The 450,274-nt window shown below is 41.8% G+C and overlaps 4 protein-coding genes across 7 annotated transcripts in view; all 4 read right to left on the bottom strand.

The window, feature by feature from the left end:
* Window positions 1-25,289, bottom strand: part of LOC126338913 (E3 ubiquitin-protein ligase RNF25) — a 52,881-nt gene extending 27,592 nt beyond the window's left edge. Inside the window, exons 1-2 of the mRNA XM_050001589.1 lie at window positions 25,129-25,289; window positions 24,946-25,014 (exon numbers count right to left, since the gene is read on the bottom strand). Coding sequence (XP_049857546.1) covers window positions 24,946-25,014; window positions 25,129-25,151 — 92 coding nt within the window. The 5' untranslated portion in view covers window positions 25,152-25,289. The remainder of the gene's footprint in view (window positions 1-24,945; window positions 25,015-25,128) is intronic.
* A 78,029-nt stretch (window positions 25,290-103,318) lies between these two features.
* Window positions 103,319-131,942, bottom strand: LOC126338887 (exonuclease 3'-5' domain-containing protein 2). Of its 2 annotated transcripts, XM_050001586.1 has the most exons (8): window positions 131,516-131,927; window positions 131,292-131,448; window positions 128,279-128,871; window positions 128,002-128,157; window positions 119,551-119,753; window positions 113,771-113,913; window positions 113,402-113,592; window positions 103,319-104,317 (listed from the first exon to the last, which is right to left on the bottom strand). In XM_050001586.1, the coding sequence occupies exons 1-8, from the start codon at window positions 131,707-131,709 to the stop codon at window positions 104,032-104,034; spliced, it is 1,923 nt and encodes a 640-aa protein (XP_049857543.1). In that variant the 5' UTR covers window positions 131,710-131,927; the 3' UTR covers window positions 103,319-104,031. The 2 variants fall into 2 exon arrangements, with proteins under 2 accessions (XP_049857543.1, XP_049857544.1); XM_050001587.1 differs by lacking the exon at window positions 128,002-128,157 and having other exon boundaries at window positions 131,516-131,942.
* A 51,203-nt stretch (window positions 131,943-183,145) lies between these two features.
* LOC126338861 (elongin-B) lies at window positions 183,146-220,496 on the bottom strand. 2 transcript variants are annotated; one of them, XM_050001585.1, is made up of 4 exons: window positions 220,150-220,496; window positions 219,800-219,893; window positions 189,761-189,905; window positions 183,146-183,931 (listed from the first exon to the last, which is right to left on the bottom strand). In XM_050001585.1, the coding sequence occupies exons 1-4, from the start codon at window positions 220,150-220,152 to the stop codon at window positions 183,820-183,822; spliced, it is 354 nt and encodes a 117-aa protein (XP_049857542.1). In that variant the 5' UTR covers window positions 220,153-220,496; the 3' UTR covers window positions 183,146-183,819. The 2 variants fall into 2 exon arrangements, with proteins under 2 accessions (XP_049857542.1, XP_049857541.1); XM_050001584.1 differs by having other exon boundaries at window positions 220,127-220,460.
* A 5,222-nt stretch (window positions 220,497-225,718) lies between these two features.
* Window positions 225,719-449,898, bottom strand: LOC126338779 (uncharacterized). Of its 2 annotated transcripts, XM_050001583.1 has the most exons (13): window positions 449,555-449,897; window positions 398,016-398,223; window positions 374,080-374,401; window positions 365,108-365,280; window positions 357,729-357,935; window positions 348,657-348,869; window positions 333,461-333,635; window positions 323,512-323,685; window positions 309,408-309,659; window positions 290,695-291,018; window positions 286,169-286,383; window positions 282,408-282,602; window positions 225,719-226,001 (listed from the first exon to the last, which is right to left on the bottom strand). In XM_050001583.1, the coding sequence occupies exons 1-11, from the start codon at window positions 449,700-449,702 to the stop codon at window positions 286,225-286,227; spliced, it is 2,355 nt and encodes a 784-aa protein (XP_049857540.1). In that variant the 5' UTR covers window positions 449,703-449,897; the 3' UTR covers window positions 225,719-226,001; window positions 282,408-282,602; window positions 286,169-286,224. The 2 variants fall into 2 exon arrangements, with proteins under 2 accessions (XP_049857540.1, XP_049857539.1); XM_050001582.1 differs by lacking the exon at window positions 225,719-226,001 and having other exon boundaries at window positions 282,264-282,602; window positions 449,555-449,898.
* Window positions 449,899-450,274: the final 376 nt, after the last annotated feature.

The raw sequence follows: 450,274 nt of genomic DNA, 5'->3' as shown, positions 1-450,274 counted from the left end.
TTGAATAGGTCCTGAACGTGAGTTTTCCACGACATTTTATATCTATCTGAATACCTAGAAATTAGAACTGTTCAGTTTCACGAATCATATGCCCAGTCTGTGAAATTAAAATGTCGGGTTTTGTTGAATTGTGTGTTAAAAACTGTAAAAACTGAGTCTTACTTTGATTTAGCTTTAGTTTATTTTGTACAAGCCATGAACTTATGACATGAACTGCACTATCTGAAACAGAGCCAATGTTGCACATAACATCCTTTACTACCACGCAAGTGTCATCAGCAAACAGAAATATTTTACAATTACATATAATACTAGAGGATATCGCACGTGTGCGCACGTTCTGAATATGCTTGATATCTGAACTTTCAAACATGAATTACATCTCCCATTCCACTCTGTACCCTAAACCATTTGTTCATGACCCTGTCTCCACTCTCGATTCTAAACATACATCGCTCCGTTGTTAGCTGAATGACCCTTTACTTTTGAATGTGAATTTGGCATAAAAAATGATATGTAATTGCCATATTGCAACTTTCTGTAAAGACACAGAGGAAATTTAAAAAAAAAATCTGGTTCAGAAAAACCACTCCAGGGCCATTTTCGGTATTGTGTTATTTCTTTTACTGTCTATCCAGTGTTCCATTCAACTGCTCTAAAAGGAAACACTCATCAAATGGTTCTATAACTTTTCTGTCTGTGCATTGTTTTTAAAATTTTAATATGTTGATTATGTTTTATTCTAGTGTAATTATAACTGATTTCCAGAACTACTTTCAAATTTCTTTTATTAAGTTCTTCCATTCAGAACAAACATTCATCTACACTTGAGGCAAATATTAAAAACAAAGATTCAAGAATCTTTGTTTTTAATATATTTTTCCCATGTGGAAGTTTCTTTCTGTTATATATATATATTAAAAATAAAGATTCCAAGACTTACCAAGCGGGAAAGCGCCGGCAGACAGGCACATGAACAAAACACACAAACACACACACAAAATTACGAGCTTTCGCAACTGGCAGTTGCTTCGTCAGGAAGGAAGGAAGGAGAGGGAAAAATGAAAGGGTGTGGGTTTTAAGGGAGAGGGTAAGGAGTCATTCCAATCCCGGGAGCGGAAAGACTTCCCTTAGGGGAAAAAAAAAGGACAGGTGTACACTCGCACACACACACACACACATATCCATCCGCACATACACAGCTATATGTGCGGATGGATATGTGTGTGTGTGTGTGTGCGCGAGTGTACACCTGTCCTTTTTTTTTCCCCTAAGGGAAGTCTTTCCGCTCCCGGGATTGGAATGACTCCTTACCCTCTCCCTTAAAACCCACACCCTTTCATTTTTCCCTCTCCTTCCTTCCTTCCTGACGAAGCAACTGCCAGTTGCGAAAGCTCGTAATTTTGTGTGTGTGTTTGTGTGTTTTGTTCATGTGCCTGTCTGCCGGCGCTTTCCCGCTTGGTAAGTCTTGGAATCTTTATTTTTAATATATTTTTCCCATGTGGAAGTTTCTTTCTGTTTTATATATATATATATATATATATATATATATATATATATATATATATATATATATAGAAAGAAACTTCCACATGGGAAAAATATATTAAAAATAAAGATTCCAAGACTTACCAAGCGGGAAAGCGCCGGCAGACAGGCACATGAACAAAACACACAAACACACACACAGAATTACAAGCTTTCGCAACTGGCAGTTGCTTCGTCAGGAAGGAAGGAAGGAGAGGGAAAAATGAAAGGGTGTGGGTTTTAAGGGAGAGGGTAAGGAGTCATTCCAATCCCGGGAGCGGAAAGACTTCCCTTAGGGGAAAAAAAAAGGACAGGTGTACACTCGCACACACACATATCCATCCGCACATACACAGACACAAGCAGACATATTTAAAGGCAAAGAGTTAAGGGCAGAGATGTCAGTCGAGGCGGAAGTACAGAGGCAAAGAAGTTGTTGAAAGACAGGTGAGGTATGAGCGGCGGCAACTTGAAATTAGCGGAGGTTGAGGCCTGGCGGATATCGAGAAGAGAGGATATACTGAAGGGCGAGTTCCCATCTCCGGAGTTCGGATAGGTTGGTGTTGGTGGGAAGTATCCAGATAACTCGGACGGTGTAACACTGTGCCAAGATGTGCTGGCCGTGCATCAAGGCATGTTTAGCCACAGGGTGATCCTCATTACCAACAAACACTGTCTGCCTGTGTCCATTCATGCGAATGGACAGTTTGTTGCTGGTCATTCCCACATAGAAAGCATCACAGTGCAGGCAGGTCAGTTGGTAAATCACATGGGTGCTTTCACATGTGGCTCTCCCTTTGATTGTGTACACCTTCCGGGTTACAGGACTGGAGTAGGTGGTGGTGGGAGGGTGCATAGGACAGGTTTTACACCGGGGGCGGTTGCAAGGGTAGGAGCCAGAGGGTAGGGGAGGTGGTTTGGGGATTTCATAGGGATGAACCAAGAGGTTACGAAGGTTAGGTGGACGGCGGAAAGACACTCTTGGTGGAGTGGGGAGGATTTCATGAAGGATGGATCTCATTTCGGGGCAGGATTTTAGGAAGTCGTATCCCTGCTGGAGAGCCACATTCAAGGTCTGATCCAGTCCTGGGAAGTATTCTGTTACAAGTGGGGCACTTTTGGGGTTCTTCTGTGAGAGGTTCTGGGTTTGAGGGGATGAGGAAGTGGCTCTGGTTATCTGCTTCTGTACCAGGTTGGGAGGGTAGTTGCGGGATGCGAAAGCTGTTTTCAGGTTGTTGGTGTAATGGTCGAGGGATTCAGGACTGGAGCAGATTCGTTTGCCACGAAGGCCTAGGCTGTAGGGAAGGGACCGTTTGATATGGAATGGGTGGCAGCTGTCATAATGGAGGTACTGTTGCTTGTTGGTGGGTTTGATGTGGACGGATGTGTGCAGCTGGCCATTGGACAGATGGAGGTCAACATCTAGGAAAGTGGCATGGGATTTGGAGTAGGACCAGGTGAATCTGATGGAACCAAAGGAGTTGAGGTTGGAGAGGAAATTCTGGAGTTGTTCTTCACTGTGAGTCCAGATCATGAAGATGTCATCAATAAATCTGTACCAAACTTTGGGTTGGCAGGCTTGGGTAACCAAGAAGGCTTCCTCTAAGCGACCCATAAATAGGTTGGCATACGAGGGGGCCATCCTGGTACCCATGGCTGTTCCCTTTGATTGTTGGTATGTCTGGCCTTCAAAAGTGAAGAAGTTGTGGGTCAGGATGAAGCTGGCTAAGGTGACGAGGAAAGAGGTTTTAGGTAGGGTGGCAGGTGATCGGCGTGAAAGGAAGTGCTCCATTGCAGCGAGGCCCTGGACGTGCGGGATATTTGTGTATAGGGAAGTGGCATCAATGGTTACCAGGATGGTTTCTGGGGGTAACAGACTGGGTACGGATTCCAGGCGTTCGAGAAAGTGGTTGGTGTCTTTGATGAAGGATGGGAGACTGCATGTAATGGGTTGAAGGTGTTGATCTACGTAGGCAGAGATGCGTTCTGTGGGGGCTTGGTAACCAGCTACAATGGGGCGGCCAGGATGTTTGGGTTTGTGAATTTTAGGAAGTAGGTAGAAGGTAGGAGTGCGAGGTGACGGTGGGGTGAGGAGTTTGATGGAGTCAGGTGAAAGGTTTTGTAGGGGGCCTAAGGTTCTGAGGATTCCTTGAAGCTCCGCCTGGACATCAGGAATGGGATTACTTCGGCAAACTTTGTATGTAGAGTTGTCTGAAAGCTGACGCAGTCCCTCAGCCACATACTCCCGACGATCAAGTACCACAGTAGTGGAACCCTTGTCAGCCGGAAGAATGATGATGGATCGGTCAGCTTTCAGATCACGGATAGCCTGGGATTCGGCTGTGGTGATGTTGGGAGTAGGATTAAGGTTTTTCAAGAAAGATTGAGAGGCAAGGCTGGAAGTGAGAAATTCCTGGAAGGTTTGGAGAGGGTGATTTTGAGGAAGAGGAGGTGGGTCCCGCTGTGATGGAGGACGGAACTGTTGCAGGCAGGGTTCAATTTGGATAGTGTCTTGGGGAGTTGGATCATTAGGAGTGGGATCAGGATTGTTTTTCTTCGTGGCAAAGTGATATTTCCAGCAGAGACTACGAGTGTAGGACAGTAAATCCTTGACAAGGGCAGTTTGGTTGAACCTGGGAGTGGGGCTGAAGGTGAGGCCTTTGGATAGGACAGAGGTTTCGGATTGGGAGAGGGGTTTGGAGGAAAGGTTAACTACTGAATTGGGGTGTTGTGGTTCCAGATTGTGTTGACTAGAATTTTGAGGTGTTGGGGGGAGTGGAGCTGGAAGTGGGAGATTGAGTAGATGGGAGAGACTGGGTCTGTGTGCAATGAGAGGAGGTTGAGGTTTGTTGGAAAGGTTGTGGAGGGTGAGTGAGTTGCCTTTCCGGAGGTGGGAAACCAGGAGATTGGATAGTTTTTTGAGGTGGAGGGTGGCATGTTGTTCTAATTTGCGGTTGGCCTGTAGGAGGATGCTATGTACAGCCGGTGTGGATGCGGGAGAGGAAAGATTGAGGACTTTGATTTGGGATAGGAGTTGACGGGTGTGTTCATTGGCCGAGTCGATGTATAGGTGAAGGATTAGGCGGGTGAGGGCTGTAACCCGGAAGGTGTACACAATCAAAGGGAGAGCCACATGTGAAAGCACCCATGTGATTTACCAACTGACCTGCCTGCACTGTGATGCTTTCTATGTGGGAATGACCAGCAACAAACTGTCCATTCGCATGAATGGACACAGGCAGACAGTGTTTGTTGGTAATGAGGATCACCCTGTGGCTAAACATGCCTTGATGCACGGCCAGCACATCTTGGCACAGTGTTACACCGTCCGAGTTATCTGGATACTTCCCACCAACACCAACCTATCCGAACTCCGGAGATGGGAACTCGCCCTTCAGTATATCCTCTCTTCTCGATATCCGCCAGGCCTCAACCTCCGCTAATTTCAAGTTGCCGCCGCTCATACCTCACCTGTCTTTCAACAACTTCTTTGCCTCTGTACTTCCGCCTCGACTGACATCTCTGCCCTTAACTCTTTGCCTTTAAATATGTCTGCTTGTGTCTGTGTATGTGCGGATGGATATGTGTGTGTGCGAGTGTACACCTGTCCTTTTTTTTCCCCTAAGGGAAGTCTTTCCGCTCCCGGGATTGGAATGACTCCTTACCCTCTCCCTTAAAACCCACACCCTTTCATTTTTCCCTCTCCTTCCTTCCTTCCTGACGAAGCAACTGCCAGTTGCGAAAGCTTGTAATTCTGTGTGTGTGTTTGTGTGTTTTGTTCATGTGCCTGTCTGCCGGCGCTTTCCCGCTTGGTAAGTCTTGGAATCTTTATTTTTAATATATTTTTCCCATGTGGAAGTTTCTTTCTGTTTTATTTACATCGTCATTAATTTGAACCCAACAATTACGTTTGTTATTGTCTCTGTTGCATTTCGAAATCTTCTCTATCGTCTTACTTTCTCTTTTCGTTTGTACAAGAAGTTCCACTTTGTATTCATCTTCCATTTTTCCGTAATCTACCATACATTTTATCCTGCCTAATTATACTCAATAATACGTAATTTACTTCCAAACCATAACCTAAAATTTTCAACGCTTTCAACATAACCGCTGCTATAAAATCCATTGTTCCAAGTTTACAAACATTTCGTGTAAACTCGTGAATACTATTTCACAGCTTCAGTTCCTTTCACCCATTACACAACCATCTCAGTTTTTTTCAACAACTTTCGTTTTATTTCCATTCCCGTTTCTCCCACAAAACCGATCATTTTCTAGCAGCTTCCCACAGGTTTACACGTTATTATTTCTTCATCAAACAATTGTTAGCCTCATTATCATAACCTGCCAGTACATAACCAGTCCTTTGAATACATTTACACACATATTCTTCGAGATTTTATTCAAAAATTTTTTTCGAATTTTATTTTTTCGCAAATCTTTTTTTCGAAACTTTTTTCGAAAAAATTTTTTGTCGAAATTTTCTTGAATTTCTCGAAATTTTCTTGAATTTCCCCACCCTTTAACGTGATCTGGAGACAAAATAACTACCCAACCTTTGCACCCATTGTTGTTCACCAACCTAAGTTCAGCACATGATCAACATAGCTCATCTCAAACCAACACTTTTTCGACTTTTTTCACACCTTTATCTCTCCCTATATAAATCTCTCTTTACTTTCACTTTAACCTCATATTACCCTTTCCACCTACCAATACCATGTCAACCTCACAACATCCCTACAACGACCCCATTAAATTTTATTTACATTCCCTCCGCAAACATGCCTTCACCCTAGCCAGATTACGCTCCCATATTTTATTTACTCAGGCTTGTCTGACATTTGGCATTACTCCCAAAGGCCTCACACTTAAAGTTCCCATCTCTGGCTGCAATCCTTCTTTCCATCAGTCCTTATACCAGTTCCAAACAGCACAATCCATAGCCCTCACCCGCCTAATCCTTCACCTATACATCGACTCGGCCAATGAACACACCCGTCAACTCCTATCCCAAATCAAAGTCCTCAATCTTTCCTCTCCCGCATCCACACCGGCTGTACATAGCATCCTCCTACAGGCCAACCGCAAATTAGAACAACATGCCACCCTCCACCTCAAAAAACTATCCAATCTCCTGGTTTCCCACCTCCGGAAAGGCAACTCACTCACCCTCCACAACCTTTCCAACAAACCTCAACCTCCTCTCATTGCACACAGACCCAGTCTCTCCCATCTACTCAATCTCCCACTTCCAGCTCCACTCCCCCCAACACCTCAAAATTCTAGTCAACACAATCTGGAACCACAACACCCCAATTCAGTAGTTAACCTTTCCTCCAAACCCCTCTCCCAATCCGAAACCTCTGTCCTATCCAAAGGCCTCACCTTCAGCCCCACTCCCAGGTTCAACCAAACTGCCCTTGTCAAGGATTTACTGTCCTACACTCGTAGTCTCTGCTGGAAATATCACTTTGCCACGAAGAAAAACAATCCTGATCCCACTCCTAATGATCCAACTCCCCAAGACACTATCCAAATTGAACCCTGCCTGCAACAGTTCCGTCCTCCATCACAGCGGGACCCACCTCCTCTTCCTCAAAATCACCCTCTCCAAACCTTCCAGGAATTTCTCACTTCCAGCCTTGCCTCTCAATCTTTCTTGAAAAACCTTAATCCTACTCCCAACATCACCACAGCCGAATCCCAGGCTATCCGTGATCTGAAAGCTGACCGATCCATCATCATTCTTCCGGCTGACAAGGGTTCCACTACTGTGGTACTTGATCGTCGGGAGTATGTGGCTGAGGGACTGCGTCAGCTTTCAGACAACTCTACATACAAAGTTTGCCGAAGTAATCCCATTCCTGATGTCCAGGCGGAGCTTCAAGGAATCCTCAGAACCTTAGGCCCCCTACAAAACCTTTCACCTGACTCCATCAAACTCCTCACCCCACCGTCACCTCGCACTCCTACCTTCTACCTACTTCCTAAAATTCACAAACCCAAACATCCTGGCCGCCCCATTGTAGCTGGTTACCAAGCCCCCACAGAACGCATCTCTGCCTACGTAGATCAACACCTTCAACCCATTACATGCAGTCTCCCATCCTTCATCAAAGACACCAACCACTTTCTCGAACGCCTGGAATCCGTACCCAGTCTGTTACCCCCAGAAACCATCCTGGTAACCATTGATGCCACTTCCCTATACACAAATATCCCGCACGTCCAGGGCCTCGCTGCAATGGAGCACTTCCTTTCACGCCGATCACCTGCCACCCTACCTAAAACCTCTTTCCTCGTCACCTTAGCCAGCTTCATCCTGACCCACAACTTCTTCACTTTTGAAGGCCAGACATACCAACAATCAAAGGGAACAGCCATGGGTACCAGGATGGCCCCCTCGTATGCCAACCTATTTATGGGTCGCTTAGAGGAAGCCTTCTTGGTTACCCAAGCCTGCCAACCCAAAGTTTGGTACAGATTTATTGATGACATCTTCATGATCTGGACTCACAGTGAAGAACAACTCCAGAATTTCCTCTCCAACCTCAACTCCTTTGGTTCCATCAGATTCACCTGGTCCTACTCCAAATCCCATGCCACTTTCCTAGATGTTGACCTCCATCTGTCCAATGGCCAGCTGCACACATCCGTCCACATCAAACCCACCAACAAGCAACAGTACCTCCATTATGACAGCTGCCACCCATTCCATATCAAACGGTCCCTTCCCTACAGCCTAGGCCTTCGTGGCAAACGAATCTGCTCCAGTCCTGAATCCCTCGACCATTACACCAACAACCTGAAAACAGCTTTCGCATCCCGCAACTACCCTCCCAACCTGGTACAGAAGCAGATAACCAGAGCCACTTCCTCATCCCCTCAAACCCAGAACCTCTCACAGAAGAACCCCAAAAGTGCCCCACTTGTAACAGAATACTTCCCAGGACTGGATCAGACCTTGAATGTGGCTCTCCAGCAGGGATACGACTTCCTAAAATCCTGCCCCGAAATGAGATCCATCCTTCATGAAATCCTCCCCACTCCACCAAGAGTGTCTTTCCGCCGTCCACCTAACCTTCGTAACCTCTTGGTTCATCCCTATGAAATCCCCAAACCACCTCCCCTACCCTCTGGCTCCTACCCTTGCAACCGCCCCCGGTGTAAAACCTGTCCTATGCACCCTCCCACCACCACCTACTCCAGTCCTGTAACCCGGAAGGTGTACACAATCAAAGGGAGAGCCACATGTGAAAGCACCCATGTGATTTACCAACTGACCTGCCTGCACTGTGATGCTTTCTATGTGGGAATGACCAGCAACAAACTGTCCATTCGCATGAATGGACACAGGCAGACAGTGTTTGTTGGTAATGAGGATCACCCTGTGGCTAAACATGCCTTGATGCACGGCCAGCACATCTTGGCACAGTGTTACACCGTCCGAGTTATCTGGATACTTCCCACCAACACCAACCTATCCGAACTCCGGAGATGGGAACTCGCCCTTCAGTATATCCTCTCTTCTCGATATCCGCCAGGCCTCAACCTCCGCTAATTTCAAGTTGCCGCCGCTCATACCTCACCTGTCTTTCAACAACTTCTTTGCCTCTGTACTTCCGCCTCGACTGACATCTCTGCCCTTAACTCTTTGCCTTTAAATATGTCTGCTTGTGTCTGTGTATGTGCGGATGGATATGTGTGTGTGCGAGTGTACACCTGTCCTTTTTTTTTCCCCTAAGGGAAGTCTTTCCGCTCCCGGGATTGGAATGACTCCTTACCCTCTCCCTTAAAACCCACACCCTTTCATTTTTCCCTCTCCTTCCTTCCTTCCTGACGAAGCAACTGCCAGTTGCGAAAGCTTGTAATTCTGTGTGTGTGTTTGTGTGTTTTGTTCATGTGCCTGTCTGCCGGCGCTTTCCCGCTTGGTAAGTCTTGGAATCTTTATTTTTAATATATTTTTCCCATGTGGAAGTTTCTTTCTGTTTTATTTACATCGTCATTAATTTGAACCCAACAATTACGTTTGTTATTGTCTCTGTTGCATTTCGAAATCTTCTCTATCGTCTTACTTTCTCTTTTCGTTTGTACAAGAAGTTCCACTTTGTATTCATCTTCCATTTTTCCGTAATCTACCATACATTTTATCCTGCCTAATTATACTCAATAATACGTAATTTACTTCCAAACCATAACCTAAAATTTTCAACGCTTTCAACATAACCGCTGCTATAAAATCCATTGTTCCAAGTTTACAAACATTTCGTGTAAACTCGTGAATACTATTTCACAGCTTCAGTTCCTTTCACCCATTACACAACCATCTCAGTTTTTTTCAACAACTTTCGTTTTATTTCCATTCCCGTTTCTCCCACAAAACCGATCATTTTCTAGCAGCTTCCCACAGGTTTACACGTTATTATTTCTTCATCAAACAATTGTTAGCCTCATTATCATAACCTGCCAGTACATAACCAGTCCTTTGAATACATTTACACACATATTCTTCGAGATTTTATTCAAAAATTTTTTTCGAATTTTATTTTTTCGCAAATCTTTTTTTCGAAACTTTTTTCGAAAAAATTTTTTGTCGAAATTTTCTTGAATTTCTCGAAATTTTCTTGAATTTCCCCACCCTTTAACGTGATCTGGAGACAAAATAACTACCCAACCTTTGCACCCATTGTTGTTCACCAACCTAAGTTCAGCACATGATCAACATAGCTCATCTCAAACCAACACTTTTTCGACTTTTTTCACACCTTTATCTCTCCCTATATAAATCTCTCTTTACTTTCACTTTAACCTCATATTACCCTTTCCACCTACCAATACCATGTCAACCTCACAACATCCCTACAACGACCCCATTAAATTTTATTTACATTCCCTCCGCAAACATGCCTTCACCCTAGCCAGATTACGCTCCCATATTTTATTTACTCAGGCTTGTCTGACATTTGGCATTACTCCCAAAGGCCTCACACTTAAAGTTCCCATCTCTGGCTGCAATCCTTCTTTCCATCAGTCCTTATACCAGTTCCAAACAGCACAATCCATAGCCCTCACCCGCCTAATCCTTCACCTATACATCGACTCGGCCAATGAACACACCCGTCAACTCCTATCCCAAATCAAAGTCCTCAATCTTTCCTCTCCCGCATCCACACCGGCTGTACATAGCATCCTCCTACAGGCCAACCGCAAATTAGAACAACATGCCACCCTCCACCTCAAAAAACTATCCAATCTCCTGGTTTCCCACCTCCGGAAAGGCAACTCACTCACCCTCCACAACCTTTCCAACAAACCTCAACCTCCTCTCATTGCACACAGACCCAGTCTCTCCCATCTACTCAATCTCCCACTTCCAGCTCCACTCCCCCCAACACCTCAAAATTCTAGTCAACACAATCTGGAACCACAACACCCCAATTCAGTAGTTAACCTTTCCTCCAAACCCCTCTCCCAATCCGAAACCTCTGTCCTATCCAAAGGCCTCACCTTCAGCCCCACTCCCAGGTTCAACCAAACTGCCCTTGTCAAGGATTTACTGTCCTACACTCGTAGTCTCTGCTGGAAATATCACTTTGCCACGAAGAAAAACAATCCTGATCCCACTCCTAATGATCCAACTCCCCAAGACACTATCCAAATTGAACCCTGCCTGCAACAGTTCCGTCCTCCATCACAGCGGGACCCACCTCCTCTTCCTCAAAATCACCCTCTCCAAACCTTCCAGGAATTTCTCACTTCCAGCCTTGCCTCTCAATCTTTCTTGAAAAACCTTAATCCTACTCCCAACATCACCACAGCCGAATCCCAGGCTATCCGTGATCTGAAAGCTGACCGATCCATCATCATTCTTCCGGCTGACAAGGGTTCCACTACTGTGGTACTTGATCGTCGGGAGTATGTGGCTGAGGGACTGCGTCAGCTTTCAGACAACTCTACATACAAAGTTTGCCGAAGTAATCCCATTCCTGATGTCCAGGCGGAGCTTCAAGGAATCCTCAGAACCTTAGGCCCCCTACAAAACCTTTCACCTGACTCCATCAAACTCCTCACCCCACCGTCACCTCGCACTCCTACCTTCTACCTACTTCCTAAAATTCACAAACCCAAACATCCTGGCCGCCCCATTGTAGCTGGTTACCAAGCCCCCACAGAACGCATCTCTGCCTACGTAGATCAACACCTTCAACCCATTACATGCAGTCTCCCATCCTTCATCAAAGACACCAACCACTTTCTCGAACGCCTGGAATCCGTACCCAGTCTGTTACCCCCAGAAACCATCCTGGTAACCATTGATGCCACTTCCCTATACACAAATATCCCGCACGTCCAGGGCCTCGCTGCAATGGAGCACTTCCTTTCACGCCGATCACCTGCCACCCTACCTAAAACCTCTTTCCTCGTCACCTTAGCCAGCTTCATCCTGACCCACAACTTCTTCACTTTTGAAGGCCAGACATACCAACAATCAAAGGGAACAGCCATGGGTACCAGGATGGCCCCCTCGTATGCCAACCTATTTATGGGTCGCTTAGAGGAAGCCTTCTTGGTTACCCAAGCCTGCCAACCCAAAGTTTGGTACAGATTTATTGATGACATCTTCATGATCTGGACTCACAGTGAAGAACAACTCCAGAATTTCCTCTCCAACCTCAACTCCTTTGGTTCCATCAGATTCACCTGGTCCTACTCCAAATCCCATGCCACTTTCCTAGATGTTGACCTCCATCTGTCCAATGGCCAGCTGCACACATCCGTCCACATCAAACCCACCAACAAGCAACAGTACCTCCATTATGACAGCTGCCACCCATTCCATATCAAACGGTCCCTTCCCTACAGCCTAGGCCTTCGTGGCAAACGAATCTGCTCCAGTCCTGAATCCCTCGACCATTACACCAACAATCTGAAAACAGCTTTCGCATCCCGCAACTACCCTCCCAACCTGGTACAGAAGCAGATAACCAGAGCCACTTCCTCATCCCCTCAAACCCAGAACCTCTCACAGAAGAACCCCAAAAGTGCCCCACTTGTAACAGAATACTTCCCAGGACTGGATCAGACCTTGAATGTGGCTCTCCAGCAGGGATACGACTTCCTAAAATCCTGCCCCGAAATGAGATCCATCCTTCATGAAATCCTCCCCACTCCACCAAGAGTGTCTTTCCGCCGTCCACCTAACCTTCGTAACCTCTTGGTTCATCCCTATGAAATCCCCAAACCACCTCCCCTACCCTCTGGCTCCTACCCTTGCAACCGCCCCCGGTGTAAAACCTGTCCTATGCACCCTCCCACCACCACCTACTCCAGTCCTGTAACCCGGAAGGTGTACACAATCAAAGGGAGAGCCACATGTGAAAGCACCCATGTGATTTACCAACTGACCTGCCTGCACTGTGATGCTTTCTATGTGGGAATGACCAGCAACAAACTGTCCATTCGCATGAATGGACACAGGCAGACAGTGTTTGTTGGTAATGAGGATCACCCTGTGGCTAAACATGCCTTGATGCACGGCCAGCACATCTTGGCACAGTGTTACACCGTCCGAGTTATCTGGATACTTCCCACCAACACCAACCTATCCGAACTCCGGAGATGGGAACTCGCCCTTCAGTATATCCTCTCTTCTCGATATCCGCCAGGCCTCAACCTCCGCTAATTTCAAGTTGCCGCCGCTCATACCTCACCTGTCTTTCAACAACTTCTTTGCCTCTGTACTTCCGCCTCGACTGACATCTCTGCCCTTAACTCTTTGCCTTTAAATATGTCTGCTTGTGTCTGTGTATGTGCGGATGGATATGTGTGTGTGCGAGTGTACACCTGTCCTTTTTTTTCCCCTAAGGGAAGTCTTTCCGCTCCCGGGATTGGAATGACTCCTTACCCTCTCCCTTAAAACCCACACCCTTTCATTTTTCCCTCTCCTTCCTTCCTTCCTGACGAAGCAACTGCCAGTTGCGAAAGCTTGTAATTCTGTGTGTGTGTTTGTGTGTTTTGTTCATGTGCCTGTCTGCCGGCGCTTTCCCGCTTGGTAAGTCTTGGAATCTTTATTTTTAATATATATATATATATATATATATATATAGCACATTATATGCTAACAATCACAAACTACTGATCTAGGTTGTGACTTAATAAACAACATAACAAAATATCATTGCAGGTCATGAAGTCTTCATTTTTAAAATTGTGTCATATTTTACTTATCAGTACCATACCAGAAAAACAAAGGTGGCTCAAAAATATGCCATTTTAACTTGTACGGCATCTTCAGTTCTGGTAGGTCTGCTGAGACTAGTTTTGTGCTATGAACTCATCACCTAAATCTTCTTTAAATTCTGCATTTTATTTAAGTCTAAATGAAGCTGTAGCACTGATGTATATATATTTCTCAGTATACTAACATGGGGAAGAGCTTTTAATAGGAATTTAACTGAAACTGGCAAAGCTGTTTTCATACTCTATTAATTCCCAACAAAGTAGTAATTTATATTCACTGCTCTCTTTTATGAGTTTCATTATGATTTTCAAATCGACTATTTCCCTTCACCCACTTAAAAACTAATGAGTCTTCTATGCTGTTGGTGATAATTTTAGTGAATACCATCTCCTTTCTTCTGAAGTAGAATATTTATATTACAGTTTCCCTTTTGCGGGTGTGGGAGGAATTTTCTTCCTTTACTGCAGGTTCTGTGCAAATGATTCATAAGTTTGTAATTTTTCTGGCAGTTTTAATTATTTCCATTATAACATCATCATCTGCAGGTGTTATTCATTCCTTCATATCTCAAATAGCATTATATACACCCAAAACATATGTTTTTCATATTAAGTGCACTAGGCTGCCAACTACTGCCAGGTCTCCATATCAGTGACCTCAGTAGTTATTATACATCATGAGAGAGCAGAATGGGGTGCTCCGTGGAACTCACGGACATCGAAAGTGATCAGGTGATTAGGTGTCACTAGTGACATACATCTGTGCATGAGATTTCCACACTCCTAAACATACCTAGGTCCACTATTTCTGATGTGATAGTGAAATGGAATTGTGAAGGGACACATACAGCACAAAAGCGTACAGGCTGACCTCGTTTATTGACTGACAGAGACTATCGACAGGTGAAGAGGGTTGTAATGTGTAATAGGCAGACATCTATCCAGACCATCAGACAGGAATTCTAAACTGCATCAGGATCCACTACAAGTACTAAGACAGTTAGGCGGGAGGTGAGAAAACTAGGATTCCATGGTCGAGCGGCTGCTCATAAACCACACATCACGCTGTTAAATGCCAAACGATGCCTTGCTTGTTGTAAGGGGTGTAAACATTGGATTATTGAACAGTGGAAAAAACATCGTGTGGCGTGACAAATCACGATACACAATGTGGCAATCCGATGGCAGGGTGTGGATATTTTCAATGCCCAGTGAATGTCATCTGCTAGCGTGTGTAATGGCAACAGTAAAATTCGGAGGCGATGGTGTTATGGTTTGGTCGTGTTTTTCATGGAGGTGACTTGCACTCTTTGTTGTTTTGCGTGGCACTATCACAGCGCAGGCCTACTTTTCGCTTCCCACAGTTGAAGAGCAATTCGGGGATGGCGATTGCATCTTTCAACATGATGAGGCACCTGTTCATAATGCACGGAGCGTGGTGGAGTGGTTACATTCCAACAACATCCCTATAACGAGTCGGCTTGCACAGAGTCCTGACCTGAACACCTTTGGGATGTTTTGGAATGCTGACTTCGTATCAGGCCTCACTGACCTACATCGATACCTCTCCTCAGAGCAGAAATCCATGAAGAATGGGCTTCCATTCCCCAAGAGACCTTCCAGCATCTCATTGAATGTATGCCTGCGAGAGTCATCAAGGCTAAGGAGGGGCCAAAACCATACTGAACTCCAGCATTACCGATGGAGGGTGCTGTGAACTTTTAAGTCATTTTCAGCCAGGTGTCTGGATACTTCTGATCACATAGTGTACCTCTTCTGTCATTATTTCCACAATGTCACTATTTTTTATTAATAGCTTCCTGATTCCGACCAATCTAAAGATAACTAGAAAAACATGCACATAAATCTTGAAATGTTTGCACAATGGTCCTCCACTGTGCTCTCTCTGGTTTTCTTAGTGTGACTGATTAATGTTGTCACTTACTGAGCCATATACCATCTTGATGAAATGTGGTCTATATCCAATATATGTTTTAGTTATGTCTTCATCTTACAAGAACTGTTTTCAAACAATGGAAAACCAGGGATGGAACAGCAAAATATGAATTAGGATAGATTGCTACTCATGACATAGAGGAGGCACTGAGTGCCAGATAGGCACATAAATGTATAGCAAAACCCACTGAAGCAAAAACACGAACACTGCAGCTAATTACAAAACTAAATGAATTAATTTATGTTGTAGCAAAGAGGTGCATAATACAACAACATGTAACTATTCACAGAAAATAAGACAAATATCAGTTTGTCTTTATCATTTACAGCAATATGACAGTGCCTATTGGTGTTCTCAATTTGTCAAAGTCTTGTTCTAAGGTCCTTTTCGACAATTTTGTGAGAAAGCATTGAGAAATTCTTGAGTTTGTCAACATATTTACTCTTATTTCCCATCCTTTGCTATTACTGTGTTTTGCTGCTTGCTAGACCAATCTTACAACCATCCCCGTCATGCCCGTAAAGCAGTTACAGCTGTTTCATTAATCAAATGTCTTGGTTACAATTTTGCGTGTGATGACTTTTAGCCAATTACAACCTTCAAAAAATATAAATAACATGTTTATGGCTATGAAGCCACCAGCAACCACAGCCAAGTCTCAAACCTGGCATCATGTGCCTGCTGGTGACCAAGTGTTCCACTCTGTTTAGTACAATACATAACAGTACTGTGCACTAATTTGTATTTCTTGATTGAATTGATGCTGGCATACAGAAAATCAGGTAGAATATCTTGTTACATGTTGAATCTTGCCTTTTTTAATTATTTTACTTTTAACTGAGTTTTTATTACTAATTCTTACAAAATCTCAATGTTGTTCCACATTCATTTCAAAGGTGACCATTAAATTTATATTTTGGTATGTACAGTGAGTTTTGTTACATCGTATAATATGAGTATGAATGATTGAAGCTCAAATGGACTCTGCCCTGCCAATCAGTGGTGTGGCACGACACTGTAAATGCCGAAAAAGGCTTGTTTACTGGTAAAGAGGAACCAATGTTGGAAGAATTAGATTTTGATGTTGATAGTGCAGCGTTATCGAAATTTTCTGATAAAGTAGATGCCTCTGTGAACATCAGACAGCAATGACAATGATCGCATTTTTAATAGTGATGGCAATGCACTGCAAGAAATCTACACCAAGTAGAACTGTCAGAAGAAACTCCTGTGACCGAAACTAAACTGGTAATACCTTATCAAATAGAATAAAAAATCCACTTCAGTTACCAGCAATGTCTTACTTATTGCATGACTGGTTTCGACGCCCAAAGCTTCACTTTCAGGTGCACCCAATATTTATTTATGGAAACATAAATGTGTAGCAATTGTGCCAGTCACTCATGGGGGAGAGACACAGAGGGGGGGTGGGGGGGGGGGGGGGGGGTCCCACTCACTCATATCAAACAACCACCTGTGAGAATATGAGAATAGGACCAGCAGCTGCCTCACCTGCCTTAACAGTGGTACACAGAAGTGACTAGTCGTGACCAGTCCCATGGCAGTAAGTGTGTGAAAGGAGCAGATGGCTGAATTAGTAATCAGTAATCTCTTTTAGGCAACTACAACCACCATAATGCTTTAGGGAAAAATTTAAACCTTACAGGATGTAAGGGAATTTTTCACACCAAGTTTATCAAATACAGATATATGGACTTTAACAACGCACAATCTCTATTCCATGGCTTTTAACCACTAATAATATGTTGCTATGCACACAAGATCCTAGATCTTCTACTGCAGAATTTTCTTCTCCTCATTAGTGAAACTCTAATGCTGACTGAATGTTATTCCATTTGTTCACCAGGCCGCCTTTGTTTCAGTTTTTCGAGATGTGTACACCACCAGGTTTTATTGCAACTCTCTTCAATTATCATGTGGAACAACAGTGAACGGAGAAAATCTCTCTCAAGTTTCAGGAATATTACATTCAGAAGGTGGTAAATTCACTGCCAGATAGGCTTTCCCTGACGTCTGTATAAAAATCTGTAAACCTGTTTCTTTCGAAACACAGTATGTGCAGTTAAATTTATTCCTTGTCTACTTAAACTGAGCTGACATGTTCTAGCATCCCGAATGCATGGTTTGGTATGTCCACTTCTGCTATAATTAAACAAGAGAAGGTAAAAAATGTATTTTCACACTACTCTGATCAACCATTACCTATGTTTAATACAACAAAATTATTACTTTCATGTTTTACTATATGAAGCAAACAATGGTATTTTGTTTTGGGTTGTCGGGTCATAAGAACTAGACAAGAAACTGTTTAATGAAAACAAAGGTGTTGCCACATTAACATGTAAGTTGTACACCTGCAGTAGAGAAGAAAGTAAGATTATGTTGTTTCAATTCAGAAACTCTTGATATTAATTTGTTTCTATATCTGCTGTACAGTAAAATTTAATGCAGTACAATTTATATTGCATGACTTGCTAGTGCTGATTCTGTATACTTATAGATGGAACAACATTTCCTACAATCTCTACGAATGCAAAAATAAGCTTCTAAAATCATTACCACTTTGCACTACATTAGGACAAACATTTCAATCTACGAACGTCTAGTGTTTTGTTTTTTGTACGTCACATATGTTATGCACTCTCTCTTCTGTATAAAATTGTCGAATTTTATCACTGACAAAATATTTCTCATCGTTTCTTTTTGCTATATGCTGTACTTCCAGCTGAGAATTCCGCATTCTCCAATTTTAATTTAAACCTGCTGTGACTTAATACATAGTAATTGCTGTAACATTCACTCTTTTTGACAGCATGTGTCAGTGCTTGTAACACATCCTATCACTATTTCTTGATTTAAAAAAAAATCACACTATCATTCTGGTGGACCTTCAATAGTTAACAAAAATTACTGGTAGCGTTGTTTCCCTGCTGGTGGATACAATCCTTAGCTTTTGTAAAGGAACACTGAGGAACGTCGCCATGAAATCAACATTGCCATGAATTTGAGTTCAGTTTTATTCCATAAATTCAATGAATTTCTTTTTTTTAATAGTTTGTGTATAAATGACAGAGTTACCTTGACACATATAGAAGCATTAGGTACAAGCAACAAAGCAATGACTTTATATAAGATGAAAGTACATTACTAACATAATTTTGAAAATTGAAATTCAGATATGTAGTTTTGCTAGAAGGAAATCAAATCACAAAACATAAATTACATGGGGAGGGGTGTGAGATACAAAGTATGATGTGATGCAGTTTACTGTGTCAATAAGTAAGCACTGAATAGAGCACTTTGCTATGAACCAGACATTGTTAATGAACTTTGCAAGCAAGTTGACATTTAAAAACAATCTTTCAGGATCATAACTTTTTTGCTAAAAGTAAAATAAATAAATAAAAATGTTTTACAGGGCATAACGGGCCACACAATTTTTGATGAAGTACTGCAAAAGAATGGAGCATGTGAAGATTGAAACATACTACCATAAACCACTTTCATGGAGCTACTTGATGACACAAGGCTTCCACATAGCATTGATTTCCCTATCACAGTGGATCACAATCCCCTGCAACTAAATTTGAAGTAGTCAAGGAAGTTCCCAGATTATAACCGATCTGGATCAGACAGTAATTTATCACATACTCCACAGTATTTTCCACACAGTTACAGCAACTACTAACATGTACTGCTCTTTCTCTCTAGTATAGTGGAGGAGGGCGTAAAACTGGCTCCATCTACAAATTAAAAAAAAAAAAAAAAAAAAAACAAAAAAAAAAAAACTGATTGTGTTTAAAAAAGATAAAGTAATTTCTTAGGGCTCAATCTTAAGTTCTGCAAAATTGTGCAGCATGTAATTTATTATCTGCATGAAAGTTCTCTAACAAAAGAAGTGATTTCGGGAATGCAAAATGAGAGTAATGGGAGCCCAGACATCAATTCTTCCTCAGGTGGATAGACAATGGTACCTCAACATGAGCATTGATAGAATTTGCATTGTTACAGCAACATTTTAAATATTTGACATGGATGTGACAGGTGTAGAATGGTATGTACCTTTTCCAAAATAAAGTGCAACTCTCTCCCCCAAATACTTGCATTCCACTGTAGTATGGGAGCACCTTTTTCTTCTGTCAGTTGCTTTTGGACAGATGTGGTGGAGTGCTATACAATAGAAAGTACAAACAAAGGTTTGGTATGGCACTAATACATATATGGGTTTAACCATACTCATCATAAGGTGAATATAGAAATATATCAGTATGCGTCCATTACTTCATAACACTTTTGAAACCAAATTCACAAGTTTTTCTATAGTTAATCTATTCTCTTTTCCTGTAACTGATAATTTAGCTCAATGAAAAGAAATAAACATTAATTTTACCTACCTATTTCAACATTATTTTGTTTCTCTGTTACAGTCTACTTATTTAATATGACAAACTCAAGCTCATGAAACAACAGGTGTCTCTGAGGAGGAAAAAAAATGATATCGAAAGAAGGTGTAAATGAGGAGTGCAGTACTGTATCATACCTTTTTTCTCTCTTTTATGAATAGTTTCATTTGACTCGCATCTCCTTTAAAAAAAAAAAAAAAAACTGCCCTCTATATATTATGTTAGAAGTATATCACTTTTATGCCACTTTAAAAGCATTGTTACATTATAAAAAGTTAGAAAGTTACATTTGGCAATTTGTCCATAGCCAATTCCAGAGTGGGTGAAAGAGAGTCACAGTCTGCAGAAATGTGACAGGGAAACATAGAAAAAAAGAAAGATTGCTTCTGAATTCTCTCAAATACAAGAGACTATAAAATCACAAGCATCTCCCTGTAATTAGCTGTTCACAGAAACACCCTGTGTGCATAATTCTAACATTTTTGTTAGCTTTCATACATGTTTCTAGGAGAAATCAGTGAAAAACTGGTGGTGGTGGGTGAATGACTCAAAATATGGAATAGACAAACCCTTTGAGTGAACAACAAAAGCTGTGATGTAGCACTTATTGTTGTGTAACAGATCCATTAGACTGCCTGTGTAATGGAAGTGATGTAAATGCACCATGACTTATGACAGAAGTTAAAAGTTTTGTATAATAGCTTAAGAAGCATTTTTTTAACAGTAAATCAAATTAAGTACTAGTGTGTGTTGTACCAAAACTTTACAGGCAGTACTAACTTAGGTGGAAGTGTATTGTTTATTATACTGCATGAAGTTTCTTGGTAAGTGCAAATCTATGTTTAAGCCTGTGGCAAGCTGCTGTAATCCTAACAAAGGAAAGAAGTAAGATGGTCACAGCACGAGCTATCCATTGCCAGAGGGTCAAGGGGCACAATAAAAGGGAAGTGGCCTACTGACCTGTGTGATTGTGCAATGCGAGTCAGCAAAGCCTAACAGCAATAGTCATGAGCCTCAGTCATTGTCAGTTTGATAAGTGGGCCAATATCAATAGAAGCATAGCATGTAATCTTACTAAGTACAAGAGTCCATGTCACTAATTCATAAACACAGTCCATTCCATGCATTATAGCCAATTCAACTCTTCAGTAGTGTGTGAGGATCATAAATCATGTACCAAACCAGTTACCTTTATGTAGCATCATTATTGTGCATCAACTGTTTTATAATCCACACAGATTCTATTTCTAGAAAGAAATTGTATACGGCTTATTTCAATAAATGAAGACAACAAACCAGAATAAATTATACTGTCTATTGAAAGTACACACAGGAAAACTGTGAAAAAAACTTTAAATAATATCAAACCCCCCTCAAAAATCACAGCACACTGGCGATATTCAGAGTATCATACATCAATTGTACAAATGATAAGGGGATATTCTAATATTCATACCACCAGGGAAACATTAGATCAAGATTTAGAGAGACCATATAGATATGTACATAGAGTGAGTAAAATACACAACTAAGAGAGAGAGAGAGAGAGAGAGAGAGAGAGAGAGAGAGAGAGAGAGAGAGACTGTTTCTGCAAACAACTCTAACATTTACTCGACTACAAAAATAATTATCAAAGAATAACAGTTGCCTACACTACATAAGAAATGTTTACATTTGTCATTATTAATTGTTGAGCTGTTTGCAGAAATCTTCAATGCTTTACTCTTCGATAATCATATTATTTCTACATCTACATTTTTACTCCGCAAGCCACCCAACGGTGTGTGGCGGAGGGCACTTTACATGCCACTGTCATTACCTCCCTTTCCTGTTCCAGTCACGTATGGTTCGCGGGAAGAATGACTGCCGGAAAGCCTCTGGGCGCGCTCGAATCTCTTTAATTTTACATTAGTGATCTCCTCAGGAGGTATAAGTAGGGGGAAGCAATATACTCGATACCTCATCGAGAAAAGCACCCTCTCGAAACCTAGACAGCACGCTACACTGCAATGCATAGAGCCTCTCTTGCAGAGTCCGCCACTTAAGTTTGCTAAACATTGCCGTAATGCTATCACGCTTACCAAATAACCCAGTGACTAAACGCGCCGCTCTTCTTTGGATCTTCTCTATCTCCTCTGTCAATCTGACCTGGTACGGATCCCTCACTGATGAGCAATAGGTCTACTCAAGTATAGGTCAAACAAGTGTTTTGTAAGCCACCTCCTTTGTTGATGAACTACATTTTTCTAAGGACTCTCCCAATGAATCTCAACCTGGCACCCGCCTTACCAACAACTAATTTTATATGATCATTCCACTTCAAATCATTCTGTACGCACACTCCCAGATATTTTACAGAAGTAACTGCTACCAGTGTTTGTTCTGCTATCATATAATCATACAATAAAGGATCCTTCTTTCTACGTATTCGCAATACATTACATTTGTCTATGTTAAAGGTCAGTTGCAACTCCCTGCACCAAGTGCCTATCCGCTGCAGATCTTCCTGCATTTCGCTGCAATTTTCTTAAGCTGCAACTTCTCTGTATACCTGTGGGAGTATCTAACACGATAGGCTTAAATTATATCTTAAATTTTCAAGGATTTTCAATTTATCCATAAGCCCTTATCATTCCAAAAATCTTCTACTGTCCATTGTCAAGTACTAACATTATTCTGCAGTTACCTAAAACTAAAAGTAATTTCTTCACAAATCTCCAATAAAGTAGGCCAACCCTTAGAATTGAAAATGAATTGGAACTGAGGAGAGTTTAAATAAAAGCAAGTAGTGATACCCCCATAATTCAAAGCCATGGTGATTTCTTCTATTTTTCATGCAATGTTGTTGTTTTATTCCTCTCACAAGCTCCATTCAGTTGCCACTTTATGTTCTTGGCTCTTATCCTCTGATTAAAATTACTTTGTGATTGGCAGATTGCAACGGCAGTAGTCAGTGTTGGCAATCGGTAGCTAGTCACCCTTCACAATGCACAGTGAAAGAGGCTGTGGAACTTGACACAGAACTAAGACTGGATGGTGCCTAGCCCCTACCACTTGACTCCCTGAAGTGTCCATCACAACGCAATTTTAAACTGAGTATAACTACGAGTTGCACTTTTATTAATGGTCTAATCTCAGTTTTGTTAATCATAGCTTTAATGTTTGTTAATTTACACTTACATATGCCATGGGCCAGTCACCGCATGTCCATAATCTTATGTTTTATGATTTTAATGTCTGTGGATCTCTGGATTTGTTACAATAGAAATATTAATTCACTATTTGTAAAGAAAAGCAACTATTGTTATTTACCTTACAAACAACACACTAAAATAATTAAGACTATTACACAAAAACTTTTCTGCATAATGCCAGATTGTATAGTGGGTCCCCCTTACATTCTTCGTAATTTATGCATGATAGATGTACATAACATACATAAAACACTTGGCGGAGACTTGTCTGTTGGCTAATATATGCAGCAGTTCAAGTTCTTATTATGAAAGATGAGTTAGGTATGTTGTTACATAAATGTTAGGCTATGTTAAATTTCAATCCATTACCAAATCTTTATTTGAAATCCAAATTCATTGGCTTCGCCTACTTGCAACCATGTTATCTTCCAAACTAACCAAGAACTTGGGCTACGTTACAGATCAGTTTGCCACTACAACGAAGATTTCAAGGAAGGTGCATAACATTCTAACCTGAGATAGAAGGAAGTGGCAAACAAAATATTTCGCTATCAACATCATTAAGACAATTATGATGACAATGGAGTTTTAACCACGCGTCTTTAGTGTCCATGTTCACGTTTCGGGTAATAGTGAAGAACATGATAGTAAAATTTTTGTTCATAATACGTTGAAGGTAAATATGCTTCACACATCGAAATCTTTTTTATTATTGATATGAATATGTACAGGAATCACATACAGAACATTATCTCACTACATTTACTGCCACAGTGCAACGTTAACATCAAGGCATTAAAGATTGTCTTCAGGTTTGTTCATCTGTCCCTGTGAATATGCAAAAGTGATCTGTCACTACCAAATGACGGCCACTGCATCTCAAAACTAACCATAACTCCTGTAGCTCAGTAACCGTAATTCTGTCGATTCAATTAAAATTAGAGAAAACTGCATAAATGACAAAAATGGTACAATTATAGTCAGTAGTGACTGAAAACATTAATATTGTTTTAACCTGAAGTGCATTACGAACTATGGATAAGTCTATCCGCTGATCGGAACACAAAGTTAACCTCTCCTTGCAACTTAATACTTTAAATGTTTGGCGCCTTATGTTTCAGATTGCACCCAATTACTAAACCGTAGCCGATATCATAGTACAACAGGCTCAAGACTAATACGCAGCACGACTGAACGAGTGCGAAAAGATGTGATTTCGCCGCCCTGCCCCCTTCCGATGAATTTCAATACGGATGGAATCAATTCTTCCGATGAATTCCAATACGGATGGAATCAACTGATCTCTTGTGTCATCTGCTAAGCACACATCGACTATAACACGACTTTCCTATACATTCGGCACTGTGTTTCAAGGCAAACTACGACGTCGCACTATTTTTTCCACTACAAAAAAGATTGCAAAGTGAAACAACAATGTATTTGTACATTGTTTTATTAATAACACAGCTATGAAATATAACAAAACAAACCCACAAAGCGAAAGATCACGTTAAATGTGTTTCATTACTTGTCACGAACGCCAACGCAAATGAGCGAACAGAAATGAGGATCAATAACTAATAAATACACACACTCTTACCTTTCATTAGTTTTCACTGTTACCTCGTCCATCAGTATAGCCTGCAAGGCTTCCAATTCATCCAAGACTCTAAAATAAATGTTCCAGTGGCAATTTAAAAATGACAAAACTTCATTTTGCTTTTTTCACATAGTAATGATATTTCTTAAACAACCAATATAAAAATTAGTTTGTTTAGTTTACCTCTCATCTAATTCACTTGACATCTTCGCTTTACAAACTTCACGCCTTTTCAGCAAACACAAAACCGAAAAATTATGTGGCGATGCAGCGAGTGCAATTGTCCAGACTCCGACGTTGCAGCGTCAATCCAAACTACTTCCCAACATCTGATTTGCAGAGATCTTATAATACTTGAGATGACAGTATTACCCGCCGTTTGCAAATAGCCCTTGGCATTGACGTATTTTAACGTTAGTAGTGATAGTCCCGTGCACAAATAGCGCTCACTGAAAATGTGATTTAAATTATTTCGTGCTGAACCAAGAGCACTCAATACCCGGTAATTTACGAAAGTATCATCTTCACTGTGCGAAGTGCGTGCGCTAATAATAGAAATTAAAAACAGGCTTATATTTATGTTAGCTGATTGTTTTTGGGGAAGGGAACCAAACAGCGAGGTCATCGGTCCCACCATAGTAGGGATTCGGTGAGGTAGTCGGGCGCGCCCTTTCAGAGGAACCATCCTGGCATTTCCCTGAAGCGATTTAGGGCATGAACGGGAAAACATAAATCAGGATAGCCGGACGCAGGCTTGAACCGTCGGCCTCCCGAATGCGACTCCAGTGTCCTAACTACTGCGCCACCTCGTTCGGTGCTTATATGTGTGTGAAGTTTAAGAAGTGAATTACGGGAACTTACTTAATGTTGGTGTAGCAGATGTCAAATCTTCTTCACAGAGGTACAATGCCATGACATGTCCAAAAATGTACGTATCGTATGTAATAATTCTTACTATGGATTGATAAATTACAGTACATATATGCCTTTTATGTTTATGCTCCTTTGAAGAAGATATTGACATCTGCTAAACCAACATTAACGAAGCTTTTGTAATGCGCTTCTTATACTTTATATAAAGTTCCTGTTTTGTAGCTTTCGAAAGATGACAGATTAATCTGTCGAAGCAGGTAAAGTAAAATAAAAATCACATGCAACTGACGGTTGAATTTTATTCTGAAATATGTGCCATACTACAGTTGCTGAAAAAATAACAGCTACAAATAACATAATAAATTGATAAAAATGATTCTTTGATTCCACTCAGCCCCATGCGAGGTATAATACAGCGGCTACTAAATACTATATTGTTTGGTTGCTCGGTCATTCACAGAAATTTATACCTGCCCCTTGGTTGTGAGTAAAGTGGAAAGACTGATCCAGACATGTAGAAGGTTATGGAACAAGCAGGCTGCAGCCACCTGGAAATGAGCCATAGGGCTGACAAGTGTGCATTTCTCACCAGTGGCACAGCAGTTCACTAGACCAGGGGCTCCCTAACTTTTCCTTTGACAGAACACTTTGAGAATGCTGATACATACTTTGTTGGCGTACTTTGTTTATTTTGAAGGTTAATAAAATTTTAAAAATTAGAAAAACTTATTTTATTCAATTATTACTTCAGTTTTAAATCATAACTAAGAACAAAAAAATCACACTAAAATTTTCAAAATAATTAATATCTTCAAAAAGTCAAGGATAAATTCCTATGTTATTAGCAGCTTCTTGTGGAGCACTTATTCAGTTCCTGCAGAATAAGAACACAGTCTGGGAAAGATTGCACTAGACATCACAGGCTCCTTTGTATGGAATGCATACAGCTCCCTTTCTTTCGTTTTTTCATAAAGCGACTTTCCAACCACTCCAGAGACCTGTAGGAGGTCTCGAATTTTTAGTGTAATATTGAAGAAAATTTTCCCCACTGACGAAACTATTAAAATCCTAGTGATCCACTGTCAAAGCATCAAAACAAAGCGTGAGAGTTTGAAACACATCTAAAATTAATGGGATTCACACAGGTACATAAAGTTGGATAAAATCCGAAATTGATAGTAGTAAGGTTTTTGTGGTAAAGGTAAGTGTGTATCGAGAGGCTAGGCTAATGGAAAACGGAGTAACATGTTTGTCATAGTAGATAAAAAACTTATATCCAATGACATAGAAATAGAGGTTGCATATCCAATTGTTTGGGCAAGGCTCAATATTAAGGGCGGGCATGAACTTAAAATGGGATCTTTCTATCGATCACCACACACACACCCAGATATTAATGAAAACTTTCGAAAAAATCTCAGTTATTTAGTAAATAACTATGCACCTCTGCTGTAAATCCGATAATGTAGCTGCACGTAGTAACGCCGTTGTGTTGGGCAGCGTGGATGTGGTTTTTACACTATTTCCCCACATCCCACTAGGTGAATACTGGATTAGTTCACGTGTTACACCTCAGATACATGCTAAACAAATACTTAGATCACTTTCTCACACTTGCACACACAATTTACACACAGAGACACTGTGTACATTGCTTTTGTCGTTGGGGGCTGAATAGGAGACTGATGACCTTAGCTATTTGGTGTCCTTAAACATTCACTTACCATCAGCAAATTCCCCAGTCATTCTGTCACGATTGGAGGAGATGTGAGCCCTTCAGCAATTGCATGATGTAACTACAGTTTTGTACATAATGTGCATGATAAAACGTCATACAAAAAATCCTTTACATGAAAACTACTTAGTTCAGATAGTTTAGACTTCGTTTAGACTCGTGACTTAAATACACTCTAATAAAAAGTAATAAATAAATAAAAAAAGACACACCACAAAAGAATTATCTGAATGGGATGGAATTCGGCAAATGTGATGCACATGCACAGACAAACAAATGATTACAGTTTCAGATACATTGGATGATTTATTCAAGAGAATGAGCTTCAGAAATTGAGCAAGCCAGTAACATGTTGGTCCACAGGTAGGGTTCAGCAAGTAAGAAGACAAGCAGCAGAAGCTCTTGCTGTGTGCGGGTCCGCATTATCTTACTGAAATGTAAGCACTGGATAGTTTGCCTTGAAGGGCAACAAAACAGCGCTTGTAATATCGTTTCCATGGTGCCATAGTGCCGCAGATGATCACCAAAGGTGCCCTTCTAAGAAATCAAGTGACATCCCCAACCATCACTCCTGGTTTTCGAACCATATGGCGGGCAACAGTCAGATTGGTATCCCACCACTGTCCAGATACGTCTTCACTGGTCTTTGGGGCCCCGTTTAAGGCAGTACTCATCGCTAAAGACAATTCGATTCCAGCCAGTGATGTTACAGGCAGAATGTGTTAAATACCACTGCAAACAGGCTTGTTGGTGTACAGAGATCAACGATAGTCAGCACAATGGGCACTGTGAGTTCAGGCCCCTTTCTGCAAGCAGCCTATAACTGTTCCTTGGGGCTATTGAGGCACCGTTGCCACAACAGAACGATGATTAATCCAGGCTCTGAATGCCTCTCTGGCGATTGCTCGGTCCTCACGTTTTATTGTCTCTCTAGGTGAACCATTTCCTTGTGGTTCACCCGTTCCTGCCAACATTGTTGAATAGTGGCATTGTTCCTATTCAATTGTTGACTGATGTGCAGATTACTTCAACTGGTTTCTTTGAGCCCAACCACATATCTTCTCTCAAATGCTGACAACTGCATATACTGTTCACGCACCTGTCTGCGATACATAGTTACTGTCCAGCTGAGTACACGGAATGAAATTAGCAAAGACTTTAGGCCCTGGTGTTGAGATGTCACCTATTTACCATCCTTGCCAGCTGTGTGGTGAAACTATGCTGCGATGTTACACATTCATCCACTGATCGCCAAAGTTTACAGTTATTTTGTATTTTCCACCGATATCTGTATGAAAATCAATTTGTGTCCGATTTCCATAATTCTGTCATGGTGTGTCGTTTTTGTTCCTTTTTTGTCTTAGAGTGTATATTAGGTCTAATAGCAATAAAAAGACCTAACCTCTTTCAGGAGGTCCACATGAAACTGGCATCAGTGACTGTAAGACACTTTAAGCAGTAACGATTGCTAAAGTGTGAAGGGCAACTAAAATATGTTTAAAAACTTATTTGTTCAGTAAATTAGACACGGAGGCAGTTGTGTCATATCTCAAGAGAAAATCTAAGTACTTACTGTGAGTGGAACTGTATAGAGGAATAGTAGCTCTTGTTTAGAAGAACAGTTCAGCAAGAGCTGGATATGTGTCTCATATAACAGCTCGTGATGGGAGGAGCCCTACATGGTACACAGTCTCTGTAAGAAAACTGATAAGAAAACATTGACTACTGCACAACAGGTGGAAAAAGACATAGGACTAAAGGCAGAGAGATGCTCAGTGAGACACACTTGGCTGTCAAAAGGTAATGCTTGAACATTCCAGTGACTACTGTAGTATAATCTCATTGAAAGATCTCTCACAAAATCGCGAATGATTCTGGTCATATGTAAACACTGTTAGTGGCACCTCATTTAGTGCACAAACAATCATTGGTGACACGCTAATTATAACTGAGGGTGGCAAAGCACGAGCAAAAATATTGAACTCTGCTATAAAATATTCCTTTGCGAAGGAGGATCCACAAGTACAGCGACAGTTTAATTCCCACACTACTGCAAAGATAAATGATATAGATATTCATCTAAACAGCGTTTAGAAACAATTAAAGTCGCTGAAGTTGAACAAGGTCCTTGTATAACTATAATATGCCAAAAATCCGTTAGACAAAAAACCTTGCCCAACAGTTGGAATACAGCTCAGGTCACACCTCTGTACAAGAAGAGAGCATTAGGTGTACAAAATTACCATCCAAAATCTTTGACATCCAAAACATCGGTTCTGCGATACTAGAGCTTTCCGCACATGACCTACTGAAAGCTCTGGATCAAGGCAAAGAGGTAGATACAGTACTGCTTGACTTCCAGAAAGCATTTAGGGATTAAATGGGGATGTTTAAACGCATGCACAGACAGAGATATGGTATCAGGCAGGCCTACATTTGACCCATAGGAAAGTGCAAGGAAAGTGTAAGAAACCGGCGTTGGCAGAAGATTGAAGACAGAGACCGACTATCCTGTGAAAGCATACTTTAAAAGTTTCAGTAGTGACTAAGGAATATATTACGACGCTCTACATATGGTACTCCATACATGCATGGAATGTGATGAAACTCTAAAACATTGTCTATAGGAGGTACCCTTTGCCATCGCCTTCGCAGTGGTTTGCAGAGTACTGATGTACGAGGCGTGTTTTTTAAGTAAAGTCCGTTTTGTTGTAGACACTAGTAGTTCGCGCACATACCGCAAAGAGGTCGTGCGTCGTGTATCGGCATGCCTCGGGAACAACTGTGCTCAGTTTCAGCTCTGTAGTTAACCTGTACGGTTCTGTTCTGTGCTTTCAAAATGTTTAAGACTATCAACCCGCCTGCCACGTGTAAGGTTCGCTCAGTGATACGGTTTTTGTCACCAAGGAACCTGTCTGCTGCAGAAATTCGCCGACAGTTTTGTGAAGTGTACGGTGATACTGTTATGAGTGAAATCAAAGTGTGTAAATGGTTACGAGAATTCAAAGGTGGCCGTGACAACGTCCATGATTAGGACCTCTCCAGTCGCCCTTCTTTGATTACAGACGATTTGGTGGCTTCAGTTGAAGTGAGGATTCGTGAGAACAGGCGTTTCACAACAACAGGTCTCTCAAACGAATTTCCTGACGTGTCTAGATCAGTGCTTTACAACATTGTTTCTGAACACCTAAAGTTTAGCAAACTGTGCTTCTGTTGGGTCCCGAAACTCCTAACAGAGGACCACAAAAACCAAAGATTTGAGTGTGCGATGAAGTACTTGATTCGTTACCACGAAGAAAGTGACGGCTTCTTGAGTAAGTTCGTAACTGCAGACGAAACATGGGTTTCGCATATCACGCCCGAATAGACGAAACAGAGCTAGGAATGGAGACACACACACTCACCTGCAAAGGAGAAGGCCAAACAGACTCTGTCCCAGCGCAAAATCATGACGTCGGTGTTTTGGGATAGGCATGGTGTTTTGTAGCTCGACTACTTGCATCGAGGAACCACTATCAATGCAGAAGCATACTGCCAAACCCTGAGAAAGATGCGGCATGCTGACAGAGGGAATTGTCCTTCTCCATAAGAATGCAAGACCTCACGCTGCAGGTCAGACCCGCTATTTATTGAACAGTTTTAGCTGGGAAGCTTTAGACCACCCACCCTACAGTCCTGATCTTGTGCCGACCGGTTACCATCTGTTCCTCCACCTCAAACAACACATTAGTGGCAACCGTTACAAAGATGACGACGACGTGAAAACGGCAGTGAACTCTTGGTTATCGGAGCAGGCAGCAAATTTTTCTGAAGAGGGTATTTTAAAATTGGTTGAACGGTATGATACGTGTCTGAACAAACTTGGAAACTATGCGAAAAATAGAGAGAAGTATGTACTTTCTGAAAATAAATTTACTTTTTTGAAATAACCTTTCATTGTGTACTTATGTTCAAACGGACCTTACTTAAAAAAAAACACGTCTCATAGATTCAGGACTACTCGGAGCAACCACTTTCTGCAGTACATACAGCAGATGGACGAAATGGAAGTGAATCAGCCAGATCCTTACAGACAGCCAAACATAGCTTGAGTCACGCCGTCTGCAGTGCTGCCCACAGCTGTTGATAGGAATGTACAAGGGTTGGACAAAAACATGGAAACGCCGCAATAAATGAGTGCTTTGACATAAATGCAGATGCTAGCCGAGACTGCAGATCAAAAATGGTTCAAATGGCTCTGAGCACTATGGGACTTAACATCTTAGGTCATCAGTCCCCTAGAACTTAGAACTAACCTAACTAACCTAAGGACATCCCACACATCCATGCCCGAGGGAGGATTCGCACCTGCGACCGTAACATTCCCGCGGTTCCGGACTGCAGTGCCTAGAGCCGCACGGCCACCGCGGCCGGCGACTGCAGATCACACTGTTGCATATGACTATGAACAACACCCATATAATGTCCTCAATATGTTGCAAATGTCAGACATAGTCAGAAGAATGTCACATGTAGTTGTAAGGGCATTATGTCAGAGGTAAGTCATCCAGCATAGGAAAATTGTTGATGCTCATATAGTGTATGCTTCCAAAACAAAGTGTACGGAGATGCTTGGTGTATCAAGGGGCACTGTATCGAAGATTTATACCGCATACAGGGAAAGTCAAAAATAAGTCACAATGTCGACGAAAATGTGTGTTGAGTGGTCGAGACATACGGTCATTGAAGACGAGCGTGGCAAAAAAGAAGAGAACGACAGCTGCAAAAGACACTGCACAATTGAATGTCACACTCGCGAAACCTGTCAACAATAAAACAACATGAGGCGAGCTCCACAAGCAGGGAATTACATTGCGAACTGAGATTGCAACACCACTCGTCTGTGATGCAAGTGCCCATAACAGGAGACTGTGATGCCAAAGCCATAAATCCTGGACTGTGGAGCAATGGAAGAAAGTCATTTGATCGGGTGAGCCTTGTTTCGCACTGATTCTAACTTCTGGCCGAGTTTATGTGCCAAAAGTGAAACACGGCAGGAGCTTGGTGATGATTTGGGCAGCCTATCGTGGAATTCCTTGGGTCCTATGGTTAATCTGCAAGGTTGTATTACCATCACATACCTGTAAATGACTGGTATTTCGGTGGGAAGCATGCACGCACACACGCACACACACACACACACACACACACACACACACACACACACACACACACCATTTCAAATCATGGATTTGAACCATGTGACAATTCATTCCATGGTACAACATTTATTTCTCAGTGGCAGTGCTGTGTTCCAAAATGACATGGTCCCTGCCAGCCGGAATGGCCGTGTAGTTCTAGACGTTACAGTCTGGAGCCGAGCGACCGCTACGGTCGCAAGTTCGAATCCTGCCTCGGGCATAGATGTGTGTGATGTCCTTAGGTTAGTTAGGTTTAATTAGTTCTACGTTGTAGGCGACTGATGACCTCAGAAGTTAAGTCGCATAGTGCTCAGAGCCATTTGAACCGTTTGAACATGGTCCCTGTTCATGCAGCTTGCATCGTCCACGACTGATATTGTGAGCACAAGGATGTTTTGTCACATCTCCTCTGGCCGCCACTGTCACCAGACATCAGTATTGTTGAGACTCTGTGGTCTACTTTGAAGGTAAGGGTGCTTGATCGCTATGAACCTCCATGATCATTACCTGAATTTGCCACTATTTTGCAGGAAGAATGGTGTAATATTCCTTTGAAAACCATACAGGACCTGTAGTTAGTTATTCCCTCTGAGATGAATGGAAGCTGTTTTGACTACCAACAGCTTTCTTACACTCTATTATGCACGGCAAAGTTTAGTATTTCCATGTTGTGTTTCCATGTTTTTCTCCAACACCTGTACATGGCTGGGCTTTCGTTGGAGAGCGTGCATGCATTGACGCACACACGCACACGCACGCACATTCACAAACACACACACACACACATACATACATACACATTCGCATACGTGCGCGCGCGCACACGCACACATACACGCACACACACACACACACACACACACACACACACACGCACGCCGTTTCAAATCACCGTTACACACCGTTTCAAATCATGGATTTGAAACCAAATAGCCTCTAGGTCTTTCATGTGGCTTAATGGTCCAATATAATATGACTACATTCTGTAGACCATAACACTTCGCCCATTGTCATTGTGTTCTGCAAATAATGGTTCTCATATGTTAAGCCGCGCAGGGTAGTCGCGTGGTCTAGGGCGTCCTGTCACGGTTCACGCGGCTTCCCCCGTCGGAGGTTCGAGTCCTACCTCGGTCATGGATGTGTCTGTTGTCCTTAGCGTACGGTAGTTTAATTTAGATTAAGTAGTACCTCAGCCGTTTGGTGCCATAAGATCGTACTACAAATTTCCAAATTTTCGTATGTGTTTTTTTCTCTTCGTGTTTCTTACTTAAAATACTCAAGTCCCTACGTTCTATGAAGCATAAAAATGCTACACTTCAGAAAAAGTTTTGTCCAGCATGTAGAACGTTATGCTTCAGCGTATAAACTGAAGTAATTTATCAGAAACAAGCTACACCATCAGTTGCAGATGGTTTCCAATCAGCAATAATGGGCATTCAGTATCTATACTATGAAGCAGATTTGGGTCTCTTTTTTGATGTTCTATTATTGGCAAGAATTCAGAAATCGTTACCAAACGAAAGGGTGCTGTAACATATGAAAATTGAGTTATTCAAGCTTCCCACCCCTTCATATTTTAAATTTCCTGCCACTGGGATAGAGGAGAGTGCGTGGAAGGCATTGATCTCTTTTAACTTGTGATATCACTAAGTACTGTTAGCTAATAGTGTAGCCATAACCAGCGCTCAATATATGCTGATGAATTTAGTTTGTACTAAACTGACGAAAATAGTTTTGTACCACCCTCAGGACATGTATAATTTGTGTGTTTTTTCTCTTTTCTTTGTTGGAAACCTCTTTCTCCATACTATTTTGACCAGAGACAGTCATCTGTGCAGTGGAGCTAAAAGTAAACCACTAAACTCAGTGTAGTTGAGTAAAATGCGCTGTGTCTCCAGTAGCGAATGGGACAATACGGCGTGAGTACACTACTCAGCCTGATAACCCGGCTCAAAAGGCTACTTCGAGCTTACAACATGTCCACTCTGTGCTGGAGTGACCGCTGATTTGAAATTTCCTGGCAGATTAAAACTGTGTGCTGGAAGGGCACTCGAATCTGGAAACTTTGCATTTTACGCGCAAGTGCTCTACCAACTTTCTTTATTTTTTTTCTTTCGTTCTGTTTCTTCGTCGTTTTTCTTCTGCTGTTCTGTGATGATTTCAAATGACACTTCTCAAATGTAAAGTGAGAACTTTACACAGCTTTTTTTCTATTAGAGAGGATGGCCAGTCCCACGATTGAACGAACATTCTGAGCTATAGCGCCGACTGGAACCGAGCTATCCAAGCACGACTCACTATGCATATTCACAGCTTTACTTCTGCCACTACCTCATATCCTATCGTCCAAATTTTACAGAAGTTTCCCTGCGTACTTTGTACACTACCACTACAAGAAGAAAGGTGTTGAGGTGCGAGCATACTTCCTCATTGGGATGGGGGCATCCGAAATACACATAAAACTGGAGTCTACATAGATAAAAGTGGCGCATATTCTGCAACCAGAAATACAGTAGAGTGAGTCCAGGAGGTGGTGAGCGTGCCACCACGGTAGTCAATCAGTGGTGGCACAAAGTTCGAAAAATCATTGGAGAGAAGAGGGAAGGAAGAGATGCTTTGCTAAGCCAGAAGCCGAGACCAGAGAGGGTGATCGTCTCTCTACCGATGCTCTAGGCGCGTCCTTTGGCAATCACACGATTCCTTCCCGTGCTGGAAAGGTAGACAAGGTATGGGGAAATTGTTGTCTGTCAACATCCTTAACTAGAATAACCTGCCTTTTTTTGGGTTCATGGCTGGATCCGGCACATAGGCTAAGAGACATAATACCAGCTGTGAATTTAAGTGTGAAGAAATATTTTCAACGTTAGTAAAATAGATCTTGTACCCCCTATATTGGTGGTCGCGTACACAAAGGATATTGCAGAGACATGTGTTAGGCTTGGGGTTGATTCCAGGAAGAATTTTCGCTTAGCAGTGGAGTGTGCACTGATTTGAAAGTGAGCCAGAATGGGAGCTGAACTTGAGAGCATTGCCTTTCATAGGCAAATACCCCAACGACTGAACTATCCAAACACAACTCACGTCCTGTTCTCATACCTCTACTTTTGCCATTATCTCATCACCTGCCTTCACAGTTCTCCTGAATGCCTTGTGGTATGTTTGGAAGGTCGGAGATAAGGTATTGGCAGATGTAAGGCTAAGAGGGCAGACGGTGAGTCGCCCCTGTATAGCTCAATCAGTAGAGCACTTGCCCACTAAAGGCAAATGTTCCAGGTTAGAGTCCCAGTGCAGCACAAAGCTTTCATCTACGAGGAAGTTTCAACTGGAGAGGTGTGTCGAAGCAGATAGTACGTGATTACACCGATGAAAAAGAAATTGCAACACCAAGAAGGAGTTGTGCGACATAAACGATAGTTGACAGGCGTGATTCTACATCTGAAAGATGATGCCTATTAAAATTTTGCGCCAGTCACATAAGAGTGACGCTAGTAGCGCCACTAAGAGGATGCAAATCCAGTTTCTTTAAGTGCTGTAACGGTCGTGAACGTGAGTTACCGTTGAGATTGGACGTGCCAGCCGCGGTGACCGAGCGGTTCTAGGCGCTTCAGTCTGGAACCGCGCGACTGCTACGGTCGCAGGTTCGAATCCTGACTTGGGCATAGATGTGTGTGATGTCCTTAGGTTAGTTAGGTTTAATTAGTTTTAAGTTCTAGGGGACTGATGACCTCAGATGTTAAGTCCCATAGTGCTCAGAGTTATTTGAACCATTTTTGAGATTGGACGTGTTGAGCTGAGATTAGTCAAGAATGCCTTTTAAGTATCAAAGGCGCCATTATCAAAACCTCATTTAGTTTGAACGAGGTCGTGTTATAGGGCTACAAGAAGCTGGATGTTGCTTATGCGATAGTGTTGAAAGACATGGTAGGAATGTAGCCAATGTGCATGACTGCTGGCAGAGAATGTACGGTTGCAAGAAGACTGGGCTCCAGATTTTCATGTGACACTACCGAGAAGGAAGACCATCTGTTCAGTGTGTGGTTCTGACACATCGTAGTGCATCTGTAGCAACAATTTGAGAAGCAGTTGGCACCACAGGGATACAATGAGCTGTTACAAATCGGTTACTTCAAGGGCAGCCCTGAACCAGAAACCCTGTAGCATGCATTTCACTTCAGTGGTGTCAAATGAGAGCTCATGGGAGAGCAGAGTGGAGGTCTGTTGTGTTTTCTGATGAAAGCTGGTTGTCTGAGTTCTAGTGATGGCTGTGTGTTGGTCACAAGGAGACCAGCTGAGGGCTTACAACCAACTTGCTTGTGTGCTAGACACACTGGACCTACACCTGGAATTATGATCTGGGGTGTGATTTTGTTTGACAGAAGGAGCATTTTCGTAGTTACCCCATGCACACTGAATTCAAATTTATACGTCAATCTGCTAATTGGACCTGCTGTGCTACCGTTCATGAACAACATTCCAGGGATTGTTTTCCAACAGGATAACGCTTACCCACATATCGCTGTTGTAACCCAACATGCTCTACGGAGTGTCAACATGTTGTTTTGACCTGCTTGATCACCAGCTCTGCGTCTAATGGAGCATATATGGGAAATCAGACGCTACGGTCGCAGGTTCGAATCCTGCCTCTGGCATGGATGTGTGTGATGTCCTTAGGTTAGTTACGTTTAAGTAGTTCTAAGTTCCAGGGGATTGGTGACCTCAGCAGTTAAGTCCCATAGTGCTCAGAGCCATTTGAACCATTTTTTGGGACATCAGATGACAACTCCAGGGTCATCTACAGCCAGCATTAACTGCCCCTGTATTGACCAACCAACAGGTATGGAATTCCATCCCACAAACTGACATCTGGCGCCTGTACAACATAATGAATTTACGTTTTCATGCTTTCATTCAACATACTGGTGGTAGCACCGCTTATTAACGAACCAGCATTTCTCATTTGCAATGGCTTATCTTGCACTTCTATTAACCTGTGACCTTGCAATGTTAATCACTTAAATTTTTGGCCTGGACAAATGTGTTTCCGAAATTTCATTGCTCTACGTTAGTTATTTTTTGGTGTTGTGATTTTTCCCCCTGAATGTATATCCAAAGGACCACTTTGGATTCTGAGCACAAGTTGGTTAGCAGTCCCAATTCAGGAATATTCCATTCTTATCAGTTGTAAGATAAGGGGATCTCACGTTACACACTTGCTGTCAGGTCACACACTTGGGCTCCTTGGTGCCTGCACTCCCTCTCCGCTGTGGAACCGCAAGGAATTGGTCAAGGTCACTCACAGGAAGCCCCAGATCCTCCCCTCCTCCCCATCTACACTTATTCTTCTCTCCCATTTCCTCTAGACCAATGAGAATCAAACACTCCTTCCATACCTTCTTCTTTTGTAACTGGGGCACTTGAGTGGATAGACTTCACCCAGGAGCTGAGCAGTGTAGGGGAAGGTTATAGGCTATGTCTATTTGTTTAGCAGTAGGGCAAAGATGGTACTGGCGCTTTTTGTTCGTGGGAGTTGCATACATTCAGAAGCAAGCATACATTCAGGAGCACACATACATTCAAGGGCAAACCAATTGTTCTGTTAATTGATCTGTGAGTCCTGAGGGTTGATTTATAACCCCCTGAGGATAATCCGCCCTCTGAGAAACCCTACCACTCCTCCTTCCCCCTCTACCTACTCTATCTTTGTGGGACATCCCAACCCCTCCACCTCCTCCTCACTGATACAAGCACTCTTTTGATATCAAATTAACTGACAAATTAATTAGATTGAACAGTTAACTCCCTCTTTGAAATCCCCCAAGCTCTCCTCTCCCTCATCCCCCTCCCCTTTTCCCTATCTGGAAATTAGCAGGAATAAGACTGTCTGTGCTGGAGAGGAATGATCCCACAATACAAAATTCAAATCATTGACAATAATACACTCCTGGAAATGGAAAAAAGAACACATTGACACCGGTGTGTCAGACTCACCATACTTGCTCCGGACACTGTGAGAGGGCTGTACAAGCAATGATCACACGCACGGCACAGCGGACACACCAGGAACCGCGGTGTTGGCCGTCGAATGGCGCTAGCTGCACAGCATTTGTGCACCGCCGCCGTCAGTGTTAGCCAGTTTGCCATGGCATACGGAGCTCCATCGCAGTCTTTAACACTGGTAGCATGCCGCGACAGCGTGGACGTGAACCGTATGTGCAGTTGACGGACTTTGAGCGAGGGGACCGCACCGCCACTTCCCAGCAAATTCGGGACACTGTTGCTCCTGGGGTATCGGCGAGAACCCATTCGCAACCGTCTCCATGAAGCTGGGCTACGGTCCCGCACACCGTTAGGCCGTCTTCCACTCACTCCCCAACATCGTGCAGCCCGCCTCCAGTGGTGTCGCGACAGGCGTGAATGGAGGGACGAATGGAGACGTGTCGTCTTCAGCGATGAGAGTCGCTTCTGCCTTGGTGCCAATGATGGTCGTATGCGTGTTTGGCGCCGTGCAGGTGAGCGCCACAATCAGGACTGCATACGACCGGGGCACACAGGGCCAACACCCGGCATCATGGTGTGGGGAGCGATCTCCTACACTGGCCGTACACCTCTGGTGATCGTCGAGGGGACACTGAATAGTGCACTGTACATCCAAACCGTCATCGAACCCATCGTTCTACCATTCCTAGACCGGCAAGGGAACTTGCTGTTCCAACAGGACAATGCACGTCCGCATGTATCCCGTGCCACCCAACGTGCTCTAGAAGGTGTAAATCAAGTACCCTGGCCAGCAAGATCTCCGGATCTGTCCCCCATTGAGCATGTTTGGGACTGGATGAAGTGTCGTCTCACACGGTCTGCACGTCCAGCACGAACGCTGGTCCAACTGAGGCGCCAGGTGGAAATGGCATGGCAAGCCGTTCCACAGGACTACATCCAGCATCTCTACGGTCGTCTCCATGGGAGAATAGCAGCCTGCATTGCTGCGAAAGGTGGATATACACTGTACTAGTGGCGACATTGTGCATGCTCTGTTGCCTGTGTCTATGTGCCTGTGGTTCTGTCAGTGTGATCATGTGATGTATCTGACCCCAGGAATGTGTCAATAAAGTTTCCCCTTCCTGGGACAATGAATTCACGGTGTTCTTATTTAATTTCCAGGAGTGTAGTGATACATGGATGCATATTCTTTATTTAATCAGTTTGCAGGAGTCATGGCTCCACCATGTCATAGAGCTCATGTCTGCCCCCCACTTCCCTTGACTTAACTGCTGTAAGCGCCAAGGAATGGAATGAAGTGTGGTATATTAACTACTTGTTGGGATCGCCCACACATATGTCTGTCGTCTGGTCACTGGATGTGCTCATATGCAAGCTGCAATGTTCGTGTCCCTATTGAGGCTCTAGTTCTATGTGTCGCCAGCAAGTGGCAACAGCATTCCAGTTGGATCCCACCCCTAAATTGGTCTGTATTGAACAGTTAGACAGGAAGTACTCATTATAGAGTGCTCATGTGATGATGAGGGGAATTAGAGATGTGGTATAGTATGCTTTTTGTTGGATATTTTAGCTCTGTCTAGAACCGTGTTTCCTCCTGGGAAGGTACTGTCATATGTGTTCATTTGAGGAGATAGTATCGGTCAGAGAGAAGTTTAATAAGTGAATTACCTGTAAGCCTACAACGGAGGACTGCGTCCATAGCCTCCTACATGACGAATGATAGGAGACAAGAATGGATGAACATGGGGTGAATACTTTTCAGAAAATAATGGCGATGCAGTGCGATGGGCTGAAGATGCATTTCGCAACTCATAGAGACTAGTGCCAGTGCTGGAGCTATTTGTGTTTTTTGAAATGGTCTGTCAGTCCACAGTGCGGGAGACAATTTTGTTGTATTCCACTACCCCAGATAGAATGTACCAGAGATGTTCACCTCGATGTTGGGCTTTGACTGAGGTAGTTCACAAAACTGCCACAGAGGACACTTGAGGCGCATTTTTTGTCCTCAGTCACTTCCCTCTTGAACCAACAGGAACACAGCATTCATCTGAAAATTGGTGGGAGCTAATACGAATGTGGAAGTATTACATCCGGTCAAATGATGGTGATGTTGTAGGATATAAACAGATGCCCTCTCAGTCACTGTCAAACAGTGGAAGAACTTATGAACAGTCGACAGCAGCCAAGATCCTCATCTGCCTTGGATTGCAAAAGAAGCTTAATAGTAAATACTCAGTACAAGTTTTTGCTACTATTACCGCATGTAGCGATTCCTCGTCTTATTTGTCAAGCCTCATTATTTTGCTCAACTCTATTTCTTTGTCTGTGAATGCTTATTGTTTCTTCTTCTTTGTTCAGCGACCGTCAGCAGGTCTCGACCAGCAGAAGCCAGTTTATCAGGACCTGCAGCGAACTCCGGCCTGTCGGGACCAGCAGTCACAGCAGCACTGTGGGATCCTGTAGCGCGCCTGACCAGCATGTTGGAGCAGCACATTGAGGTGCTATTGTCCATCTTGCTCATTGATTTGTTTAATGAAGACACCCAGCAAGTCCCTGACTCTCAGAAGAACTATGCTGGGGACCCCACACCAAAAGGTGCAGGTCCCCAACATATATACCATCCTAGAACATTCTGATGTTACTGCAAGGACAGTGTGTCGATGTGGTGTTTGAGAAAGTAGCGATGCCTCCCAGTGCTCTGCTGATTTTCATTTCAACTTATAAGTTAACAGCTAGCAATTAAAAGCGTTTAGTTATTGACATAGAGGCATCAGTGGACAGTGACTGGCGTGCTGTGTTAGATATTGAAAATGCATTGAAAAGTGTTTAAGTGTGGTTTACAGAGCTGGAATGGGATGAACTATGTCATTTAGAGCCTTACATCAACCAACAGATGACCTCTGAGTATTCTCCACCTCCAGACATTTACTGTGCTGGCCTGAAGCTATCTGTAAAATCACTGTTCGATGGTGTGATACTCATAGTGAGATCTGGAGGTCGATCTATTTATTTGCAACACTCCACCATTAAAAACTTCTTCAGCCTATAGATGGTGCTATCCCTTATGTTGGAAAGACTGAACCATGGGCTGCCATGTGTACAAACTGTGTATAAAGACATTGTGAACCATCTCTATACGTGTAGCGCGCTTGCAGACAATTTAGAACGTTGCAGCAATATGGTGCCAAAAGAAGATGCTGAAGGAATACCCATCAGTTTGAGAGTAATACACGCTGAATTTCGTGCATACAAGAAACCTTTATCTGCAAAATACTGTACTGTTGTGAAGAATGAATCAGTGAATTCTTTCTTATGCCTACCACTGATTTGGTGGAGTTAAAAAAAAATACTATCGCAAATCTTTGTTGTTTTTCTTATTTAACTATCCCATCGTTATATAATGTAAGTTGTAACCATTGTAGCTCAGTCAGTAAGATGATTGCACTGTAGTGGCTACATATATTATTAATATTAGAAGCATTCATTTTTCTATAAAAGCCCTTGCTCATCAAAATTCTGATAGAGTTGTTATCATGGCAGGGTGGTTGAATCATCAGAACTTCGTCGTAAGTGACTGGTCCTAAGCTGGTGCTTAAGAAGAATAGAAGAAGAAGAAGAATAGGATACACCTACCCAGTAATATACAAGCAATAATTGCAGGTCTATCTAACTGCGCCAAGACAAATGTTCTCATGCCGCTACTAATACACCCAGATGGAGTCTGCTTTGAGAATGCATGTGTATCTTCGAAAACACTGTTTCAACCCAAGTACCAGTTATTACAAAAGATTCTGCTTGGAGTAGATGGTATAACATACACAACATTCAGTCAAAGCACTCAAATCCCCCCACCAGAAAAAGTAAAGTCAAACACAATATTCATATTTGACGATATTTCAGTTTTAGTCATCATATGAGTGTTAACGTATTTTATTTGACTCAGACATATTGCAAAATCCTGAAACAGTCGATGTGGCATAATGCAAATTTCATTATAGCTCCAAACAAGACAATCTGAATTTAAGACACATTTAGCAAGCTCATGTAGGAACCAATATGTCATTCAATGATTTTGTAAACACACGTGCATATTGCTGGAATCACACACAGTACGGGTTTTGCGTTCTTGATAAAGCACATTGAATGGCAGTAGGTATAGATGGAACTTCCAGGAGTTTCTTTATATATAGCCATGAAAAAAGTGATGAATAAGTTAATATACACTGAACCATAAACAAGTTCGCGCGTACGTCAGGCACTCAGCCCAAGAGGATAGGTGTACGTAGACAGAGAATGCGTCTGTACATAGATGGAAAATTTCATTCTCCAAAATGTAAAGTTAAGGAGTTAGAGATGTATGACCAGACTCTTCTAATACTGATCAACGAATAAGGTGCTAGAGTTAAAGAACTAGAGATGCACACCTGCATTGTTCTGTGAAGGAAGGTAGATGACTTAGCTGCAAGGGTTGAGCGAACTGAAAGGAAAGTACGTGACTTAACTGTAAAGGTTGAACGAAACGTATACAGGGTGGCCCATTGATCGTGACCGGGCCAAATATATCACGAAATAAGCATCAAACGAAAAAACTGCAAAGAACGAAACTTATCTAGCTTGAAGGGGGAAACCAGATGGCGCTATGGTTGGCCTGCTAGATGCCGCTGCCATAGGTCAAACGGACATCACCTGCATTTTTTTAAGTAGGGACCCCCATTTTTTATTACATATTTGTGTAGTACATAAAGAAATATGAATGTTATAGTTGGACCATTTTTTTCGCTTTGTGACAGATGGCGCTGTAATAGTCACAAACATATGGCTCACAATTTTAGACGAACAGTTGGTAACAGATAGACTTTTAAATCAAAATACAGAACGTAGGTACGTTTGAACATTTTATTTTGGTTGTTCCAATGTGATACATGTACCTTTGTGAACTTATCAATTCTGAGAACGCATGCTGTTACAGCGTGATTACCTGTAAATACCACATTAATGCAATAAATGCTCAAAATGATGTCCGTCAACCTCAATGCATATGGCAATACGTGTAACGACTATCCTCTCAACAGCGAGTAGGTCGCCTTCCGTAATGTTCGCAAAGCATTGACAATGCACTGAAGCATGTTGTCAAGCACTGTCAGTGGATCACGATAGCAAATATCGTTCAACTTTCCCCAGAGAAAGAAATCCAGGGACGTTAGATCCGGTGATCTTGCGGGCCATGGTATGGTGCTTCGACGACCAATCCACCTGTCATGAAATATGCTATTCAATACCGCTTCAACCATACGCGAACTATATGCCGGACATCCATCAAGTTGGAAGTACATCGCCATTCTGTCATGCAGTGAAACATCTTGTAGTAACATCGGTAGAACATTACGTAGGAAATCAGCATACATTGCATCATTTAGATTGCTATCGATAAAATGGGGGCCAATTATATTTTCTCCCATAATGCCGCACCATACATTAATCCGTCAAGGTCGCTGATGTTCCACTTGTCGCAGCCATCGTGGATTTTCCGTTGCCCAATAGTGCATATTATGACGGATTACATTACCGCTGTTGGTGAATCACGCTTCGTCGCTAAATAGAACTTGCGCAAAAAATCTGTCATCATCCCGTAATTTGTCTTGTGCCCAGTGGCAGAACTGTACACGACGTTCAAAGTCGTCGCCATCCAATTCCTGGTGCATAGAAATACGGTACGGGTGCAATCGATGTTGATGTAGCATTCTCAACACTGACGTTTTTGAGATTCCCGATTCTCGCGCAATTTGTCTGCTACTGATGTGCGGTTTAGCCGCGACAGCAGCTAAACACCTACTTGGGAATCATCATTTGTTGCAGGTCGTGGTTGACGTTTCACATGTGGCTGATCACTTCCTGTTTCCTTAAATAACGTAACTATCCGCCGAACGGTCCGGACACTGGGATGATGTCCAGGATACCGAGCAGCATACATAGCACACGCCTGTTGGGCATTTTGATCAAAACAGCCATACATCAATACGATATCGACCTTTTCTGCAATTGGTAAAAGGTCCATTTTAACATAGGTATTGTATCACAAAGCAAATACCATCAGCACTGGAGGAATGTTACGTGATACCACGTACTTATACGTTTGTGACTATTACAGCGCCATCTATCACAAAGCGAAAAAAGTGGTCCAACTAAAACATTCATATTTCTTTACGTACTACACGAATATGTACTAAAATTGGGGGTTCCTATTTTTAAAAACACAGTTGATACCCGTTTGACTATGGCGGCGCCATCTAGCGAGCCAGCCATAGCCAAATCTGGTTTCCCCCTTCAAGCTAGACGAGTTTCGTTCTTTGTTGTTTTTTCGTTTGATGCTTATTTCTTGAAATATTTGGCCCGGTCACTAACAATGGACCACACTGTATAAGGTGCAGCCTTTGAAGCAGCCCACTTAGTATATAGAAAGATGTCATTTAAGCCTAAGGTTATCGCTGCACGATAGGCTGCTCGAGAGAAGTTATAGCTACTAAGGTAGGAGATTTGGATCGAGAGCAGGCACTGAGAGAAACTCTTAAACCAGTTACTGAATCTCTCAATGAACTCTCAGCGAAATTACACAGTGACGACGATGATACTATTGCTAGTTTCATTAACTGGGACAGCAATGCTAGGATAGACAAAACGTTCCGTGTCAGAGGTGAAAAACCATACATATTGGACATGCGAACTATAAGTTTAAACGAAAAAACAATACAGATAGGTGATATGGAATTACACAGAAATCCAGGTCTATTGAACCTCGTTTTCCCAAAAACCACAAAAACAGTAAAATTTTCATCCAAAGATCTGGAATTGTATGGCGAAATACAACAACTGACCGGTGGACACAGGAAAGCAGGAAACCAACGCGGTGTGAAATAGAGAGACATTATAAAACTATTATTAGAGGTCGACATAGCAGTGGTGAAGGTATTGACATTCAGCATAAGAGCGTCAGCCATCAATCCCCTCGGTATACACTCCTGGAAATTAATTAAGAACACCGTGAATTCATTGTCCCAGGAAGGGGAAACTTTATTGACACATTCCTGGGGTCAGATACATTACATGATCACACTGACAGAACCACAGGCACATAGACACAGGCAACAGAGCATGCACAATGTCGCCACTAGTACAGTGTATATCCACCTTTCGCAGCAATGCAGGCTGCTATTCTCCCATGGAGACGATCGTAGAGATTCTGGATGTAGTCCTGTGGAACGGCTTGCCATGCCATTTCCACCTGGCGCCTCAGTTGGACCAGCGTTCGCGCTGGACGTGCAGACCGCGTGAGACGACGCTTCATCCAGTCCCAAACATGCTCAATTGGGGACAGATCCGGAGATCTTGCTGGCCAGGGTACTTGACTTACACCTTCTAGAGCACGTTGGGTGGCACGGGATACATGCGGACGTGCATTGTCCTGTTGGAACAGCAAGTTCCCTTGCCGGTCTAGGAATGGTAGAACGATGGGTTCGATGACGGTTTGGATGTACAGTGCACTATTCAGTGTCCCCTCGACGATCACCAGAGGTGTATGGCCAGTGTAGGAGATCGCTCCCCACACCATGATGCCGGGTGTTGGCCCTGTGTGCCTCGGTCGTATGCAGTCCTGATTGTGGCGCTCACCTGCACGGCGCCAAACACGCATACGACCATCATTGGCACCAAGGCAGAAGCGACTCTCATCGCTGAAGACGACACGTCTCCATTCGTCCCTCCATTCACGCCTGTCGCGACACCACTGGAGGCGGGCTGCACGATGTTGGGGAGTGAGTGGAAGACGGCCTAACGGTGTGCGGGACCGTAGCCCAGCTTCATGGAGACGGTTGCGAATGGTCCTCGCCGATACCCCAGGAGCAACAGTGTTCCTGATTTGCTGGGAAGTGGCGGTGCGGTCCCCTACGGCACTGCGTAGGATCCTACGGTCTTGGCGTGCATCCGTGCGTCGCTGTGGTCCGGTCCCAGATCTACGGGCACGTGCACCTTCCGCCGACCACTGGCGACAACATCGATGTACTGTGGAGACCTCATGCCCCATGTGTTGAGCAATTCGGCGGTACGTCCACCCGGCCTCCCGCATGCCCACTATACGCCCTCGCTCAAAGTCCGTCAACTGCACATACGGTTCACGTCCACGCTGTCGCGGCATGCTACCAGTGTTAAAGACTGCGATGGAGCTCCGTATGCCACGGCAAACTGGCTGACACTGACGGCGGTGGTGCACAAATGCTGCGCAGCTAGCGCCATTCGACGGTCAACACCACGGTTCCTGGTGTGTCCACTGTGCCGTGCGTGTGATCATTGCTTGTACAGCCCTCTCGCAGTGTCCGGAGCAAGTATGGTGGGTCTGACACACCGGTGTCAATGTGTTCTTTTTTCCACATCCAGGAGTGTATATACTATGACGACCCTAATGAGATAATAGACCAACTACAACTGCTCATGTCATCTCCTGTTACAGACAATGCCGCTCATTTGGATGAGGTAGACTCAGTAATTTCAGACCTTAGAGAGAGATGTATATCCGAGTGAATATGGAGATGGTAGTTTGAGAATTGCACAAACCAGCACACAAAAATACTCTCGTAGGAATGTTATGATTAATGGTTTGGATGACTTATGGCAGCCTGATCTTGTAGATATGAGGGAATATTCACATTAGAATAATGGCTACAAATATATTTTAATGGTTATTGATACATACTCCAAATTTTCCTGTCATTACCCATTAAAACAAAAATGGGGAGAGCCGTTGCAGAGGTGTTTGAATGTCTGCTGCAGACAGGGATGAATCGACGCTCTGATAATCTCCAAATCAATCACAATTGAGAGTTTTACAATAGATATTTCAAGACCGTGATGCAGTGGTATCGAATACATCACTACTCAACAAGCACCCACCTTAAAGCGAGTATTATGGAACATCTGGATAGAACAATAAAAAGTCAAATGTGGATGTGTTTTAATTTTGGCAGCTCATCCAAATGGACCAGTATCCTCCCAGAAATTATTTCATAGTATAATCGAACCAAACATAGCGCAATAAAAATGAGACAAATCGGTGTTCATGATAATGGACTCATGCTGGATCCACATAATCAGAAATTTAATGTGGTTGATTTGGTATGCATCTCAAAACACAAGACATCATCTGAGATGTCATACCAACCAAAATGGCCGAGTGAGATATTTACAGTTTCCAATGCACAGAGAACAAATTCCAGAAATTACATCTTAAAGGTTAGAAGTGGCACTGAAATTTCAGAACGCTTTTACACTGTGGAAATGCACAAGAGCTCAGAACCACACATGTTTCTCATATAGCAAGTGATAAGATGTCGAGGGAATAGAGCATTAGTTAAATGGTTCTGTTTTCCTGCAACATAAAACAGCTGGATTGACACTGACGGTTTGCTATATAATGTGGGGCACGAGCGCAACCAACACAGTAGCATAGCACAGGTGGTAGAAGGTGCATTATAGAAGGTGGCGGTATTCTCGACAGACCTCCCGAAGAATTGCACATTCCAGGATATAATTACTGTGGACTTGGTACAAAGCTTCATAAATGTTTCGCTCATGGTGATAATGGGATTAACCTGCTTGATGAGACTGTTTGGAATACGACACTGTATATGCAAAACATAAAGATCTTCCATGATGTCACACTCCAGATCAAATATTAGCTGATAAAGCTAGGGCAATATGTGTGAGAAAGGATATTTGTGTAGGACGGTGCATTGCAGAATTTGTAGTTTCAAGCAAGTTAGGAACACTGCATGTCGTGCACTGAATAATAATAAGAAGATAAAGATGAAGAAGAAGTAGCCAGGGCATGGGTGTTTAAAAAACTTTTTCCTGACATCTATGTATGCAGCTAAAAGTACCCTCATGCATAAAGGACCTGTTAAAGCACTCAGGATTCTGCCGATACCCAAGACATCTGGTAGAATTATCCCCTTCCTCATTCCCGCCCTCGCAGGTCTCTCAGCGATGGGGTCACTGACTGGTGGTGCTGTGTCTATTGCCAGAACAGTCAAGAACGTACAGAACTCACAGGAGCAGCCAGAGGGAGCAAGAAGACATAAGCGCATGGTGGAAGCATCACCATCGAAAAAGAACTCTGCCTGAAACCATACAAGGAAGGCCAAGGTCGCTTCATAAATAAAGAAGAAGTTAATTGCTGAACTTCTGGATAGACCGCTTGCAAATACAGATCTGCTCGAGTTTGTTAGGAAAAAGTTCAGCATTCCAAGATTCCGTGCTGTGTTGGTGTGGGATACATTACCAAAGACTATGTGGAAATCTGGAGAATGTGGAACTGTGAATTTATATGTTGCTGGGGGACCATGAGCTCACAGGGTGGCCTATGTTAAGAAATATACAAATAACGCCTCTTAGTTCGACTAATTGAATACTTGCAGCCACCGGAAGAGTTACAACGATAATTCACCGACAGAAGGCGTGTGTTCTACAATTATCATCGCTACCAAGACATTAATAAGTACTTATGTGGACATCTGTGAATCATATCCCTCCTAACGTTTACAAAGAAGCATATATTAAGGAAAAGCATTAAGCATCAACCCGTCTGTTAAGATTCAGATGCAGTTCGTATATTCTGAGTTCCAAAGAGCGATTGTCAGTATTACAAGCGAATTACTTCCCACCGATTGATTTAAGCAACGGAGAGTGGAGTATTGCACTGACTGGACTGGAGACATACAACAGCATTCCAAATATCACAGGGGCTAACAATGAAATTCATCTGAATAGTGGGAAAGAAATTGTGGGAATAGAACCGGGTGCACGCAATACTGATGATTCAAACGAAGTTTTAAAATGGTCTGGACAAGGGATTGTGCTACGTGCAAATATCAAAACACTTAAATCTGAAATAAAGAGAATAAGTGCAACGACAGACTAACCAGAAAGGATCTCAATAGGAGCGCTACTGGATTTCACAAAAGGACAGATTTTAAAAAAAGGATCGTAATAAATGCTACAGGTCCGACTAGACAGTAGATATAATTCCTGTCAGTGCAATCTTTGTCAAGTGTAATATTGCAACGAACTCCTATCTAAACAACAGATTGTTTCATACAATTTACAGATTTTTCCCATCAGTGGGAACAGGGTATAACATCTTTGAGACCGCTACCAATATTATTTACCTCCCAGTGATAGTTCAGGCATTGGAATATCGCGAGCTACGTATTGTGGAACAGGATAATCAACTTGTCGATTTTCGCGGCGAGGAAATCATTGTACGGTTACATCTAAAGTGGAACCAGCAGCGACCTTCATTGTACAGAGATCCAGAAATGGCGCCAGCGGCCTTCAGCCAAATGGTACCTGTTGGAGGCAGAAGCAATGACCTTTAATTTGCTAGACCAGAAGCATGTGCGGCGAGTTTCAAACAGTCGGGATCACAGCATTCCACAGAATGAACGTTTAGGTCTAAAACCAAAATACACAATGCACAGCGTGCTACTTCACAACAGAACAGCAAGGTATTAACAGCTACAAGTTTCTTAAATCAGTAGGTCTGAAGTCGCGCAATGACGTCGTTTGATATAACTAGCCCAGTGGAATATGACGAGTGTTTTATATGCCAGGAATACTCATCTCATAAACCTTATGCATAAACCGCATTTAACACTAATGATGATTTTTACCTTCCTTGTATTTTTTTATGATTTCACCCTGCTCACACCCTTTGATAGTTATATAGTAAGCAACTTTGCCCATATACTATCAGTGTGGTTTTCTCCAGGTACTGGTGATGTAATTTTAGACGTGTTTCCTATGTGTCTTTGGAAGTGGACATGGTCATGTGCCACCTGCTCTCATAGCCCAATACATGCAGCATGATATGCAAAATACCATGCCACCATTTTGTGTATTTTGTTACCTTCCATGTTAAATTTTACCTTCATCTTCAAAACTAATGTTATTTGTGTCCTGCACTACTTTTATGTATACAAATGGGATAAGTTTTTTGTAAATAACAACAAAAAGAGATATGCTTCGAAATCTGAACACACAGTGATTTGATAATGCAAAACTTTTTTACGAAAATATACACCACGAAAACCGATATCATGCTATGAAATTAAATATGTCCTTATCTGATAGCTCCAATTCCTGCCGTATTGCCGCTTTTGCTGCCTGATGCCACTAAACGGTTCATGTTAAATCAGAGACAAAGTAAATTAGCCATTAATTCACACACGAGCGAGAACAATACAATAGAGCTGCCTCTGCCATGGATGATTGCAGAATGAGGAAGGGAGTGGAAGGGTTAGGGTTTATATATCTTCACTGATTCAGCATTAGCCAATAGGAATGCAGTATTTTGAGGAAGGATGAAAACCTCTGTCTGCATGTTTGGGCACATTTTTTCATGCACAAACAGGAAGCAGCCACTTGAGAGAGAACGGAGGCAGTTTTCCAGCTATCAAATACCAAAATGGGAGCTGACTTCTACTCTGGGGTGGCTGGATTGTACACGTGGTGACTGTCGATGCTCAAGGAGACCCCTGGATGGGTGAATAGTGAACTACTGATCAGTATGTATTTGGCTGCCTTTGTGACTGTGTGGGTTGTGGGTAATACGTGGAGGAAGATGCTTGTGTTCTCATACGTCTCTGGACACAAGACTGCTGAGATAGGACGAGTATTCTTGAAATTTAAAACTTGATTTGATTTCGACTGTCTGTACACATTAGGATGGACCATGTCACTCTTTGTGATGTGATCACCAGTCAGCAGTTCCCATCGATGTCACTTGGGGGCCACTGGATCACTCTCTATTTGTCCACGGGCCTGAGAACAAGGCAGTGGACACCATGGGAAGCAGACGTATTGTCGTGAAGGTCCCAGTGAAGTGAGTAAGGGAATTATTCTTCTAGCACCGTGCATTTGCTCGAAGCTGTTAGTGAGTGTGTGTTTGCGCGCGGTATTAGCCGAGCGGTCTGGGGCGCCGCAGTCATGGACTGTGTGGCTGATCCCGGAGGAGGTTCGAGTCCTCCCTCGGACATGGGTGTGTGTTTTTGTCCTTAGGATATTTTAGGTTAAGTAGTGTGTAAGCTTAGGGACTGATGACCTTAGCAGTTAAGTCCCATAAGATTTCACACACATTTGACCATTTGATTTTTGGTGTGTGTTTTATCGTCTGTTTGTAGTACACATGTTAGGTGAAGTTTTTTTCACAATCATTGTGGAATGTTTGCGTTTTCATTAGCGACGTTAGTTATGATATGTATTCCCACCAATAATCTGTAGCACTGTAATCAGAGCAGGACATCATGTCTGATGTTTGTGGCAGCTGAAAGCTAGTGCTCTCTACCTCATCTCACCTGTTGGCATAACTGCACAAATGGTTGCTGTAACCTGATACTTTGTTTGGGAATTATCATTACTTCCAGTCTGTGTGCCGTGTGAGCCAGCATTATGTGCATGTTTCTCTCCACACCCCCACATGTGGGCTTACACGAGGGGGGTAGCACATGTGACCTGCTGTTGGTGTGAAGATATGACCAGAGAAATTTTAATAGTGTTATTACGTGCAGTGAGTTGTGTTGACGTCGATTTCATGTCGGTATTCCTCATGCTATTAGAAAAAAACTATTTACATCCCAAAAACGATCTACTTATGTGTTTAATTACTTCTTTTCGAAGTATTTTAGATGACTTACATATTCCAAAATTAAATAAGTAACAGAGAACCACAAACTTTTCCCACTAAATAAGAGATCCAACCTTTCAAAATTGAATTTTATAAATAAACAATATATCTTCTGCTCTGTAACTGACTTTGATTTCAATTTTGTATAATGGATTCCTTACTCTCCACCCCAGTCTGAGTGTTTTTCCCGCCATTTTCCATATAGGAAATAGAAGGGGAAAATGTGGGAGGGCGGAGGGAGAGCTGAGGGATTTCCCAGAGGGAGAGGGATAAATTAATTGATCAATGTAATGAATTAATTAATTAATCTGAAATAAAATTTTGCTTGTATTGGCGAGGGGGAGGGGTTGGGGATTTCTCAGAGGCGTTGGGAGATGGAGAAGGAGGGGGTTTCTCAGAAGAATGGATTATCCTCAAGGGGTTATAAATCAACCCCCGAGGAACATAAATCAGTTAAGAGAACAATAGGTTTGCCCCTGAATGTGTGCATGCCACTGAGAGTATGCAACCCATACAAAGAAAATTCGCACTGCCATTGTCCTACTGCTTTTGTCAATAGCAAATTATGTAAAGTTACATCATTTGAGGTCTATTTGTTAACAACAATTTATTGTTACGTGGCACTAGCAGAGACCACACCCAGGCAGGTATGTAAGTACTCCCACTCTTCCACAATTTTATGTATTTTTCCATATTTTTCGTTTTTCCCCAATTTTATGTATTTCTCGGTCATTTTCGAGCTTTTACCAGGCTTTTCAAAAATTTTAAGTGTTTTGTCCAGTTAGGTAAAATCTACCCCACCATTCCCAAAGTCGTACCTATATCATGTTGCTCTCAGGCAATCGCAGTGTAGTATGTGCTCAAATTAGTTATCTCTGATGTTGAAGCACATCTCCTGAACCCCTTCTTTTTATCACTGGGGCATTCTGGAGCTGGGCAGCATAGGTAGAAGTTGCAGGTTTGTTTAATTGTTAATAACACATTATGTTAAGCCACATCACTTGAGGCCTATTCTTTAATAACAATTTAATATTTCGTCATTTGAGACACAAGCACACAGTACACCCAGACAGATATGTAAGTAGCTCGTTTTGCCATATTTTCCACAATTGTATGCATTTTACCCAATTATGTGAGTTATGGTCAACTTCCTGTCAACATCATATCATGTTGCATCATGATATACTGACATGATGTCGTATTGTTGCACCGCTTAAACGACAAATTACGTCATGTCGACATCATGATATTCTCGGCCAATCACAGTTAAATATTGATGGCAATTTATTTATTGTTTCTAGGCCAGCACTTCAGTACTAGTTTGTGTGTGTGTGTGTGTGTGTGTGTGTGTGTGATCATGGTGTATGTGTTAGAAATAAATACTTTGCTAGAAATAATGACATCACATCGTATAACTGATGTCATAGAGAATTCTACGAGCACTACCGATTTCTAACCAAAGACACTGTATGCATATGAAATACCACACCACAATAAATAAACCCTGCTAAATCACCATTACATTACTACATTGTGTCATTTTCTACTAAATTCTGATGCATCTAACCACAGGTATTTTTTTTATTTTTGACACAGTCACTTGTTTATGATACAATCATAACTGAGTTCAGCCTTCAAAGGCCATCTTCGATGCTACGGGTGGTATCTAATGAACAAGTGTTCATAAGTTGACAACACATGAAAACTTGTTCATCAAATGCCACCCATAGCATCTGAAGCTGGCCTTCAAAGGCCAAAACCGGTTATGATTGTAACATAAGAAAGTTATTACACGAAAATTAAAAAAATATATTATAATACATCAATCAACATCTCTACAAATGGAATGTATATGTAGCACAGTGCTACAAAATATGCACACAGAGACAAACAGTAACTGCAATCACCCTCTACAAAAAATCATGAGAGCCCACCTTTTGAACTGAGATGTGTAAGGTGTATCTGAAAACACCATGTTAGCAATGGTCAGAAAAGATATGTAATTATGTATGTAAACATTTCCGGTATGGTAGCTGACACTGCTGCTACATCAGTTCTAGCCAAGGAATCTCCAGCCCATGATAATAACAGCAAACACATCCCAACACCAGTAGAAATATCAACACCATAAACACACACAAAGATTATGATGAACTCCCCACTGCATTTGCTGGACAATGTAGGTATGGTACGGGACACCTCGGTTTCTGGTGGCCATCGGAGATCCCAGGTTGTGCAAGAGAGCTCCACATCCCTGCCCAACACTATACCAGACCATCTCCCCAAACATGGTAGACAAAGTTGCATAATTATAGGTGTAGTCGTTTATAGCCTAATGGCAGGCACAAAAGACATTCAGTCATTTACAGAGAGGGCATAACACCTACGCAAACCAGCAGTGACTCACAGACACCTACATGCTCAACAGAGGAAATTTATGAGTGTCTTTGCAGATGAACATTCCTGCCAGTTTAAGCACCAAACACTTCCCTCCCCTCGAACCCCTCTCTATGGACCAGTCAGAAACATGCTCTCCCCCCCCCCCCCCAAGCGTCATGCTCATGCTTTTAAAACGAGCATGGGCGAAGTGATCAAATTTTCATTAAGACTACACTCCTAGGTGCAATGAAGACACACAATAATAAGCACTATATAAACGAAATAAAACTTGTAATATTATTAGTATATGTGACATTATTAAACACTTATCAGCCAGAACATCGTGACCACCACCCTACTGCCGATATAAAGTCCTTCCAGGCGATAGCGGCATCATGTGGCGAGGAATTACTGCTAGTCAGACACATGCACAGTGCATGTACTATCAGTGAACATGCTGTCCTTGTGTAGAATGGAGAAGGTGCATGATCTATCTGAACTGACAGTGGGCAGGCTGTGATGGGCCAGAGGCTCAGTACAAGCTTTCGAAAACTGCCCAACTTGTCAGGTGTTCGAGGAGCACTGTGGTGAGTGTCTTCAGTACATGGCAAAACCAAGGACAAACCACAATCAGATGTCGTAGGTTTGGTGTCCCCTGTCATTATGGATGTCAGACACTGTAGGCTGGACAGACTGGTAAAACAGGACAGGCAGTGAACTGTGGCAGAACATCAGATGTTAATGCTGGGCAGAGTACAAGTGTGTCTGAACACACAATGCGTCAAACACTCCTAATGGTGGGCCTCTGCAGCCAACGACCCATGCATGTGCCAATGTTAACACCACGACATTCGCAACTACAACTGAAGTGGGCACATGACCATTGGCATTGGACATGGCGCAGTGGCAGAGTGTAGCATGGTCTCATGAATTCCGATACCTTCTTCCAAAGGGACATCTCCTTGACACATGTGTTGGGTAATGGAGTCAAACTGGTGGCAGCTGTATTATGCTCTAGAAAGTATTTATGAGGGCATCCGTGGTTCTAGTGGAACTTATGCAAGGCACTATGATGGCCAAGGAGTATCGTACACTGGTTGCAGACCACGTACACCCCTTCATGACAATCTTGTTTTCCAATAGCAGTATCATTTTTCCACAAGATAATGCGCCATGTCACAAGGCCGGTAGTGTGCTGAAGTATTTTGAGGAACACAGTGGCGAGTTTCAGTTGACATGCTGGTCCCCCAGATCGCCAGATCTGAAATCAGTCAAACACATCTTGGATGTGATTGAATGTGGCATCAGAATTCATCGCCCCTCTCCAGAATTAGTGGAAATTAGGGGACTTGTGTGTGTGTAGATGTGGTGCCAACTCCCTCCAGCAACCTACCAAAGTCTCTGTAATAAAAAAAACTGAGTGAATGGATCGATGATGAACCTGAATGGCTGGCATGCGAGGTCCACCCCAATCAAATGCAACGAACAAAATGAGTGCATAAAGAAAAAGGCGTCATTGCTTCCATGCCAGAATATGTCGCCGCTGTTATCCGTACCGAAGGTGGACACTCTGGCTATTAGGTAGGTGGTCATGATGTTCTGGCTGGTCAGTGTAAGTCTCGTATAATTAGTTAACGTAAAATCGAATGATCCATAGAATACCGAAGACACAGGCTGGACGACTAGCACACTGCAGTATACAACGATCCTATCAGACTTGTAGATAGATGCAGAAATAAGCCAAAGTACACATGTCCTCGCCACACACAGACGAGACTGAGCAATGGCCACAGTACAGAAAAAATGAACTCTTCATACATACAAAGTCATGGACTCACAGAAGTCATGATACCAGTCTTGCTATATGATAAAAGATGCGACCTTAGAGATCGACCACCATCTCTGTTGGCCTTGTGACAACGGTGGTGTACGGGATACCAACATTGGCACTACTAGCCTGCAGATAGCCCTGGGAATAGTGACCAGACTTTGGCCGTGTAACACCTTTATCGCTACTCCTGGGAAAGAGCCATCTCATAAGCAGCAAATAACCACAGAGAATAAAGCTTTCGCAAACCGATACCACGCCCTATGTGCCTGCCTAGTAGTCCTTCCAACGAATAGAAACACATGTGAACACCTTTGCTTGATAACTTGCGACACCTCTTAAGACAGTCACTCTGCAACCATTATGAAACGATATCTCACCAGCGCCGACACTACGACGGCATCTGTAATTGTCAGAAGTCATTGGTAAGGCTGTCATCATGCTACGTGAAGTAGCTGGAGGAACTTGAACGAATGAAAACATTCTAATATTATTTTCATTACACGTCTGTGAGCTGCTGGATTTAAATATACAGTCTTATTATTAACAAAAACGTATTATTTAGTAGCAAAAACACGCCCTTCTTGTACTGGTTACAACAATATCATCAGGTGTATAGTGTTGGATTTTACTGCAGATCCAGCTATAGGGGATTTGGCAGTTTTCTGGAAATTGTCTTAAATAATTAATTGTGTTATTTTATACTTCTAACATGCTTTTCTTCCTCTTGAATTTCAGTATTGTTTTATAAAAACGGAAATGAAATTCAAATAATTTGAAAGCTCTCTAAAACGCTTCTTCGTCATAAGGCGCCTATGACTTCACTGCCTAGCTCAGTGCTCCTACCATCGTCATTCTAATTCACAGTGATGTCTTGTTTTGGAATTTACGTTTCGGAAGCTGGGTTACAAATGGTGTGCAGTACCACACTGTACAAATACATCCATAAAAACTCGTGAAAAGTTGTTTTTGAGTGTTCCAAAGAATGAGAAGTTGCGTAAAATGTGGTTGCTTTGTACAGGCAAATTGCCACTACATCGACGCACCAGTTCACTAACCTACTTAAAAATATTTTGCTCTTCGAAGTTAACATTAATTTACCTCTGAGATATGCTTTCCCACTTTTACAAGGAAAGACAGCATCATTCAACGAAATTGAACTCTCAGTGAAACTGTCGCTATTCCCGACGTTAGATGAATTTTTGGTAGCTCAGTTGGTAGAGCGGTAAACGGTCGAATTTTAGAAATGATGTCTATACATCGCTGGTTCGAATACAATCCAAAGAAACATTTTAATTTATTTGTTAAACGACTTGACAGTCTTCTTCTATGAAAACCAAGCAACAATTACAATGCTTCACCACATTGATCAGAACTGAGTACTATTGTGTTTGCCTTGATGTTTACATGTGATTACATTTGCAATTGCTGTTCACACGTGTCACGCTCAAAAACATATATTTTAGTTAATGTGACCAGAAATGTTTTACTTTATTAGAAACCATGTCTTTTTTCCTCGTACTTTCCAGCTAGGATCCTTATTGTTTAAACTTTTGACGTTTTATCATCTTATACAAAGACGAATTAAGTCTGCTTTAGACACTGACGTTAGTTTACACTCACAAACGTAACAGTCCTTAGTTTGTGTTACCTGTGTGTTGTACGTGCTTTACATCTCTCCATATAGAAAACTTCATCGTCCTATAAATCGTTGTCGCGAGTATGGTGATATCTTTACTATTAGCAATGACTTCCAAAAAAGTGAGTTGTCTGTTCACAAAATAAATGCATTTATCCTCTGTTGTCCGTTTATCAGGTTAAGAGTAATGTGAAGCTATATGTAATGCATCCCACCGTCGAAACAACTGCTAGTCAGTTCTTGCTAACTGCATTTTCTTATTTCGTGTGATACTTTCAGAAGTTGTAACACTGCCAAGATACAAACATGTGACGTTTTTATCCGTAGTCACAGGCGCTATCCGCTGCGCCACCAAGGGCCTGATTAGAGCAGGTTTAATGATGTTTAGGGCCCGGATTTTAATGACAAGTCATATTTTTTTCTCAACTATTGAGTGAATTTTAGAACAATTTATACACAAATCTAGGCATTTTAGTGTCGAAAATGTATTTTGACTGTGCATATAAAGTCATATTTCAACAAATTTTAGTAATAACTCGTATAGTGGCTAACTTTTAATATAGTAGGTCTTATTTCCGTCAACTTTTGCCAAAAATGCATATACAGTTTTTCTCGTAACTTACGGGACACACGAATAAGAAAATGAATATGTTGCTCACGAGACAATATTTAACATGCTATTGTGACAGATAAACAGATAAATTAGTACACAGCTTTATTTCTCAGGACTGTAGCAGAAAATCGGTGTACCACAACAGTCGTTTCGTGAACATAAAACATTGTTGCGCAGAGTCGACAATACGCTATCAGAGCCAACAAAGGCGGCATCTACCGTAATAATCATCGCAGTCACACAGGTGTTCTCAGTAACCACTTTGAATACAGCCTTTGCCTTGTTCAGCATGCCTAAAGCAAAGTGCTCTGACAGCATGAAGCCGCGGGGATATGTTCGAGAATTTGGAGATAAGTTCTTCAGTACTGACGGGAAAATATTTTGTAAACTGTGTGAAGTTAAAGTTAGTGCAGAAAAGCGCTTTAATGTGCAACAACACTGTAATGCCGCTAAACACAGCAGCTGCGTGAAACGAAGTGCTGAAAATAATAGCAGGCAAACGCTGTTATTTGAACAGACACGTCAATCGTCAACAGTGCAATCAGTCTGCCAGGATTTGTGTGAGATGATGGTGTCCTGCAACATCCCATTGGAAAACCTGAAGAATCCACTCTTCAGACGGTTCTTGGAGAAGTATACAACACATCCAGTTCCAGATGAATCTACACTGAGAAAGAACAGATTTAATCTTAGACAAAGAACTAACTAATGGAGGAATTAAGAAAATTGGAGAAGGAGATATATACAAGTTACAAAACGAGTTAACCAGAACTTTATGCAACCAATTGGGTATGAAGAAGAATTTACTCTAGACGATACTAAAAAAATTGAGCAACTACTGGAATTTAAATAAATGTTGTATGTACTGAAATTTTTCAATTCTATTTGGTCCTAAGAACACAATAAAAATATATGTGTATAAAATTGGAATCTTTTTTTGTAGTTAACACTATCTCAACATTCTTAGGATCATCATATTTCTGTGATAAATGTAGCAAAACATATAACAACGACACCAAACATAAATGTAAGAAAACAGAAAAATACGTATATTATACAATGGTACACAACACAGTACTGTGGAAAATAATACATATTAGTGAAAACTGTAATAGATACTCTTATAAAAAAGAATGCTTAAACAATCACCAACAAGTTGTGATATAGGTTGCAAATGTGAAGAATGTAAATGGATTGTTTGAAATCTAAAGTATATAACTGGGGCTCTGAAAGATGTAGAAACTGTGACTGAGATGTAAAAACTAAAAATCATAAATTTTGCCTGTAATACAAAATACAAAAATGTGGTGTACATGACACAAGGCGAAGGACGCAGATTTACCGGAGGGTGACGCTAAGAAATTGTTACCCCAAGGTCCGGTACCGCCTAGACTATATGGACTCCCGAAGGTTCACAAAGAGGGGGTACCATTACGCCACATTGTCAGCAACATCAGGGCACCTACATATTTGTTGGCCAAATACCTGACGGGAATATTAAGTCCTTATGTGGGTAAATGCCCTCATCACATCCGTAATTCCGTGGATTTTGTTAAACGCCTTGATAGCTTCAGGTTGGATGAGTCAGATTTCATGGTGAATTTTGACGTCGTTTCCTTATTTACGAGAGTACCCCTGCGAGAGTCGCTAGAGTTGATTGGTTAGAGGTTTGACGAGAATACCACTGAACTTTTTAGGCATGTCTTGACTTCCACGTATTTTCTTTTTAATGGAGAATACTACGAACAAACGGAGGGACTCGCCATGGGTAGCCCACTCTCACCGGTGGTAGCGAATTTGTACATGGAGAACTTCGAGGAGGAAGCCCTGTCGTCATCCGAATGGAAATCTACTTGCTTTTTCCGTTACGTGGACGACACGTTCGTCATCTGGCCACATGGTTTGGATAAACTCCTTGACTTCCTTACACATCTAAACTCCATACACCCCAACATCAAATTCACTATGGAGACTGAAACGGAGGGTAAATTACCTTTCCTTGACGTCTTGGTCAGGAGAAGGGCTGACGGCACCCTAGGTCATGGGGTGTATCGAAAGACAACACACACTGATCTGTATTTGCACGCAGACAGCTGCCACCACACTTCACAGAGGAATGGGGTACTTAAAACTCTAGTACATAGGGCGCGGACTATCTCTGACACAGAGAGTCTACCCCAGGAATTGGAACATCTGAGACTGTGTTTCGAAAAAATGGGTACTCAGAGTGGCAGATCCAACGTGCTCTCCGCCCAACCACTGCAGCACAACCTGTTGAGATGGATGAAGTCACGAGGGAGGAGGTAGGCACTGCATTTATTCCATACACAGGCGCACTCTCGGGGAAAATCTCCCGCATTCTGAAGAAACACCGGGTCGGAACTGTGTTTTGTCCTCCGAATAAAACTCGTGCACTGGTGGGGAGCGCCAAAGATGACCTCAGTTCGAGGAAGGCCGACGTGTACCAGATTCCGTGTCAATGTGGCAAGTCGTATATTGGTCAGACGATGCATACCGTCGAGGATCGATGCCGTGAACACCAGAGGCACACTCGACTGATGTATCCGAGCAAGTCGGCGGTCGCTGAACATTGTTTGTCGGAAAATCACGCTATGGAATATGATTCTGGTACAGACGTCGAGATACTGGGACAGCGTTGTTAGAGAGGCCATCGAAATTCGCACCAATGACGACCTCATAAACCGTGACTGTGGCTATAATCTTAGCAAGGCTTGGGAACCAGCGATTGGGTTAATCAAGAATAAATCGAGCAAACGCATAGTTGTGACGACCACGGCGGACAGAGTCATCACACCGACGTCATCTCAGACGCCGTCGCAATCTGTTCCACCGCGCTACCGTGGCGCGGGGCGCGCACGGCGGAGGGAGCGCACCGCGGGCGGAAGGTATTTAAATCGGCCGCCGCCGCGACCGAACCCAGTTCCCCCTGAGCAGCCGTAGCGTACGGATCTCCGTGCCGGCACGTTCACAGGAGCTCAGTCCGTCAGTTCACCTGATGATGGCGACATGTTTGATCGCCGAAATATTGTGCCCGTTGGACACTATAGACCGTCAGTACACCCGTGGATATTTTAATATACAGGGTGGTCCATTGATAGTGACCAGGCCAAATATCTAATGAAAGTAGCAACAAACGAAAATATAAGAAGAACAAATCTGTTTGAGTGTGATGGGGGAAACAGATGGCGCTATGGAAGGCCCACCAGATGGTGCTGCCATATGTCAGATTGATAGAAACATTTTTAAAAAAATAGGTACCCCCTTTTTTATTACATAATGATATAGTACATAAATAAATATGAATGTTTGATTTCCAACATTTGTTTCACTTTGTGATGGATGGTGCTGTAATATTCCAACACTTACAACATGCCTCACCCACTTAGATGATCAGCTGGTAACAATTTTTTTAAAAATTAAAACACAAAAGTAATTACGTTTGGACTTTATTTCTGTTGTTCCAATGCGATAAATTTACTTTTGTGACCTTATCATAAATTTTGGGAATGCATGCTGTCACTGAATGAGCAATCGTAATAACCTCATTAATGTAATAAAAGCTCAAAATGGTGTCCTTCAACTTCAATGCATTTGCCAATAAGAACAACGAAATTCCTCTCAACAGTGAGCAGATCACCTGCAGCAATTGTTGCAAATGTATTGACAATGCACTGACGCATGTTTTCAGGCGTTGTCGGTGGATCATGATAACAAATACCTTTCAATTTTTCCTAAAGTAATAATTCCAGAGATTTAAGGTCCAGTGAATGTGCAGGCCATGATATTGCACGTCTACAGCCAATCCATCTGTCCTTAAATATTCTATTTAATATAGCTTCGACTACACGTTTGCTATGTGCCAGACATCCTCCATGTTGAAAGTACATCGCGATTCCATCATGAAGTGAACATCTTGTAGTGGAGTCGGTGAAACATTAATTAAGAAATTGGCGTACATTGCAACATTTAAATTGCCATCGATAAAATAAGGGCCAATAAGATATCCTACCATAATTCCACAACATACAATAACCCACCAGGGTCGCTGATGTTCCACTTGTCGCGACCATCGTTAATTTTCCGTTGGTCAATAGTGCATACTATGCCGGTTTACAGTACCTCTGTTTGTGAATGATGCTTCTTCACTTAATAGAACTCTTGAAAAAAAAAACTTGTTATTGTTTCGTAATTGATTTTGTGCCCAGTGACAAAAATGTACACAACGTTCGATATCATCGCTATGCAATTCCTGGTGCATAGAAATATAGTAAGGGTGAAATGTATGATGATGTAGAATTCTCAAAACTAAGTTTCTGAAATTCCCGATTCCTGCTCAATTTCTCTGCTACTGATGTGCGGATTAGCCTCGTCTGCAGCTAAAACACATATTTGGGCATCTTCATTTGTTGCATTGCTTGGTTGTTTTTTTCTTTGGTTGAACACTTCCGGTTTCTTTAAATACATAAACTATCTAACGAAAGGTTTGGGCACTTGAATGCTGTCTGCCAGGAAAATGAACAACATACATAGCACAAGCATGTTGGGCATTTTGATCACAATAGCCAAAAATAAATACCATATCTAGCTTTTCTGTGACTTAAACGTTATATTTTAATACGATTATGTCTTCCATGTAATTATTATGACTGGACTATCGTATTGTCATACCTAATTTGAGTATTTAATTGCACACAATGCTGTTGGGTGCATGGCTAAATGTGTGAGAATAGTACAGCGCCATCCATCACAAAGTGAAACAAACAAATGTTCCAAATCAAACATTTATATATTTATTTATATACTTACGAATAAGTAATTAAAATGAGCGTACCCATTATAAAAAGCAGTTTCCATCAATTTGACCTATGCCAGCGCCATCTAGTGGGCCATCCATAGCACCATCTGGTTTCCCCCCTCATGCTTGAACAGATTTGTTCTTCTTATTTTTTCGTTTGATGCTGACTTCGTGACGTATTTGGCCTGGTCACTAGCAATGAACCACCCTGTATAGTCAAAGGTTGTCAGAATAGAGTAAAATGGTGTTGGGTTAATGCAGAAGGTAAAAGTTATTACTGAATGTTCTAAATGCAATAATATGATGCAGGAAAACAGTAAGTGTAGTAAGGAAGGATCCCCAAAGAGAATTCCTTATACCTATTCAGAAAAATACATGTGGTTTGATATGAAGCTCAACAAGAAACAGGACTACATATTCCAAATCTCATAATAGTTCACAATTTTAATGGTTATTATATTTACAGATTTAAAAAATGATGGATTCTGTAGGTGGATGATAGCTAATAAACATAATGATTATATATATATATGGCTCATTACGCTAAAGATTATGATTCACAATTCATTCTGAAGTATTGTGTTGAAAATACAATAAAGCCATATACTATCTACACAGGAACTAAGTTAATTATTGGAGATAAAACAATTAGGCAAAAAATTATAGGTAACAGCAACTTTGTACAAGGGAAACTTAGTAAATTTCGAGAAACATTTGATTTGAAAAGAATTAGAGCATTTTTACTTCTCACATTGGTTCAATACATGGAAAAATGAAAATTATATAGAACCAATTAGTGATATCAAATATTATCATGCCAGTTTTATGAAATTGAAAGATAGGGGAATATTATATATGTCATAGTCAATAGTTAAGGAAAATGATGTCTTAAATACAAAGAAAAAAATTAATGATAACTGTAATTCTGATGTAGATATATTAAGAAGAGGTTGTTCAGAAATAAGAATTCTGTTCCTAGAAATAGCTAATATAGATCCAGTCCATTATTTAACAACTCCTAGAGTTGGTTTACCAATATACAGATCTAAATAATTACCTAGTAAAATAATTGCTGTATTGGATGAAGAACAAAAGGAAAATTATAGTAAAGAATCTATAGCTTGGTTAAATAGTTTAAATTGTAATAATGTTCAACATGCTCTTAATGGTGCCAATGGCCTTGTCGCAGTCGTAAAACTGGTGCCCATCACATCACCAAAGTTAAGCACTGTCAGGCTGGGCTAAACCTTGGACGGGTGACCATCTGGTCTGCCGAGCACTGTTGGCAAGCGGGGCACACTCAGCCCTTGTGAGGCAAACTGTGGCGCTACTATTTGATTGAGAACTAGTGGCTCCGGTCTTGTACACTAGCATACGGCTGGGAAAGTGGTGTGCTGAACATGTGCCCCTCCATGTCCGCATTTAGTGACACATGTGGAATGAGGATGATAAGGCGGCCATTGGGACTTCCATGGCCTGTACAGATGGAGTTCTTAATGGTGATGAAGTAAATATAGCTGGAGTTAAATTAGATGGCTTCGATAAAGAAGCCAATACTCTTTATCATTACCATGGCAGTTTTTGAATGGTTCTAAAATAGTTTTAAAATTGAGATGATTAACAACAAAAATTGAGAAGCAATGGATGATTTACATTAAAACACATTAACAAGAAATACAGATAAACGATATTCAGGCTATAATAATGTAGCAGAGACATAGGAGTGTAATTGAATTAACTAGGCAATGTATAAAAAACTTCATAAGTTGAAACAGTGTCCTGAAATTGACAAACCCCTAAATCCAAGAGGTGCTTTTTATGAAGACCATAGAAAAACAATAAAATTCAGTTGAAACAGATAATGTTAACACAAAAATGAATTATATCATTGTATGTACTCTTTATATAAAAGTGCAGTACTATGATTAGGTCATCCGACAAAAATATATAAGCCAAGATGTTATTCTAAAAGTGACATGCTTTTGTAAAAGGTAAAGTAGCGTCACTTAGAGGATTGTATCATCCTGTTTCACATGTCCAAATGGCGACTGGTAAAAATGAAAAACTGTTGTTTCCTGTTGTGTGAAATTTTAGAAATAAAAGCTACATGTTTTTCAAAAAGTATATGAAAGACTTTACGAAAATTAAATTAGAAACCAGGCCCCATAAGTCTGAAATAAGTAAGGTCTACATAAAATAAATAAAAGAAAATATGTGTTGACTTAGGCTCTAATAAGATAAAAGAAAATCCAGGAAAAATAGCTGTTGATAAGATATGTCTATATTCATTATGGGGTAAATTTGGACAATGACAATGACAAAATATGAGAAAAATTTCATCAGGTCTTACTGGATGATCTATTAAATAATACAGATATACATTTTCTTAATGGCATTACAGTTCAGATGAAGTACAGTTTCAAGGATTATTATGTGGAAAATAACATAGTTATAAATATTTTTATAGCAGCATTCACCATGTCAAATGCAAGACTCTTGTGATATGTTAGATAAGCTAGGGAAAGCTGTTATATATTTTTATACCGAAAATATAAATTATATTGGTAATTGTGAAAATACTGTGTAGACATGTATGTTAGGTGAATGGATGATGAAACAAGAAATAATTGGATTACAAACTGGGCTTCACTCAGTCTTAAAAGTTATTATTCTGAGAATAACGCTAAAAATATATAGGTTAAAATAAAAGGATTCACTTGAAATTATAAGATTATTCCAAACCTGAATGATAAATCTATGACAACATTAACTGAGGATGAAGTGAAAGAAAAGAAACAATTAGAGTACAACCAAATAACTAGGGACATAAATACTGAAATTTTAATCGACAAGCAAGTTAAGAAAAAATTCTAATTTCAGTGTGGTAAAAGAGTAGTTATAGAAAATTATAATGAATATGGACTTTGAAAATTATTAATGAATTTTTATTCTATATAAATAGAAGACTTACTGAAGAAGCTCAACAAAACTACCAATACTAAGTTGTTTAAAAATATTAGTGAGCTACAAGTAAATTTTTATATAACATATTGCTGCAGATATTTGAAAACTAGACATGGATATAAAATATACTTGGAACTGAACAATGATTTTGCTAGACAGATATTTGAAATTAATTGGTGTGTGGGATTTTCAATTTTTTGAATCGGGGCTATTAAAATGAGATATAAGGGAATGAAGCAACTTAAATATAATGATAATGAATTTCATGATCAGGTATTCAATAAGTAAATTCCTTGAGTATTTGGTAGATGTGCAATCCACAATTTTTGCTTTAAAACCTCTGATTTTTTCATAGTAATCTAATGGGAGATGGCCATACTCCATGACATTTGGTACAACATAATGGATAAAATTCAAGATATTAACGATAACCAAATATTAATAAAACAAGGGCCTGAATTAATATCAGACTTTAATTTCATTTTTAATATGTATAATTAAAAATAAATAATTAATTTAAATGTATTAATTATTTTAATTTACGATATTTCTGTGTTCGATGGCCATACAACACATTTAATGCACCAAAATTTAAAATATGAATGACAGCTTAATCTCTGTTTCATTACATATGTTAAATGTGTTTTATTTTTACAATTGATATTTAATTGTTTTTGTTTTCAGTTTAGTGTTACATGGTCATGTAACAATGGATTATATACACCAAAATGGTTTCAGTGCACCCAGAATGCCCATTACTTTCAACTAAAATATTATTTCATTCCATATGGATTTTAATTTTTTAGTGCACTCAAAATTGGCTTGGATTTTTATAAATAGTACTAAATGGGTATGTTGAGTGCATTAGGGATGTTTCTCATGCACAACTTTTTACAAACTAATTAAATTCATTATATTGTATTCTACATAATATATAATAAAATGTATATGATTTAATTAATTTGTATAATGTAATATAATATACCAGGTGATCAAAAAGTCAGTATAAATTTGAAAACTTAATAAGCCACGGAATAATAGAGAGGTAAAAATTGACACACATGCTTGGAATGACATGGGGTTTTATTAGAAGCAAAAAAAGAAACAAAGTTCACAAAATGTCCGACAGATGGCGCTGGACACCAAAACGTCAGTGACTGAGCTTGACAATTGTGCATAAAAGGAGCTGTAATGCGAGAGAGAATCCACCTTCGTGTTCAGTAAGGTCTTCGAAGCCATCCTCTCTCGCTGTATTCACCGCCACCTTAACCAGCACCGCCTCCTTCCTCTTACCCAATGTGGCTTCCGGCCTTCCTTCTCCACCGACGACCAGCTCCTTAACCTTACCAATCTTCTTTCCCTCCAACTTAACTCCTGTCACTCCGCTATCTTTGTTTCCCTTGATCTCCAGAACGCCTATGACCGTGTCTGGCATCCCGGGCTCCTCTTCAAACTTCAGACATATGCTCTCCCCATCAACTTCGTCCGTCTCGTTTCTTCCTTCCTCTCCTATCGTCCCTCCTATGTGACTATCCACAATTCCAGCTCCCGTACTTTCTACCCTTCTGCCAGCGTGCCCCAGGGTTCTGTCCTTTCCCCTCTCCTCTATCTCCTGTACACTGATGATATGCCCAAACCTCCCCCTCCTCTTCATCTTCTCCAGTTCGCTGATGACACCGCCTTCCTAGCCCTTTATCCTACCCTTCAACGTTCCCAGCGTACCCTCCAAACCCATCTTGACCAATTCACCACTTGGTGCAACTAGTGGTTCCTCCGTGTTAATCCCTCCAAGACTCAGGCGATCATCATAGGCCGCACCACCCACTCCTTCCGCCTCCATGATTTCTACCTCACCATTTACGGCCGTCTTATCCACCTCACTCCTACCCTCAAATACCTTGGCCTCACACTCGACCGCCACCTCACCTGGACTCCCCATCTCCTTACCATCCAAAACAAAGCTCACAACCGTCTCCACCTCCTGAAACTCCTGTCCGGCCGGACTTGGTGACTGCATCCTTCCACCATCCTTCACACCTACAAATCCTTGATCCGCCCCATCCTCTGTTATGCGAGCGTCACTTGGATTTCCGCCCCTCCCCAGTTCTACCAAGCCCTCCAAATCCTCGAACGCCATGCACTCCACCTCGCCTTCTGCATCCACCTTCCATCCCCGACGCGCATCCTCTACGACCTCATCCCCTCCCCCCACCTTCTCCTTTTCCTTGAACACATCCGCACACTCTATATTGTCCGCCGCCTTGATCCACCTCACCCCCTGGTTTCTCCCATCCTCTCAACCCCCAACCAGTTGCCGCGCCTTTACCGTTGTGTCCTACCCTCTCTCCATCTCCACACCCTCCATCTCCTTTCCCAACACAACTTTCACTGTCTACCCCTCCCGGATGATGAGCTTTGCCCTGACATCTACCCTTCCTACCAACTCTAACCCCTTCTTCCTCTGGGATCCCTTTCCACCCCCTCCCTTCTCCTGAGCGGCTTCCCCCTACTACTCCTCATCCATCTCTTGTGCCTCCTTCCAGTGTCTCTGCGCTCCCTCCTGCCCTGTGTTCCCTCTTCCTCTGCCGCCCCACGTGTCTCCTGCCTCTTCGTGAACCCATTGATGCCCCTCCTCTCTTCATCCCGCCGCTTCCCCAGCTGCCCCTTGCTCTACCCTCCTTTTCCATACTCTCTGACCTTTCCCCTCGGTAGGCCCCACCTGGCAGTTTTATTGTTCGTCGTGTGTGCTCCAAGTGGGTTTTAAGTGTGTTGTTCCGGAGTGTTTTTACTACTGTGACCGAATTTTAACCTGTGCCTGCGCATTCAGTGTCTTCTGTGTTTTAAGAATCGCCAATTGTGTTTTTTAACTTTCTGGTGATTTGTTTTAACTGTCCCCCATGAACGTCTCCATATCAGTGTATATTTTACCTCCATTTTCTCCCCTTAATCTGGCTTATGTTCCCCTTTTTTTATCTCCTTATGTATGTATCATTTTATTCTTGTTTTAGTTGTAGTGTCACTCGGCAGAAGAGCGGCGGATTGCGCCGCTGACAGCCCTCCCCTGCCCATACGGGGCAGGGGGATGAAATCACAATAAAGAAAAAGAGAGAGAGAGAGAGAGAGAGAGAGAGAGAGAGAGAGAGAGAGAGAGAGAGAGAGAATGAGAGAATCACATGTGCCAACAGTCGCAGCATGTTGACGTTACCTCAAAAGGCGCTTTTAGTGAAGCTGTATTATCAGAATTGGTAATGTGCTAGTTCAGCATTATGATCCTATCGCCATAGGAAGAGAGTTCGAATGGGTAAAGTTCCATTGACAAATGCAGCTGTGGCGAGAATGATTTCGAAGTTCGAAGACATGTGAAAGATCTCTTGCGCGCGTCGTTTGGTGATGATCGCGTGGTCAGCCGCCACTTTCCATTCTTGGCTCCCAGGTCCTCAGGCCTCAGTCCGTGCGATTATTGGCTTTGGGGTTACCTGAAGTCGCAAGTGTATCGTGATCGTCCGACATCTCTAGGGCTGCTGAAAGACAACATCCGACGCCAATGCCTCACCATAACTCCGGACATGCTTTAAAGTTCTGTTCACAACATTATTCCTCGACTACAGCTATTTTAAGGAATGACAGTGGACATATTGAGCATTTCCTGTAAAGAACATCATATTTGCTTTGTCTTACTTTGTTATGCTAAGTATTGCTATTCTGATCAGATGAAGCGCCATCTGTCGGACATTTTTCGAACTTTTGTATTTTTTTTGGCTCCAATAAAACCCCATGTAATTCCAAGCATGTGTGTCAATTTGTACCTCTCTATCTACATTATTCCGTGATGTATTCAGTGGTAGTCGGAGTGGCCATGAGGTTCTAGGTGCTACAGTCTGGAGCCGAGCGAGCGCTACGGTTGCAGGTTCGAATCCTGCCTTGGGCATGGATGTGTGTGATGTCCTTAGGTTAGTTAGGTTAGTTAGTTCTAAGTTCTAGGTGACTAATGACCTCAGAAGTTAAGTCACATAGTGCCCAGAACCAATTGAACCATTTGTTCAGTTTTCAAATTTATACTGACGTTGTGATTACCTGGTACTTAAAGAATTGATAAGAAAGTTGTGCATTAAAAACTTGCTTGTGCACTCAATGTACCCACATACCACTCATTTCGTATCACGGGCTGGAAAGATATTTGGTCAAAACTGACAGTGAATAAACAATCTAAAAATCATTTCTGTAAGATTAAAAACCCTGAAAAAATACCAGACGTAAGACAATAATAACAATAAACCGAGGATAAATGTGTAAAAGTAAAAGAAACTTCTTTGTTAAATGATTGAAGTAACAGAGAATTACCTTGGAAATTGCGAACACCACTGAGCAAAGTGCAGTGTAGAGTAGCACATACATCACAGAAACTTGAAAATCTGTTAAGTGAACCGTCTACAAGCCGGCCAAATAACAACTAGAGTGAAAAATAAACACATGTGAGCTGCAATAATAGAGTGGAAGACCACAGAGGGCGCAACAGTCGAAAAATCTTCGAGTAAGCCAGGCATAAAACTATAGAAGAAAGTATATAAAACTTAGAAGAAAACCTCATTAAAAACATATCATAAAACGACAAATATGCAAAAGCGCAAAAGACAAGTGCAATATGTGAATATAGAGCACCATCTCAAGAGCTAAATAGTAGCACCTAAGTTAAAAACGGCGAAATACTGAGTACCAAATGTTATGCAGCATAAATTGGACAAACAGACAAGATTCCACAAACATTTATTGAACAAAAAAGGTCATGTCATGCATCACTTGCCAACTCCACTTGTCATTTCCTGAACGTCTGAAAACTAGCCACCTTCATCCTCTGACCATAAGTAACCTGAAAATATTTCATGTTGAAAAAGGAGAAAAAATTCAACTTAACTGAAGAGATCGAACTTATTTTACATGAACTAGTAATAATGGAAGGCTTCTAAAAGATCATTTGGGCAGTAAGAATCAAATTTCTTATGGTCTCACGTCACTGTTACAAAATTGATCTTACAAGTTACTATCTGGTTCCCTACCTTATTTTTATACTCTGCTCTTCTGCCACTTTATTCCATATCCCTTTTTTGATTACATTTGTACATGTACATACAGTTTGTAACCTTTTATGAGCTTTACTCTTCTGTTTCTAAACCTTCATTTGTTTTGTCATATCTGTTAATTTCAACATTTTTTAATACTTAATACTCCACTGTTTTCATCTTTGGCGATTTATTATCTTCAAATGTTTCTGTCTATTCACATTTTGTCTATTTGTCTTTTGCTCTTTTTGCAGATTTGTCGTTTTATGATAATATGTTTTTAATGAACTTTGCCTCTTACTTTTAGCCACTTTCTTCTATAATTGTATGCCTAGCCTACAGTCAAATTCCCAGATGATGGCAGTTCGCGCAGTTCGAGGCATTGATGGCGATCGCATTGACGCCAGTTCCAAGTGACAGTTATGGTACAGATATACAGGTGCTTCGCGCTTTAAGACAGTGTGTACCCTGCATATTATGTCTCTCGCTAGCCTATGTAGAATGCCCTTGCTTTTCTTTTTTGTTTGGATAAAATCTGATGAAGCCTAACCAGGCAAAAAGCGTTACTAGTAATAAAAATAACTTTGCAGCTCAGACTGTTTCTTTATTCAGTCATGAAAAATTGTTTCTGTACCAATCAGCCAACCATGGATCGCAGTAACCTTTCTGAAAGGATATTTTATGATCACATTGCCTTAACTTGGTAGTGAACGTAACAATAAGGCTTTCACTGAGGTTGCAATTGCTGAAAAACTCTAACTCTAGACTTCATGATAAACTTAGTTCAGCTACACTTGGAATATAACTAGGAGTTACCTGTCTGTCCTGGAGTAATCTTATATAGTGCTGTGATGTTCAGATGCTCCAAATTTATCTTCCTATTACATTCCGAGGGAGGTGGCGCAGTGGAAAGGCACATGCCTTTTATTCGGGAAGCAGGTTGTTCAAGTCCCTGTCTGGCCATCCAGATGTAGGTTTATCACATTTGCCTTAAATCCATTGAGGGGAATTGTGCAGCAGGGAACTGTGACAACAGACACCAGTGTTAATGTGGGAGAAACCAAGAGGTGAAACCAGAAACGCGAACTGATACAGATGATCAAACAGGAGAAATGTAAGTGCTCTGTATGTGGTTTCTAGGATGCCAGAGGATCACTTTATGTTCTTGCGTAAGTGTTGCTGACATCAGCATTAGCATTCCTAGAATTCTGATGTCACATCCAGACAATTCCATAAAGGCCATGATATTATCATCTCAATAACGCCCTCTGAAGCCCACACCAACCCTGCCCCCCCCCCCCCCCCCCCAGCATATCGCGAGAGGACTCTAATTACTTGGCATGTTGAACTGTTTAAATAATTTACCGCGATTTGCGGTGCTACGTATCGGCGTCAATGTCAACATGCTCTCTGCCAACTATGCTGGGACTGCGGGCACCAATGGCATACAAGCTCAGCCCTCCCCAGCCCTCAAGTAATTTTAGTTTTTATAATTCAAGTCATTTCCTTTGCCCAGTATGAACAATCACTATTCGTCAATTCCGTTCTTATTATAACAATATCGTTAATATTGACAGAAACCATCAATTTACGTGTGCATATCACAGCAGCCCAATGTGGCATGAGGGCAGCAGCTAACACTGTACTGCTTCCATGTATGGCTTCGAAAACTATTACATATGTATTTTACAATGAGCTAACTTAAGGTGATAAGTTAATAATGTCATGGCATTCTCTGTATGTACTATATATTTAATGTGCTTATACTTAGGTTTTGTCATTTTTGTTACACACTCTGATTTGTTGCTGGATCAAGACATGGATGTGTTCTGTGACATGCTATGACTCAGCAGCAGCAGCTGCAGCAGGTATTGTCCACAGGATGTATTCATGACCTATTAGATCTGTTGTTGTTCAACTATGCAGTGGCACATCTGCAGCAGCAACCATCTACAGTCCAAAGGGCCCCTAATCCAATTCCAGCAGAACTACTGGACCAGGAAATAGAAATGTGCTGGCAGCTGACGTCAACAGCAGATTCTCGTAACTATCAGCTGTATCAAATGTGTTAAATTGGTAGTATTGGTTGCACAATTGGAAAACTGACGGCGAAACAAACTGGAAATTTGGTAGGACACCAAATTTGGAAATTGGTCAAGTTTCTGTATAATTTGTAAATTCACTTTGTGACACTGTACATATGCCATACACACCGCAGTTGCTGTGCAATTACCCAACATATGCCAAAAATTACGCCACAATTGTGCCACATACACGCCTCAGTTTCACTACAAATTCACCATGTATACATCATACATACACCACACATACACTGTACATACGTCGCAAATATGCTGTAGTACGATACTTTGACACTTTAAAATAATGTAAAAATGTTAGTCAAGTGACATCAAAGCTTGAAACTGGTAAAACTGGAAATTTGGTAGAATTCCAAATTGGAAATTGGTAAAATTGATAGAATAGACCAAAATGCAAATGTACCAAGAAAAAGAGATTTGGCAGATGTGTAAATGCGCCCATTCTTTCAGATGCACATTTACATTTAAATATTCGAATGGTGTGCATTAATTACTGCTGAACTGCTGAAACTGTATGTTAAAGTATTTGTTTGGCACATATGTAAAAAACGCGCTTACATTTTTGCTGTCTCTACGTACATTCATTTCTACTGAGTCAGTGATTGCTAAAAGTATTGACAAGGTACTTTTCCAAGCACCAGCTTGCCAGGACACCCAGTCTCTCTATTACGATGAGTAAACCAGTGCCTGTGCAATTATGCAAATGTTATATTGATGAAGAATGAGACACATATTTTTATCACAATACCGCCAAGTAGTGCTTTTTGTATATGTTAGCAAAAAAACTAATGTCTTAGACACTAACTATTTTCTACCTACTTACATACATGTCTGAAGAACAGACAATGTTGACAAGCTATAGCAGTACAATATGATTTTGAAAATAATTTGCTGACTGCAAATTCCTTGACATCAACTATATCAGGTGCAGATCTTCTACCCAATTGCGATGAATAAACATTTGTGCCAGACCAGAACCCAAATAGATTTCCCATTTATGATGACTGGTCGTTTTAACCACTTTAGCTACCAGTGCACATATCCCGGACCAACCCAAACTTCCATATGTCAAACTGTCTACATCCATCTTTCGTAGACTACTAAATTCATCACCTATTCCAACATTACTTGGATTCCCACAACAGGCAGAATGAAACGACAAGGAATTGAGACTAATGCTGTTATCATCATTTGCCAACCTAGGCCTGTAATATAAGTAGTATTGTATGCCAAGACAATCATGCTGGATATCCACATAATAACATAACATTTTAGAAACTGCCTGATGAAAGCTTTTAGTATGACCATTTGCTTGTGGATAGCAAGGACTAGTGTGAAGTTTTTGGATATGAAGGAAATGACACAACTAGTTGAAGAGACAGGACATATCCTTTGTACCATGACCTGTAATTATAGTATCAGGAATGCCAATAGTTAGTGTCCAACTATTAATCATCGCATTTGTGATTGTGCTCGCTCACTGGTCCAGAATCACAGTAATTGCTACAAACTGGGCAAAATAATCCATTATTGTTACAATACACGAATTTCAAGCTAATGTCATGTTAAGGAGTACAAGAATATCCAAACCAACCATTTCGAAAGGTTTTGTCACTTAGCAAGGGTTTACATTGGTGACTAAAATCTGCTCTTTACACACATGGCACAAAGCCTCATACTCACTATTCAACATGTTGCTTTCGGGTTTTCCACCAAACATTTTTGGCTGCTTATCTATCTGTCATTCTACATCCTTCATGACCCACAAACAGGTGATCATATGCCTGTTGTATTACTTCACGTCTGAATGATGCAGGAACCACAATGCAGTCTTCACTTTGTATTTCTGCACAGTAAGCCATCATGTCTCAAACTATGGCTGTGGCCTAAGAGCCAGACAGTCGATGTCTGCTGCTTGTTCCTTCTGCCACTGTGCCATGTTTTCGTCTAATGATTGTATAGCTCCAATTATCCTGCTTGGTGTGTCTGTGTTAGTGAACATCTTCCCAGGTTTATGCTCCAATTCATAATGAAATTCACTTAGCTGCAATGTCCACTGTGTTATTCTATTGGAAGGATCTTTCAATCCCAATAGCCAGTTATGGAACACATGATAACGACCTCAAATGTTCACCTGTGTAAATAACAACAAAACTAGGTAACGCCTTAATAAAAGCTATTATTTATTTTTCCATTGTTGAATAATTGCATTCTGTCACGTTCAATAGTCTCAGTTCATAATGACGTTCGTTATTATCCACATTTTGGTTCAAAACACAAACAACTGCCATCACTCACATCACAAGACAGGATGAACTCTTGTTTGAAGTTAGAAATAGCAACCTAAGAATCAGTACCAAAGCATGTTTCAGTTTCTTGAATGTGGCTTGACACTCTGCTGAACACTCGAACTCTGTTCCTTTTCTTAATAAACTATTCAATGGTTTGGCAATTTGTACAAAATCCCTCACAAATTTCCTATATGAATTAACAGGTCTAAAAACTATTGTAACGCTTTTTAGTCTCTGGCAGCACAAAATCATGAACTGCTGATATAAGACAAGGATCAGTTCTTTCTTGTTCCTGGCTAATAACATGCCCAGATAGTTTATTTCTGTTTTCGGTGAAATGTCTCTTATCAGCACTGGTGTTAGACGTGCTGCTTGTAGTCATTTAAAAACTTCTTCCAATTGTTTCACATTTTCTTACATATGCACTTATAATCAGCCTCAGATATCTGCATACCCCTGTTGTTAGTTGTTGAGATGGCATGTAGACAAAAAGCCCGACAGTGTCACTAATGACGGTCCAAGGAGTGATCCCAGTGTATAGCCAGTACCAGGAGGGGCTTCACTGGAGCCCTGCTAGCATTATCAACAGCATGCAGATGGGCAGATTGGTTCTTCATTCATGAAAGATCTGCCAGGCTCTCATCTTCCTTCAGTCACCACAGTGACCGGCAGGACTGGTGCTTGCAGAGTCCAAGTTCCCTCCACAGCCAGATGGCTGTGGACTCATAGCAGTGGACTCATAGCAGTGGACTCATAGCAGTGGCGGCTGTAGACACTTCGTTGTACGCATTAGAACGTCCTGCACCTACACTGGTGTCCAAAATTAAAGCAACAAACCGCTATTTCTCTGTCCTGTGTCTAATTCATATATAATCAAACAAACTGTAAACCAGATATCTGTATGATCGCGTTCTACACGGAAGGTGGCATTCCAGCCAATGGGCAACCATGCCAATGATGATGTCAGAGTATGTGTGATATGAGGTAGTGTTTGCTGGGTATTCCCACATCCATAATCGCTGAGTACAGAGTCTCAGATGGTGCAGTATGGCACAGAAAAGATAACTACCATATTCTCTACAATGGAGGGCCATAGAAATAAAGGAAGCAGGACAGTCGCAAATTGATTTGGTCTGATGGCTTAATGTGAATCGTTCTGTTCTTATGGGATGTGGCGACAGTTTTTAGAGAACAAAATGTATCCTGAAGACTATCCCAAAGACCACGGCAGGGTCAACTACATGTGACTTCAGAAAAGAGGACCGTTTTTTGGCTGTAAGGGCACGACAGTACTGCCTTAGTACTGCACAACAACTGGCATATGAGCTCACAGCATCCACTGGACGTGTCGTATCGAGGCAAACGGTGTGCTGAAGGCTTCGGCAGAGTGGCCTTTATTGTCAGAGACCTGCTGTCTGTCTACCTCTGATGCGTCTTCACAGACGAGAACGTCTAGAGTGAAGTCATCAACACGCCGCCTGTACGGTCGAACAGTCGGCCAGTGTTGTTTTCACATATGAGTCCCGATTAGTCTGGACGGATTCCCATCTGGAAGGGATGTGGAACATGATTTCGGGATCCAAACATTGTGGAAGGAGACTGCTATTGAAGAAGATCCCTGAGAGTGTGGCAAGGAATTATAGTTACCATTCACACCCTCTTCATGAAACTGTATGGGTTAATCGGCAAGGTTTAACTGCTGTCAGGTATAGTGACGAGATCTTGGGATGATCTGCTGTTGTTGCAAAGTGCTGTCAGCTTGACTTCATGTTGAAGGACGAAAATCCTCGACCTCATACAGGACAGGTGGTTGAACTTTTCTTGGGAATGGGAGGTATTGCATACATGGCGTGGCCTGCTCGTTCTCCCAATTTGAATCCCATAGAGCATGTCTGGAATGCATCATGTTAATATCCACCAACCACTCTCCAAGACTCCAGGAAGAATGGGCGTTATTACCTGAACGTGAGACTGATGACATCATTCATCCCATGCCCCATCGTTGTCTGGCCTACATTGCTGCCAGAGTTTCTCACACCCCAGTTGGAATGCATGTGCAAATCTGTTAAGTTGGAGAAAATGAAGAATGTTTCTGTCTACCGTTATGCATGTTGCAGTCGTTTATGACCTGTCTTCTTTACATTGTTTCTACTTCACTATCAACTGTTTATAATGTTTTGTGGCAAAATAAACGCAACCTTGCAAGATTTCCGTCTGTTGCTTTAATTTTGAACACCAGTGTAGTAAACCCAAACTTCAGTATCCATGATGCAGATGGAATGGTTTAACTCTGAGAATGAGTGACTGGAATGTGAGAGTCTTATAGCAGTGTTCCAAATGTGCTCTCATTCTATGACAGCATTCCTTATGCCAAGTTTGCATCCTGAATGGCGTTCTAGGCTCATCCCTAGGTGAAGAGGAGCACTGTGTCTTCCCCGGACTGCCGTCTAAAAAGGGAAACTCTCCATCACATCTTCCTCAGATTTATTGGTAATACGGCCTAGCGGATAGCCCATCAGAAACTGAGTACAGATCAAGCATGAAACCAAGAAGGTGCACTGAACTGTGGAAAAAGAAGCAAAACAGAAGCCGCGTACGGTACAAACTCAAGATGTGCAACATCGGGCGACTGACAAGAACCATGGCGTCCTGGTTGTGTGGTCACGGTGTTGAACTGCAAAGCAGGAGATCTGTGTTCAAATCTCCCTCATGCCCAACTTTTTTTTTCACAAATTTATGAACCGTCCATCCGGTCATTGACGTGTCTGTTATCGTACTGTATTGTAGGCAATTGTCATACTATACAATGGTTCTAGAATATGAGTCATGTTGTAACAATATATTACCATCACAAGCAAATGTGATGAAGAGTGAGACCAGGCGATATCCCTCATAAACTTCTCAGAGAAATGAAAACATCAAATAAATGGTTGTGAACTATGTTATAACGAAGGAATTCGAGAGTCAAAACTTCCAAAACGGAACGCAAGAGGCATAACATGTGGTACTTGAGTAGTACAAGGTCCATACACTATGTGATCAAAAGTATCTGGACACGTGGCTGAAAATGACAAGTTCGTGGCGCCCTCCATCGGTAATGCTGGAATTCATTATGGTGTTGGCCCACCCTTAGCCTTGATGACAGCATCCACTCTCGCAGGCATACGTTCAATCAGCTGCTGGAATGTTCACTGAGGAATGGCAACTCATTCTTCACGGAGGGCTGCATCAAGGAGAGGTATCGATGTCGCTCGTGAAACCTGGGACAAAGTCGGTGTTCCAAAACATCCCAAACGTGTTCGGTAGGATTCAGGTCAGGATTCCGTGCACGCCAGTCCATTGCAGGGATGTTATAGTCATGAACCACTCCACCACAGGCCATGCATTATGAACAGGTGCTTGATCAGGGTGAAAGATGCAATCGCCATTCCTGAATTCCTCTTCAACAGCGGGAAGCAAGAAGGTGGTTAAAACATCAATATAAGCCTGTGCTGCGATGGTGCCACGCAAAACAACAAGGGGTGCAAGCCCCTCCATGGAAAAGACGAAAACACCAGAACACCACCACCTCCGAATTTTACTGTTGGCACTATACACACTGGCAGATGATATTTACCAGGCATTCGCCATGCTCACATCCTGCTGTCTGATTGCCACATTGTGTACCATGATTTGTCACTCCACACAACGTTTTTCCACTGTTCAATCGTCCAATGTTTACGCTCATTACACCAAGCGAGGCGTCGTTTGGCATTTATCGGTGTGATGTGTGGCTTATGAGCAGCTGCTAGACCATGAAATTCAAGTTTCCTCACCTACCGCCTCACTGTCATAGTACTTGCAGTGGATTCTGATGGCAGTTTGGAATTCCTGTGTTATGGTCTGGATAGATGTCTGCCTATTACACATTACAACCCTCTTCAACTGTCAGTCAACAGATGAGGTCGGCCTGTACACTTTTGTGCTGTATGTGTCTCTTCAGGTTTCCACTTCACTATGACATTGGAAACAGTGGACCTAGGGTTGTTTAGGAGTGTGGAAATCTAGCATACAGACGTATGACACAAGTGAAAACCAATTCATCTGACCACATTCGAAGTTCGTAAGTTCTGCAGAGCGCCCTATTCTGATCTTTTACGATGTATAATGACTACTGAGGTCGCTGATATGGAGTACGTGGCAGTAGATGGCAGCAAAATGCACCTAATATGAAAATCATATGTTTTTGGTGGTGTCCGGATACTTTTGATCACATAGTGCATGCCTGGAGGTTCCTTCATTATCCATCACTGTTGCAAACAGACGTTACACCACAATACAGGTACAAATTTATATACAGCAAATAGACACATCAATAACTGGAAGGACAGTTATAAATTTTTTGAAAAATAAAAAAGTGGAGCATGATTGAGATTTGAACCCAGATCTCCCCCTTCACAGTGCAACACCGTGACCACATGACCGCAAATAGCTCTATGTTGCTAATAATAGACCATTCACTGTTTTTATATTGCTTCTTTTTTCCACAGTCCAGTACACCTTCTTCCTGTTTTCATGCTTGATCTGTATTCATGATGGGCTATCCAATGGACCATCTTATCACTAAATCTAACAGGGATGTAATGGGAATTTTCCCTTGTAAGTGCTGAATTCGATGTTACTGATTTGTGACCTCCTCTCTTGCACACTATGAAGAATTAGCTCTCTGTTTGTTTTATTTCGGTTTTCCCGAGTGTTGACATTGGTTACGCACTGATGTAGCTGGCAGAGATCTTCCACACCATGTCATCTCAGTTGATTCTAATAAAATTTTATTTCTACACTCAATCACTATTCTGCTGTGCCAAAATAGGATATGGGTAGGCAATATTACGTTATCTACGTTCTTCATAACTTGATGGACTGGTTTTATGCCCCGATCGGAGTGGTCACCTTGGACTTATCCCTCTGTCAGACCACCAAACAGCCATGTGGTAACTATTCCAGGTGAAAATTAAGTGTGTGATGGGGCTCAACACAAATAGAGTGTCCATGGAATACTGTACTGTTTCGGGGCCTGAAAGACACTGTCTGTCTCGAGTAGCAAGGTCCCATTTTATAAGTGGGAGAATGAATCACTGTGCCTGCAATTGTGTCCAGTCCTTGCTGAATGATGATGGGGTTTAGTTTAATAAACCTGTTGGCATATCGCAGGAGTCATCAGGTGCCACTATCACCCTGCAACACACCTCTACCAGGGGGGCTGCATCTAGCGTAGGCCCTGTGGCTCAATGACTGAATAGTCCAATGAGACAAGAAATTTGCTGCAAGACCTGCAGAGGGCCTTCGCATATACCAGACATGATAACAGGTGGTACACAAACCCGTAACAAGGCTTGCTCCTGCTGCAGACCTTTTTGCTGCACAGCCGTTTCATGTGCGGTCAACTGAATGCAAGTATACTTCTGCCATGCGAGTGTTTAGGATCGTACCGGCCACAGCCCAAGTAGTTTCATCACAGCCAGTCAATGCATGCCTACAGCTATGGACCCACCACTAGTTACATATTTCTGACCACACACCACCTTTGCCTCCAGTGTACAGTGCTATGTTCAGCGATGTGCTTGTGGGAACGGATGGTATCATTTGTTACTGTCAGATTCTTCCGGTGGGGCTGAAGGGACTTTGAAATTATTCCAGTCTCATCAGAACCGTAAGTTTCATTCTGTTCAGGCTTACGCCTCCCAGTGGGCATCTGAACTTAGAGATTTCTGAGTGTTCATTCTAGTGGGAGGACTGTATCATATCATGGAGAATATTTTCGGGGTGTTTCAGTAACAGAATAATTGTGTTATCAAGCATTTAGTGAACTTACCATTTAATCTAAGATTTACTTCCATGTTATAGACACTTTTGCACATTGTGTGCATTGAGCTTCAATATCAATGATCATTTGTGTTGAAGAAAACAATTTTGTTAATAAATGGAGGCAGAACTTCATTCTTATATTTTCCTGTAGGAGTGTTCTGAGCAAGGATTACTTCAGAATGTGACAAGCATTTAAACAAACTTTACAAGCAATTGTCACACGGAGTGCCTCCATGTACATACATTTTCAGCCATGGCAATGGCTGTGGATCATGTAGACTTAACTCATCTGATGCTCCTTCTCTTGCAGAGAATGCACTGCACCAACAAACTCCTCGTGGAGAGGTTCGCAATGATCACCTGGTTGACACCAGATCTTGCTGGACACCTAGCATAGCTTGATTCTTCAGTCCTCAAAATCCTGCTGCCACCAATCCAAGAATTAAACCACAAGATGGAACCTTGGCCATGCTACATTGCACAGATGGAACAACTTTTCTCGTGCACGACATAACTTATGGGACACAGCAACGTGCTTTCCTCCTGGCCAACGCTGACCCTTCAGTATATCAGTTGATTCAGCAGCTTCACTGTGAAAAGGGACTCCTGCCTCCCTTACAAAAATGGCTATGACCACTATGGGACTTAACATCTGAGGTCATCAGTCCCTCCCTTACATCACATTAAAATATAACCTTCTTGATTAGTTTGATTCTCAGGTGGACATGGTCACAGCATGTCGCAAATTTTTTAGTTATTGTAAACCATCTTTTGAGTCTTACAGGGAATGGACAGCCCACAACCAGGGGCTCCCTACGGAGGATCGTTTTCACTGGGCTGACTCCAGTTGTAAACTTCCTATGACTCTTCACCCGCTTCGGACATGGTCCTTCTTCAGTCCCCAGATGAAGCATTACATCACGATCTCCTGAAACTTACAGACCCATCTCTGGAGACGTGTCTGCCTATCATTCCCGCTTTTGAGCAATCTTTAGACTCTTCGGCGGCCTTGCAAGATCTGATTTATGTGCCTGCCTCAGAGGAACCCTTCTCCATCTGCACACTGCAAGGAGTTGGTGTCAATCTCTGTCCTAATCAATGGAGTTCTTGTGGACCTGCAAATAGACACTGGTTGCTCCACCAACGTTATTGACTGGACTATGGATCAGAGGGTGGGGGCACTCCCATTCAACCATTTGACACCCCCTCTTTTGTTTTAGTAACGATCTCATCTCCATCCCTGTTGCATTTTCGGCCCAGCTTCAGTAAGATTCCACAACACTTATAGGTCATATTCTGGTGGTGGCCACTCCTGACACTTCTAACCTCCTTTAGAGATTCACAGCCACAACCTACCCTAAGTGTCATGGTGAGTGATCCTTGGAGATCAGAGCTTTTTTGGCAAATATCCATTAGTGTTTTCAGCGCTTTCCTCTGGGCTTGCTAATTTCAAAGCTCACATCATCTTATTGCCCAAGGCAGTACTGAAGTTCTATAAAGCCTCCACTGTCCAGTTAACCCTATGTGACAGGCTTGACCAGGAACTGCAGCAGCTTCAAGATGAGGTAATTTTCATGCCAGTCTCCAGCAGTAGGTGACCCACTCCCGTAATGGTTGTGCAAAAACTGAATTGCGCTCTCAGCATGTGTGATGATTTTAGTGACAGTTAACTCTCAGTCAGTGATAGACTAGCCCACAATTTCCAAAGTGAAAGACATTCTAAGTCCAGGGGTGGTAAAGTGTTCATTGGGACTGATCTCAGGGACACCTATCTACAACTGTCACTGGACGCAGCTTCTCAGGAAGTGTTCATTATCAATACTTGTTGCAGTACAAACGGCTGCCTTTAGGCAATGCTGGTCAACGTGTCATTTTTAGAGATATCTCGGACAGTTGCTCTGTGATGTCCCTGGAATGGCTAGTTACTTAGACGATATCTTGGTGGCCAGCAAGTATGCTGAGGGCCCTGCATGAAACTTGAACACTCTCTTTGCCATTTTCGATCACGTTCGGTTGCGCTACAACAAGGACGAGTGTGGTCTCTTCATTTGACAAGTAGAATGCTTGGAACATTTTTAAGTGCTTCCAGAATTTGCTCTACCCATCCTCAGTACGTTGAGGCTATTTAAATGTCGGTGCCCAAAGGAACAGCTCAATTGAAATCAGTACTTCGACAACTCAGTTATTACCAGTGATTCATCCCACAAGCCATGGCGCTAGCTGAACCTTTACACCATCTGCTCAGCAACAACATCCCATAGACTTGGTCACAACACAACAACTGAGCGTTTTGAGTCCAAAGGGACGCACTCCTGCACCCCACCTGCGTGATTGCTGATGAGCCTCCCAAGCTTCTAGGCTTGGCAGCTGATGCATCAGACTTTGGTGTGGGAGCAGTTCTCTCCTACATTGTGGATGGCGTGGAAAAACCACTGCCTTTTGTTTCTATGACCTTGAATGCCTCATAGTGCAGCTACAGTCAAATAAAGGAGGAGGCCATGGTTATCATCTTTGAAATTAAAAAGTTCCACAAGTAAGTCTACAGGTGTCATTTCACCCTTCTCACCAACTATAAGCCACTGTTACCACAGCTCAAGCCGACTGCCCCCATCCCACCGAGATGGCGCATCACCTGCAATGCTGAGTTCTCTTCCTCTTCAGTTACACATGTGAGATCCAATTCTGCTCCACAGCACATCACACTAATGTCGACTTCCTTTCCAGACTGCCCATAGGATAAGATCCAACCTTCAGTGACAACTAGGAGGTCTGTTTCCACATGAATACAGAGGCAAAGGACACAGTAGCCTAGCTTCCCCTTCGTGTGGACCTAGTTTGGCATCATATGACCAGCAATCCCATCATCCACGATGTCCTACAGCACATCCACCAGGGTTGGCCCTCCAACTCAAAGACACTGCCACATCATGAACTTCGGGGTTTTGGGCACATTGGCAGAATCTTTCTACAATGCAAGGCATGAGCTTCATCCAGGTCAAAGATGGCTAGACACGCGTTGTCATCGCACGTGCCCTCCATGACCGGATCCTTCAGCTTCTCCACAAGGGTCACTGGAAAGTGGTCCTGACTAAGCAGTTAGCATGGCAAGTAAGCCATTCCAAATTGTATTGAGCAGATGGATGTGTTCAGGTATGGAGACACTCTCATGAATCCATGGTCCCTGCATGTCACAGGGAACTGTTCAACAAGGTGGAGGCTCTGTAATGGTGTGGGGCTTGTGCAGTTGGAGTGATATCGATTCCTGATACGTCTCTGACAGATGACACATACGTAAGCATCTTGTCTGATCACCTGCATCCATTCATGTCCATTGTGCATTCCAGCAGACTAGGGCAATTCCAGTAGGACAATGCAACACCCCACACAACCAAAATTGCTGCAGAGTGGCTCCAGAAACACTCTTCCGAGTTTAAACACTTCTGCAGACCACCAAACTCCCCAGACATGAACGTTATTGAGCATATCTGGGATGCCTCGCAACATGGTGTTCAGAAAATATTTCCAACCCGTCGTACTCTTATGGATTTATGGACAGCTCTACAGGATTCATGGTGTCAATTCCCTCCAGCACTGCTTCAGACAATAGTCGAGTCCATGCCACGGCGTACTGCAGTACTTCTGCATGCTCGCAGGGGGGTGGGGGGGTGGGGGGAGCTACACGGTATTAGGCAGGTAGGTGTACCAGTTTCTTCGGCTCTTCAGTGTATACGCATAAATGTTTTTCGTCTATTTTTATCCATTCATTTGCCTAAGTCGTTTAGAGCAAAGATTAAAACGCGGTATGTACGCAGCAATCAAGCCTGTGGAGTTAGTGAGAAAAAGTGAAGAACATTAGTTTTCTTATGTCTGTAAAGAAAAGAAGAAAACTATTGGATGATTCATCGATGTTTCACTGTCTGTTTTTTTTTCTTTTTTTCGTTTCCAGAGGACGTGGATTTCTGTTTAGTTCACTAATAATGTGAAATACGTTACTTCTTATAGCACGAAATCAACTTCATTTAGCAGTTTGTTATTTCATCTGATCAATCTATTTGCGTTACCATTATCTGTACTAATTCGGAGAAGCAAGTCATGTAAGCAAAGCAAGCTGGACGCCGTACCATTGTGTTCAAACAAGAAGAGGTGGTAAATAACATCACAGCTCGAAGAACTGTCATCTAATAATCCAATGTTGTGTGTTACAGTTTTTTCGCGTGTACGAAACATCATAAGCCCGACTGTCTACAGTGTGTGTCGCTGGCTGTAAATCAGCTGAGAGACAATTTCCCGAGCGAATTTCCTATTGTTGTCCCTCTTATGCACCGCCAGCAAATTTCCATTGTAATTACTATTCTCAAAATTATTATTTAATCAGTAGAACTGGTGCCTGTTCCCTGGACGGTGCCAAATACATTTGACAGGTGCAATAATGAAATGAAACAAAACATGTAGTGTAGCATTCTATTGTCCTAATTATTTTTTATTTATTTTGTTTCGTGACAGGAATAACATTGCCGAGACAAAACCAAGGGCAAACAGCATATGGTACACGTAAATTACAAATGGTTAACCAGAGGAATTCTACCAACAATATACGGCAGGAAGAACTCTATAACTTATCTCGCCTCGCAATGACTGCACTTTGTAACGCCACGATCAAAGTAATTTTTAAAGCAATTGAGATTTGGATTAACATTATTTTGATTTTTTGGAATATGGATATAAAAACTGCAAATGGCAACAAGGTGCAATACTAGTGTAGGACACAACATGTACCGATCAGGAAAATCCTCACAATCACTTTTAATACTAAAATTCAGTTTCATTTCATATCTATAACTTCAAAAAAGATTTACAAAATGTAACCAGTTAAAAAAGTTTATGTCGACTAACGATGATAGTGTAGAGACGCAAAATGTTGCCACAGTGGGAGGATGGTAAATGATAGTGACACCGCAAATGTCGATCAAATCGACAACAGCCCGTATGATGCTACCATTCTCTCGGTAGACGAGACTAATTCCCAAATCTCATCAGTGAAAGACGCGCTGCAGAATCTGTAAATATCAGTTTCTCCGGGTCACGAGAACTTGTTTCAAATGTAACAGAACGAGAGAAAGTAGGTAGACAAAACGCTAATGCGTCATCAATGCAGCATAAAGGCCTCGCTGACCTAATGAAGAAATTATTTAATAATTTTCGTACACAATAAACAAAAACTGATGAAAAAGTTCGTGATTTTTAAAAATGAACAAACAACATTTGAAGGTTTTAAGAATGACCCATCACAGACGTTCGATCATTTAAATCAAAATTCACGTCTCTAATGAGTTAACATGCAAATATGGGGAACAAATTAGAGGTGGAATTATTCACTGATTCGTCTCAGGGATAAGCAGCCTTCATTAAAAAGTGTCATGTATAGACGAGGCACTAGAGGAAATGGCAGGTAAGCTAAAGATCCTGACTAAGTGGCTAGCACGGCAACAGTCTACTAGATGGGCACAGACGCTGCAGTAGCCAACATCATCACTGCCTGCTCCACTTGCCAGAGCAAACAACCTACCCCAACCTGAAGCAATTTTCCATAGCTCACTCCTTGGTCCTGCATCCTTCTCAATTCTGCTGCTCCATTCCTTGGTGCCTCCTGGCACTTAACTATTGATGCCAGAATGGGCTTCCCATGCCATCCATTACTCAGCCCAGACCATCAAATGCTTAGTCATATTTTAGCTCTGGAAGGCCTCCCTGAATCACTCGCATTCGGGAGGACAATGGTTCAATCCCGCGTCTGGCCATCCTGATTTAGGTTTTCAGTGATTTCCCTAAATAGCTCCAGGCAAATGCCGGGATAGTTCCTTTCAAAGGGCACGGCCGACTTCCTTCCCTAATCCGATGACCTCGCTGTCTGGTCTCCTTCCCCAAAACAACGAACCAACCTCCCTGAATCCACTATCACCAACAATGGATCTCAATTCACCTCCCCCAAATTTTCTTCCTTTTGTGCCACAAATAGCATCTCTTTTATTCATATGGAGACATTCCATCCAGAATCACCAATCTGTTTGTCCACGCTTTCAAGACACATACGAAAAAGCCATGTCACCACTAACCCCTGGATGAAACGTCCACACTTTTTGGTATCCAACCATGCCACTTCACAGGATGGCTCATTTCCTGTGGAACAGTTGCTGCATGGATCCTCCTTTCCATCCTTCATCCTCAGGAAAAACGAGACCACTCTCCACAGCCCCACCAGTATTATTTCCAATTGGAGGATCCCATGTAGGAAACGAATTTTGCCCATGGGTAGATCCACTGGCTACAGGCCACAGTGTCATGCTTCCTCAGCTGCACCATGCTGGAGGTCACCCTACAGGGCAGCACACATTGTCACAAACACATTCATCAGATTCAATTGTGATGTGGTTCAATTCCCATGCCTTAAAATCTCACTCAGTTTTCTGTTCCAGACATGTGGAGGTCCCCTGGTGATGCCGATCTGGCCACTCCTCCACAGAGTGACATGGAATGTTGGCCATCACAGCACGACACCGCAATGGATGTCGATCCTACTCTTACCTTTCACTTCCTGTACAGGCAAGGTAGACAACAGTGACATAGTCAAAGATCCAGACACTTGTCTCCACCATTCCTCAGTCACTTTGGGGGAGGGGGTTGGGGACAGTGGCAAGAGGAATAGGTGGGGCTGTAGGAGGCACAGACCCAGAAACTCAACAAGTACACAGTCCAGCAAAACAATATTTTTGCAGCTTGATGTGCAGAGGGCTTTTGAGTACACAAGACACGAAAACAGGTGGCACGCACAACGTTGACAGGGGTCGCTCCTATTGTGAACCATTTTGCTGTATCAACCGTGTCATAAACTAGTAACAAAATGCAAGTATATCTATACCATACGGGTATTAGGACCACACTGGCCCAAATCCAGGTGGTTCCATCACAGCCAGTCAACAGATACCCTATGGTAGGCCCCAATCCAGGCAGCTCCACCACAGCCAGTCAACAGATGCCATCTGGTATGGACCCAACACAGTTTCTGACCACAAGCCACCTTTGCCTCCAGTCGACAGCACTAAGTTCAGCGACTTGCTTGTGGGAAATGTTGGTATCATTTTTTACTGTTACACTCTTCAAAACAAGATTGAAGGGACTTTGAAATTATTCTGCTCTTGTTTGTACCTTAAGTTTAGTTCTACTATTCAGACTTACACCTCCCAGTGGGAGCATGAATGTAAATGTAATGTGTTCAGTCTAGGGGAGAGGACTGTGTCATATCATCAAGAATATTTTTGGGGTGTTCCAGTAATAGAAAAACTGTGTTATCAGCCATTCAGTGAAATTTCCATTTAATCTATTATTTACTTCTAGTTATAGACACTTTTGCACATTGTGTTGAGCTTCAGTATCAATCCAACGAGACTGTTTGTGTCACGCTGCTGAAAATAATTTTCTGAGCCCAGAATACTTCACCTACAACCCCCTTCCGTGCATGATACTACTAGTTAGCAAGGTGCAGTTGGAAGTTTTATTAATTCGATAACTTTGTTTCATTTCTGTTTGTTGGCTGGAGATTGAATCTGTCAGTTTGGTGTATTAATTGGAGTTTGATCACCCAAGATTACCAGCATCTCTGATGGCATGCTCCCTTCTCCTGGGGAATCCCCCTAGTAAGGTACTAGCCCATCTTAGTTGACTGTTCACACCTCTTGAAGTCCAGACTTAGTGATCATCAATTATTGACTGGCAAGGAACCAGCTCTTTTCTGGACTTTGTCTTTACAAAAGAAATACATGTGAGCCCTACTTGTAAACCTAGGTGCTGGGAATTATGTTACTGAATCATCCTTTATGTATAAAGTGTGTGAGCCATCCTTTGGGAATGCACAGGGAGCAAGAGATGAAAAGGATGACGATGAATGCCAAAGAAGACAATGAACATAAGAAGACAGTGAACTGCAGATTTAGATTGTGTGTCGCAGTGTTTGAAGTGAGCACAAAGGACCTAATGGCATAGATAAAGACAGACAATAGGGTAAGACACAATGAAGAGGAAGCAATGGTAGTACTCAGTGAGTGCCAGCCACTTGCTCGGCACACATTAGCCCAATAGGGGCAGCAGGGAAGCATGGAAAAAACATTGGTACTGTAGGATTGGAGTCCCATGTTTCCAGGACTACACTGCCTGTTCACAAATGCAATGGAATGACCTGTCATTCTTTCAGTTGTTTTTTTTTATCACCAAGTACATAAAACACCGTCCCCATTACCTGACAATACATGCATATTAAGGCAGAGCAATGCAAAACTAGATGCATGGGCAGTGGAATGTGAGAAATAAAATGTTACATTCATAATGGGGCCAGATGCAAGTACTTCTGTGCAATGTACATTAAATTACTTACTGACTGTCTTTATTTTATTTTATTTTTATGAGAACAGCTTGTAGATGGCCAAGAATTTGCTGTGTTACATGGTGAGTCATGCATACCCAAAGGTCAAGTAATGTCAAACCATTCAAAATGCTTCCTTTTCATCAAAGTATGAATGTACAGTTTTCTTCTCTGCTTAATAATTTGGATATTACATGAAACACAATGCATTATGGTTCTGCCAACATCTTCCTAACAGAATTCCTGTTCCCTTTGAAACAGTTTCCAGAGTTTATAGCTTAATTCTAACAGCCATGTGGCTTTTCATTATTTGTATTTCTGTAAATCTGTGGCTGCAAGGAGCAATACATGAGTTGGTTGGTATGGGAAGTAAACAGACCAAACTACAGGTCATCAGTCCCTTTCTGCTGCTGTCTTCTGCTCCTAGTTATTTCAAAAGCACAAATGAATTTACTTTGTTATTTAGCACAACTTCAGCCACTACAGCCAATTTCTATCTGACAAAAGGGGTTATGTATATTGATAATAGAATCCATTAACCAAAAATGTATATTTTCAGCCAGTTCTGCTTGAACGGGGAAAGTGGAGCAAGTTGTGCATTTTGGAAGGAGGAGATGAAAAGAATCTGTATCCTAAGTGCACATGGCTCATTGATCTATAAAACATAGTGCATTGATGTGACAATTGTAGAGTTTTATAAATTTCTTAAGCTATGAAAGAAATGAGCTTAAGAAATTTATAAAAGTCTTAGGTTACGAGAGAAACTGCTCTCCCAGTGGGCACTGCCCTAATGTAGTTCTGTCCGTGCTAGCATGAAAGTTTGCATGTTCCAATGAAGCTCAGAGCTATATTAGTGGTAGCATAGGTACTGGCTGGTTCTACTTAGCCAGGAAGGTCTCAGCAAAGTAGCCACAAAAAGCATGCCTCCCTAAAATCCAACTTGCCTATTATTACATTCCTTACATAATCTGTATGTGTCTACTCCATAGGGCAGTTAGAGTTCTTGAGATGTAGGGAAAACTATCCTCCTGGGAAAGAAAACCCTGAGAACAAATCTTGCTAGCTTACAAGCAGGAAAGTGGCAGCCCCACTACTGGGCTAACCCTGTGAAATGCCTGTAATATGGCCAGATGACATTTATCATTAACAAAAACCTTATAAGTGTGCTGAAGAATGGAACACTGTAAGATGAAAAAGAGCAGATGGATTGGTTTATGAGTTGACACATGGAATACAGACCAGGAGTTGCCAAAATCATAGTGTCAGAGAAGTACAAAGTAGATGCCACTGCATTGCACGAAACTAGGTGGTGTGTGGAGAAAGGATTTTACACATGAATAAATCAGTTATCTTTTATGGAGACTGTGAAGAACATGGAAGGCATGAACATGGAGCAAGATTTGGTAAGGCAAGTGAAGGGCTTCAATGCAAACAACAAGAGGATATCATGTCTCACTATAAGGTGTAAGTATGGAGATGCAACATTTGTTAATGCTTATGCACAAACGGATGTAACTGACGAGGAGGAGAAAAGTGTGTTTTATGAAGAACTAGAAAGAACCACAGATATTATGGTAATTTTGAGAGGTTTTAGTGTCAAAGTTGGACAGGAAGGAACATGTAGGACAACAATTGGGAAAGAAAATGTAGATGCGAAAACAAATGACAATGGACTGCATCTCATTAGTTTTGTGCTCAGCCAGAACCTTATGGTGAGCTTGACCACATCCCCCCACAAACAGATACACAAATGTATGTGGACTTTCCTAGATAGTAATACAATTGATCAGATTGATGATATATTGTTAGATGCAAGGTACAAGAAGTATATGGCAGACATGAGATCTTACAGAGGGGCTGATGCGGACACAGACTTTTACCTAGTAATTGGCAAACTGCAACTAAAGTTTGATATTGAGAAGCTTAATGATATAGAGTTGTGTCACTAGTATGTCAGAGTGCTTAAAAAATCTGAAGACCTGTCATCAGGTTGCAGTGATGAAAGAAGTGTTAATGATCAATGGGAAGACATAAAGACTGCTACAACTGAGGCAACAAAGGGAATAGCAGGAGAAAAAAGCCGAACCAAGAAGAAACAGTTCAATGACAAATGTGAACAAGCTGTGAAGGCCAGGAGGAAAGCTAAGAAAAACTCTCATGCCGGAGAAAAATTGTGCAGAAAAGTAGGAAGCAGTCAAAAACAGAAACAAACAGGGTCCTGAGGACAGAGCAAATAAAATTAATGACCCAAGTGATTCACGAAATAGAGAGGGAAAATACGATATCAGACAGCAGAAAAATGTTTCAGAGAAACAGTCAAAGAAATGAGGCATGATTTATTAATGGTAAGAATGGAAATGGAAATGAGCTTTTGGCACCATTGGCCGGAAGACCCCTTAAGGGCAGGTCCGGCCGCTTTGGTGCAGGTCTTATTACATTCGACGCCACATTGGGCGACCTGCGCACTGGATGGAGATGAAATGATGATGAAGACAACACAACACCCAGTCCCTGAGCCAAGAAAATCCCCGACCCAGCCGGGAATCGAACCCAGGCCCGTAGGACAGCAATCTGTCACGCTGAGCACTCAGCTATTGGGGCAGGCATGGTAAGAATGGAAATAAGCTAACAGACAAGCAAATAATTCTGAATGGGTGGAGAGAATATTTTGAGCAGTTGTTCAATATCCTGAAAATGTCTTTCCAGAAGGAAGAATTTTAGACAGTGTAGAGCAAGAAGAATTTGAAGTAACTCAACAGACTGCAGATGGAGCAATTAAGAAACTGAAGAAAAATAAGGCACCAGGAGATGATAGGATAATGGCAAAGATGTTGAAGGCAGGAGGTGGAGCATTTCTGAAAGAGATATACAGTCTTATAAGTGAAGTATGGACAAAGGAGATCCCAACATAGTGGAAGTCAGCTACCATTGTTTCTCTAAGTGTACCATATAAAGTGCTTTCATTAATAATTCTTGAAAAGCTGAAACCTTTTGCTGAAAATATTGTTGGAAAGTACCAGACATGTTTTCGGTTAGGAAGATCAACCATGGATCAAATTTTCACCATGTGACAAATCTGAGAGAAGTACTTGAAATTCAACCATCGGTTCCTGGACATTTGCAGATTTCTCAAATGCGTATGATAGTATACACAGATTATGTATGTACAACATTTTCAGGGAGTTTGGCATATCAAGGAAATTCATTAACTTGGTGGAGATGTGTACAGCAGAGACAAAAGGAAAAGTGAAATACCAGGGGTAGCGATTCAAAAATTTCAACATCAGAACAGGTATGAGACAAGGTGATGATATTTCACCATTGCTTTTCAATTTGGTCCTGGAGAAAGTAACTCAAAAAATGAAAGGAGAAGGCAAACTGGTGAAGCTAAATGGAAGAACACAGCTACGTGAATATGCATATGACATTGCGCCCGTAACAGAGTCAAAGGAAGAGATGCAGAAACTGTAGAGGACTTTGCAAAAAAATGCCAATGTGACTGGATTGAGGATTAATACAAAGACGACTGATATGGTAGAAGTATCCAGAAATGTCCCTAACAATCCCCCATTACAACTGGAATATGGAATAGAACCAGAGAGGAAAATTTTAAATACCTTGATGCCTAGTTCAACACACATAACAATCTAAAACAAGACATTAATCCACATACTGTCAATGGGTCTAAAACTTATTTCAGTCTGAAGCAGATAATGACATCAAAAAATCTGTCAGTTAAGACCAAATTTGAAGCCTACAAGGCAGTAGCAGTACTGGTGTTGTTACTTGGGGCAGAAACATTAAGCGCCACAAAAAAGATACAGAGGAACTGCAGATCATTGAACACAAAATCATGAGAAAGTTCTCTGGACCAATCCATGAAGAGAACACATGGAGACACAGAAAGAACCAGGAACTGTATCATCTAATCAAACAACCGAACACAGTACAAAAAATAAAAGCGCAGAGAATAAGACTGGCAGGGCACACTGCCGGGAGGACAGAAACGTGTCATGTTAAAGCTGTGCTTATGGGAAAACCTGATGGAACTTGTCCAATTGGAAGACCAATGAAGCAATAGAAGGATGAATTGCAGAAGGAATTTCTCAGTTGGATATCTGTGAGAACTGGATCTAAAGTGCACAAGAACACCATCTGCGGGAGGATATTGTAAAGTAATCGCATGATCTTCAGGGTCCATGATTGCCAATATGTACGTGTGTGTAATGGGAGGACATATTCACAGTTCTATATGTAACATTTTTTATGTTCCAAGAAAACCTAAGTCATGGATAGCATGAACTCCAACTGTCGCCCTAATCATCATCCTCACAGCATTTAAACAATGGAAAATCCAGAGTGAGATAATATGAGTTGGACAGATTGTTGTCACCACACTGAGTTGAGTGGCAGACAGCTACAACTAAAAGTAGGCTTTTGGAACGAAAACATCAGCTTTCCCACTAGTCCTTCATCAAATCTCTCTCTCTCTCTCTCTCTCTCTCTCACACACACACACACACACACACACACACACACAACACACACACACACGGTCATCTCAGGGCACTATGGCACCAATGTAGAGAATAGGGGATACAGAAGATGAAATAGTGCTGCCTTTAAGATGTGTAGAGAAGTAGCAGGGTCAGAATGGTGGGTTGCAAAGTGCAGTATCTGGAGAGCTGTGCTGTGGGAGAAAAAGAAAACCAAAGAAAAGGAAACAACTTTGCAGTTGAACTGCACAGTTGGGGGAGGCAGGGTGGGGGGTGACGGAAGATGTCAGTGACAGTAGTGGGAGCAGCAAAGTGGACACAGGTAGGTGGGGGCAGCGACCAGTGAAGATGAGATCAGGGGTTATGGGAGTGAAGGATATATTGAAAGCAGCATTTCAATCTACGTGTGCAGTTCAGAAAAGCTGCTGTTGACGGAAAGAATTCACATAGCCTGGACTGTGAAGCAGTCACTGAAGTCAAGCACATCACACTGCATGGCATGCTCAGAAACAGGGTCATTCAGCTGCCTCTTGGCCACTGTTTGGCAGGAGTCATACATGTGGACAGACAACTAGTTAGTAGTCATGACCACTAGCCCTCCACCTCCCTCTACACAACATTCCAAATGCCTATAGCCTTGCCACCATTGAATACTATGTTTCTCAATTCCAAACTGATTCCAAAGGTTTCAACTTCCTTCTTGATCAGCATGACCAACCATATCCTTGCTCACTTCTCCTTCTGATGGCACCACCTACCTACAAACAAATCCACAATATGGTGCCAGACAAAGCCAACCCATTCATGGGCCATCTAGAGGAATCCTTCTCAGCTACCCAGAATCCCAGTTCCCTCACCTTATTCACTAATGACATCTTCAGGACCCTGACCAAGCATGGCAACACCCTTTTCATGTTCCTCCAGATGTCTAAACCTTCTCCTCTATTCACTTCTCTTGATCCTCATCAGCTCAACAAGTTGCTTGAGTCGGCCTCCAACTCAGATGCAAATACTGTATAGCATCGTACGTGGGCATAGCCACTAACAACCTGTCGTCCATTTTATTTATTTATTTACACGTCACGATCCATGCAAACAAATTGAGGAGCAAATTGCCATGGTCACAGAACGTGTCAGTATGTGAAATTACAACATAAAAGTGATAACAGGTAAAAATAAAATGTTCATGAACCCAAAAAAGTCAATCCATATGTTTATGTAAACACAATCAACAATATAACAAGAATCAGCTTAATTTTTCCAAGAACTCCTCGACAGTATAGAAGGAGTGACCCATGATGAAACTCTGGATTCATGGATTACTGCTAAGATTTTTGAATTTGAGTGGCAGATTATTGAAAATGGATGCAGCAGTATACTACGTTCCTTTCTGCATAAGAGTTAAGGAAGTCCAATCCAAAGGCTGGTTTGGTTTCTGCCAAGTATTAACTGAGTGAAAGTGGCTTATTCTTAGGGATAAGCTAATATGGTTAACACGAAATGACAGTAATGAGAGGCCAATATCAAAATACCCAGACTCATGAACAGGGGTCAACAAGAGGTCTGTGAACTTTCACCACTTATTGCCCGAACTGCCCATTTCTGAGCCAAAAATATCCTTTTAGAATGGGAAAAGTTACCCCAAAATGTAATACCATACAGCATAAGTGAATGAAAATAAACAAAGTAGACTAATTTTCGTGTCAAACGATCACTCACTTCAGATACCTTTCGAATAGGAAAAATGGCAGCATTAAGTCTTTGAACAAGATCCTGAAGGTGGGGCTTTCTATGACAGTTTACTATTTATCTGAACACCTAGAAATTTGAACTGTTCAGTTTCACAAATCATATGCTCATTCTGTGAAATTAAAACGTCAGGTTTTGTTGAATTGTGTGTTACAAACTAAGAACAGAGTCTTCCTGTGATTTAGCATTAGTTTATTTTCTACAAGCCATGCCATGAACTTATGTCATGAACTGCACTGTTTGAAATCGAGCCAATGTTGCACACAACACCCTTTACTACCAAGCTAGTGTTCTCAGTAAACAGAAATATTTTAGAGTAACCCGGAATACTAGAGGGCATATCGTTTATATAAATAAGGAACAGGGGTGACCCAAACAAAGATCCCTTGGGCATCCCCCACTTGACAATGCCCCACTCAGACCCCACATCACAGCTATTCTCAATATTGTGAATAATGACCTTTTGCTCACTGCTGCTAAAGTTAGAGGTGAACCAACTGTGAGCTACTCAAATCAAAAAGCTAGTTAAATCAAAAAAATATGCCTAGCATTTGAAACCTTTTGTTTAACCCATCCAGTGCCTAACAAAGAAACAAGAATATAGCATTTTCAGTTGTTAAATAACTTCTGAAGCCGAACAGTACATCTGAAAGCAAATCGTGCGATATAAAATAATCAATTATCCTTACATATACAGCCTTTTCAATAACCTTAGCAAACACTGATGGCATAGAAATAGGTCTACAATTGTCTACATTATCCCTTTCTCCCTTTTTATACAGCAGCTTTACTACTGAGTACTTTAATCTTTCAGGAAACTGACCACTCCTAAAGGAAAAATTACAAATATGGCTAAATACAGGGTTAACATGTGCACACAGTACATTAATATTCTGCTAGGCACTCCATGAGAGTCCTTAGACTTCAGAGATGTAATTGCTGACTCAGTCTCCCCTTGTCTGCGACACAGAGGAGTATTTCAGACATCAATCTCGGAAAGGCATTTGTCAAGGAAGTTACATGATTCCCAGTAGAAACTAAATTTTTATTTAATTCACCACCAACACCCAGAAAATGATTGTTAAATACTGTACATAAATCTGATTTATCAGTATCAGAAATATTTTTACTATGAACTGACTTTATATTGTAGACCTTCTGCTGCTGACCAGACACTTCCTTCACAACTGACCAAATCGTTTTAATTTTATCCTATGAATTAGCTATTTTATTTGGATACCACATACTCTTTGCCTTCCTAATAACATTTTTAGCACCTTATAATACTGTTTGTAATGGACAACTGTAGCTTGATTACGACTACTTCTAACATTTCGATATAATTCCCACTTTTTTCTATATGATATCCTCATCCCACTAGTCAGCCACCCAGGCTGCCTATTACTGCTAGTACCCCATTTACAGCGTGCTAATGGAAAGCAACTTTCAAAGAGCACGAGGAATGTGTAATGAAAGCATTATAGGTAACGTCTATGCTATTGGCACTGTCACTCTTGTTCCTTAGCAATGTTTAAAAACCTCTCTATTGCTGTTGGATTAACTTTCCTACATAGTTTAGTGATAAAATTTTGTGCATCAAGGTCTGAAAGGCCATTCACCCTTTTACTAACAGAATGCCCCTCTAGTAATGAAGAATGAATAAAAATATTGTCTACGCCTGTGCTACTGTTCCCCTGCACCCTAGTAGGATAAAACACTGTCTGCATCAGATCACATGAATTTAGGAGATCTACCAACACCCTTTTCTTGCATCATCATATATAAAATTTATATTGAAGTCGTCACACACAATTAATTTCTGCTACTTCCTACAAAGTGAATCTAGAACCCTCTCTAGCTTGAGCAGAAATGCTCTGAAGTCAGAGTTAGGGGACCTATAAACAACAACAATTAGAAGTTTAGTTTCACTAAATTCAACTGCCCCCGCACAACATTCAAATACCTCTTCAGTGCACTGCTGCGATAAATCTTTTTACTCATATGGAATACTGTTTTTTTTTACGTACAAAGTCACTCCCCCACCACACGAGGAACTCCTTGAAAAACAGCCAGCTAATCTGTATGATGCCTATGAAACCTGATCAACTGATAGACCTAGCTGGCACCACTGAAATGTGATCCATGCCCTCTCTTATCAGTGCCCTCTCCAGCCCCACATTAACGCGTGTAACAGCTGCATTAAGATGAGGACGATCGTGATGCTGAAACAGTTGCACGAAATGAACATTAGTGCCAACAGTTTGAGTAGCCATCTTTACCAGGTCACCACCTACATCACATTCCCTGTCCCTATCAAGTCTGTTCCCTGCTCCACCCACTATCACTACCTGTTCCTCCTTCGTAAAATTCCTACTTAACTCCCCTATGTTGCCAGTCACCTGAGTCACCCCTGCACTAGGCTTCACAATGCTGGTGACCTTGTACTCACTCCCCAACACTTCCTGCAATTGCTGGCCCACACCCCTACCTAGCAGCAGTATCTTCTTGTTTCTATTAGACTTTGCAACTGACCTAGGCCTCCTAAATGGTGAACATTGCTGCAAGTTCCCTACAACTACAGCTACAAGAAGCTCCTCTCTATTCACACAGTTGACAGTCAGTCAAATATATTGCATATCTGCAAGTGTAACTTTCTGAATACCACCTCCTCCTCCTAGATGCCTTTTTGCTAACTGCCAGTTCCCAGTTCCCAACCCCCATCACCCTTCACCCTCCTCAACATATCTAGTTCCTCATTTGCACATTGTAACTGCATCTCGCTGGAATGCCCACTGGTTTACTGGTTGCCTCACTGCATTCCCCCCCCCCCCCCCCCCCCCCAATGAAAATTCTTTGTAGACAAATCCCACACCATAACCCACTACTCACAAACCTATGAACGAGCCCACACTTCTCACTCATGGTAAAATATTACAGTTACTGAAAAAAACTACATCTACATTACCCAAGTTCAGTTACACCAGTAGGACTATTTATAGGACTAAAAATAGCAGTCTTGAAATTCTCTGCGTACTAAGAAAGCAACTACTTGTGTTAATACTACTACACCACAATTAATACCATTACCTACATAACTTCACAAAATTATTAGCTAACACCAAAAATTCAAGCGGCCACTGGAACACTCAACAAAGTTAAAACACTGAATGAAAGATTTCACTAGAAACAATAAGAAACATCAGCTGAAAACTAAAGCATGAAATTTACAAAACAACTTCAATGCACAGAAAACTCTAAACAACACAGTGAGCGAACGTTTCCAAACTATTATTGAATTGTTATTTTGCCACAAACAGCACGAAACACCACTGAAAACTATTAAACTTAATAACTATCTAACAGTGCACAAGTGACTTTGTCAGTACTTAGATTTCTAACTGCTACAGCTGCACGCTGCAAAATGTAAACACACTACTGAGGAGCGTGGCTTGGACGAACGACGTAAGCACACTCACGAATAACAGACCACTCGACTCAATAACACAGGAAGAAATGTTGAGGTTAATGGAAATCCACTAATAAGTTGTAACTATTAACACAAATAAACTTTAAAAATAAGTAACTGAAGACTAAAACTTCATAAAATATTGACGAGCAATTTCAACAGCAGTCCAGCACACGTAACATCGCACCAAAGTGATGAACTGAATGCCCCCTTTCAAACCATGGCCAAGAGATTGCTGGACCATCTTGATGCTGAGGATGTCATGCTACACATCATGCTTGACTTCAATGACAGCTTCACAGCCTAAGCTATCTGGATTCTTCCCATCACCACTAGCTTTTCTCAACTGCCCAAGTGGGAACCCTCCCTGCAACATATCCCTCATCCCTGAAATGCCTCCAATATCAACTCTCACTAATCACTGCACCCTAATTGCCTCTATCCCCTTCTCCCACTATGGCCCCACACAATGCTCCCCCCCTCAAGCTCCTGTGCCTAGTTCTTCCCCACCCAGCACAGATACCCTGATGCTGAACCTAGCAGCCCCCACTCCAGTTAAAATTGGCACTCACTGTAGTGTCTGAAGACAACTCTGTCACAGACGCCTTCTGCCTCCCCCTCCCCCCCCCCCCCCCTCCTCCTCCTCATCTTTCTGCAGCTCAGCTGTTTCCTTTTCTCTGATTCTCTTTTTCTCCCACAGCACATATCTCCACATGCTGCTCTTTCCGTGTGTGTGTGTGGGGGGGGGGGGGGGGGGGGGGGGGTAAATGGTGTTCTTGCACACTTTAGATCCAGTTCTCATGGACATCCAACTGATGAAAGTCCTTGTACAGTTCATCCTTCCATTGCTTCATTGGTCTTCCAACTGGACAAGTTAAATAAAGATTTCCTGTAAGCACAGCTTTAGCCGTTTCTGTCCTCCTGGTATTATGCGTCCTTATTCTCTGTGCTTTAATTTTCTGTAGTATGTGCACTTGTTGATTAGATGGTACAGTTCCTGGTTCTTTCTATGTCTTCATGTGTTCTCTTTGTGGATTGGTCCAAAGATCTTTCTCATGATTTTTCTGTTCAATGATTTGCAGTTTTTCACCTTTTTTGTGATGCATGCATGCGCACGCGCACGCACACACTTACATGTGTATTTGAGCTCTGGGGAAGCAATTTGTCCAATAGCTGATTTTTCCAGGTCTGCTTCTAAATGTGCCTGTCTGCCGCTGAATGCCTCCTCTGTGTGGTAAAGCAGCAGTGTATCCAACTTTTATGTACAGCATTTTGTAGCTAACTCAGTTTTATAGCTGTGGCTTACTGGGAGTGTTCTGTAACATTCACTAACTCACTCAATCTCTCTTACCTTTTATCAAGGCACTACCGTGAAGTGTAGCTACTACTTCGTCTTTTGCCTGGCCTTACCCATATCTTCATGGGGCTGGCATATCCTTTTTCCCCTGGAACAAAATTTGTGTACCCAGTCTCTCTACATCTAGTATTGTCCATGTAAAACTGTGAGAAAGTTTTCGAAATATTTGAGAATAGTATAGCTGACATGGGACATGAGTACCAGATGTGGGAAACTACCTAAAAACCACATATAGGCTCGTCAGCATATTGGCCTTCATCATTAATCCACTGAGTGCATTCAATCTGGGGCTGCCTCACCTCCCCAAATCTTAGAAGTGGAGTGCTAATGTGTGCAGCTATCCAGGCAGGTACCATGAGGTGTAACTGAAAGAGGGAAATTTAATGATGGTAGCAAAAACACCTAAGTCTATTTTCACGGTGACATAATTCCAAGAATAATGGAAAACAGAGACTTCAATATGAAGACCTCGGATGTAAATGAAGGTAAGGGGCAGTCAATGAGAAACAAAGTTATTGTACGTTTAACATGGAAAATGATGTGCTTTAGTCATATTAGCAGATAGTTCCACGAAAGCTTTATCTCAAATTCCAGATTCTTGCTAAAGGCAACTTAGTTGTCGTTTTGTGGACATGTAAACAGTGGTGAAGGTCAAAAACATGGCTGCCAAGAGTAGTAACACATGTGGTGTTCATGCCAGTAATGTGTTTTTCGGAGATGATTTGTTGAAACTGAGAGTAGATAACTATGACTCAGATAAAAATCATGAATATGTTCCTGAGGGTAAACGTGTTACAAAAGTCGGTTCTAATAAGGTAAATATGAATATTTATTTAAGCAAGTATACAATATAGTGTTCCTTACCATATTTTGTGTGTATTTATGTGACAGGCAGATGGTAGAGATGTTAAATGCCATCTTTTGCTACAATTAATTTTATGTCGTGCTAAATCGTAGGGTTATCTTCTGAAGTTTCCCAACTTTATTACTGCAAAAACTGCTAATGAAAAGCTTAGTAAGTAATAGTGAAACAATTTTGAGCTCCTAAATTTGTATTTTTGGGAGATTTGCAATAATGTTTCATTAATATGTTCAGTACGTAAACAACGGTAATTCATTGCTGACCCATGTTAAGAAATGCATTCAGTTTGTAAGTAAAAAATGTTAAGTATCCATTAAAGGGTTTTTAAGAATAAAATTTTGGGTAGAATTTACTATTTTAGAAATATATTGTTACAGTATATGTATACTGAAACAATGACTTACCTGAATTTAAAAAAAATCAACGTTGCCTGTACCTCAAATGTCTTATTTATGAGATTTTATAGAAAGTCTCCCACGTAATTTCTCAAAACAAGCTACTTGTCCCTTACCATTGCTTACAACTGAGGAACTCCATACTTCAAAATTATACAATTATACAATTCCATTCATTATACAATTCCATTCATAAAATGAAGTTTCACTTCAAAATAATATTTTTAGTGGTTACTGAGATTTTCTTTTCTGTCATAGCTGTTTTACCTCTTAATTTGAAGTGTGCACAGCAGGAAATCATCTTCAAGGTTATAGATAAAAAATTATTGCTTTAATAAACACAGCAAAGTTAAGTTCAAGAAGCTTCTCTTAGCTTAGATTTGCAGGCAATGTGGAGTTCTACGTTTATGTTATTTGATATTCATCAATAATGACATTAAAAAGGTTGAGTGAAGTTATAAAATACAAATTAATTTTCTTTACAATCTTTAAATTGTTCACCATTATTTTCTTGTGAGATAAGTGTCGACATTTTTAATATGTTTAAAACTTTGTCCTCAAGTGGAAGAAAATAATAACTTTTGTAAATATGAGACACTCAGATATGTAGCTTTATTTCAGATTCATATTTACTTTATTGTAGAGTGTCATTCTAACCTCCTTAACATTGGATTGTTAATTAAGTGGCAATTAAATAGCAATGTTTTATACAAAAGCCTGTATTCCTTTGAAATATTTTGATTTGTATGAAGACTAGTTTCCTATTTAAAAGGAACAGGTGTAGATGGATAACCACAATGGAATTTATGCAAAAATTTAAAACAAAAAATATGGTAATTTCCTGTTCTCCACTCACATTCTTCTGAACTGTTTGCACAATCACAATTTCAGTACTTGGATGTTGTTTCTTAGTATGACATTGCAATTTTGATCTCCAACATATAGAACTAACAACTGAAGGTAATGGACTTCACTATCAATCTGCATTTCCCACTTACGAACATTCCTTCACCACTCAGCATTTCTTCTGCACTGTACAATTTTTCTTCATAAAGGCATAATAAACTCATGACATTCCCTTACAAACCCATAAGAAACTGTACATTAGGCAGAAACAAAATTTTAACAATGTAGTCTGAGGTAAACAGTCAAATAAACATCACATTACCATAACAGCAAAAATTAAGTAAATATCTGGAAGGAAAAATAAATATGTATATATTTGTCTTCTTACAAAATAACAAAACAAATAATTAACAGAATAAATGCTTTAGTGCATTCAGTGAAAACATCAAATAAAGTCAACCACTTGGATCTTCACATCTCTTCTGTGAATCTTTGATTGTAATGTGTCCAAGACCAGCAATATCTAACTCATGAGGTAAAACCCTGTTCTGTTCAGCTCGCTGGGCTAATCGGTGATGATTGTGTGACACAGACCACAATGGTGGTAGGTACTTGGGTTGCATTGTTTCAAGAAAGTGTTCTCGCCACATTCTTTCTAACTGCACCAAGCCGCCCATACCATCTTGTTTAAAAAATTCAACCACTTTCTGTCCATGTGGCTGGTAGTCTTGGTTAAGTACACTGAAATTAATATAATGTAATTACCATAACATTTTCAAGAGTATGTCTACAAATGGAAATGTGTTAACGTAATGAGTTTTTTTAATTCATGACATCAATCTAAAAAAGGAAGTTACTATGTAATTTGGTATAATAAACCATTGTTAAGTGGAAAATACAGGATGGAATAACGACAATATCATGAAAAAGAAAGATTGCTTCACACCATATAGCAGACATATTGAGTCGCAGATAGGCACAACAAAAAGACTGCCAGACACATAAGTTTTTGGCCGAAAGTCCTTCATTGGAATTACACAACATACACACATACTTGCACAAATGCAACCCACATACGTGTGTGTGTGTGTGTGTGTGTGTGTGTGTGTGTGTGTGTGTGTGTGTGGAGGGGGCTCTAATTCCAATGAAGGCCTTTCTGGCTGAAAGCTTGTGTGTTTGACATTCTTTTTGTTGTGCCTATCTGCGACTTAACATCTCCACTACATGGTGTGTTACAATCTATCCTTTTTGTAACATTGTTATTCTTAACCAGAATAACAATTAATATGTTACAACAGAATAATTAAGTAATATTTTTCCCAGATATATCTCAGTTAACAGAGAAATCTGTGACCAATTCATGCAATGGACGTGAAGAACGAAAAACTGCCACAATCATAATACTGAAAACATTAAATAGGACCTGTTCCGCTTGGATGTGGTTAGATTTTTAACCTTAGAACAAAACAATGAGAACAAACAAACATACACAGATTGCGATGTAATTGAGAGATGTTCCAAGACAACAACAAATTATATATATAATCATAAACTTACTACACAACTACGTAATACAATTACAGGTTGATGTTTGAAATGCGCAACAGCTTGTTGCTGTCTGGGATATCCCAAAATTATGCACCTATGAGTGTGTTTGTGTTTCCTATAGTTCCATTGCTTTGTTCTAAATGATAAATACTATGCAAGTTTGCAAGCCAACGTGATGCATAAATTACTAGAGAAGAGACGACAACTGTAGGAAAAAGAGTCTTTCATTGGGACAAAGCATTCTTTAGCTATGGGGAAAAATAAGGGATTCAAATTATGAATTATTTTGAAAAATTTATCATACCTGATTGTTGTACCTTCTTTTGTTAAACTTATTTACTCATTAACGCTGCAGGAAAAGACACATTAAATTGCAGACAGGCACAATTAAAGACACTTACACAAAGCTTCAACCTTCATCAGCAAAAGAGAAGCATGCCATTCATGCACACAAGCAGGCCCTGGCCTGAGCTGCAGGAGTTGGTGGTCATGTGCGCATGAGGTGTGCTCGCTTGTATGTAAGAATGGTGTGTGTTTCCCTGATTTTCTTTTGCCAATGAAGGCTGTGGCTGTGGGCTTTGTGTAAGTGTATTTTAATTGTGCCTGTCTGCAACTTAATGTGTCTTCTTTACAGTAAGTAGCACTTTATCTCTTCCTACATTGTGGAGTTTCCATTGTTTTATTTACACATCAGTATCAAATTGTATACTTATCTCATACATTTCCATAAATGATTTTTTTTTCTCTTATGGAGGTGTAACACAATTTTCTTGGGCTCCAACAGAAAGCATTACTGAGAGAGTGAGGCACTGAGAAACTAAACAAGATTCCAGGGTATGATGAGGTCCCTGTCAGAACCCACACAAAATCTCAAACTATGGTAGCTCCCATTTTAACCACAATATAAGATAACAACACATTTTTGTCTTCCATAATTATGTGAATGTATCTTAATTCATTTGAGAGCTCCCAGCCACAGAAATTTGTTTTGTTTTCATCTGACATGAGCGCTATAAGTGAAGGGAGAACAGCAAAATTACGAAACGTAAACATGGGTCACATGGCAGTGTTGCTAACAGTGAAATGTGATTTACCACTAAAAAGCTTATTCCGAACCAATAGGGACCACTAGATTTTTTTGGTGCATTTAACAGAGTCATTAGATGATAATCTTTTTGAGCACTGAGTATGTTGAGTAAACAAAAATATGAAACAATCCAATTTTTTCTTTGCATTTAAAACTAGAATTGTATTACGAACTACGTCACGGTGAAGTTATGTAAGAGAAAATAACAGCTCAGATCATCAACGTCTTCCTCGACAAAAGGTTCACCGCCAAAGGCAGAAATAGTAACGGATGAAGTACATTCAAATGCTTTATAAGCGTAACAGTTCCGATTTGCTTCAGCAATTCTTTTGGCAGTTCATAACTGTGGCAACATTGTTTCTTCCTTCCCATTCCTGCTCGAATTCAATAACTCTGATTTCACTCCATTTCTAACTTTAATTTTAATAATGTTCATCTGACTAAAAACTCCTTCCACTTCAACCACAGTAACACTAGCCATACATACTTCATAAGAATCAATATCAGAATGTCTTTTTTCAAAATTTAATGGACACCATTGATAACACCAACCATTACATTCACATTGTGTAGGCCTATACCCTGCAGCTTGTTTTAGATGTAATTTTAATTCTCCAAGCATCTCTCTAATTGCTGTTACAATAGACTGTGCATTACAATGCTCAAGGTCACCTAATTTAAGAAAAAAAGTTGAAATGATTGTATTGGTTGCTGCCTTGTAATGTACTACTGTTATTCCTAAACATTTTGTCACACTAATGTCTGTTAATTCATCAGTTCGAATGTTGTACATGCTGTCACCAATATCATGACACAAATTCCCACAAAGCAAGACATTAGTACATAATGAGATTTTCACTCTGCATCGGAGTGTGCGCTAATATGAAACTTCCTGGCACATTAAAACTGTGTACCGGACCAAGACTCGAACTCGGGACCTTTGTCTTTTGTGGGCAAGTGCTCTACCAACTGAGCTACCCAAGCACAACTCACGCCCCGTGAGTCGTGCTTGGGTAGCTCAATTGGTAGAGCACTTGCCCGCAGAGGCAAAGGTCCTGAGTCGAGTCTTGGCCCGGCACACAGTTTTAATCTGCCAGGAAGTTTCAAGACATTAGTACATGTTTCATAGCTCCCCTATACATTGCTCTATGTAGTTGAAGTTTTCTGTCAATGTCTGTGAATTTACTTTTTCACAAATCACTTTAGTGATAACCTGATGTGATCCCACAAGGGCTGGAAACAAATAATGCAAGGGAACCTTCGGCTTAATTCCCTTCTAAAGATTCTTTCACATTTTTGAAAGGTAGTTCTGTCTCACACTAGAAAATGGTACTGCAGCGCTCTCTCTCTCTCTCTCTCTCTCTCTCTCTCTCTCTCTCTCTCTCTCTCTCTGTGTGTGTGTGTGTGTGTGTGTGTGTGTGTGTGTGTGTGTGTGTGCCACTGTAGCTTAATATACTAACAGCCTTGCCACAGTGATAACACTGTCTCCATCAAACCACCAACTGCTGTCGACCTTGGATGGGTCACCTACCGTGTCTGTCAAGTGCCGTTGACAGGCATGTTGCACTCAGCTCCTGTGAGACCAACTGAGGAGCTACTTGATTAAGAAGTGGTAGTGCTGCTCATGAAAACAGACAATTGTTGGGAAAGCGATATGCTGATCACATGCCCCTCCGTATTCTCATCAGTGATGCCTAAGGGATGAGGATGATACAGTGGCTGGTTAGTACTGTTGGGCTTTCAAGGCCTGTTCGGGTGGTGTTTGTTAGTTTTTTGTGGCTTAACATGTCGGCATAACACGCTAACCAAATACTACAACAAAATTTACAATATGCTCGTGTGCCATTGCCTTGAATTCTTTCTAGCCAGTCAGCAAATTTACTGCTGCGTAGCCATTCAGCATGAAATTTCCTGTTGTACTGCGCCTTTACTTTTCAGATATTCAGCACTAAAACAATATCCAATGATATAAAAAACACCACATTATCACTGCCACTACAGGTATGCACTATGCATGCAGTCGCAGATTCATTAATACTAGAGCACATAACAATACGGAAAAGAGAACATAATCCATGTATTAAAAAATGTTTATATGGTAAACATTTAAGAGCTGCTAAATGTCAGCAAATAAAACTATTTCCTGTATACTGAATAGATCAAGTGATGTTGCCACTTACGTGATGACAATGTCACATGGAGACTACTCCCCATTACAACTCTGACTGCCCTGCACATGCATGAATCTGGCAGCATGGGCGCACCAGAAAATTTTTTTCAGATAGCATCTGGGTGCTTGCAGCTATTGCTTATACATCTAACAGCCATACATCGAGTAGGTAAGAATCAGGAGAAGGCATTGCTCATGCGCAACTTCAGCTACGTGCTTGAGCCTGCTGGCAACAGCTCAAATGAACATAATTTAAACAGTTGTGACGCCATGCTCTTCGAAAGCAGTCTGTTGTTACGAAGTATTACATAGTCTTCATCCTAAAGCCTTAGACACATTTTGCTGTTGGCAGACTCTTGCGTGTGCACTGTGTTTTGTTGCTGTAAATGGCACATTTTCTTTGCAACTACAGTTTTATGTTGGTGTTGTTGGTGTTTTTCTCACATTTCTGTTTTATTGCTTCACTATTATTCTGTAGTATCAAACTAAAGTAAAATATGTCAGTTCTTAACAGTCAAAATAGTAATGTCAGTTCTTAACAGTCAAAATAGTAAAATTTTAACTCAAAACTAAAGCAATGAAAAATTCCCAGAATTCTAAAAAATTCCTGGGTTTTTCCCAGTATTCTTCCAGATGAAAAAATTCCTGGGTTTTCCCAGATTTTCCAGTGCTTATACACCATGCTGGGGGAAAGGACACTACAACAATTTTACTCCCACCCCTGATACTGAGACCTGCCCAAATAATCTCCCATGATGCAGCTTCAAGTTCTATTTCGGTAGTTTTAAGGGTACATGGTACTTATAAATGGTGGAGAAATCAAAAATTTTTTATGACTTTATTAAATTCTATAGTCTTTCCTGATTACACTGATATAAGAGGGAAACATCCTACGTGCGAAAAATATATCTAAAAACAAAGATGCTGTAACTTACCAAACGAAAGCGTTGGTATGTTGATACAGACCAAAAACACACAAACACACACACAAATTTCACGCTTTTGCAACCCATGGTTGCTTCATCAGGAAAGACGGAAGGAGAGGGAAAGACGAAAGGATGTGGGTTTTAGGGGAGAGGGTAAGGAGTCTTTCCAATCCTGGGAGCGGAAAGACTTACCTTAGGGGGAAAAAAGGATAGGGATACACACACACGCGCACACACGCGCACACACACACACACACACACACACACACACACACACACACACACACACACACACACACACACACACACATATCCATCTTTGCCTTTAAATATGTCTGCTTGTGTCTGTGTATGTGCGGATGGATATGTGTGTGTGTGTGTGTGTGTGTGTGTGTGTGTGTGTGTGTGTGTGTGTGCGCGCGCAAGTGTACACCTGTCCTTTTTTTCCCCTAAGGGAAGTCTTTCCGCTCCCGGGATTGGAATGACTCCTTACCCTCTCCCTTAAAACCCACATCCTTTCATTTTTCCCTCTTTCCTGACGAAGCAACTGCCAGTTGCGAAAGCTCGTAATTCTGTGTGTGTGTTTGTGTGTTTTGTTCATGTGCCTGTCTGCCGGCGCTTTCCCGCTTGGTAAGTCTTGGAATCTTTGTTTTTAATATATTTTTCCCATGTGGAAGTTTCTTTCTATTATATATATATATATATATATATATATATATATATATATATATATATATATATATATATACAAGCAGACATATTTAAAGGCAAAGAGTTTGGGCAGACATATCCATCCGCACATATACAGACACAGGTAGACATATGTAAAGACAAAGAGGATGGGCAGAGATGTCAGTCGAGGCGGAAGTACAGAGGCAAAGATGTTGAATGACAAGTGATGTACGAGGGACGGCAACTTGAAATTAGTGGAGGTTGAGACCTGGTGGGTAATGGGCAGAGAGAATATATTGAAGGGCAAGTTCCCATCTCCGGAGTTCTGACAGGTTGGTGTTAGTGGTAAGTATCCAGATAACCCGGATGGTGTAACACTGTGCCAAGATGTGCTGGCTGTGCACCAAGGCATGTTTAGCCACAGAGTGATCCTCATTACCAACAAACACTGTCTGCCTGTGTCCATTCATGCGAATGGACAGTTTGTTGCTGGTCATTCCCACATAGAAAGCTTTACAGTGTATTCAGGTCAGTTGGTAAATCACATGGGTGCTTTCACACGTGGCTCTGCCTTTGATCGTGTACCCTAAGGTAAGGTAAGGTGTTCCCTAAGGTAAGTCTTTCCACTCCTGGAATTGGAATAACTCCTTACACTCTCCCTTAAAACCTACATCCTTTCGTCTTTCTCTCCTTCCCTCTTTCCTGATGAAGCAACCGTTGGTTATGAAATCTTATATAGACACACACACACACACACACACACACCAAATTTTAGTTATGCCGCCACACCCCTTTTATTTCTGTTATAGAGACCAGTATTATCTCGAAAAGGGCTGTTAACTTTCTGTTTCCAGCGATAATACTTATGATACATAGTATATGTTGGTAACAGTGCAGCCTTCTAGTGTCTATAAATGATTACCTTTGCTAGTATTTAATTTAATAAAAGGATATTCCCTGGTAACCAGTTCACGAACAAAGCAAGCCACCCTGTTGAAAGTAACCCACGTATCAGTTCTTCAGGGAAGAAACTCCCACATGGCACGGCTCCTTGTGATTCAAATTTTTGTGTTAATGTTGACACTGTTTGTAGTGGAAATGTTGTTGTTGTTGTTGATGATGTGGGAACCTTCTTTGATAAAAGAAGTGGCAAAATGTAATCAAAGTGATCTAGGCTATCTGGAAATAATTGAACAACAAAGTAGCAGGAAGGGTTTAGCGTCATAATTAGTTAGATCCTGAAATAAATCTACCTCGAAAATGATTTCGAACATTGTGCATCATTCATATGATGTGAATTTGAAGTTGGTGTATGCAATGCGTGCAATAGGAAAAGGAAAAAAGGCTGCTCAAATGTTTTGTGGTTTGATGGACCTTCTTCCTCCTCCTCCTCCTCCTCCTCCCAGTAGGTTCAGCAAGTACATAAAAATACTTCTAGGTGCCTCCATAGTTGTGTCTAAAGGATCTATGAAATGTGTGGAAGGAAAAACTGTAAATATTAGTGGAACCATGGACATTGCCGTTGCACTGGAATGGATGGAGAGTTGCCTTATCTAAAGAAAAAACCTTGTGTGCACTCCACACACAGTCAGGTACCTGGGTAGCAGTCTCTGATGTGTAGTGCACATCTGACAAATTTAGAACCCTACAGTTCTCAACCTACAGTGCAAGTCCAGGAAGTCACAGTCTAGCGTGGCTGCAAACTGTGAGTTTTTTTCAAAATCTGCACACAAGGCCAGTCTTCTCAACCTTCTCTGCTAGTCACTGGAATGACCCAAGCATGGCCTCAGAGCCCAGATGACAGGCACTGTTTGTTCTGACGTGCATCACAATCTGCAGGTGGTTGCAGCCTGCTCCCTCATTGACTGCTAGAACAGCCTCTTCTACCTGTTGAATGAGGCCTCCTGGAACATACACTGAGGGCACCCTGTGTTTTTTCCTGTCCCTTGCTGCCATTTCCCTCAGGGATACCATTGTTCCCATACATTCAAATTGGTGAGGATTAATAGACTGCTATCCCTCTGCATTTGACTCCAATAGACACAGGACAAAACAGATTTCCCCAAAACTGATTAAGTGTGTCCCACTGGCTCAGTTTCAGTGAAAGACAGCTCCTCGAACTTGTCGGTTAGTGGGATTGGTTTAACACCATGAGTCCTCCCCGGTCCCCACCTACCCCGTACAGGACGCCTACATCTATCATTGACATGCCACTCAAACTAAAATGGACGAGTAACAACACATCTCATACTTCCTGCAGAAGAGGTGGCAGGATCCACAAGAGAAGATAGTATTGACTTTCAGGAGCTCTCCAAACTCACTGATTCGCAGCAGCTGCCAATCATATGACATTAGTCAGGCAGAGTTCCAGCTGCTTATCACATGTCAACCAACTCATCCAGTGTTCGATAAGAGTATTTGCAGTGGACCTGCATTGTGGCTGGTGTAATGTATTACAGGACAGTGAAAAAATAACTTTAAACTAAGCATGCTTCCACTGGGTTACCTGAGCCTTAGTTTTGATGTCATACTTATAAACTCTTGTTTCATCACCTATCTTGACATGTTTCAGTCAGCTAGCAACTCCTGAGCACCTCACGTTCACCGTTGTTTTTGTTTGAAATTGTTATTGTTGTGGTCTTCAGTCCTGAGACTGGTTTGATGCAACTCTCCATGCTACTCTATCCTGTGCAAGCTTCTTCATCTCCCAGTACCTACTGCAACCTACATCCTTCTGAATCTGCTTGGTGTATTCATCTCTTGGCCTCCCTCTAAGATTTTTACCCTCCATGCTGCCCTCCAATACTACAATTACATTTTAGAATTAGCATACCAAAAAAAATTTGTGGCATGAGGCAACTGATACTTCATCTTCATCTTCATCTTCATCATCATCATCATCATCATCATCATCATCATCATCAGAGACTTATCCAATTAAAATTTGGTGAGCATTCATAATCATTTCTTTTCTTTTATATTTTCATGATTTCATTGGCTGATGATGTGATGGGGCATCCAGGTACTCGTGACTTTTCAGAATATTCACAACCTTCTTTGAAACACTTGTATAACTCATAAACCTTGTTTTTACACCAAGCAGAGTCACCAAAAGGAATATTTAACATTATTAAAATTGTGCTGCACATTTAACACAAATTCTCTGATCCACGTATATAAAATAAGTAATCACCGTGTCTACCACATCAATCTAACCTTTTTGACAGCTGGAAACAGATTAAACATCTGATATGGCTGACACAGTACACACAGTTTTCAGACGCCTTCATCAATACAACAATGAAAAAATCATGCAAATCAGACAAATTCAATACGTTAAGTTACAAAATTCTAGTTACTTTTTGAATACACCTCATATAAAATGAACAAAGTACTAATTAATAACTGAAGTATATAGTTACCAAGTTTCAACAACAGATGCCTCCTCCAACATTTCTGGAGTCAGTTCCACATTATTTTCTCCTCTCTCTTGAAAATAGTTTAAAATTTTCTTCTTAATCTCTTCTTTGCGTGCAGGCGGAATTTTATCTCCATTTCTCAGCAGAGCTACTGCTGCAGAACGAACTTCTTTCAATCCAGGAATATTATAGGTCTATAAAAAAATGATATCCTTTACTTTTTGGACTCATTTCAGATTTCTCTTTCAGCACTGTCCCATTCATAAACAAGTGAAGTCAAAAATATAGTTTTTACCACTTTTGATATGGATACTTGTACATAGTTATTCTCTCAAAAATAGTGCTAATTTTATACATCTTATAGGTGTTTACCTTCAAGTTCTCTTTTGTCCCTATTGGGGCATCACATTTTTTTGCAAGTGTTGTTCTAAGGGACAAGTCATGCCAATTGCTGAGTTGATGGCACTCCCAACAGAGCAATAAAACATCATGTGATGTGTGATCTTTCATTACAGCTGCAAAGAAAACATCAGATGAAATACGGTCATACATTCTAGTTGCAAAAACAAACAAAAGACTTGGGTACATGGTATTAAACATATGGAAGTGGCCTGGATTATATCTCTAAAAAATACTTTGTATTGATTCGATGTCAACTGCTTGTTTCAGCTGTGACCATGATGTGGTAGATATATTTTCCTTTGTGTCCACATTCCAACTGTCTACAAATAAGTATCCATCAACTGCCTTTCCTACTGTAAAAAGTAAATAAAATTATAATTTTTTACATTGTCTCCACAGCAGAGCATTAGCTGTACTGAAGATAGAAAAATGGACATGTTCATGTTGTGAAGACAATGTTTCATAATCACTAAAAGTACACAAATAAGCTGAGGTGTTAAAAAACTTATCAGCCATTGACCATGAAGGAAGAACAGTACGACCATCAACTTACAACATTTAGTGTATTCTTGGATCTGAAGGGGGGTATGGATTGGGGACTCGGGGTTCCTCGTAACAACTCACAACTGGTTCCTTAGAAGTCGTCGTCTCTCCTCATCCACGCACCCCCACTTTCTGCCTATTTCCCAAAATATAAAAAAATAACTATCCTGGCCATTCCAAAGTAGCTCCACAGAGTGCATCTCAGCCCTGGCTGACCAGCACCTCCAATCTGTCACACAGTGCCTCCTATGCTGCATAAGCAATATCAATCACTTCCTGGAATGTCTCCAATCCATTGCCACCCTTCTCCCACTGGAAATTCTCCTTTTCACAACTGAAGCAACCTCACTCTACACAACCATCCCAAATACTCACGGCCTCTGTGCCCTAGAATTCATCCTTACCCATACCTACCTTACCTTTGAGTGATAGACCTACAAACAAGTCAGAAGGGGGCTGGGGGACAAGAGCGGGGAGTTATATATTAAAAACAAAGATTCTAAGACTTACCAAGTGGTAAAGTGCCGGTAGACAGGCACAATAAAATAACACACAAACACACACACAAAATTTCTAGCTTTCGCAACCAACAGTTGCTTCTTCAGGAAAGAGGGAAGGAGAGGGAAAGACGAAAGGATGGGGGTTTTAAGGGAGAGGGTAAGGGGTCATTCCAATCCCGGGAGCGGAAAGACTTACCTTAGGGGGAAAAAAGGATAGGTATATACTCTCGCGCGCACGCGCACACACACACACACACACACACACACACACACACACACACACACACACACACATATATATACACAGACACAAGCAGACATATTTAAAGGCAAAGAGTTTGGGCAGACATATCCATCCGCACATATACAGACACAGGCAGACATATGTAAAGACAAAGAGGATGGGCAGAGATGTCAGTCGAGGCGGAAGTACAGAGGCAAAGATGTTGTTGAATGACAAGTGATGTACGAGGGACGGCAACTTGAAATTAGCGGAGGTTGAGGCCTGGTGGGTAATGGGTAGAGAGAATATACTGAAGGGCAAGTTCCCATCTCCGGAGTTCTGACAGGTTGGTGTTAGTGGGAAGTATCCAGATAACCCGGATGGTGTAACACTGAGCTAAGATGTGCTGGCTGTGCACCAAGGCATGTTTAGCCACAGAGTGATCCTCATTACCAACAAACACTGTCTGCCTGTGTCCATTCATGCGAATGGACAGTTTGTTGCTGGTCATTCCCACATAGAAAGCGTCACAGTGTAGGCAGGTCAGTTGGTAAATCACGTGGGTGCTTTCACACGTGGCTCTGCCTTTGATTGTGTACACCTTGCGGGTTACAGGACTGGAGTAGGTGGTGGTGGGAGGGTGCATAGACAGGTTTTACACCGGGAGCAGTTGCAAGGGTAGGAGCCAGAGGGTAGGGAAGGTGGTTTGGGGATTTCATACGTATGAACCAAGAGGTTACGAAGGTTAGGTGGACGGCGGAAAGACACTCTTGGTGGAGTGGGGAGGATTTCATGAAGGATGGATCTCATTTCGGAGCAGGATTTTAGGAAGTCGTATCCATGCTGGAGAGCCACATTCAGAGTCTTATCCAGTCCCGGGAAGTATCCTGTCACAAGTGGGGCACTTTTGGGGTTCTTCTGTGAGAAGTTCTGGGTTTGAGGGGATGAGGAAGTGGCTCTGGTTATCTGCTTCTGTACCAGGTCGGGAGGGTAGTTGCGGGATGTGAAAGCTGTTTTCAGGTTGTGGTGTAATGGTCCAGGGATTCAGGACTGGAGCAGATTCGTTTGCCACGAAGGCCTAGGCTGTAGGGAAGGAACCGTTTGATGTGGAATTGGTGGCAGCTGTCATAATGGAGGTACTGTTGCTTGTTGGTGGGTTTGATGTGGACGGATGTGTGAAGCTGGCCATTGGACAGATGGAGGTCAACGTCAAGGAAAGTGGCATGGGATTTGGAGTAGGAATAGGTGAATCTGATGGAACCAAAGGAGTTGAAGTTGGAGAGGAAATTCTGGAGTTGTTCTTCACCGTGAGTCCAGATCATGAAGATGTCATCAATAAATCTGTACCAAACTTTGGGTTGGCAGGCTTGGGTAACCAAGAAGGCTTCCTCTAAGCGACCCATAAATAGGTTGGCATACGAGGGGGCCATCCTGGTACCCATGGCTGTTCCCTTTAAATGTTGGTATGTCTGGCCTTCAAAAGTGAAGAAGTTGTGGGTCAGGATGAAGCTGGCTAAGGTGACGAGGAAAGAGGTTTTAGGTAGGGTGGCAGGTGATCGGCGTGAAAGGAAGTGCTCCATTGCAGCGAGGCCCTGGACGTGCGGGATATTTGTGTATAGAGAAGTGGCATCAATGGTTACAAGGATGGTTTCCGGGGGTAACAGTCTGGGTACGGATTCCAGGCGTTCGAGAAAGTGGTTTGTGTCTTTGATGAAGGATGGGAGACTGCATGTAATGGGTTGAAGGTGTTGATCTACGTAGGCAGAGATACGTTCTGTGGGGGCTTGGTAACCAGCTACAATGGGGCGGCCAGGATGTTTGGGTTTGTGAATTTTAGGAAGTAGGTAGAAGGTAGGAGTGCGAGGTGTCGGTGGGGTCAGGAGTTTGATGGAGTCAGGTGAAAGGTTTTGTAGGGGGCCTAAGGTTCTGAGGATTCCTTGAAGCTCCGCCTGGGCATCAGGAATGGGATTACCTTGGCAAACTTTGTATATAGAGTTGTCTGAAAGCCGACGCAGTCCCTCAGCCACATACTCCCGATGATCAAGTACCATGGTCGTGGAACCCTTGTCAGCCGGAAGAATGATGATGGATCGGTCAGCTTTCAGATCACGGATAGCCTGGGCTTCGGCTGTGGTGATGTTGGGAGTAGGATTAAGGTTTTTCAAGAAAGATTGAGAGGCAAGGTTGGAAGTGAGAAATTCCTGGAAGGTTTGGAGAGGGTGATTTTGAGGAAGAGGAGGTGGGTCCCGCTGTGATGGAGGATGGAACTGTTCCAGGCAGGGTGCTGCCCTCAACACAGGAGCAATATCTACTTTTTGACAGTCATCACAGTTCCGACATCAAGACATTTCCTACCCTACAGCTTAGGCATCCACAGTGAAAGTATCTTGTTCCATTACCAAAACCCTAATACCTGTATGAATGACCCCCTCCACCCAAACTACTCCACAGATCTTATTCACAAACAAACAAATATCATAGGTTGTATTGTTCTATCATTTTCTGATTACCATAGCTCCCACTTCCAAAAAGCTAAGAAGCAGCTCCCCACCCCCTCCCATTATAAAGTACTATTACCACTCAGGCCTTGAATGACTCAACACACTACATTGCTCCACCAAGGATATGACTTTCTCTAGTCTACCAATGAAATGAGATTCTCTCTCTCTAATATCATCCTACTCAATCACTGTCATGTTTTCCTGCCCTCCCAACCTCGTTGTACAGCCATACGATATTCCCAGACCAACACTCCTTCCTATAGGTTCTTCCCAAAGCGAAACCTGCCCCACACACCCACTCACTATCATCCACTCCAACCCCACCACCAATGACCACTGTAATTTCAAGGGATGCGCAATTTGTGACACCACACGATTTGCAACTAATACATGTTCACTTTCATGGGATGGGAAATTTGCAACACCACACTAACATGTGTTCAGTGCAAAGTGTTTTAAACTGGATGAGCACATGGATGGCATAAAGCAACTGTCTGCCCTGGGGCCACCCAGTTGCTGAACATTCTCTATACCATGACTCAAAAGATTTGAATCTGCTACATTACAAGGGCTATCTGGAACTTCCCACCAAATACCAGTTTGCCTGAATTCTGGAGATGGGGACTGGCCCTACAACATATCCTCACATCCCCTTTCAACATATCCTGCCATCGCAACTCCCTCCTGGACTAGAACACCCTCTCTTCTCCATTATCACTTTCTTTTAACATTCATTTTTATTATTAGATTTTTAATGTCTTACTTATTGCATCTTATTTAATTACTTTGTTGATTGCTTTTAACTTCTTCACCTTCATTCTGCCCCCCCCCCCCCTCCCCAATTGATATTTTCTGCCACCTCCCTGTCCTTTTAGTTCTTAATTGCACTCTTCATTCAATTTCTCTTCCTCTTAACATATTCTTACTCGTCACACTTGTCATTATCTGTGGACTGAAGCTGAAACTGTGGTAACAAACATACTACCTTTGACTCTCTGATAGCTCCCCTTTACCTTTGCTTCCCTCATCCCACAACAGGTGGGGTCCTATCATAATCAGATCAGGGTAAGCAACTTTTATTTTTTTAACTTTCCCTGGCCTATTCCTCTTTTCTTCCTGAGTGAGAAACTAATTTTTCCATTTTGTGTACTTTTATATGTGCATTCATCATCATCAGCAATGCTAAAAACTTTGCCTCCTAAACATAAGTACTGACCAATGATACTGTCTCATATTTTTACAGTTTTTTGAGTTAATGTTTCCTGTGACAGAATGGATGAACACACTCAGTAAATTTACCATTAATTCAAATACAGGAAATATGGTCACAGATAAAGGAGGTTATACTATTCACTGTACTTGCCCTCCACCAGTTTCCGATTTCCAATGTCATTTTATCAACGATTTTCATTTCCTGATTTTTACTGGAAATTTTTGTTTTATATGTTTTACAAGGTCTTTTTTTCTATTTCTGTTCCCAATAATCTTGTCAACAGGTATCACACACACTGAGAATTTCCTCTTCATGTCCTCTCCTTAACTAAAACAATGCCAACTGGCAAAGCTGGCAATCAGCAACACAATATGACACATTTAAAATGCTCTTCAGTAATTGTAATGGGAAAATAAATTGTGCACTTTGCATGATCTATCCTTTTCACTTTAACCATCATAGTTAGAAAATGATTGGCAACATCTGCAACCCTCTTTTTGTTACTATCTGCAGTTTTTTTGTCACAGATCTTGTATTTCAGCAGGAACTAGCATGCAAGACATCTGATCTTTCATAACACTGCAGTTGAATCCAGTTTAGGAAATATCCAGGGTGAATTTAAGGCCTGCGACAATCAAACACTAAAGCAGCTATTACACAGGAAAAATACAATGAAAAGCAGAGTACCAAGTGGATGACGTTCCAGTTCAGTGGTGCACTGGAGACAATGTATAATTTTAAAAGTATACAAATGAATTAAGTGCACTTACCTGGGAAGTATTTCCTGTATTCACGAGGAATAATATTTTTTCGCAAGTATGACTCTGTACGACCACAAACAACACAACAGTTGTCTTTTACTTGGGTGTAGTAACTTCCCACTTCTCCCACGGCTCTGCCTGAAGGTTCAAATCGCAACCTTACAGTGAATGGGTCCTCAGTAATCAGGTCACCAAGATTGTTCTGTATGTACCTTAAAGGGAAAAAATTGTTTAGAATGTTAGATTTATCAGGAGATTAACTCACAATTATCTTCTGCAACTTTCATAATATTACATATTCTACCAAAAATTTTGAACCATCCGAGATTTGATTTCTCAAGTATTGCACAATATTTCACGCAAACAGTGCCATCTAGAATCTCTACTCTCCAATGTGTTGCAGGTACATTGTTATTTGCAAAAAGTAATTCTAATTTTTGAGTGAGTGAACAAAATACATTCAGAGTATCTGCTGAATCACCATACTGGATGTGCATACAGTATAAAGTATTAAAGACAAGTGCTAATCATTTTTCTTCTGGAAGAAAGCAGTACATCTACTTTATTATCAAGTTAAGAGTATTAACAAAGATGGACAAACCTGTGTAGATGTGGTTATTTGCTTCAAGAAACTGCAGTATATATGGCATAAAATGACACTATAATTGAGGGCATGAGATACACTGTGTCCAAAGAGAACTGAATTAGTTACTTACATCTGACATCTGCACAGAAATGCTCAGGTGTTGGTGCAACACTGGAACACCACTAAGCATCCACTGCATGATAGATAGCACACAGAACTTTTTTGTGCAGTTCTCCAAGAGTACACTCCAGTCAAAATTGTCAGATGCTTTCTTTAAATCTACAAATGCTAAAAAGAAAAGTTTCACTGCCTTCAATCTTTCTTCAAAGAAAAATCAGAAGGTTGGTACTGCCTTGCGCATTTCTGCATTTCTCTACAACTCAAACAGACCATTCTCAAGAAGACTGCCATTAGTCGTCCTATTCTCTTGCAAATAGTTTGTGGCAGTATTTTGCATTTGTGTCTAATTAAACCAATGGCTCAGTAACATTCACACTTGTCAGCAACTATCTTCTTTGGCACTAGAATTATTACATTCTTCTTGAAGTCTGAGGGTGTTCTGTCTTTTTCATATATCTTGAACATAAACATGAATAGTTTTGTCATGGTACATTCTCCTAAGGATTCTGAGGAAAATGTCATCTACTCCAGATACCTTGCATTTTTAGTGCTTTGTAAAATATTTGCTCACTATCACAGAGTCAATCCCTCATCGTCTAATTCGTCCTTCCTTTACAGAACTTGATGTTTGGGTTTGTTCCCTTTGCACAGCCCTCTGATTTATTGCTTCCATCTTTTAGCATTCTCTTCTTTGCTTAGTACTGAGTTTTCATCTGAGCTATGAATATTCAAACAGCTGTTTCCCTCTCTTGTAAAGTCCGTTTAATTTTCATGCAGATGGTATCTACCTTTCCCATAATCATGCATTCTTTACAGCTTTGGATTTTCCCCCTAGTCATTACTGCTTCTCATTTTGCTACTTTTATCAGTCTCGCATTTTAGATGTCTGCGTCAGTTGCTAAGTTTTTGAATTTCTTCTTTTGTCAACTATGTTCAATATCTTACGTGTTTTCCAAGGATTTCTATGAGCCTTATGTCTTTGGCTAGTTGCTCCTCTGCTGCCTTTCACTACACCACTTTTGAAGCTGAACTTCGTATTATATTGTGTTACATCAATTCATCAAAAACATTCTGCTTTCATAAACTGTCAGAAATCAATTTACTTTTATTGTTTTAATTTTTTTATTATTTGTCTTTAACTAATAGCTCATTTTAAGCATTAACTATTTCATTTTCCAATTCACATCATCTACTTTTCTATACAGCCACATTTCAAAAAGCTATTCACTATTCTTCACATCTTTTGGGTGATGATGTTTCACCTGCTAATTTGTGGATTCAGTGAATATTTTCTTTTGTCCATTAAAAAATGCCTTTGTCATTGCCATTTTCGTTTTTACTTCTTAATTGCAACTCAATGCACTTTTTATTGTCTCCCAAATGTGAGGGGTATTTCATAAATAATGCACATGGTGGTATTACTGTGGACTGTTTGCTGCATCATCAAAGAAAATTACATCAGATATAGTTGGGAAATCGAGTAAGAAGCACTTGTCTCTGTTTTTTTGCTGTGTATCTAAGATGGAACGGACAATAGTTACAAATGCACCTTGCAGGAGTCTCTGGTATTGTGACTGTTGAAGGCCAGAGGTGGTACATCAAGAGCAAAACTTGACATGGCAAAAACCCAGCAGAAATCTACAGAGCGTTAAGTGAAATTTGTGGTGAGTTTATAGTGTACCGTAGTACAGTTTCACATTGGGTTAATCATTTTTGTGGTTGTCATTTAAGTCATATAAGCATAGACGATAATCCAAGACCAGGAAGGTCAAAAACATGAATAGATAAACAAAGTGTGAAACTTTTGGTGGTGTGTTGGGGCTTATGGGCACTCAACATCGAGGTCATCAGCGCCCTGACACACATTAAAAGGAACGAACGTGGACAGACCTAAGAAAACTAAAGCACACACTCAAAGAAAGCACGAAAAGAAGGAAAATGTTACATAAGAAAGTAAAACCTAAGGAAAGGGGAAACATAGCAACAAGAATGTCACAGGAAATTGTTATTGGCTGCCCACTTACATAAAATATGGGCTAGCTTGTCACACAGCGAGCAAATTAAAATCCTCTCCCTAAAATCTTTGTAAAAACATTTGACATGTCACAGAACTTTAAAACTTTAGCCACATTCGTCCGAGTGTTGCCTAAAAGAGATGGCAGGTCCGTTGGCAAGTCAGCTGCGGCCCGCTGGTCAGAAAATAAAATGCAATCCAATAAAACGCGACGCACAGTGACCTGGATGCCGCAAGCACCACATATTGGATGGTCCTCTCGCCGGAGCAGGTAGCCATGCGTCATAGGGCTGTGGCCTATTCGAAGCCGAGTGAGGAGAACCTCATCCGTCGATGGGGCTGAAAGGAAGTACACCACACACACGTTGTGGGCTTGACTATACGGAGCTTATTGTCAGTCACTTCCAGCCACTCATCCTCCCACCGACGCATAACCCGTGAGCTCAACAGCGAGGTGAGTGCGTGCAAGGGGATAGCACACTGAGATACTTGTGGGGCGAGACACGCCTCCTTGGCTGCGAGATCTGCCCTTTCATTCCCAGCAATGCCGACATGCCCCAGAACCCAGCAGAAAGCTACAACCTTCCCCAGTCGCTGTAGTCAGAGGAGGGCGTCCTGGATGGTCTGGACAGTTTTATCTGCCGGATACAAACGTTGCAATAAGTGAAGGGCACTGAGTGAATCGGAACAGACAAGAAATTTAGCAGAGGAAGAATGTCTCATGTGCTTCAGTGCCCCCAAGATCGCAGACAATTCTGCATCAATGACAGCGAAAGTCTGAGGCAGGTAGACCTTGAAGACATGATCTGGAAAGCAACTGAGCACCCAACAGAATCCCCTTGTTTCGACCCATCCGTAAAAACAGCTACATAGTCGTGGTGCTCAGATAAAATGGCAGAAAATGCTGCATTAAAAACGGTGGCAGGAGTGCAATCTCTCTTGTACTGCAATAAATCTAAAATCACTCCGGGTCTCTTCAGTAACGTGTGAAACTTGTGGTCCATGCTGTTGGAGAAGATCAAAGTGTGACTTGCAAAAAAACTCTCTGAAGCCAGGAGAATTCTCAGTATTCTGTATTCTGACAAATGATTTGAAGAAGAGAAAAATTTCTACGAGATGGGTCCCGCACTGTTCTGACTGCTCAAGAGAATCAGAAATGACTGGACATTGCAACCTTCCTCAGACAATAATTTGACCACGAAGATCAAGTATTCTTGTGTTGAACTGTTGCTATTGATGAAATTTGATCAGAGACTCTGAAGTAGAGTTTCATTCATAGTCCAGTGAGAGGAGAGTTTCAGATTCTCCACATCCCAAAAAATTTTAACACAATCAATCAAAGCTCAAGTAAATGATGATTTCTGCTTGCAAATCACCAAGGAATCATCATTACAGACAGAGTCCCATGTGGAACAAGTATCACAGCAGTGTATTATCATAACTTCATGCAAAACATGTGCAGAAAAATGTACAAAACCCGAACTCAGTTGTTCAAGGCTGGGCCACTCATTTCCTATGACAATTATTACCCATGTATGTGCAATGTTTCTCAAAAACTGCACAAAAATGAATGGGAAGTGCTGTTCTTCCTCCTACAGCCTGGACATGAGTCCACTAGACTTCGACTTGTTCCCGAAGCTGGATAACTCCATGTGTGGATATCGTTATTTTTCTGTTGAAGAGCTGTGTACCACTGTTACCTGAGCCATTTGACAGATGAACAGAAGTCGAAACAGAAATGGTGTCCTGCATGGAATAACAGAGCTTCCGAGACATTGGGATTCAGTCATAGAGAAGTAGGTACACTATATTGAAGAACTGTAGAGATATTGAAATAAAATAAACGTGTAAGTAAAAAAAATAAAGTGCATTATTTGTGAACTGTCCCTCATACTTAAAATTGCTTTCCTGTAGCACCCTCTCTTCCTCTATTCTCATGTCCATCAGTGTCACATCCCCTTTTTGCCAAAGACAGTCATTTACTACTTCTTCTAAATATATGTTGAATTGGATAAATGCAAAACCAGCAATTATTTCTCTCTGCCCTCCTACTCATAATTTGACATAATGCTTCTTCACTAATTTTTAATTCCATTTGTTGCCCCCCCCCCACACACACACACACACACACACACACACACACACACACACACACACACACACACACACACACACACACACAGAGAGAGAGAGAGAGAGAGAGAGAGAGAGAGAGAGAGAGAGAAGGGGGGGGGGGCAGCGGCAAATATTCCTGCAAGAGGCAGTATTGGTCAAAACTAGAATAAAAGTTCCCACAATTATATGTGCAAATTCTGATATCTGTTGACATGTGGGTTATTTTCTTGCAATAAGTAATACGTAATATTACAGATGGTGCAGGGTTCTAAGCAACCACAATACATACATGTTGGCAGATGCAAATCCTCAAGTAATCACAGGGAATACGAACACTTCAGTACCTATGCATGGACAGGAACTGTTGATGATAGGCTTGTAGGACCACACACTTTACCAAACATACCAACAAAAAGTACTGCAGAATGTTGCCCTTGCAGAAAGATGGCTGTCGTTTATGCACAACAGAGCACCACCATGTTTCCTACATATTGTGTGACAGCACCTAACCACAGTGTTTTGTGGGTGATGGAGTGGTCAAGGAGGTCCTACAGCATAGCCTTCCCCTTCACCAGACATGAATCCTTTGGGTTTATGGCTGAAGGAGCATTTAAAGACATTTGTGTATGTTCAACCTGTTGATGATGTGCTTGTGACCAATGTGTGGAGTGACATGAAAAGGGCCATCTTTCTTGGGTTGCAGTAGATCAGCCAAAAGGAATTCCACATTAAATTCAATTATTTCTGATGAAAATATTTCATATGTTCATTATATGCCAAACATTGGCTACTGATATCTAACATATGAACCATTCAACTGTTTCTTACTGGGGATCCGTATCACTTTATTATAAACTATTTGCATTTCTTCTACTCATTAACAGCTAGCTACCCTCGTGAACTGTGTCAAGTGTGACAGTATCCTGTGTGAGTAAACTTTTCACAAGTAAAGAAAATGGCCACTATTCAGTATAAAGCAGAAAACTTAAATTATTCCATGGAAAAACAAAATTGCCATATTTTTGTACGTTGTCCATATATACCGAAAATCTATAACATTTTACAACTACTTTAGGATAACATAAAGTTTTGCAATACAGCACAAATTATTTGACGTTTAAAATAATTTCAGCTGATCTCAAACCATATTATAATCCTCTGAAATCCGTTAAGTGAAAATAAGTACACCCAAAGTACAATGGCAGATCTGTTATATGAGACAGGCTGATCAAGATAAAAAAAGGCCGGAACAATTACTTTGTGGCACAGGAAATCCTCCTCCTTCACAAGCAGTTACACAAATACATATCTCATAGACAGGTACTCATGATGTTTGGTAAAGACAGATACAAATGAGGTATGGTAGGTTTCCCAGAAGTTACCAGCTAAACTGTTGAGTCCATCAGCACATATCAAACATTTGACACTGAGAATTCATTGCGTTTTTTCCAGCCAATTTACCTACTCCCACAATGCACAAATTTTCACCACTTTGCTGCTGTGGATATAGGTGACTAGCAGTGCACATCAGCCACCAGTTTGGGAATGCTGGGCTCAACAAAATCAGTTCCCAGCCAGAAGTATTCCCAAGTACCGTGAGGTGTTCACTATTTAGCATGAGCATGGATCATCCCCCACCCTATTGCTCCTATCTGCATAATTGGGAAAAAACTAGATCTCTGTTTCCAAAGGGGAAAAGAATTTCTACTTAAACTAAGGAACTTCATAGAAGTACTACAGTAAATTCCGCTCATCCATCATGGACCCACTTTACCATGTATGCTAAAATTGCTTATCATATTATACCAACAAATTATTGTATTGATGAGAAACAAAACATTCAAATATTGAACACATTGTACTTACATTATTACCACAAATAAGATGTTTGAAATTATTAAAACTGGTGATGGGAATTGAAGCTGTTAGCAAACACATATTCAGAAGCAATAACAATTTGAGTTTGTACTCAAATGTCTGCTTTTGTCGGAAAGCAGGCTTGCTTCACCAGATAAGCTGCATGCTACAACGGTGGCCTAACTCATAGTTCTTTGTTTATGTCACGTTTACAATTAACATGATATAGAAGCTCACTCCAGAATTCGTTGTTACTATAAAATTATTAGAATCATTTAAGGGACTAAATACACGAATAAAAAGTTTAAAATGGCATATTATGCTATCTCTTTAAATAACAATATGTTGAATGTTTCACAGCCTTGTTTTATCTTCTCCGCACTTCCAGTTGGTAATGGTCATTCTGGTTATAATATTGAGAGTATGTATACAGATTTTGTATCTTGCATTTTTATTGACTTTGTTAAGAAACCACAAGCTGTACTTCCAACAAACTTCAGGTCAGCTACTTGGATCCCCATGTTTTCTCCTCACAGTCCATGTTTCAGATCCACAGGTAAAAACTGGGATCCCCATGTTTTCTCCTCGCAGTCCATGTTTCAGATCCATAGGTAAAAAAACTGGGATGTATGATGTGATAAGGTATAATTGAAACAATGACAGAATTTTTAAGAGGTAAATCTGTACTCATTTTTCAATGTAGTCTGCATTTTGGTCAATGCACTGCCCCCCCCCCCCCCCCATTTTTTTTACAGCGTGTATATACTGGAAGGATTGGTAAGTACTCACTCACAGTTGCCATAACTTTGTCACTGGACTCAGAAAATTATTGAGCCACAAACTTCTTAATCACAGGAATATATGGAAATCAGAATGTGTCAAAGGAAGTGAATAATGTTGACAAGCCATTCAATCAATTTTCAAACCCCACCATCAAAGCACTTTCCTAGGAAAGTGTATTGTCAAGTACTGTTCTTAACTGCAGATAGAACCTACTTTGTCTATCTGGTACACCCACTGCTTCAATTACTGTTTCATTTCTGGGATTAAATGATGGATCGAAACCAATTCATGGTACCAAACATGTGCAAGAAAGATACCGCTACAATTCTATGTAAGATAATCCATATATCACTGAGTAATTAATTTTCTTATCTGGCTTGACTGCTTTAAACAAATGTGGCGCCAATGTCGCGCAAAGATTTCTCATAGTTCTTCATGTAGATACGTAGCATATTCTTTAAATGAATATACCTATATTGTTTTATGTCGCACCATTAATTGTAGATTATATCATATTGTACATTTAATCGATGTTTCCATCCTTGGATGCACTTTTGGGTTTTGATTTACAGGGATCATTTAAAGAAGAAAAGGCACATTTAAGTCAAACATGAAGGAGCATTTACAGCCTTCAATGTACAGAGATAAATGGCAGTAAACCACACAAAATCAAGAATAATTTAAAACTTCACAATGTTATTTGGCTTTCAAAACAAGTAACTTCTTTATAAAGTTTCATTATCAATACATGAGAATTACTGAGATGCTTTGTGAATTCAGAGCGGATTTCCCCTGGTGTGTGTGTGGGGGAAGGGGGGGGGGGATATGACAGTCTTTCCACAATACAGTGGCAAGAAAAATTCGAGCAGTAGAGCAGTAGTCTTTGAAAGATATTGCAGAACAACCCTACTGCCACCAACATACATTTCAAGTAAGAACTGTAAAGAAAAGAGAAATTATGGTACAAGGTATCCCAGCCACGTACCATATGGTGATTTGTGGAATATGCATATAGATGCAGGTTAGAGGGACTGACTGAGGGCAACCCCATCTCAAATGTAAATACTTTTCTTGTCTTGTATTCTTCAACAACATACTTTTTTTTCCTCCGTGTCTAATGACATGGCATATACAGAAATACCTGTAAATTTTACATACATTAAATATACAAAGAAAACAAAATAAATTAAAAGAAAACTATTTTCCTTCTAAATATTACTATAAATTTCAGACTTCATTGTATCAATGTGAAAATTAATTACCATTTGGCCTTGCTATTATCACAGGTGCAAAGAATTTCTCCATCTGGTGCTTGTAAGTAACAGTTATCATACAGAGGTCGACTTCGAGTATAATGTGCTCTAGATGACTGCTTAAATTTCTTGACCTCTTTAACAGCACAAAAAGCTCCATTAACACCAGCATCTTTCTCCACTGCTGTACCGTGCTTTCTACTCTTGTATTTGATATCTAAGTAACGCTGACACGATTCAGTTATCTTTGAAACATTATCAGCATCAGGTCCACTCTGAAACCATCCTGATGGTCTGGCAATATCAATGAAAATTTCATATGCAGCTAAAGCATCAAGTGCTGCATATTCACATTGTTCTTGAGTAAGGTGATCACGCTCCCAATCACTGCAACGAATTTTCCAGTCTTTATTCAAGTGAACACCCAGTATGTTCTCTGCCAGGCCTGCAAGGCCACCTGATATTGTAAGGCCCTTTGCTGCAAGCAAATGCCTCAAGTCCAAACAGCCCCGCACTGACACTCCATAGTCTCGAAAGAGGTATTTTGCATCATCAGTAGGAGCTACGCCTACTTTCAAAATGCGGCTGTCTTCGAGTATGACCTGGGAAAAGAAAAGTGCTTTGTAAGCTGCAGACATCTAAAGTTAAGAACAGTATCGGTCTTAAACTAGTATGAAATACATTCACCCATAGCACATGAAACAATGCTGGGTTGAAAGGAATGACAAGTATTGATTTTGCTAGGTCCTAAGTGATCCATTCACAGACGAAAAGAAGAATAAGGTCACTGTATCAGAGGCTTTAGACACGGTTTGAGAGAGAACCAGAAGGTCAATAATCCTTTATAAATATACAAAAAGATTTCCGTAAATCATGAACATAGTATTACTTGTATGACTATCTGGAAATGAGAATAAAAACAAACTTTATTTGCCAATGTTGCTGGAGAGAAGTGCATTATCTGCATTATGTCAGAAAATCACTGCTGAAAGTACATAACTTTTTTGTTCTGACAGGGATCCAAATGCAAGGAAGAAAACTATATTACAAATAGTGTTGGAAAAAAGATCAAAGAACAAATTCCACAAATTCACCACTCAAACATTTTTATTAATCAAACAAAAGCTTGAACTTGCAAAATATTTTAAAGCAATATTTTATTATAACAATAGTCATTTCTGGAGATCACAGTCATAAATTAGTTATTAGCATCTACCAAAACTCTGCTGCAAAAAATGATTTTATTTTTGGGAAGAAAAGGAAGTTACTAATGAACAATACAGCTGCCATAAAAAATTCACATTTCTCTACTGTTAAAAAAATATCTTATTCATAGATAATCTTATTTCTCTACTTTATTGGAATTTTTCTTATTTGGTTGGAGCTGTTATTATGCAAGGTGAAACACCTAAGTTACTAACACAAAATGTATCTGTAGCAAGGAATGTGCAATACTGAAAATCCTGATTCTGCCCGTCTGTTTTGATGTGTGATATCATCAAGATAGTAGGTACCCCTATTTCCAGCATGTGCAATATGGTGGGGGCCAACCATGGGGAACAGGGAGTTTGGGGTGGAGGAAAACCAAATGTGCTACAATACCAATGACAGCACAATCCCAAAACAAAAGTCAAGCACAAAAGGTGCTCAACATTCAACACAATGCTACAAAAACGAAAACCCTAGGAACTTTACATTTTGCTTGACCTATATAACTCAAACTAAGTCCTCAATACCAAAAAAATCCACACGCACAACTCAAAAACATGGTACCACACTTTTTTCACTCGACCTTATAGAAGTGGCCAGAATTCTTATCTACAAAGTATCAATAAGTGTTTATATCAGACATTAAACAAGTTTGATGAATAGTCAACAACATGAATGATAGTGATGTTCTTTCATTTCTCGCGCAGCAATAGTTTCCATGCAGTTAGGAGCTCCTGGTGCTTTAACTCCAGATATTTTGGGGAGGAGTGTATGAATGGAAACCTGTTACGTGATGTAACCATTTAAAGGTACATTTTAAATATGCTTGTACTGAGGAAACCTTATTGGCTCAAATAATCATGGGTTTCATGCTGTACCTTGTGAATAAAATTTGTCACCTAGAGTTCTACGTTAGAAACATATTGCTAATATCATTAATGAGACCAACAGTACCAACTGGCATGAGGAGCTCTGTCGTCAGTACCTGCAATGAATGGTACCTGCATCACAAAAATGGTTTTTCAAAAACATCACAGAAAATCGGCGCTCGAAGAAATTCGTGCACATCGTCATTCAACTTAACTGCATAACATAGAGAAATCATATTTATACTGAGTGAATATCGAGACTGTTCTGTATTTTTACATTTGTATGTCAGTTTTGTTAATCTACAATTTTCTTTTGTCACTGTCGCTGTCTCTCATAGTGGGATACGTTATTTGCGAAGAATGGGAACGACAGTGAGCGCCACCCCCTCTGTCAATAGCTCTTCATTAAGAATTTTTTCTTAACACGATTTAATTATTGATACAAACTCGGTAGACGTAATGCCCAAGTCCTATACAAGTTATGTGATGGCAATTTTATTCTTTCAGAAATACTATTTTAACTATGGTACTATGAACCATGGATTTTAATGTATAATACACGCAGGAATTCGTTCAGTGTACTAGTTTGAAAGCACAACCTCCGACTCGCTCTGCAGCAAAATGACATTACGAATTCTTTAATACGTAGGGCCAACACAAAGAATTGACACTGATAGACAGTACTTCAAACATGTAGCGTAACTGCTTAACACCGGAAAGAAACCTAAATACATAATGAGCATAAAAACATTGCTCCAATAGTGCAACGTTTGGAAACAGTTACTGTGTATAAAAATTTATTCAGTTTATCGTGCTGAGCAAATCAATGAAGCAAGAAAGCACAAACAGCAATAAAGCTAAGCTGCACGACACGCATTTCAAGGAAAGACTTTTTTTTCTTATTAATCTTATGAAGTACACATTGCATGTAACCAGTTGCCTACCTTTAAGTCGTCTGGAACACATTTAATTTTGCAAAGCCTGAACAGAGCACAAAACCCGTCCGACGATGCTAACTGAAGCAGCGCTACTGGATGTGACCTTTTCTCGCTTGTTACCCACTCACAATCAAACCCAAGAACTTTAATGGTCTGGCATTTCCTGGAAGGTCGATCAGTTACAATGAGGAACACTTTACAATGTACTATCCCCAACATCTTGTACTTACTCTTTTATGCTGTCAATAACCGGCGCACATCTTTCTAAAGAGTCCACTACAATGATTTTCTTTTTCCATTGCTGACTGTGGAGTATATTTGTTTTTAATCTCCGGTATCTTAATCTCCTAAACGCAAAAATTACGCTTACTCCTACAGTGGCACAAACAATGCCAGAAATCAAATATTTATTGCGATCAGTCATTCTGACAAAGAGAGATCTCTTCGCGTCTCGTGCAAACAAATTAATTTAGGGTCTGGGATTTCTTTTTCAATGCATGCCCATTGGCGCACTTAACCCTTTGATAATAGCATTGCTACCATAAATATACATACATCCCTATTATTATTATTGTACATCAGAACCCAAACACCAAACAATAACGCTGGGCTGTCACAGATTTTCTTTTACCCTTATCCACGTGTATCCGTGCTTTTCTCAAAGAATTTTAAAAGAAAGAAAAACCTACAAATATGTACAATAGTTCCAGGAGTTCGAAAATTATATATTATCCTCATAAAATGATAGATCAGTTATTTAACAGATAACATTAATTTTGCACTGCATAAAACTAAAAGCAGAACGAGAGTAAACAACTGTAAACAAGTTGAGTGCGACAAAAATACTTTCTATATAGCCTGCGAGAGGTTCGCCATTCATTAACGCGAAGTGGATCAGCGACTTCGGCATATCAGCCCTCCTCCCCCCGCCACGTCACCGTTCCATTCCACTTTTTAAGCCAGATGCCCACAGCACACGGGGAATTTGCATATGATTTGTCTGTCAGTTCTCGGGGAAAGGGGTGATGCCGGACAGGCTTGAATCATAGTATAGAACTTCGGATATGTTTTCACTGCCTGAGGGCAGAGGCGGCAACGTACGTGGCTAGAGGCTACACGCAGATTATTTTGGACCGCGTCCCGACCTGCGCGACATCGGCCTCCAAATTCAGATGACCATAATTACACACATATCCGCCGTCACAATATACCACTTTCAGTAAATATAGCACACTTCTTCTTCTGTATAATAACAAAACATGCAGCCAGATTAACCGGCGGATTACGAGATAACGCCAACTGAACATCGTAGAAATACGTGAAGGGTGCTTTCGTCGGCTGAATTCCGAGGTCACTCTAAATGTTGGCCATCGCAATAGATCACTTGCAGCATCCATACTACACTCCCTCTTTAGTTAAATAATAAAACATGAAGGCAGATTAACTGTCCACTTAGGTGATATGGGCAGCAGAATATGGCAGAAAATACGTGCTTTTCGCCCTTGGTGCTAACTTTGGAGATCAAAAACTCAATAAATATCTGGCATTGCAAAATGTTACTTGTAGCATCCAGAGAGCACTAATTCTTTCGTTCAATAGCGAAACATGATGCCAGATTAACGTTCCGATTGCGAGATACCTGCAGCTGGATGCGGCAGAAAATACATGATTTAAGCCCTCTGCCTCTGAGTTCAAACAGACTGATTCTCCTAGGGTGAGGTATATACATGTCATTTATTATGCTGTGGTAAGATAAATATAAAATAAAAGGGGGAAAAATACCCTGAGCAGAACTAATGAATCAATATTTAACATTTACATTTGTTAGCAATTTGAAATGTTAAATATTTCACATACTCGGTAGTGCAAACGACAATTGTAACTTTTGCTGTAGGTCCATAAGATAGAAGACATATGTTTCTTAAATTTTCTACAAAAGTGATTTATTGAGAAATAAAAGCTGATATTTCTTAACACGAAACACATACACTGAGAAAAATAAAATTGTCACCACTCGTGATAAAACAATACTACATTAACACAGGGAAGCTACACCCTTCTTGGTTACTGATAACGTTCATTTCACCGCACTGCATTAGGATGGTTTGGGAAAAGCACTTGTTGAAACGAAACTCAAATCCATTTCAAGTAATTAAATCTCGATGATGAGTTATTTCTGTGTTCTGTTGCCTTCAGCTGCTTGTGTGCAATCTTAGCAAGCCTCAAGAAGGGAAGAGCTTCAGGCTTGCATACAGCAGTCTCATGCATAAACCCACATAAGATGCTATCTCAGAATGCTGATGAACTACTTATGTCTGTACAGCAGGACACTGGCCACAGAATGCCACCACAGTTAGTCGCTGTCCTTCTGCACATAGAGTACTTGTCTTTCTGAGCTCACAACGGCGGATCTCCATAGGTCTGTAATTATACAGTGCTAGGTTGACAGACACAGTGATGATGGGTCCAATGCCCGTCTTTTCTGACAAATAATATATGGTGCCCTCATTTGGGCTAGAGGTCCTCTACACACTGTCTATACATTTTGTGCACCTGCGTTTTTCCTCTGTTCTAATCCTGTGATTAATCTCAGACTGTTTGGCTGTGCTTAATATGAATGTGGATTCTCATGGGTGATAGATATTTGTAATCTGCTAGAACAGTTTTTTGAACTTAGAGATATAACCTGCACCATGTAAAACATTAATGTTTTGTTTACTATGTGAGGTCATACTGTATATACCTATAAGTAAGAAACTATTCTGGATAGGTCCGTCATATAAAAGGTATCTATTTTATTCTAAAAGGTTAAATACAGTGTAAGAAAAAAGTGACATACCACAAAGGAATGGAATGGAAATCGGCACATATGATGAACATGTATAAACAAATCATTACACTTTCAGAAAAATTGGAAGATTTATTCAAGAGACAGGCTCGAGAAATGGAGTACATCAATAATATGTTGGTCCACCTCTGGCCATTGTGCATGCAGTTACTCGGGTTGGCGTTGATTGATATAGTAGTTAGATGTTCTCCTGAGAGATATTGTGCCAAATTCTGTCCAATAGGTGGGTTACATCATCAAATTCCCGAGCTGACTGGAGGGCCCTGACCAAAAAGATCCAAGTGTTCTCAATTGGGGGCCAAGGTACGATCTGACAAGAATGAATATAAGCAGTAGAAACTCTCGCCGAGAGCGGGCGAGCAGTATCTTACTGAAATGTAAGCCCAGAATGACTTTCCATGAAGGGTAACAAAGTGGGGCATAGAATATCACCAACTCGTTGACATTCCAATGTGCTGCAAAAGTGCTGCAGATGATAAGCTGAGGAGACCCTGCTATGAAATGAAATGGCACCCTCGACTATCACTCCTGGTTGACAGGACGTATGGCGGGCAACAATCGGCTTGGTATACCACCACTGTCTGAGGCGTCTCCAAATACGTATTCGGTGATCATTGGGGCTCATTTTGAACCAGAACTCATCACTGAAGACAATAATAATCCAGTCAATGAGACTTCAGGCCGAATAGGTGTCTTGAGACGGCCTGGGCAGCAGTGGGATAGCAACCTGACTGTGGCCCACCATACTGATCGACAACGAGGAGTGCCACTCCTTTTCACAGTATGACCCCTTAGGCTGTCATCCACACCATCTTTACAGTACAGCCGTTTGTCGACGAAATTCTATGCCCTATTTTGTTGCCCTCCATTGCAAACCGTCCTAGACTTACATTTCAGGAAAATAATGCGCCCGCCCCCTCCCCCCCCCCCCCCCCCCCCGCCACACAACAGTTTCTACTGCTAGTCTTCATGTTTGCCAAACACTATCTTGGCCTACAATTTCGACAGATCTCTCTCCAGTTGAGAACTTTTGGTGCTTTATAGGCAGGGCCCGCCAACTGGCTCGGATTTTTGACGATTTAACGCGCCAAGTGGACAAAATTTGTCACGATAGCTCTCAGGAGGATATCCAAAGCCGAATAACTGCTTGCATAAGGATAAGATGTGGACCATCGCTTTACTGACTTGTGCAGTTCGTGATGCTCTTTCTCTTGAATAAATCATCCAGTTTTTCTGAAATTGTAATCATTTATTTCTCTGTACATGTACAGTGATTAAGACTGAAGAAACTGCAATAAGATGGGAATTTAAGGAGATGGGACTGTGTGAAATCATCAGATGAAATTGTGACTCTGTGGCTAGTGTTGCAGATTCTTAATTTTGTGCCGTTTGTTCGAACCCCCTATTATTGTTTTTATTTATGTTGATAAAAGATTCTTATCACATTAAGGGATACAAAGGCCTTATATAAATTGTAAAATTAAAAGTGGATTTCACAATAAAGGACACACATATATTATATAATAAATTATTTGTGAATGGTATGCTCAAGGGTTATAATCTTTTTCAATTCTGACATTTCTTCCTAATAAAAGTTCATTTATAATTCTTACATTTTATTCACATATTTATTCTGGAGGAAGATTTGGGATGTTTCTTTGGATGATACTGATCACAGAAAGATTCAAAACACAGATGTTATGAAACCATGATCATCATGCGAAGGCAGATTTGTCATAGTGACATATCTTCATGTGTAACTCACTCGGGAAAAAATGTTCTTAACATTGGTGAAGATTTTGTGCATTGGCAATATTTCAGCAGCAAATCACATATAACAGATCACTATTCCAAAAACTGGTGCTTACAACTGATTATGAATGAAAATACACTACAGGAATTTCACTGAAAAAATTTCAAATAATTTTCTCATTTTTTAAAAATTCATTCATCTGACATACAATTACCACAAGAATAAGGACAACTTTATGTTAATATACACTGGAAAACATTCATGTAATAATCTTCTACAGACACAGTGTAATGTCTGTGCATTGTAAACTCTGGCGCATGAGACGATATGTGGACGTTGGCAGCTGCAACACGGCGAACGGAAACCCTGCTGCACTAGCTGCGCGTTGCCCTCTGTGGTTGCCATACGCGGTCGCCATACCTTTCCAGCACGTTCATCCATCACGTTCCCAGTCCATTGAAATTTTTCAAACAGATCCTTTATTGTATCGCTTTTCGGTCCTTTGGTTACATTAAACCTCCGTTGAAAACTTCGTCTTGTTGCAACAACACTGTGTTGTAGGCAGTGGAATTCAAACACCAGAAAAATCCTCTGTTCTAAGGAATAAACCGTGTTGTCCACAGCACACTTGCACGTTGTGAACAGCACACGCTTACAGCAGAAAGACGACGTACAGAATGGCGCACCCACAGACTGCGTTGTCTTCTATATCTTTCACATCACTTGCAGCGCCATCTGTTGTTGAAAATTGTAACTACTGTAATTTCGAAAGTTTGTCCGCCTGAAAATGTGCTGTTGTCACAAGCATATTGCAACAAACGGTGTATTTCTATCGCTGCTCGTTTAGGTTTTATTGCCGTTTCAAATATACCGGTCATTTTTGAAACACCCTGTATGTACTTTCTTTTTCAGCAATAATTGTGCATTATTGTGCATCTATATTAATTATAAGAACTGTGTGTGACATATTTCACGATTCACTGTTGAGGACTAAGAGTTACGAAAATCATTTTTTTCTGTGTGACATGACTGATCCTAAGTGTCAGGCAATTAATCTTCCATCAGCATAAGTCGTTATCTCTGTTTCATAAGTGATTTTGTAACGAGTTAGATTCGTTGGTGAGAAATTACTTTTTGTCAGACTTTTCTGATTATTACTAACGATAGCTCACAACACGAGATCCGCTAGCCTCGTTAGGAATCTCTGGGAACTTCCAAATGTAGACACCACTAATGACGAGATTATCTCTCCATAACATTCCCAGCCTTCAGAGACTGAAGCGGAAAATGTTCGCACAGATAATGAGACACAATTGTCTACTGCCTCATTACAAAGGTCAAACAATGTAACAGATGACCGCAGTGGTAGTGCAGAAGGCACTGCCGAATTAACAAATAGTGAAGTATCACAGCACAGTGACACATCATGACAAATCTGTACAGAGTTTTGTAAGTCATTCTGAGGTACAAGCAACACACCAGGCAGCTTCACATAACAGCAATGTTCAATTTGGTACGAATGACTCTTGCAAGCTCTGTTACAAACCATGTTTAACAAGTCTAAACAGGACACAAAAACAAATGACAAAATGCACATGCACACCTGATGTCAGCAACAATGATGTCACTTTCAATGATGGTAGCAACCAAGATTGTCTGTCATAATGAAGGATTTCTGCAATAAATACCTGTTCTTGAGTGGCAACCACTGACCAATATTGAGCTTTGCCTTCAAGAGCCACAATTACACAGAGTTTTCTTAGTGAAAGGAGACTGGCATTACAAGCCGCTGTGTCAAAAATGGTGAGGTTCGCCTTCGAGAGCCACAATTATCCAGAGCTATCTCAGTGAAAGGACACTGACAATACAAGCCGCTGTGTCACCAAAATGCAGTTTCTCCAAGTAAGGTGTCAATGAGATACACACTGTAGAAACCACTACATGATTCTACTACACTCTACGTTTCTACATCCAAGTGACAGAGATATAGACACTAAATACACCTCTACACACAGTTCATGACATTGCTTCTCCTCTCGTATTTCTGCAAGTGCGCAAAGTGCAAAACAATACAAAACTCCCTGTGCAGTAAACATTCTCTTTTTATAAAACAATAACACTCTACATGTTTTATTTTTCTAAACTTTACAGCATGAAAATTTCATGTATAGAAATGTGCCTAATTACTTATTTTAAAAGGCTCACAAAATAGTCACAAGATAATTGAGCCAGTAATGAACAATCATTCTGACATTAATAGAACCTCCATGTCTTTAGGTATTTTGTTTAAATATTTGAACCTTTTTAGTAAGCAAGAACTGCTTCAATGCACTCTTTGTAAAACCAATATTTACTGCCTAAGCTATATGTTTATCTACACATATGTTTCATAGTTAAGAATTTTTAGATCCTTTTGACCTATTTGTACATAAGGCCCATTCAGATTCTTAAAGAAGCAACAGGAAGGCCACATAAGGAACATGTCAAAACACTCCATTACATCAAACAATATATCCAAATTAACACTATTCTTTGCATTGTGTAAGCACTCACATATCGTTAGTAACAATCTGAAGGTGAAACATGATAGCCTGATTCTAATCATTGCTGTGAGATAAGGTCTGTCTGTGACAGTGGAAGTAGTAGTGTCGGTCGAGAGCTCGGAGACAGAAGATGTGTCATCATGCCAGTGTTAGCAGATCTTACCACACTCAAGACCTGATTTCATTTATTCAGCCAGTAGAAATTTAGATGGATTAACTACTATGTAAGATGGAATTCCATTTAAAATTCGTAAGTGTATGGTTTATGATGATTCTGAAGTTTAAAATATTCTTAATTTATGAAATCCGTCCTCACTAGTTATTTAGTTGGTGACAGGACCCAAACAAACTACTTTTTATTAAATTCATTCTTAGTAACAATAAGCTTTAGCCAGTGCTGCTGCTGCTGCGAATTGCTGTAAACCACATGGAAAAAGGCAGCCATCTAAAGAGGTGAGTGCAAAACTTAGAGCGAAAACAAAGATACTGAAACACCACAACATGTCATGTACTCTAATCCAGTAAATTCCGTTGCACAAGTCAGATTCTGCATCACTTGTAAATTCTTGTGCAAGAACGCAGTCAGCTAGCTTAGGTATTTGTTGTTACAAGTTCATTTGTTCCTGTAGTTTTTCAGATGCAAATACGCAGTCAGATAGCTTATCGATATGCTAGTTTTAGCTTTTCATGTAACGATCTGTTGAGGGCTTAAATGACAGTGAAACTGACACTCACACAATACACAAACAATGTTATGCACGTTAGATTCCGTTTACTGATAGTTCACACACAAACATAGGCAATGTTGGCTGTAACTACGTTACATATTGGTTGCATATACGTTACAATATTTGGCAGCAGCAACACTGTGAATTAATTGTACATACGTTACAAAGGGTATACAAAGAAAAACAAAATATAAGTAATAATTGGATTTCGAACACAGGAGGAAAAATTTAGAAGCTGGGTTACTAATCACTGTACCATCATTTAGCAGAATTATATCGGGTGGTAAAAAGCACATAAAGTACCTCGAAAGTTCCTTTAAAACTTTGATCGCTGTTTTTTTCAGAAAGAGTGAAGTACCTACAGAGTATCCAAGATACATGATTCTACCATCCTGGGTTAAATCTGACTTTGGCACAGAAAGGAGTGAATTATGCTTCTCAAAAATCTTTGGTCATTTAACAAACAGTGTTTAAGGTTTGACAGAAAGCCAACTAACATTTCAAAAAAATTAAAAGAATTTCTGAATCACAATTACCTTTAGTCAATAGATTAATTATTAGATGTGAATCAGTAACAATAAAAAAGTAATTATGTTGTGTAATGAAAACTCATGTTAAACTGACATGTTCCACATCATTACGAAATGTACTAATGTAATGTGATGTACTGCTTTTGACTTCTCACTGATCACTGAGGGAAATTACTGGAAAATCGGGTGATGGTACTTGTCGTTTTGTCCTCGTATGTTGCCCAGCATATATTTCTAAAACGTGATACACTGATACATATATGAAGGATAGAATGTGATTCATCAAGTCATTTTCAAATTGCCTCAGACAGCTGAGTATAGGCAACTGGAAAACATTTTCCGCTTTTCTTCATGAACAGAAAAGGCTCAGATCTAAGCACTTAAAACTTGGTGTACAAAGTCACAAAGGATTTGAAAAGGAAGTTCGAATATTCACACACTAGGGCCTACACAAACCCATTAACGTAAAATATACTTGAACTTCGTTTCTACTCCCATCAGAGTGCATTAACTTCCTCCAGGTTCTTCAATTACACATCTGCATACAATGCAGTCATTGAGTTTAACGAAGACTACAGATGCAAGTTGTGGCAGATGTAGTCTGGTAATTTTTTCTAATGGAATTTTTACTTTCAATAGAACTCTCTCGTTTGAGAAGACCAAAGGAGCAATCTGTTTTAGTTGTTAAAAGCATTCAGTATCCAAGATTGCATACATATTTCTTTATTAAAACAATAATGTAAAATGAATGTTTCATAAAAAAAGATTTAATGAGAGCTGAAGATGACAGCAAAGTCTGTCAAAACAGATTATTTTAAATGAAGAAAAATATATTATATTTTGGTCGTTGAATTTTTTTGCTTTATTTTTGAATAGCAAATAATGAAATTCTAGTGCAGAAGGCTGCATACACCCACTTTCAAAACTAAACCTATGACTGGCTCCTCTCAAAATCACAATTGTATTGAAAACCAGCTGAAAAACCCTCCGGCTGGTGCACAAAAAAGGCGAATATGCTCCTCTTTAAAAGACTGAGAGAAAGTAGGGAACAAGCAGAATCAGTCTTCATTCCACCTTACTCAGCAAAAATTTTGGCATGGTAACATAGCTGTGCTTTTTTAAAATACAAATTCTAAATCCTTTTACCCAAGTTTGTCTTTGTGTTGAACCCTCATATTCATCATCACCCTCTCTTTGCCATTTTGTATAAACGCTTTTCTCCCACTGGCTCCCATTTTCTAACATTGGCACTTCCTCCTACCTGTCTCTCCCACTGTCACACTCTTCATCCCTTTCTTTCGCCCTTCCTTACTACTGGCTCCTTCTCTGCCAGTTTTGGTCTCATTGTGTTTGTCCCATTCTTTTTCTGTCCCACTGCATCTCTCTGTTTTGTTTCGCTTACAGTCTGCTGTCTTATTCTTCACTCCAAATATGACCCAGGGGATAGTTTGTCTGGGGTTTAGACCCCTAGACTGAGAAACATCAACATGTGAATATAGGGAGTAGATGAATAATGGCAGCTCTGGCCAGGCCTGGACTACCAGCAATATCCATCTACTCCCGACAATCCCCAGCCGCTCTCATAACTCAATTTAATTTTTTCAGTAGTATTAGCCAAACCTAAAGACTGAAAAAAATTAGAAGAATGATATATTTTAGGTGATTACAAAAGTAAAATACACTCCTGGAAATTGAAATAAGAACACCGTGAATTCATTGTCCCAGGAAGGGGAAACTTTATTGACACATTCCTGGGGTCAGATACATCACACGATCACACTGACAGAACCACAGGCACATAAACACAGGCAACAGAGCATGCACAATGTCGGCACTAGTACAGTGTATATCCACCTTTCGCAGCAATGCAGGCTGCTATTCTTCTATGGAGACGATCGTAGAGATGCAGGATGTAGTCCTGTGGAACGGCTTGTCATGCCATTTCCACCTGGCGCCTCAGTTGGACCAGCGTTCGTGCTGGACGTGCAGACCGCGTGAGACGACGCTTCATCCAGTCCCAAACATGCTCTATGGGGGACAGATCCGGAGATCTTGCTGGCCAGGGTAGTTGACTTACACCTTCTAGAGCACATTGGGTGGCACGGGATTCATGCGGACGTGCATTGTCCTGTTGGAACAGCAAGTTCCCTTGCCGGTCTAGGAATGGTAGAACGATGGGTTTGATGACGGTTTGGATGTACCGTACACTATTCAGTGTCCCCTCGACGATCACCAGAGGTGTACGGCCAGTGTAGGAGATCGCTCCCCACACCATGATGTTGGGTGTTGGCCCTGTGTGCCTCGGTCGGATGCAGTCCTGATTGTGGCGCTCACCTGCACGGCGCCAAACATGCATACGACCATCATTGGCACCAAGGCAGAAGCGACTCTCATCGCTGAAGACGACACGTCTCCATTCGTCCCTCCATTCACGCCTGTCGCGACACCACTGGAGGCGGGCTGCACGGTGTTGGGGCGTGAGCGGAAGACGGCCTAACGGTGTGCGGGACCGTAGCCCAGCTTCATGGAGACGGTTGCGAATGGTCCTCGCCGATACCCCAGGAGCAACAGTGTCCCTAATTTGCTGGGAAGTGGCGGTGCGGTCCCCTACAGCACTGCGTAGGATCCTACGGTCTTGGCGTGCATCCGTGAGTCGCTGCTTTCCGGTCCCAGGTCGATGGGCACGTGCACCTTGAGACGACCACTGGCGACAACATTGATGTACTGTGGAGACCTCATGCCCCACGTGTTGAGCAATTCGGCGGTACGTCCACCCGGCCTCCCGCATGCCCACTATACGCCCTCACTCAAAGTCCATCAACTGCACATACGGTTCACGTCCACGCTGTCGCGGCATGCTACCAGTGTTAAAGACTGCGATGGAGCTCCGTATGCCACGGCAAACTGGCTGACACTGACGGCGGCGGTGCACAAATGCTGCGCAGCTAGCGCCATTCGACGGCCAACACCGCGGTTCCTGGTGTGTCCGCTGTGCTGTGCGTGTGATCATTGGTTGTTCAGCCCTCTCGCAGTGTCCAGAGCAAGTATGGTGGGTCTGACACACCGGTGTCAATGTGTTCTTTTTTCCATTTCCAGGAGTGTATATCAATCACGAAAAAAATTGGATTCGAGACTACAGGGATAAAAACTGTATTCTCCAAAATCTCGTTTTACCATACAAATCTTTCTTATTAAAAAATCTAAAGTTTTTAACCTTCTAAATGAGAATGCAAATAAAAAGCTTGAATAATCTCTGAGAATATTTTAAAAGAAACTCCTCTATGGTTGACTTTTGAGAATATTGTAAATTAAATGATTTGAAAGGATATTACAAAATAACAAAAGGTAATTTGATTATATCAATAATTAAATATTAATAAAAAGTAAAGGCAAAAATATTTGGAAACGATTTCCTTATTTTAAAACGGATAATAGCAATGATGCTTTAAAAAGTAATGAGGACAAACCATTGAAAGAAATATTTCAATTTTCTATGAATGCATTTGGGAAATGAAAAGATAATGAAGATAATCCATTTAAATTCATATTTTAAACAAATGTTTCCATTTTCTACCAAATTGTTTGGGAAAGATAGATTTAGAAAAACAGTTAATCAATATTTAATGATACAGCACTATAAAAAAATACAAACTAAAACATTTGAAAATAATGCAGGTTGTTTGATTGAAGACATACCTTAACTCCAATGAAAAAAAATTATAAAATTAGTTGAAGAATATCTTATTTATCAGTTTCAAAAAAAATTGTAATTTACAGAAAGGAGACAAAAATAAAATGATAGAATATGACCATCAAATGCACTGTAGGTTCCTATAGGAAAACGATGAAATTAAAAAATTTATGAATGGGAAAACGGATATTTCAACAACAATCTTTAATTCTCAAATACGGGGATCAGGATGGACATTAAATAGAATTATTGGTTTACAATTAGCAATTAATATATATGTTCCATTAAGAGGTTCGTTTTACATTGAATTACCTGAAAAATAAAAGAAAAAAGCTTGTGTTAATGTAAGAAATTATGATAAAAAATGGTTCCACTAGGCAGTAGCTTCCGCATTAACACAAGTAGATAGACAGAAATGTAAAAATCTCATCAGAAAGTGTCATTATAAAGATTCATTAAAGAACTAGAAGAAAGAGTAATTGATATATCTTTCCCTCCGGAAATAAATCATATCCCAAAAAAGGCTAAAGTCAATGAATCTATCAATGTTTATTTCTTCAATGCAAAAATTCCCTATGATAAAAAATATTATAATGGATAACTATTAAAATAATAAGATTTAAAAGCTAACATATTAATTTATAATATTTTAAGAAAGAAAATACACTATTGTTCGATAAAACATTTATCTCGACTTGAAAGAATAATTATTATATTTTAAAAAATAAAATAACTCACATTATTGTTGGAAGAAAGATTTATCTCGACTTATATGAATAAAAATAAGTAACAACATTTTATTTGTGATTTGTATTTATTACATTTTAATAAGAAATCAAAATTAGGCTATCACACAAAATTTCTGTAGTTAATAAACCAGTAAAATTAAAGGCATACAATTCAAAAAATTAAGTTTACACAAATGGTTTCTTTTGTTGTTTATGTAGATTCTGAGAGTTTTTACTGAAAGTGGATAACTGTCAGGTCGATCCAGAAAATGCTTTTACTACTAAGGATCAACAACATGAACCAAGTGGATTTTGTTATTATATTAACTATGCAAATGGATAATATAAAAATACAGTTGTTCATAGAGGACCGAACTACGAGGGGGGGGACCCAAAAATAACTGGAATTTCTTTCTAGATAACATATACTTTATTGTTTTCAAATACTACCTTAATCTCCTTCGAAGTACTCTACATTAGCATTAATACACTTGTCCAAACGTCCGTTCCTGTGTTCAAAGCACCTTTTAAATTCGTCCTCTTTGATACCTGCTAGCTCTCTCATGACATTGCGTTTTACGTCTCCGCAAAACGCTTCCCTCTGAAGTCTCTTTTCATCCTCAGGAATAGGAAGAAGTCTGAGGGTGCCAAATCCAGTGAATAGGGTGCATGGGTCAAGGTAGTCATCTTCATTGAGGCCAAAAACTGTCGAACGCAGAGAGCCGTGTGTGCGGGAACGTTGTCGTGATGCAGGAACCACACGTCATAATCCCACAAAGCCGGACATTTTCGCGACAAACCACTGCGAAGCCATTTCATAACATCCAAATAGAATTGTTAGTTTACTATCTGGTTTTCAGGGAAATTTCAGAGTGTACGATCCCTTTTATGTAAAAAAAAAATCAATATCGTTTTCACATTCGATTTCACTTGTCGAGCTTTTTTGGTCGAGGTGAGCCAGGTGACTTCCATTGTGATGACTGTTGTTTACTTTCTGGATCGTGGGCGTAGCACCGTGACTCATCACCTGTAATGATTTTGTTGAAAAAAATGGATCATCTTTGAACGCGTCCTTCATTTCGAGGCAGGCTTGAACGTGACTATCCCTTTGATCTCTGGTAAGAAGCTCCGCCACGAATTTTGCTGCCATTCTTTGCATCCCCAAATAGAAGTTCAAGATGCGCTGAATTGAGCTCAAGGGCAACCCAGACAAGTTCTCGAGTTGGTCGATTGTCCTGTGTAGATCTTCACTGATGAGACCACGGATTTTGTCGATGTTGTCTTTGCTTCGAGCAGTTGAAGGTGGACCAGAAAGGGGATGATCTTCAACCACCATTTCTCCCTTTTTAAACCGAGAAAACCATTTGTACACTGCGTTTTAGTAAGAGCATGGTCTTTGTAGGCTGTCTGAATCATTGCAACAGTTTCTGATGCATTCTTGCCAAGCAAGACACAAAACTTCACTGCCGCGCATTGTTTGTGAGAACTAGTGATTTCCTTGTGTCATGGCTGCACTGCACGCACACTGAAAGAACTGCTAAAGAAACCACACTTCTCACTGTTTGGTGACGCCGTATGGCACAATGAGTCAGCAGAGCTCCTACTACAACCTTCTGGTGGCGCAACCTGCTGCTACAAGTACAGGATGTGCAGCATTACGATTCTGGTTACTTTTGGGTCCCCCCTCATATATAAAATTTTTTAGAACATATAAAAAAGAAGTTGAAGAAATTGGTGAAATTTATTCTGGACTCGAAGAAATTAAACTGAGCTATTTAACTAATTCTTTGGGAATATTTCCTCCAAATAAATCAAAAGCAAATTTTTATCATCATTCTTATAATAACGAATCGAATAAGTGCTCATACTATCAGAAATATCTAAATTTAATTTTCCAAAATGAATTTCTTTGGTTTGTTAGGTGATTCATTAATCACAAACTTACCACAAAAGTATTTGATTTTTAGTTGTTTAGCAAAATTTTCTACAACAAAATTTGATGACGGTTTATAATATTTTTTGATTATTTTTTGGAAATTCTTTTTGTTGCAGCATCTTTCTTCTCGATTGCTAACTTATGCCTTTTTTGTTCTTTTAATATTTTGTCACCTTTTTTCTTGTCTATTACTGTTTTTGCAATACCAGCTGCTACACCTAATTACGAACTGAGAGTATCTAAACATGCTAATGCAGCCAATAATAATGGAAGAAATCTTCTTTCATGTGCTGTTAATCCTTTGCCTTCTTTATTTTTTGTTAGATACTCAATAATTTTTTGACAACAGTTTTTAGATTAGAAGGACTCGGGAAAGTACGGGGTGGGCTGCAATCTCGAAGGGTGCATGGCAAAAACAGGACGTGCTTGGATCAAGAAACAGTCGGAATTGTAGTTGTAAATTGTTGTAGTTGTGCTGGCAAAGTCCCTGAGCTTCAAGCTCTAATAGAAAGCACAGAAGCTGAAATCGTTATAGGTACAGAAACCTGGCTAAAGCCTGAAATAAGTTCTGCAGAAATTTTTACGAAGTCTCAGACGGTGTTCAGGAAAGATAGATTAGGCATAATTGGTGGTGGAGTGTTTGTGTCTGTCAGTAATGGTTTATCTTGTAGTGAAGTCGAAGTAGATACTCTGTGCGAATTGGTATGGGTGGAGGTTATACTTAACAGCCGAACTAAGTTAATAATTGGCTCCTTCTACTGACCCCCAGACTCCGATGATATAGTTGCTGAACAGTTGTGAGAAAATTTGAGTCTCGTAACAAATAAACACCCCACTCATTCGGTTATAGTTGGTGAGGACTTCAAGCATCCCTTGATATGTTGTCAAAAATACTTGTTCAAAACCGGTGGTAGACAGAGAACATCTTCCAAGATTGTCCTAAATGCTTTCTCCGAAAATTATTTCGAGCAGTTAGTCCACAAACCCAAGCGAATTGTAAATGGTTGCGAAAACACACTTGACCTCTTAACCACAAAAAATCCAGAGCTAATAGAGAGCATCATGACTGATACAGGGATTAGTGATCACAAGGTCGTTGTAGCTAGGCTCAATACCATTCCTTTCAAATCCACCAGAAACAAACGCAAAATAATTTTATTTAAAAAAGCGGATAAAGTGTCACTAGGAGCCTTCCTAAGAGACAATCTCCATTCCTTCCGAACTGACTATGCAAATGTAGACGAGATGTGGCTCAAATTCAAAGATATAGTAGCAACAGCAATTGAGAGATTCATACCTCATAAATTGGTAAGAGATGGAACTGATCCCCCATGGTACACAAAACAGGTCCGAAAGCTGTTGCAGAGGCAACGAAAAAAGCATGTGAAGTTCAGAAGAACGCGAGATCCCGAAGATTGGCTAAAATTTACTGACGCGCGAAATTTGGCACGGACTTCAATGCGAGACGCCTTTAATAGGTTCCACATCGAATCATTGTCTCGAAATTTGGTAGAAAATCCGAAGAAATTCTGGTCGTATGTAAAGTACACAAGCGGCAATATGCAGTCAATACCTTCGCCGCACAGTGCCGATGGTACTGTTACCAACGACTGTGCCGCTAAAGCGGAGTTATTGAACGCAGTTTTCCGAAATTCCTTCACCAGGGAAGACGAATGGAATGTTCCAGAATTTGAAACACGAACAGCTGCTAGCATGAAATTCTTAGAAGTACATACCTTAGGGGTTGCGAAGCAACTCAACTCGCTTGATATCGGCAAGTCGTCAGGTCCAGTTTGTATACCGAATAGGTTCCTTTCAGATTACGCTGATACAATAGCTCAGTACTTAGCAAACATATACAACTGGTCGCTCATCGATAGATCTGTACCTACAGATTGGAAAATTGCGCAGGTCGCATTAGTGTTTAAGAAGGATAGTAAAAGTAATCCATCGATTTATATCATTGACGACGGTTTGCAGTAGGGTTTTGGAGCATATACTGTATTCAAACATTATGAATCACCTCGAAGGGAACGATCTATTGATACGTAATCAGCATGGTTTCAGAAAACATCGTTCTTGTGCAACGCAGCTAGCTCTTTATTCAGACGAAGTAATGGCCGTTATCAACAGGGGATCTCAAGTTGATTCCGTATTTCTAGGTTTCCGGAAAGCTTTTGGCACCGTTCCTCACAAGCGACTTCTAATCAAGCTGTGGGCCTATGGGGTATCGTCTCAGTTGTGCGACTGGATTCGTGATTTCCTGTCAGGAAGGTCGCAGTTCATAGCAATAGACGGTAAATCATCGAGTAAAAATGAAGTGATATCAGGTGTTCCCCAGGAAAGCGTCCTGGGACCTCTGCTCTTCCAGATCTATATAAATGACCTGGGTGACAATCTGAGCAGTTCTCTTAGGTTGTTCGCAGATGATGCTGTAATTTACCATCTAGTAAGGTCATCCAGAGACCAGTATCAGTTGCAAAGGGATTTAGAAAAGATTGCTGTATGGTGTGGCAGGTGGCAGTTGACACTAAATAACGAAAAGTGTGAGGTGATCCACATGAGTTCCAAAAGAAATCCGTTGGAAATAGATTACTTGATAACTAGGACAATTCTCAAGGCTGTTAATTCAACTAAGTACATGGGTGTTAAAATTACGAACAACTTCAGTTGGAAAGACCACATTGTGGGGAAGGCGAGCCAAAGGTTGCGTTTCATTGGCAGGACACTTAGAAGATACAAGCCCACTAAAGAGACAGCTTACACTACACTCCTTCGTCCTCTGTTAGAATATTGCTGCGCAGTGTGGGATCGTTACGGAGTGGGATTGATGGAGGACATCGAAAGGGTGCAAAAAAGGGCAGCTCGTTTTTTATTATCACTTAATAGGGGAGAGAGTGTGGCAGGTATAATACGCGAGTTGGGATGGAAGGCATTAAAGCAACAATGTTTTTCGCCGCGGCGAGATCTATTTAGGAAATTTCAGTCACCAACTTTCTCTTCCAAATGCAAAAATATTTTGTTGAGCTCAACCTACATAGGTAGGAATGATCATCAAAATAAAATAAGAGAAATCAGAGCTCGAACAGAAAGCTTTAGGTGTTCGTTTTTAGCGCGTGCTTTTCAGGAATGGAATGGTAGAGATAGTATGATTGTGGTTCGATGAACCCTCTGCCAAGCACTTAAATGTGAATTGCAGAGTAATCATGTAGATGTAGATGTAGATGTAGAATACCTAGTGTTAAAAGCAAATTTCCTCTGATTTTATTTTCTCATTTTCTTTTTTGTGCATCAGATAAAAAATTACCAGTACTGTGTTGATGATCATTATTTAGTTTAATTTTAATGTCTCTTGGTTTAGTCTTGGAACTAGGTTGGCAAAGAATATTCGCTACTAAAATTATTATTTTACATAGTTAAAAATTATAACATTTAAAATTGATAAAGATCTCAAAGTCTATAATACCTAACCAGCAGCATCATGGTCCATGCTAATTTTCTCTTTTCGTGCATTATTCCTCTAACAGCAGCTGCAGCTAATTTTTCACCAAGTGATGCTCAGAAGAATGCATTCTCTTTTATGTAGCTAACTGAAATTCTTTATCTGCTTTGTGTCTTTTTTTCTAAATCTTTATTATCTCTTTACATAACATCTTTTGCAAGCTTCACCTATTTTATTTATTTGTTGATGGCATCTAGCTAAATTTTCTTCTAATTGTGTTCCTGGGCCACAATAATTATAACCTGGACGATTCATTTGGAATTGTAATTTTTTAATTAGAGTATTAACTAATCGTTTTAATTTTTCGTTTTTCCAAAATGTGTATGGCAAGTTTTTCAAACCTCCAATTAGATATGGTAGTCTTTTTGGGTTATTGATAAGGAAAGCACTAAATTTATTCGTGAACATTTGTGTTATTCCAACTTTGTCATAATGATAATTTTTATTTCCAGCCAGTGCTTCTCTATGAATTTATGCTAATCTATCATTAAATCTCTAGCATCATTCATCCAAACATATCCAATTGGTTTTTCTGTATGATTTGTATTAATCCTTCACCTAACAAATCTGAACTGGAAAGTGGTTGTCTTAATTTTGTAAAATAATCTTCAGCATTTTTTTATGAAGCTATTGTATTTAGCATCTTTACTTGACTCATTTAATTTGGTTTATTATCAGAATGTAATGCTCCTTGCTTCAATAATATATCTGTAATTTTACAGATGAACAACATGAATTTTTTTACCCATATCACTCACACTAATGTGTTTTTACTTAAAGATTCATTAACCCATCTATACCTTCAAATTGTTTTTCTCCAGTGTTTAATTTATCTGGTAATTTATGAATGAATTTCAATTTACCAACAGGTCTCAACCAAAACCTTTATCTACATGTCGTTAATATATTCTAGCATTCTTACACTAGTGTTTATTTTATAGTGGTTGATTCTCTCCTATTTTTCTATATTTCATCTCTTGTTCACAGTTCTTCAATAAATCTTGTATTTTTGATTTGCTTGATATATAATCTCTTTTACCCTTCAAAATATTCATAAGGAACCCACTGCTTTTCAACTCCTCTGTTTTCTACTACAGCTTCCAGGACATCATTGCCTACATCTCTGATTCCTTGTTTTATTTTTTCGATTGCATCAGTGACACACTGATCTTCTTTTTTGTATTTTTTGTATTCTGTTCTGTCTTGTTTCTTCCATTTTTAAAATTCGTCATTGTATTGCTCTATTTTCCTTTCTATTTCTTTTAACCTTTTTAACAACTTGTAGGTCATACACTGAATGCACTCTCAGTGGTTTCCAATGATCATATTTTGCAAATATTTAAGGATACAAGGTACTTTTCTGGCCCAATATTATGTAAAAATCAAGACCTATTTCTTTCAGGCACTGTCTATAATGTATTTCTTTTAAAGATTTGCTGTTGTTATCAGGTAATGCAGCACACTTTCTAAACAAATTAAAAGTATTTTGAATATTTTTGAGCCTGTTTAAGATTATTAAGAAAATTTACAAAGAAATTCAGGCAATTTTTTTTCCCAAAATGCTTCCTCAAATTTAGGTACTATTTATCCAATGTTATACATGTGAAGGAAACCAAATTTTTACCAGATACAAATGAAATGATGGCTGAGGTACTACACCTATTTAATTCCAACTATTATTTTTATTGATGATGATGATGAGTCCCATACTCCGTTTACCGAGCGTAGGGGAGCGACGCGGGAGACCCGCGCCGCCATACTAGGCAAGGTCCTAGTGGAGGTGGTTTGCCATTGCCTTCCTCCGACCGTAATGGGGATGATTGATGATGATGATGAAGACGACACAAACACCCAGTCATCACGAGGCAGGTGAAAAATCCCTGACCCCGCCGGGAATCGAACCCGGGACCCCGTGCTCGGGAAGCGAGAACGCTACCGCGAGACCACGAGCTATTTTTATTACAAGGATAAAAATTTCGCATCTCATATATTAATTTTTATGACGTTTTTACTAATAAAAATGTTATTCTTTCTATAATTTAGTTGATTTTGCGATAAAGTTTAGGTCTACTACATTAGTATGGACCATTGCAAAGTTACAGAAAAAAATTAGAGCAATGATTTATAAACTTTGGGAACTATTTGTACCTGACTTATGAAAAATACAACTTGCAGGAAATTGTGAATAAAGGTGTGAGTCCAATTAAACCGTGCCTCACAACATTCCTGAAGCATAGTCTTCCCCCTGCGGAGCTTCTTAAACTTCAAGCTTCTTCTTGGCATTCCTTTTAGCGCTTCTTGCTTCTTTGGTAACTTGAAGAGCGAATCTTTCAGCTTCATAGACATGTTGTCAGTGACATGCAAGCAATTGATCTTCCATATTAGAGCCATATTTGTTGCCTAAATTTCTCAGGACTGCATCTAGTACACCAACTTTTAATGCATTTAGTCCTACAAAAACATTCTTAGGTAATCTTTCCCATATGAAATGGTTGAAACTATCATTTGTATTCTGAGTGCCCCCACAAAGACATTTTCTATGCAAAACAAGGGCACTATGGTCTCTAAAAATTGATTTTATTTCATTCATTACAGGCTTAGGAAGAGAAGACTTATGATTGTATATTTGACCACTTACTTTTGCTTTTTGGTAATCACATCAAGAATCTGCTCCTTTAGGGTAAAGTCTGTGAACATTGTGGTCATCTGTGGACAATGTATGAAAGTACATGGCCCATACAGTTTTTCTCATTGCTGTAACATCATTCAGAGGTCCAGATCGTCCATAATAACTCTGAAGAAGGTCTACTTCAGTTTCTATCAATCTGCCTCAGCCAGACAGAGATTTTCCATCAGATAGAAACTTTCCATCCATTTCTCTTCGTAGCACCCATCTTCTTTTGCACATGTCCACAACACTCCAGTTTTGTTAGCAAGTTATCACCACAAACATTGAACTCATTAATTTTATTGAAAACTTCATAGACTCCATCGGCTAGGTACTTCGTATATCTAATGCTATAAATGGGCACGGCCTCAGAAATATTTTTAGAGCTCCATCACGCTCCAAACTTCCACTGTAAGCATTATAATTCTTAGAACACTGATGCTCGATTTGTCCTTTACCGTTACCAATGCAGGTGTGGCTGTACTTAGATAAGCAGTCAACATCAACAACTTTTCCATTCTCCAGAGAAGTAGCACTCACTACACCATTCAAGGAACAATGTCGTCGACATTGTCATGCCCCATCAAGTGCAATAGCAATGGTCCTGGTTCCACTAATATTTCCAGCTTCTTCCACTGCACATTTCATAGATGCTTTAGACACAACCGTCAAGGCACTTAAAAGTACTTTTATGTACTTTCTGAACCTACTGGGAGGAGGAGGAAAGTCCATCAAACCACACCACGTTCGAGCAGCCTTTTTTGCATGCACTGAATACACTAACTTCAAATTCACATCATATGACTTATGCACAATGTTTGAAGTAATTTCTGATGTTTATTTATTGTAGAATCTACACAGAACAACTAATTTTGACGCTAAACACTTCCTGCTACTTTGTTGTTCAGTTATTTCCAGGCAGTCTACACCACCACATTGTTTACATTTCGCCACTTCCTTTATCAAAGAAGATAAGATGCCCACATCAACAAATACACATCCACTACAAACAGCGTCATTGTTAGCACAAAAATTTGAATCACCAGGAGGGGTACCATGTGAGAGTTTCTATCCTGAAGAACTGATACATAAGTTACTTTCAACAGTTCGGGTGGTGTGGCGCACAACACGTTACACACTACACGTTGTAAACACGTTCAACTGTGGACAAGCAAATAGAAAGCTAAACTGAAACAATGGACGTGCGAAGAAAAGCTTGCCTAGTTTAATTGCCGACGCATATGGTATGACAGCGGAGGGTCCGGCTGATGTGGCCGAGTGATTCTAGGTGCTTCAGTCTGGAACCTGCCTCGGGAATGGATGTGTGTGATGTCCTTAGGTTAGCTAGGTTTAAGTAGTTCTAAGTTCTAGGGGACTGATGACCTCAGATGTTAAGTCCCATAGTGCTCAGAGCCATTTGATCAGCAGATGGGATTAACCCAGAGCATGGGAGCACTGACTCTGTCTGCCTGTTCCTGTTCTGTAATGATTTCGCTAGGCAGTGGTCTCTTGGTTAGCCATTGCGCGCAGTTCTAGGTCTCGGTTAATCTGTGAGACATCAAAATAAGATCGTGCTAGAGACCATCCGTCAAAAGCTTTAAATTATTGTAAACATAGACGATCATCATTAGTTTTTAGTTAAAATATGCAATAACCGATGAAAAGGAGCCAATTTGCAAATGCACATTCAACATGCAAATGCATATAATCCGGTCTCTAGTTATTACTAAAGTTATTTTTAAAAAATCGCAATCATCGATAATTCATCGCTTATCTAAAAGACATAAGCTAATCATTTTCTAGTGATGAAGTTGTATTGCTGTAGTGGATGTCAGTGTTTTGTTTGTTTCCCAATACCATTTATGCAATCCATTGGGTTAAGCTGGCACAACATGCACGTTCACACTTCAAGCACTCTCACACCATGCGACACAAACACTATGTGGTCAAAAGTATCTGGATACCCCCGAAGATATTCGTTTTACATATTAGTTGCATTGTGCTGCCACCTACTGCCAGGTACTCCATATCGGCGACTGCAGTAGTCAAACATCGCGAGAGAGCAGAATGGGGCACTCTGCGGAACTCACGGACTCCGAATGTGGTCAGGTGATTGGGTGTCACTTATGTGATACGTCTGTACGCGAGATTTCCACATTCCTAAACATCCCTAGGTCCACTGTTTCCGATGTGATAGTGAAGTGGGAACCTGAAGAGACACATACAGCACAAAAGTGTACAGGCCGACCTCATCTGTTGACTGACAGGGAATGCCGACAGTTGAAGAGGATTGTAATGTGTAATAGGCAGACATCTATTCAGACCATCATTCAGGATTTCCAAACTGCCATCAGGTTCCACTGCAAGTACTATGACAGATAGGCGGGAGGTGAAAAAACTTGAAATTCATGGTCTAGCAGCTGCTCATAAGCCAGAGATGACGGCCGGCCGCGGTGGTCTCGCGGTTCTAGGCGCGCAGTCCGGAACCGTGCGACTGCTGCGGTCGCAGGTTCGAATCCTGCCTCGGGCATGGATGTGTGTGATGTCCTTAGGTTAGTTAGGTTTAAATAGTTCTAAGTTCTAGGGGACTGATGACCACAGCAGTTGAGTCCCATAGTGCTCAGAGCCATTTGAACCATTTGAACCAGAGATGACGCCGGTAAATGCCAAACTACGCTTTGCTTTATGTAAGGACTGTAAACATTGAAGAGTGGAAAATCATTGTGTGGAGTGAAGAATCACGATACACAATGTGGCGATTAGATATCAGGGTGTGGGTATGGCGAATGCGTGGTGAACGTCATCTGAGAGCGTGTGTAGGGCCAGCAGTAAAATTCGGAGGTGGTAGTGTTATGGTGTGGTCGTGTTTTTCATGGTACTATACAGCACAGGCCTACATTGATGTTTTAAGCATTTTCTTGCTTCCCACCCTCGAAGACCAATTCAGAGGTGGCGATTGCATCTTTCAACAGGTTCAAGCACCTTTTCATAACAAACGGCCTGTGGCGGAGTAGTTACACGACAATAATATCCCTGTAATGGACTGGCGTGCTCAGAGTCCTGAGCTGAAACCTATAGAACACCTTTGGGATATTTTGGAACTCCGACTTCTTGCCAGGCCTCACCGAACGACATTGATGCCTCTCCTGTTAGTCATTTTCAGCCAGGTGTCCAGAAACTTTTGATCACATAGTGAACTTCTAATTACATTCTACGCATTATTAAGTGTTGCTACCTCTAACCCTTTCTACTTTACGCTAATCTGGACTTTTATACTTCTCCTATAGCCAGCTTGTTGGGTGGTGACGCTGGTGTAGATATCTGACGCAGAATGTGGGTCGAATAGCGGTCACTGCCATCTGCACATACCTCATTGCGTTGTCAGGGTATCGGGATAGATCACACATCAACACGAATTCACTTTTCCTTCTAAAACTGACCAATAACTCTCAAAAATCGACTTACAGATATCTTTTTTTTTTGTCTGGTCCCATTCGCCATTTCCTTCCTATTCATCTGGAAACCTACTACCGTGACTCACTCCACATGCTCACGCTACGTAATACAAAACTTCGCCAATGACTCGCCTCTGGCGCTGGTGATCCACAACTGAAATACCACGACGGAAACATCATGGCACTACTGGCGATAATCCATAAGCGATAACCACAGACGAAAAATTACCACCAGCGAAAAATATTGCACAATTGGTCGGTAATCCATAAGTGTAGCCACACTCGAAAACCACGAACGAGAACACATCGCTCCAATGGCGATAATCCTAATCGAACTCCAGCGAGGAAAAAAACTGTCCTCAAACGTCACCTGCCTCTGCGGAGGATAGCCGATGTCCATCTCGCAAGATACCCCCATCGGTATCGGTGGCACGATCAAAACAACGCCAAGATCCACTATCGGATGGTTAGTCAATGCTCCGAACGGCATACGCCCCACTGATAACGCGCGCAATATCAACGGAACAAACCAAACCATTACTACATTCCAAGATGAATTCTGAGAAGAGTTGTGTCTCCAAGACTTGTGCAATTACATCAAAACCAAACATACAATTTTCACGTTGTTCTAACACATACCCTTGCTGTAGCGTGACAAGCCACTAATACAGCAATGCTCAAGTTTTAAACCGACCAGTTTTATTATAAACTCAAGAGGTTTCCGACGAGAAATCGGCACATTCCTATCCACGAAATAAATTTCTGTCTGTGAAACATGAGACTATACCAGTACATCTCAAAAGTGGGGTAAATTACCAAATTGCAAATGCTGTGCAGAAAACTACAAACGTCTGAGTCATTGATGATTGTAAACACTAACTTAATGATATAACGGGACCGCAGCGGCCGACTGTCAATTCCTTCGCAGACTTTTGCTGCGGTTTCTGTTTGAGGGGTTACATGGTCTGATATGCGCTATGACACTCTGGTGGTCATGTTGCGGACTTTGCCTATCAATCCATTCATTATTCCTTGTTTGCCCTGAGTTCCAGAACGGCTGCATGAAGTGGATAGAATTTTGCATTTCCCTCCTATAGTTATTTCTATTTTCTTGAAAATTACCACCCTACGTCACCCGTCTGCTTCTTAAAGATTATTAAATCTTTGATATTGATAATGGTTTCTTGTCACCCTGTTTCTATTTGTATATTGCCCGTCATTATAGCCACTAGATGCACCTTTGCCGGCCAGAGTGGCCGTGCGGTTCTAGGCGCTACAGTCTGGAGCCGAGCGACCGCTACGGTCGCAGGTTCGAATCCTGCCTCGGGCATGGATGTGTGTGATATCCTTAGGTTATTTAGGTTTAATTAGTTCTAAGTTCTAGGCGACTGATGACCCCAGAAGTTAAGTCGCATAGTGCTCAGAGCCATTTGAACCGTGCACCTTTCAAATTTCGTGCATTATGTCTCATTCAGTGCCTCGCGTTTTGTACTTCCTTGAAAGTCTAACTCTCGTAGAGCGCTCTTGAATGACTCTATAGTGTCTTTAGATTTGGCAATGAACAGTTCCTGGTACCTCAATGGCAGTTTCGTGCAGCCATGTCGCATTGTCTCGTCGCTGTACGGTTGGTCCAGATAATGGTTCTTGTTGACAAATGTCTCACAAAACTTTACCAGACTGCAGCAACAAGATGCTTCATAATCCTTCCCTAACACAATCTCCTGTTCAATCCTTCTTCGAGTGTTCTGTGACTAGTCGGCATTTAGGAAAGCCTCTCTGAATCCGCCGTCACTGCGGCCATTTGCTGCATCGCTTCGTTTGTGCTCTGCTATTGGACTTCCCAAGTATCCACAGACAGATTCCAATTTGTATGCTAGTGGCCATTACTTGGATAGTACCCTATCATACTGAGCAATTCATGACTTGGGATGTAATAAATTGTGGTTCTCCCTCTGTAAACGTGAAAATTTTAAATTGAGAGAAAATATTTTAAGTCAAAATGTTCGTAATTTTGCGCCTCTAGACCTTCGCCAACTTCTGGCACCTGTGCGACCAAGATGTCATGGCCGACCGATCCCTGACTGCTGTTGTACCCTTGTCTCATGTCATCAAAGTCTAGGGTGACCAGACGCAATTGTTTAAAAAGGAGGACAAACAGCTTCAAAAAGGACATAGGAAGAAAAACAGAGGACACATCAAACGGGTCAACTGCAGATGAGGATACCACTCGTCAGCTTTGGACAAGTCACGTGACTGCCGGGAATTACAGGTGAAACTAGTAGTCAATTGTTACTGGTGGTCAGGTGGTGATTCCCAGAGTAATTTTTTTTATTTTAAATTAAAAACATTGATTGTGGTGACAGTGTGGCATCAATTGTTTTTATATTTACGTCCACAACAGGAAGCCAAGCCAATACAAAACGAAGATACGAAACAAAATTTTAAATAATCAACATTTTCATTCGCTTATAGGTCGATCAACGATAATATCGACGATCCTGGTGCCACCTACTAACACCGCCTTCGTGCGTGTTTATCACGAAGGCTGTGCCAATAGTTCAAGTATTTAAGAAAAGAGCAATAGAACGGGACGAATTGTAAATTTAACTGTATTACCCTCTACTTTGTGAAAAAGCCGGACACTGTAAAAATCGCCGGGACTCCGGACAAAGAGCTAAAAAGGAGGACATGTCCGGATTAATCCGGACGTCTGGTCACTCTATCGAAGTCATGTAATAATGTTTCCATACGGCACTGCGCGCGCTCACCCGAGCGCCGTACCCCGTTACGCGGGCGTTCCTGCCGTATATCGGCCTGTGATGAGGATGTGGCTACGGGTTGCGTTGCAGAATTTTACCTTTGACATTACTGGTGACCAACGAACTCACGGCGACGTGCTGTTGCTTCTGGCTGAATTTCTATACGAGCGACGCATTCGCACATTTGTCTCATCTCATCCGCCAGCTCATTCTGCTGGGTAGTGAGACGTGTTTGCTCGTCTTTGATTTCTAATATTTCTTCGAGGGTCTTTCCAGATACTCTCTGTCTCTGTTTTTTAAGGGCAGAAATAGTGTTCTTGGTTGCGCTCACTTCGACCTAAGCCAACGCTGCCTGATCTCGTGCAATTTCGGCATTTTTTCGCCCATCTTGTGCTACTAATCTGGCTGTCCTAGCTTCATGTTTTTACACCCTTAACTTCATTCTTGACCTGACTTACGTTTTCGACAAACTTATCATCTCTTCTTTGGATGTCCTTAATTTCTTTCATGACTTCCTCCTTGTCTGGTCGCTTCTGAATTTCCCTAATTTCATTAATGTGGATCTCCTGTCTTTGATCTTCTTCCTGTCGTCTCTTTTCTTCCCTTTCCTGTTGTCTCTTCCCTGCCTCTTGCACAAACTGAATGATCGCTTCTAATTGCGCACTTCCAGTAATGTACCCAGGACTAAACGCACGCAACTCACCAGCTCTATGATGCCTTGCCCGCAAAATCGGACTGGTCCTTTCGCTTACTGAACCTCTTTCCGTATTTACAGAACCTATGTAACCTTCCGCCTTGGCATCCTTTCCACTTTCATTTCCTGAGTGAACTGATCCCTCAGCATTGGACTACTCTGCATTTGACATTTGCACCCTATTTGCAAACTGATTTAAATGAACTCCTTGTGCCTTTCTGTCTTGTTCTGCATCAGTGGCAGACTCGTGTTCCCTTTTGATCGATACTAGTGTGCGGCATTTTTCACTAAACACACGAGCTTTTCTTCTCGTAATCATTCAGATCGACTCCTACTTCCACAAGCTTCCGATTCTAAAGCATCACGCGTCATAACTCTACTCTGAACTTATTTTAAATAATGTACGCATTTACGCCTAGGCTCATGAAACAAAGCCTCTTCTAAAATATCGTACACATCCGTTTAATCAAATTCGTGTCGACAAAAGCTTGCCTAATCCGGTTAGCAACGACGCAGCATCAAACAAGAAGTGGCGCAGAAGTTACTGAAAAGAGACAGTGGGAAACAAGCAAACAAAAACGAGAAATCGGTGACACAAACAATACATACACTGATGCAAAACGACTAGGACATACTACAACTAACTCAAACACAACACCCAGCGCCAAACAGGAGTCTAAACGTTCTCAGTGCACCATAGCCTCTTTGGAAAAAAACAAACAAAAAACACGTGCCTGTTCCGCAAGATAACGCACTAACTACGTCACAAAATTGCAAAGACTCGAGATCCTGGCCAAGGGACACCAGTTGCAAGCCGTCGCTTGCTTCAGTCATAAATATATGTCTGACTGATGCTAAAAGTTATTATTTTTGCACAAAGAAAACTATAATCTCAGTAGCCTTAGAATTGTGAGCTACACCCTTACTTTGTATATATGAGTGAACGAATTTACTGATAACAATTCTGTAGCCTACGCCTGAGGTCACTTTCAGAACTCAAATTAATAAATTAAATAATTTAATAAGAGTGAACCTTAAATTGTTGGTGTACCGATGAATCACCACAGTAAAATAATAGCCGTGAATAGTTGAATATGTATGAATGAGAACAGTGGACTATTTAAATTTACGAAATAATGACAAGTTTTATTAAGGCCTTTTGTAACCAGAACTAGCTGATAAATATTACACTCAGAAAAAGAATGTGTTTGATTGGCAAACATTGGTGTGGAAGCTATACAAATTTTCCCCTGAATTAATCCCTTTTACATTGCAATCGCACTTGGTTTACAGGAATCCACTGTGAGGCCCAACTCTACTCTGCGGCGGCTGTAATGTTCTGACGCGTCCACGAAAATTTACAAACTACGCGGTCTGACGTTCTGATTATCAGAACGCGGGATACTTCCCTATCAGATGCCTGAAATCCTGGAAAATTTCAGTGTGAAGTTCACACATTCACTGGTCTAGCCAAACCAATTTGATTCACAGGCATGACGATGTGTGCTGAAATTGTCAAACGTCAGACAGACAACTCAGGACGAGTATGTTCATCCTCGTGACACACGATATATCCGAGATGATATGCAGTTCCACAGTCGGTGCAGTTGGAAACTGCCACTGACTCTTAGTCCACCACAAGATGCAGATCACAAGTCTCGCCCACTAGAGAAACATCTGTAGTACTCCACCAGGGAGGACCAGAAGACGAAGAAGGCAAAAAAATCATAACCACTTTTCACCAATCCTTGGTACTGGAGCCGAACTGGGAAAAACAAAACCTCCCCACATTGCACAAACCAATTGAACTATCCTAAACGCACTGAATCTCCCTCCTGACTGTTCTGTTGGCCTGAAAGCCAATCCAGACACAGCAACCAGATAACTCTTTAAAAGTTTGTGTTGCTTACCGAGATTTTAAGCGTGTCACACAATTAGACATTGATGTCAATGTAAATCCATTCAGTTTTATTGAAAATTATCCTATTTTTGTCGTAAATATGTCTAGGGGAAAGAATGTGTTAGACACACAAAAAACTGCTATGGAATTATGTGGCACATTCAATGATGAAATTCCTAATGACACTACTGTTTATATAATAATGTATGGCAATAAAAAATTTAACATTCGACATGCAACACAGAATATTAACTGAAAATTTAAAAACAGATTTTTTAACTTTTATATCTTTCATTCATAATCATAATCGTCATCATTATCACGATTAGGGATCTCTCCAGTTTCAAAAATGATAAAAATTTGTACTCTGTATCAATTCTGTATCTAAATTCTTTTTTAAAAATTCAGATAAATTTTTATTTTTAGATATTTCACAGCATTTTAAATTACCTTATAAAATTTTCTGATAATTTTTGCCTTATAGACATGTAAGACCAACTTACTTTATTTTAAATTCTCTAATAAAATTTACTGATAATTTTTGCTCTTCATAAATTCTTCTTTATCTTTAAATTCTCTAACAAAATATAAGAGCAATTCACTTTATCTTTACATTATCTAATAAAATTTTCTGATAATTCCTGGCTCATAGAAATCCAAAACGAATTTGCTTTATCTTTAAAATCTCTAATAGAACCCTCTGATAATTTATAGAAAAAACAAATTGTATTCATCTTCAGATGTTTTTTTTCTTTTAATGTAATCAACAACACAAATTTTACGTGCCACATTTGTTTAATATAATTGTATAAGTCTTTAAATTCTAAATTTGTATATATTTTTCATATAAAGGATGATTATTAAAAACTAATAAAATATTGTTATTGTTTTGATTAATGATTTTTTATTCTTCATTTATAAGCAAAAAAAATTATTAGATTTTTAACAATCTTATTAAAATTTTTTCTACATAAATGGAAACCTTACTGAAGAATCTCAATATGTTAACAATTTTAATTTGTTTACAAAGATTAGTAAGCACCAGCTAAATATTTTATATAACATTACAGTCTGTGTATCTCTAAATACTAGATATGGGGAGAAAATACGAATGGAGCTCAATAACGAGTTTAAAATTATTTTGCCAGAAAGATATTTGGAAATACTGAGTCAAAAAAGACTGGAAATCAATTTTCGCGGTTTTATGCATAAGTACAGTAATTCTGGACCTCTGGAACTTGATAACAGATAATGATATCAAAAAAGTTTCTAAGTTCCACGAGAACGTCATCTTAAGAACATTTGATAAAAATGTTAACGACTTGCCATGAGTAGAAATTATAGAAGTAGCCGTTTCCCATATTGGTAGTTTAGGTACCCAAAAATTATTTTTTTTTAGGGTTTCCTCATAAACTGTCCATGCCTGGCTGAAGAAAGTGTGTATTGTTTCAGTTTTCAGCCTGCACTGTAGGATAGGTACAGTACACCGGTTCTTCTGACAGGTATACAAATGATCATCACGCCAATTGCCATCAAGAACGGTTTACCTCGTACCTCTGTGATTACTAGAAACTGATATATGATCCCCTGATAAATCACATTTCCACACACAGCTTTCTGGAACAATACTGGTACTGTGCACAATCGTGCAGGGTCCGATGAGAACATCAGACAAACGAAAACACTGCTTCCAAGGAAAACCAAAAGAACAACATGAAAAGTAGAGGAAAAAATTAACTAGAACCACACATACAATTCAGTGATGGCTTGTGCAAAGTTTTACCAATGTGGTGACCTGTACGAATTTGACTTATCACAGTAATAATCCAAACTATACATGAAGTTTGCTTATATAAACTGCACTGTTTAAACATATCTAAATTTTGTAATCAGTCACATAACATTCAGAGCGAAATGTATAGTGTGATGTAGCACATGACTACATGATCACCGGGCACCACTAGCTGTTACGAATGTATAAGAGTCTGTCACATCATATGTCCTTATATGTATAAGGGTTCCCACCTTCGATTCCCAGCTGGGTTGGGGATTTTTTCTGCTCATAGACTGGGTGTTGTGTTGCCCTCATCATCATTTCATCCTCATCACTGACACACAAGTTCCCCAACATGGCGTCGACTGCAATAAGACTTGCACTAGGCGGCTGAACTTCCCCAGATGGGGCCTCCTGGCCAACAATGCCATACACTCATTTCATTTTTAATCGATTTTATACTTGAAGGATTGAATCTACCATCACGCTTCTTTGCTGCAGCACAGTGGCAACGCTGACGGGGATGCCCAGCTCACAGTGGCACTATATACAGAGTGTTTCAAAAAGATTTTACAAATTTAAAAATTCATATAAATTGATTGAAAGAAGATATTGATCTGGGTTTGGTGTTATTTTGTAGGAAAACACAACAAGTGTTTTTTTACCTTAAACTAAAGATGTTGCATGTGACTTCTGTTGATTATCCTGCACACATCACATCAGAAGTCAGTTTCTTCCCAAACTTGTTGTAGCATTGCAGGTGTAACTTGCTCAGTGATGGCATAAATTCTTGCTCTAAGTTCAGGTAGAGAAGCCAGCACAGGAGGTACAAACACGATATCCTTGATGCAACCCCATAAAAAAATCGAATGGTGTCAGGTCTGGGGAAGGTGCGGGATAGGCAGTTGGTGCATCACAGCCAATCTATTGACCTGGAAAGCAGTCGCTGAGAAAACCTTGGACGTCAGCCAGGTAGTGGGGTGGTGCACTATCTTCCATGAAGTAAACATTTCGTTATTGGTCATCCTCATCACACACCGTGTCGATGTCAGAGGGCTGTTGACAAAACGTTGTCTCACTCGTTCAACAAGGTCGTCAGACGTGCTTGGATGACCTGATGATTTCCCATCTTTTACCGAGCACCATGTTTCTACAAAACATTTAGGCCACTCATAAATTGTAGGCCTACTAGGAGGATCTTTGGCGTACTTTGTACGGAAATTACACTGAACTGTTGTCGCCGGCTTTGATTTTTCAAGCCAAAACACACAGCTACCACACTCGGGCACAGTGAAGGCAGGCATCTTTAACGCAATCGCCGCTAGCACTCCTTACAGTGGCGAACTATGCGAGACAGACCTTGATGTATTTTCTCTACAAATTGACACTATGCTCACCTCTTCAGGGACTATGAATTAACTTATATGAATTTTCAAAGTTGCTTTTTGAAACACCATGTATATTTGGGTGAGTCACGTAAGACGTAAATATCCTTTTCATTATGTGAAGGGTTGCACATATTAAAACATAGATTTCGGCAAATGTTAGATATTAAAGCAAGAATGGAACCATATAACTGCATTCAGTGGCTCTTGAGAAGACAATTACAGTGATATAGCGGTTGTTAAAGTAGACATTGAAACCTGTCGTAAAAAATTCGTGAAATGTTCTAGAATTTGAGAGCATGGTGGTTGAGTCGGCCATTGCAATGCAGACACTGCCAAGCAGAGCTCTCGTGCAATGCTGTGTCAGAATGTCAACACATTTGCCTGTGTACTTGTCTGCATGCAGACATGTACACCAACGAGGAGAAGCTTGATATATTACTTTTATATGGTGAATGAAAAGTAATGCCACAAAAACAATACAGCGGTATAAAACTATCTTCGTTTACTAACCACACTAATCTAAATTTGCGTAACGTGCGCTACTGGACAGCAGAAAATGCACACTGGCTTCGTTAAGTACAATCAAAGGTCTTGGAGCATAAATGTATGGTGTGGCGTCACAGGAAATTACATTGTGAGACCTTAGTTCGTCTCAGGCGTTCTAAGTTGACATTCGTATGCACTCGTTCTGACAAACATTCTGCCGGTTCTTCTATAATTCGTCAGTCTAGTCTGCAGCTCGTGGTCTAGTGGCAAGCGGTGCTACCTCTGGATCATGGGGTCACAGGTTCGATTCCCGGCTGGGTTGGAGATTTTCTCTGCCCGGGGGCTGGGTGTTTGTGTTGTCCTCATCATTTTATCATCATTCGTTACTGCGGCTAGATTGGAGTGTGAAAATAATTGGACTATGAAAAAATTGGGACTTTTTACGGGCACTGATGACCGCGCAGTTGAGCGCCCGACAAACCAAACATCATCATCAATTTCGACAGTGTATGTGGCTTAAACACTACACTTGCCAACTCACTCGCCTTGTGATGCAACACAGATACTGAATTAGAACGTTCCTCGACGGTGGTCAGGGCGAAATTCTATTGTCAAATGGCCTGCAAGCTCTCCCGATTTGAGTCCTCTCGATTTATTTTTTTGTGGAGCACTCAAAGATGCAGTCTATGACAAAGCCCCAGCTACACCAGAAGATATGTGTCGTCGAATCGCCAATGCATGCTCTATCGTGTCATCCACTGTAATTTCGTCAGTTCATCGTTCTTTCCAATGGCGATTGCAAATGTGTCTTTCAGTCCATGTTATACGGTTTGAACACATGCTTAAATAAAATCATTTGATTTGGATGGTTACCAAATAATTGTTAGTAAACTGTTTATTTCATTTACATGCCTACGAAAATGCATTGCAATGTCAAATAAGTCGTAGCTAAGGATGGTGGGGGAGGGGGGGGGGGGGAGAAGTGGGCAGGATGCACCTGTATGGAGGTGACCCGAGTAGAAGTAATTATTTTCTGTAACTAAACATTGTTGCTTCTTTCTTTTCATTAAAATTCTATTCGTGACCTCGAGACTAGGTAGAATATTGACACAAGTATATTGTCTGTGTATCTATAATAAGTTCACCCCACGCAAGTTTGCGGAAAGAGGGAAAAGACTACTTCCAGGCGATGATTGGTGGTGTGGGGTGCGTCTCGTACAGTATTGACAACTCAGTTTTCGTGCTGATTATCTGTTATAGTAGAAATAGCTCATGTAAAGAACTCTCACGTTTAAATTGTGCTACAATATGGCTGCAACAAGACGCACAGTTCATATAATGCACCGTGTCACAGCTATTGGAGTGCAGTGCAGTGGCAGTGCATGGCGTTGTTGCATTGTTGCACAACTCCCAATAATTTTACACTTTGGAAATTTTCTTCAAAAACGCAACTGGGCTCAAAGCAAACTCAAGGGGCTTGCTGTCCTACGGCGTCTCTTTGGCGCACTGCGCGGCCCATTTGACTTGGAACAGGGCCGAGAACAGACTGATGTTGCTGGCTCTGCGATGACTTCATTGCGTGTTAGGGTAATCTAGAAACAGTTCCAAATGCTCCACAAGATAGCATCCCTCTATGAGGAACACGTCTCCACGCATTCAGTCCTCCCACGATGTTAATTTTGTAGCTGCTAGGGTACACCACTCATAACATAATCAGTATTGATATTTCCGATGCAATCATAACAGTTTTGCTTCTTTCACATCATTCTCAAGTTACTCATTGTAGTTTCAAGAGTGTGTTATAAAAGAGCCGAAAAGATATACTGCAAGAAACTAAAACCAAGATAAGTGGATAGGATAGTTTGATAATTTATAACAAAATATATCAGTACTGAACACATGATTACTGTTGCTCCAGGGACTGTGATATAATTCAGGCTGAAAAATCAGCCACCAGTAGCATTTGAAAAGATTTTTGATTTGTTTTGGCTATCAGTTTTCAAAAACTGTATCAGAAATATTTATTACATGTCTGTGTATTTGCAGCATGTCACTTATGTAAGTCATAACAAAAGTGGTTACAATCGCTGTCAATTACCATAGCATGGTCAGCTTATTCATGCTGTCAGTACCACCACAGTCTCGATTTTGTTGCCTACTGCGCCAGCAGCTCGACATGTTGCCAGTAAGTTTAGTTTGGTGCGACGATGAAAGTGAAAGCGAATAGTGGTTGTTTATGTTGGTGTGTAGAATGGTTTTTACAAATGGTAGCTTAGCGTAGTGCAATAAATGGCAGCGACAACAACAAGAAGAGACCACATATGTCTTTTTCTTAGGTTTCCTAAGAACCCTGAAAGGTATATACCATCATGTCGTCAAGATTCGTTTGCAAATTATATTTATATTGATGATTAATGTTTCGTTTTAAGAGTACAAAATGGCTAATGAATAGCAGACGAGAAGGTCTTATGAGAAAAGACCCTGTTTACCTTTATACTAACAAGTTTTGTCCGCTACATAGTGAACAAAATCATTTCATGAATGGAGACAATAATAAACTCGTGTGGAATGCAGATAAGCACATTATTTTATGTATCAAATACGCAACATCAACTGATGAAGAGGAGACTGTCACAAAGGTTCGACAATCCGTCTAAAGCTGTAAAAGACTCATGGTACAAAAGCAGCCAACTCCCCATATATCAGTGCCACATTCATCTGAATCCTCTAGACTTTGTGCGAAACTGTTATGGGGCAAGAAAAGTATCCATCATTTTAAATACAGACAGCATCAGAAACTGTATCAGAAGGATCAAGTGAAGAAGGACAAACAAATTTTGAACACTATAGGATCCCAATGTTTAAAAAAAGATGCCCTTGGCTTGTTGTTAAACCAGATTAGCATGCCATCTGCAAGATGGAAAGACAAAACTAAACTGTTTGCTCTAAATTTATTACATTACAGCACTCAGGCATACAGATTTTGTCAGAATGTTTTATGTTTCCATCTGTGTGTACATTACAGAGGTATGTGGAAGGCATACAAATAAAATGTGGGATAAATGACATTTTGTTCCACCTTTTAAAGCAGAAGGTACACCATTTCTCCGATACTGATAAACTAGTTCATATGTCATTGGATGAGTCTCTAATGGCAAATTTAACATATGTCAGCACTTCTGATAGTGTTATTGGCTTTGAGGACTTGGTGTTTACACTCACAGTATATTTCTCCAACTATTTGGTAGTCGCTCCTTCCATTTAGAATAATACAAAGGTGAAGGTGGTACTTGTGGCAACAGGCGACAATGACTAAAACACAGAAGGCCTATGGAACGACAAATGGGGCATCGATCCCTTTTGCATGTAGAGGTACATGTATGTGCTTCTTATGTGTGAATCTTTGTATTTATATTCCGTTGATATCAACATTGTAAGCTGCAGTTCTATGCAACGTCACAAATGTTTCTTCATGAATGTATTGTAGCTCGCCACTGGATTCATGAGTTTTATCCCTACTTGTACTTATTGCAGAATCATTTTTAGAAACATCTATGTCTTATGATATTTCACAAACTCTTGGAGGCAAAAATATAATTCAAATATTTCGTAAATCACTTAGGAAATGGATGCAAAACAAACACTACGCTCACGACACACCTGGAGTTCTCTCTCGCCGCTTGGAACGCTAGTGCTGCTCCAGCTGTCAAACGGTAACAACTTTTACAGTAGTGACTCAGTGAGTGTCGCGATTCGCGACTGTTACGTTAGATTGTGGTTCCACTTCAGCTAAGGTTTATGTATACATCTTATGATACCTAAGCACAAATAGGTCATAAATTATCTCACATAACTTTAGAAAATGGATGGTTTATGCTAACCGAAGCAGGTTGTCACGTTGCTGTATTATTTTTAGTATGTAATGTACGCTGGACTAAGTACAGTACAGCACCGGTTACTTGAACTAATTAGAGGTAATGGGTGTTCAGAAAACTAGCGTATGTGGACAGTCGAACATTCTTGAAAGGAGATGATAAAGAAATCTACATTTAAGATTAACATTAAAAAAGGAAACTTCCTAATATATTCGTATTAACTTTAACTGTATGCAAATGAAAGAGATATTCACAGCACAGCAGTAAACAGGCAGTTCTCGGGAGAGACCTTTGTCTAGCAGTTAGGAAGTTTTAATGATGCACCATGCTAATATTATTCTTGAAACGTTCAAATATTAAATAGATGTTGTCCGGAAAGTAGGGACGAATATTAAAGTACTATAGAATATACAAAATTTATTGAAAATGTAATTATTTTTTTACAAACACATAAAGTAACCTCTCCCATTTATGTATGGAAAAATTGTATCCTCCTTATGACCAACCAAGGCCACGCGCACTGAGCAGTGCGTTCGCTGAAGTTCTTGATGACTTGTTCACAAATATCTGATGGGAAGCCGTTAATAACCCTTTTCTTTTCATGCTGCGATTGGTATCTTGTTTTTTATTTGTTCATGTACACTTTTGATTTCACAAATCCCCACTAAGGCGTAAGATCGCATGATCTGGTAGGCCATTCCTGATTGCCACACAAAGCGATAATTTTTTGGGGAGATTTTCATTCAGCAGAGCAATAGTTTCATGGGACATGTGACATGCCGCACCATCTAGTTCACACTAAAAATCTTCACTTTCATCAATAAGAGGGAAAAACCAAACAGAAAGTCATTCACAGTGACGGCAGCTCCGACATCATTTTCAAAAAAGTACGAGCTGATCACTCCTCCTGCCCAGAACCCACACCACAAAGTCGTGCGTTGTAGATGCATATCATCTTCTACAGTCATTCGCGGATTTTCGTTACCTCAAATTCTGCAGTTCTGCTTATTGATGTACCCACTGAGGTGGACGTGTCCCACATTTGAGAAAAGTATTCTTTGAGTGAAATTCTAGTTCTCCGCTTGTTGAGCCAAGACCCATTGAGCAAACCGAGGTCTCTTGCCGCGTTCTGCGGGCTTCAGCTCTCGTCTAAGTTGAATCTTGTACGCACGCATTTTAGGATCTTTTGAAAGGATATCATGCAGTGAACTTGGTGAACAGAACGCTTCGGCCAGAGTGGCCGAGCGGTTCTAGGCGCTTCAGTCTGGAACCGCGCGACTGCTACGTACGCAGGTTCGAATCTTGCCTTGTGCATGGATGTGTGTGATGTCCTTAGGATAGTTAGATTTAAGTAGTTCTAAGTCTAGTGGACTGATGACCTCAGCAGTTAAGTCCCATAGTGCTCAGAGCCATTTGAACCATTTTTGGTCGCAGACAACAAACAAGCTAGATTAGATTAGAGATTAGATTAGATTAATACTTGTTGCATAGATCATGAATACGACACTTCGTAATGATGTAGAACGTGTCAGGTTAATAAAAGATGTCTGTACAAGAAATTACATTAAACAAAATATTGCATGACACTAATGATTCAGTTTTTTTTTTTTACTTAGTTTATATCTAAAAATTCAGCCAATGAGTAGAAGGAGTTGTCATCTAGAAATTCTTTTAATTTATTTTTAAATGTTAGTTGGCTATCTGTCAGGCTTTTGATGCTGTTTGGTAGGTGCCCAAAGACTTTTGTGGCAGCATAATTTACCCCTTTCTGTTCGAAAGTCAGATTTAACCCTGCATAGTGAAGATCATCCTTTCTCCTGGTGTTATAGGTATGCACACTGCTATTACTTTTGAATTGGGTTGGATTATTATCAACAAATTTCATAAGGGAATATATATACTGTGAGGTTACTGTGAGGATCCCTAGATCCTTAAATAGATGTCTGCAGGATGACCGTGGGTGGGCTCCAGCAATTATTCTGATTACACGTTTTTGTGCAATGAATACTTTTCTACTCAATGATGAATTACCCCAGAATATGATGCCATACAAAAGCAGTGAATGAAAGTAGGCATAGTAAGCTAATTTACTGAGATTCTTATCACCAAAATTTGCAATAACCCTAATAGCATACGTAGCTGAACTCAGACGTTTCAGCAGACCATCAATGTGTTGCTTCCAGTTTAACCTCTCATCAATGGACACACTTAAAAATTTTGAAAATTCTACCTTAGCTACAGACTTCTGTTCAAATTCTATATTTATTACTGGAGTTGTGCCATTTACTGTACGGAACTGTATATACTGTGTTTTATCAAAATTTAAAGAGAGTCCGTTTGCTGAGAACCACTTAATAATTTTGTGAAAAACATCACTTACAATTACATCACTTAGTTCTTGGTTTTTGGATGTTATTACTATACTTGTATCATCAGCAAAAAGAACTAACTTTGCATCTTCATCAATGTGGAATGGTAAGTCATTAATGTATATCAAGAACAGTAAAGGACCTAAGACCGAACCCTGTGGGACCACGTGCTTGATAGCACCCCAGTTTGAGGAATCAGCTGTTGTTTTAACATTACACGAACCACTTATTTCAACTTTCTGCATTCTTCCAGTTAAGTATGAATTAAACCATTTGTGCACTGCCCCACTCAAACCATAATGATTTAGCTTATCTAAAAGAATTCCATGCCAACCGTCATATGACAAGATTCAAATTCACATTCGTCCTTACCTCCCGGACACCCTTTGGTATCGGTCTCTCACTGCCTTGCAGCACGTTTTTCTGCAAAGTAACATATATAAAGGTCGGCTACACTAATTGAAAATACTCTTTTTCGGTTTATGTACTAGACATCAAATAAAATATATGCGCCTCGAGAAATTCCTACATTTAACGGAAAAAGTGGATTTCAGCAGAGAAAAGCAAAACAGGCTAAAACTGATGCACTTTACAGCATGTCTGGCGCCATCCTCGAATATGTTACAAAAACTGATGACAGCCGAAGTTCATTAAAAGAAACTGAGTCTCACATTGGCGCAAGGAATGATTCAGATAATATCGGTTCATCTTCAGAAGACGACAGCGACAATACACATACGGTGATGAGCCTGAAGAAGACGAATTAGAAAAAAAAATACTGGAAACGACTGAGATAATACTGATAATGTTATTACTATCAGAGACTGTAATAACATAAATGAATCACTGCAGGACTTGAGAGATGTCTTTCATTGGAGCATAACTGTTACTGATAACGTACGCACTGCGTTCGTAAAAAAAGGAAGTGAACATTTGCAAAACAGAGAAGGGCCATTTGGCACTGTATCTAGGCACAGATCAAAACAAAAGGTTTTGTGCGGGATGGTTTTAGAAAGTGATGTCTACTGGCGAAAAAATTCAGCAGCCTCGAAAGGTTTACTCTCCAACAACACAAGTGCACTACTGCTACTGCTGTCGTTTGTTGGTTGTCACCAGTAGTATGAATGCAAGATCTACATTTGTGACTCGACTTCAGAAGTGCTGGAAACTGAATCCTACAGTGGCCAACCATAAAACTACAAATGAACATCTGGAAAACCTTGAAAAGTGGAAAATTTTGAAAATGAAACTAAAATTGCTTAAAGCAACACATGGCGCAGCTTTGAGATTGATGGAGACTGAAAAGCTGAAGTGGAAGCATTTTTTATCAAGGTTACTGGATATAACTTTGTTTCTGCCTAAATAAAACCTAGCATTTCGTAGGCTTGATGAAAGACAACGCTCTACAAATAAAGGCAATTTCTAAGCTCTAGGGAAACGGCTGTCAAAGTATGATGTAGTGTTGAAAGAATACAACATGAACTTAGAACATGGTAAATCTCAAAAAGTATCTTATTTGCTGTCAGAAGTACAGAATGAATTTATAAATGTTTTAACAAACCTCGCAAAATCCAAGCATTTCAACAAAATTAAATCGTCTAAATGTTTAGGTATTGCGTTTGGTAGCACAACTGAAGTGATCCGTTTCGTGAAAACTGATAATAGTAAGGTGGAACTAAAAGTAGTATTGCTTGGATTTTTCCCTCAGAAAAGGAAAAAAACGTCGTTCATCTTTTTTGTAAGTGACGAAATTCTTAAGAAACTTGAAAATGACAGTTCAGACGTTCCAGAGGTTATGACAATGCAGTTATTATGAGTGGTGTATATAGAGGAGTAAAAGCCATTATTAAAGCAAAAAACATTAAAGCTGTCTTTGTTGGATGTATTGATCACTCAATTAATTTATATGGGCAACATTCCTTTGCACAGAATGTAGGCTATCTTGTGTAACATTTTTCGAAACAGGAGAGACCATTTTTACATTTTTTTTTCCGCTTCCACTAGCCGCTGGGATGTTCTTATTAAACACAGTAAAGCATCTGCTAAAAGACTGAGCAATGCGTTGGAGTGCTCATTACGCTGCAGTAAAAGCACTGGCAGAAAATTTTGGTGGGGTTGTCGCTGCAATTGAAGAATTATGAGACCAACAACAAAATTTGGTCACCAGAGGTGCTATACAAAATCTTAGGCTGCTATAAAGCTAATGTAAGACAAGTGTCTAGCGCTTTTGTTAGATCAGTTACTGCTGCTACAATGGCAGGTTATCAAGATTAGAGAGAATTTCAACATGGTGCTATAGTCACAGCATCTCCAAGATACTGGTAGCAATGAAATGGGGATTTTCCTGTATGACCACTTCACAAATGTATTGTGAAGATCAGGAATCCAGTAAAACATCAGATCTCCATTATCGCTGCAGCCGGAAATAGATCCTGCAAAAACGGTGCCAACAACGCCTGAAGAGCATTGTTCAACGTGACAGACGTACAACCCTTCCGCAAATTGCTGCAGATCTCATTGCTCGGCCATCAACAAGTGTCAGCATGCGTATCATTCAACGAAACATCATTGACATGGGCTTTCGGAGCCAAAGGCCCACTCGTGTACCTTAATGACTGCACAACAGAAAGCTTTGCACCTCACATGGGCACATCAACACCGACATTGGAATATTGATGACTGGAAACACATTACCTAGTCGGACAAGTCTTGTTTCAAATGGTATCAAGTGGATGGATGTGTACAGGGGTATGGAGACAAACCCATGAATCTGTGGACACTGCAGGTCACTTGGTGACTTTCAAGCTGGTGGAGGCTCTATAATGGTGCGGAACATGTGCAGTTGGAGTGATATAAGGCCCCTGATATGTCTAGATAGGACTCTGACAGGTGACACAAATGTAATCATCCTGTCTGATCACCGGTATCCATTCATGCCCATTGGGCAATTCCAGCAGGACAATGAGATACCCCACACGTCCAGAATGGTTAAAAAATGGCTGCAGGAACACTTTTCACTGAGCATATCTGGGATGCCTCACAATGTGCTATTCAGAAGAGATTTCCACCACCTTGCACTCTTACAGATTTATGGACAGCCCTGCAGGGTTCATGGTGTCAATTCCCTCCAGCACTGTTTCAGACATTAGTCAAGTCCATGCCATGTCCTATTACAGCACATGCTCGCAGTGCCCCTACGCGATATTAGGCAGGTGAACCAGTTTCTTTGGCTCTTCAGTGTATAATTTCACATTTCATTGCTATAATAATAGAAATAAATAGAATAATATAAAAACAATAATAAATATAATGTAATGTTCAATATAATAATAATAAATGTAACAATAAAAATAATAAATAGAATAATATAATAAATAAAAAATAAACAGAATAATAATAGAAATAGTAAAGGCTTAAGTCTCGATCAGTTATAAAAATAGAGGCACTTTATCTTTATAATGAGCAGAAACGAAGTCATATTAAAGAAGAGGTAATAAATTTTCCTGTAAAAACTCGGGAGAATACAGCATTCCAATAGAGAGCAGAATTCGTCGTAAAAAGTGAATGGCTGGTGAACTGGCTACCAATACAGGAATCACACTGAGGGTAGAGTGTCAAAAGGATATGTTGAAATGTCTTGACCGATTCAGTGTTGAACTCCTAACCATGTCAAAGTCAATTCAAGAAGTCGCGCCATTGTTTGAGGTTATGCAACCAAGTGCTTTGATTTTGACCAACACGGAGGAGTTGAAATCAGCTATAACAAAATTCGCTGGTTTTCATGATAATGTATCAGAAGGAGAACTCCTCTACGAGTTTCCAAGACTGAGAAGGCATTTAAAAGGGGCAAATGTTACAGCTTCAGATTAGGCATGTCTTCACTTCTTGAAATTTATAGCGGAATGGGATTTTTAAGTTTCTTTTCCAAAACTTATGCCTACTCGAAAGACAATTTGTGTATCAGTTGGTTCATGTGAGAGGAGCTTTACTAAATTGAAAGTAATTAAAAGTTACTTACGATTAACAATGAGCAACACGAAGCTAAATAGTCCTGCCATGTTAACAACTGAACATGAGGCAACACAAAATATTACTTTTGATTATGTAATATCAGAGTTGTCTGTTAAGCCTAGAAAGAAAATTCTGGTATTTGTGTCTGGCTTTATCAAATAGTTTTGTGAAGAATGTATATAAATGTATAGAGTATAATATGATATACAAATTTAGTGTACAATACTGTATGCTAATGTATAATGCATAATAAAAGTGGCAGTGTTGTTGTGGTCTTCAGTCCTGGGACTGGTTTGACACAGCTCTCCATCTACTCTACTGTGCAAGCCTCTTCATCTCTGAATAACTACTGCAACCTACGTCCTTCTGAATATACTTAGTTTATTCATCTCTTGGTCTCTCTGTACGATTTTTACCCTCCATGCATCTCTCAGATACTAAATTGGTGATCCCTGGATGCATCAGAATGTGTCCTACCGACCGAACTCTTTTTCTAGTCAAGTTGTGCCACAAATTCCTCTTCTCACCAATTACTTTAAATACCTCCTCATTAGTTACGTGACCTACTCATCTAATCTTTAGCATTCTTCTGTAGCACCACATTTCGAAAGCTTCTATTCTCTTCTTGCCTACACAATTTATCGTCCATATTTCACTTAAATGCATGGTTACTCTCTATACAAATACTTTTAGAAAAGACTTCCTGATATTTAAATCGATACTCGATTTTAAAAAATTTCCCTTCTTCAGAAACTCTTTCCTTGCCAAAGCCAGTCCACATTTTATATCCTCCGTACTTCGACCATCATCAGCTATTTTTCTCCCCATTTACTACTTTAAGTGTCTCATTTGCTAGTCTAATTCCCTCAGCATCACTTGATTTAATTCAACTACATTCCATTATCCTCGTTTTGCTTTTGTTGATCTTCATCTTATATCCTCCTTTTAAGACATTGTCCATTCTGTTCAACTGCTCTTCTCGGTCCTTTGCCGTGTCTCATAGAATTACATCATTATCGGCAAACTTCAAAATTTTTATTTCTTCTCCATGGATTTAAATTCCTACTCAAAATTTTTCTTTTGTTTCCTTTACTGCTTGCTCAGTTATGCAGACTGAATAACATCAGGGAGAGGCAACAACACTGTCTCGCTCCTTTCCCAATCACTGCTTCCATTTCATGCCACTCGGCTCTTTATAAGTGCCATCTGGTTTCTGTACAAATTGTAAATAACCTTTCACTCCCTGTATTTTACACCTGCCACCTTCAGAATTTGAAAGAGAGTATTCCAGTCAATATTGTCAAAAGCTTTTTCTAAGTCTACAAATGCTAGAAACGTAGGTTTGCCTTTCCTTAACCTATCCTCCAACATAAGTCGTAGGGTCAGTATTGCCTCACGTGTTCCAACAGTTCTACGGAATCCAAACTCATCTTCCCCGAGGTCGACTTCTACCAGTTTTTCCATTCATGTGTAAAGAATTCATGTTAGTTTTTTGCAGCCATGATTTATGAAGCTGATATGGTGATTTTCACACCTGGAAACTCCTGCTTTCTTTTGGATTGGAATTATTATATTCTTCCTGAAGTCTGACGATATTTTGCCTGTCTCATACATCTCGCTCACCAGATGGAAGGACAGGTGTACACTCGCACATACACAGACACAAGCAGACATATTTAAAGGCAAAGAGTTAAGGGCAGAGATCTCTGCCCTTAACTCTTTGCCTTTAAATATGTCTGCTTGTGTCTGTGTATGTGCGGATGGATATGTGTGTGTGTGTGCGCGAGTGTACACCTGTCCTTTTTTTCCCCTAAGGGAAGTCTTTCCGCTCCCGGGATTGGAATGACTCCTTACCCTCTCCCTTAAAACCCACATCCTTTCATTTTTCCCTCTCCTTCCCTCTTTCCTGACGAAGCAACTGCCAGTTGCGAAAGCTCGTAATTCTGTGTGTGTGTTTGTGTGTTTTGTTCATGTGCCTGTCTGCCGGCGCTTTCCCGCTTGGTAAGTCTTGGAATCTTTGTTTTTAATATATTTTCCCATGTGGAAGTTTCTTTCTGTTTTTATATATATATATATATATATATATATATATATATATATATATATATATATATATATATATATATATATATATATACAGACACAAGCAGACATATTTAAGGCAAAGAGTAGGGGCAGAGATGGAAGTCGAGGCGGAAGTGTGGAGGCAAAGATGATGTTGAATGACAGGTGAGGTATGAGTGGCGGCAACTTGAAATTAGCGGAGATTGAGGCCTGGTGGATAGCGAGAAGAGAGGATATATTGAAGGGCAAGTTCCCATTTCTGGAGTTTGGATAGGTTGGTGTTGGTGGGAAGTATCCAGATAACCCGGACGGTGTAACACTGTGCCAAGATGTGCTGGCCGTGCACCAAGGCATGTTTAGCCACAGGGTGATCCTCATTACCAACAAACACTGTCTGCCTGTGTCCATTCATACGAATGGAACTGACCTATCCCAATCTCTGTCTTCCTCTACAGTTTTTGCCCTCTACAGCTCCCTCTAGTACCATGGAAGTCATTCCCTCATGTCTTAGCAGATGTCCTATCATTCTGTCCCTTCTCCTTATCAGTGTTTTCCACATATTCCTTTCCTCTCCAATTCTGTGTAGAACCTCCTCATTCCTTATCTTATCAGTCCACCTAATTTTCAACATTCGTCTATAGCACCACATCTCAGATGCTTCGATTCTCTTCTGTTCCGATTTTCCCACAGTCAATGTTTCACACCATACAATGCTGTACTCCAGACGTACATCCACAGAAATTTCTTCCTCAAATTAAGGCCGGTATTTGATATTAGTAGACTTCTCTTGGCCAGAAATGCCTTTTTTGCCATAGCAAGTCTGCTTTTGACGTCTTCCTTCCTCCGTCCGTCATTGGTTATTTTACTGCCTAGGTAGCGGAATTCCTTAACTTCATTGACTTCGTGACCATCAATCCTGATGTTAAGTTTCTCGCTGTTCTCATTTCTACTACTTCTCTTTACCTTCGTCTTTCTCCGATTTACTCTCAAACCATACTGTGTACTCATTAGACTGTTCATTCCGTTCAGCAGATCATTTTTCTTCTTCACTTTCACTCAGGATAGCAATGTCATCAGCGAATCGTATCATTTATATACTTTCACCTTGTATTTTAATTCCACTCCTGAACCTTTCTTTTATTTCCATCATTGCTTCCTCGATGTACAGATTGAAGAGTAGGGGCGAAAGGCTACAGCCTTGTCTTACACCCTTCTTAATACGAGCACTTCGTTCTTGATCGTCCGCTCTTATTATTCCCTCTTGGTTGTTGTACATGACCCGTCTCTCCCTATAGCTTACCCCTACTTTTTTCAGTATCTCGAACAGCTTGCATCATTTTATATTGTCGAACGCTTTTTCCAGGTCGACAAATCCTATGAATGTGTCTTGATTTTTCTTTAGCCTTGCTTCCATTATTAGCTGTAACGTCAGAATTGCCTCTCTCGTGCCTTTACTTTTCCTAAAGCCAAACTGATCGTCACCTAGCGCATTCTCAATTTTCTTTTCCATTCTTCTGTATATTATTCTTGTAAGCAGCTTCGATGCATGAGCTGTTAAGCTGATTGTGCGATAATTCTCGCACTTGTCAGCTCTTGCCGTCTTTGGAATTGTGTGGACGATGCTTTTCCGAAAGTCAGATGGTATGTCGCCAAACTCATATATTCTACACACCAATGTGAATAGTCGTTTTGTTGCCACTTCCCCTAATGATTTTAGAAATTCTGGTGGAATGTTAACTATCCCTTCTGCCTTATTTGACCGTAAGTCCTCCAAAGCTCTTTTAAATTCCGATTCTAATACTGGATCCCCTATCTCTTCTAAATTGACTCCCGTTTTCTTCTTCTATCACATCAGACAAATCTTCACCCTCATAGAGGCTTTCAAATGTATTCTTTCCATCTATCTGCTCTCTCCTCTGCATTTAACAGTGGAATTCCCGTTGCACTCTTAATGTTACCACTGTTGCTTTTAATGTCACCAAACGTTGTTTTGACTTTCCTGTATGCCGAGTCTGTCCTTCCGACAATCATATCTTTTTCAATGTCTTCACATTTTTCCTGCAGCCATTTCGTCTGAGCTTCCCTGCACTTCCTATTTATTTCATTCCTCAGCGACTTTTATTTCTGTATTCCTGATTTTCCCGGAACATGTTTATACTTCCTTCTTTCATCAATCAACTGAAGTATTTCTTCTGTTACCCATGGTTTCTTTGCGGCTACCTTCTTTGTACCTATGTTTTCCTTCCCAACTTCTGAGATGGCCCTTTTTAGAGATGTCCATTCCTCTTCAACTGTACTGCCTACTGCGCTGTTCCTTATTGCTGTATCTATAGCGTTAGAGAACTTCAAACGTATCTCGTCATTCCTTAGAACTTCTGTATCCCACTTCTTTGCGTATTGATTCTTCCTGACTAATGTCTTGAACTTCAGCCTACTCTTCATCACTACTATATTGTGATCTGAGTCTATATCTGCTCCTGGGTACGCCTTACAATCCAATATCTGATTTCGGAATCTCTGTCTGACCATGATGTAATCTAATTGAAATCTTCCCGTATCTCCCGGCCTTTTCCAAGTATATCTCCTCCTCTTGTGATTCTTGAATAGGGTATTCGCTATTACTAGCTGAAAATTGTTACAGAACTCAATTAGTCTTTCTCCTCTTTCATTCCTTGTCCCAAGCCCATGTTCTCCTGTAATCTTTTCTTCTACTCCTTCCACTACAACTGCATTCCAGTCGCCCATGACTATTAGATTTTCGTTCCCCTTTACATACTGCATTACCCTTTCAATATCCTCACACACTCTCTCTATCTGTTCATCTTCAGCTTGCGACGTCGGCATGTATACCTGAACTATCGTTGTCGGTGTTGGTCTGCTGTCGATTCTGATTAGAACAACCCGGTCACTGAACTGTTCACAGTAACACACCCTCTGCCCTACCTTCCTATTCATAACGAATCCTACTCCTGTTGTACCATTTTCTGCTGCTGTTGATATTACCAGATACTCATCTGACCAGAAATCCTTGTCTTCCTTCCACTTCACTTCACTGACCCCAACTATATCTAGATCGAGCCTTTGCATTTCCCTTTTCAGATTATCTAGTTTCCCTACCACGTTCAAGCTTCTGACATTCCACGCCCCGACTCGCAGAATGTTATCCTTTCGTTGATTATTCAATCTTTTTCTCACGGTAACCTCCCCCTTGGCAGTCCCCTCCCGGAGATCCGAATGGGGGACTATTCCGGTATCTTCTGCCAATGGAGAGATCATCATGACACTTCTTCAACCACAGGCCACATGTCCTGTGGATACACGTTACCTGTCTTTAATGCAGTGGTTTCCATTGCCTTCTACATCCTCATGTCGTTGATCATTGATGATTCTTCAGCCTTTAGGGGCAATTTCCCACCCCTAAGAGAGTGCCCTGAACCTCTATCTGCTCCTCCGCCCTCTTTGACAAGGCCGTTGGCAGAATGAGGCTGACTTCTTATGCCAGAAGTCTTCGGCCGCCAATGCTGATTATATATAAAAATTTAGGCAGTGTATACTACTGTATAAAAACATGATGTTTTTTAATATTGTTACCAACAATCTCGAAAAGTTATTGACCGACTAACTTCAAAGTTTTGCACAATAGTCTAATAAACATTCTATCAGATATGGGCTATACAGGGTGGTCATAAACAGTCCGAAAAGCTTGTAAAGGTGTTGCACGGTAGGTTGCACTGAGAAATAACTATTAAGAAAAAATCTTATATGTTGCACCATTTCTGAATTACTCGGGATTGAAGTTAGCCAATCAGGCCATTGTGCACATGGACTCAAGCACCCTGCCAGATAAAATTGGTGTCTGTCGTTCTCATAGTGTGCATGATAGTGCATGAGAGTGCTCAGGCTTTGGATCCGGTTTGATCCTTACTATTGTCCCATGTCCAATTTTTGTATCTCTTTTGTTTGGTTTTAGGAAACCAAATGAAGAACATGTTCGGTGACACCGTCTCTGGCAGGTTGTTGGAATTTGCGCATGCAACAGCCTGACTGGGCAACTTCAATGCTAATTAACTCAGAAACAGTGCAACATATCAATTTCTTATCAATTATTTCTCAGCACAACCCATCATGCAACATCCTTGCAATCTTTTCAGACTGTTTCTGATCACCCTCTATATATTTTTAAAAGACAATGTACAGGTTTTCAGTTAAAATTGATAAAGGACAAAAAAATGCTGTGCTGTGAAAATGTCTGGTTTCATTTACTTTATTGTAATCAGTTTTAACTATAATATCGGGGGATTTAAAAAATTAGACAGGTGGTTTCTTCTATGTATATTCTTTCACCTACATACAATTTTAAACAAAAATTATATATACAACAGTGTGCTGGATTGTTGGTTTGGGAAGTAAAGGGGCCAAACGATGGTGTCATCAGTCCCACAATGTGCTGTTTTGCTTTCTTTTTCACATTTTGTTTTAACAGAAAACACAGGAAGCTGTATTTATGCCTTATGATTAGACTATGTCTACAGAATATGAATTGTCCAAAACTTTGTAATCCAACTCCAACACTAATTAAAGCTATGTGAAGTACTGTCATTGATACTTCTATCCTCACACATCTAGCACATGGTGAGGTCTCTCTCATATCCCATGTACCAATGATCCCAACTGATTCACCCATTCATTTTAAGCGACTTCAGTTCCCAATGAAGGTTTTGTTTGCAATGCCAGTAAACAAGGTTCAAGATCAGAGAGAGGGGGAGGAGAGGAAATGAATATAGAGAGGGAGAAGGAGAAGGTTTGACAGAGAAAGGGGGGGGGGGGGGAGGAGGTGGAGTGGATGGGGGAGGAGATGGTCAGAGAGAGGAGGGAAGAGGTGATGGACAGAGTGAGGGGGAAGTTGTGATTAGGACATAAATCCAATTGCCATACATATTAAGCAATTGCAAAGCTTTGCCAAGTTATTAGTTCAGTCTATAAAATGCTGCATCATTATGCAATTCTTCATGCAGCCACCTGCAAGATGATGACGGGGTGGTAGTCATCGTATATCTGAATTATGAAGAGAAGTGTTGACACAGATGGTCAGAGAGAGGGGGGAAGAGGTGATGGACAGAATGAGGAGGAAGTTGTGATTAGGACATAAATCCAGTTGCCATACATATTAAGCAATTGCAACGCTTTGCCAAGTTATTAGTTGAGTCTACAAAATGATGCATCATTATGCAATTCTTCATGCAGCCACCTGCAAGATGATGACGGGGTGGTGGTCATCGTATATCTGAATTATGAAGAGAAGTGTTGACACAGTGATAGCTGAACAACGTAAACTGAAATATACCAAAAGTCAGCAATGACAAAGTATACAGCTACACTCTCCAATTTGAGCATTAGATATGAAGTGTAGAAATATACCGCAGTTCGGAGTACTGTAAATGTAGCCGCTCTTATTCTTTACCTTTTCTGATTTATTATTCCAACATAATATACAAACAAATAATGGAAATTTGAAGAAGGAATAACACCAGTATGGAAAAGATAATTGCTACTCATCACATAGAGCAGGCAGGCACAATGAAAAAGGCTGCTAAAAATATTTTAGCTTTTGGACAAAGTCCATAAAGCAGGAAAAAACATATACAATCACACAGCAACCCCACATATGGCTACTTTCTCCAACCACTAAGGATGGAGCTGGGTCTTAGCACCCAAAGACAGTGGCCATGTGTTTTCTACTGCTGAAGAAGGATTTTGCCAAAAAACTGTAACGTTTCTAGCAGTCTTTCTCATTGTGCCTATCTGCGACTCAATGCCTCCTCTATGTGGTGAGTTGCAATCCAACCTTTCTGCATTGTTAAATTGCAAATATTTATTTAATATGAAGGACAATTTTAAAGCTGAAAAAAAATCATTAAGTTTTTTGATATTTACAAATAGTGTTTATTCAAAGAAAAGTAACAAATTCTGCTTAAATCGGTTTGTTAACAGCCTTCTGAAATAAAAGCACAACCATGAATAATTTTCAGCTAAAATTTAATAAATATCTTTAGCTTGGATTATCTGAATCCACTATAGATAATTTGTAATAAATGTAAACTTGAAAACAGGAGTGTTTTTAAAATGACTGAAAACTGTATTGTAATAAGAGACTGGCCTATTATGTAACTCATTTTATTTAAATGCATTAGTAACTTCATAGGCACACACAATGCAAAGTCACCTTTTTTCATCTCAAATGTCATTCATGGGAATTTGTTTTCTAATAATTTTGGTTTTACAATTGCAAAAGTTCTAATTTTTGAAAGGGTGCTACGTTGTCTTACAAAACAATTAAAAAACTTACTCTCAGTCACATTGTGCATGTTGTTATTCACGAAAGATACCTGAGGTCCATGATAACAGTACTATCAGTGTGTTACAAAATTACAGTATCAACTGAGATGTCATTCCAGTAATGCAGTAGTTTGGTTTTCAATGGGTCCCGGGCGGGAAAAAAACAAAAAGAACAATAAAGATAGCTAAGTTTTACATATTAAGTTCACTTATCTGTAACGGAGTGATACCAATTTTAAATGCGTATTAGCACTTACACAGTAAAATTGTATGAGGTACTACTTAACTTATTACTGAGGTCATAATTCTCTGACAGGAAAAAATAAATATTAAAGTCATACAAACAACAATAAATTAACACATTCTGTCCTATATGAATAAATCACTTTTGCAGTGATTTGTATTGGCTACATTTGAATCCCTGTCTTTGGTGATTTATTAGAGAGATTACAGAGGCCTTCATCTTAAATAAACAGATGTAATCAATCTTTTGTGTTCATGATGTTTGTTCCTGGCCATTGCTTTCTTGTGATTTCATTACATCAGGAAGATCTGGAGGCGATGAAAATGGCGTAATTTCTAGTGGTTCAAAATCACCAGTTTCCTGCCTGTAATAAAGAGAAATTATTTTTCGTCAGACCATTTCACTTATCAAAGCATTTTTCTTTGCACATATTACAGTAAAGTTTAGCAAGAAAATAAGTGTAACAGAAGGTTATACACAGGGCAGAGGTAGAATGATGCATAGAACATACTCAGCACAAAACATTAACAAGTTGATGAACATCCACCAATAAAAAGTGAGTTTCACAAACTTGTCATTATACATTGTTTTCTTGACAGTGAAAGGAAAAGGAAAACAGTAAAAAATGTGGGAATAAATAAAAAGATGCATTTAATTAAGGATTTCTGCTGGGGAAGAGACTCTAGTATAAGCAATGAGGAGGAGAAAAGGTAACTGTGATTAACTAAGTGCATTCAAATGCTACAGAAGCCAAACTAAGTACATTAAAATGCTACAGAAGTCAATATTTGATGAGAGAAGGCAATCGGATAATTACACAGATACCTCAGTTCTTCTCATTAATCTTTGTTTCTGAATGCAAACTGGAAGGCGATGCTTTTATCAGAGATAACAGTCACATGAAATGTCAAAAAATAATAATACACTTCATAAATTGAACTGTGTAACCTTAGGAGTGCAAAGAGGAAGATATACACTCCAATAAAGAAATATAGTTCCATATTAAGGAGCTTAAACCATGTCTTTCACACATAACAAGAACTACCTATGTTTTTGATTACAGACAGCACTGGATTAATAAATATTGCCCAAAAGAAAACATTTCTAGGGCAAAAATCTTTAGAAGGAAGGTTTAATAAATATAGTTATGTCACACAAAGCGACTGTCAGCATTTCAGAGGCATTAATGCAGCTCAGTAAAGTCACAACCAGGTCAGTTATCTTGAAGTGCTCTAAGCAAGTGACTTGAGCATGGCTACTACCTTGTCTGCCACAACGGTGAGATTTAGTGCAGTCTACCACATGAAACAATTCGTTTCATGCCACTGGATCACCAGTTTAGCAAACCACAGTTTTCTACTGTCTGTTTTTGGTGCTGCCTTTTGGTTTCATTTATTCTAATATTTGTGTTGGTCAATAAGTGGACAGGGACTAGAAAAGGCTGAGGAGGGGTGGGTGGGAACAAAGGGTATTTTCCTATGTTGCAGGGAGAGTTCCCACTTGTGCGATTCACAAAAGCTTGTGTTGGCAGGGAGAATGAAAATTGCATGGGCTGTGAAGTAGCCATTGAAGTTATGTGCACTGTGCTTTGTGGCTAGCTCGGCAACTGGCTGGTCTGTCCCCTGTCCACAGTTTGGAAGTAGTCATTCATGAGGACAGACAGCTTGTTGGTGGTCGTGCCCACATAGACTGCTCATTGCAGCTGAACTGGTAAACTACATGGTTGCTTTCATAGGTGTAAACCTTGTCTCTGATTATGTAGGAAATGCCTATAACAGGACTGGAGTAGGTGGCAGTGAGAGACAGGCAGGTTTTTTACAAGAACATGGACCATGAGGCAATGGGATGGGAGCATGGTGGAATAGATATGGACAACAATACTGTGTTGACTAGATGGTGAAAAACACAACGCCACCCAGCCTAGGATGTTGGGCCAAGAGAAACAAAATCTGGCCGAAAAATTTTTTGTGTCCTGAAGGGAATCAGCAAGAAATTATTTTTTTTTTTTAAAATCCACCCACTAAGGTGGTAAAAGGGAGTTCAAAGCTAATTGCCCAACTGAGATCAGCCTCAACCATTTGTACTAGATACATACATTTTGGTAGCAATATGTATTATTCACTGTAAGGTCCTAACGAGAAATGATTTTGTATAACCCAGACCCTAGGAACTGCAATAGGCATTAATATAATTTCAGGGGTTGCAATGCCATACAATCTAAGAACCTATGTCCTAAACCATTGGTTCTAGATACATGCACTTTGGGGGAGGGGGGACATGTGATGTACATAGCTACCAAGAAAGGAATTTTCTAAAATTGACCCAGAATGCAATAAAAGGAGAGTTCAACATTTAGTCGGCACATTGCTGATCAGTTTCAACTATTGGTCATAAAAATGTGAAATTTTGAGGGAAGATATGTTACGTGATGTGGTCACTCATCATGAAAGCATTTTTGAAAATGAAACCTCCATGTGGGTAATTTAGGTATGAAACACACATTAAAAATTCTGTTCCTCTGCTTACACAATGAAGAACTATATGAAGAACTAATCCACAATGCACGTTGCACTGCAGCTTCCTCAAGACAAAAATAATTTACAAGTAGTGGGATTTGTGCAAGCCTCGTACTTAGTGATTACGGCTCTAAGCACATGGGACTACATCTGAGGTCATCAGTCCCCTAGACTTAGAACTACTTAAAACTAACTAAGCTAAGAACATCACTCACATCCATGCCCAAGACAGGATTTGAACCTGCGACCGTAGCAGCAGCGCGGTTCCAGACTGAAGTGCCTAGAACTGCTTGGTCACAGCAGCCGGCAGTGATTATGGCAAATTGTCCTATTACAATATGACATGTAATATTTTCACAGAGAAGGAAACATGTCTAGTGTTCTTCTGTCATCTCGTCATGAAAAATTTGGTGGATGCTGAAACTTTAGATGGCTGCAGAAATTATAAACATCAAAAGGGAATTGCTGTGCCATACGAGGTGTGTGAGAAAAAAGTAATAAGTCTGAGTTTTTATCTACCAAGTTGTTATTTTTTTCCAACGATTATATTGTCCTTTTCAGAGTAGTTCCTTAGCTATACACTGGTGGAGTCATTCCCAGTCCTGGTAGCAACACTGAAAGGGTGGTAGGGTCTTTAACACATTGGTCACATTCCTCTAAATGTTCTCCAGAGTTTCAAAATGACATCCTTTTAAACATTTTTGATTTTTGGGTAAGAAAAATGTCACAAGGACACAGATCAGATGAGCAGGGGGCTACAGAACAATAGGAATTCCTTTCAAGGGAGGGAAGTGGCCATGTGACATGGGGCGCCGTCATGCTGCAGCATTCACATGTCCCTTTACCTGAGCCTTTCTAGGACACATTTGTAAAACACTTGGTTGGAATTGTTACGTGTTGGTCTGATTTCACTGAAGCATGCAGACGTTTTGTGTTTCTGTAAGTTTTTGAAGTTGAAAATATCCCTGACAAACGTTCATCTTCAATGTGTCTTCAGCCTTCCAAAAATGATTTCTGCCAGTGAAAAACTCGTGCTTTTGATAAGGAAGTTTCCCATAGGCCTGCTTCATCTTTCCACAGGTCACTCTCATTGATTTCTCAAGTTTAACTAAAAAATTGATGGCATACCATTCCTCTAAATTCTGTTGTACCAACTGCACGACATACACAACAAGAACACATCTTCACAGGGGGTGGTCTCAAAAATCATGTTATGACTGTACTCAGCGGAGACTCAGACTAACCACGTGGAAGGGATGAACACACTGGTCTACACAAGCAGAACAACATAGCGTTGCCAGATTGCTCGCAGTGTTGTCAGTCTCATTACTTTTCTCACAGACTGTGTATAACTGGACTAATCATGCCACTCAGAGCCAAACCAACTAACTCCATGTTTAATAACTTTTCTACTTTTCATTTTAAAAAAAACTTCACAAACATGTATGTTTGCAGTGGCCAAAATATTTAACTCTATTGGTTAATTCTTGCACCAATACACGAGAACTCTTTGTAAGACAACTGAAAACTTCGTTACAGCTTTTGGAGGTCAAAGTGAGTGACTGACTAACTCCAATTTTCTTGTTTGTATTTTCATAGCATTTGTTTCTGCGTATATAATCCAAGTATTCCATTCGCCCTCCTTACTACTGATTTTACTTGACTGACCTATTTCATATCGCTTCTTTGTAATACCTCTAAATACTTACATGTAGAGTTGACATCATTAAATGTGTATTATAAATGATGTATACAATATTGGCTGTCACAATTTCAATAACAACAAAGGGTTTATGTCTGTATGTAGGGCCTGAAACAGCACATAACAAACAATGCAAAAGACCACAATCATATTCAGATTTACTCAGATTCATGCACAGCTCAGATTTGAAACAAAATAACAATGATGAAGCTTCTGCAATCAATGCAGATAATATTGATTTAAAATTTTTAATACCTGGACACAGCTATGAGCCAAATGATTATGCCCTTGGGCATATTTGATTTATAGTGCGAAAGACATGTAAATCATCATCTCACCAGAAGCCTGGGGCCATCTAATTTGTAACTGCAAAATAAAGGGCTACATTCTAGTAGGTGCAATGAATCACAATAAATTTTTGTCTACAAAGACTGTTGAAGATACCATGACAAGCCGGAAGATGATAGTCGACGGCTTACCGGTAAACCGGCTTGACTTACTATGGATTCAATTGGAGAAGTTACTACCTTACACTATACTGTGCAAGACGACGTTTTATGAAAATTATGAAATCTACAACAGTTTGACAATCTGAATTTGCAACTATAAACCAGGATACCCTATACTCTCAAGTATTTATATAAAGATAGTAACTGTTCTCGAAAGAACAGATACCATTGATGACCATGCAGCTTCTCTAGAATAAATGATAATTAATTGAAACCCTCAGCTGACGACAGGTGTTATTGATATACCTCGATGGGGAGAGCTGAAAATGTGTGCCCCGACCAGGACCCGAACCCGGGATCTCCTGCTTACGTGGCAGACGCTCTATCCATCTAAGCCACCAATGACACAGTCGTCTGCAGGGACTTATCCCTTGCACACTTCCCGTGAGACCCACATTCCAAACTGTCCACAATCTACATACGTAATGTACCTAATAGGTATTTGCCCATCCACTCATTACTCACACACACTAATGTGAATCATCACCTTACTGTGTGTGAGTAATGTGTGGATGGGCAAATACCTATTAGGTACATTACGTATGTAGATGGTGGACAGTTTGGAATGTGGGTCTCACGGGAAGTGTGCAAGGGATAAGTCCCTGCAGTCATGTTATTCATCTGTGTCATTGGTGGCTCAGATGGATAGAGCATCTGCCATGTAAGCAGGAGATCCGGGTTTCCAGTCCCGGTCGGGGCACATATTTTACACCTGTCCCCATAGAGGTATATCAATAACATCTGTTGGCAGCGGAGGGTTTCAATTAAGTACCAACTATAGTATTTGTCCCATTAGCAAGGGAAAGAGGGCAGATCTAATGTCCTGTGGACCATGAATACTACAAGAAGCTAGTGACCACTTGTCAGGAACACAACAGTCAAGTGTCGGGGAAGTGTGAGATCATTTATTAAGATAATTAGAAACACTGGGAGTAAAAGTGAAATGAAAAGTGAACTTTTTCAGCTGACAGTATGACTAACTCATGAAAAAATACAAATGTTACAGTGTTCTATGTTTCAGTGGTAATATGTGTTGTTTTTCCATAAAATTTATGCATCACACAAAATTATAATTAGCATAGTAACATTATGAGGGAAATAAATTCGAGTTAAAGCTGAATTTTCAATCTGCATTTTAATTTAATCTTTTTTTTCAGTTTCTATTGCGCTTGAGTTAGTCAGTTTGGCCTCTAAATGGCACAATTATTGCTGACAGAGCCTACCTGTTTCAGTATATTACCTATTAAATGTTTCCCAAACACAAAATGCTTGGAACTGTGAGTTATTAAACTGCCAGTTTAGCCTTCGATATGTGGTGAACTGCGTGAGTTGATCAGAGCAAGCAGAAAAAAAAAGCAACAGTATGCCTAGGCACTGAAAGTACAGGATTACAGCTAGTTACAGTTAAAGGGTAACAATGCTGACTTTCAACCTTCAAAGACACAGAGTTTAATTTTGCAACTCACCTCAGAGCTAGTCCCACAGCTGCTGGACTCTGAGCTTTCGCTACACTTGAAGTAAGACCATAATCTTGTAACATTTTATCATCTTCCATTATTTGATTATCTTTATTAAATAACTGTTGATTACCAGGTGGTACTTTAATAATTCCTGGAACAAAGAAAATGTCACAATGTTTGCAAAACTTATATCTACAAAACACTAATGTTAACAGCTCAGGTGATTGTGGTGTAGCAAAAATTACTCCTCTGTTGCCATGAAACTGCTGCAGTATGTGCAGTTTGCAGAAGTATCAGACAAAATGGAATATGATGATACACGGAAGACATGAAGTACAGGAACATATTTTCTACATATAAATTATTAATAATTTAACTCTTTATACCCAATTAACGTGAATTGCAGCACATCATTATTTGAGTACTGGTGTGGCTCTGAAGTGACCATCTGTGTCTATTAAATTAAAATTCATTGTATTTAAGGCTATTATCATGCCAGGTTTACTATATCTGATTTAATTTCTCAGGGATTTATTCTTTTCCATTTTTAGCAAACTCAGATGATAATTTACCAATTCAGTTGTTTTGCAATGCCACTGTAATTGGCCTTGCGTTGCCACATAACCAATTATTTTTTTAATAGAATCTCAAACTGTATTGCTAAAAGTAATATAAATGTATTTATTTTTAAGTAAAAGATGAAATTTACTCTCGTGAGTCAAATTTCTTTTGGGCGCACTAAGGTGTCAGTGGCATATCAGGTCACATTCAGCAGTGGGTGGCCATGGACGCGCTAGTGCGTCTCGTTAATTTTTCCTGAAAATTGTGAAAGTTTAGAGTACTACATTTTTATTTTATATTAAAAAATAAAACAAAACATCTTACTGACAAACGACATATTTATTGAACAAAAAATATAATAGAAACAGCATTCAAAAACAAACACAAGATTTTGAAGAAACTTCTGAAATACAAGGTATGTCAAATCTCAGAAAAAGACAACCAAAAACTTTACCGATTACACTCAAACAAATAAAATAAATACAAATTTCAAGAATAGTACGTACATATAACTGTCGAAAAATGAAAGAACAACAAAAGTGCTATCTGCCATTAGAGGTGGTGAATAACACAACAATTCAAACAATACCCTGCTCTATTTGGCCAATCTGGGCACTCTTAAATTGTGTCTATTCGTTGTCCTTGGCTGGCGCATAATCTGGACTTTTTTCTCAGTGTTTTTGATTTACCAGTTGATTCTCATTTTACCACAACATGTTCGGGATTTCTGACTGGCTGTTCTAGCTGCTTTTGTGGCAATAGTGCTCTTATAATACTGAGTCTGGATTCTTGGAGGGGCATTTTAGTGCCAGAATATTTATTGTGTAGGGCATGTGCGTTTGTCAGCATCATTTACATAAAGTGGATAAAAAGTTTCTTGTACCAGCGTATTTCATTCCGAGAGGTAATATGATAACATCTGATTGTGCCAATCAACTCCCAACATAAATTTATTGTAGTTTACAACGGCCCTTGGTTTAGATTTCTTCTCCTTTCTTTTGTTTTCAACCTCAACATTAGATTTTTAATGCATTAGAAATGTACCAAACCTCCCTATTATCACGCCACTTACCTATCATAGCTCCTTCTGCAAATCTGGCAACGGCTTCACCTTTTCTTAATTTTGCCTTCTGTATTCCTTGGGTGTATCCTTCCTATTCGCCCTCGGAGTTCCCGTGCAGTGAGTCTTCTTATCCAAGAGCAACTTTGCCAATGCAAAGCTATTATACTAATTGTCCATGTACAAGTGGTGACCAGCATTCAACTTTTCACCCATTAAATGAAGAACAATTTCTTGCGCATGGCCTCTTCCTCCTAAATCGTCCAGCATGCCAGTGTATACCGCACATTTTAGGACCATTCCAGTGGGAGTTGTCAAAATATATAGCTTTATGCCATATTTGTGCTTTTTATTTTTGATGTATTGGCAGAAAAGTAATCTTCCAAGCCAAAGGATCATTGATTCGTCCAGTTACCATCCATGGTAGTACATTTGGCACATCCTTTCACTGAAAAACAACCTGTCGGATGGTTTTAGTTTGTCCTGTTTGGATTTTCAGAAAAATGCAATGCACATAGTATTAGAAGAAAACGATTTCGTGAAATACCATCGGCAATTCCTTTCATGTGAAATAAAGGGTTCTTTTTCCAATAGTCCTGCAACTTCCTCATCTTTACATTTCCCATGTGCAGGAAAACTCCCAAGAACACTAACACTTCACCAATAGTCACATCTTTCCAACAATTTATGCGTCATTGTTCTTTGGTTCCCACAAAAAGGAATAATTCAATCGCGTTTCAATTTGTTCCTTCTACAACTTTCAATAGAAATTCGTTCATCAGCAAAAGATGAAAATAATCTAAGGGAGTGTTTCCTGTTGGTTGAATTAGCAGTCCCTCATTTTTTATAAAATTTACCAGTTGGAATTTACCATTCCAACTGGCTTACTTTCCCATGCAACACTTGTATCAGCTATGTTACCGCTTGTTACCACTTCTTCTGCCCTTTCCCTGTCACTTGGATTTACAGCCATTTCTACAGTCTCATCTAAAGCAAACTCGGCTCTGTCGGACTATTCAATGGATTCCCACCCATCCTCTTTTCCTGTCGCTTGGATTTACAGCCATTTCTACAGTCTCATCTAAAGCAAACTCGGCTCTGTCAGATTCTTCACTGGATTCCCACCTATCCTCTCCACTGGCCAATACTGTTTCCGAATTGCTTTCTCCTAATATTCGTAATAATTCCGCATCCATTAGTTTTTGTACGTTTATTGTGTCCCTTATTTTACATTTCATGGGTTCTGAAGGGCCCGCCGTGTCACGATTGTTTTCCATTTTCAGTCTCACAACAGAGAAATACTGTAGGGAAAAAATGCTAACTGCATCTTTAAAAATTGTGCCTGCACAATAAAATACACCCCACGGCTGTACCTGACTAAACCGTGATGCCTCGCAACATCTGATTCTCTCGCCGCGCCAGCGCATCCACGGCATGTGCACCAGTATCGGCTGGGTGCGCTGGTGCGCCGAGGGCAGCGAACGTGCAAATAAATTACAGTAAGTTACTATGCAATGCAAATATTCACGTCACTCATTGTAGTGAAGCCTGATCACTGCTTTGTATTTTGATCACTGCTTAGTATTCTGATATTTTCCCCATTTTGGCGTGTTTGAGTGAAATTCCCTAATTCTAGAGGAGCAACAAAATATTTTAAATAAGAGTAACCTCATGTTTCTCTAATACCATTTGGGAACACAAAGTCTCTTTATTTCCCTCAATAATGGAATTGTGTCTGCTTTTAACTTGGATTATCATGTGTGGAATTTTTGTTCAATTATTTTCACTTGTTATTTTTTCCTCCTCCTCTCAATGCAAGCATAGCTGCATTTACAAATTCATCATAACAAGGTCTTTAAGGATTGCCAGTTCAAACATAGGAAATCAATTTCTTGCATCGTTTTTGCTGCATACAGACAGAAAAGAAATGAAAGTCTGAAGTATTACACATATGAACAACCACGCAAAATTGAAGCAAATTTCTCTTCCCTCCACCTTGATTCAATAGCAAAATTCTTGAACTTGGAACTGTTGTAAAGCACTGGCTATACTCTCTGGTAACTTCCCTTATTTTCTTCTGAGTCTGTCATCTCATTTTGAACTCCTTTGGACAATACTAACTGAAAAAAATTAAGACTTCACAACAATTTTATAATTTTTAAATTGGTACCTTGCTATTTAATTACAGAGAAAGAATATTTCTCCTGGAAAACCTCACTATGAGTGCCATTGCCCATCAATGTACTGTGATTTTTAGCTGAACAGCCATTTCAAATACACCATATTACTCTCTAGCATGCACCATTTAGCCCAGCCAAATAAGAACAGTGAAGAGTGACTAGGGGGGAAAAATCATGCAGTTACAATTTTTTGCACAGTTCTATGCGAGTGTGCCCTGAACAACATACTAAAAAATCCTTACTGGTGGGGTGTGAGTGCTGGGGTGAATTTGAAAATCACTTTTTAATATTTTTCTTGCATAACTCTAAAACCACAGCTTCTTTGAAAATGTACCATAGTACAAAATTAAACTACATTAAATTTCCAACAAAAAATGGTCCTATTAATTTTTTCTCTAGGAATAATAGTTTCCATGTTCATGGGATGGAAACATCATGGATTATTAAAAATATTTCCTAACAGTATAAAATTAAATGAAGTGGGTTAAAAACAAATATTAAATATGTGTACCACTTCTAAGTGCAGTAGAGCCATATTAACAGGTTAATTGTGCTTTGGTGGAGTAACACATTGGAGGAAGGAGACTGGGTTGAAGAATGAGGGAAGGGATATCACCAGATTGTTCTCATGCACTTTCCTCCTCCATAGATCTGCTAACTGAAATTTCAGCAGATGATTCCCAGCTCTATGTACTCCACTGTGTCCCAAGAAGCAGCTATAGAATATTATACGGGGCCTCTACAGCTCACCTTACGAATCACTGGCAACACAGTGTGCAGACTTGCTCAGGGAGAGAGTATTTTCCACAGAATGTGTTAAAGCTGCAAGGTGGTGGTGGTTAGTGTTTAACGTCCCGTCGACAACGAGGTCATTAGAGATGGGGCGCAAGCTCGGGTTAGGGAAGGATTGGGAAGGAAATCGGCCGTGCCCTTTTCAAAGGAACCATCCCGGCATTTGCCTGAAACGATTTAGGGAAATCACGGAAAACCTAAATCAGGATGGCCGGAGACGGGATTGAACCGTCGTCCTCCCGAATGTGAGTCCAGTGTGCTAACCACTGCGCCACCTTGCTCGGTAATGCTGCAAGGAATCTATATATGAGTTACTAATGCATATGAACAGAATCTACACAAATCTCTGCACATTGTTCTACACTGCTAGAGCAGAAATTGATTCTTAGTCATCCTGTACAGCAGCTGTGGTGGTGTTCTGGCAAAGGCAACTTTCCATACCGTGAGTGCTGCTCACTTTTTCAGTTTAGACAGACTTTGTCTTCCTAGCACTTCCTGTCTAGTTCTCTTATGCAAGCAGACAAAATAACTTGTGTTTATATAGTGAAGTTATTTTCAGTTTATCAAGTGAGTATTTATTTGCAGTTTTTAAGTGAGCCACTGTGTACAATGTGTTTCTGTATGTTTACTTTGTACATGTGATGTCAGTCATCTATGTTGTGTTGCTGGGAAAGAGACTGGAGGGTGAATGTGACACCCTGCTGTCTATTGTTGACAGCATATTATAAGGCCATGTAAATGTGTTGTAATCACTTGATGGTGAATTAATGAATGTCCAAAAAGTTACTGCATTTATCTCACCATTAACTGTGTTACTGGTAGACTGAATAAATCTTTTCCATTCAGAAATTTACAGAGTGGACTGTACCGAGTAAAACCACTTACCGTATATCCACAGTATATCTTCCAGGATGGGTGTGAATATGTCTGATGGAATGGGACTGATCATGTTCAAGTCTAGTACAGTAATCTGCTGTAATGCACTGCTTGACTTATGTTGAACTATCTGAACTTCTATAACACCTAGGTAACCCACTTCTGTTACAGAGGGAGACCTCTTTGGAATCTGTGAAAGCTGAGGTTGGGGTGACGTATTTGACACCTCTCATGCTGTGAAAAGTATTCCAGACACGGATAGTGGAAGTAATGAAAATGACATTGTTGAATACATATTGACAGTAAGGTTTATTTGGAAAAGGCTTTTCAGTGTTGTACACAGCTGACAGTTTGAGCTTTTCTGCATAACAGTTCACTTAACAACTGCAATTAAGTACTCACTTATTAATCTCAGTACAAACTCAGTGAAGTTATTTCATCTTGTCACATAAGTGAACTGAACAGGAAATGCTGGGGAGGTGTAGTCTGCATGTAAACTAAAAAGCTAGCAGAGCTTGTGGTAGATGAAGCTGCCTTTCCCAGAGGAACACTAAAGTTGCTGTACAGGATGACTAGGAATCAATTTCTTCTCTAACAGTGCAGAACAGTGTAAAGAGATTTAGAGAGATTCTGTCCATATGCTTACCTGTGTCGGTGCCATTAGCAGCTCATACCTACATTCCACATAGTGTTAACATATTCTGCGCAAAATAAATGCAACACAGGCATATGTGTGCACTTTGTCACCAGCGATTGGTGCACTATGGAGGGCCCATATAACTTTGTGAAACATTCTCTAGTTGCTTCTTGTGATACAGTGGGGTACACAGACTGTGGAATCACCTGTTCAAATTTCAGTTTGCGACCTATGGAGGGAAGTGCATGACCACACTCTGGCGGCCAATCTTCCCTCATTCTTCAAGCCCACACACCCCCTACCCCCAATGTTTTGTTTAGCACACCCAGAACACAATTCACCCCTTTATGTGCCTTTACTGCACTTGGAGGTGGTATACACATTTGTTTTTAACCTACTTAATTTAAAAACAAACATTGATTTTATGCTGTTAGAGTAATATTTCTAATAACCTGTGATTTCTCCCTTCCCTGAACATGGAAATTATGAGTGCTAGAGGAAAAACGAATAGGACTTTCTATGTACTAATTTAATGCAGTTTAGTTTCGCACTGGACAACATATTCACTAGAAGCTGTGGTTTTTAAGTTATTCAAGAAAATTATAAAAAAAGTTACCTATAAACCCACTTCCAACGCAATGCTCGCACCCTGGCAGTCAGAAATTTCAATATGCTATTCATGATACACTCTCCTAACAATGTGCAAAAAGTTGCTATTTAATGCCCCCCCCCCCCCTCCCCCAATTTTCCTTAATTGGCTGGATGAATATGCTAGCCACAAAACAAGCAACCAGAAGATTCTCACTTGAAATAAAGGTGTTATAGGTTTTGTCAAGACCTGCCATATATTAAATAAGTCCCAGAAAATTAAACACAGTTAAATCTACTCTATATCCTTTTGTTAACATAAAATTTTGATACAAGCACGATTTTAGTGTCAAATATAAAGTATGTCACACTGGAATTGAAGATCTTAATGTCAGACTGAAACTGAAGATCTTACATTCATAACATTAAATCACATGTACAGGACTAACAAGTCACACCTAACTTTTGGGACCGCATTCCTCACACACAGAATATTATTATTATTATTATTATTATTATTATTAATCATAAGACAATTACATGGAAACTATTTAGAAATATAAATAAAATATTACATAATTTACACATTTACTGCCATATTACTTATATAATTCATCACGTCTACTTTAGTGTCCAAGTTACCAAGGTACACATTTTGAGGGCTCTCTTCAATAATATGTCTGACTGTCTGTCTTCGAAAGCCACACTTACACTCTGGAGTCATAGCCTTTTCCTATGAGTCTTAGAATGTCATCTCCACTGGTTATTCCAGATCCAGCTGAGTGTACTCCAGGTCCTCCAGGCCAGATCAAGCTCTCTTGGTTGGTTGTTGACTTGAAGGAAGTTATGGAGCTCTAGTGGAGTGACATTATACCACTGTTGCATCCAAACTTCATGGAGATTGAAGTTATTGTCCACTGCATTGGTAGCTGTGCTCTGTGCTGAGTAGGGGATGTCTAGAATGCAATCTGTGTATTAAGATTGCTGGTATGTCCTCATGAATTGGCAGCTGCTGTTTCTTGCAGGTTTTCTTCTACCCCTCAGAATGGTAGTCTTCCTTCTCAAGTTAGATGGTAGAATGTGGCTCACAGCAGGAACTGAATACTGGAGTGGTTTTAATTGTACCAGTAACAATCCACATTGATTGATTGATTTAGTTGTGTATCTACCACCTTTGTGCGGCTGCTGTTTACCCAGATAGGGCTGCAATATTCTGCTGCTAAACAGACAAGGCAAATGGCAGATGATCATAAGATTGCAGATTAGAGCCCCACATTGTACCACAAAAATTTTGCAGAATATTATTTCTTGGCCTCAATTTAACTGCAGTTTTTGCCATGTGCTGTTCTGTCAAGTACGTATAACTCCGAGCTACCATGGATATTTGTTACAAGCCAAGCAATTACACTCAAAAAATGTGTTCAGTTTATGGTTCGCTACAAAATAAAAATGGAAAAGAAACCACACAGCAAGGAGGCAATTCTGAGGTAGAAGAGTAGAAAGGGAGCAGAAGCAAGGCAGGAATCAGTGGCATTTATGTCCGGAGATATGACAGCCCCCCCCCCCCCCCCCCCCCACACACATGATCTGTTGAAGAAACAGTTCTCATCTGTGGTGTTCAGATAAGCCAGATATAGGATTGGAGGGAAACGGTTCCGATTGCAAAACAGATGTTAAATTCATAATTTTCTGATGACCTGCAAGTTCTGTAACTGGGTGACACTTATACACGTCACATTTTGGCAGTTATCATCTGGTGAACACCTGGTTGATTGCCTTGTCCAAAAGAATTTCATAATCTTTGCAATGGAAACAATAGGAAAATCAAGTATTCTTAAAGGTATCTGTATCCTTAGTAGGGTGAAAGGTACCTTGTCACAGAGCTGTAGTACGAAGTGATAGATTGGTGCATAGAGTACATTTTACCCTTAGGTATACACACAGACACAACCCATAGGGCAAAGGTTATAGAGAAAAAATAGTGTAAGTGTCTAAGGGAAACATGTGGTTGGCATGTTCAAGTCTATCATCCACTACAAGAACTTCGCTACTTTGGCATCACACTGAAATGAAAATTATCATATGTAAGGACAACTGAAATCAGTTTTTAAGCTGTCTTACCATGGGTGGTAAATATAGGATTCACCATTATGATCCAGACACGAAAGGGTGAGGAACAATAATGCACAATATTTCAAAATAGTACGAGAAAGCGATATAAAGGAACCGAGATGAAGAGCACGAAAATTATTGCAGTGGGACCTATTCCACTTTAATGTAAAATGTGTCACATCATATTGCAAAACTGTGGTAATATATGTTTTATGTGGAGGAGCTGTTGCCCCAATGGTATGATTGAGAATTCACTAATGCCACTGTCCATTTATAGATAGAACTACAGAAACTGTATATTTTATTCTCAGTCAGCATCAGTGATAATTAAAATGCATCCCTCCTCTCACGCATTTAAGGGTGGTATTTTAACCTACAGGAAAATTAGAGAAATCTTTGGAGAAAAGAGAAGCAGTTATATGAATATTGAGAGCTCAAATAGCAAGCTAACACTAAGAAAATAAGGGAAGGCTGAAAGATGGAAAGTACATAAACAAGGACTATACAAAGGAAACAAACTTCATGACAATATCATGGAAATGGAAGACGAAATGGGAGAAGATGAAGAGGCAGAAGTGACATTGTGAGAAGAATTTGACAGAATACCGAAAGACCTAGGCTGAAACAAGGTACCTCACTTGGAGTATATGAGAACACATCAGAATTATTGATAGGGTGAAGAGGGGAGGACAAAATGAGAAACACAGCAGAAACTGAGACTAGAACAGGGTTGACTTCGTAAACTGTTTTGCAATCAGGGCCCTCTGTTGATTTCCCTTATTAGCACTAGCTAAGTAGAACTAAGTGGTTGGAAATGCTGTCTGCTACGTACCCTATGTAGTTACCCTCCACCAAATGCTTCTCTTTGGGTCTCTGTCAATTGACCAGACAGTCTGTGATAAAGGAAAGCGTCCCTTGTGGGTGAGCTTCATTTGTACATAACACCTACATGAAACCTTCTGTCCACAGTAATGGCAGACAAATGTTGTATTCTTTGTAGAGTTCACAACAGCAGTTATTGGAAATTTGTATGTGTTGTATCTAATATCATACTTAACTATCTGACTGTCAATTCTACTGTCAGAAATTTGCTTTCATAGAATTTTGTTTTGCTTTCAAGTCTGAAGCCTCATTTGATGCAGCTCTCCAAACTAGTCTATCCTGTGCAAGACCCTTCATCTCCATGAAACCACTGCAACCTTCATCCAGAAGAACATGGTTACTGCAGTCAAGCCATGAGCTCCCTCTACAATTTTAACCACCATACTTCTCTCCATTACCAGGTGGAAGAGTTCTCAACACCTCAGGATGTATCCTATCAGGCAATTTCTCCATTAAGTCAAATTGTGCCAGACACTTTTAATAACATCAATTTGATTCAGAACCTTTTCTTTAGCTTTCTGATATGTCCACATAACCTTCAGCATTTTTCTGTACCATAACATTTCAAAAGCTTCTATGCCCCTTTTGACTATTTATCATCCACATTTCAAATCTATACAAGGCATACTTCAAACAAATACCTTCAGAAAAATTTCCTGAACATTTATATTAAATGTTGAGAATTTTTTCTTGCTATTTTCAGCCTTATTTATATCATCTCTACTTTGCTCATCATCAGTTATTTTGCTACTATTCACTACTTTGGATGACTCATTTCTTAACATATCCTCAGCATTGTCTGATTTAATGTGACTACAATCCGTTACCTTTTTTTATGTTCATATTATAACCTCTTTTCAAGACAACTGATCTCCCAAGTAATTTGCTGTGTTTAACAGAATTACAATGCCACCTGCAAACACCAAAGTTTTAAAGACTAAACAGTACATGGGTGAATGGCCAAATATCATTGGCCAGTGAGCACAATATGGAACAAGTAAACATATTGCCAGGTGTGTTGGTGAATGACTGCTTAGGAACTGGAGCAGCACTCTCCCCCCCCCCCCCCCCCCCCCCCCGCCCTCCGTGCTGCTGTTCTGTTGCTGTGTCTGCCATTTAAGTTGATTCGTTTTAGCATCTCCCCTTCTTCTTCTAAATCAAACCAAATGCAGGTCCCCAGGCCTTACTAAGGGCGTAGCCACTATCATGACTGATCAGAGGTTCCCATACTTTTATCTCAATAGATTCCTTAATGATAATTCCAGAAGATAGACGTTTTTGTCAGAACCTTTGTATGGTTGCAATCCATTCTGTGTAATTCCAATGGCAATGTTCTGTGACTGTTTACTTGTTAGGCTACTGCAGTCTGCTGTGCTGCTGATGTACTCTGCAATGATCTGACCTATGTATGTCAAACAACATTAGTAGGGTATCTGACAGACCCCCAGATTACCACAGTCCAAGGTTGTCCTTGACATTACCAGTGTGTGTGTTTTCACTGGAGTGCAGAAGACTGTCTTCACTTAATGTTTCTGGAGAATAAATACAATGGTCACATCCTCCTGCGGTTCTGTTTATGCTGGCTGCACAGTCAGTGTAGAATGTAGAGTTCTCCGAATTTGCCACTCCATCTAGTCATTCTTCTGGAAGACCATTCTCGGAAGTTCAAGTCCTTGGCTGACTCATTGTCAGAGAGGATGCAATGTTTTCAGCACCTTATACCTCTGTGCTGGGTGGTGGCAGCTGTGTGCGTCCAAGTACAGGTCAATGTGCATCTTCTTACAGTACAAGCTGTATCCCACAGTGCTGTCAACTCTTCCCTCCACAGGCACATCCAGGAAGGGGAGCATGCCGTCCTCCTCAACTTCCATAGTAAAACTGAAGTTTGGTGTACGGAATTCATAATGTATCTGGAAATTACTGTATTCAGCTTGACACTTCCATGTGGGTATAAGACGAAGTATGTGGATGCCAAGACATACCTGAAAAGGTTCACCAGTTGTTGCGAACATATATATGGAATGTTTTGAGGAGGCGGCCCTGGAATCAGCCCAATGGAATCCTACCTGTTTTTTCCCCCATTATGTAGATGACACACTCATATTATAGCCACATGGAAGAGAGAAGCTGAATGATTTCCTCATATGCCTCAATTCCATACATAAGAACAGCAAATTTACCGTGGAAGTTGAAATGGATGATGTGCTCCCCTCTCTGGATGTCGTAGTAAAGAGAAGAGCAGACAGCATGCTGGACCACAGAATTTACTGTAAGAAGATGCATAACGCCTATATGTATATGTATATAGTTACAACCACCTAAGGCAGAGGAATGGGGTGCTCAAAACATTGGTACGTAGGGATTGCATTCTCTCCGACAATATGAGTCTCAACCAAGAACTTGAACTTCTGAGGTTGGTGTTCCAGAAGAATGACTACAAGGAGTGGCAAATGCACAGACATTTACAACCTACACTGACTGTACAACTGGAGGAGAAAAATAAAATGAATCTAAGCAGGATGTGGTCATTAAGTTTGTTCCATTCTGTACTGCATTTATCCGAAAGGATCGAATGAATTCTCCAGAAACACAATGTGAAGGCAGTCTACTACTCACTAGTCAAAACATGGCCATTGCCTGATAGTTTCAAGGACAACTTCGGACTACGGAAACTTGGAGTCTATCGGATATCCTGCCAATGTGGCATGACATATACAGGTTATAAGACATGTACTGCTGAACACTGCTGCCAAGAACATCACTGGCCCCTAATAAGTTGACAGTTGCTGAATATTGTCCATCAGATTTACAGAGAATGGATTACGGCCTAACTAAGGTTCTGACACAGTCACTTAATTTCTGGGACTGTATCACTAAATAACCTACTGAGATACTAGAAAGGGAACTGGTGCTCAATCATGATAATGGCTACATCTTTACTATAACCTGGGAAGCCATGCTTGGTCTAATGAACCTTCTGCATACCAAGTGGGGTACTGCAAGGTCCCAACGTAACTATTTTATTATTTGTAGCTGTTTCAAATAGTTTGCGATGTTGTTTAACTGTCCCCACTAAACACTAGCAATGTTGAATTTTTTAAAATATATTTATCTATATAATAAATAATAATGAAAATGTTGACTGGGGTCCTGTTGTGTGCCACTAGGGATTCTGTGTGAAGGAAACAAACAAATATAAATGCACATTGTACAAATTATGGAGCTTCAAAGGCCAGAGACAGCTTAACCTACCAGCACAAATTGAATGATATGATGATCAATGTACAAACTACCAAGCAGTTGTTAGAAACAGGAGTTTTGTCTAAATTCAGCATTTCACAATGATTTCCAGAAGTCTGTCTTCAACTATGGAGATAATCATTGTGCTTTACGCCTAAAACAGTGAACAAAGTTATAAAATGCACAAACCAAAGATCAGAGAGTTTACAGAATGTAACTCACCCTTCACCCAAACATAAATTGTTCCAAATAAATACTGCAGAACAGTTCAGTTTCATAGTGCTTCTCGTGACAATGACACACTGAAAGCTGAAAGAGAACCACTTTTTGTGTTGTGGTCCATGGACACCATGTACCAAAGAAAAATATTAATAGCTTAATTTTTGATAAAAAGATTTTCTGAACTTCTTTTACATCAGATTCGATGGCATGATTACTGGAGAGCAACAGAGACAAATTTTCTGCATTTAGAGAAATATCCACAACTTCTGGACATGAATGCTGTGTACACTATTATTCAAGCAGTCATTTGACAGAGGACGACTAACTGGTAGCTTTTCGTGGAAATGCCCATTTAGGGTTTACATGACGTCCAAATCAGTTAGATATCAAATAAAAAATTCGGCCCATTACAATGTTGAATCTTCATATGCTTTCAATCTGTAGCTATAGCAAAAGAACGATCAATGGAAAAGAATCAAGGTGCTAGAGTTGTAATGGACCTTGCATCTCCTTTAGGATGTGGATATGGTATTACAACTGAAAGCTTTTTTATGGATGCTTCATTTGCATAGGAGCTTTTGAAAAAAGGGCTAACGCTGACTGGTGCTCTTAGAAAAAAGAACCTCAAAATCCCATCTGAACTTTGACCAATACCACTAAAAACACATTTTCATCTATGTTTGCATTCAAAGAAAATCTAACCATAGTATCATATGTACCTAAAAAGCAGAAGGCAGTAATCCTCTGAGTTCTGAACATTATGATGACAACTGAGGCACAGAAAAGGGACAGTTCAGACCCGATATTATTCTACACTACAATACAAAACCAACGGTTCTGTTGATGCATTGAACTAAATGATAAATGAATATACATGTAATAGGAATAGCAAGTGATGGCCATTTTTGCTATTCTTGAACACAGCTGATACAGCAGTCATAAACACGTACGTTATTTGGACGAAAAAAAAAAAAAATCCCGACTGGAAGGCTCTTACACAGAACTGAAAGAGAAAATGTTTGTTAGACCTAGGACAGAACTTCTAAATCCTCATGTGGAGCAAAGAATGCAGAAGCAGAATGGAATGCTCACAAACACATGAACAATAATGAAGGAATTTTTGTTTGGTGAAGATGAGCCCAGAGACTGCCAGTGTTGGGCATTGTAAACTGTGTCCTAGGAAATAAGACCAGAAGTGTAAAACAAAATGTGGTGAGTGTTATTCTTTTGTGAAGAATGAACATGCAGTTATGAAAACAGAAAAAGTATGCAGAAATTGTGTTGATTCGAACTCAAATATCTGTAATTACCAATAGATACACATTTGGAAAAAGAAAGAAAATATTAATAATTAACATGATTAGTGACCACAATGAGATTTTCACTCTGCAGCAGAGTGTGCGCTGATATGAAACTTCCTGGCAGATTAAAACTGTGTGCCCGACCGAGTCGAACTCAGGACCTTTGCCTTTCACGGGCCAGTGCTCTACCATCTGAGCTACCGAAGCACGACTCACGCCCGGTCCTCACAGCTTTACTTCTGCCAGTATCACGCCTCCTACCTTCCAAACTTTACAGCAGCTCTCCTGCGAGTCCCGAGTTCGAGTCTCGGTCGGGCACACAGTTTTAATCTGCCAGGAAGTTTCTTAACATGATTAGTTACCAACACACTTGAACGATTTATTTATTTTTTTGCCATTACGTTCTTATAGTAGAAGACTATTCTTCTTCTATTACTGTGTTATTGTACATGATTACATTTTGGTTTGGGGTAGTCTGGTGCCCCTCTAGGTATACATGTTATTTGCTTAGCTCAGTATGAAGAGAAGATTAAAAAATATAAGGCAATATCCCACTATGAGCAGACTTTGGGGGGCTGGTGGGCAGGTTGGGGGGGGGGGGGGGGGGCGCAGCAGGCACACTAACAGCGGAGATGTCATATCAGTGGGAGGTGGAGGGGAGAATGGATGCCTGCCCATGCCAGATTTCTCTTTGGTTTTCTACAAAGTTTGCTGAATGTACAGACTGGTCACCTCAGGTATAGGCTAAAATACTTTTTTTAGTCCCTTCTCAATTATTGCTTACTTTTCATGTCATCCAACACTTCTAATTGCAGTATGATTGCTGTATGAGTTCAGACAAGCTTTTATTTCCAACATTTTATCCATGCTATATGTATAATTTCAAAGAATGGAGTCCAGTCAACACTATCAAAAGCTTTCTCTAAATCTTCTGTCACTGTAAACATAGAATTGACTTTCTTCAATCTCCCTTTGAGGATAAGTTGTAGGGTTAATACTGCCTCATGTGTTTCTAAATTTCTTGGAAGTCCAAATTGATCTTCCCTGAGGTTGATTTACATAAGTTTTTCCATTCTTCTGCACATAAATTGTGTCAGTATTTTGGAATCATGACTTATTAAAGTGTTGGTTCAGAAGTACTCATATCTTTCAGACTTGCCTTTTTCTGGAATTTGAATTCTTACATACTTATTTTACTCATAGCTGTCATTTCAAGCAACATATTTCAGAATAAAATTCAGTCATCAGTAACAAATATATTTTTATTTCATTTTACAATTTTTGATAAATTAATCTGACATCTTCAGAAGTTTAGTACTGCTTTAGCAGGTGTCAATACCTTCTTCATAGGAGCATAATGCCATGATATGTCCAAAAGTGTACATCTAGCACAAGAAAAATCTGCTCACAAAGCAGTGGCAGAACACACACATTAAAGAGCGTTGTAATTAGGAAAGCTTTTGGAGCCAATGGCTCCTTCTTCAGGCAGAAGAGCTGAAGGAGAAGGACGAGGGGTGAAGGAAAATGACTGGAGAGATCTAGGAAAAGGGGTAGATTTTGGGAAAGTCACCCAGAATTGTAGGTCAGGGAAGACTTGCTGCACAGGATGAGAAGGAAAGCCTGACTGCTGGGGACTGCATCGGACAAGATTTGAAAACCTGAGAGCTTAATGGTGGAAGGCAGGGTAATATGCAAGACAGAGATTACTGCTCAAACATCTTGCATGAGTTACTAAGAGTGAAAAACTAAGTGCTTTGTATGCAACAAAGGTGGGAGGGGGTGGTGAAAATAGACAGGTAAAGCAATGAAAGAGTGAAGAAAAGGGTAGTTACTGTGAAGAAATTATGAGACAGAAGAAATTAATGTAAATTAAGGCCAGGTGAGTGGCGAGAACCAAGGAAATGATGGGGTGCTAGTTCCCACCTGTGGAGTTCTAAGAAGCTGTTGTCTGGGGGAAGAATCCAGATGGCACGTGTGGTGAGTATACATCATCTGCCCATGCCCTTTCATCCTAATTGATAATTTGGTGGTAGTCATGCAGATGTAAAAGGCCAAACAGTGTTCACATAACAGCTGGTATATGACGTGTTGTCTCACAGGTGGCTCTCCCTTTGATAGTATATGTTTTGCCAGTCACAGGGCTGCTATAGGTGTTGTTGGAGGATGCATAGGGCAAGTCTTGCAGTGGGGATGATCACGGCGGTAGGAGCCATAGGGTAGGGAAATGGGTGCAAAAGGAGTGTAGAGTCTGTCAAGAATATTGTGGAGATTCTGCCTGAAGAAGGAGCCACTGGCTCTGAAAGCTTGCCTGATTACAACCCTCTTTTATGTGTGTGTTCTGCCACCGCTCGGCGAGTAGATTTTTTATACATCCAATCAAATTATTTTCCAAAAATTGATTGTTTTCATTGTTACATCTTGCACATGATTTGACAATTTACTCTAACTAAATCACATCTATGTACATATCGAGCTGTCGTGCTAGGAGCAAAGGGCATACAAAAAAGCATTCTCCTTGAAGACAGAGGGTATTTCGTCTGTCTCACCCATCTTGCATAACAAGTGGAAAAATTTTTTCAGGGCTTGTTCTTCAAGGACTGCAATATTTCTGTGTGACTACCATCTACTCCAGTGGCACTGTTTTTAATTAGGCAGGCTTTCAGTGTTCTTCAAATTATTCTTGCAGTCTTGTATCTCTGATTTCCTTGTCAACTATTTAATTTTCCTTTTCCATGATACTGTTTTCAGGTTTGTTTCTCTTGTATTGGTCTCTTATGTATTCCTTCCACTTTTAAGCCTTCTCTCTTTTATTTATTGCTAGCTTGTCATAGGAGCTGGTGATATTCATACAGTTTTTTTTTTCTTTTCAAAAGTCTAATTTACTCTTCTACATCCATGGATTTGTCCTCTAGCCATTCCCGCTTTGCCATTTTGCACTTAATTTTTTGAGGTTTCTTTATTTAATTCAGCCCGCTTCATTTTTAGATTTTCTCCTTTCATAAATTTAATTCAATATCTTGTACCTTGTACAGGATTCCTGCCATACATTGGGTTCTTGCCTATGTGATCCTCATGTCACTTTATTATTTCACCTCACAAACTTAGCCATTCATCTTCTATTGTGTTGTTTTACCATTTCAGTAAATTTCTGCCTAATAGCCCCTTTGCAACTCTCAAAAACTTCTGGTTCTTTCAGTTTCTTCTAGCTCCTATTCCCTATCTTTCTGCAGTTTCTACAGTTTTAATCTGCTGTTCATAACCAAGAAATTGTAGTCAGTCCACACTGCCCAAGAAAATGTTTAGCAGTTTAAAATCTGGTTTCAATATATTTGTCTTATTATTATGTAATCTACCTTAAACCTGGAATATCTGGAATGGAATGTGCTACTCACTATATTGTGGAGATGCTGAGTCGCAGATAGGCACAACAAAAAAACTGTCAGAAAGTAGCTTTCGGCCAACAAGGTCTTTCTGACAGTCTTTTTGTTGTGTCTATCTGCAACTCAGTACCTCTGCTATAATGTGAGTAGCAACTATCCTTTTCATAATACTACCTTAAACCTTATGTCTTGAGGTCTCTCCCGCAAATAAAATAATCTTTCATGACTCTTAAACCAAGTATTAGCAATGTTTACATGGTGCTCACTGCAAAATTCTAACAGAAAGCTTCCACTTTCATTCCATTTCAAGAATTCAAGTTTTTCTATTATTTTTATTTGTAGTACTATCAAATTCCAGTCCATCATCATAATTAAATTTGCATCTCTCTTAACTATTTGAGTAATTCCTTTCTTCTAACTCTTCACTATCTACAAAGTTAGTGGACTATTGAAATTTTAACTCTTTGGTGGATGTTGACTTTGTATCTAGCTTGGCTACAATAATGCAATCACTACAGTGTTCATAGTATTACCTACTTTCATATTTTCTTAGTCATTTATATACTTACTCTTGCATTACCACTATTACATTTCATAGTGACAATTCTGCACTCATTTGACTAGATACCTAGTAGTTCCTGCTACTGCTCTTCACAATTTCTGCTATATTCAACTTCAACTTACCCATTTCCCTTTTTAAATTCTCTAATTTATCAGCACCATTAAGGGATGGACAATTCCATGTTCCAGCTCACAGAATGCCTGTTTTGTTTTTCTTGTTGATATCCTATCAAGTAGTCCCTGCTTAGAGATACAAATGGCGGAAGTATTTCATGTCCAGAATCTTCTCCCCATGAGAATGGTATCATTAAACAATACAGTAGAGCTATATGTTCTCAGGAAATATATAATAGTTACAGTTTCCACTTGCTGTCAGCTGTTCACAGTACCAACACAGCAAGGCAGTTTTGGTTGGTGTTACAAGGCCCTGGGAATCTTCCAGAAATTTGTCCCTGCAACTACTGAGAAGGCTGCACCTCTTCAGGAACCACTATGTTAGTCTGTTCTCTCCATAGATACTCTTCTGACGTGGTTACATCTATGGTTTACCTGTATCAGTGAAGCATGCATCCACCCCACACCCAATGGCCACAGTTTGTGATCTGATGTTCTTATGCCCCAAGGTAGTAGTTTACATGTTCTTCAGAATTCAAAAATAAAAACAAAATTCCTTTTCAGAAGAGAAGCTCACATGTTAGGCATTTCCCTAGCAGAGAACTGTATGTCCTGATTAGCTAATAAAAATAATTTAGGGTTTTCCTAGATGAAGACATTTCGCTACCTGACTGAGACCAATCGAACAGTTACTGTATATGCAAGAGCAACCTGTCCATTATCTCAAAGGGTTGCTCAGGAACAGAAAGCTTTCCAAGCCATGAATTTGACCTGACAAGGAATCTAGTGCAAGTTCATGACTGATATGTAAAAGGGACTATGTGCTGTTCAGTTCTCTTAACTGGAAAAGGAAATCATACATGAGGATAATAAGATGTATATAATGGCAGGTCAGACGTATATATGGACTACACAACTACTACATGAAAATATGCCATCCCCAGTTTACTCAGACTTAATCTCTGCCACAACACTCCAACAATGGCATGCAAGTAGGATAGCATGTTGCGTCAAGTTCCTCAATTGTCAATTAGTTATTTCTTTGCCATGGAATCCACATGGGATGACATGCAGCAGAACATGTATTTTTATTTGTTAGATGGAGGAGATCTCCTTAATATGTAAATCCCTGTGGTCTACAACACTGTGCTACTTAAAATTAGTTTTGTAATATCTATGAGACGACTATACTCATTATGGAATAGCTTTCTGGGATAAAACTAATACTCGATTAAATTAAACACAGAAAATTGCCATTCAAATCGTGTCCCACAACTTTACAAGGGATCACTGGAAGTCCCTATTTCTACATCCACATGGATACTCTGCAAATCACACTTAAGTGCATGGCAGAGGATTCATTGAACCACCTTCACAATAATTCTCTATTACTCCAATCTCGAACAGAGCACAGAAAAAACAAACACACATATCTTTCTGTGCAAGCTCTGATTTCCCTTATTTTAAGATGATAATCGTTTTTCCCTACATATGTCAGTGTCAACAAAATGTTTTTGCAATTGGAGGAGAAAGTTGGTGACTGAAACTTCATGCGAAGATCCCGTCACAAGAAACAGCTTTGCTTTAATGATGTCCAACCCGAATCCTGTATCGTTTCCATAACATTCCCTTCCCTATTTCTCGATAATACAAAACATTCTGCTCTTCTTTGAACTTTCTCGACTTTTTCAATGTACTCTGTTAATCCTATCTGGTATGGATCCCACATCACGCAGCAGTGCTCGAAAAGAGGACAGAGAAGCATAGCGTAGGCAGTCTCTTTAGTAGATCTGTTGCATCTTCTAAGTGTTCTGCCAATAAAATGCAGTCTTTGGTTCGTCTTCCACACAATATTTTTTATATGTTCTTCCAATTTAAGTAACTCATAATTGTAATTCCTATGTATTCAGTTGAATTTATGACCTTTAGATTTAAATGATTTATTGTGTAACCGAAGTTTAATGAGTTAAAAAAGTTGTGTGACCTTACATTATAGCACTACACATATATAAATGAGAGTTAATGACAAGAGATAATCTTGAGGACCTGCAAATTAATAGCAATTATCATAGCTACAACACAAACACACCGTGTGTATCGCCATTTTGAGTCAGTGAAAACAACCCACAGTCCAAGACGGGTGAGCCACTTTGGTGTCATTCCAAGATGCCCTGGGACTCTAAAAAAATTCTCTGTGTTTTCCTGGTTTCCCTGGCCATTTTTTTTTTTTCAGGATCATATTGTGGGTTTTTTCCTTATCTATTTTGATTGATTTTGTGACAAAATTTGCAAAAATGCTTAAAATGAAGCCTCATCTACTTCAGTAAAAAATACATTTTTCACAAAAAGATCCACAGAGACTACAGGATAAAATTCAAATACAATTTTACAAAACAATTATGGAAGGACTAATTTGATAAGAACGCATACAAGAACATTAATTGGAGTCACAAGCGCATAGTTTTTTGCGATAGAACTACTACTTCAACCTGAGAAATCTCTGTCAACGTTTTTCATGGGTTCTGTTTTTTTTAATTATTATTTTGTAGGTCTATTAGCTTTCCTCAACTCTCTTTCATCCTTTTATCACTTGCTATTGAGGATTTCTAAGATGCACTTTTCTGTGCTACTTTTTCACTGTAACTACCACATGTTTCTAGAAGCTGTGTATTAACTGTATAGTGAAGGTTACAGATCAGACACCTTCAGCAACACTGACTGTACTGTGAACAGTATGAAGTACAATGTGAAAATTTTTGACTGGGATGGTCAGAAAAACCTCTTTTCAAGGCTGACATTGGCATGGGAGACAATGTAAGCAGCATGTTTGATAAATTTCTTCACAAGTGCTCTTATCCCAAGCCCAGTGACCATCCTCCAGAACTGATTGATGGGATCACGATCCCATCAAGGATTTCCTTAACTGGCCTGATCTCTGAAAGATTTAGGAACTTATGGGCAATGGCATCAGCCTCATGACCACCAACGCGATTTAAGGTAGTGAGAAGAATATGGTAGAATTTTGGATACTGTTCATAAATGTGAGGCACTCATTCCGGGCTGCCAGGATATCTTTCTTTGATATGTCACACTGAACCACAACGTTTTTTGATTATATACTCATTATCTCCTATCTATGGTGGCAACAGGTTTATGCTGTCATTCAGATCTATTTTGAAACTAGTTTGTTTCAACAAAACTTTGGATTTTAAAAGATCTCATTCATTCACTGACATAGACTGAAGGGAAATATGGACGAAAGGAGCTAAGGGGCAACTGATGGAAATGTAGTCAGAAATGGATCAACCTGAACAGCCAAAGTCTCAAAAAAGGCGAGATGTGCTTTCAGCATCTTGACACTTAAACACTCACGCACTTCTTGGTTGCTAAGACTCTTAGAAATTCCAATAGTGATCCTAGGTTTTGGTTTTAACACCTCCTTTTTCCTTTCCACTTTCTTCACACTTTTTCAAGCCATTAACATTTACTTGGCCTAGACTGCCACCACTTTATTTTCCACCTACCAAATAATGGTGCAAAACTTCTGAGGAAAAACAGAGGTGTCTGTAATAGTGAAGCAATCAGCTCAGTGAGAAGGAACATTTTTAAACAGATTATATACAGCTCTCAAAACCGGAGTAAGATTCCAGCCGATGCTAATATGGCCAGTTTTAAAGGCAAAACTGTATGTAAACCACGAGTCCCAAAGCACCGAGTACTCTGGATTACCTTTTCCATTAAGCTTCTTTTTCAGTCTCTTATTAAAAACAGGACCTTGCTATGTCAGACTTACCATAGAGTGGGCTGCACTTGCCTCAAATCCTTCAATTAAATCTTCTGCAGCGCTTTGACCCAAAAACACTGACAGAAGATGCCTGCTCAAAACCTGGTCCAATGCACTATCCCAAACATGTACAAGCAGATCCATCTGCTGGTTTTGGCTAACCTTATTCAAAGCCACATCAAATCCAATCATGACCGCGTCACAGGCAGTAATGGTATGCTGTACTTGTTGAGTGAAAAACGGCACCAGTCCAAACTTAGAGCTATCATTTACTTTTGACTTTTGAGGCTGCACTTTGGAGGCAATGTCACTTCCTGGGAGCATATCCAGTAAGTGATTAACAAGACTGCAAGCCAAAATGAGATTTTCACTCTGCAGCGGAATGTGCGCTGATATGAAACTTCCTGGCAGATTAAAACTGTGTGCCAGACCGAGACTCAAACTCGGGACCTTTGCCTTTCACGGGCAAGTGCTCTACCAACTGAGGTTTGGAAGGTAGGAGATGAGGTACTGGCAAAATAAAGCTGTGAGGACGGGGCGTGAGTCGTGCTTGGGTAGCTCAGTTGGTAGAGCAACTGCCCGCGAAAGGCAAAGGTCCTGATTTCGAGTCTCAGTCCGGCACACAGTTTTAATCTGCCAGGAAGTTTCAAGACTGCAAGCATCCAAAGAAGACTGGTTTCTCGAAGTAGATAACAGACACCAGTGGACCTCTGCCTTCATCACAGTACCCTTCTGTGTGTAATCTAACATTGCTGCTTGTCATCTAGACATTCCTGCAACACGAGCTCGAAGCAGCTGCCTTGTGCTAGGACATGTCATGACTGCATGATGTCCTCCTTGCCTGCTCACATCACACTAAATATACATGGAGACTAATTAGAAATATGACTTTTCTTTACTGGAATTGGTAATTTTATTTTCCAGTGCAATTACGAGTCTAAGACACCGCCACGTGTGTCCTTCCTGTTGTCAGAATTGACGATCTACTGAATGTGTCTAGCAGTGGTAGGTGCACTGCGACTACTATACCTGAGGCAGTACCATAGAAGCTAAAGCTGTCCGCACCAGATATCAACACTGTAACATTCCTAGCAGCCTCTTGCCCAGTGTTTTCTCTCCCCTTGTGTGACTGCACAAGGATTGCTGAGGAAGAAGTTCATTTTACAGAGCATGCACCGAATACTGAGTATTTCAGATGTGTGCTCTGCAACCCATCAAAATTCAGGATCCTCAGTCCAGTGACGGTTGAATGCACATTAACAATCCTTCAAGTGAACCCTGAATTTTAGACAGGATCACAACTGAACAATACAATGGGACATGTCACATGTTCATGAAGACATAAAGTCACTAACATCTAGCCACTCAGGCTACTTTCTTTCCTACAAGTCATCTCCAGGCATCTCCACCCCCCCCCCCTCCCCCACCTACGTCCCATCGTGACCGAGTGCAAGGGGAGGCACTAATATCTTCCTTGTGTGCATGTAACTGAAAACAGATTGTGGCTACCAAGACTCGTATTACCATCCGAAAAGTTTGCCAATGATGAGAAAAATGATGTGAAGAGTCATCCCTACTGCCTAGCATCCTACTCATACAGTCCCCATTAGCTCTCCAGTCACCTGTGTCACACTGTTCCCATTGCAGCAATTAGCCCAAAGTTCATTCAAACAACCACCACATCCGACAGTTCAAATGGCCCTGAGCAACTATGGGACTTAACATCTCAGGTCATCAGTCCCCTAGAACTTAGAACTACTTAAACCTAACTAAACTAAGGACATCATGCACATCCACACTCGAAGCACGATTCGAACCTGCGGTCGCGCGGTTCCAGACTGAAGCGGCTACAACCACTCGGCCAACAGCGGCCGGCCATCCGACAGTCGGAGACATGCCTGTTAGTGTTCTACTGACACTATTTTATGTCTACCATTGAAGTTATATAATTATCTTATTCATATACAACAGCAATCAGATCAAAACCTGCTGGCATGCTACAATAGCAATTTTTTGGTATACATACAAAACAAAGTATTGTATGCAAACCTATCAAGCACTAGCATTCCTGGATCAAAATAAATGGATTTGAATTGGCCTTGAGCTCCCCTAAAATGGCTTGTCATGTTAGTAAATGAAGCAATAACTACATATGATCAGATGTAAATTTAAACTAAACAAGATAACCTTCACAGTTCTTTGCTTGTCAAATTCATCATAACAACAAATCTACTGTACAACAACAAACCTAAGAGAAAGGTGACCAAGCTGCAGCAACCGGAGTTCATACCATTCCATGTCGACAACAACAAACCTCGGTATGAGCCTGTTGATTCAGACTTGCTGATCTGCATTCTGGCAGCGAACATGGCCAACTATAGTGTGATCAAGAGCACTGTTGGCACCTATAAGGTTGACGCGCCAGCAGCATGTGAGAAAATGTCTTCCCCCCCCCGAAGAATGAAGATGACCAAGGCACACCTAAGGGACCTGCCTTGGTGCTGTGACGAGAAGGGCTCTTACGAGCCAGTTTTGGCAATGAAGCCCAAATGCTGCAAGTGCCAGGACAATGGCCATGACACGAAGTACTGCTGCAACACAGCAAGGTGCATCAAGTGCTCTGGTGAGCACGACAGCCGTGCCTGCTACCATGGCAGGGAATTGCTATTGACTTGCGCACGTTGAGGTGGACCGCATGTCACCCGCTAGCAGGGCTGCCCTGCTTTTCAAGATGGAGGCGGACGTGGCCAATAGAGAAGAAGATGACAGCGACAACAGGCACTGACCAGCCCAGGTCAGCTGAGAGACAGTGCACATGCAGCTGTACCTGCCAGCTGTGGGGACGACCACCCAGATGCTGACACGCAGAATGTAGCTTATGCCCTTGAGAAAAACAAGACTGGTAGACTTCCAAACCGCCATGGAGGAAGCCACAGTTGCCCTCAAAGCTGTCACAGTGGCAGAGGGGGGCGACCTTCGCAGCCATCCTGGCTGCAGAAATGAGGGGGCCTTGAGGCAACTGCATGCAGTCCTTGTCCAAAGCCTACAACCAGCAGAAGGGGTGCAAACTCCGACAAGTGTTCCTGCACCACACAGAAGGGTGTAAGGGTGCCGGCCCCTGGGACCACCCCAGCAGCGCCACAGGGGAAAGGCACCAGGAAGACATTCATTGCCCAACAGCAATGGCAGTAATGCTGAAAGCCACAGGCTTGACCAACGTGAATGCAGAAGACAAGAAGGCAGCATGCATCACCAAAGCACGAGAGAATGACCTGCAGCTCTCCGACAAATCAGCTGGGGAGTTTGCCGAGCAAGCACAGCTACTCGAGGAGCAGCTGCGGAAAAACTGCACCATGCATTAAATAAGAGACACGAACCAAACAGCAGACTGTTGCCGTTCAACTTCAGCCTGATGATGCTGTGCCAAGACACTAACGACATGGTTCAGCTGATGTCTCAAGGCAGAGCACTGTGTTGCTGCACCATACTCCTCGCACTATAACAATCTATGGCTCTGACATGGTATTGATGCATGATACCCACTACTAACAAAACCTACCACTGCATGACGTGTCGCAGGCAGCAGAAAATCTGCTACTGCTCTCACTACCCAACCCTCCTATCGCAGAGGCTTTTTTCCCTTGGCTCTTGGCACTTTTTGCCTCTAACATTCAAATCGCTACACTTCATTAAATTTTTTACCCAATCTATCCCCAAATGAATGCGTACTAACCTTAACCAGACATACGCAAACATTGCAGACCTCACTTAATGAACACTAACACTTATGCAGAAATGGCAGTAGACTTTTTGTGTTGGCCATCATGCTGATGTGGATGGACCCCAGCGCTCTCTCTCTCTCTCTCTCTCTCTCTCTCTCTCTCTCTCTCTCTCTCTTTTAAGTCCCCCCCTCCCCCCCCCCCCCCTCCCAGCTCATTATTAGACAAAAGCAATAAAGTGCCAGGTATATTCTGCACTCTTACAAAGGCATTTGATTCAGTGACTCACTCCATGCTGCTTCATAAACCAAGACAGGTATGGGATCAGACAAAATACTCTGCAGTAGCTCAGGTCTTATCTGACAAACAGGAAGTAAAGGGTAATCATAAAATCTAATACCATAAATTATATATCTCAATGAGATACAATTTCACAAAGGAGTCCCTCAAGACTTAATCTAACAGCCAATATTGTTTCTCTTTAAAGAAAAAATTCACCTCTTAATTTTGCTGCCTGATCAGCATGTTTTCTGATGACTCTTATGTACTTATTTGGGAGGGGGGGGGGGGGGGAGTTAGAGAAATTCTAGACAGTGTAATAAACACACTAAACAAACTAGATGCATGGTTTCAATAAAATGGTCTTAAACTTAGTATTTCAAAGACATTGTTTACTCAATTTAAAACCAAACAAACAAAAATCAGTGACATGAACAACCCACATAAAAATTCTTGGGACTAAACTTGAACAAAAATCTAAGCAAGGAACCAGATATAGATTATTTGGTTACTAAATTAGACAGCCTGGCTTTTGCAATGGATGTGCTATTTGGTGCAATGGACAAACAGCAAAAATGGCTCTGAGCACTATGGGACTTAACATCTGTGGTCATCAGTCCCCTAGAACTTAGAACTACTTAAACCTAACTAACCTAAGGACATCACATATATCCATGCTCGAGGCAGGATTCGAACCTGCGACCGTAGCGGTCATGCGATTCCAGACTGAAGCGCCTAGCACCGCACGGCCACATCGGCCGGCTCAACAGACAAACAGCAGGAAAGTGTTATATCATTGTTAAGTTGAATCCACAATTAGATGCAGTTTAATTTTTGGGGGGAATCCAAGCCATTCCATGAATCCTGCTATTTCAAAAAAATATTGTTAGAAAAATGAGTGCTGCCATTCCAAGAACAACCTGTCGTTCGCTATTCAAGAATCTAAAAGTATTACCTATTGCTGCATTGTACATATTTGAGATTATCATCTTCTTACACAGTAATCCAGAGCTAACTGAAGAAAACATATTTACAGCACTAGACACAAAGAAAATTTCATGCTTCCAATAAATCACTTAAAACTCATCAACAAACAGCCAAGCACATGGGAATAAAAATCTACAATAAACTCACGTGTAGAGACATAATGAGCACTGGGGGAGGCTCACTGAATTGGAAATTACATATCTCCTAGTGAAAAAATGCTACAACTCGACTAAGGAATTTAAGAATGATCACATTACCATTTGAACTATGTGACTATTTAATATTCTAGTGTTATGTATAATATTGTGTGTATAAAATAATGCCTGGAAATTTTAGACACTAAGTACTGGTACATCACGAGGAAAACAATATAATAACATTATTGTATTCAACATAAACTATTCTGGTAAAATTAGTATCAGAAAATTACATAACTATGTACATTGTAATCAAAAAATTGACATGTCTCCTGTAGAATACAAACAGATGACACACTAAAATATATGTTAGGAGACAAATAAAATAAAATACACTTGCTCAACAGAAAGAAATATATGTTGGTGATTGCACTCAGAAACAGAGCACTCTTACGATGAATTTTCTAATAAACCACGGGAACTCTAATTTCAATGGTCACACAAGTATTCAAAGCATGGTAATTACAATCATGGGGCTGATAGTTCACTGATGTATAACTTTTCTATGCTCATTAGAATCAACTAAAATTTCTTAATGGGAGATGTCTGTATAAAGTAATAAACATTCTTGTCATCACAAGATGTAACTCTGAGAGTAGATTTTGTGTTGATGTGTGTATTAAATGACATAATTCTTGTTACTTGCTGAAAGATACACACATGAAACTACTGGTACAAAAAGCAGCAAATATATTTTATGCCCAACATACTGGCTTTTCCGCACCATCTGTGACACTGGTATGAACAAAAAGAAATAATGATAAAATCTCTCTACTGTCTTCACAATAACTTTGCAAATCGCATCACCTTCAGTGTAAATAATATGACTATGAAACATCACATGCAAGAAAGAATCAGCATTTAATTAGTTTCATGTTCCACACATCGTTTTGCACAATAAATTGAAACGGTACAAAATGAGTCATTTTACATTCACATTGCAAATTAATTTATAAATATGGCTACATGAAAATAGACAGATGTGAGTTAGCAATTCCTGTTCACCACCTTTTGCATACTGCAATAATTGAAATTCTTCTACGAAACAAAAAGAGTTGTCAATGAGGAACATTTCAGTTTGTTTTCAAATTTTACTTTGCAGTCTGTCAGACATTTTATAGCATTGGGCAAGTGATCAACTGCTGTAGGATTGTGCATCCCTTTTGTGCTAAAGACAACCTTAATGCAGAGTAATGAAGTCTTTTTCTTCTGGTATTGTAATTATGTACATCATTGTTGTTTTGAAACTGCAGTGGATTGTTTACAACAAACTTCATGAGGAAATAAATATGCTATGAAGCAGTAGTCAGAATGTCCACCTCCTTAAACAGATGTCTACAAGATAATTGTGTGCGAGCACCACATATTATTCTTACAACATGTTGTTGAACAACGAAGACGTTCATTCTTAATGATAAGTTACCCCAGAATATTATTCCATATGACATTACTGAATGAAAATATACATTATATGTCAACTTACTGATTTGTCCCTCACCAAGATTTTCAATGATTCTAAGTTCAAGTCTGGCGGAACTAAGTTATTTTACACGTTACAAAATGTGCTGTTTCCAGTTCGGATTCTGTCAATATGGAAACTTAAGAATTTTGAAGTCTCCACCCTATTCATAATTTCCTCATCACAACTTACACTTATCATTTATGTAGTGCCCCTAGATGTGCAGAACTGAATATATCGTTACTTTTTAAAGTTGAGGGTGAGACCATTTGGGGAAAACCAGTCAATGATAATTTTAAGATCTAGTTTTCCATTTCTTCTGTTTCTGTATATGCACTTAGATTGATCACAATACTAATGTCATATGGCACAAAAAAACTAATTCTGTTAGTTGTATATTAGACGGAAGATCATTTACATATACGAGCAACAATAGTGAGCCTAAGATTGAGACTTCAGGAAACCCCAACCGTGATTTCTGCCAAGTCAGAATTATGTTTCCAGACTATATTTGCAGCATTATTAAGTACAACTTTCTGCATTTTTGTTTGTTTGTTAGATATGACATTATCAAATGGTTGGCTATACCATCAGTACCAGGTACATATTTGTACCATGTTGACTCACAAATACAGATCATTCGATAGTCAGTTTACGACTAAAAGATAAAGCTCTGCTTTAAAATGTGCAATAGCTAATAAAATAAACTATTGCAAATACAGTAGACAGATTTTATCATTACTCTGGAATATGCATAGCAAAAAAATCCTTTTCATAATATTGTCAAAAAAATTAGAGTGAGTAATGTAGTTGTTACCCTGCTACGCATTCCATATTAAACATCACAAACGGAAAGACTAAAAAAACACATCCCTGTAAAAATTTTGTAGTCTTTTCCTATAGAAAAGGAAGATCGTCAATACTGATCTTTAGTTCTTTCTCCTTGATTTTATGATTCCTGCACGATATACGGTAGTTTCTTCCTTTTATAAATAGAGGTATAACACAAATCAGCCAACAACGTTTGAGTGGCTTGTTATCTGGGAGCGTCTAATACAACTTTAAAGTAATCGAGACAAGTAACATGTACAAGATGATTAGATCTGTAACTTACCTTCAATTATTTTCTTAAGTTCGTGAACTGACGTTGTATCCTTTGCATCTGTAAAAATTGTGAGCTTTTTTCTCCTGATCATTAAAAATACATCCTGAAATAGAAATATTTTCTACTGCAGAAACACGGCGAAAAATTTTATCTTTTACACAAAAAAGTTTGTAAAAACATGATAAATAAGTAAGGGTGCAGCAAAAAGCTATACCGAACTATCAATGGCAGTTGTCAATATTTTTCCGCCCGCAATCTTCACCCTTTAATAATAGCACATGATTCAGTAATTTACACTAACCTACAAAATATAAACTAATGTATACTGTTTCTTACGATTATATTTCCTAAAATCATACCATTATGGGATGGGCTTTATGTATTTACACAGCACTAGACGATCGAAAGAAATATTTTGGTTCTTTTGTCAAAATTTTCCTACTGTTTACGTACAGCTCCGCGGTGAAAGGTCTAGATAGCGCATAAACTACAGTCCCAGGTCAGCCAACATACAAGGAATGCTACTCTCTTTGTCAGTCAAACTAATAAAAGGTATAGACGCTATAGTCAATTAAACTTTCGTATTTTGTCCAGGTTTAAAAGACTTTCCTGTCCTAAAATAGTAAATCTACTGTTACAGATTAGGGTATCTCTCGCGCGCCCGATGTCCGAGTTGTTTTATTGTTCTGCATGAAATGATAAATATCTTTGGTGGTGGGAGGTTGTGTACAAGGTTAGAATCCGCGGGAGTTTGGAAATGCATTTTTTGGAATTAGTTGAAGATAAAGGCACTAGTATATTTAATTTGACCCTGTTTTGAAACCATATTTCGATACCCTTCATCGTGTTGGGAGCCGTTTGAGATAATTTGGAAGCCAAGGTACGGGACACACCTTTTATTCTGTCCTAAGCCAGCTTCAGGAAATATTTGACAGCTGCTCAAAATCAGTTCCTACTGTACTGCGTGTGGCCCCGCAATTTTTAAAATTGTATATTGTCGGATTTTCTGTGTTTTATTTGATAACGGCGAGGAACTGGCATGAATTACACAGTTTAAACGCGAAACTGGTTGCCCTGTAGTAACAATTATTGCTTTTCACATAGTGCTCTTAACGTACTATTTCGGTAATTGGGAGTTTCTCCAGAAGAGATTGATTCAAGATACTTCGTTGGAAATCGAGCCACCAACCTGTTGAAAATAGGTTAAGGGTCAAAGTTACTGGAGATGCATCAAACTTAGTAATTATGAAATCAAAGTATCAAGAGAATTATAGAACGTCGCCACAGAGGTGGGATGGAGTGAACTGTCTCTTGGGTTTGGAGGAATGGAAACAGAAGAACTGTTTCGAAGACACCTTACGGTAACTCTTTCTATACTTGGTTGTATCCATGGCAACATCATCTGCTAAAACTGATATCACCAACGTATCGAGAAGCAGTGTGAAGATTTATAAAGTGTCATTGTTGTTTCAACCAGTTTAGTGACCGATGAACTCGCTGTTTGGTCCCCTCCTCCAAATCAGCTAACCAGTTTAAAGATCGATGTATCATCGCGCAAACTAATAACGCCTTGAATAGGAATATTTTTTTTCTTGTCTGGCAAGCAACATGGAAACGTCGAACTATGAAGCGTTAGCAGAAATGACGTGCACAGTTGTCAGTTCTGTTGCAGCGTATTTTAGTGATAAAACCCGAATTTTTCATTTACGATAGGTTAAACGAAGCTGGGTATATTTAAGAGCCAATACTGGACATCCGACATTTGCCTATGTACTAGTACTAGTGAAAATAAAACTAAGTGGCGAATACCAATTGCCAGCCACTGGCATTCAACAGCAATGAATCTTATCTCGGCCATATACGGTCCAGTTGTCGATGAAAAGGAATTAAAATTGGCGTTGCCTGATGCATCACGAGGCAGCTGAATGACACTAGGATAAGTAAAATTTGTGTATGACGAAATGGAATCAAAAGTTGTGCCCTTTATTATTTGTGGTTAGGAAAAACTCGGTGGAGATTCCGTAATTGTTTTGTGGTCGAATCGCATATTTACCCTGCTGAAGCGATATCGCGATTGATCTGTTAGTGTCTTGTGAACTAGTTCTCTGATGCAGTCAGCTGAAAGCATGAATTTCTGCAAGCGATGAGCTACTGCTGGAAAAACTGTAATACGAACGTAATATTAGATTCCCGAACGCAAGATGGCACTAACCTAGACAACCAATCAGAACAAAACGACGTAAAAAAAGTTATTGCATGGTGGCAAGTGGCGCTTCGTTTAAGCGTGTGGCGCTTATTTGAATTATATCTCAATTTGTTAAAATCACTAGCAGCACTTCTGCGGCTTCTATGGAAAACAATATGCCGACACCATGGGTCCCATGCTGTAATCGCCGCCAACTCATAGGCAATATCGTGTACAAGAATCACTTACGTGATTTTTTTTTTTTTTTCTTTTTCCCAGAACGCGCTAAGATCACCAGCGCATCACATGACAGCTCTAATAAAATGCTGCAAAAGTAAATACTGTCACTACCACTCCAAGTCTATCCCCCATTGGCTATGTGGAACACACTTTTGTGTAAATAAGCCTTTAAGTAAACTTGAATCCCAGAAATATTATTCACATAAGACTGACAGCAGTTTTTCTTGTCCACAATTAAGATTTGAGATGTGGACCACACATTCCCCCCCCCCCCCCTCCCCTGGTCCCATCTCCATGCACATCTCGTAGTTGATGTACACAATATGCACCAAAATACTGTATTGTCATGTACTATTACTTTATTACTGTATCTTCGTCGTTTATCGGCCATGGCCGGACAGACTGCGCACAAATACAATGTCAACTAACATTTATACAACACCATATACAAAATGTATATTACAAATAAAAGAAAATATTTATGCAGTGCACAAAAACACATAGAACATAGAGAAAATGAAATATAATGAAACAGGAAAGTAAAACTTCATAGCAGCAAATGAAAATAACATAAAGCAAAATGTTTACAAAACCATGTAGATCACACACATAAAGTTTCGTTTTGGCAAAATATGTACTTTAAGTAAATCACAAAATTAAATGTGCAGTTAACTGAGAACATACAAAGAAGATTAAATTTAGGCAAAATTATATATAAAACATAACAATATTTATTATTTTGTCCATTCACTAGAACCACTGTTGAAAAACTCTTCCAAGGAATATAGTGGATGTTGTTTCAAGTCCCGAGCAATTTTTTTCCGAAATAATTCAGGTGGCAGGGATTTCACTTCTGGAGGCAGTTGATTGTACATTTTTAGGGCGACTGTTGGAAAGCTGTCTTGTGTGCTTGATAGGCGACACCTTGGTACTTCAATGTTCCTCGTACAGTGAGTGTCATGATTATGTATTTCTTGTGTTATGCTCAAATTCCTTTGATTTTCTTTCATATAAATGAGGCAGAAAAACACATACTGGTTAAAAACAGTCATTATGCCTAGCCTGGTGAAAATAGGCTTACAGTGGTGCAGTCTTTTGCTAGAGGATATGATCCTGATGGCTTGTTTTGTAATAGCAACACATCTTTGCAGCCTGAGGAGTGTCCCCACAATAACAGTCCATAGCTAATGTGGCTGTGGAAGAGTACATGGTAGACTATTGTGAGAAACTGGTCAGATATTACCCTCTTCAGCTTCCTCAGGAGGTATATCACACAAGAAAGTTTGGTGCATACATATGCAGTGTGACCATTCATGGAGAGTTTGCTGTCAATCTTGAACCTCAGTAGTCTGACAGTCTACGCGTTTTCTTGCTCTTCAATGTTGGTTAGACTGCATATCAAATGTTGGTTTTTTCTTCATTGATCTTCATTTTATTTATATTGAACCATTCTTTTATTTCTTCAAACATCAAATTTGATGCACCAAGAGCTTCTGCGGCTGTATGTCCTTTGGCAGTAAGGGTAGTGTCATCTGCAAACTGCAACATTTGACTATTACAGCTCGCATCATTGACATATATGAGGAATAGGAGAGGTTCTAAGACTCATCCTTGGGGCACTCCATGTTCCAGTTTTTGTTCAAGAAAAGTTGCTCCGTGCACTGATACTACCTGCTTTCGGTTTTCCAAATAAGATTGGAGTGTTGACAGAACAACACCCCCAACACCATAGCATCTTAACTTGGCCATTAGTGTTGTGTGTGAGATGTAGTCAGAGGCTTTGCTGAGGTCACAGAGTGTCAGTGCCACACACTCTCTCGCTTAAAAACTCTGCCGAATCATTTTTAATAAGTCCAGTGTGGCTGTCACTGTACATCTCCCTTTGTGGAATACTCATATGTGATACAGATTTACTGAATTTACCCTGCACTTCAAACTGAAGTTTTCTCTCTGCAGCAGTGTGTTTGCCAATGTGAAACTTCAAGGCAGGTTAAAACTGCTTTAATCTTAAAGGAAGTTTCATACTTCTCAATTTTTTTACCTACACTTAAAATTGCATTGAGTATGTAACAAATGTACACATTGGTCTACGTTACAGATTGATCTGTTACAACTGTTATGATGTATTCACACTCATTGGTTACACTAACTCACAACCACATTGTACCACCTTCCAACATAACAGATCTTGGACTGCATTACAGGTAAATTTGTCACCATAACCAAGATTTTGGGATGAGATGCTGTCCCCTACACACTAACCCATATAGGCATTATGGGAATTAATTATGTGGATAATGTTGAAAGCTGTTATCTAACTTGTGTCCATTTATCAAGACTTTTATTGTCTTCATAATGAGCAGGAATTTGATTCATGTGTAAGTTTTCTAACAGTGGCAGTTATATAGCTGTAAGGAAAGAGAATATAAATGTACTGGAGATGGGAGTCTTTTGTAAAACTGCCCAGGTTCACAATATCTGTCTCGTAACACCGTAACTCCCCTGTATTTCAGTATTCAGATAGGCTAATAGACAGCTATGCAAGCAAAGCCATTGGCATAATGCACACAGAGTTGTATTGCTTTGGATTTCTTATTGGCTCAGGAAAAAGGAAAAGGAAGATTGGGGTTTATTGTCCCTTTGACAATGTGGTCATTAGAGATGGATCATGTGCTTGGATTAAGAAAGGATGGGAAAGGAAATTAGCCGTACTCTTCTAGAGGAATCATCCTGGCAATTGCCTCATGCGATTAAGAAAAATCACAGAAAACCTAAATCTGTGACAGCAGAATAAGGATTTGAACTGTTGTCCTCCCAAATGCAAGTCCAATATGCTAAATTCTGTGCCACCTCTGTGTGTTAGCAGCAGCTTCTGCAGAATTTTCGCTTCGTGTGTGTATAGCCTAAGATACTTTTTGAGGATGTTGATGCACCCTTGTTTTAATCATCTGAAGTTCCCACCACCATTCCTACCTTAGGCTGTGTAGGATTGCTTACAGATGTCTTTTGCCTGCTTGGTAGAATTATGTTGTCCATCACTAAAGGTTTAATAAATGTTCTCAGTCCAGAGGCTATCTGTGCTGTTTTTGTCTTGTTGAAATCTGGTGCTAGTTTATTCATCAGGTTCCTTGGGGCTTTATGAGCCAAAGCTACGTTGTCATGAAGCAATATTACATAATTCACTCAAAGCTCTTAAATATTTAAAAACCTAAAGAAGGTTATGAAAATGGAAAATATGTATAGCTGTATATACCATTAATAATGTTATTGGCACGAAGCTCTAAACTACTGAAAGAAGCACCTGTACAAAATGAAGTGTACCACACTGAAGTCTTCGAACATAGATTTGCAAATCTGATGATTATTACACCAGCTTCTTAATTCTGCTGGAAATCCATTGAAAATGAAACCTGCAGAACAATGCAAGACTTTCTGCACAATTGTTAAAGAACTTATATTGAAGTGCAAATTGTTTTCCGCTCATTGAGTAACTGTGGCTGCTCTGTTTCAGCTAATCATTTTATTAACCATGAATGATATGATAGTGTGTGTGTACAAGGATGAGATAGGTAGAATTTTACAAAATATTAAACATGTCAAATTATGCAGAATGTATAAACATGTTAGAAACATAGTTTCACTAGAGTTATATTAGAGTGCCATTCACTCTCTACCCATACACATAAAGTTTCATGCTGCCTCATTCCCATCACTTCATGCTCACAAAAGTCCTTTCCTGACAAGGCCTGCTTGATCAGTCTACTGTGTACTGGCAAGTAACTGAAACTAATGAAAGATTTTTAATTATAAACTGGTTGTGAAAATAGAGAATACACTAAATACAGATGAAAAAAACAACTGTGATATGCTCCATACAAATATAAATTATACCATTATAACAAAGACAGGCACATTGAATGTAGACTATTGGATATTAATAAGCACACGGACACGTGCGTGCGCACACACACACACACACACACACACACACACACACACACACACACACAGAGAGAGAGAGAGAGAGAGAGAGAGAAGAGTCATCTGCGCCTCTATTTAGTTAGCCCTGTTCACACATTAAGTTGTGAGTTAATCAACCAATTATGTGGTAGTGGTAGACTACACACGTCCCAACCAAGTTACATTGCTGCCCTTGTGCCTTGTTGTATTTTGCTTGTGTACGTTCACTGAAGTCATGTTCTTCTAGATTATGCTTTGTTTTACAAGCAGAAAAAAACTTCATTTTCCTGTGGCTATTTTAGAGATAACAAGGCCAAAAAATTAGCTGTGCACAAAGAGCTGAATAATGCAAAGAAAGAGATTCACCCATGCTGTGTAACTTGAGTTGGGAGCTAATGATTTCCATAATTATCTAAAAGTGGATGAAAGGTCCATTTCAGAGCTGCTGTACATCATCAAGCCACTCTTAATGAAAAAAGAATACAGTCATGTGAGAGGCTTTAAGCTGTGAAGAGGGGCTGTTAGCTACATTATGGTTTCTGGCCATTGGAAGAATGTAAGAGAACCTAAATTCAGTGCAGTTGTGTTCCCACAGTTATTATCTAAAATGATCCCTGACACATGAAATGTGATTTATGGTTATCTGAGGAGATGCATCATGGGAAAGCAAAATAAGTAAAATGAAAGATATTCATGTAAACTTATGTAAGTAACATAAAAGAAAGTGTAAGAATTCACTTCAGATTGGAAGAACAAAGGCAACAAATGGTGGTGGCACACATAATCTGATAAATACAACAACAGATACACAAGAAATGAAGCATTTAGCAAGTGTAAGAATTGTTTTAAAAATTCCTACTTTGCTCTTCACAGCAGAAGGCTTGGATATAAGATCAATTTTCTTCACATTTTTAACAATGATGCAAGTATATTTTAAGAACAGAAGTTCATTGAGTGTTGTCTATATTTTGGTTTTTAGATTTTACTTCCGATACCAGTACACATCAGAAACGATCTGCTCTGCCTGTATTTTGGTTTTTAGTTCTATTTCCGATATGTATTGCAAATAAAACCTAAAACTCAAAATACGGGGAGTCAACAGAATTTTATCATAAAATTTATACTTTTTGCTCTCTGTGCCCCCCAGTGGGCTCACTTCACTTTTCTGAGTCTGAGTACGTACTTGGCCACAACGAGGACCAGCCCTTGCAGCATTAATCCCTTTCCATGCTGCAAGTTTCTTCACAGCTCTTTTATCCCATCTTCACATATGATTTTGTACACATGTGTAGTCCGTCCCTGACCCCTCCCCCCCCCCCCCCCCCCCCTCCAACTTATAACTATCTAAGAGTGGATGAAAGGTGCACACACCTGCACACCACTTGATACAGCTGCTCACCCTTCACTATGTGAAGTCCACGTTAGATAATTCATATTAAAGTCTTACTGCAATTTAGTGCTTCAAACATGTCTTGCAGTAGTTGTGATGTTGTTCTAAACCAAGTCACTATATTTGTACTTAACATGCAGTTGGCATCAACTTGCAAGAGTAGCTGATGAAATCAAGTATTGTCCAGGTTGCTCTCTGAAAAAAACTGAAGATTCCAGATTCTTGGTATTAACACTTCTTATTTTTACTTCACTCTTCACAAATAACATTTTCACATAACAAAAAATTTTCATATCTGCTATGCCGTACTGTTCAGACAAAGACTAATTGCACAGTACTTCATTGTTCTAGCAGCCTAAAAGCAGAGACTGTCCTGAAGTGATCCACTGAGCCAATGCAGTGCAAGTGACGAAGTGGTCCCTTTGTCACCAATTTCATAGTATATATAAATTACAGTTCCTTCTAGAAACATCCATAACATACAGCCATGGGAGAAATATTGCTCGAGTGATGAGAGAAAAGTATCTACAAGACATCACTAGTACAATTAAGCCAAATGCTTGTTTCCAGGATGTGGCAGCAAGAAACGCTGAAGTGGATGATCTGGATTCTGAATGTGTTGCAGTGTTCCTGGCTGGCACAAACAATGTGGCTAGGAATGAAACAAGAAGACTTCAGCTTTCCCTTAATGAAACATTACATTGTTTAAGAAACACTAATGTCCTAGTTTTCTCAGTGCCTCACCGCCATGATCTACCCATGTGGTCTTGCGTCAATTTAGAAGTAAGAAAAGCAAATGGAATTGTGTTTAATATTTGTAAGAAATATACAAATGTATTATTTGTGGACATCAGTAGATTAGGAAGAAGATTTCATATATTACATGGACTTCACCTGAACAGTCTTGGTAAAAAATATGTTAGTGAAAGAATTCTTGAATTTTCCAAAAAAGTAGTATTAGACTTTGACACTAAATTAAGTGAGAGTAGTTCTACATCAATCCAATATAGTAAAATGAAAGCAGGTTTAAAGAACCAGGGAAATGTGACTCACTGACCAAGCCTAGTCCAGACCAGACTTGGTCACTTCCTGTTGACCAGGGCCTAACCCATATTAAAAAACAGCAAATAAATAGTTCAGCAGGCAGTATCTCCGAATATAATAACATTATACCTAACTATACTGCTAAGATTATGTTTCTTAACATACAGGGCTTATTAGATAAAAGGGGAATTATGACCTCAGATGTTAAGCCCCATAGAGCTCAGAGCCAATTATTAGATAAAACAGATGCATTGCATATTCTGAGCAAGGAAAAGCAAATAGAAATCCTTGGTTTAGTTGAACATTGGATGAACCCTGATGGCATTAACTTGACAGGCATTCCAGATTTTAAAGTAGCCTCTTACTTTTGTCGTAAAGATAAGAAATGAGGTGGCTCTGCCATTTTAATTAAGAACCACCTTGTTTTTGAACCACTACCTAGTGTAACAAATTTATCTGTGGAGGAAACTTTTGAAATATCTGCCTGTTACATTGAGGCTTATGGAACAGCCTTTATCTGTATTTACAGAAACCCAGCATTGGAAAATAAGAGAGAATGTTTTGAAAGGTTGGACATCTTATTAAACACATTGTTTTTAATGAAAGTTAATGTAATTATAATGGCTGATTTTAATATTAATTTCAGCTCCAGTACTTCTGACAACTTGGAAATAAATAGCTTATTTAAAAGCAATGGGATGAATATCATGCTGAAGAAAGTAATCACCAGACGTGGTAGTGGAAACATAGGTACTTGTATAGACAATATTGTTACAACTTTTCATTCTTCAAAAATACATTACAAATATGATTGACACTCTTCTATCTGATCATCATGGAATTATTATTCATGTAAACATGGATGCAATGATTTTTAATGTCACCAAGCCGTCTGTGATTTATAAGACACGACTTACAATTAGTGACTGTAATATACCTGTTTTTCTAAAATATCTCAGAGAAATTTATTGGTTGTGTGTGTATGGTAAAACTGGAGCAGAAAACCAGTTCAACAAATTTCTTGAATTATTCATGTTGGCAGTTAACATTAGCCTGCCACTAAAGAACAAATGTGTTAAAATGAGCAGCAGGGTATTCACTATCAATAAAAATAAGTGGCACACACAGGGACTAGCAAAGAATTAATCTTGTCTGCATGCCAAAGTAAGATATAAAGAACGCAAATATCAGTACAGAATGGGTATTAAGAAAGCTAAATTAGAATATAATTGCAAATTGGTTGCACAAGCTATTAATAAACCAAAAAAAATGTGGAAAATCATTAATGAGAATCTAGCATCGGGTAGAAAAGAATTTGTATCTAGATCCAAAATTAGTGCTGATAGTTTTAATAATTATTTTGTATACAGTGTAGATAGTGTAGTTACTAAGATACCTGGTAGTAAACATGAACCTAGCTACTGTCTGAATGTTGCCTATAAAAACCAAAATGCTATGGAAAATGTGTTTTATTTTGAACACATTTGTGTAGAACATGTACACTCTGTCATTCTTTCTCTTAGCAAAAGTGAGTCACTGGTTATTTACAATATCAGCTCTAAAATATTGAAACTTAGTAGTCATAATATAGCAGGGGTCCTCTCTCACATTATAAGCTACTGCCTTGATGAAAGATGTTTCCCTAAAAAATTAAAAGTAGCTAAAGTAATCCCAGTCCACAAAAAAGGTGACAATAATTTGCCTAGCAATTATAGGCCAGTTTCTCTTGTACCGCTTTTATCCAAGGTCATTGAGAAACTAATGAGTATTCAAATAATCAATTTTCTAGATTCTCACCAATTACTTTCAAATAGCAAGTTTGGGTTTAGAAAAAATCTATCAACATGTGATGCTGTTATGAGTTATATATGTAACTTTCTCGAAGCAAAAGAAGAAAAATTTATTATAAGTACAAAGTGTTTTGATTTATCAAAAGCGTTTGACACTGTGTGCCACAACACTCTGCTGCTGAAATTAAAAACTGTAGGTTTCTCAGTCTCTGCGGTTAAAATTATTCAGTCATACTTATCTAATAGATCTCTAACTGTTAACTTCAATAACCAATATTCTAGTTTCTTACCCGTTAACCATGGTGTTCCTCAAGGGTCAATCTTGGGCCCTCCCATGTTCGTATTATATATGAATGACCTACCTAGCAATGTAATAGATGATATTACAAACTGATATTTGTATGCAGATGATATCATTTTAAGTGTTACAGTGCCTACGAACAATAACATAAGTAACTCTACCTCACTCAAGGTAGATATACTTTCTGACTGGTGCAATGCCAACAGCCTGTCGATGAACATAAATAAAACACAGGAATTAAACATTTCTTATAACAATAGAATCACATTAGACACAGCTCCTGTAAAGTTTCTTGGCATTGTTTTGCAAAATAATTTAAGCTGGCAGGCACATGTGAATTACTTAACACCACATATTTATAAAAGAATATTTATGCTCAGAAAACTACAAGCAACAGTAGACGAGAAAATTTTGCTTTCTGTCTATTATAGTTATATTCACTCTCATTTGACGTATGGGACAATCTTGTGGGGAAATAATTGCTACTCAAAATGCTTATTTACAGCCCAGAAAAAACTGTCAGACTGATATGTAAAGTACCACCTAGAACTCACTGTAGAGAATTATTTACTAAACTTAGTATTATGACCTTGCCATGTATATACATATTGCAATGTCTCTTGTACATTAAAAAGAACTTGTCTAGTTTTGATTTGAATTCTGATGTACATAGTTATAACACGCAACACTGTAATGATGTAAGAAAAGACTACTGCTCATATACCAAAAATCTAAACAGTTTCAAACACACATCTGTAAAGCTATGTAATAAACTACCAGTCAGTTAAGAGTCGGGAGCTGAAAATATTTAAGATATTTGTAAGAACTTTATTAATTCAAAATTGTTTTTATACAATGGAAGATTTCTGTGAGCATAATTTCTAACATAGATTAATTATTTGTGTATTTATTGTCATTGATGTTTGTACATTTATTGACATTGCCTATACAAGCTTTATATCCCTGTAAATGTTTTGTTTTTTGGGCAATAAAAACCAATCAATCAATCATCACAAGATCATTTCCACTTTTCAGAATGAAGACAGATTTGAAAAAAAATTATACTTTTTCTGAATGGAAAACTATTAGAAGCGTAACAGAAACAGAAGATATTTATGTGAATATGAATATAAATGACTTGTTTTTCTGAAATATGCCGTGTCACAAGATTTACATAATGAAAGTTTGTAAATTTATCAACTGTAAGTGGTATATGTTTTGAATGATCTTGAATCATTTAATTTATTACACAGAATAAAAGTCGTTATATTTTGTACTTGGTCGTAACATTTATAGGACTTTTTTTTAGCATAACACAAAAGTATCTAAAATTATTATTACATGTTGGACCAACTTTGAACAATAAATAACTTCGCCAGAGGGCTGATACAGTGTGTAATTATGCTAAACCATTAATCAGATACTTGTACCCAAAAATCTGTATGACTATAGCTGAAAATAAAGCAGAAGTTGAAGTTTCCATAATTTGAAGAAGTTCCCTTAAATCTCGGATTGTTGTAGCTGTTGGTCCCCATTGTCAGGTTTGACCTACCATTCCTCTTCCAAATTTTACAAAAGTGCTGATTGCGTAGCAAAGTTCACTCAACATGGTATACATTCCACTTTTCATGGCAATCTATGTGTGCACACTTCATTTCTGGCAAAAGTAATAAACCGAAAACACAACATGGTTTGGGATGGGGCACAGGTCATCAAGTACCTGTACAGTGGTAGACCCTGACCATGCAGGGATCACACTATTGGTGCCTGAACTAGAAACTCTCAATGTATGCTAATGAGTATGTGCCCATCAAGGCTGGGGCACGATGTCTCTGGGCAACAGCTAACTGGCCAGATTGCCTTTGCTGTGGCTGGGTGGTGCCTGCAGGAACAGCCTGTGTATGGAGTGGGAGGCACCAAGGCACACAAATGAAGTGGCTTAAACTTTCTCTTGCTGGTGGCTGCACAGTCCCAGCAGTCTTTTCTAAAGGAAAGGTTACTACAAGGTGGAGAGATATGACTCCACAATGTGTTTTCTTTTCTGGCTAAATCCTGGGAGGAATTTAGGGCTAAGAGATGAGGGGAGAAATACTCTCCACAATACTTAGTTTGTTCTACAGCCAACAGGGATTCCTTTTTGGCCACAAAATCATTCCCTTTGTTGAATACCTTGAGAACAAATTTAAGGAAGTAGCAGTGGTTCTGAAAATGAAAAGTGGTTAAGTTCTGATTAAAAAGGTATCCACTGTTCATTCATGGATGCTGCTTGCCTGTAACAAGCTGGGTGACATTCCTGGAGCTATCGTCCCCCATAAAAATCTCAATATGGTGCAAGGTATGATCATCCACCACGAGCTCCTTTTACAGACTGAACTACTGCAAAAAGCAAAGAGTGCTTCACTGCAAATTTAAATTCAGCCAAAATCTCTCAGACAAACAGAAGCTAAATGATGCCAAAGTTAGCATAAGGAGGGCTATGTGTGAAGCGTTCAGTGAATTCAAAAGTAAAATTCTATGTACCGACTTAACAGAAAATCCTAGGAAGTTCTGGTCTTTTGTTAAATCAGTAAGTGGATCAAAACAGCATATCCAGACACTCTGGGATGATAACAGCATTGAAACAGAGGATGACACACGTAAAGCTGAAATACTAAACACCTTTTTCCAAAGCTGTTTCACAGAGTTCACTGCAGTTCCTTCTCTAAAACCTCGCACGAACGAGAAAATGGCTGGCATTGAAATAAGTGTCCAAGGAATAGAAAAGCAACTGGAATCACTCAACAGAGGAAAGTCCACTGGACCTGATGGGATACCAATACGATTCTACACAGAGTACGTTAAAGAACTTGCCCCTCTTCTAACAGCCACGTACCGCAAGTCTCTAGAGGAACAGAAGGTTCCAAATGATTGGAAAAGAGCACAGGTAGTTCCAGTTTTCAAGAAGGATCGACGAACAGCTGCGCTAAACTATAGGCCTATATCTCTGACATCGATCTGTTGTAGAATTTTAGAACATGTTTTTTGCTCACGTATCATGTCATTTCTGGAAACCCAGAGTCTACTCTGTAGGGATCTACATGGATTCCAGAAACAGCGAACGTGTGAGACCCAAGTCACTTTATTTGTTCATGAGACCCAGAAAATATTAATACAGGCTCCCAGGTAGATGCCATTTTCCTTGACTTCCGGAAGGTGTTTGATACAGTTCTGCACTGTCGCCTGATAAACAAAGTAAGAGCCTACAAAATATCAGACCAGCTGTGTGGCTGGATTGAAGAGTTTTTAGCAAACAGAACACAGCATGTTGTTCTCAATGGAGATGCGTCTATAGCCGTTAAAGTAACCTCTGGAGTGCCACAGGGGAGTGTTATGGGACCATTGCTTTTCACAATATATATAAATGACCTAGTAGATAGTGTTGGAAGCTCCATGCGGCTTTTCGCTGATGATGCTGTAGTATACAGAGAAGTTGCAGCATTAGAAAACTGCAGTGAAGTGCAGGAAGATCTGCAGTGGTGCAGGAAGATATGCAGTGGATAGGCACTTGGTGAAGGGAGTGGCAACTGACCCTTAACATAGACAGATGTAATGTATTGCCAATACATAGACAGAAGGATCCTTTATTGTATGATTATATGATAGTGGAACAAACACTGGTAGCAGTTACTTCTGTAAAATATCTGGGAGTATGCGTACAGAACAATTTGAAGTTGAATGATCATATAAAATTAATTGTTGATAAGGCGGGTGCCAGGTTGAGATTCATTGGGAGAGTCCTTAGAAGATGTATTCCATCAACAAAGGAGGTGGCTTACAAAACACTCATTCGAACTATACTTGAGTATTGCTCATCAGTGTGGGATCCGTACCAGGTCAGGTTGACAGAGGAGATAGAGAAGATCCAAAGAAGAGCGGCGCATTTCGTCACAGGGTTATATTGTAAGCGTGATAGCGTTACGGAGATGTTCAGCAAACTCAAGTGGCAGACTTTGCAAGAGAGGCACTCTGCATTGCAGTGTAGCTTGCTGTCCAGGTTTCGAGAGGGTGCATTTCTGGATGAGGTATCGAATATATTGCTTTCCCCTACTTATACCTCCCAAGGAGATCACGAATGTAAAATCAGATAGATTCAAGTGCACACAGAGGCTTTCCGGCAGTCGTTCTTCCCACAAACCATACGCAACTGGAACGCGAAAGGGAGGTAATACAGAGGCACGTAAAGTGCCCTCTGCCACACACCGTTGGGTGGCTTACGGAGTATAAATGTAGATGTAGATGTATTGAGCCATATCCTCACAAATGATGGCAGCAGGTGAGTCTAGAGCATGATCTCTCTAATTCGTTTACCAACAAAAATTGCCAAACAGCTCTTCACACCCCTAAATGACAACTGATAGTGTGATCCTCCAGTGGAACTGTATCAGTTTTCTCCACAATTTGGCTGAGCTGTGTCATCTCTTATGCATTTCCCATGCTTTCTGCATTGTCCTCCAGGAAACTTGGTTCTCAGCATTGCAAACCTCCTGCCTTCCTTGGCTATTGGGGCTATTTAAAGAATTGAGTTGATTATGGCAGAGCATTGGGTGGAGTTTGCACATATGTTCTGGACTCTGTCTACAGCAAATGTTTGCAACTCGATATGACTTTGGTGGCTGTGGCTGTTTGTGTGAGGATGTCTCTGGATTTTACAGTCTGTAATACACTCCTGGAAATTGAAATAAGAACACCGTGAATTCATTGTCCCAGGAAGGGGAAACTTTATTGACACATTTCTGGGGTCAGATACATCACATGATCACACTGACAGAACTACAGGCACATAGACACAGGCAACAGAGCATGCACAATGTCGGCACTAGTACAGTGTATATCCACCTTTCGCAGCAATGCAGGCTGCCATTCTCCCATGGAGACGATCGTAGAGATGCTGAATGTAGTCCTGTGGAACGGCTTGCCATGCCATTTCCACCTGGCGCCTCAGTTGGACCAGCGTTCGTGCTGGACGTGCAGACCGCGTGAGATGACGCTTCATCCAGTCCCAAACATGCTCAATGGGGGACAGATCCGGAGATCTTGCTGGCCAGGGTAGTTGACTTACACCTTCTAGAGCACGTTGGGTGGCACGGGATACATGCAGACGTGCATTGTCCTGTTGGAACAGCAAGTTCCCTTGCCGGTCTAGGAATGGTAGAACGATGGGTTCGATGACGGTTTGGATGTACCGTGCACTATTCAGTGTCCCCTCGATGATCACCAGAGGTGTACGGCCAGTGTAGGAGATTGCTCCCCACAAAATGATGCCGGGTGTTGGCCCTGTGTGCCTCGGTCGTATGCAGTCCTGATTGTGGCGCTCACCTGCACGGCGCCAAACACGCATACGACCATCATTGGCACCAAGGCAGAAGCGACTCTCATCGCTGAAGATGACACGTCTCCATTCGTCCCTCCATTCACGCCTGTCGCGACACCACTGGAGGCGGGCTGCACGATGTTGGGGCGTGAGCGGAAGACGGCCTAATGATGTGCGGGACCGTAGCCCAGCTTCATGGAGACGGTTGCGAATGGTCCTCGCCAATACTCCAGGAGCAACAGTGTCCCTAATTTGCTGGGAAGTGGCGATGCGGTCCCCTACGGCACTGCGTAGGATCCTACGGTCTTGGCGTGCATCCGTGCGTCGCTGCGGTCCGGTCCCAGGTCGACGGGCACGTGCACCTTCCTCCGACCACTGGCGACAACATCGATGTACTGTGGAGACCTCACGCTCCACGTGTTGAGCAATTCCGCGGTACGTCCACCCGGCCTCCCACATGCCCACTATACACCCTTGCTCAAAGTCCGTCAACTGCACATACGGTTCACGTCCACACTGTCGCGGCATGCTACCAGTGTTAAAGACTGCGATGGAGCTCCGTATGCCATGGCAAACTGGCTGACACTGACGGCGGCGGTGCACAAATGCTGCGCAGCTAGCGCCATTCGACGGCCAACACCCGGTTCCTGGTGTGTCCGCTGTGCCGTGCGTGTGATCATTGTTTGTACAGCCCTCTCGCAGTGTCCGGAGCAAGTATGGTGGGTCTGACACACCGGTGTCAATGTGTTCTTTTTTCCATTTCCAGGAGTGTATGTGTCTGCCTACCAATGGTGAAGTGGCTCAGAACATGTTGTCTGCATTGATTTGTCTCTTTATTTTGGGTGTCATCAATACCAGCAAGCCTTTGTGGAGTGGTACTACGACCACTGGCAGTGGGCATGGCAGTGAAACTTTGTACGCAGAGCTCAGTCTTTGTCTCTTGAATACCGGTGGCCCAAACACTTCAGTGTGGCATGTGGATCATATTCCCATTTTTAGCCCTGGTCTTCTCACCTCCAACCTTTGGAGAGTCCTTGATTATCTGTGTGACAATGATCACTTCCTGATCGTCCTGTCCCTCCTTCAGCATCACTAAACAGAGTGTCCTCCCAGATGAGCTCTTAACTACACTGACTGGGTTGTCTTTGCCCCTGCCATTGCCCTTAGCACCCCACCATTGCAGCAGACTTAGTGATTCTCTATTCCTCAGGATCTAACCCCCCCCCCCCCCTTTCCCCTTGGGCAGTACCTTGGTGGAATTCATCATAGTGGCAAGCAGTGATTGCAAGCATGCTCTCTGATGCCATAAGTGACAGCCATTGATGGAACACCTCATTGCCTTTAAACATCTCCATGACCTGGTCCACTATCTAATAAAACAACACAAATAAGAACACTGGGAATGTATGTTACTACCATTGGACTGCATACCCCTCTTTTGCAAGTTTGGACAAAGGTTTAGCACATCTATGGATGCCAGTCCTCCACAAGTGTATATGGTGTCTCCATGAATACTGTCGCTGAAGATTTTGCTCTGTTTTATGCTCAAACCTCTGTGTCTGAGCATTAGCAGCTTGCATTTCATGTCTTCAAGCAGTGGCTTTAGTGAATTCACTTACCTTTCACCACAGATCATATAGAGCCATATTAGTTGTTTGGTGAGTTTGATTTCCTTAGTGCTCCAGCCCTTTGCCTTAACACAGCTCCAGGGCCAGAACACGTCCATAGGCAATACTCAAAATACCTATCCGTGGAGTGCCAAAATCATGTCCCTGCCATTTTCAACCATATTTAGAAAACGTGATCGTCCTCATACTGGAACTGGGTAAACACCCCAATTAGTCTCACTAATGTTCTCTGCAAGTTGCTCAAATGTATGGCGAGTTGGGCAGCTGTGTTTGTACCTCGAATCTTGGGGTCTTTTGGCACTGTCCCTAGGTGGTTTTTGCCAAGGCCGTACTGTTGCTCACAATTTAATGTGCCTGAAGCCTGCTACTGGTCAGCGTTTATGCTTCGTTACCACCATATTGCTGTCTTCTTCGAATTGCAAAATGCCTATGACACTACATGACATCATCACATCCTCATTAACCTACATCAGTGGGCTCTCCAAGGCTGGCTCCTGATTTTTGCTGAAATCCTTGTCACACCAAGTTTAAGTTGGTGCTTCCCACAGTACCTCACATATACAAGAGAATGGGGTACCACTGGGCTCAGTATTGAGTGTGGCTGTCAATGGTCTGGCTGCAGCTATGGGTTCACAGTGTCATCCTCCCTGTGTGCTGACAATTGTAGCATTTTCTATTGCTTCTCTGCTCTGGATGTTGCTAAACATTGACTGCAGTGTGCCATATGTAATGCACAGTACCAAGGTGTCACCTGTGGCTTCCAGTTTTCAGCTGCCGAGACATGACTCACACATTTCTGTCACCTTCATATTGCCAGTGCACAACCAGATCTCTACCTCGATGACCAGCTGCTCGATATAGTGGAGTATTATCACTTTTTGCAACTGGTTTTAAATGCACCAATCTTTGCCAATTAACTCTTTGGAGACCAAGCCTGAGCATAGCTTGGGCCACAACTTTGTGTTTAAAAGAATGCTCCCGACTATATGTCGGGCCATGATTTTCTTGACGTGCATGTCATCTGTCTCTCAAAAACTGGACTCATTTCATATGGGAACAATGTTTGGACATCTCGCAACCTGCCTTGGCTGGTGCTGCCTCTTGTTGTGCATTTCAATAGTTATTTCAAAAGAAACATTAGTAAACTTAATAGCTGTTGTCATGAATGGCTGAGCCACCATGATCCCATTGACATAATTTCAAGTGTGTGCTCATTAGGTTTAACAGCTTGCTGTAATTCTGCTACAAATACATCACGTTTGTTGAGTGAGCAAGAAATTTTGGAAACTTATGAGGAAGAAATTTCTCATCTCACCTCGCACTTCTTTTCTTGGGAGGATAATTATACTTTCTGTCATAATTATTTTAAAATTTTTATTCTATCACAGAAATAAAGTAAATATGGCAAATAAATCTTGAAGTGTGGCCACTTTTTAGTATGTCTTATTGTTGAAGATACATCAGTTACATATGTGCCTGTAACGCTTTCAAGAATGGCATAAATGGCTTGTTTGTTAGGTACAGTATTGTTCTAAGTGGCTAGTCAGCAAAGTGTTAAGTGAATGGGCTGGTCACACTTAATACTCTTTGTTGCCCCAGTAACAGCAGATGGGGTACAGACTGATCAACAATTTTGTGGCACTACAAAGCTGTGATCCTTTCCTGTCTTGACTGGGAGTATGGCATATGGCTCAGAACTGCCTTCAGGATTGTGGGTACTGGACCCGATACACCATTGTGGAGTCCAACTTGTGACAGGTGCATTTTGAACCAGCTCTGAGAACAGCCTACTCCTGGAGGCTTGGGTCCCTTTACTATATATCAGATGCCAACAATTGTTGCTCAACTATGCTGTATACCTTCACTGCTCCCCTGAGCATCTGAACTAGCATGGGCTTTTTCCTGCTAGGGAGATCCATCTCCCATGACAGAGACCCAGGATGAAGTCATGCTCGCAGTTCACATACAGTGTCTCTGCCTTAAACTCCAGTTTCCCCCACTGTTGCCTCTTGTAGGGGGCACTTCCATATGCACCCATGGTTGTACTCTGTCCTCATACCTGTGTTGGCCTATTATTTGGACCGAAATACTCTGTTCCTGTGGCCGTCCTTGATGCACTAACAGTTCGGAAATGGTACACTCTGATGGCTTTATGGTTGATGAACAAAATGATTTTGCCTTCACACCCATGTTAGGTACAGTTAACTACGCTTGCTGCCAACCGGTAGCAGTGTATTCACTGCAGAATTGGTGGCCATCACTTGAGCCTTCAGTTTCATTTGTTCTCCCACTGGTGAGAAATTCTTAATAAACTGGTCTTTAGGCTATCAGCTGGTGCTACCCTCAAGACGCATTGGTTGTGACTATCCAGGATCGCTTTTCTGACTTCCATCAAGCTGGATGGTCATCTTCGGATCCCAAGTTGGGCTGGGATCCCAAGGAATGAAGGTACTGACTGGTTAGCCAGTTGGGTTACCAGGATGCTGAGTTTGGAGATGGGGGTACTGGAACCGAACTTTCAGTCAACTCTACATCATCAATTGTTGGGGACTTAGAACATGGATTGGTGTGCACCCACCTTTTGAAATCTCACAAGTCGAGCATACGGTGACTACTTACTCTGACATTGCTGAATCTCACCTTCAGTGATCACTGCGTGTCGATTCCCGTCTTCTGCTAATAGTGACATCCTCACCACTGACTTTTACAAATATTCCAACTGCTACCAAGTTCACCAGGTAACTTTGCATTGTGTAACACCTAGTCACTGGTCGCTTCCTTGCTGCCAGTATTTTTATTGATATGCGCAACCATGGATTATCTTTAAATGCGAACATTTTAGGTTAGGCTTTACTGTGATTGTACATCCATCTGCGTATTTTCAGGTATTAACCAATATATTACCCCAACGTTTTTCAACCTTTCTGAATATGCGAGCCCTTTCCAAGTAAAAATATTCTGGTGACCCCCAGATCCATAATAAAAGTGTGTCAGAGTTTTCAAAGGCAACATATTTAATTTTCTTTCTATTGATACTATACTGATAGAGAAATCAAGTGCAATGTGAAAAGAGGTTGCAGTGCTTTGTGAGCAGAGGTATAATTATATTCTTTGCCGCAGTAGAGGCGTGGGGATGAGAAGGAGTCAGCAGGAGCATAGTCGCACTTTTTCGCTCACTACAATCAGTTGTCCGAGTATGCCACCAAGTTCAGACGTGATTATTGTCTTTGCACTTCGTTCTAAGTGTGCATAAAATGGACAAGTTTCTTCTGCTTTCTCCTATGGCCGCAAACCCCTGAGTGAGGCTTTGCGACCTCCCAGGGGGTCACAACCCACAGGTTGAAAAACACTGTGTTACCCCAACCTTTAGGCAGTTATTATATGTAACAGACATAATCTTAAGACCCCCTGCTTTTTAAAGTTTGCTCTCATACAATCACTCCTTCCACCCTCACTCCCCCTCTCAATTTCTCTTTCTTTTCCTCTCCCTCTGCCTCCAGCCTTCCATATCTGTCTATGAATCCCAACCAAAATCATTATTTGTGTATAATATTTTTTACCACTGTAGCCAACATAATTGTTGTACTTAAAGTTTGTAACATGTCACCTGATTGTATAAACGAGTATGAAGTTGTTTAAGCTATATCAACTTGTCAAAATTGGATTTATATACCACCCAAAATATTTATTCCACCACATGTATTTACCATCTCAAAGCAAACATCTCCAAAATCCTTTAAAATTTATTCTTTAATAATGTTATTACAATGTATATTCTTTGTACTTTGTTATAATGTTTTCTCTTCTGCTATACAATCCTTGCACCTAATAGTTTCCAGACATATTTGATCACAAAGTGTGACAGTATACATGGGACATGTTACGACAGTGAAAGGATCCTGTGATCACTGGAGATACTCTGTTGTACATATTTTATTTTTATTGTTAAATATACATTTAGATGTTTGTCAAAAGAAACCCAAAACCATGTTCTGAAATAGTGTTTTGTTTCTCCATTTTACAGTGCCACAAGTTTCTCCAAAAAATCATAACACAAAACACACACAAAAGTCATACTAACAAATGTAAATCCACCTGATGGTGGAGGTATAAGCCTTTGAAATGCATTGTGGCAATAATCAAATAGTGAATGGTAACAACAAATTTCTTGTTTGATTTAATAATTAACATGCATTATCTGTTGTTACGCGTGCCATAGCACCATTGTAGTAGAAATGCAAGTTCTGGCTAACTGGCTCTGTTACTGACTGCAATTCTGACAGTAATTATCCTCACACCTATCTCAACCCCTGTAGGTAATGCTGAGGTGACAGCAAGGTCAGACTTAACTGTCCATGTAGTGCTTAATGATATAATGTAATACATTATTATTATTATTATTATTATTATTTCTTTCTTTGTCTGTCTCTATAAGTGGTAGCAGGTGGATGTGTGACAAGCTCCACCACATTGGTATTGTTCAGAAGTGTGTATTCCAGTTGTGCATTAGAAAGTATTTAAGCAAGTTATCGAGATAGCAAAGTTTATTCGTACATTCACGGTGACGATACTCATCTGTTCATCTCTCTGTGACATGCTGAGAATCCTGCATCAAAAGGATCGAAGCAGACAAGAATAATTTGCGTGAGCAGAAGAGGGGCGATCTGGAACCAGTATTGTCATACTGAACTCTATGCACAATGGCGGTAACAAGAAAAAGAAGAACGTAAATTTAAATTTGAATAAATGTATTGAATGTTGAAGGTCTGTTTATATTAGTGCCAGTAAAAGTTCACTCAGGATATGTGTACCTTTCAATTTTTTAAAATCATTCCTTCTATATTTTCCTTTTAATTATTTAAGCAGCAAATTTTTATTCAGTTTTCCAATCCAATATAGATAACATTTTATACCCCCCTCCCCCCTGGTTTATGGTTTGGTGGCACCCTAAGTGTTGCGTGTACTTGACCCAGTGCACCATTATGGCGTTTACCTAGCATCGGGAGCTTTTAGAATGAGTCCGGTGGCCAGGGTTCTGGTGGGACCCGGAGTCTCTCCATTGCAGATGCGACGTGCACAACGGCTTGCCAGTTATGTTGCACACATTCGTAGTTCTCCTGAGCATCCATATTACCATCTCCTTTTCCACCTGCTGCAGTTCATCTCCCGCATTGGCGCCAGGTCAGGACTAACAATTGCTGTTCACGTGCAATCCCTTCTGTCTGAACTGTAGTCCTTCTCTTTACCACCTCCCATCCAGGTCCATCCACATACACCTCTATGGTGTACACCTAGGCCTCAGATTCGTCTGGACCTTTCGCGTGACCCTAAGGACTCAGTTACTCCTTCCACTCTCTGTTGTCACTTCATCTAGATTCTTGACGTGTTCTGGGCCTCTGAAGTGGTTTACACTGACGGCTCAATGGCTGATGGTCATGTTGACTTTGCCTATGTCCACAGAGGGCATTTTGAGCAGCATTCCTTCTCCAATGGCTGCAGTGTATTCATTGCAGAGGTGGTGGCCATCTCTCGTTAACTTCAGTACATCCGTTCGTGCCCCAGGGAACCGTTTCTTCTGTGTACTGACTCCTTGGACAGTCTACAAGCTATCGACTGGTGCTACCCTCATGCCATCCTTTGGTAGCATCCATCCAGGAGTCCATCTATGCCCTGGACTGGTCCCATCATTCAGTGGTGTTTGTGTGGACCCCAGGATACATTGGCATCCTAGGCAATGAACTTGCCAACAGGTTGGCCAAACAGGTTAAACAGAAACCGCTTCTGGAGATGGTGCAAATCTGAATCTGACCTACGTTCTGACTTACGCTGTAGGGTTTTCTAGCTTTGGGAGATAGAATGGCATAACAGTGCACACAACAAACTGCGTGTCATTAAGGAGACTACGAATGTGTGGAAGACTTCCGTTTGGGTCTCTCACAGGCAACCAGTTGTCCTCTGCCAGCTCCGCAGTGCCTATGCTTGGGTGACCCAAGGTTACCTCGTGAACTGTGAAGACCCACCTGAGTGTCGGAGCGGTGCCCAGTTGACAGTGGCCCATATCCTGGTGCACTGTCCCACTTTGGCTGCACTATGATGAAGTCTACATCTACATCTACATCTACATGACTACTCTGCAATTCACATTTAAGTGCTTGGCAGAGGGTTCATCGAACCACAATCATACTATCTCTCTACTATTCCACTCCCGAACAGCGAGCGGGAAAAACGAACACCTAAACCTTTCTGTTCGAGCTCTGATTTCTCTTATTTTATTTTGATGATCATTCCTACCTATGTAGGTTGGGCTCAACAAAATATTTTCGCATTCGGAAGAGAAAGTTGGTGACTGAAATTTCGTAAAAAGGTCTCGCCGCGACGAAAAACGTCTATGCTGTAATGACTTCCATCCCAACTCACGTATCATATCTGCCACACTCTCTCCCCTATAACGTGATAATACAAAACGAGCTGCCCTTTTTTGCACCCTTTCGATGTCCTCCGTCAATCCCACCTGGTAATGATCCCACACCGCGCAGCAATATTCTAACAGAGGACGAACGAGTGTAGTGTAAGCTGTCTCTTTAGTGGACTTGTTGCATCTTTTAAGTGTCCTGCCAATGAAACGCAACCTTTGGCTCGCCTTCCTGACAATATTATCTATGTGGTCCTTCCAAATGAAGTTGTTCGTAATTTTAACACCCAGGTACTTAGTTGAATTGACAGCCTTGAGAATTGTACTATTTATGGAGTAATCGAATTCCAACGGATTTCTTTTGGAACTCATGTGGATCATCTCACCCTTTTCGTTATTTAGCGTCAACTGCCACCTGACACACCATACAGCAATCTTTTCTAAATCGCTTTGCAACTGATACTGGTCTTCGGATGACCTTACTAGACGGTAAATTACAGCATCATCTGCGAACAGTCTAAGAGAACTGCTCAGATTGTCACCCAGGTCATTTATATAGATCAGGAACAGTAGAGGTGCCAGGACGCTTCCCTGGGGAACACCTGATATCACTTCAGTTTTACTCGATGATTTGCCGTCTATTACTACGAATTGCGACCTTCCTGACAGGAAATCACGAATCCAGTCGCACAACTGAGACGATACCCCATAGCTCCGCAGCTTGATTAGAAGTCGCTTATGAGGAACGGTGTCAAAAGCTTTCCGGAAATCTAGAAATACGGAATCAACTTGAGATCCCCTGTCGATAGCGGCCATTACTTCGTGCGAATAAAGAGCTAGCTGCGTTGCACAAGAGCGATGTCTTCTGAAGCCATGCTGATTACGTGTCAATAGATCGTTCCCTTCGAGGTGATTCATAATGTTTGAATACAGTATATGCTCCAAAACCCTACTGCAAACCGACGTCAATGATATAGGTCTGTAGTTAAATGGATTACTCCTACTACCCTTCTTGAACACTGGTGCGACCTGCGCAATTTTCCAATCAGTAGGTACAGATCTATCGGTGAGCGAGCGGTTGTATATGAGTGCTAAGTAGGTAGCTATAGTATCAGCGTAATCTGAAAGGAACCTAATCGGTATACAATCTGGACCTGAAGATTTGCCTGTATCAAGCGATTTGAGTTGCTTCGCAACCCCTAAGGTATCTACATCTAAGAAACTCATGCTAGCAGATGTTCGTGTTTCAAATTCTGGAATATTCCATTCGTCTTCCCTGGTGAAGGAATTTTGGAAAACCGTGTTCAATAACTCCGCTTTAGCGGCACAGTCGTCGATAACAGTACCATCGGCACTGCGCAGCGAAGGTATTGACTGCGTCTTGCTGCTTGTGTACTTTACATACGACCAGAATTTCTTCGGATTTTCTACCAAATTTCGAGACAATGTTTCGTTGTGGTACCTATTAAAGGCATCTTGCATCGAAGTACGTGCCAAATTTCGTGCGTCTGTAAATTTTAGCCCATCTTCGTGATTTCGCGTTCTTCTGAACTTCGCATGCTTTTTCCGTTGCCTCTGCAACAGCGTTCGGACCTTTTTTGTGTACCACGGGGGATCCGTTCCATCTCTTACCAATTTATGAGGTATGAATATCTCAATTGCTGTTGCTACTATATCTTTGAATTTGAGCCACATCTTGTCAACATTCGCATAGTCAGTTCGGAAGGAATGGAAATTGTCTTTTAGGAAGGCTTCTCGTGGCACTTTATCCGCTTTTTTAAATAAAATTATTTTGCGTTTGTTTCTGATGGATTTGGAAGAAATGGTATTGAGCCTAGCTACAATGACCTTGTGATCACTAATCCCTGTATCAGTCATGATGCTCTCTATCAGCTCTGGATTGTTTGTGGCTAAGAGGTCAAGTGTGTTTTCGCAACCATTTACAATTCGCGTGGGTTCGTGGACTAACTGCTCGAAATAATTTTCGGAGAATGCATTTAAGACAATCTTGGAAGATGTTCTCTGTCTACCACCGGTTTTGAACAAGTATTTTTGACAACATATCAAGGGATGCTTGAAGTCCTCACCAACTATAACCGAATGAGTGGGGTGTTTATTTGTTACGAGACTCAAATTTTCTCACAACTGTTCAGCAACTATATCATCGCAGTCTGGGGGTCAGTAGAAGGAGCCAATTATTAACTTAGTTCGGCTGTTAAGTATAACCTCCACCCATACCAATTCACACGGAGTATCTACTTCAACTTCACTACAAGATAAACCACTACTGACAGACACAAACACTCCACCACCAATTCTGCCTAATCTATCTTTCCTGAACACCATCTGAGACTTCGTAAAAATTTCTGCAGAACTTATTTCAGGCTTTAGCCAGCTTTCTGTACCTATAACGATATCAGCTTCTGTGCTTTCTATTAGCGCTTGAAGCTCAGGGACTTTTCCAGTGCAACTACAACAATTTACAACTATAATTCCGACTGTTCCTTGATCCAAGCACGTCCTGTAATTGCCAAGCACCCTTTGACATTGCAGCCCATCCTGCACTTTCCCGAGGCCTTCTAACCTAAAAAACCGCCCAGTCCACGCCACACAGCCTCCGCTACCCGTGTAGCCGCCAGCTGAGTGTAGTGAACTCCTGACCTATTCAGCGGAACCCGAAACCCCACCACCCTATGGCGCAAGTCAAGGAATCTGCAGCCAATACGGTCGCAAAACCGTCTGAGCCTCTGATTCAGACCCTCCACCCGGCTCTGCACCAAAGGTCCGCAGTCGGTTCTGTCAACGATGCTGCAGATGGTGAGCTCTGCCTTCATCTCGTAAGCAAGACCAGCAGCCTTCACCAAATCAGATAGCCGCTGGAATCCAGAGAGAATTTCCTCAGATCCAAAGCGACACACGTCATTAGTGCCGACATGTGCTACCACCTGCAGCTGGCTGCACCCTGTGCTCTTCATGGCATCCGGAAGGACCCTTTCCACATCAGGAATGACTCCTCCCGGAATGCACACGGAGTGCACACTGGATTTCTTCCCCTCCTTAGCCGCCGTATCCCTAAGGGGCCCCATTACGCGCCTAACATTGGAGCTCCCAACTACCAGTAAGCCCACCCTCTGCGATTGCCCGGACCTTGAAGGCTGAGAATGATCCTCTGAAACAGGGCAGGCAGCTGCATCTGGCTCAGCCAGAGACAGTGCCTGAAATCGGTTTGTCAGACGCACCGGGGAGGCTTTCTGATCAGCCTCCGGGGACGCCTTTCGCTGCCTGCCACACCTTGGAACGACCTCCCAATCAACCACAGGTGAGGGCTCAGCCCCACTGCGGGCAGCAACCGGGGCAACCACAGCGGCAGATCGATCTGGGGACAGACGGGACGAGGTTGACATCCCCGTGATACCCAAGTCCGGCTCCCAACAGTGGTGCCCATTGGCAACAGCCTCAAGCTGTGCGACCGAAGTCAGCGCCGATTGCAGCCGTGAGCGAAGGGATGCCAAGTCAGCCCTCATCCGAACACAGCAATCGCAGTCCCTGTCCATTCTGATCGATGTTGAACAACAGTTAGCGAAACACGAGTCCGTGCCTAGATAACGCAAGCGAAACAAGCAAAGAATGTATCAACTAACCTGTACAAATGCCTAACGACTGCGCTACAATCTGCTGAATTTACGATTACAGTAACTAAAACTCGAAATTGCACCTCCTATACGAAACTCACACGCAATTTAAATAAGAATCTACGAAGTAAACACTAAAGCGCGATGCTACAACTGTCAAATACTATAATACGCCCGAAATATATGAATTAAACAATGCAAGTACCCAAAAACACGCAAAGAAATTAATTAAGCTATCTAACAAACAAGTAAGTTAGGGTTATACGACTTGCTGCTGCAGCTGCTTATCCAACGGCGGCAGGGAGCACCGGACTCGTTGCCGCTAATTTTATCTGACAGTGCCTCATCGGCTGATTTAATTTTATGTTTTATTCATGAGGGTGGGTTATATCATTTGATCTAAGTTTTTGCACATGTCCTTTGTCCCTCTGTATCCTCCACCCTAGTGCTTCTAGTGTGGAGGTTTTAATGTGTTGCAGAGTGGTTGGCTTATTCTTTTTTATTCTCATGGTCAGCCAGCCATGGTAATCTGCTTTGTTGTTTTAATTGTTTCATTCCGTTTCTTGCATTTCTGTGGTTTTCTTGTCCCCTTTTGTCCATTTACATGTTTGTTGCCCTTCATCGTTCTTGTGATTTCTCCCTTCATTCCGTTTTGAGTTGTCAGTCTCTGTTTTATTCTCACACTTGTGGCATTGTTTTATTCAGAACAAGGGACTGATAACCTTATAGTATGGTCCCTTTCCCCCTCTTTTAATCCAACTAACCAATCCAGTAAGTATGCTGATGGGCTAAACAGGGAAAATAAGTGCTTATGGTCAGTAATTAAACAAAATTTTGTGTTGTGAAGAACACATGAATCTTTTTAAGGCATAGAAAGTTTTAAGAGCTTTTTTCATCTAAAAATAATATTTCTGAGCCAAGTTGAATCTTTTTGACGCAGAATCAATAAGCCCATTAGGAGCCATCTGAAAAGCAGTGGGCCAGGAACGCATCAGACTTAAACCAACTATAACTAACCCAACTCGTATAACCACTACTTCTGCAACAACCATAGATCAGGTTTTCATAAATACAGATAAATATATCTGCAACACACAGACTGCAAACATTGGTTTTAGTGATCACAATGCCAAAATACTAACAATTGCCATTCCAGAATTCACAAAAGCCCAGAAAACTAGAGCTATTGTCAGGAAGTTTAATAACGAAAACATAGATTACTTTGGTTCTCTCTTGAGAAGAGAAATCTGGACTGATGTTTACAGTTCAAACAACACAGATGAGAAGTTTGATAAATTTATGGCCAAGTACAAACATTTTTTTGAAATAGCCTTTCCTAAAGAAATGTCACTTACAAATTCTGTACGCATACCAAATAAATGGATCACAATAGGAATAAAAATATCATGCCAGAATAAAAGGAACTTATATGAATACTCAAAGCAAACCACAAATCCTGCAGTTATCAACTACTTTAAACAATATAAACAAATAAAATAGAAAGAAACTTCCACATGGGAAAAATATATTAAAAACAAAGATTCCTAAACTTACCAAGCAGGAAAGCGCTAGTAGACAGGCACAATAAAATAACACACAAACACACACACAAAATTTCTAGCTTTCGCAACCAACGGTTGCTTCTTCAGGAAAGAGGGAAGGAGAGGGAAAGACGAAAGGATGTGGGTTTTAAGGGAGAGGGTAAGGAGTCATTCCAATCCCGGGAGCGGAAAGACTTACCTTAGGGGGTAAAAAAGGATAGGTATATACTCGCACACACACACACACACGTTCATCCATACATATACAGACACAAGCAGACATATTTGAAGGCAAAGAGTTTGGGCAGAGATGTCAGTCGAGGTGGAAGTGCAGAGGCAAAGATGATGTTGAATGACAGGTGAGGTATGAGTGGCAGCAACTTGAAATTAGCAGAGATTGAGGCCTGGTGGATAACGAGAAGAGAGGATATATTGAAGGGCAAGTTCCCATCTCCGGAGTTTGGATAGGTTGGTGTTGGTGGGAAGTATCCAGATAACCCGGGCGGTGTAACACTGTGCCAATATGTGCTGGCCGTGCACCAAGGCATGTTTAGCCACAGGGTGATCCTCATTACCAACAAACACCGTCTGCCTGTGTCCATTCATGCGAATACAAATACTTAGACAAGCAATAACAAAGGCAAAGAAAATGGAAAATGACAAATAAAAAATTCCAGGAATAAGACTAAAGCAATCTGGAGTATCATAAAAAGAGAAACAGGTACTACATCATTAGCCCACAAAAATATAGAACTTCATGAAAACAACAATAAAATAATCAACTCCACAGTAGTGGCTAACAAATTTAACGACTACTTTTCTAACATAGCACACCACCTGATTACACCACTGTACAAGAAAAGGGACATACAACGAGCTGCAAACTATAGACCTGTATCAGTATTGTCAGGCTTTGGCAAAATTCTTGAAAAACCATTACTTAGAAGGCTGACAGCCTTTAAGCAACATGTGTCTGGCACATTTCTTGACCTTAGTAAAGCCTTCGATGTAATTGATCATAATACTCTGTTGCAGAAGCTATGTAATTATGGGATACAAGGCCTGACAAACAAGTGGATACATTCCTACCTTCATGACCATCAACAGATCACTTAAATAAAATACAATGACTTAAAACCACAAAAAATTGTAATTTCTACAGTAATGCACAAAACATTACATGTGGAGTTCCTCAAGGGTCAGTCCTTGGGCCAATTCTTTTCATTCTTTACGTTAATGATTTGTCAGAAAAAATAACTAAAGGGACAACAGTACTTTTTGCAGATGACACAAATATCCTAATCAAATCATGTGATGAGGAAAGCCTACAAAAAACATCTACAGGTATAATACAAAATTTAACTCAATGGTTCTGAACAAACAAATGAATAATGAGAAAACAGTGACAGTCAATTTTATTAATCTCTGCATTACTTTTTCTGATGTATTTAGATTTACAGTCTGTAAATTTCAACTTGGTACCAGGGTTAGATTCCAGAAAAAGCAAGCTCTGCCCACCACTCAACAGCTACAGCAAGAGGAATATAGTGGATGTGGGCATGGGGATGCATGTAGCATCAGTGAGGGTGCTGTCTGTGCATAGAATGGGGAAGATGCACAAGGTATCTGAATTTGACCGATAGTAAGCTGTGGTGGCATGGAGGATCAGCATAATCATTTCAGAAACTGCATTACTTGTCAGGTGTTCAAGAAGTGCTGTGGTGAGTGTTTTCAACAAATGGTGAAACAAAGGTGAAACCATATCCAGTCGTTAAGGGGTTGGCCGACCACCCCTCATTACAGATATCAGGCATCATGGGCAGGACAGATTGCTAAAGCAAGACAGGTGGCATCTACATCTACATCTACATTCATACTCCGCAAGCCACCTGACGGTGTGTGGCGCAGGGTACCTTGAGTAGCTCTATTGGTTCTCGCTACTATTCCAGTCTCGTATTCTTCGTGGAAAGAACGATTGTCAGTATGCCTCTGTGTCGGCTCTAATCTCTCTCATTTTATCCTCGTGGTGTCTTCCCGAGATGTAAGTAGGAGGGAGCAATACACTTCTTGACTCCTCGGTGAAGGCATGTTCTCGAAACTTCAACAAAAGCCCGTACCGAGCTACTGAGCGTCTCTCTTGCAGAGTCTTCCACTGGAGTTTATCTATCATCTCCGTAACGCTTTCGCGATTACTAAATGATCCTGTAACGAAGCACACTGCCCTCCATTGAATCTTCTCTATCTCTTCTATCAACCCTATCTGGTACGGATCCCACACTGTTGAGCAGTATTCAAGCAGTGGGCGAACAAACGTACTGTAACCTACTTCCTTTGTTTTCAGATTGCATTTCCTTAGGATTCTTCCAATGAATCTCAGTCTGGCATCTGCTTTACCGATGATCAACTTTATATGATCATTCCATTTTAAATCACTCCTAATGCGTACTCCCAGATAATTTATGGAATTAACTGCTTCCAGTCGCTGACCTTCTATTTTGTAGCTAAATGATAAGGGGTCTATCTTTCTACGTATTCGCAGCATATTACGCTTGTCTACATTGAGATTCAATTGCCATTCCCTGCACCATGCCTCAATTCACTGCAAATCCTCCTGCATTTCAGTACAATTTTTCATTGTTGCAACCTCTCAATACACCACAGCATCATCTGCAAAAAGCCTCAGTGAACTTCCGATGTCATCCACCAGGTCATTTATGTATATTGTGAATAGCAACGGTCCTATGACACTCCCCTGCGGCACACCTGAAATCACTCTTACTTCGGACGACTTCTCTCCTTTGAGAATGACATGCTGCGTACTGTTATCTAGGAACTCCTCAATCCAATCACACAATTGGTCTGATAGTCCGTATGCTATTACTTTGTTCATTAAACAACTGTGGGGAACTGTGTCAAAAGCCTTGCGGAAGTCAAGAAACACAGCATCTACCTGTGAACCCATGTCTATGGCCCTCTTGAGTCTCGTGGACGAATAGCGCGAGCTGGGTTTCACACGACCGTCTTTTTTGAAACCCATGCTGACTCCTACAGAGTACATTTCTAGTCTCCAGAAAAGTCATTATACTCGAACATAATACGTGTTCCAAAATTCTACAACTGATCGACGTTAGAGATATAGGTCTATAGTTGTGCACATCTGTTCGACGTCCCTTCTTGAAAATGGGGATGACCTGTGCCCTTTTCCAGTCCTTTGGAACGCTTCGCTCTTCTAGAGACGTACGGTACACCGCTGCAAGAAGGGGGGTAAGTTCCTTCGCGTACTCTGTGTAAAATCTAACTGGTATCCCATCAGGTCCAGCGGCCTTTCCTCTTTTGAGCAATTTTAATTGTTTCTCTATCCCTCTGTCATCTATTTCGATATCTACCATTTTGTCATCTGTGTGACAATCTAGAGAAGGAACTACAGTGCAGTCTTCCTCTGTGAAACAGCTTTGGAAGAAGACATTTAGTATTTCAGCCTTTAGTCTGTCATCCTCTGTTTCAGTACCATTTGGGTCACAGAGTGTCTGGACATTTTGTTTTGATCCACCTACCGCTTTGACATAGGACCAAAATTTCTTAGGCTATTCTGCCAAGTCAGTACATAGAACTTTACTTTCGAATTCATTGAACGCCTCTCGCATAGCCCTCCTCACACTACATTTCGCTTCGCATAATTTTTGTTTGTCTGCAAGGCTTTGGCTATGTTTATGTTTGCTGTGAAGTTCCATTTGCTTCTGCAGCAGTTTTCTAACTCGGTTGTTGTACCACGGTGGCTCTTTTCCATCTCTTACGATCTTGCTTGGCACAGACTCATCTAATGCATATTGTACGATGGTTTTGAACTTTGTCCACTGATCCTCAACACTATCTGTACTTGAGACAAAACTTTTGTGTTGAGCCATCAAGTACTCTGAAATCTGCTTTTTGTCACTTTTGCTAAACAGAAAAATCTTCCTACCTTTTTTAATATTTGTATTTACAGCTGAAATCATCGATGCAGTAACCGCTTTATGATCGCTGATTACCTGTTCTACGTTAACTGATTCAAATAGTTCGGGTCTGTTTGTCACCGGAAGGTCTAATATGTTATCGCCACGAGTCGGTTCTCTGTTTAACTGCTCAAGGTAGTTTTCAGATAAAGCACTTAAAAAAAATTCAATGGATTCTTTTTCCCTGCCACCAGTTATGAACGTTTGAGTCTCCCAGTCTATATCTGGCAAATTAAAATCTCCACCCACAACTATAACATGGTGGGGAAATCTACCCGAAATATTTTCCAAATTATTCTTCAGGTGCTCAGCCACAACAGCTGCTGAGCCCAGGGGCCTATAGAGACATCCAATTACCATGTCTGAGCCTGCTTTAACCTTGACCTTCACGCAAATCATTTCACAATTCGGATCTCCATGAATTTCCTTCGATACTATTGCACTTTTTATCGCTATAAACATGCCTCCCCCTTCACTGTCCAGCCTGTCTCTGCGGTATACATTCCAATCTGAGTTTAGGATTTCATTACTGTTTAAGTCTGGTTTCAGCCAACTTTCTGTCCCTAGTACTATATGGACATTGTGACCGTTTATTAATGAGAGCAGTTCTGGGACCTTTCTATAGACGCTCCTGTAGTTTACTATTAGCACATTAATATTGTTATTCCCTGGTGCATTTTGCCTACTCCTGCCTTGCCGCATCTCAGGAGGCGTCTTGTCGGGCCTAGGGAGGGAATTCACTAACCTAAAAAACCCCCATGTGCACTCCACATGTACTCCGCTACCCTTGTAGCCGCTTCCGGCGTGTAGTGCACGCCTGACCTATTCAGGGGGACCCTACATTTCTCCACCCGATAGCGGAGGTCGAGAAATTTGCACCCCAGCTCTCCGCATAATCGCCTGAGCCTCTGGTTTGAGCCTTCCACTCAACTCCAAACCAGAGGACCGCGATCGGTTCTGGGAACGATACCACAAATAGTTAGCTCTGATTCCACCCCATGAGAGAGGCTTTCCGCCTTCACCAATTCCGCCAACCACCTGCACGAACTGAGGATGACCTCTGAACCCAGACGGCAGGAGTCATTGGTGCCGACATGAGCAACAATTTGCAGTCGGGTGCACCCAGTGCCTCCACATCTCGGATGAGACCCCCCGGCAAGCAGACAGAGTGAACACTGGCCTTCTTCCCTGACCTCTCCGCTATTTCCCTAAGGGGCTCCATCACCCGCCTAACGTTGGAGCTCCCAATAACTAATAAACCCCTCGCCCCGTGTGCCTGCTCGGACCTTGCTGAAGGAGCAGCCACATGTCCACTCACAGGCAGAGTGGGCGATGCCACACGGCCAGCCTCCACATTTACCCTCCACCTTGTGCGCCGTGAACGCCGCTGAACCCGCCATTCCCCTTGGGGAGAGGGTGGCCCAACCGCACCCGGTACCCGTGAAGATGTCTCAACAGTAGGGACAGTGGGTGAAGCATGTTACACCTGGGGTGTACCTTGCGACACACCAGACTCCCCACTGCAGCTACACTCTGATGCAGCAGCCTGATGACGGCTGACAGTGGCCATCAACACGCTCAGCTGTTCGCGAAGAGTGGCCAGCTCCTCCTGCGTCCGTACACAGCAGTCACACATCCTATCCATCTTAAGGAATCAATTTACTGAAGAGACTTAATCAACTTTTAACTAGACTGCTAATTCACTAAAGGCGGCTGATTATTGACTAAACTGTGATTGCTAACCAATTCTTGTAGAAAACAATGAAAATAGCACTACCTGTCTCTGGACTGTATTCAAAACAAACACTAGCACTACTGGCACTAGCACTATGGCTGACTAAAGGGACTCTCTCTGACTGTATTCAAAACAAACACGAAATCTATGGAACACTATTACTAGCACTCGACAAATAAAGCTTCCTAAAAGCAAACACACACGGAAGAAGAAGTGACAAATAAGAAAAATACAGTTAATACTTAAATTAAGGTAGCTTGCTGCACAGCAGACGTGAAGCAGACGGCGGTTAGGGCGACACTGACTGGCAAATGGTGGCAGGACTAAAACCTGATTTTAAAGCTGGGCAGAGTACACAAGTGTCCCTGAACGCACAGCACACCAAACACTCCTAGTGATGGGCCTCCACAGCTGATTACCCGTGCATATGCCTACATTAGCGCCATGACATCGGCGACTACAGCTGAAATGCGCAAGTGGCCATTGGCTCTGGATGTTGGTGCAGTGGCAGAGTGTTGCATGGTCTGATGAATCCCAATACCTTCTCCACCATGTCCATGGAAGGGTACAAATCTGTCTTCTTCCAGGGGAGCAGCTCCTTGATAACTGTATGCAGGATGGAGATGAGATTGTTTGTGGCTCTATTATGTTCTGGGGAACAACATGTGGGCATCCATGGGTCCACTGGAGCTCGTGCAAGGCACCATGCTGGCAAGGAGTATCATAAACTGTTTGCAGACTACATTCACCCCTTCGTGATGATCATCTTTCCTGATGGCAGTAGCAATTTTCAACAAGATAATCCATCATGTCACAAGGCCAGAAGTGTGATGGAGTGGTTCAAAGAGTACAGTGATGAGTTCCAATTGATGTGCCGGGTACCCATCTCACGAGGTCTGAACCCTATCAAACAAATCTGGGATGTGATTGAATGTGCCATCAGAGCCTATCAGCCCCCTCCCTGGAATTTATAGGAATTAGGTGACTTGTGTGAGCAGATGTGGTCCCAGCTTCCTCCAGCAACCTCCCAAGGCCTCATTGTTTCCATGCCACAATATCTCACCTCTTACCCGTACCAAAGGTGAACACACCACAATTTGGTAGGTGGTCATATTGTTTTTGCTGAAAGTGTATACGTGTTTCCACATGACAGTTGCTCTTGCATGCTTTCAGCCAGGTGTTGATGCTTCTTTTACAATTTTCTTGTAGGAGCAGATCCAAGAGGGGGAGGGGGAGATGGCACTCTCATCAAAAAGCAAAAGCACTGTACTAACTACTATTGTAAACAAATCATTATGATTATATTAAAATATTTTACATATTTTATCATTATTGTTATTGAACTTTGGCACTTTTCTGACTCATTAAATAAGGTATTGATGAAATATTGTATTTCTTTTTAACTGTGACCCTTCCCAGAACTGACCTCTGCTTCCTTGACAGTTAAAGCACTGTGTGAATACCTTGTCTTCTTGGCATTCTGTTGATGTGATCTGTGACTATTTTTATGAACTGGAGGAAAACTTTCCATTCAGATGGTTCTTTTTTATCAGAAGTTCAAGATCTTTTATGATGTAGTACCCTATTTATCTGTCAGAGTAGCCATTTATCCTGAAAATAATTCTTAAAAACTTGAACTCCTTCTCCTAGTATAGATTCATCAAGCTCATTTCACCAATGACTCAATATTCCTCTTTTCTGCAATACAAGCCCCATAATGCAAGCTGGCACAACTCTCGAATCTCTGGCAGTGATCAGATGATGTAACTACCCAATTGTTGTGTGGTTCCAAACAAACAGATCAGTTTCCTAAACTTCTTTAAAATAAAAAAAATAATTTATCAAGCATTTGGAGATTTATTTATTTATTTATTTATTTAGTCCTTCAAATCCTATATGTATAGAATATATACAAGGATATTGGACATGGTTAGGTATTTACAAGATAAAAATACAGTTTGTATTGCAATGCTAAGGACTAGATAGTCAGGTAATTTAGCACAGATTCTTAAATACAACAAACACCACAGGATATTGGACATGGTTAGGAATATACAAGATAAAAATACAGTTTGTATTGCAATGCTAAGGACTAGATAGTCAGGTTATTTAGCACAGATTCTTAAATACAACAAACATCACAGGCAACATACAAAGTAGAATATTAGTAATGCATCTTTATTTTTGTTGTTTGGCTTTTATATATTCTGTCAGACTGTAAAAGCAATGATCAATCAAATATGCCTTTACTTCAGCCTTAAAACTACAGAGTTTACCTATTGATTTAATATGTTTAGGTAGATTATTGAAAATCTTTATCCCAGTATGTAGTGTGCCTTTTTGGCACAATGATGTTCTCACCTGTTTCACATGAAGGTCAGATTTTTGCCTTGTATTGTGTGCATGTATATCTTCATTTTTTAATAAGATATCTGCGTGTCTATCAATATATTGTTTGATGAAAACTGATGTTTCGTAGATAAAAATGCAGGGAAGAGGAAGAACTGACAGTTTTTTGAATATGGGTCTGCACGATTTTGTATTGTTTACCCCTTCAATAATTCTTAGTATTCTCTTTTGCATCCTGAAAAGTTTAATATTTGTTGTTGTATTACCCCAGAAGATTATGCCATATGTAATTACAGAATGAACATAGGAGTAGTATACATTTAATAGGCTGGCTTTGCTGCAACAAGTTTTTAAGATCCGTATCATGTAACAGGTTTTGCTTAGTTTTCTTTGCAAATATTCAATATGTACCTCCCATTTTGTGTTGTTCTGGAGCCAGAGTCCCAGAAATTTAGTGCTGTTAACACTTTCAAGAACTCTGTCCCTAAGTTCTATTTCTATGTTTGGGTGGTGTCTTCCTTTTACATTATAGAAGTTCAGTGCTACTGTCTTTTCTTTGTTTATAATTAGCTTGTTGTATCTGAACCACTGTTCTACACTGTTCATTGTTTGTATAGCGGAGTCTTTTAGTTTTTCTTCTGTTTTAGCACTAATAAGGAAGCTTGTATCGTCTGCAAATTGGAGGGTAGTTTGGCAATATTTGTTGTACATAAGATCATTGACATAGAGGAGAAACAGGATGGGTCCTAATACTGATCCTTGAGGGACACCATATTTCACATTTTCAAATCCTGAATAGAAGTAGCTGATTTTGTTATGGTCAGTATATTGCACTTCAACCACCTGTTTGCGACCACATAGGTATGTCTTGAGCCACTCATTGGATATACTTCTAATTCCTAACTGGTCAAGCTTCTGCAGTAGGGCATTATGGTCAATGACGTCAAAAGCTTTAGATAAATCAAGACATGTGCCTGTCACATACTCACTTGCATCCAGTTTAGCATAGATTTCATTAAGAAATTCAAATATTGCACTTTCAGTTGAATAGCCTTTCCTGAAGCCATGTTGTGAAGGAGATAGAATTTTACTTATATTTAGGAAATCAGACAATCTCTTATAAAAAACTTTTTCTAAAATTTTTGAAAATACAGGCAGTAGGGCTATTGGTCCATAATTTGAAACACATTCTGGATTTCCTTTTTTGAACAGTGGTTTCAGCTTTGCTGTTTTCAAGCATGAGGGGAAGGTTCCTGATGCCAGTGAGCTGTTGCACAAATGTGTCAAGGGTTCAGCTAAGGCAAGACAGCATTTTTTAATAATTGCATCTGGTATTCCATCAATTCCACATGAGTACCCTGTTTTCAAGGTTTTTATAACTGATAAAATTTCTTCAGAATTTGTGGGTGAAAGGAACAAAGATGTAGACACATTTCTCACACTATTGCATGGTGGAGGTGATATTTTGTTGTGTTCTTCCAGTCCACTCACCAACTGTTCACTTACGTTTGCAAAATATTTGTTGAAGGTCCCTGCAAGTTCTGTTGGGCAAGAAATCATTTGTCCTTCATAACATAAGTTCATATTTTTATATTGTTTAGTTTCACTTGTTGTTTGAATTTTTATAACTTCCCATATAGCTTTAGATTTGTTTTTTGAATTTTCAATGTATTTGTCATTTGCCATTGTTTTAGCTTTTCTTACAACATTTTTGAGGATCCTCTTGTAATTATTCAGGTACAAATGAAATTCAGGAGGCATGTTCTGTGTCTTTGCTATAGTGTGTAATCTTCTTTTCTCTGCACAAGATATTCTAATACCTGTTGTAATCCATTTGTTCTTTTTGAAGTTAGGTTGACATTTTTGCCTTTTTAATTGAAATGCAGCTTCAAAGTATGACATGAAGATTTCCATGAATTTTTCAAACTTTTTGTTAGTATTTTCACAAGTATACACTTCATACCAAGTTTCTTCACTTAGTCTCAGTACAAAAATGTTTGTTTGTTAGTGAATTTCCTTGCTTCTTTTACAAGATCTTCTTTCTCAGTTGTTTCACTTGGGGTGTGCAAAGCAATAAACTGTGCATAGTGATCATTGAAGCCAGTATTAAGATTTCCGGCCCAGAAATTGTTATTTACATTTGTGTTTATTAATATCTGATCAATTGTTGTACTAGTTGTTGGTGTAACTCTTGTAGGAGAGTCAATGGTGGTTTTTATGTTATATGTTTCCAGTAGGGTCATCAAGCTTTGCTGGTCTTTTGAGATTTCTTGAAAATCTATATTAAAATCTCCACATATGATCACTGTTTTGTTGAAGTTTTTTATAGTGTTTAAAGCTGCTTCTAGTTGGTGACAGAAATCATTTAAGTTCCCATCAGGGCTCCTATATACACAGATGATTATTAATTTTAATGCAGAGAGCTCAACTGCGGATACTTCAAAAATTTTCTCTTCAGCTAACAGTTCAATGGGTTTTATGTTAAAATAATCAATGCCACTTTTAACAAATATACATGACCCTCCATGACTGGATGTAATTCTACAAAATGATGAAGAAAGATTGAAGTCTGCAAGTTTTGTGACTGACATTGCATCTTTAGGCAGCCAGTGTTCAGTTATACACACTACAGAAATGTTTTTTAGCTCATCAGTACATAAAATTTCAACTTCACTTAATTTGTTTAGCAATGATTGGACATTTTGATGAATCAGCATGAAATTAAAGGGTTTGTTAGGCTTTGGCATATTTAATTGATCACTTACCTTTACCTTGTCAATAAAAAATCATTCAGGTGTGCTGGAAGTACTGCTTTTCTTTTCCCGACTGCATATATTCTTCTATTATCATCTGCAGCAGAATTTTCTTCTGTGTCTGGCTCCCCTGGTAGTTGTTCAGCTGTTGGTCTTACTGTTGATAATATTGCTGCTGGTGATAGAGTTGGGTCTGCAATTGGTAGAGCTGTTACTGCATTCACTGTGCCTGGATATTGGAGGCACCTAGTTCCTTCTTTTGTTGTTGATGTTGGTGAGTGAGGTTTTGCTGCCGTTGTTTCCTTCGAATATTTGGGGGGCCAATCCAGGATGATTTTTCTTTTGAGTGTTTGATGCCTCTTGGTGATAATTTCTTTGATTTTTCCGACGAGCAGTTTTTTACCCATGTTGTTAACGTGCAATCCATGTAATGTGTGGAATCTGCGCCCAATATTATTAACATTTACGAGTTCTACATTTCTGAAATGTTTGCAAAGTAATGAAATTTGTTGGTTGGCATTGATTATTTCTTTATTTACGCATGACCAAGAAGGTAAGTCATGCCGATGTGGAATGTTCAGCACTAAAACATTTGTGTGTGTCAACTGTCCTAAGCACCTTTTTAGTTCTTGTTTTGCTTTGTGGGTTTCGTTTTTATATACGTCATTTGACCCACCAATTAGCACAACAAAGTCTTCAGAGGATAAGTCAGTAACGTCTGTGGATCGCACATGATTGCAAACTTCCGACATAGAAGCACCAGGCTTTATGTAAGCGATTGTTTGTAAACTGGACTGACCGCTCAGAAGGCGAGCAAATCCACGACCATGACTGTCTGCCATCAAAACTACTTTTCTTCGTTTAGGGATCTCTGCCTGTTTAGAGGGTCTGCCGTCGTTATGGCCAAACAATTTAGTATCAGCACTGGACAAATACTTGATATTTATGTCACGCAAGTGTTCCGGTCTTTCAGTTTCATTTCCTTTCATAACTGCAGTTGTGTTGTTAGGCATTCTTTTGGATGTATCACTCCGCGTATTTGTATTTTCTTATTCAGCTCGGAAGTTAGTTTTATCACATGCACAATGTTTCTTACCTTGCACGGTTGATTGCGCATTGAATCTGCTGGTGAACGCGCTATTATGCTCATACAATAACCTTTGTTGAGAATGAGGCACTTTGTTTTTCACTTTGCCTGGAATTTCGTGGTTACTGTGAGGCAAGTTTGACGTAGGTTCACACTTTCCGGCGGTGAGTTTTTTTAGTTCGCTCATCAGAGTGTTAATGGTTAGTTGCACACTACTTAAACGATCATTTAACTTTCTGATTTCATCACTACAATTCGTGCACACGCTGTTTTTATCAGTGTAATTTTCACTTTTTTCCACACGAACACTATGTATATCAACACTAGCCGCCATCTTCCTTTAATTCTGTTGTATTAGAACACAACATGTTGGCACAGAAACATGCCTTAGGCCACAGTTATAGAACTAAAAGTGCTAAGGATGTAAATGCCAGCCATTAAAGACTGTTCCTTACTCTGAAGGTAAATTTTCATTGAGGTTCTTGAATTACTTGTCAATTATGGTTCAGTACTGAAGGAATTATAGCAGAAATGCCTGACTCTGTCAAGTACCAAAGTACTACTACTACTAGTAGTAGTAGTATTTATCTGTAGATCTGTTATACAGGGATATTGAGCTGGTCTTGGTATTAAAATTTAAGAACATCAGAAATAAAGTAATTCGCATATACATTTACAGATTTACAGGTCTAAAATGACAAGGATGGTAGAAGTGGTCAGCTGTAGTCTTATGGCAGGAACAATCCTGGTATTTGCCTGAAATAATTTAGGGAGTGCACAGAAAACCAAACAGAATGGCTGGATGAAAACTGGAGTCTTCACCCTCTCAAATACAAAGCCATTCTGTTTAAAACAATGCTGCCTCATTCAGCTTAACCGTAGTGTACAATACTGTTTCACAGGTAAGTTATTTAATAGTGACACAAGGCTAATGTCACACTGTTCATTCATTTCTCACTCCCAGTCACTGCACATACTACACACATATTGTTTCATAACGCAACACACTATCCACTGATATCAAGACCATTTTGTGCATTGCAGCTTTCCATTTACTAGCCTGAAAAACTGAGTCAGCTCCACCTAATAAAGAGTGAGGTATTAAGCTCAGATAGTGGATAAGATGTTAGTATTATACGTTTTATACCACTGAGACAAAGTTTTTTCCAACCCAGGAAAAAAAAAGGAAAAAATATAGTGTGGAAGGGATATGTGGAATGTTTGGTGTCTTTTATTACCACCACCACCATCATCTTGATTATTATTATTATTAATAGTGTTACAATTTTTATCAAACCCATAATCTGTGTTATCTAAGGAATCCTTCAATGTAGAGAATGTTTGAGTTAACAGGTACTGTGTGTCGAAGATGGTAAATTTGGGAGGCAGTCTGACCTTGAGGACATGATCTGGGAAAACAACCGGGCAACCAATGGAGTCACCCTTTTTTAGACCCATCCATAAAAACAGCTACATGGTTGTGGTGCTCAGATAAAATGGCAGAAAATACTGCAGTAAAAACAGAAGCAGGAGTGCTATCTCTCCTGTATCCCATCAAATCTAAGGGTGGCAGGCAGTTAGAACCCTGGATTTGGGGTTGGACTGGTGCCATACCAAGTGACTCCAGAACACGCTTCATGTGGATCCCAAACGGCATCATGACTTGTGGATGGTTGTAAGAAAGACGCTCCAGATGTGGATGAACAACAATGTGGTGTGCGGGTGAAGTAGGAGCTGTGAGGATCTTACACACTTGGCTCACCAGGAGTAGCTGGTGCCAGATGGTAAGTGTTGGTTCTCCCACCTCAGCTCAAAGGCTGGGTATGGGATTGCTCTGATAAGCACCTGTGGCCAGCTGAATCCCCTCATGGTGGACCGCGTCAATGCTCTGCAAGTAAGAGGACCTCGCTGACCCATACACTGTGCACCCGTAGTCCAGCTATGAACACACAAAAGCCCAATAAAACTGGAGGAGGTGGGCTCTGTCTGCTCTCCAAGACCTGTGGCTAAGGGACTTGATGATGTTCAGCACCTTCAGGGTTCTGGCTTTTATCTCTAACTGCTGCACTGTGAGATGCAACTGATGGCTCACCAATGCAACAATGGAGGAGGAGCAGAAAACAACAAAATTGTCCACAAATATGGAGCACTGTACAGTACTTCTTACCTTGGATGTAATACTGTTGATGGCTATGGCAAAGAGGGTAACACTTAAAACACTGCCCTGAGGAACACTATTCTCCTGCTCAAATCGATCAGAGATCGTGCCACCAACTCTGGTTCAACAATAACTGCTGAGATCAAATGAAAATGGGGAGGTGGCCACAAAAGGCCCACTGATGCAGTTGCAGGAGTATACAGTGTTTCCAAGTAGTATTGTATGCCTCACTTATATAGAAAAAAATGCCAGTACAGTGGTGCTGACGGGGGAAAGCCTGTTGAATAGCCGCCTCTCTCTTAGTCAGGTTGTCTATATTGGACTGATATTGGCAGAATTCACACTGAGAACAGCTAAAGAGTTACCTGGTCTCTAACAACCAGACCAGATGACAATTAACCATTTGCTCCATGGTCTTTCCTATACAGCTCGTTAGGGCAATGCTCTGATAACTACCTGGACATGTGTGGTCCTTTCCTGGTTTGAGGAGAGGGATCAGAATTGCCTCCCTCCATGAGCTGGTGAAATCTTCTATATGCTATGTTAGATTAAAACATTTGAGGAGGATTTCCTGGGATGCTGCTGGCAAATGTCAAAGCATGCAGTAGCGAATGTGGTTGTGATTGGGTGCAGTGTCATGACTCTCAGCCAGTGCTGATTCGAACTCCCACATGAAGAAAGGGGAATTGTAGGCCTGAGAACAGTTGTTCCTGAAGTCCAACTTTTCCCTCTCCATGGTAGTGATGAAACACTGGATCCTGGCTTACATTGGCAGTAGTTTGTGCAAAATGCTCGGTCAGCATCTGAGCAATGTCTCTGGGGGTCGTTTGGAGGCACCCCTGTTTCAGTATTGTTTTTATCGGTAAACGGCTGCTTGTAACGGAAATTCTCTGATGGCTTCCCCTACTTTTGTGGAACAAGTGGAATGGTTGATGGAATAAAGGAACTCTTGCACTGACCTTTTTTGCTCTCTTTAATGACACAATGGGTCTTGGTTCTCGCGATTCGAAAGACTGTGAGATTGTCCGCTGTTGGGCAGCATTTAAACATTCAAAGAGCTGCACACCTGTCCAGGATGGCTGAACGGCACTCTTCCGTCCACCAAGGTACAGGTCACCAATTAAGAGGGCCGAGAGACTTTGGTATGGACATGTGTGATGTGATCCACATATTCCTGGATGCTGTTACGGCATTGAAGGACAACCAGCCGACTGAACAGCGGCCAGTTAGCCCTGCCAATCATCCATGTTGGCAGCTTCTGTTCCAGCAACACACCATCCAGGAGGTTAATGTGGATGGGGATGTGATCATTGGAATGAAGGTCGTCAATGACCTCCCAGTGAACAGAGTCGGAGAGGGCTGGAGAGCAGCAGCAGGAGATATGGTCAGGGGAGTTGTTCCATAAGATCTGTGAGGTCCTCAAAGGCTACTGCATCCAGAGAAGGTAAATAAAGGGAGCAAACTGTAAGCCACTGATGTGAATGAATTTAAACTGCAACTGCTTGCAGGTTAGTATCCGGAGGAGAGCAGAGGAGTGGTACCCATTATTGACAAACACAGCAATCCCTCCTTTGGCTCTTTCCCCAGTCAGGTCATCCTTGCAATATAGTGTATAGCCCTGCAAGTGCAGGGGCATCAGATGCTTTGAAAGGTGTTTCCTGCAAACACAAGCACAGACTGCATTGCTGTGCTATGACTTTCAGTTCCTCCATGTGCGTCCTGAATCCATTCATGTTCCACTGTATAATGGAAGCCATCTATCAGAGGGGGTAGTACTTTCATCCTGACTTTCTGATGGGTAGGGGAGCCTACAATGTGTGGAGGCTCAGCGAGATGGTTGCCCCAGTCTGACAGCAAGCTCCATAGCCTCTAAAGAAGAATTGAGAGAGACATCAGAGAGGATGATATCGATATTGTCAGGCTGTTTTCTGCCCGATTCCACCAGTGTTGGACATTTTGCCTTGGATTTTTTTCTCCTGGGTAGACTTTGCAGCCACAACTGTGGTTGAAGGTGTCGCAACATTGGACAATGTACCAGACGGAACCTTTGGAGGGGAAGGGAGCTCCACAATGTCAGCAACCACTTCTTTTTTTGAAGTTCTTGGGGGAGGGACAGGCTTAGGAACAACTGCAGCAGCACAAGTGCAGCGACACACTCAGATACTAGTGTCGACACTAGCAGCCTCCGTTTGTGTTGCATCGTCAGCTTTCTGCATGTGCTGTTTAACAACTGAAGTGAAGGAGGTAGCTGTATACAGTGGTGGCTGTATACAGTTGTTTTTCCTTAGTATAGGGGATAAACTTCATAGTTTTAAGCTCCTGTTTCTTCCATTCTTCCAGATACATGCTGCAGTCCTGACTCCAGATGGGGTGAGGTCCAGAGCAATTTACACACTTCGATGGAGATGAACAATAGACACTGTCATGGGCAGCCTGACTGCACTTGACACAAATAGCTTCTCCACAACACCCAATAGTAGTATGCCTAAAGTGCTGGCATTTGAAACACCACATTGGGTTGGGTACATAATGCCACATACTTAAGTGAAGGAAACCTGCCTTAATATGCTCAGGGAGCTTCGTGCTATTAAACGTCAGGATAAAGCAGTCAGGCTTAACAAGAACCCAATCCACCCTCTTCATGATATTTTGCATGTCAACTATTCCTGCTGGATCCCACTCATCTTTCAGTTCCTCTTTGGGAATGACCACCAGATCCCTGCATGTCACAACACCTTTACTGTAGTTCAAGGTGGTGTGCAGCTGTTTCAATGGCATATTCCCCAAGGGATTGCACGTTCTGTAGATTCTTAGCTTGTTGGGAAGCAGCAGTTTCCAACAACAGTGTCCCATTATGCAATCGCTTAAAAGATTTCAAACTGCCAGCAATGCCCTCGAGTCCTTTCTGAATATAGAAAGGTGAAACTTCTCATAGCTGCCCTCTTTTCTTTTAACAATTAAAAACACATTCTGACTCCCAGCATGTGTTCTTTCCATTGGGAGGAGGCAAAGAAGATTTCAAAGGATCCATCTTGGTCCCAGCTAGGGAACTAGAAGTCCACCTAGACAGAGCCCCGCGTGCATGGGTAATCCTTATAGAACTGAGGTGAGGCAGGTTCCCCAGAGGTTGCCCGCTAATGACTGTTCTACCTCAACAGCCACGCATCTCATCAGCATGCAGCACACATTGAGACTGAGGGGTTTTGTATAGAGGTTTATTCCATCCTCGCAACCTGGGCGGACAAGCCAAGATCCGCATTCCCTGAGACACACAACGTTCCACTGCTGTGCTGCATGGTGGTTGCCTGAATCATGCCCAGAGCTTATGGTGACAGGAGAGAGCTTATGGTGACAGTCCCCAGCTCAGGAACCCTGGTATCACCAAACCCATACCCAGCAAACAAATGCTGAGCCCCTGAGGGCAATGTGATTGGAGCAAAAGAAAATAACTTCTACTCATACCACAAAAAGAACATCCACTGCTTTCCTTTTACGAACATATATTTCCTTGAGTGGGTGTATAGATCATTAGTATGACTCACAAATTTGACTAGAACACAACTTTTCATACTACATACACCTTGAAGGCTCAGCATGACATTCCAAATTAGAATACATTTCATTTGTCATGAAATCATCTTGTCTTTTGTTTTCATTCTTTGAGAGTGTGGTTGCTTTTTGACAGTCAAGCCAAAACGTCATTTTCTTGTATTCCACATCCTCTCATGTAATGCCTGCACATACAGAAACAAACACCTGCACACAGTATATGTTCTGTGACTTACTCTCTACTTAACATTATTCAGTCATGATCATCTTTCTTTGTACTACACAAGGAGTGTGGAATGATGGCTGGGTGTTGTGTGATGTCCTTAGGTTAGTTAGGTTTAAATAGTTCTAAGTTCTAGGGGACTGATGACTATAGTGCTCAGAGCCATTTTTTGAACCATTTTGGGAGGGATGGGAAGGATCTTGGGAAGGAAGTCCCACTTTTCAGGTCACGATGATAGTAATCAAAGCCCTGCCAAAGGATGTTCTTCAGTTGGTCCAATCCAGGGTGGTGTTGGGTGACGAAGAGGGAACTCCTTTAAGCTGGTTCTTTGGGGATTTGGTGGGAGAATTTGGGGGGGGGGGGGAGAGGGGGAGGAGGGGGGGCAGTAGAGAGAAAACTGCACAGGAGATCTGTTTGTGCATTAGATATGTAGGATAGTGCCTCCCTGTGAAGGTGATACCCTCAGCAAGCTGGGCAAGGGAGTCCTTGTCACTGCAGATACACTGTACCTGGATGGCCAGGCTCTATGGTTAGGAATTTTTGGTGACAAAGGAATGACAGGTGTCAAAATGCAGTTACTGTTGGTGGATGGTGGGTTTAATGTGGACAGAGGTGCAGATGGAGTCATCAGAGAGGAGGACGTCAACTTCTAGGAAGGTGGTATGCTGGGTTGAGGAGGACCAGGTGAAGCAGATGGCAGAGAAGATGTTGATATAAATATAGGGTGCCTTAACCCTGAGTCCAACTCATGAGGATACACTGAAGCACCAAAGAAACTGGTAATAGGCATGCATTTTCAAATACAGAGTGATGTAAATAGGCAGATTACGATGCTGCGGTTGGCAACGTCTATATAGGACAGCAAGTGTCTGACGCAATTGTTATATTGGTTACTGCTGCTACAATGGCAGGTTATCAAAATTTAAGTGAGTTTGAATATGGTGTTATAGTCAGTTTATGAGTGATGGGACACGGCATATCAGAGGTAGCGATGAAGTGGGGATTTTCCCATATGACCATTTCATGAGTGTACTGTGAACATCACGAATGCCATAAAACATCAAATCTCTGACATCGCTGCAGCTGGAAAAAGATTCTGCAAGAACAGGACCTACGCAGACTGAAGAGAATCATTCAACATTACAGAATTGCAACCCTTGCGCAAATTGCTGCAGATTTCAGTGTTGCGCCATCAAGTGTCAGATTGTGAACCATTCATCGATATGGGCTTTTGGAGCCTGAGGCCCACTTGTGTGCTCTAGATGACTGCACAACACAAAGCTTTATGCCCTACCTGGCCCCATCAACACTGACATTGGACTGTTGATGACTGGAAACATGTTGCCTGGTGGGACAAGTCATGTTTTATATTCTATCGAGCAGATGGATGTGTATAGGTATGGAGGCAACCTCATGAATTCAAGGACCCTGCATGTCAGCAGGGGACTGTTCAGGCTGGTGGAGGCTCTGTAATGGTGTGGGGCATGTGCTGTTGGAGTGATAAAGAGACCCCTGGTATGTCTAGATATGACTCTGACAGGTGACACATATGTAAGCATCCTGTCTGATCACCTGCATCCATTCATGTCCAATGTGCATTCTGACGGACTTGCGACATCCCACAAATCCAGAATTGCTACAGAGTGGCTCCAGCAACTATTCTCAGAGTTTAAACACTTCCGCTGGCCACCAAACTCCCCAGACATGAATATTATTGAGCATATCTGGGATGCCTGGCAATATGCTGTTCAGAAGAGATCTTTATCCTTTCGTACTCTTACGGATTTATGGACAGCCCTGCAGGATTCATGGTGTCAATTCCCTCCAGCACTAATTCAGGCATTAATCAAGTCAATATCACATCATGCTGCAGCACTTCTGTGTTCTTGTGGGGGCCCTACATGATATTAGGCAGGTGTACCACTTTCTTTGGCTCTTCAGTGTATCATCAATGAACCTGAAGCAAAGTAGAGGTATGGCATTTTGGGAGGCTAGATGGCCCATAAACAGTTTGGTATAGGAGGGTGCCATGTGGGTACCTAGGGCTGAACTGCATATTTGTTTGTATATCTTCCCTAAAAAGGAGAAGTAGGAGTTGGCAGTCGGGTGTGTGTGAGATGTGCCTACTTGTATGAAGGAATGGTGTGTGTTGCTCTTTCTTTTTATGGTGAAGACTGCGGCCTAAAGCTTACATGTAAGTGTCTTTTAATTGTGCTTGTCTGCAATTTAAAGTGCCATCCTTTTTATAGTAAGCAGCAATCTCTCTTTTTTCCTACATTACTGAAAGTCTAAATACAAGTATGTATTTTCACTTCGGCTTTAAAGTTGTCATTGAAGACTGTTTTACGGAGTCTTTGTGTCCATAACTTTTATCTTTGATTACAGCTCTAACAATTTCTTAATTTGTGGGCGCACACCACATATTATGCTCCATCTGTTGTCCATGTGGTTCAACATAAATACCTCAAGCTTCCTCTTCCTCACAAATGTTGAAAACACAGTGGTATTTACTGCTGCCACAGAATGGTATTGGGTTTACACTTTTTTCATTTTTGTTTATTTCATATTAATATTATTTTCTCAATTTTCTGGTGTGTTTTGATGTGGTAATTTTCCAGGTGTCATCATGTGTACATTTCCTTTATTCATGTCTAATCCTGTGGACTGCTGTCTGTAATTTTATCCTTATTGGCCGAAAAGTCACGAGAAGAATGAGTCGCTCCTCCATCCAGCCGTCATATCTGCAGCAACATGTAGAGTCATGAAGGTGCTGGAACTGTTCTTGAGAAATATTTACCCAAGCATCTTAAAAGTGCTACCCACAGTTGTTTTGGAGTTGATGGTGGGTTCGTCAAGTATATATTACGCATACTCTTGATCGAGGAACCAAATCTTGGTTGTGATATTCACTAGAGTATTAGTGAGAACACCCATATGCAACTGAAAAGAGGGTACATGTTGCATTGCCCTGTTGAAAAATGGCTCTCATAAGGGTACTCTAATAGCAGAATGATGTGTAGATGACCTGGAAGAATGTCCATGTACCATGCATCTGTCATGGGCCCTGTAACCCAAGGGGCCTAATTTAAACCCTGGGAACACAGCCCATACCATAAGTGATCCACATCCTTAATGGACTTAACTTTATTGGCATGTAGGATTGATACATTCACGGGCCTTATTTCACACTCTTATGAACCCATCAGCTTGAGGCAACCGAAATCAGGATTCATCAGCCCATGCTACACATCGGCACTGTTCCATAGACTAGCAAAGATGTTCATGGGCCTGTACCAAGTTTTTGGGGACATGAATTGATCATCAGCTGCTGAAGACTACCCAGTGTATTTGCCTCCACAAGTTCTTGATAGGAAGATGTTTCTGACACCCAAAATTTAACTTGGGACCATACTCCATTGATCACCTCTTAAAGCTCTGCATATGCAGTGTGGTGTTCATTCATCAAAAACTTATGGTCATTTGTTGTGGCAGTTAATGCATGTGGAAACAGTATCTCTTTGATATTGAAATTCTACCCTAGACACTATCAGCCTTGGAAAGCTGAATTCTTGTGTAATGGCCAATATGCAATGCCTATGCATCTTGCACTGATTACTATCCCACAATCAAAGTCAATTAAATTAGGATGTGCCACCATCTTCGCTACACATCTATTCATAACATACTGCTTGATATCATGTCTGCACTCAGACCACAAGCTTCAACATTGGAGCATTATACACAGCACATCTTCAAATGGACCAACCCTTCCTTTGGCTTTTGGCCTCTTTGTTTATATAGCTGCTGTTCTGTTGCTGTCATTACTCATAAAGAAATTCTGGTTCAGTACACCATAATCCAACATTATGTCCATGTACACATTATGGTTTAACACTGACCCTTAGTGCTACCATTTGTAAATCCGAATTTGCCATACCTAGTTCTGATGCCAAAATTTTATCTGCAGCCACACCTATTCCCACGTCGAGTGGTTTTGTACTAGCTATACTAGGTTCACAATTAATAAAATGTTCTGGGCTATTATGCTGTGGTCGAATCAATTTCACCTTGAAATCCAATGTTTCAACCTCATTTGCAGAGGACATTTTTGAGGGGGATCTTAGCTTCTTTGAATGTCTGATTCACACCCTAGCCTGCTTGCTACTGACTACAGCAAAATTACACCTCCACGTGCTTCCATGCAGTGATGTGATGTCACATGTTTTGAACACACAAATGCTATCGACGATTGTCGACTGCTGTCATTCACTGTAGCTATCACCCCATGGTGGAAGACTAATACAGATATTCTTCAGCACCAGAATCCAGACATCATTCAAGTTCATGCTGTAAAGAATGAGCCAGACTGTAGGGGATTTTACTTTATTATATGAGCTTTCGAATAGTAATGCCATTTTTCCATTATGGCCAAGCCACTGCCAGCAGTGTTAGCTGCCTGTAAATTCTTTCATCCCACGGTCTAGTAACAGGAAGTCAGCACTGAGGAAGGGCACCTTGATCATGCACCTCCCTCATGTGCCTAAGAGGTAACGCCACCCCAGGCATTGCTTAGCAAGCTGCTCTCTGGAAAGTTCCATTGCTGCCCCCATGGGTTTCTCAGTCCTGACCAATCAGGGTGGAGGAAGCTGTGTGGTGGGTCGAATATACCTGGCCACCCATCGCCGGGCCCACCCTCTTGCTTTCTTGGACGCGCACCCTGTAGCAGTGAACATCTCCCGGTGCTGCGACACTGAGGACTTAGTTTTCGCAGCTGGCATGCCACTCAGACTGGCCTGATTGGCTGACACCAACTTTCATTAGCTTCACAAACTATGTTTCGCCAAACTCTATGCTCTGGCTCACCCTCACCTCCCTAGGCCTGGCTATGTGACCCACTTTTTAACATGCTTTCACCAATAAATTGCCTTTGTCTGAATATTATCCTAATCATTCCATAATTCCCACCACCTTCTGATATGCCCATCCTGTACAACTGGTGTCCGAAGTGTGGATCTGTTCCTGTAGTGACTTTGTCGCTACACTAAATTCTTTCCAGCAAGACGCCGTGCACTTTGCACATGGAATGCGCCAACCGGTCTCCACATTTGCTCCATGCAGGCCATGGCCGCGACAGTAAACATGCACAGGGCATGCGCTGCAGTGAGGCAGCCCACGCTAGTGAGCCACATGAGCCAGACACCGCCGCGCTGCCCATTGCCAGAGTTCGAGGGGGCTGCGCTATGCCACTGGCTGGGCCGCTGTCATCAATTGCTGTGCCAGCTGCCGCCACACCATCCACCGTCACCCGCTGCTGTCACTGACGCGCCTGGGGTTTGCCACCATCGCGAACCAGCCAAACCAGCACCGTCAGCCGCCACCACTCCACCACGTCACCTGCCGCCGCCATTCCACCACGTCGTTGCCGCCACCGTTGCGTCGCACTGACTCCACTACTATGTAAGTTGCCACGATGCTTCCAACATTTACTTTGTCAATTGTCCACTGCTGGATTAGGCAACTTTGTGGCCGTCCTTTTTTGTAAAAATTATTATTTTTTGGTCAGAAGCATTCCTTAAATTTGTAAACATGCCAATGGGTACACGAGCGATGGAACAGGGTACTCCCGCAGAGGCAACAGTGTCGCAAGGCCCACTCGAAGCCATAAATGCACAAATGCACCAATTGTTTGCACAAAATCAGGAGGTACTTGAACAAAACTGCTTCTTGAAACAGATGCTGGAAGCCCAAACAGTGGCAATTAACACTAATCCTGTCTCTAATGCAAATGCCACAATTGTTGCTAAATAGTGACTGTGAGAAATTTTCCTGCGGCTGATTTCATTCCCACCTTCTCTGGGAAGACCCGCGAAAATGTGGCCATGTTTCTACAGAATATTCATGATGTGGGTCACATGTGTGCCTGGCCAGATGATCTATTGGTCAATGTAGCCAGACTGTTGGCCATACCAATAAGGTTTGCCCCACAAAGTCACTATTTTCTCACCAAATGCGCAGCACTGCCGCTAGATCCAACATGACATGTAATTGACTGGAAAAGTCTTGAGTGAAGTAAGAGAATTAAGTGATAGGAAGCTGCCATCATTGCTACATATTCATTTAAGTTGTGCATGTTAGTTATAAGTAGACATAAGAATTGGCAACCCTTGGTAATAGAATTTATGATATCACATGTTAATGGAAGTGATTGAAGTTTTGTAATAATTTTGACTTGTGTCATTTAACATCTCCAGTAATGTTATCATAGCAGTTGAGAAATAAAAACACAAATATTCCTTAATCATGGAATTAAGGGGGAAATTGTCCTTGTTAAAAGAACACGCAGAGATAAGAATCAGTTAATCTTGTATATGTCAAAGGGATTCGACTTCACCTGTTGATTTAGCGGATAGTGCGCAAACACAGCAGTTAAAACTTTACCATAAAAAAAAAGATAGTAACATGCCTTCATAACTGCCAGTAGATCAGTGATTACATGCTGCCATCTACCCGCCATTTGAAATACGCTCCATTACATGTATGTTTTTGCTAAATGATCACACAACAATAATAACAAGAACATGTATTTCCTAGTTAAACAACAAATACGTTACTCTAAAGTAAAAGGAGTCTTCCTCAAGTGCTAATTTATTGTTTTCATAATGCAATGTTGAACAGACAACAAGGTAAGTTTTATATGGTATCACGTATTTCTTTATATTAAATGCTACAGAAGGACTCATGTTAATACCGCTGCTGTTGTCTACAGCTGTTCAAATGTGGTGAGTTCCCCTCCTCCCTGCCAGCTGGCAGTGCATCCCCCTTCCTTTTCCTCCCTTCTGCCCCTGGTCCCATCTCAGCCGTTGGTGTGGGCAGCATCTGCACCTTTCCCCTTGACCCTCCTCACCACCCTCTCATTGCCCTGCAGGCTACGTACCTCAGCCATGCTACACCTTCGTACATTCATACGTTGCATTTCAAACAGCAAACCTAAAGGGATAGTTATAGAAATAAATTCACCAGCTTAATATTGTCCTACAGATTTTACTAGTCTTATCTAAAGATGGGAACCTATTTGTGTTGCCTAGTTCAGCTTTCAGTAAGGAACAAAATTGTGAGAGAGAAGAAGTTTTTCCTTGTGTGCATTGTCTAAACCATCAGGATCAGAAAACGCTGGAATTTCAGATTGATCTCCGGCTATGTTATATTACCACCACGGTTAATAAATGGATCTATATGGCATCAAGGAAGCTGGACCTTGCAGTGATATTTGTCCTGTAAATGTCTGCTGTGTGGGAAACGTGTTAGCCAAGGAGTTGGGTTTGGAATGCCATCACAAAATACAGTTTATTTAGAAGCATAAAACCTACCAGTTACAAAATCTTAGAACAGGGTATCAAATGAATAAATGAGTCATGATAATTTTGTGAATGTGAACAATTGATTTATCTGAGTTCCTTGAAAACATCCTCCATGAATAACTGTCATGAACAACATAAGCTAACTCTGGAAGGAAATTTTGTGACTGTACCGAGGAACTAAACTCCACGTGTAGCAAGAACATGAATGCCAGTATTACCACCTAGCCAGTTGAAACCGGACACAGCCGTACTGTCAGCTGTGCTGTCAGCAACTTACAATCTCACGAGCGCGACACATATCGCACCTTAGCGCCTCAAGCTGCACTGAATCTCAACACAAAACTCTTAACCATTACATAACGAACACTTTGAATAACTTTACGTACATTTTTCAGTACTAAGGAGCTTACTTTCCTTCCTATAACACTTTACACATGACAACTGGACTCTAATTTTATTAAAAACAAAATCACTGACAGGTAAGTCATATTGACGTCTTTGAGATGCAACTAGCTTTGTCAAGCCGGCAATAATGATTATACGGAATCAGGTAGGTGAGAGAATTAACAAAAGGAACAACAATCATACACTTGAATGATTGATTGGGAGACTGATAATCACCAATATTTGCAAATACAAATCAACACAGGATCACATGTTTAATAATCAGTAGACTGTTCATTGAAGAAGACATAAAACCACTTTTCATCAGAATCTTGTTAAATGAAGTATTAACATAACATTACATTATTCCACAGCATTACTCATAACGTTGACATAACTCAACAACAGCTTTCCTGTCGGTAGATGTATCAAAGCCATGTCAATCTGTATGGAAGTATAAACAAGAGCATAAGGAAATAACAGAGGATACTTACACTTATTTTGCAATGAAATGTAACTGTATAATAAGGGAGTATTGTATAAAGGAAATAATATTTTGAACTTTTGCTTTTGTTGCGGTTTTGCCACTGCTTGTATCTCTATGATGAGTTGCCAATTACTTATGTCTAATTACTTGTGCCCAATTGATGCAATATTTTTACTATTGTTCATTTTGTCCATGTCTCATTTATGCTATAATCAAATGTGTAGAGAATTTTACTGAAGTTTTACCAGCACCAGTAATTTAGTATTTGCATCAACCTAGTGTTTCCATGTGTCACTGTGTTACTAGAATGATGAGGATTATTATTTTTGTGGGATTTCAAGTATGCTAGAATAAGTTCCCAAGTATTGCTAATTATTTGAGTGTTTAGTAAAAATTATGCCCTATGTAAGAAATTATTTTGGAAGGGTAATTTAAGAGATAACCATGTTTTATTTCATTTGTATTTGAATGTTTATCCGGAGGGACATACCACATGCCTACCCCCATGATAGGTAATGTAAACAGAGAGCAAGCTTTGGCATTATAACTAGTCTACTGGATGGACAAGAGAACCATACCCGCAGGGGCACGTACCTTACATGACGCGAATGGTGATCATGTGGAACCCTAGCCATCTGTGCCGTTCTTCAATTTTTAATTTCGCAGCGTAGTCCATCCTTCCTGCTTTCATCTGTCAACTTTCAACAGAACAATGCCTTTGCAAGTTTATTATCCAGGTGTATCCTAACACAAAATTATTCAACCCATGTGTACTAACACAGTTAGACTTTAATCTTTCATGTCGAGGAAGGGTCCAAGAGGACAGTGTTCCGTGCTCCCTGACAACAGCTGATCAGGCACCATCAGACTGAACCCTGTCTAGCCTGCAGCTAAACTGCCAGCTAGTGGAAATCTCTGTTCAAAACTTGAGCCTTCTTTGACACTGTTTTTCCATTGTATTTTCTGAAGGAGTACCGACTACTGAAGTAGTAGCACTTAATTGTATGACGTGTCTCAGGACACTGCGATATAACCAAGGATAGATGGAGTTTTCAGCAACTGGCTGGGCCCAATGAGGCCACCACTATGGATTTATAGAGACGGCGAGTTTAGTCGCAAAATGTTCAGAGGGTAAGGACGGGGTGAATTTGGACGCACAGTAAAACTTTTTAGGCGATGCCGTCATGTCAATGATGCGGCGCACACTATACCTCCATAAAGGAAAAGTCCTTCAGAAATTATGCTCAAATTAGTATTTTCTAATCCTTATGCTTTCTGTTTCCACTATGGAAATCTCTAGATTCTCGTTTTGTTGTTCTCCTCTCATTAGCAACAGTGTTGACATCCAACGACACAATCTATGCCACATCTGCATAAAACTGGTGTCATTTTTCTTTGTCAATTTCACTTTATGGTGTTTAGCAAATATATTGATGCATGAGAAATTTCTTCTCACGATGAAAACAATATTACACTTAGATGGTCAGCCCAAAGAGGCTTTTAAACTTGTTTACTTATTGATATAGCATATGCAGCAATTTAATAAGATACTTGTGTACCTTTTTACTATGTTTATGTATATTTACATATGTTTATGTAATTTTAACCAGAACCCACTGTAACCATGCATATAGCGTGAAGTTACGCAAATCTGAATTCTATTTTGCAGGTCATCATTGAATAAACCAAATCAATTATGCATATCTATTCCCCTTTATTCACTAATGTATATCCTTTTTGTGACATTTATATTCATCAGTGCTCATTCTGAATCCCATAACTCTCTACTCCAATCCAAAAGTTTTTGTGCAGCATTGTGTTGTGCTTTCTGCACAGTGCACATGCATCCTGCATGTGGCATTTGACAGTTGTAGCAGCCTTGGCTTCGCTTCTCAGCGGCCGTGTGCAGCTCTGATGCCGTGCTGGCCTTGGAAGTTATCTGCCATGCACCGTTCTGACCTATGGCACCACTCTCAGGTTGCCACCCCATATGGCTTTTGTTGCTTATGCCTTAAACTGGCGCTGCACACAGTTTTCAAAATTTGAAGTTGTGCTTCAGTGCTATTCACTTTTAGTTGGTGCACAATCACCACTGCTAATGTTTGCTACCTGGGAGTTATTGGTCCAAAGTTATCAGAATACTTGTTTGTGAACTCAAATTTTCAACTTTATTTATTGCTACAGAAAGATTCATACATCAGGAGAAAATTATGGTATTATATTGATCGGTATGTTTTTTTCTGCAGTACATATTTAAACATGCTATACTTCTTTGAAAAGTTGTTTCTTATTATTTTGTAGCATTAACATAGTACATCCTGAATAAAGTAATGTTCAAATTATCCCAGTTAACCACCCATTGTTGTTTTATATATATTCTCCTTTCTTTTAAAACCAAAGTTCATCAAATCCTAAACATGTTGTTGTAACTTGGCTATTCAAAAATTACCCAAAGCATGGTAAGAGAAAACGTGGCCTATTAGTCATGCAGAATCAACATTTAACTAAACTAAATTCCTCCTGAGCAGGACATGAAGGCCCAATGGTACTGACCGACTGCCATGTCATCCTCAGTTCATATGTTTCACTGGATATGGATATGGAGGGGCATGTGGTCAGCACACCACTCTCCCAGCCATATAGAATCAACATTTGGAGAATTTGGGCAATCTGTTACAATAATTCCCTGCCTGCCTGTCTCAATACATCAGATGGGACCAAAGGCATTATTTGGAATTGTAACTCTGAAAAAATTACACTTGATATCCCACATTTTCTTTGAATGTAAGCTGCTTGGAGAAAGGTACGGAAAGAGTGGATGAAAACAACCACTGGAATACAATGTAAACGTGCTAAAAAACCAGTGCTGAAGTTGCTGTAGGATATCCTGGACATCATGTAAACAATGTATCAGTAGATTATGCAAGTTGGAGTTATCATACTGACAGACTGGCGGTTCTGAACTAATTGCTTTTTAAGATTATGGGTTTATCTTTTTCCTCCATCATTGGGGACACTTAGAAACCATTATGAAGTAACGAGAATAAGCAACCAAAGCCATTGTCAGACTACCAGAAAGACAAAGCTGAATATATGGATCAACTTAAAGTAGAAACAGTGTTTGAACCCCAACCATTGACACTGGAGATTGTGTAACCAGAACTGTCAATACTGCAGAAAAAAAAAAAAAAAAAAAAAAAAAAAAAAAAAAAAAAAAAAAAAAAAAAAGACAATGGCAGCAATTACAGGACACTAGTGACAGCTTGTCCTTTAAATAAAGATTCATAGGCTTTTATATTGACACTACTTCCTCCAAAATATGCCTACAACTTGAAAATAGCAGTCCAATCTGGTTATATGAATGAACTTAATCCTAAGTAAATAACCATGATGAGGAAAAAAGACTAAAAGTTACATTATTGTCGCACAGAATGAAATAGCTCTGATCAGCCATCCCACACAACTTGGCCATCTGGCTATTTAGAGTGAAAATTATTTATAAAGAAATTAATCTCATCATTATTAAAATTAGCTACCACTGTAATTTTCAAAAGTATTTTTTTGTGTTAATGTCAAGTTGATTACCCACAGAGAAAAACCATACTGCATTTAGTGTTATAGTTTATTCTTGTTTCATACATTCATAAATAGAGTACTGACAGAGGGTAATGGAACAAATTGTTTTCTTGAAGTTTGAGAAAGCACCATTGGTACTGTTTTCTTGTTTTCCAACAGAGTAGATAAGACTGGGACAACTAGAGACCCTCCACACCAGACAGCCCAACTGTGGCAGCCGAGTGACACTGACAGGGGATGTGGGGTAAACAAGCAAATGTTTTGTAGCTGCCTCATAGTCTCCACATACTTGTCGTAGCAACCAAACAATTTTGTCATCCAGATGAAAATTCAGGAGAAATTTCATTCATTCATAAAATAAATCCCTACAAAATCCTGTGCACTGCCCACCTCTACTTGTCGGATTGCGTGACACATACGGTGTCTTTGAATCTATAGCCATTCTTTCTTGCACTTAATTTTGTATATTACAACATTCTTTTAATAAATCAATTTCAAATATTGTTGGACATACATTAGGCAGTGAAAAAACTGGGCCAGAAAAATCTTTCATCTGCCTTGAAATAGGCTGCCCAACTTTACATTATTTGTGTCATGCATAGATAATGTAAATTGGGTTGTTTTATTTTGCTCACCCTGTATAAACTGCCTCCCTCAAGACAATCATTAGTTATAGATTTTTTATATTTTGTGTTTTGTTGGTTAAAATCCATCTTTCATAAGAATGCATTAACTTTTCAAATAAACCAAAAATCTCATCTATGACAATTCCATCTATACTTCACTGACTCTGAGTGCTGTTCTTAAAGTAGAGGATGAAGTTATCGTCTTCTTTTACTTTGAATTTTTTATGTGGTTGAAGGTAAACAATTATAATACCTTCCACGTCCATCTCATACCACTTGCTTTTCACTCATTGTCGTGACAGGTCATCAGTTGGCTGCTTAGAAGCTGCTGCTAAAATTTTTGTTTCTGAAAGCTGGGCTATCTAATGCATGGGGACCCATAGTGTTTTGGCAGCCCAGTTGGCACTGCCAGGTTGCATAAACTGAAATTTTGAGCAGCCAGTTCCAAGTAGCCAGCTGACAGCCAGTTGTGACCATGTGTCTGAAACCAGCATGTTGAGATGAACTCGGAAAGTGTTACGAGTGTTTGTCTTGTAAAAAACAAAAAGCAGTAGACATGCAATACACCAAGTACTTCTGGGGCAATACTCAGAGGTCATACTTAAAACTTATTTCAAAGCTCTTCAAAACTACTGTGTATGTTTTTTTTTTAACTACAGAAGAATTTATCAAAAAAGTTAATGCATTCTTATGAAGGAAGAACATTAACTAATGACAAATTAATCTGTAACTACTGATTGTCTTGACCTAGGCAATTTATACAGGGTTAGCAATAACCTATTGTGAAAAATAAAACACTTAATTATTGGTAGAAATACTCAGATGTGTGCTTATATAACTCTTATCAATATCTTTTTGATTTTGAGAAAGGTTGAATCATTGACAAGAGGGACATGGGAACATCAAAATATCATGCATACATTTGGCTGTAGTGCAATGAGTGCAGAGTGGGTGGTGATGAGGTGAACTCAGGACAATAATGTGGCAAGAAGAGTCAGCATGGATCCTTCCAGAAGGACTATACCATGAGAATATTTTAGAATTGTATAACTGACTCTGATGAACAGATGTATGATAACATTCAAAATTCAAGCAAAGGTTACAGGCAATGCGTCACCACAAATTTCCAAGAATAGCTTACTAGGAGCTGTATAAATGCCTTGAGTTACCATGTGTACCACAAACAACAGAGACCTGCCTGATGCAGAGCCAGAGTCAAATAGTACATCGAATGTCATTCTGTGATGCTCAACACTGGGTCTCACCTTTGTTGTGTGGAAGTTAGATTAAGGTTGACATGTCTGTAGATGACATGGTGAATGGACACAGGAAGCAGAAATTCTCATGACCCATACATGTAGTTCATACCACAAACAACTTAGGAATGTGTGGTTCCTTGACTGACTTGCCAGGTTCTCCTGATTTGTCATATGTAAAACACATCTGGTGTGTGATGGCAAAAATATACTTTCATACTAGTCTCCAGCCATCAAGTGACATAAGATGTGTTTCAGGCACAGTAAGATAGTCCTCAAGATTACATTCAGAGATACTGTATGCTTCCTTGCCACAACAAATATGTGGGTGTATTCATGACCTTGGAGGTCACAGCTCATACTAATGTTGAACATGGACACCATTTCTGAATGAAATGAAAGTTTTATCATATAGTATCTGTATATATGATGAACATCTCTGCTAAGTATTATAAATATCAGATTTGTGCTCCATGTGTTGAAAGTTATCACTAATATCCATCTGGAAGGCAAAATATACATGGCTGCTATGACAAGTTGTGGAGACAGGCAGCCACAGCACATTTGCTTTTGTCTTGTTGTCACTATGTGCAGCCAGTTGGCTGCTATGCAGTTGCCTAAGTTGTAATGGCTGCTGTCATCTAGAATCCTTGGCTGCCTGTGGGTGGTCACTTATGAGCTGTCAGTGTTGAACTGGCAGTTGTACCTAGGCTGCCCAGAGTGCCAGGGACCTCAAAGAAAAATCACATCCATATTTGAAACATACTCTCAGCAAATTTGACAGAAGGTTGAAAACACAACATTAAAAGAAGGAATATGTACTAAATTTCACCATGGAAGATACTATATGAAATACGAAAAGCAAATAAATTATTCTGCAACTAATTTCAACATTAAAGTCGTCACCTAACAGCCACATTTCTAAAATATTTAATATATTTATATATAAATTTAATACAATTATTTAGCTTTGTGAATGTAGGTGACCGTAGGGTATGGCATGACATCTTTGAGCTCAGAACACAGTCTCTCATTTAAATCTATTCCAAAATTAAATGAGCACTTTTCAGACAGTTTTTACACCACACACACACACACACACACACACACACACACACACACATACACACACACCTCTAAGTATCAAGCAGAGCAAAGAGAACAACATTGCATCTATGTTGTACAATATGTATTATTTAATGCATCATGCTAATGGAAACTAATAGATACAGCATTTTATGTGTGAAGTGATAATACTAATCATCTCAAATGTAATACTGAATTGTTTAAGCAAATGAAACATATCGGATGTGGTATGTTGACCACAGTGAGTTTTGTGTGAAGTGAAGAGCAAGTTAATATATTAAGAAATTAAAATATATCTGTTCAGGTGCGGAATCACAAAATAACTGTGATGCAAATATGGAGATTTTCTTGAAATAATTGCGAAATTACAAACTGCAAAAATTTGATGTACATTAGAATGAACCGGCTTTTGCAGGTGTCTTTATTAACATAATAAAAACATGTTGTCATACAAAGATCTAAATAAGTAATTTACATGTGGTCAGAAAGGCATTATAACTGAAGCTGGGTTCTGTTCATACAAACCAAAGCCTTCTGGTCTCAAACAATGACTGTAAATGAGAATGACAATCAACAGTGCACTGTTTCTTCTGCATTCTTTATGTAAAGTAAATTGTAGATGGAATGTCATAATAAAAACACACCAAATCCTTCTGGTCTCAAATGATGTTTGTAAATGAGAATAACAATCAACAATGTATTGCTTCTTCTGCATTTTTCCTGTAAAGTAAATTGCAGATGGAGTGTCATAATATAAATTGGTTATCACACAGTGAAAATAAATCATATTATATTTCGAGTTGTACTATAAGCTAATTAAACCATGAAATATATCTTTCATTGCCAATACTGCTAAAGAAATTTCGTTCTATTTTAAAAATACCTAACAGTCCAAAGTGTGTCAAAGCAAAATTTAATTGAGAAAATTAATAAATTATGAGATTGAATTGGTGGTCAGTATTTAAAACAAGGAAGAAAAATGTATAGTACTGATGACAGAAAAATGTAAACATGACACACTATATGGCTTTTGGAACTAGCTGAAGGAGGGAGAGAGAGAGAGAGAGAGAGAAAGAGAGAGAGAGAGAGGTAGTGGGTTGAGAAAGGTTAAAAAGGAAGTGCAAGTTATGCAGTCCTCAGGCCGCATTGTTAGTAAATATAGCATACAGCGCATGCGTAGGAGAGCCACTCTGTGATTTCCGGCAGAGGTCATTTGAGTATGCTAGAAAGCTGCTCCAAGGAAATATTGTTGAATTTGCACAACAAGATCCAGTGGCACACCTGTGAAGACTATTTACAACATATCCTAAAGGAAAGCTTGAAGAGTCACATATTTTGTTCTACACTCATCCTCATAAATTAAGGATAATTGCAGAATGTAGTGCCACACAACGTGACACTACACAAAACTGGTGCTAATAGCATAGGCACATAGGGAACACACATGACATAGATCTGTAAGTCCACGGTATTGTTGATAAGTTGAGAAAACCACCCCGAAACACATGTTACAAAATGATTCTGTTTCCTGCACTTGTACCCCGACATCAATATGGGATATAATCACCATGCACATGCACACAGGCCGCACAATGGGTTGGCATACTCTGGATCAGGTGGTCGAGCAGCTGCTGGGGTGTAGCCTCCCACTCTTGCACCAGTGCCTGTCGGAGCTCCTGAAGTGTCCTAGAGGTTTGAAGATGTGCAGTGATACATCGACCGAGAGCACCCCAGACGTGCTCGGTGGGATTTAGGTCTGGAGAGCAGGCAGGCCACTCCATTCGCCTGATACTTTCTGTTTCAAGGTACTCCTCCATGATGGCAGCCCGGTGGGGCGATGTGTTATCATCCATCAGGAGGAAGGTGGAACCCACTACACCCCTGAAAATGTGGACATATTGGTGCAAAATGACATTCCGATACACCTGACCTGTTACAGTTCCTCTGCCAAAGACATGATAGGGTGTACATGCGCCAATCATAATCCCACGCCACACCATCAAACCATGACCTCCATACAGGTTCCTTTCAACTACATTAAGGGGTTGGTATCTGGTTCCCGGTTCACGCCAGATGAAAACCCGGCGAGAATCACTGTTCAGACTGTACTTGCACTAATCTGTGAACATGGCCATGTACTGTGTTCTTGACACGAGGCTTTACGGGCTTTCCTGTGTCCAGGGGTCAGTGGAATGAACCTGGCAGATATCTGCATGAATAAACCATATCTGTTCAGTCATCTGTAGACTGTGTGTCTGGCGAAAACTGTTCCAGTGGCTGTGGTAAGGTCCCAAGCAAGGCTACCTGCAGGACTCCATGGCCATCTGCGAGCACTGATAGTGAGATATCAGTCTTCTTGTGGTGTTGTACACTGTGGACGTCCAGTACTGTAGCGCCTAGACATGTTTCCTGTCTGCTGGAATCGTTGCCATAATCTTGAGATCACACTCTGTTGCACACACAGGGCCCGTGCTATGACCTGCTGTGTTTGACTAGCCTCCAGTTGCCTTAGTATTCTACCCTCATAACGTCATCAATATGTGTTCCTTGAGCCATTTTCAACACACAGTCACCATTAGCATGTCTGAAAATGTCTGCACACTCACTCGCTGCACCATACTCTAAAGTGCACCAACACACCTCTGTGTATGTGCTGCCAGCACCACCATGCGATGACCACAGATCAAATACACCGCATGGTCATATGCCATGGTGATTTAAATCCACAAACCAGCCACTAGAGTATTTTTTCACCATGTATCAGCATTATCCTTAATTTTGAGCATGAGTGTATCTGACGAGCCAAAATTTCATCTGAATGAGTAGTCGATAAACAAAACTTCCAATATTACTTGGACATTAACTCATAACTCATTCATAAAATAGCCTATGATAGCCCAAATTTTATTGTCTAGTGTTGACCATGCACTGGAATCAATGGCCATATTTTTTTTGCAGAAAACAACAATCGGCCTGTGAGTGTCAATATCAGGTGCTATGCTGCCCTGATTAACAATTTTTTCCTTCCACCTTTGCAGTGACATTGCTGCCTATATCAAAATTTCAGTAATCTGGCGGTTACAGCATATAAGTTCCCTAGTTCAATGACAAATCTGAGATGCTGCTTTCCACATCAATTTGTCTCACGACCTTGTAATATCCTATGGCTGGTGAGATCACGTGGTCTTTTAGTCTCTGATTCTCTGTGGGATCATCTCAAGACCAAAGTACTTTCATGGTGACTCAGCGATACCAAAGAGATGAAAGCCGCAATCCTGGAAGACATAGAGACCATTCCTCAAGAAATGATTGAGAATGTGAAAGGAACGTCTGTGAACATCTTCTGCAATGTATCGCCAGTGAGGGCAGCCATTTGTGTGATGTACTTTAAACTTGTGTTTGGGTTTTTGGTGATGGCAATGAATGGACAACAGGCATCTATCATCTATATTGGTATAAATGTTCACTAACCCTCTCATAAGCAAATGAAAATGAACTACTTCCCATGGCCCTTCCTGTACATCTTGATGGTCCATCACCTACTTAAATAATGCTTTTTATACATTACATTTTGCAACATATTATACAAAAACAAAGTGGTACACATTTTTGTTACCATTTGTTGGTAGAGTACCTAATATATAGGGTGTAAACTATTACTATTTACAGTGTAAAAACATGGAAGTCGAGGCAAAAAATTTGATAAAAGATTAAAATGCAAGTATTAAGGGTATCGATGACCACTGGTGTAAACTATTACTATTTACAGTGTGCAAACATGGAAGTAGAGGTGAACAATTTAATAAAAGATTAGAGCACAAGTATTAAGGGTATTGATGACTACTAAGTTATCGAAACAAGTAATCATTTGTTTCTATTTGCAACTAAGAGTGTTGAAATAATACTGTAGAGATGTTTCACTTTATTACACAAATACGCGAAAGAGGCTACATGTACTAGATGTTTTTTAGTAACCTTAAGCAGTTTCTGTGGCTAGGTTACTGCACGCCCAATTTCTTTTTCACACTAGAGTTACGAGCCTCGTTGATTCGAAAGCTAGTCAATGGTCTACTGAAATATATCCCATCTCATCACCTGTATGGAAAGCAAGGTATTGAGGATCCAGCTCCCTTTCAGGATCTTGGAAGAGGAAAGCAACATAAAACTGCACTGACACAAATGATACTGTTACATGTTCCAGGGCTGATTGTCCATGTAGTGGAGTTGGGAGCTCAGGTGTAATATTGTCAACAGATAAATATGACAACAAAGTGCTGCTCTCTTACCTTGATGCTTACAGGATGAGTACGTCCAGCAGTTACGCAGAGAAGGCACTAGGTTGTCAGAGAGCAGCGGCCTTTTTCTCGCCTTTTTTCTTCTTACCCTTATTGTCACTACTTTTACGTAATGAAGGGTTTGGACCGTAACACTGTACCTCTCGTGTACGCAACTGGGGCGGTCCCCGTGGAGGTGGGAAATTGCATGGAGCGAGGAACTCGACCTGCAAACAAAACCACATCTCGTCTGAGATGACATACAGCAATTTTTCTACTCGTTAGCTCCTCACAGCATACTTAACACATAAGGTCTCTTGCAGAAATCCAGTGGTATGCTCTTCATGCAACCACTCTTAAATGCAGCTATTTATTGGACTAATTCAAATGTACATACATACCACAGTCATACTTTATCGTTCACATTTAGGTGAAGTGATAGGTTCAGCAAAAAATCATTGTAAAATATATTCATGCAATGACAAAATAGATACTTTTAACATAATGCCTTTGATCCATTGAGATTCATTGTCTTTTCTATTTCCTCAGAAAAATATTGTTACCAATTCTGCAAAATACTTGTTTAAAGGGCATATAACTATTGTGCCCTTGAAATTTGCTTCCCTTCGAGCCATTGAAGGCAGGAAATAGAAAGGTTCAAATGGAAGAATTTTTTGGTGTTTGAGCTATTTCGAAGCCCAGTTTGTGTATTTTTGCAATCACAGCGACTGATAGCTGAGTAGATGAGCAAGGGCATTGTTCTATAGCGCAATTCATGTAAGAAGATGGGTTTGGGGCAATACACACTGACAATGGGTTCTTTAGGGTATGCATAGAAAATTTAGCATTGACTTTCATATTAGGTAAGTATGGTGAGTGTACTTGGCCGCTTTAGTTTTCAATACAGATGGCAACAAGCAAACACGATGAGTATGATCTTAAGAAGTCACATCAATAGTTTTATAAGCATTTAAATTGTTTTAGTGAGAGAAGTAGAAACAGTGGCCCATTTTGGTGGTTATCCTAGTGTTGCCACTCGTGGTATACAACGGCTGGAGTAAAGGTGTGAGTCAAAGGTAGAAACCATGTTGTAAAGTATTCACTGTTCCTGTCTGTACAGAAGGCAGCACACACCCGCCTTCTTACTTGTACACTACACTCACAAAATATCATGTTTTGCATGCTAGTGTTAGTCACTTCTGCTTCCACTGAGCAATCCGAGTACTGGTGTGTGGAACCCTTATTGTTGAAAAATCTCTTTCCTCCCACCTGTTCTTTTAGGGTGCCAGAAAGATGGAAATCGCACTCTGTTTCCTTCAAAGAGAATTGTTTTACATTTTTCTCTCCTTGCTGAATAATTTCATTAATACTGTTTGCTAAGACAACCAGTTTGCCATGGTTCAGACTGTCTATATCTGCAGCCTTCTGCGTATTTAATATGAGAAAAGCGGAAAATTAGGCTATCATTATCAGTGTCTAATGAACTAAGAAGCCAAAGAAGTGGTAGCAGATGACATTTTCTGATGTAGGCAAGAAACCAAGCAGAAATTACCTCAAGCAAAAACCAACCAATTGTTAACGAACTGTTTTTTGATCTTAAAAACAAATCAGATTGTAAATATTTGTCATTATAGACATCTAAGTCAAAACAAGACCCCGGGAATAGACAACATTCCATTAGAACTACTGACAGCCTTGGGAGAACCAGTCCTGACAAAACTCTACCATCTGGTGTGCAAGATGTATGAGGCAGGCGAAATACCCTCTGACTTCAAGAAGAATATAATACTTCGAATCCCAAAGAAAGCAGGTGTTGACAGCTGAGAAAATTACTGAACTATCAGTTTAATAAGTCACAGCTGCAAAATGCTAACGCGAATTCTTTACAGATGAATGGAAAAACTGGTAGAAGCCGACCTCGGGGAAGATCAGTTTGGATTCCGTAGAAATGTTGGAACACTTGAGGCAATACTGACCCTACGACATATCTAAGAAGAAAGGTTAAGGAAAGGCAAACCTACGTTTCTAGCATTTGTAGACTTAGAGAAAGCTTTTGACAATGTTGACTGGAATACTCTCTTTCAAATTCTAAAGGTGGCAGGGGTAAAATACAGGGAGCAAAAGGCTATTTACAATCTGTACAGAAACCAGATGGCAGTTATAAGAGTCGAGGGACATGAAAGGGAAGCAGTGTTTGGGAAGGGAGTGAGACAGGGTTGTAGCCTCTCCCCGATGCTATTCAATCTGTATACTGAGCAAGAAGTAAAGGAAAGAAAAGAAAAGTTCTGAGTAGTCATTAAAATACATGGAGAAGAAATAAAAACATTGAGGTTTGCCGATGACATTGTAATTGTGTCAGAGATAGCAAAGAACTTGCAAGAGCAGCTGAACGGAATGGACAGTGTCTTGAAAGGAGGATATAAGATGAACATCAAGAAAATCAAAACAAGGATAATGGAATGTAGTCGAATTAAATTGGGTGGCGCTGAGGGAATTGGATTAGGAATTGAGACACTTAAAGTAGTAAAGCAGTATTGCTATTTGGAGAGCAAAATAACTGATGATGGTTGATGTAGAGAGGATATAAAATGTAGACTGCCAATGGCAAGGAAAGCGTTTCTGAAGAAGAGAAATTTGTTAACATCGAGTATAGATTTAAGTGTCAGGAAGTCGTTTCTGAAAGTATTTGTATGGAGTGTAGCCATGTATGGGAGTGAAATATGGATGATAAATAGTTTGGGCAAGAAGAGAATAGAAGCTTTCGAAATGTGGTGCTACAGAAGAATGCTGAAGATTAGATGGGTAAATCACATAACTAATGAGGAGGTACTGAACAGGGCTGGGGAGAAGGGGAGTTTAGGCCTCAACTTGGCTAGAAGAAGGGACCGGTTGGTAGAGCATGTTCTGAGGCATCAAGGGATCACCAATTTAGTATTGGAGGGCAGCGTGGAGGGTAAAAATCATAGAGGGAGACCACGAGATGAATACACTAAGCAGATTCAGAAGGACGTATGCTGCAGTAGATACTGGGAGATGAAGAAGCTTGCACGGAACAGAGTAGCATGGTGAGCTGCATCAAACCAGTCTCAGGACTGAAGACCACAACAACTACAACAGACGGCTGATGATGCTTTACATCAATAAAGCGAAACGCCTCTGGTTAGAGAAATACACATTTTCTTGTAGTTGTAACGGTGGAACAAAAAGAATCTCAGAAATTTCTGAATAGTGTTCACTGAACGGAAAGTCGCCTTCCCTCCAGGTATTCCCATTTGAGTCCCCAAGCGTCTCTGTAACATTTGCATGTGGTTCGAATCTACCAGTAATAAATCTACCCCCCCCCCCCCCCCCCCCCAATTGGTTTGCTGTCTTCCTTTAATCTGGTCTGCCTGAGAAAGCTGACGTTTCAGGCACTGTTATATGAAGAAAATGGACGAGGGGAAGTTCGGAATGAAGTCTTGTGAGGCCAGAACTGGTGAATTTAATGAACAAAGTAAGAGCATATGGACTATCAGATCAATTGTGTGATTGGATTGAAGTGTTCCTAGATAACAGAACGCAGGATGTCATTTTCAATGGAGAGAAGTCTTCCGAAGTATGAGTGATTTAAGGTGTGCTGCAGGGGACTGTCATAGGACAGTTGCTATTCACAATATACATTAATGACCTGGTGGATGACATCGGAAGTTCACTGAGGCTTTTTGCGGATGACGGTGCGGTATATCAAGAGGTTGTAACAATGGAAAATTGTACTGAAATGCAGGAGGATCTGCAGCGAATTGACGCATGAAGCAGGAAATGGCAACTGAATCTCAATGAAGACAAGTGTAATGTGCTGCGAATACATAGAAAGAAAGATCCCCTATCATTTAGCTACAATATAGCAGGTCAGCAAATGCAAGCAATTAATTCCGTAAATTATCTGGGAGTACGGATTAGGAGTCATTTAAAATGGAATGATCATATAAAGTTGATCGTTGGTAAAGCAGATGCCAGACTGAGATTCATTGGAAGAATCCCAAGGAAATGTAATCCTAAAACAAAGGAAGTAGGCTACAGTACACTTGTTCGCCCACTGCTTGAATACTGCTCAGCAGTGTGGGATCCGTACCAGATAGGGTCGATAGAAGAGACAGAGAAGATTCAACGGAGAGCAGCACGCTTCGTTACAGGATCATTTAGTAATCGCGAAAGCGTTACGGAGATGATAGATAAACTCCAGTGGAAGACTCTGCAGGAGAGACGCCCAGTAGCTCGGTACGGGCTTTTGTTGAAGTTTCGAGAACATGCCTTCACCGAGGAGTCAAGCAGTGTATTGCTCCCTCCTACTTACATCTCGGGAAGAGACCACGAGGATAAAATGAGAGAGATTAGACCCCACACAGAGGCATACCGACAGTCGTTCTTTCCGCGAACAATACGAGACTGGAATAGTAGGGAGAACCGATAGAGGTACTCAGGGTACCCTGCGCCACACACCGTCAGGTGGCTTGCGGAGTATGGATGTAGAACAGAAGAAGACGCGTTGATGCGGTTACCTCGAGCCCAGAGGAGCTGCTGGTTTCGAGCGTGTATCTGGAGGAAGAGGAGGACGAGGGCCGCGGCACGGTGAACTGCAGCGGCTCGTTGACGGTCTCCCCGTGGCCGGCGCGCGCCGGCTTGACGGCGACCGTGTACTGGCGGCCGCGCCGGCCCAGCACCAACGTCGGCCCCAGGGGGCCCAGGTCGGCGGGCGCGCCCATCTGGCCGCGCCGGTGCGTGCGCGTCGCCGTGCTGTGCGCCTGCTGCGGGGTCGCGCTGTGCAGGCGCAGGATGCGGCTCACCGACCGCGTCACCGCGCCCGGCTTCCAGTTGGGCCGCGCCTGCAAGCGCCGTCGCTACCTTCACAACTTGCTCCAGCCGAAAGTTCCGTTTTTGCTATCCTATTGGGCCTGGGCTGGTTTTGATTGCCCGAGTCTACACTGAGGCGACAAAGCTTACGGGAAAGCGACATGCGCATCCACAAGATATAAAAGGGCAGTGCCTTGGCAGAGCTGTCGTTTGTACTGTTTCCGACATCATTAGGCTGCCCGATGAGAATTACCATACTTTGTACGCAGGATGGTGGTTCGAACTAGACGCATGGGACATTCCTTTTCACGAATCGTTAGGCAATTCGATATTCCAAGATTCGCTGTGACAGCAGTGTACCAAGAATACACTACTGGCCATTAATCTTGCTACACCAAGAAGAAATGCAGATGATAAACAGGTATTCATTGAACAAATATATTATACTAGAACTGACATGTGATTATATTTTCACGCAATTTGGGTGCATAGATCCTGAGAAATCAGTACCCAGAACAACCACCTCCGGCCGTAATAACGGCATTGATATCCCTGGGCATTGAGTCATACAGAGCTTTGATGGAGTGTACGGGTACAGCTGCTCATGCAGCTTCAACACGATACCACAGTTCATCAAGAGTAGTGACTGGCGTAGTCTGACGAGCCGTTGCTCGGCCACCATTGACCAGACGTTTTCAATTGGTGAAAGATCTGGAGAATATGCTGGCCAGGGCAGCAGTCGAACGTTTTTTGTATCCAGAAAGGCCCGTAAGGACCTGCAACATGCGGTCGTGCATTATGTTGCTGAAATGTAGGGTTTCGCAGGGATCGAATGAAGGGTGGAGCCACGGGTCGTAACACATCTGAAACCTAACGTCCACTGTTCAAACTGCCGTCAATGCGAACAAGAGGCGACTGAGACGTGTAACCAGTGGCACCCCATACCATCACGCCAGGTTCGTTCAACGCATTGTCACCAAACACGGATGCTACCATCATGATGCTGTAAACAGAACCTTGATTCATCCTAAAAAATGACGTTCTGCCATTCGTGCACCCAGGTTCGCCGTCGAGTACACCCTCGCAGGCGCTCCTGTCTGTGATGCAGCGTCAAGGGTAACCGCAGCCAAGGTCTCCGAGCTGATAGTCCATGCTGCTGCAATCGCCGTCGAACTGTTCGTGCAGATGGTCTCCATCTGTTGACTCAGGGATCGAGACGTGGCTGCACGATGAGGATTAGATGCCTGTCATCTCGACTACTAGTGATACGAGGCCGTTGTGATCCAGCACGGCGTTTGTATTACCCTCCTGAAACCATTTATTCCATATTCTGCTAACAGTTATTGGATCTGGACCAACACAAGCATCAACGTCGCGATATGATAAACCGCAATCGCGATAGGCTACAATCCGACCTTTATCAAAGTCGGAAACGTGATGGTACGCATTTCTCCTCCTTACACGAGGCATCACAACAACGTTTCACCAGGCAACGCCGGTCAACTGCTGTTTGTGTATAAGAAATCCGTTGGAAACTTTCCTCAAGTCACCACGTTGTAGGTGTCGCCACCGGCGCCAACCTAGTGTGAATGTTCTGAAAAGCTAATCATTTGCATATCACAGCATCTTCTTCCTGTCAGTTAAATTTCGCGTCTGTGGCACGTCATCTTCGTGGTGTAGCAATTTTAATGGCCAGTAGTGTACAAAACTTCAGCCATTATCTCTCGGCACAAGCAATGTAGTGGCTAACGGCCTCCACTTAACGACCGAAAGCAACGGCGTTTTCGTAGAGGTGTCAGTGCTAATAGACAAGCAACACTGCTTGAAATAAACACAGAAATCAATGCGAGACACACATCAAACATATCCGTTAGGACAGTGGGGCAAAATATGGCGTTAACTGGCTGCGGCAGCAGACGACTGTACCAACTCTCCTGGGCTGGTGCCCATGTCACTACCACTTGAAATATGTGACCTGGTCAGATGAGTCCCAATTTCAGAAGGTAAGAGCTGATGGTAGGGATCCAGTGTGGCTGAGACCACTCTAAGCCATGGGCCCAAGTAGTCAGCCACCACTGTGCAAGCTGGTTGTGGCTCTGTAATGGTGTGGTCTGTACTTACATGGAATGGACTGGGTCCTCTGGTCCAGCTGAACTGATCATTGGCTGGAAGTGGTTATATTCGGCTACTTGGAGCCCATTGGCAGTTATTCATGGACTTGATGCTCCCAAACAACAATGAAGTTTTTATGGGAAACAATGTGCCATACACAGGACGCAATTGTTCGTGACTGGCCTGAAGAACATTCGGGACAATTCGAGGGAATTATTTAAATAACGATAAAGATCGACATGAATCCCATCGAGAATTTTTGGGACATAGTCGAGAGGTCAGTTCGTGCACAAACCCTGCACCAGAAACTCTTTCGCAGCTATAGAGGCAGCATGGACGGTTGTAGAGGCAGCATGGCTCACTGTTTATGCAGGGGACTTCCAACGACTTGTTGAGTCCATGCAACACTGAGATACTACATTACACCAGGCTAAGGTGGTCTGACACGATGTTGGAGGTATCCCGTGACTTTCGTTACCTCAGTGTATTTTCAGATGGCGGAATAAGGCAGGCAAAAAATAGACATCTGTTAGAATTCGAGAATATAATAGGGGCAGTCAAATGAAAACCGAACACTCGTCACAACTTGACCACGGAAAGCTTCCATTCGAAAGTAATCGCCACACGTATTAAGAAATTTATCCCACTGTGAAATGAGACGATCAATTCCTGTTTCATAGAACGTGGTCGGCCACTGATGGATTCACAACCCCACCCATTCCTGAACTTTCTCATCTGACTGAAACCGACATCCATGCATGTCTTTCTTCAGGTCACCAAAGATGTGAAAACAACATGGTGAATGATCCGGGCTGTACAGACGATGTTGCAGTGTTTCTTAACGAAATCGCTGAAGCATAACCTTCGTCCTGTTGGCAGTGTGGGTGCCAACGAGATATGATATCGCGCATTGTCACGTTGAATTTGAATCAGCTTTCTGCTGTATCTTCCTCCCAATGCCTTATATCAGCTTCTGCTGTATAGCACTCGGTGTTGGCTGTGTACCGGCAGTTCAGAAAATCAAGGAAAATGACGCCCTCGTATTCCTAGAAACAGTGATAATCTATCTTGTCTGATCATTGACTCTTAAAAGTTATTGGATCTAGTAGAATCGGCATGATATCATTCCATGGATTCTTTCTTCATTCCTGTATCATCAACGTCCGTCTTTTTGTGTTCCGTCAACAGACGTGCCTTTATTGACTTCCATCACTTCAGACAGATAAGAGCGCATTTCCACACTTGTCTCCAACAAATCAAATGTCAACTGCCGAGGCATCCACTTCATGCCTATATACTCTAAACTTTCCAAATTTTCTGTGTGGAATATGAATATAGCCCAGTCGTACAGAAATATCTCGTATCGTTACATATATGTCTACACAAATCAACTTGACTGCTCATTGATGATTCTTGAAAATGGTTGCAGTGATCGTCTGTGATTGCTCGTTTGGTCTTTAATACTGATTTCCATTTTTGTCCGCTTTTCTACAGGGATGAGGAGTTTTCTTTTCTCAATGCTGTCAGTATCGTACACGTTGCGTAGCCATCCTTTGTAGCTGGGTAGCTTCCATCCTGTATTTTCCAAGAACCCAATGACAGTACTTCACCTCTTGGGATACTTTACCTGCAAGGGTGTGGTGACCTGAGTGAATCCACAAATGCAGAACAAGATTCCCTGGTAGTAATAAAACAAAACACTTTTCTCGAGCAATACGTAAATGAAAGGATTCACAAACAACATTCTCAGGAACCCAAGGTAATTAAATATGATAACACCCTTAATAATAATCTTTTTGTGATTAATTCGTTGGCAGAGAACAACAACACTTACAATTTAACTAAGTCCGGTCAGAGGTTAGTCACTGCTGACAGATGATTGGAACAATTCTATGTCTGGTCGGACGCATATCACTGACGATAGTTACTCGATAAGATCCAAGACAGCTGTTGTATTCCATTCCAGGAGCATAGTGCATGAATGAGGCTAAGGTCAGAGGAGGCGAGGGTCCCAGCTGGCTGCTGTGGTGAACCTCCGTGATTGTTTCTGAGGTTGGATCTGTCTGCTCCTTGGCTGGACTGCTACTGAAGTACAAGTTCAACGGAATGATATATGCTCATTGTACCTATGGGCATGTGGTTGGCAGAAGAAAGTAGCGCCACTTGTGGCGAAGCAGGAACCGCCCATCTCTAGGGTGTCTGCTAGAGTTTGGGGTGTATTTCGTCTTCTTTTCCTGCTGTTGCATATTTTGCAAGATTTGTGGTGGGTCTTATACCAGTACTAGCGTGAAGTTGCGTCCCTGGCCGTCCCTTACCGTCTAGTAAGGTCATCCGAAGACCAGTATCAGTTGCAAAGCGATTTAGAAAAGATTGCTGTATGGTGTGTCAGGTGGCAGTTGACGCTAAATAACGAAAAGTGTGAGATGATCCACATGAGTTCCAAAAGAAATCCATTGGAATTCGATTACTCGATAAATAGTACAATTCTCAAGGCTGTACCTGGGTGTTAAAATTACGAACAACTTCAGTTGGAAGGACCACATAGATAATATCGTCGGGAAGGCGAGCCAAAGGTTGCGTTTCATTGGCAGGACACTTAGAAGATGCAACAAGTCCACTAAAGAGACAGCTTACACTACACTCGTTCGTCCTCTGTTAGAATATTGCTGCGCGGTGTGGGATCCTTACCAGGTGGGATTGACGGAGGACATCGAAAGGGTGCAAAAAAGGGCAGCTCGTTTTGTATTATCACGTTATAGGGGAGAGAGTGTGGCAGATATGATACACGAGTTGGGATGGAAGTCATTACAGCATAGACGTTCTTCGTCGCGGTGAGACCTTTTTACGAAATTTCAGTCACCAACTTTCTCTTCCGAATGCGAAAATATTTTGTTGAGCCCAACCTACATAGGTAGGAATGATCATCAAAATAAAATAAGAGAAATCAGAGCTCGAACAGAAAGGTTTAGGTGTTCGTTTTTCCCGCTCGCTGTTCGGGAGTGGAATAGCAGTGAGATAGTATGATTGTGGTTCGATGAACCCTCTGCCAAGCACTTAAATATGAATTACAGAGTAGTCATGTAGATGTAGATAACAGGGCAACATTTTGCCGACCCCAATACACCGCCAGACGAAAGTAGTATTACCTTTATTCTCTCTTCTCAGAGTAGTTTTTTGGTGGTCCGGGTCCTTCGGTGCCACCTCCCTGTCGATCCAACTGCGGTGAAGATTCCTAGAATGCTTCCGCAAGTTCTTTCTATTGCGCTACTAAATAAATAGCCACACTTCTCACAAACGGGGGTATATTTTGCCCAACATTTTCACTATTACTTTTCACAACGTAACTAACAATTGGTACGGTAATACCACTCTCTTGAGTACATTCAAAAGTCCGACATGTTTTCTGTAGGACCTGAGAGAAAAACTAGATGATCAACTATCGCTCTTCAATTGTTCATTACGCCATTGTTGGTGCGTCGTTTACTCAATGGCTCTCGGATTCAGGCACTTGCTGCACCATGGCACAAATGACTCCTGGACGACCAGTAGTTTTAATACCAATTTTTCTGTTCTCCTTCTCGCCGGCTCCACCACTGCTCCACATTCACTGCATACAAGAAAGGAAAACACACAGTTTCCCTTTCCCACTACCATTATCCTTATTTAATTTACTCACGAGCATCTTTGGTCGACGGCTTTCCAGTGGTATGTTGAGAGATGTTTACATATATCCCGACTACAAGTTCCACTCGAAAACAATCAGTGTACTGTTCACATGCAATCTTGCCAAGGTGTTAGCACGTGGACGCTTCGGTTGGCTTACGGTGAGTTTTTTTCCCCCACCAGAACACGACAAACCACTGTATAGTATATGCACAACTGTCATGAAATCATTCACAGTGTGATGCGTTTTCCTTAGTCACCACTGCACTGTGAGGATTTTTAATGCAACATCACCGCGTGTTTTTAGTACTCGTGCCAAAAACGCTATTTTTTTTCTAAACGCTTACCCAGCTGGAGCTCCCACTTTTGTCATTTAAATTTTAAGCCCTGCATATACACTCCTGGAAATTGAAATAAGAACACCATGAATTCATTGTCCCAGGAAGGGGAAACTTTATTGACACATTCCTGGGGTCAGATACATCACATGATCACTTTGACAGAACCACAGGCACATAGACACAGGCAACAGAGCATGCACAATGTCGGCACTAGTACAGTGTATATCCATCTTTCGCAGCAATGCAGGCTGCTATTCTCTCATGGAGACGATCGTAGAGATGCTGGATGTAGTCCTGTGGAACGGCTTGCCATGCCATTTCCACCTGGCGACTTAGTTGGACCAGCGTTCGTGCTGGACGTGCAGATCGCGTGAGACGACGCTTCATGCAGTCCCAAACATGCTCAATGGGGGACAGATCCGGATATCTTGCTGGCCAGGGTAGTTGACTTACACCTTCTAGAGCACGTTGGGTGGCACGGGATACTTGCGGACGTGCATTGTCCTGTTGGAACAGCAAATTCCCTTGCCGGTCTAGGAATGGTAGAACGATGGGTTCGATGACGGTTTGGATGTACCGTGCACTATTCAGTGGCCCCTCGACGATCACCAGAGGTGTACGGCCAGTGTAGGAGATCGCTCCCCACACCATGATGCCGGGTGTTGGCCCTGTGTGCCTCGGTCGTATGCAGTCCTGATTGTGGCGCTCACCTGCACGGCGCCAAACACGCATACGACCATCATTGGCACCTAGGCAGAAGCGACTCTCATCGCTGAAGACGACACGTCTCCATTCGTCCCTCCATTCACGCCTGTCGCGACACCACTGGAGGCGGGCTGCACGATGTTGGGGCGTCAGCGGATGACGGCCTAACGGTGTGCGAGACCGTAGCCCAGCTTCATGGAGACGGTTGCGAATGGTCCTCGCCGATACCCCAGGAGCAACAGTGTCCCTAATTTGCTGGGAAGTGGCGGTGCGGTCCCCTACGGCACTGCGTACGATCCTACGGTCTTGGCGTGCATCCGTGCGTCGCTGCGGTCCGGTCCCAGGTCGACGGGCACGTGCACCTTCCGCCGACCACTGGCGACAACATCGATGTACTGTGGAGACCTCACGCCCCACGTGTTGAGCAATTCGGCGGTACGTCCACCCGGCCTCCCGCATGCCCACTATACGCCCTCGCTCAAAGTCCGTCAACTGCACATACGGTTCACGTCCACGCTGTCGCGGCATGCTACCAGTGTTAAAGACTGCGATGGAGCTCCGTATGCCACGGCAAACTGGCTGACACTGACGGCGGCGGTGCACAAATGCTGCGAAGCTAGCGCCATTCGACGGCCAACACCGCGGTTCCTGGTGTGTCCGCTGTGCCGTGCGTGTGATCATTGCTTGTACAGCCCTCTCGCAGTGTCCGGAGCAAGTATGGTGGGTCTGACACACCGGTGTGAATGTGTTCTTTTTTCCATTTCCAGGAGTGTATCATAAATTTGGACGAAATCGATGACGACGAGTAGGCGCGGTAACGTTGTCAGTTATAATGGGCCCAAGTAATTTACACACAAAATACCGAAAAGAAAATTTTATTAATTAACAATGAAATCATAAAACCAACTGGCGAGTTTTTGTATCTAGGAGAGTTGAAGACAACGATTGGGAACGCAGAAAGAAATAAACAGAAAGAGCGCGATTCACGAGAGTGAAACCTGCACTTCTAATGCGAAAATCATACAAAACCTGAGGGTCTCTGCGCGAAAAATGGGAAAAGGCGTATTGGGCATAGTAGGAGAGGCAGGAACCCAATCTAATGGAACAGCGGCAGGAACCCAATCTAATGGAACAGCGATTAAACTGGCGTGAAAGATTAATGACAAAGAAATGGATGTGAATGACATATGCAGTGCGGCTAAGTTCGTTGTGGCACTTTTGTTAGTGTGGGTTGCCTACATCAGGGGCAGGTATGCACTCAGGTACAAACCTATTGTTCTCCTTTGATTGGCAGGTACTTAACCTATTGTTCTCCTTTGATTGACAGGTCCTTACTCCATTGTTCTGCTAAAAGGATCCTTCCTTTTGATTGACAAGGAACTTAACCTATTGTCCCCCCACCCCCTCCCACTCCCCTCCCCCCTTAGAAAACCTCCCTCTTGCTTGCTACAGGTACACTTTCAGGTCTGAGTTATTGGAATACCTCCTCTAACTCTTATCAATTTGATTGACTACTTAATTGAATTGATCAGTTAATTAACCTCTCACTCACTGGTAAACCCCCTCCCCTCTCCTCCCCAGAAAATGGTGGGAAGTTCAAATGCCACCAGGAAAATGCAGTACACCTCCACTAACCTAAGAAAATGGCGAGGAAAAAGGGAACTTTGACTACCTCCACTTAGCTGTCATCCGAATGCCACCTCTTCCTAGGAATTGGCTGGAAAAGGACTCAGCCTGTGCTGGATATGATGGACATAAGTTTTTATTTTCAGTCTTTATTTAAACAATTAGAGGCAGTAACGCCATCAAGTGTGTTCACCTTGTGGTCCAGAGTCGAACTGACCTAGTACACAGGACCGCCACCAGTGGGCGCTGTCGTCCCTTCTGTGACGTAATCCAGTTTGGCGGTCTGGTGGTGGAGGGGATTGATCTCAAAACAGGAAACTCAATGCTATATTTTTTATTTATAAAAAAAATCAGTTTTTAGTGTTTGGATTTCTCTTGTTCATCATTCTCTGCTGTTTGGAAACATGTAGGTTTTGTAAGAAGTAATCACATGGAGCAAACATGTTGCATAACCTAATGTTCAGCACTGTACTCTGCGTTCTTAACCCTTTGTCAGCACTTAATCTATTGTTCTGTTAAGTGGGGGTCCATGTCACCCCCATTACCTTAAACTATTGTACCGCCTTTGACACCAAATTAAGTAATTAGTTATGTCCTCCCACCATTTTCTGGTACACTTTTCGAATTTCACATGCTTTTGAACGCCATTTATGGCGCATTCTTCTTTGACACCCACCCCCTTAAACTATTGTACTATGTTGTACATAAAAATAATGCAACTTAATGTAGTGCTCTGCACTTAATCCACTGTTCTGCTCCATGTTACCCACTCACGCACCCCCCTTCCCCTTAACTAATATACCACTAACACCATGCTGACATAAAATATTTATGCAAATTAATTAAATCTATATCCTTCACATGTATCGGGTACTTTATTTTTTGTTTTAATTCGCAACATCCTATTGGCTAGTCAGATCTATGGAATATAGTTTAAACAAAAGATAGCTAATAAAAAACACATCCAACCACTCGACACCCGACGTCAGCACCGCTGACTCCGCACACGTCCCCTGGAGTCAGGATGCACTGGCGGTCCCCCCAAAGTGAAGACGTGGTCATCAGATGCCAAACGACGCATTGGCGTCAGTTTGAGTCCTGCAAGGATGAGGTGGTGGCATCTCTTTCATACTTGACATCTGAGAAATTCCTGTCGAACTACGTGTTCACCTAGGCACCGTGACGCATAGAAGCGGTGTGGGTCCAGCACTGAGAGAGATGTTCCAATGCTTCCCAGAATAGCACAGGGTGCATTGTTCCTAGCGATCGTAACAGGACAGCCCGTTCGTCACCGAATTTACCTGTCAAACTGACGCTGCTGCTTGGTGGGAGCATCGTAGACCATTATTTTCTGCAGACGAGACTTTCAGCGGCAAAATTATTTCTCACAGATCGCTAAATTGCACTGACAGTTAAGACCCGCAGAAGTTGTCTACAGACAGGACTCACAAGAATATTGGGAGCCAGGAACATATTTACCAATGTAACTACAATTAAATATTACGATTGCTAAAACTTCACCTCCTTAATAGCACTCATCTTCAGCAAAACTATTTTCATTTGAGACATGCATGACCTTTATGTACATATACATACATAATGCTAGAAGGGATAGGGTTTTTTGTAAATAAGAAAAAGGATGTATGGTGAATAATTTTTTTCTTAGTTTAGTCATTTCAAATAAATACAATATAGTTCTTGATGTACAATATTATTCTTAAGGTAGAATATAATTCTTGACGTATAAATTAACTCGGTTATTCCAATGCGGAAATACTTTTAACTTTCACTTTACAACAGTAACATTGGTAGGAATATGTTTTTTATAAATCTACTCTAAAAACTAATGCGGAGTTACTTTCTTTACTACTACAATTAAATTCGACGATTGATTTTCTAATCATGTTGCTGAAAAATCTTGAGCTGAGAGAAAAAGAAAGAGAGAAACGCGAAAAAGAGGAGCGTTACGAAAAACGAAAAGGCTCTAATAGCTCAAATGAAGGGGATATTAGAAGCAGAACGTTCAGAGACGGAGGAACGAGAAAAAGCAGAACGCTTGGAAAGACAAAAGAAGGAAGGGGAACGTGACGAACCGATCGACTAAACCAGATTTTAGATGAACGGGATAAAGTCATCGTAGCACATCTTAGGGGAGAAATAGATGGTCTGCGGGTACAAGTTTCAGGATTTATAACACAAACAAGGTCTTCCAACGAAAGACCAGAAACTTGACGAGTGCCGTGGGACCAGAGTTACCAATTTAGAAAAGGCGACTTTTGCCTTCCTGTTATCGTCGATAGCGTATCGATCTATAATTCTTCAACTTTTGAACTCCCTTTATTTTTCGAATTGACAAAAAACTACGTAATATTAAGTATAATAAAATACATTTCTCTCCAGCAACCTCTACTTTTTCGAAATGTTAAGTCGCAGTTAAATTACTACCACATGCACAGTGGTAACGCAAGAACAATTCGGTGGGGGCATCTCATACATTATTACTTGTTAAACAATGAACAATAAGACTGATATCGAGTTACCGAGTGAGTTGATTGTTTCATGACCTCTAGTTCGCCTGAGTTTTAATGTATTTTCAGTGATTATAAATTGGTGAAACTTATGCTGTGGCTTACATAATGGATTTACCGCAGAAGAAGAAGAAGCAGTACGCTCAAAAATATCGGGATGCGTGGGAAGCAGAACCTGAATTCAATGGGTGGCTGAAACCAGTCGTTGGAGACTTATCCAAGGCAAGATGTCTAGTATGTGCAACAGAGTTTTATGCTAAATTGTATGATATTAGAAAGCATTCGAAAACTATTAAGCATAAACAAAAAACTTACCTATGAAAATTGTTCCGAAAACTACAGTTAGAATAGCAAGCAGAGCGGAAGGCGCCCTTTCTTTATTTATTGCTGAACATTGTTCTATTTTAGCTGTAGATCATTTAGGAATACTGTGCAAGAAGGAGTTTTACGGTGATGAGGGCGCTAAAAACATGCAATTATATCGTACAAAGTGTACTAACATTATAACTGAAGTTTTGCTCCATATTTTACACAATTATTGATTGAAGATATAGGTAACCAAAAATACAGTGTACTAATAGATGAATCTACAGATGTATCAATATCTAAAATGCTAGGTAAGGTTATACGGTACTATAGTGTAAACAACCAAGCCAGTAGATCAGCAATTCTCAAACTCGCTGTAGTAGAACCTGCAGATGCAAGAAATCTGGCTGCTGTTCTTGTGAGTTCTTTGAAAGATCTCAAACTTCCAATCGCTAATATGGTAGGAATTGGCACAGATAATGCTTCTGCAATGGTTGGAATAAACAATGGGCTTTTCGAACAACTCAAGAGAGAATATGGTTTGAAGCATTTGGTATTGATCCGTTGCATTTGTCACTCTCTTCAGCTTGCAGTTTCGCACGCCTCAGTGAATACCATACATAGAAACATAGAATTTCTTGTACGGGAAGCCTACAATTGGTTCTCCATTTCACCCAAAAGACAAGAGGAATATAAAAAGGTTTATGAGACAATAAATTGTGGAAAACAGGCACTAAAAATTTTGAAGGTCTGTGCAACACGTTGGCTTTCAATTGAACCAGCAATACAAAGAATTCTGGAGCAGTGGTAAGACCTAAAGCTACATTATTCACTTGCCATGGTTCAAGACAATTGTTACACTGCCGATCTTTTGTACAAGATGTATTGTGACGACTCAAATCATCTTTACATGTTTTACCTTAAAAATGCTTTAAAAGACGAACAAATAGCAATAAAAGCTTTTGAAGGAGAAGACAATGACCCCACTAAATTACTTGATACACTTGTATTTCTCATGCAATCACTCGGACAAAACATAGTTTTTCCAACTGTTGATTTGTTGACGACACCAGTTCCAAGAGAATCTATGTACGCAAATCCGAACCTTGGCTTTATGTCTGAACAGAAATTGTCTGAGTCAAGTTTGTCCTGAAGAAAATAAAGTTTATTTGAAGACGAGATGCATTCAGTTTAGTCTGAAACTCATAAAAGAATTCAACAAAGACTGCCAAGTATCGTTACGATCCTGAAAAAAAGTCAATGCTGAATGTTGAAGAAACAGTAAAAGTGAATAAAAATAATGCTGTAGCGGATGTAGCCAAAGAATTGGGTTTTAGTGGCTATTTCATAGACGGTATGCTGCAAGAATGGCATAATTTCAACTTCATTAGGGGGAATAACACTGCTAACACTGTTCGATTTTGAAGTGAGGTTTTGCAGTATAAAATGCCGCAGGGGAGAATCTTTTTTCTTTGATTTCACAGCTAGTAATGACTGTTCTATGCCTACCGCATTCAAATGCAGAAGTGGAAAGAATATTCAGTTTTATGAAATTTATAAAAACTAAACAACGTAACAGATAATCGTTAAAGACAATTAATGCTTTGATCATATTGAGAGACCAGCTGAAGAAAGAAAATAAAGATTGTGCATCTTTTGACATACCGTCAGACGTATTGGAGCTTATTGGAACGAACGAAAGTTACTCTTTTGCGACAAAACAAGTCGAACTGCAACATCATCTTTTGAGCGACGTTCAACCCTCTACATCAACTACAGTTCTGTCAGAGCAGGAAACAGAAGAGTTATTCGATCTTCTGAGTGACGACGATGAATAGCGCGGTATGTATATATTTTGTAACCTAATTTGAGTTCTTGCTTTCTTTTGTTACAAATATAGTTGTATATTTCTAGTATATTTGACTACTGTGATTGATACAACAATATATGTGTTGCGTCAATTATGATGACATGTTTAATTAAACGTTAGCGTATTTTATATGTATGTTGTTGCAAGCGATGCGTCATTTAATTAAGATTGGATTGGATTGTTTGGGGGAAGAGACCAAACTGCGAGGTCATCCGTGTCATCGGATTAGGGAAGGACGGGGAAGGAAGCCGGCCGTGTCCTTTCAAAGGAAACATCCCGGCATTTGTCTGGAGCGATTTAGGGAAATCACTGAAAACCTGAATCAGGATGGCCAGACGCGGGATTGAACGTTTAACTAAGACAATATAGCAATTACGTATGAGACAATTTTTATTAATATATTAATATTTTATTTCTCCCCCCACCCCCCTGCCGCACTGGCTTATTGCACCATTCAAAGCACGAAATTTTCAGTACACCCCTAGTAACATCAGTTTCTAGCGACTTTTGATAATGAATCTAGCGACTCGCGTTTTTAGAGTTAGCAATACTGCTTGGGACAATGCCTATGTGATCTCATCTTACCGATTATTGCCTCAGAAAGTGCTCTGTGTTAACTAAGGTTTGACGTTCGCTAGTTCTGGTCTGAAAGCATTTTTTTAAATTTTCTTCCTGCTGTGCGTGTGTGCATTTACCATCATCGTGAAAACCATGTATTAATCCCCAGAAAAAAATGCGTGGAGGTTTTGCACAACGAAGACCTGAAGAGCACTAGAATTGCGGAAGGATTAAACTATTCGACGTCAGCTGTTAGTCGAAGTCTGCAAAAGTTGATGGCCAAGGGAAATATATAAATTCACAATGGAGCAGGCACCGACTCTTCTTCACCCTGGGAGAACAGAATACTTCGTCAACTAAGCCGGAAAACAGAAATGCTATTCCAGTTGAACAGGCAAAAGTATGGAAAGAAGCAACCGAAGGTTCATTCCAGCTCATCAGTTGTTAGGAAAAGACTCTTTGTAATAGGAATGAAGGCTAGAGTTGTCAAGAAGAAGCCATTTGTAACTGTTGCAATGAGGAAATAGAGGCTGGCACGGGCCACACTGCACGTAAACTCGACAAAAGGCAGTGAGGAATTGTGGTAGTTTCAGATGAAAGCCCCTGCGGAGGTTCGAGTCCTACCTCGGGCATGGGTGTGTGTGTGTTTGTCCTTAGGATAATTTAGGTTAAGTAGTGTGTAAGCTTAGGGACTGATGACCTTAGCAGTTAAGTCCCATAAGATTTCACACAGATTATATCAGTTGAAAGCTTATATTCCATGATGGGTGACAGGTGTAAACCCAACTAAAGGATAGACCCTGACTGCCTTGTGCGAACCACGAAACAGGCTCCATCGGCATGCCGTAGGGAGCAATGACATACCGAGGTGTTAGAAGCCTGTACTTCGGTCAGGGAACAATGACAAGAGGTCACTGCAAAGTTGTAATTCGGTGCTCTTTGATGTTCACTGCAAAAGATGCTTTCCCAGATGCGCAGTGGATTTTCAAATAGAATCTGGCTCCATGCCACACATTAAAAAGGGTGAGTTTGGGTTATTTTATCTTTGTAATACAATTTCCAAGGTTATTGCTGTTACATATCGTCCAAATCTACCATATCAGCCGGCCGAAGTGGGCGAGCGGTTCTAGGCGCTACAGTCTGGAGCCGCACGTGTGCTACGGTCGCAGGTTCGAATCCTGACTCGGGCTTGGATGTGTGTGATGTCCTTAGGTTAGTTAGGTTTAAGTAGTTCTAAGTTCTAGAGGACTGATGACCTCAGCAGTTAAGTCCCATGGTGCTCAGAGCCATATGAACCTATCATATCAGATTCGTTCTGTCATGACTGAATCGGGTATCAGAGAATTTCTGTGGCCTTTAAATTCGCCAGACCTTAATCCAGTTGAGAATTTGCGGCGACTGGTTGGGAAAGGGGCTCAGAAGAAGAAGCCAGCAACAAAACAGGAGCTGCTGGAGGTGATTATGGAAGTGTGGCACCATGACATTGACATTAGTACCTTTAGAAAACTGATCGACTCCATGCCTGACGATCGCGTGGCTGTTGTAAGAACAAGGGGGTCCAGCAAAATATTAAAATCATTTAAAGTGTGGCTACTGAATTATACATTTGTGATATACAGTATTTTACTCTACTTGCGAATGAAATAAAAATTTCTTCAAAATATTTAGCTTAATACACTATTGGCCATTAAAATTGCTACACCATGAAGATGACGTGCTACAGACACGAAATTTAACCGACAGGAAGAAGATGCTGTGATATGCAAATGATTAGCTTTTCAGAGCATTCACACAAGGTTGGAGCCGGTGGCGACACATACAACGTGCTGACATGAGGAAAGTTTCTAACCGATTTCTCATACACAAACAGCAGTTGACCGGCGTTGCCTGGTGATACGTTCTGTGATGCCTCCTGTAAGGAGGAGAAATGCGTACCATCGCGTTTCCGACGTTGATAAAGGCCGGATTGTGTAGCCCATCGCGGTTGCGGTTTATCGTATCGCGACAATGCTGTTCACGTTGGTCGAGGTCCAACGACTGTTAGCAGAATATGAAATCGGTGGGTTCAGGAGGGCAATACGGAACTCCGTGCTGGATCCCAACAGCCTCGTATCACTAGCAGTCGAGATGGCAGGCATCTTATCCGCATGGCTGTAACGGATCGTGCAGCCACGTCTCGATCCCTGAGTCAACAGATGGGGATATTTGCAAGACAACAACCATCCACACGAACAGTCCGATGACGTTTGCAGCAGCATGGACTATCAGCTCGGAGACCATGGCTGCGGTTAACATTGATGCTGCATCACAGACAGGAGCCCCTGCGACGGTGTACTCAACGACGAACCTGGGTGCACGAATGGCAAAACCTCATTTTTTGGGATGAATCAAGGCTCTGTTTACAGCATCATGATGGTCGCATCCGCGTTTGGCGACATCGCGGTGAACGCACATTGGAAGCCTGTATTCGCCATCGCCATACTCGCGTATCACCCGGCGTGATGGTATGGGGTGCCATTTGGTTACACGTCTCGGTCGCCTCTTGTTCGCATTGACGGCACTTTGAACAGTGGACGTTACTTTCAGATGTGTTACGACCTGTGGCTCTACCCTTAATTCGATCCCTGCGTAACCCTGCATTTCAGTAGGATAATGCACGACCACATGTTGCAGATCCTGAACCGGACTTTCTGGATACAGAAAATGTTGGACTGCTGCCCTGGCCAGCACATTCTCCAGATCTCTCACCAATTGAAAACGCCTGGTCAATGGTGGCCGAGCAACTGGCTCGTCACAATACGCCAGTCACTACTCTTGATGAACTGTGGTATCGTGTTGAAGCTGCATGGGTAGCTGTACCTGTACACGCCATCCAACCTCTGTTTGACTCAATGCCCAGGGCTATCAAGGCCGTTAATACGGCCAGAGGAGGTTTTTGTGGGTACTGATTTCTCTGGATCTATGCACCAAAATTGCGTGAAAATGAAATCACATGCCAGTTCTAGTATAATATATCTGTCCAATGAATACCCGTTTATCATCTGCATTTCTTCTTGGTGTAGTAATTTTAATGGCCAGTAGTGTATTTAACTTCGATATCATCAGTGACATGTTATTGTACAGACAGGTGCGTACTGTTGACATACACTCCTGGAAATTGAAATAAGAACACCGTAAATTCATTGTCCCAGGAAGGGAAAACTTTATTGTTGACACATTCCTGGGGTCAGATACATCACATGATCACACTGACAGAACCACAGGCACATAGACACAGGCAACAGAGCATGCACAATGTCGGCACTAGTACAGTGTATATCCACCTTTCGCAGCAATTCAGGCTGCTATTCTCCCATGGAGACGATCGTAGAGATGCTGGATGTAGTCCTGTGGAACGGCTTGCCATGCCATTTCCACCTGGAGCCTCAGTTGGACCAGCGTTCGTGCTGGACGTGCAGACCGCGTGAGACGACGCTTCATCCAGTCCCAAACATGCTCAATGGGGGACAGATCCGGAGATCTTGCTGGCCAGCGTAGTTGACTTACACCTTCTAGAGCACGTTGGGTGGCACGGGATACATGCGGACGTGCATTGTCCTGTTGGAACAGCAAGTTCCCTTGCCAGTCTAGGAATGGTAGAACGATTGGTTCGATGACGGTTTGGATGTACCGTGCACTATTCAGTGTCCCCTCGACAATCACCAGAGGTGTACGGCCAGTGTAGGAGATCGCTCTCCACACCATGATGCCGGGTGTTGGCCCTGTGTGCCTCGGTCGTATGCAGTCCTGACTGTGGCGCTCACCTGCACGGCGCCAAACACGCATACGACCATCATTGGCACCAAGGCAGAAGCGACTCTCATCGCTGAAGACGACACGTCTCCATTCGTCCCTCCATTCACGCCTGTCGCGACACCACTGGAGGCGGGCTGCACGATGTTGGGGCGTGAGCGGAAGACGGCCTAACGGTGTGCGGGACCGTAGGCCAGCTTCATGGAGACGGTTGCGAATGGTCCTCGCCGATACCCCAGGAGCAACAGTGTCCCTAATTTGCTGGGAAGTGGCGGTGCGGTCCCCTACGGCACTGCGTACGATCCTACGGTCTTGGCGTGCATCCGTGTGTCGCTGCGGTCCGGTCCCAGGTCTACGGGCACGTGCACCTTCCGCCGACCACTGGCGACAACATCGATGTACTGTGGAGACCTCACGCCCCACGTGTTGAGCAATTCGGCGGTACGTCCACCCGGCCTCCCGCATGCCCACTATATGCCCTCGCTCAAAGTCCGTCAACTGCACATACGGTTCACGTCCACGCTGTCGCGGCATGCTACCAATGTTAAAGACTGCGATGGAGCTCCGTATGCCACGGCAAACTGGCTGACACTGACGGCGGCGGTGCACAAATGCTGCGCAGCTAGCGCCATTCGACGGCCAACACCGCGGTTCCTGGTGTGTCCGCTGTGCCGTGCGTGTGATCATTGTTTGTACAGCCCTCTCGCAGTGTCCGGAGCAAGTATGGTGGGTCTGACACACCGGTGTCAATGTGTTCTTTTTTCCATTTCCAGGAGTGTATTTCCTTGAATTAAAATATTAGAAACAATCTTGTCCTTCATTATATTGTTCGGTCTGGGTTTTTAGAAGTTCTGTACCAAAATTCTCAAAATTATGTAGGGACATGCGATACTTTAGAACAGCAGAGTAGATGTTCGCACCCTGAGGTTGTCGCCCAGGTCGTTGAGGTTCCACAGCCAGCCCATACGGTGCGGCACATGCGGCCGCGCGTCGATGCACACCGTATGGACGGTTTGCTCGATGGGGTAGGTGAGCTCTCGGAGGTGCTTGGCCGAGATGCCGCGCGCCTTGGGTTCCTTCTCGCGCCGCTTCCGCCGCTTACCCCTGCGGCTCACCTTCCGTTGGTGCGACAGCCGTTTCAGTAGCTCCACCGCCGCCTCCGTGTCCGCCGGCTGTAACATCGCAACAACACACACTCGGCGACGCTCTGCCCCTCATAGTGATGCTTCGAGAGGAAATAACTTACATTATAAGACTGTTAGAAACACTGAAAGAAAAGTATTGTGTTAACATATCACAACTCGACGAGAACAATGACAGAACTCAAAAATGGAATACTTGAGAAAACTCTACTTAAAAATTAACTCTGCAAAACTTATATTGAAATAGTACATTGAGGTTACAGAAGTCATGGGATAGCGATATGCACATATACAGAAGCCGATAGTATCGCATATACAGGATGGTCCATTGATCGTGACGGGGCCAAATATCTCACGAAATAAGCGTCAAACGAAAAACACTACAAAGAACGAAACTGGTCTAGCTTGAAGGGGGTAACCAGATGGCGCTATGGTTGGCCCGCTAGATTGCGCTGCCATAGGTCAAACGGATATCAACTGCGTTTTTTAAAATAGGAACCCCCATTTTTATTACATATTCTTGTAGTACGTGAAGAAATATGACTGTTTTAGTTGGACCACTTTTTTCACTTTGTGATAGATGGCGCTTTAATAGCCACAAACATATGGCTCACAATTTTAGACGAACAGTTCGTAACAGGTAGGTTTTTTAAATTAAAATACAGAATGTAGGTGCGTTTGTATATTTTATTTCGGTTGTTCCAATGTGATATATGTAGGCCTACCTTCGTGAACTTATCATTTCTGAGAACTCATGCTGTTACAGCGTCATTACTTGTAAATAGCACATTAATGCAATAAATGCTCAAAATGATGTCCGTCAACGTCAATGCATTTGGCAATACGTGTAACGACATTCCTCTCAGCAGCGAGTAGTTCGCCTTCCGTAATGTTCGCACATGCGTTGACAATGCGCTGGCGCATGTTGTCAGGCGTCGTCGGTGGATCACGATAGCAAATATCCTTCAACTTTCCCCACAGAAAGAAATCCGGGGACGCCAGATCCGGTGAACGTGAGGGCCATGGTATGGTGGTGCTTCGACGAACAATCCACCTGTCAGGAAACATGCTATTCAATACCGCTTCAATCGCACGCGAGCTATGTGCCGGACATCCATCATGTTGGAAGTACATCGCCATTCTGTCATGCAATGAAACATCTTGTAGTAACATCGGTAGAACATGACGTAGGAAATCAGCATACTTTGCACCATTTAGATTGCCATCGATAAAATGGGGTCCAATTATCCTTCCTCCCATAATGCCGCACCATACAGTAACCCGCCAAGGTCGCTGATGTTCCACTTGTCGCAGCCATCGTGGATTTTCCGTTGCCCAATAGTGCATATTATGCCAGTTTACGTTACCGTTGGCGGTGAATGACGCTTCGTCGCTAAACAGAACGCCTGCAAAAAATCTGTCACCGTCCCGTAATTTCTCTTGTGCCCAGTTGCAGAACTGTACACGAAGTTCAGAGTCGTCGCCATGCAATTCCTGGTGCACAGAAATATGGTACGGGTGCAATCGATGTTGATGCAGCATTTTCAACACCGACGTTTTTGAGATTCCCGATTGTCGCGCAATTTATCTGCTACTGATGTGCGGATTTGCCGCGACAGCACCTACTTGGGCATCATCATTTGTTGCAGGTCGTGGTTGACGTTTCACATGTGGCTGAAAACGTCCTGTTTCCTTAAATAACGTAACTATCCGGCGAACGATCCGGACACATGGATGATGTCGTCCAGGATACCGAGCAGCATACATAGCACACGCCCGTTGGGCATTTTGATCACAATAGCCATTCATCAACACGATATCGACCTTCTCCGCAATTGGTAAATGGTCCATTTTTAACACGGGTAATGTATCACGAAGCAAATACCGTCGGCGCTGGCGGAATATTACGTGATACCACATACTTATACGTTTGTGACTACAGCGCCATCTATCACAAAGCGAAAAAAGTGGTCCAACTAAAACATTCATATTTCCTTACATTTACACGAATATGTGGTAAAAAATGGTGGTTCCTATTTTAAAAAACGCACTTGATATCCGTTTGACCTAAGACAGTGCCATGTAGCGGGCCAACCATAGCGCCATCTGGTTTCCTCCTTCAAGCTAGACGGGTTTCGTTCTTTGTAGTTTTTTTCGTTTGATGCTCATTTCGTGAGATATTTGGCCCGGTCACTATCAATGGCACCCTGTATATGGTATAAAATTCCATTGCATTAGTGGATATGTCATCTGTACGCACGTGATTCATGTGGAAAGATTTCCTACTTGAATATGGCTGGCACCCTGTATATGGTATAAAACTCCATTGCATTAGTGGATATGTCATCTGTACTCACGTGATTCATGTAGAAAGATTTCCTACTTGAATATGGCCGCACAACGGGAATTAACACACTGTGAACGCGGAGTGGTGGATGGAGCTAGAGGCATGGGACATTTCATTTCGGAAACCGTTAGGAAATGGTTCTTCTGTTCTAAAGATGTGTTACAGTTGCTGTACCAGTACCACTGCGGAGCTGTAGAGTGGAGTGATATTAATAACACATTGACACGCCTGGGGCCGGCCGGTGTGGCCGAGCGGTTCTAGGCGCTTCAATTTGGAACCGCGCGACCCCTACGGTAGCAGGTTCCAATCCTGCCACGGGCATGGGTGTGTGTGATGTCCTTAGGTTAGTTAGGTTTAAGTAGTTCTAAGATCTAGGGGACTGATGACCTCAGTTGTAAAGTCCCATAGTGCTCAGAACAATTTGTACCATTTTTTTTTTTTTTTTTTTTTTTTTTTGCACGCCTGGGATTAAGTTAAACAGAGCTTGGATGGCGTGTACAAGTACAGCTGCCCATGCAGCTTCAACACGATACCACAGTTCATCAAGAGTAGTGACGGGCGTATTGTGGTGAGCCAGTTGCTCGGCCACCGTTGACCAGATGTTTTCAATTGGTGAGAGATCTGGAGAATGTGCTGGCCAGGGTAGCAGTTGAACATTTTCTGTATCCATAAAGGCCCGTACAGGACCTGCAACATGCGGTCGTGCATTATCCTGCTGACATGTAGGTTTCGCAGGGATCGAATGAAGGGTACGATCATTAGCTTTCACACCAAGGGTTGAATAATTTCCGAAACGTAAGTTTGTGAACTACACTGACGCAAGAAACATCGCAGCACCAAAAAATAAATAACGTAATGAAACTTCGGGAATACATTTTTTTGGGTAATATATGTAACTGACTAACTTTGCAAGATCACCCGTTAACGTAAGCACTCGATAAGCCGCTGCAAGTGTGAAATTCCGGACCATTAATAACCTGTGTAATTTCCAGAATGTCGAATCCGAGCATGCAAATGTGCATGCATTATGTTACACAGGTGCCGGATATGTTTCTTGGATGGAGTTCCGTACCTGTTGCATTTGGTCGGTCGATAAAGGGATGGTTAATGTTGTTTCTGGATGACGCTGGAGTTGTCCTCCGATGATGTCCCAAATGTGCTTTATTGGGGATAGATCTGGTGATCGTGCAGGCCGAGACAATGTCGGGTTACAAAGGCGGTATGTGGGCGAGTGACATATTGTAAGAAAACATCAACTGGATTGCTATTCATGAATGGCAGCACAACAAGCCGAAACACCAGATTGACGCACAATTTTGCAGTTAGGGAGAACAGGATAACCACGAGAGGCTGCAGCTGTCTTACATAATCGCATCCAAGACCATAACTCCAGGTGTAGGTCTAGTGTGCGTAACATACAGAGAGGTTGGCTGCAGGTACTCAACTGGCCTCTTTGTAATCAACACATGGCTATCACTAGAACCCAGGCAGAACCAGTTTTCATCAGAAAACACAACAGACCGGTCTTGCCCCCCAATGAGCTCTCGCTTGACGCCACTGAAGTCGCAGTTGGCAGTGGTTTGGGATCTGTGGAATGCTAGCTACAGGACGTGTGGCTTGGAGCTGTCCTTAAAGTAGCCGATTTGTAACATTTCGTTGTGCCACTGTGGTGCCAACTGTTACTCAAATTGATGCTGCAGATGCAGTACGATGCGCCAGAGTCTTACTTCCTCTCGGTAGTACCACATGGCAGTCCGGAGCCCGGTCTTCTTGTGACCGTACATTTTCGGGACACCACTGCCAGCATTCATGTACAGTGGCCACATTCCTGCCAAGTATTTCTGCAAACTCATAGACGGAACATCCAGTTTTTCGTAGGGCTATTACACGACCTTGTCCAAACTCCGTAATAAAGGTGTTAATAACGTTGTCTTTGTAGCCTTAAAGGCGTTCTTCAGTGTCGAATCTGGAAGGTAATAACGCTCATGACCGTTACAGCGTTATATAAAGCAAGCCTGATTTGTATCATCGTAGTGGTGCTACTAGAAGCACACCTACGCGTCTTGCGTGAAATCTGAATAAGATGTCATCTCTCAGATGTAGAAACACACCAACCAGCTTTTGCTTATGTCGCAAATCTCCAAGCCGTTTCGCGACTTGTGACTATTCTTGCCGGGGTGCAAGTTGTAGTATAGAGTCAGAATTCTCAAGTCACTGGATGATGTTTCAGGATTTCTGTCAGAAAAGAGAAATATTGAGGTTATTGTCGCCAGTCGCCCACTAATACGTTTCAATAACACGTCCAGTCACATTAACGTGACCACTGCCTATGTTCGACGTCGACGTGCAATAAGCATTCACAGGCGGCAGGTGGTAGCGCTAGAAGTGGAGAGTGTATAAAGTGTGTCGAGGTTCCGCGGAAAATAGTTCAATCGTCGTCGTAATGCGTAAACTGAGCGTTGTACCTGACGTCCAAAAGGCACGATCAACGGCTTTCAGCTCAAGGTTGGATGCATTTCGGAAACGACTAAGCATTTCAGAAGCGACAAAGCTTGGAAACTACTCGCGTGCCGCAGTGGTTGACGTATGGCGCGAATGGCAAAATGACGATAAAAATGACGCCGTGGTAACTGTCGGGTACCCCGATCCCTAGATGGCAGCAGTGAATTATGGCTGCAGAGACGTGTCACGGGTAGACGGGCGATTGTTGGGAACAACTGACCGCGCAGATGAGCCAAGCGGCTACCAACTGTGTCTCCTCGACGACCTTTCGCCCAACGTTGCTGCATATAGGCTTCCGCTGCAGGCACATGGTTCATGCACCCATATTGACTCTGTTCATGGTTACGAAGGTTGAGTGGTGAATGTGACCTTGTCAAGCGAATAACGTTTTATGCTCCATGGGAGCGTGTAAGCTGCGGAACGTCTGAAAGGAAACACTCTACAATCGAGACGGAGAGTTATCGTCTGGGTCAATGTTTTCGTGCCATTCCCTAGTTAATCTCATCACTCTGAAATGCCCAGCGGATCAACACAAGTGTCTGTCTATCGCTGGGGACTATGTCCATCCCTCACACAGTTTGTTTTTCCTCGGCACAGTGGCATCTACCAGCAGGACAACGCAATGTGGTCGCAAAGCTCGCAGTGTTCCTAAGTGATTCGAAGAGCACCAGGATGAGTTTACCGAACTCCACTGGCCACCAGACTCCTCGGGTTTAAACACAGTCGCGAATCTGTGGGAACTCCTCGACCGGGCTATTCACTCTAAGGATTCTCAACCAAGAAACCAAGCGCAGCTGCCCACGGCAGTGGAGCCAGCATGGATCCAAATCTCTTTTAGTACCTTCCAGAACCTCACTGACTGTCTTCCTGCACGTCTCGCGCTGAATATTCCCGTGAATATTAAAAGTGACATTGTGTTTTTGGACAAACTTAAAAATCTTATTATAGTGTTTTCCAGATTTTTTGGGTTGAGGTCGTGTCAGCTTTTCGTGAAAGTCTCATTTTTGGGGTATCTCTGGTCTAACCTATCGGAAGTATTGTTCACTAGTTCAGTAAAATTACTTTCATTTTCCTTTGTCAGCACATATTTCGTCTGACGTTAAAGTAAACATGTAGCCAATCTCACATTTTGGCAAGTAAGGTTCGTAAGGAGCAGAATTGTCTCTGAAATATGATATGCAATGTAAAGATAGTGTTTCTGAGATACCTCCTCATTGGCTTAAATATTCCTTTTTCAGGTTTAATTAATTTTGTAACTCTTTTAAAACCCTATTACTACTAATATATTGCTTTGTCTGTTTTTGAAGCGTTGAACGACTGATGGGACACCATATGCTATGACCTTAGGTGAGTATTGTCTCTGTAGTGCTCTTCCACTCTGCATCTCTGCTGAGCTATACGAGGCGCTCACAAACAGTCTGAAAAACTTGTAAGGCTGTCGCAGGACAGGTTGCGTTGAGAATAATTGTAAGAAAAAATTTGATACTGTGCTTCATTTCCGAGTTAATTAGCATTGAAGTATGCCAATCAGGCCGATGCTTTTTATACGTATTTCCCTGATCTCTGTTTCTCCACCATCCTCGTTCACACTCGTTATATGCACAGACCCCCACTAACACACACGAGAAAAACGAACTGACAGTGCATCTGGAGATACATCATCGCAAGGCCGAAAACGGTATGGCTGTCATGAAGCAGGACCAGAACGAACCCCAGAAACCTGGTAGTAGAGTCTGTGCAGATGTGCAGACGGTAGGCCACACCTCGGGAGAGCGGTAGTGGTGGAGGCTGCGGGCAGGCGCTGTAGGGGAAATGCTGAGCACTGGAAGGGAAGGACTGCTTTAAACTGAAGCCTACACTCACATTTTTTGTAAGTATTGAGTAGGGCCCCGCCATGCTCACACTTGCGTAGTGACCATTCAAAAAGATCTGTCACCTCTGCTTTGACTAGCTTCTAAAAAGAATTTCGCCGGAAACGCAGCGATTTATTTTCGAGTGGTTTGTTAACTAATTGTAGCTTTCAGAAAAGTGTCACGAGTGGCGAATTTAGAATAAAACCTACATATTTCTTTTGTACCACGCCTGGATAGGCGGCTCGTGGATATGCACCTGTGAACTGCTTCTGCAAAATAGGCCGAGAGTGAACAACGCGAGTAGGAGCAGGAAAAGGTGAAGTACTTTGGTACTGCCTGTAGATTTTACAAGTTTACTATAAGCAAAAATATGAGTACATAAATGGTTACTTAACTTTGGCTGAGACGAGCACGTAGGTGCGAAGCCGTACAAGTATCAAAGCTAACAGCTACCGGAAGTTACAAAGGCAAAATCTGTAGTGGAATGAGATTTTCACTCTGCAACGGGGTGTGCGCTGATACGAAACTTCCTGGCAGATTAAAACTGTGTGCCGGACCGAGACTCGAACTCGGGACCTTTGCCTTTCGCGGGCAAGTGCTCTACCAACTAAGCTACCCAAGCACGACTCACACCCCGTCCTCATAGCTTTACTTCCGCCAGTACCTCGCATCCTACCGTTCCAAACTTTACAGAAGCTCTCCTGCGAACCTTGCCCGCGAAAGGCAAAGGTCCCGAGTTCCAGTCTCGGTCCGGCACATAGTTTTAATCTGCCAGGAAGTTTCAAAATATGTAGTGGCTCGCCCACTATGAGATAGAAACAATGTTACTAGGTCGTCTCCTCGTAATCAAATGTGCTGAATGTAGAGCGGCGCTCGTCGAGCTTCACAGCGTCGGCTAGAGGGCGCTGTGGTCGGCGTTGTTCGTCTGTTCTCGTAGTACCAACGTACGAGAGCGCACCCACGTTTGGCATCGTAGCTACCCATATCACAATTTCTCTTGATGCATGTTAAAATTTGTTTCTTTTGCCAGAACACAGTGGAGTTTACACAGCCTCACCTCACTAACATGTTGTGCGGAGAGAATTGCGAGAGAATTCTGGAACAGCGGTTTATTAAGTGAGGAAATGGAGAAAAGTAAGCACAGTATCTTACAGAAAAGCACATCCTCGGTACAAAATAAACGTGTAATGCTTTCAATTATGTTGTTCCAAAACCTATAGCATTTCTCACTTCACCAGCTATCGATGACCCTCAAATACTATATTCTTTTATCGAAAAAGTCTGTAGTTAGTGGAATAACACGGTAGATAATGAAGTTTTGCATAATAATCATATGGTAAAATATTCTCCTCTTTCGGTGCTATGATTTGCTAAAATTTCATTTCGATACCTCAAACCATTTATGGAATTTGAGAAATGTTGTGAATATTTCACTCTGACTTTATAGCTGGCGTGGCGCGATCGCATGAGTGTGCTATATCAGATCAATTTTCTCGAGATTTGTGACAGATATAGACCTCCATTCACTCTAAAGAAAAATTCAGTATGTCAGCTAAATTTCCTACACGGCAACATATTATGCAATGTGCGTCAAACGCAAAAATCATAGTGACCCGTATGTTTCACTGGAAACTTTTTCGAATTTCGCGCAGTGTATTACTTCCATGTAAATATCACAATATTGTCGGCCTCCCCTTTCGAACAAACGAATGAACTCTCCCAGTGCTTTGGACGAAAACTGATCACTGCGCATCGGTTACCGTATCCTGCCTGGGTGGACTCGATTATCTGTCCAGCATCAACTGATTTGAAGCAAGGATGTTCGTTTCAACTTCGACACATAGTGAAATATTTTACCTCGGATGGCTTGAGTTTATAACTTCGGTTTGCACTTTTCTGATAATAATGATTTCTACATATCTCTTTAAAACATTCGCAACTGACACACTTTTAAAGAAAAACCGATACTCTGGAGTGACACTACTGTGGCCAAAACAAAAACAGTCATTCTCTTTCTCTGGATGTATGTCGTTACAACCGGTGTTTCTGAAGAAACAAACCACAGGTTACTTGTATAAGGTCGCTACTACTGAAGCTGCGAAAAGGATTTCCCCTTATTGAGAAAAGACAAAGCTTTACCAAGATATTGTTCCAGAAGATGTAAAGGACATGACACAGGAAACACAAATAAAGGCATTTATCATAAGGAATATGAATGCATCTCACTTCTTAAGATTTCAAGAAAGCGGCAAATTGCAATACAAACAGGACAAAATCAAACATTTACAAAGTACTGGAGCTACTGTTGGACAAACAATAAGCCTCCAAGTCAAGAGCGGGAGAAACTAAAATTAAATTGAGGCCTGGAAAGCTATAAATATTTTAAAGAAAGTTGTACAAGTAAAGAACATCAAGAACATACAACTACCTACACTGGATGTTACAAGGCCCTCTGACGAGAAGAAGAAAGATTTGACTGAATTGATGCAGTACCTCCCAAACGATGACCACAAAAAAGTTGTACGAAGTGTTGCAGAAAGTACCTTTCGTATATGCACAAAACAAATTTTTGTTTCATACATTTTCTTCTCTTTACTGTCTTTTTGCTGAGTATTGAACTATGGAACATAGATCCTTCTATTGAATATCCACTTTCAGTAAGTTTTTCATACTATTACAATATAGTGCTTGTTAGTTCCTTTGGATAGTAGATCCATACTATGTTTAACTTTCAAGTAGAACACATTAATACTGAAATTATGACTATTAATTACCTAGTATACTTAAACTCATTTTCAAAAATGGTTCAAATGGCTCTGAGCACTATGGGACTTAACATCTATGGTCATCAGTCCCGTAGAACTTAGAACTACTTAAACCTAACTAACCTAAGGACATCACACAACACCCAGCCATCACGAGGCAGAGAAAATCCCTGACCCTGCCGGGAATCGAACCCGGGAACCCGGGCGTGGGGAGCAAGAACGGTGCCGCAACGACCACGAGATGCGGGTAAACTCATTTCCCTCAAATTTATGAATATGGCACGTAGAGCCTTTTTTATTTCAAATCTTCAATTATTCAGCTAATTTAAAACGCTGTCATAATCTACTCATTAAGAGGTATAATCTTGCGTTATAGTTAGAAACTGTATATATGACTTGACGCACTGGAGGTCATGGCATGCAAATTGCCAAAACTGCTTTCATCCAGTATTTGTGAGTGAGAGCAGTTGACGACTTCCAAGAATCTTTATACATAATTTCAATTTTTTTCGAAACTTTTTTTCGATGACACTCCCCGCCCCCTCTCCGACAAAATAATTAAAGAAAATAGATTATCTCTTGCTGGCTTTTCAATGTTCATGCAGTAAAATTTAAGTTTAAATTTATTATTTCTTTATTGTTAACGCTATTCGCAACGTGTTTTGCGGGTAGTACCCCACATATACCACAGAATGTACTTGCTACTTTAATAGTTCAAGAGATGCGACATCATAAACACTGAGATCTGTGAAAAACTAGTTTTTCTTAAAATGTAGGGCAAATTACTCAGACTATACTCACACAGTGTTTGATGGAGAACACTTTAGGAATTTAAAACTAACTACAGACGTAATTTCAAATATTTCTACATCTACATTTATACTCCGCAAGCCACCCAACGATGTGTGGCGGAGGGCACTTTACGTGCCACTGTCATTACCTCCTGTAAGGTGTCAGGCAAATCCAACACCTTCCATGAAAACCCTGACATGATAAGCAAATCCAGTAGTATGTCACATAGCTTCGAATAAATCGTGACATTAAATTAACCAAAGTAATACGAGTAACGAGTGAGCAAATGGAATACCACAGACTAGCACAAGAATGCCTAAATGCATGTCGTACCTTCCTACCGTGAGACCGACGCAGTTCCGAGGGGACGTTTTATCGCTTACAGCCCCACAAAATAATGAAAGAAACATTTTACACGTTATTTCATTTGTTAAGTAATTAGACGTTTGAAGCTGTTTTATAGGTTGATCAGCCATAACATTATGACAACCTACCTAAGAGTCAATACGTCCATCTTTGGCTCGGTTAACAGCAGCGACGCGTGGTGGCATGGAAACAATGAGGCCTTGGTAGGTCGCTAGGGGGAGTTGACACCCCATCTTCTTGCACGGAACACCTAATTCCCTTACATTACAGGGAGGGGGACATGAGTTCTAATGCCACTTCAGATCTGGCGAGTGGGAAGGGGGGGGGGGGGCAGCACATCAATTCGAACTCACTACTGTGGCCCTCGAATCACTATATCACACTCCGCGCCTTGTGAAACGGCGCATTATCTTGTTGTACAATGTAACTGTCGTTGGGAAACACGATTGTCATGAATGGGTGTATGTAGTCTGCAACCTGGGTACGATGCTCTACGACCATCATGCTGCCTTATACTACATTCACAGGACCCATTGATGCCACTTGATTGTCCCCCAGAGCATAAAGGAGCCGCCGCCAGCTTCTCTCCGTCCCGCAATACAGGTGTCAAGAAGCTGTTCCCCTAAAAGACGACGGTTTACCGTCCTCCCCTTGGGATGGTGGAGAAGGTATCGGGATTCATCAGACATGCAACGCTGTGCTACTGCGCCGTCATGTGCCCATTTTAGTCCTAGCTGATGATGACGTGGTGTTAACATTGGCACATGCACGGGTCGTTACCTGCGGAGGTCCATCGTTAGGAGTGTTCGGGTGCACTGCACGTCCACCGTGCGATTCTAGGCGCTACAGTCTGGAACCTAGCGACCGCTACGGTCCCTGGTTCGAATCCTACCTCGGGAATGGATGTGTGTGATGTCCTTAGGTTAGGTATAAGTAGTTCTAAGTTCTAGGGGACTGACGACCTCAGAAGTTAAGTCCCATAGTGCTCAGAGCCATTTGAACAATTTGAACTGCACGTCCACACACTTGTACTCTGGCCAACATTAAAGCTGATGTTAGTTCCACCAAAGTTCGCAACTTGTCATGTTTTACCAGTCTGTCCAGCCTACGATGTCCGACATCTAATGAGGTGTGGTCTCCCCACCCCATGACGTCTGAACGTGGTGGCACCTCGGTTTCGCCACGTGTAGAAGACACTCACCACAGCACACCTCAAACCCTGACCAGTCGTGCAGTTTCCGAAATGCTTGTGCCGAGTCTCCAGGCCATCCCAATCTGCCCTCAGCCAAACTCAGGTCGATCGCGCGCCTTCCCCATTCTACCCACGGACACAGCCTCACTGATACTACATGCATCGTGCTTGTGTCTGACTAGCTCTAACGCTTTTCCTTAGTCAGTGACTTCTCATCAGTTTCCTGAAAGCGTCTGTGACTCCTGCACATGTCTTTCTTCTATGCCTAAAGCTGTAACTTGTAGACCACGATAATTTATTTGACGAAAGGACTATATGATTTTTTCAAGTTCTTGTTGTACTGGTCTTCAGTCCAGAGACTGGTTTGATGCAGCCCTCCATGCTACTCTATCCTGTGCAAGCTTCTTCATCTCCCAGTACTTATTGCAACCTACATGCTTTTGAATCTGCTTGGTGTATTCATCTCTTGGTCTCCCTCTACGATTTTTACCCTCCACGCTGCCCTCCAATGCTAAATTTGTGATCGGCTGATGCCTCAGAACATGTCCTACCAACCGGTCCCTTCTTCTTGTCAAGTTGTTCCATAAGCTCCTCTTCTCCCCAATTCTATTCAATACTCCTCATTAGTTATGTGATCTACCCATCTAATCTTCAGCATTCTTCTGTAGCACCACATTTCGAAAGCTTCTATTCTCTTCTCGTCCAAACTATTTATCGTCCATGTTTCACTTCCATATACAGGGTGTTAGAAAAAGGTACGGCCAAACTTTCGGGAAACTTTGCTCACATCCAAAGAAAGAAAATGTCATGTGGACATGTGTCCAGAAACGCTTACTTTCCATATTAGAGCTCATTTTATTACTTCTCTTCAAATCACATTAATCATGGAATGGAAACAGAACGTACCTGCGTGACTTCAAACACTTTGTTACAGGACATGTTCAATATGTCCTCCGTTAGCGAGGATACATGCATCCATCCTCCGTAGCATGGAATCCCTGATGCGCTGGTGCAGCCCTGGAGAATGGCGTATTGCATCACAGCCGTCCACAACACGAGCGAGAAGAGTCTCTACATTTGGTACCGGGGTTGCGTAGACAAGAGCTGTCAAATGCCCCCACAAATGAAAGTCAAGAGGGTTGAGGTCAGGAGAGCGTGGAGGTCACGGAATTGGTCCGCCTCTACCAATCCATCGGTCACCGAATCTGTTGTTGAGAAGCATACGAACACTTCGACTGAAATGTGCAGCAGCTACATCGTGCATGAACCACATGTTGTGTCGTACTTGTAAAGGCACATGTTCTAGCACCACAGGTAGAGTATCCCGTATGAAATCATGATAACGTGCTTCATTGAGCGTAGGTGGAAGAAACTAAAATGAGCTCTAACATGGAAATTAAGCGTTTCCGGACACATGTCCACATAACATCTTTTCAGTATTTGTGTGTGAGGAATGTTTCCTGAAAGTTTGGCCTTTGTAACACCCTGTATGGCTACACTCCATACAAATACTTTCAGAAACGACTTCCTGACAAATCTATAATCGATGTTAACAAATTTCTCTTCTTCAGAAATGCTTTCCTTGCCATTGCCAGTCTACATTTTATATCCACTCTACTTCGACCATCATCAGTTATTTTGCTCTCCAAATAGCAAAACTCCTTTACTACTTTAAGTGTCTCATTTCCTAGTCTAATTCCCTCAGCATCACCCGACTGCATTCGACTACATTCCATTACCCTCGTTTTGCTTTTGTTGATGTTCATCTTATATCCTCCTTTCAAGACACTGTCCATTCCGTTCAACTCCTCTTCCAAGTCCATTGCTGTCTGACAGAATTACAATTTTCAAGTTAACGGTAGATTAATCCTTCGAATTTTAGACACTGTCGTTGTAAGTTGGTAGCTAGGTGACTCTGCTGTCGCCTGGACGGGTTTACATCGATAATAGGTCGGTGTTCATAATGTTCTGGCTGATCAGTGTCCTTAGGGATTCGATTCTCTAAGGAATAGTATGTTACGGGGGGGGGGGGGGCGCTTACTGGTATATACATAGAATCCGTTACCTCAGTCTGCAGCGGGTCCACCCAGTCCGAGTCGCCGGACTCTGGCCGTTGCGACGGCATGGGCGAGGTGGGAGCCTGTTCCGTCTGCTGCGACGGCGACGTGCGTCGCGGCCGAGAACGCTTCTTGGGTTTCTGGTCTCCCGTCATAGTAGACGGTGAAGTCCTCGTGTCCCTCTGCACACAAGCAGGACAGCCACAGTCTTCTCAGCCGTAAACAAACTACAACATGAGTCAAGATGGTGAACTGACTAATACCTAAATTTATATGTGTAATGTCTGTTCTTTCAAAAATGTCTGAAAGAAAGTTTACCAGTTATATACATACATGACGAAAGAGAAATTCCGATATGACCTGCAATAAATCCAATAGCGATCAGGACTCGAACACGGATTGCCTGTTTACCGCGAGCGGACGCTTTAAGGGGAGCCGGAGGTGCCTATGCTGCCCATGTTAAAATCACTAAGTTTGAGGAACATTTATGAATAAACTACCAAGTAGAAAATTTGAATTTTTTTTACATATAGAGTGGTTTAGTTTGCAGTTATGACAGAAGGATTTTGGAGTATCTTTTCTAGTTTCCTTCCAATTATTTTTTTATTAATGACTCAAATTTTTTTACAAATAATTGCTATATAATTAAACTGAAATGAAACTACTTAACATATTGCCAAATGGCTGTGTTACAATGTAAGTTTGACCACTAGGAGCGCTGTTTAAATTTTCATCTGTCTAGCTTGAGTGGATTTTGAGAAAATGTTCCTTATATTCGAAAAATTGTAATTTACGAGAAATGGCTATCAAAGTTTATCAATACATTCCTGCACTGTTGTTGTTGTGGTCTTCAGTCCTGAGACTGGTTTGATGCAGCTCTCCATGCTACTCTATCCTGTGCAAGCTTCTTCATCTCCCAGTACCTACTGCAACCTACATCCTTCTGAATCTGCTTAGTGTACTCATTTCTCGGTCTCCCTCTACGATTTTTACCCTCCACGCTGCCCTCCAATGCTAAATTTCTGATCCCTTGATGCCTCAAAACATGCCCTACCAACCGATCCCTTCTTCTAGTCAAGTTGTGCCACAAACTTCTCTTCTCCCCAATCCTACTCAATACCTCCTCATTAGTTACGTGATCTATCGACCTTATCTTCAGTATTCTTCTGTAGCACCACATTTCGAAAGCTTCTATTCTCTTCTTGTCCAAACTATTTATCGTCAATGTTTCACTTCCATACATGGCTACACTCCAAACAAATACTTTCAGAAACGACTTCCTGATACATAAATCTATATTCGATGTAAACAAATTTCTCTTCTTCAGAAACGCTTTCCTTGCCATTGCCAGTCTACATTTTATATCCTCTCTACTTCGACCATCATCAGTTATTTTACTTCCTAAATAGCAAAACTCCTTTACTACTTTAAGTGTCTCATTTCCTAATCTAATTCCCTCAGCATCACCCGATTTAATTTGACTACATTCCATTATCCTCGCTTTGCTTTTGTTAATGTTCATCACATATCCTCCTTTCAAGACACTGTCCATTCCGTTCAACTGCTCTTCCAAGTCCTTTGCCGTCTCTGACAGAATTACAATGTCATCGGCGAACCTCAAAGTTTTTACTTCGTCTCCATGAATTTTAATACCTACTCCAAATTTTTCTTTTGTTTCCTTTACTGCTTGCTCAATATACAGATTGAATAACATCGGGGAGAGGCTACAACCCTGTCTCACTCCTTTCCCAACCACTGCTTCCCTTTCATGCCCCTCGACTCTTATGACTGCCATCTGGTTTCTGTACAAATTATAAATAGCCTTTCGCTCCCTGTATTTTACCCCTGCCACCTTTAGAATTTGAAAAAGAGTATTCCCGTCAACATTGTCAAAAGCTTTCTCTAAGTCTACAAATGCTAGAAACGTAGTTTTGCCTTTTCTTAATCTTTCTTCTAAGATAAGTCGTAAGGTCGGTATTGCCTCACGTGTTCCAACATTTCGACGGAATCCAAACTGATCCTCCCCGAGGTCTGCATCTACCAGTTTTTCCATTCGTCTGTAAAGAATTCGCGTTAGTATTTTGCAGCCGTGGCTTATTAAACTGATAGTTCGGTAATTTTCACATCTGTCAGCACCTGCTTTCTTTGGGATTGGAATTATTATATTCTTCTTGAAGTCTGAGGGTATTTCGCCTGCCTCATACATCTTGCTCACCAGCTGGTAGAGTTTTGTCAGGACTGGTTCTCCCAAGGCCGTCAGTAGTTCTAATGGAATGTTGTCTACTCCGGGGGCCTTGTTTCGACTCAGGTCTTTCAGTGCTCTGTCAAACTCTTCACGCAGTATCGTATCTCCCATTTCGTCTTCATCTACATCCCCTTCCATTTCCATAATATTGTCCTCAAGTACATCGCCCTTGTATAAACCTTCTATATACTCCTTCCACCTTTCTGCCTTCCCTTCTTTGCATAGAACTGGGCTGCCATCTGAGCTCTTGATATGGATTATCAGGGTCTTCTTCTTCATCCTCCAAAAGCTTCCTCTTCTGTTATCTTTTCTGGCCTGTTGTTCCATCATACTTCATATGCCTTTCTCTTCTTTCTGCTCCTCTTATCCTTTCTCTGTCAATATTTCTTAGTGCTTGTACAGTGTTAACCTCAGCTGAAAATCCTAATGCCTTCAGAACTTCACACTGTTCCCTTGGTTGTAGGTTGCTATTGCATCATAAATGCCAAAGTGCAGTGTATTTATGCTTACAAACACCCTTTTAGGAATCACTTTCCAAATCAAATTGTTTACGCTCTCATTAGGATTCTGCGTCTTTCAGTCTAGACATTTGTGTAACAATTCTGGCTGTGCTAAGTCATGAAGGCGCAACACTGAACTAATTCGAAACGGTAAACAGCAAAGAGACGATGTTCCGCGCTCTTATTCATTGTAGTATCGCAACTTGGTATTAGTGTTAATTTTCCTTTCCCTACGTTCTTCCTCTTCTTATATACACGGTTACTAAAACGTGGCATCGTAACCAGAACAAAAGTGTTCAATTTAAATGGAGCAAGATGTTCAAAATTCTGAGGAAAATAGGAGTAAGCTGTAAGGAAATACGGGTAATATTTGTCACAGAAAACAATGTAGCCAACCCTTGCACACTCGCTGTATGCGTAACATAAGGCGCTGTATGCGTAACAGACCGACAAAATCCCAAGCAGCTCGCCAGGAAGTCACGAGAGGGTGTTAGATGCATTCAGCGGCTGCCCATTTTCTCTGCAGGCGTGGGGGAAAATGGTAATAACTCCACTTCTAGGGCGAGTAGAACAATAATTCAAAGTTTACATTAAAGAGAAATGTTTCAATTAATTTTCGGTAGCAAAAAAAAAATCGTAATTTTTTGGATTTGTCCACCTCCGGCTCCCCGTAACCGCTTCACCTATCTGAGTATGCTTCCCATGCAATCCAAATTTCCTTATTTTACACACTACATACCTAGTGTCTACTGTCCATTACCCTCACTGCTCGCAACCTCGCCTGATTCCTGCAACATATAGAATGAAGAGTGCATCCGCACTGAAGGTATCATTATTTGCTGTCAAGGTGCATATATTTATATGCGCGATGTCTGTCCTTCCGGACATATCTTGTGAAAATTTGCCTTGACGGCAAATAATGATACCTTCAGTGCGGATGCACTCTTCGTTCGACCTCTTGAGGGAATAAGGTGTGGCTGCGAGTAATGGGAATAATGGACAGGGGATAATAGATACGTAGTGTGTGACATATGGGAGATTAGGCTGGATGGGAAGCATGCTCGTGTAGCCAAAGTTGTTAAGGCGACGACTTGCAATAAGCGGGAAATCCGTGTTCGAATCCGGCTCCGTTATTTATTTCAGTGCCCAATTGCAGATGATGTCGAGGTTTCTCTCTCGTCATAATACCGAAATGCAACGAGTGTTAGAAAAGCATTGAGGGTAGCCTCACAAATTTTTATTGCAATTTACTCGCCATTAGAAACTTATTTATACAACCGCCGTTCAAGATGTTGACTTTTTGATTGATATCTCTTCATATGCTACAACAATGCACTGTTTTAAATCCTCTTGAGTTGTAGGAACGTGTGCATTGACGTCATCTTTGAGTTTACCCCAGAGAAAAATGTCAATTAGCATTAGATCAGGAGTACGAGCAGGCCAGAAAAGAGCTAGGTGAAGAACTTCCTATTGTAATGGAACTGGCCTGTGGATATGTTTTTTCACCACGTATTGGAGAATTCGATACAAATTAGTTCACAACACGATCCAGTTAGACTGAAACTGTAATTCGCGTTTAGATGTCATAAGCAAAATGATTATTTATACGTTTTATAAACAGAAATAAAGCATGAAGCTAACAAAAGATTAATTATTTTATGAGAAACGTAATTATTTTTGTATTTTCGATATATTTCAGTCATATTCGTATTTGAAGTCATGAGTATTTAAAATTCGAATTTGATCATAATTCTATAATTATATTTATATTAATTCTATAATTATTATTCTGAAAGATAAATAGATATCTGCTTTTCTCTATAAAATATTAATAACATGTAGCTCTTAGGTTATATCGATTGTATACACACACACATCTCTGTCCTTGTCAAAATGCTGTGTGTGTAACGGTTGGGCGCGACAGTCGTCAGTTGTAGTAGTGAGTTGGGAGGATTGTGAAGTGTTGAAAACTGCAATATGGAATTTACCAGATAGTGAATAAACGTATTTTGAAGAGAATAAACAATTCTGCAATTACTCACAATTTACTTAATGTATGATGGTAGAAAATGGAAATGAGCGTTTGGCGTCATTGGCCGGGAGGCCCCTTGCGGGGCAGGTCCGGCCGCCTTGGTGCAGGTCTTACTACATTAGACGCTCATTTTCAGATTAATGCTTAACAAAGCTGAACATTTCACAGTCCAACATAAACACGTTATTTGTGTACCTTGGAATAACTGACCTTAATAACAGTATTCGAACATCCATTAAATAGTTTAATGGGTATGAGGGGTAAGACTATCCACAAGCAAGTAGTGAGCCAGGCACCCATCATGCTACTACCACATACCAGAGGTATTTCAAGTGATACTTCCTGCAGGAGAGCCAGTAACACTTCGGTAAAAAATCAACCTACCTCGGCCAGTTCTGATTCTCAGCGGTCCGGTAATGCATATTTCTTGTGTTCAGCTTTCCATCATTTGTAAAGACAACTTCATCAGTACATAGAATTCTTTCAATAAACAACACAGAGTACTAATGTCGCAATAGAACCGAGCGACAGTATCCCATGTGTCTTCTGCAATCCCGCTGGTTAATATGCACACACAAACGGATGGAAGCAAAATGCGAATAGCTCTTGGCTGACGTACTGTCGAGGCACACTCAGTTTCTCTGGAGCTACCCTGTGGATTATGAGCAACAGTTGCCAAAACATCAATAATTCGTTCGCTCCGCTTGTAGCAGACTTGCTTCTTGCCCTCTGTATAGTACTCCAGCACACTTCCAATAATATATTTTTTATTTTTTTATTTTTTATTTATTTTTTATTTTATTTTATTTTATTTTTTGCTTGGTCGCTGGTTTGTCATTCTTGATGGGCATCGTTTGTCAGGATATCTTTGTGCGTGCAGCTCAACTATTCTCTTCGCGCTCCTTTTGCAATCTGCGTAAATAACTAGCATATCTAGCTTCTCTTGCTATGTGAAAGACATTAGTTTTTTTTTTAACCAGGACTCGACAAACGTGAACGACACAGATAGAATGAAAGCTAAATTTCCTCTGTGAAATCTTGAACGTCCGCAAAAGACAGCAACTACTCTCATGCTCATAAATTAAGGATAATGCTGATACATGCTAAAACAACGCTCTGGTGGGTGGTTTGCGGGCTTAAATCACCTCGGGGTATGACCATGCGGTGCATTTGACCTGCGGTCGTCGCACGGTGGCGCTGGCAGCAAAGGTATACTGGTGAGCGTCAGAGTACGGTGCAGCGAGTAAGTGTGTAGACGTTTTCAGACGTGCAAATGGTGACTGTATGTTGAAAATGGCTCAAAGAAGACATATGATGTTATGAGAGATAGAATACTAGGACGACTGGAGGCTGGTCAAACACAGCAAGTCGCAGCACGGGCCCTCGGTGTGCCACAAAGTGTCATCTCAAGATTATGGCAAAGATTCCAGCAGACAGGAAACGTGTCCAGGCGCTACAGTACGGGACGTCCACAGTGTACAACACCACAAGAAGACCGATATCTCACCATCAGTGCCCACAGACGGCGACGGAGTACTGCAGGTAGCCACGCTCGGGACCTTACCGCAGCAACTGGAACAGCTGTCTCCAGACACACAGTCTACAGACGATTGAACAGACATGGTTTATTCGCCCAGAGACCTGCGAGATACATTCCACTGACCCCTGGTCACAGGAGAGCCCGTAAAGCCTGGTGTGAAGAACACAGTACATGGTCATTGGGACAGTGGTCCAAGGTCATGTTCGCGGACGAGGGCAGGTATAGTCTGAACAGTGATTCTTTCCGGGTTTTCATCTGGCGTGAACCACGAACCAGAATTAAACCCCTTAATGTCCTTAAAAGGGACATGTATGGAGGTGGTGGTTTGATGGTGTGGGGTGGGATTATGATTGGTGCCATACAACCCTGCACGTCTGTGACAGAGAAATTTTAACAGGTCAGGTGTATCGGGACTTCTTTTTGCACCAGTATGTTCGCCTTTTCAGGGGTGCAGTGGGTCCCACCTTCCTCCTGAGGGATGATAACGCACGGCCCACCGAGGTGCAATCGTGGAGGAGTACCTTGAAGCAGAAGATATATGAGATTTTCTCGGTCGACGTGTCGCTGCACGTCTTCAATACCCCTACGACACTTCACGAGCTCCGACAGGCACTTGTGGAAGAATGGGAGGCTATACCCCAGCAGCTGCTCGACCACCTGATCCAGAGTACGCCAACCAGTTGCGCGGCCTGTATACGTGTGCATGCTGATCGAATCCCATACTGATGTCGGGCTACATGCGCAGGAAACAGTGGTGTTTTGTAGCACATGTGTTTCGTGACGGTTTTCTCAACTTATCACCAATACCGTGGACTTACCGATCTGTGTCGTGTGTGTTCCCTATGTGCCTATGCTATTAGCGCCAGTTTTGTGTAGTGCCACGTTGTGTGGCACCACATTCTGCAATTATCCTTAATTTATGAGCATGAGTGTATTTTTAAGTCCAAAATACACTGACAGAAAAAATCGCAATAGCAAAGAAAAATTAATGTCGAGTAACGAAATTTCGAGAATACATTTCTCTAGGTAACATATTTAAGTAATAAACATTGCAAGATCACAGATTAATGTAAGCGGGAGATAATCTACTGCAAATGTAAAAAGCTGTTACATCAGTAACCAGCGTAACCGCCAGAGTGTTTGGTTGTCGATGACACTGGGTTTGTAACCCGATGATGTCTGAACACAGTTCTGGTGGTCGAGCAGGCCAAGGCAACAAGTCGACACCCTGTAGAGCATGTTGCGTCACAACAGCGGTATGTGGACGAGCATTGTCCTATTGGAAACACTTCCAGTGTAATGCTGTTCATGAATGGCAGCAGAACAGGTCGAATCACCAGACTGACGTACAAATTTGCGGTCACGGCGAGTAGGGTAACCACGAGAGTGCACCTGCTGTCGTACGGAATAGCACCCAGACCATAACTCCAGATGTAGATCCAGTGTGTGTAGGGCACTCACAGGTTGGCTGCAGGCGCCCACCTGGCCTGTTCCTAACCAACACACAGCCATCACAGGCACCGAGCCAGAACCAGCCTTAATCAGATAACACAACAGACCTCTACCCTCCAACGAGCTCTCGCTTGACGCTGAAGTTACAAATGGCGTTGGTTTGGGGTCAGTGGAATGCACGCTACAGAGTATTTGGCTCGGAGCTGTCCTTAAAGTAACCAATTTGTTGTGACACTATGGTGCCAGCTGCTGCTCAAATTGCCGCTACAGATGCATTACCATGCGCCAGAGCCATACGCTGAACACGATGGCATTCCCTTTCGATAGTCCCATGTGGCCGTCCGGAGTCCGGTCTTCCTCCGCTGTGCATTATCATGAGCACCACTGCAAGGAGTCGTGTACAGTAGCGACACTGCCAAGTCTTTCTGCAATATCGCAGAAGGAAAATCCAGCTTCCCGTAACGCTACAACGCGACCTCGTTCAAACGCAGCGAGGTTTTGATAATGATGTTTCTTTCCCTTAAAGGCATTCTTGACTAACATCAACTCATCACGTCCAGCCTCAAAGGTAATAATAATGAACGTATGGAATTGGTGGCCGGGAGACCCCTCACAGGACGGTTCGGCCGCCGTCCCACAAGTTCTTTAACGCCACTACGGCGACTTGCGAGTGAATGAGGATGAAATGATGATGAAAGACATACAACACCCAGTCATCTCGAGGCAGAGAAAATCCCTGACCCCTCACGCTGGACTCGCATTCGGGGGGACGACGGTTCATCCAGATTTAGGTTTTCCGTGATTTCCCTAAATCGCTCCAGGCAAATGCCGGGATGGTTCCTTTGAAAGGGCACAGCCGACAACCTTCCCCAATCCGATGAGGCTGATGACCTCGCAGATTGGTCTCTTCCCCCAAACAACCCAACCCAACCCAACCCTGAACCCGCCGGGAATCGAATCCGGGACCCCGTGCGCGCGAAACGAGAACACTAACGCAAGACCACGAGCCGCGGACGCCTCAAAGGTTACTAACGCTCACGGTCGTTACAGTGTGTACTAAAGCAAACCAGATTTGCATTCTCTAGTGGCCCTTCTAGCGCCAGTCCCATGTGGCTGACGCGAAATTTGAATATACATTACCTTTTAGATTTGTAACCACGCCTACCAACATTAGATTATGTCGCACAACTCCTTGATGTTGCGATTTTTGCCGTCAGTGTAGATAAAGCCTAAGATCAAAATATTGTAATACCTCTGAGACCGGTAATCTAATTCTGAATAGTGAAACGTCATTGAATTCTTGCCTTTTAGAAATACGAGTTCGATATAGGAGCAGAAATTAATATAGCTCCGTTTGGAAAAAACGAAATTGATACTGATATCTCTGTAATTAATGCAGCTATGAAAAGAGGTTAATGTTGTTTCTCATAATTCATTTGGGTGAAAACAGAATTACGGTACCTGAAAAGGTTCCGGAAATATCTGGAATGAACAGATTGTCTTAAACAGGCTGTATGTTGTTTCCAGTTTCTTTTTCTTCTTTTTATTACATTCAGTAGTTGTCTATGACCTCTTATTCTTCGTAGTACGTCCCTATTTTCAACCATATTCCTCCAACTGTTTTTCCATCCTTTGCCACGAGCAAATTTCAAAATCCTCCAGCTTGCTCTGTCTCACTTCCTCAATGCTATGTTTCTGCACTCTGTCCATAGATAAACTGCTTGTATGTAAGGGAAAAAAAGCCTGTCAGTCGACAACATGGCGGATAACGCAGTGCGCCTGTGTAAAATAGTGACAAAAAGTGTTTGTGCTGTTACAAACAAGAAGAAAAGCCAAGAAAAAACAAAGAGAGGAGAATGTAAGTAAAATCAACAACTGATAGTTCGTAACTTTAAACTCGCGAAATTGAAGTAAATGATTGGAATCGTTGCTTTTGCACAGGCCAGCTGCAGCATCCAAACTGCTGTCGATATTGTAGCACTGTAGAAACTGAAGATACATGTAATTTGCCAGCTGAAGATGGGTGCAAACCCGAAATGCATATTGGCATAAATAAAAACACATTAAAAAAAGTGGCTGGTCGCTGTATTTTTATAGTAAAATGTTGTTATTGTATCGTATGGACCTAGAAACGACGGAATACACTTAGTAACAGCGCAGTGTGCTACTGAGGCAGCAGCGGGCCTACCTGCTGGAAGCGACCTGCGTCTCCCGCCTCGTTGACAAGCTGGTCGGCCTGCGCGAACTTGGTCTGCTCGCGGACCGCCGGCTCCTCGGCCTGCATTAACACCTGTTCGCCGCCCTCGTCGTCGGATTCCTCCGGCGCCACGTAGGCGGGCGACAGCAGACCCGTCGTATCGTACCTGCGCCAAAATACTGCCCTCTAGTCTACAAACATTGTAACCACATCAGTCTCATATTAGCTACAGCTACACTCTGCAAGACATCTCTTGGTGTGGGCCAGTTGGCACTGTTCCTTGACCCCTTTTTTTATGGCCGCCCGGGCGTGGCAACCATAATTTGGATATGGAGTAGGACGTGACCAGGTTGCGACTAAAATCTGGTGGCAGGAAAACGATTAGTGACAAATAAGCGCCAGCTAGTATAAAACAGTTACTTAGGTTTATTGACAGCGAAGAGTGTGCCGTAGATACAGTTCCAATTAGTGTCCAAAGAATATTCCTGATTCATGGCCGAAGTCGTTATACAATACTGAATCACACAGCGAGCTAGCTAACCAAACAACGAAGGATGGCACTGACGACTGCTACGAGCTGTCTGCAAGACTCCCTGCCTCGTTTTTTTTCATATATTGTGATTTCATTCCCCTGCCCCATATGGGCAGGGAGGGCTGTCAGCAGCACAGTCCGCCGCTATTCAGCCGAGTGGCATGACAACGTAAAAGAAGAATAAAATGTTACATAAGGCGATAAAGGGGAACTTAAAACAGAATAACGGGTGAAAATGGAGGTAAAAAATATAGACTAACACGGAGACGTTCATGGAGGACAGTTAAATAAAAAAAAGTCACCAGAAAGTTAAAAAACACAGTTGGCGATTCTTCAAAACTGAATGGACATGCACACATTAAAATTCGGCCACAGTAGTAAAAACACTCCGGAACAACACACTTAAAAACCGCTTGGAGCACGCACGACGAAGAATAAAACTGCCAGGCGGGACCTGCCGAGGGAAAGGGCAGAGAGGATGGAAAAGGGGCAGCAGCAGAAGCGGCGGGATGAAGAGAGGAGGGGCATCAGTGGGTACACGAAGAGGTGGGAGACACGTGGGGCAGGAGATGAAGAGGAAAGACAGGGCAGGAGGGAGTGCAGAGACAATGAAAGGAGGCACAAGAGATGGAGGGGCAGTAGGAGCGGGAAACCGCTCAGGAGGAGGGACGGGGAGGAGCGGAAGCGCTGAGGAGGAGGCAGGAAGATGGGATTAGAGTTTGTAGGAAGGGTAGATGTCAGGGCGAAGCTCATCATCCGGGAGGGGTAGACGGTGGAAGTTGCATTGGGAAAGGAGATGAAGGGTGTGGAGGTAGAGAGAGGGTGGGACACAACGGTAAAGGCGCGGCAACTGGTGGGGGGTGGAGAGGAAGGCAGACACCAGGGGCTGAGGGGGATCAGGGCGGTGGACAATATATAGTGTGCAGATGTGTTCAAGGAAAAGGAGACGGTGGGGGAAGGGGAAGAGGTTGTAGAGGATGCGCGTGGGGGACGGAAAGGCAGATGCGGAAGGCGAGACGGAGTGCATGGCGTTCGAGGATTTGGAAGGCTTTATAGAACCGGGGACGGGCGGAAATCCAAGCTACACTGGCATAACAGAGGATGGGGCGGATCAAGGATTTGTAGGTGTGAAAGATGGTGGAAGGATGCAGGCCCCACGTCCGGCCGAACAGGAGTTTCAGGAGGCAGAGGCGGTTGTGAGCTTTGTTTTGGATGGTAAGGAGACGGGGAGTCCAGGTGAGGTGGCGGTCGAGGTATTTGAGGGTAGGAGTGAGGTTGTAAGGTGTCAGGTAAATCCAACACCTTCCATGAAAACCCTGACATAATAAGCAAATCTACTAGTATGTCACATAGCTCCGAATAAATCGTGACATTAAATTAACCAAAGTAATACAAGTAACGAGTGAGCAAATGGAATGCCACAGACTAACACAAGAATGCCTAAATGCGTGTCGTACCTTCCCACCGTGAGGCAGACGCAGTTCCGAGGGGAGAAACGAGGACAGAAGCCGAGAGCAGAACCATGTTAAGCTAGAAGGCCCTACGATAAGGGAAGGTCTGGACACCTACGGCGCCAGCTAATCAGTAGGGCCACACAACCCGCACGTTTTAGTGTGAGACTTTTTCGCGTCACAGGTACGTCAAGGACCAACCCCCAGCCCATGTTAAAAGCTAGAGCCCTCCAGAAAAACAGTATAGATCTTTCGATAACACAAAAAGGGCCACTACCACCCGCAAGTTTTAGCGTGAGACTTTTTCGCGTCTCAGGTACGTCAAGGACCACCCTCCAGCCCATGTTAAAAGATAGAGACCTCCAGAAGAACAGTATAGATCTTACGATAACGCTAAAAGGACCACACCAACTGCAGGTTTTAGCGTGAGACTTTTTAGCGTCTCTGTTACGTTGCAAACTTTAAAAACATTGCCTCACCACGAAAAGTATAACGTTTCTTATTGGATAGACAGAATTTTTGTAGGCGGAGCTTAAGGTTAACATCGAGACCCTGATTGGTCAGATGAAAACATAGCCAGATAGTTTTTTTTAAACTAACTTCGGTAAATTGTAGTAAGGAGAAGTTAGAGGACAGTTGGTTCCGAGACGGCGAGCTGGATGGCTGGTGCGCCGGCCGCTGTCGCCCTGACGCTGCCTAAACACCGACAAGGTAATGAACGCACGCGATGCCGCATTTTTGAGCGCATAAGGCTTCACTCAGAACTGCAGAAGTCTCATCTGTTACACCCCTTTTTTGCGTAATACTAGTGTCGATCGTTAATTAAAACTCATGGTGTTCACATTTGCCACTTGAAGAACAGATCTGAAACGCGATGATTTTTCTTTTATATAGTTATTGAGAAGTTACATCAGCCACTGTAATTTACGACAAGTTAGATAAGTAATTAAAGATAATTGAGGATCACTGTAGACCATTTTGATAGTTTTCTCTTCTGTGAAACTTAAATTAAATATAGATTATAGATGTGATATGGCATAGGTCATCCTTCGATCGATTGTAGAACTTGGAAACCCATTCAGGGAATATTCGTTCACATTTTTGTTGAACGCAATTGGTTTTTACCATCCTGTATTAAAACATTTCCTTTTATCAATAGTGCAATGGTAAAACTATTACAGGTGCATATTATTCATCGCTATTGGGCCGTTTGAAAACCTAGCTGCAAGAAAAACGCCGGCGATTGGACCGCAAAAGAGTTCTTTTCCATCATGACAATGCACGAGCACACACCTCAGCAGTTGTGGTCGCAAAATTATTGGAAATAGGATTCCAACACGTTTCACATTTCCCCTATTCTCCAGACTTGGTTCCCTCGGACTACTATTTGTTCCCCAATTTGTAGAAATGGCTGGTGGGACAAAGACTTTATTCAAATAACGAGATGATTGCAGCAACTAATACCTAATTTGCAGACTTGGACAATTCCTATTATTCCGAAGGGATCAACAAACTAGAACAGCGTTGGACGAAGTGTATAAGTCTAAAAGGAGACAATGTCGAAAAATAAAAAAGTTTTACCCGAAACATGTAAGTAGTTTTTATTCTTGCACAGACTTTTCAAACGCCCCTCGTACATGTGCTGGAAGTCAGTTTGTGGGCATTTCCCAGCCTGTTGCCTTTGGTCGGTCAGTATAGGGACGCCTTATGCTGTTTATGGATGACATTGCATTTGTCCTCCAATGTCGTTCCATGCATACTCGACTGGGGACAGATCTGGTGACTGAGCAGCCCTAGGCAACATGTCGACGCTCTGTAGAGCATGTTGGGTTACAACAGCGATTTGTGGGTGAGGGTTATCCTGTTGGAAATAGCCCCCTTGAATACTGCCCATAAATGGCACACGAAACGCAGTTGTAGGTGTAGTGTGTCTAGCACGCAGAAAGGTTTGTTTCCAGGCCATCAAGTACCCTCCTTCTAACCAACACACAGCCATCACTGGCATCGAGGCAGAATCAGCTTTCATCGGAAAACACAAGAAACCCCCACCCTGTCCTCCAAGGCGCTCTCGCTTGACACCATTGAAGTCACAGGTAACGGTGGTTTGTGGTCAGTGGAAAGCACGCTACAGGGCGTCTGGGTCGGAGCTGTCTTTGAAGTAACCGGTCTGTAACAGTTCGTTATGCCACTGTGGTGCCATCTGCGGCTCCTATTCCTGCTGCAGACGCAGTACGATGCGCCAGAGCCATACACTGAAAACGATGGTCTACCCACTCGGTAATGCCACGTGGCCGTCCAGCACCCGGTCTTCTTGCGACCGCACGTTCTGATGACCACCGCTGCCAGATATATACAATGGCTACATCCCTCCCAAATCTTTCTGCAATATCGCATAAGGAACATGCAGCTTCCCACAGTCCGATACATGATTTCGTTCACACTCAATAAGATGTTGATAATGGCGTCACTTTAAGGCATTCTTGACTAATCTCAAAGTTAACTACCGCTCACGGCCACTACAGCGCGTATTTAAAGCAAACCAGATTTGCATGCTCATAGTGGCGCTACTGGTGCCTCTCTTATGCGACTGGTACGAAATTCGAATAGACATTATCCTTCCGATGTAGAAACACACTTATTAACTTCCGTTTATGTCGCACAACTCCTTCTTGGTGTTGTGATTTTTTTCCGTCTGTGTAGATACTTACGGTTTGCAGCATCGGCTAAAGCAACTTCAAAATTTTGTGTGTATTTTTTCTATACCATTCATCATTGTTTCAAATAGTAAATAATTACCATAAGTGACTATTCCTCAAGAGAGAGCCCAATGCTTGGTGTGGTATTCGGAAACAAAATCACCCACTGTTGTCCAAAGAAATTTTCGACGTGAATTGTGAAGAGTGCCACCAGACGTTGAGACGATTAAGGCTTGGGATGACAAATTTCTGGCCGATGGGAGTTCAAACAGGCTCAGGTTGTCGCAGTAACGCACGTCTGATGAAATGGTAGAAGAGAGCAGAGAGATCTTTCAAAGAAGCCTATCAAAGTCAGTTGGCCGAGTACTACGAGCGTTAAACATCCCTCGCTCAACAAATGCGCAAGGTTGCGACATAAACGACTTCGCTTGCACTCTTGCAAAATTCAAATGTGCAACCATTGAAGTGAAACGACTTGAAGTTTCATCAAGATGTTGAACGAGATGGAGCAACATTGCAACTATCTAGTAAATGTCGTTTTCCCTGTCGAAGAAGCCTTCCACACAGGTCGGAAGGTCAATCGGCCCAACATACGCATCTGGAATTCGGAAAACCACCACAGTTTTTTGGAATATACCCAGCGAAAAGGTATGTTTGTCTTGTGTGCTGATGGAAGACAGCATAGTTAGACGATTTTTCTTCATAAAGCAAACATAAACAGGCACAATTTATCTGGACATACTAGAGCAATTTGCCATGTAAAATTCTTTCCCTTCATTTAAATGCGATCTTCCAGCTGGATGTTACACCATCACATTGGAGTTAACATATTCGTGACTTTCTGGAGCGAACAACAGTGATAGATAGTACGTACGGCCCAACCAAGTGACCACTGGACATAACCACTTTGAAGTTCTTATTGCGGTTTTGTGTGAAAGACATTGTGAATGCCTTTCCTATATGTGAACTTGGCAATTACTTCCTCCAATTCATTCATGCTTGTGAGCACGTGGCTTGAGATGAAGTATTGTCTAGACATTTTACGGGTTATGAAAGCAGCCAATGTGAAATGTATTGATTTTTTGTACGAGACTTCACATGATGCCGCAAACTGCAAGTATTTATGTCTAATAGTTTTTTATTGCAAAAATCAAACAATGGAAAGTCCAGGATGAAATGTAGAGATACCAGAAAAGGAAAGTTGCTACTCACCATTTAGTGGAGATGCTGAGGCGCGAACGCACAAAAAAAAGATTCACACAATTATAGATTTCGGCCATTAAGGCCTTTGTGAGCAGTAGACACACATAAACACACACGCACACACACACTCGCGCAAACGCAACTCTCACACATGTCTCCAGTCTCAGAGAACTGAAACCACACTGTGAGCAGCAGCACCAGTGCCTAATGGGAGAGGCGAGTGGGTGGGGGAAAGGATGAGCCTGGGGTGGGGAGGGGGAGGGATAGTATGGTAGGAGTGGCAGACAGTGAAGTGTTGCAGTTTAGACGGAGGGCAGGAGAGAAGGTGCAGAGGGGGAAGGGTTAGTAGCGGAAAGAAGAGAAATGAAAAGAAATTAAAAGACTGGGTGAGGCGGTGAAATGACGGCTGTATAGTGCTGAAATGGGAACAAGAAGGGGGCTGGATGGGTGAGGACAGACATTAATAAAGGCTGAGACCAGGAGGGTTATGGGAACATATGATGTATTGCAGGGAAATTTCCCACCTGTGCAATTCAGAAAAGCTGGTGATGGTGGGAAGGATCCATATGGTACAGGCTGTGAAGCAGTCATTGAGATGAGGGATATCATGTTTGGTAGTGTGTTCAGCAACGGGGTGGTCGACTTGTTTATTGGCCACAGTTTGTTGGTGGTCATTCATGTGGACAGACAGCTTGTTGGTTGTCATGCCTACATAGAATGCAGCACAATGGTTGCAGCTTAGCTTGTAAATCACATGACTGGTTTCACAGGTAGCCCTGCCTTTGATGGGATAGGTGATGTTAGTGACCGCACTGGAGAAGCTGGTGATAGAAGGATGTATTGGATAGGTCTTGCATCTAGTTCTATTACAGGGGTATTAGCTCTGAGGTAAGAGACTGGGAGCAGGAGTTGTGTAAGGATGGACGAGTATATTGTGTAGGTTCGGTGAATGGCGGAATATCACGGTAGGAGGGGTGGGAAGGATAGTGAGTAGGACATTTCTCATTTCAGGGCACAATGAGAGGTAATCGAAACCCTGGCGGAGAGTGTAATTTAGTTGCTCCAATCCCAGATGGTACTGAGTTACGAGGGGAATTCTCTTCTGTGGCCAGACTGTGGGACTTTGGCAGGTGGAAGAAGGTCTTACTGAGCTCAATAGTGTGCTGTGAGAGGTATACTTTTGGATGATGGTTATTCAAAAATTCCAGTGCTAGGACTGCACAGTACCCCTTAGTGATGTGGGGCAATACTTCCATATATTCCCGAAAATTTCTTACTCCAATACAGATACTGAACAATGTTGACCACAAAAATGCCACATTATTGTCCCCTACTTCATGTAGCCTATACGCTGTGGAGAATTTAGCCCAGACTAGTTACCATCACATAAGCTCTTGTGTCCATTAACACTTGTGATCCTTCCTGTTCATCATGCCCACCAAGCAACACATTGCCTTGCATATCCCTTTTTTTTTAATACTATACAATCCTGTGCCTGATACCCTACCACCCTGCACTCACAGCACTGCAGTTGGTGGCATTGTTTCTGAATGTAGCTCGCACATCCACACCTTTAGCACTTTACTTCTGAGGAAAAAAACATTACATTTATCCTACACCTGTGTCTCTGTATCTACTTCCTCCAGCTGTGTAGTGATCTTAATGGCAGCAGCCATAACCTTTGGATTCTACATCCACACCCCCGTTGCCATATTGGCTGGTAGTTCTCTTAAAAACACATCTAGCTGCTGGACGTTCTACCTATTGCAGAATAATTTTCTCAACTTCCTCATACTGTATTAATTCATACATTTGCACAATGATTTCCCTAATTCTATCCGAGAATGTTTCCACAGACGCGTTTCGCCTCTGGGACATTCATTAAGTTGAAAACTGAGGAATCTAGCACTGTCCTACTTGAGGTAGCACTGGTAGAGTATTCTTGAGATTTTGGAATGTGTGCGCCTTATCTCATGACACATAATGTACGTTTTCACCTCGCCAACCAACCGTAATTTGGCCATGAGTAAACGTACATCAGCTGGTCAGCCATCCTGGACATCAACAGCTTCCAGATTGTCGCTAAATACTGATATGTGCTTAGTCGCTTTACCCATAAAAGGAGCAAGAAGACTAACTGCAGTTGCATCCATTAATTAAAACATAGAAGGCCAGTAGTTCACCACCATGGTCAGTGTACCAGTGAAGTGGTGAGTGGTTGCCTGGTAGATGTCTGATGTACCATGCTGTTGAATTGCACGTTGCAGCTGGAGATGTGGTCCTGGCTCCAGCCGCAGATGTCAGTAACATCTCCATATACCACTTATAGAAGCTGGCCTCTACAATGGGTGGTGGAACTAGGTTGGCAGTGGCCAGGAAGCCAGGAATTCACCATCTTGGGCAGAGTACCAGTGATGCAGTGAATGGATATCTGACGTATTGTCATGAAAACATCACTGTTAAAACTTTTAATAATTGCTCAACAAACTGTTCTAGTTGTGACAATATTCATAGAACCCAGTACTTCCATGATGTAAGCTCTAAGCAGCCTGCAAAGAGGTGTGCCCTCAAGAGCATCGCTGGGCATGTGGCCAGTGGGGTAACGATGGAAGTGACTCAGCAGGGATTCTGACTACAGCTTGCCTGCACGGGCAGTGGTGGCTGAGCAGCTGAACAGGTCCGGGCCAGGTATGCCACAGCTGGCCCACCAGATGGAGGGTGCATAGCCCACAACATTCGACTCAGCATGAAGAGCAGGGTCACAACAACAAGCAGCAGAGTCTTGAGATGGTGACTTGTTAGTCCATGAAGATTCATAGACTCTTAGAGCATTGTAGATCCCCCCATTGGAGCTGGTGGCTGGCGGACAGTAATGCCTCTGTCTGGAAATGAGAAACAGTTGTTTGGACGTGACCCTTGGAGGCAAGTTGCTCTGTCTTTCTGTTGCAGCTATGTTATTATGCCTCTGGTGCCTCTGCTAGGCTGTAGCATGTGGTAACCTCCTCAATGCCTCAGAGGCAATATTGCCATATCAGCAGTTAGCCCCCAATGTAACTTCACCTGGACAGTCTGAACCAATCCGCTTCCACAGCCTCTTGCATTAGCCTTCGATGTTGTCTTACTTCTACCCAGCTGTGCCTCATTTGTATCTGCATTAGTACTTCTTCTGGTACTGCTAACTGATCCCCCCGCCCTCCTCCAATCCCTATTACATTCGGGATGGCGCATGGGAAGAATGACTGTCGATAAATCTCTGAATTAGTTATAATTTCTTTAAGTTTCTCGTTGTGGTCTTTTTGCGAAACATATGTTGGAGGAAGTTGTCTGATTCTTCCCAGAAAGTACTTTCTTGAAATTTCAGTAGTAAACCTCTCCATGATGCACAATGTCTCTTTTGTAGCAACTGCCACAGGAGTTTGTTGAGTTTCACTGTACTGCTCTCGCGCCGACCTTTCGATCCCATGATGGAACGCGCTCCTCTTTATTGGATCTTCTCTATCTCTTTTGTCAGTCTTAATTGGTAAGAATCCCAGAATGATAAACAACACTCAAGAAGACATAGGACAAGCGTCTTGTAAGCCACTTCTTTAGTGGATTAATTAAATTCCTTTAGGAGACTTCCTATGAATCATAATCTCGCATCTACTTTTCCTACTAAATATTTTATGTTATTATTCCACTAAAGGGTTTCAGATTGATATTCCTAGTATTTTACAGAGGTTACTGTTTCCAGCAATTTGTCATCAACAATTTAGTGGAACAGTAGTGGATTTCTTTTCCTATGGATGCACAAATAGTTTCATTTATTTCCGTTCAGGATCAACTACTATTCGCTGTACCATTCATCTCTCCTCTGTAGATCCATCTGCAAGCCGTTACTGTGTTCTTATGGACAACCATATCATCTTGAACAGCCTTGAATATTTCCAGCGCATTCTACTACGTCATTCACATACATTCTAAGTAGCTTATCAATGCGGGTTCTGGCTGTAATAATGATATTATATCATGGTTACTGCTAAATACTTCTGGTGTCAGGTTACACACTTGGACGACTTATATTCATGGTCACTTCGCACTTCCCTCCTCCCAGGGAACCACCAGCAACTGATCAAGGTAATCCAAAGGAAACCCCACCCACTGCCCTCTATTCTGCACATACCTGATAACAACTGAATCACCACCACGTCTTTGTAAGTCCTGCGAGCATGTCAAGTGAATGCTACCATCTCTGTGAGAAGCGCCTCATATCTGTGATTTGAGTATGAGTATGTGGAGCCAGTAGCCCAGGGGAGTACGAGATTCCCCTCCCCACCCTCCAATGACGAATCTCCATTACAACATCCCAACCAGAGAGGCTGCTCTGCGACCAGTAATGAAACTTTATCTGTTATCTCTGTAGGGCCCATACATGGGTGGCATTGTAATGGTAGGAAGGTGGTGTTTGATTAGACAGTCAAGGTGTCACCTGTTTAAGATTCCATGCAGTCGGTGGATGCAGGCACCCATAAAACATTCTAAAATTATTTTGTTACATGGATGATGTATTCTGTTGAACGCGTCTGTGAACTGCTGGATTTATTGTTCCTTGTGCTATAACTCCAGTACAATAAAATCATCTTACATCTTAAAGACAAACGAATCAGCCTTTCTCTTTTGGAAGGGATGCGCTTACGACTGCAGTAATGTTTGAAAACCCGAAACGTTTTATGAAAGTGATAAACAGCTATAGATTAGACTGAGAATAACAGGGAATGTGATGAAGAGCAAGGTTACGCATCCATCATTAGAAATTAACTGTCTGATACACAAACAGCATGTACCTCGAACTAGGAGTGATGTTTCACCTGATGTTGACCAGCCACGGTCGACTTAATCTATAGTTATTTATCACTTGCATACCGTGTTTTGGGGATTTTCAGTTGCTCTGGTGAAGGACGGACAACAGATAACCATTTACTAACCATAAGTTTAATTATTCTCAAGAAGGGGTGTGACGGATTTAGTGATTCTCATTGTATGGTGGAAGAGAAATTCACTGGGAGAGTGAAATTCAAGAAGCTTACGGGGACAAAGGAGAACGAGTTGCTAGATTGCAAACTAGCGCTTGCAACTATATCCCCAACCTCACAAACTGCTATGTGTGTATTATAAGTTGACCATGACTTCACTTCCACTCATGACTCCAAAACAAAATTAGTATCTCTGTTGACATTATGGTTAAAAAATCGTGTAATGTGGTGATATGGTACGTGATGTTTCGATTTGTGTGTGTGTGTGTGTGTGTGTGTGTGTTTATGTGTGTGTGTGTGTGAGAGAGAGAGAGAGAGAGAGAGGGAGAGAGAGAGAGAGAGAGAGAGAGAGAGAGAGAGAGAGAGAGAGAGTGTTCCTCTACCGCTACCATAGATAATTTATATCTGGGAGCGTGTCACAGCTCTACAATGTCACGCGAATGTCAGTCTTCTGTTACAAAATACCCATGATTATCCACTATGACCAATCTAATCTATAATTATTTATCACTTACAAATCACAGTTTGGGAAATGATTCGATGTGTTTTTCGATGTGTGTTGTATCAAAAGATACGCCAGGTTACATGATCTACTCGTCAGCCTGATGCTCATACCAAATTGTATATAGATTTGGTGTCCTCCTCCGTAGTTGAGTGGTCAGCACAGCAGAACGCCACGCGAGGGGCCCGGGGTCGATTCCCAACTGGGTCGGAGATTTTCTACACTCAGAGACTGGGTGTTGGGTTGCCCTCATAATCATTTCATTCTCATCGACACACAGGTCATCGAAGTAGTGTCAGCTAAAAAGACTTACACCAGGCAACCGGTCTGCCCAACGGGAGTCCCCAGCCACACGCACATTTCACAATAAATTTGGTGTATAATTATCTTAAACGTATGTTCCCTAGACAAATTACCCTCCAGAGTGCTAGCTATAAGATGAAATCATCATGCAAGGATTATGGGCACTTTCCAAACGAACTGTCGCATTTAACACCACAGAAGAGAATGAAAAAAACCCTAGTAGTATCCTTTCTACAGACGTGTTCTCTCAACAGCATTAGACTCTGAATTTGATTAATATTAGACAAATTTGTGCTTTGTCTTCAATGATAACGTGGTAGACAGGACACTGTCGGGGCTCTGACGATAGCTGAGATCCAGAAAGACAAGTATTCCCGGTAAAATCTTAACGCCCAATAATTTACACCTGCTGGTTTTACTGTATCGAGTACATGCTGGAATGTATATGTTACTAAATACGGCATTCTTTTGAACACAGGTTATCAACGTATTTTTGTTAATAAGCCTGTATGGGTAAGTCGAGCAGCTCACAGACGTGCTCAACGATCTACATCAGCAATGTAATAAAACTTTTTTTAGTACATTTTATGGGTTCATGCGAATGCTGGTTGCCTTGCGTCTTTGGCAGGTGAGTCATTGCCCATCTATTCAAGCACCGTCTTCCTGTGATTACGGACAATGGCCCTGCGTGGCACCTACGGAACCCCGATGAGCAGTAAAGACGTGTCTGGAGGTGCCCAGAACAATAGTGGGATACACACTGACTGTCGCCCGCCATTCCACCCCACAACTAGGGAGTGACGTTCTGGTGTGTTATTTCTTTTCATAGCAGGACCCCTTTGGTTGTCATCCGCGCCACGGTTACAGCACGCGGTACGTCGACGATATTCCCCTGTCTTGTTGCGGCTCCATGGCAAATCAATCTGGGTTTACATTATACTGCTTGTTTCGTGCTTTCCAAACCCTAACTTGGCCAGAAAGGTCGCCGGATCTTTCCCCAACTCAGAACTTTTGGAACACTATGGGCAAGGTCCTCCAAGTACATCGGGATTTTGAAGATCTAACACGTCAATAGAACATAATTTGACACGACATGCCTAAAGAGGACACCCAATAGTCAATGCCAAGTCGAAAAACTGCTTGCATAGCGGCCACATATGGACCAATGCATAATTGACTTGCTCAATTTATGAATCTATTTCTAATAAATCATTCAATTTTTCTGAAATTTTAATAATTTGTTTGTATGGGTGCATCGCATCTCCCGATTTCCGTCCCTTTATTATAATTCCTTCGTGGTCAGTCTTTTTTTCTCTTAGTGTATTTTCTATTAATCTAGAAAAGTTATAAAATCCAGTTTTTGAAGAATGGTAATGTGGTCGCCGCCACCTAGCCCTCAGCAGGAGCAACGTAACCAACTGGTGCATAAGAAAAAATGTAATCTGTGTCAAATGTAGAACTGTTTGAGGAAGTTTAACGACTTCACGAAAGCTGCCCTATGTTTAACTTTCTCATTAAGTGCGTGAATAATACACTACTGGCCATTTAAATTGCTACACCAAGAAGAAATGCAGATGATAAACGGGTATTCATAGGACAAATATATTATACTAGAACTGACATGTGATTATATTTTCACGCAATTTGGGTGCATAGATCATGAGAAATCAGTACCCAGAACAACCACATCTGGTCGTAATAACGGCCTTGATACGCCTGGGCATTGAGTCAAACAGAACTTGGATGGTGTGTACAGGTACAGCTGCCCATGCAGCTTCAACCCTATACCACAATTCATCAAGAGTAGTGACTGGCCTATTGTGACGAGCCAGTTGCTCGGCCACCATTGACCAGACGTTTTCAATTGGCGAGAGATCTGGTGAATATGCTGGCCAAGGCAGCAGTTGAACATTTTCTGTATCCAGAGAGGCCCGTATAGGACCTGCAACATGCGGTCGTGCATTATCCTGCTGAAATGTAAGTTTTCGCAGGGATCGAACGAAGGGTAGAGCCACGGGTCGTAACACATCTGAAATGTAACGTCCACTGTTCAAAGCGCCGTCATTGCGAACAAGACGGTTGGGTTGTTTTGGGGGGAAGAGACCACAAACAGCGAGGTCATCGATCTGATCGGATTAGGGAAAGACGGGGAAGGAAGGCGGCCGTGCCCTTTCAAAGGAACCATCGCGGCATTTGCCTGAAGCGATTTAGGAAAATCACGGAAAACCTAAATCAGGATGGCCGGACGCGGGATTGAACCGTCGTCCTCCCGAATGCGAGTTCAGTGTGCGAACAAGAGGTGACCGAGACGTGTAACTAGTGGCACCCCATACCACCACGCCGGGTGATACGCCAGTATGGCGATGACGAATACACGCTTCCAATGTGCGTTCACCGCGATGTCGCCAAACACGGATGCGACCATGATGATGCTGTAACAGAACTTGGATTCATCTGAAAAAATGACGTTTTGCCATTCGTGCACCCAGGTTCATCGTTGAGTACACCATCGCAGGCGCTCCTGTCTGTGATGCAGCGTCGAGAGTAACCGCAGCCATGGTCTCCGAGCTGATAGTCCATGCTGCTGGAAACGTAGTCGAACTGTTCGTGCAGATGGTTGTTGTCTTGCAAACGCCCCCATCTGTTGACTCAGGGATCGGGACGTGGCTGCACGATCCGTTACGGCCATGCGGATAAGATGCCTGTCTGCTAGTGATACGAGGCCGTTGGGATCCAGCACAGCGTTCCGTATTAACCTCCTGAAGCCACCGATTCCATATTCTGCTTACAGTCATTAGATCTAGACCAACGTGAGCAGCAATGTCGCTATACGATAAACCGCAATCGCGATAGGCTACAATCCGATCTTTATCAAAGATGGAAACGTGATGGTACGCATTTCTCCTCCTTACAGGAGGCATCACAAAACGTATCACCAGGCAACGCCGGTCAACTGCTGTTTGTATATGAGTAATTGGTTGGAAACTTTCCTCGTGATAGCACGTTGTAGGTGTCGCCACCGTCGCCAACCTTGTGTGAATGCTCTGAAAAGCTAATCATTTGCACATCACAGCATCTTCTTCCTGTCGGTTAAATTTCGCGTTTGTAGCACGTCATCTTCGTGGTGTAGCAATTTTAATGGCCGGTAGTGTATAATTATCGTGATTACAAGAGGCAGTGACGAATTATCAGGCATCGCCTCTAAAAAATGTCGTTGTGTATTTAGTGTTTTGTTTGTTCTCAGGTAAATGTCCTGGTACACATTTAAATACCCGCGCTACAGTGCCGCAGCAGATCGCAACAGGAGCTGCAATACCGTAGGGTAGGAATATCTATGTGCATCAGGACCACAGAAATGTACCTGCGAACTGACAAAATTGATTGCGTAACTTTATATTATCGAAGTGATAATTAAGACTTTATGACTACACCTGGAACACATGGGTGAGCACGACTAGATTACATAGATCGAGCTGTAGTTTTGGTACCTGACGGGTGGCCAAGGAGTCGCCACTGCCTCCGCCACTTCCTCCTCTTCTTCTTCATTCTCGCTCTCTTCTTCGCGAAGAGGTGTCGGAGGCACGTACTCGGGAGGCGACGTGGTGGCGGTCTGGAAGGCGGGCGACATGCAGCTCGTCGTGTCGCAGCGGATGGCCACCCTGTCCATGCACCACGGCGACAGCCTGCCTGTCGTGTCGTACCTAAGGCAGCACGAAAATCCCGCAGTCTCGTCGTCAGCAGCTGGACACATCCAACAATGCCATGATGCTATCATTAACACGGAAAAGCTATTAGGATCCTACAGGTTATCCTGAAACGTCTTTCCCAGAGAAACTGACGTCGTTTGGAACTGGTGACGAGCACCCGTGTCCCAAACATCTGTGACGTTTGATTTTTTCATCGTATTTAACTATCTTATCCAGAGTCATCCTGGCTACGGTGAGAGACCAATTATCGATGTTGTTTTTGTTTTGGTCTTCAGTCCTGAGACTGGTTTGATGCAGCTCACCATGCTAGTCTATCCTGTGCAAGCTTCATCATCTCCCAGTATTTACTGCAACCTACATCCTTCTGAATCTGCTTAGTGTATTCATCTTTTGGTCTCCCTCTATGATTTTTACCCTCCACGCTGCCCTCCAGTACTAAATTGGTGATCCGTTGATGTCTCAGAACATCTCCTACCAACGGATCCCTTCTTCTAGTCAAGTTGTGCCACAAACGACTCTTCTCCCCAATTCTATTCAATACCTGCTCATTAGTTATGTGATCTATCCATCTAATCTTCAGAATTCTTCTGTAGCACCACATTTCGAAAGCTTCTATTCTCTTCTTGTCCAAACTATGTATCGTCCATGTTTCACTTCCATACATGGCTACACTCCATACAAATACTTTCAGAAACGACTTCCTGACACCAAAATCTATACTCGATGTTAACAAATATCTCCTCTTCAGAAACGCTTTCCTTGCCATTGGCAGTCGACATTTTATATCCTCTCTACTTCGACCATCATCAGTTATTTTGATCCCCAAATAGCAAAACTCCTTTACTACTTTAAGTGTCTCATTTCCTAATCTAATTCCCTCAGCATCACCCGACTTAATTCGACTATATTCCATTATCCTCGTTTTGCTTTTGTTGATGGTCATCTTATACCCTCCTTTCAAGACAGTGTCCATTCCTTACAACTGCTCTTCCAAGTCCTTTGCTGTCTCTGACAGAATTACAATGTTATCGGCGAAACTCAAAGTATTTGTTTCTTCTCCATGGGTTTTAATACCTATTCCGAATTTTTCTTTTGTTTTCTTTACTGCTTGCTCAATATACAGATTGAATAGCATTTGGGAGAGGCTACAACACTGTCTCACTCCCTTCCCAACTACTGCTTCCCTTTCATGTCCCTCAACTCTTATAACTGCCATCTGGTTTCCGTACAAATTGTAAATAGCCTTTCGCTCCCCGTATTTTACCCCTGCCACCTTAAGAATTTGAAAGAGAGTATTCCAGTCAACATTGTCAAAACCTTTCTCTAAGTCTGCAAATGCTAGGAACGTAGGTTTGCCTTTCCTTAATCTTTCTTCTTAGATAAGTCGTAGGGTCAGTATTGCCTCACGTGTTCCAACATTTCTCCGGAATCCAAACTGATCTTCGGCGAGGTCGGCTTCTACCAGTTTTTCCATTCGTCTGTATAGAATTCGCGTTAGTATTTTGCAGCTGTGACTTATTAAACTGATAGTTCGGTAATTTCCACATCTGTCAACACCTGCTTTCTTTGGGATTGTAATTATTATATTCTTCTTTAAGTCTGAGGGTATTTCGCCTGCCTCATACATCTTGCTCACCAGATGGTAGAGTTTTGTCAGGACTGGCTCTCCCAAGGCCTTCAGTAGCTCTAATGCAATATTGGAATACTAGTTATCGATACCATTATTAAAATGTCTATATCAGTAGCTCAATTCCAGCGGCTGCAATATCGCTGCTGTTCTAGAAGGTCTGGTAGATACGGATAAGCGACAACTGCGGGGACATCCTCTGGAGACGGAAAACGAATTCCAGTCGCGAGAGGTTTCAGTTAAACGAAAGTTTAATTCTGATCTGTATTGTGTTCAAAAGTGAAAATCAAAAGTATATGATTGGAGTTTGTGATTAAATATTCAAAGAAAGTAATTTTGTGAGGAAGAAGTGTGTAAAATCATACGTGTTAAGCATGTTTGTAAGATCGTGGAGGATAACGTGAGTTTCTTAGTCGAACACGTGTTAAGAGTATTGCAGCACTCTATGTTTGACCAGTCAGGATTCGTCCAGTCCATATGCTTGTACACAGAGGAAACATTCTGTGGCAAGAGTGGTTTATATTTGCTCTTCCTTTGGCCTTAAATTTTGTAATAGTGAATCAAGTGGGAAAATGTTAATGGGGTGATGTTGAGAATCATACAAGAAATTGCCACACAATGCAGAAAGAGTTCGTATTTAGAACACAGGTTCTAACCGGTTCGTTATGTTCTTAGGTGTCTGACCTACTTTTTGCGTCACTCGATGCAGAGATAATTAAAACTATCATTGACAGCAAACCTCCATAACTTTTCACAGTTTTTTTACGCTGTCTTCGACTGAAGAAAGCTAAATTTCTAAGTTTTTGAATGAGATGGCATGATATTGTTTATTGTTAGTGTGCCGACCCCCCCCCCCCCCCCATTTATATTCCTTTCATCAAATATTAGCAATTGTGAATCACATTGTTAGTAAAAGGAATGTTAGAAAAGTTTAATAATTCTCGTGATTTTCCAGAGGCAGTCCCCACTCTGATTGCTGGCTGCGCTCTCTCCCCACTCATATCTAGGAGAGACAACTCTTGAAGAACTCGCAGCTTAAAAGAGCCATACCCGGCAACGGAAGTGTGCAAACTGAGTATCTGCACAGTGTGTCACTGCAGTCATTATGCGATTTGGAAGGGATGATAAATAAATGTGAAATCCACTATGAGTGAACAATGAGATTGTTAAGGCCGTCACATACCTCAAAGTTTTCCATCATAGAGTTATTGATAAAAATGTGGTTGAGTGTGATGTGAAAGTGAAAGGACTGGTAACTAGGATTTTCCAGTTAGAAGTTGATACTGGGAATACTTCAAGTGCAATACTTGAAGATACACAAAACAGGTTTAGATGAGTCTAGTGTCGGAAAATATCAATGTTGTGGGTACGAATCGTTACTTGTGACTTGTTTTGTTCTTGATAACACTCGAAATTATAACAGTCAAAATCACATGTGACTTCATTGTAGTATGAATGCCGTAGAACAGACTCCGCGCAGTCTAATTGTGACGGAAATCACGCCCAGAACTTATAATTTATTATTACAAAAACTGTGATTTCTGAGTCACTTGTCATTTGTAACAATTGTATCACTTCTTGCCCACCCCACTGAACAAGCTGAAGGCAAAAAGACGCTGTCTTTATCTATTAGCTTATTCTGTAATTGGATCTCTACAGAGTCCCAGAACCTGTTAAGCGGTTTTAACAACTTGGTGCCGTCATAGTTCACATACAGGGTGATCCATTGATCGTGACTGGGCCAAATATCTCACGAAATAAGCGTCAAACGAAAAAACTAAAAACAACGAAACTTGCCTAGCTTGAAGGGGGAAACCAGATGGCGCTATGGTTGGCCCGCTAGATGGCGCTACCGTAGGTCAAACGGATATCAACTGCGCTTTTAAAATAGGAACCCCCTTTTTTATCACATATTCTTGTAGTACGTGAAGAAATATGAATGTTTTAGTTGGACGACTTTTTTCGCTTTGTGATAGATGGCGCTTTGATAGTCACAAACATATGCCTCACAATTTTAGACGAACAGTAGGTAACAGTTAGGTTTTTTAAATTAAAATACAGAACGTAGGTACGTTTGAACATTTTGTTTCGGTTGTTCCAATGTGATAAATGTACCTGAGTGAACTCATCATTTCTGAGAACGCATGCTATTGCAGCGTGATTACCTGTAAATACCACATATATGCAATAAATGCTCAAAATGGTGTCGGTCAACCTCAATGCATTTGTCGTGTAACGACATTCCTCCCAACAGCGAGTATTTCGTCTTCAGTAATGTTCGCACATGCATTGACAATGCGCTGACACATGTTGTCAGGCGTTGTCGGTGGATCACGATTGCAAATATCCTTCAACTTTCTCCACAGAAAGAAATCCGGGCACGGTCAGATCCGGTGAACGTGAGAGCCATGGTATGGTGCTTCGACGAGCAACCACCTGTCATGAAATATGCTATTCAGTACCGCTTCAACCGCACGCGATCTATGTGCCAGACATCCATCATTTTGGAAGTACATCGCCATTCTGTCATGCAGTGAAACATCTTATAGTAACATCGGTAGAACATTAGGCAGGTAATCAGCATACATTACACCATTTACATTGCCATCGATAAAATGGGGGCCAATTATCCTTCCTCCCATAATGCCGCGCCATACATTAACGCGCCAAGGTCGCCGATGTTCCACTTGTCGCAGCTATCGTGGATTTTACGTTGCCCAATAGTGCATATTATGCCGGTTTCCGTTACCGCTGTTGGCGAACGTCGCTTCGTCGCTAAATAGAATGCGTGCAAAAAATCTGTCATCGTCCCGTAATTTCTCTTGTGCCCAGTGGCGAACTGTACACGACGTACAAAGTCGTCGCCATGCAATTCCTGGTGCATAGAAATATGGTATGAGTGCAATCGATGTTGACGTAACATTCTTAACACCGACATTTTTGAGATTCCCGATTCTCGCGTAATTTGTCTGCTACTGATGTGCGGATTAGCCGCGAGAGCAGCTAAAACACCTACTTGAGCACCATCATTTGTTGCAGGTCATGGTTGACGTTTCACATATGGCGAACGGTCCGGACACTTGCGTGATGTCGTCCAGGATACCGAGCAGCATACATAGCACACGCCCGTTGGGCATTTTGATTACAATAACCATACATTAACACGATATCGACCTTTTCCGCAATTGGTAAACGGTCTATTTTAACACGGGTAATGTATCACGAAGCAAATACCGTCCGCACTGGCGGAATGTTACGTGATATGACGTACTTATACGTTTGTGACTATTACAGCGCCATCTATCACAAAGTGAAAAAAGTGGTCCAATTAAAACATTCATATTTCTTTACGTGTTACACGAATATGTAATAAAAAATGGGGGTTCCTATTTTCAAAAAAACGCAGTTGTTATCCATTTGACCTATGGCAGCGCCATCTAGCGGGCCAACCATAGCGCCATCTGGTTTCCCCCTTCAAGCTAGACGAGTTTCGTTCTTTGTAGTTTTTTCATTTGATGCTTATTTCGTGTGATATTTGGCCCGGTCACTATCAATGGACCACCCTGTACACTGTATAGCCTTTGGAGATGCAGTGCTCTGTGACAGCTGACTTAATCGGTTGTTCTTCATGTATGCGACGCCTGTGTTCCTCGCACGTTTCCTCCACGGTCGGGATCGTGTGGGCTAAATATCTTTTCACGCAATGCGTGTGCGGGTGCGGTAGACTTTTCGTTTTCAGAGTCCTACGTCACTCTTAGCAGGCGTCAACAGGGCTTTCATTACGGGCGTCAGGTGAAATATTACTTAACGTTGTATTTCCGGAGCACTTTCCTAATTTTCGTTTATGTGTTACAGTCGTACGTGATAAACATCGTCGCAACAGGTTTAACTTTATTCCTCTACACGTCGTGACCTAGGCCTCTTCGGTTTTATGGCGTGCTGGGTCTGGTGGTGGTTGTAAACTTTTTTCCAGAGGAGTGTCTACAGGACTTAGAAGAATGTTTCATTAGCGGAAAAAATAAATACCACCTACAGGAAAATGAAAGATGCCTTTGGAGAAAAGAGGAGCAGCTGTATGTAGATGAAGAGCTCAAATGGGAAACCAGTAATAAGTAAAGAAGGGAAAGCTGAAAGGAGTATACATAGTGTCTGTGCAAGGGAGATGAATTTAAAGGCAATTTTATAGAATTTTATTGTAATCTTTTCAGTTTCCATCCCAAAGACTGGAGCGGGCTGTTGGAGAAATATTAAGAAAGGAAGAGGAGGTAGATGTAGATGAGATGGGAGTTATGACACTGTGAGAATAATCTGTCAAAGCACTGAAGGTCCAAAGTCGAAACAAGGCTCTTGGAAGAGATGACATTTTGTCAGAACTACTTGTAGTCCTGGAAGAGCCATCCATGAAAAACTATACAGTATGTCGTTCAAGATGTATGAGACAGGCGAAATAACCTCAGACTTCAAGAAGACTGTAATAATTCCATTTCCAAAGAAAGCAACTGCTGACAGATGTAAAAATTACCGTACCATCAGTTTAATAAGTCATGTTTGGAAAATACTAACAGAAATTCTTGACAGAAGAATGAAGAAACTGGAAGAGGTCGACCTCGGGGAAGATCAGTTTGGATTCCGGAGAAATGTAAGAACACGCGAGGCAATACTGACCCTACGACTTATCTTAGAAGACAGATTAAGAAAAGACAAACCTACATTTATAGCATTTGTGGACTTAGAGAAAGCTTTTGAGAATGTTGACTGGAATATTCTCTTTCAAATTCTAAAGGTGGAAGGGGTAAAATAGAGGGAGCGAAAGCCTATTTGCAACTTCTGTAGGAATCAGACGACGGTTACAAGAGTCGAGGGGCATTAAAGGGAAGCAGTGATTGAGGAAGAGTGTGACAGAGTAATCGTTTCTAACCGACATTATTCAATCTGTGCACTGAGCAAGCAGAAAGGAAACAAAAGAAAAATCTGTAGTAGGAATTAAAATCTAGGTCTGAGATTTGCCGGTGACATTGCAATTCTGTCAGAGACAAAAAAGGACTTGAAGAGTAGCTGGACGGAATGGACAGCGACTTGAAAGTAGGATATAAGACAAACATCTACAAAACAAGGTTAAACGAATTTAGTCGAATTAAATCAGGTGATGTTGAGAGAATTATATTAGGAAACGAGACACTTAAAGTAATAGATGAGTTTTGCTATCTGGGCACTAAATAACTGATGATGGCAGAAGTAGAGAGGAAATAAAATGTAGGCTGTCAATGCCACGAGAAGCGTTTCTGAAGAAGGCACAATTTTGTTAACATCGAATATACAATTAAGTGTTAGGAAGTCTTTTCTGTAGTATTTGTCTGGAGTGCAGCCGTGTATGGAAGTGAAACGAAGGCGATAAACAGTTTAGACAAGAAGAGAATAAAGGTATTTTTGAAAAGTGGTGCTGCAGAAGGATGCTGAATGGTAAAGGGGTAGATAGCATATGTAACGAGGAGGTGCTGAATGGAATTGGGGAGAATATATATTTGTGGTATAACGTGACTAGAAAAAGAGATCGGTTGATGGAACACATTCTGAGACATCAAGGAATCACCAGTTAAGTACTGGAGGGGTGTGTGTGTTAGGAGCGAGGGATAAAAATCGTAGAGGGAGACCGAGAGATGAATACTGTAAGAAGATTCAGAAGGATGTATGTTGCAGTAGTTATTCGGAGATGAAGAGGCTTGCACAGTATAGCATGATAGGATAGCGTGGAGAGCTGCATCAAACGATTTTACGACTCACCACCTAATTGCTGAAGGTGGGTCGTTATTGACCGCATAGCCGCTGCGATCGGTATATGGGCGCTGATAATGGCTGAATCTCCACACCAGTTCCCGCATCCGATCGCACCGTTGCCCGTGTCTCGCCACGAGGAGGCGGGCCATAGTTGATCGTGTTTTGTTTTTGCCTCTTTTATTTTGTTTTCTTTTACTTGGTTATCTTTGTTCGCTGTTTATCTTTCTTTTCTTTTCTTTATGGCAGCTTTCCCAAACCGTTTAGCAAAAATTTACATGAAGTTTAAATTTCGAAAAAGAAATACAAAAATATAGTTTAGAATGAAGAAGAGGAAAGAAGATAAGAAAGGATGAAGCTTATAGTCCCTCCACCCTAAGGAACTGAGCATGAAAGCCTTGGAATTAGTCGTCAAGCCATTGATCCTCAGTCTCATCCTTAGATTACCTTTAACTAAGAAGATCTATGCTAATCTCTAATTTCTATGCTAATTACTAAAGCTGTTACTAAGATAATTACGCTATTAACAGGTTTAAAGTGCCATGTTTGCCTGTGGCAATTGCGACGGTGCGCCGACACTGTTTACATCTATTCATGTTGAGCTTTAGTTATGTGTAATCTATTGTGATATGTGTACATTATGTTTAGACTAATGCATTTCTGTCGGTCTTGTTTCTGTCTCGGTTTTCATCCTCCACACTATGGCGTCTATGTAGGTGCTGCATCTAGGTTTGTCGTCTGTACGGTCTCTCGCGCCTGTACTCTTTATTTATGGCATTCATCTGGGATTTTTGTTCTGTCAGTACATTTAGTTCGTCCCATAATTCAGCTGTTCTGATTGCATCGTATATGTGTCGTTCAGTTTGTAAGTGTTGTATTCCTGGTGTGTTCCTGTGTTGTCTATATTTCCCGCGGAATAGGATTGTGTGTTCGGGGGTTCTCATACCTCCGCATGTACATGTACATGTGTCTCTTAGACTCACGCGGTTCAAGTGCGTGGGATAAGGTCCGTGCCCAGTCAAGAAATGCACCATGCCGCGGCTAGGATCGGCATGTTTCATTCTTAACCTTTCCGTTATATCCGGAAAAAAATGTATGTACTCTCCGTCCTTTATCACTTGTGCCCCATTCTTCTTGCCATGTATCGATTTTCCTTTGTTTGAGGTCCCGCTTGTTGTTCAGCGGAGAACCAGTTATTATATTAACCTTATCTAGTCTGCCCATCTTTAACCAGTACCGTGCGGCCCGACAACAATAGGTGATGCAGCTCCAGGCTAATTGCTAGCAGCGGAAGACAATCTGTTACATGTGGATCGTCTGAAGATAACAACAAATCATTTTGCCGAAGTATCGCAGAGTATGGCCAACGCCTCCCGGCTGAATACACAAAATATATCGTAATCATCATACACAATGAGACTCCAAAAAGACAGGATACGGTTAGTACGACTTACCTGACCTTGGGGTGCTGCTTTTGGGTTGGGGCGGGCACCTTTTCGAAGACGAGCGGCGGCAGCTTCAGGATGGTGGGCGACGGCAGAGGCCGCTGATAGGCGGGTGACAGTTTGCCCGTCGTGTCGTAGCGCACGCGCAGCCGATTCGGCAGCGGCGGCCCGGGCAGGCCTTGGAAGTACGGAGACAGCCGCCCCGTCGTGTCGTACCTGCCGCACACACACACTAGCCATGCAGCCGAGCCACTGCTGCACCAACTCGGGTCCGCGCACTGACGCGAGGGCGGAGATGGTATTCTTTCTAAACAATAACAGCACTGTCTAAAATTGTCAGTTCATATGTGTATAAGAGGTGCACTCAAAATTTCTGACAATTTGAATAATGCGCCCAAACAATCAGTAGCACAAATTTCCGCAGCTAGGGGGCCCAAGTTGTGTCTTCCAACAATTCTAACCCGTGCTGCCAACCGTAGCGGAATTCCATTGTATATAGTGGAGCTTTTGATCTTCGCGGCACAGGGGCTGAATTCTAAAGTTGTTAAAAATGTAGCGTAATTTAATTTCCCTTGACTCAAAGTAAAACCCCAGTAAATTTCCATTCCAAAGTTCAAAAATATTTAAATCAGCATTACGTTATTTTAAAACATTAGCAAGTACAGGATAATACAGGTTTAATATGTACTGTGCATGTTACGTACAGTAAATCAGCAAGAATTCATACACATTTTGATGAGAGTATGTGTTCTCGAATGTTGCCAAAGTAGCAAAAATAATACTAGCCTTCGTGCAAGGGAATGCAGCTGTTGCACGGGCTTCCTCCATCTAGACAGACGTTGAAACTAAAAGCACTTGAAACACTGACTTGTTAAGAGTACGAACAGACATGCAAAACAAGCATTATTGCTGTATTTCGTACTCAACTACGGATAAACATATCCTTAACTAGAAATAATTCAAAAGCCAAGATCGCTTAAATACTATTTACTAGATAACCGGTTTCAACGCACTAAAGGAGCCATCATCGGATGTGAATGTAGATTAACATTTATAAACCATTTGGATATAACGATACATGACACAGACCAGCTGATGTAAAATCATTGTCACAAAAAATAAAAAACAACTGCTCTCCTGGTCATTCTTTTCCATAAGATATGTAAAACCGAAGTCACAAGATAAAACTATTTGGTACATGACTACTGCTCGACTAACAACGGACGGCATCACACTCTTGTCGATCGTTGCTAGTCGAGCAGTGGTCATGTACCAAATAGTTTAATCTTGCGACTTCGCTTTTACGTATCTTATGGAAAAGAATGACCAGGAGAGCAGTTGTTTTTTTTTTAATTTTTTGTGACAATGATTTTACATCGGCTGGTCTGCCTCATGTATTGTTATCTCCAAATGGTTTGTAAATGTTAATCTACATTCAGATCCGATGATGGCTCCTTTAGTGTGTTGAAACCGGCTATCCAGTAAACATTATTTAAGCGATCTTGGCTTTTGAATTATTTCTACAACAGAGTGATCTCCCCGCTATGCACTGTGTGTTCACTGCTAAATATCCTTAAATTTGGAAGCTGTATGCGTGAGTTCTCGAACTAAGACGAACAGGTGATGGGATAGTCTGACGACAAACTGTAATGATAAGATTAGTAAACAAATAAAAAAATTAAATTCTATTCGAATCACTGAGTTGTGTAGCTTACACTTTCACTACAGTATTAATATACAAAAAGGAAGAACAACAAATAATTTCATTAAAAATTGCATTTCATTAAATATAAGTCGTTGTGACAGCTAAATGCAACAAAATATTCTGTTGACTAAAATAGGTTTATACAGTATCTATGTCCATAAAGTAGAAGATTTATCAGAATTCTGGCAGTCAGTTTTATCAAACTTTCTTTTCTCACCAATGGTGGAATAAATTAACAATAATAATAATAATAATAATAATAATAATTTAAATTTATCTGACCCTAATGTGTTAAGCATTGTTATCTCAGAATATCCTTAAGTTTAGAAAATGCACGTATCAACTCTATAACAAAGATGAACAGTTACCACAAGGAGAGCAAAATACGGCTTTATTTACAGGCTTATGTATTTCACTGACATAAAAAAAACAAAAAAAACAAACAAACAAACACCGCCAACCGGCCGCCGTGTCATCCTCAGCCCGTAGGAGTCACCGGATGGGGACACGGAGGGGTGTGCAGTTAGCACACCGCTCTCCCGGCCGTTGTCAGTTTTCGTGACAATTGTCGCTACTTCTCAGTCTCGTAGCTCCTTAATTAACTTCACAAGGGCCGAATACACCCCGCTGACCAACAACAGTCAACAGATCGGGACGATGATCCACCCAAGTGCTAGCCAGGCCCGACAGCGGTAAACTTCGGTGATCTGACGGGAACCGGCATTACCACTGCGGCAAGGTCCTTGACTGCCAGTTTAAGAATCATTAAAACATTTCACAATACAGCTAACAAAATTCCCTTGTGAATGAATGTCCTGTAACTTTGCAAGTTCAGACTCCACAAAAGAGGAAAGTATCCGTTTCATCAAACTACAACTACTATACTCATTAACAGCGACCTAGTGGATGATCCACGATTTTCATGTTCATCTCAATCATCCCTGATGTTGCTATCGTCAAATGGCTAGCTAGAAAAGTATGGAATGTACTTGTTTAGAGCTTAAGTTCTTTTTAGCCTATGTGTCGTCGGTAATTTGTTTAGGCTACATAATAAACCGTATTTGATACTGTGGCGGAATGTAGTGGAATTTGAGTGCGCTCGTAGCGGAAATAACTTATTTAGGCGGGCAACAATAATTCTAACTGCAAGTCTGCCACATGGCATCATTGTGACTGCATCGGTGTGAACGCTTTTGATGATTTCTCTACACCATGTTCTACTGTGACTGCGAATTTCGAAACAGCTAACTCGAAGAAACGTGGGATATGCTTTCATTTCTGTTTTAACCTCCGGAAAACTGCAGCTGAAACCTACCACGTGCTAAGGGAGGCTTTTGCTGAGCAAGCTTTGAGAGAAGAACATTTGAGTGGACTGAGCAATTTAAAGACGGTCAGTAGTTTTTGGTGGATCACACACACTTGCACCGACCTTCATCATCCGTAATTTCGGAGACCAATGCGAAAGTGCGTGAAGCGGTCTACAAAGACAGAAGGTAGACAGTCCATGAGGTTTGTGAAATAATTGGAATTTTGTATGGGACATGTCAATGCAAATTAGCTGACGATCTCAACATGAAATAAATTGCAGCGAAATATGTTCCTCGTCTTTTGAACACCGACCAACGATACCATCGGAGTGAGGTGTGCACTGTACTGCAAACAACAGTTTCAGATGGTCGAAATTTTCTGTCCAGAGTCAAACTGCCAATGAATCGTGGGTGTACGGTTATGACCCTAAAACTAAACAGCAATTTTCTCACTGGAAGACACCATCCTCTCCAAGCCCAAAATAATGCGCCACGTTTGCAGTCCACCTTGTTTTCCGCTCATACAACTGCTCAAAAGAAATTTATTTCATATGGTGAGACACACATATGGAAGTTCTGCTGCGATCTTCTGAGGAGACAGAGCCAAGTGTTATATGTAAACGGTCTGAGAAATGGGAGAACGAAGTTTGATTCCTCTGTCATGGCAATGTACCTGGGCACACGTTGCTTATTGTGGGAGAATTTCTGTCAAAAAACAACGTGAAAACTGTTCCCCGCCCACGGTATCCGCCTGACCAAGCGCCCTGCGATTTCTTCCCCTTCCCGAAAATGAAACTGACATTGAAAGGGCGGTGTTTTGACTGCATAGAAAATATCATAGGAACTTGCAATTAAATTCCGTACCTATGAGGATCACCTCAGTTGTGAGACTGACTTCCTGTCAGAAAGATCACAGTTTATAACAACTGACGGATAATCATCTAGTGAAACTGAAGTTGTATCTGCGTCAACGAAGGAAATGTTATAGGCCCTATGCTGTTTCTAAACTGTATAAATGATTTAGAACGCAATCTGAGTAGCCCGCTAACACTGTTTGCAGATGACTATGTCATTTACCCTGTACTAAAGTCACCAAAAGATCCAAAACAATTACAAAATGCTTTAGACAAGATATCTGCATGATGTGAAAAGTGGCAACTGACTGTAACAACAAAAAATGTGAAGTCTTTCGCATCAGCACTAAAAATGTGTTAAATTACAGTCAGAGGATAAATAACATATATCTGGAGGTTGTCGATAGAATTAAATACCCACATATTAAAGTTAATTGGAACCATCACATACAAACTGTGGAGAAGGTGAGCGAATGAATACGTTTTATTGACAAAATTCTTAGAAGATACAACAAATGTGTTAAAGACACTTCCTCCTCTACGCTTATCTGTCCTCTTCTGGAGTACTGCCGTGCGGTATGGGATCCTTATTAGATAGAACTGACGGAGAACATCGGAAAAGCCCATATAAGCGTAGTTCAATTTTGTATCTCAAAATAGTGGGTTATGAATATGATAAGTGAATTGATGTGGCTGTCATTAAAGCAAAGATGTCTTTCGTCTAAACAGCTTCAGCTGTCTTTAGTCTTTCATTACTGTTCACTACCGATTTCGTGGAACTAAAAGCCATATCTTCAGGTGAACATTTAAATAAAACATTCGAGCCGAAAAGCTGGGAGTTTGGTACACAATATTCGTTATGCGTCAGAATAAAACACCGCTAAAGGGCGGTATGTCATAGAATAAAACAGCCAGATTCCTATATAGTGAATGGGTACCCTTCTCTGGTCCATACGCAATCGCAAACAGGGGACGCCGCTGCGCGCTGTGTCATATAGATGGTCAGTATGTCACAGCGCGTGGCTGCGTCCCCTCTTCGAGGTCACCGAGTGAGGTGGCGCAGTGGTTAGACACTGGACTCGCATTCGGGAGGACGACGGTTCAATCCCGCGTCTGGCCATCCTGATTTAGGTTTTCCGTGATTTCCTAAATCACTCCAGGCAAATGCCGGGATGGTTCTGAAAGGGCACGGCTGACTTCCTTCCCCATCCTTCCCTAATCCGACGAGACCGACGACCACGTTGTCTGGTCTCCTTCCCCAAACAACCAACCAACCACCCTGTTCGAGGTTGCTTATAGACCGGAGAAGCGATAAACGCGGTTCTCAGGTTCTGCTTCGGCGTCAGTAGCTATTTACTTAACGGGTTTGGTTCAACTAGAATATCCCTTCATTTAGTGGTAACCACTTCTTGATTTTTCATTCAGGACCAAAATTAGGTCTTAACAGTTTTTCGTTTATTTTCACCTTATGAGTGAATCAATATGGTATCTTTCGTTTAGGAGCCTCCACTAATTTGGAAACCGGCTGTTTTGTTCTATGACATACCGCCTTTTAGTGGTGTTTTCTTCTGTTGGACAACGATTGTTTGGTTCAAAGTTCCAAGCTTTTCAGTTGGTATTACGTCAATCACCATCATAAAACTGTTGTTCATGTCGAATAAAACGTTCTCGGTTTTCAAACCGCGTCAATTCGAATAAATTCCTCGAGCATTCAATGACCATCTCCGGCATCGTCGTCAGGAGTTCACTGAGTGCCAGGGCTGCTACGGTTTCTCGCTTATATAGGCATGATGACATCATCAGCAGCCTCCAGACAGACCCAATGCGGCGCGCGCGAGGAAGTCGATCCGGGCAGCTAACGGAGCTATTGCCGGTGGCAGCACCGGTGACGTCAGGTGGCGCCAGGGGCAGGCGCCACGTTTGAAAGTGCCGCTCCCACGTCGCGCATCTGTCTCTGCTTCCTTTCGATGTCCAACGCCCGCCCCCATGCCCTGCTGAGTGTGTACTCCTGGTCTCTGTCAAAATTGTTGTTGTTTAAACGAATCTCGGCCGCTTCCTTTATAACGGAGTCCCAATATGTAGATGCATGAGACAACACTTTTGTAACTTCCTGGCAGATTAAAACTGTGTGCCGAACCGAGACTCGAACTCGGGATCTATGCCTTTCGCGGGCAAGTGCTCTACCAACTGAGCAACCCAAGCACGACTCACGCCCCGTCCTCATAGCTTTACTTCTGCCAGTACCTCGTCTCCTACCTTCCAAACTTTACCGGAGCTCTCCTGTGAAACTTGCAGAACTGGTAGAGCACTTGCCCGCGAAAGGCAAAGGTCCCGAGTTCGAGTCTCGGTCCGGCTCACAGTTTTAATCTGCCATGAAGTTTCATATCAGCGCACACTCCACTGCACAGTGAAAATCTCATTCTGGAAACACTTTTGTATTTTCTAACTGTATTTTATGTCCGTTTTTCTGGGCAATGCTCCGTGTGGCCGACTTGTCAAGCTCCCTTTGTTTTATATGGCGATTGCGCTCAGTGCAACGCTCCGTAACTGTGCGAATTGTTTGTCCGATATACATGCTGCTACATTAGGTACACCATACACGCCGGTAACTCGATGAGCAATGTCGTCTTTAACAGAGCGCAACATATCTCGTACCTTGGGGGTGGGCCGGAACACTGGTCTTAGCCCATGTTTCTGCACCAGACGTCCTAACTTACTGCTAGTTACTCCACAGTATGGCAGTAATGCAGTCCGTTTGGCCTCTTCTACTGATTCACCAGGTGTCTTACGTCGGCGGCCCTCGAAAGCGTTTGCGATGTCTCTTTTGGTGTATCCATTTTCCCCCAAAACACGTTTTAAGTTCTGAAATTCAGTCTGTAGGTGGTCGTCGTGAGAGAAAATCTTGGCTCTTTTGTGACGACTCCGTAACCCAAGGTCCTCAGCGGTACTTTATGGGCAGCCACCACCAATTGTATGTAGCTATGTCTGTTGGCCGAAAAATAATTAATGACAAGAATTGCGCCAACTAGAATGAAGAGATAACTTATCTTTATTTCTGACGAAACGTGCACCAGCAATACAAGTCCAAGTCGAATACAATAACAAATATCACACTGCAATGGCTCCGCTATAAACTCCACAAAAGGCTAGCAATAGACAATCGACAGTGGACTGTCCGTCTCGGGGCCAGCGCTCCTCCTTATTTGCAAAAGGCAGGGGGTGCTGCGGACCCGAGCTCAGCGACCTCTTCCGTCGGCGGTAACGCCCTGAGACGCCGACGCCCGCGACAGGAACTGTGGCCAGAGATGTCACGGTCAGGGCGCGCGTGCGCAAGTTTGTTGGTTGGTTGGTTGGGTCCGTGGAACAACAGGCTCTATGAACCAACGTGTTGAGAACTGCTTTCTCTTGTACAGAGTGGTGGAAACTATTGGCGTTCAAGTTGCTCATGTTGCTACGTGGATCGCTTGCACAGAAGACAGCACAGTGCAGAGGGTGGTGTGCTTTTTAATTGTACTGACGTACCTGACGCGGGGATGCAGCTTCGAGGCCAGCGTCCCCACAAAGCCGGGTGCGGCGGCTCCCAGGTAGGCGGGCGACAGCTTGCCCGTCGTGTCGCAGCGTACGTGTGGATGCATGAGGCGTGGAGCCGACGTCTGCACCAGCGGTATACGCGGCACGCTCGGCCCCACGTACGCCTGCAGACAGAGGTTGGTTGGTTGGTATGGGGAGAGGAGACCAAACATCGGCCCTTTCGTATTAGGGAAGGGCGGTTTAGGAATCTCACAGAAAACCTAAATCAGGATGACCAGTGTGTTAACTCCTGCGTCACCTCGGTCGGTACAGACAGAGTCACCACCCCTAACAACTTCCCCAACCATTACTGCTAGCTGTTGTCACAGAAGCCAAGTGTAGGCTAGTGGGAGTGTTACGAATAAATTACGGGGGTAAGTCAATTATTATCCGCAAAGTACACTACTGGCCATTAAAATTGCTACACCACGAAGATGACGTGCTACAGACACGAAATCTAACCGACAGGAAGAAGATGCTGTGATATACAAATGATTAGCTTTTCATAGCATTCACACAAGGTTGGCGCCGGTGGCGACACCTACAATGTGCTGACTTGAGGAAAGTTTCCAACCGATTTCTCATACACAAACAGCAGTTGACCGGCGTTGCCTGGTGAAACGTTGTTGTCATGCCTCGTGTAAGGAGGAGAAATGCGTACCATCACGTTTCAGACTTTGATAAAGGTCGAATTGTAGCCTATCGCTATTGCGGTTTATCGTATCGCGACATTGCTGCTCGCGTTGGTCGAGATCCAATGACTGTTAGCAGAATATGGAATCGGTAGCTTCAGGAGGTTAATACGGAACGCTGTGCTGGATCCCAACGGCCTCGTATCACTAGCAGTCGAGATGACAGGCATCTTATCCGCATGGCCATAACGGATCGTGCAGCCACGTCCCGATCCCTGAGTCAACAGATGGGGACGTCTGCAAGACAACAAATATCTGCACGAACAGTTCGACGACGTTTGCAGCAGCATGGACTATCAGCTCGGAGACCATGGCTGCGGTTACCCTTGACGCTGCATCACTGACAGGAACGCCTGCGATGCTGCATCACTGACAGGAACGCCTGCGATGGTGTACTCAACGACGAACCTGGGTGCGCGAACGGCAAAACGTCATTTTTTCGGATGAATCCAGGTTCTGTTTACAGCATCATGATGGTCGCATCCGTGTTTGGCGACACCGTGGTGAACGCACATTGGAAGCGTGTATTCATAATCGCCATACTGGCGTGATGATATGTGCTGCCATTTGTTACACGTCTCGGTCACCTCTTGTTCGCGTTGGCGGCACTTTGAACAGTGGATGTTACTTTCAGATGTGTTACGAGCGTGGCTCTACCCTTCATTCGATCCCCGCGAAACCCTACATTTCAGTAGAATATTGCACGACCGCATGTTGCAGGTCCTGTACGGGCCTTTCTGGGTACATAAAATGTTCGACTGCTGCCCTGACCAGCATATTCTCCAGATCTCTCACCAATTGAAAACGTCTGGTCAATGGTGGCCCAGCAACTGCCTCGTCACAATACGCCAGTCACTACTCTTGATGAACTGTGGTATCGTGTTGAAGCTGCATGGGTTGCTGTACATGTACACGCCATCCAAGCTCTGTTTGACTCAATACCCAGGCGTATCAAGGCAGCTATTACGGCCAGTGGTGGTTGTTCTGGGTACTAATTTCTCAGGATCTATGCACTCAAATTACGTGAAAATGTAATCACATGTTAGTTCTAGCATAATGTATTTGTCCAATAAATACCCGTTTATCATCTGCATGTCTTCTTGGTGTAGCAATTTTAATGGCCAGTTGTGTAGTTATAAAATTTTATTGTAATCAAATAACAAGAACATCATTTTTCGACATAGTCTCCTTGCGTTTCAATGCACTTGTTCTATCGTTGTACAAGCTTCCTGATGTCCTCATAAAGAAGGTTCTCGGTTGAGCTGCGAGCCTGGAATGCACCGCTTCTTTCACTGCTTCGTCCGAGGCAAATCGACGGCCCCTTAATACCTGTTTGAGTGGACCAAACAAGTAATAGTCAGAAGGCAACATCGGGACTATATGGAGGATGATCCATTACTTCAAATTTGAGTTTCTGCAGCGTTTCAGTAGTTTATGCAGCAGTATGCGGACGGGCATTGTCGTGCAACGACGCAACACATTTTGACAGCAATCCTCGGCGTTTGCTTCGAATTGCAGGCTATAGCCTGGCCGTAAGCATCTCACTGTAACCTACCTTGTTTATTGTTGTGCCCCATTCTTCATAATGTTCCAGTATTGGACCTTGTGCGTCCCAAAAAACCGTAAGGATCAGCTTTCCTGCAGACGATTGAGTGTTGAACTTTTTATTGTACGGCGAATTTGGATGTTTCCATTCCATATTCTGCCGTTTACTCTCCGGGGCCGGCCGCTGTGGTCGAGCGGTTCTAGGCGCTTCAGTTCGGCGCCGTGCGGTTGCTACGGTTGCAGGTTCGAAGCCTGCCTCGGGCATGGCTCTGTGTGTGATGTCCTTAGGTTATTTAGATTTAATTAGTTCTGAGTCTAGGGGACTGATAAAGTCCCATAATGCTTAGAGCCACTTCAACAATTTTTTTACCCTCCGGCTCGTAATGATGCATCCATGTTTCATCACCAGTAATGATCCTGTCTAAGAAGTTGTCCCCTCCGTTACCATAACGATCCACATGTTTTTTTGCAGATGTCCAACCGAGTTTCTTTATGCAACTGAGTGAGTTGTTTTGGGACCCATCTTGTACAAAGTTTATGAAACCCTAGTCTGTTGTGGATGGTTTCGTGGCCAGAACCGTGACTAATTTGCAGACGATGTGCTACTTCGTCAATAGTTGATGGCCTATCTAAGAGAATCATTAACGTGAACGCTCAATGGTTTCTACATTTGTGGCGGCAAACGGTCGTCCGGCTCCTTCATCGGGGCTCCTTCATCGGCAGCGATAAGGAAACTAACCTAGCAGCTTGAAAATTGCAAAGATATAACAACAAATAAACAAGGCAACCGTCATCAACGTAAAACGACAGTACTACCAAAATAAACAAAAATATAACTAAATTGCGGATAATAAGTGATTTATCCTCGTATTTGTTTTCTACTGCTACCCATCACAGTACTTATTTTGTTTTAATTCAAAAATGGTTCAAAGGGCTCTGAGCACTATGGGACTTAACATCTTAGGTCATCAGTCCCCTAGAACTTAGAACTACTTAAACCTAACTAACCTAAAGACATCACACACATCCACGCCCGAGGCAGGATTCGAACCTGCGACCGTAGCAGTCCCGCGGTTCCGGACTGCAGTGCCTAGAACCGTGTTTTAATTTGATACGTAACGTAACGAATGGAAAAACTATTACAAATGATATATCAGATTTAAAATACCAAAATTTTTCAGTTACCTTAAGGCTAGATTAATGTTGTAGTCCAGTGGTGGTCAAAGTGCGGCCCGAGGGCTGCATGTGACTCGAATAAAGTATTCGTGCGGCACGCGAGTTTCAGCCGTACTTTATAGTACACTGAGGTGACAAAGGTCGTGGGATAGCGATATGCACATTTACAGATGGTGGTAGTATCGCGTACACAAGGTATAAAAAATTCAGTGCATTGGCGGAGTTGTAATTTGTACTCAGATGAGCCATGTGAAAAGTATTCCGACGTGACCGTGGCCGGACGACGGGAATTAACGGACTTGAACGCGGAATGGTAGTTGGAGCTAGACTCATGGGACATGGAATTTCGGAAATTGCTAACAGAATTCAATATCCCGCGATCTACAGTGTCAATAGTGTGCCGAAAGTGTCAAATTTTGGGTATTACCTCTCACTGCCGACAACGAAGAGCCCGACAGCTTTCACTTAATGACCGAGAGCAACGGCGTTTGCGTAGCTGTGTCAGTGCCGACAAACAACACTGCGTGAAATAATCTCGAAAATCAATGTAAGACGTACGACGAATGTATCGGTTGCGACAGTGCAGCGAAATTTGGCGTTGAAATGGAACTGCCGTGTGGGTAGACCGTCGGGTAGACCGTTCGCCTGGTGCAAGTCTTTCGAGTTGACGCCACTTCGGCGACTTGCGTGTCGATGGGGATGAAATGATGATGATAAGGACAACGCCCAGTTCCTGGGCGGAGAAAATCTCAAACCCAGCCGGGAATCTAAGCAGGGCCGTTAGGTATGACATTCCGTTGCGCTGACCACTCAGCTACCAGGGACGGACAATTTGGCGTTAAAGGGCTACGACAGCAGATGACCAACGCGAATGCCTTTCTGACAGCACGGAATCGCCTGCAGCACCTCTTCTGGGCTCGCGATCACATCGGTGTGAACCCTAGATTACTGGAAAACCGTGGCCTGGTCAGATGAATCCCGATTTCACTTCGGATGAATGGTAGGGTTCGAGTCATGGACCCAGGTTGTCACAAGGCACTGTGCAAGGTGCTGGTGGCTGCATAATGGTGCGAGCTATATTTACATGGAGTAGCTTGAGTCTTCTGGATGTTCCACTACTTTGAAACTATTTTCAGTCATTCGTGGACGTCATGTTCCCAAACAATGGTGGAATTTTTATGAATGACAATGCGCCACGTCACCCGGCCACAGTTGTCTGCAATTGGTTTGAAGGACATTCTGGACGGTTCGAGCGAATGGTTTGGCCACCCAGATCTCCAGACATGAACGCCAACGGACATTTATGGGACATAATCGAGAGGTCAGTTTGTGTCCAAAGAATTGCATTGGCAACACATTCGCAATTACCGACAGCTCTAGAGGCAGATTACCGACAGCTCTAGAGGCAGCATGACTCAATATTTCTGCAGGGAACTGCTAACGACTTGTTAAGTTGATGCAAGGTGAGTTGCTGCACTACTCTTGGCAACAGGAGGTCAGAGGCGACATTAGGAGGTATCAAATGTGTGTGTGAAGTCTTATGGGACTTAACTGCTAAGGTCGTCAGTCCCTAAGCTTACACACTACTCAGCCTAAATTATCCTAATGACACACACCCATGTCCGAGGGAGGACTCGAAACCGCTGTGTAATATGCATCTAGCAACTAACAGCTGAATCCCTAAATGTCAACTAACGTTAAGAGATTCTTAAAAGCATAGTTTTCACACACACACAAAAAAAAAGGTTCAAATGGCTCTGAGCACTATGGGACTCAACTGCTGTGGTCATCAGTCCCCTAGAACTTAGAACTACTTAAACCTAACTAACCTAAGGACATCACACACATCCATGCCCGAGGCGGGATTCGAACCTGCGACCGTAGCAGTCGCGCGGTTCCGGACTGCGCGCCTAGAACCGCGAGACCACCGCGGCCGGCGAAGTATAGTTTTCCTGCTCAATAGCGAATAAAAATACTTACAGGAACAGTCATATTTTACTACTGGCCACTAAAATTGCTACACCAAGAAGAAATTCAGATGATAAACGGGTATTCACTGGACAAATATATTATACTAGAACTGACATGTGATTACATTTTCACGCAATTTGGGTGCATAGATTCTGAGAAATCAATACTCAGAACAACCACTTCCGGCCGTAATAACGGCCTTGGTACGCCTGGGCGTGGATGTGTGTGATGTCCTTAGGTTAGTTAGGTTTAAGTAGTTCTAAGTTCTAGCGGACTGATGACCATAGATGTTAAGTTCCATAGTGCTCAGAGCCATTTAAACCATCTGTACTGTTGGCTGTGGGACGGACAATTCTCGCTGTGCTGCACGAGCACTAACACTATGTGAGGCACTTGCTGCATGGTCAATTGCAGCAACAGCAACCTCGTTAACAACTTCCACCGGGATAATATGCCTTCCTCTTCCAGGTGCTACACTAAGCTCAACCGCGATTTCTAATTTCATTATCATCTTCTTTAAACAATTTAATCACATCGGGCCTCTCCACAGACCTTTCAGTAGGCGACACTCTCGTAGTGCAGCACTGTAATTGCTGGCGTTCACATACAACAGTTTCACTGACAGTGCACGGGCCCTCTTCTCGATAACCATACTATTCACTCACATTATGATTTTGTCAAAAGACAGTGTGGATGTCATAGCTGATACGTCCTGATCGGTTTTGCTGCGGGTGCAACCGACTCCTGCTGGTGGATTGCTGGAGAGAAATGCTCTCTGGCGGGGAAAAGGGTCCTAAGCAGTGCGTTGGATGAAAGGCCGCGGTTAGACAGAGTGGAAGGTTCGAGAGCGATCCACGAGATGGCACGGAAGGCCCTGGTGCCGGCAGTAGCTGTAGCGCCCTGTGTGGCAGCCACGGGAGACCAGTGCAGACAATGGGAGTGAGCGAGCACCACGTGCCATGTTAGGTGCCTTGTTGTGATGAGAAGCAGTACATGTCGTCCTGTGAGGTGCGAGGCGTTCGACAGAAGGTTTGGACGGCTGTTTCTGCGGTTCATTAGACATATTATTCCATGATTTTGCTGTAATCTCTGGATTTTGAATTTATGTAGTTGTGGGCATTTCAAAGCTTTAATTGATAGCGCTAATCTCACATTACGCTCTGTTCAAGTGGTTGTTTGTACATTTCTTCGCTAGGTGTTGAAATCGGGAAAGAAGCTGTTTTGGGCTTGCCGGCAGGTGTGGCTGAGCGGTTCTAGGCACTTCAGTCTGGAACCGCGCGACCGCTACGGTCGCGGGTTCGAATCCTTACTCGATCATGGATGTGTGTGATGTCCTTAGGTTAGTTAGGTTTAAGTAGTTCTAAGTTCTAGGGGTTGAGCTATTTTTGTTTTGGGCTTGTTGACATATTTCACCACCAAGTAAGTCATTTGTGGTTCAAATGGTTCAAATGGCTCTGAGCACTATGGGACTCAACATCTGTGGTCATAAGTCCCCTAGAACTTAGAACTACTTAAACCTAACTAACCTAAGGACATCACACACATCCATGCCCGAGGCAGGATTCGAACCTGCGACCGTAGCAGTCGCGCGGCTTCTGACTGAGCGCCTAGAACCGCGAGACCACCGCGGCCGGCAAGTCATTTGTGAAAGAACCGTTTAGACTGATGTGTTTCTGTCCAATGTGCACGTTGCGACTGCTAATTAAGCGTACATATTAGATTGTGTGTTATTTAGTTAAATAATTTCACTTCTCTGTTTGTTGTAGAAGCCTGATAATGCTGTGCGCACTAGTTTTCCGTTCTAGCACGGGATTGTTTTGTTACTGCAAGCGGCCTGAGGCGGGTTCGTCCACTCTTGCCCAGGCGACACGATAGTGCAAATTCTGGCTCCGATCCTGTACTGTTTAACTAAGCTGGATGTCCAGTATGGTGGTACAGGAATTTACTGGGCTGAAGTTTTCGAGGATATTTTACTGGTTTGTTCTTGCTTAGTGCTATTTTAACCAATAGCCAATGAGCAAATGAGCAGTAGTGTTTTGGTGATGTCAACATATCGGTCTAGGATTGGAAGTTACGTGATTTTTATTGTCTCCTATAATGTACTACTAAAAAGTTGGTTCAAGCTCAAGGTATTTACGAGGGTAATCCCAAAAGTAAGGTCTCCTATTTTTTATAAGTACATAGACCAGTTTATTTCTACAATGTTTTACATCAGTTTACAGCTTGAACATTTAGCTATTTTTCGACGTAATCACCCTTTCTGTCGATGCATTTTTGTAGATGCTGTGACAGTTTTTGTATGCCCATGTCATACCAACTCGCCGCCATGCTGTTCAGAAAGTTATTAACCTCTTCTTCCATTTCGTCGTCGGAACTCAATCGATGTGACCACAATTAACGCTGATAGGTACTGTGAGATTCTGAAAAAACTGAAACGGGCAGTTCAGAGCCGGAGAAGAGGAATGTTGAGCAAGGACGTACACATTCTCCGTGACATCGCTCGGCCACACGTCGCTCGGCAAACCGTTGCTCTCCTGCAGCAGTTTCAGTGGAACATAATCATCCACTCACCCTATAATCCTGACTTGGCGCCCAGTGACTATCACATGTTCGCTAGGTTAAAAGAACATTTGGTTCATAACTTTCTGAACAGCATGACAGCGAGCTGGTATGACATGGGCATACAAAAACTGTCACAGACAAAAATGCATCGACAGAAATGGTGATTATGTCGAAAAATAACTACATGTTCAAGCTGTAAACTGAAGTAAACCATTGTAGAAATAAACAGGTCTATGTACTTAAAAAAAAACTAGGAGAACTTACTTTTGGTATTACCCCCGTATTAACGATAAAAATTTCTGGTGAAGACTTTACATTTTCCTTTGACGGCTTCATATTATGGGCAGGAATCGCCGACATTTGTTTTAATGTTGTAACGTCTTAGATTGTTTCATGTGCAAGGACGTGAACGAAATTCTTCTTTTTTAAAATATAACTGAAAGTTAATAGTTCTCTTTTGATTGTGTCACTGCGTTTTACATTAATGTTATTTCTGTTGGCACTTAGCCCTGTGTGTTTTGGTTTATAAAGAATAATGCATTTACTGAATGGGTTGAAGTTTCATTAATGTATCTTTTGAGTACCAAGGAAAGAAAGCTTTTACTCTAATAAAGTTTGAGTCAATAAAGCCAAGATCTTGAGTGAATGTCAGTAGCTTTACACTATAAGGATCCCTGTTTGCTAAACAACCTGCTCAATTAGTATAAAATCTTAATTGAGAACGGTTTCAATGCTGTCATATGAACAGTGTAGAGCGCCAGATTTGCACCTGGTGGCCAAAATCGGAACTATTATTTTCCAGCTTAAATCTGTTCCAGATTAACACACTAGCTTATGTACCAAGTTTCGCTGCCATGCCGTAATTGCAACCAACAATGGACCTCCGTGAATAGCAGCAGCAAATCTTTGAAACTGCTTCAGTCACTTGTAATAAGCTTGTATACAGGAACGCTGTTTGGAGCGATGGATGGTACTGACCCTGCTGTCCTTGGGCGGGGGGGCCTCGAGGAGCTCCTGGCACTCGCACTTGGCGGCGACGGCGGTGGGCTCCATGGGCTTGAGCGGCGCCAGCCTGGGTTCTTCGCGAACTCCCGTGCACAGCAGCGCGCGCAGCGGCAGCCGCGTCAACTTCGGCGCGCCCGCCCCCGTGTCTGGGCAGACGGAGCGCCAATCGGGCTCGCAGCCGCGGAACAGCGCGCGGTCGGGCTGGCCGCTCAGCTGGAACTGCGTCACCACCGCCGGGCCCAGGCACGACAGCCGCACCAGCAGCCGCAGCCGCCCCGTCGGCTTCAGCACCACCCTGCAACGCCATACAGTAACCCGCATCTCAGGAATGGACTCCCTCATTTACCCACAGAGTGAGTTGCATGACCCACCCTCACGGGCACCTCCCACGTCACAACGACTTCCATCCATTCACTCATGAGCTGACTAGTCTGACCCAATACGTCAGTGCTGCCGGGCCCAGACATGACAGCCGCACTAGCAGCTGCAGCCGCCTCGTCGGCTTCAGCACCACCCTACAACGCCACGCAGTAACCCGCATATTCACACAGTAACCCGCATCTTAGGGTTGGACTCACTATTTACCCACGGAGTGACATGCTACACCCACTCTCACGGTCACCTCCCATGTCAGTAAGCCTTCCATCCATCAGTAACTTGCATTTCAGAGTTTGATCTCTCATTCACTCACGAACTGACTAGTCTGACCTAATACATCAGTGATCTCTCATTCACTCACGAACTGACTAGTCTGACCTAATACATCAGCACTGCTGGGCCCAGACACGACAGCCCCACCAGCAGCTGCAGCTGCCCCATTAGCTTCAACACCACCATGCAATGCCATACAGTAACCCGCATCTTAGGGTTGGAGTCCCTCATTTACCCATGGAGTGACTTGTTTGACCCACTCTCACAGTCACCTCCCACGTCAGTAAGACTTCCATCCATCAGTAACTTGCATTTCAGGGTTGGACCTCTCATTCACTCACGAACTGACTAGTCTGACCCAATGCCTGAGCACTATCAGCCCAAGAAATGACAGCCGCACCAGCAGCCGCATTTGCCCCGTTGGCTTCGACACCACCCTGCAACACAATACAGTAACCCGCATCTTAGGGTTGGACTCCCTCATTTACACACAGAGTGACTTGTTTGACCCAGTCTCACGGTCACCTCCCATGTCAGTAAGACTTCCATCCATCAGTAACTTGCATTTTAGGGTTGGACCCCTCATTCACTCATGAACTGACTAGTCTGACCCAATACGTTCCCACTGCCGGGCCCAGACACTAAAGCCGCACCAGCAGCCGCAGCTGATCCGTCGGTTTCAGCACTACCCTGCAACGCCGTACAGTAATGCGCATCTCAGGACTGGATTCCCTCATTTACCCTCGGAGTGACTTGTTTGACCCACTCTCACGGTCACCTCCCACGTCAGAATCACTTCCATCCATCACTAACTTGCATTTCCCAGGGTTGGACCCTTCATTCATTCATGAACTGACCACTCTGACCAAATCTCACGGTCACATACTATGTCACTTCCTCACCTGCTATCCACCCATCAGCATATTGGACACATATGACACATTGAACAAAAAGTTCGTCTCCGCCTAATACCGTGGAACTATGAGACACCATGCGACTCAATTGAGGATTTTTTGGTAGGGAGGTTGCAACGTGTTATCTTGGTGGAGAGCTATCATCAGATGTAGAGGTATTAGGTTGGTGCATAAGTCTGTAGCGTTTTTTTTTTTTTTTTACATGTTGCTATGCCATTTGGTGTGGGTTTATGTATCGATTGCCATCTTTTTTGTAGTTCACTGTTGCCATTTGGGCATACATATTATTATTTTCTCATTTAGAGATAGTGACTGCAGCTGCGGACACTAGAAAAAGGAGTGCGAAATGGAGAAATCGGAACATTCTCGACATAGTCTTCTGTTCGAGAAACATATGCGTGGTGTGTGCAGGTAATGTTATTGGGGACAATACAGCATGAAAGTGGTTTTTCGTTTTAAAGATGATCATTTTGTTATTAGTGACTCTCCACATTCAGGAAGGTCTCTAAGGTTTGATAGCATCGTTTAAACGGATTAAACCACAATGATCGACGTCAGTGTACTCGAGAACTGGCTAATGAGATAACTGTGACCAGTCCACCATTGTGCGACATTTGCATGAAATGAGGAAGAAAAATCGGCTGCATACATACCACATGTTCCAAGTCCAAATGACAATAATCAGCGGATGGCCATATGTACTTCTCTGGTTGCTCGTCATCATTTAGCTTGAGAATAACAGCAACCATTCCTATCCCATACCGCTGATGGTGATGCGAAAAGATGTTTTTATGCTAAAATAAGGAAAAGAAAGGAATGGTTGAGCCAAAATAAAGCAGCACCTCCCGGTACAAAGACCTGCAATCATCCACAAAAGATATCGTAATGTTATGCATCTGGTGGGACAGCGATGGCGTGGTCAACTACGAACTGCTTCCCTGAGGTGTAACCATCACTGCTGACAAGTACTGTCAACAACTGAGATGTGTTGCAGACACAATCCAAGAACAATGACCAGGAAGACAGGGTGAAGTGATTCTACTCCATGATAACGCTCGCCCGCATTCTCCTAGACTGACAAAAACACTATACAGGAATTGTGTTGGGAAGTCATTCCACACCCACCTGATACCCCTGTGCTTGCGTCAGATTTCCACTTTTCCAGACTCTATCGAACAACCTTCAAGGAACTTTCTTTCCGAATAAAAACACACTCTGAACATGTTTCGACGAGTTCTTTCCCTCAAAATCACGTGATTTCTAAATGTATGGAATCGGAAAGTTACCCCGGCGTTGGCAAACTGTTGTAAATAGTGAAGAAGAATATATTACTGATCGTGAAAGTCTCCGTTACGTGTATCTGTTGTGTTTATTAAACTAATGATCCGCCCAGGTAGCTGAGTGGCAGCGCGACGGAATGTCATACCTAACGGCTCTGCGAACAATTTTAAGAGTAATCTCAGACTTATTGCGGATGTGCAGTTGTCAATAATAAAATGTTGTTTGAGAAAGGCTATATAGGGTGTTACAAAAAGGTACGGCCAAACTTTCAGGAAGCATTCCTCACACATAAATAAAGAAAAGATGTTATGTGGACATGTGTCCGGAAACTCTTAATTTCCATGTTAGAGCTCATTTTAGGTTCGTTCTTCCGCCTATGCTCAATGGAGCACGTTATCATGGTTTGATACTTGATACTCTACCTGTGCTGCTAGAACATGTGCCTTTACAAGTATGACACAACATGTGGTTCATGCATGATGGAGCTCCTGCACATTTCAATCCAAATGTTCGTACGCTTCTCAACAACAGATTCGGTGACCGATGGATTGGTAGAGGCGGACCAATTCCGTAGCCTCCACGCTCTCCTGACCTCAACCCTCTTGACTTTCATTTATGGAGGCATTTGAAAGCTCTTGTCTACGCAACCCAGGTACCAAATGTAGAGACTCTTCGTGCTCGTATTGTGGACAGCTGTGATACAATATGCCATTCTCCAGGGTTGCATCAGCGCATCAAGGATTCCATGCAATGGAAGGTGGGTGCATGTATCCCCGCTAACGGAGGACATTTTGAACATTTCCTGTAACAAAGTGAAGTCACGCTGGCACGTTCTGTTGCTGTGTGTTTCCATTCCATGATTAATGTGATTTGAAGAAAAGTAATAAAATGAGCTCTAACATGGAAAGTAAGTGTTTCTGGACACATGGCCATATAACATATTTCCTTCTTTGTGTGTGAGGAATGTTTCCTGAAAGTTTGGCCGTACCTTTTTGTAACACCATATATATATATATATATATATATATATATATATATATATATATATATATATATATATATATGCGGCAATAAAAACTATACGAGCAGTGATAGAAATACACCGTTTGTTGCAATATGCTTGGGACAACAGTACATTTTCAGGCGGACAAACTTTAGAAATTACAGTAGTTACAAATTTCAACAACAGATGGCGCTGCAAGTGATGTGAAAGATATAGAAGACAACGCAGTCTGTGGGTGCGCCATTCTGTACGTCGTCTTTCTGCTGTAAGTGTGTGCTGTTCACAACGTGCAAGTGTGCTGTGGACAACATGGTTTATTCCTTAGAACAGAGGATTTTTCTGGTGTTGGAATTCCACCGTCTAGAACACAGTGTTGTTGCAACAAGACGAAGTTTTCAACGGAGGTTTAATGTAACCAAAGGACTGAAAAGCGATACAATAAAGGATCTGTTTGCAAAATTTCAACAGACAGGGAACGTGACGGATGAACGTGCTGCGTACGGCAACCACAGAGGGCAACGCGCAGCTAGTGCAGCAGGTGATCCAACAGCGGCCTCAGGTTTCCATTCGCCGTGTTGCAGCTGCGGTCCAAATGACGCCAACGTCCACGTATCGTCTCATGCGCCAGAGTTTACAACTCTATCCATACAAAGTTCAAATGCGGCAACCCCTCAGCGCCGCTACCATTGCTGCACGAGAGACATTCGCTAACCTTATAGTGCACAGGATTGATGACGGGGATATGCATGTGGGCAGCATTTGGTTCACTGACGAAGCTTATTTTTACCTGGACGGCTTCGTCAATAAACAGAACTGGCGCATATGGGGAACCGAAAAGCCCCATGTTGCAGTCCCATCGTCCCTGCATCCTCAAAAAGTACTGGTCTGGGCCGCCATTTTTTCCAAAGGAATCATTGGCCCATTTTTCAGATCCGAAACGATTACTGCATCATGCTATCTGGACATTCTTCGTGAATTTGTGGCGGTACAAACTGCCTTAGACGGCACTGCGAACACCTCGTGGTTTATGCAAGATGGTGCCCGGCCACATCGCATGGCCGACGTCTTTAATTTCCTGAATGAATATTTCGATGATCGTGTGATTGCTTTGGGCTATCCGAAACATACAAGAGGCGGCGTGGATTGGCCTCCCTATTCGCCAGACATGAACCCCTGTGACTTCTTTCTGTGGGGACACTTGAAAGACCAGGTGTACCGCCAGAATCCAGAAACAATTGAACAGCTGAAGCAGTACACCTCATCTGCATGTGAAGCCATTCAGCCAGACACGTTGTCAAAGGTTTCGAGTAATTTAATTCAGAGACTACGCCATATTATTGCTATGCATGGTGGATATGTGGAAAATATCGTACTATAGAGTTTCCCAGACCGCAGCGCCATCTGTTGTTGAGAATTGTAACTACTGTAATTTCGAAAGTTTGTCTGCCTGAAAATGTACTGTTGTCCCAAGCGTATTGCAACAAACGGTGTATTTCTATTGCTGCTCGTTTAGTTTGTATTGCCGTTTCAAATATACCGGTCATTTTTGAAACACCCTTTATATATATATATATATATATATATATATATATATATATATATATATATATATATATATCAATGGGGTGCAAAGATTGTCACCTTACTGTAAATGTTCTGAAATGTAAAACTGTGCACTTAATGAAACGAAAAAATGTAGTGTGCTATGGCTACATTATCAATGAGTCGCCATTGGGATCGGCCACCTCATACAAATACCTGTGTGTAACACTTTGTAGGGATATTAAATGGAATGATCACAAATTCTCAGTCGTGTGTAAATCTGGTGGTTAACGTCAGCTTGTGGGTAGAATAATGAGGAAACGCAATCAGTCTACAACGGAGATTGCTTACAAATCACTTGTGTGACCCATTCCAGAATATTGCTGAATATTGGGATCATACCAAGCACGACTGACAGGGGATATTGAACGTATAAAGAGAGGGGCAGAATGAATGGAGACAGGTTTGTTTGATGCATGGAAGAGCGTCACAGGGATGCTGAAGGAATTGAATTGGCAGACTGTTGAAGATATGCATAAGCCATCCCGAGAAAGCCTACTTACTAAGTTTCAATAAGTGACTTTAAATGATGATTATAGGAATATATTACATGCCCCTACATATTGCTCATATAGGAATTGTGAGGACGAGATTAGTTTAATTACAGGACGCACAGAGCCATTTAAACAGACACTCTTCCTGCACTCCGATCATGACTAAATAGGAAGAAACCTTAATATCTGGTACAGTTCGGTGTACCCTTCGCCATGCACTTCACTGTGTTTTGCAGAGTATAGATGTAGATGCAAATGTAGAACACTGCCTGTAGCTTTGATAATGGCCTCAATTCGGTGAGGGCGAGAGCCCACAACTTCCTTTACTTACGCCATATCCAGCTGAGGCTACTCATTCACGACCAAATCCCACAGAGCTACCAAATTGCGGGTATGTCGATTACTGTGTTTCGCTTACTCTTCAGAATGAGATTAAGGTCCAGTGATTTAATAGGCCAGTTGATGTGTGGTAGAGTGCGTGAGTGCTCATTAGACCAGGTACATAAGCGTTCAGAACTGTAACGATTGCTGTTGTCATCTTAGAAGATGGGAGTGTCCAAAGCAAACACATCATGAAGATATAGAAAAAGAACACCACTTGGCGACTGAGAATGATTAAATAAACATTGTGGTTCAAGGAAAGCTCTGATGTTTCCAAATGGGTAGCTGTTTATTTTAACTTCCTATTATATTTTCTTTGTCCACACTTGGCTTTAAATCATCATGGAAGATCTTACACAATGCCTCTGGGAATATTGACTCTGTGTCATTTGGCAGGTGCCACATAGTCAACATATTTCAGGTGCCTGGATGTCGAACATAATACTTAACCTTGTTGAGGAGTTTCATAGTGGATATCTGAATCTGTTACCTGAGCAGTAGCATGTCAAGTTCACGGTGGAGGTTCTTGATCGGGGCCCAACGAGGTGCATGGAGCATGGTCCGACAGCACGGATTCTGGACTACCTGGAGGAGGTGTAAGTTTGAGGAACAAACACTGCCCCATATTGGACGTCAGATAAATCGCTTTCTGCCCGCTTTACGACAACGACTGCACTGTTTTCCGCGTTCCCCCGACGAGCTTTATATACTTCCCGTGCTAGTGCTGCCACCTGCCATACGCGAGTAGTTACTGCACGTTGACGTCGAACATACACTATGTGATCAAAAGTATCCGGACACCTGGCTGAAAATTACTTGCGTGTTCGTGGCCCCCTCCATCGGTCATGCAGGAATTCTATATGGTGTTGGCCCACCCTTAGCCTTGATGACAGCTTCCACCCTCGCAGGCATACGTTATATCAGGTGCTGGAAGGTTTCTTGGGGAATGGCAGCCCATTCTTCACGGATTGTTGCACTGAGGAGAGGTATCGATGTCGGTCGTGAGGCCTGGCACGAAGTCGGCGTTCCAAAACATCCGAAAGGTGTTCTATAGGATTCAGGTCAGGACTCTGTGCAGGCTAGTCCATTACAGGAATGTTATTGTCGTGTAACCACTCCGACACAGGCCGTGCATTATGAACAGGTGCTCGATCGTGTTGAAAGTTGCAATTGCAATCCCCGAATTGTTCTCTAACAGTGGGAAGCAAGAAGATGCTTAAAACATCAATGTAGGCCAGTGCTGTGATAGTGCCACGCAAAACAACAAGGAGTGCAAGCCCCTCCACGAAAAACACGACCACGCCCTATCACCACCGCCTCTGAATTTTACTGTTGACACTACACATCCTGGCAGATGACGTTCACCGGGCATTCGCCATACTCACACCCTGCCATCGGATCGCCACATTGTGTACTGTGATTCGTCACTCCACACAACGTTTTTCCACAGTTCAGTCGTCCATTGTTTATGCTCCTTACACCATACCAGGCGTCGTTTGACATTTACCGACGTGATGTGTCGCTTATTACCAGCCGCTCGACCAAGAATTCCAAGTTTTCTCATCTTCCGCCTAACTGTCATAGTACTTGCAGTGGATCCTGATGCAGTTTGGAATTCTTGTGTGGTGGTCAGGATAGATGTCTGCCTATTACATATTACCACCCTCTTCAACTGTCGGCGGTCTCTGTCAGTCAACAGATTGGACCGGCCTGTACGGTTTTGTGCTGTACATGTCCCTTCACACGAGAAACAGTAGACCTAGAGATGTTTATGAGTGCGGAAATCTCGCATACGGACGTAGGACACAAGTGACACCCAATCACCTGACCATGGTCGAAGTCCGTGAGTTCCGCAGAGCGCTCCATTCTGCTCTCTCAAGATGTCTAATGGCTACTGAGGTCGCTCATACGGAGTACCTGGCAGTAGGTGGCAGCACATTGCATATAATATGAAAAACGTATGTTTTTTGGGATGTCCGGATACTTTGGATCACATATTGTAGACAGCGGTCACATTAATGTGACTGGACCACGTAGATTCAAATACTCGGAACTACGGACGGTATTCACCGAGAAAAACCTTTGTAAATCCAACAGAAGAAGTTAAGTATTTGTCTTGCCAGGTTGGGGTACATGAAAATAAATGTTTATGAATTTTGTCCCTGCACCTGTATGTCTTTGTGTTTGCAGTCTAAATATCGACCTCTTATCTGATCCCTATAACTGCAAACACAATAAAATTGCTCATGTAAAGACGTTGCATACTGTCTGTGTCGATACTCCATTCCTACTTGTTTTCAAAAGCCAGTACGCAGCTTTGTCACATTCTCCTCCGTAATTCGTAGATAGCTGACACATGGTTTATCGACGTAGATAAAGATGTTCGAAATTCTCAGAAAAATAGGTATACGATATGGGGAAAGGTGGGTAATGTATAACATGAACACGAACCACGAAGGAACTGCTCGGATTAAGAAGCAGATAATGCTAGGATGCTGTGTCTCTCACCTATTGTCAAACTTTACATCAGCGAAGTAATTATAGAAATTAAAGAAAAGGCTCAGGCGGAGGATCAAAATTCAAAGCGAATGAACGTCAATGATAAGATTCGCTTATGATCTCACATCTGTACCCCGCAAGCCACTTTCCATTGTGTGGCAGGGGCTACTTTGTGTACCTCTGTCAATCCCCCCTCCCCTGCCCACCTCCCTTTCCTGTTCCAGTCGCCAACAGTTCGCCGGAAGATCGACTGCCGGTAAGCCTCAGTGTGGCTCGAATCTCTCTAATTTTATCGTTTCGCAAGATATTCATAGGAGGAAGCAATACATTTGTTGACTCTTCTAGGAACGTACACACACCAAAAAAGTTTTGCATCACCCCCGTTACGAGAGTTCAGAAATTGGAATAAAGATCAACATACACATCATTTCCGCCCTTTTAATTGCTCATGCAAACCACACATTGCATGCTGTACCGCCATACAGCGAGACCTTCAGAGGTGGTGGTCCAGATTGCTGTACACACCGTTACCTCTAATACCCAGTAGCACGTCCTCTTGCACTGATGCATGCCTGTATTCGTCGTGGCATACTATCAACAATTTCATCAAGGCACTGTTGGTCCAGACTGTCCCACTCCTCAACGGCGACTCGGCGTAGCTCCCTCAGAGTGGTTGGAGGTCACGTCGTCCATAAACAGCGCTTTTCAATCTAACCCAGGCATGTTTATAAGGTTCATGTCTGGAGAACATGCTGGCCACTCTAGTCGAGCGGTGTCGTTATCCTGAAGGAAGACATTCACAAGATGTGCACGAAGGGGGTGCGAATTGTCGTTCACGAAGACGAATGCCTCGCCAATATGCTGCCGACATGGTTGCACTATCGGACGGAGGATTGCATTCACGTATATCGTACAGCCATTACGGCGCCTTCCATGACCACCAGCGGCGTACGTCGGCCCCACATAATGCCACCCCAAAACAGTAGGGAACCTCCACCTTGCAGCACTCGCTGGACAGTGTGTCTAAGGTGATCAGCCTGATCTGGTTGCCTCCAAACACGTTTCCGACGATTGTCTGTTTTAAGGCATATGCGACATTCATCGATGCAGAGAATGTGATGTCAATCCTGAGCGGTCCATTCGACATGTTGCTGGGACCATCTGTACCGCGCTGCATGGTGTCGTGGTTGCAAAGATGGACCTCGCCATGGACATCGGGAGTGAAGTTGCGCATCACGCAGCCTGTTGCGCATAGTTTGAGTCGTAACACGACGTCCTGTGGCTGCACGAAATGCATTCTTCAACATGGTGGCGCTGCTGTCAGGGTTCCTCCGAGCCATAATTCGTAGGTAGCGGTCATTCACTGCAGTAGTAACCCTTGGGCAGCGTGAGCGAGGGATATCATCGACAGTTCCTGTTTCTCTGTATCTCCTCCATGTCCGAACAACATCTCTTTGGTTCACTCCGAGACGCCTGGACACTTCCCTTGTTGAGAGCCCTTCCCGGCACAAAGTAACAATGCGGACGCGATCGAACCGCGGTATTGGCCGTCTAGGCATGGTTGAACTACAGACAACACGAGCCGTGTACCTTCTTCCTGCTGGAATGACTGGAACTGTTTTTTTATCTGATCGTTCCGTTTCGAATCGCTCCGTACGCAAAATCCTAGATATTTTATGGGTGTAACTGCTTCCAGTAATTGTTGTACAGTCGTGTAAACGTAGAATAAATGGTCTTCCTGTCTATGCATTCGCAATACCTTACATTTTAAACTGTGGGCCAGTTGCCAATCTCTGCTGCAAGTGTCGACCATCTGAGGGCAAGAATTTTCTAGCTTCGCGACTCCTATTTATACAACAGCATCTTTCGTGGAAGTCACATGAAACTTCTGGCGTTATCTATTAGGTCATTTACATATATTGTGAAAAGTAATGGGCCTATAAAACTTTCTCGGAGCATACCAGAAGTTACTTTTACGCCTGAAGACCTCTTTGTGTTCAGAATGACACCTGTGTTTTGTTTGCTAGAAACTCTTCGATTCAGTCACACAGCTTGTCTGATATTCTGTAGGCGACAGTGCGGAACTATACTGAATGAATTTCCAGTGGGCAAGGAACAGGGCATCTACAGTATCTGGGCGTCTGTATCTACTGCTTTCTGGATCTTGTGGACGAACAGAGCGTGCTGGATTTCACTAGATCGTTGTTTCTGGAACTCATGAATATTCTAAAGGGAAAAGAATATAGACTGAGAGTAAATTCAAGAAAGACAAAAGTAGAGAGGAGTAGCTGAAATGAGGTCAGCGATGAACTTTAAACCTCAAAATTCGGGACGGCGTTGTAGACGAAGTGAAGGAATTCTCTCACCCCAGAAGCAAAATAAAGTATGGCGGACTAAACAAGGTCATAAATGTAGACCAGCAAAGGCGAAGAGGGCATTCCTCGCTAAAAGAAGTTCACTAGTATGAAATATAGGCCTAAATTCTACGAAGAAATTTCTGAGAAAGTGCGTATGGGGAACAGCATTGTGTGGAACTGAATCACTGTCTGCTAGAAAGCGGAAGAGGAGAGAATGGCAGCGTTTGGGATGTGGCGTTAAAAACGATATAGCAAATTAACTGGTAAACACCGACTAGAAGAAGGGACAAAATGACAGGATAAGTGTTAAGACACCAAAAATAGCTTCCATGTTGCCAGTGGGTACTGTAGTCGGCAGTCTATGGGATGATAGAGATTGGAAAATGTCCGATACATAATCGATGACGTTGGTTGTAATTGCTGCTCTCAGATGAAGAGGTTTGCACAGGAGACAAAGATAGAGCAGGTCGCATCAAACCAAGTCAGAAGACTGACTTAAAAAAAAGAAGATATTGTTGATCTACGATGACCACTACTACTCAGATCTTCAATGGTTATTTGGGTGACTCTTAGTTGTTAAATATTCAAATTGCGTTACTGTGTTGCACAGTTCAGCGAGCAACTTCCTGTACTGACAATGCTTCTTGCCTTAAAGCGATAATGCATGCCTTAAAACGATAATGCATGCGCTGCACTGTCTAAACCTGTAATGAGTCTACGAGCCACATTAATAGACCGAATAGAGCACACAAGCTGTATTGTTTCGTTCACAATTGGAGACATAGTGCGCTCTATGTAGCTGGACTGGGTGTTGTGTGATGTCCTTGGGTTAGTTAGGTTTAAGTAGTTCTAAGTTCTAGGGGACTGATGACCATGGATGTTAAGTCCCATAGTGCTCAGAGCCATTTGAACCATTTTTTATGCACAGTTGCACTTTTACTTCTATTGCACAGGTGGCTGTACATGGCGATCTCCTGCGATATTAAGAATATTGAGAAAGAAATTTCTGATCAAAACAAAACACAGACTGAGCGAGTTCAGGGAGTGACTCAAAATGTATTACAAGCAGTTTAATTTTTAGACTAGTCTTTTCCCTGTGGCTCTGACTGCGTATACATTTGAAACACATGTTGAACACACATCCTCTTCTCCCTCTCTCTGTGCCCACATCTTCCTCCCTCTGTCTGTCCATGTCACTCACCCACCTTCATTTGTAAACTCCTCCTCGCCACTTTGTCTGTCTCTTCATGTCCTCCTCCTCCTCTCTTTGTCCATCCCCTGCCTCTGACCATATCTTCTTCCCCTCCCCCCTCTCTGTTCATATCCATCTCCCCCTCTCCTTTTCTTCTCCACCTCCCCCTCTTCCTTTTCAACCTGCCGACCACCACTCTACACCTTTCACTTGCCTCACACAGCTCCCCCTCCACCCCTCTCTCTGTCCAGTTCTTCCTCCCAAGTTCAATAAAGCATATCAATACTTTTCCCACAACATGCCTGTGATGCAGGATAGGCTACATATCACGGCCTTCAAAGTCATTTTCTTGTTGGTGATGTGCAGGGCGCCATGCCAAGCAGGTCAATAAAGCAATCTGATATTAGTCTAACACAACATGTCTGTCATGCAGGAGAGCCAGCATGTCAAGGCCTAGGAAACTGCTTCTTTCCCCTGACATGTAGGCTGCCGTGCAATGCAAGTTGATTTCCCAAACAACACACCTGTTGTGCAGGGCATCCTATACTCGAAGGGCTGAAAAACATTTTTTTGCCCATATCTCCACTCCTATTGGAGCTAGGAGGCTATAAACTCCAGAGTTGAAAGTCATGATGCCTGCTGTTTCTGTGAGAAATTTGCTTGAAATCGATCCAGGGGTTTGGGAGAAGATGCTGAACATTTACAAATACACGTTGCTTTATACAGGGTGGGACAAATAAGTGGCCTGGATGAATGGATACAATTGGATGTGAATGTGTGCATATAACTAAACCTCGTGACCCATAGACCATGTGTATGTCCACCATATGATCCACATGTGTTCACAGCATAGTGCGGGCTGTGTCAATGTGAGTGGAGTGGTCCAAACGGGATTATGGAAATCGCAGTGGAGCAGCAGGTGTATATTATGGAAACTTACATGACAACAAAGTCGTGGAAACGGTGTGGTCAGTTGTCTGCAAAGACGTTCAATGGTGTAAAAGTGCTAGTAAAGAGTGCCATGCAACACTTAGTCCGAAAATGGCGTCAGAGAAGATCTGTTTTGAACAAGTCAAACAAATATTCCGAAACGTGCCCAAGCACGAGAAAATGTGGCTGAAGTTCACTATAAAATGCTTCAGAGTCCTACCAAATCAACCTGACGCCTGCCATAAGAGACTGGCACATCACTTCGACCATGTGGAGGAATAATGCACCTGGGCGTGCAGTTTGGTTGCGGCCCTAGCTGGCCACCCAGGTCACCTGATCTGTCAGTGTGCAATTACTTTGTATGGGGAGCCCTGAAGTCTAAGGTGTATCGCAGCAACTCTAATAATCTTCAAGAACTGCAGCAGAACATTTCGGATGAGAGTTTAGCAATTTCAGGTGTCCAGCTTCGAGCTGCCTTCAGAAACTTGCTGAACAGAGCCCAGAAGTGCTAAGGGGTGCACGGTGGTCACTTTCAACATCTACTATAGTTAGGTTAATGCTGTATTTCCTTTCCTTTGCTGTGTTTCCTTGTACTCTCGAATTCTATTCTCCAGGCCACTTTTATTTGCCCCACCCTGTACAAAACAGTTGTACAATACGAGAGTTCATTCATAAAGTTTTAATTATCACCTCAAAAAAATTTTTTTGCTTGAGTTCAGATACGTGTCTGCAGTCCTGGTACAAATTAAAACCCACATGCCACAGTACCACAGTGCACCGCTAGAGGAACTGAAACCAAATGGTAAATTGGACTATCCAGCGATTATTCGTTTTCTGTATTTGAAGGGAAACAACACTCCAGTAAAGTATGCAGAGTTCCTGGAAGTGTACAGCAACAACGCGCCATCCCATGACACAGTGGTTAGGTGACGCAGATGCCTCCATTGTGAGTAGACAAGTCTAAATAATAAAAAACAGAGTGGCAGACCAGCCCTATGTGAAGAATCAGGAAAAGTAACACAAGTGTGAGGCTCTGGAGCTCGAAGACGAGCATACCACAATCGAAACAAAAGTGTGAAAATCAGTCATCGATCAGTTTTCAACGCCTAGGACGACACTTTGAATATGACGAAAGCCGTTTCCAACTTTATTCTACGTTGTTGGCATCCGTTTACAACTTCTTCACATATCAAAAATTTGAGTTGGACTAGGACTCGAACCTGGGACGTTTCCCATTCACGAGTTAGTACTTACCAACTGAGCTGCCCAAGCACGACACACGATTCGTCCTCACAGCCTTACTTCTACCAGTACCTGATCTCCTGGTGGAAGTAAAGCTGTGAGGAGGGGTTATGAGTTGTGCTTGGGTTGCTCAGTTGCCAGCAAGAGCCAAAGGTCTCGGGTTCGAGTCAAAGTCCGGCACACACTCGTAATCTACCAGAAACTTTGAGATCAGCAGACACTTCACTGCAGATTGAAAATTCCCTCTGGAAACCATTTAAAAACCAGCTGATCCGAGACTGAAATGGAAATGTCAGCTGTGCCAGGTTGTGACGTACCAAGTCTCACCCAAGTATGAAGATCGCTGACATGCGTCACTACTGAGTATAATTGTTGTTACAGTCAATCAACTATATACTGATATCGAACTTCCATTCCTCGCCTGCCATCCTGTCTTAGCTAGATTGTCTGTATAGTGCTTTTTTTTCCAAGCTGGTGCACTCACCGCTCGCTGTTCTTACACCCTTGCATAAGACTGGCACACGTCACAAGATAAATTTCTTTGATTTACGCAGTTTGAAGACTAACATCATTGTATTGTGTATGGTCTTAGAACATTGCAAAGGAGAACTTCATCAACTCTGTTAATAAATCGTACAGTTCAGAACATCTCTTTTAACGAATGCAGCTATCAGCGCAGCGCGAGGACCTGTGCATCCACACGCCATCTCTCTCCACCACTTCGCAGGACTCCACAGGAGACACACCTCCACAATCACTGACTCGCAAAAGGCTTGCCAGCCCTGCAAATTGCAGCATCATAGGTTCCAATTGCAGCAACTTATGTTTCAAGGTCAAACCAAACGACTTCATTGGCCGCTTATCACCATGTTTAAGTGTCTGTTGTACCAGTATGACTCCGAGGGAAAGAAGCAAAAGAGCAAAGTGGCATTGGAAGACGAAAGTAGCCTCAGTGGACCAAAGTGGTATTGGAAGCCTAATGGAGCATCGGGCATAGTAATGCTAAGTGTTTTTTTTTTTTTTTTTGGAAGGGGGGGGGGGTGCTAACAGATTATGCTCGTAAGGAGGAAAAAATAAGAGGAGCATATGACCGAAAACTGTTGAGTACTAGGTTATGGGACCTTGTCAAGAAATAGCGATGCTGAAAGCTGTCCAAGGGATATTTTCATTACACGACAAGCCGCAGTTCATCCTCCACAGAACACAGTTACACTTGCTGGTCCTTTGGGCTGTAAAACGTTGCCCTAACGCCCCCTCCTCCCCCCCCCCCCCCCATGGCACCTAGTGAGTTCATGTTTCGTTCCATGAAGAAATCATAGCGTGGCAGACATTTCAAGCAGGACAACTGTAAGGCGGCAAGATTTTGCCACCATGCGCGAATAACTACGACAACGTATAATTCATATTGACTTAGACAGGATAGCAGTTTGGGTGGCTTTATCAAATTATTAATCATTTATTGGTTGACACTGGATAGCGTCATACTGACATTCCTGTAGAGATGCACGCTTGGAAAGTAATTTCGCACTGGTTCTGATAGCAAGGGGTAGTCGAGTGCCTCCGCAGCCTTCGAAAGAGTGAAACGTCCCCTTAGAAAAATTTATACAAGACTGAGCTTAAACTGACACACAATATTTTTAGCGCAACGCAATCTGACTTCCAAAAATCCCTACGAAAGAATGGCCCTGACTAACATTAACCTATATGTTTCACAAATCACATACCTCACAAAAATCTTCGTTACTCGAACTACTGCAATACAGCGAGCGCCACTACCGCCAGCTAACTACACTCCTGGAAATTGAAATAAGAACACCGTGAATTCATTGTCCCAGGAAGGGGAAACTTTATTGACACATTCCTGGGGTCAGATACATCACATGATCACACTGACAGAACCACAGGCACATAGACATAGGCAACAGAGCATGCACAATGTCGGCACTAGTACAGTGTATATCCACCTTTCGCAGCAATGTAGGCTGCTATTCTCCCATGGAGACGATCGTAGGGATGCTGGATGTAGTCCTGTGGAACGGCTTGCCATGCCATTTCCACCTGGCGCCTCAGTTGGACCAGCGTTCGTGCTGGACGTGCAAACCGCGTGAGACGACGCTTCATCCAGTCCCAAGCATGCTCAATGGGGGACAGATCCGGAGATCTTGCTGGCCAGCGTAGTTGACTTACACCTTCTAGAGCACGTTGGGTGGCACAGGATACATGCGGACGTGCATTGTCCTGTTGGAACAGCAAGTTCCCTTGCCGGTCTAGGAATGGTAGAACGATGGGTTCGATGACGGTTTGGATGTACCGTGAACTATTCAGTGTCCCCTCGACGATCACCAGAGGTGTACGGCCAGTGTAGGAGATCGCTCCCCACACCATGATGCCGGGTGTTGGCCCTGTGTGCCTCGGTCGTATGCAGTCCTGATTGTGGCGCTCACCTGCACGGCGCCAAACACGCATACGACCATCATTGGCACCAAGGCAGAAGCGACTCTCATCGCTGAAGACGACACGTCTCCGTTCGTCCCTCCATTCACGCCTGTCGCGACACCACTGGAGGCGGGCTGCACGATGTTGGGGCGTGAGCGGAAGACGGCCTAACGGTGTGCGGGACCGTAGCCCAGCTTCATGGAGACGGTTGCGAATGGTCCTCGCCGATACCCCAGGAGCAACAGTGTCCCTAATTTGCTGGGAAGTGGCGGTGCGGTCCCCTACGGCACTGCGTAGGATCCTACGGTCTTGGCGTGCATCCGTGCGTCGCTGCGGTCCGGTCCCAGGTCGACGGGCACGTGCACCTTCCGCCGACCACTGGCGACAACATCGATGTACTGTGGAGACCTCACGCCCCACGTGTTGAGCAATTCGGCGGTACGTCCACCCGGCCTCCCGCATGCCCACTATACGCCCTCGCTCAAAGTCCGTCAACTGCACATACGGTTCACGTCCACGCTGTCGCGGCATGCTACCAGTGTTAAAGACTGCGATGGAGCTCCGTATGCCACGGCAAACTGGCTGACACTGACGGCGGCGGTGCACAAATGCTGCGCAGCTAGCGCCATTCGACGGCCAACACCGCGATTCCTGGTGTGTCCGCTGTGCCGTGCGTGTGATCATTGCTTGTACAGCCCTCTCGTAGTGTCCGGAGCAAGTATGGTGGGTCTGACACACCGGTGTCAATGTGTTCTTTTTTCCATTTCCAGGAGTGTAAAAGATTTCATGACACCAATTCTTACAAATTTCAAAACTCCGCCATCTCTCTCCCCACGTCCACCACTGCTGGCGGCTCACCTTCAACTGCGCAACGCTACGCGCTGTTAGCATCCAGCTGCCTCTGCTCAACACTACAATGGCAGGCAACAATGCAAACTAAACACACACTGCGCACAGCACAGCCAGTGATTTTTCATACCGAGCGCTAAGCGACGTTACCAATAAGAAAACCTAAACAGCCTACTTACAAGAGAAACGGGCTGAGGGAGACAGCGTTTGACGTAGGGCAGTTTTTATGGCTTTGAAAAGAATAGAACGACTGGAGTATTTACTGTCTAGGCCTCGCCCCGTCGAGAAGCCGGTAGAACAGGCTCCCTGTGGTAGCCAGCCCGTGTCGTTGCTAAAGAGTATCAGGAGTAAGGCGATGGCTGAAAGCTTAAGATCACGGAGATAACATCGTACAAGCGTTACCACTAGCCTTTCTAGCATGAAGGAATGTGCGGGGGATGTCTGCTGCAGATGTGAGCTAACAGCCACGGAAATTCTCACACGAAATACCAAGCCTTTTTCCTACCACAAAGCGGAAACGAATCTTATTGGCTGAATTTGGTCATACAAGGAGTTAGAGAATGTTCTAGAAGATTTTTCCAGACTGAGTAGGAGTTGAAGGCGGTTGGCAGACAGCTTCATAACTCGTAGGGGGTGGAACCATTTTGTTTGTAACGGGCGTGCTGATAGACCATATGGAGAGTGCACGCTAAGGATGTGATGTTTGCTCTACACTGGAGCATGCCGTGTCGCAGAGAGGTATTCTGGTGAGTCTCGATAGGACACACACCGCTGGAGAGCGTTTTTGAGACATTACTGGCAAGAAGTCAGTGAATAGTCTCACTATTAGATGCCATAAAGGGTTGAGTTGGCCAGTAGGAGCGGAATCATTAGTTTCTCTGTAAGCAGGGAAGCGAATCTGAGCTTTTTTGTGGAGACTGAGGCTTTACGAAGTGCTTCTTTACGACCGCACGCTTGAGTCAAGTTTCTGCTTCTGGCTTATGAAATAACAGAATTCTTGATTCGTGTCCGGCATTGTAGTGAAGTAGTTTATGACCCTAGGAGTCTGCGGACGCTATTTCACACCTTCTGTGTAATCAGAATTTATAGCTAAACCGCGGATTTCACCGGCACAACGGCCTGCCGTACTGAGCAGATCGACGCTGCAGCACTGAATTCGCTGATATATGCACCACGGTTCGACACATACGGAGGTTTTAACAGTAAATGTGTGAAGTTTCATTTGTTTGCTCTATAAGCCCTTTACTGTCAATGCCAGTCGGTTATCTTCTTAACTTCGCTGCTAATCAGTATTAACCACTTAGTGGGGCGCGATTTCGAGTTAAGTCATAGATGTTATGCTGGTCTCAAATTTAGTTTATGAGTAGGTGTTAAAAGTTCTGTGTCAATATCTGTTGAAATCGCATTTTTAATGTTTTTTTTTATAAAAAGTATCTTCATGGTAGGAATGTTGATATTTTTAAAAATATCGGTAAATCGAAATATCGTCATTTAAAAAAAATATCATTATCGATCCCCGGTAAGATGAGAAAAAGTATCGATATATCAACAGAAAAGATATCGACGTACTAGCCTATAAAAATATCGGCTGCACATTCTAAATATCTCGCCGGTTTTCGAAGCTGTAAACTAATGTATTGATTTATTATTAGATATTCGGTTCGTCAACAAGCTAGCAGCCTATTTATCTCCTTTAGAGCGAGAACTGAAAGGCTGAAAGAAAACTGATGCACGTTCATTCTTGGCGATAACCAGTTTGCTAACAATGGCAACTGCATATAATTGTTACAATAAAAGCTATCCGATGGATCTGTCGTTTGGATTCGTCACATAGCGGATTTGTCCGGAACACTTCATTTCGACTTCCCTGTTTTTTCATTCCTGCAAACTCCAGGGAACTAGCAGCTGTAGTGTCAAAATTAAGTACTCAAATTAAACGTTGTTTCTGTTAGTAGTTCCGATTACGTCAACATTTTCCCCTCACGCGTCTCCACCCACCAAAAAGGTCAATCTTGTCATTGAAGGGTGATTTCAGCAACTGTTACTGAAGAATTCCAATGTGAAGAAATAGCACACTAGTTGCGTTAAAACTGTTTTTTTAACTCAAATGGTGTGGTATTTCTTCTCATAGAAAATATTGCACAAACATGGCGTAAAGACGATTTTCAAACCGACAAGGAAAATCAAAGAGTGTCTTAGATCGGTAAAGGAAAAAAGGAACCAACTTGCAATGTCGGGAACAAACCGTATACCGTGCACATGCGGAAAAGTTTATGTGGGAATGACTGGACGATCGATCAACACCAAGGACATAAGCGACATTGCAGGTTGGGGAAAGTGGAGAATTCGGCCGTGGCAGAGCACGCATGGATGAGACCGACCACGTAATAAAATTCGCCGACACGGAAGTTCTGGCTGTAGAGAAGCACTATCACACCCGCTTGTTCAGAGAAGCTGTAGAAATACAAAAACACGCGAACAGTTTCAACAAGAAAGAGGAAAGCCTTAAGGTAAACGGATCCTGGCTTCCCGTACTACAGCGAACGACCGTCGCAGGTAGCAAGAGGAGAACCGCACCGGAAATGACCGCAGAGCTCTGCTCCAGTTCACCACCGGCAATGGAGGGTGAAGCCTTGACAATGCCAGCCACTCGTGCTGGCGAAACGTCAAAATTCATTAGATGAACGTCGGCCGAAGAACCCGATACAGAAGCCAATAGGCAGTTTGTCAACAAGTGGCCACGAAAGCCTTAACAATTTTGAATCGAAATTCTCCTTTGCGTCACCTGTATTTGCTTCACACAATCAAAGACTGGGGGTGATGAAGGCTCAAAAAGTAGTAAGACTCCTTCACACAGTGAAAGTAAAATTATGTTCTACTACAGTTCCAAAACAACAATTTCAAATATTTACCGAAAACTGCGGAGAAACATAAAATTAAATAAAAATATCGGCACTGAATATCGCCCATTTTGATTGCAATATATCAGCGAATAAAAACGATGCACCCATATATCGATATCTTATGGAAAAAGAATCGATATATCGATAACTTGACAACAGCGCTGCTTCGTAGTACCCAATTGTTCGGTTTTCCCTAGCTCAGATTACAATAATCACAACTTGGGGAACTTATTCACGTGCTATCTCCTGTTGCATGTTGTCAATGGCAGGGCTAATTAAATTCCCTTTGAGGCGTGAGCATTCCATTGCGAACACAAGATCGACAACCATCGCACCTACACACGCCATACGTACAAGCACACCGCCTGGAGTAGCATTGGACAACGAAGTATTTTTCGAAATGGAAAGCTCCTTGAACAGCCGAAGTGCGCGCTGCTGCCATCAAGGTCTCCACCAAGTGATCCATTTCCGGAAAAAAATGTGTCGCGTTGAAGGTGATTATATAGAGAGTTCCGTGGTTTCAGCCCGATTTTTCCGATGTGATATCTAAAACTTCTGCAAAATACTAATACGAATTCTTTACAGACGAGTGGAAAAATTGGTAGAAGCCGACTTCGGGGAAGATCAGTTTGGATTCCGTAGAAAAGTTGTAACACGTGAGGCAATACTGACCCGACGACTTATATTAGAAAATAGATTAAGGATTACAGGGAGCGAAAGGCTATGGCAGTTATAAGAGTCGAGGGGCATGAAAGGGAAGCAGTGGTTGGGAAGGGAGTGAGACAGGATTGTAGCCTCTCCCCGATGTCTTTCAACGTGTATATTGAGCAAGCAGGAAAGGAAACAAAAGAAAAATTCGGAGTAGGTATTAAAATCCATGGAGAAGAAATAAAAACTTTGAGGTTCGCCGATGACATTGTAATTTTGTCAGAGACAGCAAAGGACTTGGCAGAGTAGTTGAATGGAATGGATAGTGTCTTGAAAGGAGGATATAAGATGAACATTAACAAAAGCAAAACGAGGATAATGGAATTTAGTCGAATTAAGTCGGGTGATGCAGAGGGAATGAGATTAGGAAATGAGACACTTAAAGTAGTAAAGGAGTTTTGCTATTTGGGGATCACAATAACTGATGATGGTCGAAGTAGAGAGGATATAAAATGTAGACTGGCAATGGCAAGGAAAGCGTTTCTGAAGAAGAGAAATTTGTTAACATCGAGTATAGATTTAAGTGTCAGGAAGTGTTTTCTTAAAGTATTTGTATGGAGTGTAGCCATGTATGGAAGTGAAACAAGGAGAATAACTAGTTTAGACAACAAGAGAATAGAAGCTTTCGAAATGTGGTGCTACAGAAGAATGCTGGAGATTAGATGGGTAGATCACATAACTAATGAGGATGTACTGAACAGAATTGGGGAGAAGAGGAGTTTGTGGCACAACTTGACTAGAAGAAGGGACCGGTTGGTAGGACATGTTCTGAGGCATCAAGGGATCACCAATTTAGTATTGGAGGGCAACATGGAAGGTAAAAATCGTAGAGAGAGACCAAGAGATGAATACACTAAGTAGATTCAAAAGGATGTAGGCTGCAGTAGGTACTGGGAGATGAAGAAGCTTGCACAGGATAGAGTAGCATGGAGAGCTGCATCAAACCAGTCTCAGGACTGAAGCTCACAACAACAACAACAACAATTATAGTATTTTACATAGAGTACGCGAAGGAAGTTGCCCCCCTTCTTGCAGCGGTGTACCGTAGGTCTCTAGAAGAGCGTGGCGTTCCAAAGGATTAGAAAAGGGCACAGGTCATACCCGTTTTCAAGAAGGGACGTCGAACAGATGTGCAGAACTGTAGACCTATATCTCTAACGTCGATCAGTTGTAGAATTTTGGAACACGTATTATGTTCTTGTATAATGACTTTTCTGGAGACTAGAAATCTACTCTGTAGGAATCAGCATGGGTTTCGAAAAAGACGGTTGTGTGAAACCCAGCTCGCGTTATTCGTCCACCAGACTCAGAGGGCCATAGACACGGCTTCCCAGGTAGATGCCGTGTTTCTTGACTTTCGCAAGGCGTTCGATATAGTTCCCCACAGTCGTTTAATGAACAAAGTAAGAGCATATGGACTATCAGACCAATTGTGTGATTGGATTGAAGAGTTCCTAGATACCAGAACGCAGCATGTCATTCTCAATGGAGAGAAGTCTTCCGAAGTAAGAGTGATTTAAGGTGTGCCGCAGGGGAGTGTCGAATGACCGTTGCTATTCACAATATACATAAGTGACCTTGTGGATGACATCGGAAGTTAACTGAGGCTTTTTGCGGATGATGCTGTGGTATACCGAGAGGTTGTAACAATGGAAAATTGTACTGAAATGCAGGAAGATCTGCAGCGAATTGACGCATGGTGCAGGGAATGGCAATTGAATCTCAATGTAGACAAGTGTAATGCGCTGCGAATACATAGAAAGAAAGATCCCATATCATTTAGCTACAATATAGCAGGTCAGCAACTGGAATCAGTTAATGCCATAAATTATCTGGGAGTAGGCATTAGGAGTGGTTTAAAATGGAATGATCATATAAAGTTGATCGTCGGTAAAGCAGATGCCAGACTGAGATTCGTTGGAAGAATCCTAATGAAATGCAATCCGAAAACAAAGGAAGTAGGTTCGCCCATTGCTTGAATACTGCTGAGCAGGATGGGATCCGTACCAGATAGGGTTGATAGAAGAGACAGAGAAGATCCAACGGAGAGCAGCGCCCTCCGTTACAGGATCATTTAATAATCGCGAGGGCGTTACGGAGATGATAGATAAACTCCAGTGGGAGACTCTGCAGGAGAGACGCTCAGTAGCTCGGTACGGGCTTTTGTTGAAGTTTCGAGAACATACCTTCACCGAGAAGTCAAGCAGTATATTGCCTCCTCCTATGTATATCTCGTGAAGAGAGCATGAGGATAAAATCAGAGAGATTAGAGCCAACACAGAGGCATACCGACAGTCTTTCTTTGCTCGATCAATACGAGACTGGAATAGAAGGGAGAACCGATAGAGGTACTCAAGGTACCCTCCGCCACACACCGTAGGTGGCTTGCGGAGTATGTATGTAGATGTAGAACTAAAACTTGACGACTGCCCCTCGTAGTTGGGGCAGTTTGAGCCGATATACGCACTCTTGCTGGAAGGCGCAGGCGTCGGGCAGCGAGGACTTGGCGGAAGAGGCGCGGCGCGCGGCGTCGGACAGCGCCTGCAGCGGCACGCGGCCCGCCGCCATCGGCAGCTTCGCGTCGCCCGCCACCAGCGACACCGCCAGCGGCCGCGTGTCCAGCCGGCACGCCAGCTCCAGCGCCGGCATCGAGAACAGGCATCGCTTGCCGCGACCTGCGCACCACGAACCAGCCTCGTACTGGGGAAGGCTGCAACGTTTACCGGTCGTAACTATGGTGCAAGGCTCTATAACGTTCACAGACTGAGTCTTCTGTCCCTTTCATAATCAACTACTAAATAACACCAAAAGCTAATTCCGGAATATGATCTAAAGGCATCATGTTTAAGCAGCGACGTCACATTTAATGACACTGAAGCACAATAAACTGTACTAAAAACGATGCGTTTTGGGGACATCTTTCACGCAGTGTATCATCAAAACTGTATATTCTCGTAACACGCAAATATAAATATGAAAACCACCAAATACGCCATATTAGCTTCTTAATGTTTTTCAGGTTTGCAATTCCGAACCTGACCTCTTTAATGTTTTTTGTGTACGTTCATTCTGCTGCGTTCATAAGTTCGTACAATAGAAGTCATGTTCCTATGAGGTCATTGGTGCTATGCTGTGATTAGCTAACTGTAGCAAACTGAGCAGACGTCATTCGACTTAAGTGTCTCCAAAGCTCCCGTGCATATTTAGTGGTTTTCATATTTGCACGAGGGGCCTTCAGTAAATAATAGAACACATTTTTTGTCGATGAATTTCGGTAGAGAAATGCAGAATTTGTTGTAGAACGTCGTGGAATACTCCCGCTTTAGTCTCTATAGTTTCATGACGTTCCGACTGATGGCTGCGCTGCACGGACTTCAACTTGGCGTCTATAACGGAGGTGCGTTACGAGCAGGGAGCTGTCATTGAGTTTGGTTGGTTGATTGTTTTGGGGAAGGAGACCAGACAGCGAGGTCATTGGTCTCATCGGATTGGAGAAGGACGGGGAAGGAAGTCGGCCGTGCCCTTTTGAAAGGAACCATCCCGGCATTTGCCTGGAGCGATTTAGGGAAATCACGGAAAACCTAAATCAGGATGGCTGGACGCGGGATTGAACCGTCGTCCTCCCTAATGCGAGTCCAGTGTCTAACCACTGCGCCACCTCGCTCGATGTGTCACTGAGTTTCTTTTGGCGGAAAACCAGAGCAACGCAGATATTCATAGACGCTTCCATAATGTCTACGAAGATCTGGCAGTGAACAAAACCCTGGGGAATCGTTGGGCGAAGCGTGTCATCATCGCAACTAGGTCGCGCAAACATGTCCGATCACCCGCGTGGCGGCCGACGGCACACAGCTGTGTCTCCTGCATTGCTGGAACGTCCAGACACTCTCATTTGACGTGGCAGATGGATCACAATCACACATCTCGCTGCACAACTGCTCTTCTCTGTTGCCAGTGCTTACAAACTCGTCCACCAGTTGACGTACACAGCAGTGTGTGCCCATTGAGTTCCTCGACACCTAACAAATGGCCATAAAAGCCAACAGAGGACCACCTGCGCAGAATTGCTTCCGCCTTACGAGGCTGATCGTGGCAATTTTTTGTCGAACATCGGCACAGGCGACGAAATACGGGTTCATCACTTTGAAACGCAAAAAAAAGGCAATCCATGGAATGGTGCCACACCACCTCTCCTCCGAAGGGAAAAGTTTAAAGGTGCACCCTCAGCTGATAAAGTCATGGCTATGGTCTTCTGGGATACTGAGAGAGTTACTCTGTCTGATGTCCTCCTCCATAGCTCTGAAGAGGATCGTGGCATCCTCAGGAAACTGAAGAAACGACTTCAGCGTGTTCGTCGCCACAAAAATGCAAACGAACTTCCCGTTGTCCAAGACAACGCAGGGCCTCACACAGGTCTGCGCATCAGAGAGGAATTCGCAAAAATTCATTGGCGTGTTCGTCCTTATCCACCCTACAGCCTGCATCTCACATCTTCCGAGTTCCATCTGTTTCATCCAATGAAGGATGCACTCCGCGGGTAGCAGTATATCGATCATCGGGAGGTTATTGATACAACAAGACGTTGGCTCCGGCGTCGACCGGTAGAGGGGCTCCATGCTGGCAAACAAGCTCTCCCAGTAGGGTGTCGTATGGCCGTCGGACTGAAAACAGATTATGATGAAAAACAGTGTTTAACAGTCACAAGTGTGGGTAATAATGCTGCGCACTGGATTCTGAATAAAATCAATCTGTCTTCAGAAAAAAATATGTTGCATTAATTGTTACAGTCCTTTCTTACTTGCGTATCATGAATATATGCAATTTAAGTGAGAAATTGCCTTAAATATCTCTCAAAAACGCGCCATTTTTGATATGGTTTGTTGTGCTAAACTGTCGGGAAATGTGGTATCATTGGCTAAAGATGTAACCAATTAGTATGTTCCTGTTTTCAGGCTCACACTGTGGTTCATTTACTCGCAAGAAAATAAAACTCAGAATAACTCAGGCACAATACATTCACAAACAGAAACTTGCTAATAACATACTTTATCCCGCAAACGCCGTCAGCAAGCAACGAAAGGTAACGAAACATGTTTTGCACCCACATTTCCTGTATCATTCGCGAAACTCTCCCTAGGTGGTGACACTTGTGTTGCCATATGGTAGTGCACTATAGCGAGACATTTTAAAACTTGTCATACATCGTGTGATTTTTTAGGTTTTCCCGATGCAGAAAAATTCCGAACGTTTGTGGGTACTCCGACTGGTGTAGTCGTCCAGAAAGTGGTTCAAAAGTAGCATGCCCGTCCTACGATCGATAGAATTTGCAAATGCCAGAAACAAAAGTGTTTTAACATTTAACATAAATATTATTACTACACACGAAAATATAATATGAATACACAGAGACAGGGATTCGGGGGTGAGTGTTCAGCAGCTCTGTTGATTCCCTTTGGATGTTAGCAGCGGAATATGAGAATCATGTGACGCTCTCAGACTACACAAACTGTGCCTTCTGGAAACCATAAAGCCTTCTGGAAATCCATAACAGCTATACTCCGTAGGAGCCAAGCCCCCAGAGCTGTACAACAGCTTAAAAAAAGAAAAAAATGTGGTAAGGACTATGGAACCAAACTGTGGAGGTCATCGGTCCCTACGCTTAACCACTACTTAATCTAAGTTAACCTTTCTTAAGCTAAAGACAACACACACACACCCATGCACGCGAGAGGACTCGAACCTGTGACATGGGAGTTACGTGAACCGTGACAAGATGCCCCAAACCGCGCGGCAACAGCATTTGAAGACAAAGCCTTTAGATAACACTTTTTCAAAAATTAACCGACATCAGCAGTTCCAGAAAAGCTGAGTGTCTTTATTTAAAGCCCCGTGGGAAATATTCTAAGCGCCTTGATAATTTAAATTCCGAAATACAGGGTGTCCACAATGAGACTCCAACATTTTAATATCCTTCAGATGGTGGACCTGTGAATCTTGAAGGGGCAGACAGAGCAACTCAAGAAGTTTGTGGTGTGCAAATTTGATACGCCAAGTGGCCGTAGTGAAGCTGCAATCAATTGTTTTAGCAAACTGGAGGATATGAAGAAGCGTGCACAAGTGGTCTGGTGGTATGCAGAGACAAAATCGGCGACCCAAGTGCAAAGAAACTTTCGTCGAGTTTACAACAAAGCGCCCCCGTCGTTTACTATAAAGAAGTGGTGTGATCAGTTTTTGGCTACTGGGAGTGTTGCGAAAGGGCATGGCGGTGGTAAGACTGGAATCAGCGAACATCATGTGGAACAAGTGCGGCCGTCATTCGAGCAAAGTCCACAGAAGTCAGTGCGACAGGCAGCACGAAAACTTCGTATGAAACGTTCAACAGCGCATAAAGTGCTTCATCAGCGATTACGTTTGTACGCATATAAAGTGCAGGTTGTGCAAGAAATTAAGCCCGATGATCGACCAAAGAGAGAAGAATTTGCATGTGTCATGTTAGATCGCATTGCCGCAGACGAGACATTTTTATCAAGCGTGATACTGACTAGGTAACTTTTCACGTGTCAGGGGCTGTCAATCGTCACAATGTGCGCATCTGGGGGTCCGAAAATCCACATGCACCTAGGGAACACATGCGCGACAGACCGAAAGTTAATGTGTGGTGTGGTTTGATGATAAATCGCATTGTTGGGCCGTTTTTCTTTCAGGAGCCGACTGTGGATGGAGCCATCTACCTGGACATGTTGGAACAATTTGCCGTGCCACAGATAACAGACCTGCAGCCAAATGTGATGTTTCAAAAGGACGGTGCACCACCGCATTGCTGCCTTGATGTCCGAAAATTTTTAAATGACATTCTCGCAACGATGGATTGGTCATGGAGGTCCAGTTCCTTGGTCGCCACGTTCGCCCGACATAATCCCCCTCGATTTTTTCTTGTGGGGTTATGTGAAAGACCGGGTATACGCTACACCAGTAAAGGACCTGCAAGACTTGAAACAGCGCATAAAAATTGTTATCAACTTCGTCACAGAACACATGCTCCGCAACACATGGCATGAAATCGATTATAGACTTGACATTCTTCGCGCTATCCGTGAAGCCCATGTTCAAGTGTACTGAACCGTCCACCTGTGTATGAAAACTTGATGAGCTGCTGTATGATTTCCCTGTATTTGTTCGTCAATAAATTGTGTTTCCTGTTAGATTTTATGAGTTCAAATGTTGGAGTCTCATTGTGGACACCCTGTATATTACTGAAAAGTATACTTCAATTTTTTGTGTGACTTCTCCTCCTCAGAGTCTTTAACTAAGAGCTGCGCTTGTTCCAGTAAAATACTCATAAAATGAACAGAGGTCTGCAACTGTTTAGGCAAGCCACGTGCTCTTCACTGCAATGTGAAATAGAGAGAAGACAAAACAGATTCGTATGGGTCTGCGGAAGTGACGGACTCACAGCTAAGTGCTAGGCGGGAATGGCCATACAGTACTCACTGGACGGTGCTCATTTGGGCATAGGGTGTTGTATCATAGAGCGTCCAAGAGCGGTCCTCTTTCCTTAAAGTGGCCACGAACGGTCAATATTACAGCGCAACAATGTTGTTCAACATTATTAAGTTTCCCCTTGACTGATGCATAAAAATGTCTAATATTTAGTGTGCTTCCAAATTCTGGACGATCAAGACACTGCTGTTGTGGTCATTGTTCTCCTTCCTTTCAAGCAGAAGGAAAAAGGTGGATAAACATTGAGATAAAGAACGACAAAAATTCACTAATGAAAACTTATTGAGAAAATTAAGTTTCAAAGAAATTTATGATTGTTATTAGATTTATCACACACTGAATCTTTCTTTATAGCTGTAAAGTACCGCTGTCTGTATTTGGTGATCAACATCTCGTAAGTCATTCTTAATTTTCGGGGTTCTACATTCATCTACCCTAACATCTAATGACGTGGAAAATAATTCTAATATGAATGATTTTTCTTATTGTTCTGAACCATTTTTAGTAGATAAACACAACAGCAAACACAAAGGAGCCGAGAGACTGTTCTTCAATGACGCACCTGAGCGACTGGCAAGGATCATTATCTGTACTACCCACAGGCAGCACACTACGAGTATTCTCGTTTCAGGCGAATGCCGGGATGGTTCCTTTGAAAGGGCGCAGCCGACTTCCTTCCCAATCCTTCCCTAACCCGAGCTTGCGCTCCGTCTCTAATGATCTCGTTGTCGACGGGACGTTAAACACTAACCACCACCACCACCACTACCAGTATTCTCGTGTAGCGCAATATATTTGAAAAGTTCCACATCTGTTTAGTATTAGTGCACAACGTGTCAACATAATCCACACACGTTCAATGTTATTGCACTACAGACTGTATTGGGCAATAACATTGACCGTCTAGAAGCCGCTTTGCTCATTAGGCGTTGTGAGGTAGCAAACCACCTTGTTTCCTTAGCCACGTGTTCGGTCACTAGCACATAGAGAGTAATAGAACCGTTTGCAACAGAGTCGCATGGAAGGCGATTAGTGGGCAATGAGTACCTGTCACGTGACTTCACCATGAGTGCACAGTCCTCTAATATGAAGACCCACAATTTAGTACGTAGGGCCATCTTTGACATCCAAACAGTGGTATCTTCATTGTGATCAATGGGATTTTATACCTTTATTTCCGAGTGAACTGTTCTAATATCTTGAGAGAAGTGAATGGTAACCAGCCCTTTTATGTAGGACAGACTACATCAGAGTACATACAACCGAAATATTGTTGAATAAAAGTAATCGTCCTCTGTCTAAGTTATAAAACAATGGGTCGTTATGGAAGTTATTATTTTATACAGATTTAAAGAAACATGCACCTAACTTGAATTAAAATTAGAAGGAGAAAATAAGCTACTGTCTGCTGTGTACATTCATATTAAATCATTTTGAGAAAAAGTTGTTATGTTTCGGTCTCAGCTGAGCAAAAAATGTTTCATGCATTTTAATACATGCCAGACATTCAGTTGCCAATCACAGACACCATTTCCAGTAGGTCTCGCAGCTGAAACATTGGGCGCTTTAAAAATAAATTTTGAGTCTCGTTTTTCAGATTTTGATGCAATCGCTAACGATATCAAGATTTTTCAGTCTTTTTAACCCCGATATAGGAACTCTTGCCCAGAACTTCAAATGGGAAAGATTGATTTGCAGAGTAGCGATTTTTATAAAGATAAATATTTAAATTCATCATTGCTGTAATTTTATAAGATTCTTCCACTCACAGTTTAAACAGTTGCATAAGTTTGCTAGTGGCTTTCTTCCGCTTTCGGCACTACCAATCCCTGTGAAAAAACATTCTCCAAAATGAAATATACAAAGAATATTTACAGATTTAAACCAACTGACGAGCATTTGAAATCGAGGTTGTTAATATCCGTTAGTAAACTTGATCCACAACTGCAAAAAGTGGGAACATACAGCTACATAATCGCACTAAACATAACTACAATGCTTAATTTCATCATATGAATTGCCTACTTATGTCACTTAGATACGGTGAATGTTCAGGAAATCTCATATAATTACAGTGAAGATGTTCGATTAAATTATATTAATATGTACCTCCACTGATCATGAAATAAATACGTTTAAGTATTATACGTGATTTGTATGATTTATTTGCACACATTTTACACTGTACAGTGTATTTCAATTAGTGAGAATGATTCGTTCCTGAGTCTGAATTAACAATCGTTATGTGAAACACTTTTTTCTGTAAGAATCCATGTAAATTAGGTCAATGCATTCCATTCCGGAAAAGTAGGTAGTCAAACAGATTTATAATACAATATTGTAATTTTTTATTTATAGTACAGTACTCCCTATTTTAGAAGAAAGTTATCTAAAGATATTTGTTCATCCCTGTGCTGCAAAATTGGTCAAAAAAGATATGGGATTATTGTTAATTAAATTTGTAACGTGCACAGTGACTGCCTGATGGCATTATTTAATGAAGTCGTGTTGGTTAGCGAAGACAAATCAGAACTGGAATTCATAAACAAATACTGCAAGGGAAAGGGTTACCATGCGCCGGCGAAGATAAGATCTTGCAACATCGTTGTAGAGAATTTGCAACATCGTCTCAGTGGCCCGAGCAGTGTAGACCAAATTACAAAATTAGTAGCGCAGCAGAGCAAAGGATTAATTCTGGTCGAACAATAAAGTTTCTGATTAAATCTGAGGAGCAATAAGTCACGTAATTAGGTTAGCGCGCCATCCGTTACGAAGAGTGCGTGGTTTCTGCTAGTGGCCATGAGTGAGACTTAACGGTTTCGGAAGGGAGAGATGGGGGTATGTTATGTCATATTATTTTGGAAAAAAGTTATAGGAAATTATAAGGAATAGCAGTCAATCTATAGTGTAACTACCACTGAACATGTAGTTCAATATAAAGAAGAATTTCTAAATTTACTGAATTCAGCTGGTTTTCCACCACATAATTTGAGGCTTTAAATTGGTGTTCTGGTAACACTACTGTGTAGTTTCAGTCCTCCAAATCTTTCTTACCTATTTGGAGATTAAAACTATGAGAGCAGCGGACCAAAAAGAGTACAAGAAAAATCAAAATCATCTAAGGTCTAGGTCTCCTCCTTATCGCCAAGGTCCGTGTCCACCGGAGTCAATGTCATAAGGCAGTTGTCCTTATCCTCAATATGAGAAGTAAATGTCCTCCCTGAGACAAGGGCTCCATTGTGCTCTACAAGTCATGCTCTTGACCATTTCACTTTCATTAATGACCTCTCATAGTTTATTGTCTAGTTGGTGTGCTTAATGACATATAACTTCTATCATCATTATTAATGACTTGTCACTCTATCACTAGTGTTACAACACAATTACGATGATTTATTACCCAAAACAATGATTTGCCCCCCCCCCCCCCTCCCATCAAAAAATCCCCCACTACTCTCCTGGTCTTACCAATAATCAGGATGACTTGCCACTTGTGTCCTGTTCACCGAACTGGAAGGTTCCTGACTTATGCAATTTATTTTTCTTGCAATTTGCTACAGAATATTGTGCCCAATGGTATTTCTGCATTGTATGACCGTCTTCTTCTCCTGCAATCTACAATTTTGGGGCTATTTGTAACAATGTTATTCATTTTCCAAAACACACACTCTCGAGATAATAAATACGAGACTTTAAATGTTTAACAAGTATCAAAAACGCATTATTTAAACAATCGTTCCAGCTCCCGGTGAATAGATTATAGACCCGTATTACATCATATTACTGAGTCAATAAAGTGACTGCAATTACTTTCATTTCCAGCTTTGTGATTCACCGTGTAAATTTTTTATGTATCTTTATTCTACTATTGGATCTAATCTACATTAAACAGCGTTATTCTTGTTTATAATAACGTTAATAACGTTACTGTTTCCATGATACTACTGTTCTCCGTGCACAACGAAGGATAGGTAGTCACAATCTCCAGTTTGTTAAAAAATCCCCGCAAAATCTCGTGTTGTATGTGCACCCATACGATAATTGCCGTCTACTTGAAGCTGTTGCAAAGACCTGGAATCTGATACATTTTAACGTGGGCCAAGTCCATTTTATTATGGCATAGCCATAGGAATTTCTTTTGTATTTCATCGTAATGGTCTCCAGCGCACCCTTTACAATATACCTCTTGCCGCCACAGCATTGCTCTAGTATAGCAGAAATGCTAATTTCGTCACGATACCATGTCTCCTGAATGTTTCCTCTATTAAAGCAGCATTTGTGATGAAATCTCTCTCATAGTGCCTACGTCCTGTCGAAAATTCCGATTTCTTCAACTGTATAACGTGTTTTTTCAAAGTGTATGTTTAAATCAGTGTAGGTAGTGCGTTAGAACTGGTAAGTATGATAGCCAAATCGTATATTTCTTTCATGCATTACATGCTCATTACATCTTTGAATTGCTTCTAGCTTAACGGAGTGTGCAACCTGCCTCTAGAGTGTTTTTACCACATCGCAAATAACTTGTTTACCATTGTATGCATACTGATACTCGCTACACCAGCAGTGCTACAAATGTGTTTTTTGCTAGAAATTTTTAATGGGGACTGATGTAAGTGTGCTCAATACATAGGTTCTTCTTCCTAAGATCTGTGGAAAAGCTGAACTAGTCCTATTTCGGTAATATCTATATTTGACAGTATTGTAGAGAACAATGTTCTGGTTTAAAAATAAATGTGTTTCCCCGGCCTTTATATTACACCCTCGTATCACTAGCATTGAACACATTCAGACAGTCGTCTACAGGCCCATCCATGATTATAAATCGTAGCTTAAAAGTATAGTTCTTTGAACTAGTATCCAACATTCCCTGATTGAGTTCCCAGTTTCCCTCTTGATCCCACAGTATTACTGCCATATTGGAGAAGTGCTACTTTCGTCATAATACCATCCCTCTAACATTTAAATCTGTGTAGCTGGCGAATTATAACTATGTGTGGTAGAAGACTCGAATACATTTTTCTTCCATGCAATAAACACATACATACTGCTTAGCTGTGTCGCCAAGTTGTCTCTGGTGTTGCTATTACATCACAAAACACCCGTAAACAAATGACACGGCTGGTCTTAACTTTGTAGGAAATAATATGCCGTTTTTAACCCTATTGCAGACGTCCTACATCGACAAACTGTGGTACTGTCTGCACATTGTACATTTTGACACTAAAATTATGACTCTTTACTGCTGGTTAGAGCAGGAAAGGAATCGTAATTAATATGTCATAGATGGTTTGTGTGGTAACAGAAACAGTTATTTTTGCATGCAGTACACCATGATACATAATCAAGTCGCAACCAGGCAGAATGAAGAGTACGAGATGCACCTGGGGTTCTTCTGTCACACGGCGAAGAATTTTTTTTGTAGTGTGACAAAGATATTATGGCCTCACTCTCAATAGTTGTCAGATTTATTCAAGATGGCGGGTCCGAGATGCCGGCGTTACATATGGCAATGTCACAATGATGTCAAGGCGGAAAGTTCAAATTTTGGCGGGAAGAGAGGTGAATTGGGCTACCTCCACTAACCTAACCCCTCCCCTCCCCACTCCTTGCCCCTATAAAATGGCGGTAAGTTCAAATTTTGGCAGAAAAAAGGTCACTTGAGCTACCTCCACTAACCTAAGTCGTCCGACCGCCACCTCTTCCTTGGAATTGGCAGGAAATGACTCAGCCTCTGCTGGGCTTCTGAATAGGATGGGTGTAAGTCTTTGTTTTGCAGGCAGTCTTTAGTTAAACAATTTGAGGCAGTAGCTCCAACCAGTCTGTTCACCATTAGGTCCGGAGTCCAACTGACCTAGTACACAGTACTGCCACCAGAGGGTGCTTACAGCTTATGGTGGTCTGGGGGGAAAATGGCGAGAAAATGACTCAGCCTGCGCTGGCCTGCTGGAGAGAGGAAGGAGTGTGCTTTATTTATTTCAGAACAATTTGTTTAGGGATGGATTTCACGTAGCTTATTTACTACACTGATAAAAAACACACCGCTCTGATGTGTTTGGGGTCACAATACACAGCCTACAGACCTGAGAACCACTCGTAAATTACCGAAGTAATGCAGTACACTGATGTACAGATACGCAAACAAATCGTAAAACATCGAAATAATGCAGTAGATAGCACCCAGACCTGTTCACACAGTAATGCAACACACACAAAAACAACTCATTAATTGTCAAACAATAAAGAAACACAGAGGCTCCAACGCACGCACATGCCGACCCCGTCAACCCCACGCATGCACTTTGCAAGGCCAGTCGGACGCAGGGGTGCAAGTCATTGCTCTCAGGCCACTGTCGCCTACAGCCAGCAGGTGGAAGTCACGTCTATTTTCGGGTATACAGTTAGAATTCTTTGAGTGTTATACTGACGTCACAGGTCTATGTCAATAAGAGCCAAGTCTCCCCTCTGAATGAGATATAGAAATCTGTTGCAATGCTTCCTAGAATAGCACAGGGTTCATTCCCTCAGCGATGCTAACAGAACATGCGAGATGCCTCCGGCCACATATGTGTTTACTCAGCCACCACGCGTACCTGCACGTCCTGTGCAGGTGCAGCTAAAAGGTTCTCAGTATTATACTGACATCACAGGCCTATGTAAATTAGAGCCAAGTCTCCCCCCTGAACGCGCTACAGAAACGTGTAGCAATGCTTCCCAGACTAGCACAGGGTATACGCGAGATGCCTCTGGCCTCGTATGTGTTTACTCAGCCACCACGCATGCCTGCCGGTCCTGGACAGGCCTAATTGCCAAGCACCTAATGTTTGTGTAGCGGCTCACCCATGCAGGTGAAGCTAAAAGGTTCTCAATGTTACTCTGACGCCAGATGACTATGTAAATAAGAGCCAAGTCTACCTCTTGGAAATAGTAAAGTGCTGCAGAAATAGTTAACGATCGCTTTTGTGGGAGCTTTCGTGATGTCTCAGCTTGTCTGGATGCAAATTCTGGTCCTGATGGGACCTGTTAACGAAAATAGCCCAGAATAACACCGATGCATTCTTTCTCGCGATCCTAATGGTGCACTCCGTCCAATACTTATCAGTCCCTTCTCGGAATTGGTCAAGTGTCATAGAAATAGTTAACGGTCGCTTTTGTCGTAACTTTCGTGACTTCCCAGATTGTCTGCATGGAAATTCTTGTTTTAACAGGACCTGTTCGCTAAAATAGCCCAGAATAACACCGACTGCATTCTTCCTGATGGTCCTAACGAGGCATCACGTGTTACCCTTCCCAGAAATCGTAAAATCCTGCTGTCAACATACATCTCAGAAAAGGTCAACTTCTCACTGCTAAAAGCCTTCATCATGTATGTGCACACTTGTGAAAACACCGTTAATCATCAAAGCATTCTTGTTACTTGCAAGGAGAGAGAGAGAGAGAGAGAGAGAGAGAGAGAGAGAGAGAGAGATGATGGTCGCATCAAGCCCTTCCAGAAATAGTGACATCCCATAAAAACTTCTTACTGGCTGTACATTCAGATGAAGCTGTCTCATTTGTCGCCTCGGTCTATATATAAGCCCACAACCAACCTCCATTGTCCGCAGTCCACTGCTGCCCGATTTGTTGTACATTCATTCATCTCTTTGTGTACTTGTTGTTTTCTCTCTGCAAGATCAAGAGAGGTAGCTTCAGCAGCGCTTCAGGGTGTAGCAACAAGAGGCATAGAGCTCCGGACACAGGATTACCAAGTGAGTAAATAATTTCTGTTTTGAGTGTAAATTTTCGTGTGTATGTTAAATTCACCTTATTAATTCCGTCTTCTTGTTATATTACAACTCCAGGATTTTATCTTGGAGTGTGAGGAGAGTTAGGAGGGGGCTGGACCATGAAAGACTCTCGAAGTTCAGCCTCCTGTGGTGGGTTTACACCCAAAATTGCCATGTGAGTATGATTTTCATTGTAATTTGTTCTTGTATAGAAGCGATTAAAAATTTTCTTATTTCATACTTGTTTTTCAGTTTATAGAGCTTGTATGCTATTGTTTTCGGCGAGGCGGATCAACTGCCAGATGTCAATACTGACGGGGATGATGACATGCCTGAATGGGTCAGACAAAGGCGCTCTGATCTGGCCCTATTAGATGATGATGGCGATGATGACTTCTTTGAGGGTGTGGTGGAGTCACACACTGAAGTGTTAATGCCTTGGAGCCGGAGCGAAAAAGGTAATTCTCAATCTGCTTATAACTTTGTGATCGTCAGAAATATTTCTTTCACTGCACCATTATTTAATTTATCTCTTCTTCTACAGCAGCCGCTAACACAGTGTGGCACACATACCGGTAGTGGCTAAACCTTCTTCCACCTCCAAGCGCCCGATAAGGCATGCATCGCCTATAAGGGCACCCCTAGTCACTGTGCAGGACCTGCCGCTGCTGTCGTCCCGGCACCACCGCTCTGGCGTCCGTGGGCCGAGCAACGAACCACCACCCCTCAAGTTACCAGGTCAGGACTACAGCAGCAGTAAAAACAGCATCGGGAACCATCACTGCAGCCTGGCTGTTCCCATCGCTCTAATCCAGTAGCACCGGAATATCCTCCTCCGTCATCATCTCATCATATCAGCCTCATCAAAATCGGCGTAAATGCAAGATATGTGTCCCTCGGCGTATTCCAACTTGCCCCTCGCCAACACCATCAACAATGGGGCGGACGCAGAATAGCATTAACAGTAATATAGAAGATTCTGTGGCTAGTGGCAGTTCTCTCTCCCATCCTTTTAGAGAAGGCCATCAGCACAGTGATATCCTACCACAGTTAGAATACTCGGTAATTGCAGACGCCTTTGAGGAGCGAATCTTGTTCACGAGGATCGAGAACCTGGCTGGAGGGTATCGCAGCCCTGTTGGTTTCCTAACAGCACGCCTTCCTGTCATGGAAACGGAGCTCCCCAGGGTAGTCAATGATCTGTGGTATCCCGCCATTACACGCAGTGTGGTGCTCTGCATCCAATTATCGGCACCCCCCCCCCCCCCTCCACACCCCCCCTCCCCAATCAAGTTAATTCTGGTCTTGGAGACACAACTCTTCATTATCTTTTGGAGGAAAATGGCGTGATAACACGGAGCACGTCAATCACCGAGTGGTTTTGTAAATCCACCTTGAGCCGGCCCGAGTGGCCGACCGGATCCAGGGGCTTTAGTCTGGAGCCGAGCGACCGCTACAGTCGCAGGTTCGAATCCTGCCTTGGGCGTGGATGTGTGTGATGTCCTTAGGTTCGTTAGGTTTAAGTAGTTCTAAGTTCTAGGGGATTGATGACCTTAGATGTAAGTCCCATAGTGCTCAGAGCCATTTGAACCATTTTGAAATCCACCTTGAGTCCTGTACAGGCCCAGGTTTCCGAGATAGAAGTCAGAGGGCCAGCTAAAGCACTCAGCCAAATACTATATCTGGATATACATACACATGTCTATGACCCGGTAAATGGAGGGTCAAGCTATATAAAGCTCCCTAAAGATATAGCTAACAAGAGGTCATGCATTAATGACAAAAATAAAACCGATCAAGCTTGTTTTGCATGGTCAATCCGGGCTTGCGAGAGAACTTACGATCGTAGGGATCATCCTGAACGTCCCAGTACATACCATGTAGGTGATAATATTCGTGAGTGTTAGAACTTTGATGGTATCGATTTCCCCGTCAAGATCCAGGACGTATCTAAATTTGAGGCACACAGTACCAGAATATCGGTACATGTTTATGGCCTGGAGAAGAAAAGCAAGTCAGATGAGCAAGACAAGCAGATTGTCGTCGGTCCCCCCATTTCTCAAAGTTTGCCGGTGAGCGTGAGCTGCATGCTTCTCTTCTCTGAAGGTGATAATTATCACTACGTTTGGATCACAAAGATATCCCATCTGGATCAAAGACATATCCCGACTCCTTTCCACCCAACTACCAACTAATCATAGTGTAAAACATATTTGCTTAAGATGCCTGAATTATTTCTCCACAGACAAGTTATTAGCGACGCATCTAGTAGACTGTGCTTCCAAGGATCCGGTACATGTTATTATGCCTAGTGAGCAAAACAAATTCATGAAGTTCAAGAATGCTCACCACCAGGAGCGCTGCCCATTAGTAGTGTACGCCGACTTTGACTGCCTCCTTGCTTCTGTGACCCATTGTGAAAGTGACCCTACAGCCTCACACACCACCTTTACAGAAAAACACGTACCATATACAGCAATGTACCAAATTGTATCGTCCTCTGATTCCAGCCTTAACAGCTACAAACTTGGCAGTTTCGCTGCTCACTGAGTCGAAAAACTTTCATGGGAGGTTGATGAGCTTTATAACGACAACGTTCCCATGACCAAACTGAAGGAGAATGAAGATTTGTATAATAAGGCTGTTGATTGTCATATTTGTGGGCTGCCATTAGACAGAAGAGCGGAAACTCCTCGTAGGGACCACTGTCATCTTACGATGAAGTTCTGTGGCGCCGCTCACAATGCGTGCAATTTTAAGCACCAACTACCAAGACACATACCCGTTTTCTTCCAGAATTTAAGCGGATACGATGCTCACTTTCTAACTGAGCACTTGGCTGATTTTGGTTTGGAGAAAGCTCAAGTCAGTGCCACACCTGAGAGCATCGAGAAATACATTTCATTCTCCGAACCAATGCCGCCAAGAATTATATTTCGCTTCCTTGATACGCTATGTTTTATGCAAGCACTATACCAGAAACTCGTTGAAATTCTACCTGGGGAGGATATACATATCACTCGAGCTATATTTCCCGACGAGGAAAAGTTTCAACTTGTGACTAGGAAGGAGGTTTTCCCGTATGAGTATGTGGATAGTATGGCGAAACTCAACGAAACCAGGCTACCCGGCATAACTGCATTCTCCAGCAACCTTACAGACGATGCCATAACAGATGCAGAGTATGAGCATGCTGTGAATGTCTGACAGGAGTTCAATATTTCTACTTTAGGACAGTATGCACGGCTTTACATGGACACAGATGTGCACTTGCTTGCAGACGTTTTCGAGAAATTCTGGAGTCTATGGCCACATATTCTCTGGATACCACCTTTTATTACACAGCACCAGGATTGTTTTGGGACGCAATGCTCAAGAAAACGAAGTGCAGCATTGAAATATTGACCGATACTGACATGCTTCTTTTCTTTGGTGAGGCATTCGTGAGGGACTCCACCAATTTGTCCATAGTCACGCGAAGGCAAATAACCCGTGGATGGGTGACAGGTTCAACGCATCCCTTGATTCGAGTTGCATAATGCACCGTATTGTAAATAACTTATATGGACATGTCATGCAGTAATCACTGCCGATTGGTGAGTTTCGATGGGTGCCCGAAGACGAATGAAGGGATTAGGGGAGAAAATCATGGGGGGTATTGCAGCTGATTCTGATGTAGGGTATGTGATGGAGGCAGAACTCACGTACCTTATTACTTTGCATGATGGGCATGCCAATTTGCCACTGTCTCCAGAGCAACTAGTTCTGCGAGGAGGCCCCATGCCAAAACTGATAACAACGTTGGGGGATAAGTGGAGATACATTATTCATTATCATAATCTCCAGCAGTGTCTCAGCTTGGGTATGGAACTGGCTAGAATCACCCGCACTATCTCCTTCAAGCAGTCCCCCTGGTTGAAGGAGTATATTGATATGAATATGAGACAGAGAGCTTCCGCGACGTGTGACTTTGAGAAAGATTTCTATAAATTAATCAATAAGTCAATTTTCGGTAATACAATGGAGAATTCAAGGGAACGACGTGAAATTTTTATTAGAACCGAATGGAATGGGGATTATGGAGTAAGAAAACGCATTGCCAGACCAAATTTTAAGCGGGTCACCATATTCAATAAGAACTTTTTTGCTGTGGAGATGGTGAACACCGCAGCAGAGTTTACGAAACCTACTTACGTCTGGATGTGCATACTACACCTATCCTAGTTTCACATGTACCGCTTTCATTATGAGTTTGCGGAAACTCATTTCTCAGATACTAAATTACTTTATATGAATACAGATAGCTTTATCTATTGGGTGAAGAACTGCGATCCATATGAAGTAATTAAGTGCCATGGTAATTAATTTTACTCATCCTCATACACAGCCGATAATCCTTATGGTATTATTCTGCAGAACAAGAAGGTTATTGGTCTCATCAAGGACGAGTTGAATGGATTACTGATTGTGGGGTTTGTAGGTCTACGCTCAAAAATATATGCATATCATACATTGGAAGGTGCCACCCAGAGGCGCGCTAAGGGTGTGCGTCATGTGACCAAAGACTATTTGTGGTGCCTCTACAGCAGTGTCGCGGTGCTGCATCACAGCCGCCGCAGATGATACAGCAGACCAGCATTCGATCGAGAGGACACGAGGTGTACACTGTCCTGCAGTCTAAAATCGGCCTGTCATCTCATGACGATAAAAGGCTCATTTGTGATGACGGGATTGAAACTTTCATGTAGTATGACCCTTTTATCATAGTGTATGCAATTTGGTGTGTGTGTGTGTGTGTGTGTGTGTGTGTGTGGTGTAAATATTTATATGTACTATGTACACATATATACAGGGTGGTCCATTGATAGTGACCGGGCCAAATATCTTACGAAATAAGCATCAAACGAAAAAACTAAAAAGAACGAAACTCGTCTAGCTTGAAGGGGGAAACCAGATGCTATGGTTGGCCCGCTAGATGGCGCTGCCATAGGTCAAACGGATATCAATAGCGTATTGTTGAACAGGAACCCCCATTTTTTATTACATATTCGTGTAGTACGTAAAGAAATATGAATGTTTTAGTTAGAACTCTTTTTTTCGCTTTGTGACAGATGGCGCTGTAATAGTCACAAACGTATAGGTAAGTGCATCACGTAACATTCCGCCAGTGTGGACGGTATTTGCTTCGCGACACATTACCCGTTTAACAATTGCGGAAAAGGTCGATATCGTGTTGATGTATGGCTATTGTGATCAAAATGCCCAACGGTCATGTGCTATGTATGCTGCTCGATATTCTGGACGACATCATCCAAGTGTTCGGATGGACGTCGTGTACAGTTTTGCCACTGGGCACAAGAGAAATTACGGGACGATGACAGATTTTTTGCACGCGTTCTATTTAGCGACTAAGCGTCATTCACCAACAGTGGAAAAGTATTGGGAAACGGAAAATCCACGATGGCTGTGACAAGTGGAACATCCAGCGACCTTGGCGGGTTAATGTATGGTGCGGCATTATGGGAGGAAGGATAATTGGCCCCCATTTTACCGATGGCAATGTAAATGGTGCAATGTATGCTGATTTCCTGTGAAATGTTCTACCAATGTTACTACAAGATGTTTCACTGCATGACAGAATGGCGATGTACTTCCAACATGATGCAGGTCCGGCACATAGTTCTATGCGGTTGAAGCGGTATTGAATAGCACATTTCATGACAGGTGGATTGGTTGTCGAAGCACCATACCATGACCCGCACGTTCACCAGATCTGACGTCCCCGGATTTCTTTCTGTGGGTGAAGTTGAATGATATTTGCTGTCGTGATCCACCGACAACGCCTGACAACATGCGTCAGCGCATTGTCAATGCATGTGCGAACATTACGGATGGCAAACTACTCGCTGTTGAGAGGAATGTCGTTACACGCATTGCCAAATGCATTGAGGTTGACCGACACCATTTTGAGCATTTATTGCATGTATGTGGTATTTACAGGTAATCACGCTGTAACAGTACGCATTCTCAGAAATGATAAGTTGACAAAGGTACATGTATCGCATTGGGACAACCGAAATAAAATATTCAAACGTACCTACGGTATGTATTTTAATTTAAAAAACCTACCTGTTACCAACTGTTTGTCTAAAATTGTGAGCCATATGTCTGTGACTATTACAGCGCCATCTATCAAAAAGCGAAAAAGTGGTCCAACTAAAACATTCATATTTCTTTCTGTACTACATGAATATGTAATAAAAAATGGGGGTTCATATTTTTTAAAAAATGCAGTTGATATCCGTTTGACCAATGGCAGCGCCATCTAGTGGGCCAACGATAGCGCCATCTGGTTTCCCCCTTCAAGCTAGACAAGTTTCGATCTTTGTAGTTTTTTCGTTTGACGCTTATTTCCTGAGATATTTGGCCCAGTCACGATCAATGGACTACCTGTATACATACACAGAGAGCATGTGTGGAAAAGAAAGGATACAAAAAGAAAGAAAATGTACATATATGCACATCATGTGTGTGAAAGAAAGAAAAAGGGTAAAAAATATTAAAAAGCATAAAAAGAAAAAATACTTCTGTAATTATTTATTTGTTCATGTGCAACATATGTGTAGCCTGTAAATATATATATCTATGCTCCATGTGAGTCTTGTAAATAGAATAGCTTTTAAGTTTTTCACCTGCAGCTAGCCATTCAAGTCAGAATAGTTTTTAAGTGTATATCTATCTATATAGCTCACAGTCCATAAGAATTGATATTGTAATAACCGCTGCTATTGGGGCTATTGAAATTAGATTGTAAGTGTGCACAGACCATATGAATTATTGTAAAAGCTATGCTACAGGGGCTGTGGAATTTAGTTGTGGTAAAGAAAGTATCTCCACATTAGTTTTTTGTCTAGATATTAAAAAAAAAGTTCCGACCAGTGTTAGTGTTGTAGCGTGTGAGTTAAAAGTATTTTTGCATTGGAATAGCAGAGTCAATCTGTACCTCAAGAATACTATACGGTACCTCAAAAACTACATTGTACTTCAAGAATTTATTGTGCCTCGAGAACTATACTGTATTCGTGTGAACTGAATAAACGAAGAAAAAAATTCGTCACCATACATCTTTGTTGTTGTTATTTACAAAAAACCTATCCCCTGTTGCAATGTGTGTGTACACATATATAAAGGCTATGCATGTCACGAATGACATAAGTTTTGCTAGAGATGAGTGCTATTTAGGAGGTGAGGTTTAAGATGGAAGGTGACAAAATATGTAGAATGTTTGCATGGAATTACGCCTATCGTGCAGCACGAATTGGGTAATGGGAGCAGGAGGCATGTGACCGTGTCCGCCTCCAAAGATATATAGCAAACAGGTCTTAAATTATATCTCCTGTGCTTGAAGATAACCACTGACATAGCATGTGGTTAAAACTGTACACTGTCAAAGTGAGAACAAGTTCTAAAAAATAAAAGAACACAGAGGTTATGAGCTAGAAACTCATATATTTCTCATCCAGCTTAAAAGTAATTTTACAATTTCAAAGACAGACACAGCAACACTATTTCAAACATCTTCTTCTTCTTCCTGAGTCGATGGAGAGAAGGACACCCTTAGAATTCCAGGTCTTGGATAGCAGCAAACTTAAAGATTCGACGCATCCATGAGATCTTCTCCTTCCCCTTCACACAGATGATGGTATCTGTGTGGTCGAATAATTGAAGTGCCGTCACCATATCTTTATAGGGTATGCCAGGATCATCCCAGTGAATTCCATGGCAGAAATGTGTTAGCCTCTTTACACTCTTCTGTGTGTTAGCACACTTCACATACCTGAAAGACTTCGGTGATGCAATGTTTGCTGAGAATGTCTGTATTATTCTTGCATCTTCTGTGTATGCTACGAATGCAACATCTTTAAATATGAACTGTCTACGCTCAGCATCATAAAAACCCTCTGCGTCTGCAATGATGTTCACACCTTGAGATGCCATTGTGGAATGCTCTAGGTATGGTGCAGCATCTGTTCATTTATACAGCTCGTTGCACAACACCGGTGAGTGGACAGTAGTTGATCACACAGTCATGTAGAACTAGAGTATACGCGGCAGTGTGTTATGGGAAATTTGTCGAAGATTCAAATTCAAATCGTACGTCATAAAATAAGTCCACACTTAATTATCTCGTTCTGTTTCGAACAGTTTATTATGAAGATTGGTGATAGCTCCTTGAACTTCTGTGGACTGAGTAGACACCCTCCTCCTTCTTCTTCGGCACTTTCATAGTAAGAAACATGAAACCTAGCATAGATATCATATGCTAGACTCTATTCATTTTCATTCCACTGCAGGGGTAAATTGTCATATGGGCAGAATTCTGAATTCAGGTAGACTTTGGCATTAGTTAACAAGCAGTTGTCGAACACAGTGGAATCATTTGTTACATTCCCTCTTCTATCAGTGTGAAACGCAAGTATTTTGAATCTAGGTATCTCTATCTGTGAAGAGGTTTTAATAGCCCGTGTTTGTCTGCTTGCAGCCGGTAACAGTGGGTACTCGAAAACCTCCCACGAGTGAAATGTCAGTGATAGAAATGTACCGGAATTCAGGACTTTTAAAAGCTTGAAACGCTCCTCGTCTTATACACTGATGTGAGGCATTTTCCATATTATCTTGCTGATTGTGATCATATTCTCCTCTTGATGTCCTTGAATGTATGAGTTATTATTTGTCGCACTCCATACCAGAATGAGTTCCTGTTTAGCGCTCATAATAATCTGCCTCATGTCCTCAAAGTAGCCCATAAGCATTTTTAGAGGTATGCATGCAGTAAATCGCTTGTACTCTGCAACTGTTCCGTTCTCTGGATCGTCTATGAACCATCCCGCATTTTCTAAACTATGCAAATCCCCGGATAATGCAGAGATATATGTTTTAAGGGTTGATGTTATGCCCACGTTGCTTGTATGATCGATCTCAGACCCATTGAGTTCATAGCGTATCTCTTGGAATAGGAATGCTAAAGCTTTACTTGTAAGTTTGGATCCCACAGTATCGCTGCCGTCAGTTGTCTTGAATGACCACTCTAGATATATGAAACTCTTGCATTGAAGTGTCAGTGCGTCTTGGCGCTGGATGACAAACCTAATTTCATCGTTCTTTTCAAATGTGGTTGAAGCGTATTTATGCGAGAAGTATTCTTGACGTATATTTCTCTCATCATACTCCACTGGACTGGTTATATCTTTTACCACCGTTGCAACTAAAGGGAAGAACCCGTAAATAGTATGAATCAGACTGTCATTGAGATAGGAGTTCGTTGTGCAATATTACACTCGACTGTAAAATTTACTAGGATCCTTCTTCAACACCTACCCTTGTGTGAAACACAGTAGACGCCTTATTGAACCTTTCTGGTTAAAATCAGTAATTGCATTTACATTCCTTATTTCAGATTTAAGTGTATAGATGTTAGCACGTAGCTCAATACCTTTTTCAGACTGTTTTAAGACTTCTTTTAAATTGTCGATATCATATGCACCCAGTTGTATTTCCACAATGTCTTTTTCACCATTAATATCCAGATGCAGCTTGTTGTTAATCTCGGTGATATTTGGGATGCTGTTGTACGTCTCCAGTCCAATGCTCCATTCGCCAATGCTCAAATACACTCCTGGAAATTGAAATAAGAGCACCGTGAATTCATTGTCCCAGGAAGGGGAAACTTTATTGACACATTCCTGGGGTCAGATACATCACATGATCACACTGACAGAACCACAGGCACATAGACACAGGCTACAGAGCATGCACAATGTCGGCACTAGTACAGTGTATATCCACCTTTCGCAGCAATGCAGACTGCTATTCTCCCATGGAGACGATCGTGGAGATGCTGGATGTAGTCCTGTGGAACGGCTTGCCATGCCATTTCCACCTGGCGCCTCAGTTGGACCAGTTTTCGTGCTGGACGTGCAAACCGCGTGAGACGACGCTTCATCCAGTCCAAAACATGCTCAATGGGGGACAAATCCGGAGATCTTGCTGGCCAGGGTAGTTGACTTACACCTTCTAGAGCACGTTGGGTGGCACGGGATACATGCGGACGTGCATTGTCCTGTTGGAACAGCAAGTTCCCTTGCCGGTCTAGGAATGGTAGAACGATGGGTTCGATGACGGTTTGGATGTACCGTGCACTATTCAGTGTCCCCTCGACGATCACCAGAGGTGTACGGCCAGTGTAGGAGATCGCTCCCCACACCATGATGCCGGGTGTTGGCCCTGTGTGCCTCGGTCGTATGCAGTCCTGATTGTGGCGCTCACGTGCACGGCGCCAAACACGCATACGACCATCATTGGTACCAAGGCAGAAGCGACTCTCATCGCTGAAGACGACACGTCTCCATTCGTCCCTCCATTCACGCCTGTCGCGACACCACTGGAGGCGGGCTGCACGATGTTGGGGCGTGAGCGGAAGACGGCCTAACGGTGTGCGGGACCGTAGCCCAGCTTCATGGAGACGGTTGCGAATGGTCCTCGCCGATACCCCAGGAGCAACAGTGTCCCTAATTTGCTGGGAAGTGGCGGTGCGGTCCCCTACGGCACTGCGTAGGATCCTACGGTCTTGGCGTGCATCCGTGCGTCGCTGCGGTCCGGTCCCAGGTCGACGGGTACGTTCACATTCCGCCGACCACTGGCGACAACATCGATGTACTGTGGAGACCTCACGCCCCACGTGTTATGCAATTCGGCGGTACGTCCACCCGAACTCCCGCATGCCCACTATATGCCCTCGCTCAAAGTCCGTCAACTGCACATACGGTTCACGTCCACGCTGTCGCGGCATGCTACCAGTGTTAAAGACTGTGATGGAGCTCCGTATGCCACGGCAAACTGGCTGACACTGACGGCGGCGGTGCACAAATGCTGCGCAGCTAGCGCCATTCGACGGCCAACACCGCAGTTCCTGGTGTGTCCGCTGTGCCGTGCGTGTGATCATTGCTTGTACAGCCCTCTCGCAGTGTCCGGAGCAAGTATGGTGGGTCTGACACACCGGTGTCACTGTGTTCTTTTTTCCATTTCCAGGAGTGTAAATTGGCGGGAAGTAATTTGCACGCAATACAGATGATCGTTCTTTTAACGTCAAAGTATACGGCTTTGCATCTGAACCTCAACTGATGAAGGACTGTTTAAAGCTCCTCCTTACATAGACCGCTTCTTCTTCTTTGTAAACGTCAAGAGAAACATGATGCCTAGCTGTCCACATAGGTGTGTATTAAACTTCCGATAGCCCCAAAAATTGTAGAATACACGTCTTCAGATTATCAAATGAGTCGAAACAGAAGACGGTATCCGCATTTTTCATAATATATGCCACCCAATGGGTACCGGAGCCTCCAGAAACATCTAAATTCACAATACCACATTCACTAGTTTTCCACATAGTCTTCGGTAGTGTATCCCGCATTAGCACACAACGGAATCTTGTAATGTTTTTTTTTTTTTTTTTTCCTAACAAACTTAAGGAGATTAGTATTTGCAAGTGCTCGTTCTGGTAACAGCTAATGGCCTTTTTTTAAAAAAAAAAATTTATGAATAGACCAAGCCCTTTCCCATACGGTTTCAAGTACAGTCCTTTTCCGATGGCTGCGGCTTCCATCATGCGATTATGTCTTCTTGCCTCTTCTAACTGCGCTTGGGAGTTTTGCACGTTCTTGACAGTTCGAGCAATTGCTGCACTACCACCAGCAAGGGACCCTACCACCGAGAACGTGGAGAGGGCAGGGATGAGAAATGGAAGAAAACCACCATACATCACTGTCAGGACACAGTTCTTCAAAAAGCTCTGCTTCCCGCTCTTCTCCTTCTTCATGTTTAGTGCACAACGTGCGGCATTCATTAATCGCTTGAAATTCATCACTCCTAAACACAACATAATTTCTCTAAGCATGGTTTTATCAACTGCAAATGCTGAGATGCGTTGACTTATACCAATATCCTTTCTTCTCTGTATCGCCTTAGCATTACCAGCTGAAATCCTCTCTGCAATGCGACGACTTGAGAGATCTTTATTTGCAGCGTATGCAATGTCATGTTCCATACACGCTTCGTCGAGCAGATTAAACCCCTTATCTCCTTGTGCCAAGCGTTTCTGAAGCTTTGCTCCAGGTCCACAGTAATTACATCCCAAAATGTGTAATTCCACTGGCAGTTTGTCTAGAATTCCACCACCTCCTCTAATGCGTCTCCTAGCACGCATGTTATGCTACTGCGGTGGCTGTGGACTGTGCGTCCCCATTATATAGCAAATCGTTAGCATCAATACAACTGTTTTGTTCTGCAGGAAAACCAAGCCATTTGACTAGTGCTCTATTTCCTCGACGTCTTATGTCTCTCTCCACGAGAAACACATCCGGTTCTGAGCATTTCTGCAACTGCTCGGTGTAGAAGCAACCTGCAATTTCTTCGCCTTTACTATCTCTCAATATATAAGTTCTAGGATTCGTTTTTGCGCCTTAGAAACTGTAAATATCTCTGCTGACCCGCTCGGTAGGTATGATTTCTCAAATGCTGTCTTGTGTCTTGAGATACGTACGAAATCACCTACATTAAATTTCTGTCTGCGTGGATCGGCATTTTAATGCAATAGTACACCGTATCCATGAGTCCATTATCACGAACATCGATTGGTCTCATTTTTATTGTGCTATGTTTGGTTCGATTATACTGAGCAGTTATTTCTGGGAGGATATCTGTCCATTTGTATGTGCCGCGAAGGTTAAAATGCATCCACATTCGACCTTTTATTTTTCTGTTCAGACGCTCCACGATGCTTGCCTTCAGGTGAGTGAATGTCAAGTAGTGATGTATTCCGTACCGCTGCATCACGTCTTGAAATAGCTATTGTAAAACTCTCCACCGTGATCGGTTTGGAGCTTATTTTGGGCATCGATTCGTCCCTGTTTGCAGCAAACGCTCAAACACATCCGAGACATTTCTACCGTTTTTGTTTTAACACGTAATGCCCACGCATATTTGGAGTATGTATCAATATCCTTTAAAATATATTTGAATCCATTACTCTCATGTGAATATTCCCTCATATTTACAAGACCAGCCCGCCATAAGTCATCCAAACCTTTAATCATAACATTCCTACGAGGGTATGAGTTGAGTGCTGGTTTTTGCAGTTCTCGGATTACTGTCTCCGTACTTATTCGATGATACCTCTCTCTCTAAGCTCGGAAATTACTGAAACAACCTCATTCGAATGAGTTGTTAACTGCAGCAGCTGATGCCATGAGCACCCGCAGTCGATCCATTGGCTCGTTGGGGTCGTCACAATACATCTACTACAGGATTCGATTGTTCACTGCTTATGCTCAATGTCAATACCATCACCGCTGCTGCTGGTGTCGTCGTTGTTGTTTTCGCCGTCAAGTATTGGCTGTATAATGGTTTTATATTTCTTGTTGCTTAGGCTATTTGCAATCTTATGTAGCCTACACCAGTCCAAGTGCAGTATTTCACAGTACATTTCCCAATCATTAACTGAATAATTTATAGGTTTTTTGGTAGGTCTTAGGAAAATAAGACTCATTAAACCAGGTGTTCTCTCAAACAGCCTATCACCAATCTGTATTGTGTCATCAGTTACAGTTATAGAATGCATGCCCAACACGTACGGTCTTCCCCTGCTAATGCCGAATGTTCTATCTGAGCAGGGCCGTGACGGATAATGAATTCGTCAATGGCAACACTATCGTTATCGTATGTTTTTGTTTTATGCTGAGAGCTGCCAGAGAGATTCGGTAACCGGCTTAAAGGTCTTTCTTAGTGTCTGCTGTCGATCCATATGCCCTAACCTTAGCAACCGTAATTTCCCTCGAACCGCTTTCCGCACTTGAATCACTTTCTGCTTTGTATATATAGCCCGATAGGAGAGGTTCGTACATCATTATACGATGCACTATGGGCAAGTATTTTTACAACTGATGGTATTGTTACTATTGCTGTTATAACACAAATACCTCTCCCTTCTCAGGAAGTCTGATTCAAACACTGGTTTGCACTATGTATCGCTTTAGGACATTATTCTCGAGAGTACCATCAAATAAACATACGTGTTACCGAATTATGACTGGTTCTCGCAATCAATGACATTAGACAAGTCTTCGTAAAGATAACCAGTCTGTCAAATGGACTCAATCTTTTCCCTGTTTAGGAAATTGCTCCTTTAAGTGCAGTTAATGTGTTTTTTTACACAAAAGAAGTCTGGAAATGGTGGGGAGACCTAAAACTGGAGTATATGGCGAAAATAGTTAGTATAACGGACGAACATAAACTGCTACTGGAAAAAAGAACTGTCAGTTATACTAAACGGTGTATTATTAGAGGTGTTGCAGCAATGTCTATTTTGATCATTGCTCTGGGGAACTATTAGTCCATCTTTCCCTTTATTTTCGCATTAACATTTGTTGCCTTAAAACTGTAGACTTCATGAATTGAGTTTATGACACCAGGTGTTTAAATAACAGTATTTGGAGGACTATTATAGCTTAAACGTGTTGGAGAATGTGTGGTGAACTGAACATTGTACGTCATGTTATTCCATAGGTATTACATTAAAAAAAAATCGTAACTGTAACTCTTTCAACAGATCCGGTTATCGCACAGGTCTTAGCATACTGTCCATATATGGGAGAGGACAACATACGGCAAGAGGAGTGGCAGAAGAAGAAGAGATAGAACAAAATGCTCATTTCTGGAGTAAGTTTTGACAAGAAAGGTTAGTGGTAAAGTTTATCGATACAAGTTCTTAATTGGGCAGACGGTCCCAGTATACGACGAAGTTAAAGTCCGTGATTACTTTGGAGTAAAATAAATAAATAAATAAATGTTCAACTGGAATGATATTTTCACTCTGCAGCGGAGTGTGCGCTGATATGAAACTTCCTGGCAGATTAAAACTGTGTGCCCGACCGAGACTCGAACTCGGGACCTTTGCCTTTCGCGGGCAAGTGCTCTACCAACTGAGCTACCGAAGCACGACTCACGTCCGGTACTCACAGCTTTACTTCTGCCAGTATCCGTCTCCTACCTTCCAAACTTTACAGAAGCTCTTCTGCGAAACTTGCAGAACTAGCACTCCTGAAAGAAAGGATATTGCGGAGACATGGCTTAGCCACAGCCTGGGGGATGTTTCCAGAATGATATTTTCACTCTGCAGCGGAGTGTGCGCTGATATGAAACTTCCTGGCAGATTAAAACTGTGTGCCCGACCGAGACTCGAACTCGGGACCTTTGCCTTTCGCGGGCAAGTGCTCTACCAACTGAGCTACCGAAGCACGACTCACGTCCGGTACTCACAGCTTTACTTCTGCCAGTATCCGTCTCCTACCTTCCAAACTTTACAGAAGCTCTTCTGCGAAACTTGCAGAACTAGCACTCCTGAAAGAAAGGATATTGCGGAGACATGGCTTAGCCACAGCCTGGGGGATGTTTCCAGAATGATATTTTCACTCTGCAGCGGAGTGTGCGCTGATATGAAACTTCCTGGCAGATTAAAACTGTGTGCCCGACCGAGACTCGAACTCGGGACCTTTGCCTTTCGCGGGCAAGTGCTCTACCAACTGAGCTACCGAAGCACGACTCACGTCCGGTACTCACAGCTTTACTTCTGCCAGTATCCGTCTCCTACCTTCCAAACTTTACAGAAGCTCTTCTGCGAAACTTGCAGAACTAGCACTCCTGAAAGAAAGGATATTGCGGAGACATGGCTTAGCCACAGCCTGGGGGATGTTTCCAGAATGATATTTTCACTCTGCAGCGGAGTGTGCGCTGATATGAAACTTCCTGGCAGATTAAAACTGTGTGCCCGACCGAGACTCGAACTCGGGACCTTTGCCTTTCGCGGGCAAGTGCTCTACCAACTGAGCTACCGAAGCACGACTCACGTCCGGTACTCACAGCTTTACTTCTGCCAGTATCCGTCTCCTACCTTCCAAAGGTCCCGAGTTCGAGTCTCGGTCGGGCACACAGTTTTAATCTGCCAGGAAGTTTCATATCAGCGCACACTCCGCTGCAGAGTGAAAATATCATTCTGGAAACATCCCCCAGGCTGTGGCTAAGCCATGTCTCCGCAATATCCTTTCTTTCAGGAGTGCTAGTTCTGCAAGTTTCGCAGAAGAGCTTCTGTAAAGTTTGGAAGGTAGGAGACGGATACTGGCAGAAGTAAAGCTGTGAGTACCGGACGTGAGTCGTGCTTCGGTAGCTCAGTTGGTAGAGCACTTGCCCGCGAAAGGCAAAGGTCCCGAGTTCGAGTCTCGGTCGGGCACACAGTTTTAATCTGCCAGGAAGTTTCATATCAGCGCACACTCCGCTGCAGAGTGAAAATATCATTCTGGAAACATCCCCCAGGCTGTGGCTAAGCCATGTCTCCGCAATATCCTTTCTTTCAGGAGTGCTGGTTCTGCAAGTTTCGCAGAAGAGCTTCTGTAAAGTTTGGAAGGTAGGAGACGGATACTGGCAGAAGTAAAGCTGTGAGTACCGGACGTGAGTCGTGCTTCGGTAGCTCAGTTGGTAGAGCACTTGCCCGCGAAAGGCAAAGGTCCCGAGTTCGAGTCTCGGTCGGGCACACAGTTTTAATCTGCCAGGAAGTTTCAAATGTTCAACTGTGTGTGAAATCTTATGGGACTTAACTGCTGAGGTCATCAGCCCCTAAGCTTACACACTACTTAATCTAAATTATCCTAAGGACAAAAACGCACACCCATGCCCAAGGGAGATCTCGAACCTCCGCCGGGATCAGCCGCACAGCTTTGGAGTAAGTCACAACAGAGAGTAATAGCAACAGCCCATACCAGTGTCCGCCAAAGTGACCGTATAGCGGACCTATATTTCCGAATAATTTTAATAATTGATGACAAGTGTTCCTAATATACCTGTTGTCTGGGAAAAAGCATCGGTTTGGAAGAACAAATTAAATCCAAAAGAATGATAACCGAATCATTATTAAGCGTCTACTTCTACGCAATAACGATCGAAAGAATTTTGACAAATGATAAAATGTGCGAAGCAGTTATTGAAATTTCAGTTAATGAAGTTAAATACTTTTTAGTTTAGATTGCAATGATTAATAGAAAACAGTCGTCAGCTAACTGTGTGAGCGAGCAACATTGTATAGTTGTCAATCAGTTTGGAAAAGTATTTGTGTAGGCTAATAATTAATGCAAGACAGTCAGGCGGGAACGGACACAATAACACTGATTCAAGCTCAGGTTCGAAAGCACAGTTAGCAACGTGAAATAAATCTAATCGTGAAATCAGTAAAGCAAATTGCACCAAGCATATGCATTTGACCGCTAATTATTTGGCATTCGTTTTGCATAATACACAGCTTCGTGCACCCCACTGCTAATATTTCTACTACTGTAATTGTTCTTAAATATTTTCTGTTACGCAAAATAAGTCTTAATAGCACGTAACTTTCATTAAAGAACTACAGATTAACTTTTGCACAACACTGTGACGTATTTTGAAAATGAGAGCAGAAATTATTGATCACACAAAGAAATTAAACAGTCTGATCTACAATAATCTTTATTAACTCACTGAAATTACTTTTTCATAATCACTAAATATCAACACAGCAAAGCCCACTATCTGTAACCATTAGTCTCAATTATTTTTTAAAGTTTTATTAAATTTCGCTTTATAAGCAAATAACTGAAATTAAATTAGCTTAACAATTTAAGCTTTTTATCATGAACACTGACACCCGCTTTTAATTAATAATGACAGGATAGGGCCCTACTTGGTAATTGTTCAGCTTTAAACACTTGTAACACAGCACTAACGTTAAGTTGGTAATTATTCACAAAACGAAACCACTACGCTGTCTAGCCTTGATACATTTCTAAACATTAAAGTTTGTCCCATCTTATTGCGAGTAGCTGCTGGAGCTGTATAATGTAATAATCGCCGACAGTACATGCGAACAAGCTCTTCTTAGCATCGCTTTTCAATAAACAATTTTGGGCCCACACTGCTCTACTTTCATATTAATTCCTCTTGGTGCTTTTGCACTGTGTCCAATTAACACCGTAATTATGCCTGGCCATAACACAGTTCTTTCAGTTTGTGCTGCACTGCATACCACTAGCAATCACTACGCATGAGCGCTTCTATCAGAGTCAATTGCACAAGAGCTCGCGCCAGGCTCAACTACCCTCTGCGCATGCGCAGCCATCGACAATGTTCACTGCTTCAGAAATACTGTACACTTTGACTGTTCACACAGCAAAATGCCCTGACTACATCTGCGTCTTTGCTACATGTAATTACATAATTCTCTTTTAGGTATTGCATTTAAATTACATAATCAATCATATTCATTCAGAAGAAATTGTTTACAAAATAGTGACAAAAAACATTACAAAAATATTACTTCATTACTCAAATTTACAACATAAATAACGTGAAAAATTTTTACGTTAGACACCGTTTGTGTTAAGATCGGTGTAGAGGTATCTTCCTGGCTCCGCTTGAGGTAGTCACAGGTGGCTCCACGTCGCGGTCGCGGCTAGGGCTGGCATAGCGTCAGAGATTTCAGTTATTTTTTAGTGAGAGCTCTGAATGATGGTGCATTACTGTGGTTAGCACCTTGCCCAGAAGGCTCGCAGGAATGAACTGGCTTGTCACAGCTCAGCGCCGACCTAAATAGGCTGATCTGACGGCGCAATGATGCAGCTGGAGCTATTTGCAGGCACTTGATCCTACGGAAGCAAGCAGGTCCACAGCGACCTCTGGAGGTGCCCACACTGGTGCCTGTCAGCCCAGGTTTTCTGCTTGTCATCTTCAGGTGTGGCTCCTGTGGCTTCACCATGCAGATCACTTGCAAGGTGGTAGTGTGAAGCGTGTTACTGGTACAGAGGGCGAATGGCCCATACACAGTATCCCTCCCCCTTGGATGTTCTAGAGGGTGTGGCACATCTCGAAATCCCAGGAGGTTGATGCCTCACTGTCGGTAGCTCACAGAACTGACAAACCTTGAGGGCTCAACCCACAGATGTGTGACCACAGCTGGCACACAGTGTTGGTGGCCTTTGGAGAAGTCCAGGGGCCAGACTTAATCCTATATGGAGTATTAGTCGCAGGGTGACCGCCAAGGGGGGGGGGGGAGGGCGTGGCCTGGTCAGATGAGGTAAGAAGAGCTGTGAATGGTGTGGCCTACCATGCAATTTCTCGGCTGGGCTAGTTCCACCTTGTGAGGTGCACCAGGAGGAGACTAGGAAAAACGTCAGCCCTTTGTAAAGAACATGGAACTGGTACAGTTTACCAGGTGCGACTTGAAGATGTGGACAAATCTCTCTGCCAGCCCACTGGACGCTAAATGTAAAAGTACCGGATGACCAAGACGATGCCATTGTTGGCGCAGGAAGTGGAAAATTCAGAGGGTGTGAACTTGGCGCCGATAACAGTGAATATATTTCCTGCAACCCCTTGATGGAAAAAGTACGGCGCAGTGTCTGAATCGTTTTAGCGGAGAACGTCCGTGGCAGATAAGGGAACCCATTACCCAGAAATATCCCAGAAAAGGGCCCACAAAATCTAAATAGAAGTGTGACTAAGGTGATGTATCTGGTAAGGGGAAATATTGACGAGCTTGTGCTGCCCGTGTACTCTCACAGCTGCAACCATTATTGGCAATTTCAGTATCAGTCCTGCAGCTGCTTTGTCGGAACGAACCCACAGTGCCTCTCATGGAAGAGTGAGAATATGTGTCGCCTGAGGGCGTGTGTGATTATTGGGCGAGTGTGCCCATGGTTTTTCTGTAGTAATGGGATGCCTTTAAGAGCAGATTTATTTATTTGCTTATCATACAGCTTTACAAGTGCAAGTACAAACACTGAGATAACTAAAATAGATAGAGTATATATAAAAATGTGTATAATATGCTCGAATATGACACAGACACAGTACAAATGCTAATATGAATACAACAAATACCAGTGCATTTAATGTTCATATGAGAGCATAGTTGTGGCAGAAGAGCAGTCGTAATCCACTATACGAGGTGGAATCCAAAATTTTCGGGACTGGTGCTGCCATCTTGGAAGTAGGAGTAGCAGTAGATCTTTGCACTGCTAGGTGGCCAGACCTGCATATCTGATGCGTCAGTGTGTGGAGTGGCATTCAATTGGGAGGACATGTTGCGCGTCCACAGTGATTTCTGCAATACTCTGTGTTTGGTGTGTGGCGATTTTACGATGGATCCGCGAACAGAACAGCGTGGGTGTATCAAATTCTGTGCGAATCTTGGGAAAAGTGCTACGGAGACTATTGAAATGATTCAAAAAGTGTTTGGGGGACAGAGCATGAGTAGTACGCATGTGTTTGAGTGTACAAACGTCGAAGATGATGCTCACACTGGAAGGCCTGTTAACCGCACAGTGTTGGCAAACTTCAACAGTTGGTTCGTGCGGATCGATGTCGAACCATTTAAGACCTTGTGGATGAAGTGGGTACAAACGTCGAAGATGATGCTCACACTGGAAGGCCCGTTAGCTGCTCAATGCCACGCATCGTTGCCAAACTTCAGCAGTTGGTTTGTGCAGATCGACGTCGAACCATTTAAGACCTTGTGGATGAAGTGGGTATTGTTTATGGGACTGATGAATTTGGCATGCATCGTGTCGCCGCAAAATTTGTGCCAAGGATCTTGACTGCTGATAATGCACAGTGTGTTGAAGTGTGCACGGACCTTTGCCAGACTGCATCTGATGATCCATCTTGTCATGGGTTATCAACGGTGACGAGAGGTGGATTTATGGTTATGACCCAGAGATAAAGCAACAATCGTCCCAGTGGAAGAGGCCAGGCTCTACAAGGCCCAAAAAACGAGACAGGTGAAGAGTTAAGTGAAGAGCATGATCATCGTTTTCTTTGATACCAAGGGAATTTTGCGCAGAGAATTTTTCCCACCCAACCAAACAGTGAATTCCACATACTACAGTGATGTTCTGTGATGGCTCCGTGGAAACGTGCGGCGACGACGGCCCAAACTTTGGCGTCAAGGGAACTGGCTGCTGCATTACGACAATGCGCCCTGTCACAAGTCCTTGCTCACCAGGATTTTTTTTTTTTTGGCAAAAACAACATGGTGGTTGTACCCCACCCACCGTACTCGCCAGATTTGGCCACTTGCGACTTCAGGCGATTCCCAGAACTGAAACTTAAGTTGAAAGGCCGTCGGTTCGACATTCTAGAGGGGATTCAAGAAGCATCGATGGCAGTGATCAACACGTGCAGGGAACGGTTTGTATGTACGGATAGGAACTACTTCGTGCGTGATGGTGACCATTAGTCCAAAGGTAAGGTTTTCAACAAATGGCAGGACCAGTCCCTAAAATTTTCGATAGCACCTCGTAATGTTAAATCCAAGCAAGTCAGTTGCTCAGTAGCAGCTGGGCTGGCATTGAGTAAAACCTCTCCGTTTTCCAGAGTACCTAAGCAATGAGTAATCTTGTACTATATGTAGCAATGTTTGTTCAGCAGTTCCACAGTCACACACTGGGTTGTCAGTGGTACCCCATTTGTGCATCATAGATTCAGTTTTTGCGTGTCGAGTTCTTACACAGTTTAATTGACACTATTTTTTGCAGGTAAGTTGCATTCCTAGGAGTTGTTGGTTGGGGTTTTCTGTGTTTTGGCAGTTAACATCACTGTTATTCATTCCACTTAGTTTTCTAGGATTTACGGCTGTCATGAACAGTTCCTTGAGCAAGTATTCTGTCTTTCCATACTGGAACTTTTGATTTCAAGCGATTTTCACGATGTTCATCTCATACTTTGTGTATATGTAGCAGTCATGGCGTTTCAGGGTGATATACAGCTATTTTTTGCCATTCCTGAATTGTTGTTTTCGGAATTCTGGTGGAGTAATATTTGACAGGATACGAAGCCTGGCTAGAGGAGTCGACTTTAACGTCCATGTTATTATTCACATTGTTTTAGTGAGCTGGACGTCAATTTTCTTCGCGTGTGCTCCTATTCCACAAACGGCCACAGTACTCGGCCACCGAGTAGACCAGTGCCTGTGCTGCAGTTGTTGTTGTTGTTGTGGTCTTCAGTCCAGAGACTGGTTTGATGCAGCTCTCCATGCTACTTTATCCTGTGCAAGCCTCTTCATCTCCCAGTACCTACTGCAACCTACATCCTTCTGAATCTGCTTAGTGTATTCATCTCTTGGTCTCCCTCTACGATTTTTGCCCTCCACACTGCCCTTCAATACTAAATTGGTGATTCCTCGATGCCTCAAAACATGTCCTACCAACCGATCCCTTCTTCTGGTCAACTTGTGCCACAAACTTCTCTTCTCCCCAACCCTGTTCAACACTTCCTCATTAGTTATGTGATCTACCCATCTAATCTTCAGCATTCTTCTGTAGCACCACATTTCGAAGGCTTCTATTCTATTCTTGTCCAAACTATTTATCATCCACGTTTCACTTCCATACATGGCTACACTCCATACAAATACTTTCAGAAATGACTTCCTGACACTTAAATCTATACTCGATGTTAACAAATTTCTCTTCTTCAGAAACGCTTTCCTTGCCATTGCCAGTCTACATTTTATATCCTCTCTACTTCGACCATCATCAGTTATTTTGCTCCCCAAATAGCAAAACTCCTCTACTACTTTAAGTGTCTCATTTCCTAATGTAATTCCCTCAGCATCGCCCGACTTAATTCGACTACATTCCATTATCCTCGTTTTGCTTTTGTTGATGTTCATGTTATATCCTCCTTTCAAGAAACTGTCCATTCCATTCAACTGCTCTTCCAAGTCCTTTGCTGTCTCTGACAGAATTACAATGTCATCGGCGAACCTCAAAGTTTTTATTTCTTCTCCATGGATTTTAATACGTACTCCGAATTTTTCTTTTGTTTCCTTTACCGCTTGCTCAATATACAGATTGAATAACATTGGGGAGAGGCTACAACCATGTCTCACTCCTTTCCCAACCACTGCTTCCCTTTCATGTCCCTCGACTCTTATAACTGCCATCTGGTTTCTGTACAAATTGTAAATAGCCTTTCGCTCCCTGTATTTTACCCCTGCCACCTTTAGAATTTGAAAGAGAGTATTCCAGTCAACATTGTCAAAAGCTTTCTCTAAGTCTACAAATGCTAGGAACGTAGGTTTGCCTTTCCTTAATCTTTCCTCTAAGATAAGTCGTAAGGTCAGTATTGCCTCACGTGTTCCAGTATTTCTACGGAATCCAAACTGATCTTCCCCGAGGTCGGCTTCTACTAGTTTTTCCATTCGTCTGTAAAGAATTCGTGTTAGTATTTTACATCTGTGACTTATTAAACTGGTAGTTCGGTAATTTTCACATCTGTCAACACCTGCTTTCTTTGGGATTGAAATTATTATATTCTTCTTGAAGTCTGAGGGTATTTCGCCTGTCTCATACATCTTGCTCACCAGATGGTAGAGTTTTGTCAGAACTGGCTCTCCCAAGGCTGTCAGTAGTTCTAATGGAATGTTGTCTACTCCTGGGGCCTTGTTTCGACTTAGGTCTTTCAGTGCTCTGTCAAACTCTTCACGCAATATCGTATCTCCCATTTCATCTTCATCTACATCCTCTTCCATTTCCATAATATTTTCCGCAAGTACATCACTCTTGTATAGACCCTCTATATACTCCTTCCACCTTTCTGTTTTCCCTTTTTTGCTTAGAACTGGGTTTCCATCTGAGCTCTTGATGTCCATACAAGCGGTTCTCTTATCTCCAAAGGTCTCTTTAATTTTCCTATAGGCAGTATCTATCTTACCCCTAGTGAGATAAGCCTCTACATCCTTACATTAGTCCTCTAGCCATCCCTGCTTAGTCATTTTGCATTTACTGTCGATCTCATTTTTGAGACGTTTGTATTCCTTTTTGCCTCCTTCATTTACTGCATTTTTATATTTTCTCCTTTCATCAATTAAATTCAATATTTCTTCTGTTACCCAAGGATTTCTACTAGCCCTCGTCTTTTTACCTACTTGATCCTCTGCTGCCTTCACTACTTCATCCCTCAGAGCTACCCATTCTTCTGCTACTGTATTTCTTTCCCCCATTCCTGTCAATTGTTCCCTTATGCTCTCCCTGAAACTCTGTACAACCACTGGTTCTTTCAGTTTGTCCAGGTCCCATCTCCTTAAATTCCCACATTTTTGCAGTTTCTTCAGTTTTAATCTACAGGTCATAACCAATAGATTGTGGTCAGAGTCCACATCTGCCCCTGGAAATGTCTTACAATTTAAAACCTGGTTCCTAAATCTCTGTCTTACCATTATATAATCTATCTGATACCTTTTAGTATCTCCAGGGTTCTTCCATGTATACAACCTTCTTTCATGGTTCTTAAACCAAGTGTTAGCTATGACTAAGTTGTGCTCTGTGCAAAATTCTACGAGGCGGCTTCCTCTTTCATTTCTTAGCCCCAATCCATATTCACCTACTACGTTTCCCTCTCTCCCTTTTCCTACACTCGAATTCCAGTCGCCCATGACTATTAAATTTTTGTCTCCCTTCACTACCTGAATAATTTCTTTTATTTCATCATACATTTCTTCAATTTCTTCGTCATCTGCAGAGCTAGTTAGCATATAAACTTGTACTACTGTAGTAGGTGTGGGCTTCGTATCTATCTTGGCCACAATAATGCGTTCACTATGCTGTTTGTAGTAGCTTACCCGCATTCCTATTTTCCTCTTCATTATTAAACCTACTCCTGCATTACCCCTGATTGATTTTGTGTTTATAACCCTGTATTCACCTGACCAAAAGTCTTGTTCCTCCTGCCACCGAACTTCACTAATTCCCACTATATCTAACTTTAACCTATCCATTTCCCTTTTTAAATTTTCTAACCTACCTGCCCGATTAAGGGATCTGACATTCCACGCTCCGATCCGTAGAACGCCAGTTTTCTTTCTGCTGATAACGACATCCTCTTGAGTAGTCCCCGCCCGGAGATCCGAATGGGGGACTATTTTACCTCCGGAATATTTTACCCAAGAGGACGTCATCATCATTTAATCATACAGCAAAGCTGCATGCCCTCGGGAAAAATTACGGATGTAGTTTCCCCTTGCTTTCAGCCATTCGCATTACCAGCACAGCAAGGCCGTTTTGGTTAATGTTGCAAGGCCAGATCAGTCAATCATCCAGACTGTTGCCCTTGCAACTACTGAAAAGACTGCTGCCCCTCTTCAGGAACCACATGTTTGTCTGGCCTCTCAACTGATACCCCTCCGTTGTGGTTGTACCTACGGTACGGCTATCTGTATCGCTGAGGCACGCAAGCCACCCCACCAACGGCAAGGTCCATGGTTCATGGGGGGCTGCAGTGCGTAGTTTAATTGCATCTGCTCCCCACGTGGTACCCACTAATTTCCAGATGATATTATTTCGAGTTTTCAATTTATGGCTAGTTAGTTCAACGTAGTTTTTGAAGGTAAGTGACATGTCAAGAGTTTAGATCAGATATTTTTGATATTTGCTGTGTTTGATTTTCACTCCATAGAAGGTTATGTTCAGTTCGGTCTGCCAGTCGGTTATTTAAATGAAAGGCGCAAGTCTCTGTTTTCTTTGGATTTGTGCACAGCCTCCATTTTTTGTAGCACTGGTTTAGTACTTCTAGATCAGCTGTTAAAGTTGCTTCTCCTTTTTCTAGCCACTTGTTTTGAGTGGTTATAGCCAAATCATTGGCGTAGCAAAACTTACTTGACCTAATACCTGGTATTTCACTGGTGTAAACATTAAAAGGGAGTAGAGATGATACTAATCCTTGAGGGGTACCGCTTTTTATTCTTTATGATTTCCTGCTTTGTGACTCAAGAGTGGATTCTTCGTTGCGCCAATACCAGATAAATTGTATTTATTGGTGCTCTAATTATCTGCGATCTGCTGGACAAATACAGTTCACTAGATGGTGTACTTCTGGACGAGAAAGTCCTCAGAAGGTCGGGGAGCCATGACTGCTGTATCTAAGGGTAAGGTGTCCACTGCTTCTTCTCCTTTGGTATTCATGAGGAAACAGATCACTGGTGACGAATGGGCTTCTGAGCCTTGGCCCAGCAATAGCTGGAGATGGATATTGGAATTTGCTTGTTGAGCTTTGGTATGGTACTTGATGTCTTAGGAGTACTCAGAAAAAAAATGTCAACCTCTGGAGATGCTGCACCATCCTGGTTGGAATATTCGAGACAGTCTTGGACAATGGTAAGAGAGGCTAATGATCACTTAGGAATGTAAACTATCTGCTATACCCATAAACATGGAATTTCTTGAGGGTAAAAACAACAGGCATATCATTCTTATCTAGCTGGCTCTAGCTGTGCTGTGCCTGCGTTAATGTTTTGAAGATGAAATCTATAGTGCCTTCCAACCCGCTGACTTTATGAGACCAGCAGCACACAAGTGGTAGTGTCATGTGTCAGCGGACACAATCAATGACTAGGATGTGTCATAGGCTCTAAGGCGTGGTGGATAAAAAAGAGCGTGTTTTAGATCCCAGAAGGCGTTGTCACAAGTGAGAGTCCAATTACACTTGCATTTTTCCACAATAGCTGAATGAAGGTTTTCCACTATGGCTGTAGTATGGGCGACGAATTTCCTACGGTAATTGAGTTGTCCCAACACAGATTGGAGCTGTATAGTGTCTTTAGAGGTCAGAAGTTTCTGGACAGCTTGAATGTATCGCAGCATGGGTCATATCCCTGACTCACTTAGGATTTGTCCCAAATATTCGACCTGTCTTTTAAAAAACAGAGTTTGTCCTTGTTGAGCTGGAAATAAAAAAAGGCTTCTAGGTTAGTCGCTAACTCCTGTGCATTTTTACCTATACCAATAATTATCATTTTGTGGATGTTGTCGTCTAGATAGTTGTTTATTCCGAACAAATCTGATGTTAGATTTTCTCAGTATCATTGAAAAATGCCAAGAGGAAACCTGTTATAGCGCAGAAGACCAAAAGGATTGTTGATCACCAAAATGCTCTTGACGCCTTACCTAAGAGGAGTTGAAGGGATCTGGCACCGGCAAGAAGCGCCTGGATGTCTTCAACTCTTGGGACAGGGTAGACACTGATGATTGACTGGGCATTCATCAGGGGCTCGAAGTCTCTGCAACCCATTTAGTTTTTTCAGGGCTACGAATGGAATGACTCACTGACTGTTAGGGGCTGCTGTCAAGATATTCTCATCTTGCAAGCGTTGAAAGTCTTTCTGACGCTTATCCCTGGGTGCAAAAGGTAAGTTGCACACCTTAAAGAAGTTGTGTGTAGCCAACAGAATTACGATGACATAAGCCTCAAACCGTGTGACATTGCTAGAAGGCTCTAAAAAAAACAAATTCGTTACTAGAAGACTAGACTAGGTACTGGCTGAAGTAAGATTGTGAAAACGGGTCGTGAGTTGTGCTTCGGTAGCTCAGTTGGTAGAGCACTTGTCCGCTAAAGGCAAAGGTCCCAAGTTCGAGTCTCGGTCCGGCACGCACTTTTAGTCTGCCAAAAAGTTTCAAATTCGTTATTTGTTGCACAAGTCTCATAAACGCAAGCTGGCCACAGGTGGATGGATACTGTTGGTGGAGTCATATACTACTAGACAATTGGTGTTGAAAACGTCCAAACCAAGAAGATTCGTAGCCACAAGGATGCTTGCCATGAAGGCAAATGACAGGTACTCTCCTTTGAGTTCAATGATGTCATCGTTGTAATTTCAGAGTTGCTTGGAAAATGCCTGAAGTCGAGGGGATCCCAGGTGACGGTACGTCTCAATCAACGATGATCACTGAAGAACATGTATTGGGTCGGTGTGAGGGATGGTGATTAGGGAGGGTGGCAAATACTTAGGAGGATCCTGCAACGCTGCCGAGGATCTAAGAGACAGTTCTAAGGCTGTAATGATGGGGAGGATCGTATCCAATGCTGATCCTTGAACTTGAGGAGGTTATTGTAGAGTCCTTCGTCTGGCAAGAGGATGACGATAGTGTCCTGGACTAGGGATGCTGCATACAATTGTTTACACTAAGGGGTTGCACACTGGAACCTACAGTCTCTGGGTACTCTTTACCTGTAAGATTGCACCTGAGGTTATGGCAGCTGAAAAACTTGTGACGGGCAGCCTCAACATACACTTGAGGAACAAAATGTTCTGGGGGCATGACTTCAAATTTTCATACGGGAGGGCACGGGGCTTGACCTCTGGGTTGAGCTGCTGCCGTTAGTTGTATATTTCAGGGCCTGCATACGCCAAAAAGAACACGTCCTGCTGAGTGTCACTTGTGACATCCTGAGCCAGAAAATGTTGCTCCATTCGGTGTCAAAAATTAAAGCAACAAACGGAAATGTTGCAAGGTTGCGTTTATTTTGCAACAAAACACAGTAAACAGGTGATACTAAAGTAGAAACAATGTAAAGAACACAGAACGTAAACAACTGCAACCTGCATAACAGTACACAAAAATGTTCTTCGTTCTTTCCAACTTAGCGGATTTGCACACACATTCAGACAACTGGTTAATGTGTTCAGCACGGGGTATTACCATGTCTGGCTGCAATACAGGCGAGTGATGTCATCAGTCCACGTTGAGGCAATAACGCCCATTCGTCCTGCAGAGCTGCTCGCAAATCTTACAGAGCGGTTGGTGGATGCTAAAGTGATGCGACCAGTCTCCCTAGTGCATCCCAGACATGCTCTAAGGGATTCAAGTTGGGAGAGCGAGTAGGCCACGCCATGCATGCAGGATCTTTCGTCTCCAAGAAAACATCAAACACCCGTGCTCTATGAAATCGACCACTATTGTCCATTAATACGAAGTCTGGGACCACACGACCCCGCAACAACCGCACATGAGGTCCCAAAATCTCGTCGTGATACCTGACAGCAGTTAAACCTTGCCGATTGACCCTACACTGCCCATCCTCCTCGATATTCGTCTCTTTTAACACTGTTTGTATTCGAAAATCGAGTTTCACGTTCTCTCCAGATGCGAATGCGTCGAGAATCACTGTCCAGACCAAATCGGGACTCATCTGCGAAAAGAACATTGGCCTACTGTTCGTCCGTCCAGGTGGCACGTTCACGACTCTAAACGTTTCTTCTGTAACACGTCACACATACACAAGATCTCCGACAATAAAGGCTACTCTGCTGAAACCTTCTGCACACAGTTTCTCTCGATACAACACGTCCAGTGGACGCTGCGAGGTCAGATGCCATTTGCAGTGCAGTATTGAGGCAGTACCGGCGTGCTCTTATGGCCAAATAACGATCTTCTCTTTTGATATCACATGTGGTCGTCCCTGCCCTAGTCTTCGGGATACTGTTTCGGTCTCTTATAAATTGTCACCACATCTCAGAAACAACAGAGCGATTCACATTAAGCCTTCTGTTCACATCAGTTTATGACCGTCCTGCTTCCATTCTTCTTACGGCCCTACACCACAGAGAGCCTGGTAGGCATCTTCTTTGTGCCATACTGCACCGTCTGTGACTGTACACACAGCGATTGTGCATGAGGGACTATCTGGCAAACACTACTCCGTTTGATAGATGCCCTGACGTCATCACTGACGTGGTTATCCGTTGACCGGAATGCCATCTTCCATGCAGAACACGATTGTACGGACATCTGTTGATATTTTGTATGATTATACCGTGAATTAGACACAACACGGGGAAATAGCGGTTTGTTGCTTTAACTTTGGACACCATTGTAGTTGCCCATGGCCGGAGCTTTTTGTTGAGTAGCTGGAATGCTGGAGGTGCCGTCCAAAATCATTTTAGCAGGGAACTGATGTAAAACAGGTGATTTGAGAGTTGAAGATGCGTCATGCAGATGTCAGCCGTTTCCTCAACCATCACTTGCATAGCTCTCTGCGTACTGTGGAGCAGCAGTAGTACCTATGCAGTAACGCCTGATAGGCTAGACATGCTGGAATGGAAGGTCAATATCAGTTCATTCTTTGTGTAAAAGTGATATGAAAGAAAACACTGTGTATCTGGACCGTAGCACAAGTGTGAAAAACTAAAAACTGTAGTCACCTGCAATCACATTGTCACCAACTGATATGTCACGCGTTGGTGGAGGTGTAATGAGAATACAGCCCAGGTAGATAATGCAGAACAAGTTCATTAAAGAGTACACAAACAAAAAGCTACTTCTTGGTGTAAGTTTTTACAAGAACAGTTCATGCTCAAGTTTTGGTTATCATTTCATCGACACAAGTCGATCCTGGCAATGTCTGAGGTAGTCACTGGCAGCTCCACGTTGTGGCGCAACTGGTGGTAGCATGACTTTGGAGACGCTGGTGATTTTCTTAGCGAGAGTTCTGTTGGGCACTACTGTGTTAGGCGCCTGGACCAGAGGAATCAAATGGGCTGGCACAGGTCGGCGCCGGCCTAAAAACCATGGCTGTGACAGGATCTAGTGTGAGAGGGGTTGTTGGTTAGGAGGTCGAACGGCCACACACAGCAAAGCTGACATTAGCATAGCGTTGAAGGGAGAGCTTTACAGGACGTGCAAGCGTGAATTAAGTAGGGGTGTGCTTCTCTGAGGAACCATCAGAAGACTTCGTCTGTCAGCCAGTACTTCCTTTGTAGGACCGCACTTAGATATATAAAAAAGACGTTGCAAACGGATTTTGTAGTTTGTAGTAAGTATCGCTTTACCATGTACGGACACAATGTAAGTATCATTTTAATACATATACGCTGCTGAATGTTTTCGTGTTTTGATGGTGTAGAGAATGATGTGACTATAAAACAGAGACATGTTGACTATCGTAATGCGCAATAGCTGGTCACAGATCATGTGGTTTTCTATAAGTTGAAGAGAGCAATGGCTGTAGGGATCAACGGTTGGTACAGTAAACAGATGTAAATAAATGTAACGTACTGTGCATTCACAGTGGAAAAAATACTGTACTGTTCTGTTACACAATTGTTGGAAACAGAACTACGATAAAAAAAGTACCTGCGAGTGATTTAAAGTAAAGTGTAAACCAAAGGGCACATGCTCAGCTGAGAGATATCTTAAGGAAGTATAATGCATAGGAAGTATAATGCATCAACGACATGAGTAGCTTACAAAACACGTGTTCGACTGATTTTTTAGTACCACTCGTGAGTCTGAAACCCTTACCAGGTCAGATTAGCAAAAACTCCGACGAAGAGGACACTAACGCACCTGTTTAGTTGGTGAAACTTCTTGGTATATGCTGCAAGAAAGGCGTTATGTATCGTGGAGAGGTTTCACTTTTTTTTAAATCCGAGGGAGTATGTTCCAGGCAGTATATGTGTCCTTCCTATCACACATAGCGCCTGAAATGACCACAAGCAGAAATTACAGCACACATGGTAAATTGATATGCAGGTATTATAGTCTGATTTCGATATTAACGATGGCACCAACAGGGAGCTTTATGGGCCATGGAATGATCTGTTACACATATCACATTATGCTGTAATCTAACCTTGGGTACATACTGAAGAGACTAAACTGCAATAGGAGTTTAGATTAGATTTAAGCAGATCCCTGTTAATTCATACAGATTAAGCAAATATCGAACTAGACTAACAAGGGACAATCCTATATAATAATCACGTAAAATTTCGCTTCAGAATCATTCAATCAAGCCGGCTGTGGAAATCGCATTAAGGATGCAGTGTACTGTACTTGTCTGAGCCAACTCCAGCCACAAATTGCGAAAACGAAACTGCAAATACATATATGCCATTGAAGCTATCGTCCTCACAGGTTTAGCGGCTGAAAAGGTCGTTCTCATATTCCATGTGCTAATAATCCCAGCCGATTAAACAATTCGTTTTAAACGACTTCCGTTCATAATCAAGATATTCGTTTGCAACAACAATAAAGAAGGCTCAAGGTTACACATTCAATACGTTGGAGATGATTCACAATCAGTGTATTTCTCTCAAGGTCAGCTGTATGTTGCCCTCTCATGAACTGGTAGTTCAGAGAACGAGTTGATATTCCGGCCACACAGTGTATAAAAGTGAGAAATTTATATACTGATGTTTTGTAAGTGTATTGAATGCAAACGTTAAAAGAAGTCTTCAGAAACAATAAATATCAAAAGTAAAAACAAAGGAGTCTTTTTCATTCGTGTTCTGTTTGAGTTATTGTAATTTCGTCTTACAAATCTTCAAAGGACACGAAGTATCAAAGAGCAGTCGAAATTTGCGTCGTGACGCAATTCCGAGGGATACCCCGGGCTAGAATTCCAAAACACATTTACAGTAGCAAAGCACTGTTGAGATCGCTAATGTATAACACTATAATTTTCGGTAAGCCTAGTAATTTAGTTGTGTTTCACAAACCACATTCACGATAAACGATATGATGTGATTTGTGTCGCTGAAACAAAAGATTACAGAGACATTTAAAATTTGTGTATTTTTACTGGGCATTTAGCGGATTGTAGCTAACTACTTGTTTCTACTCAAGAACTTCCCTATGGTCTAGAAGGGAAAAACAACGTAACGCACGTTTGAAAACTCTTCTGCTATCCGCAAGACAATTTGTTTCTAAAGTCAGATTATCAAAGATTATTACAGTTAAGAACTTCTCTACTTTCACTCCTTGGCAAACTTACACTCGTTAGAGTGAAGTACAGATCAGTGTTGCTTCAAGTACATTTTTTTGTATGTGTCTCTATACTCTCAGACTTCAATTAATTCCAAACAACAACTTTCATCAATGAAAACATATACTGTGAGGCTGTGGTAAATATTACCATTTCTCTAACTGATAACCGCAAGATGCATATATGTGAAACCCACACATAATTCAGACATTCTCTGAAACAGGAAAATAGGAATGCGGGTAAGCTACTACAAACAGCATAGTGAACGCATTATTGTGGCCAAGATAGATACGAAGCCCACACCTACTACAGTAGTACAAGTTTATATGCCAACTAGCTCTGCAGATGACGAAGAAATTTAAGAAATGTATGATCAAATAAAAGAAATTATTCAGATAGTGGAGGGAGACGAAAATTTAATAGTAATGGGTGACTGGAATTCGAGTGTAGGAAAAGGGAGAGAAGGAAACATAGTAGGTGAATATGGATTGGGGCTAAGAAATGAAAGAGGAAGCCGCCTAGTAGAATTTTGTACAGAGCACAACTTAATCATAGGTAACACTTGGTTTAAGAATCATGAAAGAAGGTTGTATACATGGAAGAACCCTGGAGATACTAAAAGGTATCAGATAGATTATATAATGGTAAGACAGAGATTTAGGAACCAGGTTTTAAGTTGTAAGACATTTCCAGGGGCAGATGTGGACTCTGACCACAATCTATTGGTTATGAACTGCAGATTAAAATTGAAGAAACTGCAAAAAGGAGGGAATTCAAGGAGATGGGACCTGGATAAACTGAAAGAACCAGAGGTTGTACAGAGTTTCAGGGAGAGCATAAGGGAACAATTGACAGGAATAGGGGAAAGAAATACAGTAGAAGAAGAATGGGTAGCTCTGAGGGATGAAGTAGTGAAGGCAGCAGAGGATAAAGTAGGTAAAAAGACGAGGGCTGCTAGAAATCGTTGGGTAACAGAAGAAATATTGGATTTAGTTGATGAAAGGAGAAAATATAAAAATGCAGTAAATGAAGCAGGCAAAAAGGAATACAAACGTCTCAAAAATGAGATCGACAGGAAGTGCAAAATGGCTAAACAGGGATGGCTAGAGGACAAATGTAAGGATGTAGAAGCTTATCTCACTAGGGGTAAGATAGATACTGCATACAGGAAAATTAGAGAGACCTTTGGAGAGAAGAGAACCACGTGTATGAATATCAAGAGCTCAGATGGCAACCCAGTTCTAAGCAAAGAAGGGAAGGCAGAAAGGTGGAAGGAGTATATAGAAGGTTTATACAAGGGTCATGTACTTGAGGACAATGTTATGGAAATGGAAGAGGATGTAGATGAAGACGAAATTGGTGATACGATACTGCGTGAAGAGTTTGACAGAGCACTGAAAGACCTGAGTCGAAACAAGGCCCCCGGAGTAGACAACATTCCATTAGAACTACTGACGGCCTTGGGAGAGCCAGTCATGACAAGACTCTACCAGCTGGTGAGCAAGATGTATGAGACAGGCGAAATACCCTCAGATTTCAAGAAGAATATAATAATTCCAATCCCAAAGAAAGCAGGTGCTGACAGATGTGAAAATTACCGAACTATCAGTTTAATAAGTCACAGCTGCAAAATACTAACGCGAATTCTTTACAGACGAATGGAAAAACTGGTAGATGCGGACCTCGGGGAGGATCAGTTTGGATTCCGTCGAAATGTTGGAACACGTGAGGCAATACTGACCTTACGACTTATCTTAGAAGAAAGATTAAGAAAAGGCAAACCTACGTTACTAGCATTTGTAGACTTAGAGAAAGCTTTTGACAATGTTGACTGGAATACTCTTTTTCAAATTCTAAAGGTGGCAGGGGTAAAATACAGGGAGCGAAAGGCTATTTACAATTTGTACAGAAACCAGATGGCAGTCATAAGAGTCGAGGGGCATGAAAGGGAAGCAGTGGTTGGAAAAGGAGTGAGACAGGGTTGTAGCCTCTCCCCGATGTTATTCAATCTGTATATTGAGCAAGCAGTAAAGGAAACAAAAGAAAAATTTGGAGTAGGTATTAAAATTCATGGAGACGAAGTAAAAACTTTGAGGTTCGCCGATGACATTGTAATTCTGTCAGAGACGGCAAAGGACTTGGAAGAGCAGTTGAACGGTATGGATAGTGTCTTGAAAGGAGGACATAAGATGAACATCAACAAAAGCAAAACGAGGGTAATGGAATGTAGTCGAATTAAGTCGGGTGATGCTGAGGGAATTAGATTAGGAAATGAGACACTTAAAGTAGTAAAGGAGTTTTGCTATTTAGGAAGTAAAATAACTGATGATGGTCGAAGTAGAGAGGATATAAAATGTAGACTGGCAATGGCAAGGAAAGCGTTTCTGAAGAAGAGAAATTTGTTAACATCGAATGTAGATTTAAGTGTCAGGAAGTCATTTCTGAAAATATTTGTTTGGAGTGTAGCCATGTATGGAAGTGAAACATGGACGATAACTAGTTTGGACAAGAAGAGAATAGAAGCTTTCGAAATGTGGTGGTACAGAAGAATACTGAAGATAAGGTGGATAGATCACGTAACTAATGAGGAGGTATTGAATAGGATTGGGGAGAAGAGAAGTTTGTGGCACAACTTGACTAGAAGAAGGGATCGGTTGGTAGGTCATGTTTTGAGGCATCAAGGGATCACAAATTTAGCATTGGAGGGCAGTGTGGAGGGTAAAAATCGTAGAGGGAGACCGAGAGATGAGTACACTAAGCAGATTCAGAAGGATGTAGGTTGCAGTAGGTACTGGGAGATGAAGAAGCTTGCACTGGATAGAGTAGCATGGAGAGCTGCATCAAACCAGTCTCAGGACTGAAGACCACAACAACAACAACAAATCTGAAACAGGGACTTAACGAAATGTATTGAGGTCGAGATGCGGAGCATCGCGCGTTTCAAATAGTTTTTTTCTTTTATTATCAAACCCTCGTAAGTGAACTAAATTTCTGTCAAATATTGTGGTTTCAGAGTATATTACGTGATAATGTAATATGTAAGAGTTACTGACTGATTTGGATTTCAGGCAAGTCGTTGTTCCAGGGAATTCCTAAAGAAAAAATGATGTAAAGTACATTTGAAATCACTTCTGCTATCTGTCGGGCAATTTGGTTTTAAGGTCAAATGATCAAAAGAGCGTTATAGTTACGAATTTCACTACATTCATTCCTGGGCAAAATTAAACTCGTTAGATAAGAACACATCAGTTTTGCTTCTAGCACTATGTTTTTGTGACGAAGTAGGTGAGGAGTGAGGTTGCTTTAACTCTTGAAGGGGACTGATGACCATGGTATCTAGATGAATTGTAGAATTCATAATCTTGATGCTATTTTAATTTAATCTGCAAAGATAACCTGAACCTATAGCCACTATCAAGACGTAAACGACTAAGTGTCCTCTGTTCAGCACTGTGATAAGATGAACGTAAAATCAAAACAGGTTATTTGTGGAAATAAAATAACATGTGACAAATGTGTGATCGAAAGAGTTTGTGACTGACTGGGTAGGTGGGCTGAAGAATGTGATAAATGACTGGTAACTATACTGAGTACTTCTTTACTCCCAACAGGCAGATGGATGTTTTCAGAATAGCCCATATCAACAATCATTTTTTTCAGACATGTATTCAAACGATTTTTTCTAGTTTTTATCACTATTATCCATTATAATAATAGGATGCACATTATTAACACTTTATATACCAAGGATGGATAGACGAATGGATTTAAAATTATTGGGCGCCCTTTCACGAGATCGTGGTAGTGCTGAATGGCAGTACTCTTGTTAAAACGAAAAGCAAAGGCTACAGCAATAGGATATGTCACATACAATTTCTAGTAGATCTAAACATATCGTTGGTATATGTTAAAAGAATTAATTAAACAGTGGAACTCAGTAAGAAGGCTGGTTGAACACGGAACCAAAAAGACGGGGCAGCCGCTAAAAGCACCTTAAAACTTTCATCCATTTAAACTGGGCACGAGTTCTGACGCCACATAAAATGAGAACAATTTTCGTGTTATTGTTTTGTCACCGGCTAAAATTATTTTGACTCCAAAAAAGCTTTGTACAAAATAAATAACATTGTCAATAACAGATTGTTGCCGATCTAAACCCATATTGATGTTTAGTGAAGATTATTAGTTTTATGTCAACCACATACAAATTTACTGTTGTATGCAATATTCATTTATTTCGGAAAATATACGAAACAGAGAAACTAGACGACAGCTGTTATTAGTACTGAATTTGTTACCCTTACTGAAAAAATATCACTATAAAAACCATTTTATTAATGTGCAAAGAATGTGCGATATTTATCTCTACCATATCTGAATCACAAAATTTGGCAAGTGATAAATGTCTACCGGCTTTCACTTTTGTCACTGATTTAATGACGTCGTGCACGCCTACTTTTTTCGATGTACATGTTGACATTGTATTTGTAAAGTTTTGTGGAAACGAATTAGCTCAAAAGGTGTTGAGAGTCATCTCTGGATGCAGATTTCTGATTACTTGGATTTGAGGAACTGGATTTTACAGCACTAACGAAGAGGGATTCAATTCATATGGAATAATATTACCGTCGTTCACACATTTTTCACAGTTTATATCTCTGCCTCATTCCGTATCTTATATTTATCATGGGAGGTTTCAATGCACTCATAACTTACCCTACTTTTGACTTATCTAATTTCTGATTTATATTGTCTTGGAAGCGGGGAAAAAAGTCTTGACAGACAGCTAATACCAACACATTTGTTTGCTGTTCCTGGTGTTAATTTCTATTTTGCTTTGTAAATAACTACGTTTCTCAATTCGTAGATTTATGACAAACTAACGGTGGGCAGTTTGTTTCGAGACGTAACCGAAATGCTTTGCGATATTTAGTTTATTGCTGCTGAATGCATGACACAGTATAAAGGAAAAAAAGTAATGATGTGAAATGATTGTTTGAACTCATTTTCGAGCAGATAACATTTTTCAGGACTATGAATTGTGAAAATGTATGTAAATTCTTTCGGAATAACTAGGACCAACTTTTCCTAACAGCGAACTTCACCTTCGGATGCACGTAGAGAGTTTATTGACGATGTTATATTCATAGGATTGCCATAGCTGCTAGCAGTATGATACATACATTTTTGTTTATGACCTTTTTTGCTAGCTTACCGAACGTAAATCTGTAACAAAATCCAACTTTTTCCATCAGTGCCGTTATTAATCTCACAGAAAACTACTCATTTGAAAAACAATTTTAAAAGCCTTACTGTTCAAATGATATAACATGAGAACAGATTTTTTTAAATGTCCTTGTCCTTCTGATGACAAGAAGAAAATTCTAAATTCATTTACTACATCTTTGTTAGTTGAGCCGTAGTTGTACTTTCTACGACTTAGACGGAGGAAACCTGACTGCAGTTTCAGCAGTTCGAAGTAATCTCCATCTCTTTTTTTCTATCGCAATTTGCCCGCAATAGCCTGCTAACGACATTGCCTCCATGTAGACACACAAGTGAACTACTGCGACTGCAATTTTTTCTCGCTCCGACTGATAGTGAACTGTAGAGGGAGAGTTACAGTTGATTACGTATTTCTTTATAGTCGACATTTCGAATAGACAGCTACTAATCGTAAGTTCATATATTACTGAAGGATTTAGCAGGCAGTCGGATCAAGTGCCATTTGCGTCTGGCTTACACCGCCAGGTAGTAATGTGTGGGGCCAATGCAAAGAATACAATTTTCTATACAGCTGCGCACAATTGACGCTCTTTTACTTCGAAAATAACCGTCAGAATGCTCGCGCCTACTTCTTTCTGCAGGAAGCGGTCATGATTAAGCCAGATGATTCGCACTTCTTCTCCTTAGTGACTTCTAGCAGTTAACGATCGGTATCCCGATTTACTTTCCCTTAGACATTTCGACATAACATTTTGACAGAGAGTTCCAAGCCATCTCAACACATACAAGCTACCCCAAAATGGGTATATCACTATTTTACTTAAGTATTTGTTACACATTTTACCTTCAGACTGTAGCTCGATGCATGAAAAATCGGCGAATTTCAGCCGCAGTCGCGGCTGCTTCTTCAGCAGGCATTCTGGTATGCAGAGCTTCTGTAGCACAAATTCCAGAAGGAACAGCTGTTCCCGAAGACGATCGCCACGCGACATTCTGGCAAAACCCAACTTCCGTGCTCCAAGGTAATAGCGATAATTTAGAAAATATTGAAAACCAGGACTTTTTTGTGTGTGGAAACTGTAGTTGTTCACATTTTCAATTTCTATTTTCTTGCCAAATGTTGTTGGGGAGGTGTGTTATTGCCTGGTAATTTTAATGTAATGGAATACGAAAAGTAGGTTATGATACAAACATTTTGGAGGAATATCTCTGTCAATTGTTACAAAAGATGCTACATTTGTGGATAATATTTTATTGGAAACATGTCTGAATAGATCCGAAAATACAAACACAAATTGTAATCCAGAAACACTTTCCACAAAGACCGAGTACATTGTCATAGTGAATGGCAAGAACATTTTTGCTACAAGTCAACTGAGTTTCGTTTCTTGTCTATCATTCTCCATGATTACGGTGAATTTGTACGCCAGTTGCTGCACGGAAGCGTGTGATGTACCAAGTACCTATTTTTCGATATGATAATTAAAGATTCCGTCGTTGCTCATAACTTTCCCACGCCATAGTTCTCGCGTGGTAATAGAGCACCAACTGTTTGGCGTAAAAG

The sequence above is a fragment of the Schistocerca gregaria genome, chromosome 1 (assembly GCF_023897955.1).
Source record: "Schistocerca gregaria isolate iqSchGreg1 chromosome 1, iqSchGreg1.2, whole genome shotgun sequence".
Lineage (NCBI taxonomy): Eukaryota > Metazoa > Arthropoda > Insecta > Orthoptera > Acrididae > Schistocerca > Schistocerca gregaria.
Note: the sequence above shows the minus strand (reverse complement) of the source record. Positions and strands in the feature narration are given on the sequence as shown.

Excerpts from the sequence above, each read along its gene's own strand:
- LOC126338861 (XM_050001584.1), bottom strand. The coding sequence starts at position 220,147 with ATGATTTTAGGAAATATAATC. Across the intron at positions 219,894-220,126 it reads TGATTTTAGGAAATATAATC|GATGTATTTTTAATGATCAG; the intron begins GTAAGAAACAGT and ends TTTCTATTTCAG. Across the intron at positions 183,932-189,760 it reads GCTGTGGGACTAGCTCTGAG|GCAGGAAACTGGTGATTTTG; the intron begins GTGAGTTGCAAA and ends TCTTTATTACAG.
- LOC126338779 (XM_050001582.1), bottom strand. The coding sequence starts at position 449,702 with ATGTCGCGTGGCGATCGTCTTCGGGAACAGCTGTTCCTTCTGGAATTT. Across the intron at positions 398,224-449,554 it reads CATCGAGCTACAGTCTGAAG|GTCGCGGCAAGCGATGCCTG; the intron begins GTAAAATGTGTA and ends CGTGGTGCGCAG. Across the intron at positions 286,384-290,694 it reads GCAGCTCCTCTGGGCTCGAG|GTCGAGTTCCTCGCTCCATG; the intron begins GTAACCGCATCA and ends TTTTGTTTGCAG.
- LOC126338887 (XM_050001586.1), bottom strand. The coding sequence starts at position 131,709 with ATGACTGATCGCAATAAATATTTGATTTCTGGCATTGTTTGTGCCACT. Across the intron at positions 128,872-131,291 it reads GTGTTCCAGACGACTTAAAG|GTCATACTCGAAGACAGCCG; the intron begins GTAGGCAACTGG and ends TTCTTTTCCCAG. Across the intron at positions 128,158-128,278 it reads GATAATAGCAAGGCCAAATG|GTATTTCTGTATATGCCATG; the intron begins GTAATTAATTTT and ends TAAAATTTACAG.